This window comes from Erpetoichthys calabaricus, chromosome 12 (assembly GCF_900747795.2).
Source record: "Erpetoichthys calabaricus chromosome 12, fErpCal1.3, whole genome shotgun sequence".
In the NCBI taxonomy this organism is placed as follows: domain Eukaryota; kingdom Metazoa; phylum Chordata; class Cladistia; order Polypteriformes; family Polypteridae; genus Erpetoichthys; species Erpetoichthys calabaricus.
The window spans coordinates 100,464,301-101,041,016 of NC_041405.2; the positions used below are offsets into that span (position 1 = coordinate 100,464,301).

General features: G+C 38.2%; 1 protein-coding gene across 1 annotated transcript; it reads left to right on the forward strand.

Moving 5' to 3' along the window:
* Window positions 1-49,137: 49,137 nt before the first annotated feature.
* On the forward strand, window positions 49,138-466,184 carry tnmd (tenomodulin). Its single transcript, XM_051934485.1, has 7 exons — window positions 49,138-49,264; window positions 74,723-74,857; window positions 250,600-250,740; window positions 281,950-282,057; window positions 328,881-329,034; window positions 378,843-378,994; window positions 464,968-466,184. The coding sequence occupies exons 1-7, from the start codon at window positions 49,217-49,219 to the stop codon at window positions 465,175-465,177; spliced, it is 948 nt and encodes a 315-aa protein (XP_051790445.1). The 5' UTR covers window positions 49,138-49,216; the 3' UTR covers window positions 465,178-466,184.
* The last annotated feature ends 110,532 nt before the right edge of the window (window positions 466,185-576,716 follow it).

Genomic DNA, 576,716 nt, shown 5'->3' on the forward strand with positions numbered 1-576,716 from the left:
TCGAAAGGAGTGTCATCGGACACCATTGGAAGGAGCCAATCCGCTACAGGAACAGCAGCTTCCTGAGTATGACATCCATCAGAGCAACCAGACCAATATAAGTTGTATCCACCTACAGAAATCTGGCCAGTCCCAGGTTTGCACACCTCAGAGAGTACCACCACTGAAATACAGAGTTTACAAAGCTCCTTCAAAAGCAGAGGAAGATGATCATCATGCCAGAGAGACAAGACATTCCATGTGCTTACCCTCAAATTGGGACCTGAGTGCTGCCATGCAGTGGGTGATGCCTCAGTACCACACCAGTTCTGATCCCCGACAAGCCTGACCCCATTGACTGTCTTACGGTTTTGACTCTTCCGGGGATGACGCACCTGAGGGGTTTCCCCCATCTCCTTCATAATGTGAACAGCCTTCCTATGGGCAGCTGCAGCAGAGCTACTCACGCAGAGAGCAGGAAGGAGTCCTGTCTATGTGAATTTTTCTTTAAAGTGGCCAATCCTGCCTTCAACCCCCATGATTTCCCTGGAAGTCGGAGGACAACTTGAAGGGCCAGATGTAGTTTAACATCATACCCAGGACACCTGCAAATAACGAGAATAGCCGTTTGTTCAGTACGAAGTGAGTCATGCTAATTGCTAGTAGATGAACACACAGACTCATGTGCTGGTGAGCTGATGTGGACTGATGACATCACACATGAGCTACGCCAGTCCGTTATCTAACATCTCCTACACTACAAGGGTACTAAAAAAAAAGTCTTACTGCTGCAGCACATGTTGTAATTCAGAAGCCAAGCTGACACATAGATGGTGTCTCTGAGGTCAAGCTGGAGTCTCTCTGATGGAATGGAATCTGTCTTTCACTCTTGGTACGTATTTTATGCCAATATCCTCATGTGGGATTGTGAACACTTTGATGTTACTCACCGTTATTTGTTCTAATTGTTCTAATGATAGCAAGCTTTGCTCTAAAACTTTAGTCATGAAAATATGCGAAAAACACTTGATCATGTCAAGAGTGTGTAATATGAGTGCTATATAGCGCCCGGCCCGGCACAGACTGAGGCAGAGGCACGTGTAACACAAACAGTTTCTTTTATTTTTCTTCAGCCGTGGGGCACGCCTTCCCCATGTCCCACAGGCCCAACACAGTCCCACAAGCACTTAAATAACACACAAACCACACTTCTCTCCACCTCAGCACCACCACTCCTCCCAGGCAACCTCGTCCTCTTCCTCCCGATTCTGGCTCTCTTCAGTGGTGGTGGCTGGCCTTTTTTATACCCCACCCAGAAGTATTCCAGGTGCTTGCAGCTCCCCCTGGCGGCCATCCAAGCCCCCAACCAGGATGTGGAGGACTCCATGTCCCATGGAGCCAAGCGCCAGGCTGGGGAATCATCATCCGCCAGGGAGGCTGCCACCAAGCGTCCCGGGGGAGGTATTGAGCTGCCCGTGGTGGCTCCCCCGGAACAGATGCAGCAGAGGCGTCCCTGCCGGGCATGGAACCCGGCTGTCCTTTACAAGTGTTTGTCTGTACTGTATCCATTTTTCCTAGAGATAGATACATCTCATCAGACCTCTGATTCCAAATTCATTTGAGATTATAATGTGTTAGAGACAAAAAGAGAATGTGCATAAACTTACATCGAATTATCAATGAAAATATTAAATAGTGTCCCAAAGTGTTGATCTATGCATACACCATCTGTCAGTTAAAGGGCGCAGTGATTTTTAAGCCAAATGCTTGCAGTCACAAAATGATAATTTGTGTCTTTAGCACAGTGACAAACCCAACAAATTTCATTCCATGGTAGCCCTCACTTATTTCGAATCAGATTTTAAGCCACAGGCTGACAAAATATTTCAATGATTCAATGTTTTCAATGGTTGCTTTAAAGAGCAACCTTTTAACGTTAAGCCTCAGTCTGACTCCATGAAGGCAAACAACTTTGTTTTATGGTCTTTATCAGCCTAGCCTTGTCATCAGTATTAGCACATTCATTCTGCTTATGTTGTTGGCCCCTAATCTTCAGTGTTTTGTGTAACATTCTCTAGTAAAAGCCTAAGAATTTTGATCGCATAGCCATTGTAATGGCATTGTTTTTATATTAAAATATTAGAATTGGCACATTTAGACTGTAATTAACAAAAGCAGTCCAGCTACCTTAATAAAAGACATTAATTAACTTCACATATTTTTAAATGTTGTGGAAACCTGAACTTTAGAAGGGCAAGCAAATATTGTATCAGGTATCTGGATAACTTTTACTTTTTTCTGCTTCACTTAATTTTTGTCATGATTAGGTTGTGCTTCACCTATTTAAAACATGCTAATATTGCTGTCAAATAAATTTATTAATAGTAGTAATAGCAGAATTTGAAAGGCCCTATTACAAAACATAAATTAGGTACCCCCTCATGTGATGTTAAATTAAATTCAATTAAAAAATGACCACCATCAATGAAATAAATCAAGCATATACTATAAGCTACATAAAAGGTCAACAGTCATAATTATGCTTTATGGAATTGATAATCTCTTCACTCTGATGTCATTTATGCAAGCATGTTAATTATAAAACAATACGAAAAAAAAATAATAATGAAGTCACCCACTCCCACCCCATCTCCATAGGGCCTGGTGCTGCTGCCCACCCCGCAATGAGAAAAATGAATTCTTGACTTAATAACTATTTATTTAAGAATTTTGTCAAGCAGAGAAGGATTCACAGTTTTATCAGTGGTGCAGGTTGTCTGTGCCCTAGAGCAGTCAAGAATAATTAAACCTTAACACTACCACATTCTTGTTTAAGCTATGATCTGAGCAGCCATTGGTAACTAAAAAGTCTCACTTTCAACTTGTGCACATATAGAATGTTGATCAAGAGTTTAAGGTGTATGTCTTTATGATGTTAGAGTCATGAACCTTGGACATTACAAAGGTATAAGAAACCTGCCTATCCCGAAATGAGATATCTTAAATGGCATTTTTCTATTTGCTAGGGTTCATCTTACATCTTGGACACTGTTAAGCCTTGTTCTTGGAAGGATTTTGGCACAATTACTACTCCTCGAAAGATTGTCTGATAAGCCAAAACCTTCTTTGTGTGCTGACAATATGGCTATGACTGGTATTTACTGTAGCCTTAGAAATGACTTTTGTATCCTTTATAAAAATGACACCAACAACATATTCAGGAATTTCTTTTGATTGTAATATAATGTTTGATCTACTTCACTCTTATTGTAAAGGGCAAAGAAAGCTGACCAAAGGACACAGCTAAAAAAATAAGGTATCACAGGAAGCAAGACCATCACCTATGAGTCTATTCCTGTAAGTGTGTGACCATCTTTTGGTATTGTATTGTATTCTGGTATTTTACTATTTCTGATAATGACAGGTGTTATGGTATCACTTCAAAAGCAATGGCAAAAAGGTAGGGACTGTCAAAACCCAGCCCTAGTCTTATATATTCAGTTAAGTTTGCTATTTTTATTGTTTTCAAAGTAAAAGTGAATTTAAAATCCTGGGATCCAAGTTCAAATTACAAAAAGTTGAAAGAAAGTAGAATCCCTAAATTTCAAAAATATAAAATAATAATAATAAGAGTTAATTAAACCAAAAGCCAAAAAGAATGGTTCTGAGACTACAAAATAAAACTATTCTAAGTGAAAGAGAGAGAGAGAAAGCAGGTCAACAAAGAATTATTTTTTAATGCTACTGCAAATTGAAATGGCAGCAGGTTTTTTCTTATAAAGTTCCCAGGTAATGCAGAGAAGTAGAATTCTGGCACCTGGATCCTGTTGATTAATTAGCGACCTGGCCCCACTACCATCAAAAGCACATAAACAGTGCATTATATAATTAAAAGAAAAAATATTATTAGTAGTTAAACTAATAAAAAAGGATTAAAAAGGATAATGAATACAATTAGCTAAAGGAAAGCAAATTAGAACAAAAAATGCAAAAATATGCAAAAGAAATTCAAAACAAAACACAGGGAGCATCATATATAAACAGTCCATACACACAAAAATGTTGCACACAAGCGTTTCTACTCTCACTTCAAGATGTATGAAAACTAAACTTTATGCAAAGCCACGTACATTTCCACAGCAGCCTCACACTGTGCGTACGCATTTTTCTGCTCGGTTTTGCAAATGGACAGAACCCAGCGTCAAAGCAGTGCTACTATTTCTATATGGTTTCCCTTTCTGTTTCATATTTGCATCCATGATGCTGGATTTATCAAATACACTAAAATTAAATGTATATCATTTATAAATTTAATTCACTTGACTGTAATAATTCTAAAACAATATAATGGTGCACAGAATGGCCAAACTGTTCCAACTACCATAACTGCTTTAGCATTGTTAGAAGACACTGCAAATGGAAGAGAGTGTGTATTTAAAGATGATGATGACTGGCTTCTAATGCAGACTTTGAGGAACTGTGCTCTACCTGCTCCTTTGCAAGTTCTGTCCACTCTCAGGTTTTTAGCCACAGGAGTTTTTCAATGTGAACATGGTGACCGATCGGGTGTTTCACAAACATCACTGAATCGCGCCATGCCAATTGTATAGGTTGGTATTATCCACTTGTCATCCAGATATATAACATTTTCTTACACTGTGGTTGAACTGGGAGACATCAAAGTGCAATTCGCAGCAACATCTGGTTTTCCAAATGTAATTGCAGTGGTCAACTCCACACACATTACTATTGCAAAAGTGCTCAATAAGTTATATCAGCCAGGGATGAATCACCAAACGATTCAGCTGCCAAGACATCATCTATAGTAGGAGAGCCTATTAAAACAGCAACTCTGCACAGTCACAGGTGCTTTTTCCAACTTGTGCGGCAAAAGAATAGCGAGTCACCTCAAAGTGCCATGTAAAGAGCAGAGAATCCGTTGTGGCGCTCAGTGCCAATGCTATACTATAAAGGCACCTTCAGAGAATGGATTTGCTTATTCAAATAGAAAGCATTTCAATTCTATTAATGTGCTGCTCTATAGTCCCCAGAAATTGTGTCACACTGTGCATGGTGCATAATGTGGTACACAATTGTGGCTTGCCTGTACCTGAAGAGATGCGGTGTGATGAACCTGACCCTGACCCACCAAATCATCAGCCAAGTCAGACAGCATTACAAATTTGTTTGAATGTAATCAGCAGAACATAAAAATATGTAATCAGATGCAGCACAGCAGCACCATCATCGCCTAGAGACACACTTCAGCATGGGGGTCCCCTTTTGTAATATTGTCTGAAACAGAATAAACGGACTGTGAGCTGTGACTCGTCTTTTCATGTCGACTTTGATATTTTACCTCTCTTTTATTTTGGGCACTGTGCAATTTTCTGAACTTGAATGTTCAAGTGTCTCCGCCACAGTCCATCAACTTCCTTTTGTTGCTTATACCACTGCATAAGTCAACATATAGTATGTTTTTCCTTGCTTCCACTTTGCTCGCTGAAATTCTTCTTTTTTCCACATGCTTTTGCTATTGTCCTTTAACAAAACACTGAACAGATGGGGCTATTTATATTGATTTGCATATTCAAATATGCAGAATTCTGGGAGGAGTCAGGGAGGGGCTGTAGGCATGTGCACTGGCGGTAAATTTCACATTCATTGGGATTTATAAAGGGAAGTGCTTGGAACTTAGTGTATGCACAATTTAATGCATCTTCACTTTTTGAGGGTACACACATTTCCAGTTTTGTCTGTACGCCATGTTTTAGTGTGAATTCTACACATGGCGTTATACAGTAAACGCAAGAGCAAGATACAGGTAGAAGCATGACATCAAGAAGTAGCTATAGAGAGTGGTTTGCACCTCATCTCTAATCACTTATCTTGTGCTTCTCCTGTGAGTTAATTTTATATTTCCAGACTAAAATATAAAGCCATTAAAATATTTTCCCATGTGATGCACCCAGCCTTTCATCTGGTCTAATCAAGACCATTAGTACCAGATTACATAAAAATACTTAGCCTTAACCTGTGAGATGCTTGAACATATCATTGTGACCTTAAGAATTGTCTTCTATAATTAGATGAATGTATCTAAGTGATAAGGTCCAGCCATCCACTGCCCACCTGAATTGGAGTAAGTGGGTTGTAATGTACATGGGTTGACTGTCCCACTTGCCAGGAAGGAAGGTCATACCTTGCCCAGCCAGAAGGACACAATACTGAAAGGAGCAGTGAGGAGGGTGGGCCAGGATGATTGCTTAGGCAGGAATTATATAAGGACAATGATAGACTGCTCAGTGGGGGCAACTAATCCCCCAGTGGACTACACTGCAAAGAAAGCTTAGCTAAAAAATAAGATATAAACACTGAATTTCAGGAGAAAATGATTTAATATTAGTGAAATCATCTGTCCATGCAGTAAGATAATTTTACTTGCCAAAACATCTTAAAATAAGTTGCTTCCAATCTAGAAATAAGATAGCTCTGATAGGTGTTCAAAGATTCGAAGTAAGTAGAAAATGCTGTTTTTTAGAACAAATTACTTGAGATTAGACAACATTTTTAATTCAGTTATTTTGCATTCTTAATTTTAGCACACTGAAAAATGCAGGCCATGGAACAAGAAAATAAATCACTAATATAAGTGGAAAATTCTTAATACCAGTGGAGAGTGATTGTCCTGTTACTTGAAACAAGTTAGCTCATCTTGAAATATCACAAAAACAAAAATCACAGGACATAGGTGGCAGTGTTCAGCTGGTGTTTCCCCAGTTTTGGCTGCCACTGAGATTTATGGGAGATGTAGTCCGGGAGGGCATCCTTGTTGGGTGTCCCCGGTAGCCACGTGGGGTGGGGGACATGCCTGGGGTGGGTGTCTCTCCTATTTTACTGCCACTCCACTTGATTTGAAAGCGCTTCCAGGGTACAATGCTGTGGCACCAGAAGCAGTCCCTGGTATAGCATACTGTAAAAGGAATCAATCTCCCTCATTTGGGGAGTTAGAGTTGTGAGGAGGTCAACAAGGCTTGCTGGGAAGACTGGAAGCTGGACTGATGGGAGGAACTCTGTAAAGGTAGTCTGTAAAATAAAAATAATACATTCTAGTGATGCTAAATTACAATAAGTAGGTTTGAGATTGTAGGTATTGTGATGGAAACCCAGGCATCAGCAAGCTCAAACCCCAACATGAACACAGAATCAGTCAGGTTCAAATAAAGGTTGTTTATTAACCAAAGATACCTCAAATACGGTACAAAAAGCACAAATCACAGGTTTTCCTCTCCTCCCAATAACTCTCTCACCACCGCACTGCCCTCCTCCAGTTAAGTGTTGCCTCTTTACCTCCCAGCTCCAACTCACCTGAATAAGGGTATGTGGTCCCTTTTATTACAGACCCGGGAGTACTTCAGGTTTCAGGGTGACTGCCCAATGAAAGCACTTCCGGGTCGCACGGAAGTCCATAATAGTGAGCTTATCTCCCTACAGCGCCCTCTCATGGCATCCAGTGACCTCAGCAGGGTTGCTCTGCCAGACTACATATCCCAGCATGCCCTGCTGGTTCCCTACTGTGCACTGAATGCCGGGGCTGCTGCCATCTAGCATGTTGGGGGAATAAAAAATCTCCATCCACATTTTCTCTTTTTAATGGGCTGTCCGTCCACCCTTTCCGGTCCTTCCTTCCAGGTCTGCTCCTTTTCCTGGCGGGGATGCCCATCCAGCCTGTGTGGCATCTACAGTATATAAGATCATGTGGCTTGGTTTGTCATGGCTAAATGAAGTCACTCTAAAGCTAATAAGTGTGTTTGATTCTCTGTACTGTACCATCCTCAATCCATTTTCCTAACTCACTTTTCCTGGGAAGGATAGCATGGCGGCAGAAGCCTATCCCAGCAATCATCAGGTGCAAGGCGGTAATAACACTAGGACAGGGCATCAGTCCATTGATGGGCCTGTAGTGTATCATATAGTGAAAACAAGTGTTTACAGGATATGGAAGCCCATCTAATATACTGTATGCTCTGCTCATCTTACTAGCTTTGACGACTGACTTCCTTCACTACTCAGTTTTTTATCTTTTTCATGCTCTCTGTTTTTAAATGAGAACTGAAGCTTTAGACAGACAATAGCATACTGTGGGCTTGTTATGTAAAATGGTAACATTAGCAGCAAATCAACTCAACAGGGAGACAATCTTCCAGCACCTCATTCTTTCAACCTGAACTTAAATGTTTTATGCTCTCAATGAAGACAAATAAACTTAAGTAGGTGTACAGGAGTTGAATAATGTAAAATTTTGTAATTCTGCAATATACTTGTTTATTCACAATCTCCTTAAAAACCCTACACTATAACATGAATCAAAATTATTCTCTTTCAGCCTTCAACTCTTTAATGCAATTTCCGTATCACTCATTGAATTTTCTTGTATGAATAGTCTACGGCTGATGTTAGCAACATTCAGTAGGCAGAGTAAGATTGTTTACTTGAAGCAAAAAATGAATGGGAATAATGAATCAAGGATGGGCACAAAACATCAACTGAATAAAAAGTAACAAAAATACATTGTCAAGCTAGGACTTACTGTTCAGATTGCAGTTCCCTAATAATACCGTAGCGTACTTCTTTTCTGTCTCTTCAAGATGTGGCCTGTCCTTTCCATTCTTGTATGGTCTTGAGCATCTCACCTCTTGATTCTCAGTTCAGCTGGCTTGCTGACAGTGGTCAGCCCCATCCCAAACCTCATTTTAGCCTTAGTTCCAGGGTCAAGGGGACTCCCTTAGAGGATGTGCAGAGCAGTATTGCCACATCATTCAGATCTTTGCTACTGAAATATGGGTAAACATATCACTTTTTATATTTCCAATCTCCTTTTCAAGTTTGCAATATATTTCTCCCCCTGGCTTACTTTATTTCATAAGTATTTACTGTATAGTGTTCACATCCTTGAATTTATTAGAATAAAGCATGAAAAATATTTGACTTCTTTGCAGCCAGATGTGTTCTGCTTTCAACTGTACTTTCCTTGGATATCTACATATATAACAGTGCACTGTGCTGGCCAGGAGCTCTGACAAACGTAGTAAGCATAAAAAAGTACTAAATTCAAAAAAGTTCATTGTTTATTTTTAACTCCAGAGGATTTTTACGCTTGTTCAATATTCTGTATTTTTACTACTGTTTTCTATTAGGTAAATCTGAACACAGATACAGCAAGTAATACAAATATCACACCTCTGCAAATTTTGTTTTTTATCTCAGCATGGTTGAAAACTTTAAGTATTCACAGTAATCAGAATCATTAATTTCTGTGTGTGCTTGGTAATATAAGGAGGATGTCGGGGTCAACATTTGCTTTCTTTGGACCACCCACATTTCCATCTAACTTCTCCAATTAAAATAGTAATTATTTAAAAAAGAAGTTCATAATGAATATAGATGAGAAAGGGAATGGAAATTTATATAATTATAATAACAGTTAAAAAAGACTGTAAATACCTAATAAAATTATTTTAAAGCCAAAACAATGCTCAAAATCTAATAAACAAATACTCTGTAATTAATAACAAAAAAAAAACTACTCAAGAAATTCTGAAATTATTATGTTTAATCAAATGAGCACATAAAACCAAAATATGAAATCCAAAATCAAAAATTCTGAATTAGTGTAAGCCTTTCTAATTCAGGGTATTCATAAGAAATTAAGTGATTTAATTCACAAGGTAGAAGTATAGTACATAATAAACAACAATAGTGTAATATATTTGAAATAGTAACATTTTTAATTCAATTTAATAATTTAAAGTCTAAATATTCTCAATTATAATAGAGATTTTTCATTTTTCGTCTGAGAGAAATCCAAAGTGGGTTACACCTCTAAACATAACATAACACAAATAAACATAACAAAATGCTGTTCTAAGTTCAGTCAGAAAACTTCTTCACTGCAAACAATGCATATGCAAAAACTAGACAAAAAAACTTTAAATGGGAGTTATTTTGCTTGTATTTAACAAAAAATCTGCCAAAGGGGTAAGCAAAATTTCCTTGACAAGATTTCTTACAGTAAGTTAAATAATCATACGTACAAATTTTTGGATAAGTCAATAATTCTTACAATAAGGAAAACTAGATTTAATGTCATGATTTAAATAATTTTCACTTGGCTTAGATTTAAATTTTTGCAGTGTTGTTTTCCAGAAAACAAATAGTTTTATGTTCTTCATTTTGTAAGCTTTATCATTGAGGATTTTCTCTTTTGAACTTATGAATGATGTCACAGTGTTTTTTTTTTCTTAATGTAAAGCACTAACATGTGAGAAAGCTTAAGTGTTTACTTAACACAGTTATTACTGGAAATATTTCAAGGCTGATTTTGAAATTTAAGTTTGAATGTAAACTCCAAGGTAGTGTCCTCCCATTGCAACCGCATAAATTCCACCTGCATATGAGCCAATGCAGCCTAGGTCTCCGACCCCTTCATCAGCTCAGGGGCCTGGTCCGAATAAACCTTGGAAAGCTCCTCTATATCCACTAAAGGAATCTCATCTCCATCTACACTAGACAGTTTGTTATTTAGTTATTCCTCTTTGCTCTGGTCGGAGCATAGGGCCTTCACTGTAAGTTTTCATCTTTCTCTATCTTGGTCGAGCAACAATGTAAAGTTGAGACATCAACTGGGTCACCCCATTTAATACAAATGTCCAAGCAAAAATCAGACCTTTAGGCGGCAAAGAAAACACCACTCGGGCACAATAAGAAAAATCAAACCTACTCTCTTGGACTGTCAAAAAAGCAGGGTCATTCGATGGAGCTCCATCCAAAAGGTTACTTTAAGTGGTAAATTACACCTTTTTCTGAGTAGCTGGGTTTCTTATAGTGTGCAAACCAGAAGGAGTGGGACTAAGTGCCTTCAATGGGTGGTTTCTCAGTGCGGTGGGGAGTGATGGAGAAGAAAATATGAATGACAGCACCATTCTCACCCCAGTGAGTTATCACATACCTTGATTTGGCCTGAGATTAGATTAGATCCTCCGACATGCATGTGTGACTACCTCTCTCTCTCTCTCTCTCTCTCTCTCTCTATATATATATATATATATATATATATACATACAGTATATTATATATCTATATATCTATATATATATATACATATATACAGTATATATATACATATATATATATATATATATATATATATATATATATATATATATATATACTGCTCAAAATAATTAAAGGAACACTTTTTAATCAGAGTATAGCATGAAGTCAATGAAACTTCTGGGATATTGATCTGTTCAGTTAAGTAGCAGAAGGGGTTGTTAATCAGTTTCAGCTGCTTTGGTGTTAATGAAATTAACAACAGGTACACTGGAGGGGCAACAATAGGATGACCCCCAAAACAGGAATGGTTTAAGAGGTGGAGGCCACTGACATTTTTCCCTCCTCATCTTTTCTGACTGTTTTTTCACTAGTTTTGCATTTGGCTGAGGTCAGTGTCACTACTGGTAGCATGAGATTATACCTGGACCATACAAAGGTTGCACAGATAGTTCAGCTTCTGCAGAATGGCACATCAATACGTACCACTGCCAGAAGGTTTGCTCCCAGCACAGTCTCAAGGGCTTGGAGGAAATTCCAGCAGACGGGCAGTTACTCTAGGAGAGCTGGACAGGGCTGTAGAAGGTCTTTAACCCATGAGCAGGACTGGGCTAGGAGGAACAGGATGAGCACTGCCAGAGCCCCACAAAATGACATCCAGCAGGCCACTGATGCGAATGTCTTTGACCAAACAACCAGAAACAAACTTCATGACGGTGTCCTTAGGGCCCAACGTCCTCTAGTGGGCCCTATGCTCACTGCCCGGCACCGTGGAGCTCAATTGGCATTTGCCATAGAATACCAGAATTGGTAGGTCCACCACTGGCGCCCTGTGGTTTTCATAGATCATAGATGAGAGCAGGTTCACCCAGAGCACATGTGACAGACGTAAAAGGGTCTAGAGTAGCCATGGAGAATGTTATACTGCCTGTAACATCGTTCAGCATTACCGGTTTGGTGGTGCGTCAGTGATGGTCTGGAGAGGCATATCCATGGATGGACGCACAGACCTCTACAGGCTAGACAATGGCACCTTGACTGCCATTAGCTATCGGGATGAAATCCTTGGACCCATTGTCAGACACTATGCAGCTGCAGTGGGTCCTGGGTTCCTCCGGCCTCATGTAGCGAGAATATGCAGGCAGTTCCTGGAGGATGAAGGAATTGGTACCTTTGACTAGTTGCCACACTCGCCTGACCTAAATCCAATAGAACACCTCTGGGACATTATGTTTCGGTCCATCTGACACCGTCAGGTTGCACCTCAGACTGTCCAGGAGATCATGTGATGCCCTGGTCCAGATCTGGGAGGAGATCGCCCAGGACACCATTCGTTGTCTCATTAGGATCATGCCCCGATGTTGTCAGGCATGCATACAAGCACGTGGGGGTCATACAAAATTCTGATTATGATTTTGAGTTGCTGCAATGAAATTTTGACAAAATGGACTAGCCAGCCGCATTATTTTTTCACTTTGAATTCAGCCCCTCTGTAGGTTGATAATTTTCATTTTCATCAGACGATGCGGCATTCTTTCGTTCCTAACACATTACTCAGTTCATATCAGTATAGATATCCAGCATGATTTTTTTAACCATTGAGATCTGATGTGTTTTCAAAGCGTTGCTTTAATTTTTGTGTGCTACACCAATTAGGGGAGGATAATCTGACAAATATTAAAGTTCATCTAGAAAGGGCTTCACAAATTAGCCTACTGTATAACCTATTACTGGGCAAAGAAAAAGAAAAGCTGAAAAACGCAAGCAATCAGAACACATAGGCAAGTTCAAGTCTACATGAAAGACAGCAAACATTAACGTCATGTTCACAGAGAACAGTAACTTGGAATTAAACGAACTCAAAGATGTCTTCCTTGAGAGTGCTCTAATGAAGAGAGACAGGAGTATTGGCTGTAGGAGGTGGTCTGGACAAGACAGAGGAAGAACAGAGCAGCACATAAATGAGCTGGCTTTAAAGCCTACAAACAACGTGCAATAGCTGCCTTACACACTACCCTGTGCTTCTTTCATATTTCATTGCTGCTTGAAAGTGTGTTACCTATGTATGTATCTGGTTATATATATATATATATATATATATATATAAATAAGCGTTCCTGTGTGTGTGTATTTGTGTATAAAGTATAGTTTGTAGAAGACGGGTGAGATGTCTTTTCTGTAATTGTGTATTAAATAGTTAAAGAATTTTCATCGGAAACTGAATGCTTAGATGTGCTCCCTGAGAATAATTACTATCATGTCATTAAGAAATGCAGATGGAGGACCGAATGTGTAAGCTTACCAGACGGTGGTAAATTTCCCTTATTTGATGCTTCCTTTCAATCTTTAAAATCTGTTGAAATTGTGTTATATTTCTAGAATAACAGATTAACTGTTAGAGACTAAGATAAGTTGCTCAAACAGAAATAGTTAAATCTTGACTTAGATTCAAAATAGCTTTAATAATACTTTAAACATAATCTAATATTAGATCGTGCACTGGATAAACAGGTTAAACAATGGATGGATGTATGGGTTATTATTGCCTTTACTGTTGATCTTTGAGGATGGAATTGCACTGAGAGATACTAAAGATCAAAGAAAGCTTTAGATAAAAGCCAACCTCTGACATACTTGTTTTTTTATCTTGATAGTTACAGTTTTTTTTTTATTAAAAATAAATCCTGCACAACATTAATTAGAATTTGAAACAATACCTTCATTTTATTGTGGAAATCATTAATTTTGGTGATATTATAATGTGGCAAACCCATAATGTATCAACTACACATTGTTTCCATGAACACATTAGTTAACTTGCATTACCAGTGACCGCTAAGAACTGCAGAAGCTAAACTCTACCTCCTGGAACATTAATTTTAAAAAATTGATAACATTTTCTTTTAAAGTAAAATAATTAAGTAAAATTAAACTGGAACAATACATGGGATTCACATGAATAAGTGAAGAAGTTCTACATAAAAGCATTCCCCAAATGGCAGATAATATTTCCTGATTGGAGTTTAATGATCTTGCATTGCACTTCAACTTCAGCTTCATATAATTAAATTGCCTCATTTCATAATGTTCCTCTTAAATAGTACTCTGCGTCAAATGTCACATATTTAAAATTTAAAAGTAAATTAAAGTGGCCTTGCATGTAATTCTAAATTTGTGTAATTTTTTCCCCATCTTCTTTTCAGGAGATCTGTCTCTTTGGCAAGTTTTTGCTCACAAGTCAGTTTGTAATTGAGTAAAGAAGATCTGACAATGACATTAAAATAAAGATGTCAGACTTTTTTTCTTGATGCATTGCATTTCATAAAACTTGCAACAGGTGAAATAAAATCTTAAACTATTCATCATAAAGAATTTACTGTTCTTTAATAAACAGAATATGAATGTAAACGTGTCATTTTCTGTGTACTGCAGTTTATGATCCTATTTATTGTTAACAAAAGGAAAGTTGATTGTCATTGAAAAACTAATGGATTTCTTTCTTGGCAATTAAATAATGTAAAAACAGATATTTTTCTTAGAGTGTTTTGTTTGAATTTTTAACTGCCCACAGGCTACTTTGGAAATATTTACAGGACTGGCAATCATAAATAAATTTCATTGCTGTTCCTAAAATGTCTTCATTGCAATGGGCTGCCTCACACCTTGTCTTCAATATTGCTGAGAAAGACATTTGCTCTCCTAGAACTAAAGCAGTAGAGTAGAATGTGTGGATAGTGTTAAACCTGCAATATATTAGACCAAATATGTCTCAGTATATATGTATATTTAGTGCAAGTTATATTGGTTCCTACTTATGATATACTAGTGTATGAGTATTTTTTACAGTTCAGGCAGTGATGTGATTATTAGTGTAGCTACGTTATGTATTTGGCGATTTAATATAATTTAAAGGAAAACTTTAAGGCTGATTTAAGTTTTTTCCTTTTTCTTTATGGAAAGTAGGTGCCCAGGTTGATTGATGACATTCAATTGTATGTATGTGCTTAGATGAGTAGACTGTGATTGACAAATATTTTATGCAATTTAAATAAATCCTACCCCCGCAGAATTTGTTGTAGTGCTTGTGTCACTCCTGAAGCTTGATTTCATTTGGCATAATGAAATTTATGTCTGCAAGAATATTCCCCTTTACATATTTATGAGTACAAACAATTCACTTAAACAGAAGAAAAGCCGAATTTCTATGTTAAAGTAAACAGAATTAACTTAGAAAGTATGCGCAATTTGCTGAAGTTTTGGAACTATTCATTTTTGAATCCTGTTAGCAATTTCTACGAAAAGTTACTTTTTCAGAAAGATAAGATCACATTGCAGTATATTCAGCTTCCATTTGTTTATTGCTACAGGAAGGGTCTTAAGCATCCACTGCTGCCTATCCCAGCTTGTTTAACCCAAGACAAGGAGGTACATGTACATAATAATAAATGAAGTATTAATCTATCCCAGACGCATTGTGTGCAAAGCAGGAAATTGTCACCAGAGAAAAAGCCTTCAAGACACAGCACAGACTCCACACAAACAGCAATCAAACAAGGATTTGAAGCCGACCACAGAGTTGAGCAGCTATTCACTGTATGACCTAAAAAGAAAATATGGCTCAAAATTGATTAAGAGAAAATGTTTTTTACATTTCAGAGTTCCAATAACCTGTGAACAGGCAAACGTCAAAGGTGTAATGGTTGTAAAGGTTTAAAACATGTTCTTGTTGTGTTCTCCACCTTAGTGATGAACATATACACTACACTGACGAAACGTCTTCCAATCAGGACTCCGACATCTTAATTGTCCAGAATTTTTTTTCTCAACAACAGATTTGCCCTCTTGCTCTATTAGTGATGATGTAATCTGAGCAAACCAATGATATTTCAGAACAGAATAACACAATACACCAATCAAACAGGTTCTAAACTAGAAAGCTCCCCAAATGTCTCCTAAGTGATGACTTGGCCACAGTAAATCAGTTGAAGTATAAACTTGTTGTACTGTGCCACTGGCTCCAGGAACAAACAGGATACACCCATCCTAAAAAGATACCACTAGAAAAATAGCCTGTACAATAGACAGCCCAATAAAAACTTCTCCTTCTGGGCAGTTGGGATATCTGCCTACAATGTCCTAAAAACCAATAAAGATAAAATGTTATTTTAAAGAGAAGAATTAAAGATAATCAGACTACCTGTAAATATGGATTGATGACCAAAGTAACAGTTCCACATAGGGGGATATGGTAGCACAGCAGTTAGTTATGTTGCCTCAAAGGAACAGACCCCTAGCTTTAAATTTTAGCCGGGCCCTATCTTTGTGTCGTTTGCATGGTTTTCAGTGTCTGATATTTTTTTTTTCACTGAGTACTTCAATTTTGCTCCCCCATACCAAGGACACGCTTACAGTATTAGATTAACCAACAGCTCTAACCTATGCAGGTATAACTAAGTGTGGGTGTACGAATTAATGTAACCGGGGTGAGCAGATGCCCCACCCAGTGTATGATGCTGCCAAGATAGGCTCTGGCGAACACGATCTTGTACTGGATTTAGCAGGCTCAATAAACGTTTGCGAGGTGGCGCAGTGGTAGCGCTGCTGCCTCGCAGTAAGGAGACCCGGGTTCGCTTCCTGGGTCCTCCCTGCGTGGAGTTTGCATGTTCTCCCCGTGTCTGCGTGGGTTTCCTCCGGGTGCTCCGGTTTCTTCCCACAGTCCAAAGACATGCAGGTTAGGTTGATTGGCGATTCTAAATTGGCCCTAGTGTGGGTGTTTGTGTGTGTGTCCTGCGGTGGGTTGGCGCCCTGCCCGGGATTGGTTCCCTGCCTTGTGCCCTGTGTTGGCTGGGATTGGCTCCAGCAGACCCCCGTGACCCTGTGTTCGGATTCAGCGGGTTGGAAAATGGATGGATGGATGGATAAACGTTTGCTGCACAGTGTGACCCTAAGAATTACTCTATACAATAGCAACATTTGTGACCAAAGTCACACCATCTAAAAGGGAAATTCATTTGATGCAAGATAATAGTATCACTGGCAATAGTCATTAGATTATCAATGTAGGAAAATGAAAGCAAAGAAAAGGTTAGCTTTCGATTATCTTGTCTGCCGTAACATTTTACACAGCATGGATAGTAGTAATTGAGTAGTCTTCTGGTGCTAGAGATACAAATTACCTCTGTATTTTCAAGGTAATCGAAACACAGAGCAAGATGTTAGGATGAAAAATAATTCCTGTTGCACAAATTTAATATAATTTTCTTCCTATTTGTATTAAAGTATTTTGTGTTTTTACAGACTACTTCCATTCAAGATTATAAGTCTCCACAGGGTATCCGGACTCAGAGTTCAGTCAACAAACATATCAAAATAGGTTTTATCATTGAGTCATAAACAGTACAGCCAGAAAGATGGAATTGAAATCATACATTTAGAACATACGCAGTTGAAAATGCCTATCATCAGCTGGTGTCACTGTGGTTTTCGCTTCTAAAAAACAGCAAGCACTACATTATTGTTAGTCTGCAGTCAGATGTATTGTGTGAAAATGAATGCAAGACCTGTAGTCTGCATTCCCCTAAGCATACTGACTGATTTTAGACTGGAAAACCAACTGTGTCAATGAAAATGCCCCCATCTCCTAAAAATAATTATGTCCCACTTGTCAGTCCCATCTCAGTTTTTCTAGCTATCTACTTCTCTGAGCCATAGCTCTGTCAGCAATATTAAGGCATGGGCACTGAATGCTGTGCAGTAAGGAGACACCACCTTCAAGGTGTGGGATGCAGGAGGCAAGCACTTCATCTAAATCTAATAGCAGGGCAAGTGCTAATAAATTAATAATACACACAGAGAGTAGACAGGGTATAGCATCCAAGAAGCTGCAGGAACAATTTCTTTTATTTTAAACGAGTTCCTTGCTATGGCATTTTATTAAATTGCAAGAACTGTATTTGCGTTCCTGAAGTCAGGTTATCTGGCAGCTAATGCATGTTAAACGGAGCAAGGTTTAAAATGTCCATTTCTTTCTAATTGCAAAATGAATTGGTAAAGAGGACTATATATACACTTACAAATGTCAACCATTATTTGAAGCTTGTTGTAAATCGGTTCAGATAAAAAAAAATTAAACCACAGACTTTTTTTTTTTCATTTTTTTTTGTGTAGATTTTGCTTGTCATTAACAGCAAAGTTCATCATTGTGCAAATACAGTGCTATTATCTGAAATACAGGAAGAAGAACTCCCCCTGGCACACACACAAAAAAAAAGAAATTCGACATGGTTGAACTGCTCTTTCTGAAACTGCTCCTTTCATAATGATCAGAAAATGAAAAGCATTAGCAGGCTGATTAACTAGACAGCCATCCTCCTTTTAAACTTTTCTGGTTTAACTAAGTGCAGATTTCTCATTCAGCCTGTCTTAATGTACAATTCATGCAACCTCTTTGTCAAGTTCTCATTTAAACACATCTCACAAATGCACAACTAAAGGGTTTTTAATGCTTTCCATTCTTTTTAAAATTCTGTGCTCTGCAAATGTTTCTTTCCTCATAATAAATAGTACGAACAGGTTATTTAAAAATCTTACATCCTGGTTTTGAAGCTCACTGTCGTCCCATTTTTAAAATGCAATGTGTTTATTAAGTATTCAGCAACAAAATGTTCTGCAAAGTTGAAGGAAGTAGTTTATCATCAGATAGGATGCAGTATATTATAGGAATCAAGATGTCACATATGCAGGTAATTTGTCATTACAATGGAGGAAGAATTTTGGGAATCACTGTTGGAAAATCAGAATACATAAAATTGTCCACTGAAACGGTGATGATACTGAGAATTGCTTCTTTCTTAAGATCTCATAACCAGCAGACATCAAACACCTTACTTAAAATTACATTTCTAAATGCAGGCATGGTGGTGGGGTGGTTGGCAATTTTGCTTTTTCAGCTTGTTGCACCTACATGTGATTATCAGGTCAGACATATGACATTATTTGTGCTACCGTTTCATTTTAAAATATGTGTACTAAGTTGACTGTTGTACCTAAATTTTACCTGCATGAATGATTTTTCTGTTACTGTGCCCTGTGGTTCTCATCCAAGATTGTCTGTTTAACCCAGTCAAGTTCAAGTTCTAATTTACGTTTTTTGCCATGTGTGCATTATGTAAAGAATTTTTTTTTTTTTAAATTAAAGCATGCCCTGCGTTGGGCTTTCGCCCTGCCTGGGGTTTGTTTCCTGCCTTGCGCCCTGTGTTGACTGGGATTGGCTCCAGCAGACCCCCGTGACCCTGTAGTTAGGATATAGCGGGTTGGGTAATGGATAGATGGATAATTAAAACAAAACCACCATTTTATGAGGCAAAAAAATCCTACAAATGGGATAAGCATGATTTACCTAACAAGTTTTCTTAAAATAAGATAAATAATCAAAGATAAATTCCTTAATAAGTCAATAAATCTAACAATAAGGAAAACCAGAGTCAATGGATTGACTTTTCACTTGCTTAGACTTTTTTCTTTGCATTACAGTACTATATTTATTATTACGAGTTACTGCTCAGTAAACCTTACATTCAGGAACATATAGAGTATTTGTTATTTTGACCGGCTGTCCTTATGACCTAAGAACAACTTCTGGTGAGAGTGTCAGTGGTCCTCTACTGCATGTGTGTTATGTACAGTATTTTCTGAACAGAAGACAGTGTCGGTAATATTCTATGCCATCTTCACCACGCTTTTATGAGCTTTTCCAAAAAGGGTGTCTTTTATATGTAGAAGCTAATTGCCTACACATAATTATGGTTCTATCTTGTAAAAAATTTACACACAAAATTATTATTTATAAATAGAAGAACTAAAACCCATGGCCTTAGAAGGCAAGTGTTATGAATCTGAATTGTGCCCACCCCTAAGTTTATTTGCTCCATTTTTAGAATTTTAACTTTTTTTTTTGCTGTTTATATATTACTTGAGTAACACCATTTTGTGTTTTGTTTTTTTATGGTACCTCCATACTAAATACTAAAAACTTAATGATGAGACATGTTTGTCAAAACGTATTGAAAATAGTAATAGACATCAGTTAAACAGTCTTACTAGAAATAAGGTTTAGACAGGGTTGGCCAGCAACTTAGGCCGGACATACTGTAATCAAGACCAGCAGTTGCCTAGGTTGTGGTTTAGATAACCCTGTACACATATACTATAGACACACACAAAATACAACTTCCATCTAATGTGTAACCAAGTTGTAGATCAGCTTGCCCATGACAGAAAGAACATAAAAGAAATAACACAGCTACCTGGTAATGTCCAGGGGCCTCATGTATAATGCCGTGCGTAGAACTCACACTATAACATGGCGTAAGCATAAAAGCGGGAATGTGCGTACGCACAGAAAAATCCAGATGCAGGAATCTGTGCGTACGCAAACTTTCACGTTCTTCCACTACATAAATCCCGATCAGCGTGAAAAGTAACGCACGTGCACGCGCCTGCTGTCCCGCCCCAACTCCTCCCAGAATTATCCCTCTTTGAATATGCAAATCGATATAAATAGCCTTCAGTGAAAAGACAATGGGAAAAGCATGGGGGAAAATATAAGAATTTCAGCGAATACCAAGTGGAGGCAAAGGAAAAAGTACTATTTGTTGGTTTAAACAGTGGTATAATCAACAAAAAAAAGTTGATCGAGTGACATAGTGTCGGAGAAACTCGAAAGTTCAAGTTCACAAAGTCGCACAATGCCCGAAATAAAAAAGAAGTTGTCACATATCAAAGTCGGCGTGAAAAGGCGACTCGTAGCGGACCGTCTGAGTGTCATATGAAAGCTTATTAGGGTACAGAGAAAAAAAATAGTCACACAGTGGGAAAAAAGCATGAAATGTCAACTTTAATCGCGAAATTTCCACTTTAATCATGTAGTTTATTTTGTCATTAAAGTAGAACATCATAAACTTCATCTTAAAATCGTTTATTTTACTAGTTTCTCAAGTAGCACGTTAAATGCTTTTTTCTGTATTTGATCTTCTATGTGCTCTATCTGTGTGAATCACTACGTGCTTCCGTTCTTTGTCTTTCTCCGACAGGACACAGAATCCATTACATTTGTGATATTACAGCTCTCTGAATAATTAAAATACTGAGATGTATATGTGATATCTTTTTCATGATGATAGGAATGAAAGCATGTTATTAAACATGGTGGCGCAGTGATTGTTCATATCTCACGCAAGAGGCTTGCTGCGCCATGTGTGACCTTCGATGAAATAATTTATTACAGAAGTACTGTCTCTTTCAAACGTACTAACCTCCAATTCCTGTCCTTACTTTTCTTTCTCCAAATACCCAATCGCCAGACAATCAGCTCTGTAATAGACGTTAAGCCATCTGTAAGCTTTGAATGCTGATTCTTCAAAGCTTTTAAGGAACATTGAAATATCTTCATAGTACATGTTTAATTATTCTATCCGTCTATCCTTCCAGTGTCGCGTCAGCACCAGCAATAATACAGCGCAAGGCAGGAGCTATCTGTGAACTAGCTAGCGCTGCGGCACCGTGTCCTCACATGTTTAATTATTAACAACTAGCAAAATACCCGCGCTTCGCAGCGGAGAAGTAGTGTGTTAAAGAGGTTATGTAAACATATATATGCATATACATACAGTATATACATATATATACATATCTACATATACATATATATACATATATATATATGTATATATACATATACACATCCACATATATATACATATATATATATACACATATCAACATATATATACACATACATATACACACATACATAAACACACACATATACATATATACATATATACATACATACATAGTGCGTTGTAACACGGCTTTGATTGTTACATGGGAGGGAGACGACAAATCACAGCTTCCCACTTTCTAATCGGGCCTGTGATTGGTGCTTTGACTGATGCCCAGATCCCACAGTATGTCCCCTTAGGAGAGGCGTTAGGGAAGTGTAATTGAATAGTGGTGCTGCAAGTTTAGCTTTACACCTGTTTTTAAGGCTTATTGACTGAAAGGGGCTTTCATGAAAAAACTTAGGGCTTTGCTACAGGATACACCCTCCACAAGTTAAGGAAGTAAAAATAAAGGTATATATTTCTGTTTTATTTAAACCTTTTAAGTTTGTATGCGAGCGGCATGGTGGCGCAGTGAAAGGTGCCAGTTAGGAGACCCGGGTTCGCTTCCCTGCGTGGAGTTTGAATGTTCTCCCTGTGTCTGTCTGGGTTTCCTCCGGGTACTCCGGTTTCCTCCCACAGTCCAAAGACATGCAGGCTAGGTGCATTGGCGATTCTAAATTGTCCCTGGTGTGTGGGTGTGTGTGGGTGTTTGCGCCCTGCGGTGGGCTGGCACCTTGCCCGGGGTTTGTTTCCTGCCTTGTGCCCTGTGTTGGCAGGGATTGGCTCCTGTATTTAGGATATAGCGGGTTGGATAATGGATGGATGGACATTTGTATGCATAGCCCCATTTGCCCGTTTTCGTTTTTTTTTCTTTCTTCAGTAATATTTCAGCAAACCCAGAGCTTGTCAGTTCAAATCCTGGTACTGACACCACTGTGTGACCCTGAGGAAGTCACTTCACCTGCCTGTGCTGCAAAAAACAAAAGTAATGTAACAAATTGTACCTCAGATGTTGTAAGTTGCTGGAATAAAGGCATAAGTAAAATAGATAAATATGTATTATACACATAGGAACTATTCATTTATTTTCAGTTAAGTCATCTGCAGCAAACCTTTATAAATGAGGGTTTCTCCTTTTTAGATAGTGCAAACTGTTTCTTCTTTATTGAGGTTTTCTCTTGGAGAGCTTTTTTCATTTCATTGAAAATTAAAGCAGCAGCTGCCAAAATATGTAGCTTTCTTCTTAATTTTTCAACATTGTGTAAAATAACTTTATAAAGTAACATAAAAGGTTTAAATACTGGTTATCCTTTCACACTAAAATATTACTAAAGAGATACAAAAAAAATAAAATGCATATGTTGTTTTTCTTTAAGGAGATTAAATATTACTGAAGAAAGAAAAAAAAAAAAACTAAAACAGCCAAATGGGGCTATGCATATGAACTTAAAAGGTTTAAATAAAACAGAAATAAAGATATACCTTTTATTTTTACTTCCTTAACTTGTGGAGGGTGTATCCTGTAGCAAAGCCCTAACTTTTTTCGTGAAAGCCCGTTTCAGTCAATAAGTCTTAAAAAGAGGTGTAAAGATATTGACAATAAGCTATGCAAACCCACCAAGACATGCAATCGTTTAAATCAAGGCGCGAGTCGAAAAACACCATCCGATACTATTAGTTAACGAATAACACATTTCTATATGTATTGTAAGCATACAATACAACTGATAATATGTTGCGCTTATTTATCTGGTGTACCGACATTTTTGCACGTTTAACGGCTGAAATCTAACGTGGTTTGTGCCCTTCAGAATGAAACCAGTTTGCATTTACCTTTTTAATAAAAAGCGAGCTTTTAAGCCTGAGAAATCACCCCGTAAATGCACACGTTTAATTCTTTATCACTTCAAACAACTGAACTATCCAGAACATTTCAGGCATACATCCAGCATTCAAACTATGTATAAAAAGCACAACTGTTAAAGGAATTCAATTTCTTAATTGAAAATGTTCCTTTAATCCTCAACATGTCTCAATGAGTCGTTCTGGTGGTTTTACTTGACGTTTTGATCTTCTGGTTAATTGTGTTTGCAGTTGAGATGTTCTTTCCTGATTTATACTTGTTTTCTCGTTAATATTTGTTTCGCTGGTGTTAGTGTTCTGATTAGAGGTTATTGGTCCTTTGATGTCTCGACGGTTTCTTCTTAGAACAGCTCCTATTACGCAATTCCATCACATACTGGTCTATTGTTTCGCCGCTTTTCTGGAAACATGTAAAAAACTTGTGCCACTCAAACGTCACATTGAGCTTTGGGTTGCAATACGTTTCGAATTTTTCAACTATTTTGTTCAATTTCATATTGTCTCCATCTTCTTCAAAATGAAAATTGTTATACACCTCTAGCGCCTCTTCGCCAATTACATGTAGAAGCATAGACGCTTTCATTTTTTCACTTTTCCTATCTGCTTCAATCGCAGCAAGATACAACTCGAATCTCTGTTTAAATCTTTTCCAATTTTCAGCTACATTTCCCTTTAACTGGAGATTTGGTGGGGGCTGTAATCCTTCCATATTTTTTTTTCTTTTTTGCTAGAACGTCTTAGCGCTTTCTGACCACGTTTTCGGGTTACTCACAGACACGAGACTCGTTCAAAAGCTGAACCTCTTCTTCACATTCCTCTTCCAATCCGCCACTTCTGACACCATGTAGTGATCTTGTTAGGTTCGTAGTTTAATCAATACACAGGATTGAAAGATATAATAACTTTTTAATAGACAGACTTTAGAGATATTTACTGTACATGTTACTACTCGTTCTTTAGTTCACGCCCATTCTCCTACTTGCATCGGCATTCACAGGCATTACTAATCATTCTGTAAGTATCCCTTAATAGACCTTACTAATCAACTATCATTACAAAATCCAACGTGGTTTGTGCCCTTCAGAATGAAAACAGTTTGCATTTACTTTTTTAATAAAAGGTGAGCTTTTAAGCCGAGAAATCACCCCGTAAATGCACACGTTTAATTGCACATGTGTTAATATGTATGCTTACACAGTATTAAACCCACCAAAACATGGAATCGTTTAAATCAAGGCGCTGCGCTACCTTCTTCCAGATCGGCCCCAAGGCGTTTCACGTGATTACGTAGGAGGCGTGATGACGCGATACGCGACTCCGCCCCCGTCCATTGCAGCATATGGACAAAAAAGAGGTTCCAGTTATGACCGTTACGCTTTGAATTTCAAAATGAAACCTGCCTAACTTTTGTAAGTAAGCTGTAAGGAATGAGCCTGCCAAATTTCAGCCTTCCACCTACACGGGAAGTTGGAGAATTAGTGATGAGTGAGTGAGTGAGTGAGTGAGTGAGTGAGTGAGTGAGTGAGTGAGTGAGTGAGTGAGTGAGTGAGTGAGTGAGTGAGTGAGTGAGTCAGTCAGTCAGTCAGTCAGTCAGTCAGTGAGGGCTTTGCCTTTTATTAGTATAGATACTGATTATTTAAATGAAGTTAAAGTTTTATCTGTATATTATAAGCAACATATTTTGCATTTCATCTTAAAAATGATATCGTCATCATACGCGCTTTATAAAGTGGCGCAGGTTGTGCAATATTATAACTGTAGTGCTAGTTTACAGTGAGGTAATTGTACTTATAAGTACAAACAGTTCTACAAGGAGCACTTGATGGACTGATTGAGTGCGTTTATAGTTCTTGGGATGAAACTGTTTCTGAAACGCGAGGTCCGTACAGGAAAGGCTTTGACGCATTTTGCTGTGGCTGAGGTAGTGTGTGCTTGAAACTGTATACCAATAATTCTCTTTCCGATCAGCTGCTGCTGCGATTCCCCACTCAGATACAGTGATATAAATACTCCGAGTGGTGCAGTGAGAGTAATATGGAAAAAGATGATCCGCTGTGGCAACCCTTAACGGGAGCAGCTGAAAGAAGAACAAGATGTAGTGAGCGTAACAACGCTAAAGCAGTTATGGTATTTGGAATACTATGGCTATTCCCTGAACCATTATATTGCTACAGGTTAATTACAATCAGATGCATTACACTAATAAACAATATGCAGTTAATTTCAGTGTATTTATAAAGCCGTGTCAGGAATGTGGGTCTAAGAAAGAAAGGGTGACCACACAGGAACAGTAGCACTGCTTTGACGCTGGGTGCCGCCAGTCTGCAAAACCGAGCGGAGAAATTGCGTACGCCAGGGTATGAGGTACCGTGGAAATGTGCGTGGCTTTACGCCAAGTTTAGGTTTTATACATCGCGATTTGAGCGTGGAAACGTTCATATGCAACATTTCAGTGCATACGCACCGTCTATACATGAGGCCCCAGATGTACCAAAATGAGATTGCTGCCATATTGCTGGGTGGTGAACCTTATAGAAATTCTTGAAAACAAGGCATTGAATTATTTATTTACTGATTTACTCTTCTACTTAGTCTAAAAGAGTGATTTTTGAATGTTTTGACTTGTGGACCAGCAGCTGCCTGAGAAACCTGTGCAGACAGGGTGGTGGAATGTATAATTAACTATTTACTCTGTATCATCATTTGTCCAACCAGTGCCAGTAGCAGAAATACATGAGTGCTCTCTTTTTATGTCTTAATGGAACAAAGATTGTACTGCCCATATTTATTAATATCAAATTGGAGAGCAGGGTTCACCTGAGAGATTTGGGCTTCCAGATATCATAACATTAAGAAGAAGAAGAAGAAATTGCATTTATATAACACTTTTCAAGACACTCAAAGTGCTTTATATAGTGAGGGGGGAGCCACTTCAACCACCACCAATGTTTGACATCCACCTGGATGATGTGATGGTAACCATTTTGCACCAGTATGCTCACCACACATTAGGTGGTAAAGATGTGAAAGAGATTGTTAGCTAATTAGAGACAGGGGGTTATTTGGAGGCCAGAGTGACCAGAATGTGATGGACAATTTATCCAGGACATCATGAAAAACCCTACACTTTACAAAACATACCCAGGGATCTTTTATGAACAGAGAGAGTCTCATTCAAAGAACAACAACGTTTTTGCAGCACAGCGTTCCCATCACTGCACAGGGGCATTTGGATCCACACTCACCAACACACCTCTTCCAGAAGCAACCCTAGGTTTTCCTAGATAATCTCCCATTCAACTACTGGTCAGGCCCGATCATGCTTAGCTTCAGGTGGATTACCTGTTCTCTAGTGCATGTGTTATGGCTACTTACTTAGCTAGATCAGAAATGTGGGTCCTCCCTGGAGTTTCAAGCATCCAGATAGATCATGAAGTAAAAATCTTTTGTTCTGAGATGTTATGTGAAAAGAGTTCACATTGATTAAAAAACATGACCAGGGAATTCATGAATTATCGTTATCGCAGACTGACATAAATACTCAAAAGACCGGTACTGTGTGTGAACCAGCTGTTGGGCACCACTGGTCTAGAATACTCCATAAATAAAAATAAAAAAATAGAGGGATAATTAAATGAAAACATCTTCTAACTTTAGACTTGTCCACCTGTACCGGAGATCAGGTTTTCCATTATAGCCATCCCACCTTACAGTATGTCAAATTATGAACTTTATGTTCGCATTCTTGTTGCAACCTTAACCCACAAGTGAATTACCTGGCTTGATAAAGAAAAGTTCTGCATACTTGTAAAGTTCTGTAACACTTTTATACGATATACTGTATAATTATTTCCTATAAAATGTAAGCTGAGATATGTTGCTTTCTGTCCTAGGACATGAGTGTCAAAAACTAACATATTAACAAGCTAATAATTACACAGGGATTTCAGTTTAAACGCACATATAAATCTAGGTAGAAATTAGGAAATTAATAGAACTTATTCAGAAATGTACAGTATAAAGTAGACTTCGGCTAGACTGTGCTGGAATTGTGGAGAGATAAAAGGAGAAGGATTTGTGAAAGAATTGGGCTGTGTTGCTCAGACTCAAGGACTTCCTAATTAATTCATAAATAATGTGTGCCTTATTGTGGTGGTCAGTTAATCATCCATCCATTTCCAAAACTCATCTTTTCATTATATGGTTCAGAAGAGCTAGGCCCTAACCCAGCAGCATCACAACACATGCTGGAAATGACAGCACTCACACGTGTGGAGTCAAATTAATGCTGTCAGTTAACCTACCTTCTAATACATATGTTTGACATGTGAGAGACAACCAGAAAACACACCAGGACATGAGGACAACATCTGAACACTACAAGGTCAGTGACTGTGCCAGGATTAAAACACTGGTCTGCTGAGCTATGAAGCATCAAAACTAAAGCCTACGCCTCTTCTTTAGCCATCAAGTTTGAGACATATTTATAAAAGGTTTTTAATTAAAGTCCACACTTACTTATAAGAATAATCTGACATTCGGTGTAAGTGGTGCACTGCATCATTAGTCACTCTCTTTAAAAAAGAAATGTAATGTTAGAGAATTTTTGGATTTGCTTTTAAATAAAATAGTGGAAGGATTGCTTCTGAACAATTAATTTTTATTTTCTATGCTGTGCTATAGCTTGAGGTGGTTTTGCTGGTTCTCCCAGTTTTAAAAGCCCTTTAATACCATTTTTATTTAGTGAGAAATCATCAATAAATGTTACTTTAGATGGATGGTACAGCCAAACACTTGAAAGAGGTGAAACTCAATTTGTATGTTCTGGATGATGTTAGTGCAACTGATTTTTTTTCTTGAGACCTCTGTGCCCTGTTGTCCTTTTCTGTTTGTATAGTATTGCACAGTACAGTTTTGTTTGTGCTGTGCAGTAGGAGGATCATTATTGTGTTCAATACCCTGTTGTATTCTCTGCTGGATCTTCATTGTGAAAAGGGCTATGTACTGTATACTAGAAAATTAACCTAAACTGTCCAAATAAAATCACGTATAATATCCATGTATATTAGTCACAAAAGCAGCATTGTGGTCAGTGTTCAACACTGCTGGCTTACAGCTCAAGTAACCAGGGTGTAAAACTTTGGCTAACAGTAGTTTGTATGGAGTTTGCATATCCATCTTCTGTCCTACTTGGTTTCTAGAGACATTTCAAGTTTACCCTAATATCCAACAACATGAATGCTGGGTGTGAATATTTAAAATTGGACCTGTAGGAATGAGTGTGTGTAAGTGGGTCCGTGATATTACCATCGCTTTTAGGGTTAGCTTCGGACTTGCAGCCCATGCTATTGAAATGGGCTCTGACTCCATTTCTGGTGTAGAATGAGTTCAAAACTTAAACAAATCATTCGATATTTAGAGATCAATCCCGTGCATGAAGGTAAATTTCAGATTTATTGTAATAGCGCAGTATTGTTCTTGTTATTGTAACAATACAGTATTGTTATTGCACAGTAAACAAGGTAAAAAGATCCTGAACTGTTTAAATTTCTAAATCATCCCAGTAAATCCAGTTCTTTTTTGTAAAGTGTCTCACCACATGTCCTGCTGATGACTGCAAATATCTCACTGTCTCATTTTGACTTTAAAATTTGAAGGCATGGAATAAACATTGTCAGAGTAAATTGATGTTCATTTGCAGCTTCAAGGCAGCTTGTTCTATTGCCTTTGTGGCTGTTGTACACACGCTTGCCATATCAATCAGTTTTTCTTTTAACAGCTATGAATGCTGTCAGGGCAGTTCAAAAGTGCTGTCATAGTACTGTACTATGAGCAGGTCATTTACTTAACAAAGAAAGAGTTCACACACATTTGCTTGCAGAGCAATACCTCATTTCGATGGCAAGAATAACCTCTCAGTGTCTGCCAGATTTAGAAAGAGTAGAATGAGAACAAAGGATTGACTTAAAGCCCACGCTTTAAATCATATAATGTGTACTATTAGTTCAGTTAAACATGTCTGTTGTTTTGCATTCGTTTTATCTATGCCAGAACTGAATATTCAGTCATTCATTATGTATGTGGACTTTGCAGTGTTCTTCCTGTGTATAAATGATCTTACTTCAAGAAGGTCAGTTTAACTTCTGTTTAATAAATAAGTGCTTTTGATTAACTGATATGTCATCTCTTCTGCAGGTCTTATTTTCACCTTTCGCTGCCAAGTTCAACTTTATAGTGACAAAAGAATAATGAACAGACTGAAGAACAGGAAGTCAACAGAGTGCCATTAAAGTAACGTGAATACAAGATATTATCACATGAAACTGAACAATTAAAAAAGGTAATAAATAGAGATTGTACAATTATTGAAGCATAAAAGACAAAATGAATGATAAAATAATTTTAATGATTCTTCATTGTAAGTATCACTTTTTGTGCAGTGCTATATCTCTAGTTGAGACAAGCAAATTCAAATTTAAACTCATAAAGTGAAGTACTTACAGATGCTGCCAGCCACTGAAGAGAAATTATACAATGAACGGATTACAATGAAGAGGCACTGTATTGGAAACAGCAGCAAATAACCTTAAGTGAGGAGCATCAAAAGGAAAGACACAACACTAGAGAATACTTCCGTTGGAATGCATAGGAGTTGCACAAGAATATTGTTCCAAAGTTGAAGCCAATAGTACTTATTGTGAGGTGCTTTTTATAAACTATACACCGTAGTCATTAGAAAAATTGGGATACAGTACAATTAAACACAGGGTAGTGAGCCATTTCTTTCTTACGTATAGATCTTTTATTGCTATATTACAGGGAACATATTCCTGTTGTACTGTTATGCTCATGTGCTGTACACTCCCCATAAATAATATATATCATATATAAGTCGATGGAATACATTCTTGGTTTGGATGCAGTGTAGGATGAAATCAAAAATATGCTGATCTGTGTTTGACTAATTAGGACTAAAGAACTGAAATAGAATAAAATAGAAATGAATTAAGCGGGAATCCCCAGTGTACTTGAAGTGATGGAACACATAATGGTTTTCCTGAATGCAAACAATAAACCAGACATCATTCCAGTAATGCACAAATTTCATTTGTAGTTTATCAGGCATTGTTGGGTAGCATTTACTCTTATGGACACTACATAAGGTCCAGGGTTTGTTCCTTTCTTGTGCCCAATGCTTGCTGGGATAGGGTCCAGCTTCCCCACGGTCCTAGTCTGGATAAGATGGTTTAAAACATTGACAGATTACTCAAAGAAACTGATGATTAGTATAATCAGGCCTGGTTTCTAAAATGTATCTTAACAGTAGCTTGTGAACATACAGTAGCTTTCCTAAATGTTGGCTAGAAAATTTTTTAATTCTTTATTGAGAAAATTTCTTTTCCAAGCTTTTGTAAAAATCTTTATAGTTATATTCTTCTTTCCAACCCAAACTGTAAACATAGTGCATCAATAGTGCCAATAACAAGTATTAAATTTCCTTGGAAGTTTTCACATTCTATTGTTACAACAACATTGAATTATAGCGGAATTAAATTGGCTTTTATGACATTGATCAGCATAAATTAGATCTCTGCAAAAGAATCAGCATTAATTACAAATATAAAACATATCTATCTATCTATCTATCTAAAATGATTGATCACAGAAGTATTCACCTCATTTAATACGACACACTTCAGTCATCTCAGGTGCAGCCAATTGGTTTTAGAAACCCCATAATTAGTTCAACATTTAGATCATCTGCCAGTTGTCAAGGGGTTTCATTTGACTATAGTATAAATGCTCCATATCTAGAGGTTATACAGGGTTAGTATCACAGCTTAACTTAAACAATAAAGACAATAGAACACTTCAAGCAAATTCATGGAAAGGTGATTGAAAAACAAAAGTCAGGAATTGGATACAAGAAACTCTCCAAGTCACACAAGATCCCTTCGATTCCAGCTAAATCAATCATTAGCAGAAGAACTGAGTGATCATGTAAGAAGAAGACTAGTGAGGGAGACCACCAAGAGACCTATGATAACTCTGAAAGAGTTACAAGCGACAGTGACTCAGATCGGTGAGACTGTGCAGACAATAGTAACTGTTGTCTGGGTGCTTCAACAGTTGCAGTTGCACTGTTAAAAAAAACCCACATGACCACTCAGTGACAGTTTGTCAGAAAACATGGGAGACTCACAGTAGAACATTTTGGCTGTTAGACTAAACACCATGTTTGGGGTGATCCAAACACTACAGATTGTCATAAACACACCATCCCCACCATGAAGCATAGTGATGGCAGCATCATGCTGTGGGGATGATATTTTGCAGGAGGCCCTGAAGTGCTTTTGAGGGTAGAGAGTAAAATTAATGCAGCAAAATTTGGGAAAATCCAGGAGGAACTTCTGATGCAGTCTGAAAGAAAATTGCACCTTGAAAGAAGATTAACAGCAAGAAAATTACCTCAAGTATAAAGCTAAAGTTGCACAGGAATGGCTTAAATAACAACAATGTTAATGTCCTGGGGCCTGCATACGCCAGTTTCCTCACACACTTAGAGATGTATAAAACCTAAAGTTGGCATAAAGCCTGCACATTTTCACAGTAGCCCCTACCTTGCGTACGCATGTTTTTACTCAGTTTTGCAAACTGGTGGCACACAGTGTCAAAACAGTGCTACTGTTTCTGTGTCATTTACCTTTCTTTTCCATATTCTCATCAATAAAGCAGAATTTATCAAATACACCAAAATGAATTGCATATCATTTACAAATTTAATTAATATGGTATGATGAACCCTGACCCACCAAACGATCAGACAAATTGGACAGCATTACAACTTTGTTTGAATGTAATTAGCAGAATGTAAAAACAGGTAATCAGATGCAGCATTTATTTTTTAACCAGTTCATTTAAATTGTTGTCAAAATTACATAGTACAGCCCTTAGTTCAAGAGCCACATCTCTTACAGCATTCACTATTACATTTTGTGACTCCAGAACAGCGTCCGTCAGCACACATCCAGATAGTCACCCAGCAGTTTCTGAGGCAGAGATGTGTGCAGCCAGCGTCTGAAGATGTGCTGGGCACAGCAGCACCATCACCGCATGGAGTTGCATCATCGCATTGGGGGGCAGTGACTGTAATATTGTCTGAAACAGAATAAACAGACGGTGGGCTGCAACTCGCATCTTCATGTCGACTTTGATATCTGACTGGTTCTGTTTAATTTCGGGAATTGTGCAATTTTTTGAACTTGAACTTTTGAATGTCTCTGCCACGCTGTATCACTCCATAACTTCCTTTTCTTGCTTATACAACTGCTTAAGCAAACAAATAGTATATTTTTCCTTGCCTCCACTACGCATTCGCTGAAATTCTTTTTTCCATGTGATTTGCCATTGTCTTTCAGCAAAACACCAAACAAAAGTTGATATTAATATTGACTAGCATTTTAAAATATATGAAATTCTGGGAGGAGTCGGGGTGAGGCTGTAGGCACCTGTAAGTGCATTAAATTTCATGTTCTTTGGGATTTATACAGGGGAAGTGTGTGGAACTTGGCATATGCACAGTTTTATGCATCTGGATTTTTTTGTGCGTATGCACATATCAGTTTTTGTCCATACGCCATGTTTTAGTGTGAATTCTATGCACTGCATTATACTTGAGGCTCCTGCATTGGCCAAGTCAGAGTCCAGACCTCAATCCAAATGAGAATTTGTGGTTAGACTTGAAAACAGGCTGTTCTCACAATCCATATCCAACATGGCAGAGCTTAAGCATTTTCTCATAGAAGAAGGGGAAAAACTACAATGTTCACATGTGCAAAGTTGACAGAGACCTTGCCCTCAGACTTAAGGCTATCATGGCTGTCAAAAGTGCCTCTACTAAACACTTAAGCAATGAATTATTTTGTGTTTTATATTTGTAATTAATTTAAATCACTTTGCAGAGATCAGATTTCACTTCAACATTATACAATTTTTTATTGTTGATCAGTGTCAAAAAAGTCAAATTAAATCCATTTGATTCAATGTTGTTAAACAACAAAATATGAAAACTTCGAAGGGGATGAACACTTGCATATATCCTGGTGATAGAAATCTTTCAATTTTAATTGACTTATCCAATAACCTGTTCATTCAATAGGAAATCCACTTTCGTTTCAAACAGTGTGCAGCACTGCAACTTGATAGCCCTGGAGAAGACACCTTTAAATTCTTTTAATTCCAGAGAATCCATGACGGAAGCCAAACAATTGGTGAGATTGTCAAGTTTGCTCTGTGTTTAATAAAGGCTCCAAATGTTTCTTCTAATTTAAGAGTAAAGTCTGTTTTCAAGCATCTTTCTTGCTGTTTTTTGTGCAACTTTGAAGCCCAAAGCAATACTGGGTTATTAAAGAGAAGTATTGCAATGCCATCTCAGAGGCAGTCCTTATAATTTCTTTACCTGGATGTCATGTATTAGTGTATTAGTTTTGGGGGCAAAGAGTTTAATCTAGGAGAGAAACGAGAGTGAGGGGCAACACAGTGGTGTTTTATATGAAGCCAAGAAATGAAATTCTAAGTAGACTTACATGTGCAGTGATATGATCCAAAATCCAGAATAAAGACACACTCCACCTGTCACAGACCAAGATGAAATTAATATTATTTTTTTTTTCCAGAGGTCCTTCTGCAATGCCATAAAAATAAATAAAACAAAAATAAAAACAGCAATTACAGGTTTAATTTCAATCCAGAACATGGAAAGGGTAGACACAGGGAACACAGAAGTTTCAAAATGAATACAGAGTAAATATCTTTTAAAGAAAGTTCAAACAGAAAAGATAGGAAAAGGGAGAATCATGAGGAGAAGAAGTCTTTAATGGATTTCAAGATATAGCAGTAGTTAGAACCCATCAAGTAATATAGAGAAGTACAGACTTTTGGCCCAAGTACCAGAAGGCCCTTACCCAAGGGATTAATGGAGGAAGATAGGACAAGCATCACAATTAACTTAAGGAAAGGGGGGAAGACTTATTCCTGTTGATTTTGTAGTGACAGGGCTTCATACAAGTTAAATAGTTTAAGTACATGGAGAAGGTCAGAAGGAAACGGAACAGTATCTTCATATCCAGAAAATTTTAGGGTGAACTGTGCATTGTCAGAGACAGGAATAGCTGCAGTGAGAGGCTAAACTGACAGATTAAACAGAAGGGGGCAACACTGCCTTTGTCTGTGAAATACAAATAGGGTGATGCTTTCAGAACTATTAATCAAAACAGAAGTTGAGAATGAATAAAGGGTTTTTAATTAAGCCAATGAATCTTTTTTTTTGAAGTTCATTGTATCTACCAAAAAAGGAACACTTCATTTTATCTAATACCGTCTCTGTATCTAAAGAAGATAGATAGATAGATCTTTATTGTCATTGTCACTTTTACAAAGGAACAATGAAATTGAAGGATACTGCACACAGAAGGGAAAAAATTTGGTGCTGCGTGAATGATATGGAGAAGGTGGTGCACTGCATGTTGTCAGCAGCATGTTTGGACTTAATAAAGCCTGCTTGGTTAGGGTGGATTAATACAGCATACACATCATTGATTATAACCAATGACCTAGCACTTTAGCCAGTAGCCTAACATCCGAGTTCATCAGTGCTAGTGGCTGATAATTTGTGCATTCAGTGGGGTCCTTACCCCCACTGTGGGAATCTCTTGTTTTGAAAGATAGATAGACGGGATATGGTGAGTAAATAAAAAAAATGTCATATGAACCCAAAAAGCAGAAATCAATTAAGGTGTCAGCCCACTGGGACCAGAAGACCATTCAGGACTCATCAGGTCCAAAGCGTTCCTCAATTTATTTAATGCTACTGGCCTATCAAGGATGTAGACCTTGTCCCCAGCGTGACCAGAGAGGAAACGGTCTTTAAGGAAGAGGTGGAATCAAACATATATAAATTTGAATAAAAGTGAAAAATAATTGATGATTTTGCATGCGTTATTTTTAAGGAGCCCCATCCTGAATTTGATGTTTGAAATTGTAGTAAATTCAATTTAACCATCAAAATGTACTTTAATTATAAAAGAAAATACAGTATAATAAACAATCTGGGTGTGATACAACATAAATTCAGAAATGTGCAAAAATGGAGAATTCAATTCTGCTCAAATGTGAGCATTTAAATGCAAAATCAGTTAATGGGATTTACTCACCAAGCCAAACTCTTCAATCTTCTCATTATTGGGGTTGGCTTATGCTATATTAGGAGATAGTTTATTTAGGCAGTTGCTCTTTCTGACTGTTTAGAATCAGCTGTTTGCAGGACTGCTGTTTACGTTTTCAGTACAGTGATAGAACATGTTCATTTTTTTAAATGATGTGCTGCTTCCTTTGGCTATCATTGTTACTAGTAAATATGAATATAAATAAGCAACTTTTTTGGCTTCTGTATTGCTAATAATTCTTGTTCATTTCCTCATTCCAATTATTAAGGACTTTCAAGATCCAGAACTAAAAAACCCAACTTTTTTAACAAAGTGTCTGCAGACAAACAAATGGAAATGGGAATAGTCCAAGACCTCCTATTGCTCTGAGCAACAGAAGGACAATAGCTGTGTAGGAGCTGGATTGATGCAAAACAAAACAAAGTAGCTACTGATTGGACTTTTTAGGAGCAACAGAGACAAGACACAAAACTTGACAGCACTTTTTCATTCACCCAAAATACCCAAAACACTATCAAAAGTACCCCCCAAAAAAAGAAAGGTCTTTGACAGACTTTGATGTGGAAACAGACTGTAAATAAGTGTTTGGTGTGCGGTTTTATATTTTTATATTATATAGTGATAAAGCATGTTTTAGAAAATATTTATTATATTCTACAAGTTTACTTTGCAACCTTTCAGTTAATAGATAATCTAAAATTGTTTGCTTTGTTAACCCCACGACCAGCCACAACCAGAACTAGAACATTGATTGGTAGAAGGTTTGAGAATATAGGTTGTGAATGATCAAGGCACAAGGCATGTACATGGAAAGGGAGTTGACTCCTGAACTACAATGTCCCATTGGGCCAAGGGATATAGTAAAAAAGCTCAAGATCAACATGAATGTAGCATCCACCAACACTTTGGAGTCTCTTTCTCTCTCCTCCCATCAAGTCCATCTAGACACAATGCTGGACCAATGACCTATCAACTCAGAAGCGCAAGACAAGACTTAAAGATTCCTCATATTTCTAGGCACACTCGGTACCTAGACTTCTAGAAAGAAGTGCTGCTACCTATTGTCATTGTCAAATTCAGAAAGCTAGTTTAGGATGGGAAGAATATTGATGTGTATGTGGAGTCAATCAGTACATGGAAAGAGACGACTGACTTACACCTGTTAAATACACTTGTCAATTACTGAGCTTCATAATTCGTTTCACTTCTCATATCATTGCTAGATACTTATAAACAAGACCCTTGGAGTGAGGATTCCGTTACACTAGATCAGTGTTTCCCAACCTCAGTCCTGTGGCCCCCCCGTCGCTGCAGGATTTTGTTCCAACCAGCTTCTGTTTTTAATTGGACTCCTGGGCTAATTAAGTGAACTGCTGTTTCTCAAGTTCTGTGTTTTGGGAACAATATAGAAATTAGAAAACTACGTTTTGTAAAAAATATATATATATATTTATTAAATGTACCAAGCAGCTCTATTGGAATAATGTATTTTTTTCTTTTTAACAATATTTTCATCTTGATTTTCATTCTACTTTTCTAGGAGATCTAATTATTTAATTAATCCATTATTTACTAATTAGTGGGTCTGATGCTAAAGTAGTTGCAGCCTTTGATTATTCAGTGTTGTTTGCCAGTGTGTCTGCTCTACTCATTTTTAATTGTCATTAATAATATACAATGAAGGGGAAAAACTGCACAGAGAAAGGGCAAAATATAATGAAATCAACAAAAAAGAGTTAAGCATTTAAATCTATAGCAAACGCAGGAATATTTCTAAATGTTTTATAAATGTAAAAATCATGCTGCTGTGCTTTTCTGAATGTAGAATAAAAGAAAAATAATACCAGCTAAATAAATGAGATCAGTGCTATCAGGTGTTGTCACTGATTAGGAATCTGGTTGGAACAAAAACCTGCAGCCACAGTGTGCCCCCAGGACCGAGGTTGGGAAACACAGCTCTAGATAATACTGGTTCTCTTTATCAATACTTGTCCTTGTGCTAATGTCGCAGGAGAGGCTGGATTACAGATAAAGAGGCTTTAAAGCAGCACTTATCTATTATATACTGCCTTTTAGATCGATTTATGTATTATATAGTGCATTTCATATCTATCTAGCTATCTCGTCTTTTTACCCGACACCCAAATTTTACACTAATCCTGTCTCTAAATTGCCCAATCCTTTACCAAATTGTTCAGTTCCCCATTCTGCCAAAACCCATGTCATAATGTCCCCTCCCCATCCTCTGTAATCTTTCAATAACCTTTTTATTTTCTCTAGTGGTCACACTTTTCGTAGCCAAAATCATCCCAAAGTATGCCACTATTTTACTAACCACAAACACATTGTAAAAGGATTCAAATGGACAAAGAAAGAGGTTTGGGGGCAGCCACCCATATACTTGAAATTGGCTGCCAAAAGCGAAGGTTGTGGTTCAAAGTTATACAGACTTCAGTCCAGAACAAGAACAAACAGACAGGCAAACATGGCGGTTTTAAAGTCAGGCAAGGGAACTGACGTCTTCGGGTTGGAACCGGAAGTGGCGTTTTCAGGGGGTCGGAACTGGATGTGGTGTTTTCAGAGGGTTGGAACTAGAAATGGTGTCATTGGGCCCAGAAAGCCGGAAATGATGTTAGCGAATTCCAGGCGCAATTTTCCATGGTTGGTCTGCCGATGAAAAAGAGAAAGGATCAGTACACCCTGCCATCCCCTGGGCTGGCGTAGAATTACCTTCATTTGAGCCCTTTAGCTGCCTCCCATGCGCACATGTGTGACAACATATACAGTATATCTCATACACTTGCTCAACTGGCATGACACTTAATGAGCACTTTGGTGGCATCTCCAAGCTGCTTTGCCCCTTGCCTACCCCTCTCTGCCTCAGAGGCAATTTGTATGCCCACTGTCCACCAGCCCTGTGAAGCTTGCTGGTGACCACACACCCAGGACAGATGGATACTAGCAGCCAGGAAATACGTCTGAAGTTCTCTAACATGGCTGTCACAGAGCTGTTTTAATGCCAGCTTCTCCAGGGAGACCTATGATCCTCACACAGGTCTCGACCACCTGTGGAGCCTGTGCGAGAAAAATTCTCGATCGCTTGCCTGCTGCTGAATTCTGAAGTCAGGTCGGTCTGGTACCAACATCCTTAATCTTATTTTTTTCTTCAAGTGAACGATTTATGGAGGGGTGCTTCATTAAAGAAACAACCAAATTTTCTTTGATATCTGAAGTTCCACTTGAAGTTGCCATCTCCTTAAAGTCGCTCTCGCTCATCTGTAGTTACTTTAATGGTGGGTGTGAACTGTGAACCATTGGTGTGAGCATGAAATAGTATGTTGCCAACTGTCCAATCACATTAGTTTAAAAATCCTAAAACAATACTATTTCACTGTCAATAAATGTGGGAGTGTCCAGGGCGCAGAAACCTGCATTACATAAAATGGAAAAATCTGCATTATAAAAAATCGTGCCAGGGATGTCAAAAATAGATGTGCATGGAAGTGATGATTGAAGCATAATAGCATGTGATCTATAACAACTAAGAACTACATTCATGTCTTTATATTTTTCAGGTTAGTAATAAATATTTGTGTAGCTTGCAGTATCAACGACTTGTGACCACTGTCTTTAAAAATAGTCAAGTTTGTGGCCACTCACGACCACTACACTACACTACATAGGTGGCCATGTGCACTGTTCAGTCAACTGGCAACAGCTTAAACCAGGAAATAGCAAGCTGGAGGATCACTGTATGAGACACTCCTCTGTAATGCTCAACTGGCATTATGGACCAAAGTTATACTACAAAACTGGATGATACAGCAATAAAACAGACAATTTGAAAAATCTTACAGACAAATTTACAGACATCCAAAAACAGCACTAAAAAACAATCGTAAGGTCAGAAAAACAGAAATCCAAACAGGACTCAAAAAGAATAGCCAGTACTCATAAAATCCATGAAACAAGCCACAGGTCAAAAGCAATAAGCTGTACTAGAAGACAAATGCACTAACTGTTATATAATGGGAGCGATAGATGAGTTGATGCGGTGGGCTGGCGCCCTGCCCGGGGTTTGCTTCTTGCCTTGCACCCTGTGTTGGCTGGTATTGGCTCCAGCAGACACCTGTGACCCTGTAGTTAGGATATAGCGGGTTGGATAATGGATGGATGGATAAATGAGCTGTTGCAGAGGTAAGAAGCAATATGATCAAGCAAACCACTGTCTGAGCTCTAGTAAATGCTGTCCCCAGCTCCTACATCACATAACTACTATGCAGTATGAGCTGCACAATAAGAGACCAAGACAGGAGCTGGGGGTATAGGCACACATAAGGATGGACTTGGGATGGATGCAGACAGATATTGCTTTTAATTTTGTTGTCCTTTTCTTTTTTATTTTTATACAACACATTGCAGTGTCAAGAAAGGATCAGTAAATGTGTCACTATCTTAATACTTCATTTTCTAATGCTAAAAAATTTCTTCCTGTTTATTAAGGAGTGGTTGTGGGTCAGGGAATGAACCCTTTTGCACTACAAGAAAAACAACATTTATTTCTTGGCACATTTTCATGCACAGAATATAGCTCAAAGTGCTTTACAAGATTTCAAAGAAACAGTTACAAGAAAAGAATAAGAAACTAAATTAGGTAAGAATAGTAATGAATAAGTAATAAAAAAAAATAAATCAATATGAGGTTACATAAAATATTTATACAATTGTAGAAAAGTAGAGTCTTTATATATAATACTAGCCATACCCCATGGTAGTAGTGAAATTGGACAAACTTTAAAAATCAATAAACAAACAGGTATCGCTAGCTAAGTGGAGACAAGGTCTGCTCCAAAATATGGTGAAAGATAAAGCGATTCAAACGGAGGCTGGCGCATGAGTGAGGAGGGCCCTGTCCCCCTCCCCCCTCCCCTCGGCCCGCTGCATGTCTCTCGGATTCGCGCAAATAAATCGGAACCGCCAGTGAACTATGATACTTAGCACGATGAGAAAGGTCGCAGAATCAACCGGAATGTTGCAAATTATACAAAAAAATCCAATCTAAATCGGTTAAGTAGTGAAAAGTGGACATACATAAAAACATACAGACAGACAGAAGTTGAATTTTATATATATAGAGATGGATTCTAAGATTTTAAAGAAGAGATTGATGATAAGGTCAGATGGCTGGGAGGAGAGAAAAAAATACAAAATCGGCACAGGTTCCAAGGCCAAAAAACTGCCTAGCCCTAGTAATATTGTTAATGTGTGATTTAAAGTTTTGGTCACAGTCCATGATTACCCCTAAATTCTTTAACTTCGCTGTGAGTTTTAAAGCTAAGGGATCAAGTTTACTTCTGATTCTCTCATTATTTCTATTTTTATCATCCATTAAGATTAACGTTTTTTCCTTATTTAACTTGAAAAGGTTATTACTCATCTATTCATAAACACAAGTAAGACATTGGATCTGACAGTCCAGAGTATCAGGGTCATTAGGTGCTGTAGAAAACTAAAGCTGTGTGTCATCTGCATAGCTGTGGTAGCTTTGTGTTCACTCTTACCAGTGTATTTTAACTATTAGAACAGCAAATATTTAATAAGCAAATATTTAATATCATTTGTTTTGTTTTTAAAAGTCTGAAACATTTTGTGCAATTAGCAAAGTACAATTGTCTGTCTTGAGATTCTATTTAAAATGTCAAAATCATTTTTTAAATAGAACTGCAAGATGAGAGACTCAATTAAATTATAGTATCAAAGCATGTACTGTATTAATAAGTGTGTACTGTGATTTCATTTAAAAGAACTTTATAATTATTAGATGGTTTTTCTAGGACATGCTACAACAAAGGCAACAGTCTGAATGGATTTGCATTTGTTATAACTGGATGCAAACAATCCAGACATTTAACTAAACAGCCGGTATTAAAATTGAGAAGAAGCCCACAGTAACTGAGACTTCAAAAACAGGTGAACAAATAGGAAAGGTAAACTTCTCAATAATGATTTAGTGTTCTGTTGTGGTTTTTACATTGAGTGACCCAGCATACACACCCAGGAACTTTTTAAGTGTATCAAAGCAATGTATCACAGGCTTAACTGTTATGCTGTCCGGGCTGGTATACCCTAAATGGCAAATAAGCAAATCCTTCATAACACTCATTGGTAAAAAGTCTTCCATTTGCAATCTACCTTTATATATTGTGAACAAATCAGAAAGAGACAAAAAGAAGTGTTGGGGATCCAGGGGATACCCCATTTAATGTCTGGGTTGGAAAAGTAAAAAAACAAAAAGAAAGTTGAAACACCATGTGTGACATCTTTTTGGCTTCTGTAGCTTGTGAACAGCTTCCAGAGAGAGCTGAGGTGTGTCCTTGTTGGAAGCTCAGTCCCAAATGAACGTCGACTCCTTGTATCGAGGCTGGTTATGTCGGAGAGGAAGCAGAAGGGGTGGAGCTGGTGATATCCAGATGAGAACTGATGTCAGAAGTTTTCCGGGATGGGGTATCTCCTTTCCAAAGTAAACAGGAACTGTATTAGTGTCTTCTTAACCTGCAATTGCTGAGCGCTTTGAGTAGTGAGAAAAGCACTATATAAATGCAAAGAATTATTTATTATTATTTGTAAAACCTAAAACCTTGCCAGTATTTTTAGTCGACTCAACACCTGTAAGACACTCCCAACATTTGCAGTTCCCTGCTTTAAGCTAGCAATTATTTAGATGTCATCGCAGTGGAGATAATTTTTTCCAGTAATATTTAGTTACACTAATTTTGTGTATATCATATTTACAAACTAATAAAAATGGAGTAAATAAGAAACAGTTTCCCACAATAAAAGTGTACTTGTTTATGGTTTTGCTAATGTGTGTAAGATACCTTTAAATTAGAATTCAAATTTAAAATAACAGCACATGGTTATTTATTACATTTTGAATGGAAATGCAAATTGTAAATAGTCACTGCTTAATGGACAATCTTGTCATTATTAGAGTTTTCTATATTAAAGTTGATTGCACAATAAGCTGCCCTAGAAACTTAAAAAATGACATGATTTATGAAAAACATTGTATTTTTGAAATAATAAGTCTATAAATGTTGAAATATAAATAAAATGTGCTTTTTGACAAAGCATATTCTGTTAAATTAGATATTGATTAGGGAGAAAAATATGAATAACTGCACTGTTACTGTTCTAGCAAAAGAAAAATAGGTTCCATTAATGCATAATTAAGTTATAACAAAGAATCATGGACACTAGCCTGCACTGTAGTATGTAAAATGACCAAGGATATGCTAGACTGCCAGTATGGCCAGCTGGCATGTAGAAATTATAAAAATATAAAGTATATTTATAAACACAAAGCATACCAATGCATTGCCTAGGTAGACAAAAAACTCAGGAAAAAGCATATGCTGCAAAATCCTAACACTAGCCTGAAACACAGGAAGCTAAACAGCTCAACTATGTCAAGCTTGCTTGAACCCTGGACACTGTGTAATCAGAAAGGCCTGTTTAAGTAAGCCCTACTGGGTGAAAACAGCAAAGTAATGAAAAAGTAATGCTGACATAACAAACAAACAGGAGTACAAAAAAGTGCTCTGAAAATACTAAAGAGAGTAACATGCATATTGCTCACACATAGGAAAAGTGCTTAAAGTTTCCAGAAATGAATTAAGTCTGGCAGTTCCAAAATATCAGAAAAATTATTTTAGTGTCCTAAAATAGCCACCAAGACATTGGAACCACACTTTAGTGATGGCACAAGAGTGACTACATCCTTAACTGTTTGGTATGATACCCTGTGATTCTGGAGGTGTTTTGAATACCTGAAAAGGAAAGGAGATTGCCAGCAAAAAACAAATAAATAAATAAAATAATAATAAAAATGATGTTAACATAAAGCACAAAATAGTGCAAAAACAGGTTTTAATTTGACTACATGCCCCTGTGGGTTATTTTATGTAAATTCTGTTTAGACCATTTTTTCCTGTCATCCGCTGACAGCCTAATCATTAGGTTACTAGTTTCATGCTTGGTCCACTCTTATTAATGGACACATACAGTGAGAAAGGACAGACTTTCTTACTGTAAACTTAGTGTGCCTGTCTGAAGTGTACTGGCATAAGAAAAAATCCTGACCAATATCTTTACACTCCACCAAGGTAACAAAACAAAACTTCAGATAAGCAGGAGCCCAACTAGTTTTTGAAACCTGTTTATTTTTTCATTGCAGACTTGACACATAATAGTAATAGTACAAGTAAAGGGTGAAAAAGTTTTCAGGTATATGGTGTATATATCCAATTTGTATTTTTGGTATTTAATTTAAACCATGTCATATTTATAAATGTGTGTAGCTTGTAAATTGGCGCTGGGCCAAATTAAAATAAATTCAGTAAAAAATTTTTTTTTTTATTGTAACTGGTTACTACAGAATTTGTTTTCATCGATCATTACAAGCTAACAATACAATCTTTTCATCATTTTACTGTTAGCTAACAATTTTTATGAGGTCAGACCTATTCTTTTCATATCATCGGACCCCACCTCCAACCAGGTCTTTTTCAGCCTCTTTTTGGCCCTCATTTTCTCCACCTCCATCTTGGCTCTTATTCATAACATTTATAATGATTTAGCATATTTAGTATTTAATGACTATGTACAGTGTTTAGTATTTAATGACTGCAAGTCATTTGGATCAGCAGTGGTGGGGAAAAAATTGCTGGTTGTTTGCCTTACTGTGCCATATTGGTAAAAAATTACAAAAAAAGATTACTTCTTTGTTTTGCAGACTTCAGCTGGCTGAGACGATTCAGATCATAAATCACTCTTCTGCCCTGTATACATTTAAATAACCCATAATAATTCATTTCCCTTTTCATATAATTATTCTATTTAATATTCTACTGTTTGGCTAGCAGTTTAATTTATCACAGCTGTGTAGTCAACATCTTACTCTTAATGATAATGACAAGAAGTAAAAGCTCCCCAACACTGAAGAAAGTGTGCAGGTTGTAAAACTTCGGGTGGCTTCCCAGGATTGGACCATTAGCAAATAACACAGCAGGGACCTTAAATACTAAAAACATCAGGAGGTTATATGTTTCTGACCATTATGTGAATGACCTCTGGGAGTACAGTGTTAAATATATATATATATAATTTATTAATTAGTATTATACTCTGTATTGTTTACATTTGTACTAAAGACTTATACTACAGAAATGCTGCATAAGTATAATCCCAAGCATAGAGGTTCAAATGTAGTAACTGCAATTTTTAGTATTTGACATTAGAGGCAAGCTAATTTGCTATAAATATATATATATATATATATATATATATATATATATATATATATATATATATATATATATATATATATACACAATACCAGTGAAAAGTTTCAGAATACCTTCGTTTTTCCAGTTTTTCTTCAAATTTAATCAGTTGAAATGCAATGAATGATCTAAAATGGTGAAAAGGTAAGCAGTAAACTGTCAGAGGTTTACATTTAAAGTTTAGGTTAGCAAAAACTGATTCAAAGGGAATTTCAGTATATTACAAATGGGTCTTCATCAGGGAATAACTAATAGGATACAATATACAGATGTTCTGCAACAATAAAGTAAATTATGCCTTGCAAGTTGAAGCAAACAATTTGCACAGGTGTCCCAACCTCTTTTGATTACTTAAAAACCTTATGTCTGTCTTAAAGCAGAGTTGGAACAGACTACACCCTATTACTTGGACAATATTCCAGTGATAGTGGCAAGAAAATGGCAATTAACAAATGAATGAAACACAGCATTATTACCATTAGAACTGTAGGCCTTTCATTTAGAGAAATTGAAAAAAAAAGTACAGTGTCCTACACAATACAAAAGCAAATGGAAACTGGAAGAATCTGACAGGAAGATATCTGGCAGACCCAAAGTCACAACCCAATCAGAAGACAAGTTTTTGAGGGTCACCAGCTTGCGTGACATACTCCTGACAGCACAACAGCTTCAAGCATTGCTTAACAGTGGTTGAAAAAAGGATGTTTCGGTTTCTACTGGCCAGGTAATTTCAAGATATGTGGGAATCCCGTTATAATGAAACACACGGAACCATAAAATGATTTAGTTATAAAGGAAATTTTGTTATAATAAATATAGGAAAAATATATATAGTATATTGTGACTGGGTTCACTGGCAATACACCATGTCTAATGGCAGCGGTGCAAGGACAGCTCTGTAGCTGCTCTGCTATGTCTGGAAAACAATAAACCAAGGGCAAAGCAATTGGTTGCCCTCTGCAGGATCAGGGTTACTGCGTATTGTGCTTGTCACACAATGTTTAGCATTTAACACCAGACTTTGATCTGCTCTTCCTCAAACTCTCCTGATCTGTCTTCTCCAGACCGCGTCTACCAAAGTGGTGATTCTGAGCCACTGTTGTTCCTCTAACCTAATGATGGGGGCTAAAGATGGACGATCATCCGTGTCGCCGTATTCTGAATGAAGTCTTGAGACTGTATCTGCCTTTTCTATACAGTAGTAAAGTACTTGTATTTTACTTGAAAACTTGGACTCATCTTCCTGTCTCTCATACAACTCTGTGACCGCAGGTTGCCTTTGGATTGTTTAGGAAACCGTACTAGTGTGTCGTACTGTGTTCCAACTCTGCTTTAAGACAGACAGATAGTTTTTAAGCAATCAACAGAAGTTGGGATACCTATGCAAATTGTTTGCTTCAGTTTGCAAGGCTTAATTTACTTGGCAGGCTACTGCTTACCTTTTCACCATTTTAGGTCATTCGTTGCATTTCAGCTGATTACATCTGAAGAAAAATTGGAAAAACTTCACAACCAGACAGGGTGGAACAACACTGGTCCATGTTCGAGGAGTTTCTTTGTTTTACAGCTGCACTCCCACTGTTCTGGTTGTGTAAGATGCTTTAACTTTTTTAAATCTCTCTTGGACCTGCTTAATTTCTCTACACGGCTTCACGGCTTTGTCTACTGCTTCAGTGTTATGGTGCTGAAGCTTTGCATTCTCTGTCACTAACACTGGGGATGGTCCCTTCTGCTTTGGCACCTGTCCCCCTTAATCTTGTCTCTAGCATTCCTTCCACTCCTTTCCATTTGCATAATGCACTGTTACTTCAGAAATCACAGTGCTCAGTAGCTGTCCAGCCAAATGGCCATCAGAATCCCCAGCCCAGTCATTACACTTGTGATGGACGGATGGAGATTTTACCCGGACAGAACGAACTTTTAAAGAGAAAACCAGGGGAAGGGACATATGACCAGCAGTACCTCCCCCAGGATGTGAGAGGGCAGGCCCCCTGGTTTACATCAGGGCCATGGAACTGGAGCTTGGATGCTCAACCCGACAGGGGGGGCGTGGCCACCACCAGGGGGTGCCTGGAGAGCTCCGGAGTCTGGGCATGAAGCATTTCCACCATGCCCAGAGGTGCCGCCAGAGGAGGAGTTGAGTTTACATGCAGCACTTCCGGGTTCAAGTTCACACACACTATATATATATATATATATATATATATATATATATATATATATATATATATACTGTATATATATATATATATATATATATATATATATATATATATATGTATATATATATATATATATATATATACATATATATATATATATATATAAATATATATATATATGTATACTGTATATATATATATATATATATATATATATATTTATATATATATGTATATATATATATATATATATATATATATATATATATATATATATATATATAAAATGTGGGTTCGCTTCCCGGGTCCGCCCTGCGTGGAGTTTGCATGTTCTCCCCGTGTCTGCGTGGGTTTCCTCCGGGCGCTCCGGTTTCCTCCCACAGTCCAAAGACATGCAGGTTAGGTGTATTGGCGATTCTACATTGGCCCTAGTGTGTGCTTGGTGTGTGGGTGTGTTTGTGTGTGTCCTGCGGTGGGTTGGCACCCTGCCCAGGATTGGTTCCCTGCCTTGTGCCCTGTGTTGGCTGGGATTGGCTCCAGCAGACCCCCGTGACCCTGTGTTCGGATTCAGCGGGTTGGAAAATGGATGGATGGATGGATATATAAAATGTTAATGTCTGTGTTCAATTACTCTGAGCAACTTGATTGGTCAGGTTAACTTTGGTGTGATTGGTCAGTTTAACTTTTGAATGATGTTTGGAGGAAGTACGAATGTGAGACACACAAGAAAGAGTAAAGGCATGGGAATCACACTGAGAGTCTCCTTCAAAGATGAGAAGTATAAAAGCGGACAGGGGGGAGCATGGCACCTCAAAATGACAAAGTCTGAGAAGCAGGGTTTACGAGAATGCTGTCTAGAGAGGAAGCATCAGTCATGAGAGGTTCAGACACAAAAACGCCATAAGTACACATGGGGTAGAGATATTAAATATGTTTAAATTTATTCAATCTATTTTCTGTGGGTAGCAATATTCATTTAAGAGAAGGACTAGTTTTTAAGGAAGGATGATCACCCAGCCATCAGTGGTTAAATATGGCAAAATCACTTGTTAGCTTTTCCCCAATGTCCTAGTTTTGACACTTGATCACCAACTTATGTTTATTAAAATGCTATTGAATTTGGCGCTCACCTCTCTCTATTCCAAAACACTCTGCAACAAGCTCTAAGACAAGACTCTGACTGAACACTAAACACAAGACACTGAAATTCAGCAATGATTGTTACTAACTTTATTATTTTGTTAATCCAGAATCTGTCCTGATTATTTTTCCTAAATTTCTTTTGAATTTATAATTTAATCTTTAACTTTAACCAATATTTCTATTGTGCAGACATGATATTAAGGCTGTGTAAAAAGAAATTAAATCAGAAGACAAGGCAAAAGTGACGACATTGGGCAGAGATCAATCCCAGGAAAGCATGAAACATCAAAGCTCCAAAGACCACAGAATTGAACAAATATCAAAAAAGAAGGCAGAAATTGTCCACTTGTTACAAATAAAGATTGCCAATACCACAAGAAGTTTTGGTATACTGCTGTGAATACATAAATTGGGAACACTATAAATATTATAGGAGAATAAGCAATACAGAATTAATTAGAAAATAAGTATACTAGTTTCTAAGTTTATACTGTACCAGTATTCTATTGAAATGCAACCTCTGGATTTCATTAAAAGTGATACGTCACAAAGCAAGTTTACTACCAAGATGTGGAGTTTAGGAGAGCTGCCATTTACTGTCATGGGTCCTCCCACTAAGCTATAATCCAGATTACCTGAGGAATGAAGTTTAATACTTTGTCAGTCCAACAAAAGCAGACCAGTGTGCTTAATGTGCCTATTAGAGAAGTCTCTCAGCAGAAAGAATGGAAGGCAGCTATAAATCTACTAGCCAGCAGTCTCTCTGGAAAGATGTGAGTGCCTTTTCTGTTGAGATATCTTTGAAAATATAAATATATATTATTATAGTTAAATCTAAAATGAACATTTTTACTTGAGAATTTTTTTAACAAAACATACATTTGTAAACTGAAGGTAAAGTGAAAACAAAAATCAAATGTATTTTCTTGCCAAGATTAAAGTATGTATTTAAAATTTATTTTGCAATATGTGACACTTGGAAATGCTAACAATTTATTATGAAGTTTTGTTAATCTTCATTGTATTAAACTTAGATATGAAAAACCTTTTCAACATTAAAATAATAATTTTTTTTAGACGACTGGTTTACCTTGGAATAATCAAAGACATAAGTAAATGAATGCAGATCAAGGATTAAAATAAAATATGACTTGACAGGTATTTAAAACACATCAAAATAGTGTTGACAAAATTATTTGAAATATTAAAGTTTATATTTGATGGGAGCAAATGCACCACTTGGTATTTGGTAATCATTTACAAAATCAGCTCAATCAGACTAACTGCTCTTCTGCTCAGAGAAATAATTATCTGTTAAACTCAACAGAACTGAAAACATTTTTCAAATGTGAAATTTTTAAAGAGGAAAATTAATTTAACAAGTGCTTTTAAAAATAACATTCATATATGCCAAAAGGCTGAGCTGTGTACAGTTAATTGAAACAGGTGATATCTTTTCAGATTCTGTATCACAGTTGAAAAGTTTTCTGATTGATTTATATAAGTTGCAAGTTTGTATTCTATAAAGATAAAGAGGGCATATACTATAAAAATATTACCCTAGACCAGAAAAAATAAAAATGTACTTGAAAATAGCAAAGAATTCAGTTTCAGAATTAAAAACCTACAGTAACTGCTTATTCAGAAAGCAGATGTTTTTAACAAGGTATCATATCATATCTTGTTACTTTCCTAACACTAAAAATTTACAATTTAAAAATAATCAGCACTAAATCCACTCTTGTTACAGTCACATTTTTTAAATTTTATATCTCTACTTTTATTTGGTTTTCTAACTTTTTTCCCTGAATGAGTTTTACTGACATAGTTGCTCAAGAGCAATGGCTTTGAGTCCTGATCTTGTCCATTTCTTCCTGGAGTTTGCACGTTCTCCCCGTGTTTGCCTTGAAAATCAGCATGAGTAGGTTTTCTCTGTACACGTGGCAATAATGGCCCTCTAAACCTACAGTATATAAAAAAGGAATGGAAGGATAAGAGGAAACCATTCTTTAGTGCAAGTGCACTCACACATGTATGACCTCACCAAACTTCTCAAGTTTATTAGTAATTTGGCTCCATTCCTCTGTTTAAAGAATCAGCTCACTGGTATTATTTCAGCACTGCATTCCACAGAAATAAAAAAATAGTGTAGGGGGCCTTCCCACACATGCTTCTAATATTTAAAGCTAACTGAAACAGTAGCTGAGCTACGTTGAATTAATAGGTAGTAGATCTTTTTTTGCAATTTTAAAGCTTCATTGTGTCTTATCCTTTTGCTAAAAACAAAACATAAAGATTGAGTCCTGAGGTTTATTGAAAAGACAATGAAATGTGATTAGTAAAGACCAATCTAATTACAGTATAATTTAAATTAAATTATATGAGGGAATTTTAAAGTGCCTTGTTATCCCATTAAAAAAAATAAATGGACTGAGTTTTCTTACAGTAAGTAATGTACAGTATAGTCATTTTGAAAAATGCACAAATTACAGTTGTACAATGCAAAAATTGAGAGTCTTTTGTTCTGAATGTTCAGCTTCAGTTACAGATATAAGCAATACTTTAAATTTAGGTAGCAAAACTATGTGCTGTTAAGCAAGCCTTTGATAAATAATTTTGCATAAAGTCCTTTAAAAATAATCCTGCATCTTGTAATAAAAGTGTTTGTGGGAACTAGGTGTGTGTCCCATGTGAATCGAATAAAAAAAAAATGAAGTTGGGATGGGATGTCCATGACCTGAATTTTATGTAAAATATAACGTGATAAAATAAACCACTTAATGTTGAATACAGTACAAAATTGACACTAAAAAACTTTTTGACTACAATTTTGCAATCACAAAACTCATTATGAATGGTTTCTTAGAGTTTCTAAAGAATTTGGGGAGGCTGAAAAGAAAGGAACATGTCTCCCTAAGGATATGGCAACACTTTACACCCATTTTGGACTTGTGAATTTCTCAGAAAAGGGTCCAAATGAAAACAGATGTGGGAGAACTGTGTTTTGGAAGTGCAACACAGCTAGACATAATCCTCTAAGAACCAAAAAGATGTACTTTGAAACACAAACTGTAATCCTGAGGGGCTGCAAAATTTTATCCAAGGGCTTCCTATTTAAACGTTGTGTGTGGTGTGCTGGATTAAAGTGTTCTCCCATCAGCCACAGCACAGTTTTCTGCCTGATAGGAATTGGTGTCCTGGTGTCAGTACTTCCACAAGGTGGCAGATGAGACGAAAACGTGGGAGAACGGGTTATTTTTGTTAAATACTGTTTGTCCTGGGTAAATGGTGTCAATTTCATTGGTCACGGTTTATTTTAGAAATATGAAACAAATTCATTATTGTTCTAATAGCTGGCTTATCACTAAAAAATAGGTTGAAAGTACCCCAGTTAATGCCTCTGTGGCATTATAATATTCAGAAACAGAAGTCTGACCATGTCCAGAAATGAAAGCTCAAACCCAAAACCTTGTGATCCAAAATAATAGTTTAGGGTTTTCCTTTGAATGGAAGTAAATACACGTTCACATGGTAGGGTCAGTACCAGAACAAACTTAGTTGGGTGGCCGTGGCATTTTCATGGTGGGGGGTGGCTGACATGAGGAAAGCATGCAAAACTCCACATAAACAACATCTGGACACAGACATCGAACCCAGCATGCTGAATCAGTGAGGCAGCTGCATTACCAACTTTAGTCTTTAGTCTTCACCCCAAATTACAAAAAACATACCATGAGTAGCAATAGTTCCTTAGGCTTTTTTCCCTGTAGATATACACACTAAATACAAGTGTCTTCAATATTCCAACTTGGCGCATCTGTCATTTGCTTGGACATGGTATTCTCTCCCTGTCTGTGACATCTTTCTGTTTACGAAAAATAAAAAGGGCATTTCACAAATAGTTATCTCTTGCATTTCCTGCTTGATTAACTTGGATTAGTTGGAGGATGAGGGAACAATGTGCTGTTTAAAAAATCCACACTTGTCCAATTGAAAGCACATGGTTTTATTCATTTTGGCCTTCTGTTCATATTACTCTGGACTAAGGAGATTTACCGTGTCCTTAACAGTGGGAATTCAATTATGCCAATTCAGTGAATGTGTGTATAGAATTGAATGAAGTTCAGTACTCAGCCCTGGACAGTGCGTCAGTCCAGTGCCTAGCACACACACTCAATCTGAGCCGCTAATCAACCTCATGCCAATGTCACATTATAAATTCTCGTCAGATTGGATTTCAAAATTGATTACTGCAATTACTGGTTTTGTTGCCTGAATACACGACTAGAAATCACAAGGTATGTCAAATTATTCAACTGTGTGATGAATTTCCAATACAATTCCACATTTCCAAAGTATGCAAGCTAGCTCATTTTTCTGACAGCCAATAACTTTCTGCTTGACCAAACCAGTGTTTGTGCAAATGGTTTACATATACAGGAAGATCAGATGCAGTCTCTGTTTTCCATTCTAGTGTGGTACCTAAAACATGAAACATCAGACAGACAAATCTCTCTTCTCTTTGCGAGGTCCAAAACACCCTCACTCCTTATTCCTTATCGCTGCATTATATGTAGTCTACTTCCATGTGAACACTCATTGGCTGTCAGCTCTCAAGCACACAGAGTCCACCCCCAATGACTTAAGATAAAATCAAACCTGGAATCACTGGAAAAGCTATGTAATGTGACATGGTCTTACCCTGAACATTTCTGTAATATGGTTAGCTCTACTGTCACTTCCCTAGATTCCCGAGTTCTACTCTCTATTCTTAATTTTATTTCACAAGGATTCAATCTTAGTAGTTTGTCACAACATCAAATCGAATGCAGCCGTTACTGAGTTTTAATACTTTCCATTGTGACTTTCTCTAACATTGCTCCAGGATTATGGGACAAGAAATTTGGATTGGGGTGTGGAGACAGTTGCTCCTATGCTTTCACCAGGAAGTGTCTATGTGATGTACACTAGTGCAGATTGGAATGCTTCTGTAATGCGTCAGTCAGGATAGAAGTGAAGACAAGGCAAACTGTCATAATCCTTATAATGGTGAACCCACTAAATAACTAAAGTTTTCCGCACTTCAGTTTCATTCTTAGCAGTTCAGATTAATTGTATCTCTGAATTATTATTTTCTCAGTATTTCTCATGCTTGCACATTCCAAAGAAAATGTGTTTATTGATAGTGTGAAAAGCTGAGATTCTAATTGTTTCCTTCAAAAATCAATTGGTAGACGTGGATAAAATAATATTTTTATAATCGCTTCATATGATAGGCACAATATTACAACACAGTATACAAGTTATTCTCTCAACAACCAAAAAGAAGGCAGAAAGCAAATGGTTGATTTAATGTTGCCTGACTGTGAAAATATGAATTTTTCCTTGGCTTTTTCTTTACCTGCTGCCAATTCTGTACTCCTCTTCATTATCGTCCTGCTTACAAATAAAACTGACAAAGCAGGTTACGCCTACATTAACAACATATTCTTTTATCAATAGAAAAGATACGATAGATCGTACTGTTAGCGACATACTCCGCCACAAGAAGGTGACATAAGTAAAAGTGTGCAGACTTTTAATTTGTCTCATAACTCTCAACTCCATCTTGTGAATAGAAAATAAATGTAATGCAAGCTAAGAAAAGAGAATCTTGCATCAAAGTGCATCATCCAACTCAATCTCCTACCACAAGCTGTCATGTAACTGGTACTGTAATTCTGCATTTGGAGATGGTTCCTGACCACCTGCTATAGTCCACATATTTGGTAATCAAGAATGTTTATGACAATGTGAACTGAAAGAATATTTTAATGTACTGGTACGGCATGGGGGTGATATCACTAATATTTCTTTTTCAACATACTTTGAACCCCAGTTTCACTGACAGCTGGTAAGGCTGATGGGTGGAGTTTGTATGCTGCCCCCATATTTATGTTGGTTACCTCTTATTGTTCAAAGAAATATTGATAGGTGGACTGGAAACTCTTAACTGACATAGGAAAATACATTTAGATATGTCCTGAGAAGAAACAACAATCCATCCAGAACTGTTTCTTAACTTTGCATAAGCGATGAAGGGAAGAACTGAACATGTATTTTCAAACACTCAGTGGATTGATGTAATGTACTGGAAAGGTACAGAAGGTTTTTATTCTCTCTTAATGGCTTCAAGAAGAGTTACATCTTATGTTTTTCATATTTAAGTTACTGACTCACACTCTTCATAGAAACCCTTCATTACTAGTTGGGTGTAATGGAGTAGAATGGCCTGTGCTGTGTAGTGAGCCTTTTGATAATGATAATTAAATCATTGTCAGAAAGACTATGGCAGAGTGTAAAGCCAGCATCATTAATGTAAGACACAGCCATACCTTGCAGTCTCATAAGGTTTAATTGTCACAGTTTACATTCAAAATTCTTTATTTTATTACTTGGTACATTTTATTCTGTATTTTAATGAACAAATACTTCAACCAACAAACTTGTTACACCTGCAAAACTAAAACACAATGGCAATTGTCTTTGAATTAGGCACCAAAATATTAAATACCTTGTTGAACATTTGTACTTATTTCTTGCATTTTTAATAAATATCAAGCAAATGCAATTTGCTGACAATCATTTTTTATCAGGCACCAAGAGGCAGGATCAAAAGCACATAATGTGGGTACAGTATGTGAACAGTAATGAAAAAATAAGTAAGTAATGCTTCATATTTAAAACAGAAAATTATCAATACTATATTTATATAGTCCACAACTTGCTTGATCCACTTTGAAGTGACAGAGTGCTGAAGCCTCTCCTGGTCGCATCAGGTTCCAGATTGGAACTCACCCTGCATTAGATACCAGTTCTTTTCAGAACATATTAACATCAACATAAATAACTTACTTTATTATAGTTTATACAGTTGTGTGTGTGCATTACCTGTGTTTCTTATTTCTGATAGAAGTCTGTGAACAAAGGATTTTCATAAAGGCAGGGACAACAAAGCAGTAATAGAGCCATCAAAGGGAAACATTTTTGTAGTGGTGAAAGAAGAAAATATAAGATGGTTTTTCATATTCTTATTTTTTAGTGACAGCCATACCACATGCACTTCAGAACAGGTAATCCACCTGAAGCTAACCATGTTTGAAGTCCTGTGGTCATAAAAGATCCTTGGGGATCCCATATAAAGAGTAAGGTTTACCCCAATGTCCTGACTAAACTGCCCATCACAGCCTTGTAATTCAAGCCCCCTTTTCTCTGACTGGCTAACTATCTCTCACCCATTCACCACAGCTAATGTGTGGTGAGCATACTTGTGCAAAATGGTGGATGCTGCACATTGGTGGTGATTGAGTAGTGAGAAAAATGCTTTATAAAAGTAAGGAATTATTATTATTATTATTATTATTATTATTATTATTATTATTAGTAGTAGTAGTAGTAGTTGTAGTAGTAGTAGTAGTAGTAGTAGTAGTATTGTTATTATTATTATTATGTGTGTGTGTCTGTGTTCTCCCTGCGATGGACTAGCACCCTGTTTAGATATTGTTTCTTCCGTGTGCCTGATGATTGCTGAGATAAGCTCCAGTTTTTCTATACCCTGGCATTTAGGCTCACACGACCAATGTGACACACTTGTCTTTTGTGATAATCATCGTGTCAACATTTGACGACTTGTTTTCATATGATTAACAGTATCAGATCAACCTTTGGAATACAAGTGGAAGAGTTTCTTGGTTTAAGTACATTGTTCACAGAACCAGCAGCATGCTGCTTTTTCACCAAATGCTGAATCGTGCATTTCACAGGAGCTCTTGCAACTTAATATTGTTCCATTAATCCCGCATGTGTCAGCTTCAAGGAGCCAGTGCCACAGCTGAAATCCACTGAATATGGCATGTCTTATTTTCAGTATGTACACAGATAACAGAACTAATAAAATGAATGAAAACATCAACATTGTGAAGGTCAGTGTGTCCACATATCTGTAGGAGTACAGCTCAGATGAACATGTGTTTGAATTTTACTAAATCTGATAAAACGAGTGCATGACGAATTTGACCTAGAAGGCTCACCAAGCTCCATTTTATACTTGAAAGTTATTTTTGAAAACAAACTGAGTCTTGAGATTATTTGCACAATGCAAAGCACAAAATGAGACTTATACATATTTTATTTAGTTTTACTTTTCTGTTCTTGTTATAATTTGGTTTTGTATTAAATTTTGATTTCACACTATGTGACATGTTTTCCTGGATTTTCTTTTCGATTTCGTAGTTTTTAATTATGTGAAATGTATTTCTTATGATCTTTTCTTTTTTGTGTAAGCACGTTAAAATATTTTAACGCTTTCCCAATATGCCATATTGTTTTATTTTGGGCACTTCCATTTTGCTTCTGTAACTACAAATTTGCTAGGCTCGGATGACAGAAAGTGACTTCGGCAATAATTTGGTATAAATGTCAGAACAAAGACTTCCTGGTCATCATAATTTGAAGAAAAAGCCTTATTGTGAAGAGTGCATTTTTGTTTAATGAGAGGAAAAGAGGAAGGCCTAAGAGGAGGTTTATGGATGTGGTGAGAGAGGACATGAAGGTACTGGGTGTCAAGATGCAGAGGACAGGAAGATATGGAAAAATATGATCCACTGTGGCAACCCCTAATGGGAGCATCCGAAAGAAGAAGATTTTCTAGCTAAAGACCCTGTGCTTTGATCTGTTTGACTTTGACTTTTGGAACTATTCTTAGGCTTGACAACAGAGCAGCTCTGATAATAAATTAATGAACTTTGGTAGAGTTTTGTTGACATTTATTTTCCAAGCCTTTTTTATAAGAACCTTCCTCGTCTCTCTTTGTGGCAGAGTAGTTCCCAAGACTTTATATTATACTCAATATAGTTTTGGGCAGAAACCCAGCTTGACTATATATAGCCTTCATCTTTAACATATTGAGTAGAATCATGTTTTAAACCAAAATTATCAGTAATATTGACCCGGAAGACATAATAGTTCATCCAGCAAGATATACTGTATATTTAACATTTTCTTGGATGAGCATCTCTGTAACAATGGTCAATCATTTGCAAAAATGTATATTTCCAATATAAAATAAAGGTCTTGAATAATGTTATAATTCAGGAGTATTTGATAGCTATCTTTTTGCATCATTATTCTGTACCTCATGATGTCTGCATTTTGTATCTTTAAGTGTCATATTATTTTATCAAATACCTTATTGCTTTATATTTCACACTTAAAGGAAGTATTGTTTGCATGAAAAAAAGCACTGTTTTCAAAGATAAGCACATTTCAATATAATTAGAAAATATTTTGAGCATTTTTGTAAAGATATACTTTATGTCTGTATTCTTTTTTTTTGTGTCTGTGGTAAACATTTTGTAGAACTTTGAAAGAAAGACTTTTGTGAATGTTGGATGCAATGGAAAGCTTGAGCTTATAATGTTTAATATTTTTAAACACAGTAATCACAGCATCTAAACTCAAATTTTGAAAAAACATTGATTACATTTATGCATTTTACTAAATTGCCATGTAATTTTGTTTCTTTTAATATGACTAAACTGTGATAAATAAGCTTTGGTAGAATTGTATCTTGTGTATATTTTGGTAGATTTACTGTAGTGATGAGTAAAACAGAAGAGTTTTGTTTCAAATACAGTTTCACAAAACTGCCCCTAAATTTTGTTCTATTTGCAGTTTTGCAATGGTGAAATGTGAAACCCACTAAAATGAATTGTTAGGGATTTTTCAAGGTTTTTGGGGTTGAAAGCAAATAATATTGTTCCCTAAGGCTCATTCCACAATGGAAACATCAGTCTATTTACTCGGCCGTCCTCTGATGCCAACCGATTACCCACAATTCCTTCCATGCTCTTTCATCATTTATCACACACTCTCATCATTTATATGCGTGCACTGCCTATCTGCTCATTCATACTGCTGATTCCACCTTAAACCATTTATTTGGTGACCGCAGATAACACCATCACTCACAATCAATCACATTTACTTTACTCAACTCTGTAAGCTGAGCCAAGCCAGGATCCCACCAGAGGCTCATCGGTGGCCACAAACCCAAGCAATTTGATTTCATCAGTGCATTCAGGTAAGTTGTTTTTGCAAAGTGAAATTCAAAATTTTACTGCAGATTCAATTTTGTGTGAATTGCAAATATGTTCAACATGCATCATGATGTAAATATTAAGAAATTCAGGTGCTGGCCACACCAGATTTTTTTATTTCATTCCTGATGTGCATTATTTTCCTGTCTATAGATGCACAGAGCTGGAGACTGTTTCCAGAAATGATGCAAGGCATGGACAGGACAACAGGTCTTTTTTTGGAGTTATCAGTTCACTTACCATGCTGTCTTTAAACAGTGGGAAGAAATCAGGGACCATCGATAAAACCTGCAGCACCCATTTGGGAATCACACTGGGTTCCAAATTCTCTGAGACGGACACTCTATTAGGTGTTCCATGTTCCTTCATTTTAGGATACTATTTTTGTTTAACTTTATTTCAGATCTATATCCATTTCAGTATCACTTTAGTGATACCCTGTGCCTAGTAAACAAAATTTCTTAATAACTAAGCTTTGCATAATGAACATTAAAAACACTGCTGAGTGGTAAGCACACCTGCCACAGATCTCCGAAGTCTTTGATTTGATTCCTAGCCCAGTAACTGTGCAGAGTATATATGGGAATCCACTAGCCTCTCAGAACTGTTATTTATAGGATAATTGACAACTCATGGCAAGTACACCATATTGTGCTTTTTAGTGGAGAGAGAACTTTTTTTGTGTTAGCACATCAGTATTATTATTGTTCTTGTTAACATTTTGACTTTGGTGTAGTGCCATATCATGTCCATATTTCATGGTTGCTGCTATATTGTACTTATTTATCACATCTACTGCTGGTCTTGTGGCATATACCATACCATACCATATTTATTTGTTGAGTGCTTAAAAACACAGCATTACAACCGACCAAAGCGCTGTACAGTTAAAACAAACAGGACTAAAAACAAAATATTAAAGCAAACATTAAGAGAGAATTTGAACTAAGAACTAAAAACAGGTCAGAGGATCCAATAAAATAGAGAAAATAGCGAAAAACAAGTAGAAAATGAAACAAGTTAAGAATTAAAAGCCAATGTGAAGAAGTGCGTTTTTAATTTGAATGTGGCAACTGAAGTGGCTTGCCTAACCACTAAGGGTAGGAAGTTCCAGAGCCTGGGTGCACCGATGGAGAAAGCCCTTTCACCACGAGCTTTGAAACGTGCCTTGGGAACAGTTAGAAGGAGCTGATCTGCGGATCTAAGAACGTGCATATGGAGCATAACACTCAAATAGGCGGGGGCTAGACCATTTAATGCCTTATAAGTTAGGAGGAGTATCTTAAAATCGATTCTGAATCTAACCGGCAGCCAATGTAAGGTTTTTAAAATTGGAGTAATATGTTGGCCACTGCCACTCCCTGTTAGAAGCCTTGCAGCCGCATTTTGAACCAGTTGTAGTCTAGAAAGAGTGGCTTTGCTGATACCATAAAGGCAGGAATTAGAGTAATCAAGTCGGGACATAATAAATGCATGGATTACTGATTCCAGGAGATGGTTAGACAGAATAGGCTTGAGTTTGGCGATACGCCTGAGCTGGAAAAAACAGGATTTTACTGTGCTGTTGACTTGAGCATCCATTTTCAGGAACGAATCCATTTTGATTCCGAGATTAAAGACAGATGAAGTTACTGGAGTGGGAAGAGAGTCGAGGCCAAAAGATGGAATCTGTTTGTAGTCGGGACTAAAAACAATGACCTCGGTTTTTGAATCATTCAGGTGAAGGAAATTTACAGCCAGCCAATCCTTAATGTCAGATAGGCAGTCGAGGAGAGGTTTGGTGGAGTCAGTTGGCTTAAGGGAAAAATAAATTTGGCAGTCGTCAGCATATAGATGATATGAAATTGCATGTTTTCTAAAAATTGCACCTAAAGGCAGAATGTAGATTGAAAAAAGTAGTGGCCCTAAAATGGAACCCTGGGGGACCCCACATGGGAGTAGGACTGATTCAGATGAAAAATCGTCCAACATGACTCTAAGAGTCCTGTTGCAGAAATATGACCTGAACCAGTCGAGGGCTGAGCCAGATACACCAGCCCAGGATTCGAGTCGGGAGATCATGATGCCATGATCGATTGTGTCAAACACAGCAGATAGGTCGAGAAGAACCATAATCACATGAAGTCCTGAGTCCAATGCCAAAAGGACGTCATTTAGGACACGTAAATGCACGGTTTCTGTGCTATGTTGGGGCCTAAAGCCTGACTGAAAAAGGTCCATTACCTGATGGTCCTGTAAGTGATGAGTTAATTGCTCATAAACTACTTTTTCTAGTATTTTTGACAAGAAAGGTAGTTTGGAAATTGGACGAAGATTGGAAAGAACGGCAGGGTCTAAATCAGGTTTTTTCAGAATTGGATGTACAACTGCGTGTTTGAAAGCACGAGGAACTATAGCCGAAGATAGACTACTAGTTATGATCTTTAGGACGTCGTATCGAATCGCAGGAAACACATCTTTCAGGAGTCTGGGCGGCACCACATCGTCCAGAGAGCCCGAAGGCTTCATTGAGGCGACGATTTTTTCCAGATGGAAGAGCGAAATGGGTTCAAAGCTGGTGAAAGAGCCGTGTGCAGGAACGGCTAAGTCAACAGAGCCAGAAGAAGAAATGGAGATCTGGGATCTAATGTTCGTGACCTTATCCAGAAAAAACGTAAGGATCTGATCACAAAGAGCAGTGGAAGCAGAAGAAAAAACAGTTGCAACTGGAGAAAGGACAGCATTTAGTGTTTTATATAAGACACGTTGATTGCCAGAGTTTTTTAAAATGATATCCGCGAAAAAACGGTTCCTTGCACCTCTGACTGCTCTCTGGTATTGGGACCACGCGTCTCTCATGCGGTCGAAGGTAACAATAAGACCATCTTTCCTCCATTTGCGTTCAAGACGCCTACAGTTTTGCCTGATGGAGCGAGTTTGTTCGTTTAGCCATGGGTCAACCTTGACTTTAGATTGTCTCCGTTTGAGTGGGGCTACGTCATCCATCACAGAACAGCAGGAAGTATGGAAGGTTTGCAATAAAACATCAACATCCGTGGATTCACATGATGTGGAAATTGATGAAAAAGCAGCTGCAAAATCTTTAGCAGCAGAGGGGGGAATGACACGGGAGAGACGGGTGGTAGTGGATTTACTATGCTTAACAGAGACCAAATCCAAATTAAACAAAATGGGCGAGTGATCGGAAAAGCTGGGAGGCAGAAAGTCCAAGTCACTGATTCTGAGACCGCAAGAAAGAACCAGGTCCAATATGTGAACAATATGACATTGTCATGCAACCTTTATAAAGACAGTGGCATGCAAAACAATCTTTGTTTTGAAAAATCTAAAGACATCAACTTATAGCTTATGCAGGGCAAGGATGAGACAGACTTCAGCATTTAAGATTTCTGTTTTCATTTGAGAATTAATTTTGGTTCTTGCTGTGGATATGGCGATTGCCTTACCTTATTAAAATATATATAAACTTCTTCCATGTAATCCTTTTGGTGTCTTTCTTAGAAAGCCTGTCATTTCATGATTGAATTATTATCATTAACATTCTTATCCTTCTTGACCATGACATAGAAGATCCCTGCTTTTCATGCAGTGTTTTCAGTATTGGCTTAAGCTTGCTATGACTCTTAAATCAAAATCTTATCATAACATGACAGTATCAACTGAAATTTTGGTTAATGGGCTTAAAAGAGTGTCACATTGCTAAAGTCATTAGCACTACTGCCCTACAATTCCAGAAGACTAGATTAGAATTGTGGACTGGTTATTCTTAGTGTGGTGTTTACACTCCACACTCCAATGTTTTCACTTTGGTGTGAGGAAGGAGGCACAGAAATGAACTGGTGCCACATCCTGGATTGGTTATTGCCTTTATCCTGATGCTACCATGACCCTGTTTTGGAAAAATCAGCTTCAAAACAGTTAAAATAATGTTAAGATTACACAAATTTCATGCCACACCATTCCATGAAACAATGAAGAGAAGAAAAATGAACAAAATGTATGAATTACGCCATACTAACAATATCCTAAAAAAGCAGACATGCATTCTTTTTCCTACAAGACTATAGCAAGCTACATAGATTGCATTTTTTTTTCAAATTAGTTGTTTCTAACACCTTGTAGAAAGAGGAGGCATATGTGAAAGAGCTCAAATATGATAACTGAAAGAAATTTCACACATAAATCAGACTTTCCACAATCCATAAGTGAAATGTGTACAGAAATGTGCAATTGATATAAATTTCTAAATATACTAAACATCACCTTTCTCTTGAGACAGTATAAATACTTTTAGTTGTAAACAGCTGTGAAGTGCTTTTTCTTCTCCAGGTTATGGAAAATATGGTACTGGGTCATTAAATCAGACCAACAATGATATGATTAGGACAGAACAAACAGACATATTTCATGTATTATTCCAAAACTCAAAAATTTAATATCATGCTTTCGATGCTCTTCAGAGAGTTATTGGTGAAGCGAGTTTCAGTTTGCAGATGACAACACTTATTATTTGACGTTCCAGATAATGAAAAGATTACTGATTTACCCAGAAATGTGCTGGCTGTGGTGGAAATATTTCACTGACATCTAATTTTCGCTTTTACAATATGAGCAAAGTAGAGAATAAATCTTTAACAATCACCAGGCTCAGAATTGTTCAGTGGTAGCGTCTATAAAACCATAGGACACAAAGCTTCTCTTGTCATTGCTATTTTTGCTTAAATTCTTTCATTTGTGGAAATGCAGCTCTGCCATGAAATGATTTTTTCAAGCTGTCAGTAATGTCTCTACCCTGATTAATGCCACTCTCACTGTGAGAAACCTAGTGCACAGTTAACTAAACAATTAATCAAATGTGTGTGGATACTTTGTTTGAAAAGAATATTTTAGGTCAGTCAGTTTAGAATTAGTTTAATTAAGTGAAACTGTATATCTTACGAGAATGACCTGAATTATATAAACTTTTACTACTGTAGACTTTTTGCTATATGTGAAGGTTAAAAGGCTTGAGAAAAATTTGAAAGTGTTTTTTTCAGCCAAACTGTTACTTTTCTCTTCCACGTAATTATGGAAGGTAAGTCTATACTAGTGTCAGCAAGTTAAATATAAAGTATGTGTGATTATATCTTACTTTCTACATCTATATTTGCTTGTGTGTGTTGGTCCACAAGTATGCTCTTACAACTGATCAGCAATGCAACGTGTGTTTTTCTAATTTCTATGATTCATATTGCTCAGTGAAGTCAACACCGTAGGACATTTTCCAGGAGAAGGATAAATAGATGTTACATTAGTGTTTCTTCTATTTTACTTGTTTCTAAACACTGTTGTGCTCCATTCATGGGAGCAATCAAGCTAAATCATTTGGAACGGCCGCACAGATGATTGCAACCAAGCATGGACTGGAATTTTCAAGATGAATGGATCTCTCCTCTGTAAACTAATGGAATCCACTCTGGGATAGTAATGAGCCTTTAAAGGGCATCTGACAGGGTTTGATTTGCACTATAAAGTTATAGGTTCAGTAGCTTTTTTACAGGAATGATATAATAGTAAATCCATTGTAGAGCACAAAGCATTAACTCCTGTTCAGAAAACCTGCACTCTGGAAATAAAAAGCTATAATTGTAATGTAAATTATAAAATAAACCAGCAAGATGCCTTTCAAATGAAAAAAAAAGGTCACACTTCATAAAAATGAGAAAGGCTTTATATATATATATATATATATATATATATATATTTATTTATTTTCTGCCTTGAATTAATCATTCATGATGTACTGCTTGGAATAAATACACATACACATACTGAAGCTATGAAGGAAAGATTGAAATATTACACAAAGATTGATATCTAGATGCTGCAGACTAACATCCAGAAGTTCCTGGCAAGGTCATCAGTTATTGTAGTTATCCATTGACAAATAACCTGTAGTCTGATTTGTTTTTTTTCCCAATTATACAGCATGAAGCAAGGGATCCTGGACTTGACCTCTTATAGAGCCACAGTAAATCATGAGCTCTTAACGTAAAAAAAGGCTGCATTATAGTGAAAAACAGCAGAGGCAAGTGCAACCTGAGGGAAGTGGTTGTGGTAAAGTTAGGAGACATATATCAGTGTGAAACAATACTTCTTAGTCACAACATTTATATTAATAAGTATTCCATTTATTCTAAGTAAGTGTCTTCAGGTTTGAGTTTCATTTAGTGATTTCTACTTGTGCTCTGCAAATTGTTATCTGCACTTAGTTATTTATTAGTTATTATATCTTTTCCACTTGTGGCAATCAACTTTTTGTTACCTGTCCTACTACAGTTGCCCTAGCCTAATGTTATTTGATTATGTTTACCTCTTTTATAAGTTGCTTTGGATAAAAGTGTCTGCCAAGTAAATAAATGTAAATGTAAATATGATTATGTGAAAGTTTGGATGGATTCTGCTTTGCAAAACTCCATAAGCTCTGTCATGTTGCGTGGATATCGTGAGGAAACTGCCTGTTTCAAGTCCAGCAACAAAATCTCAATTAGATTGAGATCTGGACTCTGACTTGGCCACTCGTAACATTGTTGTTTTTAAGTTATTTGTGATTAGCTATGGCTTTATACTTGGGGTTGTTGTCTTGCTGTTAAAATAAATCTTCTGTCATGGTACAGGACTGATGCAGAGAGCATGATGTTTCATCCAAGAGTTCCCTCTATTTTGGTATATTCATTTTACCTTCTATCCTCACCAGCCTCCTAGGGCCTGCTGCAGAGAAGCATCCTCACAGTATCATGCTGTCACTGTCATGCTTTGTGGTGGGAATGCTTTGTTTTTGACAATAGCATTTGGATTTTGATCAAAAAAGCTTCATTTTAGTATGATCAGACTATGGAACTTTCTTCCAGCCATCTTCCAAGTTGTCCATGAGCGCTAACCAAGATGTCATGTGTGTGTTTTTTTAACAGTAGTGTATGGCTATGAATTCACATCATGAAGCATCTCAGTTTGTAGATATCCTCTGTGGTGAACTGCTAGTTGTTAGTCATAAACCTGAAATGTCTGGCTCAAAAGTGGCGTCCTTGCAGCAGGAGCTAATAGGAGAACCGTCTCTGAACACGGCTTCCTGGTGACATCAGCTGAGCTCTCTTTCTGTTTACCTCCACCTTTTCTGTGCAATATTGCCACTTCTCTTTGCCACCTTCCCATAAAACTACAACTGGTGAAGCACCTTGGCAACAGTTGTTGTCTGCTCATTTTTTCCAATCTGAGTCACTGTGGCTTGTAAATCCCTCAGAGTGATCAGAGGTCTATTGGTGGCATCCTTCATTAATCTTCTTATTACATGATTGATCAGTTTTTGCTCAGCTTGCTCTAAACAGATTTACAGAAGAACCATCCTCTTTTCATTTCTTAATGATTGACTTAAAGGGACTGCAAGGGAAATTCAGTGACTTTGATATTTTCTTTTATCCAATCACCTTTTCAAAAAGTTGTTTGGAGTGTTCTGTTATTCTTCATTGTGTAGGTTATACCACCATACTGACTCACCACAAGTTGGAACTCCCTGATAAGACATATTTATACTACAATCTATGGAAACCCCTTGACTGGACAGGTAATCTCCATTTAGCTAACTATGAGACTTCCAAAACCATCTGGCTGTACCAGCGGTGTGTCAGGGGTTAATGCTTATATGGTTAATTACTTTCTGCTTTGTATTTGTAATTAGTTTGGACCACATTGCAGAGATATGTTTTCTCATTAATATTAAGCAGTCTCTGTTGATCAGTGTGAAAACACCAAATTAGATCTACTGTGATTCAATGTTGTATAATAATAAAATGTGAAAATTTTCAAGAGTAAATACTTTTTATAGGCAATGTATATATTTACATTTGTGTATATTTGAAAAACAAAAACAGGCACAGCATGGTGTTTATTGTATTTTTCTTATTTTTATGACACCTATTATATCAGTCTCGCTTTGTCTCGTTTCTTCTGTGCCAGTGTAATGGCCATCTTAAAAGGGATAATGGGTCAAAAATTTTTACAACTGGATGCCATTCCCAACTTCCTTTAGTTGCCTTTTACAACACGCAAGAGGGACAGTGACCTTATTCTAACCCCAGGTAATGGGATTATGCACTTTCTATCAATAACTGTTCAAACGTTAGACATCATTATTGACTGTTTCATAACAGGTAACAAAAGCTAACACTACTATTACGTGGATTTTATTGATAGTTCTTTATAATGAACGGAGAAACTATGACAATGACCTCTGGATTTTTTCTATTCGAGAAATTACTGTAAAGAGTATCTTGACTGTTAGTGCACATACAGTATACTGTATTTCTACAAGCTGAAAATTGTCTCAGCTAAAATAATAATGTAATGAGTTTACTAAACGTAAGAAAATTAACACTATTTATATCGAGTCTTCGTTTACTTAGGTCCACCTTTGTTATTCACAGACTAGAATATGTACTACGATAATTTAATTTATATAAAGAAACAGCATGCATGTGTACTAATCTGAAGGAGAATGAGCAAGACTGAACATGACTAAAAATGTAATTCACTTTGAACTTGGCTTAATGATCATTGCCAGACAAGCCAGTGTAAATCTTTCAGTAGCAACAACATTGTAAACAAAATTGAGCTGCGGGTATATCGAACATTGGCTACTACTCAAGATAAATCCAATCAATAGTGGTTTGGTGTTTAGAACAGGACTCATACTGAAAGGGGCAGAAGGAGGTTTTCATTATTGTTTTATGGCTGTTTATTGAAAAAAATTATAATAAAGATACAAAATTAGAAATAAAATATAACACAAAAGAATTGACAGGTGTAGCTGGGTAATAATTAAGACAGCGGCTGGAATGAAAAGCCTCAGCATCTGTCCGGGATCTGGACTTAATCATTGAAATAAATTAAACAATCATATTTTCTTGACATAGCTGAATTTGTCTAATCCAAGGAATTACTGGATTTGACTGCTTTTAATATATTTTGAAAAACTGAATAAAATGCTACATTTAGTGAAACAAATAAGTATGTTTTATCGCTTTTAATTTTACTGTATTTAGTACTAAATTCAGCAGAATGTCAGATAAAGGAAATATTGGGAACTGTGCCAAATAAAAGAGAGATCGGGGAAAACTAAAGAATGGACAGATTAGTAAAAAAAAAAAGAAAGAATGAATTTTGCAGCTGAGAGCAATTAGCAGACTGGTCTATAAAGAAGGAATGTCCTGGAGAGGGGAATGGAAAAGACAGATGTGTCTTGGACAGAAAGAGTTAGAGTTTTAGTTTTTGGAGGAATGAGAAAATAATTCCTTGATTCTTTAGCTCTGACAAAATACAAAGCAAGACCTTGAAAGGGTAAAGAGTATGGTTGCATTTTCAATTAAGTATAGGGCATTCCCTTGTTTTTTTGAATGGCTAAGTATTTAGGAGAGACAGATGTACCATGTCTAGAGTGACTGCTTTAGAGGGTAAAGCACAATAAGGCCGAGTGGCTAGTCATGTTTCATTGCTGACTGGTTTTTCCAGGTAAAGAATTTTGCCGTATCCAGTATACTTACTACTTTCATTTAAAACAATTACTGAACTTGACCAAAATATTTAACTTACCAATGAAATACTCCAATGGTTCTTATATTTAGAAGATTTACTTGTTTATTGAAGTTGGCTTTGGATTATGAACATACACAATGGACAGCATCTAATTATTTAAACCTCTGCTTTAGCATGATAGCAGATAGATAGATAGATAGATAGATAGATAGATAGATAGATAGATAGATAGATAGATAGATAGATAGATAGATAGATAGATAGATAGATAGATAGATATATACAGTATATATATAATTACTATTTTTTACTTTTCAAGCTGGCTAGATCATAACATTCTAGCACTTTGCCATGAAACCTTTCCTGAAAAAAACAGTCAATACTGTACTCAAACCTCCACATAAATTATTTAGCTAATTTTAAATAATTCACTTAAATTGTGACATATTTTATTTTTGACCACCGACCTCACTGAGAAAAAAAGCCAATAACAGTGGCTATCAGGGAAAAGCTAAATAACAGGTATTTAGTCTCAGATTGGATATACAGTGATCCCTCGCTATATCGCGCTTCGCCTTTCGCGGCTTCACTCCATCGTGGATTTTATATGTAAGCATATTTAAATATATATCGCGGATTTTTTGCTGGTTCGCGGATTTCTGCGGACAATGGGTCTTTTAATTTCTGGTACATGCTTCCTCAGTTGGTTTGCCCAGTTGATTTCATACAAGGGACGCTATTGGCAGATGGCTGAGAAGCTAGATTGCTTACTTTTCTCTTTCTCTCTCTTGCGCTGACTTTCTCTGATCCTGACGTATGGGGATTGAGCAGGGGGGCTGTTCGCACACCTAGACGATACGGACGCTCGTCTAAAAATGCTGAAAGATTATCTTCACGTTGCTATCTTTTGTGCAGCTGCTTCCTGAAACGACATGCTGCACGGTGCTTCGCATACTTAAAAGCTCGAAGGGCACGTATTGATTTTTGACTGAAAAACAAACTCTGTCTCTATCTCTCTCTCTTTGTCTGCTCCTGATGGAGGGGTGTGAGCTGCCGCCTTCAACAGCTTTGTGTCGCGGTGCTTCGCATACTTAAAAGCCAAACAGCCCTATTGATTTGTTTGCTAGAGATTGTTTTCTCTATCTATGTGACATTCTGTGCTCCTGACACGCACTCCTTTGAAGAGGAAGATATGTTTGCATTCTTTTAATTTTGAGACAGAACTGTCATCTCTGTCTTGTCATGGAGCACAGTTTAAACTTTTGAAAAAGAGACAAATGTTTGTTTGCAGTGTTTGAATAACGTTCCTGTCTCTCTACAACCTCCTGTGTTTCTGCGCAAATCTGTGACCCAAGCATGACAATATAAAAATAACCATATAAACATATGGTTTCTACTTCGCGGATTTTCTTATTTCGCGGGTGGCTCTGGAACGCAACCCCCGCGATGGAGGAGGGATTACTGTAATTCATTTGAATTTGAATATGTGAAATACTCCACCAAAAATTATATTTCTTAACTCATCCGAGTTTGGACACAAATAGCACCTGCTGTGTGATTCTTTGTGATCACTAAACTTTTCTGGGTTAACAAACTTCTTTTTGGGATTGTGGTCTTTAATGTTTGATTTGTTTGGTAACAGCTCTTGCTTGTTCTTTCATCTCTTGATCCTTTTCATTCATTTTTTACTCGCTCTTGCTAAGGCACAAAATAATATAAATGTAACAACAGTTGGTGGGTCTACAGTTCAAATGCTCGGACACATCTGTTTCATTCACGAGTGTTTTCTGGAGGTGGTTTATTTCACAATATTTTTCAGAAAAATACATGTATTTGGGATGATGTGAGCATATAACTGGATGACTTGACATGTGAATTATGCAACATGAATAATACGAGATTTTTTTCATGGATTTTTTTGATATTGCTTCCTGGAATATTGCTTTAAGACCCGGCACTGTGGCTTTTAAGTTCTTTCTTCACCACTAGAAGACATCAGTAAGATCAAACATTATAAACAAAATAATGTACTTTAGGGTAAGCATAATGGACACTAAACTTTTGTTAAAGTCTGTACTGTGTATATCAATTCAAACAATGACCTCTTTGTTGTCCACACTTTCACCCTGAACAATGCCAAGGAGGAAAATATGAAACACATTTTTGGCTTATTGAATAAAAATTAAACAACAGTTGTAATACAACAAAGCCTGGGCATATCCATACTTGTTTGCATTGCTGTTTAACAAATATCATGGCTTAATTGATGTAGCTTCCTCAGAGAACAATATGGCCCTCCTGTAATCCACCTCCTAATGACTCTGTCTTTCTCTAAAGACAGCTTTAGACCCTGTCCTTGGGTCACTTCTGGCCAAGCCCTAAAGTCGCCTCCAGAGACAGAGGTGATCTTACTTTGGCATCAAGGACACCAGACATGAGTGCCTTCTTACTGAATGTCCTTCATCAGGCATCAAATTTCACTGAAGTTCTTGCACAGAGTCAGTCAGTCATTGTCCAACCCGTTATATCCTAATACAGGGTCATGGGGGTCTGCTGGAGCCAATCCCAGTCAACACAGGGCGCAAGGCAGGAACAAATCCCTGGGCAGAGTGCTAGCCCACAGCAGGGCACACACACACACACCAAGCACACACACTAGGGACAATTTAGGATTGCCAATGCACCTAACCTGCATGTCTTTGGACTGTGGGAGGAAACTGGATCACCTGGAGGAAACCCACGCAGACATGGGGAGAACATGCAAACTCCATGCAGGAAGGACCCGGGAAGTGAACCCAGGTCTCTTTATTGCGTGGCAGCAGCGCTACATAAAAAATATTTACAAAATATGTATTGGAGGAGAAGGAAGGTTAGTTTAAAGATTCTCTTTTTGTCTGCAAGGGTTTCATTTAGGAACTATGATTAACTCAAGTACTCCAAAATGGTTCTAGAATGTTTAGTCTGATCTAATCTAGTTTAATAGGTTCATTTTAAGTAGACAGTGTACGTATTTCATTTAGTTACTCTTTTTTTTTACTGTTCAGAATGAAATGCATTTTGTATAGTTTTTGTATATATCTGACTGTTTTAGATAAATTATCTATCTATCTATCTATCTATCTATCTATCTATCTATCTATCTATCTATCTATCTATCTATCTATCTATCTATCTATCTATCTATCTATCTATCTATCTATCTATCTATCTATCTATCTATCTATCTACATATTTTGGCTCAGATGTCCTTGTACATAATACTAACAGGTCAGGCTCTGGCTCCTCATGACACAGAAAATAGGTTCAGAAAACAGAGGAATAAATATTAGTGGAAACTGTATACTTAGTACTGTTGGCTTGCAGTTGATTAGTCCTGAGTTGGATTTCCTGCTCCCTGTCAATATCATTAAAACATTTGTCTGGTTCTCTGCCATCCAGAGTTTTTTTGGTTTCTCTGTTCCCTCTCACACCCCAAAAATATGCATGTTCCATAATTCTTAATTGCCCCACATGAATGAGTACATGTGTGTGTGAAATTGAGCTCTGCATTGGTCTAATAACCTACCTGTTTTCCGAGAAGATAGTGTCCTGTTTTATTTGCCGTTCACTCTTTTCTCAGAAGCTCTTTTCTTGATGGGCAGCAAAGAAAGGTCCTAATACAGGCAGGGATCTGATACGCAATTGTACTTTAAGACAAAACTAAAGTCTCAACCAGAAAAACAATAAGAAATATTACGATTTGTTTGAAGAAGGAAATGGTCAAAGTGTTGAGAAACATATAAGGTTAGGGTGCTGTCAGAATGTACTGATGTCATGAAAACTACATGACTAGCAATGGGTGTTTTTGCTTTAAACAAGATGGTGGCACATCACCACTACGATAATAAAATAATCGTAACATTTCAAAGAAGCTATAAATGTCCAAATTAAAATAAAAAATAGAGTTTCTAACACATTCCTAATACAAAGAATTGCCCGCTTCAAATAATTTTGAAGTTTAAATTTTGTGAAGATTCTTATGCTCACATCAGAAAAAGAACAGAGATATTAATGTTATTAAAAAGGCCCTGAACATTATCAATAAGTGTTCAGTGAATGAAAGAAATATTAATTAAGAACATCAGAACAATCTACAAAGCTCGCCAGTCCTATCCACTTAATTCTTCTAAAATAACATCAAGTCTTTTGAGTTTTGAAAGTCCGTAAAGTCTTACTGTTTACCACACTACTACTACTTGGTAGCTTATTCCAGGATTAGGATTTTGAGACAATCTAACATCACTACTGTCTCTGTTTCTTAATTACTTACTTATTGTAAGCGGTTTACTGCATTATATGGTTGCTAATTTATACTGGCAAATATCCTAACATTTTTAATTTAATACTGAAAAACAACTGGGCTATTTTGTTGTTATTTAAGATCTTAAAATAACAGTCTACAAAGAAATACATGAAAAGTAATATAATGGGCCTTGGATGGTTGTATTTGATCCTCTCTCATTAAATCTCTTAAAACTGTTTTAGAATATAGGGCAATTGTTGTTCTTGGGTCAGATTTGGCATTACTATAAATGTTTATAAACAGTATATATATATATATATATATATATATATATATATATATATATATATATATATATATATATATATATAAACAGGACAGGAGAACATCCATAAGGCATTACCTTCCTCAGGACACTAGAGAGCAGCCCCCCTGGGTGGCACCATGGATTCCCGCAAGGCATGCTGGGAATTAGAATTTGAGGAAGCTCTGTCGGGTTCCTGTGGGGAGCTATGGAGATGGTAGAGCCTTGTTATGTGGGGCCTTCTCCTCATCTGGGAGTGATTCCAGACTTTATTAATGACCCACCTGGAGTGCTCCTGGGTGTGGCTTAAAAAGGAGCCAGCTGCCTCACAGAGAAGAGCCAGAGTCAGTAGGAGGCCTGTGGAGGGGTTGAAGCAAAGGAAGGAAGGAAAGAAAGAGAGAGAAGAAGAAGTTCTGTGTGCTGTATTCCTGGTCCGTACTGTTATTAGTGCTAGTGGGATTCCCACGGAATAAAAGCCTTCTATTTTATGGCACTTGTGTCTGTATCTGTTGTGTCGGTTGTTTGGGTCGCTGGCGTGCCCCTTGGTGGTCCACAATATATATGTATCTATATATATATATTTTTTTTTCTTCAAGCATATTTCAAATATACTCATTTTGACAATATGACAACTCAATACTCAGGCTAAACGAGATCTAAATGGAGATATTTCAGTATGAATGTGCTCAAAAGCTGAAACACAGACAATGATATACAGGATCCTAGGTAAAAAATAAGTCATTCTTAAGCTTGGCAGTATTTGCAAATTAAACATATACTATATAAAATTTAAGTCACTCTGTTGTGCATAGGTAGTTTCATCTCCTATCTTAAAGACATACATTTTTTTTAAACTGACCAGCACAACTTAAATTGGACATTTTTTGATTAATTATTCATATTCCTCAATATCCATCATATTCCCATACTGTACAATTTGCATATGTTTATGTCTTTTTTTGTTTTGGTCATAAGTAAGTTCTAGCAGTTAAAAAAACTAAATAGGCAAAAATATATTTTAAAAGGTAAAAGACATCATTTTTTAATTTACCTCCACTGACTGACTGGGCTTTTTCTGCATTTCGTAGAGGGCAGGATTTACATTTGTTATCAGAGACCTGGCAGCTTGCAGTAGGAGTAACTTATGTGCAAAATACACCAGATTCCATATCTCCACATGCTGTTGATATGTACATGAATAGTAGGTAAGACAAAGACTATTTTTTCATTTTTGCACATTGTGAAGACATCAGGACAATGTTGCATCAGTACTCTAAATTAGGATCTTATAGTGAATATTATGAAGGTGGCAAAGTGGCATTATGGAAACATTGTCACTTTACTGATTCAGCATCCTGGGTTCAGGTCCTGTGACCAGTTGTTCTTTTAGCGGAGTTTGCACAATCTGTTGCTATTGGGGGCTTTCCTATGGTTAATCTGTTTTTCCTTTCATATGCTCATGTAAGTCTGTATGATAATTTCAAATTGGCCCTGTATAAGTGTGAATATGTTGAGCGGGTTTTGCAGTGGGCTGTCTGCTTTTCCTGGGCTGTTTCCTGCCTTGTACCCAGTTCTGATAGGGTAGACGTCACTGTGGCCCTGAATATGATTAAGTGGGTTGAAGAATGTTATGTTGTATTATAATATTTTAAAAGGGCTGTTATATATCAAGTTTAATTTAGTTTTAACCAATCAGTTCTCTGTTTAGCAGCTCTTCTGAAGAGTGAGTGTAGAGTAAATGTAGAGCAGTTAATGTACTTTGTTGGAGCAAAACAACCAGCCAGTCCACCATTCTGTGACCGAAGGAAAAATGTATTCATTAGTACAGACAGGGAGTCCACATGTTTTTCATAAGCATTAGAAAATTAAAGAGTAAAAACATAAGTCAACAAATAAGTTTACTTTATTTTGTTTACTGAAGATGGCATTCTTATTATTTTAGGTTGAAACAACAAAGCAACAGCGTATCAAACACAGGGAGTACCAGTTAGCGGCTCTGATGGTGACTCTAGTGAGTCTCACCCTTGTTCTCATTATCTTTAGCATCAAGCATTTCTGGATTCCAAGTGCAGCAAAGGTAAGAAGTATACATTTCTCCACCGAACTTATTGCACCATTCTTGTGCCATTTTTGAATGTTTGACACTTTTTTGTTTGATTGAAATCTGTTCTGCACTGATATTTTGATAGTGATGCCTCTTGTTTTAAAGTCAAGTTAAACATTTCCTTAAAAACATTCATCACAATTCTGTGAACCAAACAAAAGTTGAAATATTTCCTGCTCTGGGTTAATTGAACAGTGCAATTCTTTATGTGCTTAATTATTTCAGTTGTATGTGGTTTGTTCATGTGGTTTTCTATAAATTGAATAGCATATACAAAGGGGCATTAATGGGTTTCTTCATACATCTCGTAAAGATCTGTTTTCTAAATTAAGCTTTCAAAAATGAGTTTCCCATTCTGATGCTGCCAAAATAAGTTCGGATCCCTAGGCCTTACATTGATCTAATCTGGCTTAGAAAATAGATGAATGGATGGTACTTAGAAAATATAATTTCTTCTCTTACTGCAGGTGTTCAGTCCAGTTTATAGAAGCAATATTGTACAGTATATAAAACTGGCGTCACACGAACTTTTCCATTTTCTGATTACATTCTTTGACAGCACATCTATATCCCTTGCTCCAAATTTATGAACAACAATCCCAACATCAGTACTTAAGAAGTGTGAAGGAATGAATACTGATGGGTTATTACCATGTTTATACAGGATTTTAGGTCTTCTGATTTCACAATGCCTTCTGTTGGTCATAAAGGATCAACAAATAAAAAAAGCAAGTACTACTATTTTCCTCAGAAACAGGCACAGCACCACAGATGGGAAAAAAATGTTCTCTTTAGTAAATGTAGCAAAATGACAGTATACCGGAAATGCTTTGAAACGTAGAGAGATATTTTAAGGGACGTTTGTGGAACGTTTAATTTTGTGCAACTTGTATTAGATACATTTAAGAGGAGCAAAACTTATAGTCACTTGTGGCAAAATAACTGTTCTGTGTTTAGCATAACAAAAGTCACATTGAACCAGTTTTGTTCAAAATCAATAGGGTTATTAATATTTCATGATTTTAATGGAAGCCATATTTGTTTGCAATCAATGTATTTATAGCACATAAACTGGAGATGATCAAATCATGTTTAGAGATGCCTAAAATGTGACTATACAGTAGACCCCTTTACATTACTCTCTTCTGTACTAAATATGAAAAAAATAAAACTGCATTCCAGAGTGGCAAAAAAAAAGTCTTGCACCCAATACTGCTAAGATTTGTGTTTACTTGGAAAGACAATTCGTAGACAGAAATAATGCAAATAAAGTGGATTATCAGACAATTTGTCTTCATTCCAAAGCTATTATTAAGTAACAGACAAACTATACATTACCAATATGATGTAATTATTATAATAAATATGCTGTCTTAGAACACAAAAGCAGAAGATTCATAATGTAAGTTTCATAATGAAGTAACCTTCTGTAGATTGAAGATATTTCCTTTTTGAGGTTAGTGGTCAAACGTGCCTGGAAGATGCTGCAAAAAAGGTGGGTAAAGGCTTTTTTATGAATGAAATTCAATTGAAAAGGTATAACTTTGATAATCTTAAATGTATGTGTAAATATATTGTCTAGTACAAGCAATATTGGAGATATTCATATACATATATACCTGAATGTTTATATATAGATATAATTATTCATTGCATTTTGGGACTGTTGCATTACTTTTTCATATTTACATATGTTATTTTAGTGCAGACACCACTACAGTATAAGGAACATTTTTCATCATTACAATATAAGGAACATTTTTCATCTTTAACTTGATTGCATGCAATATAGCTAAGAAAAACATGATTTTTTTATTTATGTTAGTTGGGTGTATTAATTACATTACTATAATTGCTCTTTAAACTGGCACTTTCATTTGCAACTATTTTCATTTAGTATGCTTCAGGCAAAGGTTTCTCAGCCATAAGAGTTTCGCCTGTTGGCTCCATACCGATGTTAACATTTTTTAGTTTATATATATAGTTTTTTAGACTACATCAGCCCCTATCTGCTCTATCTTTCACACATGTTCAGTCAAAGCTCATTGTTTTTGTTGACTGCAGACTCACTCACACAGTATACGCACACATGCTCTCACTTTTCATTTATGCATTTGCCAGCCTTTCCTAAATCCTCCTCTGAGCCTTGGCCTTATAGACTCTTATGCAATGTTTCCACCTCCATATCATACTGAAGAGGAGTAAAAAAAGCAGAAGGCGTCTGATCAGGCTGACACATATGGTATAGCCTACAACTGTTTACTGTAGGTGCTTTTCTGACTGGCTCAGTTCCACATGTCAGACACTTACACTTTACTGTAAATGTTTCTGTTGCTCTCCACAAATTATGCAGGTGTAAGATACAACATTTCCAAATGTTCAGTTAACTAATGTAATTGCCAACAAAGGCATGAAAGCTTATGGTAACAAAATAGAAAATGATGTGCAACAGCCAGCAACAGAACAGGGAAGTTTGAATATTTATACACTTAACTGTAAGTTAACTGTAAGTAAATATCTACTGTATCATATCTGGTTATAGGCAGCCAAAGCGGCCTAACAGATAAAGAAATTGACTTTGTACACAAGGCTGCCAGCTTAGCCTTACTTTTCAATAACTAAATAGCCTTACTTATCAAGCTACAGCTTATTCTTTTTTGTATGTTTTTAAACTTTTAATTTCACTAATATTTCTAAACTTCCAATTTGAACTCATGTGTATTTCCTTTAACGACTGCTGAACTGTTATTAAAATATCACACATTACATATACAGTACATCCACCTTTCCTGATTAGAATACTAGAGTTGTTCAAACAATTAAACTGAAGATATTAAACACACAATAAAACGCATCAACTTTGTCATCCACTTCCTCAGGGCGTCAGCCTTAATTTGTAAAATCAAAATAATTAGACTTGACTTACCTCTTCACATTATTATTATCAATATTATTATTATTACTATTATTATTATTATTGTAAGGTATGGCACTTCTTTTTCTGCATGATGGAGTTCAGTGTACAGTGCTTTCAGTCCTGGTGCTCAACATATTCACCAATTTGGGTGACTCTCCCAGAGGCACATAGAAATGAAACTCAACAGGAAACTTTAATAATGATATCAGGGACAAAGATCTGGCTATATGCACTCTTGCTCTCCAAAGCTTAAGCTGTCACACACACACACACATATATAAAAGCCAAATACCACTGACTCACTCATCATGAAATCTCCCGAACCATGAGGACTTGGGACTTGAAATTTGAAGTGTAGGTTACCCTTGGCCCATTGGTGCTCGCTAAGAAATGGTTTTAAAAATTTCATGGTCCAAGTGCGAAATTTATTATAGTTTTTTTAGACCCATTTTAATGTCTGTCCGTTTTTCATGAGAGAACTACTTAACGGATTTAGATCTGTTTTTTTTTCTATAATTTGCTTGAACATTCCATTGATATTGCGACTTTCTCATTGCGCTAAGTATCATAGTTCGCTTGCAGTATTGATTTATTAGTGCGAATCCGAGAGAGACTCACTGGGCTGCGGGGAGGCCCTCCTCACTCACTCATCTGCTTCGGGGTATAACCTTAACTCCGCTTAGTTAGCAAATGAGAGAACTACTTATCTTTCTTTTCTATAATTTGCTTGAACATTCCGGTTGATTTTGCAACTTCTCTCATCGTGCTAAGAATCATAGTTTGCTTGCAGGAGCGAAATATTTGCACTAATCCGAGACAGAGGCTGCAGGCCGAGGGGAGGTGGAAGAGTGACATCAGGAGTAGAGAGCTGGGCAGGGCCCTCCTCACTGTTCTGTTTCACTATTTCCAAGGGCGAAGCCACGGGGGATAATATGTGTGTTGTCCTTATTACAGATGTGATCTTTGAGAATTTGGTTTACAGCTTTCTTCCCTTCTTCTGGGCTTGGTTTTTGTGCCCTTTCTGTCTCTTCCTCACAGCAACTGGATAAAAACAGAAGCTGTCAGCCCTAAGGTTGAGCTGTGACTGGACAGCTAAGCGCCAAAAAGAAAGCAGTTGTCTGTTTTTAAAGACACTTGGCAAAGTTTACATTCAGTCATTCAATATCATATATTTTAGTGTTTTACAAATGTTTGTTTCATACACACACTTGTATATACTGTATTTGGCTAATTTTATTAACACTCACACTAGTATATAAATATAAATAAATAATAATATGAAATTATAAGATGATAGAAATATCCTGTTCAACAGATGTTGTAATGAGCAGTAGAGATTTTACATTATCATCCTTATAAGGCAAAGTGGAAGAGTTGTCAAGGTTGGAGTAATTGCCCTTCATACATCTTTTATATTTCATCACGTCTGGAACTGGTTTACAAGATGCTTTTGTGAACTTTAGAAAATTGTGTGGAACTTCAAAGGTAAAAGCTGTGTCTCATTTACTGATTTATCTTCTCCAGAAAGGGGAAAGGGGCAAAACCAAACTTAGTCAAAATAAAATTCTGTTCAGGCATAAAGTATAACCACATTACAGGGATATTTAAAGCCAATACATGTCACACTGTCTAATGCTGAAGGAAATTTAGTTTCTTTTGCTTGATCCAGTGCATTGTAATGTGTTCTTCTTTCTTTTATAGTGGAATCACATCTACACCACACAGTGCAGAAAAGCCTCAAGATGCTGGTGCATAGTTTGCAATGCAATGCACTACTTCCACAGCTACAAGATTTCAGCTTCTTCCTCCTCTTCTTCTTCTTTCGGCCGCTCCCATTAGTAGTTGCCACAGCGGATCATCTTTTTCCATATCTTTCTGTCCTCTGCCTCTTGCTCCGTTACACCCAACACCTTCATGTCCTCTCTCAACACATCCATAAAACGTCTCTTAGGCCTTCCTCCTTTTCCTCTTAACTGTCACCTCCATCCTTTCAGCGCCCATATTAAATGTCAGATAGGGCAAATTGTCACAAAAATAATACTTAAACATTCCCGATATGCTTGGAACAACTGTTCAGCCCTTACCTAGAAGAAACAAGTCATTCTTTCCCAGCCAACACACAAACTTTTGAAGTAGGAGTGTTTTAAAAGTAAAAAAACAACAGCACAAAATGTAAATGGGTTTTTTAAAATTTTCAGAGTTAGAGGCTCTGCCCAGTTAACAAGGCAGGGATTTATTAAAGTATACTGTAATTGAACGTTAAGAATTTACAGGTAGCCCAGGCAAGTCACCAGCCTGCTCTTCCTCACCACTTTAGATGTCAGGGTTATTTGCCATTCAATATGCCCTTTAGCAGCCTTGGAATTCCTCTTCCAACTCTTATAACCAAATGTAAACTAGTGATTCTTTTTCTTATGCTCCTTTTACATTTTTCTGGGGCCAGCTATCTGGTAGAGGCAGTTTTCTCAATTCTGATGACCTTTCTAGGCCTGACAGCCTCTCTGGTATGTCCAAGGTGAGCATTCTGCCAGTCCCTCAAAAAAGAGAAGAGCACACTCTGAAGCATCTGGAGTTCCCAACTTTTTTTCTTATGTTTTTACTAATTCTTCCATATACAGAAGTAGTAACATACATATACATTAGCAACATATTCCAAAACACCCTACAGTAATATGTTTTCACAAAAAATTATAATGTAATGTTAGGAAGGACATTTAAATATCCATCCATCCATCCTCTTCCGCTTATCCGAGGTCGGGTTGCGGGGGCAGCAGCTTGAGCAGAGATGCCCAGACTTCCCTCTCCCCGGCCACTTCTTCTAGCTCTTCCAGGAGAATCCCAAGGCGTTCCCAGGCCAGCCGGGAGACATAGTCCCTCCAGCGTGTCCTGGGTCTTCCCCGGGGCCTCCTCCCGGTTGGACGTGCCCGGAACACCTCACCAGGGAGGCGTCCAGGAGGCATCCTGATCAGATGCCCGAGCCACCTCATCTGACTCCTCTCGATGTGGAGGAGCAGCGGCTCTACTCTGAGCCCCTCCCGGATGATTGAGCTTCTCACCCTATCTTTAAGGGAGAGCCCAGACACCCTGCGGAGAAAACTCATTTCAGCCGCTTGTATTCTCGATATGTAAATGTATAACTAAAATATGTAGTATTTTTAAAGTAAAAAAACACACACTCGCAAGATCAATAACAACAACAATCACTTTTTGTTTGCCAATGCTGTATAAAGATAAAGCAAAATATGTTGTACCAGGATTTGTCTACACTATAAGCCAAGCGCTTGTGGTGTAGCGGGTCCACGGTTCTGAATGAAGGCCAGTTTTTAAATAATCCATTTGACCATGTCAGTCTCCGTGGGTGCAATCGTGCAGCAGCGGGGAGTTGATGGGGAAATTGGGGTGAGTTGCACCTGCATGTGAGGGTGTGATCGTTCTCAACAGCTTAATTAGCTTCCTGCAGTGAGTGACTGAGGTGCTGCGCCCACAGAGCTGTATAAGTACAAGCCGGCACAGGAGAAGGGGAGGAAAAAAAGGGAAAAGAAAAAATGAAAGAGATTGCAAGAGTGAGAGTAAGAGCGAGAGTCTCTTCAGCTGAGCAAACCTTGGGTGAGCTGGAGAGACTGAGAAGGAGTTGTGTTTGGCTGGTGTGCCCAAATGACTACTGCAGGTTATTCTCGTGTTTTAGCCTTGTTTTAAACATTTAAGATTTTTACCTTTTTATGAATTATTTATTTATTGGAATTCTTTGAAAACTGCAGTATGTATTTGGGCACTGATTTTGTTTGATTGGTGTTAATAAAAGCACTTGCACCTTTTGCATCATCCCCTTCCTCAATCTGATTTGTTTCCCTATCAGACCAGGTGATCCGGTTACATTACCGATGGTGTTGAGTTGGAGAGGATCCCAAAACAGAAGTGGGAGTATGGAGCAGGACCCACATCATCACAGTGCTTGACCTTTCTTCAGTTATCAACTTTCAAATTCTGCAATCCTATTTTGCACTTGTGGCCATACTAACAATGCCTAGTCATGTGTATTCCACACACTAAGTAATTTAGTTGACTTTATAAAACAACATAACAAAACATTTACAAACCTTCTTCATCCAATTCTAACCCAAGGGACAAATCCAGAATTGCGAGTTAGTCACACGTACACCTCTCAGTGGAAATGAGAGGCAAATCCATACAGACAAGGAGGCAATGAGCAAGCTCCACACAGCCAATGACAGGACTTAAACCCAAAAGGATGTATCTGAGAAGCGGCAGTGAAAATCACTTCTCTACCCTATTCGCACACGACTTTACCTACTGGTCAAATGATCAGTTAGTTTCATAAATAAAACTGTTCATTACTATTTGTCAGTTGGGTTCATGTGAGGAACATTTTAGAGGGGGAGCCGAAATCAAAAAGCAAGTGTTGCTATTTCTGTTTTGTTTTACCCACATTTAATAGGAGGGTGTAATGTAAATTTGTTTCCGTTCCTTGTAATATTAATCTGAAGAACTTCCAGGAATATTTAAATCTGAACAAATAAAATGTCTTATTCATATCTTCATCAGCTGGTAAGGAAGCCATTTCACCCTCAGGAATCTGAGTTAATGCCTTCTATTCTTGTTCATGTAGATTAATAAATGAGAGGAGAATTTCCTTTTATATTTTAAAGTGCAATGCTTGATTGTCAAATAATTCAGAGAATCAATGAAAAAATCATTAGCTTTCATAGTCATAATATATGTAGAAAGTCGATCAAAAGAGAGAGCCGGGAACGACCCCAGTTAAAGATTAATACATAATTAAAAAAGGCAATACTCTAGTAAGATTGCATGATCATTAGTTAGAAAAATTAAATCTGTGAATCACTGACAAATGGTTTAATGCACAGAGATTATTCTAACCAACACTTCAATGAGTAGTTTCAATGCATTTCAGAGTTTATTTGATTAAGAATGCCTTATTCAAGCTTTTCCTTTCTTTATGCCTGTGAATTGTGTTATGGCCATCCTCCTTATTATACACTTGGATGACACAGAGAAGAAGAAACTGACAAAAAGAAACACATCGACAAGGTGCGAAGACACTCTGCATTAGAATATAAATATCAATCTGGGCTAGTAATACAAAGTAGCAAAAGGCAGCAAAGAAAACACAATTAATAAAATAAGAGATGAAAGAATAGAACAGAGTGAAAATATTCAAACTTAGGACGAAAGTGTAACAGAAAAAAATACAGAAGAAATAATGTTAAATAAAAGAGAGGCAGAATAATGCAAAGGAAGAAAGAAATCGGAAGAGGGTGACAGAGTAGCAAGGAGAGAAATTGAGAGAGAAGAAGGAGTGATGGACAATACAATCAGTGAGAAATATAAGAAATTATACTTAAAAAGAAGGTGGGGGTGACACAAGAGATGCTGTATGCCTAGCCTTTATAATGGGCTTCTTTATCCTACAGATCATATTACTGCCTCCATATACTGCATGAGCTGCTGCAATTTTGCTTCAATATCAAGCAGCTTGTAAGTTTTTTTTTGTGCCGGGGAGCATTTTCTTATTATGTCAGGATAAGGCCTATTTACAAGCTAATATGTGAGTACCTTTTGTAGTGGAATTTGTCAAAACCTCACTGGGTCCTTGTTGGTTGAGAATATTTGTGACATTGCTTCAATGACATATCCAGCTGCTCGGCTGAAAAGTGTCAAACAGAGGTCTTTCTCTGGCTAGAGGCTGAGAAGATCTGATGTGGTTGGTTTCTATTATTTAGCAACTTTGATCTCTTCAGAATTGAGATCCCTGTGGCTGACAGGATAATCTAATATAATGACAATGTGACAACACAGATAGAGGTAGGAATTTGGATGCTCAGTAGCAAATATTGTTTTGATAGAACACTGATAAAGATTAAAAACCCATGCTGACCCAGCTTTAGACATATTTATTCAAAAATTCCCTCTGTCTTTGTATCTTTTCAGTTTAAAGAATTCTGTCTTAAGTCTCAAGGAAGACTATATGTACTAAGGTGATATAACTGAAAGTATTGCTCTAGGAGACCGAATGCCTGCAACTACATCAAAATAAAAAGCCTCCACCCTGCAATGACTGAATGGAAGCTTTTGGACACAGACAATGATAGCTTTGGAAGCTTTGTTTTAGATTTGCACTTAGCCTAATATGCCTTCTAATCAGTGGAAAGCCACCTGGATATCAGTTAAGCTATACAGTTATGAATTATAAGAAATATTGTGCAAATTACAATCCCTTGTTCTTAAGATAACAATTTTAAGGAATGGCGTTTTCTTTATGTATACTGTACTGTGTGTCTCCAAGAACTGAAACTGTAACATTAAAAAAAAATTCTGCTTTAGATCAGATCAAATTTACGATAATTGAATGGTAGAATAATCCATAATTTAAAGGAAGACACAATAGTTGAGCTTCACCATTCAAAAGATTTCTTATAGATGACACTGCTGCTTGGAAACAATAAGGAGGAAAGAATACAATATAGGTGCATTGAATCATTAAATATCAACACCATTGATACACTGTGTCACCAAAAGTTAGAGATAACTCTCAGGTATAAGGCAAATGGGTTCCAGTTAGAAAACCAAATTAGAGGAACTTGCTCCATATGAAATATCCATATTTTATGATGTCGCCAGCTAATATTCATTGTTGATTAAATTTTTCCTTTAGAGTAGAATCAAAAATGCCTTTGATTAAGCATTGTAAGAACTGAGTGAATTTTAAGTTGGTTAATTAATCATTCAACTTACCTTTGGCAATACTGGTCATTAACCAAATACGTGGCAAGGCTCCTTCTTTATTTACATTATCTTTCTTTGTTGTAGGTAGCAGTTCTCCATCCTTTAGACTCATGTCAAGGTAAATGAGGCACACTCGTTTTAAAGAACAAAATAATGCAATCTATTAATAAACACAAGGATAAATGCATATATACATTGACATATAAAACTAGATGCAGACAGACTAGGCAGACAAACGTATAACATGTAGACTAGCTGTGTACTATTTATTTAAAGTTGTGATTTATCTTGCTACAGATAATTCATTTTACAATACCAAGTCTTTATGGATGATATCCGATGTTGTGTGGAATTGTTGCTTTGTTGTTGATCCAAGTTCAAGTGGTGGATTCTTCATGTGTTGGAGTGCACTCTTTCTCTTTGCTTCATGATCCCTTGTCCATGGTATGCTTTGCCGTCCCTGCTCTCCTTCTGCTGTCTTCTCTGCGACTTTGTGGAGCAAAGCATCAGTCTTTCTAGCACAAAATTTCAGACTGCTGTAGAAGTGGCCTCGACAATGATGGCAGTTCACCTCTGATTTACACTTTTGTTATCAGATGAAGTACAGGCAGATCCTATTATGAACAGTTCAGACAGTTTCTGGAATGCATCTTGGGAATCTAAGTTGGATGTTTTGTGCAGCTGGGGGTCTGCTAAATCAGCTGCCTTTACAGGCCTTGTGTGCCCCTAAGGCCTAACAAAATGGGCAATGCCCACTTTGTCCTACAACATGGAGTACACTTTTATAGAGCAAAAACAAAGATAACTAAGGCTTGGATCCTTATAAACATTTAAGAAAAAAGGCTAGACTACACTCAATGTCAGAACAAAAGGTAGTCAAAACCAAAATTAACAAGTCAGGAAATGTATGCATGGCGTAACATTCGGGCACGTTCAATGAATTATTTAACTGATTTAAAAGTTGGAGCATTTCAAATTTTTTCCGTTACCTTATTAAAGAGTGAATTATCATATTCTTCTTTATTAAATATTTTTGTAACTGTGAATCATATTCAAAAATATCGTCTATAATAGAATGCTATTAAGTGTGTTAATAAACTGGAAATGTAATGCGGATAGGCTTCTGGTGGCTCAATAGCTTTCATAAACAACAGGTTCCAGTTTAAGTGATGAAAAAATGAATCGATTGATGCTGTGCTGTTAGTTGTTGGGTGTAGAGGATCTTTGACAAAGTGTAGTCCAAATTTCTTAAAAATAACATTTTTTTAAAAGATATACCTGATGGAGAGTTAAAAAAAGGCGTACCTATAGAATGAGTAATAGAGGAAAATATACAAACTATAAATTAAAGAGACCCCACTCAAGGTAAATTTGAAACAATAAACTAATCTATAATTGTCTAAATTTATAAAAGTCCTGCAGAATGTTTCTCTGCTTTTCAAAGGGAGATTTTGAAATTTCAAAACTTTGAATATTCTGCACACTCTATTCAAGATACCTCAACACATTTGTTTCCCAAAAAATTTCCTTAAGGAACACTGAAAGTGTGGCAGATTTCAACCAAATCTGTCATTCACAGTGCCAAGTTGTGTCATGTGGAAAGTCAGATAAACAGACATGACAATTGCAGTAGGTATTTTGTGCATTATATATGAACACACCTAAAAAAACCTGGAAATGAAAATGACAAACAAACTAATTTTCTTGCACTAGAGCAAGGCTGGCAAACTTTGGTCCCGGAGGACCTGCAGTGACTAATTTCTTAATTTGTATCAATGGATACAAATATAATGGAAGGTGCTTTTTTGCTTTAACTTTAATTGATTTACTTTTAAAGATGCAGAACACATTTTTTTTCATTAACCAGCAGTCAAACAACACTGAGGTGTGTAGCTGAAAGATGACCAAATAACATGATGTCTCAAATTCAATTCCTGGACGACTACCATTTTCATGCCATAGTTTTTTAGTTAGAAGTCAACTCTTGCTGTTACTGAAACACTTTATGTAATTCATGGGCTTGTTAAAGCTTCCATTCTGCCATGCCACACTTTGAAAACTTTTTTTTTCTGGAGTTATAAAGATTTTATTATTATTAAGTTATTAATTAGAAAATTTGCTGGAAGTAAAAAATGTATCCATTGCTGCCCAACTGAATGTAATGCCCCTGAACTGGAGTCATTGTATTTGAAAGAAAGTGCAGATGCTTTCAGAGATTACAGATACCATGAACATGCAACCTTACCATGTGATGTCAGATGCTGTTTTATCCTGGAAATTTACCTGTACTTTATATTGCTGCTTTATAGTGCCTCACATGTACAGCTTAATTTGCACATGGACAGTTTCTTCAAGCAAACAGACTTACTAGCTCAGCATAAGTAGACCAAACGATTGTCTCCTGACCTAAGATAAAGCTGTGCCACTCACCAAAGCAGATGACTACTCACTGGGGTGCTACTTTTGGAAAATGTCTTTTCCTTAGCTGCTAATCTCAGTGGGAATATGGCATTCACCTACACCAGATGTTTTTATCACTATGCTATCATGAAAGTTCCTTGTTTGTTATTTTGCTTCACCTACACTTTAGTTACTGTTAGCTATGTTGTTTGTATGAGTGTTAGGTTTATCTAGTATATTTTAAATTGACCCCCGAATACAACTGCATCTGTGCTGCTTTCTATTGGAGGCATCCCTTCTCAGATGCTAAGCCCTGTTGGAACCAAGGTGCTCCTGGACAATACACCTTGACTCAATCAGACACTATAAGGTTAATATTACTATAAAGCACAATTAATAAAACACAGTAAAACCAACAGTAGCAAAGATAGGAAATATATTTGAAAAGAGTCTTAGAAGGTTAGAAAATATACAGTATTTCAATAGAGTCTTATTAAAACATACTTACAGTATGCAAAAACACAGATGATGGAAGATGAGTATTTTCAAATTTGGCTGCATATCTACTTCAGATTTTTGTCCAGTCCACAGATGTCTTGCTAGTATCTTTGGAAATTCAGATGTCATATCTGGGTGATGATCTTCTGTTCTTCTTTCTTTTTTTTTTTGTTCTCCTTGTCTATGCAGAGCGTGCATCCTACTTAAAAAGACCTTTCTCCACAAGGTTTACATGAATAATCTGTGATTTTAAAATCACTGCCATGTTTGTATTTCATGAATTTCTTTCCCATGCTGATGCTCCTTCTGATCCTAATAAACCCAAAGCAAATAAATCACAAAAATATGTCTAGCAACTTGTTTTAAGACCTGTCTAAAAGAGTGATCTGAAAGATACAAGGCTCCAATCAATGCAGGGTTTAAATCAATACCTAAAAGTTGGCACTGCTATTAGTTTTATTAGTCCAGGTATCCTGATTGCTGGCTGTTTAATCAGTGTTAGGTCTTATGACATTCCATCTGAAAATTGAATTCACAATTCTGATTTTGTATTAAATACCTGCAGTTCAAGCTATTATTTTATAAATTGTTTAATTCATAAATTATTATTGTGAATTTGAACATTAATCCTTCATATATCTTCTTTTTCATTATCATACGCACGCATATGGGCAACACACCTTAGCATGCTGCGACGTCTTAGAAAACCACTGACATCTGAAAACAATATCAAACATAGAGGAAAATACACATAAGGAAAGTAAAAACTGAAACAAAATATTGGTAAGCCATAACAGCATTTACTGTATTACATTCATCTAAAGTTGCTTGTCAATATTCCACTTGCTTTCTATGCATATGCACATACCAGCATTACCTTGCCTTAATCTGCTTCTGTGCCTATAAGAAGCAGACTTCCAACAGCTCATTTTTTTACGCTGAAAAACCTCATGATTAATGATTTGTAATGGAAAACAGGATCATAAGGTTGGAAATCAGCTCCAAAGATCTACAAGGAAATAGTAAGACCCACACTCTTGAGAAAATCGGAGTCAGAAGGTAGTGATAGACTGTGGCATTGTAGAGGGTGTTAACAAAAGGATTCCTATACATAATTCTGAATGTATGCTACTCTGGAGGACAATTCCTCAGTACATTAGTAAATATGCAAACCAGCTAATTCCCAGGAGGCCCTTCACATTGAGTAAGAAAAAGCCATGAAGATCTTACAATAGGCCACAGTCAGGAACATATTTTGATTCATTTTTTGTGTTTATAAGAATTATAACTGAACACCAGCAAAACCAAGGAGCTGGTGGTGGATTTTAGGAGGACCAGGCCCCTCATGGACCCCGTGATCATCAGTGGTGACTGTGTGCAGAGGGTACAGACCTATAAATATCTGGGAGTGCAGTAGGATGATAAATTGGACTGGACTTCCAATACTGATGCTCTGTGCAAGAGATGACAGAGCCGGCTATACTTCCTTAGAAGGCTGGAGTCTTTCAACATCTGCAATAAGATGCTGCAGATGTTCTATCAGACGGTTGTGGCGAGCACCCTCTTCTACACGGTGGTGTGCTGGGGAGGCAGCATAAATAAGAGGGACGTCTCACGCCTGGACAAACTGGTGAGGAAGGCAGGCTCTATTGTAAGCACGGAGCTGGACAGTTTGACATCCGTGGCAGAGCAACGGGCACTGAGCAGACTCCTGTCAATCATGGAGAATCCACTGCATCCACTAAACAGTATCATCTCCAGACAGAGGAGCAGCTTCAGCGACAGACTGCTGTCACTGTCCTGCTCCACTGACAGACTGAGGAGATCATTCCTCCCCCACACTATGTGACTCTTCAATTCCACCAAGGGGAGGGAGTAAACGTTAACATTATACAAAGTTATTGTCTGTTATACCTGCATTGTTATCACTCTTTAATTTAATATTGTTTTTATCAGTGTGCTGCTGCTGGAGTATGTGAATTTCCCCTTGGGATTAATAAAGTATCTATCTATCTATCTATCTATCTATCTATCTATCTATCTATCTATCTATCTATCTATCTATCTATCTATCTATCTATCTATCTATCTATCTATCTATCTATCCATCCATCCATCCATCCATCCATCCATCCATCCATCCATCCATCCATCCATCCATCCATCCATCCATCTATCTATCTATCTATCTATCTATCTATCTATCTATCTATCTATCTATCTATCTATCTATCTATCTATCTATCTATCTATCTACTTATGAATGCTTTGAAATCTCTTTCAAAGAACAAGGACAAAGAGTAACCAAGGTCAGGCTTGGATCATTATAAAAATTTATGAAATCAGATACCAAAGTAAAAAAGGCTAAAATACATTCAATGTGAAGACAAAACTAAAATTAACAAGTTAGAAAAAATTATGCCATAATATTTGGGTGCATTTGATTACTTAGTTAACTGATTTGAAAGCTGGAGCATTTCAAATATTTTCAGTAACATTTTTAAAGAGTGAATCAAATTTTAAAGAACAGCAATAACAGAATGCTATTAAATGTTTTAGTAGACAGGTTAAAACTCATGATTTGCAATATCATGTACTTAAAAATGTAATGATGTAATAAAAGCTTCTGGTGGCTCAATTGCTTTCATAAGTGATGTAAAAATGCATCGATTGATGTTCTTCAGCAAATTAGAGGATAGGCAAACCAGCTAATTCTCAAGACGCCTGACCGTTTACATTGAGTAAGAAAAAGGCTGTGAAGAACTTACAACATGGTTTCAGGAACACGTGCTGTTTCATTTTTTTTTGTCTTCTTAAGAATTACTTATGTATGCTTTGAAATCATTTCATATTTTTTCATCCAATGCCTCCTGACTCACTGGTACAAGAATACTCCCACATATGATATGCCGTTTGACTCATCTTGATGCACGAGAGAGCAAAAAAAAAATGATGAGGTGCTATGATGGCAATTGAGAGAAGAGCAAGTGGGTGAGCTGCCACACCAAATAAACAGGAAACAAATCTTATTAGGCACTTTGTGAAATGCCTTTTAGTTTTTTTCCTATCTGGTACACAGCTTTTTTGTAACCTTTCAGTGTTTTTCTTTAATGGATAATTTATTTTTAGCATTACTTTTTGGTTTTAATATTGTGGCAGACGGCTGGGTGCCACCCCCAGCTGGGACGCCCAGGAAGACGGGAGGAGGGTTCATGCCTCCTCCAGAACACGAGAGGGCGACTGCCCTGGTTCCATTAGGGGCCACGGGTGCAGGGCTTGGAAGCCCAACCCTGTAGGGGCCCGTGGTCTCCGCCAGGGGGCACCCCCATGCCTGAGGAACCCGGAACCCCAACACTTCTGCCACACCAGGAAGTGCTGGGGGGAAGAAGAATGGGAACACCTGGAGGGCTTCCGGGAACACAGCCGGCACTTCCGCCACACAGGGGAGTGGCTAGGGAGTATTGGGGATCACCTGGAGCCCATCCGGGCACTTATATAAAGGGGCCGCCTCCCTCCTATCAATGAGCTGGAGTCGGGAGCAGAAGCAGGACGAAGCTCCTGGAGAGAGAGTAGAGGTGGCCCAGGGACAAGGCGAGAGAAGGCCCAGGAGAAAGGTGACTGGGGCTGAAGACTGTTGTTGTGCGGGACTAAGTAGTGTGTTGTGGGAAGAGAAAATAAAAGGAATTTTGATAAAGATGCAGTGTCGGTCTGATGGTGTCCGGGCAAGTATGACAATATTATTTTTCATTACTATTTTGTCTTTTTTTTTGTTTTCTTTTTTTTATTATTTTGGTTTTCGTCACGTGACCATGATCGTCGTCTCCAGGGGACTTCAAAGAATCTGACAATAAAAATATGGCAACAATCACATACTGCTTTTATCCCTTACTAGATAAAACTTTGATGCATTCTTCCTTTCCTTAGCTTAGCTTTCCAAACAAGTGGTGAGGTTTATTTTGGGTTTGGACTTTCTTGAATGACTTGCTCTTTTGGTTTCTCTCTATACTCTTTATACTTGTTTTTTTTTTTTTGTAATATTTTGGTTTTGATCCTTGTCCTTTTTTGTGACTCACAATAATCCTTAGGTACTGTCATGTGCCTTTAAAATCATTCTTTGAAAAATATTTGCCTTTGCATTATTGCAGCTGTGATGGGATGCCATTAAGACAGTTTACTTTTAGAGCCTTTGCATTTAGAACACATTATTTGAAGCGTTAATGAACTTATTTCCAGATGCAAAGAATCCTTGTCTTTCATTGATATTGTTATGGTGCAGACAGGTTGCATCGGCGTGAGGATGAGTGAGCTGTCTCACTCTGAGCTGGCATTCCATCATGTAAATAAGCAGCTTCACAGCCAGCTGCAGGGGTGCCTATAATAATGGTAAGCCTGCAAAGTTACTTGTGAATTCCATCTAATGGCGTCTAGTGAGCAGTCCTTTTTAGGATAACAAGCTCCCTAAAACAACCCTTTCATACTGATACCTGGCGATGGTGCTACAATAAAATGTTTGCTTATGAGGGTGAGTTAGTAAGGTGACTCTCCCTCATCCATTACCCAAAACGCTTCAACTAGTAAAGATCTTGTAAAGAGAACTTTCAGCCCTAAAATTAAAGTGGTTGTGATATTTTTCAAACAGTTACATATCTCTTTCTTAGATGTGAAAAAGCTTACACTGCTGGAATCTTTTTTCATAACTTTAAATTAAGAGAGAAACTGCCCAATACATGTAGGACTCAGATCCAAAAGGAGCTCGCATTTAATTGCAGCTTTTATTCCAAAGTGCCTTTGGCAAAATGTAAGTCATTTGTCTTATCAGTAGGAACAGAAATGTGATCTTCCTTCTTTTATTATTACTCAATTCATTTTTGTTATAAAGAAATATAGCAGGTCTACAAGCAGATTAACCATAGATCATGAACTTATAGAATCACACTGACAAATGTGAATCAGCATGGCGCCATTCTAGCTGACTCAAGAATAAACTGATTCTTGTCTTTTCCAATCAAATTCCCAGCCACATACATATTTAAAAAGTCCAGGGTCATACTTGCTATAGCAATGACAACCAAGGGCTTTCCCAGATTATAAGGGCCGATTTACTTTGTACAGATGGGAAGTCATGATATTAATAGGAATTCAGTTAAGGTTGCCTTGGACTTTGGAAAGTAAACAATATTGTTTTAATGAGACCCCTCCACATAAAAGATAAATAATTTACTTGACAGTCTGTGTGTTAGATATGTCTGCTAAGTTAAATAAGCTTAATTAAGTTAGCAATCTATTGCTGCAGAACAAAAACATTCAGCTCAGGCTGCTGACACATGTATTATTTGATTTGTCAGCTTCCAGTTTATTAGACATATTTCTGCTGCAGATAGCACAGTTTTTTGACACTGATCCAAGCTGTCTGTATTGGACTGGTGGTAAAAATATTCTTATTTCAATTTTTTTCTTCATTACGGAACAGTGTTTCTGTAGATTTCACTAGTCCTTAAAGAAAAAAAAAATATGGGTCCAAAACTCATTATATGCCTGAGGCATATTTGTACTGATGACAATAAAACTGGCTGACTTCAATTAGTTAGAGTGGCAAACAGTTTTCAGTATGTCACTTCCCAATGGCTTAAAGAGCTAGTGCAAACACTATTAATAATGCACAAGTAAAATTAAAGCAATCTGTCCTAAATATAGCATATCTGGACATTGCATGAAGTGATCAAAAAATATTTATTTCACTTGCTGTGACCGCTGTATGCTGGCGCAACATGACTAAAGTATATTCACCAAATTTGCCCCCAATGCGTTTAAGTTTTTTTTTTGTTTCATTCGTAAACCTGCTTGATAATCTTAAAACTCCAGCAGTAACTATTGACTGCTTCCCAATGAAAGACATCTGCCTAATTCGCCACTGCCTTACAACTCCCTGAGCTCAGTCTTGTAAGAAAAAAAAAAAACGCATAGCTTGAATTTGATACCTAACTTTTATGACTCATGCTATGCCGCAATAAAAAATGTGCCTACTGGGTGTGTTAAAGTCATTTTACTGCACTTCTGGTGCTGTGGGGAAAGTTTGTGAAGGCACATACAAATTTACTTCATAAATTGCAAAAATGGTACTGACCAAAGAGTCAAGGCTGAGTGTGTAGCTGATAAGAGGATTTTTAAAAACTACAAGTCATTCATTAGGCCATTCTGCGGTAATCACTTGTAATTAACAGCTCAGTAATTCCATTTGTAATTAAGGTGAATGTCACTTGTACAAACACTGAGCACTACGGTTCACAATGTACTTAAGGCCACTGGTAAAAATTCAGTGCAGTGCTCTTCACTAATTACAGGTTCAGCAGGCTAACACATGCATAAAACTTTACAACACTCAAACACATAAGCACACATTTCAAACAGTCAAAAAGAAAGAAAGTAAGTAAATGGAAATCATTTTGAAGGCAAATCATGAAACCATCCACCACAATGTTGAGAGACAGCTTTTGCACATGCTGGCCTTGTGTAATGAGATCCCATGCCATCATAGTCCTTGACAGAATAAATCGCTGTAAAACAATGTTAATTTGACATTTGAAAGATGGTTAATGTTAAATCTTAATGGCAAATAACCCAATCAATATTATGTAACCCAAACTTCATAAGAATGTTCTGAACCTTTTCTGTAGTACTTAATAATCCCACCTGGTGAGTTTCAAAAAATTGAAGTGCAATCAGTTTCAACCCCGTTTGATGGTGACAGGGAAATTTTGACCATGAATCAAAATTCTTTACTTCTGCAGAAGGGAGGCTCTTATACTATACTACTCCAGACTGTTTCAGAGTGTTGGCAGTTAATACAGAAGTTTTTATATGCCTAATCCATAACATATATGATAAAAAGTGCATAATTCAGATATCAGATGTTATATAATAGGCTAAATAATGGTTAATAATGGCAACTGATCTACTCAAAGGCTGTTGCATTTCTCCCTAATTATGCCTTGGATTAATAAAGTATCTATCTATCTATCTATCTATCTATCTATCTATCTATCTATCTATCTATCTATCTATCTATCTATCTATCTATCTATCTATCTATCTATCTATCTATCTATCTATCTATCTATCTATCTATCTATCTATCTATCTATCTATCTATCTATCTATCTATCTATCTATCTATCTATCTATGCCTCAGAGCAACAATTTATTTGTTGTATAGCCCAAAATCACACAAGGATTTAACTTGCCCTGTTCTTTTTGAAAGCCCCCAAGCCTCGATTCTCTAAGAAGACAAGAACCCACCCACCCCCCACTAAATAAAAACCTTGTAGGGGCAAAAACAATGGAAAAATCTTCTTGGGAAAGGCAATTCAGGGAGAGGCCCCTTTCTAGGTAGGTTTGGCATGTAATGGGTGTCTAAAAAAATTGTGTAAATACAATATACAAAACAGCATACAAGTAATCCTCTTCAAAGAGCTAGATGGCCAATCTGTCATTGCCACCTCAGAAATACAACACAATGGTACAAACTAGTGTACTTTCTTTTTGGACAGCACTCATCACCAGATACAGGACCCGAGTGTCGCAACAACTTTCAAGGAAAATTGCAATTATACATTATACCACTCACTAAATACAGAACTGTCACATATAAGGATATAGATTTCTTAAAATACATCAACAACAGAGTAGAAACTAATTAACATAAATTAATAACAACAACATCTGTCCAGCAGTTATTAGTAGATACATGGCCAAATTGTAGAAAAGGAGTCCAACGAGCCAGACATAGTCATAGTCCTGCAGACCTCAGCCTACTAGCTGCCTCCCTGCTACTGGCCATTCTACAGCTGAGGGAACTCTGATGAAAGGATATTTCTACATGAACGTTCCAGTGCTGCTTTATCAGAGATAACTTATCCATAGGTAGGCAAACAACTTGGGAGTAGAGCTGTGGCACCAAGTGTCACATGAGGATACTGAGAAAAGAAACAGAATAGAGGAAGGTTAGTTATAGTTTATAAATACTGTATTACATTTATTTTAGTATTAATGACTAATAACAGAGATGCAGTATGCACCACTAAACAGCAACTCTAGTCAGGGTTTGCTAAACTGAAGTAGTGAGTCTTCAGCCTGGATTTAAAAGCTAAGACTGAAGGGGCAGGCAGACCATAGGTTTGGGGCCTGTAGCTAAAACTCGACCTCCAACTGTTATTTTATTAATCCTTAGAATCATAGGCACATCATCATTTTGAGATCTTAATGTGATGTGTAATTGTTTGTAAGTAATTATAAGCTCAGATAAGTAAACAAGGCCTTTGTTATTTAAGGCTTTATATGTTACAAGGAGGAATCTGTGCTAAATTTAACGGGGAGTCATTGTAAGGATTTAACAACTGGAGTTATATTTTTGTACTTTCTTGTTCTTGTAATGATTCTAGCAGCAGTATTTTGGATTAAGTGAAAGCTGTATAAAGAATGATTTGAGCAGCTAGTGAACACCACATTGCAGTAGTTGATCCTATTAGATATAAAAGCATGACTTAATTTCTTAGTATCCTACGTATTTAGATAATGCCTTAATTTTTCAACATTTTTAATATGGAAAAAATCATGTTTTGAACAGTTTTGTAATGTATGTTTTAAATGACATGCTGTTGTGAAAGACAACATCTAAATTGCAGGCTAATTCTGTAAAAATAACGGTGATTCCAACAGGGTAAAATAATGATAAAATATCGTTCTGATCACTAGCATTCCCTCCAATAATTACTACATGCATTCCCCTCCTGCAAAAACATGCATTAGCTTGTGCTGGTGGTTCACTGGCTTCTCTTCCCAACCCCTCACTACCAACTTCTAAAAATAATTTCCAAAACCCAAACAAATCCATTTATGAACTTGATTATTTCCAACACGTCTGGATGGAGCACTCTACCCAATCCATCACTTTCAGGTACAAACCTATACCTGTATATACTAGGCTGATCAGATTTTTATTGTTCCAAAACTGGACACAACTCATTATTTCAGTGAGTATGGTAGACGTAGATTAAAACAAAGCAGTGGGGACTGGGGTCCCCTTGCAATTTTATGGCCACTTAATAAATAAAAAACAAGCAATTTCATTTAATTCCAGGTGCAATGCATAAAATGGAACTCAAACAGGATGTCTAGTCAGCCTAACGTACACAAACACACACACACACACACACTATACTCAATAATAATCAAATAAACAATCCTCCAATCTCCCAGACCCTTAGCCACCCGGCCTCCCAACTCAGCTCAGCGTCTGGGATTTCCATCGTCCTTTTATAGTCCTTGACCTGGAAGTGTTTCGCCTTCTCGGTCCACGTGAAATGAGACACTTCCGGGTCAGATAAAAATCCTTTTTCTTCACCCCGGAAGCACGTCATTCCTTGTGTCACTGTGATTAAGACGCACTTCCGGGTTATAGTTTAAATAACAATTCCTGGGCCTCCCTGCAGCGACTCCTGGTGGGCCCCGTGGTATCCAGCAGGGCTGTGCATTAAAAGTCCACTGTCCATAATTCCCTACTGGCATTCGGGGTACGTCCATGCTGCAAGGAGGGCTCCATCTGGCGGCCTGAGGGTATTGGCCAGGATAAATAGCCGGCCATATCTCACAATAGATAGATACTTCATTAATCCCAAGGGGAAATTCACATACTCCAGCAGCAGCATACTGATAAAGAAAATATTAAATTAAAGAGTGATAACAATGCAGGTATACAGACAGACAATAACTTTGAAAAATTATTAGCGTTTACCCCCCCCCCCCGCCCCAGGGTGGAATTGAAGAGTCGCATACTAGACCAGTTTAGAGTTATCAGTTACCTAACAAGCATGTTTACCTAGTATTTGGAGAAATGTCATAAAGTCACATAGAAGAGGTTCAAACTCCAGATATGTTTGTAGCAGTTACCCCCAACATACAGCAGCCCTGACTGCACCCCTTTAATACTTCTTTTCCAAAACATGATGTATGTGCATTCATCCAGCCACTTCCTAACAGCATTTTTTATCATCTAAAGTAGTGAACTTCATACTCTAAGATGGTCTCGACGTTTGCTCATTATTCTCCGTATCAAAAGAAATCATTCTCCATGAAAAGCATCTGTATAAGCAAGAAATGATTCCTAAAGAACTTGGCTTTAGAACACAGCCAGGCAGTGTGAATTGCTTATGGTCATGCAGAGAAGTCTTGTGATTGGTCAGTTTGTAGGCGCTCAACCAATATGTATTCTGACTCTGTGTCCAGCAAATCGGCAACTCAACAATTGTTCACATGATTTAAGTGACTGGATTTCTTTTGTTGCTGAAAAATAACACAGGATAGCATAAATCAAAACAGCAGAAGATCAAGGACAGTTCTTTGAATTTGACAGTTCTTTTTCCAGGGTTCCTAAAGCTTTTAGCATTCCCTGGAATATTTTTCTTTATGCTTAACCAGAAATGTTATTCAGTTGCAGGCATCCACATACAGTACACATATCTAAGGTTCATAGCAATATGAACAGAGTACAGTATGTATTCAGATTTGTGCAAAAATGTATAAGAATACTAAGATATTTTCTAGAAGAAATCAGCAGTCACTGGTGCACCGAGTGCATTTGGCAAGCATTCACTTTCAATAAATTTCTTTTTGTCTCTGTTTTATTAAAGATTCATATGAAGGTTATGTAGCTCACCTGGGAAGCTCCCCTGTAGTATTTAATGACACCATTGTTATTGATCAGTGGAGACATGTGCTCTAATCTTTTGTTGGAAAAGAAAAAAAAAAGAAAAGATTCAGGGTAAAAAGAAATTCAAGAGGCAGTTATATATGTATTATATTGACATGGTCATGCTCCAAACAGATAAACAGTGGAGAGCTTTGTTCTTTTATTTATATTCCAGCAGGGCAAATCATATATTGAAGCATCCTGAGCCTCCGACCTGCCTTCTTGAAGATGAGGGCTGATTTTGAACAAATAAAAAAAAAAGTCTTTCCAAGAGCCCATTTCTTGTTTAAGGTAAAAGCTTTTAAGCGGTTTAAGGTTTATTATTTAGAAGATTATTTATAGTAACACAACGCTTGAAAGTTACACTCTATCGGTGGTAACAGCTAATCCTTGGCAACACATGCGATCCCCAGCTGATTGATTTTCATATTGTGAACGCTCTCAAATGCATAAAGAGGAATGGTCGGTGAGCATCTTGTTGAAACTGGCAACGGAGCAGCACATCCAGCTATGAACTCGCCTACCTAGATAAGTCACCTTGATCTCCTCCTGGCTATACTTTTTATTTTTTTTTTTTAAAGTGATCATCCTGGAACCACCTGCACTAACCCACCACCCCCCAGCCTCCATCCTCTTCCCTTCCCCACTGAGTAGTTAAATGAATGCTTGTTTCACCCGCACAGCTTTTAAATGAAAAAATGCCACACACTGCAATCGATGCCCTGTTGCAAATCCTTGAAAAGAGCAAAGCAGAAGTGCAATTAGTTTCACCCTCACTGGAAATGTCTTTTTTAGGCTCGCCTCATGCACAGAGCACACACAGCTGAAGACTCCCATACTAATTAAATCTGACATTCATCCCTCCTCTTCGCGGGCTACTTGCTTGCTCAGATCACTGCAAGCAATAGGATGTATGCAAATTTAGTGTGTTGACTGGATATTGCAGATTTCATTTTAAGAATGCTTTTCTGGCTTTTCTGATTATTTCAGGTTGGTAGATTGATTTTCTTAGGGTTTGCTTTTGCCTCTCAATGTTCCATCTTGTGCAATTTCTGGTTTTTACATGCTTTCTTACCGATGGACTCTCAAGGAGCTAAGGCCTGCTTAACAGGTAGTTGAATGTTATCTAATAGAAATGTGTTGCCAATTTGCTGTGTATAACAAACTGAAGTGTGAATAATACTCCCTGCCAAAAGAACCAATGAGGAGGAAAAAAATAAGTGGGCACAAACAGTCATGGATGAGCAAGCAGAATGTGTGACTAGCCTCTTGGTATACATGCTTTGTCTCATTGCATTTGCATTTCTCTTCCTACGGTAGCCTTCCTTCCTATTTGCATACATTTACTTTCCTTGTTCCTTGGACATGGTGAGCCGTCTTCTTGTTTTCCCCGCTGTGGTTTTCTTTTTTTATTAGTGTCAGTGCTTGTTGCTCAGCCCTTTTCCCAAGTAAACTGTGTTAGTTTGTACATCTGTGAGCCCACCCCTGTGCTGCGTAGTCTCCATCCATCTGTGACCGCTCCTGTTATAAGCTGTCTGCTCTCTGCCGCCGTGCTTCAAACTGAGATTGTCCTTCAGCTCTGTCCGTCTTATTGTGATATTTAGGCCTCCCTTGTAATAAGTGTATCCCAATTCACAAATGATGCGGAGGCCACAAATCGACCCTTTTTTCAGCCCAAGACAGACTTTCTGCATGATGGAACAGAGCAACCATATTTTAAACACTTTCCAAGTGCCACATAGTGCTCTCGTCAGTGTGAGTGTGAAGTATGTGCCTCAGTTTAAACGGCAGCTGTGGCAACTAATACCTCACATGTTGTTTTATTCAGTTTATTTCTTGTAATTGCATCCTATTGTATTCTTCATGATGGTACAGAGCATAATTAGTGATTTATTGCATTGCAGGAAATATCATAAAGGCCATTCCTGTTTTGCATAAGAGGCACTAGTCTCTAGAATTGTTGAAGCATTTCTTTATCCCAGTGAGCTAATGTGTTAGTGAGTTAAGAGGATCCAAATGGAGTGGGCTCGCTAAATGCTGAGACTGGTACACTATAATAGCTTTTGTATTTTTCCTTTATGTGTGGTAATTATATCAGTTAAATGGGATCTGCTGCAGTCAGTTATAAATATTTTCCACAGTTATGTAGGGGCAACGAATTATCATAGCTGCTGGTAGATAGGGCACATGTTGGAACTGTTAATCAGTACCATTGCCAGACACTTTATAAATTATCTACTGCATAATCAATCCTATTAAGAAGTTTTGGGCCAAATGTCCTTTGAGCCTAGAAGTCTAATAATGTCATCTGCAAGAAAACACAGCGGACAATTAAACTTTGTGACCTGGTTGATGTCCTGCCAGAGCAGATTGCCTTTGGGTTTGCTCAGCTGTTGCTAGAATGACCAGATATGCTAATATGGAGCAATGCTGCTTAACAGTTAATCTAACAGCTGAAAATGACCAGTTATGTGGGTTAAACCACAATATGCTATTGCTGTTCCTTGCATTTTTTGAAGATTGGATCCTGCTTTGTGCCCTATTCTCTTTGGGTGGGAAATACATGTACTGGAATAGGAAAAGCAGCCATTCAAAGCCACATCCTATCTTCAATTTACAGAAATTTAAACAATTTCTCTGAAATATGTAGGTGGGAGTCCCCTGAGGATCAAAACTTCTATCTACAAACTCTAGCACCCTAGCATCCTAGCATGTTTTAATTTGGAATTTTAAAATTGTGGTCACTTTATCCAAGGTGACATTCAGGTTTAAAAATGTAGCACTGCTTTTGGAGCTGAGAGTCACTTTTGCTTCAGATAGCTACATTTACAGTATTGGAGATGACATCATTTAAAATGGGATGCCATTTCAGATATTGTCAATGACCATGTACTCTGCTGCACAGACACATTTACTCCAATTAGATTCTATCAATACCATCATATAATTACATTGTAGTTATATACAGTATATTGTATATGTGTTTTTTATTCAATAATGGGTCTCTATTAACTACACTTTCTATGTTACGTGAATCTAGTGTATCACTTTATACTCTTCTGTCAATCATGATGAGGCTGATAAGAAATATATGACCTAAAGTAGAAATAATTTGTGTGAGGCACACTGCTTACAACAGTACAAATCCACAAAAAATAACGTTCAGCATGCCAGGGCAAAAGAGTTTGGCACAGTGTTTGGGTAACAATTCTTAATTATTTTTTGAGATTGTGAGATGTTTGAGACCCCAACTGCGCTGTGAGCTGACACTCGGTTAACACAGGCAGGGACTGGTTGTCTGCTGCCGGTGTGGAAAAGACAAGGGATCATATTTTGAAATGCTTTTATTGACGGACTATGGGCAAAGATGTGGAGCAGTTTTGTAAGTCTTTCTATCAAGATGTTTCCGCTCATAGAACTGCTCGGGCCCGCCTTTCACTGATGCCTATTTTGGACATCCCTTTCAAGAGAGTTGGGTTAGACATTGTTGTTGGCCTGCTTCTCAAGAGTAAGAATGGTTATCAGTATATGCTTGTGTTGGTTGATTATGCAACAAGATATCCCGAGGTGGCCTCCTTTGTGGAAGGCTGACACCCCGGCTGTTGCATAGACTTTGTCAGAAGCATTCACTTGCAACATTTTAACTGACCAGGGTATGCCCTTTACTTCCCGCGTCATGAAGCAGCTATGTGAGAGCCTTGCAATTAAACAGTTCAGCACCACTGTTTATCATCCCCAGACGAATAGCCTGACTGAAAGATTTAACAAGACATTAAAGCAGATGATTCAGTGTGTGGCTCATGACGACCTGACCTCCTGCAACACAGTGTTGCCCTTTCTCCTATTCACTGTTCAGGAAGCTCTTCGGGCATCTACCAGCTTAAGTCCATTTGAACTGTTATTTGGCAGAATGCCACAAGGGGTGTGAGACATTTTTCAAGAAGAATGGATAGAGGTTTGCCCTAACGCTCATGAGAAGAAATTTATCGATCGGGTCGCTTTGCTCCAAGAACATTTACAACTTTCTAAATTGTCCATCGCTGTGGAGCATCAGCAATGAGAGCAGGATGTCTTGAAATGTAATTATGATTGAAAGAGCAAACTTTGGGAATTCAAAAAGGGTAATCAGGTTCTTTGTTTGGTCCTGTCTGACCCACGTATGTTCCTGACAAAATGTCTGGATCCTGCGGTAGTGGAGGAATGAATGATTCCTATGAACTATAAAGTTACAATTTCTTGCACCCACAAGCCTATGCAAATCCTACATGTCAATCTTTTGAAGAAGCCGCAGCAGTATCTCAGAGTGAAGTTGCTATTGTTGATGATTTGACGGACATGTATAAGTTAATGTCCCTAATTGGAAGGAACTCTGATGTTTTTTCATCTGTACATGGCCGGACTGAAATTACTGAACACAAGATTGTGACTAAACCTGGTATTAAGGTACAGATGTGCCCATACCATATTTCGTGAGCAACAGGGGCTGTGATAAGTGAGGAGGTTAAGCAGATGCTCGAATTGGGTGTGATTAGCAAGAGGTAAAGTGAATGGCGCAGTCCAGTTGTCCTCATCCCAAAACAAATGTTTTGCTTTATAATATGTGAATAAATTATATTTTCCATAATCCTGTGTATAACATGATTATCCATCCATCCATTGTCCAACCTGCTATATCCTAACACAGGGTCACAGGGGTCTGCTGGAGCCAATCCCAGCCAGCACAGGGTGCAAGGCAGGAACAAATCCCTCGGCAGGGTTTGCCAGCCCACCGCAGGGCACACACACACACACACACACACACACCCATTGATTACCAGTGCTCAATTTTCTTTTTGTCTTTGTACCCTTATAAAGAAAACATTTTTTCATTTGATTAGAGTAGGCATTTGCACACTATTGCAACATATTACATCTTACAGGCGTCATAACATTCCTACTTTTATCTGAAACAGTGGAAAATCTATATTCTGTACATAGAAGTATATGTGTATATACAGTGCATCTGGAAAGTATTCACAGCGCATCACCTTTTCCACATTTTGTTATGTTACAGCCTTATTCCAAAATGGATTAAATTCATTTTTTTCCTCAGAATTCTACATACAACACCCCATAATGACAATGTGAAAAAAGTTTACTTGAGGTTTTTGCAAATTTATTAAAAATAAAAAAACTGAGAAATCACATGTACATAAGTATTCACAGCCTTTGCTCAATACTTTGTCGATGCACCTTTGGCAGCAATTACAGCCTCAAGTCTTGTTGAATATGATGCCACAAACTTGGCACACCTATCCTTGGCCAGTTTCGCCCATTCCTCTTTGCAGCACCTCTCAAGCTCCATCAAGTTGGATGGGAAGCGTCGGTGCACAGCCATTTTAAGATCTCTCCAGAGATGTTCAATCGGATTCACGTCTGGGCTCTGGCTGGGCCACTCAAGGACATTCATAGAGTTGTCCTGAAGCCACTCCTTTGATATCTTGGCTGTGTTCTTAGGGTCGTTGTTCTGCTGAAAGATGAATCGTTGCCCCAGTCTGAGGTCAAGAGCGCTCTGGAGCAGGTTTTCATCCAGGATGTCTCTGTACATTGCTGCAGTCATCTTTCCCTCTATCCTGACTAGTCTCCCAGTTCCTGCCGCTGAAAAACATCCCCACAGCATGATGCTGCCACCACCATGCTTCACTGTAGGGATGGTGCCAGGTTTCCTCCAAACGTGACGCCTGGCATTCACAGCAAAGAGTTCAATCTTTGTCTCATCAGACCAGAGAATTTTCTTTCTCATTGTCTGAGAGTCCTTCAGGTGCCTTTTGGCAAACTCCAGGCGGGCTGTCATGTGCCTTTTACAAAGGAGTGGCTTCTGTCTGGCCACTCTACCATACAGGCCTGATTGGTGGATTGCTGCAGAGATGGTTGTCCTTCTGGAAGGTTCTCCTCTCTCCACAGAGGACCTCTGGAGCTCTGACAGAGTGATCATTGGGTTCTTGGTCACCTCCCTGACTAAGGCCCTTCTCCTCCGATCGCTCAGTTTAGATGGCTGGCCAGCTCTAGGAAGAGTCCTGGTGGTTTCGAACTTCTTCCACTTACGGATGATGGAGGCGACTGTGCTCATTGGGACCTTCAAAGCAACAGAAATTTTTCTGTAACCTTCCCCAGATTTGTGCCTCGAGACAATCCTGTCTCGGAGGTCTACAGACAATTCCTTTGACTTCATGCTTGGTTTGTGCTCTGACATGAACTGTCAACTGTGGGACCTTATATAGACAGGTGTGTGCCTTTCCAAATCATGTCCAATCAACTGAATTTACCACAAGGTGGATCCAATTAAGCTGCAGAAACATATCAAGGATGATCAGGGGAAACAGGATGCACCTGAGCTCAATTTTGAGCTTCATGGCAAAGGCTGTGAATACTTATGTACATGTGCTTTCTCAATTTTTTTATTTTTAATAAATTTGCAAAAATCTCAAGTAAACTTTTTTCACGTTGTGATTATGAGGTGTTGTGTGTAGAATTCTGAGGAAAAAAATTAATTTAATGCCATTTTGGAATAAGGCTGTAACATAACAAAATGTGGAAAAAGTGATGCGCTGTGAATACTTTCCGGATGCACTGTATACACAACCACATGGACACCAACTCTTCATAATAACACATGCTTTAATTTCTCCACAAATAAAGTCCCACACAGCACAGTGCTTCCCGCACCAAACACCCTTACTCGGGCAATCACTAGTCCGTGGGCCACCTTTCCTCTCCTCACGGGAGCTTCGTCCTGCTCCCACTGTCGACTCTAGCTCCCTGATTGGAGTGAGGTGGCCCCTTTTATTCCTACCCGGATGTGCTCTAGGTGCCTGATGACACTCTTCCGGCAGCACTTCCTGGTGTGGCGGAAGTGCTGCCCTTGCACCCGGAAGCACTCCGGCCATCCCTGGAAGGTCTCAGTGGGCTTGAGGCTCCTTACTCCTTCCCCGTGGTCCCCTCCTTATCCAGGGCGGTTGCCCCCTCGTGGCCCGGGGGACGTATAAGACACCTACCTATCCTTCCAGCCACCCCGCCTGGGTCTGACCCCCAACCTCCTGTGACACTGCCCCAGTGAACAGTGAAGACCCGCAAGGGCAGATCTCCCACGAAGTGGGTTCAAATCATGCTCGTCCAGGGCCCGGTCCTGTAAAACACAAAGCGGAAACAGGGGCAGAGACATTGCCCTGACGCCACTCCCTGCCGTCCTCCACTCCATTACAGGGCCAACGCTCCCCCTTTCGGCCAGAACCCTAGCAGCTAAACCTCGGCACCTGTTCCGCAGCCTTCATGCCCCCGTCTTCGGGTTGTCTAACGGGACCGCTCGCACTCCCGTATTCCTCACAGACTTTGGGGCTTCCTTCTGCACCCGCAGAGGGCAGCCCGTCACCGGACATGAGCTCACGGGCTCACGTCCCACTTTGTGGGAAGAGCTGGCTTCACTTCCTTTTCCTCTGGGGCGCCCCGATGGCTTGAGTCTCCCTATGGGAAAGGAAGAGACCCCTCAATGTTGTGCCCCCGTGGAGTGACGTGAAACTGACGCTGGCTCTGGGAGTACGGCTCTAAGACCCGCGTCACTCATCAGCTGGCATCTTGTCTCCACCCCTACCATGCAAACAGCCCTGGAAGGTCCTTCCTTCACCATCCCAGGTGTGGCAGAAGTGTCAATCTCCCGGGCTTCATGGTGCTCAGGGCACCCCCTGGTGATGGCCACGGGTCCCAGTGGGCTTGAAGATCCTTACTCCTTCCCTATGGTCCCCTCCTTATGCAGGGTGGTTGCCCCCTCGTGGCCAGGGGGACTTATAAGACACCTCCCGGTCCTTCCAGGCGTCCCGGCTGGGTCTGACCCCCAGCCTCCTGTGACAATATATATATATATATATATATACAGTATATATATAATGCAAAAGATAAGGTACAAACACAGATAAATGTTTGGGGTACATGATGTTGTTCACTGTATGTTAAAACGGAAGTTAAACAAAAGATTTGCAAATTGCCAAAAGCAGAAACGTCTTTTCATACACAAATCCATTAACGTGACTGCTGCTCAGAGGTAATCGTGGATATTATAACGGTTCTTGCCTGGCAGGGGTGGAGCTTCTTGCAGAGGCAGGCATTTCTTAACGTGCCTTCGGGTCTCAGATTCTCTGGTCTGCAGATGGAAGAGAAGATGTGAATGACAGTGCCATCTCTTGACCTGGGGTGGAATTACAAATGGTACACAAACCCTAATAATACCCCCTTCTCACGTGTATGTGACAATATATCCTGATTGACTGACTGACTGACAAAACATTCTTAGGTATTTACAGACAACCTCAGGTAAAACAGTTTTCACTATTGAATAAATGTCATATCCCCGAGGCCCACAAAAATCCAATCTCACCAAAGGGTTGATTTAATTATGAAATCAAGAAAACTGATGACATTGTCATGAATCTAATTATCTGAGTGTTTGATACATGTTTCATTTATATTCTGCTATTAATATTTATTCTGTTCATTATTTGTTAATTGTATCATTATGATGGTAATGTCATTATGTCCACAATATCATTTTGTGAAGTTTTGTTATGGCTGTATCCACACAGTTTATTGCTTGTCAAGATGGTTGCTGCTATGTAACTGACGTCTACGCACAATGTCATCACTCAGGGACTATTTTGGGTGGAATCACGGCAGCCTGATTTTTTGGATATACTGTATATTAAAAAAATAAACCTTGTTCTATGTGCTCCTTTTTAATAAGGATTCTTGTTCCTAGTTTGGCTTTTGCATTCTGCTTTGATCTCTTTACCACAGTTTAGCCTTTGTCCTTTACTGTTTATTGTAATCTTTCGGTTGGCGGATCTTTGCCTTTGTTTTGCCAACGGGTTTACCCCAAAAAAAGGAAGTAAAGAAACATTTTTCTTTCATGATCCAAATTTTTTCTAGTATTTTTTTTCCTTACTACTTGTCAGTTTGATCTAAATAGATGTTTCACATTAGTCAGAAAGGGTGATCTTAGTGCCAGTCTACATTAGTTGTGGAATAGCACATACTACAGCCTGTACAACCGCATGTCAGAGGTGTTGTGGTTTGTGCCCATTTTGTATCTTTTTTTTTTGTTAATATGATGTGAGTTATCTTTCATATATAAAACTATAAGCAGAAGAATAAAGGTACATATCCATGATTGAATGACTAACTGACTGGCTGGCTCCCAAGATATTCTTTACTATTTGCAGACAGTATAAGGAAAATGGTTTTAACTAATGGATTGTACTTATGGCCCTGAGGACAGTAACTCTTGTTCTTCTATAGCCTAACAACACTGCTTAAATTACAATGGTGGTATCACTGCTCTGTTTATTTGATGTGTCTAGAGTTCCTTTAGTTAATATCTCTTCCGGGAAATTATAGGTAGATGAGATGTGTTTCATGTTTTCACCACTGTGTAAGAAAGTATTAGGTTCAATGTTCTTTTCCAAAGACGTTTGTTCTGAGAATTTTCAAAAGTGTACGCATTTTATAACACACTATATCCTTCTCCTTGATCGTGGCTATCTTTGCAAATCTCTTTTTGGATGTTTTCTTTACTTCTCCAAAGGTTTTCTATGGCAGTGTACTTAAATTCAGATGTTTCAAGGTAAACATGTTTGAGTAATGATACTTGCTGATCATAGCATTCCAGACTTATGGCATGATACATGTTAGCAAACACTAAAGTAATAATTCCACTGTCACTATGTGTGTGGCAATACACATAAAGTTAAGACAGCTTCTGTAGTGTATTTTAGTTGATTGAGTGATGGGTGCTACATTTATTTTTACATGCATTTTCCTTTTGTGGCTCAAATGTGGAAGCTTCAGTGATAGCTTGTAGCGTTGCTGTGGTATTTATTTGGAATTCTGCTACTGCAGGTATACAAGGCTTCTACATTTCAAAAGCCATTGTGAATCATAGCACTGTTTCACCGTTTCCGAATATGGTTATATTGTTTTACACTACCATTTACCTTAGAGGAAGTAAACACTTGAGCAAATGTAACATGCAACATGTTACCACACTCAGGTGCCATGATCAGCAAGTACTGTACGAATTTCTCTGTAATCTGCACACTTGACAATGATGTGAACTGGAAATCGACCTACAAATATGTTTTCTTATGTTTATTCGTTTTAGGAAAATATCAGCTCAGAGCAGTTATTGGAATGTTAACAGGGAACCTTATAGTGGCCACTAAAATAGTATTCCATGGGTGTTATACCATACTGGTAGTTCTGTATTCTACTTTCTAAGGAGTCTACTAATTGTTTAACAGATCTCCTCCTGAGCCCACACTTATGACGTTGTGCTAATCAGTCCAGCCATGGAATGGAAACATTATTATCTTAGCCTGTTAAGCTACTGTACAAGGAACATCCTTAATGCAGTAAGTGCCAGAGATTCTTTGTCTGTTCAAGAACACAATGGTATGGACCACTCACTGTAAAAGCTTAGCTCCCAACATTTCTTAAAGGTACAATCACTGTTGGTTTGCCATTGGACCATGCAACTGTTCAAGAAGTGCAGATGTTTCATTGGTTTTCTTTTTGTCATTTAGTTGACTCAACACTATGTTTAAAAGTTTAGTGTGTTGTTAAAGGTAGTGAGTAGTAAGTTGGGTTGAAAATGCACCTGTGTATGGCCAGTCATAAGTGACATGAAAGTAAGGGGCTAGTTTTTAAATGTCAGTAACTAGTGAGAATAAAACTTATACGGTCATCATTGACTTTATCAAAACAACCTAGAAAATACCAGATTGGGTTCTGTTCTGCATCAAAACACTGTGGCAGAGGAATTCTTAAAAGTCAGTCACATACGAAAACAAGAAGAAAACATAAGAATAAGAGGCCATTTATCCCAACATACCCCATCAATCCCTATTACCCCGACCTTCCCCAAAACACTTATTTCATTTGTCTATGACTCTCTAAACAAATTTCAAATATGTCTTTAAAATTTACCATTAACCAAATTCCATCTGTACCCCGTGTTCCAGTTAAAAAACTATTTAATGTATCATATGTCATCAGCCCAACTAATTCCCTTTACAATTTTTAAAATTTCTAAAATGTCACCTCCTGCTGCACTTGGTTCCTAATCTGGGATCCTGAGTTGATTTGTCATGTGGTGGGTGTGGCAATGCTCTGTATCAGCTCCTAACCTCTCTCTCTCTCTCTCTCTCTCTCTCTCTCTATCTCTCTCTCTCTCTCTCTCTCTCTCTCTCTCTCTTTCTCTCTCTCTCTCTCTCACCTCTTGATCTTTGTTTTCATAAACTAAAAATATTAAGCTCATTCAATCTTTTCTCATAGTTTATACACAGTACTCCTAGAATGAATCTTCTTTGGACTTTACACTGTTACAATATGCCTTTTTTATAATACAAGGACCAAAATTGCACATTATATTCCATTAGTTAATTAGGAATAACTTGTCATTAACTTGTAATCTACACACCATGCTGTGTAATCCAACATCCTATTGTGATGAGACAAAGTCTCTGGGTTTATTGTGAGTGGCGAAAGGACCAGGAGATAATAACATTAACCAGATATGTAGTCAGAGCCAGGCAAGGTCAAAAATTGAAGATCAAAAATATATTGAGCAACCAAAGTGCAGGGGCAAACCAAAACTCAAAGTCAAAGGCAAAGCGTACAGTAGATAGAAACCAAAACAAACCAAGAACCTGACCTACTTGAAATAGAAATTAGCTAGCCCTAAATATGGTCTATTTATTTATTTTTTTATTCATGAAGGGTAATCCTAACTCACACTGTGGCTGCGCAGCGATTGCGTTCATGAGACCCCTAATTAGCATTGCATAAATAATAAATTTGGAAAATAAAAATTAATTCACATTGTTCCCAAATGAGTGATAAACTATAAAAAATAGGAAAAATGTGTATTATGACACCTATTAGGATTCTTAATCTCTTCTTTATGTGGACAGTGACCACTATGACCATAAGTTCATCTGAAATCATTTGCTAAGACTCAATTATTGTATACTTATATGCATTATTTTTACTTTGTTTGCATAAAACTTTACAATTAAAATAGATGATACAAATAATTTGAGTCTGCACTATTAGGAGAAATACCAGTAAAAATAAACCAGTTTTACTTATGAACATAATCACATAATAGAAGAAGCTCAATAAATATACTATAGTCTGGAAAATGGCATTATTGAATATCCTGCTCTTTTGGAATTTAGCAGCTCAGGTATTACTTGTTGGTTTATAAGGAGTATGGGTTGTGCTACCCATCAAAGATGAGATGAAATCTAAATAATCAACATAGACCTCAGTATCTTCAGCCTTAACATTTGTAGTGTACCATCTATTTGGAATGTATTTTGCAATGCACGTGCTAAAAAAGTGCACTGGATTTGTCATTCCAACAGATGGTACATCACAAACATTTGCAGTAATAAAATGCATTGCATTTTTCATTTCAACAGATTGTGCATCTGCAAACATTAACTCTGCTTTTGAGACGGTCCTCACTGCAGCATGTGGAATGAGTTGTGTCTAAATGGGGACACAGTAAACATTTACCTCCACCTGTAATTTACAGGTGTCCATAGGTTCATTGGTCCTGCCAAGCTCCGCGCTATACAGGAAACATGTGACCTACATGCAAATGATATAACTTGATATAACTTGGTTTACTCAACAGTCATCATTATTTGAGTCAGATCTTCCCACATCCTCCCTCATACCTAATCTTAACCATAGTGTAATCAAGCATATCACCCTATGGTTGGTGTGGCCTGAACCTAACAAATTTCACGACTAACATGTGGGATAGGATTATGGCAACATTTTACTTGACCCAAGTTTAGCCAACTTCTATTCTGAAATTTGCAGTGAGGGACAGTTGTTGCTTTTACAAATCTCATAAGAACTGGCATGTAACAGAGACATAGCCCTGGACAGACACACAGATGCACGAACAAACACACAGACACTTGTTCTTTTATTAAGGTGGATTAGGCATCTCCATCAAAGATAAGTCCTTCATTTTGCCACAGCCTAATACAATCTTGTGCTTCTTCTTCCCCTCCCTCTCTCCATCTTTTCTCAGACAGAGTACATTTTGTGAGGAGAAGTTAGTGTAAGAAATGCAAATACAACTATTTCTGAATAATCTGGGCAAAGTTTTGTGAGAACACCTCCACAATATCTAGTCAGGCATGCTCATTCTAACACAGACATGGAGTTATAGATGGAAAACAAATAATGTAGGGCTTTAACTAAGAGCTATTTTAAAGCTACACAGACTTGTTAGTTAATTTAAAATTTATGTCAGTTGAAACTCTATTCTCTTTACACAGTTGTTCTGCTACGTTGACATTGTCTGACAGTAATTTACTGAAAACATTTGTAGAAACATATTCAGTTCAATAGTGCCATGTATCCATTTTCTGAACCTGCTTTATTCCTCTCCAAGGTCACAGAAAGCTCATCATTATGGGCACCAAACAGGAAGCAACCCTGGACAAGGCATCAATCCATTGTCCACACACACACACACACACACACACACACACACACACACACACACACACACACACGCACACGCACACGCACACGCACACGCACACGCACACACTGTGCTGTACTGACTTGAAATCCATCATCTGAAATAGTTGTCTGAATTTAAGTGTTGCTTGTAAAAATACCAATATTAATTTTATATTTGGCTTTGAAAGTTTGTAGAATGAAAGTTTGAGATCTCTACAAATATTATAGTCATAAAATAAGAAAAGTTCTATACTCTTAATAAGGTGATGGCTGTCACTTACTGAATGGCAGGGTTAAACAACGACATGGTATGGATCATAAATGCAGTTCCATTCATGTTTTAAGAATTTAGTAGAAGCTCATCTTGTGTACACTCAAAAAAATTAACTAACAGGGTCGTTCACTTTAACATCACCTTTTCTAGTTGCATTAGCATAATTTTCGGAGATGTCATATTCACACAATTAAATCATGTTGAAACAAAACCATTAAATGCTTTTCTTTCAACAGAAGCATAATCAGCCTCAGGGATTGTTATCTTAAGTCACCTATTTTAAGTTAATCTTACTCAATATTAACACTTTTTAATACTCAAAACATTCAATGTTCATTTTCCCTCTACACAGTTGAATTAAATTGATTTAATATTAAAATAAACAACTTTAATGTATGTTATTATCCTATATTTGCATAAAGACCTGTCCCTTTTGATGCATTGTGAGAATTCCCACACCTTTGTACAGTTGGAAATTAAGTTAAAGACATTTAGTAAATTGATATTTTCCAAGTGCCATGGGTTTGGTGTGGCCGAGAAAGCTAATTTATGATAAGTTTTTTTTTTGATACACTGGCAAATTTGTTGCCCACCCTAAATCACAAAATATCTTTTCTGTCTCCTATACAGCAGAATTACTTAGTTTAAGATTACACAAAAGGTGCAGTCATCCAAAATAAATGGTGAAATTCTTTTATATTTTAACTGATTGTGTTGATGTTATAATGTTATAAAAGACTATTTGAATATTATTTACACCCAGTGTCACTAGTTAGCTGTAGAATATTCTAAGTAAATTATATCAGAAATAGCTTTTTTTTTTAAATTACTGAACTTATCCATGGTGAATTAACTAATTTCCTTAAGATATAATAAACATGCTTAGGTTAACAAAGATAAGTTAGTTTTCATCAGTATTGATATGTTTGAAGTTAGTTCCATTAATAATTGTACTTTAAGATGATGTAACACCATCCATGTATGTTAAACAAACACTGTTCGATTGAATGGAAATGTATGGAATAAATGATACACAGTCTTTCAATTATTTATTTTTTTGAATGTAGATGCCAATTCTATGGTGGACAACTAAAACTGAAAATAGTGGAGTAATGGAAGGTGGACACTATTTAGCCTGAGCGGTCCACATGCAGTTTCCTCGTTTTTTTCTTTTATGCAACAACTTATGGGAAGCATTGTTTTATTCATTTATGTCATTCTAAAACACAGTGAATGGTGAGACAGCATAGTTCACTTTTTATTTTATGTACACATTAAGTCACACACTTTATGAGGAAATATTTGAACTAGCAATAACACTTTCCCCTTCAGTTTAGCAAAGGGGTCCATTCTTTATGTCAGTTTCTAAGAAATCTGAGCCTTTTTTATTGTTGGTTGGTTTAAAGTACCATCAGGGGAGGCATTTATTTGTAGACACTCAAAAAAGTGGAGCATTCTCTTCAGAGGAAGTATTTAGTTTCAAACATGGATGAGTAATTTAGCATATAGAAGAATGCTGGTGGTGCAGGTTTTCTGGTAGAATAAACACAGAAGAGCTTATATCCACCATTTCCTCTAGTATGCCTCAACTTACACTCTACAGAGGATGTTGTCATTGGGAACTTCTCATCATTGGTATACAGTTTAGTCAGCTCTGTTTTTAATACTTTGTGTATCCATCCATCCATTTTCCAACCTGCTGAATCCGAACACAGGGTCAAGGGGGTCTGCTGGAGCCAATCCCAGCCAACACAGGGCACAAGGCAGGAACCAATCCCGGGCAGGGTGCCAACCCACCGCAAACTTTGTGTATCTAATCTTTGAAAATCTATTACGTCCCACAAAAAATGTTCCTGCATGTTACATGTTAGTGTTTGTACGGAAGGTGCTTTAACTTTTTCAAATGACACATTTCAGGTAAAAGGCTGAAGCCTGAAAGTCCAGACATTCTGAAGAGAAGAGCTGTGTATTCTGGGAAAGTATTTTGTTATGTTAGAAAGATCATCGTTTGATTCTCATGGGTATTGACCTTGACTTGGTGATAAAGAATTAGAACAATTTTACAGTATTTTGAGAAAATGTTAGCCACTTTGCTAGCAGAAAGAAGTCCAGGTGTGTGAGCTTATTGTGTGTAAGGTGGTGGAGAGAGGATGGCTGTCTTTTATGAGAATGTTTTCCATCAGTTCAGTTCAGTTGGTGATTTATTGCAAACTCTGGAGCTTACAGTTTGTGACACGTTTATAAAGAGCTCAGCTCAGCTGCAAACATGGACACTTCTAAGGGGAGCCACAGACACTTTCATGAGTACTTGGAAAGTAGTCCTTTGTCTAGCAAGAAAGATTTCTTTTCATTTTTGCTTAAAGATATGCTACACCCAAAAATTATATATATATTTTTATATGTCACTGAACACCATGTACTTTGCAGTAGTTTCATGCTGTCATGCAGAAAGGACAGAAAAAAGATTATAACATAGTAGAAGCCAATAGTGACTATTGTTATGTAATGGCAAACAATGTGAAAAACGTCTATGAAAAAAGAAAGAAAATCTCATGTTACTTGTGTTGCATGAGTCTGTTATCCAGTTGTATGCTCAAAACGTGCAAAAAGTTATTACTCTTGACCAACAAATGAAGGGGAGAGGTGAGCTTCAGTTCAAAAAGTCATTCCCATTTGAGTTTTTAGTTTGCTGTTTAGGATGTGTACACTGAGTATTCCGGAAGTTACTATTTAACATTATTGTTGCAAAAAAAGTGTGCTTTTTGCACATTTTGAGCCTACGGCTTCATGACAGACATATGGATTATGCCTATTGGGAACTTCTCATCATTGGTATACAGTTTAGTCAGCTCTGTTTTTAATACTTTGTGTATCTAATTTTTGAAAAACTATTACGTCCCACAGAAAATGTTCCTGCATGTTACATGTTAGTGTTTGTACGGAAGGTGCTTCAACTTTTTCAAATGACACATTTCAGGTAAAAGGCTGAAGCCTGAAAGTCCAGACATGCTGAAGAGAAGAGCTGTGTATTCTGGGAAAGTACTTTGAATAAAGTGACTTTTTTTTTCTTTTTTCTATAGATGTTTTTTGCATTGTTTGCTGTTATAGAGCAATGGCCATTATTGGTGTCTATTATGTCATAATTTTTTTAATCACTTTTCTGCATGAAAACACAAGACTATCAATATTTCTAGGTCATCACTGCAATGTTCACGTAGTAGGTCAGTCAACCTGCTTTGTCCTGAACTGGGTCGTGGGGGTCTGCTGGAGTCTATCGCTGCAAGCTTATGGTGCAAGGCAAGGCACAAACACTTGACAGGGCACCAGTTCATCGCAGGGCACACACACACCAAGCATACACTAGGGCCAATTTAGGATCGCCAATAACATAACAAGAACAGTTTTTGGTTGAGTATTCCTTTAAGGATATATCATGTGTAACTAAGGAATTGCACCATCTGGGAAATGTCATCTGGGACTAAATGAAAACTATATTAACCTACCCAGGTTGTGTAATTCTTTGTATTGCTAATATTTGCTGCTATTTGGTTATTAAATAAGTAAATATGAGTTTTAGGTGAAAGCTTAAAGTTAGTTTCTGTGTGATTATTACTGTTAGTAATGGTGATTGCTAAGATTAAATATTTCTTGTCTAGCAGGGGTGCCTTAGGGGTACAAGGGACACTTTGTAAATCCTCTATTGTTGATAACCTGGGTTGAAGTAAAGGAGTGAAAATAAAAGAATTCCAGTCAGCGAAGCAGCTTACTGTTAGAGGCCCTTATGGTTGAATATGTCGGGTACAATATGGACAGTGAGACAGGTGAAAGGTTACAGGTAATATAGCTAGTTTTGATATGTCTTCCTCTCCTCATTAAGAAAAAAGCCTAAGGAGTTACTTTGTACCTTTGATGTTAGGTGATGCCACAAGTGATTGATAATGTGATAAAACAGTGTTGCTACAAAGTCATGATGTTAATATGGATGTCGAGCTTCAGCTGCAGTAGAAGTGACAGGTTTCAAAATCAGTAGCTCCCTCTGTAGGGGGAATAGCTGTAGTGGAAGTGGGAAGCAAGCTCTGATTTCCTTCCCATTGGATTTTAACTTGATTCTTTGAAAGTTGTACACATAGCTCCAGTGCTTTTGGAAAGTTTACCAGTGTTGTTAAGTCTGTACACCCAAATACACTGCTTTATCTAATGTGGGCTTAAGTCAATGTCAGAGTTCGGTCATAGATTGTTGATCCCACAGTACAGCTATAAACTAATTAACACAGTGAGCAATGTGTTTGGATTCTAAATTGGTGACATTTTAAACCATATTAACTTTTGGAATAATATGTTTATATAAAGCATCAATAGCATGTATACATCCTGTGCTTTATCAACAGTTAGAAAAGCATCTTTAATTATGTTCCAAGAACACGCAAACCAAAAAGTTTTTTTTACTATACACATTTATGATTTAGATTATTTTGAAACATATTTAACCACATAGGAAATGGAAAAGCTGACTCACCACGGTAATCAATAAAAAGTGTTGTTATTGATACTAAAATGGATGTCTTTTATGGTGTTCATACTGTAAAGTTCAAATAAATGTGATGAATGACATGTACACTGCTCCATTTTTTTTACCTGTCTTTCACATTTATTTGTTGTGATGCACTGCTTCCAACTCCTCCTATTCACTAGTCCATTTATTAAACCAAATTAATAAATTTTAGGGTTGCAGGGAACTGAAAACCTATCTGGCAGCACTGAACGCAAAGCAGCAACACATTACAAAGTGTAGTCACGTACAATTCAGTACTCATTCAAGTTGCATCATTTAATCAGCAATTAACTTAACAAGAACTTTCTTTACAATGTGAAGAAAACCACATACTGTAGACACACAGTAACAATGCCACCCAGACATGGACTGTCACTAGTAACTACTGGGCCACTGTGCTGCCTTTGCACCTCCTTATATTAAAACACTGTTGTTTAGGGTATGGGCAGCACGGTGGTGCAATGGGTAGCGCTGCTGCCTCGCAGTTAGGAGACCCGGGTTCGCTTCCCGGGTCCTCCCTGCGTGGAGTTTGCATGTTCTCCCTGTGTCTGTGTGGGTTTCCTCCAGTTTCCTCCCACAGTCCAAAGACATGCAGCTTAGGTGCATTGGTGATTCTAAATTGTCCCTAATGCGTGCTTGGTGTGTGGGTGTGTTAGTGTGAGTGCCCTGCAGTGGGCTAGCGCCCTGCCCAGGGTTTGTTTCCTGTGTTGGCTGGGATTGGCTCCAGCAGACCCCCGTGATCCTGTAGTTTGGATATAGCGGGTTGGATAATGGATGGATGGATGTTTAGGGTATGCATCACATACAGTGCCCACAAAAGGTATTCACATCCCCTTGGAAGTTTTCAAATTTTATTAAAATACAACAATGAATCACCATAGATTGAATTTGGCTTTTGTGACAGTGATCAACAGAGAAAAGACTCTTTAATTTCAAAGTGAAAACAAAACTTTGCAAAGTGATATAAATTAATTACGAACATAAAACACAAACTAATTGATTGCATAGGTATTTACACCCTTCAAGTCAGTACTTAGTGGATGTGCCCTTGGCAGCCATTACAGCCTTGAGTCTGTGTGTGCAGGTCTCTGTCAAGCTTGCACATCTGGATGCTGACATTTTTCTCATTCTTTACAAAACTACTCAAGCTGTGTCAAGCTGCATGGGGATCGTGAGTGAACTGCCTATTTCAAGTCCAGCCACAAATTCTCAATTGAATTGAGATCTGGACTCTGATACATTGTTGTTTTTCATCCATTAAAGCATTGGCTTTATGTTTGGGTTTGTTGTTTTCCAGGAAGGCAAATCTTCTCCCAAAGTACAGGTTTTCTGCAGAGTGCATCAGGTTTTCCTCCAGACTTCCCTGTAATTTCCCCTGTGCCCTCACAAACCTTCCAGGGCTTGCTGCAGAGAAGCATCCCCACAGCATGATGCTATCACTGTCGTGCTGACCCATAGGAATACTGTGTTTTTAATAATGTGCAGTGTGCAAACATTAGCCTGATGGCCAAAAAGATCTCATTTTTGATCTCATCAGAACATAGAACCTTCTTCCAGGTGATTTCCACGTACCTTCTTTCAAACTGTAGCCTAGATGTCATGTGCATTTTTATTTTTAACAGTGGCTTTCTCTTTGCCAATCTCTCATAAAGCTATAACTAGAGAAGTTCCCTGCAACAGTCTCTGGCTTATTAGTCCTTCAGTGTTATCAGACATTTCACAGTGGCCTCCATCATTAGTCAATGTTTGCACAATCATTCAGTTTTAGTGGATGGCCTGCTCTTGCCAGATTTACAGCTCTGCCATACTCCTTCCATTTCTTACAGATTGATTTAACTGGACTCCAAGGGATATTCAGTCACTTGGATAGTTTCTTGACTCCATCCTCTGACTTGTGCTTTTTACCTTTTCACAGATTTCCTTGGATTGTTCTTTTGTCTTCATTGTGTTGGTTCACTAACCTGATACTGACTCACCACAAGTTGGACTACTTAGATAAGGTGTGCTTATACAACTGAAACCCTAGGAAGGTGATCTCCATTGATCTAATTAGGTGACTTCTAAAACCATTTGGCTGCACTGGTGTTGATTTATGTGTGTCATATTAAAGGGGGTGAATATTAATGTGATCAAGTATTTTGTGTTTTATATAGTAATTAATTTACACCACGTTACAGAGATCTGTTTTCACTTTGATATTAGAGAGCCTTTTTCTGTTGATCAACGTCAAAAAAAAAAATGTAATCCACTGTATATGTAAAAGCACTCTTTTACAACACACTCTATTGCCCCTGCCCACTATTACAGCATCATTAGAATACACAGCATTAATTCATTGGGTGTGTCAGACTTGCTGACAGCATTTGCTGATCGTCTGCCTGACCATATCAGTTTATACAAATGAAATTGTAAAAAACAACATACAACTGGGCACGTCAAATTAAGTGACTGTATGCCAAAACTTCCAGGACAGCCTTTCTTGTTCCTTTTAATAACAGCCTATAGTGTGCTGCCTATTGATAACCTGTGCTGTATGAAGGTTTAACAGGTACAACAAGCTCAGGCATAATCTCTGCCCTTTTTTTTCAATTTTCCATTGTGTCAAGGTACACAAAACACGAAACATCAGACAGATGAACTTCTCTTCTGTTTGTGAGATCCAAAAATTCCCACATTCGTTATTCCTCTTTGCTGCATTACATCAGTTGTACTTCTGGATGAGCATTCATTGGTTGTCAGCTCTCATGCACACAGCGCTTACCACGATGAAAGATAAAATCAAATCAGAGGGAGTCATAGACTAGTTGGAGTGAGTTGCTTGGCTTGTCACATTACGTCATTGGTTTCATGGCAGCACACTGCCAACTGCTCTCTAAGATATGTAAGTGAAGGCTACAAATGAAAATTGGTGGAAAAGGTGTCTAATGTAACAAGGTCTTAAGATGGCATGCCAGTTTATTGCTTTGAAACTGGTGCAATCTAGGATTGCCTGCATGGGAAAAAATGAGATCCACAAGAGGAGACCTTAATGAACAAAGGAAAAAAAAAATTCAGACTTCTCAGAATTAAAAAAGGAAGTTGTAAAAATTAAAAAAGGTAAGTTTCAAGTAGAAGAATCTGCATTAAAACACATACCCCCCCACACACCAAAAAATAAAATGATGCTGTAGTTCCTCTTTAAATGACTGATGCCAAGAAATAATTCCTTATATAAAAAAATTGTTACTCTATCAATGATATTGATATGAAATAAAAAGTTCCCAAGCACAAAGTCACAAAAAATACTCAAAATACTCACTAAAGTATTTGGCTTTCACAAAAAAAGGCAATAAAGAATCTGTATAAATAAAAGATTTATTTTAATGAACGCTCTGTTGAACAAAAATTAGCTCTGAGGAGCCCAAAGGCACAGAAGATAGCACCTTCAAAATAGGAAAAGCAGAGGCAAACAATGTCCAAATACACAATCCAGAAGGTTAATTCAAAAACAGCAAGGGATCAAAATATCCAGAAATCACAAAAAGCATCTTTTAAATTCAGCATTGTCCCATCAGTGAGGGCACTGAAAAGGAACATGACCAGGCAAAGCACTTAGTCAGAAAAAGGCAAAAGTCAAAAACTGAGCCAACCAAATCATCAGAATACAGAGCACAAGACGGGAATCACAAACCAAGAAAAGAAAGCACAAAATCAAATGCCAGGAGATCCAAAAAGAAATAAATTGTAGGGAAAAAGGCACCAACAGTCCTTTGGGATCCTAAAGTCTGAAGCCACAGCATCATTTTGGACAACCTTTAAACCCGTCGCCAATTAAACGTCTTCAACACCTCTTCTCCAATTGAATGCTGAGATGTTACCATGATTTGGAAAAGGAGAATAACATAAAATAGCATCACATGATCGTGATCCAAGATAGCATTGTGGTAAACAAAACATAACTATCATAACAAGCTCAGTGTTTTTTTTTTTTTGTTTGTGAGGTAGGTCTGTTTGGTTTAAGGTTGGGCAAAACATTTTTTAATTGGTTTTAGCCTAGGGACCAGAGCTGTGAACTGAATGGGGTACCAGAAACCATGATAGAAGTCCTTTGATTTGTTTTGTTTTTTTTGGCACCTTCTCTGCTGAGCAACAGCCATATTGTCTGTGTGGTTTATCTCTTTTGTTCAATGATGGCTGCTCTGCTTTTGATGAGCTTGTTCTGTTGTTGACTGCAGCCTGTTTTCTGCATCCTTGGGAAAGAAGAGTCTCCCTGGGGATCTCAGAGTTTGGTCTTAAAGGACCATACCACATGCACTGCAGATCAGATCATCCACCTGACGCTAAACTTGTTTGGTCTTAGATTGGAGACCGTCTAGGAAATAGCTTGGGTTGCTGCTGGAAGAGGTGTTGGCGAGGCCAGCAAGGGACCCTCAACCTGTGTTCTGAAAGTCCCAGTCCCTCAGTGCAGTGATGGGACACTGTGCTGTCGTCAGACATAAAATCGAAGTCCTGGTCATAAAAGATCGTTGGACATTCTTGTAAAGAGTAGAGTGTATCTTGATGACCAGGGCCAAGCAAAATGACACCTTTTATTGGCTAACTAAAAAGATTACAATATGCAAGCTTTCGAGACAACTCAGGCCCCTTCTTCAGGCAAGATGTAATCATTACATCTTGCCTGAAGAAGGGGCCTGAGTTGCCTCGAAAGCTTGCATATTGTAATCTTTTTAGTTAGCCAATAAAAGGTGTCATTTTGCTTGGCTTTTCTCTACATTCATAATGGCTAACACGGTACAACACCCTAGTACTACTTGATGACCAGGGTAAATTGACAACCATGGCTTAGTTATTCTGGCCCCCTAATCATCACCTGTCTCTAATTGTTGGTCTGTCTGTCTGTCTGTCTGTCTCTCCCCTTCACTACCTAACAGCTCATGTGTGGTGACTGTACTGGCACAAAAAATGAGCTGAGTGTACTGGCACAAAAATGTCTGCCATCGCATCATCTAGGTGGATGCTACACATTACTGGAGACCGAAGTGGCTCCCCACTCACTATTTAAATTGCTTTGAGTAGTGAAAAATACACTATATAAATGTAAAAAATTGTTATTATTATCATTAAGGACAGCAACTTTTTGGTGGCCGTTTTTCTCTATTTCTCATATAGTGAAGTATGCCCAAATGTCTACTTGTATGTGTTTGTTTGAGCTGCTACTAGGCACAACAAACCAGCTTATAGTTTGTGCAGTTCATCGACTCAATCAGGAGGAATCTTATCTTTGATTCTCTTTTTTATTCGTTTTACGTTAGCATATATTCCTATGGAATACCGCCATTAGTCAGTATAGTTTTTCTGACTTTAGAGTGCCATAGTTATTAATTATTTGCCCATTAAATATTTCTTCTGACTGTATATTATGGAATTCTGATGATTTTTAAGGTCAGAGAACATTTTGTGGTCTCACCTATTATTTTCTCTTTTTTCACTTCAGGTAAAAAGTTCAAATTTTTTATTGTTTTTCCTGTGATTGTCGTTATTTTGTGAAGTTTGTTGTTGGGGTGTGATAAGCTATTGATAGCAGCATGGCCCCAAATGTCACTCATTGTGACATCATTAACATAAGCCTGCGCTGATTGGGAACAGTGTCTAAGTAAATGGATATTCCTTGAAATTAAATAATAAACGTTTATACACAAATTCTTAGTGATTCAAGTTAATGAATTTGTGCTTTGCTTCTTCATCTGAGATTCTTGCTTTTTGACACACATTTCTTTCTTTCTTTCTGGTTTTGTCCTCAACTTTGTTTCATGTCCTGATCATCTCCCCTTTCCTTTTGACCTGCCAACACAACAACAACAACAACAACAACATTTATTTATATAGCACATTTTCATACAAAAAGTAGCTCAAAGTGCTTTACATAATGGAGAGAAGAAAAATAAAAGACAAAATAAGAAATTAAAATAAGACAACATTAATTAACATAGAAAGGAGTAAGGTCCGATGGCCAGGGTGGACAGAAAAAACAAAAAAAAACTCCAGAAGGCTGGAGAAAAAAATAAAATCTGTAGGGGTTCCAGGCCACGAGACCGCCCAGTCCCCTTTGGGCATTCTACCTAACATAAATGAAATAGTCCTCTTTGTAGTTCGGGTTTTTCACGGAGTCACTTGATGCTGATGGTCATACAGATTTCTGGCTTTTAATCCATCCATCATTGTTGGAACATCATGGTGCTTTGGGTAGATGGTGGTGGCGCACGCCACCACCAACAGGACACCGGAAAAGGAAACAGAAGAGAGAGTAGGGGTTAGTACAGATTTTGAATGAATAGTTATTATAATGAATTAGATATACAGAGTATCAGGATTAAATTACAGTGAAGTTATGAGAAGGCCATGTTAAAATAATGTGTTTTCAGTAGTTTTTTAAAGTGCTCCACTGTATTAGCCTGGCGAATTCCTACTGGCAGGCTATTCCAGATTTTAGGTGCATAACAGCAGAAGGCCGCCTCACCACTTCTTTTAAGTTTTGCTCTTGGAATTCTAAGGAGACACTCAGTTGAGGATCTGAGGTTACGATTTGGAATATAAGGTGTCAGACATTCCGATATATAAGCCGGGGCGAGATTATTTAAAGCTTTATAAACCATAAGCAGAATTTTAAAGTCAATTCTGAATGACACAGGTAACCAGTGTAGTGACATCAAAACTGGAGAAATGTGTTTGGATTTTCTTTTCCTGGTAAGGATTCTAGCAGCTGCATTCTGCACTAGTTGCAAACGATTGATGTCTTTTTTGGGTAGTCCTGAGAGGAGTGCGTTACAGTAATCTAGCCGACTGAAAACAAACGCATGAACTAATTTCTCTGCATCTTTCGATGATATAAGAGGTCTAACTTTTGCTATGTTTCTTAGGTGAAAAAATGCTGTCCTAGTGATCTGATTAATATGCGATTTAAAATTCAGATTACAATCAACGGTTACCCCTAAGCTTTTTACCTCCGATTTGACTTTTAATCCTAATGCATCCAGTTTATTTCTAATAGCCTCATTGTATCCATTATTGCCAATCACTAAGATTTCGGTTTTTTCTTTATTTAATTTGAGAAAGTTACTATTCATCCATTCTGAGATACAAGTTAGACATTGTGTTAGCGAATCAAGAGATTTGGGGTCATCAGGTGCTATTGATAAATACAGCTGTGTGTCATCAGCATAGCTGTGGTAGCTCACGTTATGTCCCGAGATAATCTGACCTAATGGAAGCATGTAGATTGAGAAGAGCAGTGGACCCAGGATAGAGCCTTGTGGAACACCATATAGAATATCATGTGTCTTTGAGTTATAATTACCACAACTAACAAAGAGTTTTCTCCCTGCCAGGTAGGATTCAAACCAATTTAAGACACTGCCAGAGAGGCCCACCCATTGACTAAGGCGATTCTTAAGAATATTATGATCAATGGTGTCAAATGCGGCACTCAGATCTAAGAGGATGAGAACAGATAAATGGCCTCTGTCTGCATTTACCCGCAAGTCATTTACTACTTTAACGAGTGCAGTTTCTGTGCTGTGATTTGTTCTAAAACCTGACTGAAATTTATCAAGAATAGCATGTTTATTGAGGTGCTCATTTAACTGTATAATGACTGCCTTCTCTAGAATTTTACTTAAGAAAGGCAGGTTAGAGATGGGTCTATAATTTTCAAGAGCAGAGGGATCGAGATTATTTTTCTTAAGTAGGGGTTTAACTACCGCAGTCTTAAGACAGTCTGGGAAGACCCCCGTATCTAATGACGAGTTTACTATGTCAAGAACATTATCACTAAGCACGCCCGATACTTCTTTGAAAAAATTTGTTGGTATTGGGTCAAGGGCACAGGTGGAGGGTTTCATTTGAGAAATTATTTTATGTAAATCAGGTAAATCTATCCTAGTGAAAGACTTTAATTTGTTTATTATGGGGTACTGGGGTTTAGGAGGATCCTTAGTGTTGGGGAGATATACTATGTTATTTCTAATATCATTAATTTTTTGATTGAAAAATACAGCAATAGCCTCACAGGTTTTACTGGAAGTACTTAGGAGGCATTCCTTTGAGTTACCTGGGTTTAACAGATGATCAATTGTTGAGAATAAGACTCTGGGATTACTAGCATTGTTATTTATAATCTTAGAGAAATAGCAGCGACACTCAAGACGGACTGTGTTATTGTATTCTGTTATTTTAACTTTTAATATTTCATAGTCAATAGTTAGTTTAGTTTTCCTCCATTTACGCTCAGCTCTACGGCATGTTCTCTTTAAATCAGACACTCTTTGGGTCTTCCATGGTATAACAATGCTAGAAGATTTTTTAACTGTCTTTTCAGGTGCAACTAAGTCAACAGCAGCCCTCACTTTAGTATTAAATCTTTCCACCTTACTATTTACATTCTCCTCGCTATTATAGTTGGCACTATAAACGGACTGATTGGTTAGAATGTTTGAAAGTTTTAAAGCTGCTGATGAGTCAAAGAAGCGTTTTTTAACAATATGCTTCTCATGACTGTTTTCTATCATTATTTCTATATTAAATAGTAGAAGAAAATGGTCTGATAGACCCGTATCAATGACCTGCTTTATATCAACTTTTAGTCCTTTAGTAATCACTAAGTCTAACGTATGACCTGCTTTATGTGTAGGCTGATTAACGAGCTGTCTCAAATCAAAAGAGTCCAGGAGGTTCATAAATTCTTTTACTTTCTGGTCACATTGATTATCTATATGAAAATTAAAGTCGCCGACTATTAAGAGCGTGTCATAGTTCGTAATTAAGATTGACATCAAGTCAGAGAATTCCTCAAAGAAAGACGCGTTGAATTTTGGAGGTCTATACACGGATAATACTAGAACGTGAGAATCTCCCTGAATAATAATGGCGAGATACTTAAAAGACTTGAATTTACCAAAACTGATAATTTTACATTTTAACCTGCTTGAGTAAATGTTTGCTAGTCCTCCAACCCTCTTTCCTTGGCGATCAGCACGAGTAAAACTGTAATCCGGAGGCGCAGATTCGATTAAAACAGCTGCGCCATCTGAGCTAAGCCACGTTTCACTTAGTGCAATAAAATCTATTTTTTTATCACTAATAAGATCGTTGATAAAAAACGTCTTGTTAGTTAAAGCTCTAACATTTAATAGAGCCATATTCAATGTTTCGGAGGAGCAGAGATGAATACTATGTGCGTTATTGATATATGGAACAGGAATTAAGTTATTTTTATTAGCGCCGCTCTGCGTGTATTTTTTGTTTAATCTATGATATGTTTTTATAGTTTTAATACATTGTTCATCTAAAGTAGTAACTTTAATTAAATTATTGGTGTTTATGCCGTATTGCCTAGATTTTCTATGTGCATTAAGATTGGTTATTACAGTATTTATGTTGTGCACTTTTATGGAAGATTTTATTAAACAATTATCATGACCAAGCACAGGAGTGGCAATTCGGAAGGGGTTAAAAGCAGAGATAGATAGTCAAGATAAACGAATTACCTTGGATATACCTTTCTTATAACACACACCTAATGGCAGAATATTGAGGGGGCTGCACATAAAGGTTAATGAATGTTTGCTTGGACCCTTATTTGTCTCTAATTGTAAGTTGTGCTTTCTCCTTGGATAGTGTGTTTCTTTAAGGCTTGCTGGTTATGAGTCCTGCTTTGTTTTCAAGGCTGGTTAGCCTAGCATTAAACAACAGAAAACAAAAAAAAATTCCTCAAGACTTGGAAAGCCACTTGTGAGCAGCCCAAACACAATTAAAAAAAAAAGTAACACACAGTCTAAAAAAAGAGAGAAAAGGACTCTGATTTGCCACTCCCTGTGACACACTCCTTGCATGTTCATGCAGCTGTGAAGAATCCAGATCTCAGTGAATAAAAGACGTGCTTCATTAAACTGGAAAAGGAAGATTTCTGCAAGTTTATTCTTCTCCCTTCCTGCTTATTATTGTAGTAGCTGCCCTACCCCACAAGTTGATGGACAGTGGGAACATAGTACTACATAGCAGAAACCCTAAGCTCTTGTAGAGCCTTGTTCACATCCCACTCTGGGTGCTTTTTCCTGCAATAACTTTGCATCTCTGGGATCTTTCACGAGTCCATGATTTAGATGTGACAAGAAAAAGATGGACATACCAAAGTGACCCAACTTAACAAATAAAGGAGATTAACATTTTGCAGCCATGCTCTCATTGCACAGATAAGCCTGCAAAACTGATTCCTGTCATGTGGAATAATTGCTGTGCAGGAAGATAGTGAAGATGCACCCCACTATGCACAGCTGGTTATATGAAACATATTAACAAGATGGATTCAAATGACCGTTTTGGATAAATGGTAAGAGGAAAGCAATGATAAAAGAAGCAATCAAAATTCAGAGATCAGGCAAAGGAAAAATATGTATTTTAATAGAATTAAATTATTAGTAAAAAGGAAAGTTTTCAAACACAGATTGCTGAAAACATAGCAAAAATGTACAGTATATGAATTCATTAATCATCAAAGCCCAAAGAACAAGAAAAATATTCAAAAAATTCAAAGATAAGTTATAATGCAAAATGATAACAGAGAAGACTACGTGTCAAAATTCACCTAGAAGCCTACAAATAAAAATAAAATATTTTTTGTGTTATACTGTACATGCTAGATCATAGTTTCTTAAACTATGGCTCATGACCCAAAATTGGTGGGGGGTTGCCACCTTTGGGGTGTCGCATAGTCGTGACTCACCTTTGCATTCAGTAGGAAAGGGTAATATACAATTTGTGAAGAGTCTTGTGATGCGTTGCAGCAGGCACTTTAAGTAATCGTCATTGCTTCGCTATGGCTGTCAGTAGTGATTCAAATTGGACAGTCGCCACAGACACTGAGGAGGAAAAGATTAAGAAATACATTGCTAAATTGTTGATATTACTTTTCAGTAGAACGGGTAAAGTACCCTAACACTTGGCAAAATGGTGGTCAGATAAAAAGTGAACTACTGCATGCAACTAAAGACAAATATACACAAGTACTAGTTTATTGGTGAGCAAGTAGAACTCAGAATCAATGAAAGGACAAAACCAGACATGTATGATAAAAAATCAGGACAAGGATAAAACACACTCATAATCCAGACCTTTGCCGGGGTCAAAGCCATTGTAACAAAAAAAATCTATAAGGTGTTAATCATGAGAGCTGTCAGGACAGGCAGGAGTAGATTCCCTGATTTTCCAAGTTTTTTGTTGCTGGTGTGGACATGCAAGGGTGCCTAAGTATTATTGTGAGTGCAATAAAACCGGGAAACAGGGGTGAGAATACCAGGAGAGGAACAGAGTACAGAGAATCCGCAAGGTCAAGACAAAAATGAAAGTCAGATGTAGAAATAGGTTGTAACCAGAACACAAATCATACTGCTAAGGCCTACTTGGGATAAAGCTAACTATCTCTATGAAGAAGGCAGATTTTGTATCCACTAAGGGATAACGTAACATAATGTTGCCCCCATATTTATATCGTCACTTCCCATGTTGTAAACAGTGCGATGACCTTGGTCATGTGACCAAATGCAAAAGTGTCACATATATAAAGAAAACAAGAGAGTATTTCAAAATCAACCTGTTAAATTAATTTCAAAAGATGAAATAAACATTACAATTAGAATCTGTTGACAGGGCTGAGTATGAGAATTGTGTTGGTCCCCATGGAACTGACTAACAGGAAAATTACTGGGCTTAAATATGGTGGGAAAAAAGGAAGAGGTGGAGTCAAGATGGCTGGAACAGGAACTGATGTGACGGTAGAGTGAATTCTGGGAATGGGAAATGATGTCATTCTTGTTTGCTGGAAGTGACATCATCAGTGGATGGATTGGTGGTGATGTCATCAAGAGTCCAGGTCTTTGGTTGAACTGCAGAGGAACAAGAGGAGAGAGGATTAAGTGAGAGTGCCATCCCCTGGCCTGGCTGACAAATATCAATATTTGAATCTGCAAACTGTCTCCCATGAGCATGTGTGTGACAGCCTAAAAAGTTCACCATCAACCGTATTTTGGCACAGAGGGTTTTCAAATGAGAATATCAGCAGAGTTTCTTTGTAGCCTTTGTTGATTTTCGTAACGGGTTTAACTCAGTTTTTTAAGCAGCCCGGTGGAAAATCCTGACAATTTTTGGGATCTCCTCAAAGTTGCTGGATATCATGGCCAGCCTGTACACTGGTACTATGAGTACTGTGCAGAGTGGAGGCAGAAACTCTGTGTTTTACCCAGTTGATTCTGGGGTTCGTCAGGGGTGTACTCTTGCTTCTGCTTCTTTCAATGCTTGCGTGAACTGGGTGCTGGGAAGGGTTGCGGGGTTCAGTGGCTGTGGAGCTTCTCTTGGTAAAGAAAGATTCACTGATCTTGACTTTGCTGACGATGCTGTGATCTTCGCGGTGTCAATGGAGGCTCTGATCGGGGCTCTCAAGAGACTGAGCGAGGAGTCTGAGTGTCTGGGCTTGTGAGTGTCCTGGATAAAAACCAAGATCCAGGCCTTTAATGACCTCTTGGGCACAGCCATTAGCAGTGTGTCTGTCTGCGGAGAGAGTGTCGACCTCGTCGAGAGGTTTACTTACCTCGGGAGCGACATTCATGTCTCTGGTGTCTCTTCCTATGTAAAAAACACATGTAAAAAATTGGATTAATATTACAGTTGCATGCCTACTGTGCTTCCAGCCTTGGATCCACCACTGTAGAGTGTTTTAACATTGAGTGACAAGAAAACAATAATTTCCCTAAATTTCTCTTTAGCCAAATTGCGGAAAGTCAAATAAGTGTCATTCTACAACTAGTCTGCACCATATTCTAAATATTTGGATATCTTTACACCACATAACCTTGTCATTTTAAAAGCAGTAAGGAGACTACACCTCTAACTAAGAGTTTCAAAGCTCAAAACTAGGTGACTAAAGCTTCTTAAATAACCAAGCCCAATTTGTACAACAAAATCAAAGTTGAAATACCAAGTGCAGGCCTGACTCCATAAAGATCCTTTAGAACTAACCAGCTATCCTAAAACTTGGACACTGAATGCCTCACACCTCCATTTTAGACGCACTCTTCAAGATTATGTCACATGTTGTATGGTGCAACTGCTTTGTGTCACATAGTTGCAACATAGTGTGATTGTTATTAGAGACAAAATGGTGGTGCCTGCAATAATCAATAAGGCGGACAGTAAAAACAACATAAAAATTATATTACCAAATAAATGGAAGCAAACAAGTCCAGGAGGTACACAAATATGATTTATATTGCCAGAAGCCTTAAAATCATAACTCATAGTTAGTCTTAGAGAGCAAATATACAGAATGCAACAATGTATATGACAAACAAAAATGGATATTGTGGCAGGTTTCTGGATGACTTTTTAAAAATTGTTGCTAATTTAGGTATACAACACTCAGTACGTCTGCTCAAAAAGTTTGCCTGGAGCTTCTAGTAGTTCTTACATAACAAAAAGATTTTTATGCATACAGTTCGCTCAAGGAAAAAATGTAATTCTGATATCAAGAAAATTCTACAATACGGTATAATTTGCTTGCAGCACATGCTTCCTATACAAAAACTAGGAAGGCACACAGCATGTATATCCTGTACACAGAAAGTACGCAAATTTGTAACTGAAATATGTGCTGAGTGTTGCACTTTCAAAGTGCTGCCTATCACAAGTTGCACTGTCCATCCAACATTTACTATATTTTTAAAAGCATTTTTGATAAACCTGCCATTGTTTTTTCATGTTGTTTTGTTTTACTGGTAATCTCTCGCTGTTTCAAGGATCATGATGGCCATTACATTTCAATAGCATAATGACTGCATACTTTACACTGGCATATGCTGTCTCATTTAACATTGTCACACACGTGTGAGTAGGAGACAACTAAAGGACCTGAATAATGGTAATGACACCCACAAAGCCCAACAAGGCTACTACAGTTCCTATCATACCTTGCATGTGTCTGTGCAGGTAGGGTTGCACAGAAATGTTGCCATGTAGCATTTGAGAGGAGCATGTAGCCCTGACAAGTTGTCTTCCCCATCCTTCCAACAAACAGGCCTCCTGGCCAGGTATTGTTTCTCAGTCCCACTCTACCAGGATGCCAGCGTACCCACTTTCCCACTGGCATTTTCTGTGTGTCCCCCAGCCGAGCCAGGAAGATCCTTGCCTTCTTTCTTGTGCCTCTGAAGGGCTGGCCTCCTGTCCAAATAAGGAACCTTGCACCTTGTGCGCCATCCATCACAGCAGACATCTGCTCTTTGGTCTATAGGGTTTGTTTTTTTTTGGTGATGTGCTGTTTCTCTTTAATGTCTCCTGTCATTGTACTTGGACTATCTCTGAGAACAAGAGACAATTGGTTTCATTGAGAGCAGAATGGAACATGAGAGAATTGTCAAAATATGTGTCAAAGTTTGTGAACCAAAAATCAATCCAATCTTTTAGCAAGTTCTAAACACAAGCAAAAATGAAAGTTGAACAATCTGCCTAGCAACGGCTACATTTTCCAGCAATATGTATACTGAATTACTCGCAAAGAATTTGTTTCTGTCCATAATCTCAAATAACTGGGAAACAGAACTCCTGATCTTTTTACATGCCTCAAACATCTGGCCACTCGAGTTAGATACAAAGGCAAAAATGGCTGTGCCTTTAAGAATGGCATTGTGGTAAGGTGCATAAATATTCCAATTCTATGAAGTCTGTTTTTATGGAATAAAAATTGTGAGAATTGAATTCTACATAGTTCAAAATCCCCATTTTTAAAAAAGAATGTACAAAAACTTGTTGGAAAGTCTATGAAAATTCAAAATAAATCAAGATCCTAATAGTCTTAATTAAGACTTCAACTAGTAAAATATACACTATGTACATCCTAACAAGTTTTGCTGCTATTTCTTTTAATTTTATGTGCCACCTAAATCCTGCCAATTAGACACATCAAAGATATTTTTTCATTGGCTTATTTAATTTACTTCCAGAGGAAGATAGAACCTATGCAAGCAGTAATTGGTGTGTAACAAGCTGTCGGTATCTTTCCTATTTTCTCTTTTCTAATATTTTTAAGTATCTTTGTACTTCTCATATCTGCCACTAATTTTAAAACCTCTTACTTTGAGCAGTTAGTGAGTTGTATGGGCAACTGTAATTCAATTCAGTTCAATTCAGTTTATTTTTGTATAATGCTCGTCACTGAGTGCAGTCTTAGAGCACTGTTATAAGTTCAGAAGTAAATGCAATATTCAACTTCACAAAATGTGAATTATATAATAAATACACATAAAAACATATATGGAACCTAACAATATCGCTCCAATAACATAATTGTTGAACTATGGTCAGCTGATGGAGGAGAGGAAAGCAAAAAATTCCAATAAGCAGCATCCCTGGAGATAATACACCTCTATGGGGTCCAACAGAGACAACAAACAAAGTCAAACACAGTCACAGTCCTGGAGACCTACACCAGCTGGCCACCAAACCCGTCCTGGGGATTGCACAGCAGAGTCTGTTCTGGACCATTTAATATGATGATCAAATGTTTCCATCTGTTATTTCCCATACTCTCAGTATCACAGGCCTTCCCAAAGGCAGAAAAACAGATTGAACATAGAACAGAGGAACCAAGTGCCACAGCAGGATACTGACAAGAAAAACAGAATAGTGGAGGGCTGGTAATGATTTATAAATATTGTATAATACAATAGCTACAAATATCTAACAAAATGAAATACACAGCTAATCAGCAACCCTAATGAGGGTATGCTAGACTGAAGTAGTGAGTCTTTAGCCTGGAGGGGCATCTCTTATATAAGCAGGTAAATCATTCCACTGGCTCTGGTCATTCTTTGAAAAGGTACAGAAGGCCAAGTAGTCCAAAACAGCAAACATGAGCAGACACATTGTGACATTTCAGAATGCTGTCATGATTTCACTCTTGTTTTTAATTTTTCTAAGGGGTTCCTGTGACTCTAATCTATACATAGTTTAGGGAAGGTTTTGAGACCTGGGAATCCAATGGTCATATTTATTTTTTATTTCAATGTATTTTAACTTATGTTAGTAATTGTTTGTGTCCTCCCATGATGCCATCTTGTTTTTGTTTTATGGGTACCACCATTTTGAGGCTTTTTGTCGATGGTTGCTATGTTGCTGCCAGGTAAGGTCAACTGGAAGTGTGTGTCAAAGGTGTGAATGTTAGTGTTGTACACTTTCTATATGTTCAAGTTTGGATTCAACTAAAACACTCAGCATTCTGTTTGTTTATTCATTGAAAGGCTGTTTGGTTTGAAAACCTTTTCTTCCCCTGACTATGACTTATGTGTCTAATTTTCTTCTGATGACATATACTGTATTATTCTGGCTTTTGATCTTCTCGCTCCAGTCTTTGACTATGTCTTACATCCTGAGCTTGCTTTATAAGATTGCTGCTGTCCTGGCTGAGACTTTCTGGTTTTCCCTAACTTCACTCTATCTGCTGATTCCAATATTAAAAATAAATGCTGCCATCAGTATAAATTTAACTACTTGGTACAACGTATTGGAAAGACCTCAAGAAAGACTAATGCCCAGACCCATTTTAAATGGTGGAAAGTAAAAATTCGATTGAACTAATGAAGGATAAGCCGAATTGTAGTTAAAAAGGATAGCAAAAAATCAAAGCAATCAATCAAAACCAATCATCAAAATCAAAGCACATAACTGAAAATAAATGTTGCAAAGTCATCACTTGTTCTGAATTGACCCTATTTCATTGAATCCAAATGCCATGGATGTTAAGCGTAGCATGATGCCATCTTAAAAAGGGCTTACAGGTTGATATACCAGGTCATGCTACCAGCAGATCACATGACAATCAGGGGTGTTCTTGTGAACAAGGAAAACAAGTCACAAAATGACATATCCAAGATAGCGGTAAAAAATATATCATCAGTCATAAAAACAAGTACAAATGGTCCAAAAAGAACACAACCTGAATCCTAAGATAGCAAAGCTTAGATTAATTACACAACGCATTCATCATACATGCAGGCAACTGTGCCTTTTCCAAGTAGTCTTAGAGTGGTGGAGGGTGCCATGTGTAGAGGTGCTGTGGGTTATCTAACACCACTCTTAATAAATGCATCCTTTGAATGATTCTTCTTTCCTCCCTCTGTATCAGACTTGCATCAAAATGTCTGCAAATGCCCATCCATGATATTAAAATGGAAGTTTATTAAGAAAGAAGGTGATATCCTACTGAGAGGTCTTGAGTATCTTTAAGATATGGCACTTTCATATTATGCTCTTGTCTACTAAACTTCTTGTCGACTTTCTATCTTCATTATCAACATCAAAAATGATTAATAAAAAAGGTAATATCCTACTAAGGTATCCTGAAGCTATTTCATATGTTAACCTGTACAGTAAAACTTTTGCCCAAAGAGTCACTTGTCCACATCTTTTCTGCAGAATTAATAATCTTGCTCTGTTCCTTGTCCTCTGTAAATATTTTATGATTGAGGTGTATGTGCTTTATTACTTCCACTCCAATAAAGTTCTCTCATTCACACATGGTAATGCATTGATGGGCAAAGTAAAACTGGTAGTGAATTTAAATAGAGGGCCACTGGCATAATTTGATCTTCAGGCTGCTAATAAACACATTTGTGAAGGCAATGGCCCTTTCCTGCTCAAACAATAAATCACTCTATTCCATCCTGCAATTATCTCCAATGTCTCAGATGGGAAACTTTAATTTTAGAAATTTGTTTGTGAAAAGTACCTTGAAATATACATCAGGGGAACAAGAAAAGGAAAAAAAGGAATTTATAATGCATGCAGCCTTGGCCTTATTAATGATGACTGATTAATGGTAAGGAACACCAACTGCTGCACCAAATAATAGCTGAAAGTCTTGCAAATGCAGGTCAGAGAGTACATATAGAATTAAAGTTTACTTGTTTTGCAGTTTCCAGTACGGCTGTTTAAAATAAAGGCATCTTGAGGCATTGTATGAAATACTAAGGTTTCAAATATCTTAATATAAATGTGTAATTCTTTTGCCCTTTCAATCCATTATGTGCTCACTCACTATAAAAAGACTTAGCACCTGTCAAAGCAACTGCAAGCAAACAAACCCCTAAGTTACTCTTGCTTTTGCTGGAAATCACCCTGCCCTCCAGCTCTTTCATCCATCCACTCATCTGTGACACACGTTACACACCATAAGCAGGGGCTGTCAGGTGGTTTCTCATATTTCACTTTGCATAAATAGCTATGGAAAGGCAATTTGTTCAGTGAATTGTATTTCAATATGACACGAGAATCACTTGGGAACCCCTTTTAATTACTAGCTAGCATATGTTCTTACAGAAGCAGAGGAAGATAAAGAATTTACCACATCTTCTCCCCCAGGCCAAATGAATGTGATCTTGCATACAATAACCACCTAGGAGCTTTATTCAACCTCTGAGTGTGATAGCATCTTATTTTTATTCGGTTTCATTCTGTTGGTTAACTGTACATGAGGCCTTTCTCTACTTTGCTGTTTTCTGCCTTCTTTGTTTTTATATTCTGAATGGTATGAGCATTATTTACATTTCTAAAACCAAGCCTCACTTTTTAGTTGCTTAGTGTAAGTAATGAAAATTAGATAGATAGATAGATAGATAGATAGATAGATAGATAGATAGATAGATAGATAGATAGATAGATAGATAGATAGATAGATAGATAGATAGAACTTTTTTGTCCCAAGGGGGAAGTTTGGCTTTTTACAGAAGCTTAGTAAATAAGTAAATAAATAAATAAATAAATATATACATGCAAACTCATTATAACAAAGAAAGGCACACACAAGAAAAACTAAAAGGAAGTAAAGCTAAAACAAAAAAAAAAACTTTGATTTGGCTTAAAGGTAACAAGAGCAGTCGCAGACACAATGAGTCATTATAAAGGCGTATTTGACATACTTCTGCTGAACAAGTGATTGAGTGAAAGTACTTGATATTAATGTGTTAGAGAGAGGACGTGCAGCATTGTTCACAATGGCCATCAGTTTTGTTTTCATTCACTGTTCCGTTACTTACTCCAGGGGTCTAAAGTGGGTTCTGAAACTGTTTACCAGCACAACAATACACAGTGTAAAAAATCGCAGCAGCCATCACAGAGTTGGAGAACATGCAAATAATGTCACTACCCACATTGAAGAGTTAGGATTACATTACTTCAGGAAAAAGATGTATATCTTTCTGGATTTATACCCAATCCCCCCAACCTACCTGAATGCGAGGTGATGTATATGTGTGATATACTGTATATACATATATATAGTGAAAGAATGAGTCTCAACACACTGGAAAGGTTTGGGGCAGCCACCTGTATATTGTCCCTGGCTGTTAAAGGGTTCTTAAGTAAGCACTGATGTGAATAGATTGATCTCCAGACTGAACTGAAATAGTGGTGGAGAAGATGGCAGTTTTAAAGGATGAGACCAGAAGTGATGTCATCTGAGGTCGGAAACCGGAAGTGGCGTCTTGCTTGGCACCGGAAGTGACATTGTTGTTAAATCAGGCAGGTTTTCCCAAGTTTGGCCTGCAGAGATAATAGAACAACATTTAGCACACCCCACCACCCCCTGGCCTGGCAGGTAATCACCTCCACTTGATCCATTCAGCTCCCTCCTAGTCACACGTGTGACAATATGTATATAATTTTCTTTAAAATAAATACAGTAATAGGGTTGTTCCATTCTGTTTAGAAAACATCTCCAAAATGCTAAAAAGCAAGTGTCTTATGAAGTTAGAGGATTGTCTTTCAAAGTGAACTGTTTCATTGTTGCATTAGTGAAGTGGGAAGTATTGGTTCCTGACAGCTCCAGATATTCAGGTTCCATTTCCAGTCTGGTCACTCTCAGAATGGAGTCTGCATGTTCTCTCTGTACCCAAGTGGATTGTCTGGACGTTCTATGCTTTTCTTCCAAAAATGTGCATTAATTGGTATCACTAAATCGGCTTGTTGTCACCGTACCTTGAAAGGGATTGCTGTCCCATTCACAGCCTGCCTTGTCCCTGGTGCTGCTGGGATAGGAAATGGATCTCCGCAACTCTATATTGTATAATATGAATTATGAAAATTAATGGAATGACTGTGTTTCTTCAAATATATATTTTATGTATTTGTGATATTTTATATACAATATTACCAATCACATTATAAATATTTTTTATGAAAATTGCTCAATTATTCAGAAAACAAAGTCACTACACAAATATTTCATTATACATAGTCTTTTGAAAAGTATCTCCGTGTTCTGAACATATAATGCATTATTAAGGTGGCATAACCTTTATTTTTAATTATGTATTAAAGAAAACATTTTTGATTTTTAATTTAAAAATACCATACCTTTTCTCTGTGGTAAACTCAGATTGCCTTTTTCAAGTCAGATTTTTATCCTAATTTTAAAAGATGTGGTCATTTTGTCTTAAGCTGTTGTTCTGATTTTAAAAAAGTATTTTGCAGTTTAACTTTTTTAAAGTAATTCATTATTTTCAACCAATAGCATTATTGTTTAGAACATCTTAACTGAAACTGCTGAGGTACTGCAATTCATTGGGAATATCTGGCTGACATGGTGAATTTAAATGCCTGAAAATGAGTAAAATGACAAAGACATGTTATTATAATAATGTCATCTTTAGTATAATGAATATTTAGTGGCTTATTCAATATTTAGTAGAACAGGAAATATGTAAAGTTATAAATATAATTTAGAATCCTTACCAAGCCAGAAGAATTAAGAGGATTCAGCAGAATTCATACATCTCTAGTACTCAACATACAAGGTATTTATTAGTTTTTATGTTAATGAAAATTTGCTTTTTATTTTCTGTCTTGTGTGTCCTGCTGTCTTAAGAATTGTTGCTCTAATTATGAACTAGACACAATGTAATGATTTATCTATTTTAAAAACAGATTATTCAGAGGTGTCTGAGAAGAAATGTTAGATTTTCTTGTCAATATAATAATAGAGCTCTGTGTAAGACAGCAGCACTCTGCAGTTCAGAAACTCTGTTTTATGCACCATAATTTCTTAGATATATTTTATACATACATGATGCTTTTTCTAACCATCAAATAGAACCAATTTATTTTATTTTCAAACACAGCAGAATAATCTGTCATGGACATTAGGTATATTGTGTTTTTTGTGACTTTCACATGACTTGTAGAAGAAAAACAAACGAATACATTGGACAATTAGCAGTTCCATTTATTCTAGTATAGTTATTTGAGAGATGATTCATTAAGCTTGTTATAATGATTAGCTCACTCATATTTAGCAGATTTGAGGACACTGATTTATTAATGGATGGTCCTGTGGAATAGTGGGTAGTGCTGTTACTGTCCGTGTGGAGTTTGCAAGTTCTCCCAGTGTATGACAAAGTAGGTATTGCCCATTTTGCTAGGCTTTTAGAATCACACAAGGCTTCTTAAAACAGCAGATTTAACAGGGTTTCAGAAAGTCAACTGCACTGGCACCCGCATTGCAGAGTGAACACTGAAGTGCCTAGCTAAACTGCAGCTTAACCAACACTTTGGTCTGCTCTCTGCATTTCATCTGATAACAAAGGTATAAATCAAAGCTGACCTGACATGTCTGAGGGACTCATTTGGATTTTAGAAGAAACACCTAAATGGATATTCATTGTAGGCTTACAACCTCAAACTGACCCTTGGCTGGATGGGATTTACAAAATAACACACCTCAATCAGCAAAGGTTACATCTTCCTTTACAGATAGGGGCATTCATCTCTCCTGTCTCTTTTGGGGAACGGAAAGGTGATGATCAACTCTCTTTGGAGTGAGAAGACACCCACTCTCGCAAACTTTCCTTGGCTTGGAAACTGCTAAGCTACTTTTTGTCACGGTTCAATGTTGCCCTTACTTATTGTCTTTGAATCCTGTCACCTTTTAAATGCCCCAATGATCATCACCACTTGTCAGAGCATTAGGGTGTGGGTTGAAGCAAGAATAATCTTTGCAGCAATTTTCATTTATTCAACCCGCGGCAACCCTCCGCAACGCACTTCGCAAATCGCCCATTTCCATTTTATACAACAATGACTTGTGACTCAAAGGTTGCGCATTTTAGGTCGCAACCCAAAGGCACAACCCAATATTTTAGAAATCCTGCCAAAGTGCCTTGAAGCTGGACACTCTGAACTAGCTCTAAGTTCCATTTTTCCAAGCAAAGCTCTGTGCCAGTGACTGAGCCCAGTCATAGAAGACTGAGAAGTAGCATTACAAGAAGAGAACTTCAACACCTACTATCATACTAGAAAGAGTAAGGTGTTTCCCTATGACATTGCAGAGGACACAGAAAAGAGCCTAACAGCTAACAACCTGTACTACGCTCTGTCTGCATTTTCAGTATCATGTAGCATAACGCCACTGTGTCTGCATTTTCAGTCTGATAGCAGTCAAGGGACATCGTATCTTTGATTGCCAGTACAACAAACATTTCTGAGCAGGCATCAGCCACAGCACTGCTCTTGTGAAAAGAATGGAGATAAATGCCACTGACTCAAAGAGGGAGGGGCAAGTTCGTTGTACCATGTGAACGTCACTGAGAGAATAAAACTGAATAATAAAAAAACAAGAGCTTACTTTTACAAGTGTCCAAAATTTACACCGGGTGTTACAGACTCAAATGAAATGTATGTTTTTATTATATTGTAGAAATAATAATAATAATAATAATAGCAGCTCACTACTCAAAACATGGGTTTTAAGGCAGCAGTTCTTACTTTGGCACCATTCAAGAATACATGTAAATTCCCTATCAATTGACATTTGAGCTTGAGTTTTTAAATTATTGAAAGCCACATGTAAATTGAATGTTTTTTTTTCATTGGTTTTATTCTTGAATAAAAGCGCACGTGTTTATTTGATATTTGGACTAAAGTCTTCACACATTATACACTTCTCGTCATTATTAGTAGAACATGGAAAAAGTTTCTGCTTTAGGTTTGTGTTTAGCATTTATTACCTCACATTTATTTCCTTTCATCCTACACTTACCCAGGTCTTTATAGACAGGGAACACACATGAAATGCATGTATTCCAAATAACAATATACTGTATTATTTACCCAATATAACTCCAGGAACCTCACACGCAGATAAGGAGCCTTGGCTTGAGCTGGGAGAGTTGAGTTCCATCAAGGCGGGTGATGGGACAGCAGGCTGCTTGCTGCTTGTGCTGATTGACGCATTTACAAAACAAAAGATGATGGTAGACATATGAGTTTTTTCGTAGGCTTCAGGAATTCTAGTGTTAATTGACTGATTGATCTGGTTGATTAACATCAGTCAACTGATTCTTCTCTCACATCAACATTCTCCAACAATATCTGCCTGGATTTTTTTTCTACAGATACTTCCCAAAATATTAATGTTAGGCTATACTGTAAATTAGCCACAAGTGAATAACTAAGGGTGTGTGAATATGAGTATGCCTAAAACTTAAATGTCATAATAATTTACACAACAGTGTTCCATATACACCAGAGAACTGCAATTTGGGATGCTCAGAAAATCGAAATGATATACAGAATTAAAGGTGTTATTATACACCCTCATAGAGGCCAAAACACAGCCTGCACAAAGTAATCCCTTATTTACTGTGAACAATTTTTCCAAGGAGGATTAATAAAAAAGTAGAATGATATTGGAATGGTATTAGAGTTTTGCTGTTGTTTCATGTCACATCTAAGACATTCTCTTCATTTTGGCAGACACTAAGCTGCTTAATTAAGACAAAACAAAAATGGACAAGGCTGCCTTTATCTTTCTCTGAGTTAATACCATGTGTTCTGTTTGATCCTGCCACCACAGTGATACATGGGCACTAGAAGTGCTTCTTGACTTGTGCCCAATGTAAGCAAGATTGGCTTTGATTAAGTGGGCTAGATCAAGTTTTGCTTTGATAACATACCACAGCCATGAATGTTACTGGATGGGAAGCCCGACTTATTTATAATTCCCTTTCATTTCTGATGGTATGGAATTCCAAAGGGAAGGTGGCAGTAGGTTGTATGTTAGGAGTGTACATATCTCTTGGAGCCATTCTTGGACACAGTGCATGATTGTAAGGGGAAAACAGAGATGTAGAAGATGTGTGAGGGGGTAAGAAAGGACGTCTGAGTCAGCAAAGCATGCTTAATTGAAGAGACAAAGGAGAATTAGGAACTACAGTATCAGAAGTAGATTTAAATAAAAATTCGTCAATTAGTTATTATTATTATTGTTATTTTATATGTCTGGTTTGTTTGTAGGCAATCCATGGAATAGTGATATTTAATCAAATTAATGAAAAATAGTTAATCAAATGAATGAAAACTGTACTGTTTTATCAGTGGTCACAGTACCACCAGTAACTTAATATATTCTAATACATTTGAAAACATTCATGTTTATCATGGCACTAGAGAGTGGCATGTCATATGCAAGTAAGAATTTCACTGTACTCTGTACCTGTGACAATTCTACAACTCCATCTACAGTAAGACAGACGAAGTACCTTCTCTGTTCCATGCAATCTGCCAGTCACAATGTATGTGGCACCTGAAAGCCAATTTACTCTCACTGCAATAAGATAAAGAATCCTTTAAGAAGAAAGGTTCTGCAGTCTATTGAAGTCATCAGCATGCCACATCTATGAGCTTGGCATTGCTGGCAAAGACTCAAAAGGTAGCAATTAAATATGAATATCAGATTATCTGCCCATACTGAGTGTCACTCTTTTTCTTATTTATTTATTTTGCATGACATCTACTGAAAATCATCTCGGACTACAGATATTAATTAATCATTAAGTTGCTTTGCTAAAATGCTTGAACATTCTGTTTGTAGCGGAGAAGTTATTACAGTTAATGATTTGCACTGAGAGTTTAGTCTAACATTGCCTTTTACATTTTGCACCCAGCATTTGACTGAAAACACGTCTGTCATAAAAAGCAAAAGACTTTTCATGTAAGAAAACTTATTTTTTTCTCATTCTTCCATACTTGATAACTTTTCTAGGAAGGTGGTGATATTTCAGTTGGCAATATCCATGTCTGCTTAACAAAAGCGGCAATCTTTTATCATCCTAAGCACAGACCGTCTGGTTTTCCCTTTAGATCTCACAATTGCTCGCGCAAGCCCCAGTGCGTTGAGAAATGACATATGATGCCATTTGGAACAGTGTTGATTAGATATCACCGTGCAGATGATGTAAATTATGCAAAGGGCACCATAAATTCTGCTACCTGGATACACTTTTGCATAGCATTGTCAAAGCTGAGTGTAACAAGGAATGATAAAATGACATTGTTAGAAAGAAATGAAGAGTTTCCAAGCAAACGGAGCCCCTTTCGACGTGTAAAACATAACCTTCAGCAGTTAAACTGAGATGAAATGAGAATTCTTTCGTCCAGGTGAAGCACTTGCCTGCCTGTCAATGTCCTGGTCAGAAGCAGGTTATTATCTCCTGTGAGGCAGTAACTGAAGTTGGGAAATGAAATTCAATGTCAAAAGAAGGTAATGCTGATTTACAAGAAGCAAATAGTGACAAGGATTTAGGGGTACATTTTACACAATTTTCATTTTGTTTTTGGAAAGTAAACAGGATATTTAAAACAAGTGCAAGAGAAGACAGGCCATCTTAATATGATGTTTCAGATCACTATATGCAGCAGTCAAGGATTTAGTTCAGATGGTTAAAACGTGCAAGCACTGACCACAGCTCCAAATCATTACCTTTTAGTTAAAAGTAAGCGGTCCATTTCCACATGAGGGTATACAATGCATTGTCTAAAGAATTTCATTTTTAAGACTATTGTTTACAGTTACAGAAGTACTGTAATAACCTTCAAAGCATTATTGCAAATTTTTTAATTTTGATGTACTGTATGTACAGTATTGTTAAAATATTACACTATTTGTCTTTGTTATTCACAATGCAACTTCTACAACACGGTTTTCTCAATATATTTTCTCTAATAATCTCCATTTTTAATAATTCCATATTATTATTAATATTATTGTGAGACTTCTTTCATTTCTACAGCACTTTCAGATATTTTTTCTCAACCAATGCATTATTTAAAATTGAATCATACCACCTGGTTAGCTCCCAGAACATTGCAAATAAACCAGTTTATTACATATAAATTATATATTGCTTACTTAGCCTTTTCCTCAGAAACATCACAAATGCTGTAATAAGCCATTCATTTGGGGATGCTAGTTGTACCTTCAGCCCTCACCTCATTTGTTACTGCTGTTATGTTTGAGCATTTCAATGAAATCTTCAGGGCTGTAAAGTGAGTCCTATATAAGTTTTATAGTATTAGTCTCCTGGTATCAAATTATACATTGTTTCTGAGAATTTAAATAAAAAAATATAACATTATTCTACATTGCATTTATACATTTTATAGCCACTTCACATTATTGTTGGGTTTCATAAGAACAGTGTAAGATGTAGTTGAACTGTCATGAATGTGTTTTTCATTTGAACTGGCGTATTTGCAGCAGTGATTTTTTAAAAACTTTTGTTACACCTTGAGGTAGCCAATGAATAGCAATTCTATAATAAGACATTTTTTTCTCAATGCAATTTTAAAAGCCATGTTCCTAAACTACCCATGCTGGTATCTTTAGAAAGTGTTATTTGATTCCTTATAGGAAGAACAGCTACTGTTCATTATTGTGGTTGAATACAAATTTGTATGCAATTATTCAGCCATTTAAATGCTTTTGTGTACTGCTTTAATGACATTTTGCCAATTGTTTTTATATTTTTTCTGTTTCATTATTATTTGCTTTTCACAATTACCCCTTATCCTTTCACTCTGTGAAGTCCATTCTGTGGACTGTGCTATGTACATTTCCTTTCTTCTTTCCAACCTGTTACAATATATAATAAATTAGCTCTAGTACAGATAAATGAACCACCCAAGGCAACAGCCCATCTGGTAACTATATAAGGTTGTTACTACATTTACATTAATGAAGTTTACCATGGTGCCTGAGAGATGTTAGTTGGACATACAAGTAAGAACTGCACTGTACTCAGCTCATGTAACTATGTTAATACTACTACACAGTGGTCATTACCACACAATCTACTGTACATGTTACTCCGTGATATTTTTACGCTTTCATTCTTTTTTTTTTCCTTTTGATTTTTTTCATCTCTGTGAATCTTTTTCAGGATCCTGACATTTATTTGTTCGTTTTGACATTTGATTTCAAAGAATTCATCTTTCATTCATTACTTTACATCATTAATCATAATTTTCATCACCTTAGATTCTTAACGACTGGATTGATATTGTTAGAGCTGTATGCAGATCAGGAGTCAGCAGAGAAAATAGAAGTATGTTGAGTTCACAGCCCTGAGGGCACCAGTGCTTAACATGGTCGTACTGAGGATGATGTTTCCAGCATGCACTATCTGGGGTCTCTCAGTCAGTGAGTTCAGGATCTAGTTGCATAGGGAAGTGTTGTACTGTAGCAGACTCAGCTTCCCTATGAGCTTCTGAGTAATGAAAGTATTAAAAGCTGAACTGAAGTCAATAAAAAGCATTCTAACATTGGAGTCTGTTTTGCCCAGATGAGAGAGGACCATATGAAGAGTAGGTGATGTGACATTGTAAGAGCCAGTCTTATGGAGTTAATGCTTTAAGTTAAACTCATATTAGTGTTTGCTTAATTTGAATAGAATATAAATTTCTTTCATAGCTACATTATAGATTATGGCATAGTCTTTACCCCTGTAGTCAACATGAAATAGAACCTTCTTGGCTAATCCTGTAATACAATGTGGTAATTAAGTCAGTTTGGAATTAGTCTCATTGCTAGAATGGACTGATAGACCCATTTGCGGTTTGTAAATGTTATTGGCATACAGTTTTCCGAATGTTTAGAAATGGATCGACTGTATGAGCAAACTTAAAGAAATGAAACAAGATAAAATCCATAAACTGAATTTTCTTTAAGGAAGTACTTTTCTTTACTTAGCAATACCAACCTTTTCTCTATTTTTTTGTGAACTGTTTTACTTTGAATTTTTACTAAAGCTTTAAAAACAACGATATATTGTCTGTGAAATCATTTCAATGTGCCACGCTATTGCCAGAATCCCATAAAGCAAACTAAAGCTGCAGAACTTTGGTAATTTTGGTTAAATGCAGCTACAGACAAATTCAGTAGAACGTTTCAGAAAAATTTGGGCGATAGGTAAACTGGAGAGGGTCATGTACTGTAGGAAGATGGCCCAGGACTAGTCTTTTGAAGCACTTCATGATGGCAAGTGTAAGTGCCATAGCACATAGTTATTAAGGCAAGAGACAGAGGACTTTTTCATCACAGGTATGATGGTGGTAGTTTTGAAGCACTTGGGCACTACTGCCTACCTCAGATATGCATCAGCTGGTCTGCACACATTCCCTGAGCACAGAACCAGAGATGTTTTATATATATATATATTGTGGTGGATGGCCGGCTAAATATTCTGGCCCTCACCCCCAGGCCGCCAGGTGGAGCTCTCCCGACAGCATGGAAGTTCCCCGAATTCCAGCAGGGCCTCATGGACTTTGTAGTTTGTATGCACAGCCCTGCTGGATACCATGGGGGCAACCAGGAGTCGCTGTAGGGAGGCTGTCGGACTGTTATGTGCCCTATAACCTGGAAGTACGTCCTGGTCACATGAACAGGAGAAATGACGTACTTCCAGGTTGAAGAAAAGGACTTTTACCCTGACCCGGAAGTAATAAGGACTTGTGGACTGTTGGGCAGGAACACCTCCGGGTCAGGGGGTATAAAGGATTCAGTGAAAGCCCAGACATTGAGCTGGGGGTGGCAAAGTGTCTGGGAGAGGAGGATTGGTATTTGTAGAGAGTGTATTGATTATATGAGTAGTGTGGAGTGGAGGGTGCTTTGTGCACTGTATTATTATAAAAATAAAGAGTCTTGGACTTTTACCTGGTGTTTGGCGTGGTACCTGAGGGTTCAAGAGGTTGATAAAAGCCTCTACTGCTACTATATATATATATATATATATATATATAGTCACACATGCGCATCTGTGGATCACCCTCTAGGCTCATCTGAAGCAGGTATTACTGCCCCTGGCCAAGATAGGGCACTTGCACTAACATTGTCCTCTTTTTCCCTCTGCTAAACCTGGAAGATGCTCAGGCAGGGCAATTGCCTTCGCCCCTCCTGGTCTTCCACCTTTGCCGGAAGGAAGATTTCCACATTGAATTATGTTTTATTTTAGATGACTAGATTGGCCCCCCAATATTTTGCCATGGGAAAAACTGTATACTGTGTATATATATATATATATATTGTCACAAAACTCACAATGAAACATAACAAGGTTTGGGGCAGCCACCCGTATAATATGGTATCCTGGCCACAAATCGTTTTTAAGTTGATAGCACTGCTGTGCACAAAACTGAGTCCAATACAGAATAGAGGGAATAGGGAAAAGGTGGAGGCTTTTAAAGGGGAAGACAGGAAGTGAAGTCAAAGGGGTCGGGCTCATGTAGGTCTTCTGTCATTGGTGCGAGCCCGGATGTGACATCACAGGGTCCGGAGCCGGCAAGGTCTTCTATTGGCTCGGTCCCGGAAGTAATGTCAAGAGGACCAGGTGGAATCTCCCGTGAATGGTCTGCAGGCAAGGGAGAAAAAGAGTCAGTGCACTCTGCCACATCCCGTAATGCCTCGGCCAGGCATGAATCACAGAACTATATCCCCTCCTATATGTCCTCTCAAATCGCCGACCAATTAGGTATATCCTGTGAATAGCCCAGTCAGTATTTGCACAACAATCTCTACATGAGCTGCCGCTATAATGTCGGGTGAAAAAATCAAACAGTGAATCAACATCAAATTTCTCACGAAATTGAACAAAACGGCCACAGAAACTTATGAAATGGTTAAAACAGTGTACGGTGATAACAGTTTGTCTCGCACACAAGTTTTTGAGTGGCACAGATGTTTCAAGGAAGGACAAAAAAATATGGAAGACGTTCAACACCCAGGTTGAGAAGGGGGTGGGTGCTTCACCAAGACAACGCTCCCACACAAAATGCTTTTTCCGTATAGCAGTTTTTGACTGACAAAAATATTCCTGTTCTCGATCATCCTCCCTATTCACCCGATTTAGCTCCCTGTGATTTTTATTTGTTCCCAAAAATCAAAAGTGACCTGAAGGGAACACATTTTTCTTCAAAGGATGAAGTGAAGACAGAAATGGCAAGCCTGTTGAAGATCCTTAAGCAAGAAGACTTCCAGCACTGTTTCAGTCAATGGAAGATACTTATGGAGCAGTGTAGAGTTCAGGAGGGGGAGTAAATAGAAGGTGACAATGTTTAGAATGCCGTAATTCATCAACAAATATTTTTTTTTTTACCAATCCTGTTATTTTTGTGTCTCACCTCGTGAATGTGTATGTGGAGCCTGGGAGATTGACATTTCCACCCCACCTGAGAAGGTGGAGGAAGGACCTTCCAGGAACACCCAGAGTGCTGCCGGAAGAACATCATCAAGCACCTGGTGCACATACGGGTGGAAATAAAAGGGGCCGCCTCCCTACAATCAAGTAGCTAGATTCGGGAGAGGGAGCAGGATGAAGCTCCCGTGTGGAGAGGAAAGGCAGCCCATGGAGACTGAGACAGAAGCCCATGAGGAGGGTGATTGGTGCTAGGAGCACTGTGTGTTGTGTGGGACTTATTTATTTAAAAACCCATGTGTTTTGTGTAAAGTGCTGATGTCTGTCTGGTGGTGTTTGGATCCGTATCTCACAATATATATATGTATATATACCACCAGTGAAAACTTTAGACACACCCAGAAATGTTCATGTTTTCTGTAGAAATTAATACCTTTCTTTTTATAAAGATTCCATTAATTTGATTTACAAATACAGCTAAGACATTACTAGTGTTTCTGATGGCTTTTACAGGTTGAAATGATTGATTTTTAATTTATTATTCACATATGACTGCAAATCCAATTTTCAGCAGCTATTCCTTCAGTATCCTAATGTTCAACTCCCTTAGCTTATCTTTAAATAGTTTGTGTTAATGCTAATTGGTTATTAGAGAAACCTTTGCAATTGCATTAGTGCAGCTGAGACTTATTATTCTGTTCACTTGTGTTGATAGGTACTGGCATTCCTAGGGCTCCTGTAAAGTTGCTGTAGTAGTAGTTCTATGATTGGTGCCTCTCCATTTGACGCTACTAAGTGTTTATCTATGGAAAAAAAGGTTTGAGCACTCTCCTCACATTTGCTGGTTAGCACTCACTTATGTTGATGTTTATTGAATTTTTTTAATTTACATTTGAGGACATCATGCAACTGCTTAGTGCCAATGAATCAACTGTTAACTTTCAGTTGCTGATTAAATTTTCAGAATAACTGGACTGGCTGTTTTTCATTCTTCTATGTGCCTTTAGTTGGAAGAACATTGTCACCAATTTGAGTTTTAAGTTATTATGTCCTTTCCAGATTTTTTTTATATGTGGGTAGAAATTTTCACACTTCTTGAGTGCGCATAATGACAGTGTCAGAGAACTGGTAGCTAGCTGAGAGTTTACTTAATCATTTTCTATCACTCTAAATCTTTTATCTTTTATCAATTTATCTTGTGCTTTGCTAGATCAAACTTCCCAAATTTCTCACAACTAAATGTGAATAAAATTGTTGAACTTGATTTGCAAAAAAATCCTCCTCACTTCTCCTTTCTTTACGTACAGAATAACTTGCTGCTCTTCTCAATTTATGTAAGCCATCTAACAAGATGTCAAACACAACCTGATTTAATTCGATTAAACTAAACTTGGATATCATACAGTTAGTAAAATTGATCCAGACGGATAATGATAAAATTCTGATTTACCAAGATAGCCAGGTTTTAAATGAAGTTTAATATAAATTTCCATGTTTATACATAAGAAGTAAGTTGGGGAGCATGCAAAGGTACAGTGCGTTGCTGCATCCACTACACGACGAAACAACTCAGGATCCCGGTTTGCAACCCTCCAGACAGATACGCGGTCCAGTCTCACCCTCCGGAAATGACCCTCTATCTGCCACAGCCAGGTGTTACATGGGCGACCCCTTGGCCTGGTCCAGCCACTCGGGTCCCCAACAATGAGGATCTTACGAGCCAGATCATCCTAAGGGAAACGCACCAAATGAGTGTAGTGCCGTAACTGACACTCCTTCACAATGCAGGTAATGTGCCTCATTCGGGACTCCATGAGCAACGACACAAAGTCAAACCAACGGTACCCAAAGATTTTCCGGACAGACACAATACCAAAGGAGTCCAGTCTTCGTCTCAGGTCACTGGATAACGTCCATGTCTCACAACCATATAGCAAGACAGGAAGCACCAGGACTCTAAAGACTTGGATCTTCATCCTTTTGCATAGATATCGGGAGCGCCACACACCCCTTTCCTATGACCTCATGACCCCCCATGCTCTCCCAATCCGTCTACTGACTTCATAGGAAGAGTCACCAGAGAAATGGTAAGTAAACCTCTCAATAAGGTCAACACTTTCTCCGCAAACAGACACACTGCTGATGGCTGTGCCCAAGAGGTCATTAAAAGCCTGGATCTTGGCAAGCCCAGACACTCAGATTCCTTGCTCAGTCTCTCGAGCGCCCTGATCAGAGCCTTCATTGACTCCGCGAAGATCACAGCATTGTCAGCAAAGTCAAGATCCGTGAACCTTTCTTCACCAACAGATGCCCCACAGCCGCTGGGCCCCACAACCTTGCCTGACACCCAGTCCATACAAGCATTGAACAGAGTAGGAGCAAAATCACACCCCTGACAAACCCCAGAATCAACTGGGTCCTGCCTCCACTCTGCACAGCACTCACAGTGCCAGTGTACAGGCCAACCATGATATCCAGCAACCTCGAGGGGATCCCGCAAATCCTCAGGATGTGCCACAGGGCAGCTTGATCAACTGAGTCGAACGCTTGCAAAAATCGACAAAGACTCCATGAGAACCCTCAGTGCCAGGATGTGGTCAATGGTAGATTTCTTAGGCATAAAACCAGACTGTTTCAGTCGCTGGTAGGTGAGCAAGAGATCACGGATCCTATTGAGGACAAACCTAGAAAGGACCTTACCCGGCACAGAGAGCAGTGTTACCCCCCTATAGTTGCTGCAATCCAGGCGATCACCCTTCCCTTTCCAGATAGGGACGACAAGATCCTTTTTCCAGTCAGTTGGGATGATTCCAGGAGGACAGCATTACCATTAGCCTGAAGAAGTTCACCCCGGATACCACAGATCCCTGCAGCCTTCCACCCCCTCAGCTGGTTCACCACCTGTGCAATCTCAGTGAGATTGGGTGGTCCACAGCTAATTGGAGGATCAGTCTCAAGAACCGTGGAACCCAGAGATATCCAACGTCCTAGCTGGAAGATCAGCTTTGAACAACTGCTCAAAGTAGCCAGCCCAGCGGGTCACAACTGCAGTGTCATCGTTAAGGACCGTTCCATCAGCTGCCCTGACTGCAACTCTCCGAGGAACAGATTCAGACGTGCATAATGCTTCGATTCCTCTGTAAGCGGGACGTGGGTCGCTAGATAGTGTGTCACTTGCTCACAGATTCCTCTAACAAACGCCTCTTTATCTCCCCTCAGAGCCCTTGCAGCCATCCTTCCCAGTTCCCAGTACAGACCAGAGCTGGCATTGAGCCGTGCGCTGCGACTCCTCTCGATGATATCCAGGGTGCCCTGTGAGATGAAACACCTCCTTCTGGGAACACCGGTAACACCAACACAACCCTCAGCAACCTTCAGGGTCTTGTCACGGAAGGTCTCCCACATCACATTAAGATCGGCAGTCGTTCCCAAATCTGAAAGTTCCTCACACAAACTGTGTGCAAACTCATTAGAAACAGCCTGGTCTTGGAGTCTGGCCAAGTCCAGGCTCATTTTCCTAGTAGGTGGTAGGAAGTTACCAAACCTTCTGGACCTAAGCTGGATCCTAAGAGTAGCAGCAATAAGTCTGTGGTCAGAATTCACAAACTGGGCACTTCTGTAGACCCTGTAGTTTTGCAAGAGCCTCCAGCGTCTGCCCACGAGGATGTGATCGATCTCCTTCACCTTACCACCAGTAATGGAGTACCAATTCCAACGATGTGGTTTTGGGCGCTGGAACCAGGATTCAGCGATTTGCAGCCCCTGACCTTTTGCAAAGTCATGGAACATGGAGCCACTTTCACCATGGTCACCAGACCCATGGGGACCGAGGCAATCCTCATGCCAGCCCTGTCAGTGCCAGTGGCTGCATTGAAGTCACCCATGACCAGAGGAGTGTCACCTCGTGGGCACCAATCAACCACAGAGCGAAGCTGCAAATAAAACGTCTCCCTCATCGAGACATCACTCACCGCGGTCGGAGCATACATTGAGACATCAGACAAGGCACCCAGGGAGTGCCGTAATATGAGTCTCATAATACGCTTGTTGAAAGGAGTGACATCGGACACCATCGGAAGAAGCCAATCTGCTACAGCAACACCTACTCCCCGAAGTATGGCAGCCATCAGACCGACTAGACCAATAAAAGTTATATCCACCTACAGAGATCTGGACAGTCCCCAGTCTGCGCACCTTAGAGAGTGCCGCCACTGAAATGCGGAGTTTACGCAGCTCGACCAACAACAAAGGAAGATGATCATCTTGCCGGAGAGACAAGACATTCCATGCGCCCACCCATATGGGCCACCTCAAATTGGGACCCGAGTGCTGCCGTGCAGCGAGTGACACCTTAGCACCACACCAGTTCCAATCCCCAACAGACCTAACCCTATTGGCTCTCCAACCGTTTCGGGGGCTTTCCCCCATCCCCTTCATGATGCGAGCAGCCTTCCTATGGGTGGCTGCAGCAGAGATACTCTCGCGGAGAGCAAAAAGGAGTCCTTTCTGTAGTCTCGGAGCTTTGTGAAGTTTTTTTACAGTGGCTGGAGTGCCAATCCTGCCACCAACCCCCGTGATTTCCTTGCAAGTTGGAGGACCGCTTGCAGGATCGGAATCAGTTTAACGTCATACCCAGGATGAACGTAAAATACCAAATATAATTACACAAGGCCGGGTCTGGAACCCGAACAATAACAGAAACATTTTGAAGTCCTAGTGGTGTTATTAATGTTTACAACCAGACAGTGTACAGAAGTCATTAAAAAGAACAACAGGTTATTGGATTGGTTAGTACTTTATATTAAGTACAAGTCAGGAGAAGATACTCTTAATTTGATGCTCTTGTGAGACCACTTCGGGGATACTGTTTGCAAGAACATGACAGTGCTAAAAATGTCAGTAGGAGGGCTATTAGAATGATTCGAGAACTACAGGGTATGAGGAAAGATTAAACTAGCTGTATTTTTTCAGTTTACACTAATGGAGATTAAGAGGTGACATGCCACAATTGTTTAAAATTATGAAGGGAATTAACAGGATAAGACAGCTGTTTCTTTAAAATGAGTTCTTCAACAAGAACCTGGGGGGCACAGATGAAAGCTGTTTGATCTTAAATTTGAAGAAACATTCAAAAGTGCTTCTTCATAGAAAAAGCCTTAGCTACATCGAATAATCTGTCAAGGAATAAAGTTGATAGTAGCAATGTAGATCGACAACATCTTGCAAAGGTTACATGAATAGGAATTGACGAGGCATGTTGCACTGAATTATCTCCTCTTGTTGAAATATGTTCTTACCCGCTTTAGTTTATTGTGCATGTTATTCTGATTTTTTGTTTTTTATGGGGAGCATAGTGACTAAAGCTTCTTTAGTTTTACAGTTCTACTGCTGCCACTAATGCGTGGGTTGTTAGGTAAATAAGTACATTCTTTACTGCTGCTGACTATATCTTAAGGCAGTCTTTGCATGCTAATACATTATGTTTCGATTAACAATCAGTTTTACTGTAGGTACTGTATATTGTAAGCACAGAATAAAACATTAGATACTATATTCAGTCATGTTCTAAAGTGCTACAGGTTTGCTTATTAAATAACACAAGATATTATTCAGATTTTGGAATTAATACTTGATGGTTTAGATGGCAAAACCTTGAAAATAAATGTATAATTAAAGACTTTTTGGGTAGTTACTATCCTATAATGCTATCAGGTTCTGTCTCCTTGAGAATAATGAGCTTATGTTTCATATGCAGCAGAAATAATATTAATTAGAACTTGTCTGCACAGTGGCAAGAGAATTTTAAGCAAATATGTGAAATTCATGGAGGTTTCTTATATGTGATCTCTTTTACTTAGAGAGCATTAACATTGCTTTTTAATGTCGTTTTTTTTAAAGTAATGCTATGTGTTTAATTTCAAGGTAAACAATACACAAGTGCATCTCATATTAAAACAACATAAACATTATTGAATTTGTTTCTGATCAGCTCCTGAGTTTTGTAAAAATGAACAGGTACAAATCAAAACAATGGGACATGTCTTTATAATAATACTAATTTAGCACTTATTGAAAGTTCGAAATTTGATAGATATCTGCTGTGGTGGGGTACCTGCTGGGAAGGAGGTAGTTAAGCAGGAATGGGTCCCTTGTGACAGGGGCAGGGTTAAGCAAAGTGAAGGAAAAGTGAAAAAATACATACTGACAATGGTGATGCACATCGTCATGCTAATGTATAAGGAAAGGAGCTGCTAGAGCAAAGGATGCCACGTGTGTGTACTGGGTGCACCAGAAGGAAGAGGCACCAGTCTGAGAGAGAAAAGCAGAGTTCCAGTCTGGCAAGTGATAAATAATGTTCACCCCAAATGCTGCAGGGCAGGTGTTTCAACATGAATGGTTTTAAGGACATCTGTTTACCTCCTGGATGATAGAGGGCTGCACGTGGTCCCAAGATGACAACAATGGGATAAGGTCAATTGGCACTATTCCAGTTGTCTAACCCTAGTCAGTTAAGCGGCAGCACACAATCCTTGAGCAGAAAGTGTTTGATCATAATCTCCTTTTAAGTAACCCATTCTTTGATGTAGCATATTTCTTCTTATATTCTAAAGAAGACCAAAGAAAATGAGCAAATTCAGCATTGCAAGTTAACAGCATTTTTTTCTTTTTTTTATTAATGTAAATGATTTGAATAGACTAACCAATCCCTATGGTTCACATCTTCATTAAACAATCTATAGCACATTTCTGCATTTTGATTATATTTTGGGAAATAAATTGTTCTTAATAAAATTCCAAACTGTCCTCCTAAAGTGAATGTTTATTAATAGTATCTATTCAAAGCACAGAAGATTGTTGTTTATTTGTTATGGTATTGCCACATATTGCACAAATACTACACTTAATGAGTGCAAGAGTGAGCATTGTTTGCATATCAAAGGCTAATGTCATCGGCAGCTTTCTATGATGCCATGAAATAAGCATTATTCACCTATTTGAAATACCATGCAGTTTATTAAATTGAATAGCAGCTGTTCAGGACTGAAAACATAATTTACATTTTTATTTAACAGGGTGTAAGGAGAATAAACTTTTAAGAATCAAAGTTTCCCTATTCTAAATACTACAGCGCACAAGAGAAAGTAAAACACTTCACAGCCAATATAACAGATTTCAGAATGTAATCTGGATCTTAATACTACTCTGTACAGTAAGTTTTGAGAATTCATTGACTGACAGTTTCTACCGAAGATATATGTAATGGCCAAAACTAAATGTCAGTCTAGGATTTGAGTTTCCTGAGATAACAAATTAACATTTCAGATAAGAGCTGAGTTGTGTTTTACTTTTCTTTGTAGTTCAGGGACAGACCAGTGCACTCTTTACCAAAATACCAAGACATTAAAGAGAATTTGTATTTGAGATAAGCAGCCAACAGTTTAGATAAGGGAATTTGTTACCCTAGTGTGGGAACAGGCAAAAACATTTCCTCTGATGGACTGGAAAAAAAAGAGAAAAAATAATGAACGAGTGAAGCTTATGAAATAAGGGTGAACAAACTGAAATAAGTCTTTATTTTACATTTTTTGAAACAATTTAGTGACAGTAAATACAACTTAAAATATTAAAAATGTATCACAAACACATACTATTTTGTGTTTTATTTTTACTTTAAAATTCTATCATTTAGCACCAAAATATGCGGTAACTCTAACAAAGAAAAAAATTGAAATGCTAGGAGAAAAATGGCAAACACACACACACACACACACACACACAATCACCACAAGAGCAACAGCACAACTCAAATATACTCAGGTCTTGGGATCAGGAATTGCAAGAACACATACACACATGTGTGGACAGCAATCCATATTATTGAGTTCAGGTGTTTCGGGCACACCCATTCTTAACAACAGCATTTATTTATAAAGGACATTTTCATACAGCAATGTGGTCCAAAGTGCTTCACAAGATGACAAAAATAAAGTTACAAGAAGAGAAAGCAATTAAAAAGAAGCAATAATATTAAACAATAAATTAAAACACAGCAAGTTAAGCTCAAATGGCCAGCAAAAAGTAGCAAAAAAATCCAGTTAGGCTGGAGAAAAAAATAAAATCTACAGGGGTTCCAAGGCCACTGGGCATTCTACCTAACATAATTATTCCTAAATCAAACCACGTAGATTTTATGATTCACATCGTGGACAGTTGAGACACCCACCTTCATTCAATCATCTCAGAGGGCTGCATGGTGCCTAGATCAGGTGGTGATAGCACAGATCCCAACCACAGAAAAAAGGGGCATACAATCAAGTACAGAGCCATGCAGTCTTCTTTGACAAACACTGCCAGAGGTCAGTGACTTCAAATGAGGCACTGTCATTAGATGACACCTTTACCAAAAGTCATTATGTGAAATTTCTGCTCTGCTAGATATGCCCTGGTCAACTCTAAGTGCTATAATTGTGAAGTGGAGGTGTCCAGGAGCAACAATAGCTCAGCCATGACTTGGTAGACAACACAGACTGAGAGAACAGGGCAGCCTAGTCCTGAAGTGTATCGATTGCAAAAATGGCCTATAGCATCATTCATAACAGAGATCCAAACTGATCCTGGAAGCAACATCAGCACAACAACTGTGGGAGACAGACTCAAGTCTTTTTCCAGGTCACTCACATCCAGATTCTGGAGAAAACAGATAAATATGTTTTGTCTGTAGGAATGTTGCTGGAAAATGCAAGGAGTAGAGGCAGAAACAGTAAAAGGCATTGCTTAGGAGATGAAACAATATAACAGAGTAAAGCAATATCAAGGGATGGGCAAAAAGGTTAAAATACAGAGGAAAGTAAGAAATAATGACTAGTAAAGCTACAAAAAGAAGTACTAAAAGTCAAAGTTAAAATTTAATTCAGGGGACCATAATCTTAACTAACTAACTAACTAACTAACTAACTAACTAACTAACTAACTAACTAACTAACTAACTAACTAACTAACTAACTAACCAACTAACTAACTGTAGGATCTGAAAAAGAGATGTTAGGTTTGTTAAACATTCATCAGTCTTACCATTGGCAGTACTGGTAATTAACCAAATATTTTATCATACCTTTCTCTGTTGTAGGAAACAGTTCCTTGGCCTTTAGACTTTTATCAAGGTACCCGAAGCACGCTCATTTGAAATAACAGAATAATGCAATTTATTCATATATATATATATATATATACAGTGGTGTGAAAAACTATTTGCCCCCTTCCTGATTTCTTATTCTTTTGCATGTTTGTCACACAAAATGTTTCTGATCATCAAACACATTTAAACATTAGTCAAATATAACACAAGTAAACACAAAATGCAGTTTTTAAATGATGATTTTTATTATTTAGGGAGAAAAAAAATCCAAACCTACATGGCCCTGTGTGAAAAAGTAATTGCCCCCTTGTTAAAAAATAACCTAACTGTGGTGTATCACACCTGAGTTCAATTTCCGTAGCCACCCCCAGGCCTGATTACTGCCACACCTGTTTCAATCAAGAAATCACTTAAATAGGAGCTGCCTGACACAGAGAAGTAGACCAAAAGCACCTCAAAAGCTAGACATCATGCCAAGATCCAAAGAAATTCAGGAACAAATGAGAACAGAAGTAATTGAGATCTATCAGTCTGATAAAGGTTATAAAGCCATTTCTAAAGCTTTGGGACTCCAGCGAACCACAGTGAGAGCCATTATCCACAAATGGCAAAAACATGGAACAGTGGTGAACCTTCCCAGGAGTGGCCGGCTGACCAAAATTACCCCAAGAGAGCAGAGACGACTCATCCGAGAGGTCACAAAAGACCCCAGGACAACGTCTAAAGAACTGCAGGCCTCACTTGCCTCAATTAAGGTCAGTGTTCACGACTCCACCATAAGAAAGAGACTGGGCAAAAACAGCCTGCATGGCAGATTTCCAAGACGCAAACCACTGTTAAGCAAAAAGAACATCAGGGCTCGTCTCAATTTTGCTAAGAAACATCTCAATGATTGCCAAGACTTTTGGGAAAATACCTTGTGGACTGATGAGACAAAAGTTGAACTTTTTGGAAGGCAAATGTCCCGTTACATCTGGCGTAAAAGGAACACAGCATTTCAGAAAAAGAACATCATACCAACAGTAAAATATGGTGGTGGTAGTGTGATGGTCTGGGGTTGTTTTGCTGCTTCAGGACCTGGAAGGCTTGCTGTGATAGATGGAACCATGAATTCTACTGTCTACCAAAAAATCCTGAAGGAGAATGTCCGGCCATCTGTTCGTCAACTCAAGCTGAAGCGATCTTGGGTGCTGCAACAGGACAATGACCCAAAACACACCAGCAAATCCACCTCTGAATGGCTGAAGAAAAACAAAATGAAGACTTTGGAGTGGCCTAGTCAAAGTCCTGACCTGAATCCAATTGAGATGCTATGGCATGACCTTAAAAAGGCGGTTCATGCTAGAAAACCCTCAAATAAAGCTGAATTACAACAATTTTGCAAAGATGAGTGGGCCAAAATTCCTCCAGAGCGCTGTAAAAGACTTCTTGCAAGTTATCGCAAACGCTTGATTGCAGTTATTGCTGCTAAGGGTGGCCCAACCAGTTATTAGGTTCAGGGGGCAATTACTTTTTCACACAGGGCCATGTAGGTTTGGATTTTTTTTTCTCCCTAAATAATAAAAACCACCATTTACAAACTGCATTTTGTGTTTACTTGTGTTATATTTGACTAATGGTTAAATGTGTTTGATGATCAGAAACATTTTGTGTGACAAACATGCAAAAGAATAAGAAATCAGGAAGGGGGCAAATAGTTTTTCACACCACTGTATATAGCATTATCCTCTGATGAAGACCCCTGGTAGGGGTTGAAAGCTCAGGAATAAAAAACTACTTTATGATATGTGATTCATTTTTTCTCCCTTTGTGGATCTCCAGCTGCAAATATATATATATATATATATATATATATATATATATATATATATATATATATATATATATATATATATAGACATATAAGACTGGATGCAGACAGACAAACACATAACACATAGGCTGGCTGTTTACTGGTTATTTGGAGTTCTAACTTATCTTGGCCCAGATAAATTCTTTTACAATACCAAGTGTTTAAAGATGATGTCCGATGTTGTGTGGAGTTGTTGCTGTGTTGTTAATCTGGGTTCAACTGGAGGTATTCTTCATGCATTACAGTGCATTCTTTTGCTTTGCTTCCTGATCCCTTCTCTATGGTATGCAGTGCTTTGCTCAGTTAGGCCCTTTGCTATGTCATCTGCAACTGCCTCTCAGGCCTTTTCAGACTGCTGGCATACAGCTTTTGTTCGGCAGACTGGATTACAACTTTCAGGCTCGCAAAGAGAAGAATTTATTGGCTTCAACATGTCCAAGGAAAAGTGGCTCATAGCTTTTAGGTTCAGAGAGCTGGTTTCAGAGATGTTCAGTCATTTTGGAGAGTTCCTCTTCCCTGAGGGAATTCCAGTGGGTTCCCTGAGAAAATTCATTAACTTCTTTTAATGCCATTATCTGTCAACCCTGTAGGGTGCTGCTGGTTTACTTTTAACTTTCTCCTGATTGGATTAAAGTCCCTTTCAGTTACAAAATCAGTGTCTTCTAATAGGTGAGTTATTCTGTGCTTCCTAGTTGTTATCCTTTGACTTATAGGTCTTTGTTCTTATTAGTCCATTTTGCACCTTCTAGCACAAGAGGTCTGAAGAGGAGGCTCTGGAGAGATGTCAGAGAAACTCTGGTTTACACCTTTGTTATCAGATGAAATTCAGGCAGATCTTGGTTCAAGCTGGATTTCACTCACTTAGTCTGAAACACAAGCGGTGGTAGACGCAGCCAGATGTCTGCATCCCTGTTAAATCTGCTTTCTTAACAGGACTGGTGTGCCACTAAATCCTAGCAGAATGGGCAATGGCCACTTTGTTCTACATAAATAAATCACTGATTTCTCTTTGTAGAGTTTAAATATCAGAACTAGGATGTCTCATCTATCACAACACCATCTTAAATACCCAAGTAGTAGAGACATCATTCGTAATGAGACATCCATCATATGCCTGTTAACTGGCACTATTGTTAAACACAATATGGCTATGCCCTTGATACAAAGATACCCTCAAGATGATGATGATGATGTAATAGCATTGTAATAATTAAAATAAAAATAGAAGGAAAAAAATAGAACATGTAAAATTAATATAATATGTACCTAAGAAAACTACATGTTCCACCTACAAAAGTTCCTTTTATTTTAGTCCCTAAAATAGGAATTATACTCCTGACACTGTACATTTATAATTCATTTCAACTCATGGAGCTACATTCTATTTATTAAAGGCAAGTTTTCCTTTACAAAAGCGTCCGCCTTGCTGAAATAGTTTTATAAAAGGCAACCAGGTTATGGAGAGCAGAGAGAGTGTTGCTCATTGCGCCTTGGTGTATTTCTAAAATTGGCTATTTCATGCAGAACAGAAAGATTTAAATAAGTCACAGCAAAAGAAACAGTTATTTGTGGTAAAATAAGCAGGAAGCACATCTTAAATGCAAAGCACTTTAACCCAGATTTAAATCTCTGCTGTAATTCTGAAACAAGGAGCCAAGAAGACCAATAAACACTTTTTTACATCTGTCTTATTTATTGAGAGTTTAACAGTTACTGAGGTTTTGAATCTTTAGTTTTGACTATAAAAAGACATATACATTAAGAAAAATTGCTCTTTAATCCTCTCAAGGTAGAACACATTTTAGTTTTATTTTACAACACCTTATTCTTAATTCTACACACCTTAAAAGTCTACTAAAAGGCAAATAACATTCTTTAGTTTAATGTAACTTTTAGCCTATGTTGAAAAAGAAGAAAAAAGCTTTTTTACTGATTTAGAACAAAGCAAGGAGTTTTATATTCAAAGATGTCTAGGGAATGAGGAAGGAATGAATGAGAGCCCCCCTTAAGGTCAGGTCAGCACCTTCATTTTTTATGAAGCTGAAGTACAGCTGTGAGGCTGTAAAATGACTCCCCAGTTAAACGACTACATGGGACAAAGGTTGCAGACAGCCCACTGTTTTATTGACAAATTCTGAACACCGCTGACTCAGAAGTAGCATCGTGCAGCAGTTGTCAATGTATGAAAAAGAACAAGGCCTTGGTAAATCAATAGTAATGGTGACTGACTTCATTCTTTGGAAATAAATAGGCATTAGAATGTAAAGTCTGCTTTAAATGAAAAATAGCTTTTTATGTCGTCTTACTTACTGACAGGTTTGATGCGTTTTATTGCAGAGATAGCAAATGGCTTTGATGCTAAAATACAGTGGGCTTACTGGTCCAGTGAAGGTTAAACCATAAGGTTCAATTTATTTAACTATTAATATTTAATATTGGTCAGTATCAGTTTTCACTGCAGGCAGTCCATTCACCCTGTTTCTAGCTGCTTTACATGTTGTACAGTTGAGAACAAACTGTGAGGTGCTGGTTTTATTCCCGTGGTGTAAAAGCCAGTTGTGAAGTGAAATAATTTCATTTCCTATCTGTAGTGATTGTGCGTAAGAGTAGCATATTATATGGACCAATCCTGATTAAACTCTTTGAGATCCCTTAAAAATGCTTTTTTTTAATGTTAAATAATCAGATTGAAAAGTATAAATTCCTCTCACCCACACATAATTTCAAGAGTATGAATATAACTTTGAAGGTTTGGGTTAACTTTAATCTAAAGATTAGATGTGTATTCAGTTTATTCTTAAAATCATTATTTGGTTATGATGTAAACAGGCTCCAAAATGGGGACTTTCTTTGAAAACACCATAATTCTGATGTTATGTGCCAGTCAGCCTTCACTTATCTACCAATGTTAAATGGGCCTAAAACAAAATGAACAAAATGAAGCCTCAATAGCAATTTGTGCAAAACAGGTTCCTCTTTGACTTGATTGATTAAGAGGGTTGGTGTTCCCACCACATACAGAGAGACAGCAGGACCTACTTGGGTTCTCTTTAATGAATCCCATCACACCTGCACATTGAAAAATATGCTGATTAATATGCTAATAATGGAGCACCAACTCCTTTTTTATGGCACACTCTTGAAATTTATTGCACCCTTCATTAATTCCCTTTTCTAATTTTGCTCCGTCACTAGAGTATTTTTGTCTGAAGTCCTTGTGCAAATAACCCATTCAATTCTTATGTTATTTGTTTTTGCATGTCGTATATAATTTCCCAAAGTACCCGACCAAATTTACTTTCACTTTTCTAGCTGTATACATTGTTTAAGTCAGGGGACCCCAGCTCCGATACTGGAGGGCCGCAGTGGCTGTAGGTTTTCATTCTAACCCTTTTCTTAATTAGTGACATGTTTTTGCTCCTAATTAACTTCTTTTGAATTCATTTTACTTGACTTGTTGTTGAAGACTCAGACCCTTTAATTGTTTCTTTTTCCTTAATTAGCAGCCAAACAATAATGAGATACAAAATGAGCAAAAAACATGACCAGCAAACTGTGTCCATCATGCAATATTTGAAAATAAAGAAAGATGAAGGTCTCAGGAGTGTTGATCTGCTCAGGTCCCCTAAACATTTTAGCAGTTCTCTTAGAAAAGAGAAAATCAACAGTTTCAGAAATGTATGCTATTGCACAAAGAAAGCAACAATAAGCCGTTGAATTAAAGAATGGGTTTAAGTCTGGGGCCCTGACTTAGATGGTCTTCTGTTGGCTCACTCACTTCACATTTCATTTCTTTTTGGGCGCCATTTAAGGTAGGAAATAAAGCAGTTCAGAAAAACAATGAAGAAATTCATGGGACCAAATCTTAAAAAACAAGTCAATTAAAATTAATTCAAAAGAAGTTAATTAGCAGCAAAAACAGTACATTAATAAAGGGTTAGAAAGAAAACCTGCAGCCACTGGGGCCCTCCAGGACCAGAGTTGGGGACCCCGGGTCTAAGTAAAATGGAAAAAACAAGCAACTTTTCCTTCCCAGCATTATGCTTTCATGTAGTATAGCTCTCTAGTGTTTAATATGTAATATGTACACTGAAATCTTTCAGAAGGAGTGTAGAATCAGTTGGAAGACAAATATCAAAACTGTCAACAAAACAGATTCTCATCAAACGTTTGGTGCAAACATCAATCTCTGAGAAATCTTATAGTGATCATGAGCATCCATAGTTCTGGCCATGGCAAAGGAAGAAAATTGCCATGATTATTGCTGGCACAACCTCTGGCACTTTGCAACATCCATCCATTTTCCAACCCGCTGAATCTGAACACAGGGTCACGGGGGTCTGCTGGAGCCAATCCCAGCCAACACAGGGCACAAGGCAGGAACCAATCCTGGGCAGGGTGCCAACGGACTCACACAAACACACCAAGCACACACTAGGGCCAAGGTAGAATTGCCAATGCACCTAACCTGCATGTCTTTGGACTGTGGGAGGAAACTGGAGCACCCGGAGGAAATCCACGCAGACACGGGGAGAACATGCAAAATCCATGCAGGGAGGACCCAGGAAGCGAACCCAGGTCTCCTAACTGTGAGGCAGCAGCACTACCACTGCGCCACTGTGCCACCCTCACTTTGCAACATGGATTGTATATTCCTGCCGAAATTAATATTGCTAGTTAATACATTTTATTTATTTCATTTTTGAAAATCATTAAAAAAAGCCTGGGAATACTGAAAAAAATATTAAAAGTAAAAATCCTATAGAAAATTGTAAAATGCTTCTAATGGCCTGGCACCCCATCCAGGATTCATTTTCCCTTGTGGTTTAAGCTACAAGGTTAGACTTCAACACTGCCATAATATTAAATCTGAAAACATTGCTATATTATTTAATGCATTTTCATATTATGTAAAATATGCCCATTCTTGTAATAAATACAGAAGGATTACAACAAAGGTGAGTGATACAAAATTTTAAATTCTATTCTCTATTACTTTGGAAAATGCTTTAAAATGAATTGCACTGTCATTGATTGAGACCATCAAATACTGTACCTTACTCCAGTACTGTGCAAATGTTGAGTATCTTGTTGTTATGATTTTATGTGAGCATATGTTAATTAGTTATATTTACATATTTTACCATAGATTTACAGTCTCTTGTACTGTATGTATGCACACACATCGAAGTATTTTATCTTGTACTATGCTATTTAGGCTACAATGTAAGGACCTTTAAAATATCAACATCCAGAGATGAACTAAAACAAGAATACAGGTTTTATAAAACTGGGAATATGTAGGAATTTTGTGGCTACAGAGCTGAAGAGAGAGAAGAAGGTGCATATAGAGAATTGTACAATTTATTGGGCAAATATTGTAAATAATATTTATTTTCCATTTTTTGCCTTTTTGTGCCTTCACCAACTGATCAAAGTACTGTGCAGCTGCCTGTGATGCTGGACTAAAAGCAGATGTTCCAACTGTTGATGATACCCGCTAATCAAATCGTCTTGGACGAAGCTTAAAAAGCAATCTGAATAGCTTAAGCACATTTATGTCAGATAAAATGTCCAGAGGGGGCTGGGCGGTCGTTTGTTCTGCAGATTTGTTTTTCTCCGGTATCTTGCCCCTGGAGTTTGTATTTTTTTTTTTTTTAGTCCTCCCCGGCCATCTGATGCAGCATCCAACTTATCATTAGAGACTTAAAAACAAATCTATATATAAGGATTCTACTTACTTTTTCTTTTCCTTGTATATCTGTGTTATTCAATTTATTTATTTAGTTTTGATTTATACTTATTTACTATTTTTGACATGTCATTTATTTATTCTTATTCTCATCTGTTTCTAATTTATTTTTATCTTGCAACTTTTCTTTGACATTTTGTAAAGCACTTTTTACTGCATTTCTTGTAAGAAAATGTGCTGGAAAAATAAATGTTGTTGAATTAGATGATGCAAAAGGGTCAACGACAACACCATGCCACTGCTGAATATTTGTATCAACATAAGAACGCTTTTTAGAAAATTTCCCCCAGTCTTTGGACATCTTTTTAAAGTACCAAGTAAGTCATTTGGCTGCAGCTGAAAAGCCCAGAGATCAACAAAAGACCCAAGGCTAAACCTGCATATGTACTCTAGTCCGCTCACATGTTAAAATACTGTTAAACACAGACATTCCACTCCCCCGAAGGCATGGCATCTTTTTCAACTGCATTCATGTTGTGCAAACACTTTGACTGTGATAATGAATACACATTACATGAGGAAAATTTTTAAAATGCAACATTATACCAAATATGCCATTTCCTTACTGTGCAGTTTGTATATGTTTAAAAAACTGTAAATGTTGTGTGCTTCTCACCCTCAAAAAATAACTACAGTGGAACCTTGGTTCACAAACGTCTCGGTACATGTACAACTCGGTTTACGGACAAAAAGGTCGCCAAACTTTTGCCTCGGTTCACGACCACACACTCCGTATACGATCAAGCCAGGTTCCCTTTCAGTTTGTACATGTTCAGTCTCTCCCTGTGCATTTCCTGTGCAGCGAGAGAGCGAGAGAGCACACACACACACACACAGAGACAGCACGAGAGTGAGGCAGCGAGAGACAGAGAGAGCCACGCACACACACAGGAGCACGCGGGAGAGAGAATCACGCACACACACAGGAGCGCTCTAGAGAGACACACACAGGCACTCCAGGCTGGCAAAAGAGAGATGCACGCACACACACACAGGCGTGGGAGAGAGAGGCGCGCACACACACAGGAGCACGCTAGAGAGACACACACACAGGCGCTCCAGGCTCGCAAAAGAGAGACGCACACACACACAGGCGCGAAAGAGCGAGCGAGGGACGCATAAGGTAGAGAAGGCTTGTTTTGTTTTCAGTTCTATTTACAGTGATCAGTTCGTAGCCTGCATTGTTGCAATGTTACTTTTCTTGGTGGTTTATTAAATTACGGATTTTTCAAATGTTAATTTTTTCCCCTGTGCTTAAAACTCATTAAAAAAAGTGTTTTAGCGAGCGGTTCCTAGCACTATAGCGCGAACTATTGCGTGTTAGTTTTAACTATTAAGTGTTAGTTTTCTCTGTTGTTCAAGGTTTTCTCAGTGTTATTCAATGTTTTTACATTTAGTTTACCATTACGCTGTGCATTCTATGGTATTATTAACTATATTTGTGCTTAAAAACTAAAAAAAAATATATATATATACATACAGTTCGTACGGTCTGGAATGGATTAATTGTATTTACATACAATCCTATGGGAGAAACTGCTTCGGTTCACGACCAACTCGGTTTACGGCCAGAGTTTTGGAACGAATTATGGTTGTGAACCGAGGTTCCACTCTACTTCTATATACCCCTCAAAATCCAAAAGAAAAAAGCTTTTAACATTTACAATAAATGCAAGTGACTTGAATATATTTTAGAGTTGTAAAAGTACTCAGAAATAATTATTGAGCAAAAGTTGAAGTAGTTCATCCAATTTTACTGTCACTGAAGTAAGAAGTATTTTAGTTAAAAAAGTTAAAAAAATTAAAGTATTTGCTTTCAAAAGTACTCAAGTACCAAAACTAAAAGTACATTTTTTAATAATGAGAAGGTGCAAGACTTTGTCTAGAGTGCACAATACATTTATGGTAGTTTCTTTTTAAACAACACTCACACTTGCACTACAGAATAATGAATCATGCAAATGCAATCATTCCTGTGTTTGATCAGTACATAAATGCAGTCAGTGTCATGGTGATGACATGAAGTGCGGTACCAGTGAGTGTGGATATGACTTACACTGTTCCATATGGGATTGGGATACCCGGCAGCCCTACTGCAGTGAGAAAAATAGTAAAATAAAATCCAAAAAATTAACTGATCAGCTTACAACCTTATCACTTGAAAAGATACACAATCTAAAAAAAAACAGTGAAAAATCAAAACGGATAATGGTTATTACATTTTACTGAAGTAAAGATGGATTTCAGAAGGGTAATTATTGCATTTAACAGTAATGAAATGATTTTGGAATTGTTGTTTATCTTTGATAAGAGTTCCTTCAAGAAAGCTATAGTTTCCTTTCCTCTATTGGGCACCTAATTTTATCTTTAAATTACCCGCTCAAGAAATCACGTAAATTATAGAATTAACATTATTAAACTAAAGCATATTATTAATTCTCCGGCATAGCTGGATGTATATCAGTTGGTTGTGGCATGAAATTAACTCATAATTTAATGTACACCTATATCAATATCTTGTGCATAAAATATACAGATATTGTCTGCACAATATATAACTTGTGATCTCACGATATTACTTGTACCAATAAAAACTTGTCTGCACAAGATAAAAAGACTTCAGGGGCTCCAAATAAAATACAGTAGCTTGAGAAAAGGTAAAAGAAATGCTTCCTTCAACATCTTGAAAGCAGAGACTTCTTTAGGTACTGTTTTCAAATACACCATGGGAAAGTACACATTCAGTTTCCTTGTCTTAAAGGAGTACAGGAAGCATGAGAACAACCTGCCAAAGGAGCAGTGGAAGGTGCACTATTACACTTTTATTTTTGAATGATATACGGCATTCTATTGGCCATGTCTGAGAAACACTGAACTATAACCTAGTTAGACAACATACCTGATACGTCTGTTTTACAGACATCCCAAGTATGCCAGAAGTTCTGGGAGTCTCACAGAAATCAATGTCTTCTCCCAGACCCCTGCCAGCAATTCAAAATTCCTTTTCTTCCCCACTTAACACCCCAAAGGTGCCCATTGGACTGGAAACCCCAAAGGGGGACCACAATTCTGATAAAAGCAATTCCTAGAAACCTCCTTGGTCCTATTACTGCACGCATGCTCCACACCCAGACGTACATGAAATTGGTTCTGCAATGGTGGGATATCTGTTTTCATGAATTTATAATAGTTTGGTTTGAGTAAAGAATAATGACTTGCTGAAAAATAAAATGAAGCAATAAGTATACTATTTAATCTAAAAACGTAGTGGGAGTAAAGTAAAAGTAGCCCTAAATGAAAAGTACTGAAGTAAAGTAGAAATAGATGAAAAATGTACTTAAGTAAAGTAACAACATAGTGGTACTTCCTTATTTTAAACCTCTGATATTTTAAGTGTTGCTTTTTTGCCATATCTTCATTGTATGTCCTATAAAGGTTATTTTTTATTTCTGCTGTACTACAGTTTCTAAATTGTAATTCTGATTTATAATCTATCTATCTATCTATCTATCTATCTATCTATCTATCTATCTATCTATCTATCTATCTATCTATCTATCTATCTATCTATCTATCTATCTATCTATCTATCTATCTATCTATTGTAGAAGATCAGCCCGACTACAGACAGACACTGAGACACAATCTCCACAAACACGCACGTTTATTTCTTTTTGGCACAACAGAATACACAAACCCCAATAAACTCAGTCCTTTCTTCTGCCACCTCCACTCTTCACTCGCAAGCTCCGTCTTACTCCTCCCGACTCTGGTTTCTCTTCTGGCAGCGGTGTGGCAGAAGTGCTGCAGACCCAGGCTCCGGAACTGTCCTGGCGCTCCCTGGCAGTGGCGACGGGCTCCAGCAGGGTTGGGCTTTTAAGCTCCAAACCTGTGACTCTGATACAAACCAGGGGGGCTGCCTTCTCTGTAGATCTATCATCTACAAAAAAACTCATGGAAAAAAATTTCTAAGAGAGAATAACAATATATCTTTGGTGACAGAAACAAACAGGATGGCTTAGCGTACTCCACCTGTATACAATGCCAAGCGTGGTACAGCTGTCCCTGGTAGCATTATCCTTAACTGGAAAGGACAGATCCTCTGAAATTAAGCAATTGATAAAATTAATCTAAAAGTACAATGTAAAAAGTCAAGACCCATTTCTATGTTGGAGGAATATTTTTGCAGACGATATTATTTAGTAATAAATGTACATTTCAATCCATTTGCTTTTACTTTTCTTAGTCAGAGGCCTTTATATTTTAAAAAATACGTAAGATGTCCTATGTTTAACCCCCCTTATTGATAACTGATCAAGCCTCTTATCAGTACACATTATCGTAATTTCTTTCTCAGAACAAAACGTTTCCAACATTTATCTCTCCATCCATATTTAAAAGTTCTACCAGTCTATCTCAGGACATGCACGTGCACAAATAGAAACTCTCTTACACAGCCCTACTTCTGAATCTGCGGTTAACTTAACCTGCTTATCTTTGAGACGTGATAGGAAAACCGGAGTTCCCAGAATTAAGAAAAAAACATGCAGACACAGAATGTCTCTGCACAGACAGTAACTAGAACTGGAATATGAGAGCCGTCTCCTGGAGCTTTGAAGTAGCAGTGCAAACCACTGTGTCACTATGTCGCTATACCACCCAAGTTTCAACATTTAATTTTTAATACATCACAAGCTGATATTCAAAAGTATTGTAGATTTTTCTCTCTGGATGAATTTACAGATTCCAGGGGTTTATAGGACTTCAGAATGGTAAGGGATATTTTTATAGTGCATAAATTCTTTAACAGTTGGTTGCCTTTCTTTGAAATATAATTCAGAGACACTTCTAGGGAATTTATGAAGGATGCTTGTGCTCTGCTAAAGTGAAAAGGTTAGGGTTAAAGTTTTTAAGGCTGCTTGAAAGACTCAGTGGGGAGTCTCTTTTAAGCCAAGTACTATATTTTTAAATAAGTGCTGTCATCCTAAAAAAATACAGATCTATACCATATATGGATTGGCAGATTTTAAATACATTAGACTTGCTGACTTGAATAAAACTATTGTGCTTTCATCATCACTTTTATGCACTTCATACAGATTTCCTATGCTCCACAGCAGGAAATCTGAATGAATCTTAAATCAGATGTTTTTCCTATTCACCGATTTTAGTAAGTGCATTTTTGTTTTGTTCCCACTTTCATAAATATAAATTCCCAGTCTGAAGATTTAAGACAAAGGAGTCTTAACCAACAAAACTGTCTCACCATGACATTTAAACCATACTCTATATATTCCACTCCTCTTTACAGGAGTTTTTGCTCATAACACAAATTGGGACACCTTGTTATAGTATATTTTTGTGTAAAATAATTTTTCCCATTACCATGTTACAGATCAATTGAATATTCTAACCCCAAAGAATGTTTCTATATTAATAATAGTTTGAGATTACTATAAATATTTTGTCAACTCATTTTAAGTGCATCAAATTGCCATTTTGTAGCGATAGCATTTTATTACTGTGGTGTTAGGATGCAAGGCACCATGTTATGAAACTCTCCTTTATAATTGCACGTTACACTCTGAGAGTACAAATTAAAACCTCAAAGAAGCTCAGTCTTCTGTTTGTATTATTTAAAGCTTTCTGGTTAACAAGTCATATCATTCCATTTCTCAGCCTGGTTTATGATATTAGTGTCCTGGTGCTGGTGACAACTCGTTCTTTGCTTAATGGCTTTTGACAGTTATTGTCAAGACTTTCGTTATGGTTTTGCCCTCTTGTTTCTGAAAACTGCATTTCAGGAGTTGACCCTTATCACAGGTCCTTGAATACACACACAACTCCTAGTCCATTTAACACCATTATCACACTAGCTCACTAGCTCTTTTGCCAGTAGGTAATTCAGAGAGGGACGCTGGAACTAAAAAAGCAAGTAGACATGTCTATGGCGTGGTTGGGCCAAGACACTTCAGAAACTCACCTCAGGGTTTTTCCACAAGGTTTTAGGATCTTACAGCATAACTAAACAAGTTTTATTTTAACAGGGATATTATCAGTTAAGCTGATTTATGATCTCTATTAAATAATGTAAAGGTGTGTGTTTTAAAACATTCTTGTTTTCCATGACATAGAATGGTGATGTGTTGCTTGTTAGTCAAACACACAAGTAAGAATCTTACAACTACTATTACTTTTTCTCAACACAATCAAAATGTGACTACAACACACTTATAGAAGGTTGTTAGTACTGAAAAAAATAATTTTCCTTCACTTGGGAGTTTTAAAATGTCTTCAGTGTGCACAAAGTTTTATTCTGCAGGGTACAGTATTTTCTTCTCAAATAATTTGGATGACAGTTTTGTTGTCTCGCTGGATTACAGCTTTTGTCTAAGAGTATATCATTTGGTCTTATTGTGGATTGTGTTTAGTTGTGTTGAATATCCAAAAGACAATTATTCCCCATTTGCTTTCATCTAGACTGTTTTCTAAGGACTAAATTGTTACAAAATGGGGTATACAGTGTTGCCAAACCCTAAAGAAGCAATATTACTTTCTTTCAACCACCCAAAAAATTTTGAAACTTGTAAAACTCATTTCAATGACCTTTTGTGGTTGGTGAAATCACATGAAAATGAAGTTTAGCTAAACTGTCTACAAAAAGAAACTCGGCTGTTTTTGCCTCACCAATACTGTACCATTTTGTATTGTTTTATTATACAAACTAACAGAGCAAGATTTGGGCAAAAGACAAGAACAGTGAAGGCATGCTCCATGTTGGTCAGACATGCTGATAGGAATTTCATTGCAATGTGTACATGCGACAGTTACTCTGAAATAAACTGATGACACCGCGTTTTTTTATCAAAGCAAAACCTTACAATTGTAGAAGAGGATACACTATCAGTCCTGCAGTGGGTTGGCACCCTGCCCGGGATTGGTTCCTGCCTTGTGCCCTGTGTTGGCTGGGATTGGCTCCAGCAGACCCCCGTGACCCTGTGTTCAGATTCAGCGGGTTGGAAATGATGGATGGATGGATACACTATCATATGATTGCATATCACTACTAAGTGCGACAGAGTTAAGCCATCATGAAACAGCATGAAGCAAGATTTTTTAGCACATGATGAGTCGTTGCTCAGAATATGGTGGAAAGAGACAAACTTAGAACAGCGTTAGTAACTTTCACTTTTTCTTGATGGTAGCCATTTATTCAAGGCCATTTTATAATGAAGTACTTTTAATTTTAGACTTTGGAGCCAATAAAGCAGTGGAATTTGTAGCAGTTTGAAATCAATGTTAAACCAATCAGTTCTGAATTATCTATTTAACATCTTCTACTTAAAAAAAATTTGAGCATATCTTACCAGATTTATGCATTGTTACATTGTCCTTTAGAAATGACTACTTATCTACTCTCTATATATAAAATCCTAAGCCTAAAAGTGCAATGACTTTGTGCAATGATCTTATGTGACTTTTTATGTTACGTTTTTTTTGTCACGCTTTAAATCGGGCTTATGTTTAAACCTACATATACAGTATATGTTTGGTATCATTCTTTTCCAAATTTATTGAACTTTAATATGATGTTGTTAGATTTTCAGATTCTTATTCCGTTTTTAAATTATAAACTAAAAAATCAAGAACTCACGTTCTGAGAGACGAGATTTGGTGCCAACAGATTTAACCTCGCCTGGGGCTGGAAATAAAAGACAAAGAGTAGATGACAAAGACAGCTGCTGTACAGGCTTTTAAATGTTTGAAGCACCGCGTGAGTTGCAGATCAAGGCAGCAGCTGATCGAGCAAAGAGGAGGTAAAAAAAAACTGTATTTGTTTCCCATTGTATCACTGTTTAAGAGGGGGTTTCGGAGGAGCGACCACATCTCTTTGGGGTGCGTTCAGCACCCCTCTTCATAACACGAGCAGCAGAGACACGAAGTGGGCAGTGCATAGCGCAGACAAGGGGGGGTTGGCGTGCGAAGCGAGCAGGGGGTAAGCCTCCTAGTGTATATAAAGCTGTAAATAATCTTGCTCCTTCTGTGGTTTTGGATGCCTGTCCTGTACATTCTAAATTATAATCTGTAGATCTTCTAATAGTGATCTGATTATTTTTCCAAGAGCTAAGCATGAAAGACGTGGGTGAGCCAACCTTTTTTTGTTGTTGTTGAATTCACCACTGGTGATGTCTCCTGTAATAATAAGGAGACCTGCAGCGATGTCTGAACCACACTCCTTCTCTACTATAGATGCTTTCATGGTCTATGGATTCAAATATTCAAACAAGCCATCCAGATTAAATGTGGGATTAAACATCTATTCATGAAAATATGCTAATTCAGGAAATACAAAGACGTAGCCTTCATGTTCCAACCCAAGAAAGGAGTTATGCAATTATAGAATCCATTCATACACAAAAAGAACAAAAACTCTACTCAAGAGAGCAGAGAAATTAGTAGTTATCAAGAGGTAGTCGCCATTGACGGATGGGACAGTTGAATTTCAGCCAGTATTGACAAAAGGGTCTACTTTTACAAAAACACATACTGTAAATAATTGCTTTCTTACCATAACAAATAATAAAATATACTGACAGGTACTTTGACTTACTTTAAAATAAATTGAGCTGAGTGATGTTACAATTGTTTACAAAATGTCAGAAAGGAACTATTGAAAACAATATATCTCCACTGTCTTAAGTGGATCAATTTTATTCAGGGTGGGGCAGCAATTCCTTCCAAACTATGAAAAACATAAATTGCATTACTGAGTTAGTGCAGCCATTTAATTAAGTATCTGCAGTTTCTGTGTCTAGCTTATGCTCAACCCCCTCCGCTCCAAACGTATTTCATAAATCTGAAAACAGCAGCGCTCAGGGAGGGTTACACAAGCCGGACATGTTTTGTATAACATGTCCTAAGGGACCACTTGTTTATAATCAGATAGTAAGCTTTAGAATTAATGCAGCACAGTTGATTTCTTTGTTGTATTCTACTGAGCTAAGCATTTTCTAGGCACTATGCAGCTATTGTTAAGGTATCAAATATAATCCTAAAACAGCTAGGGCCACAGATGCGGAGCCGAAAATCATTATTAGAGAACAGTGATATTCAGATAGAAGCTGCACTACTGAGTTGACCCTTTCCAAAGAACTGCAGTCAAGTTTTATGCTAAAACACCATTTACCAGCAGTTCTACAGTACAGTCAAAGCACACTCAAGTGGACAATACACCATGGCAATTTTACTGGATAATAACATACTGGTAAAATTCAACCTTAAAACAATTAAATATACTGTGGGGTAGTGTGGAAGAAGCAGTTTCAAGCATGCTAACATGTTCACTTTGTCCCCCTTGTTGTACATTGTTTGCTCCTACACTGTACATGATTATAAACTAGGCAGGAGGACCAGCACTGTCTGCTTGTCTTTCCCACTGGTTGTTCCTCATGGGGAAACAAATCCACTACTGGTCATAAGATGTTTGGTGACTTGGCAGACTTGTCAGGTTTGCACAATGTCCGCTGTGTTAGCAGGGGGTAAACAAGTTTACATCTGGTTGTTAGGAACATTTTCACAGTAAATACTCCATATCTTCTTCTTCTTTTGGCTGCTCCTGTTAGGGGTTGCCACCGCGGATCATCTTCTTCCTTATCTTTATGTTCCTCTGCATCGTTCTGTTACACCCATCACCTGCATGTCCTCTCTCCACCACATCCATAAACCTTCACTTAGGCCTTCCTCTTTTCCTCTTCCCTGGCAGCTCTATCCTTAGCATCCTTCTCCCAATATACCCAGCATCTCTCCTCTGCACATGTCCAAACCAACACAATCTTGCCCTCTCTGACTTTGGTCTCCCAACTGTCCAACTTGAGCTGACCCTCTAATGTACTCATTTCTAATCCTATCCATCCTTGTCACACCCAATGCAAATCGTTAGTATCTTTAACTCTGCTACCTCCAGCTCTGTCTCCTGCTTCTGGTCAGTGCCACCGTCTCTAACCCATATAACATAGCTGGTCTCACTACCGTCCTGTAGACCTTCCCTTTCACTCTTGCTGATACCCATCTGTCACAAATGACTCCTGACACTCTTCTCCACCCACTCCACCCTGCCTGGACTCTTCTTCACCTCTCTTCCACAATCCCATTTACTCTGTACTGTTGATCCCAAGTATTTAAACTCATCCACCTTCGCCAACGTGTACTTCCTGCATCCTCACCATTCCACTGACCTCCCTCTCATTTACACACATGTATTCTGTCTTGTTCCTACTGACCCTTCATTCCTCTCCTCTCTAGAGCATACTCCACCTCTCCGGGTCTCCTTCAACCTTCTCCCTACTATCGCTACAGATCACAATGTCATCAGCAAACATCATATTTCTACGGGACTCCTGCCTAATCTCGTCTGTCAAACCTGCCCATCACCACTGCAAATAAGAAAAGGGCTCAGAGCTGAATCCACTGATGTGAATCTTCACCTCCAACAGTGAATGCATCCGTCACTCCTACACAGACCTCACCCACTGTCACTCTTCCCCTCATGCATATCCTGTACAACTCTTACCTACTTCTCTGGCACTCCCGACTTTCTCATACAATACCATAGCTCCTCTCGAGGCACCCTGTCATATGCTTTTTCCAGGTCCACAAAGACACAATGCAACTCTTTCTGGCCTTCTCTAAACTTCTCCATCGACATCCTCAAAGCAAACATTGCATCTGTGGTGCTCTTTCTTGGCATGAAACCATACTGCTGCTCACTAATCATCACCTCACTTCTTAACCTAGCTTCCACTACTCTTTCCCATAACTTCATGCTGTGGCTCATCAATTTTATTCCCCTGTAGTTACTGCAGTCCTGCACATCCCCCTTATTCCTAAATATCGGCACCAATACACTTCTTCTCCACTCCTCAGGCATCCTCTCACTTTCCAAGATTCCATTAAACAATCTGGTTAAAAACTCACTGCCATTTCTCCTAAACACCTCCATGCTTCCATAAGTATGTCATCTGGACCAACGGCCTTTCCATTTTTCATCCTCTTCATAGCTGTCCTTACTTCCTCCTTGCTAATCCGTTGCACTTCCTGATTCACTATCTCCACATCATCCAACCTCTTCTCTCTCTCGTTCTCTTCATTCATCAGCCTCTCAAAGTACTCTTTCCATCTATTCAACACACTCTCCTCGCTTGTGAGTACGTTTCCATCTTTATCCTTTATCACCCTAACCTGCTGCACGTATTTCCCTGCTTAGTCCCTCTATCTAGCCAATCTTTACAGGTCCTTTTCTCCCTCCTTAGTGTCCAACCTCTCATACAACTCATCATACACCTTTTCTTTAGCCTTCGCCACCTCTCTCTTCACCTTGCGCCTTATCTCCTTGTACTTGTCTACTTTCTGCATCTCTCTGACTATCCCACTTCTTCTTTGCCATCCTCTTCCTTTGTATACTCTCCTGTATTTCCTCATTCCACCACCAGGTTTCCTTTTCCTCCTTCCACTTTCCAGATGTCACGCCAAGCACCCTTCTTGCTGTCACCCTTACTACATCTGCTGTAGTTTCCCAGCTGTCTGGTAAATCTTCACTGCCACCCAGTGCCTGTCTCACCTCCTCCCTAAACTCAACCTTGCAGTCTTCCTTTTTCAACTTCCACCATTTGATCCTTGGCTCTGCCCTTACTCTCTTCCTCTTCTTGATCTCCAACGTCATCCTATAGACCACCATCCTATGCTGCTTAACTACACTTTCCCCTGCCACCAGTTTGCAGTCTTCAATGTCCTTCAGATTGACTCTTCTGCATAGGATGTAATCTACCTGTGTGCATCTTCCTCCACTCTTGTACATCACCCTATGTTCCTCCCTCTTCTTAAAATATGTATTCACCAGAAGCCATCCTTTTGGCAAAATCCACTATCCTCTGACCTTCTTCATTCCTCTCCTTGACACCATACCTACCCATCACCTCTCGTCTCCTCTGTTCCCTTCACCAACATGTCCATTGAAATCCGCTCCAATCACCACTTTCTGTCCCTTGGGTACGCTGTTCATCACTTCATCCAACTCACTCCAAAAATCTTCTTTCTCACCCATTGCACCCAACTTGCGGTGCATATGCACTAACAACATTCACCATCACACTTCCAATTTCCAGCTTCATAATCATTACTCTGTCTGACACTCTTTTCACCTCCAAAACGCTCTTGACATACTGTTCCTTCAGAATAACTCCTACCCCATTTCTCCTCCCATCCATACCATAATAGAACAATTTGAATCCACCTCCGATCCACCTGGCCTTACTCCCCTTCCATTTAGTCTCTTGCACACACTATATCAATCTTCCTTCTCTCCATCATATTGGCTAACTCTCTCCCCTTAGCAGTCATACTGCCCACATTCAAAGTTCCTACCCTCAGTTCCACTCTCTTTACTTTCCTCCTCTCCTCCTCTCCTCCTGCCTCCGGACACGTCTCCAACCATCCCCCCCCCCCCTTCTCCTTCTTCTTCTTCGGCCAACAATAGCTCAATTTCCACCAGCTAAAATCTGTTGACTAACAGTACTGGTGGCGGTCGTTGTTAACCCAGGGCTCGACTGATCCGGTATGGAAATTTGTATTGTTGTCCGCATATTGATTTGGCAAAACTTTACACCAGATGTCCTTCCTGACGTAACCCTTCCCATTTATCCGGGCTTGGGACCAGCACAAAGAAACAGACTGGTTTGTGCATCCCCTGTGGCTGGGTTAACAGTAAATACTCCATATGTCATCAAGAATATAAATAAAATTTATTATTATTATTATCATTATTAAATTGACCAGAGCTGGTGAGATGTTCTCCACAGAGAAAGTTTCCAGCTGGCCAGTAACTATTATGCTTTTAAAAACTAAGAATAATGAAAACACATTACCAAATGTATTTATCTTTAGAAAATATAATACAAAATGGAGCACAGCATTACACAAATTACTGTAGCAGTTAAGAAGATAGCCCTTCATTCAATGGCATGATTATTCAAGTTAACCATTGCTCAAGTGCAGTGTGTCAGGAATTAGTGAAGTTCTGCCATTTGTTCTTCTTTCCATTCATGTCTGTTGCTATTCAACAATTATGGCACAACAGTCATGCAATGGAGTGGACTTAAATTAGGTGGACAAGCACTTGTTTTGTTATACCTGTACCTTTTGTGAAAGTGTTTATTTCATATTTGGACTCCAGTCTTCACACACTATACACTTCATGTCAACATATTGTCATTAGTACTATAACATGAAAAATGTTCCTGTTTTAGTTATGTGTTCAACATTTCTTGACTTGCATTTCCTGTCATCCTACATTTACCCAGATCGTTGTAGACATTGAACACACATGAAATGCATGTGTTCCATATAATATTATTTATCCTATACAACTCCAGACACCTCACACCTGGATAAACAAGATTTGAGCTGGGAGAACTTCAGCTGTGTCTGTAGAGGATGGGATGGCAGGTTGCCTGCTGCCAGTGCTGATCGACACATTTGCAAAACAAAGAAGCTGATAAGGTGGTGTGAAGGAATTTAAGGTGCCCTGGCATTACTTTTTCATAGGCTTCAGGATTTCTATTGTTAACGGCCACATACTTCTGCTTTTTCTATTTTTTTCAATGAGCATTACTTCAATGCTGCAAAGAAAAAAGAAGAGGTTACGTTTTTGCTGTTGGATGCTGCTTTTTATAAGTGTTAATGTTGAAGAGCTTAAACATTTTTCTAATACAATTTTATATTTTGAAAAACCTCAAGGAATACACCAAATTTCAGATTTTGATAACACTTTAGTTTAGGTACAACAAAAATGCATCCATTAATTATTTACTGTTACATAACGACATCTTAACAAAGGCTTCTTTTGGTGTCCATAACACTTCCAAATCATCAACAAAGTGACGACTGTTCTTATCTGTGCAGTGTGGCATTTGATATGCTGGTAAAATTGCTTATAAATATGAAGGATTCACAAATTGAAGTATGCAATATCAGGAGACATATGGCTCACTCAAGCCTCCTCTGGCTGCTCCAAAGTGAAGTTATTTTATTTGTTTACATTGCATTGGTGAATAACCTCTTTAATGATGCTTTCTAAGTGTTATGAGCACTTCACTGTAGTGAAGCCTTCTTAAGGTTTTTCTGCACAACAGTGCATTTTTGCAGTACCTAAACTAAAGTGTTACCCAAATTTCTATGTAGTAGAAAATAATGAGCGGGTGCTTTTTTGTCTTTTTTAATTCTGGTTGAGGATGCTTTAATTGTTACAGCCTGGTTTGTAAGAAGTGTTATAAGTGGAATAGATATTGCTGGTATATAACATTAGTTAGGTTTCACTTTAGACGACTTGTGATATATAGTAGATGGCTTCCTTTGGGTTGGGTGCTTCCTTTGAGTTGCCTACAAGGTGTGCACTGTCCACATGGAGGCATTGTGCCCCAGCCCACTTGGACAAATGAACATAACTTTCCCAACAGAATTGCTTTCTAGTTAAGTGAAACTCATGTATTACTCAATCCATTAGAGAAAAGAAAATTAGACAATACCTGCCAGTGAAACCTGTTTAGATGACCAGAAAGACCGTGAAAAGTAACAAGTATATTCCTGCAGTAGTAGATAAAGACTGAAAAACAAAGGAGTTACTAGCAGGGTAATTTAATAATGATTGTATCCTATTGAAAATATTTATATATTCTTTGCGAAAGCACATATGATCTCATCCTTTCTACTTAACATGCAAGACAGGAAAGGCAGTCCACCTTATAGCAGGGCATAAACAAGCGGACAAACACATATGCTACTTAAAATCACCAATCTAGATGACAGCAGATGGTTAAACTGAGGGAGAAAAATGATTACGTGAAAATTCCCACAGAAACTTATCCAGCTCTCAATCGAACTTTAAATTGTTTACTGCATATTAGACTGTGTAGCAAAAGTGAAATATGCCAATTGAAGTTTTCATTGCTGCTTTTTCATTTTCAGTTAAACACAATACTTTATCAATGATCTGTACTGAATGAGGTCTTTCCTAAATGAGAGAATGTACTTAACAAAATATGCCATACTCTAAACGTGATTTTTCCAAATAAATTATGAGTGGAAAGGCTTCCATTTTATGATGAAATTTTCAGGCATCATTTGGTACATATTTTTTCAGAGTATTTCATTTTACTCCTTTACTCCTTATGCTTTTGAAATGGTCTTTTCTGGCAATGCTTTACTATGACAGGCATCATTATACAAATAAATTAAACAAAGAGAGCATTACGATAATATCCAACACAGGTTGCACCAATGATATGAAAAAAGACTGAAAGTTAACTTTATACAAAAATGAAAAAAAAAAAAAGGAATAATACCAGAATGTTGAATTTGTCAAGCTGTATTTCATGATTAATTATATAGGATGATCACAACTAATTTCTGAAACACGTCTGTAAAAAAAAATAAGTAAATAAACTACATTAAGACTAGAAATCATGTAATCTCTTAGTCGTGTTTTCCACAAGCCAGTAATATCTGAAACGTGTGATTTTGTATGGCATTGTTTCAGTTCTCCGAATGTATGTTGCCTGCTTTTTAAGACAGCCAGAATTTATGCTGTAGATCAGACTTTTTAAAATAATACTTCTTTGCTGAGGCAATGAGAAAAGGCTGCCAGAATCCCAATGAGCTTTAGATCCCTAGAGCACTGAAGGATGTAAGCATGGGATACACTGGATCACTGATTAAGGTGATCATCCATTGGCTGCAAGGATGTAACAAGCCCAGGTGGCTCGGTGAATGGGAAGATCTCCAACCTGTGCATTTTTACAGTCCACGTTTATTTATTTATTTTTTAATCCTTGGAATTATTTATTGATTGACTTTATCTTGTTTTTATTTTTGATCATTTATTTATGAAGAACATGCCACTATTTATTTATTGTTGGAGGATATTGTATGAACAAAAACACTAAGCACTTTTACAACTGCCTCTATTGTTTTGTGCCCTCATTGCCCAACCTTTCTTGGTACATGGCTATTGAAGTCCTGGGTTTACGGAGAAGATACCAGCTTTGGGCAATCCGGGCACCATAACACCCTGATTCCAGTGGCACTTCACACTTTAGGCCACATACAATGTGCCACATTTTATTGACTTGAGGCCTTCATCTTTTTTCATCTGGTCAGCTGTATTGTTACTAGAACCTTCAAACTCCTTTCTGTTTTCTTGCTTGCCCTTCAGATTATGTAGAAAAATCAATGACTGCACATTAGACAATGGCAGAAAGTTCCTTGGAAAAGACATCAGCATATTTCAGGTCACAAATAAGCACCATTAGGGTAATCAATTGACTCATCGGCATAGGTTCATACTGGAATAACACCAGGCTCTGAAGGAAGCGCAAAGGAACATGGAAGAAAGGGAAAATTTCAAACAACAAAGTCTGAATCCAGGGTCCAAGGTGCTTTTATGTATTTATATTACTCTCCCCAGTAAGATAACTTCACTCCTATGAATGTACAGTACGGTTGTGTTTCTTCAAAACTGTAGTGACTCAGATTTAAACTCTTGCTTTAAGAAGACTGACACATCCACTTGTAAAGCAGTGAACTCAGTGCATTAATATTCATAGTTGCAAGATATCTTGTTCATTAAATTATGTCAAAATGCTGTTTGCTTTATTAGGTTGTTTGCTAATTACTTGAAATTTGTGTAGGAGTGTTGAGGAAATTAGCTAACCTACAGTTCAAGTAATCTATGTTAATACAGTAACAGTAAAAAAAATATCTGTGACAGGGAGGTTAGCTTTATTAACGGTATCAGAAAGGAAAAACAGAGTAGGTAGAGGCGTATATCAAAGAAAAAGAAAAGAAAGCCACAAGAACTTTTAAATGCTACAGTAGAAATCCCTTAACAGCTGATTAAAGCATATTTTTGTCCTAAATTAACTTAATTAAAGTACACTTTGTGTGTTGAATTAAAGATTTTATACATCACAAAGCCTTTGTCACTGTAAGAGATTCATTTACTGTGAAGGTGCCTCTTCTCCAATCTCAATACCATAAGGAGGGTCATGATTTTGCTGTGCTGCATTTGTACGCATTTTCTAGTCAGCTGAAAGAAAATTATAAGTTCATAATCAGGTAGCCTGTGTACAATAAATGTGTGAACTGTTTACAAAAGGATTCTTTTCCTCAATGAATAATAAGTAAACATTATTGTAATATTATGTAATGCATGCACAGAAGGAATTTACTGAACAAAGAATATTGTAGACAGCATGTTAATGCTAGAAATGCTTCTTGGTACAAAAAAACATAAAAACATGGGAATGTTTACAAGTAATTGCAAATTGTCTCATGCATTGCTGCTCAAGCTGATTCTTGGGACCCACTGTGGCTGCTTGTTTTCATCCCAATCAATTTTTAATTTGATTTTTATCTTAATTAAGCTGTCATTTACCATTTTTGTTTGTTTAGAAGTCAAATCCCAAAACTGTATTTGCTCATTTTTTCATTTCATGGTATCAAGTATTTATGTATACATGTTAGTTTTTAAAATTGTCATCATTATCTGCTGGCTTTCATTCTGTTCTAGATATTTCAGCCATTCTTTACTATAAGCACACTTGTGGAGAAGACATTGAAATAGACTGTTTGTCGTTGTTTCTATTCCACTCTTTGTTAATAATCAATTTTAGGATACAATTGAAGGCGCAAACACCTCAGATAAAGGTGAATTAATATAAAAATTACCAAACACAGTTAGCATAAATTTATTTTAAATGTAATGAGGTTGGAATAGAAACCTGCACCCAGGTTGGACCCAGAGGACTGAACTAGAGAACCACCAGTCTAGAGTTTCAGTTTATTTTAAGTGCTACTCTTGTTCTGTGGTCGAAAATTACAGGTGATTAATCGATTACTTTAAAATGTATATTTCTGGGTGACATGATGTGATAGTGTTTTACAGCAGTGTTCTCGCTGAGCCAAACATATAATATATGCAGTACGCCTGGAGACAACCTTGACTGAATTTTGCTTAAAACTGGTTGGGGACAATTAGACAGCTCAGTGAGCGTCACAATTCTAATTCAAACTTATGCCTCATGAATGCAGCGCTCAAAGTAGGGACAGTGATTTTAAACTGCAAAGAGCAGTGGTGCTCTCATTAACCTGATCCTACAGAGAGCAAGCTTCTGATTATGATGAACTGTCTATAGTTGAAACATCTATTAAAAAATGTTTTAAACATATGTGTGTTGCATGTCCGGAGAAGACGTTGCACAAGTTAAAAATAAACATAACCTATTGCAAGGGAAAAATCTTTCTGTAACATCAGATTATACATTGGAATTTGAAAGTATCAATGTACTGGTGGTAAAAGTGAATGATACGTTGTCACAGATGCTGTGTGTACTCTGTTGATCAGTAACAACGATAGTGTTGGATTCGATGTAATGCTGAAAGAAATGCCGGCTGTGTTTGAGAAAATATGAATTGAAAAATATGCATTTGAAGTAAACAATGTGTCATACCCCATGAAAAGGAGAAGAAATGTCCTGCCATTAAGAAAATAGATAACAATGATCCACAGAAGATGCAGATTTCAGCATTCAAAACACTTAAATCAGTAAATGTGCTATCGACACAAGTAGAAGCACGAACATGACCGCTCAACATCCACCTTCTAACTGCATGTCTAAATGCATAACTAAAGTTAAAATTACTCTCTAATTGGAAATGTAAATATGCTATGCCAGAATATAGCTACAGCACTTTAATACGTAGTACTGTATATCCATAGACCACAATGCTTATCTCTGCTCTGTTGGCTCTTATTATGCCATATTGTGATGCAGTAGTTAAAAAGACAGAATGATATTGTACCAGACAGAAGCACTTCTGAAACACTTGGAGCCAAGTAGCTGCAGTGGGCTAGGTGTGTACACAGGTCTGTCTGTCTCTTCTGTTGTAGCCTTCATTACAAAGTACAAAGAAATCACTAAGCTTCTGGTACCTTGTGCTAGTGAACCGATAATAGCCAATTCAGCGTTCTATTTTCTCGCAGCATCAAGACTTTTGTTCAGCTTCTTTTGCTCTCTCCCTGAAACCTCTGCAATTTAAAATGCACAAACTGGAGGAGTTGGTGTCAGGGGTTTTAGGATGAAGTCCTGTGGGCATAGCCTTTGCAGCAGAGGATTTTGTCACTATTCACTACAAACGTTTTAAAGAGTTGTCCCCAGACTAGACTGTCAGAGATGAGCAAACATTTTTTTAAGGTACAGGTAAGAGTCTAATACACATATTATCATAAGATCTTTCGCCAAAATCAGAATGCTAACTACAATCGAAAGTCAAAATGAATTATACATTTCAAAGCTAAAAAGTATTACTTACAATTCTTTTCTTACTTTTTATTGCTTGAACACTTAGTGGATATTTAAGGGCAGCAGATGGAAAGTTATAAAACAAGAAATATGTCTGAGTATTTTAATTAGATTGTCTTTGCTCCTGAACTTTGATCTCGAAATAAACCTTTGAGTTTAGTTTAGTGCTTTTTTTTAATTAAAAATGTCTTTGCTTGACCTGTGCCTGTCTGTCCATGATTATTCTAAAACAGAATGATTACTTTCTCCACAACCTAAAATTATTTTGGAACAAACCTAGAACCGCTTATGGGTCACCTCTGCAAAGGATGAAAATCATGTGAATCAGAAAAATAAACGTTTTTAAGCATGGTGTTAGCACTGAACAATTTGAATTAATGAGTTTCTCTTCTTTTCCCTAATCTGTAAAATGCAATGGCATTTTAAAAAAGAATGGATTTTGATAGAGATAGATATATAGAGTTATGGATTCATCTGCCACTGAGCTGCCAGTGTTGCAGTTAACTGGCTTATGTTGTTATTTATTTATGCACAAACATAAGTAACAAACCTGATGGTTTTGTATGCAGATTTTCCTTGTACATGGAAATTCAGACATGATCCTTTCTCTGAAAAGTCCATTTGTTTTTCCTCATAAATCACCGTTATGCATGTGGCCTGCACTCCTTCCTGGCGATAGTAGACTTAAGTAACACATAGCATTATACATCTGCAGTTTCCGCTTTTAACCTGCCTAGTCAATACAGACTCCAGTGAATATAGTCACAGGTTTGCTAACACCATGGCAATTAGCAGAAAAAAAACGATTTGATAATCGTGTTTTTATAGTGGAAATAAGGATTAAATGAAACTTTAGACAGAAATTTCACACCCCAGGTGCTCCATGAATCTGTGAGTCCAAGGTTGGTAATGTCTGCACATGCTAGAGCACCACCTTGCTTCTCCTTATTATTCTGTTGAGCTTTGCTTCACTCTCTTTAAATTATGACAAGGAATTATATCTTCAGTGCATTAAGTGTTGCCAGACCTCCTGTGTGCTATGAACTTTAGTTAGCACAGGACCACAGTTAAATATGAAAAGCCATCAATAGTTAGATTTGCCCAATAAGTGAAGAAAGAATATGGACAACTCAATAACAATTGCAGAAGGTGACTGTTCAGTACACTTTATTGTCAACTATCTAATTCACTTACCCAGCTAGGTATTTAATAAAAAATAGCAATGGCAAATTATATACCTGAACAATTGGTGCAAAGACAAGTCATTTTCAACATAATGGGTACACATTTCTTTGATTCCTTTCTTCTATTTTTATAGACTTAAACATGCCTCTTAGCTACTTTTCATTTTCATGTTGCTCTAGAACTGTATGTGGGTGTATTTTGACTTTTCATATTTGTTTTTAATAACATGCTAACAACTAATTCAGGCTACTGTACCTTCCACCTCCTGTTTGTTTGACAAGAAGCAAATCAGGCTTATCTAACAAGGATGCAACATCTCTGAATTCTTGACACACAATATCTTCCAGGCAATAAGCAGTATGAAAAGGTACCTGTAGGAGGCTATTATTTATTTACTAGTATGCTATCAGACTTGTTGTCTGAAAAATTAACTGCATTCAACATTACTTCAACAATACTAAACAAGTTGCAGATAGTCTTACTTCTAAAAGAGAAACAATTCCCTAGGTTAGTGTTGAGCCTTTTCTATTTTCAGAGAAACATCTCCTTTAACTGTACATTATTTATCAGACTGTACATGCTTAGAAAGTATGGTGCTAACAAATATGTTTTTTTAATAAAATAATGGAACTACAAGAGCTGCTACACCTCTAACAACTTATGTTCTTCTGTGTATGGAAATAGTCTCTAATTGGAGTTGCGTCCTCCATGCTGAAGAATCCACAAGACTTATTTTCATGCAGTGTTTAGACTCCCGCTCTCTTGACTGCCAGATTTGCTTTGAATTAAAACTGGAGCTTAATTAGAGTTGGTACGGACTCATGATCATATATATAGTAATTTTGACACACAAGCACATGACTATTACATTACGTACTTGGCTAGCAAATATGACCAAAGGGTGACACTCTTGATGCATCACTTATGAATGATATGATTGCTTCATTTATCATCTCACTATACACATTTAAAAACATTTAATAGAGAATTTTACAGCTGCTAGGTGTTTGCTATGATTCTTTTTGAAAATGTTTTGAGGTATATTGTCTGATTATATTCAGTTCATAAATTCACAAAACATTATTATGATTGGTGCTATGTATTATCTTTTGGGCTTTCTTGAGGAATCTTTTGGGACTCCTTGGTGGCTATTGTTAGGTTTTTGAGGTCAAGAAATACAAATCAAACATTTATGTTATCCTGTCTTGGTTCCTGATTAAGATGCTATATTTTTAATGCCACGAAGATAGCTCCATTGTAAATACAAATGTGCAGTGCCATCTTTGGTCATTTTCACATCGACCATTCCTGAAGTCTCTGAGAGTTTCCTTGTGTGACGTCATTAGTGTAATCCTATAAAGGGTCATATTATGTGCCATTTTGCTATCCATATTTGATAAAACTAAAGACTTAGCATGTGTTTTTTCGGGATGTTCATTCTCAGTGTTTTGACTTATATTCTGGCTTATGATTCTGATTCTTGTCTCACGTTTCTGGCTTGGAGAGACATTGGTTTGTCTAATTGGTTTTGACCCCAGAGTGTACTCTGTTTTGTTCCTATTTCATCTTTAGATCCCGAAATAAAAATCATTCAGCTTTGGCAGAACAGATATGCTTTGCATTTTTTTCTGAACACTCATGTTTGCTATCACATTGAAAAAACACTTACTTTTTAGAAAGGGCTTAAAGGAAATTTAATATGAAATTGCCAATCTGAAGAAATAAATATCTATAATTACCTCAATATTGTGTATGGGTGCAAAGTGTTGCTGCCAAAAGTATTACTATAGTCTAGTTTCTTTGCAGACATTGCCATGAATTTGACTCGTTCCATTTTTACTTTTCAATAATAATAATAATAATTCCTTACTGGAGTAGCATAGGAGACAAAATTGAATGACAAATTAAAATTAAACTATCAACAATATGGCAACAAGACGGCAATGCAACCATATTCTAAAATTGCAAAAGACTGATTTAATTCAAGGTACAAGTTTCTCTCAAATTTTGAATCAATTCTGTAAATTTAGCATTTCTCCCCATGAGTAACTCTGGGGAATGCTTTGAATTAAATGGGGCTTTTAAAGTGTGTTCATACTGAGAAGTGTCCAGACTCCCATTAGAACAAAACTTGACAGAATTGTCAGAGCAAAATAAAGAAAAGCATACATTCCTTCATCCTCATGTCATCTACCAAAAGTAACCAGATAGTCATAAAAGCTGGGGAAACAATTTCAGCAATGTCAAAATCATATCCCATTGTGAGAGTTAAAATGGTTACATGAAAAGAAACAGCATAGCAGTTATGTTCTTTGCATCCATGGAGTTGGTAACCCTCAACTTTTGAATCCTTGTTGGTCATCAGAACCAGTTCTTTATAGCCTTAGATAAGACTATATGGGCCAGTCACGGTTGAACTCAGCAATATAAATAAGAACACAGAGCTTATCTTGTTAAATGAGCAGTGCTAGCCATGAGAGACAGGACTTACTTAAGTAATAACTGTTTCTAGAAAGTTCTTGTCTTTCTAATAATTAATTGAAATGGCTAATATGTAGTGGGGATGTTGCAATGCTAAGTAAAAAGAAGGATAGTGCCAAGAGTAAAATGTGGGAAAATAACTCAAAATCCAAGCAATCTCTATGGTCCGCACGCTTCCTTTTGTCAAGATTGTGATCTGTGGCCTGCAAGTCATGAAGCAGCCTGTCAGTGCCTAGTGACTAAGTGTGCTAAGTAGCCAGGAGATGAAAAATGCAGGCTCTCCCTGATATTGTCCTGATGACAGGGTGTCACCTAGAGTGGAGGAAAAAATCATTTCTTTTTTTATTCTATAAAGCATCTTTCATATAGATCACTTCCAAAAAATATTTAAATCTTTCTAGCTATATCAAGGCAGAAAACTCTCAGTCCTCAACAGAGATCATCCTTTCTGCAGATAGGACACAGATAATCCATTTTCTTTCCTTTCCTGTGCCTACTCTTTATTTATTATCTAAACAAATTCTTTGGAACAGGCTCTGTTTTCTCAAAATGACAATATCCAGATAAAAATCGCAGATGTCTGATTTGAATAAGTATGGCTTCATTGTGATTTGTTCAGTTTTTAGTTTTATCTCTCCTCAGCTGTAACTCCCTCTATTGTACATGCCTGTCTGCATTTGTTGGTACACTGAATCCATTACAAAGTGGGTAAAAAAGGAAAACATAGTCTTTTAATATTGCTTGATTTTAGATTTTGTTATTCTTTTTAAAAGGAAGTATCTCCATGTTACACGTAGCTGATCTGAATTGGCCAGTCACATAGGCAAAAAATTTTTTTTGTTAAACTGACAGGTAAATGAAAAGGTTTAATCAGGAGTCCACAGTTGTTTGTAACCAAAAATAAGTATGAAGAAATCAAAAGTCAAAACACAAATCAAGTGGTAAATATGAAGTCAAAAACAAACCAAAAATCCTAAACTTGATCTTTGATCCTTTCTCTGTCTTACTATACATTTTGGGAGTATTTTATTGGACACAGCTCAATTTGTGATTTCATCTTAAACACCCATGTCATGATGATGTCATAAGTCACGACCTCATGACATCATACTTCAGCATTGAAATTAACAATATAGCCATGCTCATGTTAAAACATCAGTGTTTTGTCTTGGTAGAGTGATATATTACTCTACTTTTCCCTTTTGTATTATTAATATGTAGCATTTGTCAGAATGCCTCATATCTCACAGACTTACTATTATTTATAAGGTATTGTACTATACTAGCTGTGCAAAGCCTGTGCTGTAAAAAGCTGGGGTTCTAGAAACTATTGAAATCATCAGAAAATAAACTGAAATGTAGAGATGTCATATAATTGAATGGAACTACTCTGGGCATCTCTCTCCTAGGAGGAATCGTTTTGCCAAAGTGCTCACATCACTTGTGTATTAGTGGCGGGAGGAAAAGTAAAATGGATACCGTTTGGCTGATGTTAGTGGCTAAGCGACTTTGTCTTTCTTCAGAGGTTTGGTTTTGCTGACGTGCTCGCCTCACTTGTGTATTAGCGACTGGAGGAAAAGTAAAAGGGATACCGCTTTGCCGATGTTAGTGGCTAAGTGACCTTTTCTTTCTTCCGAGGTTTCGTTCTGTTGATGTGCTGGCCTCGCTTGTGTTATTAGCAGCTAAGCGAGTTTTCTGTTTCCTCTGAGGTGGAGCCCTTACCCCGGCTCCACCTCTCACTCCCAGGCTGGACAGACACACATACTTCCACGAACTTTGAAGACTGTGAGATAGAAGTTCTCATCTCTGAAGTTGAGGCATGGAAAGAAACTTACATGGTGACCTAATCGCTGGGTATGTTCAGTTGCAACATATTACTGCTGCCGTGAATACAGTGAGCTCTCCCAGCTGCACCATGCCTGAAATAAAAAAGGACAACTTCATGGCATAGGTGAATGGGATCACTCATCACCAGCAGTGTGTGAGTGCAATGGAAGAAAGAAAAAGCACACCTACTGTCATGGCCAAAAGTTTTGAGAATTACACAACTATTAATTTTCACAAAGTTTGCTGCCTCATTTTTTATGATGGTAATTTGCATATGCTCCAGAATGTTATGAAGAGTGATCAGATGAATTGTAGTTAACTGCAAAGTCCCACTTTGCCATGAAAATGAACTTAATCCCAAAAAACCATTTCATTTGCTAACACAGGTGAGAGTGTTGACAAGGACAAGGCTGGAGATCACTCTGTCATGCTGATTGAGTTAAAATAGAGAGGTTCAATTGTTGTGAAGAAGGCTTCAGGGCACACAAGAAAGTCCAGCAAGCGGCAGGACAGCCTCCTAAAGTTGATTCAGCAGCAGGATCGGGGCACCACAAGTGCAGAGCTTGCTCAGGAATGGCAGCAGGCAAGTGTGAGTTCATCTGGATGCACAGTCAGGCGAAGACTTCTGGAGGATGGCCTGGTGTCAAGAAGGAAAGCAAAGAAGCTACTTCTCTCCAAGAAAAAATCAGGAACAGACTGATATTCTGCCAAAGGTACAGGGATTGGACTACTGAGGACTGGGGTAAAGTTATTTTCTCTGATGAATCCCCTTTCCGATTGTTTGGGTCATCCGGAAAAAAGATTGTCCGGAGAAGAAAAGGTGAGCACTACCATCAGTCCTGCATCATGCCAACAGAAAAGCATCCTGAGACCATGTATGTGTGGGGTTGCTTCTCAGCCATGCGAGTGGGCTCACTAACAATTTTGCCTAAGAACACAGCCATGAATAAAGAATGGTACCAAAACATTCTCTGAGAGCAACTTCTCCCAACTATCCAAGAACAGTTTGGCAATGAACAATGCTTTTTCCAGCATGATGAAACACCGTGTCATAAGGAAAAAGTGATAACTAAGTGGCTCAAGGAACAAAACATCAATATTTTTAGGTCCATGGCCAGGAAACTCCCCAGACCTTAATCTCATTGAGAACTTGTGGTCAATCATCAAGAGGCAGGAGGACAAACAAAAACCCACAAATTCTGACAAACTCCAAGCATTGATTATGCAAGAATAGGCTACCATCAGTCAGGATTTGGCCCAGAAGTTGATTGACAGCATGGCAGAGTGAATTGCAGAGGTCTTGAAAAAGAAGGGCCAACACTGCAAATATTGACTTTTTTCATAAACTTAATGTAATTGTCAATAAAAGCCTTTGAAACTTACAAAATGCTTGTAATTATACTTCAATATACCATACAAACATCTGTCAAAAAGATCTAAAAATACTGAAGCAGCAAAGTTTGTGAAAACAAATACTTATGTTATTCTCAAAACTATTGGTCACAACTGTACTACCCTCTCTGATTTCAATCTTTGGATGACAACTGAAGATGCCTTATTAGGTAGCATTATGTCACAGTATACAGATGTGGCAGCATCCTTAATGCTGAAAACAGAGAAGCAGAAAATTGGTGGGTCTTTATCCTTTAGAAAACCATTGAGCATGCTCAGTGTTGAAGATAATGATGTTTATATGTACATGAGCTGGAAATCTGGACAGCAGATCTGTTCATGTTGCCCCTCTGTATGTGTTCTTCTCTTCTCTTCTCATACTGATGATCTAAGGTAAACCACAAGGCTTATGGGAGATATGATTTTGTATTGGCTTTCCGCAATATCACACCAAAACTTGTTTATTACTATTCATGCTGCTGATGCGTAATGAAAAATGTAGCCATGTACTGTACGTCATGGGTCAGTGACATTTCACCTTTCCAGATTTTGTGTTTCAGAAACCCAGACCACCATTTTCATTTGTCTGCCTGCATTGCTTCTTTGTTTAGCATTTATAGTTACTTGAAAGAGACTCACAGAAATTTGTTTTTTACTGCACGTTTGCAAAGCTTGTAACATCACAGGAGTGTTTTATTTTTTAAAAGTGAATTAATCATTACTGGCTAATTAGTTGCAATTTCCTTATTTTTGAGAAAATAAAAGGCAATCAGGAATAAAAGAGACTGTTGCTCATTGCACCTTGTATATAAAGTATTTGCATTGTATTCTTTATGAAGAAATGCGGGATAGAAACAAATAACAAAGGAGCTTGCTTTGCAAGCACAGAAAGAAATGCAGTTTTTGTGGTATAATGAATGGGCAGGAAACACGGTTTAGATATGAAATTAAGTGAACACTAGTTCTAAATCTTCAGCATTTACAACAACAAATAAATAAGCCCAATTAAAGCTTTTCACTTCATTTTTGATATATTTTTAGAGTTGCAAATTTAACCTGGAAACTGCCCTTTGGTTCTCACTGGGAAATGAAAATCAGGCTTTTTTAATTTTATTTTTATTTTTTAAGTGTACTTGTCTTATTTTACTGCATTCAAAATTTGATCTAAAAATACATTTTAATCACTGTCATTGGCACTGGCATAATCATAGGATGAATGTTGTACAATTCTGCGTAAAGCAGCGCCTCGAAAATAAATTGCATGGACTGCCTGACCCCTTCACATGGGTTTCATAAAACATATTGTGTATCGTTGAATTAGAAACATGCATATAATCCCTTGGAAAAACTAAAGGCTCTTTTTAAATGATCTCATTAGAAGCCCAATAAGACTATTAAGAATCCTGTAATTTGGAAAACAAAATCCCCTGCCTTATGGAAACCATTAATCTGCATACTCCACATAGAGCAACTGTCTTCGATAAGGACTTTAGGGCGTTTGTTTTCAGCTGCCCATTTATCTGTATCATCTGCTGAAGGTCAGGCACCACTTTAGGATGTGTAGAAGAAGCCGAATGAACAAAAATGTCCTTTACATGATACCTAAAAGTAAACTTCCCTTTTGTTGAATGAGTCCTTGTTCCATTTCAAATGCTATGAATTAACTCCCAGTTATGGAAGCATATGATAAAAGGTTAAAATTCTTATTTAATTTATTAATATCCCAAAGGGTAATAACTTTTGAGTAGTCAGGCTGCAAAATAGATTCACTGAGTTCCTGCTTAACCTTGGAGACATTGAAATTTTAAACCTGCATAAGTGTATATTGTATAATAAATGTGGATGGATGCCACTAATCTTCAATGACTTCAATACCACGCAACATGATTGCTTTATCTTGTCTTTTCGACAATCTTTGTAAACTTCAAGGGAACAAAAGACTACAAGGCCAGAACACTTAAATATTAAACTACCAAGACTTTTCCTGTAAACTCTTCACAAAGGCTACAGATTCCTTTGCTTCAACAGAGTACTTGTAAATTTTTTTAAACGATTCAGGCAGAGTGTAGAAAACGTGTAATGCACCATGTCAGGGTACTTTCGAACACATAAAGTGTGCATTTTTATTTCTTAATCAACAAATCTTATTATTCTCGTTATCACCAGACACATAGTAATGTGTACTTACAGAATTTGGATCACAATTCACTTTCCAACTGAAGGGCCGTTGTGTGAAGAATTGGGAGATTTTGCGTCTTGTTCCATGGTCACTTAAGTCTCTGGGTTATCTTACATTCTAAAGGTGAGCAGTTAAATGATAAGTTTGGTATTTTTTTCATGTTGTAGTTATTTCTTCACAAACATGGAATAATTGCAATTTCCACACAAAATTGTGTTCTAAAGTAAAGCACTTTCCATAAGTTAAAAAAATATATATCTTGCCCTCACTGATGCTTTAAAATGGAGGCTAATGCGACATTTGACATCACTGGAATATAAAAGCTTAAAAACATACCTAACTCGTCTCAAGACAGTTGTCCCTAGACAGTTGCTGAGTATTGATCTTTTGATTACACACACATTGTAAAATACTTTAGACATGTCATTTTTGAACAAAAAACACTAATATTATGAGATTCAGCCTTTTTAAAAGAAGACCAGCTGTGCACTCCATCTTAGAGTTTGTCTTCTTCCACAATAATCTTTCAAGTCGGGTCATGATTTCCTTTTGAAAGACCAAATCATAGTAAACTTTTCATGGCATGTGGTTAGTTTTGTTTTGATTTACTTCTGTATTGATTTGAGAGCTCATGCAAGCCAACAGAAAAAGCTATCTTACCACAATAAAAATAGCCCCCAGAAATATGTCATAAAATTATTTTTTCCAGATCCCTTTTGTTGTCAAAAACTTGTTGGAAACACAGAAGGCACATTTTCTAATATCAAAACTTTTGTCACTTCATTGGTTAGATTTAGGTTTTTATTTTATAGTTGTGCCTCATGTCTCATTTGCCTCTTTTGTAAAGTGTCACTGAGGGCAACATATTTTTAAAATGTATAGGTTTGCAAATGCACATAGCCATGTTTGTAAAGAAATAACTTTGATTTGAAACATGCCGAACTTAAACTAAATGGGGGGAAGTAAAGGTAAGTGTGGACTGGCTCAACACCTCTTGGATAGGCTCCTGGCCTATATTACACTGGACCTGTAACTAGAAAAGTTTAGAAAATGGATGGATGGATAGAGGCACAGCAAACATTACAAGCTAATTTTGACTATATTTTAAAAGAATTCAGACAACCGCAGCTCCTCTTCAGTAAAAGGAACCCCTATGCCATCTTTTCACATCATAAGACTAGTTTTTTAGTCTACCTTAAATATCATATACTGTATCACTTCAAACCAACAATAACAAAATTTTTAAAAAATCATTCAAACCACCTCCTAGGATACAAACCATTTTAAATTAGAACAAGTCAGCAATGGTTTTCATTAGGCAAAAAACAATACCCTTAGCCCATGAAACAATGCATATTGCAGTTCAGGTTTCACAATACAGTCCTTCCACAAAGTGAAATTTACTTAAAAGTACATAAATCATGTGAACTAGGTTTAAAGTAATTACTGTATATACTCGCGGATAAGTTCTCCCGCGGATTAGTTGGGAGTTGATTTTACAGTATAATTTCTGGTATTTTATAATGTTGGTCGTATAAATTGAATGCAGAAAACTCATGCTATTGGTCCAAGAAAGTATGATATGCTAACCACGGAGCACACTGCCTTTTTTTTCTATGTGGGTGCGGCAATGCGCAGTATCAGCGCGTGCTCCTAACCTCTCTCTATTGTGCCAATGTGACAACCCGAATAATACCCGAACTATTCTGAAACGACATTTGCACTGTTTTGTGTTTTTTGTATCTCACACCCTCATACACCTTTATCATAAGAGCATCCCTTATCTACGATGGAGCATTCGATCCGAAGAAAATATGAAGCTGGTTTTAAAATAAACGTCGTTGAAGTACCGAAAGAAATTGGTAACTGTGCTGCTGCAATAAACTTCGATGCGCCTGAGAACCTGATGCGAGATTGGAGGAAGCAAGAATATGTAAAAAAAATGTAAACGTTGCATTTTTGAACGGGCGCATAAGTTGGGGTCTGATTTTATGATCTATTTTTCTGGTTTCAAGACCCGACTTATACGTGAGTATATACGGTAAACAAAGATTCGAGAAGTTAATATATTCATTTATATTTAGACTGTTATTGTCAAAGCACTACAAAAATAAATTCAAATTAGTGCATACTTAAGCACATTGAAGCATTGCTCAAACAAAGGCTGTCTATACTGTAGATTTCCTGTCTTGAATGCGTAACTGGTCCATTCCCTGTGGTTCCTGACTGGATCTATGAGGGATTTACAATATTATATTTTGATTGAAGGCACATTTCATGTTTTTTTTAGTAAACATGACTAAGTAAAAAACTTAAAGAAAATGAGAGTTTCATAATTTTGTGTGAAACTGAGGCCTCTTTGCTGTGTTAATATCCCCAAAAGTTGAAAACTATCCCTCACTGAGTACATAGTGGACATAGCAGAGACAGACAAATGATTTGACCAGGGAAGCTAGCACTGGGAATTTGGTAGAAGGAGAGAGTAGGAACTCTGTTGAGAAGAACAGAAGATCCACTGTTGTAAAATTCCACTTCTCTATAATCTATACCAATTTCTGGATTGGTATAAGAGAAAGGATTTTGACAAAATTTGAAAATTACATGAGTTTGGTGTTATACTTTTTCAGTCATAACTGTCATCTGTATTTTGACTGACATTGTGGGGACATTATTATCCTATAGGACTCTGGTATTTGTTTTCAATGTTTTAACCATGTCTTCTACATCTGTAATGCTGGGAGCATTCAGGGTACAGATCAGTCCCATTTCAGTGTCATGTTTGTGCTTTGGTGGTCCTAATGGTGTTTGATTTGAAAACAAATCTGTGGATTCAGTGGCATTTCTATGGAACAGTCTTACCTCATACAACGTACTGTATGTGCCAGGCCTTTCTGAGTTGTTAAATTAAGCATGTGAGTGAAACACTTAATATGCGACCTCAGACCACTTTTTTGTGCAAGAATGTCCATGTTACATGCTTATAATTTTTTCCTTCACATCATTATAGAGATTGAGAATAATGGTTTTGGTTAAGTGCTGTTGGCTAGGCATGTTATATCTGTTTTGTCTTTACAAGTTTTTAATGACAGATGTTTTGTTTGGTGTCCCATTTCTTTTAAGTCATGCTGTAATGTCTTAATGTCTTACAAGAATTAGTAGTGGTGGTACTAGTAGTAGTAACACTGTCAATACACAATATAAAGCCTAATTTTGTGTTGGCAGGATTTTGTATTGACAAATTTTATATCCCCTCGTGACCCTGTGTTCGGATTCAGCGGGTTGGAAAATGGATGGATGGAAATTTTATATCATAAAAATTTGGCTCATGTCTAGTTCTCACATTGTCAGTTATTGCTATGCTATGTTTTACAAAAATAGAAGCTTAAAATGTCCCTTCTTAACTGGAGGTGCTGGGCTGGTTATTCCCTGTTTAAGGGCTGTAAGGTACATGCATTGCTAACGTCATATATGAATTCTAAAATTAGATCTTGTCAGTTTCAAAGAGACATTCTGCCTTACGGTGTTCTCTTGGTGTTATAATTTGGGGGTTTTCCCAATAATTCTAATATTTGAAATTACAATTTTTGGTTCTGGGCTAACAATCATTTTAACTTCCTGTTTATGGCCTTGCTAGTTTTTTTTTTTTTTTACTTCTTCTTATCAATGCCCTTACTGTTGATCATCACCTGGTCCATCTTCTTTTTGTCCATTTAAGAACAAACCAGTTTTGTCACCATAAGCAAAACAGATACTTATTGAAGAGACAATACCATGAATACCTATAGCTAAGGTCAAGCCAGGTGTAGATGATGAACGTTACATCACATTCCCATGCTTCACATCACATTCCTATGTTTGTTTTTCCTTTATTAGAAATAATATGCATAGAGTGGAATTATACACTTTGATAAATTGTTTTTTTTTTTATTCATTGATTGATTTATTTTTGATTATATTGTATATGATTTTGATTAGGTTTCTGCTTACTCTATTTTGTGCTACTTTTCAATAGTGACAAAAGTCCTGGGAAAGTTCATGTGCTCAATATGTTACAGATGATTTCACATTTGTACAAAATAACTGTAGCTTTCTTAAGCTCACACAGTCAGATCTAGGCAGTGAATAAATACTCATTAGGCCAACTACACAACTTTTAGTCATTGGGTATGTCATATATGCTGACCGCAGTTACTGATCTCTTCATGTCAACATATCAACTGAAATGACTGAAATTCCTTGGTGTGTTATATTTACCAATTGAGTGCAAACCTTCCATTGCAATCATACTTGCCCCTTTTGTGCTGCCAGACATAGCCAACGACGTATAAAGAGTTAACTGGTATGGTGAGTTCAGACTTATTTTCTATTCTGTTATGGTACGTAAAACACAATTCACCAGACACCAGACAGACAAGCTTTTTTTCTGGTTGTATGGTCCACAACACCTGTGTGCCATTGTGAATTATATGAATTGCACTTCTGCATGAGTATTCATTGGTTGACGGGTCTCGTACACACAGTGTCCACCCCTATGACTAAAGACAAAATCAAACCTGTTTAATTTTATCACAGCAAGTTGCAGACTAGTTGATGTAAGTCATCTGGGCACGTCATATTAGGTGATTGGCAAAAGTCACAAAATGTGACACAGCCTTAAGACACTGAATGGAAAATTAAATATGGAAGAAGAGTGAAAAAACATTAGATGTGAATACCTGAGTTGCCCTTGAACAACAGCAACAACATTTATTTATATAGCTCTTTTTTTATAAATAATGTAGCTTAAAGTTCTTTATAAGATGTCAAAGAGAAAGTTACAAGAAAAAACAAACAAAATTGGGTAAGAATATTAACAAATAAGTAACAATGAAGAAAAAATTCTACACTCTTATAAAACATAGATATATAATTAGTAGAAGGGTTGTGTCCATATATACAATATCATATTGCAAGTCTCTAAAGATGGTAAGATCTGATGGCTGGGAGGACAGAAAAAACAAAAAACTCCAGTTAAGCTGGAGAATAAAAATGACAAAATCTGCAGGGTTTACAAGGCCAAAAGACTTCACAGTTATACAATTAATTACATCTTTACAGAGATCTGATTTACCTCCCTTCCATCCACTACTGAACTAACCTCATTTAGACCAGGATCAGTCTGTTTCTGCAACACTGGGCATGACATGTGCCTAAACTCATTTAACACTGGGCAAGACATGTGCCTAAACTCTTTTTTAAATTTTTTTTATCTCTTTTTTATCTAGTATTGGAATCCCAAGAACAATCTGCCACTGTACTCAATACAATAACTGTTGTGCCTAACTCAATGATACAATTGGCATAATTAAGAATGCTTTAGGACCACTAATCAGTACACTCTTTGAGTTAGTAGCTGACGTAAAAGAAATAAGATTCATAATGCAACCACATGTTCACTGTGGCAACTAATTGGCTCAAAATGCCTTTAGGAGGATTATTTTCCTTCTATAAATTGATAAGATTGAAAACAGAGATAAGAGAGGATGTGAAGTAATTTAACGAAACAAGAAGAAAGTTACTTTAATCTTGCCAAAGCCTAATTATGAAGAAGTGAAGGTACATGGATACCAATTATTTAAAAAACTGTTAAGAAAAAAATCTGAGTCTTCACTCTGTTATAGTGCTTTTCTTGGAAATTTTCATTGGCAGGGAATGGGATCCTGGAAAAAAGAACAAGTGCCATTCTTATTCCCAGAGCTATTCTGCAACACATCTACAGGTGCTGAATATAAACTGAAAAGCAAAGAAAATATGTAAAGAGCTGCTTTACTCATTGTAATGCATATAGTGGTGTGAGGCACAAAACAAACTGAATTTGGCATCCTCACTGACCATCTGCCAGGCTCCATGTTACAGTCCCCTCCCTACTATTGTACTTTACTTGTCAAGGTATGTGGTCTGTTTAATGTAAGCCTCATTTGCCAACTACATGTTCTACTTTACATCAATTAGCATCCTTCTAAACCTTATAGGATTGGGCTGTCTTGAGACAATGTTGGGTTCTTGTAAAACATTTTGTTATTGTAGTTCTTATTAGGCCATAGAGCTGGTGTTTCTACACTATTTTTTAATTGTTTAAAATGCTCTATTAATCAATAAAGATTTATTATACGAAATGATTAGCATGAAAAACATTGAAAGCGCATGAAGGTTATAGGGGATAATATTGGACCTCCATATTTCAGCTAAATGAAAAATATAGATGCTTGCTCCATTTCATCTGGTTGGCTCGCCATCGCTGCATTGCATGTTTGAAGTTTTCTTTTTTGTTTTAAAAAGGCACTTTAGATGAGATTTTCTAGTACCCTGGTGATGTGGTTTCATGTGGATTTTATGCTTCAGTTTTTTATGTTATAGATAAATATGCTCAGCAGTAGTGATAGGAGGCCCTGTGTGGGCTTCACAGAATTACATGACGAATATGAAGATGACATTGGAATAAACAGCTGCAGCTGTTGTGGAATTTTTAGCCTACATGCATGAAAAATTTAAAATCTGCTATGAGCCTTTTAATTTGCTTGATGAACTTTTAATGTTTTAAGGATGGAAATTACAGAAGCAGAAAAGAATGATCTTTTATAAAATTAAACAGGAAATATGTACAATTAAAAATATGGTATTTTATATACTTTCCTCTATCTTCAAAGATGGCAGTCACGGAGACCAGATGAGAATGCAGAACTTTTCTTTATTTGCACAGAGATATGCACAAATGTCTCAGTACATAGAGTGAGACATCAATTAAAACAATTAATCTGGTTTTAAAATTTTCTATTACCATTATCTCATCTAACATATCACGTCATCTGACTCTTAACATGCATATACTGAACTTTATTATTCCATCCAATGAACTAGTGCCACCAGCATTTTCTGACTCCAGTCTCCAATTTATGCCGCCTTGTTTATAGGTGTGTTCCACGAATTCTCCTATTGATCTTAGCACTGCTTCATTGGAGAAGTGTTTGGGCTTTCCCCTTAGTTTATACTTGCTTTCTAAACAGGGTGTCAATGTCAATGTCAATGTCAATGTCAATTTATTTATATAGCACATTTAAAACAACATAGTAATGCTGTGGCCAAAGTGCTTTACAATAATAGAATAAAAGAAAAACAAAACAATTAATATAAAACATAAATAGAAATAAATATATTATTATATCATTATTATTCATTTACTTCATTCTAACTTTGGAAAATCAAGCTGGTGGTTTCTCTAAGGCGAGGCAGACCTCACGTACCTAAGCTTTCAGCTACATTTAGTTAACTTTTGAGTTGCCTTCAGTCCTTTTCCTTATGTTTAATAATTCATTGTGTTATGACTTCAGATATATATATATATATATGTATTATTTTTTGTGAGTTAACGCAGTTTTTGTTATTATTATTATTTTGAAAGCCTCAGTCTCTCTAGCAATTGATAGAGATCAGTGATCTTCTTGTTATAGCACTTTTTGATACGCTTTTGCTGGAAGGAAAGTTAGCATTGTTGATTTGACCTTGATTCCCTGCATGTGCAAGAGTAGCGAAGAGCAAACAGCTTCTCCAATGACATTTGAAGAGGTACCAAAGTGAATGCTCAAAGCAAAATAATCCGTGGATGACTTTTTTCGTATTATTGCTGAAACGGACTCTGATTTGTTGGACTCCAATTTTGATGCGATGTGAGGTGATGCGATGTGATGTGATGAGGTACTGGCATCAGCTGAATACGTTCGTGTAGCAGATGCACCAATGACAACGTTCACCAGGGAGGACAGACACTTACGATGACAGGGTGTACAAACCATATTGCATCTCATTGTAACTGCCACCCCAGTGCACGTGTCTCACAAAAACAGCCAGGCAGCCAGCCCACCGCGCAAACAGATGTTTTATGTTGATTTATATGTGAAACCATTGCTTTGTCCACATTTCAGTAAACTGAGTTTTTTGGAAAATATATTAGCCCTCAAAGAGTTGCTACTGAACATAGACTGTTTATGCTGCTCCCTGATAAAAGATATGTTTCTGCTGGTATCTGTTCAGATAAAAAAGAAAACAGATTTAGAAATGTTAACTTGCTGTTGCTCGGAAGATGCTTGTTATAATGCTGTGATCGTGTCTCTGGACTCTGAGGATAACTTGTTTTTCTATAACAACCTAGATAAAACGTTAATGCCCTGGCTGTGGCAAATAGCTTTGGTTTTATATTTATTGTGATTACATTAATGTTTAAGTTGAGATTTACAAGAAGTATTTTATCTGCTACTATATAAAGGGAATACTGCTTTTAAAAAGCACCTTATTTGTTTAAAGTGTTTGCAATTAAATACATGCAATACATTACTTTTGAGTTTTGAATTTTTCACATAACAATGTGATTGTTGTGATTGTCTATAATTAATCGAGATTAAAAATTTTAATTGCTGCCCAGCACTAATATATATACATATATATATATTATTTTTTAGTATGTTTGTTTGACCTGTTGTATTACAGCATCACTTAACATGTTAGGGGAAAAAAAAACACTTTAGAAAATCAGTGCTCTGTTCCTGATATATAATGTATCACCAGCAGAGCAATTATTTTCATGTTGTTCACAAATCTTTCAAAAATGAATTTAACAAATCACTATTTACTTCTCAATCATTCCTCTCTCATTCAAACTTTTGGTCTTCTTGACCTTTGTGCTGAATCACACCTCTGACCCGTCAACAAGGAGTGAGGGTCTCTCAAGTGACACCAACATCAGCTTGTCCATCATCTCTATATTCAGAGATGACCTCCACACTGTCATGATTCTTTTCAGACGGTTGACTCTCCTCTCACATACAGCTGAAGAGTCTGGGTGAGCCAAAACCACATCGTGTAACATCATAATGGAGACAGACTTCTCCTGGTGACCTCCTTGCACTTACAATAACATGCCACTTTGCATCGGCAATAAATGCCTTTAGTTGAATCCACTCTGCCATGGCACTTTCCTAATTTATAGGTTCTTCTCTCTGCAGCATGGGCTGGAAGCGTCTTCACAGATGCTTCATGTCAATGGCTCTATATGCGGCAAGCTCTGCTTTCTCCTGTGGCCACTCTTTCAATTCAAAGACTCTGGTAGTCTCAAAATGGGTGCTGACACATGAACTTTTAATGCCAAACTTGTTGCTACATAACAGTTTCAAGCACATCAATGTACATGCTGCTTGTATGTGTCTGCATCAATGCATGCGAGTAAATGCGCAAGTACTGTACATGGACAGTTTGGTCTGACTAGGACTACAACAACAATATGAGTATTTAAATTTACAACTAATGCAATAAATATTTAAATTGTGTTTAATGTTAAGTGCATGTTTCACAATTTGTCACAAAGTTTCTATATAGAGTTTGGATTTGATTTTTCCTGTCCGGCTCTGGTTGCCAGCTTTATAAAAGAAAAACAGCTGATCTGAGCGCGATTTCCAGCTCTGTGTAACCTTATTCCTTGTGACACATGGTATGTTTTAAATGTACCTTGTTAGGATTAGAGCGAGGGTTTAATAACTATCTTGCACATCTTGATTTGCAGTTGAAGTTTATAGTGCAAGATGGTAATTTTCAAGTGACTAAAGAATACATCCGTCATTTACTTAAAGTGGACTGTATGGTTACAACCTGAGCCTGTTTAAGGCTCTTGCTTGCATGTGATAGTGTGCACCAACAAATGAAAATAAACTTCTTCAACATGCCTTAACTGTTAGAATCGTCTTCAGTAAGCCAGCCCTAGACTCAACAAAATGAAAAAGATTTTGTACTTCTGACAGTGTTCTGCTGTCTTAAAAGTATAAAGCCCCAGATGCAATCAATAGAGGGATTACTTACAAATAATTTAATTTTTTAGTACAGTACAAGTGTATATATTTAATAGATACAATATAGATAAATACACAATCTATACAGCAAACATTATGCAAACAAATGCATGCAACCACCCGACGCATATTTTAATGTAAAATAAATGTAACAACTGAAATGATGTCAGTTGAACTTACATTACTCACAAATTAATTTGACTAAAATAGGCATTTGAGTGTCCCCTATTGGTCTGTCAGTACACAGAAGGTTGTTCATCTCTTGGCATCAGGCAGCCTTGCAATTGAGATGCTAAAGAACTGCTCCAAACTCTCCTGAATGAATTGCAGCTTGAGGACTTAGAGACACTTACCTTGAAAGCACTTGTGCATGTCATCTCAGCCTGCTCGCCTTCTGTTTTACGCCTTTGTTTTCATCAAGCATTTCTTTTACTTGTTCTTTTAAGGGGTTTCTAAAATATTGATCCTAGCAAATAAAAAGAAAGATAATTATTACTACTAAAATTATATTGGCATTTAATGAATTCTATCAATATTGTAGTACTTTAAAGGAACAATCAAAAAGAAGTTAAGAAATTGTGTCAAAACAATGCAGTTTCTATTAGTATGTAAAGAAAGTTGTTAAATGTCAGTATATTCTGCTTTTTGATTTAAATATAAATGTCTTATAAAATATTTTCCATCATGGCTGACTTTATACTTATGCATGTTGCAATTAGAATATCTTTCATGTTCGCACAAATCAATATAATTAACACACAGCAGACATACTGTAGAAGCCACAGGTTCTGTGGAATTTTCAGCTCTTCATGTTTGTTTCCCGTCTGAATTTGAAATTGTGTCACTCTGATTACAAGACAAGGACATTGCTACACCAGTAAAAGAGATTTTTAATCTTCCTGTTATGTGCACAACTGGCTCACACACCCTTCCAAGTTACAATATTCTTTAATTTGCTTTACCTGTAATAAAGTGCAGCATGTATGTGTGCAGCTTACATTTTATTTTAATCATAAAACCAACTACTGCGGTGGGTTGGCACCCTGCCTGGGATTGCTTCCTGCCTTGTGCCCTGTGTTGGCTGGGATTGGCTCCAGCAGACCCCCGTGACCCTGTGTTCGGATTCAGCGGGTTGGAAAATGGATGGATGGATAAAACCAACTAACTTATAATAAGCAAAAACTAGATAGTTTCAATCCACTTCCAAAAAACTGATGCATCACTGAAGTGGTTGCCATCAATGGACACAGAATTGGTGCCAATTTATGATTTGGCAATCGTTAATGTCAAGCCTTGAAAGGAAACATAAAATTGAACAATGGATACAGACAATAGTGGAATACTCTAGATGAGGTGAGGTCATCAGTGGAGTCCATCGTGGATTTGTGCTTTGTAATTCATGTTAAGGACCAGCACTTTGACACGCTTTGTAAACTTACGAAATTCTCTGGAAATAATGCCTAAGATCTTGGTGTAACAGTTTTGCTGTCTAGGCAATGTGCAGACCAAATGGTAATAAAATTATAATGTAAAATTTGTTGATTACAAATCCAGGGGGATGGCATGGTGACACAGAGGAAAATCTCCTGTTCCATGGATCCAGCATCCTGGGTTTGAATCCAATTCCTGGAAGTTGTCTGTGAGGCATTGGCACAATTCTCCCTGTATCTCTACAGGCTCTGGGCCTCCTGATGACCATAACTTGGGTTATATGAGTTGGAGATTATCATAAGGACCGTTTTGCTCAGATTGTATGATGCATTAGTAAGATTGTACCGTGTGCAGTTCTGGCCATCACACTACAAAAAGACGTAGTAGCTCCTGAAGCTATGCAGAGAAACGCAATAGCATTAATTATTGTATTAAAGGCTGTCTTCCACTCTGATAGGTTAAAGGAATTAACCTCTTTAGTCGAGAAGAGAAATCTGTTTGGGTGCCTAATCCAGGTCTTCGTAACTCTTAGAGCCATTGATAAAATTAATTAATTCCAACAAATACTGAAATATGTTGATGGAAATCAAGGGACTGAATCCAGGAAGCATTTCCTCAAACAAAAGGTCACAAGAATCAAAACAACCTACTGAGTCATGTAAATGAAATGAACCTTAACAAATATGAAAACGTATTGGTGAGACACTGGGACGTCTCAGATAAGCTGGATGGACTGAAGAACTTTCCCTTGTTTCCAAATTGTTTTATGTTCATACACTTCAGTTTAGATACTATAATACTGTGTCTTTAAAATCTGAAATGTGTTAAACATTGCAGTTGAATAAGTGACCGGTATGTTATGCACTCCTATTTATTTTGGGCAGGTTTCTCAGAATTATGGCAATATTTCTTTTGCTTTTATTTTCCTACATTCCTCTTATGCTCTTATATCATTTTTGCCCCTTGTATTTCTTTAAAAATATTGAGTTATAAATAACCAAACACTGCATCATTTCAATGAGTCTACTTTAGAGTATATTTCATATTGAGTATGTTACAAATAGAGCAATATCTTAAATGTTAAAACCTGGAATTTTAATGTGGATGAGACATTAAGACAACTTAGTTGTTAGCTTTCCAAGAAAGCTTATTGAACTGACTGGTCTCCTGTCATTTGTCAAACCCTGTATGTTTGCAATTCAAAATATGTGAAATATGGGCAATAAAGAAGAAAATAACCAGAAACAAAAATGAAAACAGCAGAGAAACAGAAAACTGAATATGGCAAATATTTGCTGTTCATGAAAGTGAAGTGAATAGGGAGACATTTAATATAGAAGATAGACATTATATTATGAGAAATCTGTATCATTGTCTTTATTTAGAAGAGTGTTAATGAATGATTCTTGAACATTTAAAACTCTTGAAATATTATCACATCTCTCCATCAATTTATTGATATATTTTTCACTTTCAAAAACTATCTGATCCTAGTCAGTATTGAGTGCCATTGGATCAGCATTCCATCAGGCTCTTTTATTAAGTTTAGGTCAACATTTTCCTGCTTTGTGTAATTGTGTCAAATTTATTACATTATTAGCATATCAATAAGTATCTGGAATGTATGTTACTGGAGCAGGCAACAAAAAAAGTGAACCTTTCCATGAAAATATGTTATATAATGTACACTGTGGTGGATTGCCGGCTTCCTATTCCAGCCCTCACCCCCAGGCCGCCAGGAGGAGCTCTCCCAACAGCATGGACGTGCCCCGAATTCCAGCAGGGCCTCATGGACTATGTAATTTTTATACACAGCCCTGCTGGATACCTTGGGGACCACTAGGAGTCGCTGTCGGGAAGCCCGTGGACTCATATGTGGGTTCGCTTCCCGGTTCCTCCCTGTGTGGATAGCGCTTTGAGTACTGAGAAAAGCGCTATATAAATGTAATGAATTATTATTATTATTATTATTATATGTGCCCTATAACCTGGAAGTACGTCCTGGTCACGTGAGCAGGAGAGATGACGTGCTTCCAGGTTGAAGGTAAGGACTCTTTACCCTGACCCGGAAGGAATAAGGAACTGTGGATTGTTGGGCAGGAACACCTCCGGGTCAGGGTGTATAAAAGGACTCTGGGAAAGCCCAGACACTGAGCTGAGCTGGGAGGTAGGGTGGCTAAGTGTCTGGGAGAAGGAGCAGAGAGAGTATTGTGATTAGTTTATTATATGAGTAGTGTGGAGTGGAGGGTGCTTGGTACACTGTACTATTGTACAATAAAGAAGTCTTGTACTTTCACCTGGTGTTTGGAGTGGTACCTGAGGGTTCAAGAGGTGGACACACACCTCTACTGCTACAACACCAACATAAAAACTCAGATGGCAAATCAAAGTACAGAGAAATATATATCAATCATAGCATAACATTTAGAATTCCAATAAACCATTAGGGTTTTGTGAAGGGCAGAGCCGGTCCCATCAACACTGGGTGCAAGGCATTGAGCAGCCCCGGACAGGGTTTTAGTCCATCAGGGATCACACACACACACACTCACTCACACACAGCTCATTTGGAAATTTGGTCAGTTAATCTGACCAGCATATTTTTGGGGATTTGGGATTAAATTGGAAGAAAATACATGCAGACACAGGGAGAACAGGCAGACTGTTTCCAATGACCAGACATAAGATTCAAGCCTAGGACACTAAATCTGAGAAATAGTAACACTATCCACTGCACCACGATGTCATTCTTTATAACATTAATACATTGTCAAGATATTTTTGCATTATATTCTTTAAAAGACACCATGCATTTTATCCAATAAGTTCATTTCTGTGCTTTCTATCTGTTGGAGTAGATAGTGGCAACAGTAGAGCAGTCATAACTGATGATTTTATATTCTTTGCTGTCAACACTTTCCAGCTGTCTCCTCTGCTGCACATCTGTAATTGCAATAGCGATGCATCATCAATCATAATCTTGTACTTCCCTAGACATGACAACTTTTTCCAGCTCCTGTGCTATTAAGAAAGTAAAGCCTCTGATAAGCTTTCTTTGTTGTTGATAAGATGTTGATAATAAAGGATGTGAAGTGTTCAATGTCTCTACTTGTTGGCCACTAAAGAGTACCATCTAAAGCCGTTATGCCCTAAAAGACCACCACCAGGCCTTTAGTTTTATTAGTCATCAATTACAAGTGGCCCCCCACCCCCACCCCGTTTGCCAATGTGTTTTCATAATCTTATCCTTATAAACTGTTTCATCCTTAAATGTGGTGAAGCCTGTCAGTTTTGTTATATCAGCATATTGGATCATTTTCACAGGCTGTGATTGTGATTTTTCTCATTTGTATACCAAAACAGAGAAGCAGTGACAGAAGACGCCCTTGAGGGACACCTGCACTTAAAGTCTCGGGCTTTGAAAACATGTTGTTTATCTTAAGCACCTGTCCCCTGTTAAGCAGAAAAATTGTGGCACAAGGACTGGATAACACCTGGCTTCTGTGCTTAGCAAATCACATTAGACATTGTATGGAGATTGAAAGATGTTAAATAGTATAAATCAGGATTATTTTAGTCCATGAAAGGCCTGCAACCCTTTAAATGTACTTGGAACATTTTTGCAACAATGTGATGGTCATGTAAATCCTTGTCTAATTTCCTTACTTGTTCCCTGGAAATGTCTGTGTTCAGTACCATGCTTCAATTCACAGTATTAAGTCAATAACTGGGACTTGATGAAATTTCTCCCTTCTGCGCTTTTCTTGTTTGTTTAGTCTAAAGCGATGACACAACATAATCGTTGGTGTGATGGACTGGTGCCATGTCCTGGGCTGGTCCTTGCTTTGTATCTAATGCTGTCAGGATAGGTTTTGGCTCTCACAACCCAGAAGTGAATTAAAAGGGTTTGATAACAAATGTATATATGGAGTTTTTTTTTTTCTTTTTGTGCATGCAGTGCATTTTTCACTCTGTTTTTTGTTGCAAACTTTTCTGTAAAATGTTTTCTGCTATTCACTCAAACATGTGCTGCATACATGACATAAAAAAATTTTTCAATAACCGTCAAGTGAGTTTATTAATAACGGTGTTCCCACTTTTGGGGAAGTATGATTGAACTCTTTGAACTTGGAATAATTCCCAATTAATCCCTGCATGAAGTCATCTCCATAAAGTGGCAGAGAGAAACAGTTCAGAGGAATATTTGGGTAACATTGTGACACCCCAGGATGCCTGCAGCCCAGCATTGCCCTGTTCCCCAGGAAATTGATAGTCATGAAACCGAGATGGACTAGTGCAATGAGGACATACACAAACAGGCAATGTCCAAATACAAAGTACAAAGATTCTTCAATACATAAACCATAAAAATAAATGCTCTTATGAAGATACAAAACAATAAATTATTTACAAAAATGCAGTTAAAAGTAGGTATAAAAACCTGTGTCAGAATTGACTGTCCCTTTTCTTGCCTATTACCTCCAGTGCCTCTTTCTTTCTCGTCTGCTTTGCTCAAGCTATACCTCCAAATGTAGTTCCATCTCCAGCTGTTGTCCCAGCTACCTCAGTTGGTCACTGCTGAGATACTCAGAGCTGCCCTCTATTGTCCTGCCACCTGTCTTTTGTCCGGCACAGCCCCTGTAACACTTGGTTGCTTCTGCTCCTTTAATCGCTGTAATAAGAGTATGAGTTTAATATGTCACTGTGCTCTGTGCAAATATATCTTCTAAATCTGCCTTTTTCTACTCACATGCACAGTTGACACAGAGCCAGATTTAGCACAGGGGTTCATCATATAGAACTGCTAGGCAAGCATTATAAGACAAGACAGATAGACATAACTGGAAAACGGGCAGTCGGACTGAGGATTGTTGTATACTATTTTTGTCTGTCAAAGTCAGCATGAAACTGTATCCTCTTTTTGCCATGTTTGGGATGGCATGATTCACCTAAGTGGGGGCCTGCACATGAAGAAAGAGTATAAAGTCTTGGAAAATTGCCTTTGAAGCCAACAGACAGATAGGAGATAACATCATCCGATCTTGAAAATCCTTCCATTGTAATAGCGAAAATGGCAGACTCTACACATCAGGCCCCCACGTCCGAACTGGGTTCTTGCCATTGGCTTCCTTCATCTGTTATGCAGCGTAAGCCGTCATTAAATAAAGCGTAAGTTATTTCTCCTATGTGATTTCTTACTGCCATATCACTAAGGGAGAGGTATGGCTTTTTTATATTATATCTATATACTGTAGATTTGGGTTATGTAACATGCTGCAATTACAAAAGAACTCATTCCCAGGGAACTAACGCCCCCTGTTGAATACAATTGCTCAAGAGGAATGACCTGCCCCTTTTGGATTGTTCCTCCTTCACCTTTACAGGGCCACTTGCCCATATTTCCTCTTTTTCCTCCATTGAGATGATCTCCCGATTCTGTTTTTTCTCCCTTTTGTATTTGCTCTTCCTCCTTTTCATTTTTTTCCTAACCTACTGAGGCTCCCTTTTATCCTTGTGTATGAAGGTGCTTTCACTAAAGATCCATGGTGCGTCAATGGGGAATCACAATGCTAGTTACACTTGCATGTTGTCACAGATAGCCCGGCCACAGACAGGCACGACACCAAATTTCCACAACACACGTGTTTATTTACAAAGTATACACAGTGGTTCCTCCAACTCACGCACAACTATTCAGTCCTTTTCTCTCTTCAGCCGCCTCCACTCCTCTCACACAAGCTCTGTATTCCTCCTCCCGACTTGGGCTCTTCGAATGGAGTGAGGCAGCCCCTTTTATCATGCCCTGGATGTGCTCCAGGTGCTTGGTGATGATCTTCCGGAAGTACTTCCTGGTGAGGCGGAAGTGCTGCCCTTGCACCCGGAAGCACTCCGGGCATACACAGTTCCTGGAGCGGTAACACTTCCTGGTGTGGCGGAAGTGCTGCCCTCCAGGGCTCAGGAACCATCCAGGTGCCCCCTGGGATTGGCCACGGAATCCCACAGGGTTGAGCTTCCCAGTTCTGTATTGTGGTCCTTGATGGAAATCAGGGGGGCTGCCCTCTTGTGCCCAGGGGAGATATTGCCCCTCTCCCGGTCCTTCCCTGCTCCAGGCATCCCGGTGGGAAAAGGTCCCTGGTTGTCTGCCACAATGTGAACAAGCAATCTGCCCATTTCTTCATACCAAATATTCAGGATCACATGGCTTTTTGGCTGCTCACACCTATGCCCCATAATCTGAGCTACACTGTTTTTTAAAAAAAACTTAAATCGCTGCAGACCCCTAATGCACTTTACCACAGGTATCTGGTAGCAAATCTGACATCTATCTGTTGGTCCGACTTAAAATGTATCCAGTAATTTGTATTAGCGAGAGAGGTTGTAATGAAGGGGCCAACTCAAAAGCCAGCACCAACATAGGGACTGCATTTCCCATGAGGCAGTACGTGGCACCAGGGCTGATGGGAGGACATCATTATCAGTGCAAAAAAAGTTTTATACTGGCAAATATGGGATCTCATCTAAGAATGCAGTGATAGTGCAACTGAACTAATTTGGATATTAATAATCACTGGATTACAGACAGTCTAAGAGTATATCATTGTATCTCATCATTTATTCATGTTAAATTTCAAAAAGATATTTTTTCCCTGTTTTTTTTTCAATTAGACCCTTTTCTGTTAAATATACCAGTCCAAAAGGGATGTACAGTTTTGCTTTTCAACCCTCCCAAAAACTTTAAAAACTAAAAAACACCCTGTCAAGTGAGTTTCACATTTGCAAAATTGCATGTGGAATGAAGCTTATTATCAGTTTTGCAAAACTGTATGCAAACGGAAACTCGTCTGTTTCTCCCACCCTTACCTATTATTTTGTGACATTTATATTATATGTGCTTTGTATTGGTCAGAAATGCAGATAAAGTAGGAATCGTATTGCACTGTGTATACGTGACAATAACTCTGAAATGAACTGCTGACACAACATTTTTTATTTGAGGAAAATGTTATCTTGAAAAAGCCAATGCCATCATTCACCTCCATACCATTACTAAGTGCAATAGAGATAAGCCACAATGAAACAGAATGATATGTGATTTTTTTAATGTATGCTGTTCAAAATTTTGTAAAAAAGAATGACTGAAGGTGGTTTTAATAACTTTGACAGTTTCTTGATGGTTGACATTTATTTAAGTCCATTTTATGATAAAGTATGTATAATTTAAAGCTTTGATGCCACTACATTGTCATGATTTATAACAATTGTTAATCAATGTTGAATGAATCAATTTTGAATCACCCTTATAACATTATCAAGTACTAGTACTGGTGTTCTCTCATGCAATAAGACCTGCAGCGATGTCTGTGAACCCCACTCCGGCCACCCCACTATAGATGCATGGGCTCAGTTATTCAACAAGCCATTCAGTTTACTAATGTGTGATTAAGCATCTGTGAAACCACAATAAACCAGAAAATCAGAAGAAGTTACATTCAAGGTTCCAACCCAGCAAGAGGTTACAGCAGTTATGGTTTCTAATCATACACAAAAAGAACAAATTCTTGATTCATGAAGGCAGAGAAATGAATAGACAGATAGTGTAGCTGACAGATGGGACACTTGCATTTCAGCCAGCATTAACAGAAGGGTCAACATTTAAAAAACACATAAATATTTGCTGTCTCACCTTAACTCATTTTACAAATATAGCCAGACAATGCACTTTGACTAGCATATGAATATACATGTTAGAGTCTATTATACGTATTTTTTGCATTCTTGATATGCCAAATAAAACGGTTTCCATGGAAAGAATTCACCGCCAAGGACAATGTACTTATAGAATTTCGAGAGCTAAATAGTCTTAAAGTGAAACAACAGAAGTCTGTACTTTACCCTTTTTTATTTCTACCGTTTTTATTTTAGCTGTCAAGCTTCTATTAAATCTTTTTTGTAATACTAGAAAAAATATATATCTCAATTAAAATACATATGACATCACTTATCTTACAGCAGGAACATTTCACCGTAAATGATATAAGAGTAAAAATTTAAGACCAGCATTTCCCAATCCTGAGATAGTGCACCTTTGAGTAATCCCTGCTAAGCCAGCAGGCTGGTTAAGTAAAGGAAATGAATCAAAGCTGTTCCACAGCAGAATGCCTTTTAACCTACTCCTGACATGGAGTTTCACACTACACTGTCACTTATGATTATAAATTCTCAGATTGAGCATTTGCTTTAATATTTTGATACCCAAGGCCTTTGACTCTCTTATAAATTTGCCTGCAAACTGCTAGGGTATAAATTGAGGTCTGTGATGAATATTGTGCATTAAACATTCTGCGCCTTGTTCAGTTCTATATATTCAAACCTCTGCATTATAAATGTTTTTAATATATTTTTTATATAGATACAACATAAGGCACTGGCACTCAATGTCACTATGTCCCTAACAGAGTCTGCTCAGACAGATGCTCTAAAGGCAGGCTTTCTCTTTATTATTACTATAAATATGAGGAGAGCCCAGATTTTTCTTGACTATTACTGGACTGTCAAGTTGCATTTCAGCGAGATTTTTTAAGATTTCCCTGTAGACATTGTAAACCCAGGAGTCATTTAATAACCAAAACCAACACATGACTGATTATACAATTAGAGACAATTGCAGACTAGCAAGGTTCCAAACTGAATATATTTCATTTGTAAAGCTTATAGTAGTGGCCCATGTAAGAATTTCATTCACTCCAGTTATGTATCCATTATCTGGTCTGATTGACCAGGTTTCCTTGCCCTTTAAAGAATGATTTTCTAAATGTTGTTGTGTCTCTGAGTTCACGAATATATTGAGCTTAACACTTCTGTTAGAAGTTACCTTGTTACTACATACTGTATAGGGGATCCTCTTCTGGCATCTCTTCACACATGTACTAATGCCAAGGGATCACAAATATCAAAAATGATTTGTTTACTAAAACAGATTAATTTCACAAAGGAGGGGAATACAATGGAAAATGCAAAATACCAGAAAAACAGGTGATATGTGCAGTTGTGCTGCCTTGGGATGTTTGGCATTTTCATCAAATACACAAATTAATGGGCTATAAGTATTTTACTAGCTACTGTATGCTATTAACAAAAATATATTTTCATTAAAAATAATAATGGATCTTGAAATATATTACTAAATTGTTTTCATTATTTTGTATAGATAGATAGATAGATAGATAGATAGATAGATAGATAGATAGATAGATAGATAGATAGATAGATAGATAGATAGATAGATAGATAGATAGATTTATATAACGCTTTTTTATACACTTAAAAGTGCTTTACATAGACTGTAGGGGAGTAACTTCAACTACCACCAATTTGCAGCATCCACCTGGGTGATGTGACGTCAGAGATTCCTGCTCCAGTACAATCACCACATACTTGCTATTAAGTAGTGAAGGATTGTTATAAGTAAAGTCTGAGGGTATGTTATTGAATTAATTTATTCATGATCTTAAAGTTTTTAGGGCACTTCCCGATGGCTTAACCACCTTGGACAAGAGGCTGGCACATGAGTTTGTGCGATTGCGCATGTTGAGTTAATTACGAGAGGAAAGCTGTGGCATAATTAACACAAGTCAGCAGGGATTGCTACAAAACAAACAGATGGCTTTCTGTCCCCACATTCCCCCTGTCCATCTCAGTCATTACTACTGATGTCCCACTGGAGGTGAGTGTCTATGGCAGCAGACATCGGGCCATTGCAAAGGGTGAGAGAGAAAGTTAGCCAATTAGTAACAGAGAAGAATTAGGGGCCAAAATGGACAAGATTGTGATGGACAATTTCGCCAGCCTATATTATGTTACACCCTTTATATTAATTTTTACAAGCTTGCAAATTTTATAACATCCATCCATCCATCCATTATCCAACCCGCTATATCCTAACACAGGGTCACGGGGGTCTGCTGGAGCCAATCCCAGCCAACACAGGGTGCAAAACAAGAAGCAAACCCCGGGCAGGGCGCCAGCCCACCGCAGGGCACACACACACAACACACACATACTAGGGACAATTTAGGATCGCCAATGCACCTAACCTGCATGTCTTTGGATTGTGGGTGGAAACCCATGCAGACACGGGGAGAACATGCAAACTCCACACAGGGAGGACCCGGGAAGCAAACCCAGGTCTCCTTACTGCAAGGCAGCAGTGCTACCACTGCACATGCAAGATGTTAATAACTGCTTATAAGTTCTAATCCTGAAACTAATATTTTACCCAAATTATTTAAACACAAACAAACATACACATATTAGTTAATCATTCCACTATTTCGAAACCTGCATTTTCAAAAAAGGGTTCCATGGAGTCAAAGGATATTCAACAACAACATTTATTTATATAGCATAAATTTCATACAAACAATGTATCTGAAAGTGTTTTACAAGATGTTAAAGAAAATGTTACAAGAAAAGAAAAATAAATAAGATTAGGCTAGAATATTAACCATTTCAGCCCTGACATCCTGTTACTAGTACATAAATATGCAGCTGTTTTTATAAAGCACAGGCACGTTTGCAGCCGTTGGAATGGGACGTGCTACTATTAGCACAGACTGGAGAACTGGCATACAGTCCACGAAACATGGAAGTGAAAATGGACACTCCCGTACTGTGCGCACCACATAGTATGTAGCTCCACTTTCAATTTTGGCAGCTATCGTATGATAATAGTGATTTTTTTTTTTTTTTTTTTTTTCATTTTTGAGCATCCTAGACACCCCAAAGATAGAATATCTCGCAAAATATTTTTTCCCATATAAACAGAAAATCCACGGCTGAAAGGGCTAATGAATAAGTAACAAAGAAAAAAACAAATCATTCTATACAATCTTATCAAATAGATATACAACTACTAGAAGAGTAGAGTCCTTATATACAGTATCATGTTGTATGTCACTAAAGATGAGTCCAATGATAAGGACGGATGGCCTGGAGGACAAAAAAAAACAAGCAAAAAAAAAAAACCCTAGTTAAGCTGGAGAAAAAAAAAAACAAAATCTGCAGGGGTTCTTAGGCCAAAAAACTGCATAATCCCCATTGGGCATTCTGTCTAACATAAATGTGCTTAAATCATTCTTCATTGTTTTCAGGATTCATATGAGAGGATTTGATGAAGTTGGTCTCTTGGACAGTTGGTGTACCCGTCCTCATTCCATCATCACAGGTGACTGGATGGTGCCTTGATCTCGTAGTGGTAAATGGAAAAGAAAACAGAAAAGTAGAAATTAGTAAAGGTTGCAAAACCCTGCACAAAATGATAGTTCTATGCCCATATTGCCGATTAAAAATACAATTTAAATTTAGCTACAAAAAAGTCAAATTAAAATAGTGGGATTTTAGCAGTATTTTAAAAATGTTCCTGGTGAATGCCTGTCAGTAAAGTATTGCAGATTTTAGGTGCATAACAGTAAAAGGCCACCTCACTACTTCGTTTAAGTTTGGCTCTTGGATTTCTAAGCAGACCACCATTAGAAGATGTAAGGTTATGACTTAGACTGTAGGGGGCAATATATTCCAACATTTAGAAGGAGGCAAGATTATTTAAGGCTTTATACACCATTAGTAGTATTTTAATTTTATTCATGGCGGCACGGTGGCGCAGTTGGTAGCACTGCTGCCTCGCAGTTGAGAGATCTGGGGACCCGGGTTCGCTTCTCGGGTCCTCCCTGCGTGGAGTTTGCATGTTCTCCCCGTGTCTGCGTGGGTTTCCTCCGGGCGCTCCGGTTTCCTCCCACAGTCCAAAGATATGCAGGTTAGGTGGATTGGCTATTCTAAATTGGCCCTAGTGTGTGCTTGGTGTGTTTGTGTGTGTCCTGCGGTGGGTTGGCACCCTGCCCGGGATTGGTTCCTGCCTTGTGCCCTGTGTTGGCTGGGATTGGCTCCAGCAGACCCCCGTGACCCTGTGTTCGGATTCAGCGGGTTGGAAAATGGATGGATAGATGGATAAAAGACATGGGTAACCAATGTAACAATGCTAAAACTGGTGAGATGTCCCCAGATTTTCTTTGTCTTTTTAAGATTTTTGCTGCTGCATTCTGCACTAATTGCAACTGATTGATGTCTTCCTTAGGTAGTCCTGTTAGGAGCGCTTTGCAGTAATCTAGACAACTAAAAACAAAAGGCAGAAACAGGTGTAAGGTAGGAAGCGGCCATGTCCACAAGTCCATTGTAGGGTACACTCATGCCAATCAAGTCATATTAATATTGTGTGCCCAACAGAAGTGCCAGTTAAACTTGAGTAGAATGTGTAGATGCTACACAGGATTTAAATGGCTATCCAAATGATGGCAGCCACAATCCCAAAATCTTTAAATCACCTTTTACCTAATTTATAATGAATTTCTGTATATTGTAACACAAGGGGTGATTTTATGCTAGACATCTTTATCCAGATTAAAACCCAGGGGTTCAAAGTTTTTAAAATGATAAGATTATTATAAAACCACCACAGATGAGGGATGAACAAAAACAAAATATGCAATGAAAAGAATAGAAAGTAAAGCTATGCTACTTCTGTGTGTCAGCCTTGACATCTTGTTGGGGTGGCTTGTTCACTTGCTCACTGTAACCACAACCAAGTCCTCTATGTTCCAGCTCTAAGTTCCATCTCTCAAACTCTCTCTCTGACCACCACATGTTTTCCAATACTCACATCAGGGCTGATATAAAAATGATTAGGCTGTTCAAAGAGTGGGCTTTCCCATTAGCATTATGAATCATGAGTCTACATCATAGTTGGAGGGCCAAAGCAACTTTCTAGTTGGGGGATAAGCCCGTCCCATCATCCCATTCAATCTGGCCTAGACAGACATCCTAACCTTACATTAAATGATCCTCTGGTTGTCAAGTAACTTTCCTTACAGTCAAAGTCCAGAATTGATTTGTGGACCTCCTTTTGTATCAGAGGCAGAGCTCCTTTTAGAATTTGCTTGCATTCCTACACTCTTGAGCCTTGAAGGCTGTTCACTATTTCCCTGCTTTAAAGAGGCAACATGGTCACATTTCTTCCAGGCTGGCACCTACTTTGTTTTTGCCTGCCTACACCTGAGAGCTTTATCTTCTCTATAAGGTTAATGTAAAGTACTGCAGACAACTGCTAAATTATCTGCCTTTGAATTAATAGATTAAAGAGTTTATGAAATGTGAAACTTTATTAGCATATTTATAAAAACCACAGTGAAGATTCATGCAAAATGTCTGGAATTGGTTAATTAAAATGTAAAATAATTGTGTATATTTTAATCCATTTATCCATATTTGCTTCCAGCAGTCCTAAATATGATGGTTATTGCTGCTGTATAAATTCATGTACAGATGCTAAACTCCATAATGTTCATTTCATACAATAAAGTGATGCATTACCAAGTGCTAATGCCCTTGGAACCTTAGAAATGGCCAGGAATTTGCAAGTTTGGGCAAAATAACTTGCAGTTGGATCATTGTATTATGCCAGCTCTTATTAATAATTATATATTACAAGCTGTGGTAAGGAAAAAATGTCTTGTTAGCTTGTTAGACTGCACCATTAGATGAGTAATGGCATTAGTGATTGTAAACATTACAGTCACCATTTGATTTCATTTGTTTTTTTATATGGCAAAGCAAATACTTTTTAAATGAAAACTTAATCATCTGATGCTTTGTTAAGTATTTTGTCTCTTATTAGAATATTAGTTTTGGCTAACTGTTAATCACTTCTTATAGTAGTCTACTGAAACTGCAACACAAATCATCAAATGGACTGTTGTCTATTGTTGGACTTACAGTATGGTACTTAATTATCCACTAGATCAAATGACAACAAATAGATTCTCCTGCATTGGCTTTACACAGAATATGAGACTGTAAAATCAGGTAATAACTGAGGGAACAGAAACGCTTTGCTCCGATTATGAATTTGTAGACATAATCAGTGATTTCTGTATTACATCTTCTCTGGCTTATTGTGAAGAGGATCCTTACCTCTGAAAGACATATTCCTGCCTAAAGAGTGTGTACAGTATATCAGATTTAAAATTCCAAAAGGAAAGACTATTATTATTCTACTTAGTTTTTTAGCTTAACATGTAGAGATTGTAATATAAAAATATTGTTTTATGTCTGTAATAATCCACTCATCTTTCTCCTCCTATAATCATCTATCATAGGAAAACGTATATATGAGTTTTTTATCATTAATGTATTGAAAAATAAGCATAGAAAAGCTTGAAAACCCTGTTTTATTTCAATTCTAAGTATTACTTCTGTCTGTATACTGTATTAGAACTCCCCCCACCCAGTGGTATGGGTGTATTATAGGCACATGGAAAATGCATCTTTCATTATTAATAACCTCTAGGCACACAGTATGAATTAAATACAATAGAGCTGCGGTTTGCTTAGTCTAGGGGTGTCTTTGCTTTCTTGAGACAGGCCCACTGAGCCATGCAGTAATACAATACCTTCTTATGTTATCTGACTGACTCTTTGAAAAAGAAATAGAAGAAATTAACAATCTCCAGAACAGGCACATTGTAATGTGATACAGAACACGGCAAAGAGCTATTAGCAGTTGAAAGGAATATTTATTATAAATTGATCATAGGAGACACTGACTTATAAGACACAAAGACAACCTCTGAGATGAAGATGCGTTTCTGAGAAAAATGTAATAAGGCTGTTCTTTAGCCATAGACATATTTGCAAGCCAGGTTTTTAAAAATTAAAAAAATAATACACTTACATGTGTTATTATTTATACACACTGTCAGGGCCTTATGGACATGGGGTCGGTTAAAACTACGGTGGAGGAATTTGAATGTAACAACTTGTGAAAGATCCCCGGACACAGACAGACATGACTGCAGATGTACACAACACACACATTTTATTTTCGTTTCCTGCACACACAGTATACAAACCAAGACAATAAACTCAGTCCTTATCTTTTCCTTCTTTGTCTTTTCTTCACGACCTCCACTCCTCTCCTGCAAGCTCCGTCCTCTTCCATCCAACTCTGGCTCCCTGAATAGAGTGAGGTGGACCCTTTTATAATGCACCCGGATATGCTCCAGGTGCTCCCTGATGATCTCCCTGCAGCACTTCCTCGTGTGGCAGAAGTGCTACATGGGCATCCAGAACTGCTCCGGGTGTACATGCTTCCTGTTTCGGCAGAACTTCCTGGTATAGTGGAAGTGCTGCGGTCCAAGGCTCCATAGTCCTTTGGGCGCCCCCTGGCAGTGGCCATGGATCCCCAAAGGGTTGAGCCTTCCAGTTCCATGGCTCCCACACAATCTAGGATGGCTGCCTTCTTGCATCCTGGGGAAGGAATTGCCCCTCTCCCGGTCCCCTGCTTCTCCAGGCCTCCTGGTGGGGCAAGGTCCCCGGCCATCCATCACAACCTTTACTAACCCAGTTGCCATTTGCCTTAGAGTGGAGGAGGACTTATCCAAGAGAAACTGGTGTCACTTCTGACAGTCATCCAGCCTCTTCCACCTCCGCCTTCACCTCCTTAAGATGAACCTGACCTGCGGACAAGGTGTCAGTGTTAAACAAGTTAGGTCAGAGTAAGTTGGGTAGCATGCACTGGTACAGTGTGTTGCCGCACCCGCCATATGAAATAACAGCTCGGGATCCTGGTTGGCAACCCCCCCCAGGCAGACACACGGTCCATTCCCACCCTCTGAAAATGACCCTCTATCCACCGCAGCCAGGTGTTATGTGGGCATCCCCTTGGCCTGGTCCAGCCACTCGGGTCTTCAACAATAAGGATCCTGTGAGGCAGATTTACACGCGGAGAATTGTGCCACATGGCCAAGGTGCCGTAACTGACCCTCCCTCACAATGCAGGTAATGTGCCTCATTCAGAACTCTATGAGTAACCGCTCATTCGACACAAAGTCAAACCAGCGGTACCCAAGGGTGCTCAGAAGAGAAACAGTACCAAAGGATTCCAGTCTTCATCTCAGATAACTGGATAGCATCCATGCCTTGCAACCATATAGTAAGACAGGAAGCACCAGGACTCTAAAGACTCGGATCTTTGTCCTTTAGCATAAATATCTGGAGTACAACACACCCCTTTCCAGCAACTTCATGACCCCCCATGCTCTCCCAATCCATCTACTAACTTCATAGGAAGAGTCACCAGAGACAAGAATGTCACTGCCAAAGTAAGTAAACCTGTCAACAAGGTCAACACTCTCTCCAAAGGCACACATGCTACTGATGGTTGTGCCTAAGAGGTTGTTTAAGGCCTGAATCTTGGTTTTTATCCAAGACGCTCGCAGGCCCAGATACTCAGAATCCTTGCTGAGTCTCTCTCAGCACGTTCCACGCACCTACCCGGATGGGTCGTCTCAAATTGGGACCCGGGTGCTGCCATGCAGTGGGCAAAGCCTCAGCACCACGTCAGTTCTGATCCCCAACAGGCCTGATTCTATTGGTTCTCTGACAGTTTTCACTCTTCCGGGGATGGGGCACCTGAAGGCATTCCCCCATCCCCTTCATAATGTGAGGAGCCTTCCTATGGGAGGCTGCAGCAGAACTACTCCCATGGAGAGCAGAAAGGAGTCCTTTTTCTCGTCTCAGAGCTGTGTGAAGATTTTTTACGGTGGCTGGAGTGTCAATCCTGCCACCAACCCCCGTGATTTCCCTGCAAGTTGGAGGACTGCTTGCAGGGCTGGATGCAGTTTAATGTCATACCCAGGACAACATGTTGAGCAGAAGCTTGGTAAATACAAGAGTCAGGTAGACAAGCTGACATTCTTACCTTACGTGTGACATAATTGCCAACATCTATTTTCCTTTTTGTAAAGTCTATTCACCTGGACATTCAATGGTGATCACCATCTGGTGCCACAACTCTCTTTTGTTTTCAAGTGACTCATTTACAGCACCTACACATAATATACAATATAAGTGTATTTAATATCTTTTCAGTGGACAGCATGGTGGAGCACTGGTTAGCATTACTGCTTCATGAAACCAGGATGGTAGCTTTGAAAACAATGCCTAACCTTTGTCTGTATATATTTTGTACATTTTCTCTGTATGTGTGTGGGTTTTCCTCCAAGTTAGGTTAATTGTGACTGAATCCTTTTAAATTAGCATCATTCAGATTTTTAAGCTGAAGAGTTGGTGCTCCTTTTTTGACCAAGTATTTTGGTTTACACGGCATTTCAGATGCTTAGAGCAAGGGCTGGTCATCTTACCTAAATCTCATAGCCTTGAACCATCTCAACTTATCTCCTTTCAATGTAAAAAATAGGACATACAATTTTATGGCACTGGCGATTCCACCAGTATGCCATGATTTGGGTGTTTTTGATCATAAATAATTTAATACTGTACTTAATTTACTTGCATTAAAAGTTCTTCTTGTTAAGTTTTCATTTTTTTATCATTGTTGTCTTGTTCTGCCATTTTGTGTTTTCTTTTTAGTGGTTACCAAATGGTTATCAGAACCTATTGAGTATGTATAGATAGTGGTACACTACTACCAGCATCCACATTTCTGAATATTGTAGAAATCCTGCTGGTTCATTTAGTGTAGCTGTTGAAGTTGTATTTAGGAAGTTAAGACTTTGCATGTTTTTCTTGACTTGAGTTTTAGTTTTGTGAATCGGGATTTGGCAACATTGTTTAATGATCCTTTTAGGCTTCACAAGTTTGTTTGTCTCTAACTACTGTCACAGGTGCCTGGGGGGGCGACCTGGCCGGGATGCCCCAGGGGACCGGAGGAGGGCTTACACCTCCCCCAGACCACGTGGGGGCGACCACCCTGATGGCTATGGGGACCACGGGTACAGAGCTTTGAAGCTCAACCCTGTAGGGGCCTGTGGTCACCGCCAGCGGGTGCCCCAGTGCTTTGGGAGCCCTGGACCTCAGCACTTCCGCCACACCTGGAAGTGCTGGGGGGAAGAGGATTGGGGACACCCGGAGTGTTTCGGGGTGCGCAGCCGGCACTTCCGCCACACTGGGGAGTGCTGGTGGAAGATTGGAGCACATCTAGGTGATTATAAAAGGGGCCGCCTCCCTCCATTCAGTGGCTGGAGTCGTGAGAGAAGGAAGGACAAGGTCTTGGAGGAGGCAAGGAGGCGGCCTGAAGGAAGAAGAGGCATTGTTTGAGGGCCTGGACTTTTGGGGACTTTGGGGTTAGAGTGTGCACTGTAAATATGGAGACTTATAATAAATGTGTGTTGGGTGACTTGAATGTGTTCGCCTGTCTGTGTCTGGGTCATCTTCCACACTACATTTTTTGCTCATTTCTTGTGATCTGCCTTTTCCAGTAGAAGGTGTATATGTGAATGGGCCCTGTGATGGATTGGTGTCTCGTCCTAAGGTCAGTTCTTGCCTTGCCTTGTAATACACGTAAAATATATTGGTCTCGTATAAAGACATTTCATACAATTTATGAGATACTTGACTTAACAAAATATTCAAGCAGATTTTGACAGCATTTAATCTTTTGATGTCTTATTTACAGCTTTAAAAAAGTCAGTTGTAACTGACAGGTCATCTGTTTTGGTTTTCAAACAGACCACTATCCTAACTTGTATCTATGGTGTTTTTCTATTTTCCTCTATTCATTTGCAGGGATATTCACAAACCAGCCAGTTAAAATGATTTTTTTTAACCATTTAGTACTTACACTTTATGGTGTTGGATCCACATGTAGTTTACTGTAGTCATATAAGTGATGCTACATGTTTGACCTTTCATTTGTGCCTACAAGTCAATTCAGAGTGTTCCTTATGTACATGTAAGAATACTATATGGCCCCTATGCTAATAAAAGTAAGAAAAAAAAAACCCACGAAATTGTGTTTTTTGTCCAGCAGTGTAAATTAAGCCTCTGCCTCTTAAACTGCTGCTCATTCTTACCTGCTACCTTCTGTATGCCTGCTAACTCTAATTAAACCCTGATTGCTGATGGATCTCTAATATCTGCAATTTGTCAAAACTAATTAATGGCATACCAAGCAGAGGATTTGAAGCTGCAGCTCCTTTAGCTCCTTATTACAATACATCATTAGGTTTGGTTTAAGGTTATGAGCAAATAGAATAAGTACTAACAGAATGAAAGCCTACATTTTTGTGAATATTTTGCTCACCTTCTGAGACATACAAAGTACACATTGAGGCTGTAGACAGATATTTTCATTGCCATGTTTAAGTACACAATACACAAATTTAAAATCAATGCTAATAGAGTCCTCACAAGTGTGAAGGCATTAATCTGTTTGGCCATTCTGAAGCCCATTTAGTCCAATTCAGGGACATGGGAGACTAAAATCTTTGCCAACAGCACCGAATACAAGACAGGAGCAAACCCGGTCAGAGGCTACAGTCCACCACATGACACACTCATGTACACAATCACATACATTCATAAAGTATGCCAATTAACGTAACATGACGTCAACATGCACAGTACAGAAAACTCACGTAACATTTACTGTAGATGTTGCAATACAAAGAATACCACCAAAGGAATCGTCCATTTAATAACAACCTGATCCTGATTTAAGATGCAAACTTTATTCAGATTTTGAAAAAGCTGCATCCAAAGGCTTTGTACAATCCCAAAGAACATAACATAAAGACTCAAATCAAATATGGGATGATTTGTATCCTTAATGATATTTAAAGCATTAGAGAGATATCCAAATATACTTTTAAATGCTTTCCACTGCAGGCACATCAACTGCAATAATCCTTTCTGAGTTATCAACCACCCTCTCGAGAGGCCTGACATTGCGTACATTCACACTGCTGAACCACACATGAATTAAGCTACTTAAAATACACTCAGTGACACTTAAATAAAAAATTACTCAAATCTCCGACTAAAATAGATTTTAAAAGGCATGACATCTAATTTTCACACTAGGAATGGCAAAACTGATGCAAGAGAGAAAAAAGATTTAAAAAGTAAACCTTTATAGCAAGACCCCACACCTCCCCCCCCCCCCCCCCCCCCAAAAAAAATGGAAATAAATTATATATATTTTTTTGAAAAAACTGGCAGATTTCCCAGTATGTCCTTGGGCTGTCATGTGGCATATAGAGCCCCCATAGATCTATAAGGGCAGGCCATCTAACAATGCTTACAAGAGCTGCCAGGGCCAAATGCTAAGGCTTCATAGCCCTCAGAAAATGGCTTTTTGTTTCAAAGCAGTTATTTCATTTTTTTTTTACTGAAACAGTTGTTCCAGCTGAACAAAAAGGGTGATGAGGGAAGGAGGAAATCTCTCACGTTAATTAAGGACAACTCATGTCAATCTAGGAGGTGAGGTACTAGTTGTCATCGTTAATGTCTCATGAAGAAAAAAATAAAGTTTCATTGTAAGAGCTGTCACCCTCTACAAAAGCCTCTACTCATCAACATACTATACCACTGACTTTGTTAAGCTCTGCAAGATTTTTTTAAAATAATATAGCTAATGCAGATTCAAAATAAATAGAATGGAAAATTATGTGTAACTTTAAGATAAGCTGGCACATGTTTTCCTTTTACTTTTTTATTAAAATGTTACATGTATTTTTCTTACTTTTTAGATAAGATACCATATTGTTTATTTATTTTTTTACATTTTTAACATTTTCATGTGAGCAGGTTCTGTACAATAAGTGAGATGTTTTTCCATCTTGGAAATGAGACACTTCAAGCTTGGGTTCATCCTGCTCACTGAGGCAAAGTGATGTGCAGAAAGAGCTCAGTCGATAAATAGAGGCAAGTGAGATTATTGGGGAAAACGCAATCCCACACTGGACAGACAAATTAGCTGACTCACTTGGTGATGAGCAAATGTCACTCAGCTTATACAGTACTCATTCTTCATTTGACATCAACAGGCCAACACTGCATTGTGGTATATTGACACAATGGGAAAGCTAGGCTGTGACTTGGTGATTGAATAATTATCTTTATAAGAAATTAGATTTTAAACAGGAATTTATTTAAAGCAAATGCTTTTGCTCTCATGCAGTCAAACATGAGAACATTTTCTGAGCTTCTTTGTACAGTAGCTCTTTTACAATCATGTATCAATATGATTTATTGCTGTAAACTGCACAACTTGCTTGACTACTCTCAGATAGGGTTTGGAGTACAAAAAAAATAAAAATACAACCAGGATGAATCAGAAGTAAACTGTGATGGCAGACAAGAGTGTTCTGACAAAGAAGTAAAAAATAGACTCAAAGACTAGACAAATCACCAGACATGACAGAATTGTTTGGCTGGGCTCATACTGGTTTGTAGCAAGTACGCTGAAATATGGAGACTCCAAAAAACACCACCTTGGATACAAAAGTACTCCAGCTTGCTCATTTATCCTTTGTCCCAAAAACTTTTGATTCGAATACCAAAAATTCATGAACTGTCTCGGCTAATTTTATTTAATACTAGCTGAAACACCCAGCGTTGCCCAGGAGGAAAATAAAGTGTTTGTTTTTTTTGTCTGAGAAAAATATAATAAAAAAAAAACACAACTTTAAAAATAAAAACAAATTAACAAACAATGAAGACTCACTAATGTGCTTGTCTTGCGGTCTTGTATGTTTGTTATCATTCAGTTGACGCTCTATTTAATTTCATAAGCAACAGGGGCGCAGTGGTGCTCAAATATAAAGAATGCTGGCAGTCACCTCCAGTTTGCCCTCTGGCAGTTGTTCCGAGTGTCAGCTGGATGATAACATACATACAAGACCATAAGAGCACCCCCCCACCTTACCCAGAAGGGGGTGGGTTAGGGCTGATTTCACCCTAAAGTATTTTTAGTCAACCAATGAGAAACATGTGTACCAAGTTTCATGAAAATCACTTGGAATTGATGCTGGAATATGCATACATACACACACACATATACATTGACGTTTACATATATAGATAATGACATAGTTTGATGTCTCACAGCACCATGTAGCTGAGTTTAGTGTGTGGCAAAGGCACTGTGTCTATGGGGTGAGCACTCTCACATTGTGTTTTATGTCATTTTTGTGGGGTTTTTTTGGGTTCTCCAAGCTTCACCCAAATCTTAAAGATGTGGCACTTTTAACTGTATATTGGTATGGTATACTATATAACCAGCAGTGGAGCCAGAGTTGGCACCTATTACAGCCTATCATTTCTGCAGTTAAAGGCTCCATCTCCCTGAAAGTGAAAACAGACAACAGATTCTGAAAATGGGATTTATCTATCTTTGAAGTATTCATGACAGATTACAAATGAAACAAAAAAATCATCAGATAGATAGATAGATAGATAGATAGATAGATAGATAGATAGATAGATAGATAGATAGATAGATAGATAGATAGATAGATAGATAGATAGATAGATAGATAGAATACTTTATTCATCTTGAGGGAAATTAGTTGTTTAATAGTAGTACTCACTGCTAAGGACTGGGCTATTGTCCCTCTACCTAAAACATATAGTGTTTTGAAGGGATTTGTTCTCAGAAAAATAATGTTTTGCTGTTTTAATATTTGGTACTCCTTATCAGAATGATAGAACTGGCACTGAACATATTTTAATATGAAGTAAAGTATATATTGTACATGGTAGGTGCAACTTTTTCACAGACCCTACTAATGTTCACCACGGTAACACTAGGAATAAAACTCAATCATCATACCACATCAGAATAATAAAAACTGAGCTCCCAATAGATACTATTTCAAAACTTTTGTTCAAATACCCATTGCAACAAAATGGTAACATTTTAAGTACATCCAGTTATTTCAGTTCCACATTTTGTGAAGTATAATCAACTTCCCTGTTGAATTTATAGACATATTTTTTTAGTTAGCCTTGTGATCACTGATGGTGTGGCAGCTACCTTGAAGGACCAAACATGCCATCAACAATCAGTTTATGTTTCTTAAAAACATGAGAGAAAAGCCTCCTATATGTACTCAGCAACTGGTTATGTGCCATTCATTCAAACTCTTTGCTCGAAGTTCAATTTTTGAAAAGAAGGGCTTTAGCTTCAACCTACAGGACTGCTCATTATTACTATTACTATTAGTATTATTATTTACCTGTAAGCTTTTTTCAAGTTAACATTTTGCAATTGGAATTCTTTTTACACAGCTAGACACTAGTCAGCCATCCTGAAGCCCACTTAGTCCAATTCAGGGACATGGAAGACTAAAATTTCTGATGACAGCACCGTATATAAGACAGGAGCTTTAAATCACTTTAAACCACTCCATGTGAAGTTTTAGGCAGCTTCCTTAAACCAGGAAGCAGCTTCTGTTATACCATACTACTTGCCTAAGTCAGATATGACCAAAATGTTTTTTTTTATTTCAAAAGTGGAAAAAGTATTGTTACTACCTCAGATTATGGGTTTTTTATTGTTTTTAATGCACTTATTGATGTGTCTGTGTCAGATGTGACCAAATTTGAAGGGGAAACCATCACTAATCACTACTTGTTTTTCAATAAATACATTCATTAGTCATGTATCTGCTGATTACCGGCCACTGAAAATGCCTGACCCAACTAAATTTATTGGTTTGAAACTCTGGCCCAACTGAATTTGTAATTGAATAGCCCTGCTCTACAGTGTCTGGTGCCATTTTAGTATTAACTGTAAACAATAAAATTGCCACTGTTAAATTAACACTTTAAGTGTTTACGTGGTCCTACTCCTTCTGGAATGAGGTCATATAAACACTTAATAGTGTTAATTTAACATTGATGATTTTACTGTGTACCCCATGACAGAACACTGTACCAGCTACTGCACAGAAATGTATCCTGATTTTCTAAGTTGCCTTGGGTAAAGGTGATGCCAAACAAATGAACAAATACAACCACTGTTTCTGATTTATTAGTATTTTTTTTACTTAGAGGTGTTTATATGAAGACCACTCTTTGAAAGAATCAAGACTGTGGGCCAAGTACACAGAATAATGTACTACTGTATATTAAGGCATCTGTGTCCAAAAGAACCTTAGCTTTTGTTGAGAACAGACGAGACAGTTCAACATTGTTCATGTTCACTATTAGCATAATGCTTCCAAAATATTGTGAAGTTCAAGATATAACGTTTTGCAGTTCTTTTATTCAGCTGGAGTTTTCAGAATAATATTTGTATTAGACAACCTTAAGCAATCTTTTTTCAAGCTGCTATATTTGTACATGGAGGTCTGGTAGTATTAAGTAAAGTGTTTGAAATATGCATTCCATCAGTATTCCTGAATGCCACTTCTGGATAGAAAAAGGAAAATGTTAGTCATACTGCTAAAAAAGAAAAAAAACAAACTTTCATATTTTTTTTGACAAATTTCTGTCATTCAGAGGGAAAAAGAAAGCCTCTCACATTGATGCTTACATTGTTATTAAAATGTCCCTTTGTAAAAGTCAAGTTTAAATGTACTTACTGGGAGTTTGGCTTCATGTTATAAAGGTCATCACTTTATATCTTTAAAATCTAAATCCACTTGGAGGCGGGGAAAAATCCATTACATTCAAACTCATGTCAAGCATGTTTTTTTATTAATTTGAAGGACAGATGTTTTTCTGCTATTTCCTTATATGACCAACATCATGTAACAAATGTTTATTTTCTGTGTTAGTTAGCAGAAATCCACCGTAATTACAGTAGTCCATAAATTATTTTAAGGTTCTGTTTTAATTGCCTAGTGCACCCCTTGCACCAAGGAGTTCACTTATGTTGCCACTATATTAGATGCATTTCATGTTCATTTGACCCCTGCTCACTAAAAACAGATGGTTTCTAGAGAATAGGAGTAATTTACTTTACCAGTCTAACTAAGCTGATAAAGTGTAATTTACAGTGAACATTAATAGTAGTTATCAACCATTATCTTCATGTCCTTTTTTTGGAATTATGCACCTTTTGATATATCTTATAATAGTTTATTTATGAAGGTAAGACGTGAACAGACATGTATAGAAGCCAATATAAGCAGACAGAAATCTAGTTGTTTGAACAGGAAGGGGTCAGAGTGTTGACAGAGACAACAAATTAAACGTCAAAGCCAGAAACACAAAACCAGAAGCCGATATATAAAAGTAAAAGGTCCCTTTAACTAAAATATTTTCAAAAGTCATTCCAAAAGCTTGGATACTTAGTACAGCGTGCCACCATCTTATATAGGTGGAACCTGATGACACAAGACATTTTGTGACTTCAGTGTCACAAGCCTGGAATTTGGCATAGCAACTGTAAACTATCTGCCTATGGCCATGCAAAGACTGTCACAAAATATCAGCAATCATACAAAGAAAAGAATATAAAATAACACAATCAGAATAACAGTAAAATATTTAAATAAAAAATAATGGTCAAAAATTGAAACAAGCAAAGCAGAAGACAAACTACCAGAATGAACAATGTGTGAGAGTAAATCTAAAAATAATGTTGAAGAAAAGGTGTCTTTTCTTATGGAATGAGGTTAAAATATAGAAACCTGTTATGTATGTGCAATAAATAAAATGTACGTGAGCATCATCTGTTGAAAGACAAAAGCTTTGTGGACAGTTGTACTTATCCATCACAGAAATAAGAATAAAGAACAGAATGAAGACAAGTTTACTTGCTTCAAAACACTAGTTTGTTTACAGGAAAAGAGTAACTGATGACTCTAAAACCATAAACTGGATTAGGTGAGTTTGTTAATGTATGGACAGATAATATGGACGCCTTCTATCATCTATTCATTCGCTCATTTTGAGGAAAATTTCCAAATCCTCACAGTGGAAAAATGAATCCATTTAGGTCTTCAGTGTTTCATAAGATTTACTTTTTTTCAGTAATAAAATGTGAAGCAAGCCATTTACATATTCATCCATTTTGCTTTATTTTATTTCAAGATTACAGGAAATCGGTGACAAAATCAGAAAGAAACTACTCCCTTAATAGGACTGCAACATCCCCCACTCTGTCTGGAATCTCCAGACAATCTGACATGATATCTGTGGGCTGTGGAAGGAGTCTGGAATACCCAGACAAAACCCACTAAACTCAGGAAGAACATGCAAACCAGGCTGTAATTCCAGCCCGGGTTCCTAAAGTTGTGAGGCGGATGTGCTAACCAAAGTGCAACCCAACAGTCATACCTCTACATTTCTCTCTTTAATGTTTTAAAAGTCAGTGTTGCATAATGAAAAATTCATTTTGTGAAAGAATATACTATAGTATGGCAGCATGGTGGTGAAGGGTTAGGAGACCAGGGTTCACGTCCCGTGTCTGTGTGGGTTTCATCCGGGTGCTCTGGTTTCCTCCAGTTGTCCAAAGACATGCAGCATAGGTAAATTGACGATGCTAAATTGGCCCTAGTGTGTTTATTCTTTATGTGTGTGTGTCCGCTATGTGATGGAATAGTGCCCTGTTCAGTATTTGTAGCTGCCTTTTGCCCTACAGTATGCTGGTTGAGATATGCTCCAGTCCCCTCATGACCCTGATACTATAGTAACCTGCTAACTTTACCAGCACACAGCAGGGCTGGATTAACCATCAAGCAAAATAAACATGTGCTTAGGGCACCTTGGGAAGGTGGGGGGTGGGCACTGCACAAATGTTCCATTGCCAGATTTACCATGGACCATATTATGCAAAACTGCAAATGGTGCAGCTGAACCAGGTTCCATGAAAAGGGTTTCTCACATTAAATGAAAAATTTGCATACATATATACAATAATAATAATAATAAAAATAGTAATAATAGAGGTTAATGATATATATTAATCTTGGGAATACAACAAAATTAGAATCTGGAAACTACCCTACAGTCCACTGAGGCTCATGTGATCGTTCTTGTCTTGGTCATGTCAGTTGCCCCATTCAGTCATCCACTGAGAGTGAGTGCAGCTCATATACTATATGAAGGACACCAAAATCTTTTAAGTGCTTAGGGCCTCTGAAGGTCTAAATCTGTCCCTGGCACTCATGATGGTAAATTTATGAATATGTTGCTAAATGCCATATCATAAATTAAAACAAGAATGTGTTTTAAATACAGGACATTTTGTACTTGCTTAACAACATGTCTTTGGACTGTGGGATGAAACAGGAACCCCTCAGATGAAGCCCACAAAAACACTAAGATACACAAATTCATTTTCTTGTTCTAGTCTAGTTATTCTTATTCATCCTGCTGTCTTTCTTGGATTTTCAAAGTGGTAAAGAGACAGAGTTGGAATCTTTAAAAGAAGTCTTTTTTTCCATAGACTCAAAAAAAAAAAAAATTAAATTGCAGAGACTAAAAATGTCCAATATGTTTTTACTTAGAGGGCCATCAGAATGAAAGATGTTCCGTACATTCTTAACCAAAGACCACCGCCAGCATTCTGCACAGCAAGATTAATAATTTACTCCAACAACATTAATTTTTTTTCTCCCCTTTGCCTATGTGGTGATAAATGAGCAACTGACCTCTGTTTTTAATCTGAATTTGTACTGCTGACATAGGCCAAGCAATGGCAGTTCCCACTGTTTGGCACTCAGTCTTGTATAAAGTGACAGGAGGGCTTGGCATCTTATAAAAAGTGATCACACTTCCACTGAGGCCTTCATAAAGCATTAAAACATTAAAACACTGTCTGCCTCTGTTTCAGCTGTTTTTGTGTCTGATTGTGTCTGTGTGCCGTACTTATTGTACATAATATCAAGCAGACTGAGTACTCCTGTGCACAAGAAATAAAAGGAGAGGACAGAGGCCACATGTTGAAGTTTCAATGAGCCTTTACAGTGAGCCTTTAAAAATAGACTTGTACAGCATTTCAGTTGGTCAGCTTCAGCTTTTAGCCAAAGTGCAGCTCTCTGTTCTAATGCAGTGTTGAGAACTTTCTTTACAGTTTTTCCATGAAATTAATAATTTTTGAAAGTACTTTGGAAGAAATTGTTTTGTAAAAGTACAATAATATGAACAAACGTCAAATATTAAAAACCCAGAAATACAAATGGATCAAATAAAAAGTCAAAAATACACAGCAGTAGGCAACAATAAAAATTGTTTAGTACTTTAATAAAATATCAACTTATAAATGTCTTCATGGCACTTAACATAAAAATACAAAGTAATGAAAAATGTAAAAATTATTCAAAAAATAATGGTTGAAATTTTATTAAAGGTATTAAACATTGCAATTCAGAGATTACTCTAAAGTACCTCAAGATTTTAGAGCCCTTCATACCAAAAAAATGCAGGAAAGAGATGGTTATACACAGAATTCCAAGCATCAAATCCAAGACTCTGTTGCCCCTGTGTTTGTGGAGTTTTTGCTCTAACTATCAGACTTTAGTGGCTTCATAACTTTCCCAGTTCCTATATTTCTACAAAGCACTTACAGTATTCTCAACTACCATTGTTTTTAGTCACTGTGTCTACTTTGGCCTTGATCCTTCTCGCTGGTGATCCTTCATCCAGTTCACCTCCTCATGTTAGTCACAGGAGCACATTTGCAGTGAGGATCCTATAATTTCTATCTTTCTAGGCCACTATTAGATTCAGAAAGTCAAGGGTGGATCTAAAGCTCTTGAGGTCAATAGATCACTGCACCCTCTTGTTGCTTTTAGGGCTGGAAGTGTCCCTGTGCGTTTCTACCAGTCACTCATGACCATTCATTCCACATTGGAATGCCAGGCACCCTTAGTTTTATTTGGTGTCTTTTCTGAGAGTTCTTCATGGCCTTGCTTTCATCTTGGTAGCCTCTAAGAATTTACTGACAAGGCACCAACTACATCTACATGGCACACCACTCCTGCCCACACTAGCAAACAGAACTGCCATGTTGTGTATACCATTTGAGCAAAGCTTCACCCCTATCCTTTGTCATCCTAATGCCATCTTTCTCAATTAAAATTTTTCACCAACCAAATCTTAAGACGACAATTGGATGTCATTAGGCCAGCTAGTCAATTGTAAAATGAAATTAATACCGGTTTTGAGAACTACTGTAACAAAGCATTGATGTCAGGTGAGTTTAAATTAAATGAATAGAACTAAAGTTGATGCATTATTCAGTCAAGTAGTAGATTGAAAAGATAGCTTGTAAACAAGAGATCAGAGCCACTATTAACAGACATTCTGCTTTCCAAAAGACAAACTAAAATATTAACTGAAGAGACCACTTGCTCAGAAACCAAACCAGAGTTACCCAAAGAGCAGAATTAAACCCAGGCCACAAAAATGCAACCAGCCCATAAATGCATTTAGAGGCCTTGAACATCATGGCAGATTCTGCAGACATAACACAAGATTATATTAATAAAGTATTATGTTAATCAAATACTGCAGACTGTATTAATCACACACTCAACATAATTTGCATGTGCAAATAGTGCAAGAATATAAGAACCTAGGGAGGTAGACAAAAGCAGAAAAAATAGATGAAAATAATAATAACTCACCATGTATGGAGCTCCCTCAGTTGTTTTTTTGAAATCACATTTCACATGTGGTGAACCAATCAAGTATTGCTAATGTATATATTAACAATTATCCTAATAAAACAATATTTATGAAATTATGTAAAAAGGAACAGTAAAACAAAATTAAAATCCCTCTGACAGCCTCTCATTTCCCATCCCCATCCTAGTCCTTTGAGGTGTAAGCTTCATGACTGAGAATTAAGGTGCCCAATCTGACTCTACATCCCATGGGACAGTGCTCAAGTTATCAGGAAAGATGGACAGATAGTTGGCTCCCTGAGTGTTTGCTTAGTAAAACTTGTTTGGGACTGTCTGTTGTGCAGTCATTCAGAAAGAAGGAACTTGGCATGTAGGACTCGGTCTGACTCTGCAAGCCTCCTAATTCTCAGCTAATGCTAATACAAGCACTTTTCCAATCATTTGTTAACTACATTCTGTCGCCATCAATGTGAGGTCTGTCCACTGCAATTAAAGACTGAATGGCAGAGTCTTGTAATTAAAAAGCAGGAGGTGATTTCAACCATTTTCTAAAACCATATGGAAAGTTTTTGAAAATGATGCTGACCCCTCAGAAATTACCAGTGATCTACCTTAACGACTATGGATGGACACATAATAAAATACCACTGAGCTAATGCCAACCCCAGCTAAACAATCTGGGTTTGAAATGTACTCAAAACTGCTGAAAGAAAGCCTTATGACCAAAAATCACCTCTTTATTAATCTGTACTTTCATAGATATCTTTCTATTATAAAAAAACTTCTTGGGAAGGAGACGAGGAAGATGAGACGTGATCTTCTCGGAAGACACTTTGACGCCACGCAAGACAAGGCAGTGAGACAAAAGGACAGCTGCTGTACGGGCTTTTAAATGATCGATGCGCAGTGTGACAAGCAGAACATGCACCTCAGAAGCAGCAGCAGTAGCAAGCCAGCAGATGATCTGACCGCATCTCCCTAGCGTGTGTTCACCCCCCCCCCCCCCCACTTCACAATGCGAGCGGCAGAGACGCGAAGTAGCAAAAGGACAGCTGCTGTACAGTCTTTTAAATGATCAATGCACACTATGACAAGCAGAACACGCAGCTCACCAGCAGCAGCAGCAAGCCAGCAGATGATCTGACCGCATCTCCTTAGAGTGCATCCAGCTCCCCCAACCCCCCCCACCAATCACAATGCAAGCGTTATCTATCTATCTATCTCTATCTATCTATACGTCCTGCAAGAAAGAGATTTAACCATGCCCGGGGCCGGAAATAAAGGACGAAGAGTAGATGACAAAGTAGAACATCGTAAAGAATTCAAAAATGTTGGTGTAGTATGCATGCACAGCAGGTTAGAGATAATGGAAGTCTCAAAAAAAGGATAGGAAAGATCACATTAGTGCAAACAAATGGGAATTATTACTCGGTGAAATAATGCTAATACAATAATAATGGAAAAGTGAAAAAGAGATCAAATATATTGTTCGGATTTAAACTTTAAGTCAGAGACTTAAAGAGACAGTAGACTGTCAAATTCGTGTTGCCAGAGAACATTAAAAGATTCCAAAAAAGAGACTTTTAACATGAGATTCTTTCAGGTCACGACCTACTTACAACTATTTTCAAACAAGACCACGGTCATCTAACCTCAGTCGTGTGAATGCTTTTGTCAGACACATTTCCTGCACTCTCAGCTCTTATAAATTTTATCAGGACAATAATTTTATACGTTCTAGATGACACGTCACTGACAAAGCGAAGAAGAAAGAGCATGGACAAACATTCGAGAAAGTCATTTTATTTATTAGAGAGAAAGAAACGATAGACACTCATAGGCAGATATGCGTGACGTTGTCATGATGTAAGTCCAAACACGGAATCAAAATTCAATGCGATCTTGAAGAATAGTTAATTCCAAATAATGTTTTTACAAAAGTTTTAAAGTAAAAGTTAAAATAATACATATGTAACAATTCCCTTGAAAATAACAATCTCTTTAAATTGTATATATGGTAAACTAAACCCGGGGGTGGGCGAGCGAAGCGAAGAGTATTTAAAAAATCATTAAAGGCTGGATCTGGCAGTCTGACTGGGCAAGCAGAGTCCTGTAAGGCCTACTAAAAAAGATAGGTCTGATTTTTGGGAAAGAAATACTAAAAATACTAAAATAGATCATGGCTCACTTCACAAGTAGGAAATAAACTAAATACATTTAAATGCCCTTTTTAAGTAATTTTATCTTTGAGTGGTGGAATACATTAGCAATTAATGTTTTAACTTTAACAGAGAAATGTTATTAAACTAAGAATTCTTTCAATTATATTAAATAACAAGCAAGAAACTGTGTCTATGTTTTTGCTTTAGTGAACATTAGTAGGGCCTGTGAAAAAAATTGCTCCTACCATGTACAATATATGGTTTATTTCATTTTAAAATACATTCAGTGCCAGTTATATCATTCAGATAAGGAGTTCCAAATATTAAAACAGCAAAACATTATTTTTCTGAGAACAAGTCCCGTCAAAACACTATATGTTTTAGGTAGAGGGACAATAGCCCAGTCCTTAGCAGTGAGTACTACTATTAAACAACTAATTTCCCTCAAGATGAATAAAGTATTCTATCTATCTATCTATCTATCTATCTATCTATCTATCTATCTATCTATCTATCTATCTATCTATCTATCTATCTATCTATCTATCTATCTATCTATCTATCTATCTATCTATCTATCTAGCTTACATTACTGACCACTTCCTGCTGGTTACTCCTTTACAAAATCCACCCATACCTGACTGCACTCTCATTACAGATAATTCAAATATTGATCCTTTTCTCCATTTTAGAAGAAATTCTGGGCCAGGTCTTCAGATTGCTTCATTCTAACAAGAATGCTGCAGCCCTGGAGGAACTTTGTCATACTCTCATATTAGACCTCTAGTTGTGTTAATCTGGATTTTATTTATATCTGTTACCATTTATGCACATTGTTTTATCATTATTCTTTGTCCTTTTGATTTTTAATTTTTATAAAGTTTTTGCAAAATGTCATTCAACACCATTTTGTGTTATATTAGTCTTGGTGACAGAAATGTTGTTGCAGCCACTTGACCAACAGCATCTTTCCTTGTGATGTTATGGTACTGCTTTATTTTAGATGGCTGCACGTTATGCTCTCTGCACCTTTCAGAAAAATCACTGTGTCGGTTGTGCTTGATTTGCAACAAAATAATCTTTAGTCATGTCCTGTTTTATTAGCTTAAGTTTTGATCAGTGCTTGGAACGTTTAACTAAGAATATTTCTTTTTGATATTGACACCAGATTATTTGCCTTCCTTTTTACTAACCTAGCTTGTTAAAGTCAACCTTCTTTCAGTCATCTCCCATTGAAATCCTCTGCTTTCCTAGTCACAATATTCAATTTAAAGTGAGTCACTTGCCTAGTGCAATTACAACACTACAACACCACTGCTGAAAGCCTGAATCAGATATAATGCCCAAGGCTTAGCTAGTTTGTGCATTTTATGATCAGAATGATCTCTGCAGTCAACTGGCACCATTTGTTTAATGAACCCTGTTTGAATTAGAGGGGCCAATTTAATTTCAGGCAGATGGTGGCACAATGGTAGCAACTGCTGCCTCACAGTAAGGAAACCAGGGCTCATGTCCCAGGTCTGTGGAGTTTGCATGTTCTCCCTGTGTCTGTGTGGGTTTCCTCCCACAATCCAAAGACATGCAGGTTAGGTGGATTGGCGATGCTAAATTGACTATGGTGTATGGTTGGGATGTGTGTGTTTTCACCCAGTGATGGGCTGGCACCCTGTCCAGGGCTTGTTTTGTTCCTGCCTTGTGCCCTAAGCCAGTTGGGATAGGCTCCGATACCCCCTGCTAAACTGTTAGGGATTAAGTGGATCTGAAAATGACTGACTGAATTTCATTTCAGATGTCTTTAAATTTTTCAACTTTTGAAGTCTGATAATCCTCTTCAGCAAAGGCAATCTTTTTTATTTGCTGTACTCTTTTCATTTAAATTATGCAGAAATATCATGCATTTGGTATATGGGATCTGTTAACAGTAATTGTACATATTTCTTATACTTTGATAACAGTTACCGCTGCCCCTATGCGGTAGTGTTTGTGTAGTTTTTTTTGCATTTGTATTTATGTACCTGTGATTTGATAGCCACTTTGGGTAAAGGAGTCTGCTAAATAAATAAAGTGAATGTAAAAACAGTGTTCACGTCCCACCACTAAAACACTAAGCTGAAATACACTGCTTTGAGGAATCTGAGTTTTTATTTAACTTACATTCCTTTCTTCTATTCATCCACCAAAAGCACTAAAGTATTCAAATTACACAGGCTGACCACTTAGCAGCCCCTTTAGAAGTCAGTTGGCTAGCAAATATAACAAAAACAATCGCTTAAGCTATACACATTCTATATGGACAGTGATTACACTGAAATTTTTATACTTTAAACACTGCAGCAGGTAATGTATTGATTCAATTTACTCATTAATGTTATAATTAATATTTTTTTTTTCATTTTAATTATAACATAAATATATGGCATATATTTATGATTACGGGTGGCACAGTGGCGCAGTGGGTAGCGCTGCTGCCTCGCAGTTGGGAGACCTGGGGACCTGGGTTCGCTTCCCGGGTCCTCCCTGCATGGAGTTTGCATGTTCTCCCCGTGTCTGCGTGGGTTTCCTCCGGGCGCTCCGGTTTCCTCCCACAGTCCAAAGACATGCTGGTTAGGTGGATTGGCGATTCTAAATTGGCCCTAGTGTGTGCTTGGTTTGTGTGTGTCCTGCGGTGGGTTGGCACCCTGCCCGGGATTGGTTCCTGCCTTGTGCCCTGTGTTGGCTGGGATTGGCTCCAGCAGACCCCCGTGACCCTGTGTTCGGATTCAGCGGGTTGGAAAATGGATGGATGGATGGATGGATATTTATGATTACTATGTAGACAAAGGCAACGAAAATTAGGTAAGCCGGAAGAGACCTTTATATTTTCACATTCTCCTTACTCTTTTAATAACTGTCAGCTTATGGGAGTAATAGAAAATAGCATGACTATATAGGAGAGGGCAAGCACACATGTTTAATACTTTAATGCTTTTTAAAATATATGAACTTGCACCACACGTCACCTGCGGTCCCCTTTCACCTAACTCATTTAGCATTTGGAATTCCACTTTGCTGAAAGTTTAGAAGGAGTGCATTGCTTTCCACTGCAACATTCCCAGGATTTTTGTGATATGCTGGGAATGTAACAGAGAGGTATCTATAATTTATCATGACAAGGAATAATATTATCCTAAAACAGCATGACTTTAATAGAATAAACTTGAAACAGAGAAACCAGCAAACAGAACTATTGCTCAATACAGTTTCAAGCAGACCAATGTAGATCTGAAATTACAGAAGGTATCCATATAGTATTTGGAAAAGAATTAAAAACAAACTCTAGCAACACACAAAGATGGTGTCAACATGCTTTCTGCACAGTACCTTATGCCATAGCTTACAGGACAAACAAAGCAACAAAGAAAAATGTCACAGAAAACTGAAGAGTCTGAAATAAGTACAGTACCATTTCCCCACAAGCAGTGAAATTACAAACTTCCTACATTGAGATTACATGTGACTACCAGTGACAAATAATTGCCAAAGGCTGTAACATATGAAAAAATTGCAAAGACAATAGACAGCCTAAAGCATGTTGTATATTTCTGCCAAATTCAGACATCAAGGGTCTTCCATTTTGATAGAGCTGTGGTTTAAAATGGCAACAAATGGCAGCAACATTTTAGTGCTGGTCTAATGAAAATAAAAACAACAAGTACACATTATTTAAACAATGAAACACAACTTTTTGGATGTTAAATTGTTAATGAATTAATGAGTCAATCAACCTTTATGGTGCCACCTTCATACAGCATGCCATCACTTTATAAAGCAAACAAATCAATTTCAAAACAACAGGATAAAACTGAAAACATTTGAACATATTTAAACAAAATCAAGTGCACAGAAGTAGAGATGAGCAGATATTACATGGAAAAAAAGATCAGCAATACCGTAGTTCTTATATAAGGCTCAGAATAGGGAATACATTTGCAGGCAGAGATTATTAAAATGCAAGGGAGAAGAGACATGTTCTTAAATTTGATTTGAAGGTGTCCACTGACATAACTTGTCAAACCGAATTAAGAAAAGAGTTCTACAAAGCAGCAGCCAAAAAGCCAAATCAAGTTACAAAATAAGGCTGCTGAATGGTGAGAGTTTTAACTTGTTAGCTATTCATTCAGTACAAGGCAAACAATGATGAAAGGTAATGAGCTGTGGCGAAACCAACAGCTGCTTACTTCTGGCAATGTAAGAATAAAACGGAGCAGCAAAGCTACATACGAGCCATATTAAGTGGCACCCAATCATTTTATTCCTTTTGTTCCAATTAATTCTTTCACACCATTATGCAATATCTATATACTTCAAATAAACAACCAGTCGGGTGCAAATTGATTTTGATGAATCAAATGATAACAATATATTTTTATTATCCACGATGAAATTATGTTAGTGTTTGTAAACAAACATTGAAGCTGTAATGACAGCATATAATCTGATTCCTACCATATATATGCAATAAACGATTATAACTTGAGAAACAAACATAACCCTAATCTTAACCAGCGTACAAAGTATAACTATGTTTATGAGGGAAAAAAACTCATGTTTTATTCTCTTTTTTACATCTCTTTTAATGTTATCGATGTTTGTTACTTTAAAAATATAGTTATAAATCTACAGTATGTAAGACTTTGTTCATTGGAATGTTCTGCACAAGAATTTACTGACTTGTGCCTTCTCAAATGAGAGAAGAACATTTGGCACATTTGGCTGGCAAATAATGAATAGGTCAAAAGTGTCTCATTCTGTTTAATTTTAACAAATGGCACAAAATTCATTGTTCCAATACAAATGAAAGAATGTTCCTGACACCAGGCCATAATAAAAATAATTATTTTGCTAGATTTTTATTTGGAGACTTTTAACTGTTTAGTGCTGGAAGAAATCAGATGTCTTCATTTTGTCACAAAATGTAAAAGATGTTAAAGGATTCTTTAAATTTTTAATCTGAAGACCCAAATAAGAAAATCTGTACTATACAGGGACCCAAGAAGAGAATTATTATCATAGTGGCATCATAACCATAAAATAGGCAAATAACAATGCCATATAAAAAAGACTGTAAATGTTTTTGTTTCCAATCAAGCATATTTCTCACATGAATATTACTAAAAAAGAAATGTTTAAAGCGAGCATATTGATAATTAACCAATTATTCAAAACAGGGAATAGAATGCTGAAGTATATCACTGCTAGTGTAAATGCTTAGTCTAAACTTTTTTAAAGCTGACAGAAATAAATTCTTTTTTATAAAGGAGTGGTGTGAGGATCTGATCATTTTTTTAGGGATAGTATTAATAGTTAAATAACGTACTCACTTGGTTCATGGTGACAGATAAGGAATAAAGCAGTCAAAAAATAAGTAATCAATGCAGTTTATTTATCCAGAATTAAGTAACATCCATCCATTTTCCAACCCACTGAATCCAAACACAGGGTCACGGGGGTCTGCTGGAGCCAATCCCAGCCAACACAGGGCAGGAACCAATCCTGGGCAGGGTGCCAACCCACTGCAGGACACACACAAACACACCCACACCCACACACCAAGCACACACTAGGGCCAATTTAGAATCGCCAATCCACCTAACCTGCATGTCTTTAGAGCGCCCGGAGGAAACCCACGCAGACACGGGGAGAACATGCAAACTCCACGCAGGGAGGACCCGGGAAGCGAACCCAGGTCCCCAGATCTCCCAACTGCGAGGCAGCAGCGCTACCCACTGCGCCACCGTGCCGCCCTTAAGTAACATCATTTTTTAAAAAATTAACATTTTTCAAATGGGTTCCATGATTAACATTACTGTACATTCTTCTAAATGAGTTTGCAAATTGTTAATCCCAGTTTTCATAATTAATTAAAAAAAATTGTGTTGCAAAGCTAAGTCACTCCTAACAATATGAGGTGTTTTTGTATGTTACAGGATGTAGGAAAATCTTTCTTCAAGAATATGGTGAACAGTCCAGTTTAAAATACTGAATGCTGAAGGCTCCTCACTTTCCGATGTTCTCATAGTTCTTAATGGTCCAGAAAACAGCTTCATGGTATCAGATTGGATTTATTGAATCACTTTAAACTAGTGGTACAAAGCTGAGGCACGTTAAATTTAGCATTAAATCTCCTAGGTACCTGTGTGACAGTTTAGGATTCAATATACAGTATGCTGTAACAGGGAACCTACCATGAACCACTAACCAGATGTTCATGGCCACTGAAACTGAATTTAGCATACAGCACTGTCACCCCACCTTATACACCCTACCCTGTTGACTCACCTCCATAACACCTGAAAATCATCACATCCTTGTGTGTCTCCTGTTACTTTCATTTCGACCTTTCTGACTACTACCGCTGAGCGTTCATCTCACAAGCTTGTCTATCTTCTCCCTTTCTTATTTGTGTCTTTGCTTGTCGGTCATCTCAGTTTCATTGTTGCACAGTTTCAGTTGCACATTCATTATATTTTACGCACTATGCATTTGAAAGTTCTCTATGATATGTTCCTGGCATTATTAATTAATTTTATTTGTGATTCATTTTTATATCTGTGTTTATTTTACAGAATATACACGTATGAAATACAGAAGTGCTTAGAGTCTGTTAAAACAAAAGAAGGAATTGAGTAAATGGCCTATTACTTTGGAGTTGGGTTTGCTATACAAGGTTTAAGATTCAGATTTTGTCTCAAAATCTTCAAAAAGCTTTTGAAGATTCCAACTGAGTAAAAGTGGGAGTACAATACAGACTTCAATACGTTTTCCTGTAAGGCCTTATTAAGCTGGGTAGTATATGATAGGAATGCTCTGCTAATGGTACAAAATTCAATTACTATGCCATAACAGAGACTAATGCTCAAGGATGCCTCTTACCATTTAGTTGTGGCCCTCCTCCACGTTAACTACTGTGGCTCAGTCTTCAAGGCCAAAGAAAGTCCTTCTTTAGCTTAGCCGCAGAGCTTGGAGTGCAATTTTGGGGGACCAGTTCCAGATGCTGATGGCCTGTAGGAGTGGCTACGTGTGATCCTGTAGAATGCCCAGAGAATGATGGGCATTCTCTTGGTTCTGGATTACATGGAAGTTAATTTTTTCCAGCCTCCCTCCAAATAGAGTTTTTATTTTTTTTCTTTCCCTCCCATTTGATTGTAGAGTCTGCTATTAAACTGGACATTTTGATTCTTTATTATTTTACATTACCTGTTACAAATAACTGTTCTTTAGTTTTATTCTCTTTTGTAACTTTGTCCAGGCATTATTATTGTAAAGTAATTTGAGCTGATTTTATGTATGAAAATATGCTATATAAATAAATGTTGTTGTTGAACCTAATCTTGATTACATTATGTACAGTACTTCGTAATCATTTGTACAGTTACTGCGGTGATTTCACATTCTCTGACTCTGTTCAGATGAGCCTCCTGAACGTCACAGACTGGGATTAGAGCCACACTGCACTAAACAGTGTTTGGTTCTTCACATGATAAAATAAAGAAACAGTTGTTAAAGTTCTATTAAGGCTGCTGGCATTATTTTGATATTTCGGAACAGACCAATCTAATTGCATAAGTAGATCAGTTGAAAGGAAGAATTAGCTGCTAAATCAAGAAGTTATTTGTTAAGAAAAAAAACAGCAGGCAAAACAGGGATCTAGTAACTCAAAAAAGCAAACGTCACATCTCTAGATCCTGCAGAGTGAGACAGTACTGCTGTAAATGCTGTTTCAACAGACTTTGTTTAAAAAGATCAGTAAAAACCTTGTAGGACTTTGTCTTAGTGATGCAAGTAGCAGCAATACAAGTGACATCCTTATAGCTAAATTTGACTACTCCTTGAAAGACTTTGTGTCCTAGCAGTTAAGCAGTTAGATTTTAAACAAGGTGTTACTAGCCTAGGTTGTGCCTTAGATTCAGTGGTTCACGCTGCTCCTGTGGTAAAAAATGCATGCAGACAATTACAGTATGATTTATCATTATGCATGCAAACAACCTTGAGTTGTTCTATAAAATAACGGTTGTTTTTATTAAAGGCTTGTCAAAGGAATCTTACACACGTCTTAAACAGATTAACTGCTTTAACTTGAAAGAATCCTTAAAATTGGTATATGCCACACATTTTTGTTATGAGTAGTTAGACAAAACAGGGATATCTGTGCATATCTAAAGAACATTTTAAATTCCACTCTCTTCCTGAGCCCGTATTTCCCACTACAAAAGGGGTTTTCATGTATCCCAGTTTGATGAGATATGAAGCATTGACAAACACTGAACAGTCCACTGCAAGTTAAAGTTACTTATTATGTTGTAATCAAATCTTAGAGAGTGTGAAAGTTTACGGGTTCCCGTGACCCCTTGAACCCTCAGACCAGACGTCAGACACCAGAGAAAAGTCCAAAATGAATATTTATTATAATAATAAAGTGCACAAAGCACCCTCCACTCCACTATACTCCAATAAATCAATAATCATAACAATAAACAATACTCAATCCTCCACTCCCAGACTAGTTGCCACCCTTCCACCCAGCTCAGCTCGTCTGTCTGGGATTTCCCAGAGTCCTTTATAGTCCGTGACCCGAAAAGTATTTCTGTCCCTCAGTCCATGTGACTTTCTATCACTTCCGGGTCAGGTAAAAAACTTCTTTTCTTCATCAGCCCGGAAGCACTTTATTTCTTCCAACCATGTGACTAGGATTTACTTCCGGGCTGTATGGAAAATAAACTTGTCTGTGTCTCCCTGCAGCGTCCCCTTGCGGCCCCGACGTTATCCAGCAGGGCTGTGCATTAAAACTCCATAGTCCATGATGCCCTGCTGGAATTCGGGGCATCTCCACGTTGCAAGGAGGGCTCCATCTAGCGGCCTGGGGGTATTGGCCAGGATGAATGGCCGGCCATATCCTACAAGAGTAACCTGAGAAAACCAAGAAGGGGAATATGTGCGAACTCCACATGAAGAACGAATGGGTTAGGAATTGAACTCAGGTCTCTGACTCTAACCATGTGCCACTGTGCTCTTCCTTTAATACATTTAAGTTTACAAGATGTGTAAAGGGTCACACATTACTTTCTACACATTGTTCAATTCTATAGCTTTTCATTTTAGAAATAATGAGTTTCATTGGCTTCAATGGTGAGTTTTATCTATTTCAATGAAGGGACATATTCTTCAGTTTTCTCTGCGTCTGTTCTATTTATTTTTTATCTAATGAGAAACTGTTTTCATATATTTTTTAACTTTAAAAAAGAAAGCAATTCTAATCCCACCAGAATATATTCAAATGGAAAAGAAAATGTCATTTGAATATTCTAAAGGGATAATGAAGGGAAAAGGAAACAAATCAGCTTCATTCATTAATATCTGCTGTTTGTGTAAGCAACTTGGAATAGCAATAATGAACATTAAGTATGTTGGCATAGAACCTACAGAGACTTTTCTTTAGAGACGCAGCATTGACCGTTACGCACTGTTATTTTATAATTAGAAAACACAAATATATCTCTGCTTATCCATTACCCAACATAATATTTAAAAAATATCCATTTACAGCAGATTTCTAACACAGTGTCTAGGTTGACAAGTCTACTGTTTATGTTTTTGTACAGTATATACAGTATATACTGTATATATATATATATACAAGTCTTTTATTTTTAGTCGGAAACACTTTCCTCTCTTGGATTACCACGTGTCCAGCAGTCCAAAGCACTATAAACACAATTAATACACAAAGCACTTTGTCTTCTGTCTTTTCTTCCTCTGTCTTCCCTTCTACCACCACTCCTCCCAATAAGTTTCGTCCCTCTTCCTCCCGACTCTGGCTCCCTGAATGCAGGCAGGCAGCTCCTTTTAAGCGGCACCTGGGACTGCTCCAGGTGACTCCTTAGGGATGTCTGGAATTACTCCCAGTTGTGGTGAGAGTACAAAGGAAGACTCTGCAGCGCCCCCTGGCAGCTGCCAAGGAACTCCAATGGAGCCCGAAGTGCTGCAGCCACTCAGGAGGGCTGCTATCCAGTGCTTCAGGGGAGGCAGTGCTCTGTGTATATCTGCTCCCCTGATCCTTCCACTATGATGGCCTCCTGGCTGGGAAAAGGCTCCAGCCATCCGTCACACTATATATACTGTATATACAGTATATACTCATATATGCTTCTGTATGTGCACATGAGAGCTTTACTGGGTAGGTAAGTAAGAATCAATGTAATATTTTTACAGAGTAGGTGAGTATGTCCAGTCCTGCCATTTCAATCAGATAATACATACATTGTACATACTAGCTTACTACTGCTTGGTGTGCTTTATTTGTATTGCATTTTGCATCATGATTCAATGTACATGATGTATTTGTGGAGTTCGAGCTCTGCTTTATGCTTTTGCATGCAATGAAGTGAACATCAGCATGGAACAATTCATTTGCAAGAAGTCAACTTTGCTACTGCCATCAGTGTGTGCAGCTCACAATAGCCAGTCAGCAGTCAGTATTAATCATTCCACACCAGTAAATTCTGCAAGAAGTGATAGATTTTCCAAAATAACACCTCCATTATCTCTCGGTCTGACATAAGGATTTCATTTTGAATGATTGACTAATCATTTGCAATTCCATTTCAATTTCATCTTTATTTTTTCAGTGTAACTCATGTGGTATAATGCATTCAAGTTGCTTGCTTGGCACACTAGTCATTTTCTTAACTATTATCGTTTTCACAATTCAATTTGTTTTAGTTAGGTAGTAGTTAGGTGTTAATACATAGTGTGATTGTTTTTGTTGATGTTTTTGTATAAAATTCTATGCATTTTTCATTCCTTCAGCCATTGTTGCACATATGCTTAATAAAAAAGTCAAAGACTTCCCAGAACATAGTTTATTGGAAACTGTTTGGTGAATAACCAAACAAAAAAAGCTGTGGTAACTCATAAATGTATGGATAGTACCTTCAAAATAGGAGCATGAAGCATGCAGTGGAAGGTACACATCCCCTGACCTGTTAATTATTTTCAATCATCTGGCCTCTCGGCACTATGTGACCCTAGAGTCAGCACACATTACGGACAGTGGAAGTGATTATTATTAGTATATTATATATAGTAGTATATAGTATAGTATGTAGTATAGTGTATAGTATATAGTGACCACTAGGGGCATAGCTGCACCCTAAATCCCAGACACAATCACAGTGACACAAATGTAAGGTTTTATTAACATAAATACCTTTAAAAATGCTTAAAAGTGATATTAAACAATTATTCTTCTTCACTCTTTTTCTTCTCCTTCCAATCCTCCATGTGAGCTTTGTCCACCTTCCACCCAACTCCAACTCGCCTGAGTGAGGTGGAGCAACTCTTTTTTTCTCAGACCTGGGAGTACTTCTGATGCTGGAGCATAGCCTGCTGGAAGCACCTCTGGGTCAAATAAAAGTCCACCAAAGTCGAAACCCATCAGGGTTGCCCCATGGGACTACAGGTCCCAGAATGCCCTGCGGGTGTCTGGGGTAACCCAGGGATGCTGCCATCTACCAAATCAGGGGAGTAAATAGTCTGAGCAGGATAACTCCCCTGATTCTATCACTTGGCCTCCCAGACAGGTAAGGGTGCCAAACCTGTCCTGGTAGGGAACACCCTTCCTTTCCTCCTTCGTTTTTCTTCTCCTGGCCTTCCAGTCCATAAATGCTGTATATAAATATATATATATATATATATAGGTAGGAAGTCTGCCTATGTACAAACATTCCTATATAAATCAAACTAAAATTTTGTTTTAATATAATTCAGTATTATGTGGCATAGTAAATGGAATGCATTTCATGAGACTCACCATATCAAAGTGAACTATATGTGCAGTATAATCACATTATAATGTACTATCTATGAATACTGGTTATGCATATATAGGTAAAGCAACATTGAAATCTCAAATTGCAACATTAACCCCTAAGCCCTAAATACAAATATAGTACAAAAGACACCAGGAAACAAATCATAAAAATAACTATTTAGTTTTATTGAGAGCTGGACAATATTTCATTTGAGTGACTGTTTAATTATATAATGTATGTTTCGCATAAAGAAAGTAATGTTTATTTGTAATACTACTTGCATTTTATGGTAGTGATATAAAAAATAGAGTTTGAGTGGGTGACTACACTGATATGCACATCTGCCAGGATTTAAACATTGGTTGTAACATTTTTGTCATCCTTTTATTCATTTATTTTATTATTTTCTGTGTTTTCATTGTGTTGTCAAAATTTAAATGTGAATTGTAACATTTTATTTTTTTATTAAGAAACAAACCATAATAACAGAATGCAAAATAACATAATGAAGATAGCATTGCCAGTACAATAGTATGAAACACTCCACGAAACACCGGCACTTAACCCCCACTGAGAGAAGAGAGCCATAGTACTACAGAGCCTCATCTAAAGTAGACATTTATATAGGACAGCAAATTAGATAAAAAGGTTCAGTATCGGCCCAGCTTGTTTATTTTGGAATTACATTAAAGAGGTCATGTGAAACCATTCTGAACAAATCTTTGTGAAGACACGTGAACTTTTTTCTAAACAGAGTTAATATAGATCATTGCAAATCCCACTGAGCTGAAAAAAGGAGACTGAGATTCTTCCATTTGAGCAAAACAGGTCTTTGTGCAAGTAGTGTGGTGTAGAATGTAGAATATTACAACTGATTTTATCCCATCTAGTAACACTCCGGGCAGTTCGGTAGCGCAATAGTAGCACTGCTGCTTTACTGTAAGGAGACCAGGGTTTGCAGACTAGGGTTTGCCTTGTGTCTGTATTGGTTTCCTCCAAGTGTTCCAGTTTCCTCTCACTGTCCAAAGACATGCAGGATAGGTGGATCGTTGAAACTAAATTGACCCAAGTGTTGGTTGGTGTGTGTTTGTATGTGTTCACCCTGTGATGGACTGGTGCTCTGTTGAGGGTTTGTTCCTGCCTTGTGCCCTATGCTAGCTGGGATAGGGTCCGGCACTCCCTGCAACCATGTTTAGGTCTAGGCGGGTTAGAATATGACTGACTGATAATTTGATTTTAAAACCAAGGCTATCTGAGATAAGTTTAAGTGTTGGACATTTCCAAAAGATGTGACCCTGTGATATAGGTGCTTGATATCTTCGCTCACAAGGTGGATCCTGCCTTTTTGTGAGTGAAGAATTGAATTTTGACATGCACCCTGCAATGGACCCACACCCTGTCCAAGAATTGTTCCTGCCTTGCACCCTGTACTTGCTGGGATAGGCTCCAGCTTCTCCATGACTCTGCTCAGGATAAAGCAGGTTTCAAAAATGGATGGATGGATGGATTATAGCAAGCTTGGTGCATATTGAACTAGAATTTACTTTATGTACAACTGAATTCAATTATTTATCTGAATTTTCATTGAGGGGTAGTTGCTTAAGAATTTTTATATACTCTGCAGGTGCTGTTGGAGTCAGTGTGACTTTAGGGATAGATATGGGTTAAAAATGATGAAAGTTGGGCAGATTGCTTTTAACAAAGTTTATAATTTGTATATAGATGAAATAGTGCATCTCTGGAAGATTAAATTTAGAAAATAATAGTTAAATTGCATGAAAATACCTTATCCGTATAGGGATGTCTAAATGTCACAATCCATACTGACTTCCGTTAGACTGAATACTGCACAGGCCGAAGAAAGCTGGTGACTATCAGCACAGAATTGGGCCTTAAAATGTGTCCCACATTGGATCAGTATCTTTAAAAATGGTCAAGTACTAGGTTACTGGCAAATTGATGATTATTGGGTTTGGCTGAAGTACAGAGTAAAGTATACAAGAAGATTTAGAAGAAGATGTCCATTCCATGGCTAATCAAGCTGGTGTGGTTTTGTGGACATCTGCCAATTTCAAATATTATATTGTACAAATATTTACAACCTAGTAATAGAACTGAAAATTAAATAGTGCCATGTGTCTTTCAGCTTTAGATCACTGTAGCGTCTCCTTTTTAATGAGTGGCCATCTTGACATTTAAAATTTTGTATTCATTTATATTTTGCCATTTCAACATTGTATGGTGATAATAATAATTTCATTATTCTGCAATTTTGGTTTGCGGTCATTGTAATGCTAAGAGCCATGATTACATGTCCATGTGACATCATGGATGACATCTTATTTAAAGCAAGTGCTCTGTGATTGTCCAAAAATATGTTCTTAAAAAACAAAGGGAAAGCTTTGCAAAAATCGATATTCTCAACAATTCAATGTTTGCTTTCAGTCCTCACCTGCCTATTTGTTAGTTCAGGTTTCTTATGCCTTTCTTAGTTGTGACATCTTTAAAGCTTTCTTAACGTAACAAACCTGCTTGAGTATTGTCTTGCCTCCATGTAACACTGTGGTGATGCATGTTGGGGGTCCATAGCTGTGTGCTATTTTTTAAATATAAATGGTGCAGATCAGGATACTTGGGTATGTGTTCTCATGTAGCCCTGGGATGTTTAATGAGGAGGATGAGTTAATCACACTTGTGTAATTGGTTCTAGTTTCCTCATTGACTTTCCACAGTTTGTAATTAAGATGTTGCACAGGAGTATGGAAAGGAGCTGAGTTAGAGTTGGGGGGAGATCAGAAGAAACCAGGGGTCAAGAAAGACAGAATTGGGAGTGTAAGCTTGCATGGTAAGAAGGATGCAGGCGGTCAGTGGTCCCTTGAGGTGGAACAGTGCTTCAGAGATGAGTCGCTCACGCTCAACTTTTTGAAGGAGCAGATGCGATCAAAGGCTCCAGAGGTCCTGCTGAACCAATGGATAGGTGGCAGGAATGTCCAGCTCCTGGGCATCCCATAAGACACTGTAGTATAGTAGTTAGAGACAAGATCCAGATAGAAGGAAAACCAAAAAGGTGAGCTGGAGAAAAATATATGCTTGGCTGTCAAGAAAGGCAAGTAAAGGAATGTTTTTATTCTTGGATTTTCTGTTTTAAACTCCACAACTGCTCTGATTTTACAGAGGATTATTTATTGATTGATTGATTGAGACTGCACTGCACTTTGTTTTGAAATGCTGTTGATTGAATAAAAGCACTATGCGCACTGCTTGCACCAACCTATTGTTTCTATGTGTCTTCATTGCCCAATCTATCTCAGTTTATCTCAGACTATTGATGTCCCAAGTTCAAGAAGGTAATGCCAGCTGTGGGCATCACAGACACCTTTAAGAGAATCTCAGTAATTCAAATAATACAAAAGCTGCATGGGAAAGATCATGGGAAAAATGTAACACAACAATGAAGTAACATTTGACATATTATGTGTTTCCATTTAGGTATATGATCTTCATTATAAAGTCCTTATTGATGGTGAAGAAAGAAATGGAATAATGGAGATTGACTCCAGGCACAAGATGGAGATTTTCCAAACTGGGAATGGCACTGAGGAAGTCATTGAAATTCATGACTACAAAAACGTAAGCAGTCTTTGAAGAATTCATAATTCTTTCCAGTTTACTAGAATTTCTAATGTCATATATATATATATTGTAATGGGCGGCCGGGTCCAATGCCCGGCTGGAACGCCCCTGCTGTACAGTATATGTTCCAGGGGAGCAGCCATGGGCTCCTCACTACCTCCACCGGGACGCATGGTGGCAGCCTCCCTGGGTGACTATGGTGCCTCAGTTTCCCGCAGGGCTCCATGGGAGATGGAGTTCTCCACAACCCTGTGGGGATCTGGGGTGGCTGCCAGGGGGTGGTACATGGATCCTGGAGCCAGCCTGGACACCTCTACAGCCCCGCTCGGAAGTGCAATTAGCAACAGGTGGTCAAGCACCTGGAGCACTTCCGGGTGGGCTATAAAAAGGGTCAGTATCCACCACTCGGGAGCCAGAATCGGGAGGAAGAGGACGAGGTTGCCTGGGAGGAGTGGTGGTGCCAAGGTGGAGAGGAAAGTGTTTGTGTGTTGGCTAAGTGCTTTGTTTGGGACTGTGTTGTGGCTGGAGGGATTATGGGGAAGACGTGCCCTCCAGCTGAAGAAAAATAAAAAGTCTGTTGGTTTTTACACGTGCCTCTGCGTCAGTCTGTGCTGGGTCAGGTGCAATGTAGCGCCTTATTACAATAGATTTATTTATTTATTTATTTATTGTTTGTAATTTATTTATTGTTTGTAATTTTAAAGTTGTGTGTATATACCTTGATAATAGAAGGTGACAATATTATGCAAAAATAATGTATTTGGTCACATTGTAGATTTATAAAACAGTTGTTAACATTCTATAAACATTTTAACTATGCTGTTAACAATATTAAATGATGGCTAAAAATAATAAGACTCTTGAAATGTGTTACTGTGCTTTCACAGTGTTTCATAACATTTCAAATGGCTTATATATGTAACAGTGCCAAAAGAGATCCTACTCTGCTGGGCCCTCGAGCAAGACCCTTAACCTGTAATTGCTCCAGGGACACTGTACAATGGCTGACCCTGTGATCTGACCCCAAGGGGTATGCGAAAACTAACAAATTCCTAATACAAGAAATTGTATAAGGTGAAATAAAGAACAAAAAAAAAAACCATGGAAACAATTCATAGCTGCTTGTAATTGATACCTGAACTATAGGCGTAGCGTATACTGTATGTATTATTCATAATACCTTCTGCTCCTATCTCTGACTACCAAGTAGGATGGTTTGACTTCTAGTCCATGTCAGAAGCATCAATAAAGCACTCCTCCACCACCTGCCTCACTCTGTCGCTGCTTCTGTTGCTCACATACCAAAATCCTTAACTAAGTTCAAAACACTTGCTCAGGAATGTCTTCTACTGTAGCTACACTGTGAACCACTTCCAAGATTAAGATGTGTCTGCAATGTCTCAGGGTCACCAAGCCTCCATTATATTGCAGGCAGAGTTCTTGCTATGAGCTGCTCCCACTTCTATTCTGTTCTTAATTGGCTGACACCTTCATCCAAGGCAGCCTACGTCTTTCCAGAGATATAATAGGCTCTTTTCTACTCTATTGTTTTCTTCAGGTTGGAGCACAGGCATGTGAAATAATTTGCTCATTGTCATACAGTGCCAGTAGCGGGATTGAACCAATAACCTCAGGGTTTAAAGTCCAAAGCCTTAACCACTGCACCCCACTAAAAGACATCTGAGATGGAAACTTGGGTCCTCCACTTTACAAAAAGTGGCCATTTTAGCTGGTCATTCCAAAGGAGAACTAATCAGGCTTTTGATAGTGAGGGTGTCACACTCCACTTGAACTCTGCTACTGTGGCCATTTTCTAATCTCCCTGTCTTGAATAGATTTCTGGTTTTGACTTTGCTATGTACTTTAACCTGTTATTTGTTAGCTCCTCATCTTCTAATCCACTCTTGTATTTATCGTTTTAAAGACAAGTCTGTTTCTTCAGCTCTAGAATGATATCAAGGCCTTTAGCAACAGAAAAGAGTATCTGAAATTGTTGCATTTGGGCTTCTGAATTGCAGGAAAAGAGAACAAGGTGGGTGCTTGCAAAAAAGCTTTATTCTTGAACTTGAAAGAACAATATCAAAGTTTTTTAAAGCTGATCTTGCCCAAGTAAATTCTAAGCTGTCTGAAAGTGAGCTTTTCTTGTATTTGCTAACCTCTTTAAAAGACTTGAACAAGTCTTAGAGAACAAATGCAAGGAGTGACTGTGGTATAGTGGGTCCATGGCTCTAAATGAATGGCCAGTTTTTAAATAAATAATCAGCGTGGTAGTGTGGCCAGAGCGGTTTCCAGGCGCGCTGTGGACATTGGAGTGCACAGCTAATAGCCACACCCGTGCCACGTCCCCATTATAAATTGGAGAAGAATGAGTGAGAAGGAAGGAAAAGATCAAAGAAAGAGCGGTGATTAGAAGAAGAAGAAGAGGAAGAAGAAGAAGGCAGAAGGTGCGGAGAGCTGGAGGGTGGTGCAGGAGTGTGAGAGTGAGAGAGAGAGAGAGAGAGAGAGAGAGAGAGAGAGAGAGCAGGCAGCTGGAAGTAGAAACCCCTGAAGGAGTGTTTGGTCAACACTCGCGAGCAGTAAGAAGCGGTCGCTCCAGCTGAGCAATTCTGAGGAGCTGGAGTGACCAAGAAGGTGGTTGGCTCACTGTGGAAGGCAGTGGGAGTCAAGCAGACTTGGGAGAGTGAGCCCCAGTGTGAATGCCCTGGTCGCTGAGGACCCGAGTCTCAGTCCGGCAGATCAGCTGTACGAAGCGAACCCAGGTCTCCTTACTACGCGGCAGCAGCACTACCACTGCGCCACCGTGCCGCCCTGGAACAAAAATGTCTACAAATAATACATGATTACTGTTTATACAGATTAGGACTGCACATCATTAATACCCAAATGTGCAACTGTACAGTACATTCCTTTTAACTTGCACCAAATGAGTTTTACATAATCCTACACTCTATAAGAGATAGTGGTGTTTCATTTTTTATTTATTTCAAGACAGACAATAAACGTAATCATTCAAAACACACTATAAAGCCTCAGCCAAACTTTATGAAAAGGTTTACCAAAAACTTCTACATGGAATTTCAGTCTCACGTCTGTGACAACAAAGGCTTCCCTTAAAAATAGCAGCTAGAACAAGAATTTTAATCAAAGCTTCATCTAAGTTTAACAAATGTATGTGAGTTATAGTTTGCCAATAAAGAAGTGTTTACTAACCTCATTCTTCTGTGCTGAGAACTTTGATTGATAACAACACAGAACAAAGATCTGAGGCTGATTGTGATGCAGATGCACGTTTTAATATTAGATACCTTCAGCAGTTAACAATGCATTACCCAGAATAGAATGGATATTATAAAGTCTCCTCTTCAGCAGACTCATTTAAAAGACAAAAAGCTAACTTCAAATAGCATGGAGTGGGTCAAGGGGTCAATCCAGCAGCATTCTAATAAAATTAAAGGTATTTTTGGAAATGAAAAGCAAAATTGAATTTATTCCAGCACTTCAAAAGAATTTGTTTTTGTTGTATAGAACATTTCTTAGTGAAAAGTCAAAGTATGTGTTCAGTATCAGTTGTGAGAAATAATGATGGTTTGAGATGGGGTGTGCATATCTGAATAATTTATTTTTAAAATGTATTTTGGGTGTGTTTCTGCCTTGAACCCAAGGTTGCAGGGAAAGGCTTAAGAGAAAATTCATTTGACACTTAATTGGATTATGCTGCTTTTAGAATTTTATATTATTGTTGGACACTGTCATGAACACTGGGACAGAAGGTATTCCTAAGTATATCTGGGCTTTGAATTGGTATGTGTGGAGCTTGTTCTGCCTATTCAATGGTCCATGGTCCAAACAAATGATTCTTTATAAATTAATGATACTAACTTAACTCAATGTGGTGGAAGAGGTCCAATCTTTCAGTCCTTTGCTGACAGGATTATATCCTCATTTCTCATGAAACAAATTGGACAAAATGATATAACATATCCCCCTTAATCTACTCTTTATATATAAAATCCTAAGCTTAAAAGTGCAACAATGATGTTGTTAATGTCCCATTTTTTGTCACGCTTTAAATCGGGCTTATTTTAAAACCTACATACTGTAAATATGTGTGGTATCATTTTTTTCAGAATTTATCGAACTTTCATGTGATGTTGTTCGATTTTCAGATTCTTCTTCCGTTTTTAAATTATAAACTAAAAAATATCAAGAACTCACATCTTACGAGACGGGACTTTGTGCCAAAAGATTTAACCAGGCCCAGAGCCGGAAATAAAACACACGCAGTAGGACAGCTGCTGTACAGGCTTTTAAATGTTTGAAGCGCCGCACGAGATGCAGATCACACAGCACAGCAGCAGCAGCAATCCAGCAGCTGATCAAGCAAAGAGGAGGTAAAAAAAAACTGTATTTGTTTCCCAATGTATCACCGTTTAAAAGGGTGTTTCGGAGGAGCAACCACGTCTCTTGGGGTGCATTCAGCTCCCCTCTTCACAATGCGAGCAGCAAAGACATGAAGTGACTGGCGAGCAAAGCGAGCAGAGGGGAACCCCCTAGTATAGCATAACACAGTCAAACCTGTTTAATCCGAGTCATGGTCACAGAGTGCTAGAGCCTATTATGGCACGACTGGGCAGGATATAGCCCTGGACAACAACAACAACAACAACAACATTTATTTATATAGCACATTTTCATACAAAAAGTAGCTCAAAGTGCTTTACATAATGAAGAAAAGAAGAATAAAAGACAAATAAGAAATTAAAATAAGACAACCTTAGTTAACATAAGAAGGAGTAAGGTCCGATGGCCAGAGTGGACAGAAAAAACAAAAAAAAACTCCAGAAGGCTGGAGAAAAAAATAAAATCTGTAGGGGTTCCAGGCCACGAGACCGCCCAGTCCCCTTTGGGCATTCTACCTAACATAAATGAAATAGTCCTCTTTGTAGTTAGGGTTCTCACGGAGTCACTTGATGGACAGGGCGCCATTGCAGAGTCCACACACGCTCAACCACACTGGGCCAATTTGGAATTCACAACTAACTGTCACAACTTTGGTGAGGTGAGAGGAAAACAAGTGTGCTCAAAAAAAAAAACCCATACAGATGGAAGAAATTTACAAACTCCACACCAATAACCGGATTCGAACTATCATACAGCAGCACTTACTACTGTGGAATCAACTTTCTCCCATTCTGCCCCAATATTTCTCAGACAGTCTTAATTACAAGGTGCCCTTCACGTCAAGATAAAAGTATATCGACATAGTGGAACTGACAAAAATAATAATGATCAGGAGACATTTTTAGAGTATATATATGCCTTATTTAGTCTCCATTAGCCCGATGGATGTATTCTTCTGTGCTTTTGGTCTGAGAGAAATGAAGTGCCTCAGGAAGCCTTTGCATAGTGTTCTAAACTACAAGTGTTACCATAAGAAGTCCTCTAGTAGATAAAAAGTCAAATTATTTTCAACTCTTTCAGATGACTGCATTTTTCTTATGTTCAGGAAGCCTACAAAATTCCTGTATTCTGCTTTTGATTTTAAGGAGGGTAATGCATACAAAGAGAATAGTTATGATGTTACTGATGGCGATGTTGACATTGATATTTGTGGATATGCAACTAAATAGCATGCTGTCAAGTCTAGGCTTCCTTCTGAAAATGAAGAATCTGACATTAGTATGTCAGGCAAAGATACTTCAGACTCTTTGTCCCGAGGTAAGAGTATTGTTTATTCAGATGGTTAGCAGACTGTAGAAACAGATTATACTGCTCTAAATGATATTTAATTGACTGCCGCTCCTGGAGTGATAGTGTCTGCATTTTTATTGGTGGTCACTGCCCCTGCAGATACTTTCATAATATTTTTGAATCATTTAATTCAGCATCTAATGGATATGCAGAGCAATTTATGTTCCAATTAGTTGCCGCAAAGTAATGAAGTTACTTCTGTTGCATAAATCTCACTATTAAAAGAAGTGTAAGTAAAACAAAAAAGATCATGTCAGATTTCACAGTGCATCAATGATATAAAAAACAAATCCAGTCTAAGCAACTAGTTTTGTGTTCTTCGTTGGTGTGCAACAAATGTAAATCAAATTAGCTAGGAATCATTTCTATAATCTGATAGCTAGCATAGTAAGCAATGGGATTATGGGGTGGGCATCATATATGGTCAGTGGAGGACAGTGGCAGATGAAAGCAAGGTTCTAAGAAAAAGAAAGCAAGAGAGTTACTAGCAGTTCTTGTTCTACCAGGCTAGAAGCATAGACACTACTAGTGTGCAGTACTTTGTGTAGGTGTGCTGGCGCTGGGGCACCACTGGGCAGGGAGGTATGATTTAGGTTGGAGATGAGAGGACCAGGGAGGAAATAATAAAGTTGGCATCACCACCTGGCTGATATAGAGCAGATGGTTTCTGGACACATGAGGGAATGTGCTCACTCCGTAATAAGTCAAGCAGTCGAGAACTGTCCCATGAAGACTGGCAAAAAGTGACTCCAAGTATCAATTTAAAGCCACTTAAGGGCTAGAAAACAGTTGATTGAGGAGAGCTGGGGCAAGAGCTAGTCTGACTGGAAGAGGATTAAAACCAGGAGAAAGAGAAAGAGAGAAACACAGGATGTATTAAAGGAAGTGACTGGTGCAGTACTTTGTGTGGGACAAGTGTCACTCCACCAGGCAGCATGGGGCTGAAGACCCTTATAAATTAGGCCTAGTGGATAAAGTGTTATAGGCTACAGTGTGATCAATTTATGATGGAACAGATCCTTAATAAACAGAGCACTTGTGTGTTTACCATTAACAACATCCTTGTATTTTTTAAATCCACCATGCTAAATACAGAGTCACAAATGGAATAAAACGTTTTTCTTGGTAATGTGATCTTGATCTGCAGGTATATTCAGTGCTGCCCTTAGCTACAATGGGGTCCTAAGCAAAATCTTCTTGGGTACCACCAACACCCTACTCCTCCATGAATCCACTGCAATAGTATTTCTTATAACAGCTTTAATTTGAACAATAAATTTATAAATAAACAATAAATAATCAAAGAAGCACTCATCACAAAATTAACTATAAGTTTTAACATCAAACACAAATACCTTTTAAAATAATCACAACCTGAAAGTGAATGTTTAGGGGTTTCTTCTGTATCTTTGTTGCATATCACAGAAGCACATGTCTACTTTTTATGAAGGCAAAGTCAGCTATGAGGTCATCACATGACAGCTTCTGTGCAAGGTCTGAGTTGCTGCTGATGATAGCAAAGCTTCTTAGATGTTCTTGTACCATCCTTTATCTGAGGTATGTCTTGATGAGCATACGTTGTGAAAAACTGGTAACTGGAAGGATTGTTGCAATCTGGAGGGCAACTCATAAGTTTGGACTTCAGTGGTATTTAATGGCAATGATATACCAAGTCATTTGTTTCCCTTATAAATGAAGGCCTGTTTAGTAATAATAATGATAATGATATTAATAATGGTTCAGGGTATTAGTGTGATGTTACTCTTTGTTACTTGATATAGCCAATAGTATCATGTATGACATGTGATACAACAACAACAACAATTTTAATAATACTACTACCACTACTACTACTACTACTGCTACTAATAATACAAATAAAGATAATATTAAATACATGAACTAGCACTGCTAATAATAATAAAATAACAACTAATAATATTCCTACTAAACATCTTAATAAACTTACTTAATGCAGTAAATGCAGGTTCACAATGAAGCTGAATATTTAGATATTTAAAAAATGAACGTGTGAATATATATCACCTACACTTACAAATTTATCTAAACTTCATTTTGTCCTTCCAATGACAGCAGATAACAATAAGGCATTAACTAAATCAGTAATCTTAACTACAAATAAAATTAACATTAAAGCATTTACTAAAATTAACAATTGTTAATCTGAGCTAATTTTTTTATATATACATGTCAAAGGCGCATGCCCAGTGCTGTTCCACAATTCAGCCAATAGCTAAATAGTAAGCAAGGGAGCAGGATGGGTGTTGGTGAAATTTACAAGCATGTCCTCAATGGAACCACACTCAGAGCACTTCATATGTCGACTAACCTTAGCAGCCTTTAACTATGTCTATAAATCCTGAGGTCTACTTGCTGATGGTAATATATAATCCTCAACCATGTGTCAGCTAGGTATTGTAACATCAGATAATATCTGATAAACACTATTATACATAATTTTATAGTTACTCCATTTTTACTCCAGTAAACCACTAGCTTTAGTGTAATGTCAACTGATGTAATGTTAGCTAGCTTACTAGAACATACATTTCAAAATACACCTGCAAATGCAGCATAAGTTGCTTTTTCATGCTTTCATTTTTTTTCTTTTCTTTTCTTTGCAGTGCTGACTTGAAGTCATAGAAAATTATTATAACAGTAGACTGTTAAGAACATTAATCTGATGATTCATGAAGCAGCAATAACCTCAATAGAATTAAGCTGTGGACCTCTAAAGCTCCGCTCCATTGAAGTGGTTGTTGCTTTGCATTATATGTCAGTGATGTCACACAATACACTGGTTACATTATGGTTAAGATTAGGGTTGTAGGAGGAGTTATCTGACTGAAGCCGAGTGACAGAAATGTGCAGACCAATTGGCTGTCCAGTGGAGCTCCTGAATAGCGGATCCCCCCACTCCCATTGGTTCTCTGATCATGGGCCTTATACACAGTGTGTGATCTACATACAGAAAGGGGTGGCTCTCGATATATAGAATAAGGAACCACTAGTAACATTCACACACTATATGCTACCATGTTGTGGTAGATCTGTGGCCTCCGTGTGGCAAATGCAAGTTAAAAAGCATGTTGTAGACTGGTAAATTTCAGTTTGATCAGTCCAGTTTAATGTGTCACCACCTAAACCCTCACCAAAGTATGTGGAATGAATATGAGGAGACATGAGGTTATGTTTCATGTTAAGTATCTCTTTTAAAGAGCATACTAATAATCTGAAGCATGAACCATGGAAAACATGATAGCAAGGGTAGATACAGAGGTTGCTACAGGACTAACTTTTAAATGGAGCTGGAATCAGGAGATGTCAACAAAAACAAAATTGCAAGCAACAGGTCAAAGCCAGACAGACAAATGACCAATCAAACTAGCTCAGGACATGAAATAAGAATCGTAGTCAAACAACATTGTTAAATTTTAATCAAAGTCAAAAAACTGAGAGAGAACGCTGAAACCAGGGATTGAGAAACTAAAATAAGTGGGCTTGAGAAGTTATTTGCCTTATGTATAATACTTTTTTCTATAAAAATTGTTGTTGCTTTATTAAAAATCAGAGTGGAATTATATATTTTTCTTTTATATTTGTTGATTATTTTGTAAATATATATAAGCTTGCTTTTGTTTCTGCTTACTCTATTTTTTGGTAACTCTCTCAGTAAGCAGGTTTTTACGTATATATTGTAAAAGACGCTATATAGCGCCCGACCCGGCACAGACTGACACAGAGGCACGTGTAAAAAGAAGCACACTTTTTATTTTTCTTCACCTGTGGGGCACATCTTCCCCCTGAACCTCACAGGCAATACACAGTCCCAAAAGCACGTAAATACAACACCAACAACTCTCCACCTTGCACCACCACTCCTCCCAGGCAACCTCGTCCTCTTCCTCCCGATTCTGGCTCCTGAGTGGTGGATGCTGACCCTTTTTATAGCCCACACGGAAGTGCTCCAGGTGCTTGATCACCTGTGGCTAATTGCACTTCCGGACGGCGCTGTAGAGATGTCCAGGTGGGCTTCGGGATCCATGCAGCACCCCCTGGCAGCCATCCCCGATCCCCACAGGGTTGTGGAGAACTCCATCTCCCATGAAACCCTGCGGGAAGCTGAGGCACCATCGTCAGCCAGGGAGGCTGCCACCAAGCGTCCCGGTGGAGGTAGTGAGGAGCCCATGGCTGCTCCCCCAGACCATATACAACAGGGCCGTCCCGGCCAGGCACTGTCTTTCTTTTTTACGGTAGTAATTACTCTAAACCAAAATAAATGCCAGCAAATGTCCCTGGGAGAATCCAGTTGTGGGTAAATGTTAAGTGTATGACTCTGACCTTTCAAGCTATGAGCCAAAGATATCATGTTGCACACTTCCGCTTGAATCTGTAAATGGAAATGGCATAGCAACCAATCAACAAAAATACTCAAAATGGGGCACCCAAAATAAAAACAAATAGGTGTCATGGGAGTGACATAAATAATGAAAAACACATCAGGTTGAAAAATAAACATGACCACAAAGTTCCTTGACCTTCAAAATCCCCCCAAACAGGTCTTGATGATTTTCAGTGGCCAAGGAAAACTTAAATAAAAAATCCTAATAATGACATTTACTACAACGGACAGCCCTGATTGTGATCAGTGTATAGTAATATTGCAAAGATTAATAAAAAATCATTCAAAGTTGATTTAAAACTGCTGTGAATCACAACTCTGTATTGGCATAATAAATCAAAAGCAGAATTACCTCAATATATAGCTGAACATCTACTTTTAAAAACTGATAACTGTTTTGTAGTGCTTTTTCAGCTTAAATATACAGTATTGCATAATTTACATATTTTTGTTTCCTCAATATTTTTCTTATCATGTATGCATACATCACACCCAAGACCACACATAGCAATGATTTTTTTATTGGTATTGTGAATTTAGTAATTGCTAATGATACTGGCTTCTTCAAAATTATTAAGTTTTCATTTGAGGAAATGTACTATAGTGTAATCGGTTCAGATTTATTGTGATATGTACAGAGTAGAATGGAACACTTATTTACTCTGTGGCTGTGAATTTTGCTCCTCAGATTATGTAAAATATTACAGCACATAAGTCAAAAGTAGCCTGGGCCCTGGTAGCATTTCCCTCCTGTTTTCATGGTCCATGACATGAAATCTATTCAGAATACAACACAATAAACTGAACATTGATTACAGTCAGATGGCAATAAGAAATGATACACAGTGCAGTAAAGTTAACATTGAAATGTTTTCTCTTGGTGCGTCGTGCCTCGTTAATTCCAATGTAAAGGACCAGTGCGGGCAAGATATTTTTTTAAATTTATAGAAAACACTGGACTTTGGAACATAAATTCACAAGCAAAATGTAAATATATAATGTTTATGAAGATATAACTTTGACTTCAAAAATATCGAATTTATCCTTTAATCCTTAGAATGCTTTAAAATATTTAATCAATGCTGTGCCTTACAGGTCTTTTTTGACCTGAATCTGACAACACTTTTAGGTGCCCTGGATGTCAGATGTTTCAACCCAAACCAGTTTTGTATTGATTGGCCATCTTAGTCTGTAGTACAGTGCTGTGAAAAAGTTTTTGCTTCCTTCCTAATATCCTCTGTTTTTGTATTTTTGTATATTTAGTATATTTGTCGTGACAAATGGCTTTACATTTTTACACAAAATGTAATATTAGATAAAGGGCACCAAAGTAAACATACAGTATAATGATATTTCTAAATTTATGCTTAGTATATTGAAGTAATAAAGCTATCCAAGACCTGTATTGCTTTGTAAGAAGGTAATTGCCCCCTTAGTTACTCCCTCAAACAGATGACCAAATTTAATTTATTATTGGACTCAGTGACTTAAACAGCTATACCTGATTTCAGGCAGTCCTCTTGAATCTAAATTTCTCCATATTTTCATGTAGTTATTTCATAGTTTCTACGTCTCAGTCAAAGGAATTTCAAGAAGTAAGTGGCAATAAAAAAGTTGTTGAAATTTAGAAATTAGGAAAGGGGTTTGAAAGCCAATTTTAAAGCCCTGGGAATCCACTGCACTGCAGTGAGAGCCATTATCTCAAAATGAAGAACATTTTGAATGCTGGTGAAAGATTTGCCAAAATTACCCCAAGGGCACAGTATCATTGACTAGGGGAATGACACAGTCCAGAGATGCAAAAATTATAGATGGGAGCTGGATCATTCCATTTAATCGTAAAAAATGAAAACAAAAATAGTACTCAAAGGCACAATCTAAACAGTGAGTATTATGAGCACAGTAAACAGCCTTGCTCTTGTTCAGGAGGGACTTTTGTCCTTCAGTTAGCTTGGTTTGGAAATAGATGTCCTTTGTCCATGGATCCTGGGTTTTAAAAATCTCTGACCAGGACGGGCAGAGTCACTTGTCCTCACAGGGCGTCTTCTCAGAGCTGTGGAGGGAAAGGGAGATAACATGGTTAGTGACCGTGCCTACTCTTGTCCATGGCTGGTATGACATTCCTCAGATGAGCCTTCCAGGTGACAACAACAGTGAAACCTTTTTGAAGAATTTATTGAACTGCAGGTCTCTCTAGTCAGTCAGTCTAGTGTGCATGACTTGACAATAAGCAGAGACTTCTGCTATCCAACAGTAACATCAGTTACTGATGAACCCAAGAGAGATGCTGTGGTAGGACCTGAAACAAACAGTAGATGCTTGCAAATCAGTCAGTGTGTCTGAATTAAATCACTTCTCTAGAAAACAGTAAGTTAAAATTCCCCAACTGTGACATCAATGACTGATATCAAATTTTAGGAAACATTTAATCACGATTATTGCTGACTAAAAGTGTTGAAACCAAGTATGGAAACTATGTGGCAAATACTTTTCATATATGTGATAGGAGTGTTAGATAACTTTGTTCTTTCAATTAAAAGCTAATAATTTAAAAACCACAAAGACAGAAGGCTTGACCAATGAATCAGGAAAAAAAAGGGTCTGCGAAAAAAGCTTGAGCCCGTTTGAACTGGTTTCCTCAATGTGAACTACCTCCTTTTAACTGAGGTATTGGATTAACAATATTTTAACAAAAAATGTAAGCATTTTACATGTTGAGTGTGAATGAATTGAATGGCTTGACATTTGAGATTTTTTTCATTAATGTTTTGATATTGTTTGCTATTGTGCATTGATCACCGTACCATTCCATTAAATCATAAACTTTGCTACCTCTATTTTTCATGAAAACATGAGTTAAAAATTTTCTTGGCCATCACTACAAACCACATGGGCTAAGTAAAATACAAACAAAATACCATTTTTGGGTTCGGTATATCTTTAATGGGGAGTCCACTGTAGGTCAATATAGACCTGAACAAAATAGCAATATTCAATATGTGTAGCAGTTGTAGAAAAATGTGACATTTACAACATTTTTGCATTTCATAAAGTAAGGTCAATTTACTAAAAGCCTTCACATTTCTCAGTTGAAAAGATGACATTTAGGATGTTTTTATGGGTTGTGAACAAACTACTCTAAATGCAGTGGAAAATCCTTTAAAGCCAATGATGGGTCAAAACTGACCCATAAGACATGACAAGGTCTAAATAAATAAATAAATTATTGGAAGTTTAAATTTCTTTTTACTGTTCGGTAATTGTAGAAGTGCAAAAAAAAAGTGACGTTTCACAGATAAAATTTGGGAGGTGTTACTGATTTATAACAAAAAGCCAGGTCAAATTTGACCAGAGGATGTTGAAAAAAATAAAGCACAGAGTAATGTTCAGTATACAGTAGAACACCATCTGTAGTACCAGTTATATCCCCTGATGATTCTTTATTTCATAGTGCAGTGGTTATTTTTAACCTGTAATTTTTATTCTTTATTTTAACATAGAATTACTCCTTTCACAGAAATTATTTTACGTTCAGCTAACATGGCATTTCAATATGCCTCCACCCCAACACACACACACTTGCTGTATAGATTAATTAATTGTTAAAAGTCATGTACTATGTAAAATGTACAAGCTTTTGCAGAAAGTGGTCTGATCAAAGGCAGATTTGTCAGCATTTTATTATGCAAGAAACTGCAAATCCAAGCCAGGTGGCTAGATACACATCATTATCTTTTTTTGCAAGCAGATTGCTTTGTAATGTTTAGGGCTTGTTTTCTGTCTCTCTCTCTCTTTTTCTCAAATACATCTCATGCCCTTCTCATTTACGCCTTTTTAAATTTACACTTACTATCAATTGACCCATGTCGGGACGCTATAGGATGACTGCAGAGAAATCCTTAACACATTTCTCCAACAGATTTTTCTTAGAAAAGAGCGTCTGTTGAAAAAGGAACATCTAATAAATATCTGTTACGCGAAGCATCTGTTCCGAAAAACTGTTCAGACACCAGAAAGCTAACCCTTAATCAACAGGAGAATTACAAAGAAATCTTAGATGAGCAGTGAATTGATTGGCTTCTCCAGAATAACCCACAACTCTAGGGATGCCAAAGCTTGAATTAAAACAAATAAAATGAATGCTGAATTCTGTCAATTGTGGAAATGCACTTAAATGTTGGCAGGCCCCCTCGTGTGATTTTGTGCAGTGCATATCTGTGCTTCTATGCAGCAGATATTTCAAGCTATGAAATTAAAACAGGAATTCAGGATGCTTGTAAATTTGAACTGTGCATGTAGTCAAGCTCATGAGCAGAGCAGCATTAACCAAACCTTCATACTGTAGTCCATCATAACAACAACCTGAAGAACCTGCATGGAATTGAGAGAGATTGAGAAAGCTCAAACTAATCTTAAAAGAGCAAAACCAACTCCTCGGGGAGTCCTGGGACTACAAGCCTTCTTTGTACCCTGTGTCTTCTATTGAGTGAAAGATCACACCAATCACACAAAAAAGAAAAACAAAATGAGTTGAGTACTAGACACTGGGGAAAATGGCGGCAGTGAATAAAGAGCTCCATGCATTTTTTGATTAAATGTGATAGATAGAGAGAGAAAAGCACAGAAACCTTATTATTTTTATTTGCTGAGACCATAACAAGAGAGTAAGATAAAAAAAGAAGAAAAAAAGCTCCTAAGTGTTAGCCTAAGGCAAAGAGTGAAATTGATTTTTATAAAGAAAGGATGTTACAGGTCATTAGATATTGTAAAGCCACCTTTAAAACAATCCTCTTTGAAATCCTGAGGCACTATAGTAAGAATGAAAATGGGGAGGGATAGGGGCTGACATCAGGTTCCAAAGTGCTGCTCCATTTCAATTTTCTTAAGCTAATGTGAACATCCTAGGGAAAAATGAAAACCTGTGAGTAACAATAAGAAAACCCAAGATAAAGAAAGCACAAAAGTGTAAGGATTACATAAGGAGCAAACTATTCGAAAACAAGAAGTGGAACATAAGAGTTTGGGATGGGGTGCATTAATGTACAAAATTACTGATGGCACACCTCATTTCTGTCAATGCCCATTATGCCACCAATGAAGTCCTGATTTTATTTTTAAGTTGGGATATAAAAAATATATAGTGCTCACAAACATCATTCTCACAAAACCCTTTTCAATAATTAATAATACAATTCGAACAGCTATGAGAATTATTTCATGTTAGGTACCCCAATTGTTTCACATTTTGTGACGTATATTTACAGCAAGTTGAGTCCTACAACTATTTGATAAATTAGAAGTATAATACTATAATGGGGCTTTCAAAAATTGTGGAGGTGGAGGGCTGGCAGCCTACCAGCTACTCTAAATTGAAGCAGCAATGTATCAAGCAGGCTGTTGCATTTCCTAAATGTAGCCGAAGGACTCCAGATATTCATTAGATTAGCGCAGGAAGCAGTGCCAGGCCCCACCAATCTAAAACATTTTACAAGGGGAATTGCTGAGTCCTCTAGTAAAAAAAAAACAGAAGCTTGTCAACCAAATGCCATTGTTTTTTTCTTAATTAGTTGAAGTTTATTTTATATAGCACCTTTCCCAAACAAACCCAATTAAGCACAACTTAAATACAGGATTATTAAAAGCTACCTTGAACTGTTTAGGTGATCATTAGTAATTTAAATGAATCCTGTAACAGATGGATGACTTTGAGTAATCTAAATTGCACTTCTAAAGACTTACTTCTAATAGAATTAGAGTACAATGCACAGATAACAAAAGCATTCACATCTGCACATAGCCAGCATTTGGCCACAGTTGTTCTACTTACTAGGATTTTGACCTTGTGGTTGTGGTTGGTTTAAAACGTTCCAATCCAAAGTTCTGCTGATCTGCATGCTGTTACTGGGCCAGCCGGCTCATCAGTACTGATATCTACTATTATAGCCTTTATAATCACCTCTAAAGTCAGTCCAAGCCATTCCTTAAGTCATTCTGAAGAATAACCGAAACTCTGTGTGGCGGAGCTTACAGAATGATCACGGCTCATATATATTCTATCTGATTGAGCCTCACTTAATAAGAATAAAGTCCTTTTTAATAAGCTTCAATAATGTTACGCTATGTTCATTTTGCTATTTTTGTCAGAAACAGCATGGTCTATAGTTTAAGTCTTTACTAGCATATGCAATACGGAATGAAATTAATATGATAAAAAAAATGAAAAAACATTTTGGGTTGAAGTTAATAAAAAAGAGTTTTGTGTGACCATGGAAAATCCATCACCCAAATCCATTAAATGAAATTCTTTCACTACAGCTTCAAATAATGACTTCTTCATATTTCATTTTCCAAAATATGAAAACAGTATCCACATTTTTTTTTTGAATTACATCTTTCAGTTCTCAAATGTCAAGCATTAAAGTAACTCGCTTTTAGATGCCTTAGCCTTAGACATTCTGTGATGAGTTGGCCAGGCCTCAAGTTGCATTTTAGTTTTATTTTTTCAGCTGCCTATTTCAAGCTCCCTGACTTCTCAATCCCAGTAGGTGACCTGCCTAGAGGTGCACTGCTGTCTCACAGTTTTAATATATATATATATATATATATATATATATATATATATATTTATACAGTATATATACTGTATATATATATATATATATATATATATATATATATATATATATATATATATATATATATATATATATATATAATCTTTACTGAACTCTGAACTCTGCTGAAACACACTTGATTATTTACCCAGAAATGCCTCAATAATCTGCATGGGCATGAGACAGACACAATCTAAATTAGCACATGAAAGGAGAAGATGTTCAGAAGCCCAACCTTTTTATAATATGATAAACCAGATGTTGGAATAATTTGCATTGATATCATCCAAGCAAAATGCACGCCACTCTTTCTTTAATATGTTGCCTTAGGTCTAAACTGACAGCTGATAAGAGATACAACACAGATTAAAATGAAACATCTTTAACCCGGCATCACGGGTTACACTGAAGAGCCTGAGATAGCTGATTACAATCACATAATTGTACAATGGGGATGCAGGCTTTCTGTTTGTATGTTTAATCAGCTAAATGACAAGGAGTTATTCTGACACTTCCTACATTTTAATCACATCCTTTTCCAGTTTCTTTTACGCGTAATGAACTGTCCTTTCTTTATTTTCTAGTTGAGTAACTCTAATAATCACCCCTTCTTATCTAAGAGCTGCTGTTTCTCAGGTAACAACTGCACTTTAGTCTAGACAGTTTTTGCCCAAACAAATTAAGCATAAACCCACTGGTGCAAATGCATGTTTAATGCAGAGTGCTTCATGTTTAGCCGAGATTGACAAGTACATTAGAATATAAATGTGTTACTAGGGAATTCTTTTCTGTAGGTTGTACATGTATGCAATTAATACCCGCACAGATATCACTTACTCACACAATCCTGGACACTTGTTTGAGTTGGAAGACTCACCAGAAAATGAACTTCTCTTGGTGCAAGTTTCACTAGATTTGATATGGTCGGATTTATCAGCTACACAGTTTATTTTACACATGAGAAAACTTCTCAGGTTATCCATTTTAACTCAACCCCAGTGCTGTATACAACTCTAGACATACCTACTTTAACATTGCAAATCATCCTACCACATACTGTATGGCTTATACATGTCGGTAGCAGGGGAAAAACAGCAAAGATATGGCAAGAACATGAAACCTGTATTCAGACAAGAGCAGAAACATGATCTGAACCCTGACTAGTGTGCTAAAAAGCTGCCTTCGCATCACAGTCGCCACTGCTAATGCAGCTGAGATGCACTGAAAGTGAGTAAAGGGCAATTAAGTGTCAATCTGTGCCTCAAGAGAAATTAACTCTCTTCAATATAAATTATCATCATGAATGTAAAACTCAACTTACAGTTTATTGGCTGTTACACCATCCTTCTTTCCCCCCATTTTATTTACTTAATCAGAGTACTTTATAAATGTGTTTGATAGGAAAGTGTTGCAATGAAACTGAACACACAGGATGCTTTTTTTATCCATAATAATACTCCACAGAGCCCTTAGCTTAAAATATTTGTGTTTTCTTGAGTCCCCGTATTTCTTTTCTTTCTCAGTGGCTTATGCTGTAACCTTACAGATGCAATGTCCTGATTCTGACTCTCATGCTTGGTTAGTGACTATGGAAATTTTACATGTTCTTCCCATGCCTCTGATTGCTAAGGTTTCTTCCAGTATTGCAATGAAGTGTATGTCAATTTTAAGGTGACCCCATACGAGTGTATACAAGTATGTAGCAGAGGGCCTTGTCATGGACTTCTACTCTGTCCAGAGGGCCTTGTGATGGACTTCTACTCTGCCCAGGGTTGTTTTCTGTCTTGTGCCAAGTTCTGCTAGGAGAGGCTGTGGCCCTCTGTCATCCTGAATTGGATTGAGTAAGCTTGAGAATGCTGTGTTATGGCTTTTTGAATAGGAAGTGGTATTATGCTCTGAAATGACATGGCTGTCCATCTGTTCATTTACACTGAAAGGTGGCTATGACTATGAACCCAGGCAAGACCATTCACGCCATTAAATAACAAGCAAAAATGACTTAAAAATGTTACAGTGTCTTAACTAGAAATGGCTTGCCATGAATGAATAACTAGAACCACAGTTTTCAAACTGTGGTACGCGTACCACTGGTGGTACTTCAAGTCATGCCAAGTGGTACTCATGTGGTCCTTTATTTTCCATGAATTGATGTTGCTAGAATGCAACATATAATCATATATAGTATAAGTATACTACTATAAATGCGTGGAAGACTCCAAGCCGGCTTTTATTAGTGCGGGTACCCATTTCCTTAATTAGTTTAATATCACTTTAACGTCATAATTATAGTCATTATAGTGATTATAGTGACTTTTTCTTCAAAACAACATGGGTGTAAATTAACGATTCATTGACAGTGGTACTTCAGTTTACTGATCCTCGCGGAGTGGTACTTGTTCAAAAAAGTTTGAAAACCATGGAACTAGAAGATACTTGATCCAAAGAAAGCCGACATTGAAGAAAGAAGAAGCCATTCAGAGGCTAATGTGGTTCATTAACTTCTGCAGTGTTACCATAATATCATAATATTATGGTGTTACTGTCTGCTGTTGCTTTCCGGTGCTCTGTTTGTGTATTTTTTCTATTTGTCTTTTTACTCATTTTTTGTCTTTTGCATGAGATCTGCCTTCGCCTTGGATTAAAAACAGATATCACACATTCCTGTCCCTTGCTTCTTTAGGCCTTAACACAAGCCCTCATAGAACTGTTCTCTGCACTCTGTGTGGGTAAGTGGAAACTTTCTTGCTGTTTCTCTGCTCAAGTATCTAGCTTTGATGAACAGGTGGAGGAAACTACCTCTTGTCAATTGCTGAGAACTTCTGGAAAAGCCAGTGATGACGGTCTACTGGTTAATGTTATTTTAATTGGGCTGAGAAGGTACACAAGGGGTACATAGCTTTGCTGCCAATCTGAAATTTGCTTGGGTGATTTATGATAAACCTCAATTGCTTGTCAAGGAGTATTTTGTCAACTCTGCTATCTAATGCAGTCACTTCTACAAAACTAAAATATTCACCGGATGCATAGTATCGGCTTTGAACAAACTATGAACTGCCTGCAATCTCCAAAGTACATTTACTGGGATCTTGTCGTCATTTTTTGTCTCAGCAGGAGCAACAGTGGGTCTATTCATTCACTTTGGTCTGAAGGACGCTGTCGTCCATGTATTTTTGAGAGATGTGTTGATCATAATGTGCTGATTCCTCTAGTAAAATCGCCAGAATATATGCTCATAGACACTTTGAAGTTTGGATTTTTTAACACTCGATCTATCTCTAACAAAGCTCTGCTTAGTGGTGATATTATTATTGGTCTGTTTATGCCTTGGCAGCAACCGGGTGATTATTTTCATCTAAATCAAGCGCTCCTTCCGGGGTTTGTCTGCATCTCTAAATCCTATTCTTCTGGGAGGGGAGGCGGTCTCACCATAATTCATCACAAACACCTAAAATTATCACTGATACCTCTCCCAGAGTATCCTTCCTTTGAACTGTTAGCTGGCAAACTCTGTGGGCCTTCACCTGCTATAATTGCTGTCTGACATACACTCCCTAAACTATCAAGTGTTTTTATTCTAGAACATTTTACTGTTTTAACTACTTTGTGTGCAATGTCTCCTAATGTCATCCTTATGGGTGATTTTAACATACACTTTGGCACCTCAACTGATGCACTCACAAATGATTTTAATGAAATTCTTGACTGTTTTAATTTAATTCAATATGTGAACTTTTCAACTCAAAACAAATGCCATATTTTAGACTTTGTTTGCTGCTCTGGCATCATATACAGTCTTATTTCTACTGAATTACCCATCTCAGATCACAAAATGATTACATTTGATGTTATCCTACCTCTCTGTAAAATAAAGGTTTAGTATGTGATTTAATTTCGTAATGTCAAGCATGGAAACCCAGAGAGCCTATTAGTTTATTGCAATTACAGCCTGTTTCTCCTTCTGCTTCCACACCATCAGAATTAGTAGACCATTACAATGCTGCTCTGTCTTCTGCCTTCGATACACTAGCTCCCTTAAAACATGGACTGTTTCATTTATTCACATTGCTTCCTGGTTCACACCTGAACTCTGTCAGCTCAAAGCCATGAGCCGACAGTTGGAGCATCAAGCTAAGAAGAGGGGTCTTATTGTACATAAAGAACTGATCATATGTTAAAATACAAAAATGCTCTCTCTGTTGCCAAAACCGTATACATTATCAATATAGGAGGAAAAAATGCTAGAGCTCTTTTTTCCACAACGAATAGGCTAATTACACTAACAGAAAATGTTAATCATCATATCTTCACTGTTAAACACTGCTGTACTTTTTTTGGATTTCTTCAACTCAAATATTGAAAAAATCCACCATTAACTTGCTTCTTCTATCTCTGTAGAAAATGACATACTTTTCACAATCACCCATATTTCCTTACCAATCACCTTATTCTCAAGAGTTCAGTTTACCAGCTGAAAATGATATCATGGAGCTTATAACAAAATCTAATTCTTCCACTTGCCAATTGGATCCAATACCTACAAGCTTTGTTAAGTCCTGTCTGTCACAAATTTCCCCAAAGATAACTATTATAGTTAACTCTTCCCTTACTTCTGGCACAGTTCCCTCCTCAATAAAAACGACCTCAGTTACTCCAACTCTGAAAAAACCTGGCTTAGACCCTCATATCCTTAACAATTATCAGCCTATTTCAAATGTTCCATTCATATCAAAAATTCTTGAAAGGATAGTTGCCTACCAACTTCAGTCCCATCTTTCAAAAAATAACCTTTTTGAACTGTTTCAATCTGGCTTTCGTCCTAAACACAGCACATAAATTGCCCTGGTCAAAATCACAAATGATCTTCTCTGGACAACTGACATGGGACTTCTTAACCTCAGCTCTGCATTTGACACCATATCCCATCAGATGCTTTTGAAAAGACTAGCTAGTTTTGGAGTCTGTGGCCTTGTCCATTAATGGTTTTCTTCCTACCTCACTGACAGGAGACAGTTTGTTCAAGTAAAGGGCTTTAAATCTAAGATTGCAGTTGTTACTCATGGAGTTCTGCAGGGCTCTGTTTTGAGGCTGCTTGTTTTTCTCATATATATCTTCCCAACTGGTAATATCTTTTGACACCATGGTATTAAATTTCATTGTTATGCTGATGACACAAAGCTTTATCTATCCACTAAATACACTTTTCGTTTCCCTTCAAATACTCTTATGGCATGTCTCCAATACATACATAAAGTTTTTCTGCAATTAAATAGCAATAAAACTGAGGTGCTCCTCATTGGTTCTAAACCTACACTCAATAAGGTTAACCATTCATCCATTTTAATTAAAAACACTAACAAAAACATCTCTTTCCAGGCTGAGTGCCTGGGCATCATTCTAGACAGTACCCTCTCTTTTTCTTCCCATATAAGTAATGTTTCTTGGACTGCCTTCTTCCATCGCTGAAACATTTCTAGACTTTGACCTGTTCTTATGCAACACAGTACTGAAGTATTGGTTAATGCTTTAGTCACTTCATGTATAGATTACTATAATGCTATCTGGCATCCCTAAAACACTTATCCATCGCTTACAACTTATTCAAAATTCTGCTGCTAGGATAATTACCTAAATCCACTGAACATATTATATGTATTCTCTTCAAAATTCACTGGCTCCCTGTTTACTACAGAGTACAATACAAAAAATTGCTTTTAACGTTTAAAGTCCTCTACATCCTTGCTCCTCCCTATCTTACTGATCTCCTATGAACTTACACTCCCGCTCGCTCCCTCAGATCCTCATCTGCAGCTCTACTTTCTGTACCACACACCAAACTCTGTTCTATGGGAGCTTGAGCATTCTCTCACAGTGTCCCTCAACTCTGGAATTCTCTTCCCTCTCATATCTATCAATTAGATTCAATCACACATTTTAAAACTGTCCTCAAAGCATATCTTTTCAAACTGGCATACCAATTATGAGTTTACCACTGTTACAGCTAGTTATTTTTTCTGCTACCTCTGTACCATTATTGCTATTTGATAGTATCATCCTCTTTGTTTTTTATCTTTATTACTTTTGTTTAATTTCATTGTAAGGTGACCTTGAGTGTTAAAAAAGGTGCTTATTAACACTAGAATCCCTGAAGCCTTGTAATCCCGGCCCACCTTAAATCCCTTCGCACCTCTCCATCAGCGTCTTTTGTTTTGTAAATGTGTCGATCAGCACAAGCAGCAAGCAGCCTGCTGTTCCATCCCCCACCTTGACAAAGCTCAACTCTCCCAGCTCAAGCCAAGGCTCCTTATCTGCTTATGTTCTTATCATCCATCCATCCATTATATCCTAAATACAGGGTCACGGGAGTCTGCTGGAGCCAATCCCAGCCAACACAGGGCAGAAGGCAGGAAACAAACCCCGGGCAGGGCGCCAGCCCACCGCAGGGCGCGCAGACACACACACCCAGCACACACTAGGGACAATTTAGAATCACCAATGCGATAACCTGTATGCTCCTTGGACTGTGGGAGGAAACTGGAGTACCCTGGAGGAAACCCATGCAGACACAGGGAGAACATGCAAACTCCACGCAGGGAGGACCTGGGAAGTGAACCCGGGACTCCTAACTGCGAGGCAGCAGCGCTACCCACTGTGCCACCGTGCCGCCTCAAATTAACATGTACACTTTTATTCAAGAATATAACCAAAGAAAAAAAAAATCATTTGATTTACATGTTGCGGTCAATGAGTTAAAAACCTAAGCTCAAATGTTAGTTGAAGTTGATACATGCTCAAGAATGGCGCAGAGGTAAAAACTACTGCCTTATAACCCAAAGGTTCCAGGTTCGAGTCTTGCCGCTCCGAGTATTGAGCTGCTGCTATTATTATTACTTTAATAGAAAAATACATATGATTTGAGTCTGTAACACCCGTTGTAAATTTTGGCTACTTGTAAATTATTCAGTTTGAATTATTATTCAGTTTTATTCTGTCAGTAACGTTCACGTGGTACAACGAACTTGCCTCTCCCTCTCTGAGTTGATGGCATTTATCTGCATTCTTTTCACAAGAGCAATGACCACAGTTGGTGCTGAGGCTGACGCTTGCTCAGAATTATTTGTTGTACCAGTAATCAAAGATACGATGTCCCTGCACTTTGACAACAAAGACACCTGTGCAGAACATCTGAAACATTACAGATTTCCTGCAATTTCAGACATCTGGCAATGTGTTTTTGAGAACTGTGTTTTGAATTACAACCCAGGCAAAGACTTTCCAAGTCTGTGGTCATAAACCTTCTGGACAATGGGACAGCAGGCTGATTGCTGTTTGTGCTGATCGACACATTTACAAAACAAAAGACGCTGTTGGAAAGGTGCGAAGGGATTTAAGGTGGGCCGGGATTACGAGTTTTTTCGTAATCTCGTAGGGATTCTAGTGTTAAATAAAATTTATTATTGTTATTATTATTATTATTATTAATCCTGGAGCCAATTGTTCATGCTTTGGGAACAAACACTAGGTAAAGAAAAGTTATACAGACCCCTGGCATAGACAAACTGTTTAGGCTAAGATATGAACCCAGCATTATGGTCTGTTTTTCTTTACATTTTTTTATAACTAAAAAGGTTTACACAGAGACACTCTGCATGTAGATTTTGCAGAGTTTGTGGCTTCATTGAATTTATGAACAGCTGGCAGTCATGATTTAGTGGGATTTGTATAAAAGAAAGAACGTAGCTACATGCTTAGAAGTATTCTGTGGTGGAGTTTGAACCATTCTAGCTTCTGTTATAAGTCAGGCAGCCTGCTAAGATAGAAAGTGTTCTGCTTAAATGAAGTGGATCTATTATTGTATAAAATATACATTTTTTATTTCTTATTGCTACTTTATTAGAATTGCCTTGCCCTCTTGCAGAGTTTGCATAGTTTATAACTAGGAGCAATATTTTCAGAAGGTAAGAAAGACTTACTCAGTAAGTGTGTTTTGGAAAATGAGGAATAATTTTAGACTATTCATATCTATAAAAAAATCAGTATGTGAGGCATTGACAGCCATTGCATTATTATTTAAGAAAAAAAAAATCATGAGGCACACACCATTATTGATCCTCAGTTATGAAAGGCAACTGAGGTACAGTAACTCTTAAAGACAGTGCAGCTATCTCTTATCATTTTAGCTACAGTATATTCTTTTCTTGATAAACATTATTACAGAATATGATGAATAACAAGCAATGAACTTGTTTTACTTTTTAAAAAGTTATTGCTCGTAAAGAAAAAATGTTGTGTTCAATTTGAATTTTACATTACCATAAAGTCAGTAGTTGCCTTCTAATCTGAAACTGGTGCTTCACCACTCATTGATTGCCTTATACTTACAAAAAGTAACAAATAGGAACATCTTTGGTTGTAATAAACAACTTCATAATGTACACAGTCCTAGCATATGACAATACCATGCAACTTTGGAGGATAAATTATTATTAATTATTTTTTTTTTGATGGTGATGAGATACAAATAGTTTAAATAGCTAACTCCTGGAAAAATAGTACAATCCTACACATATAAGACAACGGCTTGACAGTTTTAAGGTGAAGCTCATTGAATCACATCTAGTTCTGATTTTTTAAGAACTTCTTGTTAAATTACTTCCATGAATGACTAAAACACAGCCAACAGCGTGGGTGCCACTTTTACACTAACAAGTTTTACAGTTTATTTGAAAAACACAGCCATGTGCTAAAACTTCCAATATTTTTTTATTAGTGATATCAAGATTTACACAAACAACTACATGGCTTTCTGTTTTGAATATTAATTTGAATATTAAAAAGACTGACAGGATGTGTTGAGACAGCTGCAAAGTGTCTGAATTACATCAATTTATTTTAAAAACCCTCTTTGTCAGTTACAGAGATGCTGAGAAGGGTTGGGCTGTACAAGAACCAGACATAAAGATGTTATTCTACTCACTGAAACACAGTCAGTTTAGACATGAAAATTAACCCAACCTGTCCATCTCTAAGATGCAAGAAAAACCTGAAGTAGTCAGAGGAAATCCATGCAGACACAAGAACTGCTTGTCAGCTCCACAGAGATATCGACCAAGCGGATTAGCTTTGGCTGTGAGGCAGCACCTCAAACGACTATGCCAATCCTCCATGTGTGTGCTTAACAGTAAATTATAAAATTTAAATTTTACAAAATCCATCTGATAAATAAGCAAAGATTTGATTCAATTAATGTCTAAGGAACAAGTATAAGTTAGCAAGGAACAACCAAAAAAACCTGGGTCAAAGTGAAGTAGGTGCCTGAAAAAATTGCTCACTAGCAAGACCTTGACTCAAGACACATTTTAAATAGTCTGAGTCAAAAGAGAGGTGTACAATGTACAGCTTTGGGTTAACATAGTAGACCATTTTTTGGATTAAACTAGAACTGATTTCCATTTATTGGATTGCACTAAATTTAATAATAAAAAAAATAACGTGCAGAAGCATGCTTCAAAGTTCATGCTCCTCGTATTAAAAGCATTTCCCAAAAGAAGTTAAAGAGCAAAAAGGATGTTTAGGATATAAAAGGAGATACCTACGAAAGGAGCCAGTGGAAGAGGCAGAAGATTTTCAGTTTGATGCATCCCATTCCACAGATGACAGTTGTCTGACCAAAATTATATTCCATGATGAGTATTTGTGCATATAGCAAAATAGAAGAGGGTGTAGAATGAGCTATTGAAATGAGAAGGTAAAACAAAGAGGTGGCTATGAGGTTTGGAGAGAAAGGGGGTTGAGTGGTTGTTTCTGACTGGAGGGCTGCTGGTCAATTTCACTCCACCCCCTATCGAGCACAACAAATATGATCAGGAAAAATTTATTGGGGTCTTTTCATATGGCTAATTTGTAGTTTACTTGGTTCTTTAATTGTACATGGATATCAGTAACATAAGGGACAAAATCTGTGCCAATGGTAACAAAAAGGGAAGCAATAAAAATAGTAGCTGACCATTTGGCATAATTACTGGCCTTATTAGTACTCCTCAGGATTGTGTATAAAATGCCACAAGTATCTGGACTACATAAACTCTGAAATGGCAATAAAGGAGGCAACAGCTCCACAGAAAGGGAAGTAGTGGTCAAAGGTGGAGACAGAAGACAGATGGTGACAGAGTCACTTTAGAGAATGTACAGAAAGGACACCTTAGTGTTTACCGTTTATATTTTGCTTTGTATTATGTTTTGCATCATCTGTTATCCATCCTCTTGTTTCATAATTAAGACCTCTTATGTTTTACAAAGTGCTCTGACAATTGTGAGCTGGAATTGCTAAGGTGTACAGTGAGGGAAGGGAGCATCATTGGCACAGTTATTTCCACACTCCACACTAAATGCTGTTCATACTGTGTGACCAGTACTACTTGTTACTAGTAATGAATAATTTGTTGTAAAAAAATCTGTGATCACTGTTCAATTCTATTATTCCACATAAGTTGCAAAAATCAATAAAAAAGTGAATTACTTTTATACTTTCCAGGTGTGTTTCCATTTTTTGTTGTATGGTGGAGCAGTGAATTCTGTATTCAAATTTGAGTATGCTCATTCTTTGCTTGATGCTTCCGCATTCTCCTTGTATCTTTATTTCCAAATCCCAAAATACACAGGCTTGATTGATGAGCAACACTAAATTGGCATGAGTGTGCTCTGCAGTGGACTTGTTTGTCTACATTATTGCTTCCAAAATGAGTAAATGCATTGGCTCCACAAATTTCAATATTAGAATAATTGTGTTCAGAAAATTCATGGTTTGTTGTGCTAGCAAATTAAACATGATCAGCTATGTTTTGTCTAAAGGAAGGCTTAAGGTATCCAATGTCTACATTTTTCCCCTCTTGTAGCCTGACATCAGTTCATTTTATATTACATAAGTGTATTCTTTATAGTTGTTCCACTTATTCTTCTTACTTCCATTTAGTTCTCAAATATTTTTTAACTGTACTCAGTATAACTGTTGTGGCAGGAGGCTGGAGGCCAGACCCAGCTGGGATGCCTGGAAGGACAGGAAGGAGATCTATACGTTCCCTGGGCCACGAGGGGGCAACCGCCCTGGATAGCAAGGGGACCACGGGGAAGTAGCAAGGAGGCTCAAACCCGTGGGGGCCCGTGGCTACTGCCAGGGGGTGCCCCAAGTCTCATAAAGCCCGGGAGATCTACATTTCCACCACACCTGGGAAGGTGGAGGAAGGACCTTCCAGCAACGCCCGGAGTGCTTCCGGCATAAGAATGTCAGTGAGCACCTGGAGCACATCCAGGTGACTATAAAGGAGGCCGCCTTCCTACAGTCAAAGAGAGAGAGTCATCAGCTGGAGGTGGACGAAGCACCAGCGACAGGAGGAAGAAAGGAGGCCCACGGACATTGGAGCGGCCCTTATTTAGGGGTGTTTGGTGCGGGAGTACTGTGTGCTGTGAGGGACGGTGTTGGGAATATGGGTGAGAATAAATGTGTGTTTAATAACCCTGCTGGTGTTAGTCTGATGATGTTCGGGCGACCTCTCACACTATATATGATATATGATATACATGTATATGATATGCATATGATATTTATGTATATACTGTATTATATATGATAAAAAGGGTGTATTGGCAACAGAACAATGAGTAATTCTGAACAAACATCTAATGGCATGTTCCTTTTATGGACACAGCAAGCTGGACCTGGTTTATTCAAATGTTAACGCCTTCAATTGAACATCTGGATAGGTCTGACCATCTTACTGCCACCAATAGCCCTGTTATTGATTGCAGAAGTTCTCCATTATCCAAGCCAGAAGTTCTTAGGTGTGTTTAGGGGGTTGTTGTTTGTTTTATCATTTACTAGCCATCCCCTGTGGCTTAGAAGTGAAACAGGACAGTGAGGAGGGCCCTGCCTGGCTCTCTGCTTGCAGGAGCGATATATTCACATTAATCTGAGACAGAGGTTGCGGGCTGAGGGGAGGGGGAAGCATGACGTCAGAAGTAGAGAACTGTTTCTTAGAGAAGTCGTAAAATCAACCTGAATGTTCAAGCAAATTCTAGAAAAAAGCCATTAAGTAGTTCTCTCATTTGCTAGCTAAGTAAGATACGCCCCGAGGCTGACACGTGAATGAGGAGGGCCCCGGCCCCCTCTCTTCGGTCCACTGCGTCCCTCTCGGATTTGCATAAATAAATCGGCACCGCAAGCAAACTATGATACTTAGTCCAATGAGAGAGGTTGCAAAATCAACCGGAATGTTCAAGCAAATTGTATAAAAAAAACAGATCTAAATCCGTTAAGTAGTTCTCTCACGAAAAGCAGACAGACATACAGACAGACATTGGATTTTATATATAGAGAGAGATATTATTCCTGTCTCTCTGTTTGTCGAGCTTACTCTACTCAAAGAGTGCACATTTTTTTATTTGATATCTTTTTTTTTACTATTAAGTATTTCTGTGTTCTAGTTTGCTTATTTAATATTGATCTTGAAAATTTGCCAAATAGGTGATTAATATCATCAAGCACAACAGTAAATTATAATTAGAAAATCCAAAGGTTAAAACACTTAAACCAGCAGTGTTTTTTGCAACAAATCCACTTTTTAGAAACCAGAACTGATGCCTCACAAATCCAAATCCCTAACACCATTGGTGGCTATGAGTCTGTGAAGAGTTTGCCTGTTACTTCCATGTGTACATTTTGTTTTTTTCAGGTACTACAGTTTTTCTCCCATATTGCAAAAACCCTGTATGTTGATTTCATTATTTATCTGACCTCAAGAAGGCTTAAGTTTCCTTCTGATAAACTGACATTCTGTACTAGGGAAGCTTCTGTATTATATTTGATGTTGCTAGAAAAGGCTCCAAATACCTGCAAACATGGCTTGTATTAAGTAGGTTTGCAAAAAATTTTAGGAGTGCTTATTCTTAAAGTTCTGCATTATTTGGAGGCCATTACAATTAGATAAGAGAAAACCTGCATTTATACAATAACTAATATCAATGTTGAAATTTAAGATCCTACACAGATTCCACATGTTTTTTTAAAAAAATATTACAAATATTACTTGGGTACAGAGGTTTTCAGCATTTGTATACATGAGCACAATGGTCAAGATGGAACCATTTATTGTTCGATTTTCAGACCTGCCTTATGCAGACTTTGCAGTTCCATAGTTCTTATAATGTTAAGCATGACAGCTTGGGGATCAGCTGCCTACCTTCCCACTTCACACTTGTTTAATTCCATTTTGTTTTCTATGTACTATATGCATCTTCTCCACCTGTTTGTATGACCTTCCTACCATAGTTCATAGTTGCCTGGCTTCACTGAACTACAGTGTACATATGTGTGTATATGTGTGTGTGCTACGCAATAAGCTGTCATTTCATTCACAGTTCTTCTTGCTTGGTTCCATTTTTTTGCAATATGTACTCACATCTTAAAAGAGGAAAAAGCAAGAATAAAGCTGAATGCAAAAAAGTGTGGCATTTTGTCACATATACTAAAAATTGTATTTATCCATTATCTACGTCTTTATTAAATTTAAGGGCATATGAATTTGGAGCCCTATGATGGCATCATCAACTGCCAACCCTGGGTGGAGTGCCAGTCTATTGCAGAACACAATCACTTATACTCAGACTTACTAATAAACCTGAACTGTTCATTTTTGGGATATGGAATGAGATGGGAGTCACAGCGTACAAACAGGAAGAACTTGCAAACTGCACACAGACAGTTCCCAGGCTGGTGTTCTAACATTGTGCAATCCAGTAGTTTATCTTTTTATTTTACTTTCTATATATTTTCATTCCTGATGCACATATAGGTTCCTCTTATAATCTAAAAGCAGAGTCTGAGAGTGAAAATGGAAAATGCCTTTGGAAAAGAATTTAGTGAAACGTTTTAGCATCCAACATTTTTGTATACTGCTGCAATGAAAATGCATTCCAGCTGGCGGGGAACCAAAAGAAATATATCTGAAATATTTAAGCCCTGGAGAAAATCATCTAACTGGTACTGAGCACATACAAGAATTTTCAAATATATATGGATGAATAAATATGGAATTTATATGTAACCCTTTATGTTCTCTACTGTGTGGTCAGGTACTGAGTCATTGTCTCTGTCCTTTTAATTAAAATCATTCATAAAAAGCATGCCATACTAAAGGAAATACAGTACGTGCAGTATACACTTGCACACTTAAAGCAAGGTGACACATAAGGAAGGTTTGGTTCCTGCAGTATTTTTCTTGTTTATGGCTCACTTTACTGACTGTATTTCACCTCACATGCTGAAATGTGTAACCTGAATATGCTTTTTAAGGATTTTAATAATAGATTCTAAACAGACCTTCTGACCTAAAAATTAACTCCACGTCTCTCACTTTTACCTTTCAGGGAATAACTGGAATACGCTTCTCCAAGAATCAAAAATGCTACATTAGAACCCAAACTAAAGTTCTGCCTAATGTCACTTCTCCAGAGAATCCTGAAAATGTCGAGCTGGTGAGTGTTTTAAACAAAACTTGATATTAGGATTTATTATATATTGCCACAGGAGCTGCAGGGGCTGTCGTACCGCAGTTGCCTTTTTGAATATTTGACTGTTTAATTATTTTTCTGCCTTTTCACATGCAAGAAGCATTTAGGTGCTTTGAGACTGTGTAGTACCGCTTCTTTTAAATTAAGCACAAGGGAGAGGTACAGATGACAGAGAGAAAGACCTAATGAGAGTATGGCTGTAGGCAGCCCTTGCAAATGTCAGAGAGGGCATGGAGTTCCAGTGGAAGTTGTGACACAAAGCATGCTGTCTGCGTTTGAAGCGGCTTTGGCACAGGGAGTGATAAAACTTTGGTATAACTGCTGTAGCTTTGGGACAAACCCAGTTTGTTAGACTCTTAAATTTATCCATACTAAGTAGGTCTCTCACTTATGTCCTCCACTAAAATGCACATCGGCAGCACAGTCTAAGCTGCCGTACACACTGGCCAAATGGGATAAGCACATGGGTTTCCCATTGTTGCTGCCATTATGTCAGATATTGTTTGTATTCCCCTGACCATCACTCTCCTTGTTAACCTCCTTCTGGGACCAATTTAACCAAAAACAGAGGTAAACTTATAGCCTACAAACCACTCACCTTCTTGAGGGGGTCAGAAACAAGAGCATTTATTTTTGTCCTGTCTCTGGACTGAACTGTCAAAAATCAGGTGTCATCAACTACCATGGAGTTGAGCTAAGCCATCAAGTCAATAAATTATCTAATTTATTTAAATAAAGATGTGGTCTCAAACTCTACACAGACTTTAATGAAAACTATTCATTTACTGGGTGTATGCACAGTGTGTTGTGGTAGTGCAATGGTTAGCACAGCTTCCTCATACCTGAAGAGGCTTGGGTTTGAATCCCACTGTTTTGATCATCTGCATTTTTTATAATTTTCTGAGTTTTTCACAGGCTTTGATCTAAAGCTCTACATGTACAACACGATTTAGAAACCCAATGAATCTGTATCTGTCATTTGTTTTTTGGTTTTAGATTAATATTTCATAATGTTAAAATATTTAGCATTCTCCTGAGACACCATTTTGTTTTCCTTTGAGCACCACTATTCTGAAGAATGTTTGTTGACAGTTGTTATGTGGTTGTTAGGCAAAGTAAACTGGAAGTTTGAGGATAAATGTTTCATTGAAGTTTGAACGTGCTCCTCCTCAAATCCATGAGAGTTTTCTCCAGGTACTCCCCAATCTCCCAATATCCCAAAGATTTGGAGGTTAGGTTAATGTAAATGATGGTAGATATATACCTGAGTGTGCCCTGCGATGGACTAGCGTCTTGTCCACATCTGGCTTCTACCCTCCAGCCAATGCTAGTAGACACTAGTTTAGTTTGGGCTAAGCAGATTCAGAAAGTGAATTAATCAAATAAACTGTCTAATTATCCATTGTAAAAGGAACACACAAGAAGTTGTAAAAACATTTTGGGTGCTGAGCACAACCAAGATTAATAGTTGTTGAAAACAGAGTGTAGAGTGGCTAGGTAGCATAGTTAGGCAGCATAGGATGAATGGTCTGTAGGATGATGTCAGATATCAAGAAGAGGAAGAGAGTGAGGGCAGAGCCAAGGATCAAATGGTGGAAGTTGAAAAAGGAAGACTGCAAAGTTGAGTTCAGGGAGAAGGTGAGACAGGCACTGGGTGGCAGTGAAGAGTTACCAGACAGCTGGGCAACTACAGCAGAAGTAGTAAGGGTGACAACAAAAAGGGTGCTTGGCAAGACATCTTGACAGAGCAAGGAGGATAAGAAAACCTGGGGGTGGAATGGGGAAATACAGGAGAGTATACAGAGGAAGAGGTTGGCAAAGAAGAGAGATGAAGAGAGAGGTGACGAAGACTAAAGAAATGGCATATGATGAGCTATATGAGAGGTTGGACACTAAGGAGGGAGAAAAGAACCTGTAACAACTGGCTAGACAGAGGGACTGAGCTGTGAAAGATGTGAAACAGGTTAGGTTTGGTTAAAGGATAAAGATGGAAACGTACTCACAAGCGAAAAGGGTATGTTGAGAAGATGGAAAGAGTACTATGAGAGGCTGATGAATGAAGAGAGTGAGAGATAGACAAGGTTGGATGATATGGTGATAGTGAACTAGTAATTGCAACGGATTAGCAAGGAGGAAGTAAGGACAGCTATGAAGAGGATGAAGAATGGAAAGGTCATTGGTCCAGATGACATACATGTGGATGCATGGAGGTGTTTAGGAGAGATGGCAGTAGAGTTTTTAAACTGATTGTTTAATGGAATCTTGGTAAGTGAGAGGATGCCTGAGGAGTGGAGAAGAAGTGTACTGGTGCCAATTTTTAAGAATAAGGGGTGTGTGTAGAGCTGTAGTAACTACAGAGGGAAGTTATGGGAAAGAGTAGTGGAAGTTAGGTTAAATAAGGGAGGTGATGATTAGTGAGCAGCAATATGGTTTCATGCCAGGAAAGAACAACATGGATGCAATGTTTGCTCTAAGGGTATTGATGGAGAAGTACAGAGAAGGCCAGAAGGAGTTGTCTTGTGTCTTTATGGACCTGGGGGAAGAATATGACAGGGTGCCTCGAGAGGAGCTCTGGTACTGTATGAGGAAGTCCAGAGTGGCAGAGATGTATGTAAGAGTTGTATAGGATATGTACAAGGGAAGAGTGACAGTGGCGAGGTCTGCGGTAGGATAGACAGATGCATTCAACGTGGATGTGGGATTATATCAGGTTTCGGCTCTAAGCCCTTTTTTATGTGCAGGCAGGGTGGAGTAGGTGCAGAAGAGCCTATTGTTCTTCTTTCTGTTACAACCCTCAGTTTTAATGTTGTGCTTACATACTATTGGACAGATGGAAAATATGAGTTAAGCCATCAGAAATTTTATGTAAACATCCTTTGAAGTGGGAGCTCAGAGTCTGACAACTTGGAGAAAACAATACTAACTGAACCCAAGTTGTGACAAAATCATTTCATGTCAGTCAATAATAAAAAAAATGAAAATGAAAAACAACTTGGTTAATAATAAATTGCATTTTGTGGCAAAATGTTCAGGAGTGATTCTGCTCTTTACATTTACATAAAAAATTAGTTTATCTTTAAATGCTTTTTGTATGATTGAAATAGCAGATCAGCTGAGTCTTTGTGTTTCTCCAAAAAATTATATTAGAAATTCATATAAATTTAACAAAGCTTGCATACTGTAATCTTTTTAGTTAGCTAATAATGGATAACATGGTACAATACTCTAATACTACAAATTTTTATTAAGTAAATATGCAAACCTGAATTACGGTACAGTAAATCAAACATAAACGTTAAAATGTCAATACAAAATAAAGCACTTGTCCCATGACACCCATTCATAGAAGCAAAAGTGATGTTTTAAAAATCAGGTCCCAATTGAGGTGAGCAGACAGTGATAGATCATCTCCCCAGACTGACTGAGTGGGCAGGGACTTGAAGGCAACCTTGCATAATTAGACATAAGTAACAGAGACAGATTTTGTCTAAGTGGACAGAGAATGCAAAAAAGTTAAAAGAGGATAAGAGGAAAGTGGAGAAGACAAAGGAATACCACAAGACCTGATAACACACCGGAGCAGGAGTTAAAAGAAAAAGAAGGAGGATAGAATAGCCACCAAAAATATCACCAAGTTAACTTTTGACTAACATACAGTATGTACTTATCTCAATGAGATCTCTGTAAATATTCTTGCAAAAAATACACAAAATTGCCTTCTTTTGAGTCTCACATTTTTATAAATAGATATTATATTAGCTGCCAAAAATCATAGGATAATTTGCAAGCAATAAATGACTTTGTTAAGGCCATAGAATCAGCTAAAATGGGAATTTGACCTTCCATGTCTGGGTCAAGCTTTTTAACCACAGCTTGCTGGTATCTTCATATTTTTCATTCTACTCAAGTTCAGCATTTACATTCAATAGGTAGCCCTTTCAGGTGCAAAAGAGAAGATTTGGTAGATTGCAGTGTGCTGTATTCAGGCGATGGCCTATTCTTGAGCAGATAAAAGCAAACACTAAAATGTGAAGTTACCTCCAATCAGAATTCTAAAACATGTTAAGCATCAAAGCATATTGTTCAATGGGGAACAAATAACATTTCATTTTATGGAGGGCATCAGATTTTCATTTAAAGTCATTACTCAAATAATATTATCAAACATATTGCTATTTTTATCAACACTGCAAACGGCAAAGGTTGAGCTGAAGGTCACCGCCAAAGAGGGATCATAAATAAAGATAACAAAATAAAAAAAGACTGTAAACTGCATGCTTTGGACAAGTAGAGGTTCGGGCCTGTGATTCTGAAAATCATCAATTTCTGATGGTTTAAAGAGATAAGTGACCAGAATGAAATGTGTTAGCCTTTAATGATTTTGTTTGGCACCTATCACAAGGTTTTTACATTCCACAATGTTATATTTTTTGACCTGTACTGTACAAACTATCACAAATTATGATAAACAGTCCTGAATCTTTCTCTCCTTTTTTCTCTATTTGAATGAGAAATACATTGATGCAGATAAGTAGATATTAACTCCAGGCAGGACCCATACACAGTTTAGATCAAGAAACAAGCAGGACATATAACTGGAGACCACAGCCACAGATATTTCCATTGGGAAAACGTTACGGGTCACTCAAAATGAGAAACTCTGACATCAATAGTTTCATTCTTACAGCCGTTACTCTGGTCAATCAAAAGGTTTAATACACTTTTTTTTCCCTGGAGTTCTAAACTCACAACCCACAAAATTGTACTTTACTTTATAATTAAAGATGGAGCACAAGTACAATTCTAGACTTAATTGTACTGTATTTATATTTTATGTAGCGGTTTTGCTGTTTGCTGCTTTCAATATAGTAAAGTGTTGTTGACATGGGATATTGTATATTGTGCTATCTGTTTTGTTTTACTATCTATATATTTAACGCTATAAAACCAGCACAAATAACAAGTAACTATATTGTATGGTAACGAGTCATTATTAATTATTGTTATTAAATGGTTGAGTATTTAAGTTTGTTCATGAATGAAACAAGAAGGTAAAAATGCATACTTTGACAAGATTTATAGCATTAAAGCACTTACCGCTGCAATAAAAAGTGTCACTCTATCAAATGTCAACATCATGTGAAGTCATTATTTCAAATGGCAATGGATAAAGAGTCCATGACTTAAGCATAAGGTACAAATTCAGTCCCGGCTGCATTGTACATGAAGCTGATATCTTCTTGTGTTTTTCTTCATGTCAGTCTCTGCTGTAGTGAATGTTCAGTGTTACAATTACAGAGGAGCTGTCCCTGTGCTGCTGTCTTTTCATGTTTATCTTGGGGGCAGGATTGGGATTGGGCACAGTACATCGGTGCCAAGGCAGCATCTGATCACCGCCTGATCCCACTGGCTCTCCCATCAATGAAAACACAAATGTCACATGCCTGCCATAACAACTTCATTGTCTGCTGAACCAAATGGCATTGTGTTTCATTTGCATAATTGAGCAAGTGTGTTGCTACTTGTGTGTCACCGGCAGCAGCTGCATTTTATTGCGTTTTTGTATTTATTCTGTGCATAAATAATTTTTGTAGTCGTTTTGCCATTTTGTATGGGGCGACTGCCAATTGTGTGGCATAGACTCTTTGTAAGAGCAAGACACAGTCAAAAAACTTAATTTGTCTTGGTTTGCTTGTTGCAAAACATTCACAAAGTAGTACAGCAGGACTAGAATAACCTTAAATACACATAAATAACTGAATTTGTAATTCCAATCCAGAGTTACTGGAAGCTAATGTCTATAATTATAGCACTTGGCACAAGGCAGAAATCAGTCCTAGACAGCTCTAGTTCAACAAATACGGTTCAGCCAAACACTCTTAGATGGCGATAATTGAGAGTTTTCAATCAACCCAACCTGCACATTTTTAGAGGAAGTCAAAGCACTCACAGAAAACTGAGAAAAAGGCGGAGAACAAACTCCCCCTTGGCTATTCCCATATAGATACTGTATATGAAAACAGAACTTTGAAGGTATGACTCAGCAGCACTATCCTCTGTCCACCCTCTCACTAGGCGAGTATAAAACGTGTGTGTTTTAGTAATGTTTGTATTTATTAATTAGGGGTGGACAGTGAAGACAGATTTCTTCTGGTGTTAAACAGTGTCAATTCATAAACACTTGTAACATGCAACTTTGTTCTATGAATCCCCTTTTCCCTTTGATTTTTTTGTTCTTGATGGGAACTAGTTTATTCAATGACCATTTCAAATACAGTAGATGTAATAGTATTATTAGTCACCATGCCCAGGTAGAGGATTTTCGGAATATCTATATATCTTAAAGTTGTGCCATTTTGTTACTACCTAATTCAGGTTCTTATTTGATCAATTTTCATCAAGGCCTGGAGCTGATCAAAATAAAGTATTGATATGAAATAGTTTCACCAATATATGATTATGAAAATGAGTCAGACCTTGTGCAATTTGGTGAAACCCCACATTATCAATCAGAGATAGATACCCTTTACTGAGTGTATAGATTTTCACATTATTCTGTATAGTTAACTTGCCCTGCAAAATTAATTTTACATAATATATTGCTAATTCAGATAGAAAGTGTTAAGATTGACTAAGAATTAGTAGTATGATTCTGTAAGTCTATAAATTTAATTGTGTTAATGGCACATTCGAATGCACTGCAAGCATGTGGTCCTAGGGGCACTTTCAAGCCATTTTCGAATTCAGATAAAAGACAAAAAACTAAGCTATAAAAATAAGAGGTTTATTTAACCAAATATTTGGTAAATTAAGGGAAGGGCTCTTGAATATGACCTGAAGGACGTCACAAGAGTGAAAGAGCCTCACCGGCTTAACCATACAAACACTTTCCCTATATAGAAAGGTGTAGCTGGTCCACTACTTATGCGAGTGTGTATTCACAACTATCCTTTATATGGTCAATCCTTGTTATTGCACTTCACCATATTGAATTCATCCTTTATGGAAGAAGTCTGACCATTATTAACATTTTTAAATGTTTTGTTTTTATCCTGACAGTGACATCATCTTTACATTGTGGGCATGACTGGTTTTCACAAGCACTCCCATTTTGTATAGTTACATATTGCACCATGTAATCATGCTTCCCCTATATAGGATGGCGGTACACACCAATATGTTTTCCTAATGTCTGCTCAAATTTTGAAAAAGAAAACAAAAGAAAATTTTGAAAAATTTGACTACTTAGGGGCAAAGAAAACCAAATTAGGTTTAGGGTTATTTTTTTTTATTTTTGTAATGGTATTTTTGGGAGCCAGGGATAATGAAAGGAAGACCCTTGTTCCTGAAGTTCTTTTTCTAAACTGATGTCCCTCTACAAGCTTTATGAAAAATACTGACAAGGGACATATGATATACTTCAGATGTACTGTAAGGACATAAGGAGAAGTACAAGAAAAGATTTTTTTGGGAAAGTAGCCTAGTGAATTTCTTTGACGTCCTCTTTGAATAAAACAAAGCAGTGTATGATGCTCCTGACTCCCAGACCCATCATCCTGGGTTTGAATTCTACATCTGGTTTGTGGTGTGTATGGAGTATACACATGGAATAAGTTGTTAAACAAATGGAATAAGTTGCCAAGTAGTGTGGTAGACAGTAGGATTTTAGTGAACTTGATGATATTTGACTTGAAGAATTAAGTGGATATGATTGCCGAGCTTTGTTGGGCTGAATAGTATGTTCTCGTTGTGACCTGACAGGGGTGCTCCAGCCACCCAAACCTGACACAAACAGACACCAGGACACAGGTACCAGCACAGCACACGTTTTTATTGAAGTGGGGAAGCGCTTTCAACTTGAACACGGAGAAGCGAGAGAGTTTTTCTGCAAGAAATGTTAGAAAGTTTTGTGCTGAGCAAATCTCAGGCTGTCGACTTTCTGACACACATTTGGAGATAGAGGTGACAAACTTGAAGGCCGTCGATCAGTGTGTTGTGAGAAGGACAGTTCGCACGTGTTGTAAAAAGTCGCGCAGAAGAAGAAGTACTTCCAGTTTCAGACAATGAAAATGCTTCTGTTTTGTTGTTTTTGTACTATTACACTTTCATTATTTGAATCACAAATAAATCCAGAAAAGTATGTGTAATTTTAAGTTTATGACTGCTGTTTGTTACCATAGAATTAAAAAATACCTTATTTTCCCTCATTTTATTTTTTAATCAAAAATCAAAATCTGAAAATTCTTTTCATTTTCGTTTTTGCTTTAAAATGAAATTTCAAATACCAAAAAGTACACGGACCATTTTCCTCCCACATCTTAAATATATGCCTAGTCACGTGCATGATTCGACTAACAGGCAGTTACAAGCTGGCAATTTCCATAGGCATACATCTGCAATGAACTGATGCACCATACCATTCTAATTCCTGCCTTGTACCTAATACTCTATGTGTAGCACCAGGGAACCCTCTGTTAAAAGAAATGGGTTTTAAAATGTCAAGTTGTAATACAAGGTGGAATAGGAAAGCTGGTGCCTTACTCCAAGAAGGCCAGGATTCATATTCTGTGTGTTTACAGTGTGTAGGTTGCATGTTCTTCATTTATTTGTGTGGGTTTCCTCCCGGTTCTCCAGTTTCTTTCCACTGAACAAAGAAATTAAGTTTGGTGAATTGGTATTGTAAAGTTGGCCCTAGTTTGTGTTCACCCTGTAGTTGACTGGCACCTTGTCCAGCAATTGTTCCTGCCTTGTGTTCAATGCTTGATTGGATAACTCCAACTTTGTCACAAACTTGTTCAGGATAAGCAAGTTCGGAAAATGGATGAATGGTGGGATTGATGTTGTAATACTGTCTATGTAAACTTTGCACACACCATACCACCATGCCCATTCTTGTTTCTTTTCATAATCTAATGAAGTGAATTTTAGACTCATAGGAGACTCCATATTTAGTAGGGGTATGTGTAAATTTACACTGGCGTTCCCCAAGCTAATAAATGATCAACGTGAACTATGAAATCTCAGCAGCAGAAATTTAAGGACAAACTGAAAAGAATAACCTGGGTAAAGGAGGGACTGAAACATTAAAGATCTGAGATAAAGATCTGACCTGTTCAAAGGGTGAAAGTACATTCTAAATTGAAGAGGAAATTTAGGTTCAAACCTGAAATAATTTTGTAGAGATTTTTTGTGCTTTTGAAACTGATTTCTTCAGAAGAATTTTAAACATTGATCATGACTCAATCTTAAATAGCCAGCTGCAATAATGTCAAGCATCATGTACGAAATAGCTCAAATGGCTCATAACAACTAGTACACAAAATAATGGCAACTGTGATGTTAACATTAAAAGCAGTACAATAAACAAAAATAACGCAACATACTGATAATTTTTTAATTCTGGCCTAAACAATATAGTGGCATTCAAATGAATGGCATTTTCATTGAAATGAGTTCTTCTAAAATTGTACATATAATATTTGATGGCACGTCATGAAAATTTGGAATGGTTAAGTAATTTGGTACAAAATTTGTAGAATTTATTGTACACAGTATGTGGAATTAATAAAAATATATGCTTATGTACATACAGATAGTATTAAAATGGCTTAAAAGATTTTAACTTCAATGGAGTTCACTCTACAGAAGTAATAATTACGTTTTTAAAGTACATGGTCTTCAATATTTTACTACTAAAAACACAGATTTATGTACATAAAGTGATGTGCTGGAGACACCATATTTTTAACTCATGTCTGCATCGTCTCCAGTGTTCGTCTTCATCCCTGTTTAAGTTGTACATCTCTAACTACTGTGTCTGAGTTTTCCTGCATACATTTTCCCATGTTTCCATGTGCCCTCAACCCACAAGAATAACTATCATAATTTGGCCTGAACACTGCCCATGGGACCTCCAATTTGACATTTCTTTGCCTATTACTCTGTTTTTTGGTTGAATATTTGCTTGAGTTTTATCACTGATTACTCTTCTCAATTCTCATTTTCTAAACCACTTCAGGCTGAACCTAATTTGAGCTCCGTTCTGGATTTATTATGTTTTGGCCTTAGCAGTTTTAAGATGTGCTTAAACATTGGTAATTATAGTCCATGATAGCTTGTGTTATAAAAAAGATGGAGGGGCTACTGCTTCAAACATTACATTACTATAGTTATCTAGAGAGGAGCAGTGGCCAAATGTAGGAGATGGACAGCAGCAAATAGTTGCAGGAGAAATAAAGGTGTTTAAACATGCAGGGTTTAGAATACCAATAAACACAATGAACCATCAAAGCCAAAAACACAAATTTAAAAGTTAAAGCTAGGACAAAGAAGTTCAAATTAAAATCTTCTTTAGAAGCGTCTCTATCTTCAACTATTCGAATACCCTTTAACTAATAACACAAAATGTCTTGTGGCTTTCATGCTACATGGCTGGAAATGAAGAAAGACAGTGTATTAATTTTAGGTACAGCCATACAAAGTGTCCTGATTTATGATTTTTGTTAATTTATTATTCCTTTCAAGGAGTCTTTAGAAACTTTGTTCATATCACTTCCAGGGTTCTGTACCCTGTAAAACTAATTTGTGATTTTTTACATCTGTTCAAATAAAAGTTTATACATTTTTTTCTGTTTATTTGTTTTGCTTGGGCACTGTTTCCCATTGTTATTGCAGTTCTTCCACTAGCCTCTGGGAAAGTGTGATGTTTGACATCTTTTAGATCACCATGTACGAATTCACTTTATCTGAGATTGGATAAACTAAATCCTTTTTGTGCGATTACTTTTGTTTCTGCACTTACTGGCTTTCTAATTCTTTGCTTGTTTCTTGACCTTTGGTTAGTGAGTAGGTGCCTCACATATAATGCTCTGCGTAGAATTCACACTAAAATATGGTGTGCGGACAAAACTGGAAATGTGCATACACACAAAAAAATCCAGATGCATAAAACTGTGTGTATGCCAAGTTTCACACACTTCCCCTTTATAAATCCCAATGAACGTGAAATTTAATGCACGTGCACATGCCTACAGTCCCACCCTGGTTCCTCCCTGAATCAATATAAATAGCCCCTTCCATTCAGTGTTTGTGCAAAAGACAATGGCAAAAGCACGTGGAAAAAAGAAGAATGTCAGCAAATATGAAGTAGAGGCAAGGAAAAACATGCTACTTGTTGGCATAAGCAGTGGTATAAGCAACAAAAGGAAATTATGGAGTAATACAGTATGGTGGAGACACTCAGTCGTTCAAGTTCAGAAAGTTGCCTGAAGTAAAAAAGAAGTGGTCAGATATTGAAGTCGTGTGAAAAGGTGAGTCATAGCCCACCATCTGTTTATTCTGTTTCAGACATTATTATTAAAGCTGACATCCGTGCTGAGGACACAACTCCAGGCAGTAATGATGCTGCTATGCCCGGCACATCTTCAGCTGCTGGCTGGGTGACTGTCTGACTGTGTGCTGGCAGATGCTGCTCTGGAGTCACAAAATGCAATCATGGATGCTGTAAGATATACGGTCAAAGAAACTAAATAATATAAGGGCTGTACTATGTAATACTGACCGCAAATTAAATGAATTGGTTAAAAAATAAATGCTGCATTTGATTACCTGTTTTTACATTCTGCTGTCCGATTTGGTTGATCATTTGGTGGGGGTCAGGGTCAGGTTCAGGTTCATCATAACACATTTCTTCAGATATGAGCAAGCCACGATTGTGTGCCACATTATGCAGCATGCTACATGCTTACACTATTTCTGGGGACTATAGGGCAGCACATTAATAAAGTGAAAATGTTTCCTATTTACATAAGCAAATTCATTCTCTGAAGGCACCTTTATAGTGTACTGTTGGCACAGAGCACCACAATGGATCAGTTCTCTACTCTTTACATGGCTCTTTGAGGTAATGCTAGATCAAATTTTGATAATTCTTCCCTGGGAAATATAACTTGTCCAGGATCGCTGCAATAGCAATGTGCATTCAGTTGACCACATTAGTTAAACTGGACATTGCTGCAAATTTCACTTTCATGTTTGCCAGGTCATCTGCAGTGTAAGGAAATCTTATATATTTGGATAACAAGCAAATAATACCATTCCATACAGCTGGTACGGCGCAACTCAGTGATGTTTGTGAAATACCCAATTGGTCAGCAAGTTCACATTGAAAACTCCTGTGGCTAAAAACCCAAGAGTGGACAGAACTTGCAAAGGAACAGGTAGAGCACAATTCCTTAAAGTCTGCCTTTGTAAAGTTCCAGTTTGGCCAACAGCTCCAAGAGGATAGCTCTTGGAAATCGAAATCGACTTAGAAACCAGTCATCATTATCATCTATAAATACACACTTCTTCTAATTCTTCCATTTGCAATGTCTTCTAACAACGCTAAAGCAGCTATGGTAATTGAAATAGCTTGGCCATTTCTTGTTACAGAATGATTACAACCACGTGAATTAAATTTGTAAATGATATGCAATTAATTTTGGTTTATTTGATAAGTGTCATATGTTATTGATGAGAATATGAAAAAAGGGAGACCACGCAGAAACAGTAGCACTGCTTTGAAAACCGAGCAGAGAAATGTGTACACATGGTGTGAGGCTGCTGTGAAATTGTGTGTGGATTCACGACAAGTTTAGATATTATACATCTTAAAGTGTGAGAGGAAATGGGCGTATGCAACATTTTCTTGCATATACACTGTTTATACAGTACATGAGGTACTAGGACTGGCGGAAGATTGGCATGACTTTTTAGTTTTGAACCTGGCTCGTTATTTTTAAATCTCTCGCTGAGATAAAACACAATGACAGTCACAAAATAGCAGACTATGAAAACAATATAAAATAATGTAGTCAGGTTAATGATAAAAACTACATAACAAGGAAAACAGGTCCAAACACAAGATTTTACAAAGCCAAACACCCAAATTCACAACAGAGGTCTTGTAGCCATAGCATAGCTCTCTTATTTCTCTCTTATTATTGTTGTTTTGTTGGATATTGGCAATTAGCATGTAGGCATTTGGCTTTCTTCTGTTACGCAATGTCCTTTAAAGAGTGGCTTGCTTTATTATGTTTTCATTCTTGTTTATTTTGGAGAATCTACTTTCCTGTCCAGTATGGGAATTTGTGGTTTTGATGAATAATTATTGAAAAGCCATTCTTTCTCATGTTATTTTCAAATCTTTGAAACTTATTTTTAGCAATTAAATGCTCATTGGATTTGGACATTATTGATTAATTACGGTATGTTACTTGATCGTTCATTAGATATTAATGATTTCAGGTGCATAATGACCTGCATATTTAAAGTCTCCCTGCTTAATTATCAAATCAGTTTAATCAACTTTAGTTATTTATTCTCAAGATATCCCAGCTAATTATAATTGCTTTATATTTACTTGACCTTGATTGTTATTTGGCTTTTTTACTTTGTGATTACATACTGCAGTAATAAACTTTATTTAAAACCAATAATGGTGCACTGCATGATAACATGCAGTGAATACACTTGACTTATAGTTTTCATTCTCTTTCTCTGTACGTTTAGCATTTGTTTGCTCAGCGGTTGATGAGCTTGCTGCTTCCTGAGCAGCTCTTCTTTTCTCCACCCTAGCGGCCCGCTTCTTCTCTTCTTTCATCAGCATCTTTTCGCATTAAAACTGATTAAGTCAGTGTTTGTGTTGCAATTACTTAGTATGTTGTTCCTTAATTTTTCACTTAAGCTGGCACTTAAGTCTTCAATCTGCCTCAATAATGATTTAAGATATGAAGAGGTAGGGGAAGTGACGGCGAAGGTGGTGGGGATGAGAATGGCGCCTGTATGCATGCACCGCATGGCCACCTTGCTGGCTGCTGCCGAGAGTTGATTCTACAATAAAATAAAATAAAAATAAAAACAGGAATAACCTTGGAGGTCAATCATCATCTCAAAAAGCGGATAGTAGACATCACATAGTATATGTACCAAATTACAGGTCAAGCGGTTTGCGAGCTACAGGTGATTTAAAATCTTAGATAAACGGACAGCCACGATAGCGTATTATTTAAGAAGATGGCTTGCTTCACTAATGCTTATCATGATAAAGGAGGATTGAGACATGGTTATTTCTTGTAGTGAAAAGTTACATATCCTAAAGACAAGTCAGGGTAAAGGTTTGAATGGCATAACTATAGGAAATGTGGATGGGGTTCATTGTGCTTGGAGGCCCACAGTGACCACATTGTTGTTTGTTTCACAAGTGTTAATTATTAACATGCCTACTTGGCATCAGAAAGTTTAATGGTGTTATGATTCCCAAAATGACATCAAACTTCATTATGAATATTGACTTTGTAGTTTGCTTATCTGTTTGATTTATCTCATTGATAGTGGTCATTTTTAATTGGATTTAATTAAATTTCACATGGGCAGCAATGAGACCTGGGTTCGCTTCCCGGGTCCTCCCTACATGGAGTTTGCATGTTCTCCCCGTGTCTGCGTGGGTTTCCTCCGGGTTCTCCGGTTTCCTCCCACAGTCCAAAGAAATGCAGGTTAGGTGCATTGGCGATCCTAAATTGTACTTGGTGTGTGTGTGCCCTGTGGTGGCATCAAATTCAAAATGAGTGAAGATTTGCAAAACAACAATAAAGTTTATCAGTTTGAACATTCGATATCTTGTCTTTGTAGTGTATTCAATTGAATATAGGTTGAAAAGGATTTGCAAATCATTGTATTCTGTTTTTATTTATGTTTTACACAATGTCCCAACTTCATTGGAATTGGGGTTGTAGGTTTTAAACAAGCAAAAGAATATAGCAAAATCATGAGAGTTAAATTAGAGGACACAATGTGAATTATAGAGTAGTCTGTTCAAATCCATTCATGCAACATCCCCTACCCTTTGTGAAGTTTGACCTTCCACATGACATCTGACAAGAAAAGAAGGACAGATAGACAGACAGAGCTGGTCCTGGATTAGATCAAACCCTAGAAAGATGCTTCCTAAATTCCACACTTTGACTTTTACCTTTCCTTTCTTTTTGATGGTCTATGAAAGCTAAAATGAATATCCTTCTTTAGATTCAGCTCTATATGAATGCATCATATAGGGCTGTTTTTTTCTACAGAGCATTGAGCTACAAGGCACTGTATTATTTTCTTATTTAACAATCCATTTTGTATTAAATAGCAGTGAATTAAATGTTTCTTTTGCTCTTTAGTGACCTGCCACATATAACATTTATTGCAGTGAGCTGAAAAATATAGAAGTCATTAGCAGTAAAGCTTTTACAAGAGTCTAATTCTGTATTCAGCTATAGAGATGAGAAATAAGATAGAGTTTGGTGTTTTTGCTACTGTTATTGAAACATCATAGATGCTGATCTTTACCTCAATTTTTCTCTTGCAATCTTTAGTGCTTAATCCATGTTAACAAATGCCTATTTCTTAGCTCCATATGTCCCAACCAATTTTTGTGTGCTGTACCACCTAATTAGATTTTGCTGTTTAGCCTTAATTCACAGCTGTGAAATCAATCAACGTACATTTCAGCAAGGTAGCAAGGCTGCAAAGGGTGGTGTTCTGGCACTGATGAAAAGGCAGTGGGGAGGATTAGTGCAAGCTGTGTGCGCATATTGAAGACAGCTGCTTTTCTCACAAGTCAATCAGCCTGACAGTTTCACTGTCACTTAGTTTAATCAATGGAGGTTTGCTAGCGTTTTGAATCAGGGAGGTGGGATGTTTAAAGCGTGTAAATGAGCTCAAATTTGTACACTATCATTTATCATTGTGCTGTCGTGTGGGCCTGAGAGGAACTTGTCGATGGCTTGCAGGCACGTTAACTTTCATCTAAGAGGCACAAATTCAATTCTGACTCATATCCTATTGTCATACATTTGTCATTTTTATTTTTAACTCCTGGTCTGTGGAGCAAGCTGTGAGGCTGACTTCAGGTGATTCATTATCAATCAATCAATCCATCTTCAATATAGCACCTTTCACTGAAAAATGTACTCAATCAATAAGACAGACAGTGAGGATAAAAAATCCCAGTGAGAATGAAATAAGCTCTAAATGTTATGGAGCTGGAGCCTCGTGCCAGAGCAGTTTCACTCTTTGACCGTAATATTGTCGGTCTGAGGTCCCACTGCTGTCTCTGAATTAAACCTAGTGTAAATCATGTCACTTGCCCATCCTCTGCTTGTAAAAAATTCCCATCTGTGTTGCGCTGTATTTGACAAGTGTATTAGGAAGGACTTCACCTTGAGCTGGGTTGTATAAAAAATTGTTTAGTGATATACGTGCATCATGTGAATGGCTCTTAGTTATTAGAAAAGTAGTCACTTTTATATGAATATGTCTGTGAATGAAACAATAAGCCTTAGACCATTCTACCCAGGGTAAAATATGTTCTCCTTATATTTCCTTATAGTGACCTCATGTATCCACCACCCTGGGTTTCAAATGATGCACCTGGTTGTTGTCTGAATGGAGTCTGCAAGTTTCCCCTTACTTCTTAGGTTTTCCTCCTATTTTCCCCAAAGATTAGGTTAAGGTAACTAGTTATTTTAAACAGGACCAGTGTGTGTGTGACTGTGTTTGTTGGACTGGTCCTGTGATGGACTACTGCCACAACTAGGGTTGGTTTCTGCTTTGCCTTCAGTGATGCCTTGTTAGATGTGTTTCCCCTGAGACCTTGAACTGGAATAAGCATGTCTGGGACTGTATGCATGCATGTACTGCATATTTCTTTATAATCTTCTCCATCTGATCCAGAGAATTATATGTTTGAACATTTAAACTCCAAATTATTCCATGTCTTTCTTCATCCTTGAAGCATCTCCTGCAGCTCCATCAACCATGTGTGGAGTTCGACATTTAGGCTTGCGGGGGCCAGATGAACTATTAAAAATAAATTCATTTTTTAGAGTCAAAACTATCACCTACTATGTCATAAAAATAATTTTTTCATAATATAAAGTTATAACATAAAGTATGCCCCACTTATATTACATTTAAAACTTTGAAATTATGAAAAGTACACAAATACCATTAACAATATTTAACTGGGGCAGCACAGTGGCACAGTGGTAGAGCTGCTGCCTCGCAGTTAGAACACCCGGGTTCGCTTCCTGGGTCCTCCCTGCATGCAGTTTGCATGTTCTCCCCGTGTCTATGTGGGTTTCCTCCAGGTGCTCCGGTTTCTTCCCACAGTCCAAAGACATGCAGGTTAGGTGGATTGGCGATTCTTAATTGTCCTTGGTGTGTGTTTGTGTGTGTCCTGCGGTGGGTTGGCGCCCTGCCCAGGGTTTGTTCCTGCCTTGTGCCCTGTGTTGGCTGGGATTGGCTCCAGCAGACCCCCGTGACCCTGTGTTCGGATTCAGCGGGTTGGAAAATGGATGGATGGATATTTAAATGACTGAAAATATCATTTTTTTTTTACTTTTTATGCCAACATATTGTAATTATGGTTAAATAGGCACTTTCTTATTTTTTTACAAGTCAGAAAATGTACGAATCGTGTAACATCCCACTGTGTTCAGGGACTTAATTAACTGATTTGAAAGCTGGAGTGTTTACAATTCTTTACTTGTTTCATCAAAGAGTCAAATATCACATTTTTCTTTTTAAAATATTTTGTAACAGGGTGTATGGAACCTGTTATTGAGATTTGCTCAGACCACCACGCTGCTGCTTGTATAGTCAGCACATTCATGCATAAACCACCGGCATATGTGCTGCTGCTTCAGTCGTTCGCACTGACTAATGAGGATGTTTGTTGACAGAGGCAGCCATCTGATGTGTAAAAGGATGAGATACTGAAAATATACAATATGAAACAACTTCTCTCAGGCTAAATCTGAAGTAGTACACTAACCTGTAATTAAGAAAGCTTCTCTGTCAGTTTTAAGGATAGGCGACGTGAAAGAGAGAGTTGCTTAGGGCAACATGTATTATAGCATTTATTGATTATTAATACATTTACATTAGCTGTGGCCTTAAAAATATTCTTGAGCAAAAACTACCTGTTATTTGAGATTTACTTTAGTAACATAGTGTATCCATTGGTGGGCTAGGGCCCCCTGGCTACCCCATTAACTCCATCCATGGCACCAACCCGATTTTAACCATTTCTTTTCTCTCAAAACCTCAGTTTGTGAATCAGAATATTAATCCATCCATCCATCCATTGTCCAACACGCTGAATCCGAACACAGGGTCACGGGGGTCTGCTGGAGCCAATCCCAGCCAACACAGGGCACAAGGCAGGAACCAATCCCGGGCAGGGTGCCAACCCACCGCAGGACACACACAAACACACCCACACACCACAGAATATTAATACTTTCTTAAATTATATGGGGTACACACATCCAACTATATATCTCTTTAACATTTTCCTAATCTCATTATAGGTTTAAAGGAGTAGGGAACACTCAAATTAGAAATGCTCACAAGATAACATACTGTATTACTATGAATCTATTTTAGTTCATTCTAATGTGTGGTAGCACTCCTACTCACACTGAGGCACTTTGACATTACCTCCAAATAATCAAATCACAAACGGAAGCCAAGTATACTTACTTTACATAGAAAGAATTAAACCCTGAATTTAATAATGAAACCCAAGAGCTATGAGAGGGACAGTTTTTCATTGTTAATCAAAAAAACAGAAGTAGACAGAGGTGTCCTGACAATGAGATGGGCTAGTATGGGCTTATGCACCTTGGAGAAGTGACACAGGGGGCATGTCAAGCAAGCTAACTATATAACCAAAATGAGAATGTTTTTTTTTTTCTCAACACTGTAGAGACTTTGAAAAATCAATTAATTCACTTTGTCTTCAGAAGCTTTTTGGACTTCCATGTAGGACAATAACCAACTCTTTCATTCCAGCCTCTAGTGCAATGCTTACTACCAGTTCTTTGATACTGGAGGTGGTGAATAATCGCTTTCTGAAAAACTGTGTCTGCTGGAGCTTTACAGTAGCTATCAAATAGGATAGAGATGTGCTCATATTCAGGCAGGATTCATAAATGGCATTCAAGAGAGATTCCAGAATTGTCACTGAGGAAACTATGCTAAAATCTGATACGTTAGAAATTGTGCAGATCAAAAAAAATGACATGAACTTGATTTCATAAAATGATTGAACACTAAATTATGCTTGTAAACTGCTTTTAGATGGAACTCAGATAAAGAAACATGAAATGACTCTTGGCTACAGTAAGCAATTTAATGGAACAGATACTGCAGGTTTGACATCAGACCATCAGAAGGTTGACAGACTAACGAAAATCATTCAGTCCGGCAAGCTCAAAGCCTGCAATAAACTTGGACAATAATATACAATATTGATTGCAAAAAGACAAACTCTTCAAAAGACTGAAAGAGAAGGACATAGTCTGCCAATTATATTTCGAAAAATGTACATGCTAATTTACAGGATGATTTATCATCAAAGAACAGATGCCATTGTTCATAGACAATAAGTAACAAAATATAGGTAATTACTGAGTCAATCACATTAAAGCTACTGGCAGCATTAAGTGCAAAAAGAGTGAAGGTTATCTTACGATAGATTAGGCGATTGACTTATAGAAGAAGTTGCACTTAATACTCAGTATGACAGGGATTTCGATGTAAGCTCTTTGCACACTGTAAAAGGCATATAGGTTGAACACTTATATAGCACAATATAACAAGCATTTCTTTCATATATAAAAATCCAGAACTTGATCTCATTTACAAATTGTGACAAAAAAAAGAAATGCCCATCAAGCCTTCAAATACACTCCACTGTGTTTTTAATCTAAATTGACCATTTATGTGTAGTGGCCATGGTGGGACATCCACCTGATCAAGGCATAAAACCATGAAAAGGATCTTCCGTTATAAATCTGTAGTAGATCTATTAGAATAAAGTAAACTAGTACAAGAGGTAGTAAATGGCTATTAGAACACCCTACGGTCAACAGAGGCCTAGTTTCCTTCATAAATGCAATAGTGAATCTACATCTAAAGCTACATGCAGGACAGTGGAGTTGGAGAAGTGGGAGAAGAGGTCAGAGACACCAAATTTATTATTTGACTCCATAATTTGAGTCTCAACTGCTTCAACAATCATTTTTGAGTGCCTACTACACTAATAAAAACACTGTCCTGTCAACTGTAAATATAATTTGGTTAAATTTAGTCCAACAATGTTGACACCCACACAAAGCTGGGCTGCAACAGTTGCACAGGGAATGTAACATGACTTTAGCAACGCAGCGCAAGAAAGACGCAAATAACGTTATGATGCAAACTTCAGTGCCAGTGCAACTCCAAAGTATACAGGTGGCGTATGCACATTAGAGCTGTACGCGGGGCTGTTTTTTTATCCCTTTCCCACTAATACTCTGACTGCTTCTGTTTGCTGCAAAGTAATTTAAAATCTGATAACAGAGGATTTCTACTTTCATGAAATAGACAGGGACACACTGGCAGCTTAAACTTTACAAAGGACTGTCTGCTGTAAGCTGCTTGAAGAGAAAAAAAAGAGCAAGGCAACTGGATTCTTTGGAATTCTTGTTCGAAAAATGGCAAGAAATGCTGCATTTTGGTACATGAGGACACATGGGTTATTTTGATTTTATTTGGAGCTAATCATTACAGACTTAAAATTTACAATGTAGACATGTGCTTTTGTCAAGAAGGCCTATTTTTATTTACTGGAAAGCATTTGTTTGGCCGAGGTAACAAGTTTCACTTTAATTTACTTAAGGTTTCTATGGAAACTGTGACCCATGCCGTATCATCTTGAACACATGTTTGTCAAAGATTCGTCATAGTGCTACTTATATAGCAATAACTACACTTTGGAGCAGCTCAGAATTAAATGATAAAAAAACTAAATGTGCCTAGTTATTACACTTTGACATACATTGTGTTTCGAAGCACTGTTCACATGTTAAATCTGCAGTACTTCGCAGCACTGCGATACAGTATTGAACAGGCTGTGCAAAGTGTTACCAGGTACAAAACCATAAGGACAAATGTGGTCGCACATAAGCTTACAGTTTTTCCTTGATTCATGTTAGCAAGGAGCACATTTTGCTTCACTGTGAAACACAATTTGGTTTGGCCAGTGAGTATTATAATGGCTCAGAGAGCACAGATACTTTCATCTAAAATTAAAACTATTGAAGACCCGCTCCAGATGTCTCACTTCTCTCTTTTTTATTGACTGATACTGGCTGGTTGTGATGGTCCTTTGGACATCTGCCAGCTCCATTTTCTCAATATGATTTCAATAAATCCAATGCTTGGAAATAACATAAAAAAGTTATAATTGGATTTTTAAAACTTAAACAAGATTTTTTTTATAATGGTTTTTGTTCATGTTCAAAGCAATATAACATTTTGCTGGAGTTTTATTACACATCATAACTGATTTGTCATTCTATATTTCTCAATGATAACTGCCAATTCATACTGGCACGTGACTAAAAAGGTCCTACACCCATAACTTTTAATACTGAGTCATGCTGCACATTTTTATTAGCTAGCACCCTCATTTCCCCAAATTCTATATAAGACAAGGTTGTGCATTGTGATTTACAATACTAAAAATTAATAACAGCTTCTCCTTTTATGAGGTTCTGCATGTGATAGTTGACCGGAAGGGCAGAGCTGTTCTTAACTTCACTGACCTATTGTTGCTCCCAGGTACCTCCAGTTTTCATATTGGTTATGTCTTTCATGGGTCATTCCCAGTGCCCACTTAAGAAAAGAGAGGAACACCTTCTGGGATATGTGGAGCACTTCCCCTGTTTCCACAGAGTTGTTTTTTTTTCTGTACTCCCAGCTGAGATGTCACAAGATGGAGCGAGTAATGACAATATAAGTTTACATTTTAATAATTTACTGGTACTGCATTTTTTTGTGATCAGATTTTCATTAGTGAAATAGAAATAATGAACAATCAAGACAGACCACAATAATGTACATTGTAATAAACCAATAAAACTCCTGGCCAATGATAACCAACCCACCCCATGTCCCCACCCACATCTGAGTAGCCAGGGTAGCCCTGGAGTGGAAAAGAAAAACAAAAGACATTCCATTATAGCTCCCCTGTATGTGGCTGAAGACAGGCTTCATAGAAGATGGACAATTTAAATTACAGGTGCTGAATGCATGATTAATCTGTCACAAATAATTCAAACAATATAACATGAAATTTGGAAGGTGTCCATAAATTAAAGGATAGTGATCTAGGAGATTTCCAACAGGAGGCTAAGCCCAATTTAGCAGCAGCTGTGTCTAGAGAAAATAGTCTTTGCTGATAAAAGAAAGAGAGGCAACAGAAGTTCCAAAGAAAGAAGATTTTGTGGGGAGAGAAAATTTTTTTCCAAAAATGTACATGAGAGACGCTCTGAGACATTACAGCAGAAAACCATAACCATGAGGCACTCACAGACCATACCTAGAGAAGAAAAAGGGAACACAAGGAGTCAGTTGAAAAGCCCACAGCAAAGCATCTGTGTAGTGCTAAGTATAAGCGATGAACACATTTTAATTGAGTATGTTAATAATTAGGGTTCTTAGATGCTAAAGTAATATTCTTAAAAATCATATTGAGATCAAGAATAATGAGAGAAGGAAAATTGCACTCCAAAGCCAACTGAGCTGGTAATGTTTTAAGAGTGGTCTTTTTACAGGACTGTATATAATGCAGAGACAAGCTTTTTTTTAGGCCATAGAGATTGAATAAAGGATAGCAAAAATTGAGAGTACAGAGGAGAAGACAGACCAAACTTGGAAATGAAAGAAAAAGGAAGAGGACCTTAGTGATTTGAATTTTCTAAACCCTGACATGTGAAAAATGTCAAACATGGTGATAGTGCCTCCAGACAAGAAAAAAAATAGGGTTTCCCTCAGTGAGGAAAGCTAGATTATGAGAGATGGGAGTAAGGGAATATAGACTTGGGCAGGGGTCTAAATGTTTCTCCACCTTATGCATTATATTAAGTGCATATACAGGTGTCCAGCAAAGGCTATTCTCTCTTGTCATGATGGCAACTAATTTGGCCTTAGCCTCCTGTTGGAAATCTCCTAGTTCACTATCCTTTAATTTATGTCAAGCCACCAATTTTAATCTTATATTGTTTGAATTATTTGTGGCACGGATTAATAGTGCATCCAGCAGCTGCATTCCTATTCACACTCTACACAACAGATGTCTTTCACAATACCAACACTTGCCATCTACAGAAATTTTCAGATGACTCCTCCATTATAGACTGCATTAATAATGGAGATGAGTAAAAGTACAGGAAGGTTGTAGAAGACTTCATCTTGTGGTGCAGGGGCAACAACCAGCAGCTCAACATCAGCCACACAAAAGAGCTTGCGGTGGATTTCTGGCATGCCAAAGAGCCTCTGAGACCAGTCCACATTCAGGGGGATGACTTGAAAGTGGTGAAGAGTTGCAGGTACCTGGGGGTTCACATAAACAACAAACTGGACTGGTCTGACAACACAGTGGTGCTGTACAAGAAGGGCCAGAGCAGACTCTACTTGCTAAGGAGACTCCGGTCTTTTGATGTGTGCAGATAGCTACTGGAAATGATCTACCAGTCCATAGTAGCCAGTGTAGTGTTCTACACTGCAGTTTCCTGGGGCAGCAACCTGAGCTCAAAACAAGCACAGTGCCTGAACAATCTTATCAGGAAAGCCTGCTCCATCGCAGTGTGGACTCTGGACACACTGGAAGCTGTTATGAAAAAGAAGATGGCGGCAAAATTGGAAGCCATCATGAAAAATCCCTTCCATCCCATCCAGGAGTCATCATTTGGAAAATGTCGGAGTGCAAGAGTGAACAGTGAGTTAACAACGATTTTTCAATTATTGACTGAGGCTGATGTTGAGCAGTGCATGTCTCATGCATACATTTTGAATGGCACAAGTCGGTACTAAATGGAATCCATTTTCTGCCAGCAGAAGATGTAAAAGCAAAAACGATGCAGATCCTCAGCAGTCTTTCAGAAAAAGATCTGCAGAATTGCTTTGAACATTGGCAGTATAGTATGCAGCTGTGTGTCGACTCAGAAAGGAACTGATTTGAAGGAGATCATAGCTACTTTTTTTGATTGTTAAATAAAAAGAATTTCAGGCACAGTCTTATTTTTTTGTGTCGGACCTCATATATTGTACATAAATTTCAAAATAAATTTAAAAAGAGTACATCTGGAGGAAGCATTGAATTACTTGATATTAGTGGGCAGAAAAGACCCCCAGAGGCTCTTCTTAGCACACCATGGTACAATGAGCCTGTGGCTAAAAGTGCTCTAAGAGAGTGCATCCTGGAGGGGATGGGTGGGATTTTTCATGATCAATCGATAAATGTCTATATTTGAAAATGCATCCACTCATACTGAGTGAGGCAATCGAGTTAAGCCTTAAAACACTCTTGATTCCCAAACAATTGGATTAATCTTTTTATCTTTTTTGTGTAGGACCTCATATGTTTATTTATTTATTTATTTACTGAAAGATTGATTGGCTGTATTATTTGTACTGTGAGTCAAAATCCTTGTTTTTTATGTTTCTGCTGATGTATGCATCTGAATTTCCTCATGGGATTAAAAAAAGTTTATATAATCTAATCCAATCTAATTTGTAATTAGTGGGACCAGTTTTATTAGAGACTAGCAAAATACCTGCGCTGCTTTAAAATTTTTATTAGAAGAAAAGTAAACCTTTTTAAACTGAGGGAAAATATACAAATAATTATTTGTTAAGGATCTCTTTGTATACCACATTGTCAGTTTGTCCCTCCGGTTGTAATATGACCAAGCTGTGCGCTGAGCTTACTCTTGAGCATGCAACATATAGCTGGCCATGTGAAAAGCAATCTTGCCTCAAATCAATGCCAACCTTTTGTAGGGTCTGTCCCTGAGACTTATTAATTGTCATTGCGAAGCAGAGCCTTACTGGAAATTGGAGGCGTTTGAATTGAAATGGATTTCATCAATAACTTCGCATCCAGCTTTTGAGAGTTTAAACATTCATAAACATCAAAGTGTCCACTACTCAAATCGTCACCTGTGAATCTAAGATGTTTAAGAGGCATTGGCGGTTGTCCAAAGGTGTAAAATATTTGGCCAGTTAGGTACACTTGAAAGCGACAACCGAACAATTCAGCGGCAGCCATCAACTCACATGCAGAACCATAGGTGAAGGGCTTAAGCATTTCACTCTTATAGTGCTCCTGTGAAGTATAATTATCTTCTGTACCGTCATCAGTCCACACCTTGAACCTGTCCCAGTCATTCAATACATAAGACACAATGTTCCTCCAGATATCAAGAGTGAGCCTGATATGGCCGTGCAATATGTAACACAGAGAATGGAAAAGGCAGTCGCCATCTCCGGGCATGGAAACCACTCGGTAAGTGACAGTTCTTTGATCGATGGTGATCACCTCAATAGACATGTTAATGGGGGTACGGTTGGAACGATAAAGGAAATGGGTACCTGAACAATGTAAACTAAGTCTAAAATACCTACATAATAACTATAATCGTAATAAACGAACAATAAAACAGCGGAGAAGCCGTGGATTAAATAAAAAGGTTACAGTTATCAGCAGGGAGACGTGAATACCGTGGCGAAGCAAGGAAGGGAATGAAGAGACCGGAGTGACGGACGGCCTTTTATAGGCAGGCAGTGGAGTGATGGCTCTGAGGCTAGGGATCTGCACTGGCAATCGGAAGGTTGCCGGTTCGAATCCCGTAAATGCCAACAGGGACTCTGCTCTGTTGGGCCCTTGAGCAAGGCCCTTAACCTGCAATTGCTGAGCGCTCTGAGTAGTGAGAAAAGCGCAATATACATGGAAAGAATTTAATTTAATTTTACATGGGAGGCGTGGGGATGGGGGACCCAACGCCGCCTCACACAGAGACCGAGCTGCAGGCTATGGACATATATATGTAGGTAAGTAGGATTCAGTTAGCGTTGAGAACGCCACGTACCAAATTTCTTGAAGATGGACCCATTAGTAACAAAGACCGTTGGAAAGTTCAGTATGGTGGCCGACAGTGGTGTCATACCACCAAAATAAGTACGTCTATCGGTTTCGGTTAGCGCAGGGAAGCCGCCTACCAAATTTCATGAAGATGGGGCCATAAATAAGGAAGTTTAACATGGCGGACGTTGTCGACCGTTATGACCTTTATGCGTAGAATTTTGAAATGAAACCTACTTAACTTTTCTAAGTAAGCTGTAAGGAATGAGACTGCCAAATTTCAGCCTTCTACCTACACGGGAAGTTGGAGAATTAGTGATGAGTGAGTAAGTGAGGGCTTTGCCTTTTATTAGTATAGAAGTAAAAGGAAGAGTGAGAGAAATCTTGTAAAAACAATTTGACTTCATTTAGGAGCCAAGATTGAGAAAAACTGGGGGGTTCCAACCAGCCTCAAATCAATCTAAGCATAAATGCCGGGCAATACAACTCTAAATCTGATAAGGCAACATCCCCATCTAACCAATATTGCATTAATTTGGAACGTTTAATGGAAGGCTGTGGCAAAGTGAGGTCCACGGCTGATTGGCATTTTAAATAAATAATCGCTGCATTCGCGTCTTTGTGTGGTGAGTGGGGGGGGAGGGCATGGTAGCATGGCGAGAGCAGTTCCTATGCGTGATACAGGTGCGGATGGCCCTGCACTTAGTGTACAGGTGCAGGATCGCCTGTGACCCTAATTGACACCAGGTGCTGTTGATTGGCACAGCTGTGCTATGTTCCCATTTTAAAAGGGAAGCTCAAGTGTGAGGGAGGGAATAAACGAAGAAAACAAGCAGAGAAGAGAATACAGGTTAAACTGAAAGAGAGAGCAGAAGGCAGGAAACGCAAAGAGCCAATGTGAGCGAGCTGAAGAGAGCAGGATCGGGAAAGAGAAGGCTGGCAGCTGGGAAGAGAGCCCCTGAACAGGAGTGTATGGCCAACACTTGCAGGGGTTAAATTGGGTCACTCCAGCTGAACATGTCTGAGAAGTGGGTGTGACCAGGAGCGTGAACGGCTCAATGCAGAAGACCGGAAAGACAATGGAAGTCGAGGAGGCTTGGGTGGAAAGCTCCAATGTGAGCTTCATGGCCATTTGGGATCCAAGTCTAGGTTTGGGGAGGGAGACTTACCATAGCCATGGGACAAAAAGGACCTGGACCCTGAGGAAGGTCAGTTGCGTCTGTCAGTAGAGTGACTCTGCTACTTCAAGGCCCGTATGTTATAAGCAGGGCAGCCACTATTGAGAAACGAGGCACATAGCATTTAGGACAAGACAGTTTCCTGGTTTTTACCTCGTTTTAGAGACTTTATTTATTTTAATTTTAACTTCCACAGAGTCACCTTCTTTTTATGGATCATTTATTTATTTACTGAGCTTTTTTGAAGCACTGCACTTTTGAACACTTGTGATTTTTGAACTGGTTTTAATGAAAGCACTTGAGCAGTTTTCAGCATCCCCTTGCTTCATGTATGTTTTGTCGTCATCTGCCAAGCTCTCCACAGATATGGTATCAATGGTCCCAGGTTCAAGAGTCTCCCAAAAACGAAGAGGGAACAAGGAGCCAACCCGCACCGTCACAAAGGCCTTCTACCATTCTAAAGAATTTTTGACAAAAGACATTTGTGCCTGTCTCAGATTTACTCCTAGGAATTGCGCTAAAAGTCACTCTAGCATAAAAATTTTATAATAATAATAATAATAATGAAGAAGAAGATGAAGGACAATATAATAAGGTAGAATATTGTGCTCAACTGCACTGAATTGTTGCCACTTTGCAACATTATAAATAGTATTGTAATGGACACTGTGACGCAAAGACTGAGACAGATGCACATAATGAGAGTAAAGCCCATACAGGCATATTCGTTTAACAGTGAATCCTCCAGGCATGTTCATGCCTTGTGCCCTATGCTTGTTGGTATAGGCTCCAGGTTCCTATTTGATCCTGCTTGGGATGTATGAATGGGTGATCCACAGTGTTGCTTTTAGTTGAATTGCCTTCATGCGGTTATGCCAACAGAAAACACCTTGTAAAGCAATAGTTTTACTGAAATTAGCCATAGCTATTCTTATGCTGCTTCTGAAGCCCCCTTCATTTTTCAATGTTCCTATCATCTTCCATTGGGTTATGCCTATCTCCGTGAACACCCTTTTTTTGTGCAAGACTGTATTTATCCAATGCCCTGAGAGTCTCTGCCTTCCTTTTTGTCCAGCCCTGTTTATCTTCTTGGTAATATGCTGGGTACTACTGTACAATTCGCATCCATGACCACCTGTTATTATGATATCGCCTGTGATTCACAAATGTGTTCTCTTCCACATTTGAGGTAATGATCTTTATGTGCATGCTTGCTTTAACATTACCCCACGTGAAGAGCTGGGTAAATGTATAAATCTGCATTTTTACCTCATGCATTGTGAGTGCATTTAAAGGTTTGTGCAAAACTTGAGAAATGCTTGGTTGTGACATACCCAAATCACCGATATTGCAAAGCTGAATTTTACATGTAACATTACTAATGATAGCATAGTGTACAAGATTTGTTATGAATATTATTCAATCTCATATCAATATCTTTGTACAAGTTAATTGTTGTCCAGCATTTCCAAAGCATTCTGCCTTTCCTGGATGTGTGTGTGTCAATCTCTGCTTCAACACTGTTTTCTGGTAGCTCCTAGCGAGTTAGGACAGCTCACAAGCTCTCCTACATCCTGGTGAAGTTAGGAAAATGAATCAATTGCTTTTACAACTACTGCTAAGAGCAGAACCAAAATTGTGTCACTCAGAATTCTGAGCCAGTTAGGGCCATTTTCTTACTCTAAAATGCTTGATAAGTACAGGCCCTGACATCAGGCTGAAATTTAATTGAAGGAGAAAAAGTAATTCTCCTAACAAAATTAAACTGAGTGGAAATGTTCATTTTTATAATAGCCAGCCTGAACCAAAAAGATAGAGGTAAAGAGGACCAGGTGAAGAGAGAATAATTTGCATTATTGAAGGATTTTTTTATAATGTGAGACAATGACACACAGGAAAGAAAAGAAATTAGTACTCAGATATTTAATAGACTTTGAAAGTGGAACTGCTAAGGAAGATCAGGACTTGACCACTGCACAAATTAAGGGGAAGAAGACCTAACTTAAACCAACTGATTTTTTAACCAGATACACATTTGTAGGAGCAAAATAAGTTAAGGAGATACAAGAGTCCTGAAGGGGTGTCACTGAGAAAGAGCAGGATATGATTGGCATGAATTGGAGTGTACCATTAATGTTAAATTGAGAGATTGGGTTTCATTTGTGAATTGCAATAGCAATATTTAAAGGCTTGTAGAAAGTGAGAGGTATTGAGGAGGAAAGGTGAAAGTTGGCAACCCTGCCTGGCTCCTTTTAAAAGTTCAAAAGAACAGAGTTAATAAAAATAGTGTTGGAAAGAGCTGTGTTAAGTGTCTTGACAATATTTGTGAAGGCTTCATCAAGCCCCGTATGATACATGACTTAGCATAGCAAAAACAAGTTCATTTGGTCAAATGCCTTTTCAGCATCTAAAGAGAGCAAAGCTGGTGCCTGGGCAAGGTTCTGTGCTCGATGACGTGGAGAAGACATCTCATATTGTCTGTTTCCTGGTGAGAATGAATAAAGCCAGTATGGTCTGGGTGAATTAACATGGAAACTGCAAGCAGAAAATCATTTAAGTATAATTAAATTAAAGTTATGGAGTGACAGTGAGTGCCAGTGCAGCTATATGACATATGTGTAGTATAGGTATACCAGTAACGGCGCATTGCACAATAACGAATACACTTGACTTGACCATTCATAGTTTTCATACTCTTTCTCTGTATGTTTAGCATTCGTTTGCTCAGAGGTTGATGCGCTTGCTGCTTCCTGAGCAGCTCTTCTTTGCTCCACCGTAGTGGCCCGCTTCTTCTCTTCTTTTGTCTGCATCTTTTCGCATTAAAATTGATTAAGTCAGTATTTGTGTTGCAATCACGTTTTTCTTGATTTTTCACTTAAGCTGGCACTTAAGTTTTCAATCTGCCTCAAGAATAATTTAAGATATGAAGAGGTATAGGAAGTGATGGCAAAGGTGAAAGGGATGAGAATGGCGATGCTGCCGAGAGTTGATCCTACAATAAAATAAAATAAAAATAAGAAGAGGAATAACCTTGGAGATCAATCATCACCCCGAAAGCTGATAGTAGACATCACATAGCATATATGTACCAAATTTCAGGTCAATAGTTTCAAACGGTTTGTGAGCTACAGGTGATTTAAAATCCTGGACAGACAAATGAACAGGCGTAGTAGCGTATTATATATAAAGATTAAATCTGTGTTCGGGGCTGTCTTTTATTTCCCACGGATGTCCTAACAGCTCCTATCCACAACACTATTTTCTAATGAGTTCAGTCCAATCCCCCAGTGACAAATAAAAATAATTCATAATCTATTAATGAAGGATTGTTATTTTAATGAAAACAAATCTGCCTTCTTCTACAGTCATGTCAGCAAAGTATCAAGAAAGCTGTATAAAGCCTTTACCAATGACAAAATCACAGAGACAGATGTCTTTACACACAGGTCCAACACAATTTTCACATCAATGTTAGCAGGGAGCACTTCTTGCTTCTTTTTAGAACACAATTTGGTTTGGCTGGGGACTATGAGACACAGCTCAAATATTTCAACTCCATTCTGTCTGAATGTGAAATCAGTGAAAACCTGCTCTAAATGTCAGAGTTAGCCGTCTTCTTACTGTGATATACTAGTCAGTTTTGACTGTCCTAGTATATGCTTTGAATCCTCGGAAATAGTATGCTAAAAAATGACACCATTTTTAATAGTTAAATTACTTTTTATAATGTAGCATATTTATTGGAACTTCACTGGTAATTTATAATCACACATTTCTCTATGCCGACTTACAATTTTTGTCCAAATGTCAGTGAAAAGTTCTGCGAGATCCAAGTCCCCATGCACACCTGTCACACACATCTTCATTTGCTAGCACGCTCAGGTGCTCCAGTATACACCATAACAGATGAGGGTGAGCATCATAAATTGCAATACTATAATTTAATAATTGCCAAGCAATCAGAATAGCAGTGTCTTGCATAAAACCCATGGTTAGAAAGTTTACATAAGCTACTGCTGGAGTTAGCGTCAAACTTTTCCAAAAACCTCCAAAGCTTCAGCATTTCATTTTAATATTAAGTGCTTCTTTGGGCAAAACACACATAGAAAACAGTAAGTTAAAGTATACTTGATCACCACTCACTACCGTGAATTACATGTAGCAAGAGAGAATGAAATGTACCATTTCTTGAATCACACCGTCTTGATGCTCCATTTGGTGTTGTGATTGGCTTCAGTTCATTTACTGAGGACCTTCCTTTCATAGCTAAAGGCTCACCAATTTTTCAGTGCCTCCTTGCTCCTCTCCTAAAATCATGAAGCTCCTATCTGAACTGTTTCATTGTTTGTGGAAATAGAACTTATCAGTTTGAACATTTTTTGGAAACATATATATTAAATCTGTTTTCCTTTGGAGCAAAATGTTTATTAAAGAAAAGGATCTTGTCTGGCTAAGAAGGAATGTCAGTATTTATGGGAACGATGCCACATAACCTCAAGTCAGTTTATCTAAGCCTGTCACAAAATTGCTGCTGAAATGAATGAAGTATTTAACAAGGTCAGAATCGTGAAGATTTCAAAAACCTTGAGGCGCTCTTATTCAGAGAATTTCAGAATTTGCTTTTAATTTGTTGCATGTATTTTTGCTTCTACTCCAGTATTAGCATATAACTTTTCTTTTATTAAGCATTTGTTTACTGAAAACATCTGACTTTTTAATGTGCACCGAAGCAGGTGATACATTGTAAAGTGAAAAACACCATGAAACATTGACACAAGAAGATTTCAAATATATACTATGTTGGAGAACAAACCTGTGCGTGTTCCAAATTATTACTTTCATAGCAATTATTTTATAATATAGAATTTTTGATTGGTGTAAATATAAAGACAAGTGTGAATAGATTTTTTCATTAGGAATTGACATCCCATCATGCTTAAGTACATGTATACAAAAGCTGAGTGAATGAAGTTGCTCATTATGTTGGCAAGCATGATTCTAAAGAGATTATCTTTGACTCTGATAGAGGAATGAGTTGTGGAGCACATGAAGCAAGAGCTTTATTGATGAACTTTAAATGAAGGATTTTTTAAGGTGATGGTGACATGGAAACTGGGGAAAAAAACGTTACATGTTAAATATGGGAGAAAATGAAAACTCCTTAAGTTTGATTTGAGATGCAAGGTAAGTCAAAGAAGGGGGAAGCAGGAATTGACAGAGAAATGTCAGGATTGATTTGTTCTGTAAATACCCTTATTATACTTAAAAAGGTGTATTGGAAGTTAAGTTATGCAAAGAACACAAGCAGAGGTCTACTGAGCAGTGGAAAAAAAGTCAAGTGTGTCATGTTTCCTACAGTGAAGGTTCAGATGATTCTATTATAGCATTAGATTTATTTTTCAAGCACAGTGTACAATAGGCCTTCTGATTCCATTAGAGAACAAGGGAAAAGTCAATAAACACAAAGACATTTTGTGTTATCATGTTCTTCATATGGAAAAGAATTTTTAGCTTGCAGGTAATAATAATAATTATAATAATAATTAATAATATACAGTGCTTTTCTCACTACTCAAAGCACTCAGCAATTGCAGGTTAAGGGCCTTGCTCAAGGGCTCAACAGAGCAGAGTCCCCATTGGCATTTATAGGATTCGAACCAGCAACCTTCCAATTGCCAGTGCAGATCCCTAGCCTCAGAGCCACCACTCCACCTGGCAGTAAAATATTGCAGAATGATGATACCCTTACTATGGTCAATGGTCCGTTAATGGTTCAAATATCATGGCAGTAATGAAAAATATATAAACCACTGTTAAGAATTATTTATAAATAAATGTTCTGAAGTAAATCTACAATGGGTTCAGTATATTTATTAATTCAGTAGCTCTAATGGAGAGCAGAAAGTGAACTCTCTGTTGTATTTCTCCAGTTCGTCTAGACCAAAGAGATTTCTAGATTCATAGACATTAATAAGAAATACTGCTAATAAGTAGTTAATTATCCTATACATATTGCAAATTAGTAGGAAAGTGATAAACATAAAGTGCACAGATTATTACATGATTCAAGTTACGCCATGTTTTAGGTTACAGTAAAAACAAATTCACAAATAAAAAGAAAATGACAAATACCATATATGTTATAGGCAAGCTTTAGGCAATGGCAATCTCAGATAAGAACATACACATAAACATCCCTAAATGTTCTTAATTGAACTTCAATTAATCTTCTTCCAGTGAGTTATGTTTTCCCCTGTTAATGAAGAAAACTAGTTTTGACAATGAGTGATTACCTGTTACTTAATGCTGAGGCATAATGCAGTGCACATTTTGTCACCATCTTCAGTCATTTTGTAGTTTTGTTTGTACTTGTCACTAAATGTAACCAGTAGTGTGCACAATAAGGACTAAGCAACCAAATCGATAATTGGCCATTTATCTGAGTGGAAGAACCTGCTGCTCATAAACTTTCCATTAATTAACTTGTTGCTGTTGTAACAGAAGTCAGCACTCTAAAGGCAACCGCTTATACCGAAAATATTAAGAAGGTAGCCAAAACTACCAAAATGATGCACTTGTTTGTCATAATCCTCAAAATGGGGAACAAAGTGTAAATGACTAAAAACACAGAGTACAAAGCAAAGGGGGAAAAGTAAACCCTGCTGACTCTCTGGGCCTTCTTTCTGGCCTTGTAGCCCTGTCTGCCTAATGGAATGGCTCATTCAATTGTGTGTTCCAAATTACCACCAAAGCACTTCCTTTCATATCTCCGACCTTTCTCCCTATTTTACTTTTTCTGTTAATGTGATTTTTCTTCTGAGTTTCCTCTTCATTCTACACAGATTTAAACCTCCCAACTAGAATCTCTTCCAATCACTGCAATCAACAAACTCCATTTGTTAGCCCTTGGTGTCTCTGCATCACTGAGCCTTCAGCAGTCTCTTCAGGATAAGGTCTCTTAGGAAAACTGTACACTGCCCACTCTTTTAAAGGGAGTTTGAGTGGGAGTTTTTATCTTCTTGCTAGACTTTTCTGACCTTGCTTTGCCTGAGATTCAAAAGTCACACATCCCAGGCAACTGCTGGGTGGTCTATTAAATAGTATTTTGGAGAAATAATCTCATTCATGCTGCATCTCACTCTCGCCTGTACTATGCCTGCCCCACATTCGTGAGTCCAGGACTATAACTATTTCCACTGAGGCTCTTTCACTGAAATCTTGTGAAGGATTTTTCCATGACCAGCATACCCAAACATTGTCAGGAGTGCATACAGGAATATGGGAGCCATACACACTACTGAGTCACATTATGGGTTGCTGTGATGAAATTCAAGAAAGTTGGATCAGCCTTTGATTTCAGTTTTTGACTTTGATTTGTTGATTGATGTGATGAATCCAGTGAAATCCAGTGATTTTGGTTTCCATTGACTTGTTCTGAAAGAATTACACAGTATTACTCAGTAAAACGTTTCCATTAGAATATTATGTTTACTGAGATCCGATATGCACCCTTAATTTTTTTAGTATATATGTAGATGTAGATGGAGGGAGCAGCCTGATGTGATGTTACATGATTAAACTCATCATATTCTTGAACAAACCCAGAATTAATTGGTTCTGTAGGCATGACTGGATATTTGTACCTTTTTGAGTTAATTTGCTAAGGAGACTTTGGACAGAAAGTCTTATGTCAAGATTATTGTTATTCTTCCTCATATGCAGAAGGCAGCAGGGAGAACACTGTCAATGTTGAAGTCAGATCATTTGGCTAAGCTCTCCACTTTGTGAACTGATTGCAGTCAACTTGACCTTTAAAAACATGTTTGGCACGAGGAAGCCAGAAGACTGCTTTAGTTGGAGATGCCATAGATGACACCCCTGTATGTCAAAAACAGAGACAAGTGAACTTTTATGGAGGTGTATGAGATCTCTGGCAAAAAAAATTGCTTTCGGAGCCCATTTACTGGGCTGAAGAAAAAAACAAGTCACTTAAAACTTCTGCTCCCGAGTTCATGGCGGTGCACAGAAAGCAATCAGGTACTTATTGTTTTGTTATGTTTCTGTAATCCTACATAATTTATTAAAGGCAATAAAACACTAATGTTCTACATAACTATGTACAAATAATAAATGCAGCCTAAGCTCTGTGTTTGTGCTCTAAGAGTTTACTACTGATAATTTTAAAAAATGGACCACAGGGAAAAATTATTAATTTGGTTGGATTCATGATTTCAATAACTTAAGTACATGCACTCTACAGACACAAAACCACATTTATCTTTTATGTGGGCGGTATTTAAAAAAGCAAGGTGCAATTTAAATAAGAACTGCAAAAATAATAAGACTGTAATGTGCTAATAGGGTGGTCATTTATCAAAACATTGTTGTATTGAATTATATGACTTCCACTGAGCTCACAGCTTTGGGAGGACAAATTGATTTTTTTAGGAAGTTGAAGAGCCCATTATATGACAATATATATGAAACTATGGTATGGCTGAACAGTCTAAAATGAAAAAATTAAGTTCTGCAAAAAGGACTTTTCGAATTTTCACCTACAAAGTGAGCACAGTCATAAACTGACACTCTTATTGGGCTTGCAAAGTTGTGTAAACTGCATTTAGTTGTAAATGTTTTGGATATATAGCATGAAATATGATTATTTTGTAAATGTGGGTTATATATCGGTTGCTAAAAGAACTTTTTTCTCGGAAATCATGAAAGAGTTTTATACTGTAAGTTGATAGTGAAACAGTTAGGCAGACGATTTATAAGGTGATTATAATTGACTATTAGTGTAAGCGCACTTTTCTTCAAGACAAACACTGAAGCTTCTTTTTTCTTTTTTTGAGGTTGTTATGCAGATAGAGTATCCTCCTGGTAACATTTGCTGCAACACCTTAAATATGCTTGGTGTTCACATTAGTCAACTTACTGACCTAATCCAGTGAAAAATTCTCAATAAAGTATGGCTTTTGGAATTCAGCTAGCTTGAATATGTCAACGCCTCCCAGCTATTGGAGAAAGCATTTCGTTAGCAAGGTATACATTACATGGTACAATATATAAGTATGTGAGGAGATCTCGCTGTTGGTAACTCAGCCAAGTAAATGCTGAGGTTTCTTTGAAAGCAGCACAAGCTAAAACTGTTTTGTTTTTCCTACTTAGCATTTATAGTGTTGGATCCACTGTCTTACCTGAGTGTGATGATAACACAGCCAGAGCCATCTTAGCACACACTAAGACTGAGAATGAACTGGAGAATGATTTTCAGTTGGAGGCATACTAACATTCTGTTTCATTATATTGTTTTTTTTTTGTCCGGATGATGGTCAGCTCAAAGTCTTTATAGGCCTGAAAGAAGCAGTTCATTTATACCTGCTGATATCATGATCAAAATGCAAGTTCCTCATTAGGCCTACATGAGCCCTAGTCCTTGCTCTTGGACAGCAGATTGAACAGTTTCCCATCATACTTTGCATGGAAGGTGACCCAATTATATGTTTTAATAACTGGAGCCAAAATTTCCCAAAAGGGTGATTTAGTCCACAAAACAAGATGAAGAAGTGATACAGAAAGTCCAGTGGAGATCAACTGGGATTTTTCTGGGACTGAGAGGTATGAGCTATAAAGAGACACTGAAGGAGTTGAACCTTTTCAGTTTAAGCAAGCAGAGCTAAAGAGGTGAACTGAACTGTTACTTTATGATAAATTCTTCAGCAAGAGCGTGGAAACATGGTAGGGCAGTATTTCGTACAAACGTTAGGATTGTACATGCATAGAATAATGGACACATGGAATAATTTACCAAGTAGTCTAGTAGTACTAGGGTGTTGTACTGTGTTAGCCATTATGAATGTAGAGAAAAGCCAAGCAAAATGACACCTTTTATTGGCTAACTAAAAAGATTACAATATGCAAGCTTTTGAGGCAACTCAGGCCCCTTCTTCAGGCAAGATGTAATCATTACATCTTGTGATTACATCTTGCCTGAAGAAGGGGCCTGAGTTGCCTTGAAACCAAGTAGTCTAATAAAGAGTAGGGCTTTATGGACTTTCATATCTCAACATGATGTTATTTTGGACAGTCTAGGTAAATGGCCCAGATGGCCTATTATTGTCACAATTATTCAAATGTTGCACACAGATTTTAAAAGCGAGCCAAGTCAAAGACTTTAATGAGTTCAGTACATACATCTATATCTCAGGGTAGAGTTGTTCAGCTGTTAACTGAACTCTGACCTGTATGAAACATCCCCAAAGCTTGCTGTTGATAATAGGTTTTAACTACCTCTGTAGTTTCTACAATCACTTGTGTCACCAGGTTTTGTATAACATACCAGTTCTGCCATTTCACATGTTTTTTTCCAAACCCCCCTTCTTTCTAGCATTAACAGGATAGTTTATGCAGAGAACAATCAGTGTTTTACAGCTCTTCGTCAGCTCTGGGGAATACTGTCACTTTCAAGGTGCCTTTCCTGAGCCTTTAAGATCTATAGCTTTGATTAGTTTCCTATGAGTTGGTCCTACATCCAGTTCTTCCATACTCAGAAGACTTTGGTCTGTGCTCAATGCTGCGCTGACACAATATTCTATCTCAAGTAAAGCACTGAGGAGTGCAAAACCTAGCACTCCATCTTTTTGTTGACATCAATAATCATTTCCTTCATTGTTAAATTTAAATAAAGTTGTTTTGCTCTGGCCTGGACCATAAACCTTTTTGATTCCCTTGAATATTTCTCTGACATTGCCAGTGTCAGCTACATTTTACATCTGTGCTCAAGTCAATACTCATTGCCACAACACCTAGCAGTTTGCTGACATTTGCCCCGAATTGCTGCAAATAACTGAACGATTTTCTCATTGTACTGTGCAGCAGCACTGCATTTTACTTTGATAATAGGATTTTCTCTTGGATGGTACAGTATATTAAGACAATCATTTTTTTTCTTTACATATCGCTGTTCTTTATATTAGCATGATACCAACATACAATTCTTTAAAACAGACAGGGTGTGTTTCTTGGTCAGGAAGACAAGAAAGTCTATCTTATTTTAAAAATTGGCATGAATAACGTAATTTTTAGATCATCGAGAATGCATGTGAATCGATTACAATGGTGGTTGTCAAGCCTAGTCCTGGGAGCGCATTGTGGATGAAAGTTTTCATTCCAACCAGCTTCGCAATTATTGAGCCATTTACCTCTAACTATTCCCATAATCTGGGCTTTAGTTATTTTCTTATTCTGTATTTTGATTAGCTCAGAAGTGCAAGATTTATGTTTTTGAGAAATATCTGTATTTTGCCATAGCTTTAAGTGAATAACTGTCTTTTGTCATTTTCTTATTAATTGACCGTTTTGTGGACTTTGCACTCTTCATTGTAGAATAATAATAGCATTTAAGGATAAAAGCTGGAATGCCACAGCCACAGTATTTGAGAGTCAGACCCACTAACCTGCTTGATTAGTAAATAACAGCTTAAATAACCAGAATATCCAGAAAAGCAGAATGAAAATCATGATTAAAATCATAAAACCCAAAACAAAAAAAACCCACTAAATTCTCCCTATACATAAATGCTTCCTGAATTCCAATAAAAAATGAACAAACCCAAGTTTGTAAATACTGGATTGACACCAGGTCATTGTAACTGGGAAAATAACAGACTGTTTAATTAAGGTAGGGGTCCGGTTAAAAACAGATGTTACTTGGTACAAAATCGTGTAGCTACATTTGGTCCCCAGGTCTGAGTTTGACAACCACTGAATTACAGATCTTTTTTTCCAACTTTCATTGTTCTTATTTTAATAGTTAAAAAGCAGGCAAATTAAATATGTCTCTGAAGGATGCAATATGACAGTCTGGGATCTGAACCTGCAGGTCTGGCAGTGTTCACTCTGATTAGTGGATTAGTGTGGCTCTTAACCTTTCAACATTTAAAAAACATTGTTGTAAACTTGTACCTTTCATTACTGAAGATTAGTCAAAAGTTCATTTTGGTGGTTTTCAGTTACAACCCAATTACATCAGTAGAGCTCTGACGCTTTTATTCTAAAGATATAAAAATGACTCATGTCTACATGTTTTTATCCAAATAATATAAAGTTTTATGAATTACAGAAGACAAAACTAATACAGTATTAACAAGAAAAGCATAATTTGACAAGGTTAATTATTTCCCTATTTTTATTGCAATATCGTTCCTAAGACCATGATGATACTGTGCAGGGTACATTTTCACTTTGTAATATCCTACTTACTCTTAATGAGCAAACAATTTTATATAATAACTTTCTCTAATGAGTGGTATGGTTGTGCAGGGGTTGGATCCAACATGCAGAATTCAAATCCCATGTCTGTGTTGATTTGGTATTTTCTCCCTGTGTTTGGATTTTCCTCTCACATATCAAAGATGGGGCGGCACGGTGGTGCAGTGGGTAGCGCTGCTTCCTCGCAGTTGGGAGACCTGGGGACCTGGGTTCGCTTCCCGCGTCCTCCCTGCGTGGAGTTTGCATGTTCTCCCCGTGTCTGCGTGGGTTTCCTCCGGGCGCTCCGGTTTCCTCCCACAGTCCAAAGACATGCAGGTTAGGTGGATTGGCAATTCTAAATTGGCCCTAGTGTGTGCTTGGGGTGTGGGTGTGTTTGTGTGTGTCCTGTGGTGGGTTGACACCCTGCCCAGGATTGGTTCCTGCCTTGTGCCCTGTGTTGGCTGGGATTGGCTCCAGCGTGACCCTGTGTTCAGATTCAGCGGGTTGGAAAATGGATGGATGGATATCAAAGATGAATGCTTTAGATTTAGTGATTCCAAATTAGCCCTGTGTGAATGTGAATGATTAAATAATTAGCCATGCATTCCATTTAGAATTGACTCCTTCCCTACCAAGATAGTCTCTGACCCTTACCCTTCTAAATTATGTTATGGTAGCCCTCTTTAATAATGGCACTTCGATCAATGATTGATTATTGCTTTGCACCTGTGTTTTCAAGTAATACTCTGTCCCCAGTGACCCTCACGCAGGTTTCTGAGTGAATATACTATATGTATTTACATAGGTGTGAATAACAGGGTACAGTACAGAGTACAGAGTAACAGGGATTGTGGAAGAGAAGTGAAAAAAAGAGTGCAGGCAGGGTGGAATGGGTGGAGAAGAGTGTCAGGAGTAATTTGTGACAGACGGGTATCAGCAAGAGTGAAAGGGAAGGTCGGTAGTGAGACCAGCAATGTTATATGGGTTGGAGACGGTGGCACTGACCAGAAAGCAGGAGACAGAGCTGGAGGTAGCAGAGTTAAAGATGTAAAGATTTGTAGTGGGTGTGATGAGGATGGACAGGATTAGGGACAAGTACATTAGAGTGTCAACTCAGGTTCGACGGTTGGGAGACAAAGTCAAAGAGGCGAAATTGCGTTGGTTTGGACATGTGCAGAGGAGAGATGATGAGTATATTGAGAGAAGGATGTTAAAGAGCTGCCAGGCAAAATGAAAAGAGGAAGGCATAAGAGAAGGTTTATGAATGTGGTAAGAGAGGACATGCAGGTGATGGGTGTGAGAGAGCAAGATGTGAAGGACAGGAAAATATGGAATAAGATGATCCGCTGTGGCAACCCCTAACAGAAGCAGCCAAAAGAGGAAGAAGATGATTTGCATAGGTGTGATGTTGCCCATTTTTTACTAAGTAGCCCTGAGTTGTGGCCAGAATGATGAAAATATTTTAGAAGGCAAAACATGCTGGGTGAGCTGGTGCACATTATATATACACAAAGCACCGTCTCTTGACTGGATTTCAGCCTAATGCTTTTTACTTCCTGTTTAACATTACATTAAATAATAAGTATACAGTATCAAACAATTGCACCAACCTGTCTGAGGTTAATTTCCTGTACTTGACTTAATTTCTTGCACTTCAACATTCCTGAATGCACTTTCATTGTCATTAGTTTTTTCCTCATTCACTTTTCCTTTGAGTTGTGGGTGAACTGTATTATAAAGTACTTTAATTGTTTAGGGAAAGCTTAAAAGCGCACTCTTAATTCTGACAGCATAAATCAACCATCAGAAACTGCTCACTGCCTATGCAATCTGAATCTTTACTGCTTCACTCTGGGATAAAATTCTTTTTGATTCCTTTGGTATTTATTCAGAAGTTATTTTTCTGGTATTTCTGTGGGGTTCCAAAAATGTAAAGAATAGTCTTTGCTGAAAAAAAAATCAATATTATTCATTTTTAAATGTGTACTAGCAGCAGTTTCCACTTCTGTGCTTAATTAAATGGGAAGTGTGTCAGCATTAGTGAGCTGTCATTCCACCATCAATCTTTAAAACATGTTTAAAAATGTATTTGAAATGACTATGGGTTTAAATTAACTGGCAGCACATTGATGTGTTGCTTAGCACTTCTTTCAGACCCCTGCCTGGTTACTGTTTGTGTGGACCTTGAATGTTCTTCCTCATCTACATGGGTGTTTCTTTAAGTAGTTCAGCTTTCATCCCAATGATGTGTAGAGTAGTTTGAGTGTGTGTAATTCAGTGTGAAAGTGCATCCTATCATCAAGTTTTCACCTGTCAAGGGTTTGTCTTCAACTTGTGTCCAGTGTTGCTAGCCATCCACAACTCTTAACTTGTGAAGAAGATTAGAAAAATGATGGAAAGGTGGAAAGATGGATTGATTGCCCAGTATTCATCCGAAAGTTATGCAGGTTAGTTTGGGTGTGAATGAGTGTAGCAGTGATACTAGTAGTAGTAGCATTATCGCATGTACAAAATACTGTGAAATTCTTACTTTCTTGTTCAAGAAACATGCCACACTGTGCCTCTATCTGTTGCCATAGTAAACAAGAATGCATTAAAATGCATAACTTCATTTCATTTAATAGACAACACAAAAATGTTTACCTAATGTACTCCTTACTCCTGTCTCTATGTGCCAAATACATTAAATCTTGTGGAAAAAAGCTCTGAGGAAAGCTTCACTATAATTATTATACTGGTGATCAATTTTCAGGATTTACTTTATATAGTGCATTTCACAGAGGTAGTTCAGAATGTAGCTTTATAGCAGCTGTGAGTTACTTGTCCTAGATTAGTGGAAACCTTTATCAGAAAAGATGTTCTTAACCATAAAGGGGGGTAATGGGATCTCAGATTTCTCAGTAACAGAACCAATTGGTCTGGACCAATGTGAACTTGAAGTGGATTAAGCAGGTCTGTCCATCTCTGTGTGAATGGATGAACTGGAGACTGCTATGATTTTGAGTGGCACTACTGTATTGAGGCATAACGAGCAAACAATACTAACACTTTTCAATCATTATTTTGCCAGGACCTCTTTATCCATCTCATTTTGAAACCTTAATCCAATTATAGACTAGAGGGAGACAGACACTATCACAGCAGCAATTTTCACAAGACAGGGACCAGATATAGATAGAGAGAAACAACCTTCACAGTTCCTACTCAAATTAGTCATCAAATACCCTTAGATGTCTGTCTTTGGGATACAAGAGCAAAAGTTTAGCACCTAGAGAAACCCAAGCAAAAGAAGGAAGAACATGTAAACACCACACAGTCAGTAAGCAATTAGGGATTAAAAGACAACAATGCTGACCATTGCACCATTGTACTGTTCATATCAGGAATTAGTTAAAATTCAGTAAAAAGAATGGATTTTTTTTTCTTCTAATACGTAAATATTCCTTTTTTTTACTTTAACACTTCAAGTTTTCTTAAACAGTATGTTCCAGCCTGAAATGCTAACAATTATTGTTAAGTTACTCTTACTTTTGAAATTAACCACATCCTGAATAACGATGTAGCTCTTTAAAAACAGAGACTCCATAGAGGTTCAATACATGAAAATAAGGTCATATTAGAGTATTAATATTGTTAATAATGTATTATTATTACAATATTTCAATAATTGTTATTAATTTATGTGATTCATACATTATGCTAATGTTAGATTAGGTTACTTGAGGTTCGGTTAGCTTAGGGTAGATTACATGGTGCTTCACCAAGGTGAAAATGACACAAAGGCATGTCCCTGTGTGCTGCTGGCATGCAGCTAGGCTTTCTCTCTGTGCTGCACATGGAATGCAGCAATGCAGACGCGGTGCCTTGTATCCAAAGTCAGCGCGGTGAAAATAACATCAGACACAGAGGCATGCCTCCCACCTTAATATACTGTACGTCAATGTACTTAACAATAAAATCGACTAGTGACACATTGCTATTTGCTATAACTATTTGCTATAATTAAGCAAGACACAGACATATATAACAATTTTTCATAGGAAGAGACCTGAGTGAAATTTGAAGGATTATTCCACCTAAAAGTTATTTTTTAATATTTTACTTACCACATGCAATTAAGAAGGATATTAGGGAGGCTAAAAGAAAGTTGGTGAGGAATATAACAGATTAGGCGAAAGATGGTCCAAATAGATTCAGTATTTCACTAGTAAAAGAACAGTCAAGGAGGAGGTGAAGTGCATCAAGAATAGTAAAGAGGAATTAAAAAATACAGACAGTGAAATAGTGCATGCTTCAAATAAGCATTTTTCTAAGGTCTTCACAAGTGAGAAAGTAGATAACCTCCCAGCAGTAAATGGGACTGCTAAGGAGGTTTTGATTGATTTGGAAATTGTAGAGGGAGAAGTGCTGCTCAGATTAAATAGGCTGAAATCAAACAAATCACCAGGACCCGATAATATTTACCCTCGAGTTCTTAAGGAGGTTAGTGAGTACATATATAAACCCTTGACACATATTTTTAGGAAGTCACTGCACACTGGGGAAATTCCAAAGGATTAGAAAATGGCAAATGCTATCCCATTACATAAAAAGGGTGACCGGGCAGATCCAAGCAACCATAGGCCAGTAGGCTAAATGTGAATCACAGGAAAATTAATGGAAGGAACTATTAAGGATGAGATTGAGCAGCACATGGCAAGTACAGGAGTTTTTCTGAACAGTCAACATGGGTTCAGAAGAGGGAGGTCATGTTTTACTAACATGCTGGAATTCTACGAGGAAGCAACTAAAGGGTATGATCAAACTGGAGCTTTTGATATTATTTATCTGGACTTCCAGAAAACATTTCATAAGGTACTACATGAGAGGTTGGGCATTAAACTAAAAAACGTGGGAGTTCAGGGTGATGTTTTTAGATGGATGAAGAATTGGCTCAGACACAGGAATCAGAGGGTGATGGTGCAAGGAACCTTATCAGAATTGGCTGATGTTAAAGAATTTTGTTCCACAAGGGTGAGTGCTAGGGTCGCTGCTATTTTTAATATATATAAATGATTTGGATAGGAATATAAGTAACAAATTGGTTAACTTTGCAGATGATACCAAGACAGGTGGATTGGTGGATGATCTGGAATCCATTGAATCATTACAGAAGGACTTGGAAGGCATACAGGCTTGGACAGATTTGTGGCAGATGAAATTTAATGTCAGTAAATGTAAAGTATTACACATAGGAAGTAAAAATGTTAGGTTTGAATACGCAATGGGAGGTCTGAAAATCAAGAGTACACCTTATAAGAAGAATTTAGGAGTCATAGTGAACTCTATGATATCAACTTCCAGACAGTGTTCAGAAGCCATTAAGAAGGCAAACAGAATGTTAGGTTATATAGCACGATGTATGAAGTACAAATCCAAAGGAGGTTTTGCTCAATCTTTATAACACACTGGTGAGGTATCATCTGGAGTACTGTGTGTAGTTTTGGTCTCCAGGCTGCAAGAAGGACATAGCACCGCTAGAAGAGGTCCAGAGAAGAGCAACTAGGCTCTTGCCAGGGCTACAGGGATGAATTATGATGAAAGATTAAAAGAGCTGAGCCTTTTCAGTTTAAGCAAAAGAAGAATAAGACGTGACATGATTGAACTGTTTAAAATTATGAAGGGAATTAGTACAGTGGACTGTTATTTTAAAAACAAACTCATCAAGAACAAGGGGACACAGTTGGAAACTTAAGGGTAGATTTTGCACAGAGAACCACGGACACTTGGAATAAGCTACCAAGTACTGTGGTAGACAGTAAGACGTTAGGAACTTTCAAAACTCGACTTGATCTTTTTTAGGGGAATTAATTGGATAGCACTAGCGAGCTTTATTGGACTGAATGGCCTGCTCTCATCTAGTTTGTTCTAATGTTCTTATCCAATAAATGAGGAGAAGAGGCAGATCTTTATTTCAAAAATAATAATTTAGCAAAAATGCATGTACAGCCACGAGTAGATGTACTGATTTGGTTTTCCATAAAGGTTCTGGGAGTAGGCCTAATTAGTTTAATTGGTCTAATTCTGAGAGTAGGCCTAAATGGCCTAATTCTCCACAACTATAGAGAAATAGTTAATGAAAGACAACTAATCAGAAGTTGTGTGAAGGCTAAGAGTAAGCCAACATAATAAAGTGCTAGGTAAATCAAGCCCAGTTATATAGTACCTCATTAAAAAGTGTTTCCTGACAAGGTCAATAGATTGTGGAAACTCCCATATTAAAGGACTCCGTCTGCCTCATGAAATAAACTCACCTACTGCTTTTCACATACAACCCTAGCCTATATCAAGGGGATATGGTGAAATGAGGTATAGGGTGCTGCATTTACAATTTGGATGACAAGAGTTCTTAAATAAATGCTGTCTCAATCATTAAGAATCGACGTTCGACATGTTAGCTTTCCAATGTGTGTGGATAATGCCAAACATAATATGAATGAAAATGTTAACTGGTATTGGAGTAAAGTCAAAGTTTTTATTGTTGTTGCAGCAATTCTCACAATGCCAACAATTAAAATGGCACAGAGATAATAAGGTCAAAGTGGACATGGTATCATCTTTAATAGAGTAAGAAGAAATCTATCACTTTGATGATGTCCATGGTACAGAAAGCAGTTCAAAAACAGTGATGTCTCTGGGAAGTGAGCAGAGAAAGTGTGCTGGCAGTTCAAAAGGCATGATATTTGATCATAAGGGCCTCAGATATTACTCTTATATATAGGAGTAGGAACATTCAATCACTAACATGAAATTAACATATCAAACATGTTTTGGACAAAAAATGTTTTTTGTCTGGGTACATTTTGTTGATTCCTGATGACCCTGATGTACAGATAATGGATCAATTATAATGCATTACATGTTCCATATTATCGTTGATGCTCTTACTTAATATTGATTTAAACTAGTGGTGAAACACTTGTAGGTGTTAGAATGGAAACCTTGGTTAATGTTTTATTTCTTCCAAATGCATTGCATCCCTCAACATAAAACATTATATTTTGCTGCTGCATTGTTAGACTATTGTTTTTATTTTTAGTAAGTTCCTGTAGTTTAGAGGCACTAATTATATATGATTATATACTGTACAGTATAGCTCAGTGTGTTTCCTGGGCATCACAATTGGTAATACAATACAGAAATTCCTGAAAACACATTTATTTATTTTTGGCCTCCTTTCCTTCATGTTCTTGGTTTTGCACAGATCATAGCTGAGGGGAAACAAGAAACTCAATGTGAACCAGTTTTTTTTTTAATTTGCTTGGTATATGTAACATGGTTATGCTGTTACATATTTTATTTTTATGTATCAATATTAACAGGAAGAGGAAACTTCCAAAATGAACTTGGACAATTCAGAAGTGTGGGTTCCGGCTGAAGAACCAATTGAGAACCGGGCTTTTCTCTTGGACTCCAAAATTTTTGAGGTCTGCAAGAACATGCCTATTCACTGGATCCATCCATTGTATCTCAAAGGTATGAAACTCCTCTCTTGAATGGGTTAGAATTTCTGTATATGAATTAAATTTTGTTGGTGTAACCATTTAAAGTTATCTCTCTTTTTTGTTTAACAAAATATGGGACTCCTAAGCTTGTTTGTGTTTTATTTTCAAAATGATAATCACAGGTACAAATAATGCCAACCCCAGAACACTAAGACTGAATGCCGTCCAGTTAGAGTCTGTACACCACTGCACCTTTTCTCTGTGTCGCTTTGGGGTTTTTCTTGTTTTCCTCCCTTTAGTCAGACAGGGTATGAATTGTTTTAATTATTACTTCGTTTTAATCATTTTAGTGGTTGCGGCACATCACTGTTGTTCAGGTTGGTGTGGAGGCACATGTGCCAGTGTGTGCTGGTGTTAATTGTCAATTGCCAGACAGCAGTTGGGCAATAATCAGGAGGGACTGGCTGAGCACAAACATATGCGCTAAAGGGAGTAGGTTAGTGCATATAAGGGACAGAGAATGAAAATAGAAGGAAAGTAAAAAGAAAGCCATTGCTGGTTGTGAAAGGTAAAGCATGAGGAAGACAAGTTGGGCAGCATCCAGACTGCTGATTAGTTTGAGAAGAGCAGGATGGAGGGCTGAAGGTGGATCTGCTCTCAGCAGGTGATGAGCTCAGATGAGGAACTGTGGAGAGGGAGAGAGAGGCAATGAGAGCTGGAGAAGGGATGGGGTCCCAATTTGGTGGCATCCAGTAGAGGGCACGGGGCCCTGTAGTAAAGTGAGGTCCATGGCTGGTTGGCAAGTCTTAAATAAATAAATAATGGCAACACTCGCATCTTCGGGTGGGGCGTGGTAGTGTGGTCAGAGAGGTTTCAGAGAGAGATATGGGAGCGGACGGCCCTGCACTTCATGCAGGCACTGGAGAACCAATGGCTAGGAAGAGGGGGATGCTGCATTGGGCTCTGGGGAAGCAGAGGCTGACACACAGACAGAGTTTGCACGCTTGCAACAAGATGACTGCAGCTTAGATTTTACATTTGAGCAAGCACTTATCATAGATGATTGTTACTATAAAGAGCAGGAAGGCTCTAGTTTCAAAACTCCACACTTTTTAGTTAAGAATGGCATCTCATATAGGGAGGGTTGGTTGAATGAACTGTTGGTGGTCCTAACCAGTCACAGAAAGACGGTGTTGCAAATTGCCCACACATATGTCTTGGGGGGTCATCTATTGGCTGAATAGGGGCAGAGATGTGGAGCAGTTTTGTAGGACTTGCCCTGACTGTCAAGTTGTCTCTTCTCATAGACCCTCCAAGGCTCCCCTTTCACTGATGCTTATTTTGGATATCCCTTTCAGAACTGCTGGGTTAGACATTGTTGGTCCACTTCTCAAGAGTAAGAATGGATATCAGTATATGCTTGTGTTGGTTGATTACACAACAAAATATCTCAAGGTGGCCACTGGCTGCAGGCTGTAGCAAAGGCTCTGTCAGAGGTTTTCAATAGTATTGTCATTGCATGAGCGATTTTAACTGATCAAGTGACTCTCTTTACTTCCTGCATCATGAAACAGCTATGTGAGAACCTTGCAATTAAACAATTGAGCACTGCTGTTTCTTATCCTCAGACGAATAGCCTGACTGAATGATTTAACAAGACTTTAAAGCAGAATTATTAGGCTTATGCCTCATGACAACCCAAAATCCTGGGACATGGTGTTTCCCTTTGGCATGTTCACTGTTTGTGAATCTCTTCATGCATCTACTGGCTAAGCTTTTACTTAGCTGGCGACAACAACGGTTGTTGATATTTTTCAGGAAGAATGAATAGGGCTTCACATAGAAACTCATGGGGTGAGATTTGTCGATTGGGTTGTTTCACTCCAGGAACAAATTTCTAAATTGTCCTTTATTGCTGGGGAGCATCAGCAGTGCAAACAGGAGACACAAAAACATAATTATCAAAGGAAAAGTAAACTTCGCTAATTCATAAAAGACTATCAGGTGCTTGTTTTGTCTGTCTGACCCACATATGGTTCTTTTGAAATGACTGGATCCTGTGGTAGTGGAGGAACAAATGGGCTCAGCAAACAATAAGGTTAGGATTCCTGGCCAGAAAAAGCCTGTTGAAATCTTACGTGTTAATCTTTTGAAGCATTGGCATGACCCTAATGCTGCTGAAGTCTCTCAGACTGAGGTTGGTATTGATGATTTGACAGACACTTAGAAGGCTGAATTACTGTCCCTGATCGGAAGGAACTCTAATATGTTTTTTTCCTTAACTGGCTGTACTGAACTTACTGAACACAAGATTGTGACTGAGCCTAAAGTTAAGGTACAGATATGCCCGTATAGTATACTGGAAGAAAAGAGGACTGTATTACTTGATGAGTTGAAGCAGAGTCTCAGATTGGCTGCGATTTGTGAAAGTCAAAGCAAATGGCACAGTTCAGTTGTTCTGGTGCTAAAACTGGATGTCTCCATTCTGTTTTGTATAGATTTTAGACAATTGCATAAGATTTCCAAGTTTGATGCATACCCAATGCCATGTATTGTTGGGCAAGCCTTGTATATTTACTACCTGGACTACACGAAGAGGTACTGGCAGGTACCGCTGGAGGAATCCAGCTGCGATAAGGCCGTGTTCACCACACTGGAAGGATTGTTGGAATTCACTAGACCCATTTGGACTCCATGGCCCTCCTTTAACTTTTCAGCATATGATGGATCAGATCTTGTGAACCTATTCTGCATATTCTGGAGTGTATATCAATGAAATGGTCATTATTCTGTATAATGGGTTTTTGTGCTGTAATTCACACATCTTCTCCTGCCTTCTGTTGCAGTTGCCCCAGAGAAGTCCTTCAGCAAATGTGTTGTTCTAGAAAGAGTCAAATTGTGACTCAAGATCTTCATATTCTGTTTCATTAGCATTCTATAAAATTTCTAGAACTTCTTCAACCGTACATATTATTTTTTTGAAGATGAAGACATTTCTCCAGTACAAATTTTAGTCTTGTTTCACATCAAACAAACAATTCCCATGTAGACTCACAGAGGTTTGTGCATAACAGTGTGTGAAAATGCCTAAAGATAAGCTGTCACATAAGCAATATCTTTCTTGTCTTTTATGCATAGATGGGACATATAGTACAAGTGACCAATCATAGACTACTATGAATCACTGAAAAGGTCTGAAACTCAGGTATCCAATGGTAAGGATTTTTGCACAGTATGTGGCATGACATAGGTGGGATCTTTGATAAAAGCAGATTCACTCAGCTGTGATGTGCTGCTCACCCTAGTATATACGTGTGCAAATTGCATATTTTACTAATGAAACCCAGCAGACAACATTGAAACGTATGATTTATTTAATAGAAGACATCCTTGGGTATGTAAAAATACTATTATTGCTTTTCAGTTATGGGTTTATTGCAACATACAGAAATTACTTTGAGTATGGTGGTGTTCCAACTTGTGCATAAATGTTTAAAATTGTGGGTCCCCTTGTAATTTTGCTGATTTGAATTCATGTAACTGCTCAATACTGATTACTTGCAACACCAGATTGGTTGGATTAGCTCATTAAGCCTTGAACTTCATAGACAGGTGTGTCCAATCATGAGAAAAGGTATTTAAGGTGGTCAATTGCAAGTTGTGCTTCCCTTTGACTCTCCTCTGAAGAGTGACAGCATGGGATTCTCAAAGCAACTCTCAAAAGATCTGAAATAAAAAAAATTGTTCAGTATCATGGTTTAGGGGAAGGCTACAAAAAGCTATCTCAGAGGTTTAAACTGTCAGTTTCAACTGTAAGGAATTTAATCAGGAAATGAAAGGCCACAGGCACAGTTGCTGTTAAACCCAGGTCTGGCAGGCCAAGAAAAATACAACAGCAACGACATTTATTTATATAGCACATTTTCATATTAAATAATGTAGCTCAAAGTGCTTTACATGACGAAGAAAAGAAAGAAAAAAAGACAAAGTAAGAATTAAAAAAATGACAACACTAATTAACATAGTTAATAATAATTAACATAGAATAAGAGTAAGGTCCAATGGCGAGGGAGGACAGAAAAAACAAAAAAAAAACTCCAGATGGCTGGAGAAAAAAAAAATAAAGTCTGCAGGGGTTCCAGACCATGAGACCGCCCAGCCCTCACTGGGCATTCTACCTAACATAAATGATCAGTCCTCTTTGTATTTAGGGTTCTCATGGAAGGACTTGATGAAAGACTTCTGGCTTTTAATCCATCAATGTAGGAACATCATGGTGCTTTGATTAGGTGGTGGTGGCGCAGGTCGCCACCACAGAAAACCTTGGAAAAAAAAAAACAGAAGAGAGAGTAGGGGTTAGTATGGATTTTGGAGCCACCATGAATAGTTATGATAATTGATTGAATATACAGAGCATCAGGATTAAACTAAAATGAAGTTATGAGAAAGTCATGTTAAAATAATATGTTTTTAGCAGTTTTTTAAAGTGCTCCACTGTATTAGCCTGGCGAATTCCTATTGGCTGGCTATTCCAGATTGTAGGTGCATAACAGCAGAAGGCCCGCTCACCACTTCTTTTAAGTTTAGCGCTTGGAATTCTAAACATTTGAAGATCTAAGGTTACGATTTGGAATATAGGGTGTCAGACATTCCGATATATAAGATGAGTGAGATTATTAAGGCTTTGTAAACCATAAGCAGTATTTTAAAGTCAATTCTGAATCACACAGGTAAACCAGTGTAGTGACATCAAAACTCGGATTTTCTTTTCCTAGTTAGGATTCTAGCAGCTGCATTCTGCACTAGTTGCAAACGATTTATGTCTTTTTTGGGTAGTCCTGAGAGGAGTGCGTTACAGTAATCTAGTCGACTGAAAACAAAAGCGTGAACTAATTTCTCACATCTTTCAATGATATAAGAGGTCTAAGTTTTGCTGTATTTCTTAAGTGAAAAAAAGCTGTCCTAGTGATCTGATTAATATGCGATTTAAAATTCAGGTCACAGTCAACAGTTATCCCTAAATTCTTTACCTCCGTCTTGACTTTTAATCCTAATGCATCAAGTTTATTTCTAATAACCTCATTATATCCATTATTGCCAATCACTAAAATTTCTGTTTTCTCTTTATTTAGCTTGAGAAAATTACTATTCATCTACTTAGAAACACAAGTAAGACATTGTTTTAGTGAAACAACAGAGTTGGGTCGTCAGGTGCTATGATAAATACAGTTGCGTGTCATCAGCATAGCTGTGGTAACTCACGTTATGCCCCAAGATAATCTGACCTAACGGAAGCATGTAGATCGAAAACAGCAGCAGACCCAGAATAGGGCCTTGTGGAACACCATATAGAATATCATATGTCTTTGAGTTATAAGTACCACAGCTAACAAAGATATTTTCTACCTGCCAGGTAGGATTCAAACCAATTTAAGACACTGCCAGAGAGGCCCACCCATTGGGTGTCAAATGCAGCACTCGGATCTAAGAGGATGAGAACAGATAAATGGCCTCTGTCTGCATTTACCCGCAAGTCATTTACTACTTTAACGAATACAGTTTCTGAAAAGCATGTTTATTGAGGTGGTCATTTAGCTGCATAATGACTGCCTTCTCTAGAATTTTACTTAAGAAAGGCAGGTTAGAAATGGGTCTAAAATTTTCAAAAGCAGAGTGGTCAAGATTATTTTTCTTGAGTAGGGGTTTAACTACAGCAGTCTTAAGACAGTCTGGGAAGACCCCTGTATCTAATGACAACTTTACTATGTCAAGAATACTATCAATTAGCACGCCCGATACTTCTTTGAAAAAACTTGTTGGTATTGGGTCAAGGACGCAGGGTGGAGGGGTCTCAGTTGAGAAATGATTTTATGTAAATCAGGTAAATCTATCCTGGTGAAAGAGTTTAATTTGTTTATAATGGAGTAACTGGGGCTTTAAGAGATCCGCAATGTTGGGGAGAGTATACTATATTATTTCTAATATCATTAATTTTTGAATTGTAAAAATACAGCAATAGCCTCACAAGTTTCACTGGAAGTATTTTGGAGGCATTCCTTTGAGTTACCTGGGTTTAGCAGACGATCAATCGTAGAGAATAAGACTCTGGGATTACTAGAATTGTTATTTATAATTCTAGAGAAATAGCAGCGCCTCTCAAGACGGACTGTGTTATTGTATTCTGTTATTTTAAACCTTCAATATCTCATAGTGGATAGTTAGTTTAGTTTTCTCCATTTACGCTCAGCTCTCTAGCATGTTCTCTTTAATCAGACACTCTTTGGGTCTTCCATGGTATAACAATGCTAGAAGATTTTTAACTGTCTTTTCAGGTGCAACTATGTCAACAGCAGCTGCTCACCTTAGTATTAAATTTTCCACCTTACTATTTACATTATCCTTGCTATTGTAGTTAGCACTATAAACGGACTGTTTTGCTTAGAATGTTGTAAGTTCTGAAGCTGCTGATGAATCAAAGAAGCGGTTTTTAACAAAATGCTTCTCAAGAATGTTTTCTATCAATATTTCAATATTAAATAGTAAAAGAAAATGGTCTGATAGACTAATATCAATGATCTGCGTTACATCAACTTTTAGTCTTTTGGTAATTACTAAGTCTCACGGTATGACCTGCTTTATGTGTAGGCTGACAAACGTGCTGTCTCAAATCAGAGTCTAGGAGGTTCATGAATTCTTTTACTTTTGGGTCACACTGATTATTGATATGAAAGTTAAAGTCGCCGACTATTAGGAGTGTGTCTTAGTTTCGTAATTATAAATGACACACCAAGTCTGAGAATTGCCCAAAGAAAGACGCATTAAATTTAGGATGGTCTATACATGGATAAGTACTAGAAAGTGAGAAACTACATGAAGAATAACAACGGCAAGATACTCAAAGGACTTGAATTTACCAAAAATGACATCTTTACACTTTAACCGGCTCGAGTAATGTTTGAATAACTGTCACCTTTCTTTCCCTGGTGATCTGCACGAGTAAAGCTGTAATTCGGAGGCGCAGATTCGATTAAAACAGCTGCACTATCTGAGCTAAGCCACGTTTTCACTTGAGTGCAATAAAATCAATTTTCCTATCACTAATAAGATGAAAATACGTCTTGTAGGTTAATGCTCTAACATTTAATAAAGTCATATTTTATGGTTTTGGAGGAGCAGAGCTGAATTTTATGTGCATTATGGGTATTTGAAATAGAAATTAAGTTATTTTTATTAGCGCCACTCTGTGCGTATTTTTTATTTAATCTATAATCTGTTTTTTATAGATTTAATACATTGGTTCATCTAAAGGTGCAATTGTAATTAAATTATTTGTGTTTATGCCGCACTGCCTAGATTGTTTTATATGCATTGAAATTAGTTATTAGAGTAGTAATCCAGTGCACTTTTGCGGAAGACTTTGTAAAGGAATTGTCACGTCTTAGCAAAGCATTACGAAAGGGTTAGGAGTAGAAATAGACAGTCAAGAGAGACAAATTACCTTAACGATGTTTTCGGAGAGGACCCGGGGCATAGAATCTATTTGGATGCAGACCATCCCATTTGAACAAACGCGGCCTCTCCAGAAGAGGTCCCAGTTGTTTATGAACCCGATGTTTTGATTCTCGCAGAAGCATTTTAGCCTGTTGTTTAATCCCAGCAGACAACTGTAGTATTCGGCATATGCAAGGAGCAGCATATACGCAGGATTGTGAGAATGGTTACAAACAACCTACAGATCACCTCCAAAGACATGCAAGAACATCTTGCTAAAGATGGTGTTCTGTACATAGTTCTACAATTCAGCGCAATTTGGCACAAAGAACATCTGTATGGCTGGCAGGGTGATGAGAAAGAAGCCCTTTCTGCACTCATGCCACAAACAGAGTTGCTTCTTATATGCAAATGCTCATTTAGACAATCCAGATTCATTTTTGGAGCAAAGTGCTTGTGGACTGATGAGACAAAAATTTAGTTATTTTTCATAACAAAAAATTGCTTTGCATGGCGGAAGAAAGAACACCACATTCCAAGAAAAACACCTACTACCTACTGTCAAATTTGGTGGAGTTCCATCATGCTGTGAGGCTGTCGAAGGGTTGGATGAATTCAACCCCAATTTCAACAGATTCTTCAGGATAATGTTCAAGCATCAGTCACAAAGTTGAAGTTACGCAGGGGTTGGATATTCCAACAAGACAATGACCCAAAACACAGTTCGAAAGTCTACAAAGGCGTTCATGCAGAGGGAGAAGTACATGTTCTGGAATGGCCGTCACAGTCCCCTGACTTGAATATCATAGTAAATCTATGGGATGATTTGAAGCAGGCTGTCCATGCTCGGCAGCCATCAAATTTAAATGAACTGGAGAGATTTTTGTATGTGAAGAATGGTCAAAGAATACCTCCATCCAGAATCCTAGACGCTCATCAAAGGCTAGAGAAGGGCGTCTAGAGGCTGTTATATTTGCAAAAGGAGGCTCGACTAAGTATTGATGTAATATCTCTGTTGGGGGTGGCCAAATTATGCACCTGCTATTTTTGTTATGATGCATATTGCGATATTTTCTGTGAATCAATAAACTTAATGTCACTGCTGAATATACGACTGTTCCATAAGAGCATGGTCATATATTAAAAAGGAAGTTGCTACTTTGAAAGATCCTCCACAGGCATGCTTTGTCCGCCATTCCTATCAAAATCTAAATCACCATAATAGGACATAGTGGCTGGCTTTTTTGCCAGAACTGTAGAGGTACGTTTCCTTTGTAAGCATATTCCAGTTCAGCAAGTAGCAACTGCTTTAAAGTACAGGAAACCAACAGGGGCTACCCTCCAGTGACTACAAGTCCCAATGGCAGCCTTGCAAGTATCCAAAACGGAGCCATACCAGAGGAATCACTGCTATCTTGTATATGGGAGAAAACAGCTATCTTTCGTGAAGCAGCTCTCTCTCTGTCCATTTACTACTCCAGCCACCATATTAAGCACCCATCCAGGTTGGGACACCCATCCACCACCTCACTGAGCCTCCTGGCTAGTCAAGGGAATATCATACAAACCACAAGGGGTGTATGTCCATCTCTCTATATTGTCCTTCTATGCCAGGCTCAAGGTTGTGTGAAGGAGTGCTACCCTTCTTCCTCAACCTAATCTTCTATCTGCTTGCACTGTCCATTCTCATGGTCTCCCAGCGGGGTAAGGGAACACCTGCCACCTCAGCCAGGATGTATTGTAGTAATAATAGGTCTGCCTTGTACATTACAGGCCTAACTCAAGTTAAAATTAAAGTCAGAGTTTAAAAGCAGAGTTCACAGTAATAATTCTTAGAGTGCAGGATTTTCACCTGCATGGTGGTGCAGTCTGTAATCAATCACCGATCATGACATCAATTCAGCCTTATTAAGGCCGTCTTAGGTTGGCATGAGTTTTACACACAGGGGAGAAACCATCCAGAGCCAAAAAAATGATGACTGGTTCCAGGAATATTTGGAAACAATTTAATTGAAACAAGACAGAAGCCAGTTTTAGATTAGGTCCATCTGGTTCCTAATGCTGCTACCATTATTTGCACCTCCTTTTTCATTGTTTTTATATTTATTCATCATAGCTCCCATCGGGGATATTTAACATGAACATGGACACAGCCATAAGACTAAATTGATAAATAAGTTACTTGAATAACCATAAGCTCACTGAGAAAAATTAATATGAAATCTGCCTTGGAGGTATGATTTTTTATGATTTGAAAAAATCTAAAAGTTTTAAAGGCTCACTGCTAGGTGAAAAAGAAGCCATGGTTGTGTTTTGGTGAGTAATGACAGAGGTGGGAGGAGGAAAGAGATGCTTTGCTGGGGGAATGAAGACAGGCCCAGGAAAAGCAAAAACGTATTAATTTTTGTTATTTTAGTAAGTTCTCTTTTTCCTAATGATGATTCAGTTGTGTAATTAAATTCTGTAATAAACACTCTGTTCTTGATATTTGAGTATCTATTGCCATTAATGATGTGATGTGACAAGAGTGCCCTTCCATCTATCCATCAGTTCACCAGTTTTCTATTTTTATATAGTTTTCTATTGATTTTGTAAAATCAAATTACAGGAAATAGCAGACTAATCAAGCAAGGTTGCAATCAGTATTTAATTAAATACATTTTTGTTTTAAATCATTCCCAATGCACATACCCTGTCCAAACTGGAGAGATATGTGATCAAAGAAATTAACATAAAGAAGATACTGAGATATTGAGACAACATAAAATTTAGGGGGCCAGCAGAAAAGAGGAAGGATGAGACCAGCTATTTTCTGTCTGCCATAATCTGCACATTCAATGGAAACACAGATCATATCCAAGTTCCTTATTTAATTTAGTTATTAGAAGATTTATATCTAATAATAAAAAAACACAGAGTGAGGTGTAAGCAAGACTTTCTTATAAGAGGTCGAACGGTGTGGGCAATAACCCAAGACCTTGTATGTGACACCATCATTCAGCCGAGCAGCAGCTGAATGTCTGTCAAGAAGAGTCAGCGCTATATGGCTTTTGAGGGGTCTCGATTATGCAGCTTTAGGAAATACTGTCATCATTGTCATCACTCCCTTTAATGCATGATTTACATGTTAATTGCATTCCAGAAGCATTAAGATTAAATGCACTGTGGAAAGGCAAGGAGCTTGCTGAAAAGGTATTATATGTTGGACAGTGAGAAAAACGAATACAAAAGAATCAGTTTGTTCTTATCTATGACAATTTAACCTAAAGAAATAAATGTATATTCATAATAAGAGTGCACAATGTATTTAACGAGGGGTATTACATAAATTATGTTGCACTATATAGAAAAAAAAACAGATGTCCAAGGTGCACTGCAAAAAATACATATGCAAAAAAACAGCAAAAAACTTTAAATGGAATTGCTGCTTGTTTGTATTTAGGAAGAAAAACCTGTCAAAGCGGTTAAGCAAAATTTTACTTGACAAGATGTTCATAAAGTAAGTTAAATAATTGTAAATACAAAATTTTTGGATAGGTCAATAATTCTTAAAATAAGGAAAACTAGACTTAATATCAACATTTAAACACTTTTCACTTGGCTTAGATTTCATTTTTTGTATTGTGTTACAATTAAAAATTAGATCACTGAATTAAAAAAATGTGATTCTAATTTTGGAAAAATGTTGATTTTTAATAGGGCATTTTGTAGAATGTAACTACATACTAAAACACGAAGGTCTGTGTGTCGAGTCCCAAAGACCAATCTGACTGATAGGTTTAGCTTTGGTGTGATTGGTCAGTTTGGGTTTGGTGATATTAAGAAAGAGGAAGTGTGAGGACGTCACAAGAGAGGAGTAAAGATACACTCTGAGAGAGTCGCCTTCAAAGATGGAAATATACAACCAGACAAGAGGCGAGAAAGGAGCCTCGAAGATATTGACAGAGTCTGAGAAGCAGGCTTAACAGGAACACATTCACGAAAGGAAAGCACTGGTGAAGAGAGGTTCATACACACGCAAGTACAGGGGAATGGCGCTGAAAGTACAGTAGGGCAAGAGATAGCAAATATTTTTAAACCAATTTGACAGGCACCATGGCAAGTAGATAGTAAAACATATATTAAAATTATATTTAGATTATTTTTTTAACTCATAGCACTTTCATTAAAGTCCATAGAAATGTGCTGCATACTGCAAGAACATCAATGCACTTACTGTACCAGGGACTTACAGAGGGTGCAATTTTATTCTTAGTACATAATTTTTTATTTACTTTTTAATTATATTTGCAAACTGTTGCATGTCACACACACACACAGGGAGTCTGTTGAAATATTAATTTTTACTGAAGTAATACATGGTATGTGTAAATGTTGGTCCTTCATGATGAATGTAATAAAAGTGGACCAGGATTTGAAATGAATGGCTCCTTAATCCTGTTTTGTGCAACAACTCTGATTGTATTGGCAATGGACTGCAATAAAAGTATTTTTTTACTTGATCAAGCATTATTTTGTCTTTGGTACTGATTTTTTTAATAAATATTGTCTTCATTAGTAACCTCACTAGGTAACTATTGACCTTTATGGCCCATTTATTACACTGATAAGAACTGAAAACGCTCATTCTGTTGTTGATAAGAAACGGACTGGTTGAAGAAAATGTAGTGTAATAAGAATGATTCTCCAGACATCATAAAGGTTTGGGGCAGCCACCCATATATTATTTCCCAGTTGCAAATGTTTTTGAAATATCTGAGCAGATATGTTCACAAGACTGAGTCCAAAACAGAACTGATTATTTGGGGGTAAGATGGTGGTTTTAAGGGCTGGGGAAGGAAATTATGTCATCTAGTCCAGACCCGGAAGTGACGTCATCAGCCGCGTCAGACCCGGAAGTGACGTCATCAGAGGTGTTGGAACCTGGTGAGATTTCCTGGGAATGGTCTGCAAGAAACTGAGAGAGACAGTTAGCACACTCTGCCACCCCCTGGTCAGGTGTAGTATTACAGTTCCCCAGGCCCTTTAGCTGTCTCCTAAACACATGTGTGTGACAGTAGTCTTAATCTTTCAACATAAATTTTGCATCTGGCTTGCAAAGGTTTACTAATTATGTAAAAGTGGAATTCTTTTGAGGTAATTTCTAAAGTGGAGTACAACTGAAACAAGTGCTCTTTCTATTGTTCTGTATGAAGAAAATATTAGTCATATGGTTGTTAGATATTTCTTTATTATTATTATTATTATTATTATTAGGGGTATCTGACTTGGAATTGGTTTCTGGCAGCTGAACCAGATTAAACAGGTTTGATAGTGAAGTATTATTATTACTTTTGTTTCCTTTTGGGGAAGGTCTAATACACATTTGAAATATTAATTAAAATAATAAACATTACAGCCTTTATCTAGTTTGGCCAATATATTGTGCAGAATACTCAGGCAATCCTTAGCTCGTAAATACATTGCCACAGCTGTTCTAGAAGGTCTACATGTGATTTAATATGTGATAACTAGTGTAATAACAAAATTGTTTTGATTGCAGGACGTGCCTGCATTAAAATGCTATTCAGTGAAAGCACAAGTGCAAATGAATGTAATTTTGGAAAGTTTGCAGAAGTTGAACAAATACATTCCACAGTTTTGGTTCTCTCTCAAAAAGCATACTTTTCTTTAATATGTTGCATTTCTAAAAGTGTTTAAGGCTGGGTTACAGTTAATCCTTAACATTTCAATATTTTATTAAGTACAGTGGAACCTCGGTTTGCGAGTAACTTGGTTTACGAGTGTTTTGCAAGACGAGCAAAAATTTTTAATAATTTTCACTTGATAAACGAGCGAGGTCTTGCAGTACAATTAGTATGTATACGTTTTGTCTGCTGAGCGTCATGTGATCACAACTGAGCTGATGGTTCTTCTCTCTCTCGCTGCAGGATTGTGGGCAATAGTCTCCTATTCTCCGTCTGAGTCAGCGTGCCTCACTCATATAGTCAACATCGGTACGAGCGTATACTGTTTACTACAGCATTAGCATTGTGACTGTGTGTGTGCGCGCGTGTGTGTGTGCGCGCTCACTCTCGTGTGTGTGTATGAGTGTGTGCACACGTGCGCTCGTGTGTGTGCTGTAATGTGTGAGTCCCCGTCTTGCACCCTAAAACACGAAGCTGAGTCTCAGTACTTTACCAACAACAGCTTTATTCAGCTTGAAACAGCAACAGCGCGGTTATTTATACACAGACACAGCAGTCAGGCAGGGCCCTGCACATTTATAATGTTCCTTGTTCCTTGTATCACCCATCGACGGCAGACACTTATAGCATGTCCGCGATATTTTTGAATTCGCTTTCATGGCAAACTGCTACAGCACTGGGAGACTGCGATTGCTTTGGGACACTCTTCCGCGTGTCGTCCCGTTGTGTGCAATCCCACAAGAGTTTAGCAACTCACTCACACCAGCCATGATTCTTTTCAAAGGTAAAGTGCAGGTTAATTTGTTTTATGTATTTTTACTTTATATTTTGTATTAATCATTTTTATATGAATAGTTTTGGGTTGTGGAACAAATCATCTGAGTTTCCATTATTTCTTATGGGGAAATTCACTTTGATATATAAGTGCTTTGGACTACGAGCACGTTTCCGGAACGAATTATGCTTGCAAACCGAGGTTCCACTGTATTATATTCTAACCAGACCAATCAAAATTAAATTTTTTTGGTTTACTCTTGATGTCAACTCTGGATGAGAAAATCACTGGACATGGGTTTAATATTTGGGTTGCCAAGCTGCCCACAAATCCATTTCACAAGCCTCATTACCACCAAAAAACAACCTTCAGGACACACAACAAAACAAACTCCTGCTCCTCACATGAGGTCACAAGCTACATCTTCAGAGAGTCCTGTGTCCTCTGCTGTCTCAGGTACATAAGACACCAGTCACATTAACGTTGTGAACTGGAAGTGGACCCATAGCAATAAACAGCTGAGGCTCCTCAAAACAGGCCTTGCTGGCCAGTAGGCCTTCCTAGGCTTTATCTCCACACTAGAGGCCAGTGTCGTAGCCTATTAGGCCTACAGTGGAAAAGCTCAATACTTTAACAAAAACCCTCCCACTAGAGTGACAAACCATTTGAAAATATTCCAGTGTGTAAAAGGCAGATAAATAAACTTTAAGTAAAAAATAATAATTTATTAACAAAATAAGAAAAATGCAAGAACAAGCAAAAGAACAAAAATGAGGCAAAAGACATTGCCAGAAGACAAAAAGTCCCAAAAACCAAGTCCAATATTAGTTATCCTTGAACAGAAGCAGAATCATCAAAAACAGAAAATACAAAGAAAAAGGCAATACGCACAATGGCAACTCCAAACAACAAAAGCAAACTGCTGAGTGCTCCTTTACTGTATATCCGAACTATAAAAGCAAAAGTAGGTAGCTGGTGAAGACATGGTGGCCCAACCTCTTTTGGCTTCACCCCAAAATTCATGAAACATAAGGGCATTTAACCCTTTAACCGCCAACTCCCTAAATATTCCCCACGCCAGGCGAAATCTGAACAATTTTCGTTTTTTTACTTTTTTACATTTTTTTTACATTTTTTACATTTATTCAAACAGTATTGACCACTAAACGTTGTGCAAGTTCTAGAAATGGGCAAACACATAATAAAACACAAAGTGTACGTTTTCTCAGGCTTCCACAACAATAAACTTTCATCAACTGTAACTGACGTTCCTGGCATGTAGGGCAACTGAAATGCTTCAAATAAATGGTCAATCAAAGGACGTAGCTTGAACAAGCGGTCGCGGTTTGGATCTTTCTTATCTGGCTCATTTCTGTTGTCATTCAAATGAAAGAATTTCAGCAGCAAAGAGAATCGGTTACGTGTCTCAATAAACTGTGCTGCATACAGATTTGTCTGATGAGCAAAATGTCTGATCAAATCAGGTGACACAAACAGCTCATAAAACTGCTCAGCAGTGTAATTGTTTACATCAACAGTAAAGCCACACGTTGCCTCAAACGGATGCAGAAAAGGTAGTTCACCTCGGGCAGCAGTCCAGTTGAGATGCTGGGGATACACCCACTCATCACTATCATCCGATGCGCCGTCATTCACAGTATCATGCAGCGCACGTTGCTGATCATCATTGTCGCTAAAATCTTCTTCAGAACTGCTACAATCATGATCAGAATTATTGTCCAAAATCGCCTGCAAAACCTCACTTGAAGTCAGTTTACGTTTCGCCATATTCACAGCTTTCACTTTCGAATCACATCACGTGATCGGCCAATACAAGCGCAGAGTTGTTGAAATACAACGTAGTAATAATACCCACGCCAAACTGTCAGTTATACTACGCGCCAGGCATTCATATAACAACAGGCAAATGTGCCGGATAATTCCGGCAGTAAGGCGGCAGCATTAAAGCTACGATGCCGGATATATCCGGCAGTACAGTGTCCATTTTAGGACATCCTCCTCCCTCCGAAAAAACTCCATCCTTCCTACTACCTTCGACAAAATATTCCTCCTCCCTGCGAGGAATCCCCCGTCACCCCTCCTCCCTCCCCTCTCCTCCCTCCTTCCACCACCGTCCGCTCTCAGTTCTCCGATGTCCGTTTTCCGTCATCCACGCTCATATCTCCGTCATCCGCCTTCAGCTCTCCGTCAAACCCCACACTCCCCCCGCCCCCCATCACGGCATTTTCGTTAATGAAGTGACGTAATACTCCAGCTCCACCTTCTTCACAAGTCCATTCACCGAATTATTTGTCAATTTGATTTCACAGTAAGATTTTACAGCACGACTCAAATGCGGGAACGAAGGTAAATGACGTTAATTGTTGAGTGTCTTTTAATACTATGTAAGCATACATATTAACACGTGTGCATTAAAACATATGCATTTACGGGGTGATTTCTCAGGCTTAAAAGCTCACCTTTTATTGAAAGGTAAATGCAAACTTTTTTCATTCTGAAGGGCACAAACCACGTCGGATTTCAGCCGTTAAACGCGCGAAAATTTTGGTACACCAGATAAATAAGCACAACATATTATCAGTTGTATTGTATGCTTACAAAACATATAGAAATGTGTTAATCGTTAACTAATAGTATGGGATGGTATTTTTCGACTCAGCTACAGATGCAGATGGAAACCAGAACTGCTTTGGAAAAATACAAACGCCTTACTTAGGACCGATCTGGAAGAAGGTAACGCAGCGTCTTGATTTACACGATTCCATGTTTTGGTGGGTTTGCGTAGCTTGTTGTCAATATCTTTACACCTGTTTTTAAGGCTTATTGACTGAAAGGGACTTTCATGAAAAAAGTTAGAGCTTTGCTACAGGATACACCCTCCACAAGTTGAGGAAGTAAAAATAAAAGTTATGTATTTCTGTTTTATTTAAACCTTTTAAGTTTGTATGCGGGCGGCATGGTAGCGCAGTGAAAAGTTGCCAGTTAAGAGACCCGGGTTCGCTTCCCTGCGTGGAGTTTGCATGTTCTCCCCATGTGAGCGTGGGTTTCGTCCGGGTACTCTGGTTTCCTCCCACAGTCCTGAAATCCGACGTGGTTTGTGCCCTTCAGAATGAAAAAAGTTTGCATTTACCTTTTAATAAAAGGTGAGCTTTTAAGCCTGAGAAATCACCCCGTAAATGCATATGTTTTAATGCACACGTGTTAATATGTATGCTTACATAGTATTAAAAGACACTCAACAATTAACGTCATTTACCTTCGTTCCCGCGTTTGAGTCGTGCCGTAAAATCTTACTGTGAAATCTAATTGACAAATAATTCGGTGAATGAATTTGTGAAGAAGGTGGAGCTGGAGTATTACGTCACTTCATTAACGAAAATGCCGTGATGGGGGGCGGGGGGAGTGTGGGGTTTGACGGAGAGCTGAAGGCGGATGACGGAGATATGAGGGTGGATGACGGAAAACGGACATCGGAGAACTGAGAGCGGACGGTGGTGGAAGGAGGGAGGAGAGGGGAGGGAGGAGGGGTGACGGGGGATTCCTCGCAGGGAGGAGGAATATTTTGTCGAATATAGTAGGAAAGATGGAGTTTTTTCGGAGGGAGGAGGATGTCCTAAAATGGACACTGTACGGCAGAGGGCGGTTAAGGGGTAAAAGACATAGTACACAAGTACAAAAACAATATAAATAGCATAAAACATAACAAATAATGATTAATAACTAGAAAAACCAACAATAAAACACAAAAATATACATAAATACCAAAACAGCCTCAACTTCTGGGTTTTATCAGCCCGCTAACGGAAAGGGCAGGCCGTGGCGTTGTGTACTGCCAACAGCTCCATACTGTTGAGGTAAGAAGAGACATGATTGATTAAAGCACCTGAGCATTTTCAGGATGGTCTCCAAGAATGCACACTTGAGATTGGTAACATGCTTGGCCTTAAAGTGTATAATCATTAAATTGTAGAAAATGAACAGCCTAAAACTACTAAAACCCTCACTGGGTAACTATTGGTCTATTTGTATTACACTTATAAGAAATGAAAATTCTCATTCTGTTGTTGATAAGAAACAGACTGCTTGAAGAAAATGTAGTCAATCATTTAACATAAATTTTACATCTGCCTTGCAAAGGTTAGCTAATTATGTTACATTTTTGCCTTTGTTTCTCTTGCCAAGTAGTTTTGGGCTTAGCTGAATTGTACAGATAGGAAGATAGAGAGATAGATAGATAGATAGAGAATAAACTTTTTACAGAAGCTCAAGAAATATTATAACAAATAATAATAATTTCTAACTTAAAGATAAAAGAGCAGTCACAGTAACAGAGCCCCAGTAGAATTTCTTGTCACACTTCTTCTGAAAAATAGGCTCAAAGAACTCAATGCTAGTATGTCACAGAGAGGATGTGCAGCATTGTTCATAAGCGCCTTGAGCATGGGAAAGGTGCTATATAAATAAAATGTATTATTATTATTATTATTATTATAATGGCCATAAGTTTTATCTGCATTCTCTTCTCCACTACTATCTGCATTCACTTCTCCACTACTACATCCAGCAGGTTGAGAGTTTCCCCCATAACTGAACCTGCCGCTCTTTTCTCCCTTTTTTACTTATTCATTTATTAATTTTTATTGTAATCATTCCATACAAATAGATCAATTTATAACCAAACAAAATTGAAGCCTGACTTTTTAATTAGTTTGTTGATTTGGCAGGCCTCTCTTGAAGTGATATCATACTACAGTGTAGAAAATTGCAGTGGCCATCTCAGAGTTATAGAACATTAACGGGATGGCACTGCCCACTTTCTTATATAGTTTTCAGTGTGTATACACTTCTGTGGTAAATTAAACATTTTAATTAATTTGTATTGTCTGAAATATGTTCAAATCATTACAAAATTCTGCAAAATCCTCAATTATTTAAGTAGCATAATAAGCAATAACACCCCTGTTAAATTTCACAGTTTACATTAATATAAATTATCACTTATTTCAATGTTTCTATACTACATAATGCATAATACAACATTAATTTACAGAAGGTATGAAAAGAGTGAAAACAAAATATTTTTCTAACAATATACTCTATCTCAGTTCAGGTCATACAGTACAATATAAGTGTGAAATGCAGTATGTACTAACATAGGAAGTAAACATTCTAACTTGTCACCCATGTATCCCATGGTTCACAAATTAAAATTTGATGCCTGAGACTGCAGAATTTACTTTGATTACAAAACCCAATGTTTCATTCTTCACATCCGCTGCAGATATTATAGTGCTAGAATGTTCTAAAACATTTCAGTGCATTTGAAGTAGCAGAACAGAAATTAAAGAGCCTTCATGTTTTTCCCCTCATATACAGTAGTTCTCACCTTATAATAAAGATCTTCTTTTCTTTTCAGGAGTTCTAATAGACTAACATTTTGGAAGCTTATATTGTAAAGCTGATTAAATAAATTCAGAATGCATGATTAACACTATTCCCATCATCCTCCTATAGCCATTACAGTCAATGAGCATTTGTTTGCTTTGTCTCTCTTTACTCCCACATATCCAAGCAATCTGCTTGAACAAATACTAAGCTGTCTTCTTCAGGTGTCTCATTGGGCATTACCATCTGCCATAAGTAACTACTTTACATATCAGAGCGACTGTAATGGAAACCTGATTGATCAAAAGCCATAGAGCCTACCTGTGCACAAAGATTCAAGTGTGCACATAAATTATATGTATCGATTCATCCATCTTCCAAGTCTTACATTTCAATTCCAGGGTTTCTAGAATGCAGAGCCTTTCCAAGCTGCAGTTGGCCTTAGGCAGGAACTAACCCTGATTGAGGCATTAGCCCATCACACTAACATATTACTCAACACTTACTCTAAATTATGCAAGTATTCTTTATAGAAAATATTCAAAGAAATTAACATACTATGTAAAAGAAAACCATTTAATAATGCAGCCTACTGGCACCTCACACAGAGATGATTTCTGCCTTATGTTTAATGTCAATTACTTGAATCCTACTGTAACTATTTTAATTAAAGTATGTTGCATTGTAGTGAATGAAATGGATTTGTTTGATTATTATTTGCAGGTGCTTGTTACAATATGTGCCAGTTGAGGAAATCATTTTAAAATGCTGGTTTTGTTAGTCTTTTATATCTGTGGCAGCGTTTAGGCACTATTTAAAATAATTTAGAATAGACCTACTGGTAATAATATATCCATTCATCCATGTTAAGTGACAAATATTATGTGGTATAGAATGTGTAGTTTATGTAGTATGCATAGTTTATAGATTGCAATGGTGGCCAGGAAAAATGTTTAATCTTATGATTTCATAACAAAAATTTAATTTGAATGGAACCCAAGAGCAAAAGATGTGAAAAATATCTATGGAGAAAAGGAACAAAATTCTCACCTATTCTCAGAATGTGCAAAATACATGCTTTTTTGTATATAAAATATTAAAATTGAATTCCAGAACTCAGCATAAACGATAAACAGAAGAGCCATATTCCCATAATACTGTGCATTTGAATTGAAGACAGGATTCTTGACCAATGAATGAGAAGAAAAGACAGATCCTATGAGGGTTGCAAGGCAGGAACAAATCCTGGGCAGGGCACCAGCCCACCACAGGGCACACACACACATACACACACACAAATACCAAGCACACATTATGGACAATGTAGGATCGCCAATGCACCTAACCTGCATGTCTTTGGACTGTGGGAGGATACACACGCATGCACGGGAAGAACATACAAACTCCACACAGGGAGGACCCGGGAAGCGAACCCGGGTCTCCTAACACATGAAAACATGACATTAAAATATTTTTTAGTCCAAAGAATATGATGTAAGTAACTTAAAAAATATGTAATTTTTGTTTGAAGTATTCCTTTATACTTTGAAACTGTATTCGGTAATATACTATATAATATTTAATATACTTTATAATATTTATATGAGACTTTATGTACCAGAATGTTATTAAATAGACTTTTTTTTTTTTTTTTTTTTACTGTTTGTGGGCCCCACATTAGGATGGACCCTGACCAGCCTGCCACCCCTAACCCACCAACTGCCTCCTGCTGGCTCTACCACTATATCCGTTAGTGGAAATTTAAATAAGCGGGCATTCAGGCTAATTGCAAAGGCCCAAGTCAGTGAAGTGAGTCCTCATGGGTTTATCTGAGGAATATCGTGTTCTTTCTTATAATAGGTTAGGGCCTGTCTGGAACTACTTGCACTGCGAGACATTTTCTTTCACTACTTCAACCTAACTAATTCAGTTGCCCTTTTAGTTTCATCAGAAAATGTATGTTTTTTATTTTGTGTCTAAGGAGTTTTGGCAATATCCAAAGTATAGTTTTAAATGAATGACTTCCTTTTTAAGGGTAACAGATAGATAGATAGATAGATAGATAGATAGATAGATAGATAGATAGATAGATAGATAGATAGATAGATAGATAGATAGATAGATAGATAGATAGATAGATAGATAGATAGATGAACTGGTTGCCGTAGCCTCTATAACAAGGCATTAAAGGAAACTTGGAGTCTGTGTTTCTGAGGTTAGGAAAATGTGCAATTTCAGTATTTAAGCAAATATTTAAGAAGAAAATATTTTATCAAGATGAGCTGCAAAATAATTCTCCTGTACACCCCATCCTTGAGACTCTTCTAACCAGGCTGCGAAGAGAGAGATTTAATGATGGTAAGAGTGCATGCAAGGAGCTACAAGCTTCAAGGTGAATAACTCATCAAAGGTGTAAATGAAAGTAAGATGCTGCAGGCCACAAGATAATGCACTAACATTTTTGACTCAGAATAGATCAGGAAACAGGAAATCTCATGCGAATGGGAGTCAGTAATAAACAAAAGTTAGAGAAAACTACCAAATTTTCATCTAAGCAAACAGAATAAGGTATAATTTGTGAAGAGCTATAGCTGCCAGGCTGAGATTACGTGAAAAATCTTACATCACGTTTTGAGAAAAGTCACATTGTTATGAGTATAGTATACCAGTTAAAGTCAATTGAATGTACAGCTGAATAACAGATACTACAATTTGATGGAAACAGACATAAATCCATTTCATTGACATTGTCATAGTAAAGCCTAATGTGAAACAAGACTGCAGTTTGGATACTTGTGAATACTGGAAGTATAGAGTTCAACTCATCATTATTGATGGTATCATATACTGTAAATGGTCAGCTAAACACTTTTTTGCACAGGGCACTAAGAAAGGAAGTGATTTAAAAATTCATGAAGGTAACAATAGAGTTGAAAAATGTAAGAGAAAGACCCACAAAATAATATGTTACCCAAGAATAAACCTGGACATTGCAAACAATGTGTCAAATTGCCTAACACATTTATTATCGACCTAACAATTCAAGTGACCCACTAAAGTGACACCAAGTACCCCCCAGAGACGTTATCAAAAAGCTGACCTTTTCACTTGTAACCAAAAAGATTATCTTATAGACACTGATTTTAGCTGCATGTATACAGAAGTATGTGGTTTGAGTACAATAATAGCTGAGAATGTCATTATGTCAGTCCATTTTCTTGAGACATAGTGTGATAGAGAATTTTTACAGATAAAGGTCCCAAATTATCAAATACAAGTTCCAATAGCTTCTGGGAATTAATCACATTCCTTCTACTTTTTGTTTTTGTTTTTCACAATCCAGTGGTCTTGTGGAAAAGTCTGCTGGCATTGTTAAAAACCTTTACCAGAACTGTGCAAAGGGAATAAAGTAAGGTACAAAGACAGGGCAAACATCAAACAAAGAAAATTCCTGCCATAAAAGAAGTGTAAACAAAATCATATCTCTGTAGAAACAGTCAATGTCTCTTAATAATAATAATAATACATTTTAGTTATATAGCGCCTTTCCCATCCTCAAGGTGCTACACAGAGTCTTAGAAAAAAACAGCAGGGTATATGTAACATTGGATACAAATGTTTTCCTGAATAGAGCAATGAAACAGATAACAAAGAATTAAATTGAATAAAGGACAATAAACCAGAGTAAAATACTAAATTCAATACTAAAAGAAAAACCTAAAAAATAACCTAATTTGTGATATAACAGACACACAAATTATCCTGAGCACCTGGACAGAGAGGTAAAGTGAAAGAAAGGGCAGAATGTTAAGTTAAGTTAAAAGTCTTCCTAAATAGATGAGTTTTAAGTTGTTTTTCAAAAGAATGAATGGAGTCAGCTGATCTAATTAATTTCGGGATGTCATTCCAAAGTCTGGGTGCTATGGAGCTGAAGGCCCTGTCACCCATAGAGTGCAGGTTAGTGTGAGGCACAACATGATTACCAGAATCAGAGAACCTTAGTAGGCGAACAGGAGCCTAGTGATTTAGAAACTCACTGATGTAGTCCAGTGCAAGGCCATTTAAAACTTTGTAGGTTATTAATAGAATTTTATATTCAATCCTGTAAGACACAGGGAGCCAATGAAGGAGAAGCAGGATGGCTGTGATGTGCCCACTGTTGCTGGTTCGAGTAAGGACTCTTGCAGCAGAGTTTTGAATCAACTGGAGCTGTGATATAAGATTAGAAGGGGCACCTGCCAACAGCAAGTTACAATAATCAATCCGGGATGTGATAAAAGCATGGACAAGTTTCTCGGCATTAGAAAAGTAGAGGAAAGAGCGAACACGAGATATGTTATGGAGGTGAAAGTAGGAAAGTTTCTTAATGTGGTGTATCTGGGCATGATAAGAAAGGGAGGAATCAAAAATGACACCAAGATTCCTTGCATCAGAAGAAGGTCTGATGAGATCACTGTCAAGAGTGACTGAAAAGGAGCTCATTTTCTTAAGTAGCGTTTTAGTGCCAATTTGCAGGAGTTCAGTTTTGTTGCAATTTAATTTTAAAGAGTTCTGCTCCATCCAGGTTTTAATTTCACTGAAGCAAGTTGTGAGCTGAGAAAACTCTGATGAAGTTGCACTTTTGACATTGAAATAACGTTGAGTGTCATCTGCATAATAATGATAACCCAGTCCATAGCTACGAACACTATGGCCAAGGGGAAGCATACACCTGTTGTACCTCTTTCCAGTGGTGTACTACTCTGTGCAGTTCCTGTCTTTTTTATCAAAGAGCCCATCACAATCTTGCCCATGGTCATTAACTAAGCTGAATGTCTTGAAGGAAACAGCTAGTTCTCAAGAGGGACATTCTTATAATGAACAAGACAAGGAAGTTGAAGAAAGATCAAGTGAATATCAACAAGTATAACTCAAAAAATCTACTTGTTGAAAGAAATGTCTAGGAAGACTAATTGAATCATGTCGGAACAACAATTAGAAAATGATGCATACATATTCTTGGGTGCCAGCTATTGTGCAGTATAGTGGGGTGAAGAAAACTGTAAAAGATATTGATTAATTGAAACATTTTGAATTTGTTAAGAAAGGAAGATAAAATTATTTTTTGACATTGATCTGTGAAACTGAAAGCTGATGGTGATGTCTGAATTAATTTACATATAAAGGAATCAACAGTTGCAATTTCATGCCAAGGACAGAGTTGTTTTGTATTGTGTGTATAAGACGGTGTCAAGTAAATTGCTACTTCTTTTCACACTCAGTAGTAACAACAGTACTCATATGTAGTATCAACAAGTTACAGTTGCCTATATCATTACATCTTCCCCATTTAATTCAAATAAGAAACAGTTAAATAGAAACGATACATAGAAAAGATTTTTCTTTAAAACTATCCAAAGTAGAATCCACTACTTACTTAATCAAAAATCAAACCTTTCTTGTGACTTCCTATTAGACTGGGATCTGCACAAAGTGGCTGCCGGCTGCTTTGACACACCTGCTGTACCGCTTTCCAGTGGTGTACTACTCTGTGCAGTTCCTGTCTTTTTTATCAAAGAGCCCATCACAATCTTGCCCATGGTCATTAACTAAGCTGAATGTCTCCTCTGTGTTCCAAAGTCTCCTTCGGTTTCTTCTATAGACATCACCTTCCTCAGTCAGAACTTTTGTATGATTGTAGAGTTACTTGTTCAAGCACTGCAGCCTTCTTCAACCCTTTAATCCAGACCACATCATTCTTGGACAGTGACTCTAGCTGTCTGATCATATAGGGTTTTTTGAGTGGCCAATGTAATTATAATCCTTTGTAACAGCAGTTACCGGGAAGTCTTGTACAAAGTTTGCACCCCATCAAGAGTTTGGCTGGTGACTTCCCACACTCAACTGGAGATGATCTATAAGCTGACATTACAAGATAAGGATCAATAGATAGATAGATAGATAGATACTTTATTAATCCATCCATCCATTTTCCAACCCGCTGAATCCGAACACAGGGTCACGGGGGTCTGCTGGAGCCAATCCCAGCCAACACAGGGCACAAGGCAGGGAACCAATCCCGGGCAGGGTGCCAACCCACCACAGGACACACACAAACACACCCACACACCAAGCACACACTAGGGCCAATTTAGAATCGCCAATCCACCTAACCTGCATGTCTTTGGACTGTGGGAGGAGACTGGAGCGCCCGGAGGAAACCCACGCAGACACGGGGAGAACATGCAAACTCCACGCAGGGAGGACCCGGGAAGCGAACCCAGGTCCCCAGATCTCCCAACTGCGAGGCAGCAGCGCTACCCACTGCGCCACCGTGCCGCCCTACTTTATTAATCCCAAGGGTAAATTCACATACTCCAGCAGCAGCATATTGATAAAAAACAATATTAAATTAAAGAATGATAAAAATGCAGGTATAACAGACAATAACTTTGTATAATGTTAACGTTTACCCCCCGTCCCCCCCCCCCGTCCCCTAGAGTGGAATTGAAGAGTCACATAGTGTGGGGGAGGAACGATCTCCTCAATCTGTCAGTGGAGCAGGACAGTAGCAGCAGTAAAATATTACTGTGTGTTGCTTTTTTCAGCAATCATTTAATAATCTGGACAGCTTTCCATTTGAATGAGGATACAGAGGGTTGGAAATTATATAACAAAACTCATAACACAATACACACTGTTTAAATTCAAGGCTACTAAGCTGAGGCCAGTTGTCTGACACCACTATCTGTGGAATACCATGTCTGGCAAATATGAAATCCATATGCATGATGATGGTGCTGGCTAATGTGTTGGACAGGAGCACTGTTTCTGGGTAGTTAGAAAAATAATAAATGACGGGCAGGTAGTCTTTATTATTAAAATGAAACAGATCTATTTCAACCTTCTACCAAGGCCCTGCAGGTTCATCATGTATCATCATCGTATCTTTTGGTTGTTTATAGTGATATTTCACACATGTACTACACTTACTTATCAAGTGATCAATATCAGCATTCTTGTTGGGTCAGAAGAGAACTGTTCTTGCTTGCCTTTTGGGTTTTTCATCAACTAAGTGCCCCTTATGTATTCTCAAAAGTATTTCACTCCTCATGGAGGTAGGCATTACAATCCTTTCACCTCGAAAAAGGAAACTGTCCACAACTGACAGCTCTGCTTATATAGGATAATAACTGTTCTCAGTGACCTTTGATAGGGCCTGCTCCTTAGATGTCTCCATAGCTGTTTTTGCTAGCTGCTTGAGATGCTGAAAGAGCATCATAGTCTATATCTACATGGAGTGAAACATCTTTTTCCAATTCACCCTGAGTTTCAGCTGTCGGAAGTACAGCCCGAGAAATAGTATCTGCCAGAACCATATGCATTCCAGGAACATAAAGTAGGTGGGCTCAAAAATCACATCTTTGCAGCCTCATCATGAACCACAGTATACTTTGGGACATATCATGTATTTTTTTTCATAACGGCCAGCAATGGTTTATATGGTCTCCAAAATCACACCTGACATTCCATAGATATAATTATGAAATTTCTCACAGCCAAAAGCTAAACCCAGGCACTCCTTCTCTATTTGGGCATACCGGCATTCTGGTATCATTAAATGGAAGGCATATGCCACACATGTGTGGTCTTTACAGACTTGTTTGGTTCAAATTTTCCAGCATAATTGGGCATGCCTAGGGTACACTGTATTCCCTTTTTATCAGTGGGCCTCTGCATTTCTAATATAGCCTGAACTTTGTCTCTGTCTGGTTGAATTAGCCGATAATTTATCTCCAAGAAAGGTCATTTCTTTCACTGCAAACTTACATTTGTCTCTATTTCTTGTTAGACCATACTGTTTAATTTTTTGAAGCACATTCTCCAATCTAAGATTATGTTCCTGCTCTGATGAACCCCAAACAATAATATCATCAACATAAACATATACCCCCTCAAGGCCTTCAACAATCTGCTCCATTGCCTTATGAAATATCTCTGGAGTGGAGCTGATGCCAAATGGAAGATGTAGAAAAAAGCCAAAAGGCATTTTAAATGTGCAGAGTTTAGCACTTGAGTCATCCAATCTAATTTGCCAAAACCCATGAGAGGCATCAATTTTGGAGAAGATTTCTTGACTCTGAGATTTCACTCATTATCACTTCCTGCTTGGATATTTGATAATGTCTCAGTGCGCACTAGTAGTAGTAGCTGAACAACACCCAAGATACCCCAAAACACAGATAAAGCACAAAGTATTTTGAAACCAAAGTCACCGATATTTATTGCAGGAAGAATCACAATCCAGTATTTGTTGGTGAGATAAATAACAAAAGTCAGCAAAATAAGGTGTCATAAAGAGGTAAACAGTTCATAAAAATAATATGCAAAATTCCAGCAAAACAAAATAGTCATATCAACAAAAAAAGACAAATACAGTAAATTACTGAAAGCATTCATGCACAGTTGTTACAGGCAAGGGCTTATAAAATGCACATAGTCCAAAGCTGCTAAAAAAGATAACGATAGGTTTTGGCTACTATAAAAGATAATGATAGGTTTTGGCTACTATAGACCTTTTTATTTCTATCTCTCACCTTAGTGCTGAAGCTCTTCCAAAAACCTGCAGACACCCTGGCTTAAGATGGTTGAAAAATTCCTTTAAGACAGCCAACAGTATGGGGAAAAAAATATATGTACAATATCGACACCTGTCCTCAATACTAACATGCCGAATTAATGGCACAGAGACCTTTTAAGCATTTCCTACCCACTCGCCTAATGGCAATGTGCTAATACCATTCTGACAGAGGGGGGAACCACCCCCTTATCCTCACTTTATTCCTACACATTAACTAACTTACCTACATTTCACACATGTCTGGGGGTTATTTCTAAATTCTTAAACGACAACAAAATATAAAATCCATGAACAAGTAATCTAAAACTTTTACCATCCCCACACTGTGACTGCTTTCCCCCTTTCCTGTTTTGTTACTCTCGATTTTTGTGAAATCAGCTGCTTGCCGGCTTTTAGCAGCATAAAGGCAGTATATAGCCACACACGCGCAGAATAAAAACTGCCCATCAACTGACTGCTAAAGCAGCTAGTTCGCTAAAGTGAAGGCATTGTATAAAATCTAAAAATCTGATTCATACTGGAATGATGCACTAACATTAAGCATCTTATGGGGATATAAGTAATGTTACTATCTTTCAGGAGTGCACCTGTCAACTCTAGAATGTGTTATATTTGGTTAAAAACTGGCTGACACTGGTTCTTCCAACTCAGTGTAGCCAGCAGGACTCTGTGATGGTTATAGTATACTACATTGTTGTTGAAGTCCCTTGGATCCATAAACACATGAATATCACAGTTTTTCTTTTTCACACACACCACTGAATTTACCCAATCTGTGGGCTCTCCAACTTTCTTTATTACACATAATGAGTCCATCTGATCCAGCTCCTTCAATGCAGCATCTTGTAAAGCTACTGGAACCCTTCTTGGTGCATAAATTACTGGACGTGCATACGGTGGCCCAGAAGTGCAATACGCACAGCAATTTACGAAACCCCCAAAATGCATCCAAATACTTTGAAAGTATATTATTCATAAATGTCTGATTGTTGTACCCTTGCAATTAGCACATCCCAAAAGCTGGGCATTGCTGTGGTGTATGAATGGTATTGCAGTGATTACATGCAAATGCATTAATCTTTGCCCTTTCTGAACGTCCTTGTGCCCCATCCCGCCACACAACATTAACTGAGCCAGTCTCTGGGCTAAGTGCCCTAAGAGCACCAGATTCAAATGTTTTAGAATGCAATGCTGAGATCTTCTTAGCACAACATATCTTGATTTCAATTTCAAAGTAAGCTCACAATCACCAAGAAGTCATTCTCTCACTTTCTTATCAGTTAGGCCAAACACAATTCAGTCACATATCATTGAGTCTTTTAAATGTTTGAAATTACATGCTTGTTCCTTTTAATTTATGGTCCATTAAAAAAACAATCAAAGTCTCACCTTTCTTCTAAGTCGGGAACAAAAAAGGTACCTTTCGTATGCATCATTTTTTCTGTGAAGAGCAGTATTCTTCAAACTTTTTTGTTATCAGTTCCAGATCATGGTCAGCCCTCTCAGTGAAAAGAAATGTAAAGTGTTATATACTTCACTGCACGTGGGGCCACTACTGTTAACAAAAGTGCTACTTTATATGCTCCTAGCTGGTCCATTGCTCTGATCCTAGAGTGATACAGCAAAAAGCATTGCTTTAAACTGCACCAATTTTCATCGACATTTCCGTCAAGTTGTAGAGCAGGGGGAGATTTAATAGCATCCATGCTTATACGCAGAGAGACCCTGTTCCTGGTACCATGTAATAGTTATTAAACTACACAAAATTACTTTTGCTTTATTTAACACATCTTTATTTATTTTCCATAAACCAAAACCCCACCCACTGAGACTGATTTTACAACAGTTGCCTATATAATTACAGGGACCATAAACAGAAAAACATACCTAAAAAAATAAAGCAGACATTTTTTCGCCAAGTTCCCAAAATTATACTATTTGTGCAGACTTGTGCAGTCTCACATACTGTATAGAGCTCAAGTATTAGTAATGAGACACTACTTGTCTTACTGTTAACCTATAATGTTTTTCTCTTTCTCTTACTGATCAACTTAATAACCAATAATTCTTTGTGTAAGTTTGATGAGATATTTTTCTAAGTACTGTGTAGGAATATTTAGTGTAGTAATAAGAAGTGTAAGTTCCAGGAGTGAAGAAGCTAATACTATCATAGCAGTGTCTTCCTAACTAAATTAATTAGATTCAGCTGTTTAACTAATTTGTATATTAATCAGGCATAATTTAGAATACTTCTGCCCTTTGTTAGTTTTAACTAACTTTGGTCCTTACCATTTAAATAAAGTTGTTGGCACAAACTAAATCCTCCCATAATTAAACATAAGTACAGTTGTCTCTGGAATCTAGACTAGAACAGGCCACACAGCCCAAAAAGCTCGCCAGCTCTATCCATTTAATTCTTCTAAAAAAACATCAAGTCTAGTTTTGAAAGTCCCTGAAGTCTTATTGTCTACCACACTACTTGGTAACTTATTCCATGTGTCTATGGTGTAAAGAAAAACTTCCGAATGTCTGTGCAAAATTTACCCTTATCAAGTTTCCAACTGTGCACCACTTTCTTCTTGAACTCATTTTAAAATAACAGTCTCAATCCATTGTACAAATTCCCTTCAGAATTTTAAAAACTTCAATCATGTCTCCTCTTAATCTTTTTTTGCTTAAAATGAAAAGGCTTTTTATCTTTTTAATCTCTTTTGATCTTTCTTCATAATTCATCCCCTGTAGCCCTGGAATCAGCCTAGTTGCTCTTCTCTGGACATTTTCTAGTGCTGCTATGTCCTTTTTGTAGCCTGGAGACCAAAACTTCACACAGTGATCCCTCGCTATATCACGCTTCGACTTTCACGGCTTCACTCTATCTCATACACGCTTACGTCACTATGCGTGCGCTTTCTGAGAACTTTTATTTAAGCCCCACAATGGCTCCTAAACATGCTGCTTTTTCTAAGCCTTCTGACAATGAAACTAAGCACCGGTGGAAGATGTTTACCATCCAGGAGAAGGTGAAACTCTTGGATATGATCAAAGATGGCAATACCCTACAAAAGCCTCCTCACGCATATGAAAAGACTGCGCCAGCAACTGCTTATCAAGATGTTCTTCAGCCGCGCACCCAGACACCCACTGCCTACTCCTAGTACTCCTTCAGCGGAAGAAGACAATGATGCACCTGCTGAAGATACTGCACCATCTTGTCACGCTTGGGTCACAGATTTGCACAGAGACATAGGAGGTTGTAGAAAAAAAAGAACTTTATTCAAAGCACTGCAAACAAACATTTGTCTCTTTTCAAAAGTTTAAACATGCTCCATGACAAGTCAGAGATGACAGTTCCGCCAGGAGCAGAGAATGTCTGAGAGAGAGAGAGAGAGAAACAAAACAACCAAATCCAAAGCTGAGAGGCCCTGCACAATACTTTTAAGTAAGCGGAGTACCGCGTGAGAGGTTTATCGCGCGTTATAGCGCAAGTAAGAAGGGTAAGGAGCAATGTGAAGGTAGACTGTCAGGGGTTTTCCCAGGGGCGTCTGTGTCCTCTGAGGGTGCGATCAGCGCTCCAGCTTACAACCTGAAGACTCTCCTACTGAGCTCGTGCCTTCATAGGTTAGTGGTTGTGTGTAAGAACTGTGTGTGTGTGTAATTAAATGTACAGTACAATAATAATATGATATTTGTAATGTCTAATATGTCTTATTTTCTCTTATTTTGTCTAATATATTGGGTAATACGAGTGTAATGGTGACTAAAGGGTGTTATTTCATGCATAGAGGGCTCTAATAATGTTAAAAAACACATTTAGAAGGTCATAAACAGGTTTTCTATACTCTAACTGCGAAAATATTCGATTTATAAATAAAGAATCCTACTTCGCGAAAATTCATTTATCGCGGTAGAGTCTGGAACGGATTAACCGTGATAAACGAGGGTTCACTGTATATTAAAAATAGCAGTAGCCCTAACACCAACCCCCGTGGAACACCACTCTTAACTTAAGCCTATTCTGATGACGTTCCTTGCACCCTCTGCTTCCTGTGTCTGAGCCAATTCTACACCCATGTACAAACAAATCCCTGAACTCCCACTTTTTTTAGTTTGATGCCTAACCTCTTGTGTGGTACCTTGTCAAATGCATTCTGAAAGTCAAAAGAAATACCATATGCTCCACTTTGATCATATCCATTTGTTGCTTCCTCAAAGAATTCCAGCATTTTGGTAAAAAAGGACCTCCCTCTTCTGAATCCATGCTGACTCTTCAGTAGAACTTCTGTTCTTCCCATATGTTGCACATTCTTATTGTTAATAATTCCTTCCATTAATTTACCAGTTATGCATGTTAAGCTTACTGGCCTATTGTTGCTTTGATCTGCCCCGTCACCCTTTTATATAATGGGATGATATTTGCCATTTTCTTAGTTCTTCGGGAAATCTCCCCAGTGCATAGTGACTTCCTAAAATATGTGTCAACGGTTTATATACTGTATGTACTCGCTAGCCTCCTTAAGAACTCGAGAGTAAATATTATCTGGTCCTGGTGATTTGTTTGATCTTAGCTATTTAATCTGAGCAGCACTTCTCCCTCTACCATTTCCAAATCACTAAGTACCTCCTTAGTAGTCTCTTTTACTGCTTGGAGGTTATCTGTTTCCACACATGTGAAGACCTCAGAAAAGTGCAAGTATAGATCATCTGATATTTCATTGTTTATATTTTTAATTCCCTTTTACTATTCCTGATGCACTTCACCTCTTCCTTAACTGTTCTTTTACTAATCATTTGAGCCAAATGTTAATCCCCATGAAATAGGGAAAAGATAATTGGTGAAGTGTCAATGTCAGAAATAAATGTCATCTTTTGTTAGGAGAAAATGCAACCTTAAAAATAGTTCATAGAACACTGTCCATGTATTCTCCATTGAGTCAACCCAATCCATTATTTTTGGTAAATCAATTTGAATTTCAATAAGAAGGTCTGACTGAACATTTGCAGCTTCCACCAAAATAGTCACTGTTTTTCCTTCATCTATTTTTTGTATCTCTTACCATCTAAAACCCTCCTTTTCCTGAATAACAGAGAGACATTAACCCAAAAATGTCAAGATCTCAGTTGTTTGTCACAGAAGAATTAAAGGCTACCGAGGTGCAGAAAAATTGTTGTTCTTGACTATTTTGGCCAAATGTAGCAGAGGAGACAGAATGCAATGTGCCTTAAATCTATTGCTCTCTGAAAGTGGAGAGTAACAAAGACTTAGTTTCAAAGTGCTGAGAGTCTCTCATCTTTTTTGATTTGATCTGAAGGTGTGAAGATGGTTAAAGAGCAATGGAGTGTATAAAAAGATTTAATTTGTACAATGCAGGACAATTTTACCTGAAGTTTAAAAAGTTATATGAAATTTAATAATACTTCACAATGGATAAGCAAGGAGTTCAGAAGTAAATTAGGAAAGAAAATCAAATGAATAATGCCAACAACACAAATAACTTCAGTTTTGAGAGAGTTTTTAAGCACTTGAAAGCAAAAGTTGAAATGAAAATTGTGAATGTTAAATGGCTGTTACAAAAGAAGCTGAAACTGAAGAAATTTAACCTTATCGGTATTTTAGGCATTTTACCGAATTTTAGCAGTTAAAGTACAGTATAATAAGAGGTGAAGTGTATTAATAATGGTATTGGGGAAATGCTGTAAAATATGCATAAGTTCACTTGTGAAGATGTAGAAAAGTCCTATTATCTACTGGAAATATTCACAGAATACTAACCATCTGTAGTATACAGAGTGATCGTAATAATAAAAATAAAAAAATAAAGGTCACTAGTTATTAAATACTGTAATTCAATCCTTAATGTGTTTTTTGGAAATTACTGCATACTGGGGAAATTGCTAAGTAATGGAAGTAATGGAGCAAAAATTCTAATATGTGTTTATGTATACAGTATGTAACTATGTAAATACTAGCCATAGTACCTGTCAAAAAACAGGTAATAGAATAATTTATAAATATTTGCTATCTCTTGCCCTATATGTACTTTCAGCACCTTCCCTCTGTATTCGTGTGTGTGTGTGTGTGTGAGAACATTTCTTCACTGGAGCTCCGTCTCTCTTCTTGTTTGCGTATAGCTTGCTTCTTAGACTCAGATGATTTTTTGGCTCCTGTCCAGTTTTATACTTTCTGTTTTTGAAGGCGACTCTCTCATTGTACTCCTTTTTGTGCATTTCACACTCATGCTTCCTCTTTCATCGTATCACCAAAGCCAAACTGGCCAATCAAGTTGCTATGAGAGACTGGAGATGCACTTTAGTGTTATATTATACAGTAGATATGTTTATACATAAACAATTTTTAATTTATGTAAATTATCTATATAAATATGTAACTAGCTGGGTTAGATGATACTAAATTAGGTGGATAGTCAGATTTCGTAAGTCATAACAGCGTCTCTGCCGCTCACGTTGTGAAGAGGGGGGCTGAACGCACCCCAAGGAGATGCAGTCGCTCCTCCGAAACCCCCTCTTAAACGGTGATACAATGGGAAACAAATACAGTTTTTTTTTTACCTCCTCTTTGCTTGATCAGCTGCTGGCTTGCTGCTGCTGCCGCCATGCTGCATAATCTGCATCTCGCACGGCACTTCGAACACTTAAAAACCTGTACAGCAGCTGTCCTACTGTTTGTCTTTTATTTCCGGCCCAGGGCATGGTTAAATCTTTTGGCACAAAGTCCCATCTCGCAAGGCGTGAGTTCTTGATATTTTTTTAGTTTATAATTTAAAAATGGAATAAGAATCTGAAAATCTAACAACATCACATTAAAGATCAATAAATTCTGAAAAGAATGATACCAAACATATATATGTAGGTTTTAAAATAAGCCCGATTTAAAGCGTGACAAAAAATGTGACAATAAAAACGTCACTGTTGCACTTTTAGGCTTAGGATTATATCAGTGGTGGGCCGTCAGGGCCTGCAAGGCCTTCTGTGCTGGCCTAAAAAAATATCTGAATCACAAACTGATGTTAATTATATTTTGTCCATGAATACTTATTAAATAATTCCAAATAGTCTGTCCGCTTCCTTTCATAGCTTTTCCGATGGTTGTGCTGCTTCCAGACATGTATTTTCGTATTAAAGCATTTAACCAATCACATTTCAGCCATCATTTGTTGCCAGGCAGGGCCAAAGTCAAAGAAGTCTGCCCGGAGGCCTTCACAATCCATTCTGCAGGCACTCTAACGCAAAATAAATGTCGATTAAACTGTTGCTTCAACCAATCAGATTTTGAGTTGGTGTCACTAGGGCCCTCTAGCAGGCGTACGGCAACGTCACCATATTCAGACCCGTTGATTGGATAGGATGGTGTAAGTATGCCATGGATGATTTTGCAGGAAAATTTCTCACTGATCTCCTTGACTTCCTTCATCAGAAAAATCTGAATGAGAGCATGGGGCAGCTGTACACATTGGTATGTTTGGCGGTGACCATTCCCGTGTCCACTGCTTCTGTCGAGCGGACATTTTCAGCCCTAAAGCGAATTAAAACTTATGCCAGAAATACGACAGGGCAGGTTTGACTTTCAGCATTAGCTTCGATGGCAATAGAAAGGGACTTCGTGATGGAACTGAAGCGCATGGATAATCTGTACGACAGAGTAATTGAACTATTTTTGAGGAAAGAGAGGAGGATGGATTTTGTTTACAAATAATCCGAATTTTTGGTGAGTAAAATGGTGCAATTTTCCTAAATAATATTGCAAGTTTATGAGTTATTATTGATGTTCTTTATGTGTGTCGCGGCTGTAGCTGCAGTAGAAAGGAACTTGTTCACCCCTGGTTTGTCTATTCAATAAAGGCATTTATTGTGGCTACAGGAGTTATCTATCTGCAATGCAACGGCTCTTTATACTGTATTTCTGCATATTGAGATGGTTTTTATAACCATAAATTAGTTTTTGAGGGGCGGGTTGATTCAGACGGAGCACACCTGAAGGCCTAGGTGTGAAATGCACGGTCCGACACTGGATTATATATATACAGTATATATATATACAGTACTGTGCAAAAGTTTTAGGCAGGTGTGAAAAAATGCTATAAACAAAGTGTTAATCATTTATTTTCATCAATCAACAAAATGCAGTGAATGAACAAAAGAGAAATCTAAATCAAAGCAATATTTGGTGTGACCACCCTTTGCCTTCAAAACAGCATCTATTCTTCTAGGTACACTTGCACACAGTTTTTGAAGGAACTCGGCTGGTAGGTTGTTCCAAACATCTTGGAGAACTAACCACAGATCTTCTGTGGATGTAGGCTTCCTCACATTCTTCTGTCTCTTCATGAAATCCCAGACACACTCGATGATGTTGAGATCAGGGCTCTGTGGGGGCCATACCATCACTTCCAGGACTTCTTTTTCTTCTTTATGCTGAAGATAGTTCTTAATGACTTTGGCTGTATGTTTGGGGTCGTTGTCCTGCTGCAGAATAAATTTGGGGCCAATCATACTCCTCCCTGATGGTATTGCATGATGGATAAGTATCTGCCTGTATTTCTCAGCATTGAGAACACCATTAATCCTGACCAAATCTCCAACTCCATTTGTAGAAATGCAGCCCCAAACGTTCAAGGAACCTCCACCATGCTTCACTGTTGCCTACAGACACTCATTATTGTACCGCTCTCCAGCCCTTCGACGAACAAACTGCCTTCTGCTACAGCCAAATATTTCAAATTTGGACTCATCAGTCCAGAGCACCTGCTGCCATTTTTCTGCACCCTAGTTCCTATGTTTTCGTGCATACTTGAGTCGCTTGGCTTTGTTTCCACGTTGGAGGTATGGCTTTTTGGCTGCAACTCTTCCATGAAGACCACTTCTGGCCAGATTTCTCCAGACAGTAGATGGGTGTACCTGGGTCCCACTGGTTTCTGCCAGTTCTGAGCTGATGGCACTGCTGGACATCTTCCGATTTCGAATGGTAATAAGCTTGATGTGTCTTTCATCTGCTGCACTAAGTTTCCTTGGCTGACCACTGCGTCTACAATCCTCAATGTTGCCCGTTTCTTTGTGCTTCTTCAAAAGAACTTGAACAGCACATCTTGAAACCCCAGTCTGCTTTGAAATCTTTGTCTGGGAGAGACCTTGTGTCTTGTTGCTGTGCTCAATCTTGCCATGACATGAAACTGTCTTCCACAACCTCACCTTGGTAGCAGAGTTTGGCTGTTCCTCACCCAGTTTTAAGCCTCCTACACAGCTGTTTCTGTTTCAGTTAATGACTGTGTTTCAACCTACGTGTGACATTGATGATCATTAGCACCTGTTTGGTATAATTGGTTGATCATACACCTGACTATAATCCTACAAAATCCCTAACTTTGTGCAAGTGTACCTATAAGAATTGATGCTGGTTTGAAGGCAAAAGGTAGTAACACCAAATATTGATTTGATTTAGATTTTTCTTTTGTTCGCTCACTTTGCATTTTGTAAATTGATAACTATAAACAATCATTATTTATATTTCTGAAAGCATTCTTTGTTTATAGCATTTTTTCACACCTGCCTAATACTTTTGCACAGTACTATATATATACACAGTATAGAGTAGAAAAAAATATTTAGTATGATAACACAGTTGCCATTCTGATAGTTGATGGTGCAACTAATGAGAAACATAACAATCAGGCAATGTGATTAAGAAGAATGATAGGATGTTTTGTTACATAACACCTTGTACAGAAGTCAAGGTTGCTTACCATGAATCTATGCAGCACCCTTATGGTGGCTCACCTGGAATATTGTGTGCAGTCTCCATATTACAAAAAGAACATAACTGCATAGAAAGTACAAAAAAGAATTACTAGACTGCTTGCAGGATTGCAGGAGATGTGCTCTGAGGCATGGTTAAGAAAGTTTAACCTTTTTTAACCTAATTAAGAGGTGACACGGAAAGTATCTGAAATTATGTAGGTTTTAATTTAAAGTGAAATCTTGAGAAAGAACAGGGGGCACATATGGAAGAGCATGATATGTGTACATTTTACACAAATGTTAAGAAGTATTTCTTCACACAAAGAAAAGTCAGGCAAAATGTTTCAAGCAAGATGTAAAGAAGATGAAGAAGGGGCCCGAGTTGCCTCAAAAGCTTGCATATTGTAATCTGTTTAGTTAGCCAATAAAAGGTGTCATTTTGCCTGACGTTCCACTACATTCATAATGGCTACACGGTACAACACCCTAGTACTTCACACAAAGAGCAATAGATATGACATAAGTTACCAGGTAGTGCAGGAGGCAGTAGCATGTCTGTCATGTAAATGAGATGTTCACAAAACACTCACTGCATGTTGTACCAGGCAACAATTACTGAATATTAAACAAAATAACCTCAGACTATAAGATTAACAATAACCCCAGCATCCTACTTTGCGCAGTCACTTATTTGCTTCACTGTTGTTTATTCCCAGATAGATAAACACTCTGCTTTAATAAATACTAAGCTGTTATTTTGGACGTTATCATCTACAGTAAGTCATTTCTTTTCAAAGCAGAGCTATTGTAATTAGTGATCCACCAAAATGAATATTCTTGAAAGAAGCCAAGGCTGAATTTCAGAAAATGCTTGGCCAAACACCTTCTTTATCATTATTTTTTGCACATTTGTTTTTGGCTTGCTTTGCGTCTTTATCAATATTTTTCTGGTATGGTCCTTTGTCCTTCTCCCTAACTTGTCTATTTACTTTTGCTCGTAAAAGCATTGCAGTTTCTAGCAACATGTCACTACTACTCATATCCCATTGAAAAAACACTAGTACAGTTATCCAAAGGTGACATCAACACTCCACAGTGTAACGCAGAGTGATACATTACTCACTCCCTGTTGAACAGCAGTGGATACAGTGTCATACATTTGTCCAAAGAATTTGCCATTTTTATTCATTAATACAAATATAGCATGTGTAATTTTTTTGCTGTTTTTGGCTAAAATTGTCAGTGGCCAAAAGTTTGGTATATTCCTAACTGTAATGCAAGCCTGATTGATTGAAAGTTCCACAATCTACCTGCAGTGCATACACAGAGTCATGCGTGGACACATAAAAATGCACAAAACAGTTGAAATGGATTCATTCCTCCATCCATCCATTCTCTGAGCCTTATTGTTTTAAGACACAGTCACCAGGGATTATAATGCAATACAAGAATCAAAGGCCACAAGCAAACTAATACTGGGGTAAATGAAAAATCATTGGAAAGCCCAAAATGAAACCTAGCACTTGGCTTACCTAATAAACTAACTATTGCTAAGGATTTTGAGTTTTATCCAAATGAGAAGTAATGCTGCATGGAGTCATCAAAAGATTTATAGCAGAACTTCCGCTGACATCATCGGTACACTAATCGCAGTCACATGATGCAGCTCTGTGGTGCGTAAATGAACAGTGTAAAAATAAAAAAAATAAACAATCATAAAATGTCCATCAAGAAACATGAAATGTTACACTTATATTTCAGTGACTGGGTGTCTAGAAGTCAAAGCCTTTTCCAACAGAACCGGGCACTTATTTTGATTGTTTTCTCAAATCACCTAACATGAAAAGTAACGACTAACCTCTTAGGTTCTTTTCTCAGTGTGGAACAGAAAGAAATGTGAAAACCAGCTATAGGCGTGTTACTTGTAACCTCTTACCTGTATCACTGTCCATGCTGTACCCCACATATTTAACCCTAGGGACTTCTTTTAGCCAGCTGTGTTGCTCTCTAGGATTTCATTTGCTTTCAGTCCTTTACTTCAACCCAGTTTGTTGCCATTGGAAAGCTTTACAGGAGTGCCCCCTTGTGGCCATAAGAACTGCAGTCAGATAAAGGCTTTTAGTTTAAAATCATATTTATTTGCATCAAAACCATTAACAGCAACATACTGTGTGATTCTTTAATATCCTTGTTTTGCATAAAAATACTTTACATGCGATTCTCTGCCTTTTTCTGATCTTGGTATTATGACTTTGTTTTTATTTAGTATTTGTTAATTTTTGTCTTGCGTTTCGGGCTTGGCAAAACATTGGTTTGTTTGTTCTGTATCAACACTCCTTGTAATTTTTGACCTTATACTTTGATAAAAATTTTTAACTGTTTCATGTTGAAAGGTTGCTGCTTCATGGATCTAGCATTGTGGCTTGGAATCCCGTGCCCGGTCATTGTCTGGCGGGAATCTCAACATTCTTCTCATATGTACATGGGTTTTCATTTGGGCACACAGACTTTCCTCACAGATCCCCAAAGGAGTGTGTGTTTAGTTTATCTTTTATGTTTGAGGTACCCTGTTGTCAACCATTGTGCCATCCAGGCTGATTTTGGCCCTTTGTGCCCAATGCTGCTGTAATGTCTCTGAACCAGAGTATACAAATTTGAATATTGTGATTATCATATGTAAAGTATGTTACCACGTGTTTCACTTAAAAAATATGCATCACCCCAAGAAGACAGCAAAGATTAAATGGCTACTAATGTGCTGAAAACAATAATTACGTTAGAGGGTGGCACGGTGGCACAGTGGTAGCGCTGCTGCCTCGCAGTTAGGAGACCCGGGTTCACTTCCCAGGTCCTCCCTGCGCGGAGTTTTCATGTTCTCCCCGTGTCTGCTTGGGTTTCCTCCGGGTACTCCGGTTTCCTCCCACAGTCCAAAGACATGCAGGTTAGGTCGATTGGCGATTCTAAATTGGCCCTAGTGTGTGCTTGGTGTGTGGGTGGGTCCTGCAGTGGGTTGGCACCCTGCCCAGGATTGGTTCCCTGCCTTGTGCCCTATGTTGGCTGGGCTTGGCTCCAGCAGACCCCCGTGACCCTGAGTTCAGATTCAGCGGGTTGGAAAATGGATGGATGGACATCTGTTAGCTACTCAATGCCAACTGTGTAATGCAGTTCTCATGTGTACATGTGCTGTTTCCATTATGAATATTTTTTCATTATTTCCCATTAACTTTTACATACACAAATGGATAAGAAAATCAATTATGATCATTGTTTTATATTAATTTAATATATGCCTGAGTACTAATAGCCATTTCTCTATGTAACTTTTCAATACATTTCTAGAAAATGTACTTCTTGCCAAGATTATATTATTTATTTCCCAACAGGTCTATTCTAATAGAAATAAAGAAATTACATTTTATTTCCTGAAAAGATCTGAAAAATATCAGCAAAACTGACAGCAATTCCAGAGATGATGCAAATGGAGCCTGGGTACTAACTTTTAAGACTGGAATTGTTCAAACAGAAACTTGAACCTCTACACAGAACGTTCAGTTTTCCGTTACAGCTTTATTAGAAATGACATACGGGGAATAATTAAACCATGCAGCACTGTTAAGGAAAAAATAACTTCTGGGGAAACCGGCACTTCAGTCGATTTCAGTGAATGTGAGAAATGAAAAAGATTAAGTCCGCTGAGGCAAAAATCTGCTCAAGTTATTCTGTGTAGTGTTTCAGATATTTTTTTTTTCAGTTGTGTACTGTGTAAGATGTAAAGGATGGTTTTTGAAAAGGAACGTGTAAAGATTAATGATAAGACACTTAGTTCCTCTCTTTTAAGTGTGGAGAATAAACAATTACAAGAAATACTAAGAGAAAGTCAAAAATTCTAATTATCTCTTACAACTAGGATCATGGGCCTAGTAATATTAATAAAATAAATATTTTTCATATAGCTCTGTTTGTGCTATACACAATCACAAAGCAGTTAATTATTAATAACATCGTACTTATTTTCAAAAGTTATTATTAATTGCTATATTTACAGTAACTTCAGCATGGTGGTTAAAAGTGCTACCCCATGGATCAGCCATCCAGGGTCCAAATTCTACGTCAGATTACCATCTGTGGAAGCTTTTTCTAGGGTTCAAGATAAAGGTGTGCAGGTTATGGCCACTTGGGAATCAGGAACTAACCTTTGTGAGTGAGTGCATGAGTGGCCAGTGCAGTGGACTTGCCCCACTAGAGTCAATTTCTGCCTCGCACCTCATGCTACCAAGACAGACTCTGGTCTTCCACAGTCCTGAATTTCATTAGATGGATTAGGAAAAGTTATGTCATTTTATATTTTCTGTTAGCCTTGACTTACAAACAGACACAATCTTCATTTCCTGAGAGACTGAAGGGTGTTTATAATTTTGCTTTGCAACTCTTCCTATCCCTTTGTCAGCCAATGAAGCTGCAGGTTATTAAGTTCATTTTCATTTGTCATCGCTTAAAAATCACAGAAGCAAGAGCATAGAGAAGATGGAAAGCTAGAAAGTAGAAAGTGTAAAAAAAAGAAATAAAAGGATAGTAGATACAGTAAATGTTAGTTGATGGTTAAATTAGGGACTCATAAGAGGTCAATCCTAGAAAAACTGTCACAAAAAGAAGCACAAAGTAAACAAAACACCATTTGAAAAATGAATCTATAAATATCCATCCATCCATCCATTTTCCAACCCGCTGAATCCGAACACAGGGTCACGGGGGTCTGCTGGAGCCAATCCCAGCCAACACAGGGCACAAGGCAGGAACCAATCCCGGGCAGGGTGCCAACCCACCGCAGAAATCTATAAATAATAAAATTTAATTTAATAAATCCAGCATAAAAAAATCTGTCAGATGTAGCCAGCTCTCAAGTTGGCACAGAAGTCTGCTACTTAAATAAAGTCACATATGGAAGTGTGCAAAAATACAGTGACATCTTCAAGTTACCAGGCTTTTGTAAAAGTGAAGCAAAGCCTAAGACTTGTGAACATGCCATTAGCAGAAGATAAAGCTACTTAGGAAAGAATAACTTCTGGACTTAAATTATTTAAAATACCACATAAATTCTGTACAGCTGAGCACAAAATATTTACTCAACAATTTTAAAAACGGAGGCCATTGCAAGACCAGTTCTATTTAATGTTTAGATGTAACCCTTTAAACTCTGCCTCATTTACAGTATGTCTGTTTTCTGCTATTTTGATTCAACTGACTATAACGTCATCGTCCTTCATTCAATATTCATGTTCTAACCCTCAAAATAAAGGTCAGATGTCTGTCTTTCAGAATTTTTACACCTGTAGAATTAGACACGTTGTATACTTATGTTGCAGCAGAATAAGTCTCAAAATTCAGTAACATGTTTACCAGAAATGCACTTTGAATGTTATTCCGATATTCATAGGTATCGGAATAAGCACTATAAAAATGTCAGTGAATTTGGCAGGAACACCCAGAAAAGAAAAAAAAACTGTTATGAAATATCTACAAGAAATATTTCTAGTTTTACTGCTTTGAAGCAGTACAAAAAACAGAATTCTTTTTCTCCACTTTTAATGTCTTCAAATAAGTATCCATAGTGTACATATATTTATTATTGAAGACCCATGGCCTATGTATCATTTTGAAGAGTAGGCTTTATTCTGTCAGAATATATAAAGCTGGTAAAGGAATTATACTATGTATCTAAATTACCAAACCAATAGTCACACACTTCAAAGACATCTTTAAAAAAAAACATTCTGAAATACAGAAAGAGGAAAACATCCATCCATCCATTATCCAACCCGCTATATCCTAACACAGGGTCACGGGGGTCTGCTGGAGTCAATCCCAGCCAACACAGGGCACAAGGCAGGAAACAAACACCGGGCACAGCGCCTGCCCACCGCAGGACACACACACGCACACACACACACAGGACAATTTAGGATTGCCAGGAAACCAGAGCACCTGGAGGAAACCCACGCAGACACGGGGAGAACATGCAAACTCCACGCAGGGAGGACCTGTGAAGTGAACCCAGGTCTCCTTACTGCAAGACAGCAGTGCTACCACTGCGCCACCGTGCCACCCGTGGAAAACATGGAAAGAGAAACGTGGGACTATTTGAAAGTTGAAACACTCCTGTCATTTAGTAGATAATAGTCTGTCCATCAAACTGAATGCAATTGAATCAGGACATTCAAGAAAGCCATGGAGGGAGGTTAAGGGCTGAAAGAAAAACATTGCAATGTGGTATCAGGATGTATAACATGTCATTTTAATACCAGAATACTATATTTTAATTATAGCAATGAGGAAATTAATGTTTTTATGCAGTTTTAAAAAACAATTGCATTATTGTTTGGTCCCACTGGTGGGCCCAAAACAATAGGGCTCAGTTTAAAGGGCTGAGGAAGCAGGACTTTAGGAGCAAACTAACACACCATCTTAAGATGAAGGTCTCTGAGCTTTAGGATGAGGATGATTAAAGAAATAGTGTACCAGACCCAGATGTCCTTTTAATTCAGTTTTATTTTTCTATAGAACACCTCAGTAAGTGTAGCTTCAGACCTTTGTAATAAATTCACAGGTAAATGCTATTACACACTTAACAAATCACTACTTACATAATGAGTTCACATAAAGACACAGATTTGTTTAAAAACACAGGAAAACAAAGCAGTTCAAAAGTGATTAACATAAAAGCATCCCAGCAAAATGTGTCCACTAATTAATTGTTGAGCTATGGCCAGTTGACGCTGAAGGAAAGGAAAATAAAAATTCCAATCAAACCTCTGGGGGGTCCCTAATCAGTTAAAACAGGCAAAGTCAAAAGACAAAGTCAGACACTGTCAGAGTTCTGGAAACTTTGGCAAACTGGCAGTCCGTCCGTCTTCTCTTGGAAATTCTACTGTACGGTCTGTGCTGCACTGTCTAATATGAAGCATAGTGTGCACCGCAAAAGTGGTGTGCAAGCAGAGACTCCAAACCAGAGAAATACAAATAGATAGGGAAATATTTTTTTTTTGTTCTTTATTTCGCCTTATACAATTTCTTGTATTAGGAATTTGTTAGTTTTCGCATACCCCTTGGGGTCAGAGCGCAGGGTCAGCCATTGTACAGCGCCTCTGGAGCAATTACAGGTTAAGAGTCTTGTTCAAGGGCCCAGCAGAGTAGGATCTCTTTTGGCAGTGACAGGGATTTGAACCGGCAACCTTTTGTTTGTACTGTCCAGGCGCATCAACACTAGGAGATGAAACTTCTGAAGTTCTCAGAAGGACAGAGTAGCACCAGTGGATCACTTTTTACCAAACCCAAGTTGTGTCTATTTTTAGAGATTTATACACATTTGCATGAGTTCATACTTACTGTATGAAATGGAGTCCTGGAAGATGATGAGACCCCTTTGGACATGTGGATAAGTTTCTGGCCAGAGCTTGACTGTATCCGTTTGGCATTGAGCATACTGTAAAAATGACTTAGATGAGGGTAAGCTGCCATTCCTGCAACTCCAATTTAAAGAGCTAGATGCTAAACTAAGGTACACCTTTTGATTATGGTGGTCTTCTTGGAAATTCTGCTTGTTTCATGTAAAGTAGGTAGATGAGAATGATTAAACAGCGACTTGATTTTTAGTGTAAGGTTGAGGTTCCTTGTGGAGCAGATGAATCCTGTAACTCAAGGAGGGTCACTAAGGTGTATGGAATGTACGTATTTAAGGCTAGCTGATAATTGTTCAGACTAATAAGAGGGTAGCAGAGAGGTTATAGTGGGCTTGTTTAACCGTTGCAATCTATGATTATGAATATGAACATGAACAACATTCATCTGTCTATCTTCAAGCTCACCTGTTCCAGTTCAGGATTATAGGAGTGGAACTAAATTCCAGTAGCATTAGACAAAAGTCAGGGATCAACCATAGAGAGGTTACCAGCTCATCATAAGGTTTATTTTTCCGCCCATCCAAACTCTCATATGGGGCCTCCTAACACCATTTAGCTTAGAGTACAGACCTTTAGATTGGGGGAGGTAAATTAAAGTACCTTGGGAAAAAAAAAACTTCTGCAAAGATACCGATCAAGCCAGAATTCAACCTTGGACTGTGCAGCTTTTGAGTTAGCGGGGCAATCCACATATGCAATCAACATAATTTAGTTTTTAAATTTGCTTTTCAGCCTAAACTGACAAAAGCCTTTTGATTCTTCTGTATAAATTAAAGAATTGATTGATTTACATTTAATGTCTTCCTCTCATAAAAGTGTTCAATTTAATTATTCCCATTCTGACTAAAATTTGTGTGAAATAGTGTAATCCAGAATTTTGCTAAATAGAAAAATCAGAAAATGAAAGGACCACTTCATTTTTATGAAGAGGCATTGGGAAAATATTCAGTGATGATAAAACAAAAGTACCACCCAAGCAGCAGTGATTCATCTTCATATCACATCTTTCAGTGGTATTTTGTGAAAGAGTAATTTCATAACAACTGTTGTCATTCTTGATACTGGTTCAGGTGTCTTTGTTATACATAAATTCAATAAAATGAATATTAAATTACAGAGCACCGTGATTTTTCATTCTCCCAGTGTGTGTGAGTGTGGGATCTCTGCCCAAGGCTGGTACCTGCCTTACACCTGATGCTGCCTACATTAAGCAGATTTGAAAATTGATGGGTGTATGTGTTTATAATTATTTAAGTATATATTTATTTTAAGAAAGAAAGTGGAAGGACAGGATCTCTGACTGGATAGGAATGAGAATTCTTACCTAGCAAGGTGGCCAGTATGTGGAAACACCAGCATCTGGGTACTAAGTCCCCCGCAGCATCCAAGGGATTCGGGTCCCCTTCAGATACCCACAGGGCATCATGGGAATTGGAGTTCTGGAATACAGCCCTATTTGGTTCTGTGGAGCCATGCAGGAGGGATATGACTCCTACTTTATGGGCCTCCTTTGTGACCTGGAAGTGCTTCCTATGGACCATGTTCTGTCCCTGGAAGTACCGCCTGGTTTAGAGATAAATGAAGCCATTTTAATAAAAGGACCATATTTGAACCCATGACTGGTTTGGGTGTGATTGTGTCTGGTGTTGGGGGCTCAGTGGTGTCACTGGTTACATCTACTGTTTACATATTGTAAATATTGTTTATTTGCCGAGTGCCTACACATAACCCTTAGAATGACCTTAGAGTGACAAGAAAATGTATTGCTGTGAACGCCTACTCCAGGTTCTATAACTTGATAATGTATAATTAAACATTTATGGATTGTAATGAACAGAGCAGGAGCAACAAGAGGAAACTACAATTCTGGTCTGCTTCCTTGCAGACCTAATTCCCATATCATCTTCTGGTCAAATTTTCAACATAGTGGGCCAGGGAGTAAATGTACGTGGTGGTTCAATACCATGTATCTCTAAAGCTAATTAGACTCACCCATTCATATACCCAGGCATCTTTGGAGACATGTTTTCTCTACTTTAGTATTATAAAAAAAAAGGCAACAAGCAGGCAATACTGAAACCGAACAACTGCTTGAAGATGTCTTTAAAGAGTCTTGGTGAGAGGGTATGGGTTAGAGCAAACCATATAACTGATAAACAAGTTAATGCATATTCATGGAATATTTGGACTGTTGTAGTTTGAAGGATGATAGCATAGTGGAAGTCAATCACATTAATAGTTGTTAATTATTGTTTCTACTATTGACAATGATTTTACTTAAACCTTAAATCTTTCAGTTGGTAAAGCTGATTCCATTGTTAAGTCAGTTATAGCAATCTATACTTTTTCCAGTCATTAATAGTTTACCACACATTGAATAAGCTTTAACTTTGTTATAATCTAAAGTCTGTACTATGTCTTTGTCTCCCTCTAAGGCAACTAAGTCGCACAGCCCCCATGTTGTTTATTGACAAGTGTAACTCTAAGTTTTGTACCAATGACTAAGACTACATGACAGCAACTGAACTAAGTATGGAAGAGCCAAGAAGGATCAAATGGTACTTGGTTCATCTTGTTCTATAGACAAAATACTCTTTTTACATTTACTGTGCAATGCATATGAAAAAAGGAAAATTAACAATAATATAAATTTCTATGCATTAATTAATTCATATTCAAAAATGCATAATTTAATGCAGCTAATTATAACATCTGAGACAAGGTAGCTGAAAGGTTACTGCTGCTGCATCCCAGTAATGGAGATATGCATGAAAACAACAGGAATGTTTTATGCCTTTTATAGAGAAGAGAGTTAAGGAACCATCACATGTTTGGGCTGTAGGGACTATACCATTAAATATTACTATTATCTGGGTGCAAATAAATACTTGTCTTACATCACCATTGAACCTGGCCATATGGCTTTGGATTAGTAGGGGAAACCTAACCATTTCTGCAATCAAAAAAGAGAAAGAGTATTGGCAATAGAGAGACAGATGGATAGAGTTGCTATAAAAAGTATTCAATCTAATTGATTTGTGGCCGGACTTGAAAAGGGTAGTTCAATCTCAATCCTTGTGCAACTGACAGAGCTGGAACAGTTTGGCAAAAAAGAATGGAGAAAAATGGCAGAGTTCAGATGTACACAGTTGTTAGAGAGAGACACAGTCTAAAGGCTGGAATTTTTGCAAAAGGTACATCTACTAAATACTGACATGAAGGAGGTGAATACTTCCACAATTATTTTGTTTTATATTTCTAATTAATTTAGGTCACTTTCCATAGATCATATTTCATTTTGGCATTAAAAAGCATTTTTCTTTTGATCAGTATCAAACAGGCAAAATAAATAAGAAAATTATTTATAGATAGATAGATAGAACCTCTGATTTCTCAATTAAATTTGATGGAAAAGGCAACCACAATGATTTTCTTGGTACCAGTGGTGTGGTTCTTTTCAGAAAAAAGTCACTTAGTATTCTATTTATTATAATTCTGTTTATATCAAAATGAACTTATTGTGCCCTTAGTGTATTTTATTGCATTCTTATTGTATTCTTGTGGCAGTTACTTTAGTTAAGGATGGCTGTATTTGTTGCCTATTTGCGTCAGAAATTGCTTTATCTTTGGTAAATATTCAGTACCACTTACTTTGTACATCAAAAATTCCACAAAGGGACACAAAGTGGAAAAATTTCCTAAGTTCTCTGGTTCTTGAATAGTTGTGTTCTGAATGCACTGTTTTAGATAAAAGAGCTGAAAAGCAAGTCAGAAAGGTTAAACACCTCAGGAGCTTACATTTCATATAGAGACTCAGTAATTATTTCTTTCACTGAAAATTACATTTCTGCATGTTTTTTTAAACTTTTGCAGCCTTTATTTTAAAAATGATGTGTTTAGCTCTTCTCTCCCTCTCACTTATGAGAACTTCTGATGTATTCCAGGTGTTCTCTGGTCTTTGGGGACGCTTCAGGCCATTTTCTCCCTTACCAGATATTTTCCTAATTCAAGTCCAACTTTTTTTTTTTTTTACTGATTCTCTGGTTTTATTTCATGCCTTCAAAATTGCCCTCATAGTGCCCTAGGAAATTTACTAAGATGTACATTGATTGTATGGTGTCATTACACTGGCACTATCCAAACTACCAAAATGGTCTGCAGACCAATGGTCTTCATCCAGTGTAGAATTTTAGGTGGTCCAGATATAAAGTCAAGTCAAGTCAAGTCAACTTTATTTAGGTAGCTGGGGTTCACCAGAGTAGACTGAAGGATTGGGCTGCAAACACAGATGTCATATACAACAAGGGCCACAGCTGAGTGTACTTCCTGAGGTGGCTCAGTCCTCAGATCAGGTCAGAGGCAGGAAGTGTGTGCATACCCTACACAGGTCCTGGATTTGACACTAAGATTATAAAGCTGTGAGGCAGAATCACTGACAAATGTGCCACTATACCAACCAGCTTAAAAATGATTAAGTAATGCAGAATAGGCAAAATGACAATGTTGATTAAGGTAGAAGTCTGATTATTACCTGGAAGAGAGCAAAAAGGTAGATGCAGGGCACAAAAGGGCTGGCATTTAGAACCTTTGATAGTTTTGTGTGAATTGGATGAATTAAAAGAACAAGAATTACAGCTTTTGTTTCTGTGATAGATGCTGATTTTCATGACATTGAAGACATAAGCCTATCCAATGAGGACAATACCGATGAAGACTTAAGCCAGTTTCAGAAAGACACTGAAGCCAACCAGGAAGGAAAACGTCGAGTAAGAGATGTCATGGTTGATGTCCCAGTAAATGATTATGTAAGTTCTTGTTTATTTTTGTTATGGTTTTGCATGGAATCCGGGCCAGCATGTGGAGTGAGGTGACAAAGTGATTGACTCGATGGCACACGTCAGGGCAGCATTATCATGGCACTTTTTTTTTTAACATTAGGAAATGACAATACAAAAATGTCAAGTGTGAACCTTAATTAAAAGTGCAGTACTACCTTTAGACACTATAAAAAATATTCTCACTTTAAAAGTTTCAAATTTCACATAACGTAGTTTGCAATGCCACACTGTGAACTCTAGGAATCATAACAGTACATTTATATTTGGAAGGCACATGTTAGTACAAGGTACTGGTGCTCATTTTTACATATCAATATAGGTTCAATCTTTACGGGGGTGGGAGGAATGGAGGCAAACCAGCTGTAGCATTGCTAGAGAAAAGTTGCAATGGTTAAAACACGTTGAAAAATCTAAATTAACTGTGTTTGATTCTACTACCCACTAAGGCGATATTCAGACTGCAGTTCTGTTTTGCAAGTGATTCTAATCTGATATGATTGTGTTCCATTATCTATCTTACATGAGTGAAAATTAACTTTTCTTTGCATAGCAGCACAACCAAATATTGGTAGGGGTATCTCTCTATTTAATGCAGCAGCCTCCCAGGTAGCTTACACTAATAATGACAATACTAAAAAAGGTAGCCTTATAAATTAAATTTAGGCCTTTGAGCTAAACTGACTAGCCTAATGTAATCACAAAATTCAATGAAATCGAAGTACTGTATAATGATTATCTCTGAACATTTACGCATGGTTCCTGCTTACTGTTTCCTCTGCAATGTATGCAAATAATGCAATATTTCCATCCAATCACATAGTGTCAGTTTTTTAGATATGAAGAGCTTTTAAAGTGCCAGGAGCCAGAGAGGATGTTAAGAGTGCAATATCAAGTCACTGATGGTGGCTAACAAGAGAAGATGACATTTGTGTAATTTTAGCTTCAGTTTTAACGTAAGCCCATTTCAAAAAAGCTTATACATTGAATTTAATTAATATTTAGCAATGCAATCAAAGTCTATGTGTAGTTGTTTAATGTTACTTTGCCACATCTATTGCTTCTATGCTACAACAGTTTGAGGATTATTATTATTATTGTTGCTGTTGTTTTTGCTGTATTATTATCTGTGTTGTATGCTACAATTTTTTGCCCCCAGTGTTTATGACGGGTTGGCACAGATGCATAGTGAATTGTTTATACACTGATTATTTAAATTTTGTTAACTTCTGGAATCTTTTAAAAGATTTTTAAATTACACCACATGTGTTTAGTTAAAGAAAGGCAGACACTTTTTTTTTTGCAAGACATTTATGAAACTTCTATGACATTTATAGAGGCGTACAGGAGTAAAGAAACAGCAGAATTTGGTTTTGCATTTAGTTTCATATTATATTGCACATTTGTATTTTTTTTAACATTTTGTTGAATTTATTAAAAGCAAATAACATTCCATACGAGCAAGTCAAACTTGACAAAACTAAGTTCAAATCAACCCCCATCCATGAGAAAGAGAGCAAGGCCAACAGCCAAAGTAAAACTTTAAGAGCAGAAAATAGGGGGAGAAAATCCTTTTCCATTCAAATGCTTATTCTAAAATGTTATTGATCCTGCCAGGTTTTAAAATAGTTTTGAACGGATTGTCTAAGTGAGAATTAGATTTTTTCCAATTTCAAATAGTATAGTATACTAATAGCAATGTTTGTTGCACAGACAACTTATAGAACAGTCCCACTTCCATCCAGTCATAAGATGAAGTTGAGAAGGAACAGTTATGATTCCAGTTAGTTTGTTATTTTTTGGTTAGCTTGAGAATTGTTTCTGGCCACCTTGTAATCTTTTATGATGCTTGATGGTATGCTGATTTTGGGCAGGTTCCTTATATGTAGGCTGAAATATTTTAATAATTGATTATTAATAATTAATTATAAATATTTAATTGGGATAATTTTGCAGTGTCAGATTGGATTTTTTAGTGTATTTAGAATTTTTTTGTTGTGCCATCGTCAAGACATAGGTTGGTAAGATTGTGTATCCCAGAAATCAAAGCATGTGAATTCACTAGCTCAACATTATTTAAGTCAGCAGCACTCTGTATGCAGCCTCCAAGTTTGCTGAAGAAAAGCTTAATTATGAGCCTGTTTACTAGAAGTTTTGGTTCAGGTTTCTAAATGTTTGTTCTCTTTTTGAGTATGAGTGTTATATAGCATCTTTGGATTTAGTAAACAATAGTTAAGTCTTCCTGATTTTAAATGTTTTCCGCTTCTTGACTAAATTTAATTTTGTGGTCTTTTCTTTTGCTGTGCTTGTATGGATCACCAGATTCTAACCTGTGGAAGAACATAGGGGACATTTTATACTGTGGGTTTTCAGGATTATACAGAAGACGGAGCTTTCTGCATGAAGTTAGGTCAGGGTGTCTACTCTTTGTCCAGATCAGCAGCTTCCTGACTGCAGATGAATCAGATGAAAACTTGATTTTCCCTCCCTTTTTCACAAAACCTCTAAAGTATTCAACTTACTTTAGTCCCCTCAGACCCAGCTAAATCAAGACACTTATAGCACTATATAAGGAGGGAAACGAAGAGAGGCAGTAGTTTAGCGTCAAACTATTTGCATTTGCTGTGTAATAGTCTGAATCATGAGCTGATTGATTTCTCACAGCACCAAAACACATTATTGAAAAATTACTTGAAATTAACACCCATTTTTGCATTTCATGTTTGCTAATTGTCCATTAATTGTGAAATAAAGGCTTAATTTCGAATTGAACATCACTTTCTTAAATATAAATTGATATCACAAATTTTAATTCCATGCCTTCTTCCACTTTCTACATATGTTTGAATTCCATTTTATGATCATAAGGTGTAGGAGCCTATCCCTGCAACCCCGGACACAAGGCGGAACACAAACCTGGATGGAGTGTCCGTCCATAACAAACTCAAGCACACACCCACAATCACTCATATGTGTTTATGCTTGTGTTAGGGATAGAAAAGTGAAATATGCAGAGAAAGCCCACCTGGTCCTGAGGACAATGTAATAACTCCTTAGATAGTCTGATTGTCCCATGTCCTTGCAGTTTTGTGGCTACAACAATAACCATTGTGTCACCATGTTGTTCCACATTTGAATTACAAAATTAGTAACACCAAGATCATGACTGCCACAGTCATGTTTTGTGCATTATGACGCCTATCATTGTTAAGCATTTTTTATTTCCTTACTAAATGAAACAAATTCCATTTCATATCTTTTTTCCAAGACCCAACAGTTTAAAAGCTCTCTTAATAAAGTTTCCTTTTTTATTGACTGCACTTTTTTATAAGTTCTGAAGGGCAAGACAAAGCTTAATTCAGCTGTCTGGGTGAAAGAAAATGTTTTTATTCTGTCTACACTAAAATATTTACCTGTCATTTCTTTTCATATTTTTCTGCAGCTCATTTAGTCTTAGTCATAATGAAGTAAAAATCTGACATTAAGGTTGAAGTGTCTGTGGTGATTTTGACACTGGTAATAAGACTTACATACATTGGATAATGTTTTAGAATGCAGTCTGCATTTATAGGTAATTATTATATCAACAACAAGAACAGCATTTTTATTTCTATAGTGCATTTTCATAAGAGGAATGTAGCTCAAAGTGTTTTACACAATATAAAAGAAGAGATACAAGAGAAAAAAACAGCAAGTTAGAAACAGATAGTCTTATGTAAATAAATAAATTTTAAAAAATGTGCACTTACATAACATATTCTTATAACATTCCCTTACATATCCTTATTTGTGTGTAACCACTTAAAGACATCCTAAGGTACTGTTATGCTACTAATATTTTAGATATTAATATATTACATTTTTGCCTGGAAAGTTTGGTGGTGCCATATCATAATTTTTCTTTATGTGTATAGACGTCTGAAATGTAAATACAGTATTAAATTACCTAACTAATAATATCAGTCCTTCTTTTGATAGTAACTAGAGAAACTTGCAAGTTCATACACCTTTCATGTCACAAAAAAAATCAATCAAACAATTGATGCTGGTGTACTGTCTCAAAAAATTAACAAAACAGTATTTTAGAGAATTAATTAGGAAAAGAGTCGGGTGAAAAAAAAATATACAAAAGATTGCAACCCAAAAATCAAACATTCCAAATAGCCAAGCCCAAAACGAAACTGTAAAAGAATCATTCAGAATTCTGAGAGCCAGAGTCAATAATCCCAGTGAAACACACATACCATAGTCTTTAGGTTTGTACGTCAATCTCGGATACTGCAGATGTAAAACGATTGACCTTTACACCATCACGTCTGTGATGGCACACAATGGCAATTGAGATAAAATGGTGACATCCATGGAAAAAACAAAATGGCATTGTGGGAAGATGCAAAAAATAAATACTGTAATAAAACAAATTTTATTCATAATTTAATATTTGGAACCCCTATATTCTAAAGCCATCCAAAAAGATTCAAGCAAGGTACCCTCACAATAAAAAAAAAATACATAACCAAACTGAATTGCGGTAACTGGTGACCAGTGAGTCAGATCATTGTGATGCCCTTTGACATTGTCATCATCTGACAAAATACAGAAATATACATATACAAATATACTGCTCAGAAACTTGAAAAGGCAACACCTCAGGATTTGAGATGAATTGCTTTGAGGTAAAAAGGATGAGCCATAATAACAGGGGAAGAATATACGGACTACACACACTGCATGATTGAACATCTGGCAGCACTGCTAACCACCATGCAGGCAGGTGTCTGCTGATTAGCATAATGACAGCAAACAATTGAAAATTCTTCTACATACATTCTTGTTCTTTCTGAACCAGGATTCCTTGCTTCATTAAAACAGGAGCAGCATATCACTGGCTTCTTTTCCATGAAGTGGAAAGAGCACACATAGGTTTCCTTTTTGGCTCTTGCTGTTCTCTTTAGCGGTGAGTGAAAATCAGGATGTAATTTTGAATAATACTTTACCGATATTGATCTTCTTTCTTTTTTTCCCAAATTAATGTAGCTACCTTTAAGTTAGCAAAAGGTGCTGGTACCTGTTCACTGTAATGTACTTCTTGGGAAAAAATTGAGGCAGAAGTGCAAACACAAGATTAAATAACAGCAACAACAACAGGCAGCCATAATATTAATATGTGTGGTGACCTTCAAACCCCGTCATTAAACTGAAAAGTTCTGGATGGACACCAGCACACATTCCCAAGGGTACAGAGAACACTGCAGGGCCAATTGGTCTAGCCCTTCAGTCGGAAACAGGCTTTCAACACCTGTCATGAAGACAATTTTACATACTACAAGAACTAAAATTTTCCAAGATAAGTAGTTACATTAGTCATAATACAAAACAACATAGAAATTTGGAAAGACAAATGTTTAAGCAGACAAAGCCGAGGGTTGTTATAAACATTTTAATAATAAGTTAAATCACTGAAGCAAACATATTATTTACTTTGCACAACTTTTCAGGTCCTGAATGTAGAAATTCCACTGACACCTAATCAAAGCTATCTTATGCAATCTGTGTTGCAAGTGTTTCCAGTTTGTGTATTTAATAATCACAAAAGACTTCATAAGACTTGTGGTGATTTAGCATCTAAATCTAGGAATCAGATTAGTGTTAGGGTTAGGGTCAGCCTGGTCAATGTGGAGTCTACATGCTCTCCACATGTTGGCATGGTTTTTTTTTCTCCAGCTATTCCTGTTTTTTTTATATCCCAAATACATGCTGGTTAGTTTAATTGGTGAAATCTAAATTGTTCTGATAGCTGATTAATTATGAGTGCCCTCTGCAATGGATGTAACCCTGTCTAGCACTGGTTCTCGCCTTGCCCTCAGCTGTATAGGTAGGGTAGAAAATGGATTGGTGGACCGGACCTCATACATAAAGATTTAAAAACTGTTCTTATGACATACAAGCATTTCTTTTTATAAAGCATTTCTGTGGTGGTCACTAGCCTAAAGTGGATTACTTCCTTGTTGTGATCAAATATTGCAGATCTAGTACATTAAGTTACTTTCTGAATGTGGTGGAGACTGAAAAGAAAGCTTTTTCATTTACAAGTCAAACTCCAGGCCCAATGAGAAGTAGCCATTATTTGAGTGATTTCTGCGTAAAATTATATAAGCTGCCTTGACTGAGAACTATCAGAGCTTAAAACCTATATTTATATATCATGCTACCTTAAGAGAATCTTCAAGGAATGCAGTAATGGTCTATGGGGAGATCTTCCAAAAGCTAATGTGTGCACAGAAGTGGACTCCTGCTAGTTTCACTAAAGGATTGATGCTGGGAGACTTTAATTTTTTTTTGTCTTCTCACGAAAGACAAGGGTTCTGTTGGGAAAGGATATGACAACTTGCAGCATACTTGAACTTTTAAATTAGTTAGCTTTATAGTGAATTTCAAATGCCTCAAGCCATCAGGAAACACAATCATATGGCAGCCTTTGATATTACAACATGATATACATGCAAAAGGGAATAAAAGCACTGTTAAATGAGAGGGTACAGTTCAAAGCATGGCTGGGGTCCATAGGATGTAAGAAAGGTTATCTTGAGGGAGAAAAATAGGTGGGCCGAAAGCTAACAAATCGAAAAAGAGGAACCATTTGTTTAATGACTAAGTAAGTGGTCAGCACTGATGGATGAAAAGATACAAGCATTACTTTAAGATACAACACCAACAAAGTGTTAAATATACCACACCAACAGAGTTTTGAATTGAATTTAAAATGCTCCTATTGTCAAATATTTTCTGTGTTACTTGTAAATTCATTTTATATGAAATACCTCTACTAAACAAGTGGAGGGTTTGCATTTTAATACTGAAGTCAGCAAGGTTAAAAAAAAAACTCCGGAATTCAACGAAAGAAAATACATTCCGTAGGCTCAGTTAGTGTAACAGTGAATGATTTCTGATGACGGCAAGCTGATCTGCATAAGAGAAAATCAGAAAACACGCTGTGCTGCTATTTTCTAAGCTGCATTCTGCTTTAAGATTAGAGATGTACACAACATTATGCATTCTAAGAAAAGTCCCTTAAGTGTTTTAAGCCTAGTGCTAATAAATAAAAAAAAACAGAAAGAGGCCTACTAGGTAAATGTTGATTAGAAAAATCTATGTGTGCAGCCAGTAATCCATTTTTTCCACTAAACTGCCTTAACTGCTCTTTTATGCAGTTTTAAGGCAACATCTCAATATACATTAATTAGAATTTGAATCTACTAATAAGCCCATCCCGAAATTTCATATTAAAAGCCAGCATCATTTATTTGTTGTCATGGATTTGATTTATGGTTAAACTGCATACTTCACTTCAGTTTGTAAGACCCCAACTGCGAAGATCTAACTAAATCCTCAAGTCCTGATGAGGCCATTGCAAAATTAACCCATCACACCATGCTGGTGCATGAATATTGCCTTCAACTCTAAGCTCCACTATTATTGTAGGTGTAATGTGATTTACAGTACATTCACCTCCTGGTATCTGTCTCTTTTTTTTAATTTTTGCAATCCTCTGCTCGGATTTCAGTTGTTACATTGGGAGGTTACTATGGATTACTGCTTTGAAGAACTAGGGTGTTGTACCATGTTAGCCATTATGAATGTAGTGAAAAGTCAAGCAAAATGACACCTTTTATTGGCTAACTAAAAAGATTACAATATGCAAGCTTTCGAGGCAACTCAGGCCCCTTCTTCAGGCAAGATGTACATACCATTACATCTTGCCTGAAGAAGGGGCCTGAGTTGCCTCGAAAACTTGCATATTGTAATCTTTTTAGTTAGCCAATAAAAGGTGTCATTTTGCTTGACTTTTTACTGCTTTGAAGAATATTAGATCAAAATCTTTCTTATAGATGGAGCATATGCCTGAAAAAAACAAAAAATACAAAATTATGCAAGAATAGATATTATACAAAATGCATTATTTCATATTAAATATTGATGGTGTGCACATGAATGTACTTTGGAAATTAACCTCTTCCATGTCTGGTTCATGCCTGATGCCAGATACTGCCAGCATAGGCTCTGCCCGCATCAACTCTGAACTGAATTAAGTAGGCTTTGAAAATGAATGAAGTGAAGAATAAACTATTGGTGATTATTAATTTAAATGAACGATAGATAGATAGATAGATAGATAGATAGATAGATAGATAGATAGATAGATAGATAGATAGATAGATAGATAGATAGATAGATAGATAGATAGATAGTGAATAAGGCGGCTTGTGCACATTCCATTCAGTAACCATTCACTGCTCATGTTCAATGCTTTGCTTGTGAATGTTATTCACCTCCACTCTCTTTCAGAGATCAAGTTAAGTTGAATTGTTTTTAGCAGCTTACAGTTGCATAAGATCACATAAAAGGATGGACAAGTAAGCAACCAGACAGGTTTTGTTTGTTGGTGTTGCAACATCACTCAGTAATCACTTAAAAATAAATGGCAATTACATAAATTGCTATGTTGTTCGATGTGATGTTAACACGTTAACATTAATGGGGCCTCTAATTTCCAAGTAGCTGAATGAGTATCTCTAGTTTGAGTCTTTAGCTGACCACAAATCTATGAATACACAAATCTTATTGAATTATATTTGTTAATTAATGAGTTGAAATTTTTCGGAGAGAAATTGCTTAATTTGCACAGAGGACTGGCACTGGATGTGGCATTGTACACAAAAGCTTAAACATGAGCATTCAAGAAATCAATCCAGTCACTCACACATACGCTACAAAAGAGCATTTACCATATTAATGAGCCCTTTCTACCTGCATAGCAAATCCAATTAAAAAGTGAATTTTTAAATAAATCAGCTTTAACTGGGGATGTGGTTGTTATCTCAAGAGGAAACCTCACTTCTCTGAGTGCAGTCTAAATAGCAAACTCAAAATCAGTGGCCTGCTGCCTGGTCCAGCCTCTAGCTCTGAACCCCCAAATGTGTGTGCACACACTCACACACACACACTCAGAAACACACACACTGGCCATCAGCCTACTATGTTAAAATTTAGCATTTTCAATAAACACTGCAAAGAAGAAACACATCTGCATTCCAAATGTATGCTGGCACACAATGTTGTTGGAAAAGGATATCTGGTGCTTCTAAAATAAAAAGAAAGTGACGATGGAGAGAGAAGGTTTCATCTATTTTATCTGATGCCTCCACTGGCTAGATCCAAAACACAAGTTAATTAATATTGCTTTTTGAAGTCTTGATGTGTTTTTTTTCTCATCAAAGCTTCTTCCTTTTTTCTCTCTCTCCTAAAACTGCTGTTTGTAGCAGGGGCTCAAGCATAGACTATTAAAAATCACTTTAGAATATTCTAGAATCTTAACAGGTCTGCCATCCCTGCTGTGCTTAGTCCATTGAGAAAAAGACTGCGAAAAAAACAGCTCAAAGCATAATACCTACTAAAAATATTAAACACAGGAGTCTCCTTAATGTAAAATAAACCTGGCGTCAGGTAGCTAGGAGAGCTTCTGTGATTCCTGTGGAGTAAAAAGATATGGTAAACTGTAACAGAGCAGCCTGAAAAATAGTGCTGCATTAGCAACAATGTTTTTGTTAATAAATATAAACACTTCAACGCTTCAGTGCAAGTCTAACTGGAGAAATAATCTGACAGTTCTAAAGTTAGGGTTATTTAAAGTGAGCACATGTCTTCCATGTGTTTACTTATAATCAGATATTATGTTAGCACGGTGATTAGAACTTGTGCTTCAAGAGTCCGGGTAGCACAGTCTTCAGTAATCACCCTGAATTTGCACCTTTACCAGATGACCACTAGCACTACTGCCTAACAGCTCCAGTGATCATCGATTTACGACCTGCCTACTGCCTGTGTGGTGTTCATACTTTACTTGTGAGTCTATTTCAGTTTTCTACATCATTCCAATAATGTACATGCAAGGTTATTAAGAAACTCTAAATTAGCTGAGTGAGTGTGCCTTATGATGGAATGGCATCCCATTCAGAACTAGCTCTTGATGCCAGCATAGGCCCTGACCCCATATAAACCTGTTATGACCAAAGCCCATTTAGAAGATAAAACTGGATGGGCTGAGTTAACAGAATAACTACAACAAAAAATTATATTTGTAAAAAAATAAATGCTGCTATTTCATTTGGCTCCCTCATTCTATCAATTAATTGAATTTTATCAGGTCTTTTACATACCACCTTTTTTCCAGAAAGCACCCAGCAAAATATTACATAGATAAAGGCATTTTAAAGATGGAGTCATGAAAAAATGTCTTTGCTCCTTTGCTGATTTCTTGTTATTGCAATTTTTTAACACTGAATGTTTTCAGATCTTCGACCAAAGTCTAATGTTAGAAAAAGGACATCTGAATAAATAATAAAGACTCATTTTAACTTATATTATTTATCTAATATGGCCAACAGCTCCCCAAACACCCAACACAAACAGGCTCAGACACAAGTATAGAAGCACAAGAGAGTTTTGTTTGTGGGAAACACTTCTTTTAAGCATTTCCTATACCACAGTCACAAAGCACAGCAATAAAGCACAGTACATCTCTCTGCAACTCTCGCTCTTTTTTCTTCCTCTCTCTGCCACTGGTGACTCCACTCCTCCTCACAAGCTTCATCCTCCTTTCTTCCAACTCTGGCTCCTGGAGCTGAGGTAGCCAGCTTCTTTTATGCAGCACCCGGGAGTACTTCTGATGTCCCAATTGGCCCAGGAACACTTCTGGGTGAAGTGGGAGCCTGACAAGGTAGGATTCCCCAGTCCCCACAGGACCCTCTGGTGGTACCCACAGAACCCAACAGGGCTGAGTCGACAAACTCCAAGTCCCATGATGCCCTGTGGGAATTCATGGCACCTCTGCAACCCAGAGGGGCTTCCACTTGGCATTTCGGGGGAGGTAATGCCCTACAGAAGCTGTCTTCCCCTATCCTTTCGCTTCATGGGCATACTGGCCGTGTAAGGGTGCAGGCCGTCCCTCACAGTAATGAACAAAGTTATCCAACACCAACTGGTAAAACTCGATAAAGAAGTTAAATCTACTTGAACTTAACTCATTTAAAAAAATAATTAATTATTAATAAATTTTAAAATCATTTAATGTCCCAGAAACCCAAGTCTGCTTCTTGATGTCCCCTTCTGCGTCCTTATGTTTGTCCTGGACGACCACAGTGGCCGCAGGTTTTTGTTCCAATACAATTTCTGAATTAGAAGGAATTGTTGCTGGCAACAGAACTTGCTGTTGAATTCTTCCATATTATGCCATTCTTATATTGTAGATTTTTACTTTTCTGAGAATATCAGACTAGAGCAGGTTAGAAATTCTCACTCCTTCAATTTTCTCCATTTCTTTATGAATATTTTATCTTTACTGATTCTTCATAACGAATACACAATCTTAACAAGCAAGTTAACTAAAGTTGAAGACAAGAATGCTCCTTAGGCAATAATGGTTTCATTAGCAATAACTGACTTGAAACAAAAACCCGCAGCCACTGCAGCCTTCCAGGATCAAATGTGAGTACCTCTGGTTTTAGATAGACAGGCCCGAGAAAAACTAGAAACAGTTTACATTAAAGAAAAGTCAGGTTTGTGTTGGATTACCGAAAAATAATCTAAGGTCTGTTTGTTATACACAAAGGAATCTGCTCCATTTGTTTTATTAGTCTGTTTTAAAATATCTTCTAGGCATAGCCTACATCTGTCTGCCCATCCTTTCATTTTCCCATGTGCTTATTCTAATCTTTTATCTGTGTATCATATACAACAATTTTAAGAAGTGAAATCATGCTTGAAGAAAACCTCCATCTATTTTCTAACTTCCCTACTGTATCCATTCCAGACACCCTGGGGCCATAGCCCGAAGCTCTGGGTACAATTTGGAGCACCAGTTAATTGCAGGGCACACTTACACTTCCTCATTCAGACATGGTATGCTGTATTGATGTAGGAAGAAAACAGAGACAGATTCATATAGACAAAATAAGAATATACAAATTGTACACACACCCGTGATAGGACCAGAACAGTGGAGCTAACCACAAGAAATAATTAACAAAAACTGACATCAACAGATTTTGACCTAAAATAGAAATGCGGTCTTCACTCAGCAGGAACCTTAAACACATCTAAGACAGATGAGGAGATTTTGCTGAAGAGACAACAATGAATGTTATGTTACATTACAGTATTGTGGTTGCTGCAAGATGGATCAGTAAGATTCTTTCATATTTACTCAGCCAAGACACTCAGTACTGTTTATTTGTAATCTAAGATCAAAATCAGTCAAGTGATTCATATCTTTCTACTTCAAATCATGGTGTGTTTTTCAAAAAATATGCCAATTTCACCACTGAATACATTAACCACGCTGTTCTTATATTCATGTAATTGAAAATATGAGCAACATTTTCATGTGTAAATGTGTTGTTATTTTGACCATTTATTTTGACAAAAATAATTTCATCCAGAAATTCTGAAAATGTATAGACATGCAAATATTACTTAAAGTTCCTTTAACAGTTGTAGCACTTTGAGCTTTTAATTTGACATTAAAACATTCATTTCAGGCAGAAAATATGAAGATGTGTTAATAAACAAGCTGAATAAAATAATGTGGAAACTGCTATTTTTAGTACTTCACATACTGCGTTTTGCCTGATTTTAATTGATGTGTTACTGAATATGTGACAAGAAAATAGATGTCAGCATAGCAGAATGCATGTGCTGGATGTGTCCTTTTTCAGATTCTGAACATCCACCCCCAAAATGCTCTCTGCATAGCTTGACATTATAGATTATTTATAAATGATCTTCTAAGTCAATTCATTCAATTAGACATTTTCAAAACTGCTTCAGCCCATTTAGTGTTGGATGTAATGGCAACAAGGGAATGAAAGGATCTCAAATGAAATAACTCATCAGTCAATTCATGACAACACACAGCACCTCAGTGGACCAAATTAATGTTGTTTTGGATTGGGGGTTCAAACTGCAGGATTATTGAACCCAGTGGGGAAGTGACAGTGTCACGCTGGGCAATAAGTAAAAAACAAACTGAATGCAAACAAGATGTAACATTAAGATAAAAAGAAATATATGCACACATACGGTACATTAATAAATAAATAAATAAATTACTAGACACAGCCATCATCTAATGAAAATGAACATCTTAAGAACTTCTTGAACATTTCACAAATAGTGAAAGTCAACATCTTGCTATGCCTTTGTGTTGTGTTCTTTTGTTTCTGTAAGCTGATGAGTAAAACTTCTCCACAGAGCAGTCTAGACATTTACATTCTCGAGATCTGTAAATCTGCCCTGGCTTCATGTTCACTTTCTAATACTGCCCACAAAAGTGACAAAAAGAAAAAAAAAACGTCAATTTTTCTTTCTCGGATATTTCTTGATTATAAATATTGCATTTGACATAGAAAAAAACCTCTCTGTGATTCACAAATCACAAAGGCAAAACAATGAACGTGCCCTATGTGCCAAAGGTCTGGGTATATTGTACGAATAACAAAATTTAGTGTATTTTTTTAAAACAGCTAAGTATTCCCCTCAGTCGCCTTCATCACTGTGGCCTGCCTTGAGGTATTAGAACTTTGAAATATTTTTCCCCTGCTGTGTGCTTTTCATAAATAATCATTAAAGCTGCGGTGACAGAGGTTGCTGGAAATATAAAGCTGACCTTTTGCCATCATTGCCATGTTGAAGCGTAGAGCTGCAGAGCGGTCCTGGACATCTTTCAAAGTGAATAACTATCAGTGAGACACTTTAGAGAAATTACACCATGGTCCTTGACCTAGATTCTACAGTTAAGCCTTAGAGATGATTGGACCTTTTTTCGAGACAGCCCCCTAAGCCCACACCCTCCCAAATGGAAAATTGTCACAAACAGGAATTTAACTCTGAATATCTTGAATGTGACTACCGTTTTTCACTTAAAAACAACATGGTGTTTTCTTTTCAAAGTATCTCAAAAGTCAAAATATTACTGCTGTGTAGCAGTCTCTGTCAAAAGGACATCTAGAGTTTTAAAAAGTCACTTGGTGATGTTTGTGATGAGCAATCATAACATCTAAATTAAGAAAAAAAGAAAATGAAAACATTTAATTCCCCAGTTTCCTTCACAACACATTACATTTAATTGATGCTTATACTGTATATCTAATTTTTCTATTGCAGGCAGCTGTAATAATTTACAAATGTAATATATGCAAAAGAGAAAACAATATACATTGCAGGTCATACTGTATTTTAGAGCTACCAGTCATCCTACCCTGCACTTCCTTGGGATGTTACAGGAAAACTGGAGTACCTTAGGTTTCTGTTATGCTCACCGTGATAATCTGTGCCACCCATATATAGTAAATATCAATGTGTTTCATAAAGGTTCGGCCTTTAAGGCTTACAATAATGGTGAAAGAAAATATATGATAATACAGTTTACAGTTAAAAGAAAAAGCTGGTGCCTATCATGGAAGCTTGGAGCTATCTAGGATGGGATCCCAATCAAACACAGGACAGCCTTGGCCCACACCCATATTTGCACTGTCTAGTAACAGGCCATTTTATAGTCGTCACGCTACAAGAGAAAATCCACACTAAAATACAACAGCTTTCAACTCTACATATGCATTTGCAGTGGCAAGTATTTTTAAGTATACAGTTAAACAAAAGTGAAACAGTAGTTGGAGGATACTCTTTCTTAACATAGAAATCTTTACAAAATACAATATATTACTTTTGTTTTTTTTGCTTTTAATAACGAAGAATAATTCAACTATACATATATAGTAAGGGGCTACCGGGTGAGGCAATAGGTGCCCGCTATCTTGCAGTTGAGCCACTCGAAGGGCATCGGGGCGCTCCTCCGTTAGAGAAATTGATTATATTTAAAGTGATGGCATATACTGTAGAAAAGTATGCAGGGTGCGAGAGGAAGATGGTTTGGTCCTTAGTTATTGTAGACAGAAAATCAGTTACTTTAGTATTTCACTACAACTGTCTATTTTAAATATCAATGCAAAATAAAATGTAGCTAAAAGTAGAATCTGCTTCTCAGATTGTGTCACTTCTAGTTGTCTTGCTTGCCTCCCACCCGATTTTATACTTCCTGTCTTTGAAGCTGACGCTCAGTGTGCTTCCAATACCTTCACTCCTCCTTGTGTGTCCCACACTTGCACTTTCTCTTTTGATTACATCACCAAAGCCAAACTGACCAATCACACTAAAGCTAAACGAACCAATCAGATTGCTCTGAGGAACCAGACACACACAGACCTTAGCATTTTATTATATAGTTTAAGATATACCAAGTATTTTATTTTTTCTTGTGTTTCATGATCAGCAGCCATAAACACTAATGCATTTTAATTAATTCATTGTCAGGGACAGAGTTGAGTGCAATGCAATACAAAGTAATTACATTTCCCAGTAATTAAGTAGTACAACACATTGCAGTTTCAATTCTTGTAATCACATTACAGTTACATTTTACAGTTACAGTCAGAATTTTGTAGCTTGCATCGCGCATAATGTTTTAAAGGAAATAATATGCAAATATTGTAGGGCCAGCATTCCAGTTTACATAAAATTCGATGAGACATCTCTGGCTACCCATGCACATTTGCGTTATTTTCACACATTGAACATACATACACTGAATTTTACAATGCTTTCTGATTTGTCCCAAAGGTGTGTGTTATTTTTTGACATTACATGAAAGTTTGTTTACTCCAGGACTGTATTAAGGTCAACTTAACTTCGCATACCATTTTACATTTGAGTCTTCAGTCTTTTGAAATGCTCAGAATATGGCGCAAAAATCTTACAAATGTCAACTCACAAATTAAGTTATAATGACAAACAATACAGAAAGTATTGAAGAGATTTGCTGTGTGCTTCGAGAAATAGCCAGTTAGGGTTAGTCGTTTTTTAAAAATTCCTACTTACAAACATGTTTGTGTCTTTAAAAAAAAAATAGAAAATGGCAATTGGAAACAATAAACCAAACAAACGTTTAAACTTTGCTTAACGATCACAAGATAATTTTGATCAAAAGAATTTCTTTATGATAGAGCTCATTGTAAAAGGCACTATATACAGTATGCATCTAAAGGGGAAGGATCAAGTCAGTCGTTCAATTTAACATTATTATGCGTCAAGATGAAATTGAAATTAACTTTAAGCCCCATAATATTTAAGATAAATTTCACAAACACGGAAAAAATAAACTATCCCTGATAAATTAAATTAGCTTGGTCAGATTTAGCATCTGGTCAATTAGCAGCTTCCTACTTAGTTTTTCAATCAAAGTTTTCCAATCACAGACATGTAACACTGAAATTATGGCAATGTCTAGCTTCTCCCAGGACACACTCAAGTATGTGATGGACATGTGGTTGGACAACTCTGGAAACATCTAGACATGCAATGTGTTTAAAACCAGCAAGAACAAGAAAAAAGCAAGGTAGAAAGTCACAAATTATATAACATAGACAGCTTAGAGTATAGCCAAAGAGATTCAGATTTTAAAAAGCACTTTAAGAAGTATTAATGCTTCGTGTTAAATTATAAAAAAGACAAACAGTGGCTGTCTTTATTTCCTTTATTAGCTGCACAACAGTAATAGGCTCACCTTGAGTATTCCAGTGTCATCATGAGAATTCTTGTCATGAAGCTTCTTTATGCCATAATTAATGTCACACATCTTTATAATCTATAAAATGAATCTTTAGTGTTGCATGTTGTTCATCTGCCAAAATAAATGGAATTTACTTACACTCACAGCTGCTTGCTACTCAAAAAACAACACGAAACTCTTCCTTCTAGTGAATAATCTCATATATTCAGTTTATTTGCATGCATATTTGTTTTTCATTATGATGCTAGCATTTATGTATGATCATGTGCGTGGAATAATACTGGCTGTTCCACCTTTGTAGCTTTCAATATTGCAAACCAAGTCTGTTTTTAGTTAGCACAATTGGATCGGTCTATGCAGTTTTAAACCCATCTGAAGCAATTCAAGGTAAATGAGCAATTTTGGTTCAAGGTAGGAACTGACATTGGACAGGGTGTTAGTTTCCCCCTTTCATGTATACAGTGGCCAGTTTAGAGTTGTCATTGCATGTAACATGCTTGAGTTTGGAATGTAAACTGAGCAGATAAATACAGACATGGGGAGAGCATGCAAAGTCCATACATACAGAAGATGTAAATGTGGGCCTGTCCCGCTTGGAGGTGGCCACAGCCCTAACCACACTACCACCTTAAAAACTGATATTATTTATTGATATAAACAAAGCAGTTGAAAAGGACAGCAAATGAGGAACAAGATAAAATGCACTAAGTCTGGTTGGTCTACCATCTCAGATGCCAGATATATTGCTCACAGTGATTAGCTTTTTTATTTTTAGAAAAGAATTCATCTGTCCTTCTCCTGAACCAGCCTAATCCCATCCAAGGCTGCAGGGGACGTAACTTATCTTGGCAGCATCAGGCACAAAGTAAGAGCAAACATTGGATGGGGTGCCAGTTTTTAGAAAGGCTTCATTTAAAAACTTTAATTTATTGTTTACAGCAAAATTGAAGACTAGATAATTTGATGAGTTTGAATTTTCTAAGTAATTTCTTTCAGCACAGGTGCAAACACAGAAGTGGAGGGTTGATTTAAGGTGTTATAAACAGGAGAAAACTGCCTGGCATATTTGTATTGTTTATGAATAAAGATGACAGCTAAATGAATAAGGAGTCTTGTTGTTCTTTGCCACATAATGACCTTTTATTTACAATTCATGGGATATTTACTTCAGCTTTGTTGTTGTTCATTAACACTTTACTATGCATTAAGAAGAAATTATAACGCAGAATGTCTGTTATAACATAAAGTCATTTTTCAGTTAATATTTAATGTGTATCTTTTGAAAAGGATAAATGTTAAAATGACTGAATGAATAGAATCTGTGGTTCTCAACAGAGTCCCTGACCTCCTTTAATTTCAGTTACCTCCATTACTTCTTACAAGGATGATAAACATCTCCGTTATACAATGGATGACTCTGACCTTGAGGTCGCTTTCTCTCTCTTGCCTGACTGAGAAATCCCATAAAATTTTGCATCCCGTTAAGTGTTACCAGGTATGAGAGAGGGGCACAGTTGGCCTGAGGTTACCGGAGCAAGGGCAGCTCCAGGATGGCAGAGGACAGAGCTGTGTGGACAGACAGAGGCAGACACTGGGAAGGTCCAGCATATAGGGCTGTGTGCGTGTGTGTTTTCCCCAAAAGGTGATGACACAGGGATACTAGCACAAGTGTGACAAATAAACAGCCTGGGTAGAAGCATGCAATACTACTCCAAGATACTAGAGAGAGAAGAAAAACATCCTTGACAAGTTAAATCGGTGCTACTCACCAGTGGGCTAGGAGACCTGGACCTTTGACTGCTACATGGCGTGCAGTCTCTCAAACAGAGCAGGCTGCTTGGGGAGCAGCCTTGGGGGTTTTGCCCTTTAGGGGCAATAAAAGGATTGGGGGCACCAGGGATTGCTAGAGGGAATTCTAATCAGAAAAAAAAGAAATAGAACTACCGTTTTGACCTTGCAGTATTATTATTTTACTTAGATAGAGTGTATTTCTGGCAGCACAAGGCTGTAACAGTTAATGTTAATGTGTCATAGTTTTAAGTCCTAGGTTTAAATACAGGCCTACACATGATCTGATCAGCACTTACACATTCTTGCCACGTTCATGTGGGCCTTTTCCAGGTAGTATGGTGTTCTCCCACATCATAAAGCCTGTGTGAAGGGTAATTGAGATCAGAGTGACCGAGTATAGAAGTGTGAGTGTTATATGACCAGAGGGACCTTAGTGGCAGCCCTCTGTTTCTAGAATACAGTGAAAGTAAGTAAAGCTTGGAATCCTGAAAAGCAAAATAAAATGTGAAAGGAAGGATACATGAGGGAGAACACAAAACAGAACACAGCTAGCACCTTGGATCCACCTGTATGAATCTTGTGTCCCTGTCTAACTGGCATGGTGGCTTAACTGTACACCCAGGTGCCAAAGGGATTCCTCAGAGAGATGCCATAGGGGAACCATTTTTGGTTTCCAAAAGAACCATCCACATGAAAGACACAGAAGTTAAAAAAGATCTTTTCTGGAGAACAGGCAAAGAAATAATAATGAATAGATGATAACTGATTTTCTAAAATACTGTACCAGTGGGTTCATGATATTAAGATGACTTGTGATGCATAGAATAGCGCAGGCTAAGTTGTGGTTTTGTTGCCCTGTTAGTGTCCTGCTAGGTAGCTTATTATATAGAAGAGTTCTGTTTTGTCCACATATTAGGGACATATTCAAAGCCCGAAGAACCAATTCCATATGCAAAGAAAGGTTTCTAGAATGAAGCAGTTCTTTGTCTAGCAAGGGTTCCACAAGGAACCACAGAACCCAATAAAGATTAATTTTAGCACCATTATTTCTAAGAGTACACCTACCAGGCACACCACAGTACTTTTGTTCTCAGCTTTGGATTCACTCTGATTCTCTTTCTCTCTGTTGGCCTCCAACTACCAACTTAGTGTAGTGAGTCCGTCTTAGCTATTTATTCTTCAAGTAATTTATTGTTGTGGAAATGCATAATAGAGAAGTTCAACAATTTGAAAAGCACATGTATCAATCAGCATGATTACTGAAGCTATCTGAAACATTAACTGATTTAACACTTGTTTGGTTCAACATTGAATAGTTGGTTGGAATGGAGAGAATGCACTTCAATACGCCTGGATCAATTACGTCACTAATCTTTACTAAGGGTGCAACTGCAAGAATGAAGGTTCTGCACAAAAATGGCGTTTAGGTGGCACTCAGTCTAAATGGAAATGCTGTGGTTGCCTTTGGGTTGGTCTTCCTTGTTAAAGGTGCTTTCAACTTTAAGTATGGTATCATTTTACTGTAGTGTGCAGCATCCGTCATGTAAGTATATCTTTTTGTAGTCATTTTTACAGATTTACTGTACTGTTCTTTTAACAGTGTTTTGTGATCATGAGAAAAATAAAGTCACTTCTGTAAGGTTTATTATATTATCACCCTCTTCAATAGCATCTACACTATTTTATTTCAACATTGAATGCTTAAACAGCTTTTAATTTGTCCTTGTGTTTGATAGACTTCTTAATAAAGATTTTCGTTTCAGTGGCTGTTATACTTAAACTGCAATGAGGCAACATACAGTAGCTTCATTTGGAGATACTGTATATGATTTTCTTATTACTGTTGCACATAATGAACCTGGCATGCCCCACAAGTATTTTGCTTTGTAGTTTTAGTATAATTAATGTACATGCATTTTGCAGTGCATTGAAAGGCAATGTAATATTGCCAGAAAGAAATGAATATCATGAATGCGGTGTTATTAAGCCAGTTAAAGATGAGAGCTAATCCCCTCTGCACTCACAACTCTCTTGCTGGCACCTGTTCTTTTTGTTCCTCGTTCGCGTTTGTTTTTGTATTAATGGTGTTTCCCTTCTCAATACACCATCTGCTCGCTGGAAAATGAGGCAGGACCACATTCTCCTCTCGAGAGTGTGACTTCTTTTGATGAAAGGCCTCATAGCTAGCCGAGTTTAATCTAATGAAGGTTTTATAGGCTAGAGACAATTAAAAGCATAACATTAAATAAAATAAAAACTGATGATCTATTAGGCAAGTTTACTTTTATGTGGGTTTCCTTCACCCTGTGTAAATTTAGAGACCTTTCCGTAAGTGCAAATAAAAGAAGTCTGGTTATCTGATGATTATTCCACTAATTGGTTTAGGATTGGCCCCTTCAGTTAACGCCAAGGTCACCAAGGCAGGCTTTTAAGGTGGAAAAGAAAGTCTTCATTCATATGTTCCAAGAAAAATGATGCTATTATCACTATATTCGAAGTGAACACCTCATTTTAATTGAAGGGGGACCCCCAATACAACTGAACAGAGTCGACAAAGGTGAGAGGAAAGAATGATTTGCGTCACTTGTACAAGGAAAAGGTCAATGACATTTTATTATTATATTTTATGTCTTGGTATCCAGGATCAGGAAAATTAGCAACTCTGCCCATTCTTTGTGTGAATTTCAGTATAGGCAATTTCATATTAATCTTGTGTTCTAAGAATAACACTAGTGATATTTTTCCATTTTTTCTTTGATTATAGATATTACATTCCCAGGATTGCAGTAAGCAATTAATGAAAATTGTTACCACTGCTTTGTCCATAATCTATTTTTGTCACTACTTATTATTCACATATTTTGTGCATAAAAAACAATTTAGCATAAACTGCACTCTAATTATCCTCATATGTATTTTTAAAGCAAACTATACACATTTCAGCGTCATCAAAATATACACTAGATTATCATTACATTTTTCAGATGAGATCCTTTCACCTAATAAATTCTTATATAGCAGTCACCACTAAAGATGGACTCTGTGCACAAGTTTTCAAATGCAAAACAAAAAGAGAAAAAATAAGATTTGCAACATTTAAATCTATAAGCAACACATAAACCTCTTTAAATCTAGACACCCACCTTTTTCACAGTATGCGTAATCCAGTAAAATTCTTACAGTGAGTGCCGGGGCATATGCTGGCAGCACTGGGAACTCTTTGCCCTTTACACATAATCTATTTACATTTTCGACAATAAAAAGGAAATAAAAAATCTAACCTAAATGATTTTTGGACACATAATTGGTGTTGCTGCCACAAAGCACTGAAACTCTCCATTTCATATCATCAACGGTAGCAATATAATCTCTTTGAGTGCAGGTGTTGATTTATGTCGACATGTAGGGTTGAGGCGGATGTTAACATTAGTCAACATCCAGGGGTAATCAGCTATGAACGTCGACAAAACACGCCATTATGTTATAGCTTGACTCTCTTTGCTAGCAGTATGCTACTAGAAGAACGTGTTACACTGTTTCAGCCATCTGTTGCTGCATACTGTGACCGCTGCCACCAGCCTGAGGGTAGCTGTCTTTGCGAAGCCAGCTTTGTGGTGGTCAGCAGCCACCGCCAGCTGCCCTCTTGTGGTGACACTGGTCACAATATGCAGCAACAGACACCTGAAACAGCGGCACCTGTGTAACAGATTCTGCCAACAGTGTGATGTGGCAGTGTACGCCATTGGCAGCTACTAACATTATCACACCATGCAGGACTATGCTATTTAATAGGTATGTGAATTCACAAACTGTAGAGGATCATGGAACATAAAACACAGTGACATTAGTCATAAATAAATATTTTATATTAATTTATTTGTGAAACCATTGATTTGGGTGCTTTTCAGAAAACCAAGTTGTTTGGAAAGAATATTCAGCCTTTGGCCAACACTGAAAAAAAAATAATTATACCTCCATGAGTTAAATATATAGCACATACAGTATGTACACTTGAATATGGCTAAATGTGCTTTACAAATGGTAAAAGAAAAATGAAAGCTACAAAAGTAGTACAATGCAAGAATCTCTAGTTTTGTAAGTAAGCAGTGGGTGTCATCAGGCCTAGCCATGCCCACTAACTGACCGGCTGAAGATGATCAGTAGACAGTCCTGTTGACATCAATGGGTGTTTCCTGCTAAAGTAGGCCACTAGATTTAGCCGCAGTGCCACCCTTTCCTTGCTTCTTCAGATGCTGTATCATTTTTTAAAAGTTTATTTTCTGGTTGGACCCTCCTCTTCCTAAGAGTGACCAATGATGATTGGCCAATTGGCCGATTACCAGTCATCCTAATGGCATATTCTAATTCTGTGAAAAGTACAAAGCAGCAACATCTACTACTAATGGATATACTTTAAAAAGTTACATACTGGTTCTGCTTCAGCCTCACTACAAACCAAGAGTGAGGAGCTACCTACAACCACACACTCATTCAGGAAGTGGTCCCTTGAGGCAGAGCAGGCTCTGAGAGACTGCTTTGGAACTATGGACTGGGATATCCTGCAGGGATCTTATAGTGAGAACATTGAGGAGGTCGTTGACTGCACTACTGACTACATCAACTTCTGTATGGAGATTGTAGTTCCAGTAAGAACAGTACGCTGCTATGCTAACAACAAGCCATGGATTACAAGTGACATCAAGGGCCTTTCGAACCAGAAGAAAACGGCTTTTAAAGGCGATGATCAGCATGAGCTCAAGCGCGTGCAGAAGGAACTCCGAGTCCAGCTCAGGGCGGCGAAAGAGCAGTACGGGAGAAAGCTGGAGCAGAAGTTGCAGAATAACAGCATGAAGGAAGTGTGGGATGGGATGAAGATCATCACTGGCTGCTGCTCGAAGCGGGGTGCCGCCATCGAGAGAGATGTGGAGAGAGCAAACAGATGAGCAACTTTTTTAACAGGTTTGACCACTCTAACCCACTCTCACCTCGGAGTACTGCACCCTCCACCCATCCTTCTGCTGATACTAGCATAGGAGAGAGTCTACCCCAACCCACAATTACAGCAGCCCAGGTAAGCAGAGAGCTGAGGAGACTTCGTGCCAGCAAAGCAGCAGGTCCAGATGGAGTATGGCCACGACTGCTGAAGGCCTGTGCGTTGGAGCTGGGGAGTCCTCTACAGCGCATCTTCAACCTGAGCCTGGAACAGAGGAGAGTCCCAAGGCTTTGGAAAACATCTTGCATCACCCCAGTCCCAAAGGTATCACATCCTAGTGAGCTGAATGACTTCCGGCCTGTCGCTCTGACATCGTATGTGATGAAAACAATGGATCAGCTGCTGCTTCACCACCTGAGGCCACAGGTCCATTACGCCCTCAACCCTCTGCAGTTTGCATACCAGGAGAAGGTGGGAGCAGAGGATGCCATCATCTACATGCTACACTGATCCCTCTCCCACTTGGACAGAGGCAGTGGTGCTGTAAGAATTATGTTTCTGGACTTCTCTAGCGCCTTCAACACCATCCAACCTCTGCTCCTTAGGGACAAGCTGACAGAGATGGGAGTAGATTCATACCTGGTAGCATGGATCGTGGACTATCTTAAAGACAGACCTCAGTATGTGCGTCTCGGGAACTGCAGGTCTGCAGCACAGGAGCGCCGCAGGGGACTGTACTTTCTCCGGTCCTGTTCAGCCTATATATATCAGACTTCCAATACAACTCGGAGTCCTGCCACGTGCAAAAGTTCGCTGATGTCACTGCTATCATGGGCTGCATCAGGAGTGGGCAGGAAGAGGAGTATAGGGACCTAATCAATGACTTTGTTAAATGGTGCGACTCAAACCACCTACACCTGAACACCAGAAAAACCAAGGAGCTGGTGGTGGATTTTAGGAGGCCCAGACCTCTCATGGACCCCGTGATCATCAGAGGTGACTGTGTGCAGAGGGTACAGACCTATAAACACCTGGGAGTGCAGCTGGATGATAAATTGGACTGAACTGCCAATACTGATGCTCTGTGTAAGAAAGGACAGAGCCGACTATACTTCCTTAGAAGGCTGGCGTCCTTCAACATCTGCAATAAGATGCTGCAGATGTTCTATCAGACGGTTGTGGCGAGCACCCTCTTCAATGCGGTGGTGTGCTGGGGAGGTAGCATAAAGAAGAGGGACGCCTCATGCCTGGACAAACTGGTGAGGAAGGCAGGCTTTATTGTAGGCACGGAGCTAGACACATTGACTCCTGTCAATAATGGAGAATCCACTGCATCCACTAAACGGTATCATCTCCAGACAGAGGAGCAGCTTCAGCGACAGACTGCTGTCACTTTCCTACTCCACAGACAGATTGAGGAGATCGTTCCTCCCCCACACTATGCGACTCTTCAATTCCACCCGGGGGGGTAAACTTTAACATTATTCAAAGTTATTGTCTGTCTGTATACTTGCATTGCTATCACTCTTTAATTTAATATTTTCTTTATCAGTATGCTGCTGCTGGAGTACGTGAATTTCCCCTTGGGATTAATAAAGTATCTATCTATCTATCTATCTATCTATCTATCTATCTATCTATCTATCTATCTATCTATCTATCTATCTATCTATCTATCTATCTATCTATCTATCTATGAGTGAACAAAGACAAAAGCTCATGTGTCCTTAGTTGTCCTTTGACAACTGTGAAAAAGACTGGACCATGTGGAACTAACATATGCATGGGAAGAAAATGTAAGGCCAAGTGTTCGATTTAAAAGTAAAATATTGAGAATACAAAGCAGCAACACTAGCCAGCGTACCAACCCATTTAAATTCTGTAATATCAAATTTTGCTTGATTAAAACGCTTTTATGGAACGGTGCATTGTGTAGCTGTGTTATGTACAAACAGAGTGTCCGAGGATTGCTGAATAAAGAATAAGATGATCTGAACGCTGAGCACATGTGGTCAAAAAGGACAAAGTATGGGTAAAAGGACAGGAGACAGAACAATAATAAGCAACCAAAACTAGAGGGCAAAATGAAAGCTGATGTCAAAAGTTAATAAAGTTCAAAATGAGAAAAATCAAAGCCTGATGCTAGTGTCTATTTAGATATGAAGCTAACTGACACTAAAGAAGTTGAGACTTTGTATCCACTGAGGGACAACTTTAAAATGCAATCACTGTCCTATTTATACATAATGCATAGTGACATCAAAGGTAAGCCAGTCTTGGTCATGTAATCAAAACTAATACATCACACAAACAAAAAAAAATTAAGTTAGTAATGAAAAATCAACTATTATATGGTAGAAGATTTTGCACATGCAAAAACTTAAATTACCACAAAAAATACATTTTTAAAGATATAAAGATGCTGTTGCCTCAAATGTCCAGGCACCTGCTTTCAATTTATGTCTATGCAGAGTTTTTAACATTGGCTTTCTTTTTCTGAATGCACCCTTGCGTATGTTCCTTTTGTGAATGTGATGTACTGTAATCCCACCCAGGGCTGTTTGAGTGTGCAAATTCTGATAGGCATATACATGGATGTTTTTTTGCACTATATATTATGGCCACAGTGAGCTACGCAGCTTACCATTATAAACAAAACAAATGTATTCTGAAGATGCATGTTCCGATATTGTCCTTTTACACAAGGGTGTTAAATTGTGATCTCTCTAATCTTTGGTCCCTTGAGACATGTAACCAGAACAGATTGGGCAACCTGGTGCCCTGGCTGCCCTCACTGAGTGTCCTCCGTGCCCTGGGTTTCCGGCATCCCTCAAGTGTCTGTTCTTCTTTAGCTGGCTCCCAGTCTTCAGCTTGGAAAAGGCTTTGAAGGCATCAAGAGTTCCTAATCTGATTCTCTGGGTTTTCCCTGTGCTTGAAACCCTTATGTTATGAGGAGGAGAAGGAGTGAGCTGTGACCTAATTCCTACAGTAATGTCCTCCTTAAAAACTGTGAATGTGTCAAGAGGAGAGGAGAATGACAAAAGCAGGCTGCAAACAGTACTCAGTGCGAGCATGGGAGCAAGTGTACGGGTCTAAATGAGTTGGCTGGAGTAAGAAGACGGGCACATATTTCACATCATTAAACTAGCAAGCTGATATGGCTGTTAACATAACATTAACAATGAAATCCTTTTGGAAAAAAAAAACATTTTAAAGGATGTGTTTACATTTCTTAGAACACGGGCTGCCTTTTTGTGCCTGTTGTCTATGTAATTGCCTCGCAATTAGCCTCTATCACCTTATCTTTCAAGTTTTGTTGCTCTAGAAGGTTGTAAAGACAGGGCTGAAAGGTTGTAATCACAATTATTTGTTTTTACACTTTTGTTGCATAATTTAGCACAGAGTGAAATATGATTGGAGAAGACATAGGAAATGCTTTCTGCTAATTCACCTCATATAAAAAAAGAACACTACTATACGTCACAAAGGCCCAAAATACTACAAAGACAACCACATGATTATTATAAGTTATGCATGTTTTATAATATTCACAATGTAAGGATGAACATAGGGAGCACAGACGTTAGTACAAGAAGGAGACAAAACACAGTGAGCATGCTTGATTGTCTGGTGGGGTGGTTTTCTTACTTTCTTAACCTTCTCAAATACTACCAAGCACTTTCTCTCTGTAACATTAAAAATTCTGCCCTTTCTCCCACCCACCAACAAACCTTTGACAAACTCACATCCCCATTATTTATTATTTTTTGTGATTGTTTGTCAGATGCCTTTATCCACAGCAGCTTACAAACACACATACAATAATTCATACAATTTCAGTGATTACATAGATACAAATCTAATATGGATGCAGTGGAGAACAAGCTCACAATATATCGAAACAGTCTTCTATGGATTTTGTCTCTTAGAGCAGGGGTAGGCAACGTCGGTCCTGGAGTGCCACAGTATGTGCAGGTTTTTGTTCCAACCCAGTTCCTTAACGAGAACTCAATTATTGCTGATGAAGCACATATTGCTTAAGTGACATTTTAATGCTTCATTTTAGTGGTCTCGCTTGTTAAGGTTCTCCAACCTTAATTGCTTATTTCAATCTTAAACTGCTGCATTCAGTGTTTTAATTGCTCCTTATTAACAATAAGATGTAAAACAGGGGTAGGCAATGTCGGTCCTGGTGAGCCGCAGTGGCTACAGGTTTTCATTCCAACCCAATTGCTTAATTAGAAACCAATCATTGCCAATCTCAGACCTTATTTAATTTTATGGCTTGTTAGTCTGTGCAATGTAAGGCTTTTATATCGTAGATTTTTTTCCTTTCCAAGGATCCAAATGATTTGAAGCCTAAAACAGATCAGTTTCAGTCTGTCACATTTTTCTATTAAGTGTTTTATTAAATCAAACCGTGCATGATGAACACACACAGATGTAATTGGAAAAAAGCTAGCTGGAGAACTGCTGGCTGCTTTGTCTTTTACATCTTATTGCTAATAAGGAGCAATTAAAACACTGATTAAGATTGAAATAAGCAATTAAGGTTGGAGAACCTTAACAAGTGAGACCACTAAAATGAAGCATTAAAATGTCATTTAAGCAATATGTGCTTCCTCAGCAATAATTGAGTTCTCGTTAAGGAACTGGGTTGGAACAAAAACCTGCACATACTGTGGCACTCCAGGACCGACGTTGCCTACCCCTGTCTTAGAGCATCATGGGTCCTTAGTTTGGACTCAGTGTCCTTTAGTGGCCTTGGGAATGTGTCATATAAAACACCCAGGTCAGGATGCTGTTCATTGACTATGGCTCTACTTTTAACACCATTGTGACCTCCAGGGTGGAGTTGTGGCTCAGGGACCTTTCTCTGAGCAGCTCCATCTGTTGCTGGGTGTTTAACTTTCTTACATACAGGCCCCAGTGTGGTAGTGCATGTTAGGGAATGATGGCAGTGCGCAGATTTTTAAAATTATAAAAAAAATAGAAAAAGTGTATTTCAAGTTTCGTGGGTGCAGCCACAGAGTGTTCAGTGTTGAGGTGAGCTGATTTTGCTTAATTAGGTTACTGGTTCCACATCAGCACTCTGCGGACATGGTTCCCCCAGGAATATGAAAATGCCTGTTCATAAAATAAATGGAGAACATTTTAAGAAAAAGAAAAGAGCAAATGGACTGTGGCATAGCCAATACTAGGGGCAAGTGATTGGGAATGACAGCCCGTATAGAGTGAGCAAATGGCACACGTGGGGTAGGTTTGCTCCTGCTGAGCATCAACAGAGCAGGAGTGACCAACCACTCCAAGAAGTCCCCCACAGAACACTGAGGGATGGTGGTGGGAGAAAGGAGCAGAGAACATCTCTCCTCACTCAGCAGACCACAGAGGGAGAGCAGGAGGGATGTTGGTTTTAGAGGGATGCACTTGTGTTTTTTTTTTTTGTTTTTTTTTGGATAGATCCTGTGTTTTATTCTTGCTTTTAACATATTTAAGGAATATTTATTTAATTGCATTTCAACCTACACTTGATTGCTGTTTTTATTCTGAATGAATATGACACTGCACTTTATGTTTGGTTTGAACTATGTGTTGAAATAAAAGCACTCTGCACTTTTGCACCACCCTTGCTGCTCCGTGTCTTCATTGCCCAGTCCATCTCGGTTTCATTACAATTGGTGATGCAAGTTGAACGAGGCAATTTCAACTGCGGGCAACCCAGGCATCGCACCTAGTCAATGAGGCTTGGCAACAAGTACTCCACCACATTGTTCAACAACATTGGTTGCTACCTCAGCCCACTGCTCTAAAATCTATTCACCTACAGTATGACTGTGCAGCAAAGCATAAGAGCAACCGTATCATAGAAGAGAATATAATAGAACAGAATAGAAAGCCTTTATTGTCATTATAAAATCATTTACAATGAAATTATGAGAGCCACTCCAACTGGGTACAAAAGCAACTACTTCTGTGAAAAAAACAAACCAATGGTACAACACATAATCCAAACAAGAAGAACAAAAAAACAATAATATTATATTTAAAAATTATACTTAAAAAGAAATTAGATAAAATAACAATAAAACCAGTAGTAATACAATAAATAATACCATTTCACTGGAGAGTAGCTGCACGAGAGCAGCAGCAGTATGTATGAATCTATTCCCAGCACCAACCAAAAATTATTTAAACTGTCTTGATTTGCTTATTTTTGCTCAGTTTATTTATAGCCATTAGATAGAAATTGTTTCTGAATCCATCGGTCCGTACTTTCAAAGACCTATAACACTGACCAGAGAGCAACAGTTCAAACAGGTGGTGACCAGGGTGTGAAGGATCCTTAATGATGTTTGTAGCTCTTTTGAGACAGCGGGAGTGGGTAATAACTTCCAGGGAGGGTAAACAACAGCCTGTGATTGTTTTGTCCTGTGTTTATGACTCTCTGTAGAGCCTTGTCTATTTCCGTACTTCCGGCATATCATACTGTGATACAGTATGCCAGGAGGCTCTTGATGGTTGAACAATAAAAAGCCACCAACAGTTTTTGCTCCAAGTTGTTTTTCCTGAGCACTCTCAGAAAGTGCAGTCTCTGTTGTACCATTGCTGTGGTGTTCTCAGACAAAGAAGGATTCTCTAAAATGTGGGTTTCTAAGAATTTGAAGATCTGCACCCTTTCCGCATGGTGTCCATTGATGTAGAGAGGATCTGATTCTGTGCTGTGCTTTCTGATGTCTAGAATGAGTTCCTTAGTTTTTGTGCTGTTCAGTTAAGTTATTCACTGAACACCATTTTGCCAGTCTCTGGACCTCGTCTCTGTAGGCCGACTCATCTCCTTATAATATGAGTCCTATTACAATAGTGCCATCTGCAAATTTAATGATAGTATTTGTGGGATGGATTGGGGTGCAGTTATGTGTGTACAGAGTAAAGTAGTAGGCTTCTTAACACATAAAACAAAACAGAAGAGGAGAGATGAGGACTGAGTTTAACCCTTTGTGGATGGCTATCCAGGTGCAGGTAGAGAAGGGGGTGCCTATGTCTGTCAGCATGCTTACCAGTATGTCAAGGATTAATGCATTAAATGCAAAACTATAGTCTATGAAGAGCAGCCTTACATAGCTCCCTCTTTGGTCTACATGCCTCTGTACAGTATGTAGAGCAGAAGCAATGGCATCTTCTGTGGATTTTTTTGATCTGTAAGCAAACTGATGCTGGTCAAAAGTGGATGGAAGGCAGGATTTAATGTGCTGTAAGACCAATCTCTCGAAGCACTTCATTACTACTGACGTGAGTACAACCGGTCTCTAATCATTTAAGCTCTTGTGGCTATTTCTTTAGGGACAGGAATGATGATTGATGATTTTAGGCAGGGTGGAATAGTGGCTGATGCCAGAGAAAAATTAAGGCAAGCTGGTCCACACATGCTTTGAATATCTTCCCAGATACTCCATCAGGGTCAGTGGTCTTCCTTGGGTTCACCATCCTGAGCATGTTTCATCTTATGTTCTTGCAGAGTGAGTGTGTGGGTTCTGGTGTATGGTATGAACAGTGTGGTCATGTTGGGCATCCATACCTCAAACCTGGTTCAGTTCCTCTGTCAGCGAGGCAATGGAACTGACAGACCTGGGGTTACTGCCCTTGTAGTTTGTACTATGTTGAATTCCTTGCGACACCCGCCATGGATTGTACTCCGTGAGGTGGTCTTTTATTTTCCTTTTAAAGGCCTCTTTGGCTTCTTTGATACCTCTCCTCAGAACACCCTGTTACCTGACCTGAAGGGGTGACACCATTGTGATTGGCCTCATCAGCAATAATGATGAGGCTACCTACAGAAGGGATATAAAAGAAACGACTGCATGGTGCCATAACAACAACCTTTCCCTGAATGTTGACAAAACAAAGGATTTCATTGTTTACTTCAGAAGGATCAAAGGCAGTCACACTCCACTCCACATCAATGGCTCCCCTGTGTAGACAGTTAGCAATTTCAGTTTCCTGGGTATCCACATTACCAGCTGCCTCTCTCGGTTTGTCAACACCACCTGCATCCTCAAAAATGCTCTTTTTCTGGGGAAGGTGTTGAAGCAGATTAGCAGCACTGGCATCCTCAGCCCCAATGAAGGCACTCAGAGACTTCAGAACAGACAGCAGAATTAAACTTTATTGTATGACATGCATACAGACTCATCTCAGATGGAACAATGAGCAAACAACTAAAAGCAACTGTTACATTTATTACAATTCTTATCACACAAGTCATTAATCATCCTCATCTGACTCCTAGCATTCCATTGCTCTAGTCCTACCTCTAATTGATTCCACCAATAATTCTTAGTTAAGGGGGTGTCAAACCCCGCTCTGTCTATCTTATCTGTTTGATAAGGACTATTCTTGTTTGCAACTATAATATACAGCCAAAGAGTTCACATTCTCTCTCTAAGCGAGGGGACCACCTTTCTCCAGCTCTCTTGCATATCTAACCTTTGGCTTAATAAACTATTGGTGGTTTCTAGCTCATACAGAATAATAAAAAATATGTATGCACTTTTTAATTCTAATTCTTACATCTTAATTCTTAGTAAAATATACTGTCTACATTTCTCATGTGCTTATAATACTTTTCTAATACATAGAGATTACCAATTTTAAGAATACAATTTTCTATAAAGGCTAAAGAGCTTTGGAGTAGGAAGCAAAACACTAGTAAGCTTCTACTGCAGCACTATTCAAATTAATCTGACTGGATGCATCATGGTGTGGTTTGGTCACCTGACTTGCCAGGATCGCAAACTCCTCCAAAGGACTGTCCATACAGCTTCTAAAATCATTGGGACTGACCTTCGACAACTTCATATCATCTATTCCACCAGATGCTTGAGGAGAGCTGAATCCATCATCTCTAATTACAGCCATCCAGCTCATCCCCTGTTTTCACTTCCGCCTTCTGGTAAGCGCTACCAGAGCCTCACCACTCGATCCACCCACTTCAGGGACAGCTTCATCCCCCAAACTATAAGATCACTGAAATTTCGGTAACCTCTTCTTACATGCTTTCTTCTGTACTCTCCTACTGATTTATGTGTATTTTTACTGTATGTTACATGCGTACTGCCATCTACATTTTGTGTTTTTCTTGTCTTTAATACAATCTGTATGTACAGTATGTACAGTCTTGTTTTGCATATTATACATTAGGGTATTCTTCTTATTTGCTGCATTTATTTATCTTCTGCTACTCTTATTTATTTACTGTATTTATTTAAACGTCATGCTCTTATTATATATTATTTCCTGTATTATTATTAATATTACCTGTTTATACTTCCCATCTAAACCATTCCTCACTCCCTATAACTATGGCACACAAATTGCAATATGCCCTCACAGTGTATGTAATGTCTCTAATCTCTAATCTAATAGATTTCCTCATGGGGTGGCATAATCTGTTCCTCTCTCTCTGGGGTGTTCTCAGAGCATTCTCTTGATGAAAAGTCCCTGCCTGCATCCAAAGAAGTGCTAATGCAGGGCTTTACTTCTCCCTTTCGCCTTCAAAGAGTCCTCCACCTGTCATGTGCCACTGTGGTGTCGCTCCTGCTCCTGGCAACCATTTGTCAAATGGAAAAATCCATGCTATAATACCTCAAAATTAAAAAGGTCATTGGATTAAGCAATGAAAAAAAAATTATCCCTCCTTCTACAGTATGCATGACCAAGTACATTTAATTTCTTCAATTTTACAAAAGACCAAGGGATCTCAAGCACAAAGCCATGCCTTAATATTTGTTGCCATCATAAGGATTACTTTGCTTCACTTGGATAGAAAAGTTCAGTAACAGGAATTGAGTTATTGTGTACAGAAAATGTAACAAACACGCAACTGTAAAATTATTATTGATCTATGCATTCAGCCATTCACTAATCCCAATATTTCCATTACATGGCCATGGGTACCTAGGGCATAATCTGGCAGCAACAGACACAAGGCAGAAGACACAGCAGTAGATGAGTTGATGAAACTCAAACCCACACTGACTCATCCCAGACCAATTTAAAATTGCCAATTATAAACATCCATTTTTTGGGGTGTATAAAGAAACCGAAGTAGAGAGTGCCATGTGGACAAAGGGAGAAGGTACAAATTCCACACAAAGGTGACCATGTCTGATTAACCCAGGAGCTTTTTGCAGTACTTCCAACCATAGCACCATCACAGCAGTGATCTAAAGAAGCATATTAGAGTGAAATCATGAAAGAAAACATATTTATGCCGGATTCATTCAACTAATTTACAAAACAGTAATCACTTTCTTTTTTTCCCTTCATTTATATGTGCCTTTTTGCCTCGGACATTGCCTTATGTTTCCTTACCTTCAGATATTACTGGCCAATCCCAAACCACATTATAATTCTGAATCAGCTACAGTGCTGGAAAAGAAAGTATTGACATAAAATAAAGCACATCAATGCTGAACATAAGCCCAAAAAGAAGAAGGAGATGTGGAAAACAATTACTTTTTATTTTCTAAAAATTGCATTTTTTTATTTTTCAGTCACTGCAAGGCATTTTGGAATATATACTGCACATTATTGTATTTCCTGTTATTCAAGCCCGCTTTTAAAGAGAATACTCTTTTCTCTTTTGATTATCCTGATTTCATTTTTCACCCAAGGCTGCAATCCTAATCATTCTGGAAAGCGAGACAATAGACAAGTGCAGATGTCACTCTATTAGTGTTTAATAAGACGGATGCTCTGTCACTCGCACCTGTAGCATCGCCGACTGTGTTCATCGGCAATTATATATTTCATAAAGAACTGCTTGGATAGCTACAAAATACATGCCTCATGCTGAAACGACTCCTTTTTATTGTATAAAATACAGAGGCCAGTTTCAGCGTAGCATAATTGCACTTGTTTTTCCTACTTCTCTGCAATTCTGCCAGGCCCTGCTAATCATTAAGGAGAAAAGCATAATGAGTCACTGAGTAAACACTTCACCAGTGAATATTAATTTCCTTTGCCGTGGGATCACTTGAATCAAAATTTTCTTTTTACTTAAAATCATGCTGTTTACTTCCTTCAGTACAAAATGCCCTGAAACAACCTTGAGGTCAAACAAAAGAAGGTACAGATTTGATAAACAACATAGTGTACTCCTGCAACATGTCCTGTTAATATGTAGGGGATATGAACTAAAAAATAACATTTTAGGATGCTATTACATTTTAATAATTTATTTTTCCCACATTCTTTATATGATAGGGAGTACAGTCAAGGAAAATCTAAACTTAGTACATAAATTCAAAGATCATTAATTTAAGATAATCACTTTATTTAAATAACAAACACAAGGAACAAAGAAAAAAATGACATTTTAATGCAACATCAAATACAAAGAAATCTTACAGCTCAGGTGGGCCTACATTTGTAAGTAGTTGCCATATGTGCCAGGTGGATTTGTTCCCCACTTTCCCAGCTCTTGACACAACAAATTCTTACTCTCTTTCTGTCTCTGCTGACCTCTTTTCAGGCCGACCAGTGAGCCACTTACCACCTGATTCTGAGTGGGACCAATACTACCTGTCTTATCCATGAGATGGTTCCTAGGGAAGTTCCCAGAATCACTTTTAGGATTGTGGTGAGTGTATGAAGTACCATGGACAGCTGCCCACAGTGTCCTTTAGTAGCCAAATCTAGTCAAGTCAGTTTTAGTTATATAGCACATTTAACACAACTACAGGTTTACCTAAGTGCTTTACAGTAAAAACCCAATTCCACATAAAAACACCATTTCTAGAAGCTAAAAGCTAATAAAAATAATGTAAGCCCAAGCAAACAACTAGAAATAAAAAGCTACATGCAGTGTTAATACATAAAAATCTTAACAGATTTTAAAAATAAATTGTTTACTATGAGCCAAATGTACTTGTGTTCGGTGCATGGGACCACTGCACTAGTAAGTCTTGACCCACCCAAAAGTAATTAGCCAACCTCACCTCACTTACATAAATAATGGAACACCAGCTGTCTCCTGTGAAGAAGCCTGCTGTCATTAGCTATGATAAGGGAATGGTGGAAGCTTTTCCACCTGTCCCCAACGTTCTCACACATGCTGTCTCATTCTCTGTCTCTCATAAATGTCCACAGAGGATCCACTTCTGGAGTGGCCACCAAGATCTTAGGTGCCCACACTGACATGCAAAGTATGTTTCTATCTGCCAGTTTGGGTTTCCAAGTTTCTGTATGGTCTTTAGTTGGCATTTTCCCTGTTCCTTGTTGCCCTGCCACCATCTATATTTCAACTTCTTTCCAAATAGACCGCCATATACCCATAATATACTGAAATCTGTCTTTTTGTCATGTAAGAGTTGATTGTGTATATTTACTTCAGTTCAAAACTATTGCTATAAAATATACTAGATTTTACTGAAATACCTGTAAGCTAACTACTCCAAAATAGGTATTTGCAAACTGTATGGGAGAAAAGAACCAGATTTTTTCTTATTAGTCAGTTATAAATTAAACAAATTAGGGTGATACTTAGAGGGCAGAAATTATTTATTTGCAAAAAACACCCTATCCTTCAGTGAAGAGAAGACCACCAATAAAAGCCACAGATTTTCAACAGATCTATAGAGAATAGTTCAAAACAGGAATTGTCAAAACATTTTCCACCACACTGACATTTTGCAGCCTATCTCTTGACTGTGGCATATAAAGGAGACTACCTATGGTATGGATTTACTAAATGAGAATAAATATTGCAATCTGCATTGTTCTCTACTATTAGAAAGTCAATGATAGAACAAAACTCGGAGTTTTCACAACTCATGTTAACCTGGTTCTGGGTCTGTTTGTCTGTGTATCTTTCTGTCCATCTGGTTGCTATGTCTGCTGAAAGAGAAATGTAAGGAATGACTGTCAGTTAACTATTCCTCCTGGGCTCCATTTATGATTGTTATGATTTTGTAGAAACCATTTCTGCTTTTTTTTTTTGTGTACACTGTTATTTTGAAGTTGTTATATTTTTTTTATAATTATATTTGTAATGTTTATTGTTTATAACTGTAGCTGCCATTGTTTTTTATTTTCAAGTGACTGCTACTGTTTTGTTGTCATTGTCGATGTGCCATTGCTACCAAATGGCAGTGTGTCTTGTCATCGTGTCACATTTTTGTAAGGTGGTGTTGAACTGTTGATGGCATCCAAGTTTCTGTACTGTGATTGAAAAGCCTTTGTGTATTAGTATGCTTAAAAATCTTATTGCAGCATTAATACCTTTTGGGTGTTATTTTGTTTTCTTTAATCCTTGTCTTTTGACCTGTATGTGTTTCAGACCTTCTGTTCTCTTATTTCCTTGTGATCTATAAAGACAAATGTTCTCTGAGCAATTTTTTTGTTCATGTAGCAGAATAATGAATGCATCTACCAGCTCACTTTCAACAGATACGCTGCTTTACCACAAAAGTCACAAAACAAAAACTATGAAATGAGTATGGCTTCTCCCCTTTCCTCAATCACCTAAACATACTTCTGTTACCCTTCTCTCTTTCAGCCGTATGTCTTCACTATTCTACTGAGCAAGGTGTCCTTTCCTGTCCTTCTATACATACTGCTCGTATGTAGTCATTTAATGAGATATTTATATTCAAACTTAATAATAATTCTTTGCATTTATATAGCACTTTTCTCACTACTCAAAGTGCTCAGCAATTGCAGGTTAATGGCCTTGCTCAAGGGCCCAACAGAGCAGAGTCCCTATTGGCATTTACGGGATTCGAACCGGCAGCCTTCTGATTGCTACTGGAGATCCCTAGCCTCAGAGCCACCACTCCGCACAATAAAATTTTCTTCTATTTATTGGCAAAGTCCTGTCGGGACTGGGATCCAAGTGCTTTGAGACTATTTTTTTAAAAAAGAAAGCTGCTGTATACAGACAATGCGCAGATGGAATATGTGCACGCCTGGAGGATCCTTCCCAAATTTACACCATGCACTACTTTCACAACCTTGAAGAAGCAAAAGACCCACCACCCCATTGAAACATAAAAACATACCATGTTGGACAAACAAGAGCAGATGATTAAGTCTATCACACTCAGTTGGTCAGGTATCTCAATATATTATCCAGATACTTTACTTGTCAAAGTTTCCACTTCAACTACATGACTTATTAGTTTGTTCCAGACTCCTACAACCCTTTGTGTGAAATTGTACTTTATGGATTTCATCTTGAATGCATTTTCCCTTAATTTCCACTGATGTTCTTGACTATGTTATCACAAAATACTTATACATTCCAAGGTCTAATATCCACTTCTATGAAATATCTATTTCCATAAAGATTAATGTTTTATCAATGCGAACTGCTCGTCGAACTAAACAAAAACTTAAATAAAAGATGGCACAATGTCCGGTTTATTAAGAATAGCATGATTGATTGATGGCCAATTTCAAGTGAATGGCGCTTAAAGTTTGTTTTGATAGGGTTTACAATGTTAGCACTTTATTCAACTGTGATTCTAGTATTGGTTGATTGTAATCCTCCCAACACTACTACCCAGTATAAAGACCCCCCACAAGCAATATTATTGCTTTCCAGTGTTGGTAAGTTTTTTGTTGAAATAAGAAGGCTGTCATGTGGGTACCCTTGCACTGTCAGGTTTGGAAGAGACTGCAAGATAAATAAAAAGGGGAAAATATGCTGAGGAGTTTGAGATGCTTTCATGATATCCAACTTGCAACTTTCCCATAGATAGCATGAAAAAGAATCAATAAATTATTCTTATTTTATAATTGCATTCTTCCCTGTGTTTTCTGTATATAAGATCTAAACACAGTTTTGCAGGTTTTGCTATGAAATGAGACCTTTCAGTGCCTTTTGGACATTTACATAAAGTTTGTCCTGAAACCAATAACTTAAAAGTATCAAGCAGTATACACTAACATAAAACATGAGTGAGCGCCGTTCTTCACCAAGGCCATATTGTTTAATATGACAAGTGGTTCAGTCTCCACACTCTCCTTTAAACACAAAATGTAGTTTTATTACTGAACAGAAATACATTGCTTTATTTATTCTTCATTTTTGCATTTTAATAGCACTATGTTTTTATTTTTACATTTAGTCAATGAAAGAAATATCACCTTGACTTCCTTATGAGGTTATTCAATAATATGGTGCTCTGCAATTGCAATATCACCATTTGTTTTGTTTATTTGTATCTGAAAACAGAAATCAAATTGAGTGTTGCAGAAAACTCTGGGGATTTTATATCTGAAGTAAAAAAGAAATCATGATGGGAAATTAATTCAAAGGTGTGTGTGTGTGTGTGATTTCATCCTGTGATGGGCTAACTCACTGTCCTGGGATTGTCCCGCCATTCTGTCCAGTGCTGCTTGGAATAGGCTCCAGCTTCAATGCAAGCCTAGAAAATGGGTGGATGGTCTGCCATCCATTGCAGTTCTCCTGATTCTATAAATGAAAATAAATAAAACGTAAGGCAGGATGGGTCTGAAACTTTCTCTTGTTTACTGGTCTTGACCTGCATTGTTTCTGTCCAGAGTACACTCTGCTACTCTCAAGCACCATAATCACCAAATAATAATAGTTAAACATGCACCCTACTTTGAAACATCTGGAGTCAACCTTTCCCAAAAGTGATTTGTTCAAAGCATAACCTGAAAATCCTTGCAGATACTGAATAACTGCTGCACTGCCACATGTGATACTGTGTTTAACCTATATAGCCAGAGATTACAAGTTAATGGACATCACTGATTTTGTGGATGGTAGGCTGATAGGATAAAATAATCTCCTGATAAGAGTTTAAAAACAATCTGTTATCATAAGGGACCCACTATTGGATTAAGGGGTTAAGTGAGAAAATGTCTGGCATGCAAGCACTGACCTCTGGTCTGATTGAAAAACTTTACTTTACAAACTCCCCAGCTGAAAGTAGTAAGTCGTGTTGCTAAAATTTTTATTCTACAATATCATGGAGAAGCAACAAAAACCCTTTCAAAATAGATAAAGATGAAGGATTAGGAAACATAAAAATAATAATGCTGCTTCTACATATATTACACATAAGAGTGGGTTATTTTTATAATTAAAAGGAAATGAATGAACTATTTAATTAGAGAGTTTTATGAGTTAAAAGCCATGACAGGATATTGATTTGTCCATTCTCTATACTTTCTTATTAAAGGAGCAAGGTGGTGAGAGCAGTGGTTAAGACAGACAACCCAGATGTTTACAGTCCTGGGTTCAGTTCTGCGTGGTTATGTGGGTCGTTTTCCATTCTTTTGGCTTTCCCCACCATTTCAATATTTGTAATTTTTTCACAAATGAGTGAGATTATAAGTGTATTTGTAAGAGTGCAATACATCACATCCATCCTGGTTTCTACGCTGCAGACAGCAGGGCCGGACTGGGAAGCTTATTCAGGCCGGGAATCTCAAGTCTAACCCAGGCCACACAATATACATCAGTTTTCTTGTACAGGCACAGACTCAAAAAACCAAGAAACACCATTTTGTCTTGGAATTTGTTATGAATGAGGACACAATAGATTCAGCTTTTACTCATACATTTCACATTTAAATATTAATCTTAAGACAACTTCTGATAAAAGTGTGGAACAACATTTTATAAATAAATAAACCATGTAGTTCTATAAGGACGGCACGGTGGCGCAGTGGGTAGCGCTGCTGCCTCGCAGTTGGGAGACCTGGGGACCTGGGTTCGCTTCCCGGGTCCTCCCTGCGTGGAGTTTGCATGTTCTCCCCGTGTCTGCGTGGGTTTCCTCCCACAGTCCAAAGACATGCAGGTTAGGTCGATTAGCGATTCTAAATTGGCCCTAGTGTGTGCTTGGTGTATGGGTGTGTTTGTGTGTGTCCTGCGGTGGGTTGGCACCCTGCCCAGGATTGGTTCCTGCCTTGTGCCCTGTGTTGGCTGGGACTGGCTCCAGCAGACCCCCGTGACCCTGTGTTTGGATTCAGCGGGTTGGAAAATGGATGGATGGATAGTTCTATAATATTTATATCAAAACAAATGTGCAAAAAGCACTGAACTACAAAAAGTAGTTGTCAGTGGAATCCACAGTGCATAGATTATGTTTGCAATTTCAACTGTGAGTCTGAAATCTACACAGCCGAGCCGCTGTCCGTGTGTGGATGGTAATGCTGAATACTCTTCCACAAAGTTGGAAGTGTTGGTCAAAAAAGACCACTTAGTTTAGTGATGCAGATTATGCCCTCTTATTAACAGTATTGCAATGATCAGGCTGGAGATTCAGATGGCCATATGGCCGGACAGCTACTGAGGACTGTGCTTTCAGAAGGTGCACTGCATTATACAAATTAAACATCTCAGTGAGTGGAGGAGGTCCAGGGAAGAAGGGTGGAAGGAGCACAAGAGACAAGATTGAGGATGGAAGGTGCTGGATTGGAAGAACTCTTGTTAGGTTTTAGGGGCAGAGAGCAGAAGAACACACTTTGTTGGAGTGGCATGTGTGCGGATGAGAAGGAGAAGCATGATGTGCGGGAACAGCACAGAGTGAACAAGCAAGTAGAGGGGAATGAGAGCGAAAGAGTGGCGTACTTGTGGGCCGTAACACTGAAGCAGACTGTAAAAGAGTTAAAGGAGTCCGATTGTGATTAAAAGCTGAGGTGTCTCCACAACTACAGCAATGGAAGTTTAGTTGTAAGGCAGTTAATAAAGACTCATAAGTGATTTTAAACTCCTGAAACCTGTGTGGGTTTGTTCCTCCCTGACTTGTTGTGGATGTTGAAGAATATATCTTCAAATGTTTTCAATCATTCATTAATTAATGTGTCTTTCTTTCATTTTTGTCTATGTTATAGTTTATGACATGATTATCTATGTATTATATATATATATATTGTATATGGAAATGTATTGTATATTACTGGTACATGCAGTATACATACACAACACTGGTGAATAAAGCACAACCATACATAATACACGACCACTGCATTAAACTGTTTCATTTGGTAGTTACTGATGAAAAAGATCTTCACAATTTTAAACCTGAAATATTTAAAAGGTATTTCTGTATTAACAGCATTCTAAGGATGATCTGGTCAAGCAGATTAACAAAGTATATCCTGCCTACTACTCCAGTGTTGAATGAGTAATTCCTAGCTGTGGCTATCTCTTTTACAAATTCATAAATCAGTCCCATAGTATAAAAAAACGAAGCATGCAATGATGAGCAAATGGACAATGAAAAAAGCCATAAATAAACCAACAAATAATCAAACAGTTCAGCCACACCGGGTTCTTCCAACAAGAGTGTTCAGTGTAGTGGCTTTCCTAATTTTCCTTGTCCCAAACCAACATTTTTTTTCTCAATATCTCTGGCCTCATTACCTCCCAGAATAGAAAAAACTAAAAGGCACATCAGAATTCATTGTATGTTCTACTTAATAAACATTTCAAGTTTCAAGAACTAAAAAAACAACATACTGTATATTAAAATAAAGTGATATTCAAAAATATAATATCAAATTTAATATGTAGTAGAAAATAAACACATCTAGAAACAATAGAAAATGATATACCCAGTATAGTGCAGCAGATTTGCTAGATCAGTGGTTCAGAGGTCAAGTTCAGTGGTCAGAGTTTTGTTGCAACTCTGAAATTCTTTTTAGAAAATGTGACTGATATTTTTGTTTTCTTTTTTTTTTTTTTTTACACAAAAGAATCCCTATTACCACCACAGACATTACCATTGAACGTTGGTACCCAGGAGTGAATTGTTTCTCTCCTCATTTGGCAATTATCCACTTGACTACATTTGCACATAGTTTTAGCCTCAACAAATCCTTTCCTGTCACTTTTGTCAACATTACTGAACATTGTTTCCCAGATGTGAAATGCTGTCTGTCTTCAACAGGTACTATAAAATAATCAACAAAAAATGTCACACATGCAATCTCATTTTTTTCATACGTGTGATATAGAAAAAACAATTTTGAAAAGTATCGGCAAACTCCTGGTTTTTTTTCAGTTGGGTAAAAAATAATTATAAACTCACTTGAAATGGGATTGCAATGTTTTTCACTGTTGCAAAAAATAATCAGTAAATAAAATAGAGTCTTGAACCATCGTTATATATGAACCCCAAATATGGGCGTCCTTTATTTACACCAACAGGTGGAGTCCCACATTCTCTTGTTAATGCAGCATGGCAGACTGAAGAAAGCTAACACAAAGCTTCCTTTAATCAGCTAGGCTCATTTACAGATAATGACTTTGAAGCATTTCAAACACCAATCAGCATAAATGGTGTAGTCCAGAAACACAGCTCTGCTGCTTAATTAGGGCAGAAGTCCAATTAAAAACTGAAGATGGCTGGAACAAACACCTGCAGCCACATGGGAACCCCAGGTCTCAGTTTGAGAACTTAAAACGAAGAAATTCTAGAATTCCAGTGCAGGTCAAACAGTAAAGAGCAAATGATACAATTATCCAAAGAATCTGACATGTTTGGCACTCACTTATTTCTTCAACATGTGTAATAAAATGACAGGTGTGCCAAACGGTAAACTTAGCATTATATATTTTGACTAAAATGTTTTCTATTTGTATTATCATGGTCGCTGCATCAAGTGTAGTATTGCTATGGTTAGTGGAGCTTACCAAGTTCGTTATGGGTTGGCCTGTTCTCACACACTAAGCTTAACACACGCACACACAGACTCTATCCACTTAAGTACTGAATTTAAGTGAAGCCTGCAGCCTACCACTCCTCAGTACTCTGTATAAGGATACACTAACTTTAGTGTGAATAGCACATAGGTGTCCCTGGATATTACCAAAACCTTAAGGTTTGGTCACTGAGAATTGCCTAGACACATGGAAGATGATACACCTTAGTGTGACGGTCCAGGTTATCTTCATGCTCCCGCCTTGCTTCTGGGAGCTTTTTGAACCCAAACCATCGATAGGCACGAACCTAGATGAGCCAGACAAATGATTACACACACATGCAGCAAGGGGTAGGTACAAAAAAGTGATTAGTGCTTTTATTTAAATCAAAAACCCAAATAGTGCTTAAATAAATAGTGCAGTGCATCATGATCTTCAATAAATAAATAAACAATCCATAAAATCCATGAGAATGTGGAGGTTAAAGTCAATACATAAATATGCTATAAATAATCCATAAAACTAAGGTTAAAATCCAGGCAGTTCCATTTAAAAAAACGAGCGCCCTAAACCAGCATCTCCCTGGCTTATCCTGTTTGGATTCCGCAACTCAAGGAGATGTCCTACCAGAACGTGCAGTCAACCATCGATCCCTGGCTCGGGTCAACATTGCCAGACCTTAGGCATCCCGGAAGCATCGCATCGAGCCACACACCCGTTTTCCACCACCAGTCCTTTGACGTCCATGGGAGACACCGCATAACTGGCCGCTCCTACTCTCCTACATTGATCAATAGGAATGCCCCTCTTCAACACCAGACTCCTCACCCTGAGGCTTGTATCTGACCACCTAACTTTCTTTCTTCCACACCGGCTCTCTTCTCTTGGTCTTTCTTTCTTTTCTATTATTTCAATCTCTGTTGTCATTCTCATTTCTTTCTCTTTCTCTTCTTTTAGGCAGGTAGTGGTTAAGGCTTGGGACGTCAAATCCTGAAATTGTGGGTTCAAGTCCCATCTACTGACACTGTGTGACCATAAGCAAATCACTTGACTTGTCAGTGCTCCAGTTGGAAAAGCAAAAGAAATGTGACAAATTGTATCATAAATGTTGTAAGTTGCCTTGAATAAAGGCACCAGCCAAATAAATAAAGGTCTTTCTGTTTGTTCTTCCCTGCCGGCTGTGCAGGCTCCTCTTTATATGGCCCAATTTGGTGTAGCAAATTGGCACCACTACCCCTGAGACATGAGTGCGGCACCTATCTGATCTGCTCACCTTGCATGTGAGTGCCTGATCAACAAAATGCTGCAATCAACCACGGAGCAAACCACGCTGGCACACACCTGCACCCAGTTGGAGCCTGCACACTCTTAGTTCTGATTATTTATTTAAAATCTGCACAACGCCATAGGCCACTTATCACACTTGGCTAATACCGCTTACCAACCAATGATACGCAACCTCACCAGAATGGTCTTCTGCTGGAACTTCAGGAAAAGAAAGTGACAGTCTCTCCACACAAGCTGCCCTGAAATTACTTTATTACCTCAGTCATTCAAGATGTATAAACAAAATGAATTTAAAACAACAGAACAAAAAAAAGAACTAAATTAAATAAATAATAGAAAATATTGACTAATAGTAAAGTCTTAATGTAGAACCCTAATAAAAATACACCCTTGCTTAAAAGTCACAAAAGCTTAGATGATACTTCCCTTAAAGATAAAAGTAACATCTGTGTCAGAAGAGGAGTCATCTTTTGTGGCTTTTAGATTACACAGTCAGGCTGATGTATGGATGGCGTCTTTGATATCAAAGTAATGGGCTTTCTTGGATGGAATGGAAAGTCTTTTTGATGTCTTTCTTTGTCTCTTGGGTGGGATATTCTTTACGCCAAAAGGCAAACGTGGGATTCTGTAACTTGTGATGTTACACACAGGTAACTGGCTGGCAACTCTGGTGATGGGCAGCTTTGCCTAAAAGCTTTGATCTCTAAAGTATGTGAAAATCACTTCATCTTGTCAAGGGTGCTTTATCTGTTTTTTATTTTCTCAAGCTGCCTTAAAAAAAGAAATTCTCCCATCTAATATTTGAGTTGAATGTCTAGTCATTTTAATCTAAGATTCTAACGTAGATAACTTTGAAACAAAATGTGCCTAGATTTAAAAAGGAAAATATACAAAGTACATTTTAATTAAAACAGTGTTTCTCCAGTTGCAACTCTCAGCATTGCTCTTCCCACAGTTTCCCAGCAGAGTTCATTTACAGGTTGTTGCAGTCCATCTGAGCACAAACTTGTAAACAAACAAGACTGCAGGGTGATTTTAATATAGTGCCTGCAGCCCCAAAATAAGCATTGTTCGGTTTATAACAGTTTTGCAATTTTTTGGGATGGTTTTCAGTTCCTGGATGTCAGTAATGTTCTCTTTAATTACTTCCTAACCTGAGGTGTATTCTGGTATGAGGCTGTTTTTCATAATTCCTTGACTTAAATTGTGGAGCCTTTACCCTTTTTTGGTGTAGTGTAAACCTCCCTTTACATTACATTTACAGCAAGCTCAACCTCCTAACAGTCTGTCTGTTCTGACAGGTGGAGGGTCTCTGCACTTACTGTTGTGAATTCCAAGGTTGGAACTTGTTGGAACCTTCCCTGTTTTTATGTCTGGTGTAATACTGTCATTAGTTCCCTGACATCATAATGCACACGTTCCCTGATATTGTAGTACTTTAATTTGTACGTATTTAAAAATTTTGTGTTACAAATTTTACTATTTTGTGTTACTATTATCTACTGTATATGTAAATATAAAATCCTAAGCCTAAAAGTGCAATGATTTTCTGTAACGTTTTTATGTGACGTTTTTGTCACACTTTAAATCAGGTTTTTTTTAAAACCTACATATATATGTTTGGTATCATTCTTTTCAGGATTTATCAAACTTTAATGTGATGTTGTTAGATTTTCAGATTCTTATTCTGTTTTTAAATTATAAACTAAAAAATATGAAGAACTCATGTCCCGCGAGATGAGACTTTGTGCCAAGAGACTTAATCATGCCCGGGGCCGGAAATAAAAGACAAACAGTAGATGACAAAGCCAGAAGCTGTACAGGCTTTTAAATGTTCAAAGCACCACATGAGATGCAGATCACGCAGCACGGCAGCAGCAGCAAGCCAGCAGCTGATCGAGCAAAGAGGAGGTAAAAAAAAAAAAAAAAAAAAAAAAACTTTATTTGTTTCCCATTGTATCACCATTTAAGAGGGGGCTTTGGAGGAACAACCGCTTCTCCTTGGGGTGCGTTCAATCCCCCTCTTCACAACACGAGTAGCAGAGACGGGAAGTGGCTGGTGCGTAGCGCAGAAAAGAGGGGTTGGCGAGCGAAGCGAGCAGGGGGTAAGCCCCCTAGTTACTATTATACAATTACACATGTTTACATGGTGTAATACTTTAGTACCACAGTCATTCATTCCAAGATTATGTAGCACAAATTTCTTGATGGATATCATGATATCCATGGAACATTTTTGTAAGGACAATTAAAGATTTGTGTACCTTCTCTATCTGGTCTACCCCTAGTTATAGTTTAAATCCAACTAAATATTAATGATAGGTTATAATGGCCAGCAGTGACATAATTAAAGAAAATTAAGTTTGTAATTGTAGAGTACAGTAAAGTTCTTACTTCAATGTCTGACCAACATGCAACAAATCGCCATACTTAGATGCTGATAGCCAGGAATGTATTGAATACCTACAGTATGTCCATTGTACTTAATTGAAAATACAAAATAGCCAACCTGGTAATGCTGAGTAAAAGGTAAAGCCAATCAGTTGTGACCACATGCTTGCAAAGCAGGCATTTACAGTTGCATTCACTTTGTCATTTAAATTTTTTAACTTCAATAGTTTTTTTATTTACCTTTTGTCTGCCACACACTGCTGTTAAGGTGTTTTCTCTAGCAGTGTCAGTTAGCCTTCACAAGAGTTCCTGTGGCTCTTTAATCCAAACTGTCCATCACCTTTTCATTCCAAAATGTAGCATAAGGCTTTGTCCCTGTCAGATCTTCAGTTAACTTTTAAAAATGAAGTTTCCACATACACTGAGTGTTTAGCTGAAAAGAGTCTGGAGAACACTACAGAAGGAAAAAAGGTCTCCTGATCCTCTTTATTCCTTCACTTGGCATCTGCCCTTAAGAAACTGTTAAAAACATGTAAACCCATAATATCTCTCTCTCGTAATAGAACAGCTATGATAAGTGGCACCACTGCTCTGCTTATTAAGCAGCATACATGAATCCCATCCTAAAATGCATTATATTTTAAAAAAGTGTTAAATTATGAGCTTAAGGTCCCATGTGGTATTCAGGCTGCAGAAATATTACCTCTCAGAATCTGGGATATCCCAAAAATGTTACGCTTGAGATAGCACAAGCTACACAAGTACATTTTATGAGCCAGCAAAATTTGATGAAAGAGGGAATAAAAATAGAATGTTACTTGGTATAAAATCCTTTTGAAGTCTATAATGCTATAGTGAAATAAAGTAGTAATGATGGAAACCATATTGTAGAGTCCTCAATGGTTTGCTTGGCTCAGCTGATCCTATGTGATCAGACATGAGAGCTTTGTGAACCAACTACATCTGAATGAAATACAGCAGGATTTGAAAAATGACAAAAACAGGTACAAAATGTTGTGAATACCATATTTAAAACAGAATGGATCACTAGGAGGAGGTGAGAGGAAAGGAGAGGACAGGGAATGAAGGCAAATAGAGCAGGAAAAATTTGAAGTGTATGGCCACGCTAGGTTTGGTAACGATTTAGACAAAATTCATTTCAAATTTCATAAAGCATTAAGGTAAAATCTGTGGTCCACCGGGAACAAAAGTCTAAAAAGCCAAACTCTAATAAATGAGGTTCCCTAACCAAAAAAAGCACATTAGTACTTAAATGAACCAAAGGTTAGAATGCCAGATCTTGCATGCTAAGCTCTTAAACAGGTGGAGAGTGATGCTGCAACAATCACATGACTTCTGTGTCATAGCACAGAACTGTTGATGCATTTCATTTACCTCAGAAGTCAGATGTCAGAGCTGAGAATGACGTCACACCAACACTGGCAACGTTCCAGTTAAATATTTGGAGAAACAGTTTGGACAACTCCAAGAAAACCTTTGTTGAGCTTGCTCTTTCAGAACGCAGACTACTACTGAACAATGCATTTTGCAGTATTTTACATGCCCACAGATAGACAGTGGGAAAATACTGTGTGTACGACAAATTTAATGAGACACAAATAGACAGAAGTGCTAATAAACAGTATAATACTACAGCTTCCACTAAAGTTTGCAGTGTACATCGACATTTTAGATCGATGTTATATTCTGATGTCATACAAACTACAACTTGACAGATGAACCCTGAGTTTCTGAGTAGGAAATCCAACTCGTGGGGGTGTTCAGGTTGAAATGTCCATCTAGGAACTCAGAAATTCCGATTTTCCAGTTTAAGTGAAATGCAACACATACTTTTAAACAACATGGTTGTGGCTATGAAAGACAAGCACAAAATGGTGGTGGCTATGATAGATGAAGGCCTTAAGATGGTTTTGAAATGACATTGTCTTCATAAAAATGAAAACCAAAAAATAAGTAGAAAAGAAAATATTAAGCTTCAACAGTGGACATAAATGATAAAAAAAACAGGATTAAGGACACAATATTTACTACTCAAATATGTGGTAAGAATGTAAGAATAAAACTGAAAACATAATGTTAGAGTGACAGAGTCCTGTTTTCCAATAGGAATCAGAAGACATGGTGCTCTTAACAGTGTCCTCAGGTGCGCTTTATTGTCATTATTGCTGCAATGATGACACGACTCAATGCCAAAGTTATCATGCCTAATAAAATGGATCCCAGGAAACAGTAGTAGATTGACAGGGAAATAAAAAAGAATGTATAAAGAAAGAAATATATGCAGAAAATATAAAATTGAAACATAAACTTTTTTAAAAAAAGCACAGGAATGCTTTCAACTATCTGCAATGGTATTTAAATAGCCATTAGAGCTAAGGTAATTTTCTGGCAGCTGCTAAGAATCACATCAGCTTTACTGCTAAGGTTATGATACCACATAGAGCAAGTCAACTATTTTGCACTGCTTTGAAGGATATTTTGGCTGTGTTTTTTCTTGTTTTCTTTGGCCTTGGGCGATGCAATAATCCAAGAACTAATATTACTATTTGGTGTCAGGAGAGCTGCAGGGTTCACAAGGCATAGAAGATGCTGGAAGGGTTGTCCTGCCCAATGAGAGGTCATAAGTGATAAGGCCATGAAGGTTAGGCCATGAAGTGAATGCCAGATATTTAGATTGTGAGACACTCTGTCAAAAGGTCAGTAGCACTACATAGATACTGGGCAGCAAGTAGTATTTCCAATATTATAGAGAAAGTCAAGAATCACTTTAAGGGAGGCCTCTTGTTACTTTCAGGCTTTATTTGGAATTTGTGTTTGTATATAAGCAGTACCCTTTCAAAAGATCTTTCCTGTATGCCTCATGAGCAGCAAACCTTAAAATAAAACATGCATGCATGTGTATGTACATGTACAGTATATATATATATATATATATATATATATATATATATATATATATATATATATATATATATATATATATATATATATATATATACTGTATATATATACAGTGCATCCAGAAAGTATTCACAGCACATCACTTTTTCCACATTTTGTTATGTTACAGCCTTATTCCAAAATGGATTAAATTCATTTTTTTCCTCAGAATTCTACACACAACACCCCATAATGACAACGTGAAAAAAGTTTACTTGAGATTTTTGCAAATTTATTAAAAATAAAAAAATTGAGAAAGCACATATACATAAGTATTCACAGCCTTTGCCATGAAGCTCAAAATTGAGCTCAGGTGCATCCTGTTTCCCCTGATCATCTTTGAGATGTTTCTGCAGCTTAATTGGAGTCCACCTGTGGTAAAGTCAGTTGATTGGACATGATTTGGAAAGGCACACACCTGTCTGTATAAGGTCCCATAGTTGACAGTTCATGTCAGAGCACAAACCAGGCATGAAGTCAAAGGAATTGTCTGTAGACCTCCGAGACAGGATTGTCTTGAGGCACAAATCTGGGGAAGGTTACAGAAAAATTTCTGCCGCTTTGAAGGTCCCAATGAGCACAGTGGCCTCCATCATCCGTAAGTGGAAGAAGTTTGAAACCACCAGGACTCTTCCTAGAGCTGGCCGGCCATCTAAACTGAGCGATCAGGGAAGAAGGGCCTTAGTCAGGGAGGTGACCAAGAACCCGATGGTCACTATGTCAGAGCTCCAGAGGTCCTCTGTGGAGAGAGGAGAACCTTCCAGAAGGACAACCATCTCTGCAACAATCCACCAATCAGGCCTGTATGGTAGAGTGGCCAGACGGAAGCCACACCTTAGTAAAAGGCACATGGCAGCCCGCCTGGAGTTTGCCAAAAGGCACCTGAAGGACTCTCAGACCATGAGGAAGAAAATTCTCTGGTCTGATGAGACAAAGATTGAACTCTTTGGTGTCACGGTGTCAGGCGTCACGTTTGGAGGAAACCAGGCACCGCTCATCACCAGGCCAATACCATCCCTACAGTGAAGCATGGTGGTGGCAGCATCATGCTGTGGGGATGTTTTTCAGCAGCAGGGAATGGGAGACTAGTCAGGATAAAGGGAAAGATGACTGCAGTAATGTACAAAGACATCCTGGATGAAAACCTGCTCCAGAGCACTCTTGACCTCAGACTGGGGCGACAGTTCATCTTTCAGCAGGACAACGACCCAAAGCACACAGCCAAGATATCAAAGGAGTGGCTTCCGGACAACTCTGTGAATGTCCTTGAGTGGCCCAGCCAGAGCCCAGACTTGAATCCGATTGAACATCTCTGGAGAGATCTTAAAATGGCTGTGCACCGACGCTTCCCATCCAACTTGATCGAGCTGGAGAGGTGCTGCAAAGAGGAATGGGTGAAACTGGCCAAGGATAGGTGTGCCAAGCTTGTGGCATCATATTCAAAAAGACTTGAGGCTGTAATTGCTGCCAAAGGTGCATCAACAAAGTATTGAGCAAATGCCGTGAATACTTATGTACATGTGATTTCTCAGTTTTTTTATTTTTAATAAATTTGCAAAAACCTCAAGTAAACTTTTTTCACATTGTCATTATGGGGTGTTGTGTGTAGAATTCTGAGGAAAAAAATGAATTTAATCCAATTTGGAATAAGGCTGTAACACAACAAAATGTGGAAAAGGTGATGCACTGTGAATACTTTCTGGATGCATGTATATATTATATATACATATTTACTCTTTATATATATTAGTTTACTTTTATTTAGGATTTCTTATATATAAAATATAATACCACATTATACAGTATATACCACCTTAAACGCTGAATGTCTTAGTGCTATAGCAAGATTCTTTGTTATATGTTTTCTTATATATATACTGTATATACAGTATATATATATATATATATGAATACACCTTGTTGTAGCACAAAGACATTCAGCATTTATGATGGTGACTCAGCTAGCAGCAGCAGTGAAAGGCCTTGTTGAATGAAAATTGAACCACCTGCATCTCAACATCAGTACGACAAAGGAGATAATCGTAGACTTCAGGAGGGTCAAACCCACTCTTCCCCCGGTACTTATTGACAGTGAACATGTCAAGGTGGTGAAGACATATAAATACCTCAGGGTGTAGTTGAATGATGGGCTTGAGTGGAGTACCAACACAGAGGTTTTTATATAAGAAGGGTCAGAGTTGCCTTTGTTTCCTGAGGAGGTTGTGGTGGTTTGGTGTATGCAGACCACTCATACCTTATATGTTTTCTGCCAATCTTTAGTGACCAGTGTGTTTTTCTGTATGGTAGTGTTCCTGGGAAATGGCATTAGTACAGGTGATGCCAACAGTCTAAATAAACTGATTAAACAGAGTAGTTCAATCTTGGTAGTCAGCTTGGACTCACCGGAGAAAGTGGTAGAACAGAGGTCAAACAGGAAGCTGCTTACTATCCTGGAAGATGACTCGCATGTTCTATATGAGGTTATAGCTTAACATGGAAGCATACTTAATAAAAGCCTGAGACAACTGCGTTGATCCAAAGAGTGCTTTGTGAGGTTCTTTCTATAATGAGTCTCCCTTCAGCTGAGGTGGTGCTGTTCCTTGTGCTGAATGGTACTCAGCAGGTCTAGCAGACATCTTAACAAACAATGATGTTATGTTCAACATACTGTGGTAATACACTGTGCCAATGACTGACATCCTGTACTGTGAGTTAGGGTTGTAACCATGAGTACATACAATTTTAATCACTTTACCATTAGTAAATAACTACACTTTGTCAATTTACCTATAGCTAATTCCTGTTATATTTGTATTACTACCTTGTTAGCATACATAAGATTACACACTGAAGAATACTAAAGAGGCCAAGTCAAGTCAAATCAAGTTGCCGCACCCACTACACGACAAAACAACTTGGGATCCCGGTTGGCAACCCCCCAGGCAGACACTAAAGAGGCCAAATAAATAATAAGATACTTTGTTAAATACAACACAGGGAAAATGAAAGATCAAAACAACCCTAACCCTAACCCTAACTTTGTTCCCCCCTAGGACTAACTATAAAGGTCTTGGTCCTCTGCCTGTTTTGTGGAGTGGCTTGCCTACTTGACCACCACAGTACTACACAAATGTATTCCCCTTTTCAGCTTCCATTTCTGTCTCTATCAACCATGGCCTCTATTCCTCTCATGATTTGAGTCATCACCATCCAGGTCAAGTTTCAGTTTTCCTTTCAATTGTGATAGCCTTAAATCTCATTCTGGGGTTACTTCCGAACAATCCCTGCAAGTATTTGTGGGGTCAGTGGCAGCCCTGCATTTGTTACAGGGAAAAAAGATTAACATCCATCTGAACAGCCTGTCGCCAAAGCACCACTGACCTCTTTTTTCTTCCTTAAAGATTCAATCCATTCAATTGCTCATTCACTTAAAGAGAAATCATTATCCAATATTTTTTCAGTGTGGACTGTTTGCCCTCTCTAGATGATTGATGAAAGAATAGTGGCCACCTGTCATTCTTCCCTGAACTCATTCTGAAATGGGCAGCCTCCCTGCTGGAGCATCTTCAGATTTTAACAGTGCACTGATACCTATCAACCAGGAGGAGATCACTGTTATTAGAAACTCTGGCATGTCTGAGTGGAGCCCTGTTGTGACCCAGGTATGAACTTCTCTCTCATGCTACCTTCTAAGACACATGTCAAAATGTAGAATATACCTTTTGTGGTCCCTGTGTTCCCACTGGTGTTTGCATGGCCTCTCCTGCTGACAGAGTGATTGTCAGTTTGTCATACAGGCTCTCTCTGTCGGACTTCCATTCTTTCATCACCCAGATGGAGTCCATGCTCCTGGCAATCCCTTGCCAGTGGAGCACCTGCTCACATATCTGAATATGGACATGCATTCCAAATTATGCTGTGTCACTGTGTGCTGGTCATACATGTGTTTAGGAAATTGCAAACTTTTAAGGTACTGTGTAGGGGAAGCTGTGGAAGGAATATGAACAGACATTTCTGAATGAACGGGGGTGTTTGTAACTTTCGCTTGGCAAAACTGAACAGACCTTTGCAGTTCATTTTAAATCTGTTACAGCCTTGCTCCTGTCGTAACGGCTGCCAGCACTTACTAGGGACATTCTAGCCCTGCAACCCATTTTCCATCTGTTCACCTGCTCTTTCCCCTTTTTATCTGACTTCTAAGATCTTTGTTCTTTTCTCTTCTAGTTACAGTTCAGCCAAAGAGCCAATTAACCTGCCATTCAGTTTTGTCTGTGTGCCCATCTTTGCCCATCCTTCTGTCTGTAATAATCAGAGTCCCTTCTGATAAACATTTGACTGCCAAGAGGCCAGTCTGCTGTCTGTTGGCTTCAATGTTGAGCTGAAGGAAACCTGCCCAGCTCTGCATCTAACGTACTGACATAAGACTGAGTGAGTGAGGATTATTTCCAGACCTGTAAAAAGCATCAAAACGTGAATCTGGCTATCACAGCAAAAGCAAGTATCTGGAAAGCTCTGCTGCTTGTCTGAAAATGTAATGGTTTAAATCTTGTTGCCCTGGACTGGTTTATTCCAAAATATAATTTTAGGATAATGTCTGACATTATTACTAGAAAAGGTGTCTAATTTAAAATTTCCACTTGTTAAAAATCCAATGCATTATCAATCTATAGACCTGGTTAACTTAAAAGATGCACAGCAGTGGCATTTTTGGCATGTAAATTCTGGTAGATCCACAAAGACCTGAGACAGTAAGGCACTATCAGAAGGGGCAGAGCCATCCTGAGGAGCAATACAAAGGGAGTGTTTGTGTGTGTGTGCATGCAGCGAAAGAATGAAACAGGGAGTGAGATGATCAAACACTTAAACAACGGAACCTTCAAGACTCGCTCCTCCACTTAAATCTAAAGGCTGCTGCTGATCCCGGGGAGGATCCTGTCTTGGATCAGTTCATCTCATGGAGTTGGGGAAAGTGAACACAAACAGTTTCACCTCTTGACCCCAAGTAAGCTGTGTGAGGTGAAGCTGGTGGCATGAATGTGCAGGAAAGGGTCTCAGCAAAAAAAGACTACTAGAGCCATATGATATGTCATGTGAATTTTCCCTTGGGATTAATAAAGTATCTATCTATCTACCTATCTATCTATCTATATGGAACGAACCATGGTAGGTTGTTCGTGTGAGGGAGCAAGGGAGAAACACAGTGTTTCACAATGTACAGCCCCAGTGATGATAAACTCTCACCTGAATAATGGCATAAAAAATAAAATCACACACACTGAAGAGCTATCAACATATTTTTTGTCACCATATGATAGTATTAAAAGATATCTCATTATCAATAAATATCGAATATGTGACACTAAAGGCAGAAGCATATATAAATATTCATAGATTTTAAATACTTTTTTAATGGGTAAAGTGGTAATTCGTGTTGTGCATAAGTAACAACATGACTGCTGATAATGGAGGATGACCTGCCCAGAATAACGAGATTTCACACACACTTTAAATAGTGTCATAAAATCAATTAACTGGCCATGTAAAAGAACTCCATCCTTCAACTATGTCTTGTTCGTTTAGAGTTTTTTGTGCTTTAAAAAATTTATTTAGTTTACAATAGTTATATATTTTGAAAGGTGAAATTTTCAAAATGTACTTTTATGTATTCATTTGTATATTATTTCTTCGTTTGTTTGGAAGAGTTTTTAATTCTTTTTCATTTTATAACTAAGTGCATCACATCCTCACATTCAAAGTTACTGCAAGCAAGTAGTGAGTTCCTCTGGGACATTGCCTGATTGCTAGGGACCATCCTCCTGATACAAGGTGATAAATTATGAATGCAGTGGCATCAGCTGCTTTGTCCAAGGTGTGGATTCGACCAGTGAACTAGTGCTTGTGGAAAGTTCAGTATTCAACGTTCTGGGTTTGACTCTCTGTCTTTTGCCTTGACTCAGTTTTCATCTTAGTGTTTTGCCTCTGGTTATTTAAACGAATTTTCTTGGTGAATGAGTTTTTCAATTTTATTCTGACTACGATAATGGTTAAACACTTTTGGTTAGAAAAAGTAGTTTTGTACTTTGAAAAGCTTTGTATTTTGTTTTGTATTTTATTTCTTACTCTTCAAGTAAAATAAATTATTTTATATTGTTTCTGAAGGAAACCTGCATTACCCAGACAGCTTCATAAAACATAGTAGCAGTGGAAAACCTGGAGCAGTTGATTTGGGAATGAAGGTGGGCTGTCGGTTTGGAAAAGGTGATGGAGAGTCAGTGTTGACAATGTTTTGTAGTTTTCATGACTAGTATAAAACAAACCACAAGGCAGAACTGAACCGTTCAAACCACACATATGCACACGAGAGGAAAAGGTATGTCGAGAACACTATGGATCCAAGGGTCTGCCCACGCAGCCCAGAACCAGTCTAGTGGTACAAGGTACAAAGAAATGTTTTTCATACTCCAAAAAGAAATGTAGAAATTAAATGTAAAAAAATCTAATGTAATACACATAGGATGTAGAAATTTTAGATCTGTATACACAATGGTTGATCTGAAACTTGAAAGTACTCTTTAAGAGAATGAACTAGGAGTCATAGTGGACTTGTCAATCTCAGCATCCAGATGGTGTTCAGAAGCCATTAAGAAGGCCAACAGAATGTTAGGTTAGATAGCCTGATATATATAAAGTAGAAGTCAAAGAAGTGTATGCAGTACTTCATGTTATAATGTTAAAAATGTTTTAGAGATAATTTAAAAAGGAAAGAGGAGCAACTGGTGAGGAAAGGAGTGGACAGTTGGAGTGAGTACAACAAGTTGTTGGTGTAGCTCCAAGTTATATTTTCACAAGTGTCTTATTAAACAGTATCCCACAAACTGTGTGACAATCTCTTTGTACATTTCTATATCTCAGTTAATTCTCTGCTATGCGTTCCAGGTCATTCAAGAGCAAAAAAAGAACCAACACTGAACTGTTGGAATGATGTAAGTAGTGGGCTCCCTTCACTCACTCTTAACAGCACCTTATCCATCATTATGACTTTTACAGAAAATTATGGTTAAGCTTTATGAAGCTCTGTTGAGGCCTTACCTGGAGTTATGTGCAGTTTTAGTCACCAGGCTAAAAAAAAGACATTTCAGCATTAGAAAAAGTCCCAAGAGGAGGAACTAATCTGATTCCAGGACTGAGAGGTGTGTGTCATGAGGAAAGACAACAGGAGTTTCAAGCACACTGAAATTAAGAAGTGACATGAGTGAAGTTTTTAAAATTATGAAAGTGATTATTACAGTGGATCTAGGCTGTTCTTTTAAAATAGGTTCAACAAGAACACAGGGACACAGTTGGAAATGTGTTAATGGTAATTTTCACACAGATGTTAGAAGATTTTTCATTCTCACAGAAAACCATAGACAATTGGAGTAAATTACAAACCAGTGTTGTGAAGTGTAGGACTTTAGGGACCTTCAGATCTTGACTTGATGTTATCTTGGAGAAATTAGGTGACTAGGATTATTTTTATCAAAATTTTTGTTAATGTTCCACAAGTCTCCTGAAGTCCAATATGATCTGACTGGTTTTGTTAACCCTGAGAGACATATTATTATCAATGTACCATTTAGTAAGACAGAGGTTCTTATCCTTTTACAGATTAGGGTCTTCATAACCAACCATAAAGACTTCTGTGGTTCATGCAAGGACAATCTGGAAACATTCTAAAAATTTGCATCATTAGTAGTCAACATGGATAATCTAAGAAAACACAAATATGCAAGCTACAGACATGGAAAGAATAAACTTCATAAAAACTGCTCTCGTTACCCTGATATCTCACACAGAATGTTAGTCTTTTTAAAAAATGATCTGAAAAATGTTCAAAAGTGTGGTGGGGCAGGGTTGCCTATTTATGCAACAGTGAACTTATGAAGACACTAAGAAGCACAAATATGCATAGCAATCATCAGAACAATTATAAAAGTTGAGTAGATGTTAAGTTGGTCATATTATACTCAACACATAAACTCAGAAAAATTTTAGGAACAGTTGTACACCTGTTTATCCATCTATCAATTATCTAATAAGCCAGTCATGTGATACTAGCACAATGCATAAATTCAGACAGATTCAGGTCAGGAACTCCAGATAATGTTTATAATAAGCACCAAAATTAGAAAAAATGTGATCTAAGTGATTTCAAACGTGGCATAATTATTGATGGCACATGTTGATTTCAGTTTTCTGTAACTTCTGATCTTCTAGGAATTTTGTGCACAACATTTTGTAGAGTTTACTCAGAATGGTGCAAAAAGCAAAAAATATCCAATGAGTGGCAGTTGTGTAGACAGAAACGTCTTATTAATAAGAGGGGTCAGAGGAGAATTCCCAGGCTTAGCTGGCAGAAAGGCTACGGTAACTCAGATAACCACTTTGTACAACAGTGGTGGGCAGAAAAGCACTTTGAACGTTTATGCAGATGGGCTACAACAGCAGAAGACCATGTCAAGTCCAATGCCCATCAGCCTAAAACAGAAAGCTGAGGCTACAGTGGACACAGGCTTACCAAACCTGAACAGCTGAAGACTGGAAAAATATAGCCTGGTCTGATGAATATTAATTTCTGCTGAGGCACACAGATGGTATGGTCAGACTTTGGCGCCAACAGCATGAATCCATGCACCCAACCTGTCTTGTATCAACAGTCCAGGCTTGTGATGGTGATGTAATGGTGTGGGGAATGTTTTCTTGGCACACTTTGGGCCTGATAATTCCAATCAATCTTTGTTTGAATGCCACTGCCTATTTGGGTTTTGTTGCTGACCATGTGCATCCTCTTCCATGATGATAATTTATCCACCTTCTAATGGTTACTTCCTGCATGATAATGCATCATGTCACAGAGCAAAAGTTGTCTCAAACTGGTTTCATGAACATGACAATGAGTTCAGTGTTCTTCAGTGGCCTCTCCAGTCACCAGACCTGAAAGCAATAGAATACCATTGGGATGTGGCAGAATGGGACAGTCACACCATGAATATGGAGTTGACTAATCTGCAGAATTGTGTGATGAAATCATGACAACATGGACCAGACTTTCAAAGGAATGTTTCCAAGCTTCTGTGAAGGACTGAGGTCATTTTCATGGGCAAAAGGAGGCCCTATTCACTATCAGTACAGTGGTGCAAATGTAGGTTTTCCATTGAGAAATGTATACAGTATTTTGCGCACTATAAGGCGCACTTAAAAGCCTTTAATTTTCTCAAAAATCCACGGTGCGCCTTTAAATTCGGTGCGCCTTATGTGTGCACTGAGTTCCAAAATCTGTAAAAATGTTGTTGTGCATTTTAGTAAGCGCTCTGCTTGATTGACTGTCAGACCATTTCCTGCCGACATAGGGACGTAGTAATACGTACACTATGAACGCTGGCAGCGATAAACCAATTGCAGAACATTACGTAAAGCCACGTACACTTACCTCCGCCACGCCTACGGCAGGTAGGTATATTGTACTACTGGTGCACTGCGAAACCACATTTGTTTGGCTAAGGACCCTGAAAATGGCATCAGAGAAGAGACATGCTTACGATGCACAATTCAAACTACAGGCTATCAGTTACGCGGTTGTAAATGGGAATAGAGCAGCAGCGAGAGAATTTAAAATCAATGAATCCATGGTTCGGAAGTGGAGGAAGCAGGAGAATGAATTGCGCCAAGTTAAAAAGACAAAAAAGAGTTTCCGCGGGAACAAGGCGAGGTGGCCAGAGTTGGAAGACCAACTTGAACAATGGATTCTTGAACAAAGAGCAGCCGGGAGAAGCGTCTCTACAGTCACCATTCGACTGAAGGCAATAACGATAGCACAAGACATGAAGCTCGAGCACTTTCAAGGAGGTCCGTCTTGGTGCTTTCGTTTTATGAAAAGGCGCCATCTCGCCATCCGCGCACGAACTACCGTGGCGCAGCAACTGCCAGCGGATTACAAAGAAAAGCTGACCATCTTCCGCACCTACTGCAGCAACAAGATTACCGACAAAAAAATCCAGCCCAACCACATCACCAACATGGACGAGGTCCCTCTCACTTTTGACATCCCCGTGAACCATACTGTGGAGAAAAAGGGGACCAGCACGGTATCCATACGCACCACGGGGCATGAGAAATCGGCTTTCACTGTTGTTCTTGGTTGCCACGGTAATGGACAGAAACTACCACCTATGGTCATTTTTAAGAGGAAGACGCTGCCAAAAGAAAAGTTTCCAGCCGGAGTCATCGTTAAGGCCAATCCAAAGGGCTGGATGGACGAGGAGAAAATGAGAGAGTGGCTGAGAGAGGTGTATGTGAAGAGACCAGGTGGGTTTTTCCATGCATCACCGTCTTTGTTGATCTGCGACTCCATGCGTGCCCATATCACCGCTACTGTGAAAAAACAAGTGAAGCAAATGAATACGGAGCTTGCCATCATTCCAGGAGGATTAACAAAAGAACTCCAACCGCTGGACATCGGTGTAAACAGGGCGTTCAAAGTGAAGATGCGAGCGTCATGGGAGCGATGGATGAGAGACGGCGAACACACCTTTACTAAGACTGGAAGGCAGCGCCGGGTGAGTTACGCCACCATATGTGAATGGATTGTGGATGCCTGGGCTAAGGTGTCTGCTTCGACTGTTGTCCGAGCTTACGCGAAAGCTGGAATCATTGCTGAACAGCCACCCGGCAACGAGACTGATTCCGACAATGACGAGAGGGAACCCGGCATGTTTGATGGCGAACTTGCCCATCTGTTCAATTCAGATACAGAAGGTGAGGACTTCGATGGATTTGTGACAACAAACTGATCAAAAAACAATGTGAGTGTATTTTTAAATACGTAGTAGAATAAGGTTTAACTAAACTCATTGTTTTGCTTCTGTTACCTTGTTTTTGCATGCGCCGAATAATACGGTGCGCCTTATGTATGGCTTAAGTACAGAAATAAGCCCCGCAATTGAGAGTGCGCCTTTCAATCCAGTGCGCCTTATGGTGCGCAAAATACTGTACTTGAATATTCAGTGGGTAGGATGTTGATGTGTTTTATCAAATACCAAATGCTGATCATCAGAGGCGGCCTTAGGGGTGTGTGGGGCCTTAGGGCTGACCAACCCCACGCGATGCCGGTTACGTCAAACGCTGTTACTGGTATGTGTGGGCTGTTTAAACTTGCACACAAATTTAATGAAAATAATGTTAACATACACCGGATTTTCTCATTACAGTATTCAGCTACATTTTTGAAAGATAACACGCGGACTTTATCAAAATATAACTGGAGAATATAATTTGACAAATTTGCTCGAACGGAACACGTGGACCTCAAAAGTGGGGTCCCCTTAGGCACGGGGCCTGGGGTGGTTGCCCCACTTGCCACCCCCAAACACCGCTCTTGCTGATCATGCAAAGAGGAACTCTGCAGATGGACGTCTGGCCATTGCATACAGTAAGAGATCAGAGAGAGGCAGTTTGTCTCAGAGAGGCATTTATTCAACTACCCGCCATTCACACCAAAGCTCTTTTTCAAATCCAAAACACTTCATGGCAAACAAGCACACTCTGCTATAAAATATAGATATTACAAACATAACACTGGTTCCTCAGTAAGATTACTCTAGAGTTTTTTCTTTAGTGCTACCAGTGAACTCTTAAGATTGGGTAATATTTTTTGTCAGCCAGTGCTTACTTGTGTAAACTGCAGTGTACAGATGTCACAGATGGGCCACAGCTCTCACAGATGTAAGGAGCACATTGAAATGTCATATCATTGCTCAGGCTCCACCAGTCCCACAAATTTTGTCCATTCTATCTTATTTTACATAATAAACGCTTTCAAAACTCTACAAATTTCTGTGGTATTGAATATGTGGGTAGAGGCTCACAGAAAACACTTCTCTGCTATTTTCATATTTAACATATGCATGGAGATTGGAAAGGTTTGCTATATTAATAGAATCACCCAAATTTCAACTCTTTCACACTCTTAGTAACAGCTGCTGAATTATGTTATGTGCCATTTCATTAATTCTTTGTCAAAAAATGTCTGATAATGGTACACGATTTAACTGCCTGCAGACCTATTCTTTCAAGCAGGTAAAATCAAATTCTCCCCAACTGTATATGAGATTTTCCAACCTTTGCTATAATATGTGCTACATGGTAGAATGCTTCAATGCCTTCATATGTATGCTTCCTGCTCAGATTGATAAAAAGTATTTTTTCTTGCTCTGGCATTTTTAAAGCTTGTTTTAATTAAATAGGTTTGGGCATTTACTCAGCAAACTTTGTTTCTAAGTGTTGACATACTTTTTGGACTTTAAGGCTTCATTTGATGGAACTTCAGAACACACATTACATGGAGGCAGTGGCTCATTCTGACAAGTAAAGCCCTGAGCCAGATACTCATTGCTGCATTTTCTCTTTTTGGGTTTGGGTTTTGAGTTATCAGTATTAGACAATGAAGCAACTTATGTGCTTGAAGATGGACCTGCTTCTGTGTCTTTTCTTGCAAGAGAACCAGAGCTAGGGCCGTGCAGTGTAATTTGGCAGGTATACTACTGTACATCACATGCATGGCGCTAATAGGTCAAAAAATGACCATAGCATACAGTATAGAATATTTTTTATAATGTTGGGTTTGTTACTTTTGTCATTTTTATTACTAATATTTTAACAAGCCTTTTACGGTTGCAACAGTCAGTTCATGGCCCCCATACAACATGCCACGGCATACAGGTTGAAAAACCACTGCCCTAAGAAATCTACCTTTCTCCTCCTCTTCCTCCTCCCTGTAGGTTGTCTAGTCTTTGGTGAGTATCAGTACCACTAATGTGTCATTAATGAAATCAATGCTATGCTTGGTTAGTACATAATTCTCAAGGGACAATGGTGATTAGAATTAGGGGGCTTGGTGTGAGCTTGTTAAGCCATTTTATGCCTGGTGGCCTGCAGTGTACAAGTCAACAAGACTTGGGTTAAATGCCACCCTGGGCAATTGAAACTAAGACCTCTGAGGTGTGTGTAGTTAAAAGTCAAACTGAAAACTATAAACAGTATTCTAATAATGCCATTTTAAAAGGTGTGTAAATGATGTACCCTGAGGATCTGTTTGCAAATCAGGGAAGGTGATTAAAATTTAATGTGACTGGTACACTGGACTTAGGATGTGACTAACAACTTGTTGCAAATCATAAGGAAAGGGTGAGAGCAACATAGTAGTAAATGTGTTTAGACAAACTAGTAAATATGATTAGTAATAAAATCACACATAAAAATTGCAATTTGTATCTACTGCGGTGGGTTGGCACCCTGCCCAGGATTGTTTCCTGCCTTGTGCCCTGTGTTGGCTGGGATTGGCTCCAGCAGACCCCCGTGACCCTGTGTTCGGATTCAGCGGGTTGGAAAATGGATGGATGGATGGATTTGTATCTAATTGACTGGGACAAATAGTGCATAGGCTAGGAAGACCAGCAATGAAAGGGTATGACTTGTTCAGATTACCAATTAAAATGCTGATTAATACTTCCTTTCACACGTCCTTTCCCTACCAGTACTACCAGCCTTCTAGGACTCCTTCACCCAATTCCCCTACAGACAGTAGACTTGGTTAGTCCTGGAAGGAGCAGTCATTTTCAGTATTTTGCTTTACAATATATCCCCACACTCTAACTTTGAAGAAGGCTCTGGAAAGTTCAGAGGAGACTCCTCCTCTATGCCCTGGGGATCCACTGACACATTCCATCCCTCCATCCAGATCTTTCTTTAGAGGGATGGATAACAGTTGGACTGCAACGTGCCACTTCGGAGATCATCTGCTGTTACCAACCTCTATAGAGGAGCAAAACATATAACACTTTCAAGGGGCTCCAATAGCTCTAGCAAAAAAAAAAAATGACCACCCCATTTAAAATATGATTTCTTTTAGTAATTAATTATAAATGCTTTACAGTTTAAACACTGGCATTTTTTGGGAAATATTGCCAAGGATGCAGTGACCTTCCTATTATGAGCAACCAATGATACATAGACCTACAAACATGATGGGAGACATGCTGAATTCATTCAACCTATTTCTTTATCTATAAAGCCTTAATGTGGCATAGGGGAGGGCAGTTGCCTCTTAGCAGCTGTTTGAGCACCCATGCACCACAGATCCTTCCTACAGACTGAGGCATCTTGCAGCAGTACCACCACATTGAAGTGTTATATGTATGTATTTTGTCATCCATCTTTCTGGTCAGCATATGACCTGAAAAAAAACAAAACAAAAAGCTTTACTATACATGTTCTTTACTTGAGAAGAAGGCTTTGATGAACATCCCTGAAGTTGGGGCTTCAAGTTTTGTATGCATCAGTCCATGGATCTAAGTCCAATTAGCATAAATAACGACACTTTCAAAATGATAAATAAGATAATAAGAAAGACAGAAGAAAAGAAACACACCAGATTGACAACTGTCACAGTCATAAAAAGGAACTGGAGAAGTATGTGGACCACCTGGAAAGGAGATAGACACCATTGGCTTCAAAGTCAATACTCGGTAACCTCTGATTCCATGCCAAGCAGGAGATCAGCTAGTTGACTCTCCAGCAGGACTTGTTACAGTTACAGTAATCCCTTGCTATATCGCGCTTCGACTTTCGCAGCTACACTCTATCGCGGATTTTATATGTAAGCATATTTAAATATATATCGCGGATTTTTCGCTGGTTTGTGGGTTTCAGTGGACAATGGGTCTTTTAATTTCTGGTACATGCTTCCTCAGTTGGTTTGCTCAGTAGATTTCATACAAGGGACGCTATTGGCAGATGGCTGAGAAGCTACCCAATCAGAGCACGTATTACGTATTAAATTAAACTCCTTAAATATATTGTAAGCACGGGGGCTGTTCGCACCCCTAGAGGATACGGACACTCGCCTAAAAAATGCTGAAAGACTACCTTCACATTGCTCCCTTCCTTGCAGCTGCTTTGTCAAGCGACATGCTTCCCGCACGGTGCTTCGCATACTTAAAAGCTCGAACAGCACCTATCAGTTTTTGATTGTTTACTTTTCTCTCTCTCTGTCTTTCTGACATTGACGCGCACTCCTTTGAAGAGGAAGATATGTTTGCATTCTTTTAATTGTGAGACTGAACTGTCATCTCTGTCTTGTCATGGAACACGTTTAAACTTTTGAAAAAGAGACAAATGTTTGTTTGCAGTGTTTGAATAAAGTTCCTGTCTCTCTACAACCTCCTGTGTTTCTTTGCAAATCTGTGACCCATGCATGACAATATAAAAATAACCATATAAACATATGGTTTCTACTTCGTGGATTTTCACCTTTCGCGGGGGGTTCTGGAACGCAACCCCCGCGATCGAGGAGGGATCACTGTATATTTTTATGCTGCAGTTCTGAATGTTAAAACATTTTATACCTAAAGTCTTTTTAAGGTCAATGACTATCTACTGTAAATCTTTTCTATGACCCTGTAAAACAAAACTGTTAGGACAATTGTGTGAATTTCTGGAGGGTCTTATTAATATGCACTGTATATATGATGACTTGCGCTGTTGTATTGGTTTTGTGTTGTGATTGTGTTGTGTTAAAAGTACGTACTGTGATCATCGTTGTTTTTTTTTATGAATTATACGCTATATTCTCCAATGTTTCCATTGAATTCAAGTTGAATCATTGCTTTTTCCTGTTCAAAGTATTTAACTCTCTAAAGAGTGGACATACAATGGGGTTCTTTGTGGGGTGATATCAGCCTGTTCCATAACCGAACAGCCTTACCTATTAAGAAGGTGAAAGGTCGCATCCACCCAGATTTTGTCGTTGAGGCTTGCTTTGTTACAACGTTAATAGGAGGAAAACCTCCCTGTGTAATACAAACTTTCCCCTTTGATTTCTAATCCCACTTGTTATTCTGCTCACCCTGTGAGGATACCTCTTGCCATAATGTTTGCAGGTGGTCTATGTCACCATGCATCAGCCAAAGGCCAAAGTAGGTAAAGGTTACTTCTAATATGAATAACAAAAGAAAAATATGAGAAAGGTGTCTCCTTTGGTGTACAATATACTTCAGAATAATTACTTTTGTGTGTAATATATAGTTGTCATAATATTTCTTTAGACTGGTGAGGTCTAGCAGTTTATTAAGTGTAGAGCTGAAGACAAATGCCAAAAGACCAATGTAAAAAATGCAAAAGTCTGACATTAATGTAATTTCATGTAACTACACAAAACAAACTATTGAAATGAAGTAATGAATAAAAAAAAATCTTCCTTCATTATTACACATTCATCCATTATAAAATCAGGTTAATCCAGTTTAGGGTTAAAAGAATCAGAGCCTACATGGACAGTGGTGGATGTGTTGCAGATGTCAGTCCACCACAAAGCACAAATACACAACTGCACTCACTCAAACAGAACAAACTTTGGGACAGCCAGTAACTCCTTATTTGGGAACTGGATTAAAATAATGATCAAAAAAATGTCAGAGACAATACCAATGAAGTGCAGATCTCACAGAGCTTGACATTTTTTCAGCAGAGTAATGGTTCTGGTTGCAGAGTTTAGCCTACCTGATTTGATGATCCATAAAGTAAATAATTCAATAAGGAGTTATCTACTGGGAAGGGCACCCAATTCCCAGCCATGACACCTACAATGTGGAAGGATAGGGGGGCAATTTGCACACTGTTTTGTCTCCCCCAGGGTGCTAGATGGCAGCCCCCCTGGGTTGTGGCATTGCCACAGATTCTCACAGGGCATCATGGGACTTGGAGTTTGTCGGCTCATCTTGTTTGGTTTCCCTGGGTGCTGCCAGGGGGGTACTGCAGGGACTGGGGAGCCCTACTTCGTGGAAGTACTCCAGGGCCACGCCTTGGGAACACCAGAGGTTTTTCCATGAATAAATAATAAATGAGTTCCTGCCATAGCTCAGGGAGCCAGAGTCAGTTGGAAGGAGACAAAGCTTTCTGGAGGAGTGGAGGAGGCAGTGACAGACAGAAGAAGACAGAGTGTTTTATTGTTACTTTGTGCTGTGTTGTATGGTGGTTGCAGTGTGGGAAACACTTACAGAGAAGAATGTCCCACAATAAAAACTCTTTGTGCTTTACACTTGTATCCATGCCTTCCTGTAGTCGGGTGTTTGGGGAACTGGGGCACACCCTGGTGGCCACACTACTAAAGTCATGTGATTTTCTAACCTGCTTAATCCAGACCAGGGTCACAACCTAACCCACCTACCATTGGGTGCAAGGCAACAACAAACTCTAGACAGGGCGCCAGTCCATTACTAGGTTGAACACACACATGCACACTCACAGCCCAAGCGCACAATGATTTGAAGGCCAATTTGGCTTTGCCAATTCACCTGATCTACTTGTCTTTGGACAGTGGGAGGAAATCCAAGTATTCAGAGGAAACCCATATAGACAGGTGGAGAACAAGTAAACTTCATGCAGGGAGGACCAGGATGTGAATCTGGGCAGCAGCGCTACCATTGAGCCTCCATGTCACCCATCTACTAAAGTGGGAGATGATTATTTTAATCTAAGACTGATAATATGAACTCATCATGTAAACAAAAACAAAACTAACCTGCAAGAAAGAGCATTCCAAAAAAGTATTTAAATTATTTTGAGAAAAACACATGTAATAAATCTAGGATGCCAGTAAAAGCATAAAGACATTTAGACCACTCTTCCTGTACTGTATGTAACACTCTGAGTATTTAACCTTTTAAAACAAGCAATTTTTACAAGAAGGCATAATATGGTAAAGGTTGAGTAAACTGCAGATAAGGGTGCAAGATGCAATGACTTTATTTTTGAGTTCTCAGCCAAGCCAAAGCTCATAAGATGTGCCAACACAGAAAAGCTTCCAGTGAGCAATGATCTGCCAGGCGAGCAGGTTGCCTGCTCTATTTATAGGGTCTTTAGCATAGAGACATGACACATATGAAATGGGGAAGCAGCTAGTCCAGAAGTCTGTTCACACAGACACCATTATATATTCCTTCAGGGGGCCAACCCTGGACTCCATATTTGCAGGAGTGACATCATGACTTGACTGCCTAAAGCATTGGGGTTATAAAATTTTATGTAAAGTGACATATCTCTGGTTTTCCATCCATCCATCCATTATCCAACCTGCTATATCCTAATTACAGGGTCACGGGGGTCTGCTGGCGCCAATCCCAGCCAACACAAGGTGCAAGGCAGGAAACAAACTCCGGGCAGGGCGCCAGCCCACAGCACTCTCTGGTTTTCTTACTCTTCAAAGTGTAGCACATATTTTTCTACTGACACAGTTCCTTCCTGAATAATATGATAACTTTTGGTTACCTTGCAAACAACTGTAATTTTAAACTTATTCATTCTTCTGTCCATTTTGCAAATTGTTTATCCATACCGCAGTAGCAGTGTCAGGATCTTACCTTGAATGGGCATGCCAATCCATTCCGGGCAGCACACAGTCTTAATCATACACAAGGGCACACGTCACAGTTATTTGTGAGATATTAATGTGGTGGACACTCTTTCTGCTTTGATATTGTTACTCATTTGCTGCAGATCTCGTATTTCTGAAGGAAGCTATCTCATTTATTTTTTTGTAACACACAGATTTCCATAAGTTGTAGAGATAACACAGAAACTAAGAACACTACAGTGGTAAAACGTCAACAATAAAAGAGGCAATACCTCCCCACTGGGAGAATTTCATTTCTCCTAGTCTGCATGGCAGTGATAAAATGTCAGCAAATTTGTATTTATGCAATGTTGTGTGTGTAACTGCAAATGAAAATAAATTACAGCTTTATTGTTTTAATGGCTTATGTCTGAATTTATACTTTACCTGCACAGGATCTGACTTGAGTCTTTAGGGAAAGCTGTGTACGTCCAGCTCCTAATGAATTAGATTTCTGCCTTAATGTATTCTTATTTTTACTTAGCTATGGTAAGAGAAATACTTGGTTTTTTGGTACAAAAAAATGGAAAGTACATTTTTATCATTGTTTTGTTAGATGCAAAAGACCTTTCTACTACTGAACTGAGCCTTTCTTTATACATAGAGATAGCAGGGGTCCCATTTTCCTTTTTTGTGTAGGGCCACTCAATACTAAGCCAGCATCATGAAGCTCAGGGTGGATATTTCTGGTTGATATAAGACATAATTGTTGTTGCTGAGTTCAGAAAAATTAATACTTTGTTATAAATCAAAGTACTGAATGAGTGGTGCATGGGTAACTAATGTGCAAAAAACGAATTGTTTATTTTGAACAGATTGATTGTCATTAATGTGGTGTTTTTCCTTCCTGATAAATATAAAGGTCACACAGTGGTTGTCCTGCTGATAATTGAACAGAAACTTTGTTGATACACAGGAATTCTAAGATCTTGTTGGTGTGTTCCTAAGAATTAGAATTTTATGAATGCTCAAATTATTGCACCTTGACATACATTGATATCCACTTATATATCATTAATCCTGAAAAAAATGTCATACTGGGGCAATAGCTCCCCAGTTACTTTATGGGAATTTTCCTAGGCACCGCAGTACACATTTCTAATTGTTATTCCGATTTTGCAAAGCTAAGCTCTTTAATTATATTGTGGTTTCATACCAATCACCACCTACAGCATATCCTATGTGCTGTTGTGATTGGATTCTTGAACTGTATTTAGATATTGTTTTTATCCTAATAGAAAATAAGTATATATAAAATAACACTGAGGATTTGATAAATGTAATTTGAAATCTTGGTTGTTTAATTATGCTGAAAAATATGTAAGTAGCATTTTATGGTATTAGTGGTCAGCTGGTAAAATCATAAAAAAAATGAATGGAATGATATTCTAGTGTTGGAGAAAATTAAACATCATATGTGGTAAACAAAAAATATTCTATAACTAAAAATATCAAAAAGAGGTACTAAATAGACACTATAAGTGGAACCCGCAATGGTTCACTTTAGCCAATCAGTTATTTGCAGCCAAAATAGGCGCCTGATTAATTTGCCATATTAACTGAAAAATTGGCAAAAAAATGGTAAAGATGCTCAAACAAAAATATATAAGTAATAATTGAAATCTAACCTCAAAATATTAGATCCTTTTTGAAAAAATTTCCACTTTAATTATACACCAGCGCATGCATATTGAACATGACTATCATGACCAACAACAACCTTTAATTGAAGTCATCTTAAACAGGTAAGAAAAGTGACGGAAACCTTTTGTTAAATTACTTTGGGGTGTATTATTGACATTGATACACTAAAAGTTGAAACATATTACGAAAGTTCACTGAGCTACACTAATCTTTAAGTACAATTATAAAGTTAGATCAAAACCAAAATCTGAATGTTACAGCACTTTGATCAAGCGCAAGTCTCCCACAATGTCTTCCCTTTATTTTCGCAATATTTGGACACTACTAAAAAAGGTACAGCCATCTTATATAATACTGTCTCCATGATGTCTCTGTCACAATGGCATATGCGTAATGTGACTAGCAGTCGTGGGGCATTTTAGAGAAAAAATGCACAAAATTGTGGTGTTGATGAAAACCACACATTCAAAATGGCAATGCCCATAAAAAAATAATATTAAAATACAATGCTATGGTAAAATTATAAACAAACTTTAAAATAAAAATAAAAACTATTTACTAGTTCTTGAAAACTATGCAACAATGATTTGAATGCATTAATCATTCAAATCATTTCATGGCAGCTTGGATAAAATGAAAATAAGAAAGGCGGCAGAAACAGAAAGCAAATAAAATTAAACTCATTTTCGCTGGCTGTGGAACCACATATTTGGAAGACTTTCTGGACTTTCAAGCCAGCAATGAAGGAAAACCCAACATATGTTCAGTAACAAAATCCAAATGGCAAGTCAGCATAGGTTTCTGACTATATTCCTAAAATAAAAACATCAATCCAGTCATTATTAATCTGTGATAGTTTGAGTGTATATTGGCAGAATTGCAAGATAGAAATCTGTCCATCAAAGACACAGGAGCTTAGGAAAACATATGAGAGAAACAGGGCATTCATATACTAGTCGTATAACACTTCTGAAGTAATATTGAGGGCTGCTGCACTTTCAGTCAGACAAGTAGGTTGTTTATATGTTAAAACTTCTTTATTAAGGAATATTTTATGACACTTCTGCAACATGTACCCAAAACCAGCTTCCATTTTAGCTTCTATGCCGTTCCCAAAGAATGGCATGTACATACTACAAGAAGAAAGGGAGAACAGGATCAGATTCATATTCTCCCCTTCCCCACTGCCTTACTAACCTTCACATTATTCGAAAGTAACAGTTTTTATCCACTATACTTGCATTCATCATACATTTAAATGTGTTTGCCGCTCTAAGAAAGTTTAATGAGGTCACGCCCTCAACCGGAAGTGGTTGCCTGTTCACGACAGACTTTTTTTCCACCATATTAGTTTAATCTACAGCATTTTTGTTTGTTTATTGTTTCAGTTGTTTTTTTACGGTAATTAAATATAAAATACTGGAATTCAACAGTCTCATATCGCAAGTCATCTGACCGTGACTCCTGCAGTCGGCTTTCTGTTAGCTAAACCCTGCGAATTAGCGCATCCCCAGAGGTCCCTGACACCCCTCTTTTACAGCATCATTTCCTCTTGATCTACAGATGCTTAAACTGTCAAACATTCCTTATACAACATAACACTAGACAACAATTCTTCTTCAAAACTTTTACTTCCTGAAAAATTTTGGTGATTATCATAGACAGTTTCAAAATGAACACAAATATAATTAAAAATTGCTTGTGTCACACGGGTATTTGAATAGGGTGTTTAATCACTTAATGATGCTGGCACATTGCATTAGTTCAATTGAGCTCAATGTATTGCTGCTGATTTTCATTTGTTCTCAGCATCTAATCCAGAATGATGGATTCCATCTGCCTTCATATCTCTTTTCATCATTGCAATATCCTGGTCAAATGTCGCTGACTGCACCAAGTTTAGCAGTGAAGAAGTCCAAACACAGAAGCAGAAAATTACTGTTTAGCAATGTGTTGCACCTAATGGTTTTGTATGACCGAAGAATGTTGTCAACCAGAGGTTTGGTGCTCTGTAGTTACCAGGAAAATTCTCACCAGCACCCTTGAATGCTTTCCATGTGATTTCCTCCTGTCACAGGAGCAGATTTTTAGTTTCCTTGTCATTGATGACATGTCAGATTTCTGGACCATTTCTTAATCTTAGTATAAGTTAATCGTGGAAACATCCTAAATATCGAAATCCTTCAGCTTCCTTGTTCAGGATTTTTAGTGATCATCAGGCCAAAATCCATAAGATACACCTAAAAGTGTTTAGAAAGCAAAATCATTTTCCAGTGTAATCTGTTGTCCTTTAAATATATACAACTTAACTGACTAAATAATGTTTGTTTTGTTTTTCTTCTAAATGAAATTGAGCAACAACTGCCTCGGGTTTTGTTGTTTTTAAAAATCATCTTATCCGAGTTAAATCTTCAATCAATTGGCACCACATTTCTGTGGTTAAAATTCAGATTACTGAATACACTTTTATGCGAGCTTGTTTTGTTTCCCTAGCATGTTTAAGCTTCTGCTATGAGCAAATATTCCTTAAAACTGATATTTTGTCAGAAAAATGTTGTCTTCTGTTCCTGAAAATCATCACAGATATTGCAGAAGGTTAATTTCTCTATATGCACCTACCCTGTATATAAATAAATTTCTTGCCCCATGTGTACTAACAGTGTCACTCCCTCAAAGCAGCTGCCTCTTTCACTTTGTACCATTCTTCTACACTGTAATCTTTATTCCCTGTTACCTAACTTGTTGTTTGTATTAATGGAAGAGGAAAAACTTTTTTTCATTGAGATCACAAGAAAGGTCACAAGAATGAAGAGTGGAAACAAAATGAAGAAATGATTGTAACCAGGAAGATAGAGATTTAAAGAGCAAGTTTAGGATCAGAAATCAAAGTCATAATCAAAGAGTGTAGTGAAAGTGACAAAAACCAATGAGGATCCAGAAACGGGGGCCAAATCAAAAGATATAAATTGTAATTAGGCAACAGAAAGTAATTTGTAACAGATTCACTAAAAACATATGTTTTTAAAAAAAATTTTTGGGTAGGATATTTCTTTAATGTATCAAAGCTCATTCCAGTGCCTCATTTGTTTATTTAGGTTGCATTTCCACAAGAAAACAAAGGCTGTCCCACCAACAATAGGTGAATGAGTCCACCATAGGGAATGAGGAGACATAAGGAGTGATAGGTAAAGCAACTGTACCCATTGACTCAAACATGTAATGGATCTTCATATTAAACAAATTAAATTAAAATATGGCTGGCAACATTAAAACATTGTGGTGCATCTTTGAATGTGAAGGCAATCTTTTAAATCAGAAGGAAATAATGGATTGAATAATGTGGCTGGATCATTCACTATTCATTTGTCCATAGCAGTTTTCATTTCTAACATTATGTAAAAACAGCCTAATTTCCCAACACTCATACGCATTGATGCTTTCACTCATAGTGTAAATTAGATGCAATCATTAAATGTGTTGAGTCATTTCAATGTCATCTAAACAATTATTACAAACCCAGAAAAGGTTCCAGCTCGTATGTATACAAGACGACCTTAATATACACAAAACTCTCTGATGAGAGTCAGAAAAAAATAAAGAATACTTTCAGCATTTGGCATGATATGAACCAAGTGGCAGGAGATCAATAAATTTACAGTTTTGCAACAGCCCAGATCTTGATCTCAGAGCACTGTCAGTAATTTTAATCACAAAAGCCACCATTAACACTTCAGACAAATAAGGTATAAAAAGCTATTATTTTCTGCATTCCTGGAAAAATGGTGCCTGGAATTTTGATTGCAAGTACACTGATAATCATGACAACTTGCCATTCAATAGCTGAATACAAATTGCCTGCTCAAAATTAGCTTATTGGATTGATTGTGCAGGTCATATAAATGCACTTACTTTCAATGTCTATGGCCAAAGGCAGGGAGGCAGTGTTATGGAAAGATGATTGAAAATATATTTTGTGAAAATAAGTACTGGTCAAATGTTAGTCATGCACAGTCACACAAGTCTAAACTATCAGATGGAGTTTTATTGCTTTATTACTACCTGTTTAGCACTCTTCAGTGTGGCTCATAGGCAAATCACAGCAGTTTCTTCCTAAAGCCTGTGCTATGGCAAACTATCCCTGTTATCTTTGGGTTCATGGTATGCAGAGGGCTTATGTCCAAACTGGCCTTGATCGGATCAGATCAGATCAGATCAGATCAGACCAGACCAGACCAGACCAGACCAGACCAGACCAGACCAGACCAGACCAGACCAGATTAGATTAGATTAGATTAGATTAGATTAGATTAGATAAGATAAGATAGATCAAAAGCGCTGGAATAATATGCAAACCACAAGCAAAGTGTGTTCTAAATTCAAACATGCCAGTAGATAAAAATTATTATCAATTATTATTAACCCATCCATCCATTTTCAGACCAAGGATGTTAGCTTACATAATAACCATGTGTCTAGTTCATGTCAAAAAAGGTTATCATTAATATTTAAAAGTCACTCTGAGAGTGCTGTGCAATTTTGGTCTCGTTACTACATAAAGACTACTATTGCTGTGAAGTTTGATACAGAATCCAAAAAACGTGGACAACAAACTGTACACCTCCATCTTAATTAGTGCACCAACACTGGCATGACGTCATGACTAAGCAACAGGAATAACAACCAAGAAAAGGCATGGCTGTGACCATAAAAACCATTAACAAAATGGAGAACAGCATATCAAAGTAGAAACAAAATAGAGCTGTGATATAATAATTAAAACAAATGAAATTAATACTAAGAGAAATAATAAACATTCATGACTGTGATATGACTGAGATGTTCAAAATTATAAAGGGAATCATTACTTTAAAATGAGTTTTTCAACTAAGAAACATAAGGGCACAAATGGATGCAGGCTAAGTATAAATTTTGCATAAAGGTTACACAATTTTGTTTTTGCAGAATGAATAATAGGCATGTGCAATAGGTAGTGATGAGTGAAATTATCAGTGCAAAATTGAATTTCAGGCAAAACATGGTGTATTGCTATGCAACAAAATTCACAAAAGAAATGGTGTTTGGCTTCCAGAAAAAATCATGCCATTGACATAAAAAGAAAGGCATTTACAGTAGTTCCTGTCTAGAAGCATTTATATGCATTAATTCTGCATTTGTCAGCCTGTCATTTAGTATTTAAATAAACATCTGTACTAAAAAAAATCGCCAGTTTCATTTTATATCATGTGTAGACATTTGAATTGACAAGTGAATTTCCCCTTGGGATTAATAAAAAATCTATCTATCTATCTATCTAGACATTTTTTTTGAGCCACCTGATGTGTTCTGGTGGCACGATCCCCACTTTGTGCATGCTGACGACAGTCTTGGCAATCGCAATCCTAAAGATGCATCAGAGACAGAAAAGAAACTCAAAGTTCCTAGTGATGGTCAATTTACAAATATTTTTTTACATGATTGTTTTCAATGAGTCATACAAATTGATTCACAAGCACAAACAAATCGATTCAGCGGATTGATGTAGATCATGTGTGATGGCGTCAGCATGTTCTGTTTCACAGGTAGTTGTTTAAAGCACATGAGCAGGGTACTGCCTATCTGATTCATGATTCTCGTTCACTTTACTTATGATTATTTTAACTAGAACTTTGTCACTGATGATTCTCTTCTTCATTATATAAGTATGTTACATTAACAACACATTTGTATTAGAATGTCTTAATTGATTGCTTTGTACAATTTGTTAGTGGCATTATTTTAAACAGAATATATACTTAGAGTATTAAACCTATTTGTGTATGTCTCTTTGTACAGTTAACAAATTAGTTACAAAATTTGACCTTATAAAAATATTTTTCTAATTTCTAACAATTATTTGCTTTCAACATTAATGCACACCTTTTGAGCCCATACCTTACTGCCACCATCCCCAGATCCTACTGATGAATCAGACAAACGAAATAAATCAACGGACCCATTCACATAACGGGGTAGCATGAAAGAAGTGAATCAGTAAAGTGCATTGAAATGCCCATCATTATAAACTCCATAGTACTTGTAGTGTGCAGATCCTCAACCACTTATGCAGGAATCAAGGAACAAGAAAGAGAATTTGCAAAGTAACTGCAGGCTTCCCATATAGCGAATAATGTGCACGGTAGTGTGTTTTGGTGTGTCTTCATTTGGAAAATTTGCAGAGTGTCATAGTTTCAAAAAGATTCCTGCGCTTCCCTGCAATGTCATCAATAAAAGAATTTATCTGACAGGTGTGATACAGATTATATACATTATGTAGCTGTTGAAAAGAACACAGGTAAAAACAGAGGTCTGAACGAGACTTTAGGGAACAATATTCTGTTTTTTACCCCAAGAACACCTTTGAATCCCATCAAAAATTTTAATAAGTTTTGTGTTTCACAATTGCAAAATGTACTGTGAAATTAATTTTAGTATCAGTTTTGTGAAACTTTCTACAACTCGAAACTTTTCCGTTTCATTCATCACTAGTAACAATTTACATGTAATAGTGTTTCTGGACTCAGCGAAATTGAGGGAGTAGGTGCTGATGCTGTGTTGGACTAATATGCTGAGTGTTAGTCAAATCTTTTCTTAAATTTCTACTTTAAGTTAAGACAAATCTTATTTTATTTATAACAAGCCTTTTGGTGTTTCACTCTCAAATTCTTTTCCATTGGTTTTGTTTGATAAGATTTTATTTTAATACTTCGTAGCATGATGGTCAAGTGTTTAGTGCTGCTGTGCCATTGCTCCTTTTATTTTTATTCGTTCACATGTGTTTTTCCTGGATATTTTGTTTTTCTTTTTCTCACCTTTCACAGAAATGCCTGACAGGTTAGCTGCTCTTTATAAATGAGTTTGCTGTGATTAGGTGAGTGAAAGGCTAGGAAAGGCTTCAGGGGTTTCCTTTTTTAAAACATTGTGTGGATTCAAGTGTAAAAATATGCATACACCAAAAAAACACATCTGATTTTAAAAACCTGTACACAATTTACCCTTTATAAATCACAATCATCTTATAAATGTGTGTATGTGACTGCCCTTAAAGCCCCACCCATTTGCCACCCTGAAATAACCATATATGGGACTATGCTAATCAGTCTCATACATATGCAGTCACGATGCGGCAGACCTTTATTGGCTGGTAGTGCAGCCTCTCACCTGACACATCTAGACATTGCCAGCTGCATTTGAGGAGTCCTATGGTGCACTTCACAACTGAATAGGTAAGAGCATGCATAGCATTATAGCACCTGTCCTCTGTGCTCTGTGGTTGGGGAAGCCAACGTCTGAGGGGGTAGCCATTGTCATTTGGGACTTGTAATGACACGATTGCTGTTACAATGAATGATATAATCAATATGAAAAACTGATGGTTCATCCAGTAACCATACCTACAAGCCAGCAATCACATACAGTACCATCAGTAAGTCATCAGCCACTGCTACTTCACCACAAAATACATGAATCATGGGTTTCCCCAGACCACCAAGCCACGACGATTGTCAGTCTCATCTTGGCATCAACAGGTGACTTGTGTCAAATGAAATATGACTGTTTATGGTTAACAAAAGCAGCATAATTCTTGCCAGGTGTCCTTTTTGCAATATGAGTGCAGTAAATTTCTCTGATTACATTAGTAAAATTGAAAAATGTTGTAAATTGCCTTTTCATGTTGGCCTGTAGACCCACATGATACAAAAACTGAATACTGTACCTCATTATTTGGCTTCCAGCATGCAGGAATGAAAAAGCTGAAGCTTAATCTAAATATTCCTGACCTGTTGCTCAGAACGCCAACCATTGTTAGCACCCGGATATGAACTAATACAGTCCAATTTCAGGCCGTCTATCTTTCTAATCCTGGTCCCACTTCAGAACATAGTTCTAAGAGAGTGGCTTTTAGGAGCCTAAATTGGCTCATAGGCTTGTCATCATCAAAGGCAAAAAAAAAATCCTACCAGTGTTTAAAAACTCATTTCTTTTACAGTATATGTGACCATTTGCATTGTCTACAAGTAGTGTCAGCTGTGTTAAACCTTTAGGCTATGAATAGGCTGTAGAGGATAAGATCTATAGCTTTCTGTATGCAGGGAGTGAATCACTTAACTGCAGTGTCACACATGCACGTTGGAGGGTCACCTTCTGGAGGTAAGCAATACCACTTCAGAACACTAGGGGACACAATCACTGACTCTTTTGTCTCTTTTTGCACCCACAGCTCTGAGAAGATGACCACTGAGGGCAACTGACTTTGCCCCTTTATGGTCCATGAGCTATAAAATCAGGGTGCACCCACACGGAAGCGCTTCATTTGAGAGATGAGCCATCTGCCCGATGGAGCTCTGACCCTGAAGTCTGCTTTCTCTCTAGAGCTTTCTAACTGCAGTCAATGGCTAAGCATAGCTTTTTGTTCCTTATTCCTCCATCGTGTGTCTGTTATTTTTATTTTACTTATTATTTCAGCTGAACGAGGTAACCTGGCTGGCACCCCAGCATTTCATTTGGACACTATTAACAACAAATGATGGCATTTGTTTCTAATTCTGGGAAGTGACAAGAGATAGCTGATACAAATTGTGGAAAAACCCAAGGAAGTTTGTGCGTAAATGCAAGAACTCATACAGCATTTGCCATTTTCAAAGGCAACAAAAATAGAGTCTGTTTAATTAAGTTTAATGTTTGTCACGTCAAAGCACATTTTAGTAACGGCCTGGTGATATGAATTATTATACTGTACATGTGAGTCATCATTGAGCTGGTTTGGCTGCATTTCCCTACTTTATTAAAGGTATAATCACATCCCAGTTTCTCCAAAATGTTGCATAGAGATGGGTATGGGGTGCTATAAATATACTGAAGTTCTTGCATCACCTTTTGCATACATACATTTCAGGCCTCTTTTTTTCCGTAGGCAAGTTTTATAAATCTGACCCCAGGTCTTTATGACCCTGAAAGAGAAAAGACGTGACAAAAAAAATAAATTCTGGAAGTAGATTTATAACAGCAATGCTCATGTTGCTTAATGGATGTGTCTTTGAAAGTGCAAGTGGCTAAAAAATTCAGCATGTACCTCATAAGTACTGTTGCTGTATTCCAGTCCCCCGATGAATTTCTATTTTTCTAATTGTCCTCATTTTTAGCACCTTAATTATTTCTTTAGGATTTTATTTATTTTGTGTTTACATTGTTAATGGCAACAAAGGAGCATGCACTTGAATAGGAACATACACACACTAACATACACACACATTCACATACAGTGTAGTATAAATGAAGCAGCAAATGGTGACCTGTTGTGCTGCTGCTCTGACATATTGTAAAAAAAACAGACAGGCTCCTTTGGTTAAGCTGACTTGCTCTGCTGCGTTGGCCATACCTCGAGAGGCCGCAAATTGCCCAGGGAACAGGCATGCAGAAAACAACATCCATCTCTGTTCACTGCCCACTACTGATACTCCTGGGGTTTATGAACATCTGTATCAACAACAGACTGTGACATCCATTGCTGTTCACCTAACGTCTCTAAAAAATAACCAAGAAGAGCCCAACAGGCCCCCGGTGTGCTACACTGCACAGCACACATCTTGTTTTTGAACTTGTGCATTACAATGAGTTACCGAAATAGCACTGGAGTGTCTTTGTAAAATGGTTGCCCGTTCATACATTCAAGCAGAGATGATAAAAACTGACAGCAGCTGTCTTTAAGCTGACCTGATGCAACAAGTGCCTGCTATATGAAGCAAGTTAGAGTGAGAAGTGTAAGGATTTCACGTTAATTGCAGCAAATGTTATTTCAGTGACAAAAATAAGAGTTGGAAAAATAATACCTTCTGAAAAAGCTGTTTTGAAACTGCTCTGTGATATCATTATAAACAACTGTACTTACCACAAAATGTATACTGCAATACCTCTAATCTAAGAGATTCAGACATCTCAGACAGAAAGGCAGAAAGAAGAGAAAATGTAGAAAGTAAGTCTTGTAAGTAAGAGAAGGAAGCAGCAGGGCAAGGTGCTATTTTACCGAACCTCACTAGCTGCGAATCATTTCAAAGCATACTGCCTGCAGAAAAATCTGCCATAGCAGTGGGTTTCTTTTTGGCTGCTTGCCACCTGCATAAATAATATATTCATGCAGCAGTAGAGGAAAAAGTGCATAGTAATCCTTTGCAATGAGCTTTGTGTGGCAGTGAAATCCATCCATTTTTTATTTATACTGATCAGAGTCAATGGGAGCCCAGCGCCAGTCTGGAGCGTAGTGTGCATGAAGCTGGAGCTTCTAAATTATCCATGCCAGAAGAGAGCTATAGCCAACCATTAAGGCATTATGGTGTCAGTTAATATGACCATTTATTTATTATTATATAAGACAGATCATGGAGACATTGGGAGAACATGAAAGTGTGTACATCATCCACAAATAAGACCTTAGACTGCTTGCAGATCAATAAGACTTAAATGTTTCTATAGTGAATACACTGGTCACATGGGTGTATATGCCCATGATATTTCAGCACTATGTGGTCATTTCTACAGGAGTGTATTGTTACAGCAAGTGCTCAGTTAGGTCTACTTTATAGCCAAATGTGTTAACCCTAAGACACATCCTTCCATTATTGGACCTGCTTAATCCAGGCCAGGGCCGCTGGGGCTAGAATCTGTTTTGGCAGCTTTGGGGATGGAAGGAAACCTTGCTGCATGGAACGCTAGTTCATCATTGGTTGCGTTTACACACACACACCCACCCACACTGACTCATTTGGAGGAAATTTAGAATAACCAATTAATTTAATATGAACATCTTTAATATTAAAGAAGAATCCAGAATACCAGGAGAAAACAATGATGACAGGAGCAGAACATATAAACTCCACAAAGGGAATGACTCTGTTAGAAATCAGACTTGGGTCCCAACAACCCTGCAGCAACAGCAGTGTGTCTCCTGACATTGTACTAACCATCCATCTATTTTCAAACTGCAATAAAAACAGTAATAAAAGGTATGGTCAGTGGATTGACACCATCAAGATTGACACAGGAATGAATATAAAAGTTCTAAAAGAAGCTAGTCTTCCAAAGTCAGAAATGATATTGCAAGAATAGTCAAACTTTCTAAGCCCCTTAATTCATATCATGGTCAGAGCTGCTCCTAGTAGAACTGGGCAGGACCACTACGGTATAGAAGCTGACAGCCCAAATGAGTTTTGCAGTGTGTCAGTGGTCAATGCCCATTATGCTTACCCATCACTAATGCATTCACTTGACCCCCTAGTAGTTTGTAACTGAGATGATCACAGCAGCAAGTGAGAGCACCAACCAGGTTTAATTATCCAAAGTGTAATGTTTATGTTTATTAAATCAAAATTCAAACCATAAAGTGCAGTGCAGATAATAATAACTAAAGTCAATAAATCATACAATAAAAAATCAGTGCTCAATATGGAGATTAAAAATGGACAATACTTTAAAATGAAACAGTCCAAGGCATCAGGTTAGGTTCAGGCTTCAGCAAGTCTGACACAAGCCTTTACCTCTCCATCTCCCCAGCTCACCCAAGTGGGACTTTCAGGCTGGCAGTGACGTCAACAGCTGCTGTCACCTTCTCACGACTTCCGTCACGCCTACCCTTATTGACATCAGTTGAGCCAGCCCTTACACTCTGCCTGTGTTTCCTGGATCCATGGGGGGGTCAGTGCAAGTCCCCCACTCCTATACAACTGTTCAGCAGGGACACCCCCCAGAGCACTCCCTTGCAGGGCCCGGCCACTCTACTGCCTCCTCTCCACCACATTTACTCGCTCCTCCAATACTGAATTGTTGTTTCTTCTGGTACTGTCCTCCTGTTCTCCTCGGACTCATTTTTTAAATGTTGGCAGACGCAAGTGCTTAATTAAGCACTCCGGAGTGCTATGAGGAAACTGGCCGAAACCATGCACGTCTGCATGTGGTTTTCTAAAAATCCGAGCCACCACCGACTTCTCATAATGACACAGTGTTACTGATTAGGCTAAGAAATACAAACAGTGGAGGACTAGAACCTGATCAGTTAAGTCTCAGTTCTTCTTCCTGCATACTGGTAGAAGTTCCAGGATATGGAAAAGCCATACTTTCACTCTGTTTATTGTTGTCACAAGGTGACTGTAACAAAAATGATGTGGGATGATTTTTGAAGGCATGAATGTTGTTGCTAGTCAGGTATACAATTTCATTTTTAGTAGAATAATGCAACAGTGTGCTGGGATTATTACAGAGGCATTACAAATCTGTAGCTAAATATCTGTGAGAAGAGTTGGAAAGAGGTATTCAAAAAATTAATCTACCACCATCTGTCCATGCTGAGATCCCATCACAGAGCCCACTCATGGAGACACCTACACCCATTCATACAGGGCCAATTTACAGTTTCTAGTCAACCTCAACCACATGCCTTTGGGGTTGAAGCAAAGCCAGGAAAAAATCAGTGCAGACAAAATTTAAAGGAATAGGATTTATTGTCATCCCAAAAATGATAGTACAGTAGGTGTACAGCAGAGTAGAGTAGAGTGCATAGTGAAAATGGCTGACTTTAAAAGCATCACTCACAAGTAATAGGTCTAATTCAGGGGGCGATTTTGACAGCTTGTGTCAAGAAGGATGTATACGAATTACACTGCAGCTGAAGGAATAGTGAATGTGCTCTAAGGTTAACTGGTAATGCTATGGCTTTAAAGGCTTGGTATTGTGCATCTTATTCCTCATTGCCACAGAGCACATGCTTTTGTTAAATAGCTGTAATTGACTTACAGATGAACTAAAAATATATTGGTGGACTTCCCTTCATTATCTGAAAATCTTATTGTGAGATTCTGTCACCAGTGCTGCTTCCAGCTGTTAAAGGAAGTTTTCAGATGGAAGATTATGGAAGCAATTGTTCAGTTTGGTTTAGAAGAATTTGGTCTTCCAATGCACCAAACACACTAGAAATGCTGAAAGTTGGGTTGTGACTTTATAAACTTTTCAATACCATTGATCAATCTTTTACCCTTGCATTCTTAATATACAGTATGCCTTCCAACAAGTATTTTAATTATAAGTATACCTATATTATATTAATAATAATAATAATAATAATAATTCATTACATTTATATAGCGCTTTTCTCAGTACTTAATAGTAGTGTGACTGCTGTCTCTACACTTTAGAAAAACATGTAATTTTTTGCAGAAAAAGCATATTGCTGAATGGTCTCCTACTGTACCTGTATAAAATCCATTAATAGAATATATATTCTGAATTACTGCTAACCACGTTGGAAATGCAGTAGGTGTTTCACTAGGGTAGGTCATAGCAGAGGCTGGTTTTGGGACTGCCTTTAGTCGTGTTTCTTTTTTCATGTTACAATGTGTGGTATTTGTGCTGTATTAGGTGTAATTGTAAGCAAAGGACAGCAGAAGTATTCTCCTTCACTCCTGTTACATATCCTCTGGAGTAACTTGGCTTCCTACAGTCGGTTTGTTACTGCTTCCCTTGGATACATTTTGCATGTTTACATCTCATATTTATTTATTTGTTTTTTTTAATTTAATATAGATGCACAGTAATTTTATTTACTGCTTTGTTTTTCCATTTCCTTACATTTACATTTACAATGCTTTTATCCAAAGCGACTTACAAAAGAGGTGAACATACTCAAGTAACATCAGTCTAGGCACAGTTTAAGGAGAAATGTAACAGGAGAAGGTTAGAAAATTGATTTGCATAAGTGGAAAGATCAAAACAATTTAGAAGCTAGTTACAATTCCTACATTTACAAAACCTAACAGCTAGCACTTAGAAATTCACCAGACAAGAGTGTCTTCAAAGCTTCTTGAACATTGAGGGACTCACAGTTTTGAATGGAGGTAAGCATCTCTTCCCACCAGACAGGAGCTACACATGATAAGAGTCTGGACTGGGAGTTTGCATTGTTAGGTAATTTGTGTGTGCGCTGTGTCACTGTAACATTTTTTTGTATTCCCTCTGCATATTGTTGGGTGGAGTGGTGGCTCTGAGGCTAGGGATTGCACATGCAATCAGAAGGTTGCTGGTTCAAATCCTGTAAATGCCAAAAGTGACTGCTTCATTGAGCCCTTGAGCAAGGCCCTTGACCTGCAATTGCTCCGTCCTGGGTATGACGTTAATCTCCATCCAGCCCTGCATGTAGGCCCTCAAACCTGCAGGGAAAAACCTGGGGGTTGGTGGCAGAATTGGCACTCCATCCACCATAAACAAATTCACACTGGTTCCATTCCATCTGAACTAGTGTGGTGCTGAGGTGTCACCCATTGCATGGCTGCACTCAGGTCCTAATCTGGGATCCTGAGTTGCTTTGTCATGTGGTGGGTGCAGCAATGCGCTGTATCAGTGTGTGCTCCTAACCTCTCTCTCTCTGCATATTCAATGTTTCTGCCCCAGTGGCATTAGCAACAAGCATATTTCATTGCACTCTAAAGCAATAGTGACAACAAATTAAACCAACCATATTGCATCATGCCGTAGATAAATTGCACTCTCATGATCCACACTTCACATTCTTTTTAATTTACTCATACAGTATAGTACACACTAGTTAGTGTGGAATTATACAGGGTAAAATAAGATGCTAAACATCTGGGATAGCCTTCACCTAAAAATAAATGTCTGCAATATACATCCCCTTCTCGTGCCAGTCATGTGCTACTGAAACTTTTTAGGATACCATGAAGTCAACATTTTCATACTGGCACTGGAACTAAGCAACATCTCTCTAGCAGATTCAACCATACTTGCTTACATAGAGGTGTCCTGAATATTTTGTTCTCTGGACGTAATTATGGATATGACCATTTCTTTGGTTAATCTTATGTGTTTATTAATCACCGTACCACCTCTAGACTTTGAGGCCACACTGTTTTTGCTTTACTGTCCTGGAGGTTTCAAAAGTGCATTATTCTAAACTTCCATCAAAGTAACGTGAGCTCTTACAGACATTAATATTAGGTATCTAGTTAGTTTAGCAAGTAATGAGGCAAATATTTCTAGATTTTTATAAATGAATGCCATGGTATGCAATGATTTCAGAAACTGACCTCTCTATTAATATCCTATACAAGTAGTGGACTTCAGTTATTCATTATTTGTGTGCTTCATCAGCCTATACTCAACGTGATGCAATAGCTATAGCTACAGATCATCCTCGTATACATATTTATAGAAAAAAATATCCTTAATTTATCAAAGACTGGCTCTAATAACCGATGCCATGAGGTTTCAGCCTTGCTAAGTCCTATGTTTAAGAAGAGTCCTAAATTACTTACATTTTGAGGAAGATATTTATTTTCTGTCAGGTAATGTTGAATTTAAAATGATTCCCAATTCTTTTATCGCAGGATTCAGAGTAACATTAGATGGTATTAAACCATCTAGCAACACATCGATGGTATTCCCTATACTTCATTGCTAGCAAGCCGACTCATTTTGAGAAACATAATGTACCCTCCACACCTCCATGGGAAAGTGACATGTTACATTATCATACATTATATTTTCTTTGCATGGAACAGTGCATAGTTTATTCAGAATATGTAAAGAATTTACCAATGTTATCCCATAAATGTACTTTTCTGTTTGATATCTGGAGTTTTAATTACTATGAGGTTCTATGATGTAATGGACTTTTTGATATTAAATGGCTCTCTGTACTGCTGGGTAAGAATGGGGTTTCTGTGGTGATTGTGATTAATGTATCTTAACTGTTTGATTGATCTTTTATAATAAAATAAAAAAGTAAAAAAGTAGTATTCAACTTATAGAACTAATCATATTTGCACTCTATTATTGTGTTGATTAGCTTTAATGGTTCAGCGATCAATGATCAATAAATTTCAGTATGTGTTCAAAATCGAAAACATCTAAAAATACGCAAGTAAGTAGCCACCTTCTATTGTGAAAATGTTTAACTGGAGTCCGTGGTAAAATCCTGTTAACAAACGGACTTTTCTTATATAAATGCAGGTAATCCTAATGCCTGTTTTATTTTTCTTGCCTCTAACAGAGAGAGAATGGTGTCGAACTGGACCACAGGCTGGATGAAAGAGGGATCTGCTGCCAGTACTGCCGACAGGGGGTGCGCTTCTGCCAGCGATACTTCGAGCCCCTCAGAGGCTACATGCCTTATCCGTACTACTACCAGGGGGGCAGAGTCATCTGCAGGATTATTATGCCATGCAATTGGTGGATAGCCCGTATGCTGGGAAGGGTCTGAGTGGCAGCCATTGCTTGATCTCTGCCTTTTATTGTACTGTAGCTTTAAGAATGAAGAGAGCCTGTGCTATTGCTCCAGAGCACACCAAGGCTGCCGTCTTTTCAGTAATTCCTCAGCGTGTTCTTAATTTTTAGCTCCTGCTTTTTAATGAGTATTTTAATTTCCCTTCCTTTCTGTGTTTTTCAAGGCATTTTAATGCAATGTATGTCAGTTTCGCCTGAATGTCACAGAATGGTAAAAAAACGTTTCTGCCAGTTTCTGTGGGTTTATTTACATATGTTTTTCTTTGCTTCAGGCTCAACTAAGTTTTAATTTGGGGAACCAGTAAATCTGTGATAGGCGTTTTTTTCTTTCTTTCTTTTTTTTTATTCAGATGAATGATAAAATTCTGTCAGCAAATCCACTTTAGTGGTTAGATATGCAACAGAAGCCTACTGGGAAACATCTGCTACATTTCCTCAGTTTCAGTTAACATTGTCAGTACAATAGTCAAGCACTTCACACCATTACACAGAGTATAAAGCACATCCAACAAAACGCCTCACTGCAAAGCCATTACAACCAAAGAAAAGCTAACAATGGAGTAAGTGTTCACAGCAGTGGCAAGCAGTGGCCTTGCAGTTTTACAGAAAGATGAGAAAGCACAACAGAGGTTAGATAAATGTGTATGTAAATTCATAATATCAACAGGAGCTGGCACCCTGTCCAGACCTGCTTCATGTCTTACGCCAAGGGGCTGGGGTAGTCTTTGGCCCCCCTCTGTCCTGAGATGGCTCACTAATGGAGGAATGAATATCAGTTAGATAACTCTTTAGAGTCCAAGGCACATTTTGTGTGTCACCTACGATTAAATTTGCTTTATTCATTCTATCATGTAGAGGTGACGCAGCCGCTCTCCACACAGATCCAGCATCAAATTCTGTGCTGTTGTCTGCTTGGAGTTTGCTTTGCATTCTCTTTCCACCTCTGTGTGAGATTGCAATTGTGTACTCCGTTTTTTTATCACATCATCCCCAATTCTTATATTGTAGAATTCAGAGTAACATTAGATGGTATTAGACCATCTAGCAACACATTCATGGTATCCACTATACTTCATTGTTAGCACGCTGACTCATTTTGTTTTGAGAATCATAAAGCACCTTCCACAACTCCGTGGGGAAGTGACATGTTACATATATTATCATACATCATATCTTCTTTGCATGGAACAGTGTATAGTTTATTTAGAATATGTAAAGAATTTACTAATGTTATTCCATAACTGTACTTTTCTGTTTGATATCAGGTGTTTTAAATAACATGAGGCGCTCTGACGTAATGGAGTTTTTGATATTAAATGGCTGTGTGTGTGAGATTGCAATTGTGTACTCCATTTTTTTCTCCCACATCCCCACAGTTGTGCATTTTTCAAATCGGCATAGTGTGAGGGGGGGATTGTCATGGGCTGACAGCTTGTCCAGGGATAGTTCTGGCCTTGCACCTTATTCTTTCAAAATGGGATCCAGCCTCTAGTGGCCCTAAATTGTTTTAAGCAGGTGTGGGAATTTTATATTATAATGTGTATTTGGATGTGTTCATGTTGACTAGAACATTGTATTAGGCTGTACAAATACCCCCTTTACTTGATTAAAGGCTATAGATTCAGCATTCATAAGCAAGGATTTTTTTCACCTCCTGCGTCATTTAAAAAAATAAACTAAATACGGCTAGCGGTCAACTAATTAGCCACATTTCAAATTAAATGTCATGAAAATCAGAATAACCTATAGATGTTCAGGTGCAAGGCTTTGATGCACCTGCTGCAAGGCTTTACCTGCTTAATAATAATACTAATAATAATAATAAATAATAATAATAATAATAATGGGCTATTCTACCTTTGGCTTAATGATCTTGACTATGTATACTCTTTTAATTATATCCCTTTGATGATTTCTAATTGAGTCTAATTAGACTTGCATGGCATTTTAATTGGACTGTCACTTTCCTATATAATGACAGAAGTATTGTGTTGCCTTGGTGTGCTCTCTTCAAGCATCTTCATCCTGCTTTAACATTACACACTGTTATGTTCTTTTCTTTTGTAGCAAATCCCACATCTCTCTTTTTTTTTGCTAGTGTAGTGTTTTTCTGAACATTTTTTACATTGCATGCATTGTTCATTTATATACTTTTCTTTTTATATGGCTAGCTTTATATCTTGTGTTTTACACAATATATAATATTTTTTCACTTGAAAATCTCTATTGCTCTCAGAGCCATGTTTTTCTTTTTTATGTCTTTTACAACACTTATTGCTTCCACAGACTGCTGAAATGTCAATGCCTGTCCATAACCATGGCTGCTTAGTGGCCTGTGTGGCCATTTCATTCTGTCTCAAGTCAGCAGTAGATTAAACCCCCTTAAGGGAGGGAAAGCTGCAGACAGAGAGAGAAAACACTTCAGAAAATATCAGTGGAGTGACTGGTTGGTAACAAAGAATCACATTTAATAGGGAGAGAATTGCATATGCAGAAATGGCAAAGGAACAACAGATCTGCACGTTTCCAACGTTCTTTTTGACCTCCTTGCAGCAGCTTTTATTCTTACCTGATGACAAAAAAAGTGATTCAAAGTAAAATCACTGTGGGGCCATACAATCAAAAATATAATCTGGACTTTTCTTTTGTGTTAGGGTCACAGGGAGATGTAGCCTATCCCAGCAGCACTAGGTACAGGACATAAAAACAATTCTGGACAGGGCCTACTGAAGCATACACCTACATGATCATTCACAGATGGAGAATTTGGAGTCGCCAGCCATCTTTATAATCATGTCTTTGGGATGAGGGAGGAAAAACTGAAATATTTGGAATAACATGGGGAATGTGCAAGCTCCACATTGACAACAATCCACTGCGGGATTGGAATTGAGGAAACTGGATCTAAGGGAAGGCAGAGCTACCTATTGTTGGATTAATGATGATGTTGTTTTTTTATCAACCACTGTGGTTAACACTGCTCACAGCCTAATGGAACTGAGCTCAGATCCCAACCTGATGATCATCTGTCTTCTAGTTTTCACATTACTCCTATCTGTGTCACTTTGATTCTAAAGCTATGCAGATTCAGTTCCTTAATGGCTCTAAATTGGTCATATGTGAATAAGTGTTCAATGTGGCGCACTGGCACCCCATCTAGGCTTGGTTCATATTGCAGCTAAACGTCCTGGAAGAGGCTTCACCTACTACGACCCTGAATTGTTTAGGAAATGCATGGAAGATGTTTTACAAACCAGACGCTTCCAGTCTTGATCCTTGAGAAGACTTAGAAGGATTGACCAATCAGTCCAAATCACTTAAACCTGGAAACATTTGTAAATCAGCCATTTATTAAGTCTACAAAGGATGTTCTTGGCAGGTAGCATATCTGAGTGGAGCTTAAGTTCAATTCATGTTTGGGTGTTTGCCTCATGTTCTTAAGGGCTTCTATCATAAGCCAACCATCATCTTGATGTGTGAATCAAAATTCTACATGTGCCAATACTGGCCCTGTGGTGTATTGACATCTAACCTGGTGCCGATTCCTACTTTGTGTCCATTGTTGATCCTGATTTGTGTAAGTGCATGGACACAATGAATAAATAGTTACTGAAAAATCCGTCTGCTTGAAAAACAAAGAATAAAATTCATGTAAAATTGAATGCAGTACAAATACAGAAAGACAGTGCACTAAACTTAACTCCCTATAATATCCAAATAAAATAAAGGAGACATTAACTCCATGATCACTTGCTTTTCTTTAAATGATTCGGTAGCTTGATTGATTCATTAATCACTTACAAAAGATCCCAACCTTTAGATGTAGGTGCATTTGGACAACCCATTAGTCTTTGTAAACTGACGCATGGGTTAAAGGGCTTGCTGCACACATAAGCTATCTTTCTAACTGATAAATATTTTAGCAGTAAACTCCTTGCTAATAGAAAACAATTCAGGACATGGTTTAGAGCATTCTGTAAAGCATTAATTTAAACAGAACAGCAAACTTTCTCCATTAACCTTTATCTATGAACTCTAAAAATATTGAGTATTATTAAGTGAAACTCACTATTTTGTGAATGTTAAATTAAATCAAATAACTCATTGTGTTAAACCTATTTCTTTTGTGGCATTAGCTGAGGAATGACTTTTGTGTGGCACTTAGCAGATGTTGAAAAATGTGTTTGGCTGCTGCCCCAGCATCTCCTTTTGCCTGCCACAGATTCTCATGTCTCAAACTGTTTTTCTCATAACCTATTGGTTGTAATTGGGGGTTAGCCCCATTCTTAGGTCTCACAGTATAGCTTCCATTTCTGAGGACTTAGAGGGGTTTTAAGCATTGAAAGAGCTACATGAGCCCTGATAGGCAGTCACATCTGAATGAGCAGGCAAGACATGAACCATGAAAAGCAGGTAAAAATAAAACCAGTATCCAAAAAACAGGCAGAAATCAAAAACATAAGTCAGGTAACAAAGATTTTCAACCAAAGTGAAAATCCAAAAAAGGTAAGCAAAATGTTAAAATGAACTAAAGAAGAAGACACTAGGCTCATAAAGGGCTTTTGGAAAGGCAAAAGAAGCACATAGCTAAAGCAAAGAACTCTAGCCACACTCCCTCTTTTATCTCCCTTTCCTCTCCCATCACCTGACTGCAGCACAATTACTGCTGCCCAGCAATATATCAACAGATTAAAAGGAGCTTGGTACTAAGTGTAGCCAGAAGGAGGAGCCAGGGGGTGGAGCTCAAGGCCATTCCTAACAACAAACAACTGGGGGTCAAGAAAGGTTCCAGACTGAATCGCAGTCACTCCAAGAATTTGACAATTTGTCATTGCCTTTGAGACTGGATAGCAAATGATCAATGGGTTCTTTTTATCACTAATGCAATATCCTGGAAAATCTTGTATTAATTTCAAGACTGTTTTTTATAAGTAGCAGAGAACAAAGAAATCAAAGTATACATGGTTTTATTAAAGGAGAATTTTAAATATTACAAATGTTGGTCTTCATTTCATGATAAGAGGTTTTTGTTCTTCTTTGTCTACCTGAGCAAAAATAACTTCTCAGATGATGCTCCACAGCACATTCATTTATGGTGGGTTAAACATAATATTAGATTAGATAAGATAAACTTTTTTAAATCCCTTCTCCACCGCCATGGGGGTCTGACATTAGGTGCTGCGACACACAGGCCAGAAGTATTTCATTACATCTTATGGAATGGGACAATCATCATTTATCTGGTCATACTAGGGCATCACCCTCACCTGAGCGGCGTGGTCATATCTTTAGCAGCACCTAACCATGTATGGGACAGTCTGAAGAAGCTATTCCAAGACCATCAACAGAAGCATCATTACCAGTTTCGAATGGCTACAATCAACATCAGATCTCTCACCGGCTGCAGCCATGAGCTGTCTGAAGTACTGAAGAACCGACAAATGGTCATTGCCTGCATCCAAAACACGAAATGGAAAGGCTCTAAAGCAAAGGAGATCTGAGACAGTTATAGGCTTTATAACAATGGCCAAATTGCCACCTGAAATGGAGGAGCAATTGTAGTTAGTGAAAACCTCAGGGGCAGTGTGGTGGAACCATCAAACTTGACTGCTGACCATCCCCGCTATGAATTATTTTATGCTATGTTCCCCAAAGCAACTGTTCAAAAGACAAGAAGGATGAATTTTGGGAAAGTGTCGATACACTACTGGGATCTATACCTGATGACAAACACTGACTTATCAGCAGTGATCTGAATGGGCACTTTGCATTGTCCAAGCTATACGAAGCACCACAGCGACCAAGGTTTTGGCACCCGAAATGACGACGAACATAGGATATTAGATTTCACAGTAGCCCATGACCTCGTCATCACCAATACTTTCTACAAAAAATTAATGTCACACTTGGTAACATACAATAGCGGCAGACGCCCCACTCAAATCGACTCTTCATTGTCCAGTGGCGTGACCTCAAGCTGCCATTGGACACACAAGGTAATCCCGTTGGACAACGTTGTTTCACAGCACCAACTCCTCATTCTTGACTCATTCTTGTTTAAACTTGATGGACCCACAAGAATCTGAAAGATGGGAGTGGAATGTATCAAGTGGTGGAAGTTAGCGGAGGCGAAAGACCAGCTCACTGATGCAGTTGGAACTCTCAAGATAAAACCACCCAACCTGTAGAAGGCCTTTGGTCAGAAATCATTGATCAGATCCAAGAAACAGCCACCTAGGGACACTGGGAAAAATTAAGTCTGATAGAAGATTCGTCTGCAAACAGGCCTGGTGGTGGAGAGAAGAAGTACAAGTAATGATCAAAGAGAAGGAAATGGTGCTTAAGAAATGGCACAAATCGCAATCCTAGGACGATCAACAACAATATAAAATGCTCAAATCAGCAACGAAGCAGGCTGTGGCCAAAGTGAAGGTCAAACATTACAAAAAATTGCATACCAGATGGAGAAGCCCAGAAATGCCAACAATCTATTCTGCCTTGCCAACACATTTCACTGATCATCCCAAAATATCGGACATGTTAAGAATATCAAGGCAGAAGACCAGAGAATCCTACGGGACCCGACTGATATCTTACAGTGCTGGAACACCTACTTCTCGAGGATCTCCAATGAAGAGTTCCCGCACCCACCTATCCCAGAAGCTGACCCAAATAAAGGCCCAGTTCCCCAGATAACCCATCAAAGAAGTTGAACAGGCAGTCAGGAAGATGAAGAACGGGAAAGCCACTGGAACAGATGATAAACCAGCAGAGGTCTGGATGTTACTCGGCAGTAGTGGTGCAAAACTGCTGGCAACACTCTTCAACCGCATCATCGCTAGAGGCAAGACACCCTGAGCCTAGTCCACCAGCATTATGATCCCAAAATGGAAAGGGAAAGGAGACACTGGTGACTGTGTAAACTCCTGATGAATGCCTGATTCAGTTATTTTGTCATACCATGAAGATTTTTGAACAGATGCTGGATAGATTACAGAACATTGTGGCCATCTCAATCAATCAGTGCAGATTCGTCAGCAGCTTCGACACGAGAGACTCCATACATGCCCTTTGGCTCCTGATGGAGAGAAAGGAACAAGCAGTTTCACATGGTCTTCCTAGACCTGGAGAAGGCATTTGACCGAGTACCCTGAGACCTCATATGGCGAGCCCTCCGAACTCATGATGTACCAGAAGCCTTTGTCAAGTACGCACAACTGGTTTATGTCTTGTGCCCATTCCTGCATCTCACCACCCTTCACCATCAACATGGGTGTCCACAAGGGTTCAGCACTATTGGCCATTCTTTTCAATCTATACATGGACATGATCACCACAGATCTCCAGACACGGCATCCATGGGCACTCGTGTACTCGTGTATGCCAATGACATTGTGCTTATAGAGGAAACCTAGCAGGACTTAAAAAATCCGAGTTGATGGACAAAAGCTCAAGAAGGACACCGAATTTAAATACATTTGATCACTCATCTGTACAGATGGTGACAGCCTCCCGGACACCCAAGCTCAAGTCAACGCAGTCTGCCTGTAGTGGCACCGGGTCACTGGTATCCTCTGTGTCCGCAAGATCTCAAATTGTCTCAAGGGGAACATCTACAAATCTGTCAACCAACAAACAGCCATGTATGGGGATGAATGCTGGCCAGCGTCCACCAAGCACGAGCATGCGCTGCACGTTATGAAGATGCAAATGCTGCGATAGGTGCTTGGCCTCACCAGATTCAACCTTGTTATGAAAGAAGATGTCTGGAAGCTCATGTGCGTAGTGCTGATTGATGAGAAACTTCATAATGCACAGCTCTGATAGTATGGCCAAATCATCTGAAGTGACAACAACTGTATGCCTTAGCCCATGGGGCAAGCAACCACAAGGAAGACTGAAAAAATGCTACTTCGACCGAATCAATGAGGATATTCTGCAAGTCAGCATCACCCCCAGAAACGCCCTTGACCAGAACATGTGGCAATTGACATGTTCAAAAGCTGACCCTGCACAAAAGCGGGAAAACAGCTAGAAAGAAGGAAGATAAACTTAATTCCAAGGGGAAATTTAGATACAAACAGTATCCAATTTTGCCACCATTCTCTTTTCCGCAACAGCTTCCAGTGTGTCCAGGGTTAGCACTGTAATGGAGCAGGCTGTCCTGATAAGTTTGTCCAGACATTTTGCGTGTTTTGAGCTCAAGTTGTTTCCGCAGAGATCACAGGGTAGAACAATACACTGGCTATTACAGACTGGTAGAACATTTCCAGCAGCTTGCAGCATGCATTTAAAGACTAGATTTTCCTTGGGAAGTACAGTTTGCTCTGGCCCTTCTTGTACAGTGCCACTGTGTTGTCATACCAGTCCACTTTGCTGTTTATGTGAACCCCTAGGTGAGATGGTGCAGGTCGGCCTCACTCTACCGGTTGCATTCCTGGAGCCTCTTGAACCCTCCACCACCAATAGCATACCTAAGGGATGAGCCAGCAGATGAGGACACAACACACGTAGCAACAGGCAGGTGCATAAAGTGTAGCAGTGCTTTTATTAAAAACAATCCAAAAAACAGTGTCCAAAACAGTGCTGTGTTCAAAATGTTCAATAAATAAATAATCCAATAAAACAGTGAAAATCCATGAGTTTAAAAGCAAGACTTAAAATGAGAATAAAAACCAGCAGTCATTGGGTCAATGTTCCTTCCACTCATAGACGAATCCAGCATAACTCCTTCTTTGTCTCCCCAGCTCACCCACTGCTCACTAAGCTGGCTGAGACTTCAGGAGCCATGGCCTTCACCAACACAACCCCTGTCTTGGCTGCCACAAGTTACGCTGGCCACACTGATCAGGGTCAGTTGTCCTCTTGTCTTCCTTCATGCTCGCTCTGGCATACCTCAGATCCCTAGAGAGGATGCCACCTCAATCGCACCCACTCCACCACATCTATTCAGTGGGGACAATCCGCTCCTAGAGCACCAATCCTTTGCTCCTTCACGGGGCCAATGACCACACTGGTCCTATCTTTCAGATGCAAATGTACTGTGCCCTCCAAGGAATTAATAAAGCACCTGCCTGACATGCTCACTCACACTTGTCTTTGTGATCAGGCAGGCACCCCCAGCCATCCTCAGAGTGAAGCGCACTCACGGGGGTGTGATTACTTATTTAAAATGAGCACAGCACCACAGGCCACTTATCATACCAGGTACTTGTGGTTCTGCACCACTTCCACTTCAGCCCCAAGAATGGTGACTGGTCTAATTGGCTCTTTGTTGCCCGAAATCCAACACCAACTCTTTTGTCTTGTTGATGCTGAGCTGCAGGTGGTTCTCTTTTCCCCACAATATGAACCCTACCACAAGCTCCTGTACTTGTCTCCAGTATTAACTATGATGGAGGCGCACCTAAGAATTTCTGTAAATGGCAAGCGCTGATTTTGTACTGGAAGTCTGTTGTGTAGAGGGTAAACAGGAAGGAAGATCCTGAGGTGCCCCATTATTACACACCACCATTTCTGACACATAGCCCCTCAGCTTCACAAAGTGCTGTTTCTTAGTATAAAGAATACATCAGTTGCCCCTTGAAGACAGGTACTACCTGGCTTAACAGTCCTCACTGAGAAAAATGCATCTGATTGGGGGTGAAAAAATAAACCTTATTCACATCACTTGCCCCTCATTTCCCATACACAGGTATCCATGGCAGAGTCACAAAATGTTCTCCTTCCAGTCTAAGGGAGTACAGATGTCAATAAATTTCTTGCTGTGTGGTGTGTGATTCCTCATTCAGAAACTACAATTTAATAGAACTGTGAACAAAGTGTGGGCTCCCCTGTGACTCACACAGAAAAAAATGAGCTGTGCTTGCTCATGCCTTGGCTGAAACAGGGGAGTCCCCAGAGGCATGAGCACAGGCCTCCCTTACTAGTGATGAACTGTGACCTGTGCTGTTGGAAAGGCCGCACTCTTCAGAAGGAACAGGTGGCTCCAGCTATCTCTAGGGCTACCATTTCCAACTTGGGGAATAGATCGATTCAAATTTGTCAAGTAGACAGTAATAAAGGGACTGAATAAAGGAAACGTGGGAGAGAATAGGAGTCTCATGCCTCCCTGTGCTCAATACAAAAGAGCAGTACAAAAATGTTATCTGGGTCCCCCCAACCCCGAAGATGTGAAAGTCCTGTAAAGCAGCCCACTAATTATAAGGTAGTTGATCTACTGTATATTGTCAGTGAAAGCATCACCGCTGTTACACTCTGTTAAGGAGATTTTAAAGAAAAGTGGGCTGATTAATCACATCCCATTACCCACGTAACACAAAGATCTTCAGGCCTGCTAGATGCACTCCATTGAATTGAATCATTTTACATCCTTAAAGGCTTGTGTCATTGTTTTTATAGCTACCCTTTCTCCTATTTGCACTGGATAGTTATTTTGGCAGTTTTCACTCTATTTGGACATGTGCCCACTATAATACTCATTTCATTTAAAGCTTTCCTTTTAATTTGTTTTTATACTTCTCTTTCTCTCACTCTCTCTGTCTCCAAGTTCTGCCCCCAGAGAGAAGAATAACATATTTTCATTTTTTTAATATAAAATTTATAAGGCAGGTGTCAAGGCCACATTTCATCCCTCTTGTATATCAGCTTTAATGTTTTTTAGACACCTGCACATAGGTGATGAATCAGTAAAATCACGGTGAAATCCCAAATGAGAGCCAAGCTCCAGAGAAGTCACTTGTGTCTTTCATTCAAGCTTCTCTTTAATAAGGAAGAGGGTCTGTCTGAATAAAAGTCTCGGGTGCCATCATGATAACCACCTTCCCTAATGCCGATCTGTAGGTTTCCTTCAATGTTAGCCAAGGCTAACCCAACATAATTTAACTGGGTTCTGGGTTTGATCTGCTTCCCAGTATCTGTGGGGAGTTTAAAAGTGTCCACACATATGTTATCGGGCTATTCCATATTCCTCCTATGTCCTAAAAAATGTATATATTAGGCAGGTTAGTGTCCTTAAATTAGTTTACAGTAAAAAGGGATGTTGGCCCATCCTGCCTTATGAGACAGACAGACAGACAGATGGATAGACAGACAGTGTGTTGTGCATGCACATCTGGGGACCACCTTCCTGGCTCTGATGAGGTAAGCAAGACCACCCTGGAATGAGAAGGGGTGATGACGCAAACCTTATGTTCTCTTTACTCCTCTGTAGCCAAGAAAAAGTGCACTGAGCCTGCCCACCCAATACCCAGTGTATTAAGCTGGCTCATTCCTGGACGGTGGCTTCAGATGCTAATCTGACGATTACAGAAGACAGAGCTCCTACTACTAACAGCTACCACTAATTTTGATAGTCTAAGACTTTTTGTTTGAGTCTTTTCAGTTTGTTGTTAAATGGGGCTACTAGGGTGGTATCCAAACCTTTCTTGGCGTGTCCGAGTTGTCTACTTACCTGGTCACTTCTTTAGATAGATAGATAGATAGATAGATAGATAGATAGATAGATAGATAGATAGATAGATAGATAGATAGATAGATAGATAGATAGATAGATAGATAGATACACATACTATGGTTTTAACACACAAAGGAATGACTAAAAACGAAGAAAATTGAAAAGAAAGTCAAATGTAAAATTCACAGTGATGGATTATATTTTTATTGGCTGAAACTTCAGTATCAGTATGTTGGAGAGAGGCTATGCAGCATTGTTTTTATTTTCTCCTTCTCTACTACTTCCAGGGGGTCCAGAGTGCATCCCCATAACTGAACCTGCCCTTTTAATAAGCGTACAATCTTATATTGAACAAAGCGGGTTAAGAAAGTGTGTGTGTGAGCGTGTGTTGCAATGGACTGGTCCCACATTCAGAGTTAATTCCCACCTTGCACCTAGTGCACTAAAATGGGCACTGTCTCCCAGAAACCCTTAAACTGTACAAGCAGGTTAGAAAATAAATGGCTATAGGTTTATAAAGCAAATAAAAGTGTCATGCCACCTAAATGTAACATCATACTACCCATGAAACACCCTTGTCTCTCAAAGGTGCTCGATGAGTGAGAAGTTGTTTGAGTTAAGGTGAGTACTATATCTGTACAGTGCTCCCATTTATTAAGAGATTTAGAGACCTCCTGCAAGTAGCTGGATATTTTAAGCAGTCCATATTCTAGGGACTGTTAAGAATCTAGGCCATGGCTGTCAACAGTTTCAAATTCTTTTTCCCGATTGGCTGAGTCACTAGAAAGTCTTACCTTCAAAAACCTTGCAAACAATTTGTTTCCAGACATTGCTCTAAATACTGTAATTGTAGGTCAGGCCGCTCACTTCATTGCTTGCTAATTGAGCTGTTGAGGGCTCTGCACTGCTAAATATTAGCATTTCCCTTCCACTTGATTAATTAATCATTTTTTTTTGGTAATCAGTTATGGTGACCTACTTCACCACAGCAAATTTGCTCAGCTATTAACAAATCCAATTCTCAAATGTTTGCCCAGATGTCATCAAGTAATGTGTTGGAGATTGTAAGTGTCTGCTTGCTGGCTGGGAATGTGCTTGTCCTAATTCACTGGGCGCTTTTTACATAGGCAGCTAATTTATCCTGGATTGTCATGAAAACTGCCATCTCTTCTGGTGAGAAATGACGCTTGACTCACCAGTAAGGTTACATATTGGCAAGGCTCATTTGGGAGAATGCCATTTCTGTAATGGAATCTTCCGCAGCTAAACATATGTGGGGCATCATGTTGAGGAAAGTGGCCTTGGTGTGTTCTTGTGTTCATGGTGGGCATAGCTAATGTCTGTAAGATAGTCAAATATTCACTAAAGTTTCTAAGGATATTTAAATTTAGTTCATGACTCAAACTCACTTCAGGCCAGTACAGTTTTGCCATCCAATCTAACATACAGGGGATGTGGAGGAAGTTCATAAGGATGGGTAAACATGATACAGACTGTCACTAGGCTGGCATTTAAATATCAGTCCCTGGCACTGCGAGCCAATAGTGTTAACCTCTAGGTCATCTTGGCTATTAACACAAGTAAAGTAGCAGCCACAAAGCACTACATTCCTACACAGAAGTTGATTTATCCCCTTTGCTTTCTCAAGAGACTACATGTTTTATCATGTTATCAGATCACCTATGGGTTGCAACTAATATGAAAGGAACAACCTACCTCTTAGGTTCTTTTCTTAATAGAGGGCAGGAAGAAGTGTCAAAACCAACTATACAACGGTTATCTGTAACCTCTTACCTGTCTCAATGTCCATATTGTATCCCGTGTATTTAATCCTAAAGATCTCTTATTAGCAGGCTGCTTCACTAACAAGGAATGTTTCTTTTTTCCACTCCTTTACTTCAACCCAGTTTACCACAAGTAGAGAACTTTAAACAAAGCTGTCCCGTTGTACCGTTAAGTGACCATAGTTAGACAAAAAATGTACAATCTAACCTCCTGGCTCACTAGTAGCAGTCAAACAGAGACACTGGCTTACTCACAAACTATATTTATTTGCATCAAAACAAAGTGATATTAGAATCATATGCCTGGGTGGAATACATCATCATGCAAGATGCTGGTGAACATTCCTAGGTGGCTCCGTTTCTACGTTGCAGATTATATTATTGATCAGAATTTTTTCCAAGGATGTGAGATAGGGCTGTTTGAAAGTGTCATTTTTTGAAAGACAAAAGATAGCTTCCCCTCTCTTTTTGCCCAGAAAAATGCATAAACAAGACACCCTAGCTTGCCTGGCAACAGGTTCTCATCTTTACTAGCAGGGTGTGCTGATATCTTACAGTTTCTCAAAACACACTGAAAGTATGTGTGAAAGGAAGAAAATGTTGCAAACATAATTAAACCTCAGACTCTTCAGCAGCACATTCATCCCACATCCAAATCAAGATTAATACCTTAGGGTTTGACCTTTGTAGCGATCGTAACTGCTACGCTTCACTAAATCTATAGTGAAAAATTAACTGGCAGTGCTACAAGTTTATAAATAACTTGACTATGCCAAAAAATTCTAAAAGCTCAACCGGCGTTCAGACTCTCCCAGCATATATTGCACTTCTATTCGGGTTAAACAAACTCAGGCTAAAGGCCATTCACCGAACATCTGTCAGCTGAACCGTATACACTACGCAACTCAGCTGAAGGGTAGAGTGAACCCCATAAACATCAAAATAACATTTAGAAGAAAGGGATAGAAATGATTTCTGGATTTTTAATTCAAATTCAGAACTTGTATATGGAAAAATCCAGGACAGAGGGAGAAAGAGGAAGAAAAGGAAGGGATGTGAACACAGTCTTCTCAAATGGCCAGCTTCATGTGGTTTTATTCAGAGGGTAGGCAGTTATGTGGTCTGTTCTTAGTGAAATAAACTAAAAAGCAAAGCATATTTCCATCTACAGACAGCACATACACCAGAAATTTGTTTTTTTCTTTTATTAACAAACCGTTAGCAAATGTTTCCACATTTGAAAACAAAAAAAGGAAACAATATAGTAATAGAGCGCATCGAGTTCTTTTCATTCCACAGAATTTCCACATATCCTTTAGTATAACGTGGTACTGAAACAACTAAAGATGTAGGTCATTCTGATATGCTTCCCCGAAAAAACTGACACCAGAACAGTGTAATGAATATCTGTATTCAAGGATACAAGCATTGTTCACATAATCTTGTTAGGAAGGCTCTATTGTACATTTGAAGTGTTTGACCTGCAAGGACATCATGAAAGCAAATGCAGAAGAGTGGAACATTACAAAGAAATACAGAGTCCATTTTACTGCAAGAATGAATGGCATGTAAATTACTTTTGTAGGAATGGCCATCAGTGTAGTCCAATTACAGGAAATTTGCTTTCTTTGCCTCCACTGATGCCAGTGATTCCTTTGATGAAAGCATAATTAATATTTTTTTTAAATAAGGGCTTTAAAAAATTCATATCTTTCAATGTTACATATAAATGGCAGTTTAAAACAGTATGTTAGAAAGTAAAAGGACCTCAAGGAGTCCTTACAACCCTGAAGGTAAGCAGATATCTGAAATGCAGAAACATCATTTTAATAGTCGGCAGACCACAATGATAATGATAATAATATTTAAAAAACATTATTAGAGTTGTGTGACATACTTGTTGATTTATTCTTAATTTGATATCATTGATGTGCCATTTACAATAGAGCACTTAATTAACCTAACAACATCTATTTGGTATTAACATGTTAACAAGTTCTAACTGTGAAGGACAGCCGGGTCCCATGCCTGGCAGGGACGCCCCTGCTGCATCTATTCCGGGGGAGCCACCATGGGCAGCTCAGTACCTCCCCCGGGACGCTTGGTGGCAGCCTCCCTGGTGGACAATGATTCCCCAACCTGGCGCAAGGCTCCATGGGAGATGGAGTCCTCTACAGCCTGGTTGGGGGCTTGGATGGCCGCCAGGGGGAGCTGCATGGACTTTCCAGCCCAGCTGGTCGACTCGTCAGCCCCACCCGGAAGGTCAATTAGGACCAGGTAATCAAGCACCTGGAACGCTTCTGGGTGGGGTATAAAAAAGGCCAGCCACCACCACTCGGGAGAGCCAGAGTCGGGAGGAGGAGGAGGACTAAGCCTGAGGAGGAGGAGGAGGAGGAGGAGGAGGAGTGGTGGTGGTGGTGGTGGTGGTGGTGGTGGTGCTGCTGCTGCTGCTGAAGTGGAGAGAAGAAGTGTGGTTTGTTGTGTTTGAAGTGCTTTTGGGACTGTGTTGGGCCTGTTGGACACGGGGAAGGCGTGCCCCACGGCTGAAGAAGAATAAAAACTGTTTTAAGTACGTGCCTCTGCCTGAGTCTGTGCCGGGTCGGCGCTATATAGCGCCTTTTACATAACCGTTAATTTTAATCAGTAGAGCACTTTAAGAAGGAATCGTTAAGAGCAGTACAACACAGCATTGTTTCTGAGCAGCACACCTCCTTCTCTTAAATGATGAGAACACTGCATTGATGAGGGTGTTCATCTCATTTATAGAAAAGTGTGAAGGACCGAGAGATGAAACATACCAAAAGGGAGCCAGCAGTAGTTGATATAACAAAAATGTCCAGGTGAAATCTAACTGTTACGATTTTGCACTTTGATCATTTATTTAAGCTAAAACAAGTTTTTCTTTTATTATAGTTTTTTTGGGGCTTTTGAGACTCAAAATGTTGTGTATTCAGCCAGTTCAAACAGCACATAGTCTCCTTTGTTCAAATGCTTTTATTGAAAAACTCGACCTCAACCAACCAAAACAGTCCTCTCTCTCGTTTCTCCTCTTTTCCCTCTCACCCCTTCCTTCCATGCATACTGCCCTCTAATGAACACAGCAGGAACACCACACAAAGAATTTAAATATATGAATGTTTTCACTGTTTCTTTTCACCATATCAATGCAGGTATTTGTTTATTTTATTTTTTCTGTTTACCGTAGCCCCATTTTCTGACTGTGTTGCCATTTAGTGATGCTTAGTGGCCAGGGACACGGGTCCCAGAAATAATGCCACATTCTGTCACTTACACAACATTTGATAAGCCAATGCCATATGCTGCACTGCACCCAAGATTGTACCTTCACTCAAAAAAAGACTTGAACAGTTAGTTTGCAATTAGTTTGTCTTAGTATAAAGACTCTTTGACTACATCACTTTAGAGTTTGTTATTGTTTTGTTGATTTGGTCAAGATATGTATACATTCTGATTCCTCATTTCAACCTCTACTGCATTGAAAGATTCATATTTAACTTCTGATCTTTTTACTTGCCCTTGCGTTTGTGTAAAGCGTACTGGCCTGTAATTTCTTGGATCTGCCTGATCACCCTTTTTATGTAATCTTTATATGTAATACGCTACCATGGCTGTTCGTTTGTCTGTCCAGAATTTTAAATCACCGGTAACTCACAAACCGTTTGAACTATTAACCTGAAATTTGGTACACATATACTACGTGACGTCTACTATCCACGTTCGGGGTGATGATTGACCTCCTAGGTTATTCCTCTTTTTATTTTTATTTAATTTTATTGTAGAATCAACTCTCGGCAGCAGCCAACAGGGGCGCCGTTCTCATCCCTACCACCTTCGCCATCACTTCCCCTACCTCTTCATATCTTAAATCACTATTGAGGCAGATTGAAAACATAAGTGCCAGCTTAAGTGAAAAATTAAAGAAAACACAAACAATGACTTAATCAGTTTTAACACAAAAAGATGCCCACTAAAGAAGAGAAGGAGCAGGCCACTAGGGTGGAGAAAAGAAGAGCTGCTCAGGAAGCAGCAAGCGCATCAACCTCTGAGCAAACGAGTGCTAAATGTACAGAGAAAGAGAATGAAAACTGTGAATGCTCAAATCAAGTGTATTCACTGCACGTTATTGTGTAGTGTGCCGTTACTGGTGGGAAAATATTTGCCATTTTCCAGTCCTTTGGACTTTCCCCAGTGAGCAGTGACTTCCTAAAAATATGCATCAAGTGGTTTATATATGTACTCACAAACCTCCTTAAGTAAGTACTTGAGGATAAATATTATCTGGTCCTGGTGGTTTGTTATTTATGATATTGAGGATTAGAATGTTTTAACCTTTCATTTCTGTTTAACAGAGCACCTTTGAAAGGGATAATCTAGTATGGCTGTATTTGAACCCACCCTTGGCCACACTCCTTACTTCTCATTGCATGACATATCAGTGTCACCTATTTCAGCCCGTTTACCTAGGGCTCTTACAGAGCTGATATCCTTCACTCACAATCTCTATTGTGATTTTTTTAGCTATTTACACTGAATTATTAGGATTTTACATTTATATTATGTATAATGACTTTGCTGTTACCTTTAAAGCTTTGGCCTTATTTTCACCTCTCCTGTTATTTTGTTTTTGTTATCATCAGTATATGTGCTGACATTGTGGGGCCATATTCTCCAACCCACCCCCTACACATTCAAGATGATTTTTTAACAATTCTCCACCCACATTGATTGTCTGTGACAGGGAAGTCAAAAACAGATACACAAAAAGAGATGAAGATCTGCTGTGGACTAGCCTGTGTGCAGGCCTATGAAGACCACTCCATACTTAGCTCAGGTATGCTAAGCAGCTCCCTCAGGGTCACATACTGCGACAAGCTGACTATATGATATGAACTTTGAAAGCAAGGTGTTTCAGGTCCCAAGGACACATTGCATTTCCTGCCACCTCCACTTGTTGTCACCCCAATGATATAACTACACAAAGCAGAAATATGGAGATGAAAACCAACCAGGCTGGAAAGTCAGAAGCACTGCATTTTCAAACAGCTGCTGTTCTACTATGAGATTAAAAAATTGGAAGCAAAATAAACCTGCTTCTGACAATCTGTAAGTGCCTTGTCAACTTTATTTTCCTCTGAAAGCACAACACATTAAAATGTCAGAGGTTTAAAATTTAGCTCAGAGTGCAGATGGAGGTGTAAAAATTGGCTTTGTGTGACAACGGACATGGTAGCAATCATTAATCGCAGTCAGCTACAGTGTTCTGTAATTTGTTTTCCTGCTTCATATTCCTCAGGTCTGCTTTGCTCCCTGACTGGGCACTGGCTCAGTCAAGACTCAGTGAAGCATTTCCATGCCAAAAAACAAAAGAAAGAAGGAAAAATCGATACTGAGGGAGCGAAGGCAGAATAAGCAAGATCCTGCCTGTGCTCTCTGGCCTTAACTCTGACACAGCCGACGGGAAGAAGCTTGCAGCGGGACCACAGCTTCTCAGATTATTTCAGAAGCCAAAAAAGAAGACGCAGAGTAAAAGTTGAAGGGGAAATGATATGGAAGGCATCTCCTCCTTTTTAAACATTTAGTGATCAGAGCTATTTTTTTTAATCATTATACCCTGGATGCCCACAAATCAATTTGATGAGCCCTCCTTTGTGAGTCCATACCCTTTATACAGTATATGTGTGTGCCATGCACACATGGCACACGGCCTGCATTTGCCAGAGGTTGTTAAAACCCTTCTGTTTTAAACTGATCTCTATGCTTATAAACTGAACATTTCCACAGAAATGGCAGCGAAGCAGCGATTGAGGTAGAATTACGCTTCCTGGGTTGTCTAATAATTGCATGTGAGCACAGTTCATGAACAGTTCATGCCTCCCAGCATTTTTTTTCTCCTCATCATACAGTGTTGTCGTCTCTTTTTGTGGTAGTCTTTCCACTACAGTAACTAGAACAAGTTTATGACAAGAACATGGAGTCGCAAGATGCTGCCATGTCATGATGCATATGAAAGGCTTTCATTGTTTTTCTTAAACCCACTTAATCCTAATCAAGTGCAGAGGGGACAGAGCCTTTTCATTTTTCCAACTGTACTCAATCATCTGTAACATGTGCTCAATTAAAAGCTTTTGTTGAACCCCAATGGTGTGAGCGGGATGGAAACACTGACCTACAATATCAGTCCGGTCCTTTGTGTACATTAAAGGCATTTTCACACTCCTAGTCCATTTGCTTTGATCCAAATCAGGGGTGTTTCGCTACTTTGTTTAAATTTCCGTTAGTTTGGTTGCATTTAACATTGCAAACTTTTAATCAAAATAAACATATTAGTAAACATCCCGTGGGTGTATCATGGACTTCTGTAATTGGGAAGAAACATTTTTCTCTGAGAAATTTTGTGACCCTCTACATTTTCCATCATTATTAACTAGAAGACTACTTTTAGGAGTGTAAGAAGGAAACACCAATACCAAGGGGGGAAAAAATGGGGAAGACATGAAAACCCCTGACAGAATGTGACCTAAGTGGGATTCAAACCCAGAATTCATGGAACTGTAACCACATCCACTTAAACGGTGGATTTTAAATTTGAATGGAGTACAATGTAGTTGCACTTTTCACAGCTTTCACATGAGTATCATAAGTACAGCTTTGCATTTATTTATTTATATTTTTAGTTCATTTGATATGAGACAGCTCCATTAAATTCTGCCTCACCAGTAGTTGCCTTTCGGAATTAATTTGCAACGCTGCTACTTCCAGATTTGACTTGTGCCCTATGTTTCTTCGTTTTAATAAGGCTGTTAACACATTGCTATCCCTCTTCTCCTCCTTACTCAGAAACATGACATACTGTCAGTCCAGTAATTCCTCGTTAAAAGAGCGCTTTGGGCATTTGTAGTTTTTCGAAGAAGAGAAGGCCAAGCTTTAGAAGAGACTGCCATGCTTCTAGCGAGGTTAACTTCAGACGCATGGGCTAGCGGCAGTGTAATCGGTGACGTGACCTGACAGTGACTCCACTCAAGATGGTCTTACTCTGGATTTTAAGCTCTTAAGTGGTGATATCTACAGCAGTTTATGTGAGCTGTTTCGCTTTTGTCACCATTTTAGAGAAAAGTAGAAAACAGGGACAATTTAAAGTATTTAAAGGAAAATTATTGGCATAGTAGGACATCCTCTGTCATTCCTTGACCTAACCAAATATCTAGTCGCACTGCACCATAGGGTGAGTGTTGGATTCAGGCACCTCTCAGCAGTCTGCACACTTAACAACAGTTATAGGTAAATAATTAGTCCCGCCACCCTCATACTTAGGCATTTAAATATTTTTCAGCATTTGCTTGTTATTTTCAGGCACATAAACAATTTTGTATGGTGAGTTCTTGCTATGTGCATCTGTAAAGAATTCTGGTTCTAGTCTGCCACAGGGCATACCCTGTCAGTCATAGGATTAGCGTTTAGGTGGTCAGTGGTGCAGCAAAACATTTAGGCTGAAGGCTTCATGGCTTCACATGCCCCTAATCTGATTTCCACAAAATTTCTTCTACGTTTAACCCTTAAAACATCTTGAGGTCAAATTTGATTTGGGTTTTGTGTTTGAAATCAGTAAAAGCACCCTACATTTCATGTTCAAGATTAAACTTAGGGCTTTTTTCTACATTTCCTCTAATTAATGAACAATAAAAAAAAAAATTAAACACCTTAATTTGCACAGGCTCTAAAAATGTTCACTTTGCCATGTTGTTCAGGTCAGTTTCAACCCACCATTCAATTTAATGGATTTTCCACTGCAATTAGGGTAGCTTGTTTGTTCACAATTCATAAAAACATTCTAAATAAATTCTAAAATTTCAGATAGAAATTTGAGGGTTTTAGTAAAATGCCCTAACTTTACAAAAAGAATGAAAATTATCAAATGTCACATTTCTGTACAGCTGCTTCACATGTTGAACACTGGCATGTCCTTCAGGTCAGTTTTGACCCATTACACTTCAATGGATTTTACTCTCCATTTAACATACTTACAACACATAAAAATATCATAAATGTCATCTGTCCTAAAGGTTAGGATCATTGGTGGTACAGGTCAAGATGGCCAATCAATATAAAATAGGTTTTGGGTGAAAAATGTAACATCCACGAAACCTGAAAATGGCTGTAGGAACTGAGTCGAAGACGACCTGGAAGGTACAGCATTGAGGCAGCATTTGAAGGCATTGTAAGGGTTAATTCTAAACACACGATTCTCTTTTGCCAAAAGTATTTTTGTGATAAAATTTTATAGAGAAAAATTGACAATGAAGTAATAAATACATAAAACACTGTCCAGTGAATGGTTCTACGGAAAAGGGGAATTAGAATGTGAAGAAAGGTGCCTGGAGAGCCCCAAGACGCCATAATGATGCAAAAACTCAACAGCAACTAAATTTAATAAAAAGGACTAAAGAAGTCACCGGAGCACATCCATTGTACAGCAGTTGACCACTCTTTAATGGCACTGGACAACACATTAATCTGGGATACAGAGAGTTCCAAAATAATTCAATTGTAAAAACAGGTTAGCAGGAAGAGGATCAGGTGACTTCCATCAGGAAGCTAAAACAAATTTCATTTCTATGGGACCCAATGATTAAAGTCTACAATCCATAAATGAAAGAGAGGACACAGATCGATTCAGGAGCCACAAAACTGAGGTAGAAGAGAAACATGCAAAGAGACTCTTAGAAAGAGAGCTAGAACTAAAGGACCAGAAGAAAGCAACACAGAGGACAATCCCAAAATATGTAGATAAAGGTGCCAGGTATGCCATGAAAGTACAAATTTCATTCTGCTCTGCATAACAATAAACCTGACATGACTTGATGTCAGGAGAGCAACGGATACACAAAGAGTTGGAAGCAAACCCTATGGCAAGACATTTTTGTTGGCTAGGATTTAAATTTTGTACGAGTATAAACTGAATGTATTTACAATTATAATCTTTGCAGACCAGATAGATATTCTTCAAGATATTATTCTAGGACAATGGAGATGAGAATAGAGCAAATATATGGGGAGATGGTAAAAAGGTTTGCTTGAAATGACAGAGTGAAAACTTCCTTCTTTTCAGGAGTTAAGGAGTGAAACATATCACACAATGGGTGAAGTGGCGAGTGGAGCACAACGTAACATTATGTCTATAATAATAATAACAATAATAATAAATATTTAAATGTATATAGTGCTTTTCTAACCTACTCAAAACACTTTACATAGACAGTCTGGAACGACTTCAACCACCACCAATGTGCAGCATCCACCTGGAGAATACGACAGTAGCCAATCGTGTACCAAAAAACCCACCACACATTAGCTATCGGATTTTGAAGTGGTGAAAGAGAAGTTTGCCAATAAGAGACAGGGAATGATTAGGGTCCCAGAAAGACCAGGCTGTGGTGTGCAATTTATCCAGGACATTAGTATGCACCCTACTCTTTTAGAAAGATGCCCAGGGATCATGTATGACCACAGAGAGTTTTATGTCACATTCAAAGGACATGCCAGTCTGTACAGCACAGTGTCTCTGCACTACACCGGGGCATTGGCATCCAATCACAGACCATAGGTAACAGCCCCATGATGGCATCACCAATACCTCTTCCAGCAGCAACCCAAGCTTTTCCCAGATGGTCTCCCATCCAATCAATGGCTGGGCCCAAATATGCTTAGCTTCAGGTGAGTTGTTCAGGTGGGATGACTGATTTCAGTTGAAGGTTGAAGAAGAAAGAATTTTCTACAAGAAATGTTTTACCTGATCGAAACACATCCAAAGCTACACCCCTTTTTCTCTGCAGACAGTTCATGATGGAATTCCCTGCTCCATGCCTATGCTTAGAATGCATTGCACTTATCAATTTAATAATCCCTGAAATCAGTTAACTGGTTCCCTTTCCAGTAAGCCTTCCATAAAAATAGCAGATCAAAGTGTACACAAAATATGGGGCAGTTTAGAACTGAACAAGAACGCAAGGATTTCTTCACCACTTTCTGTTCTTGAGATTATATTAAGTACAAGCACGACTAAAATCTAGAGTGAGTACAAGGACAGTTAAAGTGAAGAATTCCATGACGTTTTAAGATACTTTATAAAGAAAATATTAGCCTAATTTCACTTGCAAATATATGTATGTCCTAGTATCAGAATTTTCATCCATCCATCCATTTTCCAACCCGCTGAATCCGAACACAGGGTCACGGGGGTCTGCTGTAGCCAATCCCAGCCAACACAGGGCACAAGGCAGGAACCAATCCCGGGCAGGGTGCCAACCCACCGCAGGACACACACAAACACACCCAGACACCAAACACACACTAGGGCCAATTTAGAATCGCCAGTCCACCTAACCTGCATGTCTTTGGACTGTGGGAGGAAACCGGAGCGCCCGGAGGAAACCCACGCAGACACGGGGAGAACATGCAAACTCCATGCAGGGAGGACCCGGGAAGCGAACCCAGGTCCCCAGGTCTCCCAACTGTGAGGCAGCAGTGCTACCCACTGCGCCACCGTGCCGCCCTCAGAATTTTCAATTGAGTCAAATTTATTTTGGTTCAATCTTATTGTTTTTGGCGTTGTTTCCTTCAATATCAATTTTAGTTTTTTGCTTTTGCCCTTTTCGTCATCTTAATATTTCATCATTCTCTTGTCATGTCAAGTTTTGTGATGCAATATTGTCACGTGAATTAACTGATGATTTGCCAGACACCGTTTTATTTTAGAGTGAAATTTTGCAGGAATTTCCCTTATGAACTTTACCTAAAATGAATGAAGGACTCCTTTGTGAAAAATAAATTCAAATATAAAAAAGTTCATTTTTTTGCCAAAAGAATGACAGCTTCACAGTTTTGCTCTTTTGAATACGATTTCTGGTTTTGCTTCACTAGGAAAGGTTACAGTGTGCAAAAAACTCTGCTATCCAAAAAGAATTAGATTACCTGCAATATGCTCTTCCCATGAAAACATGTTCTGTCTGTGGTCACATCCAGGTTCTAGAAGAACTTCACATCCATTAGAAGATTATTTTAAGCAAAACTAGTAAATAAAAAACAAAAGACAAAATATGACAATTGTCCATGCAGAGCATGAATCCCTGTTTGGGACTGTAGTCTGCCAAGAGTTCGTCTGCAAAGAGTCTTTGTTCTCACCTTTACATGATCCATGATGTGGACAGAATGGGAGATCTTATGGCTCCAAACTGCCCACAAATTGATCTCCAGGCAACTAGCGCAAGTTCACCTTACCTGTATTTCCACAAGAAGCAGGAGAAGGCACTTGTCAATGCATATCATTTTATTACAGAATCATTTTATTATAATTATGTGTGCGAGTGTCTCACTTATAATCAGTAATTAGTCCTTTTATTTTGCATCTTCATCTTCCCGCTGCTTTTTAAAAGTGTGGACTGGGTGACAGGTTTTGATTTTTTGTCCAGCTTACTTGGAGTTTTTATGATTTTTTTTTGTCCTCCTGGCCATCTGACCTTATCAGACTCATCTTTAGAGACTTACAGTACAATATTATATATAAGCAATCTTCTGTATGTTATGTAACCTTGTATTGATTTATTTTTTATTACTAAATTATTATTATTCTTCCCTGGTTGAGTTAGTTTTTCTTTTCTTATAATTATTTCTTTAACATCTTGTAAAGCACTCTGAGCTACATCCTCTATATCAGTGGTCCCCAACCTTTTTGACAGCAAGGACCACTTTATTAGATGCAAATTTTTCCATGGACCGGTTGGGGGGGGGGGGGGGGGGGGGCAGTTTTATACACAATTTACATAACATTTCTATTATTATTAAGTTATTAAGCAGGTCGCATACGTTTGCAACCCGAGATTTTTTTTCTTTTTTGCATATAACAAAGACATATGCTTTACATTTGCCATTCCTACAGATTGCACATCACAAACATTAACACTGCTATCTTTTTTTTCGTGTCTGCCGTTTCTATAGGAGGGTGACAATGAGTTAAATTCCAATGGATGTTTTTCAAATGCAAATATGCTTTCAATAAGCAAAAAGTATCACTGAAAACCACAGACAACAAAAACAGCAAAAAAAAAAAAAAAACAGTACGAGGAAAATTCGAAGAAAGAGATTTTTTTTTTTTTTTTACAATGTTTCTGTTTGGGGATCGTTGTGCAAATGTGCATAACTGAGCTGTGACCACAGATCTAACTGCTGTGTGGATGATTCGTTCAAGCATTTCAAGGTCACTTCGTTGTAATGAAAGCATCTGCTGAATGTACTTCGTAGTACTGTAACGCGATTTCTATAGACTCGTGTCATATGGGGAAACTGTCGGGACCATAAAAATACTTTGTTGTAATAGTCTCTCACCTCGGTCTCTCAGCGCCGCTTCAAATCCCCGCCCGCCAAGCCTTCTGAAAAGTCTGAGTGAGTCTCCGTTGCCGGCAGTTCTCTCGCGGCCCGGCTGTGGGTAGTGGGCCGCGGACCGGGGGTTGAGCACCCATGCTCTAAATGATATGTGCTATAGAAATAAATGTTGTCATTGTTTCCAGTGTTATGCATGAACTAGTTCTAAAGAGCACGTTCATTGAACAAACTCATTTTTCTAAGAACGGTGAACTTAACGTAACATATTTGCAAGTCAAGAACTTGAACGTGAGCTAGTTCAGTTTTATGTGACATTCTGGATCTGGTTTAGGTCCCGATTAAACATTTTGCCTTACCCTGTAATGTAGGGGTGGAGCCGAATCTGAATACAATATTCGGATAAGCACAAATAGTGGATTTTTACAAATATTTATTTTGTACAGATTTTTTGCCGCTTATTTTTATTTTGGAAAAAATAACGTAAAATCAAATAGGCACTGTCGGTGTCTGCCTGCTTGTGCTTAAGCTGCACCCCTGCTGACACGAGCATGTGGTGATGCTTCGCTTATGCTTTTAGGAAAATGTTGTACTTCACAAGGCCACTTTATATTTTTTCCCCATTGGACATGCAATATGTGACATGAATTTTGACCGGCAGCGTAACAGGTTAGTTCACCTACACACTGGTTCCACAGTCACCATTTGTCACACAGTTGGAAAAAGAATGGTAATTTATATGTATACTTGAATCTATTTAATTTCTTTATTGACCGGGAGGATATTTGCATATATGGATATACGTGTTTGCTGCTGTGTATAATTCAACAAAGTGTATTTAAATAAAAAAGTCTTCATAATTATTGTATTTTATTCAAGAACACTGTCATAGCCTAATATAAGGCATGCAAAATTGAAAAAAAGTAAACTCATGGGTCATTTATTCTCATTCCTTAAAAAGTACAAAATGAACTGAACATGAACTAGTTTAAAATTGAAATGATGAACTATGAACTGTGAATTTATTCATTTTAATCTGTATGAACTGAACTTTGAGCTAGTTCTTGTGAGGTGTGAAGTTGCACAACACTGTTGGTTTCTATGTCGGTCACATCCCTATGTTGGTCAGGACATAACAGGATTTCTATTTGGAAAACACATTGAATTTAACGACTGTAGTTGTTGAATCTCATTGTCTTAACAATATCAGGTTACACAATTATGCAGAATGCAGCGAGTGAAAAATTACACGACTGTGTCATAACTTCTCAATCTTCCAAAGTATCACAAGCTCATCAGCCAGTTAATGTGTTGTTTAGTAATAATAATAATAATAAAAATAATACATTTTATTTATATAATGCCTTTCCCATGCTCAAGGTGCTTAGTAGTGCTGGGGGCTATATGAATGTTTTCAGATATGGAAGGTTCAGCCTTAGCCTCCACTCACCTTTTTCATTTTTTTATTCTGTCATGATATGTCAAACATAAGACACCAGACAGACCAGCCTCTCTTGCAGTGTAAAACACTTGTTTTTCTTCTTCCTTGCAGCTACATTGTATGCACTGTACTTCTGAGTGAGTGCTTATAGGTTGCAAGCTGTCACACAGAAGGTGGCTGCCCTATGATTTAAGGTCAGTTTGATTTTGCAGCTCTCCTTTAACTGATATCTCGGGCCAACAAGCCTGACTGGCCCGCTGTGATTATTAAACTACATGATTTGCTGTCACATTAATGTGCCATGAATGCCCCGAGCTTCTAAGGTCATGTAAAATGACGTCTATGACTACAAATCGTTTGAAGTGTTGTGTAATGTGACAAGGGCTTTACTATGGCACTGATTGCTTGTGAGTGCACACGTGTCCCAAGATACATAGACATCCCAGGTAGATTGTTCTCCTGTTATTTCTGGCATTTTTATCGCTTTGGGGAAACATTGTGTATGTGTAATCATCAGAAAATAATTAGGGTAAATTCATCCCAGCAGAAGGCAATTTTACGTTTTGCACCTTTTTCAAGAAAATCCAGCAGAAAGTCGAGGTGAAGAAAACAATGCACTAATTGTATTTTGTTTCTAACCCAAGCTGTAAAAACTAAGCATACAAAGGGACATAATCGGCTATCCTTTCACAATAATTAGCATGAAACACGAATAGAACATTTTCAGATTTAAGGACTCTTTATTACTTCAAATTGTATGAATAACAAGATATTGTGTTGACTATCATGAATTTTCCTTATTCATTTAAAGGAAAGCAAATATTTTAGTGCAAGATATCTTAGCAGACTAAATGATATAGAAGGAAACCTCAAGTGGAAGAACATGAAGATATTAAAAAAAAAAAAACACTATAGTAAAAGCCCAGGGTGAGGGTGCAAATCCATGTGCAGCATGTATTTAAGCTGAATAATGAGAGCATTCAGCTTTTTGAGAAGCATTATTTCAGTGCCGTGGTCTCCACCAATGTTGTGCAGTTTCCTCTGTAAGAAGTCTCTCAGCTCTCAATGATGTGGTGGCACAATGGAGACACCTGCTGGCCAGATAGGGACCTGCTAGATGGCCTTGGTTCACTGGAGTACCAGTCGTGTTTGTTCAGCTGATTGCTTTAATCCACATGAGGATTTATCACAATTATTATGGTTATTAGGCTGCATTATTTGTTTGCATTAATTTTTACTTTCACATGGTAATTAGATCCACACATATGTGTGCATAGCTCTGTGAAACTAAAAACAGGACAGCCTCATGGATTTGGATTTTTGCGGTCCTGAGAGACTGTAATGGGCACTGACCTCACTAGTAGGCACAGAAGGACACAATGTTCAGTGTCTATAAAACGTATTCGCCACCTTGGAAGATTTCAAATGTTATTGTTATAAAACACTGAATCACGGTGGATTTTTTGACACTGATGAATGGAAAAAGATTAATGTCAAAGTGAACGCAGATATTTGCAAAGTGGTCTAAATTAATTACAAATATAAAACACAAAATAATCACATAAGTAGGAGTATTCACTCCCTTTAATATGGCACACCTACGTCATCACTGGTGCAGCCAGATTGTCTGTCTGGGGTTTCAATTGATTGGAGTATTAATGTGTCTTATCAGGAAGGTCCAACTTGTGGTTGCTAAGCATCTTGGCCTAACCTACACAATGAAGACAAAATTACACTCCAAGAAATTCTGGGAAATGCTGAGTGAAGAGCACAAGTCAGGGAATAGAGACAAGTAAATATCCAATTCACTGAATATCCCTTGGAGTTCAGTTAAATCAAGAATTAAGAAATGTAAGAATATGGCACTGCTGTAAATCGGCCTAGAGCAGGCCGTCCACAAAAACTGAGTGATCGTGCAAGAAGATGACTAGTGAGGGAGACCACCAAGAAAGCCTATTTGAACCCTGAAGGAGCATTCAATAGCAGGTATGTGAGTGTCATGGTGAACCAGTGCTATCTTACAGCTCTAGGAGACAAGCTTTAATTCCAGCCTGATCACTTCCTCTCTGTGGAGTTTGCACATTCTGTCATATTGTCATGAGGTCTTCCCGACATTCCACAGACATGCATGTTAGGAGTAATCTGAAATTGATTGCTAGCTACCCTCTTCCAGGTTGGTTCCAGGCAGAAAAGGCTCTGATTCCCTGCAGACCTAAAATTGGATGAAGGTGATAAAAATGGACGGATGGATGGATGAATGAATAAGGTAACCATAATCCCTATCCTACCGTTCATGACTTTCTTTTATAAGCAACCAGGTTATTTCTCCACTGTGCATAATTCTCATTAATTCAGTCAGTTCACCCTTCACAGCAAGCCTGACTCCCAGCTCCCAAACAACAGTTTCCTCTGCTGAAGCACACTGTCGACAGACCCCTTACATGCACTTCATTACAGAATATTTAAATTCTGAATATCTTAACTACACTTCAATTACACTGAAATAAGTAAGCATTTTGAAATTAAATTCAGGCAATTATCCTATGATTGTGAAGATTAATGCAATATGTAACTGTTAACTTTTCTGTGTGTCAAGTCTGCTTTTCCAATACTTTAGCTTGATTTTTCTGGTGATTCTCCCATCCAGACTTTAAAATACAGAGTTAATACAAAGTGATTAACATTTTCCTAGCTTGTGTTGTTTTGTTTACAAGAAATGTACAAGATAATAAAATTGTGTGGAAGGGAGTCAGGCTAAGGGGAGGCCGGAAACTAATTCTGATTTATGCCTCATTCCAGAGACCAAGAGTGTGACTGCATGTCAACCTTAGCAATTACTGAAACAGCATCCTGACTGAGCCATTGTATGAATCCCCATGCAGACCTCAGTCCAAATGAAAGTGCAGCCATTTCTGATGAATCACTCTACCTGAACACTTGAAGCCACACCTTGAAACTGAGGCTAACAGAGACTAATGACCTCAACCAATCAGAATCCAATTCTGCAGGTAGGAGTGGCCTGTATAAGCAGGTGTTCCTTATGTACTTGTAATGTACATTCAGATCAGTCTGATGTCACGCCCATTTGGGATGGTAGAGTGAAAGCTTTAAGAAATCACATTCTAAAAATGCATAGCACAAAACAAGTACATACATTGACCAAATGAATACATAATATTAAAAATGTTATTTAATTTCCACTCTAATTCTGGCACCAACTTTCCAAAAAAAAAAAACCTAAAGAAATTTGATGCAAAGTAAGCAGAGGTGCATGGCATACTGTGGTGCAGACAAGTGTGTGGTCAGGTTATTGTGTAAATGTCATGTCACTTTCTAACCCGCTTAATCCAGACCAGGGTTGTTTGGTGGGCTGGAGCCTATCTTAGCCAACATAGGGTGCAAGCCTGGAACAAACCCTGGGCAGGATGCCAGTCCATCACAGGGTGTACACACACACACAGCCACCAAACACACACTAGGACCATTTTAGTGTCACTAATTCACCTAATCTGCATGTCTTTGGGCAGTAGGAGGAATATGGAGTACTAGGAGGAAACTCATGTAGACACGGGGAGAACATACAAACTCCACACAGGGAGAGGACCTGAGACTGTAGAGAAAATGTATGTTTTCAGTAGCATCTAATTAGGATCTGATTACAGTTTAAGCCCACCTCTTTACTGAAATAAAAAGAGAGTAGCCTTTTTCTTAAAAAAAAAAATAGTGAAATATTTTGCTTACAGTAAATGATTATCACGGCAAATACAATACAATACAATTTATTTTTTGTATAGCCCAAAATCACACAGGAAGTGCCGCAATGGGCTTTAACAGGCCCTGCCTCTTGACAGCCCCCCAGCCTTGACTCTCTAAGAAGACAAGGAAAAACTCCCAAAAAAAAAAAAAAAAGTAGGGAAAAAAATGGAAGAAACCTTGGGAAAGGCAGTTCAAAGAGAGACCCCTTTCCAGGTAGGTTGGGCGTGCAGTGGGTGTCAAAAGAAGGGGGTCAATACAATACACAGAACAGAACAAATCCATCCATCCAGTTTCCAACCCGCTGAATCCGAACACAGGGTCACGGGGGTCTGCTGGAGCCAATCCCAGCCAATACAGGGCACAAGGCAGGAAACAATCCCGGGCAGGGTGCCAACCCACCGCAGAGAACAAATCCTCAATAAAAAAAATAAAATTTTTTTTAGAAGTACGGAGCAGAATTTAACAGTAGATGATATCACATAATAAGATTTAGATAATTTTAGACTCCTGGAGACCTCATCCATCAAGCTGCCTCCCCCATTTGGCCATTCCACGGTTGAAACAGTGTTGGGCCAGCCAATCCGAAGAAAGGACCCCTCTTTCTCACGATTCCTGTGATCCTCCATCAGGGATGACTTTACCTTAGGCAGGCAAAACAACTTGGCAGGTGGGCCGTGGCACCAAGTACCACATTTGAGTACCGAGAAGAGAAACAGAATAGGTGAGGGTCAGTATCCAATTCTAACTATCATGTTACTTATGTTTTAGTGCTAATGACTAACAACAGAGATGTAGTCTGTACAGTTAATCAGCAGCTCTAGTCAGGATATACTAAACTGAAGTAGTGAGTCTTCAGCCGGGATTTAAAAGCTGAGACCGAAGGGGCATCTCTTATAGTAGCAGGCAGACCATTCCACAGTTTAAGGGCCCTGTAACTAAAAGCTCGACCTCCCACTGTTATTTTATTAATCCTTGGAACCATAAGCAGACCAGCATCTTGAGATCTTAATGTGCGCTCTGGTTTGTAAGTCATGATAAGTTCAGACAAGTAAGCTGGACCTTGGCCATTTAATGCTTTATATGTTAAAAGAAGGATTTTGAAATCTGCCCTAAACTTAACCAGTGTAAGGATTTAAGAACTGGAGTTATGTGTTCATATTTTCTTGTTCTTGTAATAATTCTTGCAGCCGCATTTTGTATTAACTGGAGGCTGTATAAAGAACAGTTTGAACATCCAGTGAATACTGCATTGCAGCAGTCAATCCTACTAGAGATAAATGCATGAATTAATTTCTCAGGATCCTGTTTATTTAGAAAGCGCCTTAATTTCCTAACATTTTTAAGATGGAAGAAACATGTTTTGAACAACTTTGTAATATGCGCTTTAAATGACATGCTAGAGTCAAAGATAACTCCTAGATTGCAGGCTGATTCTGTAAAATTAATTGGGATTCCAACTGAGTTAAATGATGACAAAATATTGTTATGATCAGCGTCATTCCCTCCAACAATTGACATCTCTGTTTTATCTGTGTTTAAAGACAAGTAGTTCTCATTCATCCACTCCTTTAATTCGCTAGCACAACTAATTAAAGACAATATCGGAGAAACTTCATCTGATTTAAATTAAAGGTATAACTGGGTGTCATCTGCATACGAGTGAAAATTAACACTATGTTTCCTAATGATAGATCCCAGTGGAAGCATGTAAAGTGAAAACAGTAAAGGTCCCAGTACTGAGCCCTGCGGGACACCATATTGAACTTCTGTGTATAATGATGGAGTAATGATGGCAAATATAACTAGTGAATAGTGATGAGCAAACATTGCAGAGCTTGCGTCACCATGAGACTTTCAAAATCACGGAAATGTTTGCGATATTTGTGGAACTTGTCGAACTGCATTAAAGTCAATGGGGAAGGGGTAACTGAACTGGATTTGACAGGATTATAAGGGTGCAGTTGTCTGTAAAATATCCCTGAGGGCTAGGGAAATGTCTTGCAACTATAGTGGACTGATTAATGTAGCTGAAAAGGTGACCTGAGCTGTGTGGCACCGTGCCTCCGTGAGATCAAAGAAGAAAGAACGCAGTCAGAGACGCACAATTAAATATTTTATCAAAACAATAAATACTAAAACGGAAATGCTAAAATCATAGTCAAAAGTTAGAAAAATTATGTAGGCCTTTTAAAGGCAGAAATGACATGTCATGATTGAAACTGCTGGCTCGTTCTATTTTTTGAAGTTGTGCTGAAGGCTCTCTAAACTGTCTGTGCTGATCCTTTACACTTTTTATTCTATCAAAATTTCATTATTATTATTATTAATATTTCAGAGAGTTTCCTCTGTTGGGGGGTGTCAGGCTCCTTCAATGTTTGCTTTTCCTAACGCCATACTAATTTTCAAAATGTGACATGTTGCCTGTTTTCCACACCATCATGCACATTACTATGCATTCTCTCCAGGAAACGTAACTACATGGAAAGTTACTGATGCCAACCACATCACCTAGCTTTCTCCTAGTTGAGGATATGCACACTTAATGGTGACTTTTTTTAATTTTCACTAGAGATCTTCATTAAAATACCAAATGGCAAGCATACACAAGCAGAATTAAAATGTGAAAATGCTTCCAGAAAGGAATTAAACATATTTCTTCCTGTGTGAATGGCACAAATTTCACTGGATGCAAAATGCAATTTATTTCACAATTTTTTTGCAGAGCACAAAACACTGAGGTTCACTGTACATTCAATTTCACTCATCACTAGTAATGTGATCAGCAACAGGCGTAGTAACAATAAAGAAGATGGATGCAGCAAAAATGGTGTCTAGATGATACTGTCAGAATGACAGAAATATTAGACAACATTAAAGATAGTCTGAAATTTGATTTGTACAACATTCTGAGGTGCCATAATAGTAATAATTATTTGCATTTATATAGCACTTTTCTCATAATGAGTGTTCTTCAGAGTTATAGGTCACTGTCATGTTTTTATCAAACAAAACGGTCAAGGAGGCATTATTTTTAATTAACTTCATCAAACAATCTGTAAATCAAAGATATTTGCATTTTCACCCATAGGGAAGATATGGAGGAATGACTGTAAGTCCTTATTGTTCATTTGTTGCTTTAGTTTAGAGATTTACAGGTTTATAGCATCATTAGTGTGCTTTTTCGGATACTATTAGTTTCTTATTTTTTCTTAACATATCTAACACCAGGATGGGATATTGGTACCAACATCTTTCTAAATTTAATGCCCAAGCTGGCATCTTCTCCAAATGTTTGCATGAGCTTTCTCTGGGTACATCCCCAAAGGTATGATGATTAGGTTAATTATCAATTCCAAATTAAATTATTTACATTTTATTTGTATAGCATCTTTCCCATACTCAGATTTGGCTGAATAAGATTGTGAGTGGGCCCTATGATGGGTTGGCGCCCTGCTCTGGACTGTTTCTTGCCTTGGCCCACTGTGAGCTCAAATTGCATTAAACAAGCTAGAGAGTTGTTTATGTTGCCTAATGAGGGTGTGCGATGCTCTGTGCCCTCGTCCCAGCATGTAGCAGAGTCCTGGGGTTCATGAGCCGAGCACACTTGTGAGAGAATGAGCCACACAGATGCTCAGTGCAAAAACAAAAACAAACAGTTATTAAATTACATGTCGTCAATTACAATAATTAATACATGCATTTTCAATTAAATACAGTCCATTCAAATGATTGAAGACAGAAAAAATACAAAAGCACTTTTAAAAGTTCCACTAAATGGACATTCTTCCAAGTTAGAAAGATACAATAAAAATGTGTCCTTCAAGTTAATGGATCAGAAAACGAAATAATTCAATGTTTCTCCTGTGACTGGTTTTACATCTCCCTCATTACTGTATCGTCTGAGGCCCAATCACGAAACATTATCCGATAACTTCATTCCTTAGCACACCTTTGCACTCTCTCTCTGTCTCTTCCATTCTCCCAATTCCCCAGATCACATGCCAATCATCTATCCCTTGATTTTCCATAACTCGGGGATCGATTCACCCCCTCTTCTCATCCTTTCTCTTGTTTCCTGGGGTTCAGTAGCTTGGAGCACAATCTGTGGGATATAAGAACAAGAAAGACCCACTCCTGAGAGGCTTCTCACCGACATCTTCCACCTTCTCCTTTACATACCCTACTGGAGGAGCTACAATCATCCTCAGCTGGTTCTATATTGTATTCTCTTAATTAAGCTGCCACCCTTTAAAAACGTGTTGTAATCCCTCAGGTATGTAATACTATCTATACAGTATGTGTTAAAGACCCTTTTCTGTGCTTCCCAGTGGATCCTATATCCTCTCACTTCTTGCTGACAAATAACATGATGCTGCCTCTCTCCCGAGACCGACAGCACCAGGTATCCAACACACACTCCAGCAGTCACCCCCATGCCACTCACAGCACACTACCTGCAGCACCCTCCTCTCCACGTACAATAAGTGCAGGCACTCTTACCCGTTTATATAATCTTTAAAGAGTTCAAAATGACACGATAAGCCGACTACTAGAGGTCCTGTGGCACAACTTGCTACAGGGTCAGAGCAGTTAACCAGGCCTCCTTATCCACTGATGATGATGGCGATGAGAATATTATGCTTTGATTTCTGCTGTTTACAATACCCATTTCTTCCAGCTTTTCATGATATTCATGTATTTACTTTCCCATTACTCTCTCTGACTTTTCCTTGATGTATTGAACCCTCACTTTAGCCTAAACTGTAATAATTGTATTTCTTTGGTGCTCCACAGCGATGGTGACTTCCCATAGGAAATTTTTACTGCTCAAAGGTTGATCTTTAATGGTACATATGACTTAAAGGAGATTCTCATTTATGTTTCATTTAAGAATCAGCTTTGGCACAGATATTTCTCCTAAAATTCCTTAGGTGAAATAGCTTTAGACAAAAAGCAAACATGAGATACAACTGAAGTAAAAAGAGTCAAAATTGAGAATTTGGCTTGAAAAGCATGTTACATTTTGGGAGATCTCTTTCTAGTCTCATTTTAATCTTTTTTAAGATATAACCTTTTTTTTTTTTTTTTTACTTATTATTGAATTGATGCCTTTTACCAAGGAGGATTACTACATTTTAGACACGATCAGTTAATGAACATTTCTTTTGTTTTTTCCTATTGGAGGACAAGCAGATGCTGCGACTTGCTTATGATCACCCAGTGTCAGTAGTGGGATTTGAACTCATAACCTCAGGGTTTCAAGCCCAAAGTCTTAACCACTAAGCCACAATACCTAGCTTTTCTTCCTAACTGGGAAACAGCAATATAAATTAGAGCAACTACAGTGGAACCTCGGTTTGCGAGCATAATTCATTCCGGAAATGTGCTTGTAATCCAAAGCACTCATATATCAAAGGGAATTTCCCCATAAGAAATAATGGAAACTCAGATAATTCGTTTCACAACCCACAAATATTTATATAAAAATGATTAATACAAAATCTTCACTCTAACGGAATCACTGCTATCTGTTGGCTCACTGAAATCTTTCTGTTTTTGCGACTTTAACAAGGAACCTATCCAATGACAGTTGCTTTTGTCTGAAGAGTCACTACACTTGGACACAAAATAAAAAAAATGCTTTATGCACTGTAAGGTTTCTAAACTCTTTTGGGATTCCCACCCCAACAGGACAACACACTAGCGTCCTGAAGCAAGCAACCACAGCGCTGTAGCAGTTCGCCGTAAAAGAGAATCAGAAAAGATTGCAGTCAAGTTATAAGAACCTTCCATCAATGGATGATGCAAGGAACATTATAAGTGCAAGAGCACAGTATTACTTGGCCACTAACCTGGTCACGACCCTGCCTGATTGCTGTGTGTCTGTATAGGAGAGCGGTAGATCCTGCTACAATAAATAACCGAGCTGGTCCTGTTTCATGCTGAATAAAGCTGGTTTTGCTAAATTACTGAGACTCAGCCTCATGTTTTGGGGTTCATAACAGGGACTCGCACATTACAGCACACACACGTGGTCACCATGCTATAGTAAACAGTATAACCTCATACGGATGTTGACTATATGAGTGAGGCATGCCGACTGAGAACGAGCATGGGAGACGATTACCCACAATCCCACAGTGAGATCACGTTGTGATCACGTGATGCTCGGCAGACAAAGCGTACATGTACTACTCATATTGCAAGACCTTGCTCATTTATCAAGTTAAAGTTTATTAAAAATTTTAGCTTGTCTTGCAAAACATTCGCAAACAAAGTTACTCGCAATCCAAGGTTTCACTGTAATTGTATTATTCAGAAGCAAGTACTATAGTTTTATAATCATTGTAAAGTGTTGTATTATCACAAACAACTGTATATATACTTCACAGTACATTACTGAGCACACAACTCAGATACTTTGAAATTGCAAAAAATGTCAAGACACTACAAGAAAATCTAAGCCTATTGTGTGACTTTGCCGAGATCTCGGCTGAAAGTCAAGGGGGACTTGAGAAGGTGAGAATATTGGGGTGTTCTTTTTTATCTCTGCAAAAATCTGAGAAAATGTCTCCATTTTGATTCTTTCAGATCTTAATGCTTTCTAGGTGTTTTCTAGGAGAAACAGGAAAACATATTAAGCAGATCTCTTTTTTGAATTTTCATTCATATGCGTCCCTTTTTAAACAAAAAAAGTGACCGCAGCCCAAAACAAAAGGTTAATTGAGTGTTTCAAATGTCACAGGGAAAAGCAATGGTTTGCCTGCTGTGTTCTCAATGTGTAAGTAGGCCCCGTTAGCTCAACAAGAACTACTGAAGTCATGAAATTTTACAGATGGTTCCAGATACATTCAGAAAAAAAACAATAAGGTAAGAAAATTAAGGCTAGAAGCAGTTCTGCCCAGAGTCCAGTACTCAAAAAGCAGCATCATTCATCTAGTTGAAACCATTGATCTCCAGCCAGCCCCGAGCAATAAATAGAAACTGCAGCAATAGAATATAACCTGAACCCTAAGCCTAACCCTAACCCTAGGGGACTTCTACCTCCTCTACCCTAACCCGTGCAACTCTGGGCACCCATGACACCAAAAAATAAACAGCTCAAATTGTAGGGATGTGGTTGGAGCTCATGGGAGTTCTGTTCTTTCCCTAATTTAACCCCTATGTGATTATCAAATGAAACTGCACCCAGTCCTGAACAATGCCCATGCCTACGCGTAGAATTGTAGCAGCATGTCCATGTGAGCAACAGGCTAGACCGGACGAGTCAGTAGCCTTGATATCAACCTCATTCAGTCCTGCAGTGGCATCTGAGGAGAGCTGTAAAGGTATACATACTGCTTCAGCTATTATTCTGAAGGCACACTATCATGAATATGGATTCGTAAAACCTGCCTTTAGGCAAAATATCTCACATACATAAAGATGTACAAAGATGGTTAAATCTAAATACAGTAACAAGTTTTAATTGTTAAATGATGAGATTTGTGCTTGGAGAAAGGGCAGAAGTGGTTCATGTATAATTCCTCACAAATGACTTTAAATTTCAGATGGAATTATTTAATAGGTATAACAAATGTTTAAAAGATGGTATCATTTCTATATCTCTAACAAGATAGAGCAAACCTACACTTCAAAGATGATTTATGGAGATATTCTTTAGGGGAGAAGCAAGACCTTAAGTGACAATTAAAGTTGCCTGGCCACACAAGTAATAAAGATTTATAAATAAACTCGAAGGAGTGCTTACAGAACTCTGCTCAGTGAACATTTTATTTTGAGCAGCCTTCAGGAAATGCCGAGAAAACCTGCTTCTTGAAGAATGAGCGCTTTAGAACAAGCAGTGCTCATCTGCCCATTGGAGAAATTCCTCCACAGGTCAGTAACTCTAATGTATGGTTAGAATCCCAGTTTTCAAGGAATAATGTTATTATGCTCCGGTCTGCAACGCTTAAGTAATATAATGTGTAAATGCAGTCAACAGGCCAGTGCCTAGGGACCTGTAGGCAGACTGAAGGAAAAGTACCGCTCAGCACCTTCCCCTCCTTTCTGTTAGTAGCCTTTCTTTACGTGACTGCCAGCTTTTTTTCTTTTTTTTTTCTTTTATAAAGGATTGGCCTATTAAAGGTATTGCTGCCCTGGCTCACCAGTAATCCCACTTTGATATGAATGACCTTGAGCTATCTAAAGGAATCTATGCCTATTAAATGAAAAAGTATGCAATATTGTTTGGTGACTGCAGAGGTAAAACAGGGTTAACGGGCCTATGTGATGGCTGTGCTGGTGACAGTTTTATACAGGTGATGAATTGACATCCATTTCCTTGTTAATATAGCAATGACAGAAAGCATTCTGGGGAGGCTGAAAGGAGTCAAGGATTCTTTTAAAAAAAAAAAAAAAAACAAATATATGAATAACATTTCATTAGCACATGCATTCATTTTATGAGGCAAAGCACCATACATTATAAAAATTAAAGCGCACCCTCCTCCACTTTTGTTATCCCTTGCTTCAGCAGTCAGGCTTTCATTTGCCGCTACACACACACTCACACACACTTTTTTTCCCCCCCAAGAGATCATTTTCTGAAATATGAAGAAATTGAATAAGCAGCCTTGTTTGTTCCATCCCAAGGAAAGTGGACAATAGAGAATGCCTGTGCATAAAGAATCTGCGCTGGGCCACTGTACTTGAAAGGTATTCAAACCAGAGCAAATATAAATCTATCATACCTTGTCAATCCAGCCAGAGTTCCGTGATAAATAGACGCTTCAGATTAGATGCCTCAGTTCATTGTCAATAGAGCGTTCAGACAGCACATGGAATCTCTTAACAAAAGCCTGATGGCTTTTAACTTGAAAGTGTGTGTGCGTGCGTGCGCGCACGGGTGTGTGTGTGTGTAGTGGAGCTGTCCAGATGCTGATCATAAAGATGAAATCACAGCCCAGTTAGTGAAATGCTGGGAATATCAGACACTATTCAATAGTTTTTGAAGACAGAACAAAAGCAGTTAGGCACAATCAGAGCCGACTTTCTGCAGCACTGAAAAGGTTCAAATCGACCAAGATTACAGTGCTTGACCTTGTGTGCTCTTCTCCAGTATTTTTGTTTTGATCCGATATATTTGCTAAAAGTGTACATGCTCTTATAATTGCTGGAAAATGGCTTGCCACTCGTATTTTCCGGCCATTCAAAGGTCTGCCTGTGAAGTTTCAGCAGCAGCATTTCATCTCCAAGCTGAAGAGTGGCCCCCAAAGTGACACCCTTTGGGTTGGCGATTCTTTACTGTCCCTAATGCTTAGCAATTGATGTACAGCACTTTCCACTTGACTTTGCACACTCTTGTGTCTGGCAAATAGAGAAATTGAGGCAATGCTTTGTAATCGAGGCTTACTATAGTGCATCTATTAGACACTCCGACACAAACAATGGATTTCTAAAGGTCTTGTTACGGTATATAGCAGTAAGTCACTAATGGATGCACCATAGGTAGCCCCTATTCCAACTTGTTGTCATTGATGTTTTGAAGTCCTTTAAAGACCGAAAGAACTATTTGTTACGTAGCAGCAAGTGACTAGTGATGTACTTAGGTAGCCCCTACTCTAACGTGTCATTGAAAAGGATCACATTAGTTGCCTCGGGGAAGTCTGCACTATAGAAAGGCACTACAGAAAATAACCTTTTCTTAATTGAATTGTTTGGATTTAATCCATCCATTCATTTTCTGAAGCAGGGTCACAAGTGGCCTATCTCAGAAGTAACAAGCACAACACTGAAACCTCTGGATGTGGTACCAGCCAACAGGCGCCCTCCTTCATCCTAATGGGAAAAGTGGGTGTGGAAAATGGAGGACATTTTACTGGTGATAGTTTTTATAAACCTAACTGCAGAATAAACTAAAAGTTGGCTTTAGAGTGATAAGCAAGGCAAAAATAAAAAAGATAACCTGAGAATTCACTTGTATTTATGACTTATTCATAACAGATATCATTAATAATAATGTCTGGTATTCTGTATGATAGTTCCAGCATGTATAATTCTATTTACCAATGCTTTGCATGACACACATTATAAAACAATACCAGAAAACAAATGAAATGTCCCCGGAGCCTGGGTTTGCTATTTTTTCTTAACAAATACAAGATGTGCAGCTAGCGAGATGTTGCACCGAATGCTGCTTGAGTGCCTTTTAAACAATGTTTCAGGCTTTATTCCACCATGCCCTGAAACCTCCAAACAGACAGCTGCCTAAAAGGTCAACTACTTGAAACGATCCGCTATAAATGTGACATTTTTTAGTGCCCAAGATGTGCCCTTTTAAATAGTATGTCATAAGTCTTTTGAAGGTTTAACCAAAGATATATATTTTTTTTTTCTTTTTACAATGTCTTGACTGTTTGAAGTCATGAATTTTCCTGCAGCACCTTCTAATAAAAGGCTTCAGGGTCAGGCTTCTGCAAAAGTAGAAATATAGAGGAGAATAAGTCTGGAACACACAGACTTTGCATTGGTCAGCATAAGTAAACATCATCGCCACTCTTATAACCCGGAGAAATGCTATTGGGATATGTCGGTTGAGCCAAATCTGCCCACTAGGAACCAAATCTCCTAATCTTTTTTAATTTTAAGTGAAGCAGGCCATTCTACCCAACAAACTTCATCAATCCAATGATCCCGATTTCTGTAACATTCTGTGGCACTTGGGCTAGCATGTTCTTCAACTTTTTGCCACGAATGGATTGACATAAAAATGCCCTGCCTTCACTTTAAGTGCAGCCTCCTGGTGAAACTGAAAGAGCTGATTCTTATTTATACCTCATATAATCATGTTAAGGCGCTTTCTAAATAAACAGGATTCTGAAAAATTAATTGATGCATTTATTTCTATTAGGATTGTCTACTGCAATGCGGTGTTCACTGAATGTTCAAACTTCTTTATACAGCCTCCAGTTAATCCTAAATTCTGCTGCAAGAATTACTACAAGAACAAGAAAATACGAGCACATAACTCCAGTTCTTAAATCCTTACACTGGCTCCCGGTTAAGTTTAGGGCAGATTTCAAAATCTTCCTTTTAACATATAAAGCATTAAATGGCCAAGGTCCGACTTATTTGTCTGAACTTATCATGACTTACAAACCAGAGCGCACATTAAGATCTCAAGATGCTGGTCTGCTTATGATTCCAAGAATTAATTAAATAACAGTGGGAGGTCAAGCTTTTAGTTACAGGGCCCTTAAACTGTAGAATGGTCTGCCTGCTACTATAAGAGATGCCTCTTCGGCCTCCGCTTTCAAATCCCGGCTGAAGACTCATTACTTCAGTTTAGCATACCCTGACTAGAGCTGCTGATTAACTGTACATACTGCATCTCTGTTGTTAGTCATTAGCTCTGAAACATAAGTAACATGATAGTCATAATTTTTTACTAATTCTCACCTATTCTGTTTTTCTGCTAGGTACTCAAATGTGGGACTTGGTGCCACAACCCACCTGCCAAGTTGTTTTGCCTGCCTAAAGTAAAGTCATCCCTGATAGAGGATCACAGGAATTGTGGGGTAGAGGGGTCCTGGCTGGCCCAGCTCTGATTCAGCTGTGGAATGGCCAAATGGGGAGGCAGCATGATGGCTGAGGTCTCCAGGACTCTAAACAAATCCAAATCATATTATGGGATATCATCTACTGTTAAATTCTGCTCCATACTTGTACATTTTTTTTATTTTTATACTGTATTGAGGATTTGCTCTGTTCTGTGTATTGTATTGATTCCCTTCTTTTTGACACCCATTGCACCCCCACCTACCTGGAAAGGGGTCTCTTTTTGAACTGCCTTTCCCAAGGTTTCTTCCATTTTTTTTCACCTACAAAGGTTTTTTTGGGAGTTTTTCCTTGTCTTCTTAGAGAGTCAAGGCTGGGGGGCTGTCAAGAGGCAGGGCCTGTTAAAGCCCATTGCGACACTTCTTGTGTGATTTTGTGCTATACAAAAATAAATTGTATTGTATATGATGAGCATTTTGAGTGATAACAAATATTCCCAACACCAGGCAATTCTCCATCTATGGTTAAATCTCTGAGCCATCTACAGGTTGACTCAAAGGTGAACCAAAACCATTGACCCTTTAATTGGGCAGTCTCCATCCAAAAGACTTAAAGACATGACACAGCAGTACAAAGTGAAACTGTCACAGCTCCACTCGGCGCTGTTATGAAATTACAAATCGTAGTGTACAGTAGATCAGCTAAAACAGCAGACCTGAGACAGATGTTTCTAGTGATAAAAGGCAGCCAAAATCCCACCTATTTTTTCAATTGCAATATAGGGATAATGCCATTAGATGTATCTCTGCTTGCATATGTGAAATATTCTCCACTTCAAAAGTTCCATGTCATTCAGTATCTGTGGGAGGGAATCATCACAGCTGTAGCAATCATCATGTCGGACGTCTAGACACAGAGAGAAACAGAGTGTCACTCTCATATGTGCCAGCTCTAAATGTGGCTCTCTTCAGAATGTATTAAACTAGAAAAAATATTTTTCCCAGAGTATTTTCATGGTAGAAGTCTGGTTATTTATATTTAGTATGGCTAGGCTATAACTTACTGATAAATATTTCCATTCTTTATTCAATTTGCGGCTGCTGTTGCTAGAAGGCAGAAGAAAGATCTGTAAGGTGCTTTGCTGAGTCTCTTGTGTGAATATCTGAGGCCATGAATGGAAATATCCAGGGAGCACCACGGTTTGGGAACGTCCGTGAAGATTGGTGTGGTGTCAGTTATATTTCCTTTATACCCTGGATTCCATTAGAGAGTTCTTGTATGGTGTTATGATAAAAGGCAGGCAAGTCAAGAAGTAGCTCAGGGGGTCTGACATTGGGGCCTTAGAGGATGATGTAGTCCAGGGATACTCAACTAAAGTCCAGGAGGTCCACAGTTGCTGCAAGTATTTGTTCCAATCAGTTTCATAATTAGAAGTCAGGCCTAATAAAAAAAATGAAATGTGCTATTTAATGATAAGGCTTGTTAATGCTTTCATTCTTCCAAGATAAAAACTGAATATTTTTGGTGTTCTGGGAACTTGATCCACATCTTTAACGGTCCTTCCCTTCTCTCTCATTTATTTCAAAACACTGTTAACATGATGCATGCACACAGGTTTAAATGGAAGTATGTTAGCTGGAGGCCTGCTGGTTCCTTTGTCATTTGCTCCTCATTATTAACTGCTTCCTGGTTAAGAAAACAAGCAATAATGAAAACCTCAATGCTGCAGTTTATAACTAAAATAGGCATTTAAGAGAGAATCGTAATAAGTGAGGTTACTAAAGCTCAACCCTCAAAAAGATTGCTTAATCCATAAATAAAGAAACTGGTTAAGAAAACCCACAGCCACTGTGGACCTCCGGCACATGTAATTGAGTACCCCGATATAGCCTAATGATACATCTAAAGGCCATGTCACATTTGACGACTTTAATGGTTTTCAGCCGTAGTCTTCATTTATATTAGTGAGTCGGAGGCACTTGGTGGTGCACTTCTGAGAAATCAGTTGCATAGTGGGACATGGCCAGTGACTTCCTCCAACTAGTCCACAATCCACTCTGACAAGATTGTACATTTTGAGCTTCGTCGTAGGGGCATGTTGTGTGTGCATGAGACCTGACAACTAATGAATGTTCACCCAGAGGTACGAGTCATACAAGGCAGCAATTAGGAATAAGGAACTTGGGGGTTTATACCTCACAAACAGATGAGAAGCTTGTCTTTCCGATGTCTTGTGTTTTACATACCACAATAGAATAGAAAAATACAGAGACTGCAGCTAAACTCACTGTATCTGTTAACCCTTCATACAGCAACAGGACCATCAGGCAGCATGCTATTGGCTGTAACACAAAAATGGGTGAGCATTTCTGTTCTGGAAGGTCAGCACACGTTAAGTAAATTGGACATGCCCAGCAATTTTCAGTCATGTACAATAAGTTTCATAATGTTACTGTGATGCAACATGCCAACAGCCTATGGCAGTGTCCCTTGGCGGGACATCTAGTAGTTCATAGACCAATGATAGATTAGTAGTAAGTGAAGACAAGATATAAGGTGCAAAAACTGTTCATCAAAAACCACAAAGAAATAAGTATCCACAATGCACCAGAATGCACAAGAGCAACATAACACAGTCAACCATCTTCCAAGATGATAAGTGGACTGATTTTAAGGCTGTAAAGATGGCGGCTTTAAAGGCCAAGACAGGAAGTGACATCATCTGGACTGGAACCAGAAGTGATGTCATTGATGAACCCAGAAGTGACATTATTGATGGTGCCGGAAAGTGGGAGTGATGTCTTTGGGACCAGAAGTAATGTCATCAATGGGGCCAGAAAAAGTGGAAAGGAAGCCAACAGTGCCACAGGAACCATGCAGGATTTCCTGTAGATAGTCTGCAGAGGATTGAGAGAGAAAGTCAGTGCACCTCACCACCCCCTAGTCTGGCGTGGAACTACTATTATTCAGCCCCTTTAGCTGCCTCCCACGTGTGTGACATAAGTTAAAACCAGAGCATTAAAAATAAGAATAAAACCAAAGATTGAGTCATTTTTAAGCATAAATCCTGATACTGAGCATTGTGCGAAGATTGGCCCCTCCCAGGAGTTTGGATCACAGCACTTAGCTCCGCCTTTATACTACAACTTACCCTCGACCACCATTGCCCCAAGCCCCTACACCTAGCAGAAGGTTCACTTTCTTCCCTCTGGTCCATTCCTTCCACTCTCCAGCCTCCTTTTGCCTTCACTGCTACTTGGAAGTCACTCAGCAGATTGACTACTCCCAGAGGATCCCATCTACACTAGCCCATTTAAAGCTTGCGTTATACTGTTCCTGCTCTCGTCTCTGTCTCGAGCTTGTGCTTGCTTGCTTTGGTTCTCCATTTCTTTTTTCCTCCCTTACTTAGCCACTCTTCTCTTCAATACACACCACCAACTTCAGCCTATGCACTGCACTATCCACACCACTAAATGGCAATTACCTTGTTAAGGTGAGTACACGTGTATTAACCAGTGGGCTAAGTATAATCTTAAAAATACCAATACATTAAATTGATTAAAACATCCCGTAAGACACGCCTCACTACAGTTACATTGGCTTAACACTTACAGGGTTTGAAACATAGGAGAGCAGCGAGTATCTTATGGGCACCTTTTCATGGGTGCAATTGGGAAAACAGAATGGAGAGTTCATAGGGATTCGGTTTCCTTCAGGGCTACCAGGTCCTGAAATGATCTCCAGCCTAAGGACAGCTCAAAAGCCAAATGGTGGTGCAAGAAAGGAGCCTAATACTTAGAATATAGAAACTGACACCCATGAAAAGTTATGAATGGGTTCCCGCTTAGAGATTTGAGAGTGATGGATTACATACATACCATTAAAGAGTGTGGGGTGGGGTGGGCTGGGCTGCCCCCCTTTGGAAATATGAGAGTGACAGAAACAGAATGCATATATGTCATTAAAGAGTAGGGGGGACCACCCTCAAAGATTTGAGAGTGATAAAGTAGGATGAAGACATCTGAAGAGCAGTGAAACGGGGCATCCGATATGTGAAATAGTGCTAATAGAGTGAGGTATGAAAAACAGCCCAAAAAGCATGACCCGTGAAATTCCATCTTTCCTCATAGGCACGGATCAAAAATAGCTCAGTTGGCTGGCAACATTGGTTTCTTTCTCTACAATGGAGGAATACTTCCCAGAAGAGGATTGGAGTCACTTCCACTCCACCCCATCTGGTGACATTATCATAGGACATCATCATTCATCCAGCAGCCCTTCTGAAGAGCAGAAGCCTGTAGTTTTGTGAAAGGCAGTTGGTGACATGTTGCCATGCTTCATTATCACTTTTCTTAAAGCTTTCACTAGGAAAACCTGGTCATTAAAAGTGGTTTTCATAGCTGGAACTTTTTCGTTTATTTTTTTTAATTTTTATCCTTCCATTTACAAGGGAAACCTGTAAGCTGAGGGATCTGCTGCAGGCTTGCCTATGGTGGATATTTTAACAGCTAACCTTGCCAGTCTTCTTGGGAGATGAACTTAGCAGAGAATTCACTGGTAGTGAGATTACAATGGGAGGTAAATTTGAAGTGTTGTGTCTGCCTGATTTGGTGAAGACAAGCAGATGTGCCACTGCTGTATTACATAGACGTTAGGTTCAAACCCAGGCACAACAAGAATTTTCTTTTACTGAGTTTGTACCTTATTTGGTTCCTCTTTTCGTGCCTCTGTTAAATAAAATATTATTTCCATACGCTTTGGGGTCTATTTATAGATTATGGGACACAATAGGATGCTATCACTCTGCAGAATTATCACTGGCCATTACAAATTGCTTTACAAATGGAATGGGGTGGATGCCAGAGAGATGGGAAAATGGATTTTTCTTTTCTGTATGTAGGTAATTAAAACCAGCAAAGGTGAAAAGAGCGTTGATAAGAATCTATAGACTACATTCACTGCATGTTATGTGGCATTATAAATAGTCAGTGAGTAACACCAGTTCCTAGCTTTACACATCAAAATGCAATATTTTGTGAAAACAAAAGGATTATTAAATTGAGGCTGCACACAGACTATCTGATTGAACTCTGTCATTTCTGCTTCAGATATGAAATAAAAAAAATAACAGTTTTGTCATAACTTTGGCTACTTTGTTTTGGGTCTTCCCAGTTGGTATAAGTTTACTTTCCGTTCCAGACAGCACACTAGGGTGCCGTGATAGGATTTCATTTTCATCTGGAGTGTCTAGAGCGGCAAACATTTGGTTCAAAACCTTCCTAGGTGTTTAACAAGATACGCTCCACAAAAAAGAGGGCTGTGACAGGCAGTGTTGGCAGGCCTGGATTGTCTTTGCTTGCAGCCTTTGATTTTTCACATCACATAACAAGCTGAGCACACTGGAATTCTGAAAAGTTCTGTTTTGTTATTTTTTGCGCATTAGTCAGCAGCTCCCGTTGCCACTGTTGTATAATGAAACAACTTCTCAAATGAAAAGCAGCGGTCCCTTACCCATACTTATGCAAACGTGACACCCGCCTCTAAGTAAGTGAGACTTAGATCTTCACAACACACTAAAACACGAGGTGAAAAAACGCTGATATCAGCTGCACAGCGAGTGGCTTTCACATTATATACTTTCCCAAAATGTATCTGAGTTGGAATTTTTTTTAAAGGAGCTTTCTCCACAGTGTGAAACTCTTCAGGTTTCCTTTTATAACAAAACACTGAACTAAACCTAACTAAGGAACTTATGAGAGACTTCAGAGGTTGCTGGTGAAGGTTTCATTTCGTTTGATTTTTCACCAGCTCTCCCAAACAAGGGAGACAAAGGGATTTGGGTTAAAATTGTAAATACAGAAGATCGTTATAATCAGGCAATTTCCTGCATAGAAATGAACCTACTGCCTCTCAATACAACACATGACCGGGACAAACGGGCAGTAAAATCTAAATTCTGTTTGCATTATATAGAGCATGCAAGAGCGGGATGATCAAATAAACAGAAGACAAGCCCTAGCTGCTCCACTCTTGGCCGTCTTACCAGCATCATAAACCCCTGGACAAAGTAGTGTGCTGAGGCCATGTTTTGATAGCAAAAGGGAAACATGCACAGGCATCAGAAACATCATGAGCCCCTGTGCTCCTGGCGTCCCTGGCCAGTGCCCATACATTAAGACGGCCCTGGAGCCTCCACTGGGTCTGGACACAGAGGTTCAACGCCATGTCTTTCAGGTAGGGAGGCTCAGCCACTTAACCCCCATCCTAACGCAGCGTGTCATAAGCACCGACAATCTACTCCACTCTCTTCTTAATCTTGCTGCCATTCTCCTTTTCTAACTCTGAAAGAATCCAGCATGGAAGAAACTGGCAGCAGCTATCAATGCATACCATCCAAACTGGCAGCTGAGAGATTACTTAATTAGGGACACAGACTCAAACTTTTTTACGTTGAATTGTATTATTCTATTTCTTATATTATACAATACACATATTTCCGTGCATCACTTTTATTTACCTGTTGCACTGAGTTAAGTTTGTTTGATTTAATATCACTCTATACTTTATAACATTCAGCATGGTTTGTGCTTTATATGTCTGTAACAGTCTGGCTGATGCATGCAGAAATTATTTTGCAACACTACTCACTGGAACAAAGTCTGTTGAAAATGCTCAGGAGGTTGTCTATGCTAGTAGGAAAGTTTATTCCCCTTCTCAGACCCCAAGAAGCACACTGTGTAACTGCACTTACTTCTAGTCTTGGTTTGCTGTTAGTTTGGGGCACACTGCAACAGCACTAAACCCGAACGTTAGTGTCATTACTGTAATTTGAGACCAGATCAGCATGAGATCATCGTCAGCTCATAGCTCACTGTAACGGACCTAAACAGTCCAATAGATAATAACACTTGGTTTTAACATGGGCTTTATATTGACATATTTTCCCAGAATTCTTATATTATTTGCACTGTACAATTTAACACTGTATTTAAACACATTGCTGTTCCTGTCAATTTGTTTAGCTGATGGTTCAAATCTAAAATCACATCTAACAGAACCTTTCTTCTAAATTGGTCTCAAACTTGGCCCACAATGCTAAGTCCTCAGTACAAAATGAAAGACCTAGGAGCCCAGGGATGCTCTACTACTGTCTTTCCACCATAACATGAAGAGGACCCCACCGATTCCAAGTAGAAGCTCTCTGCTGCCAACAATGTTTTGTGAGAACTCATCCAACATTCAGCTCAGCTTCCATAAATCTTATTTCACATCCATCCCCGTGCACTAACTACTCCTAGCATGCTGCCATTGGACAGTGTTTAGCCACAATGGGCTCCCCAGTTACCAGTGTGGTCTTCTCCTTCCAAAATTCTGACCTTCCCCAGTCATATCTATGCCTTCAGCCTCTTCTGTCCTAGGCAATCCCTTGGCATACAGGCAGAAAAGTAGACACTTCTAGTAATTATGAACCTCTGTTTCCACCAATATACACAAACTTCAAAATTTCTCTCCTTTTTCAGTCACCCACCCTTTGAGATGCATTTCCTCTCTGGATCACCAGGGCTTTCAGCAAGAGTGAAAGGGAAGGTCTACAGGACGGTAGTGAGACCAGCTTTATTATATGGGTTGGAGACGGTGGCACTGACCAGAAAGCAGGAGACAGAGCTGGAGGTGGCACAGTTAAAGATGCTAAGATTTGCACTGGGTGTGATGAGGATGGATAGGATTAGAAATGAGGACTTTAGAGGGTCAGCTCAAGTGGAGCGGTTGGGAGACAAAGTCAGAGAGGCGAGATTGTGTTGGTTTGGACATGTGCAGAGAAGAGATGCTGGGTATATTGGGAGATGGATGCTAAGGATAGAGCTGCCAGCTAAAAGGAAAAAAGGAAGGCCTAAGCGAAGATTTATGGATGTGGTGAGAGAGGACATGCAGGTGATGGGTGTAACAGAGCAAGATGTAGAGGACAGAAAGATATGGAAGAAGATGATCCGCTGTGGCAACCCCTAATGGGAGCAGCCGAAAGAAGAAGATCACCAGGGCTTTAATTTATCATAGAATCCTGGGACATATCTGAGTAGCATCAAACAAACCAGTCTTTGAATGGCATGCCAAATTCTTGCAGGCTACACTCACTCACAGAAGAACACACTTTGAAGTCACCAGGTAAGCTAAACTTGACATCTTTGGAAAATGGCAGGAAACAGAAGTACGTGTTGGAAGAATGTGAAAACTGAACAGAGAGGGTGGAATCAGATCTGCCTTACCTGGAGCAGTCAGGCAGCTAACCAAAGATTAGCTGTGACCATAAGGAGTTAAAGAAAATGGATAGATGGATGGATGGACTTTGGCACTTCATGGTTAGATTTCCATCCATTCATTTTTTCAGCCTACCTTGTTAATGGTGGCTACCTTTTTGTCTGAGCCTGTCCTAGCAGTCAGATTCAGGGCAAATGAAATAGCAGTTCACCACTGGGTACATTCACACACATATCCACACTTACTCCTTTTTCTCTACTGGTGACAAAATTTTACCTGCACTGACTAGGATTACATTGTGGTATGTATGTTTGTGGAGAAGTCAAGATTCCAGATACTTAGATCTGACGTTGGAACCTCAAACTGACTCTGAATAGAATCAAATGGCCAGGTTCTTCTCCAGGACTCTCTATCCATCCATCCATTTTCCAACCTCTCCCAACTCTCTAGTTGTGAGGTAATAACGCCAACCACTGTGCCACCTGGCATTTGTAGTGGCCTTTTGCAACTTAATAAAAGGGAACTGTCAGCATTATACTGTAGTCTTCGGTCAGAGTAGCAATCCCTAAGAGCATCTACACATTTCCTGAAAATAGGGTCCAACTGACAGTGGCTGTTTACATGTCTGCAAAGATCACAAGGAAAGAAACTCACATTGAGTCAGAGGCATGTAAACTACAGGCAGATCACACCACCATTAAAAGTGTGGTGAGGGGAGGAACTGTATGAGCTGTAGCATCATGCCCCAGCTCCTAATGCAAGCCACATTTGGTACCACCTAGTTTTACTTCATTATATCTAAAACCTTTTTTTATTGTTAAAAACAAGGAAATGAATAAAGAGAGAAACCTAAGGGCATAAAACCAATGGAGCAAGAAACAGCCTGGCTGCCTTGCATTCAAAATCTGCAGTTGTGTGCGACACTGTGGTCCGCATGAAGTACTCTCTGCTCACCCGAGGTGCTAAGGAATGGCAGCAGCCGTAAGTGACCACCAGAGAAAATAAGAACGCAGACTCCATCAAATTAGCACCTCCTGCGGCACAGAGAAGAGAGCAAAGCACACTTTGTACGCATAAAAGAATGCAGACGGCGGTGGAGAAGCCGGGTCTCCATGGATCTCCAGCTCAATGCTCCATGAGGCAACTGCTTTCCAGAATAAATAAGCCTTTTGAGTTGCTCACTGACTGCAAAGCGAGGCTCACGTTTCAAAGGGTTTATGAGCCGTGACAGCTAATGAGAAGAAACAACTTTGTTTTCTCTTACCTGTGAACAAACAAGTAATGATTTAGTGTGGGTGGCATGAACGTACAGTTGAATCAAGTGGATGGGAGTGGATTTAGGCAGCTGCTGCCAAAGACGCACAGTGGCATGTCATTTTCTACAGTCTTCAAAAAACAGTCTTTTTTTGATTTCCTCTGTTTAAAATGATCATTCCGAATAGAAACAGAACAATAAAAGCCATACTGAGCTTTGGTGGTTGAGAAGAACGACGTCATGCTATGATTATATGCTGCTTCCCTACTAGAGGACTCCCTCCCTTTACATGCAAGTAGGCTCACCTCAGTACACTTCACTCTGTGTCTTGATAGGCCTCCTCTCTGCAGCTTTTGTCAGGCAGCTCCTTCTGTAAGGTAAACCTTTTGTGTGCCCTGATATAAACCTTTTAATGTGCAGAGAGACCATCTTAATACATGGCAGTGGATGAGTCAAACAATCTGAAGCCCTAATTTCCAAGCTATTTAAAGGGCCTTGTAATGTGTGGGCTATCCATCCATCAATTTTCTTAACCCATTTAACCCAAATATAGGGTCACAGGATGCCCAAGACTATCCCAGCAGCAAACATCAAATAACCTGGCATAGGGTGCCAATCCACACCCACACTTGTACATACAGAGGGAGTCTGCAGTAACCAAACAAGCTAAACATGCATCTTTGGGTTGGGGAAAAGAACTGAACTACTTGGATATACTGTATGGAGAACAGGCAAACTCCTCACCGGGAGTGACCAGGTGACAGCCTGAAGCAAGGAGACCACAGCATTACTGACTATTAAATTATTTCACTCTCTGCAATTGTCCAACCCCAATCGGGCGTACCAGGTAAGCCTTCGAGCAAAAAAAGTCATGCGCGGTATGCACTTGAAAACAGCTCATTACCAAATTACTGTTTAGCTGCAATCAATGCCAAAATGATGAATTTAGATTATTACTTGAAATGTTATTAAGTGCTTCTAGTGGTTTACGTTTCACCTCAAAATAATCAATCTGAAATTGCAGTAGACTTTGTGCCATAAAATAAAAAAAAGAATCGACTGCTTTTTCTTGGGCAGACCTTGAATCCAGCAGACATCTGACATCATGTCTTTGACACATTTGTTTCTCTGCTTGTGTGTATCTTGCTGTCAGATATTCAATGTGGTGAATGGCAGCTTAACCTCAGGCTGGCAACATGTACAGTGTCTGTAAAATAAAGTATTCACCCCCTTGGAAGCTTTCAAGTTTTTTTGTTGTACAACACTGAATGGCGGAGGATTTAGTTTGCCTTGTTTGACACTGATCAATAGCATCAAAACACTCATTAGTGTCAGAGTGAAAATAAAACCCATCAAACTGGCCTAAATTACTGCAATTACACTTATAAAACAGATTACATAAGCAGTCACCATCTTTAATATGACACACCTAAAGCATTACTGGGGCAGTCAAATGGTTGTAGAAGTCTCATAAATTAGATCAGTGGAGAGCAACTGTCTGGATTCTGGCCTGACCTACACAATAAAATCAAAAGAACTCTCCATGCAACTCTGGGAAAAGGGGATTGCAAAATACAAATTAAGGAATAACATCCAAGTCACTGAATATCCGTTGGAGTACAGGTAATCCATTTTTAGAAATGAGAGAATTGCAAAACTATAAATCTGCCTAGAGCAGGCTGTCCTTGAAAATTGAGTGATCAGGCATGAAGAAGACTAGTGAGGAAGGCCGCCAAGAGGCCAGTGATAACTCTGAAGGAGTTACAAGCTACAGTGGGTCTTGGGTACTTTTCTACAAGAGGCCCTGCTAATTTCCGCATGACACTGCATCGCATTACACATTACAACTGGAATTGTCATGAATTATGAATTGCACTTTTTTAATAGATTATATCATTACATTTTGATGAAGTCTTCATGTTATCTTCAAAAATGTAGCTGAATACTGTAATGAGAAAATCCGGTGTATGTTAACATTATTTTTATTAAATTCATGCGCAAGTTTATACAGCCCTCACATACCGTTAACAGCGTTTGATGTAAATGGCCCCACGTGGGGTTGGGCAGCCCAATGCCCCGTACACCCCTAAGATCACCTCTGGATGGATGGACTTTGGGACAACAATTTCTGTTGAAGCTGTTTTATGGGAGATGGCAAAGAGAAGGCAACTGTTAAAAAAAAAAAAAGCGTTCATGAAGTCTCAGCTAGAGTTTGCCAGAAGGTACATGGGAGACTCTGAAGTGAGGTGGAGGAAGGTTCTGTTGTCTAATGAGACCAAAATTGAGCTTTTTGGTCATCAGCCTAAACAGCAGACACTGCACATTCTTAAAAACACACCATTACCCCCATTATGAAGTGTGGTGTGACAGCATCACGCTGGAGTACATCTCTGCAGCAGGCCCTGGGAGGTTCGTGAGGAAAGACTGAAAAATGAATGCATCAAAATACAGGGAAATCCTGGAGAAAACCCAAATGCAGCCTACAAGAAACCTACACCTTAGGAAAATTTCCGTTTTTCAGAAAGACATCAACCCAAGTATAACGCCAAAGCCTCACAGAAATGGCTTAAGAACAACAATGTTAAGGGCACAGAGTGGCCAAGTCAGAGTCCAGATGTTATTCCAATTGAAAAATTGTGGCTGGACTTAAAACAAAACTCTTTATTCACTATCCTCATGCAACCAATCAGAGCTTCAGGAGTTTTGCAAATAAGAATGGGGGGGGAGGGGAGGATGGCAGTGTGCAGGTGTGTAAAGCTAACAGAGACCTGAGCACAGTGACTCAAGGCTATAATGGCTGCCAAAGGCGCATCTACTAAATACTGAATTGAAGGGCATAAATACTTACAAGATCGATCATGTGGTGCTTTATTATTTGTAATAGACCACTTTGCAGAGATCAGTGTCAAAAAAGCCAAATTCAATGCACAGTGATTTAATGTAGTATAACAAAAGAATGTGAACACTTCCAAGGAAGGGAATACTTTTTTATAGGCACTTTATTTCCTCGTGTTATTAGCCTCCACACCTTCTTCTTTTGAGCTCTGACTAGCATGTGCGTAACAAACAAAACCTTATTGAGGAACAGTCTTCATAATATGCTCCTAAAAGGTGTGCAATGATAAAAAAAAATAGATGTATGATTGTTAACATCTGAAGAATGTGATGTAACTCTTCTTCAAGCCATGGATGTAATGAAAGCAGTGTTTGCACCATCTGTCTCTTACACTAACTTTATTGTAACTTTACATGGTAGAATGGTCTTCTGTTCACTCAGGCTACCATAGAGCACACCACACAAACTACTCTGAAAATGATAGACAGAGACAGAGACAGAGACAGAGACAGAGACAGAGACAGAGACAGAGACAGAGATAGAGATAGAGATAGAGATAGAGATAGAGATAGAGATAGAGATAGAGATAGAGATAGAGATAGAGATAGATACACTTCCGTCTGTCTCACACTTAATAATACCCCAAAGACCTCAATCCCACCAAGTAAACAATTATGATCGTCCATTAGGGTGACAAAGATGAACTAACCTGAATGAAGCAGCTCACTTTTCAGGTCAGTTTAGCAGAGGCAATGCAGATAGGACGGCACATTTGAGAACAAATAAGCTATGGCCTGGTCCTGCTGCTGTTATGCCTGTTGTTTACATTTTGGAGAGAAGCAACATCTCCTCCCCAAACACAAAAGAACTGAACCTTGGCTGCTTTATTGGCCATTTCCCCCTTCACAGGACAAACCCTGTAGTAAATGGTAGCCTAACATCAAAACAACAGGTTAAAGAGCTTTTCAGAAGTTGGCTGCCCAGTTACACCTCAAAGGAGTGTAACTTTACTAATTGATTTCGGAATGCATGGAGTTCATGGAAAGATGTTCTTTACAACTGATGAAACCCTAGCTTAGTGTTCTTTCACTGCTTCCTCACAGTAGAAAATACATCGCTGACACCCTCTAGGAACTTTTCTATGGCAAATACCAGTTGGCCATCTTGATAGGGCAGCTGAAGGTGTGCCATCTGCCATAACAGAATGACCAGCCAGTTTTCTGCAATTCATTTTTTATATGTCTTCTTTATTTTTGTCCTTGAGAACTTCTTAATGAGACAGAAATTGCAAATGTCAAAAGCATAAGCCAAAGTGCAGCAACCTGGATATCAATCACATTAGATCACTACTAATGCAGTGTACTACATCTTAACAAATTCAATCTTGTCTTGTATGAATATGGAATTTACCTTTGCAGCCAAATTTTTATTTAGCCTAAAGAAACATTTAAAATGGATGACTTTATTCATTTTTTGCTGGTTCCATGGGAAGGCCAAAAGCCTGGTTCCATGGGAAGGCCAAAAGCCTGAGGGCATTCAATATGTTAGGGCAAAGCAGATCAATGGCGTAACCCTGTGCCAAGATCTACTAGACTTGCTGTAAACCTCCAGCCACCTGCTTGTGAGTAATTGATTCAGTCCATAGGGCCTGTTCAATTATTTGATTTAACATGTTTATAGTCATTCCCTATACACTGCACATTCGCAAAATCATTGTTTATTTATTTATAAAGAGCAAATCATAAGCCTAAAAGCAGAATCGTCCATGTGAGCAAAACCTTCACATTGTGGAGATTATCGAGCTTTCAGCCCTCAGTTGGATCAGCTGCTAAATGTTTTTTAACCCTTGTGCTCCAAAGAACGTCTTGCGCTTTTTTTTCCAATTGTTCATTTTATACCTCAAACATTGTTTATTGTTTGCTTATAGTAAGGAAATAAATTTATGTAAGAATAGAATGGAATAGATCCTTCTTGTTTAATAATTAATTTCTGCATGATTGTGTTCCCTCCTGGTGTGCTGGTTGTCTTCACAGCTCCCAAACACAGGCGTTTTATGGTGAATCAGCCAGCTTTTAGTGCTTGTGGGTGTGTATGGACTCACACCCCATCTGGCGTCTTTTGTCAGATGGATGCCATCCATCCTATTACCTTGAAATAGATAAGTGGCTTAGAAAGTGTATGGATCATTCCATATCATCACATGGGCTTAGCATCAACAAAATTGGTCATAGAGTCGATCTAGCATCATGGGTTTGACTCCAATGGCTGATTCCTGTCTCTGCAGAGTTTGCATTGTCTCCCTGAGCCTGTGTGGATTTTTCTTCAGGTAGTCTGGTTTTCCATACAAAGAAAAGTCTATTTGGCAATCCTAAAGTGAATCAGTGGGCTCTGTGGTGGGCTGGTAACCATGTATGGGGATGAATTGTGCTGTGAACCTGATGCTGCTGGGGCAGACTTTTACTCTTTGAGGATGTTATGCATTTATGCATAGAAATTAGAAGTACACAAATTCATTGCTTCTTTTATCAGTTTGTGGCAGCATTGGCAGGTTAAGGAATTTGTGCTTCATGGTTACACCTTAATTTCAAAACTATACTGTCTTTCTGAAAATTACAGAATAATAAAACTAATGAGAAATGTAAAGCTAAATCTGTAGTCACTTAAGAGCAGCAACTAACAGAAAAAAAAAAATTGAAAAATGTGGAAAAAAAAAATAGAAAACCAAAGAAAAAAGAATTCATCTTTTGTTTCTCTGTGAATTTAAAGGAAGCTCACTGATGTGGTGATTAATACTTCTGCCTTGTAGCTCTAGAGATCTGGGTTCAATTCATAGTGGTGTAACAGTCACGAGGATGCTAAGATTCGCACCGTCTGAAGATGGTGGTTTGTTTAATTTATTACAGGGATCCCAGGAACACACCCAGCCTTGACCTGCCATGCACTCACACTCACACACAGAGACCCTGATAAGTGGCTCAATATAATAAAGATAATACAATATATATATTCAACAAATAAAGAAGAAAGAAAAACAATTATTAAATAAACAACGCATACACAAAAGCCCTTCCCGACACCCCATTTGCAATAATTATCTACATACATATGAAACCACAGACAATACTCAGTAAATACTTACAGTAAAGATCAAACACACTCCAGTACAGCAGGTGCAGAAGACAGAATGTGTGGAATAAGAATCCCTCTGAATGAAAAGTAATGTTTTGTCCTACCAGGTTCCAGTTGTAGCGTGAAGATTTGGCATGATTGAGGGCGCTCCTCAAATGAAGATGCAGCCAACCAAGGTGAAATCACAAGGACAAGCAGGCACAGGACAGCACATACAACCAGAAGAAACTGTAAAATACTGTGGTTGAGGTGTAATCCAATAGAGTATGTGTTGTGTACAAACAAATACAGACAGTTGATTGCGATCCCCCTTGGCGTCTTTTTTGACTTCTTTTTAACGAGCCTACTTAATTATCCTTCTTCCCAGCAACCTACCCAATGGTGTAATACTGCCAGGGCGGCTGGGAGTTGTAGGCAACTTTAATTAGCACTTCCACTGTGTGGACTTTGTATGTTCTACCTGTGCTAATATGGGTGTTTGTGCGAGTGAATGTGCAGAACGGAGGTGTGCAAACTGGTAGATGGAGTGTAAGGTAGCAAAGAAACTAGTTTTCATAGAAATGGAGTCAGAATAGCAAAACCCTAATAAAAAGGAAAAAGTTCTAGAAAAATTCTTGCTAGATATCTTTGAAATGTACAGTATGACTGTGTTAATGCCCCATCATTTCTTAATATGATCATGTGATGATGTAACACATGCGACTTATGTAGATAGCACCAGGCATTATACGTTTAAATAGCATGGCAGGCACCATGTAAAATGAGTACAAAACTACAAAATAGTGCCATCACTATGTTACCATCTTAAGGATGAAATTTTTCTTTAAACTCAAAAATTAATTTTATGCAAATGGAGGGAACAGAAATGCATCCCAAGGGTTTTTTTTTAACTCAGTTCACAACAGAGTTTAGCAGAACATGGGTTCAAATCCTAGATTTTAACTGGAAAGAAATAAAGACCTTCTGGAAGCTATGTTATAGAAAAATGCTGCAGTGTTTTGTAAAGGGTTTGCAGTGATGAAGAAAATTCAGACATATGTGTAACTGAAGCCTGGGGGTAAACTGGTGCTCTGCTAACCACAAGTTTCTCTATACATGCCTGGGCCAAAACTTGAGGCTGAAAGTGATGTGTTATCACCCACACAATACAGTGACTGGTTCACTCCAATTGTCAAAGTAATGAAGAACAATTGGCAAAGGAAAATTTATGCAGATTTCTGAACTTTGTTCTGTTCATTGAGCATATCATACATTAAGGATATTTTTCATGATTGGCAGGAGGGCAGTGCTTCAGCAAATTGGACCCCTCTCATGCCTACCTTTAGATGTTGGTAAATGAAAAGTCAGGAAAACCTCTCAGCATCATCATTCAGAAAGGTTTGCTCAGATCTGTTCATCTTCTATTTGTAACTACATCAGCTCCAGCCATATTTCAAAGGGCTAAGGATCAGTTATTGCAGTGTCCACCCAACTGTTACCTGGATGAAACCAGAGTACCTGGAAAATTTCATGTGGCCCTTGAATGTCTTGAAAATACGGATTGTGAGTTGATCAATTTTAATCTACAGAAAGAGGTTCTGTCTACGACAACAGCAAGGATGCAAAGAGAAACCCTCTATAAGTATTGTCACGTGCATCCGCACAGCTTAAGCCCTGTAATGATTGTAATTCCCCACTGCTCCAGTGGTTGGAGCTGTGTCCTAATGCTCTTTCTCTTCCTCCCTCTGCAGACTGGGAGACAGATGGCTGTAACACCACTGACATCGCTTCCTGTGTCTCTCCACCTGGACCCGCCACATCCTGCTGGAAGGGCTGAAAACCAGAAGATCTGCCATCTTGAATTAGTTCATACTTGGACTCACGAATAAGAAGATGGTCTCATGATTAGTTTGAAGGTGTGTTTGTTGCTTTGACATCAGTTATACGGGGTTCACCATTTGATATCCCAACTCTTTATGATCTCATTTGTGTTGTGTGACTGCATATAATAAAATACTGAAAGATAGCCTTTCTCAGCTCAGCTTCTGTTATTTGTGGGACACTGTGACTACCCAGATGCAGAAGAAGTGTTCCATCTCCAACAAGTACAGGCATTACCAGTCAGCACCACTTAAATATGTAAGGAGATACATACCAATCCTGTTTATTAACAGCAGTGGGAATGATAACTAAATGAAACAAGTCAACAGATATCGTTCATAAACATGAGTTGTCACCTTTTCCGATTGTACATGTCAATGTTCACAGTTCCAGGGCATGAGAGTTATGGTTGCTCTTAAGCTTTGTCAGAATGTACGTGCTGAGTTGTTAGGATGAAGATCATTTCCCACAGTGTGAGTGACAAATAAAGGGGTAGTCAGTCCGGTCAACTCCAGATGATACCCCATCCAGAAAAACTCCACCCAAGCACTCGAACAAACAAATGCATGTAGATTTAGATGAACTGTGTGTGGAGCACAAGTTTATGGCTGTGGTTGATGCTCATTCAAAACAGCCAGAAGTATAAATAATGGACTTTCCCAATGCCGATAAGACCCTTCAAGAGCTAGGAAACATTTTTTGGCCATTGTGGGATGCCTGAAATCCATCCATCCATCCATTTTCTAACCCAGTGAATCCGAACACAGGGTCACGGGGGTCTGCTGGAGCCAAACCCAGCCAACACAGGGCACAAGGCAGGAAACAATCCTGGGCAGGGTGCCAACCCACCGCAGGACATGCCTGAAATCCTTGTTTGTAATTTTGAACCACAATTTACACCAGACGAATCTGTAATATTTCCGAAGGCAAACCCCATTAGATGCATTAACTCTGCTCTGTACCACTCCACTACCAAAAGCCAAGCCAAGAGATGGTACAAGATGTCCAGCAACAACACTAAAGTCCTGCTGCCATGCCACAGCACTCCACTCTCCACAACTAAACAACCAAGAATGCTTTTTACAGGTTAATTATAAACTCATTCAGATTCCACTGTAAGGTGCACACTCTGCACTCTCACATCCTTCGCAGAGATTCATGGTCCAGATGGAAACAGCTTTCTGTGTGAGATTCTGCAGTTGCTTTTATCTACAGAAGAGACAGAGACAGACAAGAAAAGGGTGACTTCTCAAAGTGGACCAATCTATTATAATGTGGATGTGAGGGCTACAGAGAAATGGAAACATCATATAGATGAACCTGTGCAGAACCAAACTAATCCCGCAAGGCCTACTGAACCAGAGCAGGTGTGGTCATCTGACGACGTCAGCCAACACTTAAATTGCTGTGGCCATTGGTAACTCCATGTTGTGAGAAGTTCAAGCAAAATGACACCTTTTATTGGCTAACTAAAAATATTACAATTTGCAAACTTTCGCGGCAACTCAGGCCCCTTCTTCAGGCAAGATGTAATCGACACCTCTAGTACTAACCCTGAGCATGCTCTAGAAACAGACAAGCCAATGTTTTGTAGTGGGTCCATGGCTATGAAAGATTTGCAACTTTTATATAATCCATTCGCCTTGTCAGTCTCTGTGGGTGTGATCGTGCAGCCATGGGGAGTTGTTGCAGTGAGGGTGCGATCGTTCTCAATTGCTTAATCAGCTTCCTGCGGTGCATGATTGGGATGCTGCACCAACGGAGCTGTATAAAAACAGGCTGGCACAAAGAGGAAGGGAACAGAAAGGAAATGGAGAGACGTAAAAGAAATGAGAGAGAAAGGCTTAGGGAGCAAGAGCAGCATTAGGGAGCATGGAGCAGACCCGCATCATCACAAATGGTGGCAGCAGTGGGATGAGCTGCCAGTGGGGACCGAAGAGCAGGAGACAGAGCAGCAAGTGGGATAGGTGCCAGACTTTTGAAAAGATCCCACTGACCCAAGCCGGAGGAGGACATTTTAAAGGACTGAGATTTTTAATAGACATTTATTTATTAACTGGTTTTAATTGTCATTTTTAAAGTTCTTATTCTTCTAATGTCCCATTTTAACAAGGGGGGCTTGAATTGGTTTTAGAGTGGGATTGTTTTTAGTGCTTTTATTATTTATTGGTGGTTTTAGAGCAGTGTTATGGCCAAGCTGCGGACCTGGGCCACCAGTTGCACTGGGCTGGTAGTGGCATGGAGCCTTCCTGTGCAACTGGTGGCTTGGGGGGGGGGGGGGGGGAGGAATGTGGTGTAGCAGGTCCGTAGCTATGAAAGATTGATGGCTTTTAAATAATCCATTCGCCGTGCCAGTCTCCAAGGGCGTGATCATGCAGCCGTGGGGAGTTGGAGTAATTGGGGCGATTCGCACCTGCAAATAAGGGTGCGATCGTTCTCAATTGCTTAATTGCACCCACGGAGCTGTATATGAACGGGCTGGAAGAAAGAGGAAGGGAACAGAAAGGAAATGGAGAGACATAAAAGAAAAGAGAAAGAAAGGCTTAGGGAGCGAGAGCAGCATTAGGGGCAAAAGGAAGAGGACGAGCCATCCATCCAGCCAGCATAAAGACAGAGGATCCCAGAGGAGAGATGGCAGCATGGAGCAGATCTGCATTGTCACAGCCAGCTAAGGACCAAGGGGACCTTAACCCTGTGGTTCCCTATTGAAGACCTGCGGACCCCCTGTAGCTACAGGTTTTTGTTCCATGCAAATTGACAATCATCCAGTCATTTTACCTCTAACTGATCTCATTGTTTAATTAGAGGGACTTTATTTCTTTTATTCTGCTTTCAGAAAAGATCATTAGTGTGAGATTCACAGTCATAAGAAAATTAGAACTTTTTGTAATTCTGTTTTGTCGCTTTACTATTAATTCACCTTTGTCTGCAGACATTGTTCCCTTATTAGGACCCCAATAATGACAATTAACAACAAGCATTTTCTAGTCTACCTTTCCATTTTACTTCTGGATTTGAAGCCTTTTGCATGTGGGTTAAGTTGCTGAGCCCAATGCAAAATAAAAACATGTGGTAAAACTGTGGAACATAAAAATTATGGGGATAAGCAAGTAGTGAAGTAACAGTTTATTAACAAATGATGCCATGTAATCATCAAGCCATATACTGCTAATGATCTTAAATGCTTCATTACCAGCCTCTCTTCGCCAATGTCTTTGTTCTTCATGATATAGATTAAACTGTTTTAATAGATTTAATTCTTTTAAAGCCTTTAAAAAGGTAATCTGCCGTTGTAAGTCATTTGTTAGATCTAATTAGCAGCTTTATTGTCTCCATTAAATATTTATTAATGTCTTAGCATTCTTGATAAACCCACTGACGACAGTGGAAATAGCTTCATTTCTGTGGCTGGCCAATTTGGCCCAATTTGGTCTCTCTGCGAGTCCGTCCAATTCCACTTATCAAGAAAATGCTTTCTTTTCTACTTTGACCTGTGGCCATACACAGAATAAAAAAGAAAAAAAAGAGTACAAGAAAAATAAGAAATAAAAAAAAAAACAGCTAGCATCTCTATCTTGGGCTGCAGTTATGTGGAGCTGCTGTAATATCGAGGGACATTTATTTCATAAGTGAGCACAGTCATAAATGCTTAATGCAGCTCTTGCTTTACAAACAGAATATTAAAATAATTACCATTAAAATGATAAGCAAATGATAGCAGACAGTCCCTGCTTTCTGTATTAATGCATAATGCAGTGATTTCCGAAGCCAACTCCTAATTTAAAGGCTTTATTTTCGGCAGTAGGCAAAAAAAAGCCAGCACTCCTCATTAAAGCTGCTTCTGTGTGCTAAACAAGTGCGGACTGTTGATGAAGCCGCATAGAGGAAATCACGTCCGTCTCCTCCATGATGATCTGCTGATTTGATTTTACTTTCCATACCGGTATGGCTCACGCAGGGGCCTTGGGTCAGCTATACTGTCACAGCAGCAAGCATGCATTCTCACCTTTCAAAAACGAAAAGCTGTTCCCACCTCGGTGTATGTGCCAGCAAATCCTTTTATGAACTATTTATACACCAGTTCAGCTGCGTATTAAACCCTGGCATTTAAAATCATATCATATTGTCGGATTTCTACCCTGTCTGCTTTGTAATTCTACACCCTCTGGGTGTTTGGACAAATGTATTTGAATGTATTAGGCTGCTTTGCCACTGTTTTGATGTGAATCCATGCAGAAAATGGCTGTAGGATACATTTTCTAAACATACTGTACTAACCATCTGCCCACTTTACCAAAAAAAACAGAAGTGATACTAATAAAATGTATATTCATACGGCAGAGAGTGCACATCCTGTTATTTCTATGCATTTGCAGCTCTTGAATATTAAGTCTGTCCACTGGATTATTATTATTATTATTTTAATTATTTGGACTGTACAAACTCTTGAATGATAATGAGTGAGAAAAAGCACTGCCAATGCTGAGAATGTCGACGATATGCTTTGCAAAGTCTGATTTAATGGAAAATTGCAGGCACCTCATTGCAGCTGGAGATGGAGATGACTGTGCAGTGACTGCCATCTTGTGGTTACTTTCATTTATTACCAGGATTGCTTCTGCTTCGTTTGCCTTTTACACTCAGCTACAATGCATCAATCAATTGCAGCATTATTTTATCTAGTGGATTCCACAGTGAGCACTATCAGAAAATGTATTATTAAGTAAATAACAGCGTTATAGTAAAAAAACAAAAAAGTCAAAGGATACACCAGATGCACTTGAGAGTGTAGCGGATAAAGGTTACTGATTACAGCAAATGCTGTTGTTTTCAAACTGAGTAAAATAGAAATGGAAAATTTTTGACATGCTACAAGCAAAGAATATGATTAAATATTGAATGCAGACATCAAAGTCCAGTTCTGTGAGCTTTGCCTCATTTTTTTTACAATTCAATCTGATGCACACCAAATGGTTTCCCTTGATAGTCTTCTTGATGGTGAACAGACTTTCCTCAGATTTTATGCAGAACAAAGGCTTGATCTGTTCAATACTGAAATTTTTGTATCTTACGAACATTCGAGGTACTCCACCCACTTCATAGTGAAGATTTTTATTTGAGTGGACGGCAGTGGGTCACCACATGTTACATTGCTGTCAGCACGACAGTGCAGCCGTTGTAGATGGCAGGTGAGTCTAGGGGATGGGATGTTGTCTAAAGCACAAGACTGACACGTTTATAACGACTTCCGAGTCTCCCTAATTCTCTGTTTAACACTGGCAATGAGGATGGAGCTTTCTCTACCACCACCATGCACTCGCTAGATGGAGTCCTTTGAGCACTTGGCCTCAAAACATGGATAACATGCACAAAGGTGCTGCTGATGCTTTCCCTAGGAAGACAGGGACATTACATTTTTAAAACCCTTGGAACTATGGGTGATTATTCTGCTGCCACAATCCTTTCGTCTTCTCACTTCGCAACTAAGAGGCAGGTAAAGGGCTTACATAATTGTAATAAAAACATCCGACCGGGGTTGGCAGGGTGCACCGACTGTCTTTCTCAGTTCCCTGCAGACCTTTCCTGGCAAATCCTGCAAGGTTCCAGTGCCTCTGAAGATGTCACTTCCGGTTCCGCGCCATTTGATGATGTCACTTCTGCTCCAGATGATGTCACTTCCAGGTTCCGCCCCCTTTGATGACATCACTTCCTATATGGGCCTTTGAAGCTGCCATCTTTGCCACATGTAATCAGTTCTGTTTTGGACAGAAAAAAGTAACATCTGTTACTAAAAAGCCTTTTGCAGCCACGGATATTACATGGGTGGCTGCCCCAAATCTTTTAATGATGTCTGGACTCAATTATTATCACAGAGTGTAATTGTCAGATGGACTCAATTTTAGCAGTGGGGGAGTGCTCCAAATATTTTAAAAACTCTACTTAAATTAATTAGGTAATGCAAAATAATCATGAAATAAATTTGTTTATTTGCACAATGTGCCTGGTGTTAGTGCATGTCAACAATTGATTCCGGCTTGTACTTGTTTAATTTCTGTATGAATACTTATATTTCCTGAGTGAAGGGTGGCAGCCAAATGAGAGTTTATGTAAGTCCTTGATCTTTTGGTAAGCAGGTGACCCGAGGCTGCCTTTTAATTGGTTGCTTCAGATTTTTCTGGGGGAGCAGCTCTCTGCAACCTGGACACTCCCACATTTATTGGCAGCGAATTAGTATTGTTTTAGGTTTTTTTAATCTAATGTGATTGGACAATAGTCAATGGACTGTTTTAGGTTTACATCAATGGTTCACAGTTCGCTCCTGCCATTAACGTAACTGCAAGGCGACTTTAGAGATGGCAACTTCAAGTGGAACTTCAGAAATCAAAGAAAATTTGGCTATTTCTTTAATGAAATACATCTTCATAAAATGTTCACTTGAAGAACAGAAGATAAAGGAGATTGGACCGGACCAACCTGACTTCAGTAGCAGGCAAGTGATTGAGGACGAGCTTACATTCAGACTTTTTCCGCTCTTGTTATGACAGAGTTGGCTAACTGGATGTGGTGTATGTAATGCTTTTTTTTGCTTTCCGTGTTTGCTGTTTCAAAATGTCCAAGTGTTACTGACAATGACGGGGTTACGAGACCTAAAACATCTTACTGAAAAATGCAAGTGGCATGAAATTGGCTGTAGTCATCTAGAGCAGTGTTTTTCAACCAGTGTGCCACGATACAGTGGTGCACTATGAGAGCTACCCAGGTGTGCCATGGAAATAATAGTGTAGTGCACTGGAGTCTGAACCGGAGAGGAACAACCTTATCAAATGGTCAAGGCCTGTCTCAGGAGCACAGGACTGCCTGAAGAAGCTGATATACAAGCAGCTCCATGATTGTTATTTTGCAGACACGGCACTTCAAGCACTTCAGATGCATCTCCAAGCTGCTAGAGTCCATCTGCCTGGTTGTGTGGCTGCCGAGTCTCTCAGGACCAGTACATATTAGGCATAAGAGTCACCTCTGAGGCAGTTAGGGGTGGGCAAAGTAACAAAGCAACTGAGAGACGTCAGCAAAGTCGTCACTAAGTGCCGTGTCTGTGAACATTGATCTTGGAGCTGCGTTTTTACTGGCTTCTCTGGTAGCCCCGTCCCTTCTGACAGTTAAGCACATGTATGAATGTAATGTGTTTGTGGTGAGTAAGATAGTGGTGTGCCTTGTGATGATTTTAGTTGTAGTGTCCCACTACAGAAAAAAGGTTGGGAAACTCCAATCTAGACAATAACATGACGATAATTTTTTGGCAAGCAATTGAGAAATTGAAGGAAAGGAGGACAAAATTTATGTTCAAGACAATATAGGTATCCTGATCGAAAAGACAGAATAGGATTCATGTTGGACTTGTCCTGTGGTTGTAGCACAAAACAGTTTGGGGGGGCGAATTGTGTTTTAAGAAGTGGGGGTCTATGGATCTTACATTGTGAATTTGTGCCCAGGTGAGGTAAGCCTGACAAAATGTGCATAGGACTGGGCAGACTGGTACCATGTGTACAATAAAACTAAGGTGGGAATGACTCTATAGGTGTGGTGAATGATAAACTGAGATGTATGTATGATACGGATTTATGAAAAACAGAAATGGCCATGGACTGGTCACTCTATTAGCAGAGGCAGAATAAGATTTGGATTGGATTTTTGCTAGGATTGTGTTATAAGATAGACGGAAGTGTACGTTATTGTTAAGATTACGGAGGTGGGGGTGCAGACATTATGGTGTGGGATTTGACAGAATGGGGAACTGGGTAAGTTGGCTCAGAACAGAGCAATCTAGAGACAGGTGTAGTATGAAACTTGTGTGGCAGGTGCACTTGCTCCTTTCCACATCTATAAGGCAACTTATGGGAAGAATAAGGGGACTGGATGTCACAGACTGAAGTTTTGGAGCACAGTAGAAATTGGAAAGCTGGCATCAGATTGGGCAGCATGTTGAAAAGGGTATAATACATTTTAGCCCAGATTTGTCCTATGGGTCTGGTACCGGACAGGCCAAGATGTGCATTGCCACTATGATGAGGACCACAAGACCAAGTAGAATGACTAGGTAGATAGATAGATACTATATTATATAAGTGCTGCTTCAGTCTGTCCCCCCAAAAACTGCACCCCGTTTGTATCTTCTTCACCAGCCAACACTGCCAGTGGCACCAGCAACTTTTGGAGTTGGTGCACCAGCATATGACGAACCGGCACAGACTGGCAAGCTTATTTAAAATTTTGACACAATGCAGGACAAAATTATAAGAGATTAAACTCTGAAAATTGGTATCTCAACTCAGCTAACAGAGAGTTTCTCATTTTCAGTTGCTCTCCTACACTATAGAACAGCTCAGCATTCCACATCTGCTTGCTCTCCAGCACTGCTTATGGTAAGGTGTGAACTTCAATTACCACTGAAACGGTTGTGGCCTCAGGATGCTCCTGCTTTTCTCACACATGTCCTAAACTCAACAGAGAATGTAACTGCACATCAACAAAAAACAGCAGGTGAAGACTCTTATCATTACTCTTGGATTAGGTCAGAATCCACCGGCCTCAGCAAGACCACAAGCTCCTCTCTTTCCAACCCACTACAGGTTATTGATTAGTTAGGCCCAGCTACATTCAGGCTTTCAGGTATACTTTTAAAAAGACTTCTTTAATTAATGCCATTTTATAGTTCTTTCTTGGGATTCTTCATAGAACAGCAGGCAGGTGTTGAGCAGAGGACCAGGCTTACAGGTATAAAATGGCTGCCTGAGCCTCTCTCATGCCCTGTATGACACCACAGACTGAGACCGTGGCTTTGGTTCAAGTAATGGAGATAATCAAGTGTAGGCATGAGGCAGGGCTATCTGTGGGATGCTTATAGTCACCTGGCATGAGCCAAATATGAGGGGCGTACCATTGAAGAAGCAGCAATTAGGGAACCTGACTTCTAAAAGGAATCTGAAAATATAAAACTATATTACAACCCTAAACATTTTTCCATGTGCACAGTAATTATGTATTGTAATACATTCTTGTTTATCTTGCTGCGGGTGAGTGGTGACATGTTACAAGTTGATCAGACATGCAAGTAAGAATTTCATTTGGCTCTGTACACGTGACAATACCACTACTGGTAAACAGACCCAGATTTGTGTTACAAAAATCCTGATAGCACAATCCAAAATATTCAGAACTGAGGTGGCTAACACCTTGGCAGAGTGCTAGTAGTGTAAGCAGATCAAGGTGACACACTGAAGGCACTTGAATTTATTCAAATATCAGAAACAGATTTAATGCAAGCTAAATGTAGTGACATACATGCCATTCAGGAGCACAACATACTGCAGTGGATGATAAACAAAGTGCAGCCAGCTGCTGGGAGTACAATGGACTGGGAGACTAAACACTGAAATGATAAAAGGCCGAGTGGAAGCAACTACCTGGACTGACAGTGACTGTTCCAGAAAATCTACCGCCTTCAGACAAGCTATTTGCTGGGGTTAGGCACACCTCGGCTTGGGTGATTTTAGTAGAAGTACAGTGATAGTCCAGCATGAGGGAATGTGGGCCTGCATGAGGAGACATCTGGAAGATGGAAGGAACTGGGTGAGCTGACATGTTTGAGGACAGAGCAAGGAGAATCCATAAAGATGGTGGAAGCTGAGCCATCTTAAGGCTGAGAGACTCTGGAGCGCTGAAGAAGTGATGGTGTACTGGACAAGAGATTACAGGGAGATGTTCAGGAACCTGCAGGTCTGCAAAGTGAATGAAGGGGAGCAGGAAAGGAGTGCCCTCCATGGTGTCACTGTGTATTTGTAGTTCTGGAGGCATTTTTCAACGGCCCATTTCAATGGAACCATGAATCATGAGGAATCATGAGACATTGATAAAATCAATGGAATGCTGCAATGTGTGTGAGCTTTCAATATTTGCCTGTTTTGGGTTCTACAATAATGCTGTACACTTGGGATGAAATATTAATAGCATGTAGTGTCTCTGTCACTTATCTTGGTGTTCCTTACAACATTACACTGGTAACAATCACCAAAATAAATATAGATAACAGATAGTATGATGGTTCAGTGGTTAACACTACTGCCTCACAAAAATCAAGTCGAGGCACTGGGGAGTCGTCTTGTCTGTGCAGAGTCTTCACAATCATACCCCAAGCATGCCGAATTAGCCTACTTACAGAAGTGAGACAGTAAATACAAAAATACATTGGGCCAGAGTACATATACAGTGTGTTCTATCTGAAATGAGACAGAAAAAGATTTTAATGAAAGAAGAGGGACAGATACACAACATCAAAAATTAGTGCAATGGTTATAACCAAAAAGACTAAACAAATCTGTCATCAAACAATAAATGCCAGAGTTCTAAATGCCAGAGCTTAGGTTTAATAAACCAGAAAGCAATAATAAATAAATCCCAAGTAAATATCTTTGTATCCAAATCTCAGATGATTTCAGGATAGTACGTGATGCTCTTATTATATCGGGATGAGGAGGTACACATTCCCGAAGAGTAATGGCGATGAACAAGCTATAGCTCTATTATGGTGGTGTCATAACTATTCTGCCATAGAAAATGTTAGGAAAGATGTTTAATGAGAAATAATTAAGGGATGAAACATAGTCTAAAACCTTGCAAAGTTCAAAACCAGAAAGTCCAACTGATCTGTCAGCAAACTTAATGAAAATACCAAAAATCAAAGTCAAAAGAAAACAAAATGCTAACTCATAACAAGAAGATTGATAAACAAAATGCATTAACCACTAAAACATTTTTTAACCAGAACTCAGATAACCAGGAAGTCTTTGAGCCGACCTTTATACCTTTAAACTCCTTGCATCACAGGTCATGACCTCTGATCATCCAGCATAGCAACATGGCTAGCAACGGTACACACACTAGACTCAAAATGGCGGCACAGACAGAAAACAAAATGGTGCTGCCAAAAGGTGTTAAAATATTTTAAATCTCATTAAATAAAGGTGTTTACAGCAAAATGTTTTCAAAATAAGATTCAGCAACTGTCAAAACTCTTAGATGAACCAGAATGTCCAAGATAAAACAAAACAATTAAGTTGTAATAAATATAAAACATAATCCAGTCATAGCAATAACATCAATAAACTCCAACTTTTAAATGGCTCGCCACATGACAGAAAATAAATAACCTGAGGTGAAAATCCCCAGAAAGGAAGTAAACATCATCCCAAAAGGACACAGAAAATCTAATAAAAGAAGGAGCCAGAGTATGTCAGTGGATCTACACATCAATGTGTCCAGCAAGGAGAGTAGCTCCATGGATGGACCATGTTCACTGTAGTGCAGTGTGGAAAAGAAACTGCAAAGCCACAGTGACAAATAGACCACCACAACAACAAAAACCTGATGACAACACAAGTAATAATAATTTTATACTTAGCTTGTGTTTATTCATTCAGCGGACAATTCACAATCAGGCTCTGCTGGGAGATTCTCTATAAAAGTGGACAAGCTGCCTTATCCTAGTTGAGGATATGCACACTTCTGGTAGTTTTTCTTATTCACTTGATATTTTTATTTAAATATGAATTGACAAGCAGATTCACGTGGTATTAATGCGCATGCTGTAAACATTTCCTGTGTGAATGACGCGAGTTTCACCAGAAGTGGAACTCCATTTTCTTCACCATTTTTTTGTACGCAAAATATCGTGTTTAGCTGCAAGTTCAGTTTTGCACAATTTATGTCACTCATCACGAGTCGGAGCACTTTCAATTGTAAAAAACAAAAACAAAAGTAATTACCTACCAACAAACAAATAAATACATTAGTGATTTAATAAAGGCATAAAATATAATCAATCTTTCTTTACAATTAACAAATTGGCTGCTGTGACTAACACATGAGAAAAGTTTGAATTTTAAATGCTCAAAGCTCTAACTTCACAAAAGTCCTAAACGCGGATACCACTTTGTGTGAACTTCTGAGCCTTTGGTTTGAGTGTTGTTGCATCAGTTTTATGAATATTTAATTTTAAAATGCAGGTGAAAGAGTTGAAAACCCAATTAGTTCTTAACACCAATGAGTGCTAGTGGACCACAAAATTTCCTAAGAATCTGTGCATTCATTTTTTATTGTCTACAAGATTTCTACAACCAACACACAAACACACAGACATGCGGCTTTCCAAAATATGTCCTCGGGAGAGCTTTTTTTTTTTTTTTTATTGAAAGCTCAAAATTGATTTTTTTACTATAGAAAACGTGAAGAAAGTATTATAGTTCACAAATGAGATTAGATTCACATTGTCATTGATAAAAATAATGCAAGTAAAACATATAGAACTTTGCCCTCCTCTGTTCACTAGCATTAGTACGCTACAAACTGGTGCAGCCTCTACCAGAAGGCCCTGCAGTGACTGCATATAGTAGTCATATTGGCAGCGATATTCTGTATGTTGCCTTCAATATACTAACATATTTTTAAAACAACATAACTGATTATGTTTTTATTTGAGGTCAGTTATTACTACTGTATAATGGAGTTTTTTTCAGGTATTTGTTCCAAATGGTTTCAAGAAATGGAAGTTAAGATAAGCTAGATAAGGTAAGGTAATTAGTGTTGTCTTTAAAATAATGTTTGTTGGATGTTAACATTTAACTGTACTCAGTACAAGTGACAACACCATGATTGCTGCCACTACTGCAACTAAGGGTAACTACAGTATACTTTGGCAGTTAGGTAAGTATTCATAACCCTAAAATTCCTAAAGAAAAGTATTGACTGGCATGTCAATAGATTCATATTTCTGATCATTCATACAGAGAGAACACTGTTATAAAATGTCTTTGCATAAATAGATAAACCTGGAAAGGGGCACATAATGAGAAATATCGTCATTTCGATTGTTTCGATTTTCCCAATCAAGGACAATTAAACTTTATTGTGGCTATGGGTTAAATTTGAATAAGTTTTTATATGATTGTGTAATTGCAATACATGAATACTCAACTAAATGTAAGGAAAATTGTTCAGATTTAGAAATGTATGTGGAAAAATGAATGGGATATACTGATAATGTGATCTTTAGGAGTGCATTACAGTGTGGAGCGCCCCCACCTGTTCATAGACATTGAGGGATGCAGGGGGTGCTCCAGCGCCCCAAACCTGACATAGACACAGGCACAAAGCTTTGATTTGGCTGTGGGAAACTCTTCTCAGTCGCTTCCCACAGAAGAACACAGTACAATAAGCACAAAGCACACTCTCTGTCTTCTCTTTTCTTTCTTTCTGTGTCTTTGTCTTCCGCCACTACTCCTCCCGGCAAGCGTTGTTCTCTCCCTCCTGACTCTACCTTTTTGAATAAAGTGAGGTGGTCCCTTTTATGCTGCACCCAGGAGCACCACAGGTGGCCCATTAGCATGATCCAAAAGTACTGCCAGGTGTGGCTGAGGCCCGATTAAATAGGACTCGGCAGTTCCTGCAGCATCCTCTGGCGGCACCTCCATAACCCAACAGGCCCTGTGGGCCCCGTGTGGGGGGCTGCCATCTAGCGCTCTGGGGGAAGTAGTGCCCTGTGCATGTTCCCTCCCTAGACCTCCCACTATGGAGGCATCCCGGCCATCCAGCACAATGTATAGTAAAATGTGCATGGACATGTGCATTTATCCATTTGCTAATGTGCTTTGCTAAAACTTCCTGCAAATTGCCTCCTTTTTAATGAACTGGCAAATTGAGTAAACAACGTGGATAATAGATAAACATTGAGCTTTCTATTCATGTAAATGGACATCTTCGCTCATTTACAGCTCTTGCTGACCTTTTCACATTCTCAGCCTAAGAATTTATGGCGTGTGCATTTTGGACAGATCTTAATATTACTACAAACATTTCTTCTAAATGAGCAAGTCAGGGTCGCACCGTGGAGCCCTTCCACAAACTCCACCAGGAAAGGGAACGAAAAACTCTTGTTGTTTAAAGGGAAACGCTGCTGCTTCCCATCTCGGGAGTCCGAAGCATGAACTCGGGCTTGGTCACTGTCTGCATGCACATTCCCTCCATGCTGGTTAGATAAATTATTGTCTCTAAATTAGCCCTGTGAAAGTGACTATCCTGTGGTGGACTGGTGCCCAGTGCAGGGTTGGTTCCCAATTTGTGTGCAGTGAAGCTCTCCATGATTGTACACCAGATACGCAGATTAATAGTATTTGTATTTATGTACAGTAGGTGCCTGCCCATGCAGTATGGATCATGCTTGATAACCCAGCAATGTTGCCTTTCCTACTGATGTCTCTATGACCAGACACAAAATCCATGTTATGTCAGGTATAAAGAGGATCCTTACACCTTAATAGCAGAGGAAGCAAGGTCCAGGAAAAAACGAAGAACAAGCTGAATTTTATGGTGTCTCAGCAGTCCAAGACAATGAAACCCATTAGATTGAGTAGGAAAGACAGAGCTGGTTTGATAAAGATTGTTTTAGATGGTATAGAAAACTTTAATAAAACATTGTATTGAACTGCTGAATAACACAAATCATTTGTTTCAGAAGGGGGAACAATCGCATAAACTTCAAACCTGACAATTTTACAGCAGAGAAGGCGGACTTCTAACAGAATACTGTTAACCTTGCTCCTCTTACCATTTACTGTCTGATGTGATCAAAAACAGTTTTATTATTTACTTCTTATATAGTCACATTTTCACAGATGCCTCTTTAAAGTGGCTGCTCACTTGACCACAGAGTTAATAATGACTTTGTGTAACAATAAGAATGGAATGACTGTCACTCTGTACACCATAGGGGTCCTTCTTTAAGGCCACATTGTCTCAGCACTTTGTTAGTCTAGGAGTGGCTGAGGAGTCAAATGCCTGGATGTCTGAACTCAAGATTTGGGCTCATTTCTTTTTAATAGCAAATGAAACTAAAATAGTGATGTAAGTAAAGATGCCAAATGCTATAGCGGTGTCGCCCAGCTAGCATCACATTGTCTTTCTGTGTAGGTTTCATGATATTCTACATTGAACTTATATTATTCACTTGCTTATCATGCAGGATTAAAGCATATGCATACTTTAAGCAAATATCTCAGTTCAGTTTATAAATATACACAGTTTCTTTTATTCTCATTCACGATGAGACATTACATGATATGCTTTATAAAAACCCCTGTAAACTATTAAATAAGTAGAAAAACGTTTGCACTTTATTTTATCCTTTTAAGCTTTATGGGGGAGCTGCAGCCTATGTGGGCAGCAGTGGATGTGATTCTAATTCAAAAAAGAGAAAAAAAATGCAGGTAAGAACTTTACGAGACGTCTATTCAGAAAGGAGTTTGGTTTTTGACTGCCAAAGATGGCTATGAGGTTTTCTCACAGCAAGAAACGGATTTAGGCGGATGGACACCGGACGTGATGTCAGAGGTGTAAAAGCTGTCAAACATCTGGGGCCTCATGTATAAACGGTGCGTACGTACAGAAATTTTGCGTACGAGCATTTCTACGCTCAAATCGTGGCGTAAAGCCACGCACATTTCCACAGTACCTCATACCCTGGCGTACGCAGTTTCTCCGTTCGGTACAGATTGGCGGCACCCAATGTCAAAGCAGTGCTACTGTTCCTGTGTGGTTACCCTTTCTTTCTTAGACCCACATTCCTGACACGGTTTTATAAATACACTGAAACTAACTGCATATTGTTTATTAGTGTAATGCATCTGATTGTAATTAACCTGCAGCAATATATTGGTCCAGGGAATGGTGAAACTATTCCAAATACCATAACTGCTTTAGCGTTGTTACTCTCACTGCATCTTGTTCTTCTTTCAGCTGCTCCCATTAAGGGTTGCCACAGCAGATCATCTTTTTCCATATTACTCTCACTGCACCACTCGGAGTATTTATATCACTGTATCTGAGTGGGGAATCACAGAAGCAGCTGATCGGAAAGAGAATTATCGGTATACAGTTTCAAGCACACACTACCTCAGCCACTGCAAAACGCGTCAAAGACTTTCCTGTACGGACCTCGCGTTTCAGAAACAGTTTCATCCCAAGAACTATAAACGCACTCAATCAAGTGCTCCTTGTAGAACTGTTTGTACTTATAAGTACAATTACCCCACTGAAAACTTGCACTACAGTTATAATATTGCACAACCTGCGCCACTTTATAAAGCGCGTATGATGACGATATCATTTTTAAGATGAAATGCAGCAAAATATGTTGTCTTATAGTATACAGATAAAACATTAACTTCATTTAAATAATCAGTATTGTTAATAATTAGACATGTGAGGACACGGTGCCACAGCGCTAGCTAGTTGATGGATAGCTCCTGCATTGCGTTGTATTCTTGCTGGTGCGGAAACGACATTGGAAGGATAGACGGATAGAATAATTAAACATGTACTACAAAGATATTTCAATGTTTCTTAAATGTTTTGAAGAATCGGCGTTCTAAGCTTACAGATGGCTTAACGTCTATTACAGAGCTGATTGTGTGGCAATTAGGTATTTGGAGAAAGAAAAGTAAGGACAGGAATTGGAGGTTAGTATGTCTGAAAGAGACAGTACTTCTGTAATAAATTATTTCATCGAAGGTCGCACATGGCGCAGTAAGCCTCTTGCGTGAGATATGAACAATCACTGCGCCACCATGTTCCCATATTTAATAACATGCTTTCATTCCTATCATCATGAAAAAGATATCACGTATACATCTCAGTATTTTAATTATTCAGAGAGCTGTAAAATCACAAATGTAATGGATTCTGTGTCCTGTCGGAGAAAGAGAAAGAACGGAACCACGTAGTGATTCATACACATAGAGCACATAGAAGATCAAATACAGAACAAAGCATTTAACGTCCTACTTTAGTTACGATGGGATTTGAGAAACTAGTAAAATAAACAATTTTAAGATGAAGTTTATGATGTTCTACATTAATGACAAAATAAATTACGTGATTAAAGTGGAAATTTGGAGATTAAAGTTGACATTTCGTGCTTTTTTCCCCACTGTGTGCCTATTTTTTTTCTCTGTACCGTAATAAGCTTTCATATGACACTCAGACGGTCCGCTACGAGTCGCTTTTTCACACCGACTTTGATATGTGACAACTTCTTTTTTATGTCGGGCACTGTGCGACTTTGTGAACTTGAGCTTTCGAGTTTCTCCGACACTATGTCACTCGATCAACTTCCTTTTGTTGATTATACCACTGTTTAAACCAACAAATAGTACGTTTTTCCTTTGCCTCCACTTGGTATTCACTGAAATTCTTATATTTTCCCCCGTGCTTTTCCCATTGTCTTTACACATAAGGCTATTTATATCAATTTGCATATTCAAAGCGGCATAATTCTGGATGGAGTTGGGGCGGGACAGAAGGCGTGTGCACGTGCGTTACTTTTCACGCTGATCGGGATTTATGTAGTGGAAGAACGTGAAAGTTTGCGTACACACAGATTCTTGCATCTGGATTTTTCTGTGTGTACGCACATTCCCGCTTTTGTGCTTACGCCATGTTATAGTGTGAGTTCTACGCATGGCGTTATACATGAGGCCCCTGGTGTGTAGAATAAAGAAAAGAAAGGAAAATCACAAAGCACCAAACCCTGGGCCGGCAGAGAATTATTGTCAGCAGAGCCCGTAAACTGATTGACCGACCGACCGACCGACCGACTCACTCACTCACTCACTCACTCACTCACTAACACTATTGGTGGTTTAAGTAAAAAGTTGGATGGCGAAACTAGGTCAGTGGTTATCAGCTAAGAAAGAACATTTTGATCTATTAATATTTAGGGGTAACCTCTTCCATCACAAAAAAAAAACGAAATGCCCCAAAAATCTCAAAAATGTTTTGATTGATTTGATTGAAATTTAGTAACATCATAGAAAAAAAGAAAATTAACCAATCCATGATTTTTTATTTCTCAATTTTTGTTGGTAATAATGTTTTAGTGATTGGGTATATTCATAGTCTTTGTGTTAAAGCATTAAAAGCACCACTGAACAAGCCGAGGCTGTGATTGCACAATGAAATTATGCTGGTGTTAAGTGAAGAAGTGCGGCTGTCCTGTACAGGAGAAAGCGAATGGGTGGTAGGCTGCTTAGTAAATAAGATGTGAAATGGATGAAGGAAAGAAAGTTGGGCGAAACTCAAAGAAGACATGGTTCGCAAGTGGCCTCCTTGGGTACATACAGAACTCTCCATTCTGTTGGATTCTTCTTACTCCTCACTGTGTGGTACAGAATACATGCTAATTCAAGATGGATTAGATTATCGAGAGTGTTTATATACCTTCTAGCTTGCTACCCGTCTGAGATGGGTAGAAATCTAAGTAATCAAAATAGTCCTCAGCATTATGAATTTGGGAATTGTGAACATACGATAGGATGACTTGACCATGGGATAATGCAAGATGAATAATGTGAAATGTTTTCAAAGTTTTTGATATTGTTTTCTGTTTTCCAGCATTTCTTACCATAAACTCCTATTATTTCAGAAACTTTGCTATCTGCATTCTTCACGAAAACATAAGACTAAATATTTTTCTCAGCCATCATTGCACACTGCATTGGATAAGTAGAAAATAAATAAAATGTATGATTTGTGAGTGGAGTATTCCATTAGTGTTTTTGCACTGGAGGTTGGAATTCAAACACAGTAGTTGTTCACGACTGATGCCTTTGTCATTGGTGGGATTATGCAACTTGACTAACATGAGATTTTTTTCATGGGAATTTCTGATATTGTTTGCTGTAGCATAGTGTTGGTTACCATTGATGTCTTTTATATGAGAAACTTTGTTGTCTCCATTATGCATTAAAACATGAGAGTAAATATTGTTCTCAGTCTTCACAACAAACTACATGGAATAAGTAACAAAAAAGAAGGAGTATTCCTTTAAGAGGACTAAGGTTAGGAGTGGTGTCTTCAATTTCAAGGAGGTAAAGGTAAGGACAGAGAGAGAGAGAACAGGGAGAACAATCAACACCCTTTCTTTGGGGAGGGAGGTCTTCCTTTTTTTTAACCAAATTATCTTGACTGGGATCGGCATTCTGCATAAATGACCACTTTATTGTAAAAGAGAGTCTCACACACAGTTACCAGTTGACCAGTCTGAACAGTTTCAGCCTCTGGGAGAAAGCTTGATGCCCTACTGGAACTGACATGAACAGAGAGAGAACATTCAAACAGCACCCAGAGGGCTCGGGTGCTGGTAATGAATGTGGGGTCCAAGCACAGTAACGTAACAACATTTAGATCTGCAGCATATGAACACAAAGTTCTGAAAATCATCAGTTTAGCTCTTGTTTCAGTGCCTTTACAAACACATTAAACGGTTCTTTAACTCTTTTAGGGCGGATGTCGACTTTTGTCGACAGGAGGGGTTGAAGGCGAATGTCGACAAAAGTCGACATCCAGGGATAGGGGGCAACAATCAGCTGTTAATGGCGACAAATCTCACTGTCACGTCACAGGCATTCCCTCTGTGCTTGGAGGAATGCTAGACTCGTTGACTCGGCAACTAAACCTTGCGTGTGCGTGAGTTGCGAAATGTAAACAATGGCAAGATGGCACCGACATGTGAAAAGGCAGCGAAGCAAGTGCAGAAAAGAAAACACTCGGCAGACGATGTTTTGCACATTATCGCGGAGTCGGACTCTTGATTTTTCAGAATCGGATTTTATTGGCAGTGATCAGGAGATCGAGCAAGAGAGTGAGAAGCAGGCATCAGCTGATCAGACACCAGCCGATGCCGCGCCAGCGGATCTGCTGCCAGTTGAGTGCCTTCGCTCAGCCAATGCATCTACGGCAAGGTTCGCATGGGATAAATACACAGACATTGATCCGTTGTGAGCCGATCTGGCTACCGGAGTTTACAAAAAGGCATGGCTTGCTGTTGGACACGACAGATCACCAGCTGCTGTACTTCAGGCTGCTCTCTCCTGATGCTGCTTTTCAGCTACTGTCAGACGAGACAAACAAGTAGGCAGAGATTTTTTTTGAATCGCGGGCTGCGTTTGCATCGCATTCTCGTTTTTCAAAGTGGAAACCCACAACGAAAGACGAGATGAAGCACGCTGTGGCATTACAAATAGAGATGGGACAGAACTGGTGATATAACTTCAGGGAGCATTGGTCCAAACGTGTTTTGTCCCCTGGTGGCTTAGGTACGTGCTGCTGCAAAGTTTTATTCACTTCTGTAATAAACAGAAGTAAATCCCATGGGGTGAGCCAGGCTATAATGCCATACATAAAGTTCATAAAGTTTCAGAAGATGAAAAGAGGTGACAATACGGTTTTCATGCAGGCAGAAAACTTGGTGGCAGTGGCATGGCACGATGGCAAATGGGTGACTTGTCTCTCTCTACAGTACACACTAACAATATATGTTAGAAAGTGCAGCAACAGACAATTGAAAAATAGGCACCAAAGCAACACATACTGTAAGGAGTGCAATGTGGCAATGACTGAAATTGGCTGCTTTGAGCGAGATCAGACTTTGCTGTGTAAAATGTATGTGATATGTATGTGAAATCATAGAGTATGCAGGCTCATACAACATGCAAGACAGTAACATTTGTCAAAAGGAAATATTTTTTGTTGATTTGATATGTTAAACAATTGCTTTGTGTTCTTTTTTAAAAAATGTTAGTTTTTGGAAAAATATATAGCCCTGGGAGAAAAGAAACAAAAAAAAAAATTAGCCCTAAAAGAGTTAAACAATCTGCCTTGAGGTGCTCTCACATCTTTACATATTCTTTAATATGTCATTAAATTCACTTTAGTAGTATTATATGCAGACAGGTCCTTGCTGTGTTCTTCATGTCATTACAAACTGGGCAATTGAGCAGGACTTTGTTTCCATAACAACTTGATGTATTTGCTTCATGTGAACAACCCAATTAATAAAAGTTCTGAAGCCTTTATTGAGGAAAGAAACCACAAGTGCTTCACTTGAAACTGTGCTCTATGGTGTCAGCAGTGTGACTCAACATAAAAAACAGACTCATGTGAGGGTCTTGAAGCCTCAAGGATCAGTTAAAATTTCTGTGAAAAGCCGTGATGGCGTGGAACCATTTTATATTACGAGATGCTTGTGCCCACTGTCAGCATCTCAAAGGAGTGATGAGGCTTGTCAGAATATGATGTGTGTATGTTTATGTTATAGGTTTTTTTTTGACATATTTCAACTGTAAGTCAGGCTTGATAAGTATCTTTAACAAATAAATATAAATTCGCAAATATACATTGCTTCATTTATCTTCACAATGCTTTTGTGCACCCTAAGGTTGGAGAATGAGCCCGAGTTGCAAATTCATTTTGATGAAAACATAGTTTGGGCCTCTAGTTACCACATGTCTACCAAAGGGATGCTTACTGAGGTCTGGTGACACAGTAGAGGTCTGAACAGCTATCACAGCTCCAGAAAGGCCAGACTAGTAATAGACTTTGTGGAAAAGGCAGCCATGCCAAACTGATGTTTACTAAAAGCAACTCCTATACTTATAAACTATACTCAAAGAACAATTCCTAGAATTATTAGAATTATTGGGTTTGAAATGCTCACAGTTCACCTTTAGTTTGTATAACTGAAAAAATGGGGTGTAGTATTGTGGATTTTAAATTTTATGTTTTATTTTTTGCCCACACAAACAAAGATGAACTTAATTTTACAAGGGCAGTTAACATCAAAGTGTCTTCTTTTCCTGAATTGTAACACCTTAAAACAAATATTTTATCAGATGGACAGGATGAACTTAACACTTTAGGAGGTAATTAACGTCAAAGCTTCTCCTCTTCCTGAATTGTACCACCTTTAAAACATCTGTGTAATAATAATAATAATTCTTCGCATTTATATAGCGCTTTTCTCACTACTCAAAGCGCTCAGCAATTGCAGGTTAAGGGCCTTGCTCAAGGGCCCAACAGAGCAGAATCCCTATTGGCATTTACAGGATTCGAACCGGCAACCTTCCGATTGCCGGTGCAGATTCCTAGCCTCAGAGCCACCACTCTGTTTGTGTAAACAACACTGAAGACCAGGATTATACTTCAGGATGTATTGATTACTTTATAACCTGTGAACAGATGTATACAATGGGACTAGGAATTCCCAAATTGTTTAACAGCTTGGTAAAGGAAGGGAAATGGACATACTTAAATAAATGGAAGAATCTGAGCAAGGACATCCATCATATTGCAAGTCAAAAGTGTGTAACATCACATGTTCCAGAATCCCACATGGAATATGAAAATAAATATGCTATTTCTGAGGGACCAAAAAGAATTGAAGACAGAAATAGAAAGAGCGATGACCAAACAGCGACGTGAGGAGAGGGCGAGAGACATGTGACTGTTTTCATCCGATTGTCAGCGGAAGCATCTCATTAACAATATCGATTGCTAGATCAAAAGTCATCATCATCTTTGACATTCTACGTAAGCTTTTTCTAAAGACTGTATATATCCTGACTTTGCCATATGTATTCTCTTTTTATGCTTTCCTCTACTGGTAATATTGTTCTTTAATAAATACCATGTTGCTTTTAGCTTTAGCTCCATACTTTGTCTTTATATTTAGAGAAATTGAAATAATAAACTGAAAATGAAGACACCCGTATGGGGGGCAGCCACATTACCTTCCCGTAAAGTTTATTGAGGCTAAGAGATCGCTCCTTGAAAGAAAAGACAACTGTGGTCAAAGCAGAGCATATTGTATGGTTGGTAAGTGGCATATCCAAAAGAGCTGCACTTTGAATTGTGTCATGATGACTCCCATATATTTGTCAGTGCTGGTGATAGTAAGTTCTTAACTAAAAACTCTTATAGAATATTATGAGACATATTCTTCATTGTCTCTTTAAGGATATCTACATATATACTGTGTGAATGTAAGGGGGTTTTAAGTAGAATATTGCAGGGTGACTGACAATTAGGCTTTCACCTGAGAGTTTGTCTACAGGATCCCTATATGTATATTAGAACTTTAGAACAATCTAGACGAAAACAGGCCATTCAGCCCAACAAAGCTCACCAGTCCTATCCACCTAATTCCTCTAAAAAAACATCAAGTCGAGTTTTGAAAGTCCCTAAAGTCTACCACACTACTTAGTAACTTATTTATCTTGTCTATTGTTCTCTGTGTAAAGAAAAACTTCCTAATGTTTGTGTGAAATTTATCCTTAACAAGTTTCCATCTTTGTCCCCATGTTCTTGATGAACTCATTTTAAAATAAAAGTACCAATCCACCGTACCAATTCCCTTCATGATCTTAAAAAATTCAATCATGTCATCTCTTAAACTTCTTTTGGTTAAGATATGTATCTTTATGTGTGATAATCTTAAGGTGTGAGAGTAGACTAACCTAATAACAGACTTGGCAGACCTATAAAGCCCACAATAATACACAGGCGTTCTCCTAGGTATCCATAAAAGCACACTAAGTAAAACCATGTCCAGTTGCGTTAAAATATATATATATATATTGATTCTTTAAATGTATTCTGTAGAATAAAGAAATATTGAATTCTGAGTGAGATGGCTACACAGAGCAGGATGTCCGTTTTGGCACCATCATTTGCTGTGTGGAGTGCTCTTGTTCTCCCTGTGTTCATGTGAATTTTCACTGTTTACTACAATTCCCTCCCACATCTCATTGAGCAGGTTAACTACCTTCATATGACACAGTAAGTGAATTTGGACAAGGGTGTGCCAGACTGCTTGGTCCTAATCAATTAGACCTCAAAAAGAGCCATTCCACAGAGACGGCTCTACTTACTGTTGTTGGCACATTATGGCAGGCCAGAGCTACCAACATGACTTCCATCCTTATCCTCAGATTAGATTACAGTAGATCAGATTAGATGTACTGATCCCAGGGATAAATTACGTAGATCTGTTAGATCTCTCCTCTACCTTGAATATGGTCAACTACCAGATCCTCCTTGCCCCCCTCTTTGCCCTTGGTATCACTGAGACTGCCGTCAGGTGTTTTGAGTCCTACCTCTTGGACAGATCCTACCATATGTCCCGGCATTGAAACATGTCAAGTGTGCACCAGCCAAACATGGGGGTCCCTCAAAGATAAGTGCTCTCCTCTCTATATGCCTCCTCACTAGGCCCTGCTATCAGGCCTCATGGCTTTTCTTATCAGTGCTTTCCTAATATTATGCATTGTTTTTCCCTCCAGAGGACCATATGTTGCCAGCTAGAATATCAGCATATCTCTCTCATACTGCAACCTGGATGGAGAAACACCATTTCCAGCTCAATCTGGCAAAGAGGGACCTTCTTGTTATCCCGGTTGATCTGTCTATTGTAAGGGACGGCCGGAAGTTTACCCCAGCTGGGACACCCCAGTAACGGAAGGATGGGGGAAGGCAGCTTAGCAGGGACACTGCCTCCCCCAGGACTATAGTTGGCAGCTTCCCTAGACTGCAGCAGTGCCCCGGATGCCTGCAGGCACTATGGTGCCCCCAGGAGACGCTGTAGGGAGACTGGGAAGTCCCTACTGCTTACATAGCCAGGAAGTACTCCAAAGTAATAGGGACAGAATCACAGAAGTACTTCCGGGCTGAAGAAAAATACAAGTCTCCATCTGACCCGGAAGTGCTGACAAGTCACGTGGGCGGAAGGACAGAAGCACTTCTGGGTCAAGGACTATATAAAGGACTGGTGGAGACCCAGCAAGCGAGCCAGAGTCGGGAGGAGATGGGCAACGCTTGTTGGGAGGTGTGGAGGAGAAGTGCTGTATTATATCTTGGAATAGTGTGTTTATTTGCCTGTTTATGGAGGCTGTGGTGCTTTGGGTGCTATTTTCAAGAAGGCAAAGTAAAAAATATCTTCTTGGTGCTTTTACCCTGTGTCCTGTGTGTTTGTCTGTTGGGTTTAAGGGGCAACAGCGCACCCTAACTTCCACATTATTTAGCTCCCCATCTCTATTCAGCTCGGCTCATCATTGTGCCAAGTCTGTTCACAACATTTGGGGTGGTGATCAATGACCAGCTGCCCTTCATTGACCATGTTGCTATGGTCTCTCTCTCTTACAGATTCATTCTATACAATATCTGCAAGATCAGACTGTATCTGACAGTGTATGCAGGTCTGGTGATGCCACTTCTGCATGGCATCCAATCACAGTCCAGACTGTTTTCATGAGTAGCTTCTAGCTGGTGGACCAAGCTGGTGAACCCACCCTTAGAAAGACACCTGACCAGGCTGACTGCATTTGAAAGGAAGCTCTCTGAAAATGGCACCCGACCTGTGATGTCCACCAGCCAGGTTCCTCTTCACCCATCATATTTAATAATAAACAGGGAGATCCCAAATTAGTGTATGTCCCTTTCATGTGGCTCTACGGGAGTGTAATAACAGTGGAGCTGGATACTAGATGAACAATTTCAGACCTGAACATGTAAATCGATTTTAAACAAAATAAAAAAGAGACATAAAGGTGTGAATCCTATTTTCTCTAATACACTATGAAGACTGAAAATGGACATAACCAGAATGTAAACTGGAAGCGCCGGGACCCCAATAGAAAACCTAACATCTTGAGCAGAGCTGCACAGATAGCAAACATGGTCTTTTTCCAAAAAAAGGTATCAACAGAGGCTGACATCACCTACAAACATGTCAAAACTTTTAAAGAAAATTAAAATGGTAGCAGTCACATATTCAAAGTCACATATTAGAAGTGCTTTGCTTTCGTTTTCTTTATTCAAAAAACAAACAGGCTGCCAATCAGAGTTTTCATCACAACTGCCTCCGATTTGGACAAAAGTGACCCCAAGTTTAAAGGCCAGTGATTGGCTGTTTCCTGCTCAGTTTTTATAATTTATACTCAACTGGAGAACATCCAATGAAGAATTTCTTAAATTACTTTACGGGACAAGTCAAGGAAGAAAACTGCTGCCTTAAAATTCATCTTAAATCTGCTTTATTAGTCAATTAGTCAACAAATTCCTGTCTTAACTGTATAGGATGGAAACCAAGAAAGTCAGCCTTGGATATCTCCACTATTGTTACAAATCTAATTTTTCTGAGGCCTTGGACTAATTTTTGTCCATTCTTGAGTTTATGTAACTTAGTTTTAGATTGTTAAATTATTTTTTTGTTTCATTTTTATTCACGTGATGCATCATGTCGCACCAATTTAAGACCCAGCTTCTTCCATCCTAAATTTGAATCTGTTTCCTGAAAAAGACTATTAGAGGAAGTGAGGGGTAATTAAAATAAAATCATGTCAGGATTTTCTAGTTATGTTGACTACGACTTTGGTTCAGCATTTTGCTTTGATGATTGATTCTTCCCCGTGGCCCTGTAGTTAGGATATAACGGGTTGGAAAATGGATGGATGGATGATTGATTCTTGTTGTTTGTGCCAGTTTTTCTGACTTGTGCCTGCCTGCTGACCATAATTTGTGCCTGTTCTTCTGAGTTCTTTCACATCCATTTATTTTTTGCTTTTTTTGCACTGTTCATCCACACAGTGTTAATAACAACAACACAGAACAGCACAGCATGCCACACATGTCAGAAAATACCATGCAGGGATGGCTGATGGGTTATTAGCAAGTCTAAGGGCATCACAAGTTACTCTACATGTTTGATGGCTGAATTCATTTTTTTCTACTTTTATCCTGAACTGTGGTTCAGAATAATTGGGAAGTGTGTCTTATTATGATTAATTTCCAAAAGGAGAGGGACATAGTCAGAAATGCTGATCAGAAAGACTTTAATATTTAAAGTTATTAAAGTTTAATACATTTAGAATTACAAGTAAAAGTACAGAGGAGTCAGGCAAAATGACACCTTTTATTGGATAACTAGAAAAATTACAATATGTAAGCTACATCTTGCCTGAAGAAGGGGCCGGAGTTGCCTCGAAAACTTGCATATTGTAATCTTTTTAGTTAGCCAATAAAAGGTGTCATTTTGCTTGACTTCTCACTACATTCATAATGCCTAACATGGTACAACACCCTAGTACTATAAGTAAAAGTACAAAAATACAAATTTCTAGAATTGAAAGGACAAAATATGCCAAATTTAAAATAAGGATTTAAAGAAGCATATGCAATGGTAATTGTAACAATGTCAAAATTCCAAAATCCAAAAACACACAAACAAGAAAACAATCCAAAAAATCAGACAACCTAAAGATCCAAAACTCTGTCATCTGAACACCACAAGACATAAGACACAAGCTCAAAAAGGGACGAGAAACAGTAAAGCACAAGGTCAATGCCACTGTGCTTGGACACTGGCAGCAGCTCCCATACAGAATCTCTATTCTGCCATGAGACCCCCACACCTGGGGCTTGTAATCCAAGTAGAAGCCTCATCCCTCCAACATCAAGAACAGTTAACAGAAAGCAGAAAGGCTGATTTGAACTTAACAGAAAGTGAACATCAAAAACAATACAACAAAACTCAAACTACTGTAGAACAGAATGTTTAAAAAACAAAAGCAAAATAAAAACCATAGAAAAACAGAGCAAGACGTCAAACAGATCATACATTTGATCTCTTCTGAAATAAAGGAAATGTGGGATAAAGAATAACTATACCTAATAAACTGAAATGCTGGAAAATTATCCCAAAATTCATTGAAAGAAATCAGCTATGCTGGTAAGAGGTGTGCACTGCAATAAGCAATGAGCTTTGAAGAAATGCAAAGGTTTCTGCTTTTAGCCACAAAATCTCTTATAGCCTTCTGAATTTCGGATAATCTCTCTACAGAAGGCTTGCAGTGGACCATAATTTGGATATTCCATTTTTTTTTTATAAATGTTATTGTCATCATTCCATACAAATAGTCAATTTTCACAAAAAATAGGATTGAAAACAAATCAACCCCCACCCCTGAGAAAGAGAGCATGGCCAACGGAGTAAAACTTAAAGCTAGTAAAAATAAATAAATTGATGAGTTTAATGAGTGGATAAAGATAAATGGAGAAGAAAAAGAAATGGGAAGACAATCTGCTTCCTTGGTGCTTTAAGAGCTTATTCTAAAATGTTATTGATTAGATCCTGCCAGGTTTTGAAAAATTTCTGCACCGATCGTCTAAGTGAGAATTTGATTTTTTCCAATTTCAAATAATATATAACATCAGTTACCCACTGACTTAACAGAGGAGAGTTAGGATTCTTCCAGTTGAGCAAAATAAATCTGCATGCCAATAGTGTAGTAAAGGCAATCACAGTTTGTTTGTCCTTTTCCACTTTAAGCCCATCTGGAAGAACACAAAACACAACTGTTAGTGGATTAGGAGGGCTTGGGACACCAAGGCTGTCTGAAAGGCACTTAAACATTTTGGTCCAGAATGATGTTAATTTGGTGCAGGCCCAAAACATGTGACCCAGTGAGGCTAGAACTTGATTGTAGCGTTCACAGGTTGGATCTTGCCCTGGAAACATTTTGGACAATTTTAAATGAGACAGAAGTGCTTGATATTTAATTTTGAGTTGAATAATTGTATGCTTTGCGCATATGGAGCTCGAGTGAATTCTCTGCATTGCTACCTTCCACTCCTTTTCTGAGATGTTGAGTGAGGGATCCTTTTCCCACTGTTCTCTTGGATCTTTGAAAGGGAGGGACTGTAAAATAATTTTATATATTGAGAAATGCTGTCTGAGTCCTTGAAACTGAGCAATATTGTTTCCAGCATAAAGGAAGGTGCAAGATGAAGTAAATCAGGCAGGTTCTGTTTAACAAAGTTTCTAATTTGAAGATAATGAAAGAAATGTGTTGCTGGAAAGTTAAATTTGAATTGTAATTGTTCATAGGATGCAAAGACATTGTCTATATAAAGATCTCTAAGCAATTTAATCCCAAATGTTTTCCAGACATTAAAAACTGCATATGTTTGCGAGGGTTGAAAAAGGTGGTTCTCATGCAGAGGTGCCACAAATAAGATTCTCCATTTTAAAATGCTTCCTACATTGGTTCCATATTCTGAGTGAGTGAAGCACAATTGGATTGTTAGTATATTGGTGATAACTTGCATTTGTTGGGGCACAAAGCAGGGAATATAAAGAAGTACTGCAGGATTTTATTTCTATTGCGGACCAAGCCTGTGTATGTTCACCTATTTGTGTCCAGGTTTTTATAGTTTGTATGTTAGCTGCCCAGTAATAAAACTGAAAGTTAGGTAGAGCCATGCCACCTTCTGTCTTTGGCCTTTGTAGGGTCGCTCTTTGGATACGTTGATGTTTTAAGTTCCAAATAAATGAGGTTATGGTTGAATCTAATTGCTTAAAAAATTATTTATTGATGTATATTGGAATGTTTTGAAATAAAAAGAGAAGCTTAGGAAGAATATTCATCTTAACAGCGTTATTTCTACCAGCTAGAGTGAGATGAAGGGTTGACCATCTATGCAAGTCTTGCTTAATTTTTTTTCATACAGACAGTGAAATTTTGTTGATAAAGAGCTTTATGTTTACCCCTAGGTATTTAAACTGATCTGAAATAATAAAAAGGTGTCCAATCTAATATTGTGTGCTTTAGAATTCACTGGAAAGAACACACTTTTATTCAAATTAATTCTGAGACCAGAGATGTTTTGAAATTCTGTAAGTGCTGTTAAGACTGCAGGCGCAGTATTTTGTGGGTCTGATATATACAAAACCATGTCATCTGCATATAGAGACATTTTCTGTTCCAGTCCTTCTCTGATAATCCCCTTTATCTGGTAAGCATTTCAACAGTGAACTGTTAGTGGTTCAATGGCGATTGCAAATAGCAGTGGCAATAAGGGGCATCCTTGCATGGTACCACGTTCTAGTTTAAAGTAGTCTGAATTAATGTTGTTAACAAACTGAAGCTTCTGGATTGGTATACAGTAGTTTGATCCATGCACAAATATTCGGGCCAAAACCAAACTTCTCTAATGTAGTGAAAAGGTAGTTCCATTCAATCATATCAAATGCTATATCTGCATCCAACGATAATAATATCTCTGGGGTGTTTGACTTTGCAGGTGAATATATTACATTAAACAGAAGATTGGAAGCTAAGTGTTGGCCTTTAATAAATCCAGTTTGATCTTGTGATATTACCAAAGGCAGCGCTTTCTCCATCCTTCTAGCTACGATTTTGGAGAGTACCTTAACATCATTATTCAGAAGTGAAATTGGTCTGTATGATGCACATTGTAATAAGTCCTTATTTTGTTTAGGAAAGATGGCAATTAATGCTTGGCGAAAAGTTTGGGGTAGAATTTGATTGTCTCTAGCTTGTGTAAATGTTTCTGATAAGAGGGGAGCTAGCTGAGTGGAGAATTTCTTATAAAATTCTACAGGGTAGCCATCAGGGCCTGCTGCTTTCCCGCTCTGAAGTGACTTTATAGCATCTAGTAATTCTGATATGGATATTCCTTTTTAAACATTAACACTTTTCTTGCTTTGTTTCACCGGCTGTATATAAGTTGGTCCTTGATGAGTGTTTATCTGTGGGTTTCATAGAGAGACAGCAAATTGACTGATTAAGGTGAGGCCTCTCATTTTCTACTGCAAAGATTTTAGACATGTTTACCACAACAACATGAATGAGTTCTGTCTCAGGAAATTATATTTGCTTTGGTTTTAACTTATATAATGATGAATTCATTGTTCTAGTTGTAGTGGAAGGCACTTCAGAGATCTCACTATCTGGCCTTGAATCCCATGCCCAGTGTGGGCCCTTTTAGCTGGCTATTATTTTACCATTTAAAGTTTACATTTTAAATGGTTATTACACCAACCTCTTAAGCTACAGTTGTTACATTACTTAACCAACGACAGATTAAGGGTGTGGATCTCTTAATCTGACTTTAATTTATTATTAATACTAGCCGTCCCCCACGGCTCCACGTGTGTAGAAGTGGAACAGGACAGCAAAGAGGGCCCGGCCAGCTCCCTAATCTTGACGTCATGCTTTCCCCTCCCCTCGGCCCGCATCCTCTGTCGCAGATTAGCATGAATATATCGCTCCTGCAAATGAACTGTGATTCTTAGCGTGATGAGAGAAGTCAAAATCAACCAGAATGTTAAAGCAAATTATAGATAAAAACCTGATCTAAATCCGTTAAGTAGTTCTCTCGTTCACTAGCTAAGCGGATGTAAGATATGCCCTGAGGCTGGTGCATGAGTGAGGAGGGCCCTGCCCCCCTCCCCTCTGCCTGCTGCTTATCTCTTGGATTCGCACAAATAAATCGGTACTGCAAGTGGACTATGATACATAGCGCAATGAGAGAAGTCAAACAAATTATAGAAAGAACCCAATCTAAATCCGTTCAGTAGTTCTCTTGTGAAAACGAACAGACATACATGCAGGCAGACAGACAGACGTTGGATTTTATATATAGAGAAATTTAAAGATTACTTTTACTGTGTGTTATATTATTATTTTTACTGTACTATTTGAGGTAGCTTTCTTTTACTATTACTTGGAAAACGTTAGGCTATATAACTTTAGAAAGAACTACAACTGTGGCAAATAGTCACTGTAAGAGCCATTTTCCTAGTTCTATAAGATTCATGAATATTTTACTAGATGACAATGTTTAATCTATGGGAGGTTCCTATTACCCCCATAAGTAGAATTGTATTGGTATATTCTTGCCATTTCTAACAGCTTTGAGTAAACATTATTCTTCAGTTAGTTAGTAACAGCCTTGCCATGAGTAAGATGTGGAAGGCATAAGGTTTTAAACCGTGCCTGGGCACATGCCTATGTGCCAACCGGCCTATGGGCCTTTTGAGTGTGTGAAGTAAATATGTTAGAAAACAGCACTTAATTTATGTGCTGTGCCGTACATTTAAAGTGTACAGAAGAAGAAGCTAAGAATCTTTAAGTATATAAGAATTTAAGAATCTTTAAGTAGAGAAAAAGAAATAAAGAACCTTTAAGTACAGGAATAACTAAAGTTTCTCAAGAAAACCTAAGTTTAGAGAAGATACATTTTTCCTTTTTTTTTGCCTTTTATTCTACGTGTGTAACTATTTTTTCTTTTATTCTTGTGTGGATTATTTGCTTTTAACTTTCACTAAATATTTTTAAAACGAACTTTTGGACTTTGAGATTTCTTTTGGGATGCGTTTTACCCGTGCTTAACCACACCATATATTCCGGCAGCTACAGTCACTATTCATATGTTAGCTCAGAGGTTAAGTGCAGTTTAACTTGTATGTGCTTTATAATGAAACCTCAGGGGCTAAGTAGCTTTCATAGCGTATGTTACATTAATAATAGTTCACATGCAAACTCAAAGCCTTGACACCATTTCTTAGCATGTGTTTCAGAATAAAACGTCAGAGGCTAGGAAGCTTAACTTACCATGTGTTACATTTAATCTATTAAAGATAATTACCAATTATGAATAGTTAGACCATGAACCTTAGAGACAGAGTTTCCAGCATTTGTCCACAGGGAAAAATATTTATTTATACCTTTGCATTATTAGTACTCTTGGTAGTCATAGATGCTGTTTACAGTAATTAACAAATTATTAACTAGCAAACTCAAAATTCTACAGAGTAACAGAAATAGTAAAGTTCAATAAATACAGTATAGTGTATGGTGGATAATGGCTAAGAACCCCGCTGTGCACTCTGGGAGACTCCCCCAAATCGTCATTAGGTTGTGTCCTTTTATATTCTGTTGTACAGCCTGAGACGAGCTATAGGACAGTTTTGTGAGTGTGAGACAATTAATCTAATTTTGAGGGATTTGGTTATTTTATATTCCAGTTTGCTTTTTTATTTTCTCAGCATGTTAATATGTTTATTTTAGGAGATAGCAGTGGACTTGCTTCATGACACATATTTAGTTTTGATGCATTGCACAAAGAGTAGAAAAAGTTACTTGAATGTGTTAAGTGTGTGGCAGACGCCTTTGAAAGAAAGTCATGCAGACATTTTAATTTACCACGTGTGTCCAAAGAAATAAAAGTGTTAACACAGAAATTAAGGAAAGGAGAGTGTACGGGGCTTAGTATGGCCAGCATCATGTTTAGAGCATTTTGTTTAAAGAAATATTCTGAAAGCAGTGTGATTCTCATCTGCTTGTTGAGGTTCTTCTCTCTTCAGTTCATAAAGAAGGATGAAAAAGCTGAATTTCCATATAATATCCGAGGTGACATCTGAATCTTTTTATTATTATCATCTTATTAGAGATTAAATCCAAAGTAGCCAGCCTTGAACATGTTCATAAGCCTCAGAGACTGCCGGCGCTCACAATGTAGTCGTTCCAGACAGATTCATTAATAAGCACCATGCTAGGCTTCATTTTACATGCAGTCCCAAAAAGCCATTAAGGATTCGGAGTTTCCAAATTGGGAATTAGAGATGCGCAAAGCTTCAAAAATTGATGTAGATTAGACCTAATCTTTTAAAGCCTTTTGTTTATATGGAGATCACACATCGTCCACTTGTGAGAGGCCTCGCTTGGCATTTTCAGGGTGTGCTCTGTTTGTCTCTTGTTCTGGGGCATTTCTTGAGCCGTTTCTTTAAGGAGATCGACACGTAATTTAGGACAGTTCTCACTGACTCCGCTGAACAGGACTGCATATGGGAATTTCATGTGGGCTGCCCCAGCGGGGTCTTCTCATCTCCTAACAGGGCAGGGTTATTGGGAACTGGAGCCCATCTTGGGAACTCTGGGGGCAATGCAGGAAACAATGTTGCAGCAGCAATTACTGCATTTCAGTTGCAAAATACTGTCATACACACACACACCATTCAGCCAGGTAATATGAATGATATTGATCATCTCATTACAGTGGCAGCTGTTAAGGGGTGGGACGTATCAGGCAGCTAGTGAAACATCAGTTCTTGACGTTGATGTGTTGGAAGCAAGAAAAATGGGCAAGCATGATGATCTGTGTGACTTTGACAAGGGCCAAATTGTGCTGGTTAGATGACTGGGCCAGAGCATCTCCAAAATGACAGTTCTGGTGGGGTACTCCCAGTATGCAGTAGTTAGTACCAAGGTTATTATAGTTTTGCCTTTTTATATTAGTTTTTATTTCTATATTTTTTCTGACCTTACTTGGAAATTCAGTTTAGTTTTAGTTCCCCTTCATCGTGTATTTTTAGTTTTAGTTTAGTTTTTATTTCACAAAGGCATTTCTATTTTATTTTTATATCTATTAGTTTCAGTTTTAGTTTTAGTAATTATGGCATGGAGCTCCTACGGAGTTTAGTTTTGTATCACAATCAGACAGAACTGTACACTGCACTGCACACAGATTTGGATACGAGTTTAATGTCAGTGGAAGCTTACTACACTACATGGTTTACTATCTGGTTTTGTTTTTGTCTGATAAAAACAAGCATAATCAAAACTAGATAACTGAATATGAACAATTTTATACAATTTTATAATTTTCAAAATATTTTCTCATGAAAATCGCAGGGGTTTAGGAAGAACAGGGCTCTTAGACTTGAATGAGTGTGCAGACCTCACCTAGTTGTATTGAGGGAAACAAAGAAAAACAAGCATGTAGTGTCAAGGTTAGAGGCAGTGAGTCTTGAAATTCCCAACATAAAGGATAGTAAACCCCTAATGAGTAGAGCAAGAGCAGGTAATAGGAGTACGGACAGGCATAAAACAACAGAGACAGCATCTGAGATTAAGAACAACATATACATTATCTAAACCTGTTTATCCAGAGTAGGATCGCAGGAAACCTGGAGCCTACCATGCATGTAAGGCAGGAAAAATCTCTGATATGCAGTATGTACGATAAGGCTGATGTTAAGAACAATAAGAGTATGATATTTCAACTATCTATTCTGAGAGAGAGAGAAAAACATTGAAAAAAGGGAGACAAATATTTTAAAAATATAATTCTGCTAATGGATTACTTTCACAATATCAGGTATTTTGAGTTGTGAATATGAACTAAAAAAGATAAATTAATAAATATAGAATAAATACAAAAACCCATTAGTATGTTTCGGAATGTCTGACACCTTACACTCCAAATCGTAACCTTAGATCTTCAAATGAGAGTCTGCTTAGAATTCCAAGAGCTAAACTTAAAAGAAGTGGTGAGGCGGCCTTCTGCTGTTATGCACCTAAAATCTGGAATAGCCTGCCAATAGGAATTTGCCAGGCTGATACGGTGGAGCACTTCAAAACACTGCTGAAAACACATTACTGTAACATGGCTTTCTCATAGCTTCATTTTAGTTTAATCCTGATGCTCTGTATATTTTAATTAATTATCATTATTATTCATGGTGGCTCCAAAATCCATACTAACCTCTATTTTCTCTTCTGTTCTTTTTCCTGTTTTCTGTGGTGGCAATCTGCACCACCACCACATAATCAAAGCACCGTGATGTCCCTACATTGATGGAGTAAAGTCCAGAAGTCCACATTTCAGTCATTATCAAGTTCTTCCATGAGAACCCTGAATACAATGAGGACTGATTGAGGTCATTTATGTTACGGTAGAATCCCAGAGGGGGCTGGATGGTCTCGTGGCCTGGAACCCCTGCAGATTACATTTTTTTTCTCCAGCCGTCTGGAGTTTTTTTTGTTTTTTTCTGTCCTCCCTGGCCATCGGACCTTACTTTTATTCTATGTTAATTAGTGTTGTCTTATTTTAATTCTTATTTTGTCTTTTTTTTTCTCTTTCTCCATCATGTAAAGCACTTTGAGCTACATTATTTGTATGAAAATGTGCTACATAAGTAAATGTTGTTGTTTTTTAAAGCAAAAGTGATTGGTCAGCAACAATATGCTGATCTTGTATGATGACCTAGTCAGTCTCTTGATCAGTGCCGTTTAATTTTCAAAAACCGGGAGTTGTCTCCCCTCAACTTTCTTGTGTACTCAGATATGGGGATGGATATTTGAGCAGTAAGCCGCAAAACAATGATTATATTTTGATATTATGTACATTAAGGAACCATCAACAACAAATCAAATTACTTTTATAATAATTGTTCAATATATTATTAAAGTTGAATAAATCGGACTCTGCAGCTGCATGAATAATAAAAAAAAAATCGAGTATGTATTCAGGTAAAGTACCACTTCCGGGTGATGGATTTGGCCCAAAAGTTAATACAGATCTACAATTATGGTGTAAGAACCACATGCCAAATTTCATTCATCTATCTAGTTGTGTTTTTGAGTTATCGTGTTTACACACACACAGACACAATTCCAAAAAAGCGGTATTTTTGGACTCTGGGAGGTCTATAATATCAGGATTCATCAAAATATCGAGGTCGAATGATTTCATGATTACTATACTTTCTCTATACTTCGTATATGAGAAAGTAAAAACAATTTCTTCTGTGCAAAGTGGCAGGTGAATTGTTGTCAACAAAAAAGCAGTCACCTGAGAAATAAACTGAAACGTTACTCACTTGTGATTTTTCTGTCCATATGGTAAACGTTTTGTTAACCAGCACATTCTGATTTCAGCCGTTTGAATTACATCTTGACATACAATAAGCGTAAAGAAAGGCGGCACGTAAATAGCTTTCTATTTCACAAGCTTTAGGCACCCGCATTCAGCTCACTCTGTCACTGCAATTGCTGTGTGAACAGCCGCCCTCCGTCACCAGCCGCCGTTCACTGGATGAATATGTGCGGGCGGCTCGTGGTGGATGACTTTCTGTTTAAGAGTTATAAGGGTTAAAGAATAACATCAAGAATATTCATTTCAAAAATTAAAACTAAAAGTATTTTAGTAAATTATTATTTTATTTCAGTTAGTCTTTCCAGCTACTTTAATAGTTTTGTTTGCAACTTGGTGGCCAAGTCAACACCTTGAATTTCATGAACAATATTTGCAGTGCGGCAGGGTGCATTACCCTGGCAAGGCAAAACATAGCATCTATTAAGGCATAGGGAGGCCATCATTAGCATTGCTGGTAAAACAGGAACATCGGCTGAGGCCTTCGCTTTGCCAGGTTTATGGGGCTGCTTTACAACTTAATTTCGAGAAATACGATGATGAATGAGCTTTGTTTTGTCTGATTGGACTGTTCTCAGAAATTGTTTTATTGTTCTAATGCACAGGTGTCGAACTCCGGTCCTGGAAGGCCGCAGTGGCTGCAGGTTTTCATTCTATCCTTCTTCTTCATTTGTGACATGTTTTTGCTGCTAATTAACTTCTTTTGCCTTAGTTTTAATTAACTTGACTCAGACCCCTTAGTTGTCTCTTTTTCCTTAATTAGCAGCCAAACAATAATGAGACACAAAACAAGCCGCCACATGACCAGCTCACCTGTGCTCAGCACATAATATCTGAAAATAACGAAAGATGAAGCTCTCAGTAAGGTTGATCTCTCAGGTCACCAAAACATTTTGATGATGCTCTCAGAAAAAACAGAAAATCAACAGTTTTAGAAATGTCTGCCGTGGCAGAATGAGAGCAGCAACAAGCTGTGGAATTAAATAACGAGTTTAATTAACAGCCAGAATCAGCTTTTTATTAAGAGATTGGTTGGAGTGAAAATTGGTTGGAGTTTCAAATCCCAATTTAGCTGGTCATCTGTCAGCTTGTTTCACATCTCATTTCTGTTTGGCTCTCATTTAATGAAGAAAGGAATAAATTCAGAGGACTGACTCCTTAAAAACAGGGCTATTAAAATGGAGGGAAAATGAGTTAATTAGCAATGAAAACTGGTCAGTGATTAGGAAAAGGGTTAGGATGAAAACCTGTAGCCACTGCGGCCCTCCAGGCCCGGAGGTCGACACCCCTGTTCTAATGTATTAAATAAAAAGACTGAAAATAGAACAATTACCATGATTTTGTTAAGAATAATTTTTGCCATTTTTCATTTATATTTAATTTTACCATTAATTCTCATTTTTCTTAAGGTTAATTTATTTTACCGTTCTGATTGTGACATCATCACATCGCCAATTTGGTTTGAGTTTTCATTGCACAGATTGCTAGTCTTATGCGATTTTTCTTTTGAATATAACAATGACATCTGTCACAACTTGCTTCCAAGCCACAGACCAGTCAGAGTGCCCATGCTGACCCCTGCCCATCGTCAAAAGCACCTACAGTGGGCATGTGAGCATAAGAACTGGACCAGGGAGCAGCGGAGAAAGGTGGCCTGGTCTGATGGATCACATTGTCCTTTAGTTCCAGTGGCAAAGTTCTCTTGGGAAACCCAGGCTGCTGGCATTCATGTGAAAATTTACATTTATCCAAAGTGACTTCCAAAAGAGGTAAACATAATCAAGTAACATTAGGCTAGGGCCTGTTATTCAGCAAGTGTAGCAGGACAGGTAAGAAAAGTTGATTACCACAATGTTACTTTGACGTTTACCACCTACGTAAAGGTGAAGACCACGTACATCCCTTCATGGCAGTAGTGGCCTCTTTCAGCAGAATAATGCACCCTGCTGCACTGCAAATATTGTTCAGGAAATTCAAGGTGTTGACTTGGCCTTATGTTATAAATAATAATTATTGCCATTTGTGTTTACTTTTACCTTTAATCCTCATTTTATTTAAAGTTAATTTATTTTACCGGTATGATTGTGATATCATCACATTGCCAATTTGGTTTGAGTTTTCATTGCACAGATTACTAGTCTTTTGTATGTAGCGACGACCTCTGTTGCTACCTCATGACCACCAGCTTTGTGACACGTGATGTCATCACATGATTGGCATTTAACATGGCAGCGCAGTAAGCCCAATGTCCATGTTTACAGAGGTTTTTATGTTATGTCGTTTTGTGATTTAAATAGGAAAAGGATATTTAGATTGTCGGGACATTTTCCTTTGGACTAAAGTTTCATCCTTCTTTGATTTGTGAACTGATGCCTGACTCTTGTTCCTTCCCGTTTAGACCCTTTTTCTTGTCATCTGCTTGCTCTTTTGCTTGTTCTTTTAGTTTTCCTGCTCCTTTTTCTTAATCTCCTTCTTTTGTGGGCTTTGACACTCAATACTAAAATTCATTTAAGTATATTGACTGCAGCATATGACTTGCTGATAACTGCCTCACTTGCACTGCCATCCAGCCAGCTAGCAGAGCAGTGGCATTGACAGCACACACGGGGTTTGAATTTCCTCTAATAATCATTGTGATGCAGTGGTGATTTAAAAAACCTTTTTTTCTGCCCACATTGTCTCAGCACAGTAAGGCCAGCTGGCAGCAGAACTGAAGAACGAAAGACTGTGCATCCTCAAAATGGCAAACATGACATGTCTCATTCTCATAAGAAAGCACAGCCAGGCAAAAAGAGCAAACACATCAAGCAGCAACAGTTTGTTTTCTGTGTCTCTGATCTTTTGCTTTATACATTGCATGGAAACTGAAATGAGGAAAAGAGTGGTGCATGGCAAACTTGCCAACATTAAATGAACTCCTCCAGTGTTCAAGGTAGTGTATGCTGTGTATGAAGAGCATGCATTCACAAACCCGCTGGTGATTTGGTGTTACTGTTCATTTCAGCTTTGAGCATATGCAAGATGAACACAAAGCAGACTCCAGTGCCAGACAAGGAGGGCGACGTGCCAAACAGAGACAAGTGATTAACTTCTAGAGATGAGAGTTCTGGCAGCAGAAGGGGAAAAAAAAATCTGTTCTTATAGTGGGTGGTCTTACTAGTTAAAAGTCTGTGTCGTCTGCCTGCGGGAAGAGACTGAAATATTTGATGTGTCGGGTGAATGGAGTCAGAGACAATTTTGATATCCCTCTGCGTGATGTGTTTGATAGAGAGAGAGTGGACTGACAGAAGATGGCATCCATTAATTTGACGCTTTATGGATAACATTTGTTTGGGAGTCTGTGCTGCCATACTATATAGTAATGTGTGATATTAGAATAAAAATGTTTAAGGTTATTTTCATTCTGAAAAGAAAAGGTTACAAGACACAACATTTGGGCTGTATGGCCTTCGTCAGGTGTGCAGCGGAAAAGGAACAAGCAGGTTAACATATAAAGGAGAGAACAAAGCCAGGGCAGGTGACAGGAAAAAAGGTGAGAGCAGGTGAGAAAATCTGCCATTAGAGAAGATGAAGCGAGAGATTAAAAAGTTACTTGATGAATTTATGTTGCAGAAGCTTCTACACAACTCTCTAATACGGCTGCCTAACTTCCCCTCAAACAGGAGCCAGCAGGTGATTAACAGCAGGGGGTAAGTTCTACCATTTCTTTTCTCATCAGTACAAAGGAATTGCCTCCTATTGTTAACAGATATCTCAGTTGGACCCTCTCCCCAAAATCCACAAACCAGACAATCCTGGGTCTCTTCTTGTTTCTGCATGTGACTGTCCCACTACTGACATTTCAGCTTTCCCTGACAGTTTTATGAGACCACTGGTTGGAGGTCCTCCTTCTTATTTAAAAAACTAGCAAAATACCCGCGCTTCGCAGCGGAGAAGTAGTGTGTTAAAGAGGTTATGTAAACATGTATATACATATACATATATATACACATATCTACATATACACATATCTACATATACATATATATATATATATATATATATACATATATACATATATATATATACACATATACACATCCACATATATATACATATATATATATATATATATATATATATATATATATATATATATATATATACAGTGGTGTGAAAAACTATTTGCCCCCTTCCTGATTTCTTATTCTTTTGCATGTTTTTTCACACAAAATGTTTCTGATCATCAAACACATTTAACCATTAGTCAAATATAACACAAGTAAACACAAAATGCAGTTTGTAAATGATGGTTTTTATTATTTAGGGAGAAAAAAAAATCCAAACCTACATGGCCCTGTGTGAAAAAGTAATTGCCCCCTGAACCTAATAACTGGTTGGGCCACCCTTAGCAGCAATAACTGCAATCAAGCGTTTGCGATAACTTGCAATGAGTCTTTTACAGCGCTCTGGAGGAATTTTGGCCCACTCATCTTTGCAAAATTGTTGTAATTCAGCTTTATTTGAGGGTTTTCTAGCATGAACCGCCTTTTTAAGGTCATGCCATAGCATCTCAATTGGATTCAGGTCAGGACTTTGACTAGGCCACTCCAAAGTCTTCATTTTGTTTTTCTTCAGCCATTCAGAGATGGATTTGCTGGTGTGTTTTGGGTCATTGTCCTGTTGCAGCACCCAAGATCGCTTCAGCTTGAGTTGACGAACAGATGGCCGGACATTCTCCTTCAGGATTTTTTGGTAGACAGTAGAATTCATGGTTCCATCTATCACAGCAAGCCTTCCAGGTCCTGAAGCAGCAAAACAACCCCAGACCATCACACTACCACCACCATATTTTACTGTTGGTATGATGTTCTTTTTCTGAAATGCTGTGTTCCTTTTACGCCAGATGTAACGGGACATTTGCCTTCCAAAAAGTTCAACTTTTGTCTCATCAGTCCACAAGGTATTTTCCCAAAAGTCTTGGCAATCATTGAGATGTTTCTTAGCAAAATTGAGACGAGCCCTAATGTTCTTTTTGCTTAACAGTGGTTTGCGTCTTGGAAATCTGCCATGCAGGCCGTTTTTGCCCAGTCTCTTTCTTATGGTGGAGTCGTGAACACTGACCTTAATTGAGGCAAGTGAGGCCTGCAGTTCTTTAGACGTTGTCCTGGGCTCTTTTGTGACCTCTCGGATGAGTCGTCTCTGCGCTCTTGGGGTAATTTTGGTCGGCCGGCCACTCCTGGGAAGGTTCACCACTGTTCCATGTTTTTGCCATTTGTGGATAATGGCTCTCACTGTGGTTCGCTGGAGTCCCAAAGCTTTAGAAATGGCTTTATAACCTTTACCAGACTGATAGATCTCAATTACTTCTGTTCTCATTTGTTCCTGAATTTCTTTGGATCTTGGCATGATGTCTAGCTTTTGAGGTGCTTTTGGTCTACTTCTCTGTGTCAGGCAGCTCCTATTTAAGTGATTTCTTGATTGAAACAGGTGTGGCAGTAATCAGGCCTGGGGGTGGCTACAGAAATTGAACTCAGGTGTGATACACCACAGTTAGGTTATTTTTTAACAAGGGGGCAATTACTTTTTCACACAGGGCCATGTAGGTTTGGATTTTTTTTTGGTTAAATGTGTTTGATGATCAGAAACATTTTGTGTGACAAAAATGCAAAAGAATAAGAAATCAGGAAGGGGGCAAATAGTTTTTCACACCACTGTACATACATATACAGACATACATACACACACACATATACATATATACATATACACATACATACACACACACATATACATATATACATATACACATACATACATAGTGCGTTGTAACACAGGCTGTGATTGTTACATGGGAGGGAAACGACAAATCACAGCTTCCAGCTTTCTAATCGGGCCTGTGATTGGTGCTTTGACTGATGCCTAGATCCCACAGTATCTCCCCTTAGGAGAGGCGTTAGGCAAGTGTAATTGAATAGTGGTGCTGCAAGTTTAGCTTTACACCTGTTTTTAAGGCTTATTGACTGAAAGGGGCTTTCATGAAAAAAGTTAGGACTTTGCTACAGGATACACCCTCCACAAGTTAAGGAAGTAAAAATAAAGGTATATATTTCTGTTTTATTTAAACCTTTTAAGTTTGTATGCAGGCGGTATGGTGGCGCAGTGAAAGGTGCCAGTTAGGAGACCCGGGTTCGCTTCCATGCGTGGAGTTTGAATGTTCTCCCCGTGTCTGTCTGGGTTTCCTCCGGGTACTCCGGTTTCCTCCCACAGTCCAAAGACATGCAGGTTAGGTGCATTGGCGAATCTAAATTGTCCCTGGTGTGTGGGTGTGTGTGGGTGTGTGCGCCCGGCGGTGGGCTGGCACCTTGCCTGGGGTTTGTTTCCTGCCTTGTGCCCTGTGTTGGCAGGGATTGGCTCCTGTATTTAGGATATAGAGGGTTGGATAATGGATGGATGGACATTTGTATGCATAGCCCCATTTGCCCGTTTTCATTTTTTTTCTTCCTTCAGTAATATTTCAGTAAACCCGGAGCTTGTCAGTTCAAATCGTGGTACTGACACCACTGTGTGACCCTGAGGAAGTCACTTCACCTGCCTGTGCTGCAAAAAACAAAAGTAATGTAACAAATTGTACCTCAGATGTTGCAAGTTGCTGGAATAAAGGCATAAGTCAAATAGATAAATATGTATTATACACATAGGAACTATTCATTTATTTTCAGTTAAGTCATCTGCAGCAAACCTTTATAAATGTTACTTCTTCATTGAGGTTTTCTCTTGGAGAGCTTTTTTCATTTCATTGAAAATTAAAGCAGCAGCTGCCAAAATATGTAGCTTTCTTATTAATTTTTCAACATTGTGTAAAATAACTTTATAAAGTAACATAAAAGGTTTAAATACTGGTTATCCTTTTACACTAAAATATTACTAAAGAGATACAAAAAAAGTAAAATGCATATGTTGTTTTTCTTTAAGGAGATTAAATATTACTGAAGAAAAAAAAAAAAACTAAAACAGCCAAATGGGGCTATGCATATGAACTTAAAAGGTTTAAATAAAACAGAAATATATACCTTTATTTTTACTTCCTTAACTTGTGGAGGGTGTATCCTGTAGCAAACCCCTAACTTTTTTCGTGAAACCCGTTTCAGTCAATAAGCCTTAAAAACAGGTGTAAAGATATTGACAATAAGCTACGCAAACCCACCAAGACATGGAATCGTTTAAATCAAGGAGCTGCACTACCTTCTTCCAGATCGGCCCCAAGGCGTTCATATTTTTCCAAAGCAGTTCTGGTCTACATCGGCATCTGTAGCTGAGTCGAAAAACACCATCCCATACTATTAGTTAACGATTAACACATTTCTATATGTATTGTAAGCATACAATACAACTGATAATATGTTGCGCTTATTTATCTGGTGTACCGACATTTTTGCGCGTTTAATGGCTGAAATCCAACGTGGTTTGTGCCCTTTAGAATGAAAACAGTTTGCATTTACCTTTTTAATAAAAGGCAAGCTTCTAAGCCTGAGAAATCATCCTGTAAATGCACACGTTTAATTGCACATGTGTTAATATGTATGCTTACACAGTATTAAAAGACACTCAACAATTAAAGTCATTTACCTTCATTCCCGCGTTTGAGTCGTGCTGTAAATTCTTTCTGTGAAATATAATTGACAAATAATTTGGTGAATGAACTTGTGAAGAAGGTGGAGCCTGGAGTATTACGTCACTTCATTAACAAAAATGCCGTGATGTGCGGAAGGGCGGGGGGAGTGTGGGGGTTGACGGAGAATGTTTTCTTCAGCACTCTTTGGGGCTCCTCCTTGTTTTCAGTTCACGTGATTACGTAGGAGGCGTGATGACGCGATACGCGACTCCGCCTCCTCCATTACAGTCTGTGGACAAAAAAGAGGTTCCAGTTATGACCATTACGCGTAGAATTTCGAAATGAAACCTGCCTAACTTTTGTAAGTAAGCTGTAAGGAATGAGCCTGCCAAATTTCAGCCTTCCACCTACACGGGAAGTTGGAGAATTAGTGATGAGTGAGTGAGTGAGTGAGTGAGTGAGTGAGTGAGTGAGTGAGTGAGGGCTTTGCCTTTTATTAGTATAGATACTAACCATGCTCTGGTTTCATGGTCTTAACTGCTTTGTCTTTACCGTGGACATCACCTCTGTGTACACAGCCTTTCCTTATGATGAAGGCCTCATCACCCTCAGTCAGGCATTCAATGTACCTCCAGGTCAGGATCCTCCCATAAACACCCTCATGAGAGCAGCAGAGCAGGTTCTTACCCTCAGTTCCTTCTCTTTCAATAACAACTGCTGGGTGGAAGAGCATTTATTTTCTTCCTATTTAGGCTTTATACCAGAAATTTTCAAAAGATAAATTGATGATTGTGTTGATGCCACATCTCATTCCAGAAGCCAAATACAGGAATTCATCAACTTTTTACTAGTTTCAATCATTATCCCAGCTTTATAGTCAATGTTTCTACCAAAACTCTACCATTTTATCACCTTCCGTTACCTCTTCTACAGCCCCTTCCATCCCTGACAAATTAAATACTCTCTACCTCTTCCACAGTTCTTTAAGACTCCACCGCCTCTGCAGTGATGAGGTTGATGTCTGTATTGAAAGCACTCAGAATGTGGAGTTTCTTCATTGATAGAGGATACCCCACTTAGGTTGAAGACAAGGCACTCAATCAAGCCAGCAGTAGACCTTGTAACATCCACTCTAAGAAGTATCCCAATAATTAAGCCCATATTCTGCTGGTCCTCTCAATCTACGCTAACACTCTATCTCTCCCACAGGTCTCAAACGAAACTTCCTAATTTTGCAGGCCTCTCCTTCAACGGGACCCTTTTTCCGTAACCCTACCATTGATCTCTTTCTTTTGACCACCTAAAATACTCAAACATCTCACCTGTAGCTCACTTCACAGAGGAGAGTCGCATTCCTCAGCAGTCACTTTAAGCTGTAGCTGGAAACCCTGTGTTACACGAAATTATATGTTACCAACAATGCCGTTGTAACAGGTCTGTCAGTTAATTCTGTATTAAACTGTAGCAATGGCCAAGTCTTATGATGTTTGCAGTAGGAATAAAAACGGGAATGGACCGTGCTTTGCCAGTAAGGGAAGGAGTCTGTGATAAATACAGTGATAGTAGGAAAACAGTACCTTAACCCTTGTGGGGCTATCGGGTATGTGAGACCAATTTAAAATGTTTCCTTTTTTCCAACCTGAAATTTGATAACCTTGGCTCCTTTTCTTTAAAGAGCACGTTAAGGGAAATTTTTTTGATGAGTATTTATTGTGCCCCCTCTAACACATTTACGTATTACTGGTGGCATTGGGTCTACTAGTGGTCATTGAGCAGTTGTGGAAAGTGTCTATAAAACAACAATAGCATCACTTTAGAACCATTGTTTCCACCAAACCCAAACCTAATCCCATCATACCAATCACAGCAATCATTTATGTCACTATCAGCCATGAATAACCTCTCCCATCAACTCCTCCTTTACTATCCAAACTTCATCTATAACTTTCCCATTCATGTACAATCCCCAATCTCATCAGATGAATCATTCTAATTTCTTTTCAAATTGGAATTGGGGAGGGACACAACCAATAATTAGGTCTGTGCATGTGGCTTCTTTCCAAACACAATCCAGCATGGCAAAGAAAATCCCTGCTCAGATGGCCTTAGACATCATTTTAGAAGAGAGAGAAGACAATGTGGAGGAAGTGCTCACTTTGGAAGATGAAGAATTTTCAGAATACGGGAATCATGTTTCTGTCAATTCCTGCGGTGGGTTGGCACCCTGCCCAGGATTGGTTCCTGCCTTGTGCCCTGTGTTGGCTGTGATTGGCTCCAGCAGACCCCCATGACCCTATGTTCGGATTCAGCGGGTTGGACAATGGTTGGTTGGTTGTTTCTGTCAATTCAGAGTCTGACAGTGAGTTTGAGGAAGAGGACAGAACTGACTCTCAGAGAAATGTGGATGTCAAAAAATGATGAAACTGAATGGTATTCTTGTCCATGGAAGGAGGCACTGTGCCTTGCTGCCAATGTGATAAAGATGCAACTAGGGCCAACACGGATGGCAGTCATGCATGTAGAGGACATCATGTCTTCTTTTGAACTTTTTAATCATGCTGGAATGCACTCATTTGGAGGGGAGGCTTGTGTTTGGAAAGAGGTGGAAGGGAATGGACCAAACTAATTTACAGGCATACTTTGGGCTTTTTATACTTGCTGGTGTTTTCAGATCCAGTGGGGAGTCCTCTGAATTCCCTGGGGAATTCAGAAATTGGCTGAGAACTTTGTCTCTGAAAGACTTTCACAATATTTCACAATATTTCCAGGATTATCAGCTTTGATAACCGAGAAGGTAACGAAGGTAAAGAAAACGATCACAATCGAAACGAAGAAGGAAATTGTGCAGAAATATGAGAGTGGTGTTCGTGTGACCGATCTCGCTAATATGTACAGCATGTCGAAATCTACCATCTTGACAAAGAAAAGATTTGTATAAGGAGGCTCCTTCCAAACAATAACCACCTTCCATTTCATTCTCCTTCTCCTCCCTTCCTGCAGCCCAAAGATGTCAAGTTAAATGGTGAGTACAGTATGAAATTGTTGTTTCTGGTAGGCTAGGCACTTTTTATAACTTTTTGGTTAGTACATTAGAAAAATTATTGGTGTTTTGGTAAATTATGCACATTATACAACCCTTTTTTATTATGAAAAGGTTAAGTAAGTGTTGCTGTGGGAGGTTCAGAATGCATTATGGGTATTTCCATTATTTCTTATGGGAAAAATAGTCTTGACTTACAACCAACTTGAGTTACAACCAGCCCTCGCGAACGAATTGAGTTCGTAAGTCAAGGGTCCACTGTAAATGCTTGAAATATATCACTCTGTGTGTAATGAATCTATATAATATATGAGTTTCACTTTTTGAATTGAATTACTGAAATAAATGAACTTTTCGATGATATTCTAATTTATTGAGATGCACCAGTATACTGTATATGTGAGTGAGCCTGAATGTATATGTTTGTGTGAGGAACAGAGACACTCAGAGACGTCAGTAGACTTTTAGAACTAACTAGCGTTTTCATCATTCTAGATTGCTACCAGAGGAAACACTGTGATGTCTGAGGACCCAAGAAGGACAGAAAGACCTGGTTTACATGTTTCAAGGGCAAGAAATACATTTGCATGGCACACACTTTGAAAATCTGCCTTTCATGCGCTGTATAGATGCTATAATTTGTGTTCAACTGGGCTAATTGTATCATTTCAGTATAACCCTGTTTGTCCTTTCAATTTGTTCAATTCAAAACAATAAATATTAATAGCTCTGAAAACCTTGTCTCATTTATATTTGTTCAATATTAATGACATGCTCCACTTATATGTTGATTATTATTGATTTCTACGCAAAAATCAAATTTTATAACAAGAATTGAACAGCACTTTCATTGAGAAATGTAATTTAGCAGAACTTAATAGTAAATCCATCTATTATCCAACCCGCTATATCCTAACTACAGGGTCACTGAGGTCTGATGGAGCCAATCCCAGCCAACACAGGGCGCAAGGCAGGAAACAAACCCCGGGCAGGGCACCAGCCCACCGCAGGGCACACAACACACACACACACACACCAAGCACACACCAGGGACAATTTAGGATCGCCAATGCACCTAACCTGCATGTCTTTGGACTGTGGGAGGAAACCCACGCAGACACAGGGAGAACATGCAAACTCCACACAGGGAGGACCCGAGGAAATACCCACTGTGCCACCGTGCCGCCCTTAGTAGTAAATATTAAACATATTTACTTACTGTATTGTTTGTAAGTGAGAAAAAGTCACCATCTGTTAAGTAGTTTGACATAAAACATTATGTTTTTATTATTTTTAACACTGTGGGTGTACCAGACCCATGAATACCAGTTGAGTAACAAAAATACGAATACAACACAAAGGTTAAGAAGGCTAAAGTGAAATATTCTAAGGGTTTTATTTAATGTGTTGGAAGGAAGCTAATATGCCCGAGTAGTCCTGAACTGTTTTCAATTCTTTACCCATAACTCTACCTAGACTTCCATTCAAATGCTTTTCCAATAGTGTTGCTTATCTGTGGACTTACCGGGTGTTTTCCTAATCAGGTTCCATCATTTGTTATTGATTGTGTTCTGTACTTATGTGTTCTTTTCATATTGTGGAAGGCATCTTAAGAGGAGTATTCATTACACTGTGTGTTATTTCATTTTCATTCTTATAACTGAGACATTTACAATCACCTTGTTTTGTACTTGCAGTGTGCCCAGTATGGTCTATACAGTGTGAGCTCAGTAGAGGAGTAGTGCAGGTCGCCAGTTCTCTATTCATTTTGTTATATATGATCATATCTTTCAAGTATTGGTACAAAACAACAGGACATTTGCCTTTTTAAAAATCTTACTTGCTACATTTCTTGTGGGAAGCATCCAGCCATCTACATAAGTAAAACAGGGAGAGGGCTAGCTGACCGCTTCAGGAAGCACATTTGAGCCATGAAGACTGCAAAGACCTTACAAAGTGTACTGTCGAACACTTCACATCCTTGATCACAGCCCCATTAATCTCTCTGTTTGTGTTCTTTCACAGGGCTTCAAAGACACTTTCCTAAGAAAAACAGGACATTCTAAGCTCATTCTCTCCCTGCGATCACATGTTTCTCCAGGTCTTAATGACCAGCTAACTTTTTAATCTCTCACTTCATCTTCTCTGTAATGGCGGCTTCTCCTTTCATCTGCCCTGGCTTTGTTCCCTCCTCCACCTGCTCTATTCATTCGCAAACCGGATGAATGCTATACAGCCCAAATGTTGTGTCTTTTATCGTCACTTATTTTCAACATGGTGATAATGTTGAGGAAAGCAGGCTCTATTGTAGGCATGGAGCTGGACAGTTTGACATCTGTGACAGAGCGACGGGCGGTCAGCAGGCTCCATAAGAAGAATCCACTGCATCCACTAAACAGTGTCATCTCCAAACACAGGAGCAGCTTCAGCGACAGACTGCTGTCACTGTCCTGCTCCATTGACAGGCTGAGGAGATCGTTCCTCCTCCAAACTATGCGACTCTTCAATTCCACCCGGGGGGGGGGGGTAAACGTTAACATTATTCAAAGTTATTGTCTGTTTTTACCTGCATTATTATCAATCTTTAATTTAATATTGTTTTTTTGTATCAGTATGCTGCTGCTGGAGTATGTGAATTTCCCCTTGGGATTAATAAAGTATCTACAGTGGTGTGAAAAACTATTTGCCCCCTTCCTGATTTCTTATTCTTTTGCATGTTTGTCACACAAAATGTTTCTGATCATCAAACACATTTAACCATTAGTGAAATATAACACAAGTAAACACAAAATGCAGTTTTTAAATGATGGTTTTTATTATTTAGGGAGAAAAAAAAATCCAAACCTACATGGCCCTGTGTGAAAAAGTAATTGCCCCCTTGTTAAAAAATAACCTAACTGTGGTGTATCACATGTAGTCTTTGCTGGGCCTTCCTGCCGTCTTTTTAATGATTTGGTGATACATGGGTGAAGACGTTTTTTTAAAGAGTATGTGGTAGTAAATAGGCCATTTATTCTTATGAAATCTTTGAATCTGTGATCTTCTGAAGCTTATAATTATTTATAAACTATTGACAAGGTTGTTTCATTGCTCTCACACGATGTTACTACACATGCTTTTTTGCTTGTAAGTCATTATCATTGTTGCTTGAAAATAGTCCAGTAATGGTGGCCTTAAATATTTTGTTTGAATTATTCCGTCTAGGTGAAGGAGCAGTGGGGGTAAATCCCTGTGGCGTTCCAGCACTATTTCTTCATGGTCACAATCCTTTCCCTTCAGCACAGTTTAACTTGCAGTTTCTGTTTCTTGTGTCTCTTATTGATGTCGATGGGATTGCGGTCCCCCATGGCTCAGCCTCGATTAGCCAGATGCAGAACAAGAGGCATACAATATGAAGTTGCCCTGCTGCCTGCTGTTTTCGTAACGCCTAATATTATGGACACTACAAAATGAATTAAGGATGCTGCTTTCTTGAAAAGTAGGAATTGTGCTCAAATGACTGCAACACAACTGAAATGTCATGGGCTTCTGTCTCAGTGACGCTCATTAAATGGGACTAAAAATAACTCAAACACAGCATACCCATAGTAAGCGTTCTGTAAGTGAATGTGATGTGAGCTGCATGGAGTATCCCTGCCGACAGCTACACGCTGCACATTACTCTTCAGAGTTTGGCACAGGGCATTATGGGAATAAGGTGGCCTTAGAAACTGGATTAGAAGACTTTTGGAAAACTATACTGGATGGGCACTGTTTAGGGCATCTTAATGTTTGTCTTTTCTATTTCCATGCCTATGTAATGTTGTGGCAGTGGTTACTTTAGTAAAATGGGGGGTGTGGGAGGTAAGGAAATTCTATTTGCACCAGCAACAAACTACTGTTTACTCATGGATGGGAAAACCTGCCTTCATCTTGTGAACCAGCCCCACTCAAAGGACAGTCATCCAGTTTTAAATCATTAAAGATTATTGTTCTGATATACAAAATCATTCTGGCTTCAGGTGTAAGGGTTACCGGGCTACTCTGCCCCTATCGCATTGCCAGCAGCAGTAAGTCAGACTCTCAGTGGGCATGGGACTCCGTCAGGTCTGCCCATTGTCACCAACTGTATTTATAGTTTTTATGGACAGGATTTCTAGAATAAATTTAGTGATCTCAGGATCGCATAACTGCTTTTTTGCAGATGATGTGGTCCTGTTGGCTTCACCAGGCTGTGACCTTAGATGAACACTTGGGCATTTTGAGGTTGAGTGTGAAGCGACAGGGATGAGGATCAGCGCCTTCAAGTCCAAGATCATGGTCCTCAACCAGAAAAGGGTGAAGAGTCCTCTCCAGGTTGGGAATGAAGTGCTTGTCTCAAGTGGTGGAGTTTAAATTTCTCTGGGAGTTGTATCATGAATGGGAGATTGGCAGGATAATTGGAGTGGCATCTGCAGTCATGTGGGCATTGCACTGGTCAATCATCGTGAAAACAGAGCTGAGTCAAAAGGCAAAGCTCTCAATTTACTGGTTGATCTGCATGGTCATGACCTTTGGGTAGTGACGAAAAGAATTAGATCAAGGATACAAGCGGTAGAAATGAGCTTCCTTTGCAGGGTGTCTGGGCTCAGCCTTAGTGATAGGGCGAGGTGCACGGCCATTTGGCCAGTTGAGGTGGTGCAGGCGTCCATTTAGGATGGCTCCTGGAAACCTCCCTGGGCAGGTGTTTTGGGATTGTCCA

Excerpts from the sequence above, each read along its gene's own strand:
- tnmd (XM_051934485.1), top strand. The coding sequence starts at position 49,217 with ATGGAAGGCAGCTATAAATCTACTAGCCAGCAGTCTCTCTGGAAAGAT. Across the intron at positions 74,858-250,599 it reads GGATTCCAAGTGCAGCAAAG|GTATATGATCTTCATTATAA; the intron begins GTAAGAAGTATA and ends GTTTCCATTTAG. Across the intron at positions 378,995-464,967 it reads ATGTCCCAGTAAATGATTAT|AGAGAGAATGGTGTCGAACT; the intron begins GTAAGTTCTTGT and ends TGCCTCTAACAG.